The 576,716-nt window shown below is 35.4% G+C and overlaps 4 protein-coding genes and 4 long non-coding RNA genes across 16 annotated transcripts; 4 read left to right on the top strand and 4 right to left on the bottom strand.

Moving 5' to 3' along the window:
- Positions 1 to 20,082: 20,082 nt before the first annotated feature.
- Positions 20,083 to 51,996, bottom strand: LOC127849526 (transcription factor E2F8-like). Of its 3 annotated transcripts, none has more exons than XM_052382154.1 (12): positions 51,699 to 51,996; positions 50,011 to 50,497; positions 48,885 to 48,964; positions 48,627 to 48,757; positions 48,129 to 48,294; positions 40,061 to 40,131; positions 39,016 to 39,100; positions 37,180 to 37,329; positions 36,612 to 36,683; positions 32,221 to 32,280; positions 29,519 to 29,638; positions 20,083 to 26,503 (listed from the first exon to the last, which is right to left on the bottom strand). In XM_052382154.1, the coding sequence occupies exons 2-12, from the start codon at positions 50,493 to 50,495 to the stop codon at positions 25,137 to 25,139; spliced, it is 2,787 nt and encodes a 928-aa protein (XP_052238114.1). In that variant the 5' UTR covers positions 50,496 to 50,497; positions 51,699 to 51,996; the 3' UTR covers positions 20,083 to 25,136. The 3 variants fall into 3 exon arrangements, with proteins under 3 accessions (XP_052238114.1, XP_052238111.1, XP_052238112.1); XM_052382151.1 differs by lacking the exon at positions 51,699 to 51,996 and adding an exon at positions 50,981 to 51,247; XM_052382152.1 differs by lacking the exon at positions 51,699 to 51,996 and adding an exon at positions 50,981 to 51,245 and having other exon boundaries at positions 40,061 to 40,128.
- LOC127849527 (uncharacterized) lies at positions 20,083 to 129,654 on the bottom strand. The gene is made up of 2 exons (XR_008034892.1): positions 129,097 to 129,654; positions 20,083 to 24,615 (listed from the first exon to the last, which is right to left on the bottom strand). It is a non-coding gene; the product is annotated as an uncharacterized LOC127849527 (long non-coding RNA).
- Positions 129,655 to 161,900: 32,246 nt separating this feature from the next.
- LOC127849528 (uncharacterized) lies at positions 161,901 to 307,490 on the bottom strand. The gene is made up of 2 exons (XR_008034893.1): positions 307,319 to 307,490; positions 161,901 to 162,036 (listed from the first exon to the last, which is right to left on the bottom strand). It is a non-coding gene; the product is annotated as an uncharacterized LOC127849528 (long non-coding RNA).
- LOC127849524 (neuron navigator 3-like) lies at positions 219,781 to 419,949 on the top strand. Of its 6 annotated transcripts, none has more exons than XM_052382148.1 (28): positions 219,781 to 220,376; positions 255,168 to 255,285; positions 255,825 to 255,877; positions 296,082 to 296,154; positions 297,016 to 297,199; positions 313,683 to 313,825; positions 315,395 to 318,062; positions 333,599 to 335,295; positions 335,920 to 335,972; positions 336,715 to 336,738; positions 341,385 to 341,459; positions 343,174 to 343,215; positions 344,081 to 344,098; positions 390,270 to 390,353; positions 398,777 to 398,978; positions 400,985 to 401,124; positions 403,333 to 403,520; positions 404,242 to 404,389; positions 404,887 to 405,025; positions 407,366 to 407,469; positions 407,963 to 408,052; positions 408,459 to 408,627; positions 410,877 to 411,048; positions 411,647 to 411,862; positions 412,315 to 412,386; positions 414,431 to 414,627; positions 415,139 to 415,257; positions 415,908 to 419,949. In XM_052382148.1, the coding sequence occupies exons 1-28, from the start codon at positions 220,128 to 220,130 to the stop codon at positions 416,142 to 416,144; spliced, it is 7,674 nt and encodes a 2,557-aa protein (XP_052238108.1). In that variant the 5' UTR covers positions 219,781 to 220,127; the 3' UTR covers positions 416,145 to 419,949. The 6 variants fall into 6 exon arrangements, with proteins under 6 accessions (XP_052238108.1, XP_052238107.1, XP_052238105.1 ...); XM_052382147.1 differs by lacking the exon at positions 341,385 to 341,459 and adding an exon at positions 337,407 to 337,481 and having other exon boundaries at positions 219,782 to 220,376; positions 404,866 to 405,025; XM_052382145.1 differs by having other exon boundaries at positions 219,782 to 220,376; positions 404,866 to 405,025.
- Positions 419,950 to 428,077: 8,128 nt separating this feature from the next.
- Positions 428,078 to 443,047, top strand: LOC127850966 (26S proteasome non-ATPase regulatory subunit 13-like). The gene is made up of 12 exons (XM_052384365.1): positions 428,078 to 428,248; positions 431,881 to 431,959; positions 432,789 to 432,823; positions 433,186 to 433,241; positions 434,655 to 434,785; positions 436,773 to 436,944; positions 437,516 to 437,595; positions 438,476 to 438,601; positions 440,639 to 440,701; positions 441,586 to 441,666; positions 441,853 to 441,969; positions 442,412 to 443,047. The coding sequence occupies exons 1-12, from the start codon at positions 428,148 to 428,150 to the stop codon at positions 442,505 to 442,507; spliced, it is 1,137 nt and encodes a 378-aa protein (XP_052240325.1). The 5' UTR covers positions 428,078 to 428,147; the 3' UTR covers positions 442,508 to 443,047.
- Positions 443,048 to 448,267: 5,220 nt separating this feature from the next.
- Positions 448,268 to 454,399, bottom strand: LOC127851585 (uncharacterized). The gene is made up of 3 exons (XR_008035831.1): positions 454,061 to 454,399; positions 452,763 to 453,162; positions 448,268 to 449,047 (listed from the first exon to the last, which is right to left on the bottom strand). It is a non-coding gene; the product is annotated as an uncharacterized LOC127851585 (long non-coding RNA).
- Positions 454,400 to 465,338: 10,939 nt separating this feature from the next.
- On the top strand, positions 465,339 to 542,026 carry LOC127850954 (calcipressin-2-like). 2 transcript variants are annotated; one of them, XM_052384361.1, is made up of 4 exons: positions 465,339 to 465,757; positions 476,036 to 476,209; positions 476,931 to 477,102; positions 541,435 to 542,026. In XM_052384361.1, the coding sequence occupies exons 1-4, from the start codon at positions 465,515 to 465,517 to the stop codon at positions 541,569 to 541,571; spliced, it is 726 nt and encodes a 241-aa protein (XP_052240321.1). In that variant the 5' UTR covers positions 465,339 to 465,514; the 3' UTR covers positions 541,572 to 542,026. The 2 variants fall into 2 exon arrangements, with proteins under 2 accessions (XP_052240321.1, XP_052240319.1); XM_052384359.1 differs by lacking the exon at positions 541,435 to 542,026 and adding an exon at positions 525,394 to 528,984.
- LOC127850965 (uncharacterized) lies at positions 519,006 to 520,661 on the top strand. Its single transcript, XR_008035605.1, has 3 exons — positions 519,006 to 519,231; positions 519,392 to 519,566; positions 519,957 to 520,661. It is a non-coding gene; the product is annotated as an uncharacterized LOC127850965 (long non-coding RNA).
- Positions 542,027 to 576,716: the final 34,690 nt, after the last annotated feature.

Raw genomic sequence — 576,716 nt, forward strand, 5'->3', positions numbered from 1 at the left:
CAACGTGTCATGGTTTTCAAGCTCAATGTACCCTATGTTTATAACCTGCACAATTTTGTTCACGCACCATTCCTCGATAAGTCTATGGACAGATTACCTCACTAACCTATAGGATATTTCACTGACTTATCGGATTACTGACACGAGCCACAAGGATATCTCACTGTATCTGAATATTTTAGAACTCGGATCACATACACGAATAACAGGTTAAATAAACAGAATTTTTATAATATGTCTATTGCTTCACAACCCATTCTACAGCATAGTTGATTGACTCTCGTCGTAAGAAAACTATATTTGGAACACTATGAGTCAGGAAAGCACGCTTAAAAAAACTTTGAGTCAGAAAAGGTTGACATCATTGGGGCTACTGTCTATTGAATGTAAAGTCCTCCGTGAACTAGACGTCAAACAGCTGATCAATGACTTCGGTCAGCTGAAGTGTCGTGGAAGAGACTTATAGGCTAGAATCTGTTACATGCAACATGAATGTAAAGTTCAGTTAATAATGTAGCTGTCAACTGTGTACAAATGCAATGTAACTGTCAACTTTGTACAAATGCATGTTTTCTGATCTTTGTTTTTGTAGCATCAAGTATGATTTTCAATTAAGTATAAGTATTCCAATAAGTCTGTGTGCTAGATTAATTTAATTTTCAAATATGTTATCTCCCCAATAATCTTTATAAGTAGTTAGTCAATTTATTCAATAATAAGTATAATCATACTTCAATGTCGTTATTGGAACCAACGTATAAGAAGAGCATTTCAAATTCCAAGTGATATTATCACAGTCAGCTTGCCTTTATATCGGCAGTTTCGAGATATATAAAAGCAAACTTTAAACCAGATAATGAGTTTGTATTACATAGAGGTTGTGTCAGGTATAAGCATTTAGTCAAAGAAAGCTGCTCATTTTGACTATATAAACAACATACAACCGAACATTAGTATTTCATCTGAGCTCTCAATATAAAAAAGTGAAACTCCAGCTGCTGGAGCAGTATTGAATTTTCATTAAAAACAATTAGTTGGTCCTTTATTTAAGGCAAGTGACCGATTGCCCAAACAGTACAAAACAGCACGATACAGCACAATACAAACCAACATAAACACAAAATATGAATAAAGCTGGGGTCACCGCCTTGGAACGGTCAATGCAAAGCATTGGGGGTTTAAACCTGGTTATAGAGCGCTCAACCTCACACTTGGCCCAGCAATATTCATAATACATTTAAGTGTAAATAAAATTTAACGTCATAGCATTGTAACTAAAATTAAACAATAATAAAAGGGAATTAAAACGCATTCAATTTAATTACTATTTAATTACTCAATTGCATTGAAGATACAAGAGTAACAGAATTACAACTTTTTGACGAACGATCAAATAAAACTATTAACAATTGTCAACTACATTCCTTCTTTATAGAAAAGATTTGAGAATATAGAATCATAGAGTTAATATCTCAGATAATCATCGCGCAAATACAGGAAGAAGCAGCAATAATGGGTGTAAAAATTCCATATTACATAGCTTGGTTGTTTATGTGACTGCTAAACAAATTAAAAATAATTAAATCAAACAAGAAACGCCTATCAGAGAGAAAATATAAATAAAATGGAACGTTATAAACCCAATGACCTATTATATGCATGTATATTACAACTGGGAAAGTTGGTCGTATGACGTCACAAAAATCCATAATGACATAATGACGTGAACAAATTCCAAGGGCAGTACTAAATAAAAATATTAATGGGGCTGTGCTACTAATAAAACAAGTTTAGGTGATTTAATATTAAGAAGCAAATGAATAAAAATGGTAATTCCATTAAAGCGACATTATTGGAATCAAACAGTATATAGGTGTTTTGACAACTGAAGACAGAAATGATTTGATGTACGATTTGAGTCCAAATGTAGTTTACATGCAGATTTGTTCATACGACACAATGACACAATTTTATTCAACAGTGAAAAATGCCTATAATGTAGTATTCATGCAGATTTGTTCATACGACACAATGACACAATTTTATTCAACAGTGAAAAATGCCTATAATATCACTAATGATTCCAAATTTTAAGGGAAGAAAGATATAGTGAATCGAAAACCATCAAACACGTGTTTTTAAGTACATAAGCATCGTATCCTTTTGATAAAAACAAGTTAATTAAATTGAAAAGTTTAATATGAACATTTGGTTTAACATATTTTAATTTGCGGACACGCTTCAAAACATCTCCGTAAAATGATGGATGGGAGATTCCATTATTTAAATGCCATTTTAAAGAAACATTATATTTTGAAATTAAATCACCATACTTAGAGTAAAATCTAGCAAATTTATTTCTTAGGTTATGATACAAAAAGCCTTGTTTTAGCAATTTTTAAGTTAATATTAGATTACGATCATTAAAATCTTTAATACACGAACATGCTCTGGCATAACGTACCAACTGCGAATTGTAAATACCATACGAAGGTCCTTTAGGGATGTTGCCATCTAGAAACGGAAAATTCACAATTTCAAAGTTAAAATCGTCCCGTTTATCGTATAAACTAGTTTTGATCAAATAATTATTTATAGTTAAATGTAAGTCTAAATACGCAGCGTCTGTATTGGATATACACGATCTATTTAAGACTAGTTCTTTTGGGTAGATTTTGTGAATATATTGTTCAAATAATGGATTATCTAAATTAAGTATGTCATCAATGTACCTACTAGTAAGGTTAAAACAATTAATCAAATATATTTGCTTAGTTTTAGATAAATCTAACATAAATTCGCTTTCATAACAATATAAAAGAAGGTCAGCTATAAGTGGCGCACAATTAGTACCCATAGGAACGCCAATAATTTGTTTAAATATTTTACCATTAAATTTAACAAACAAGTTATCCAAAAGAAAAGTAAGTGCTGCACAAAAGTCAAGACCAGTCCAAATGATGTAATTATCTAATATCTGATTAGTAAAAAAGCTGTTTTAGTGTTTAAAGCTAGATACAAACATTTCTCTCTAGCAAAAGTTTTTTCAATCAAAGAAACAAGTTTGGATTTTATTAAAGCGTGAGGAAGCGCTGTATAGAGTGTCGAAAAATCATAAGTACTTACCTGTGACACCTTATATTTTTTATTTTCAATTTTATCAATAACTTCTAAGGTGTTTTTTATTGACCAAAATAGGTTAATATTACTATTTTCATAAACTTTATTACAAAATTTAGCTATATGATATCTAATAGCACTCAATGCAGATGTAAGATACACTGATAATTGTTTGGTGGTACAAGACACTGAATTAGCGATAAAACGACTTTTATATGGCGTCTTATGTAATTTAGGTATCCAGTAAAGTGATGGCAATTTCTTGTCAGTAATATTGACTATTACATTTAACTTTATGCATTGGGATATATGGTCGGTAATAATTTCATTAGGTTGCTTATTGTACTCACAATATGATGTAGTTTGTGAAAGTTCTTGTGAAATAGTTTGAACATAAAACACTCGTAATATTATGATAACATTATTAGCAGCTTTATCAGCAGGAACTAAGACGAATTTAGATTTTAAGTCTTCAAGCAATTTACAGAGATTTTGTTTATTAAATTTAGGTGAATGTGGTAGGGCCAAAGGATGTGTATCATAAAAACATATTTTATTCATGGCCATACTAAATATTTTTGTTTTCCAATCATTGAGTGCATTAATTTCAGCATTTTCCTTCCTGCACCATTTAGTGCAATAATCATGTAAGGATGTAACGATATTCTAAATGCAGTCATCAAAATCAACAGGAATAGGCAGTCTCTACTTAGGGCCTCTGCGTAGCAAATTTCTAAGGTTTTTATTTTGAATGAAATTAAGGTCCCCAGTAATAACATGTCCAACTGGACCATATATATATTTAGAACTAGTACAGTCACATAATGTAGGACAATTTCTTATTACATTTATATCTGTGAAAATAGATTTATAATTAAAAACGATACTTCTTACAGGTTTACTATATTTGTAGCAAATAAGTGGTGATTCAGTATTGCGGAAATAAGTGGGAATCAACCGACGTACATTTTTATCATTGAATATTTTAGGAAGGTCAATTAAATCAAGACCTTTGTTACAAAACTCAATTTTGATACGATTTCTAGTTTTGTTAAGTACATTTTCAATAAAAGGTTTAAGATAGTAGTCAGTGAAAGATTCAATAATACAAGCACATTCATATAGAGGGTCAGATTGAAGTAAAATAAGTTTACATTCCTTATCAATATGCGCCAACGAAGAAACAGAAAGAGAGCAAAGTGCACTTAGTAATTTATGTTTACCCCCATTTTGTAATACTGTGTAGCAATCATTTAAAGAAAGCAGACGTTTAAATTTACGCCTTAAGTTACCATTTTTCCTAATGCCATGTGAACGTTTATTTCTTAGACGTTTACTAAACAGAGAAAATGAATTAATCGATTTATTTTTAGAAATTGTTCCAACATTTAGAATATTATCATTTAATCCAAGTGGGTAAGCTGATTGCAAACGTTTAATCCATTCAAATTCTGACATGCACCTTGCTTTTAATTGGCACTGACTTGAAGTACTATTATTAAAAATAAGTTGCTCCACGGGTTGAATTGAAATATTTGTTACGCTATGACCTGTTTTATTAAAGTGCTGGTAAATGAAGTTATAAAATTTATTGTTATTTTTAATTTTAAAAAAATGTTCCCTAAAACGTGTTTTAAGTGATCTACCCATATCATAGGTCATGTTATATGTTTCACAAAATGAAAATGACTTTTCAGGTGGCTGTATAATAACCAAGGAATACATTTTGCAAATGCAAGCGATTTTTCTTCTGAGTTATATAATAAGCATGGGGAATGTAAGATGATGAGTTGAATGAACATATAATCAAGTTTGTAAATGCTACAGACTTTTCAGGTGATTTGCATTAGTAGCATACAAACAAGTTCGCCGAATTCACGTTACATTTCGTGTGATAAGAATTTAAAAAAATTAGATCAATATCATGAATAAATGTATCCTTGAAGTATCTTATTACAACAACTATATTGATTTTTTTTGTAAAAAAATCGCAAATGAAACATGTCGACGAGATTATGTTCATGATGTATTTATACATTAAACAATGAAACTTCAGAATCTCTTATCAGGAAATTATTTATGTAACTTCTTTCATTTCAACAACTATAAACATAACATGATACAAACTGACTAACAGCCTTTGAACCGTAAATTCTTATCATGAGGTTTCATACCGGTTTAAGACGAACCTCGTCATCCCAAAAACAATCAAACATAAAATGCGCGTCTAGAACAAGTGTTATCAAAGAACTTATGCAGACGAACAAGAAAACATAAATACCAAAACGCGACGCGCGAATCAAATATTAAAACAATATTTTTCAAGTGTTTAAATGATCGGAAATCTATAAGAGCTATTAGGGGAAAGGATATAAAGTTATTCGTATGCTAACAAATATGGTGCATCTATTATTTAACTATGAGGTTAGCGTGGCATAAACACACATTCATCGAACAACCCAGGAATAACAAAATAGCAACATTGTTTCCATCTATTTCCCAAAATATATGTCTTCTGTTTGTAAACAACTACCACTTTTATATCGTTAAACCCTGTACATGTTCGCAAAAAAAGTTGATTTAATGTGAAAGATTTACCTTTAACGTATCCGTGTGTCTATCTTGCTTCTATGGAAGGGAAAGACCGCCAATATTATGTATCGCCAGATATGTTGCACGTGTTGAGTAGTCAGCTGTTATGTTTCATGTTGCACTTATAGATTATACATGCACATCAAATAATATCCGTTCAAATAAACAAGGTTTGATATTTTATGTTTCAATTTTCAACAATGTTAATTTTTTAAGGTGGAGACATCTCAAAAGTTCATCTTGTGGATTGTCCAATTGAAACTGTTCAATGAATAAAAAAAAATGTTAAAAATGTAAAATATACACTTGTTTGTATTTTGAAATCGCATACACAACACACAAAATTTTGTCACAACTCTAACGCTTCTTTACAAATGCGATTGTTAAAGTATACACATTGGCAACAGTAACTTTCACGAACTGCCAATATCCACTGTGAGCATGTAAACACATCTAGATTGATCAACGCGTATCTTTATGACGTACTCTTTGGGCTAAAGTGCACATACGCCAACAGCTAAAAATGGATATCACCGCGGTGACCAAATTGTCACCGCAGTGACAATTTGGTCACTGCGGTAATAAATTTATCACTGCGGTGATATATTTGCAACTGCGGTGATACTTTATCTGACCCAAAATGTTTGATAAGAGCTAAATCAAACTGTTCAATGAAATAACGTCTTGCAAAACGTCAAATCGGCGAATATTTACTGCGAAGTTATCAAGATTTCTGCCTCCACGGATTACTGTTTTTCTATTTATTTATACGTATAATGTGAGTGTGTACATTTATGTATACTTATTTAAGAACGCCTCCGAAATACATTTATGGCAATCGAAGCATGTCACGTGATTAGGCGGGAAGGTCGATTTTTAAGCTCTTGTAAAAATCTTTAAAATCTTAGCTACAAAATATCAAAACACAGAGAAAAGTGTATTTAATATGGATATAAAGTGGATATAAAGTGTTTATAGTTGATGATAAAGTGTTATGGGGAGAAAATCAAAAAGAAAGAGTAGAGAAAGCTGTGTTAGTGAAAGCGATATCGCGAACAAAGGAAACAAAGGAAAAAAGTTCAAAACAAGAGGCCCGTCAGGAGACACAAACGTTTCGGTGAGTGACTTTTTAAGTGGAGCTAATGCTGTATTATATGAAACGGATTGTGTGCTATCTCTAGAAATTGACAATAATGTGTTCAGTGAGAATGTGAGTTGTGCTGAAGGACATTTTGTCCAACCGGACGTTCTAAATATGGCAGAATTTTTAAACAGCAAGCTACTCGCGTATTTAAAGAAGCTAGACACTAAAATGGGCAACATAGAGAAAAAGTCAAACACTCTTGAAGAAGTAGAAAAGAAAAGAAGTAGTTTCGAAACTGAAGTGAACAAGTTGTGGTCGGTGGTAGAGGATAGAAACCGGAAGTTGGTGGAGCAAGTTACGACGGTCGAGGAAAAGACAGAGAATATAGACTTTGCCCCGAGAGCCGTAAACAGTAAAGTGAGTGAGCTGGAAAAACAGAGGAATACTTTGCAGGAAGAAGTTGTGTACTTGCAATCACAATCTATGAGAAATAATCTGGTGTTCGGTGGCATATCGGAACCACGCGCCGGCTCTTTAGAAGATACAGAAAGCACGTTACGGGCGTTTCTTCACGAGAAAATGAAGCTGGCTAAGGAAGAAGCAGCATCCATTAGGTTGGAACGTGTACATCGGTCCCCGGGATCGCCGGTACACGGGAATACACGAAACATTGTGGCCAAGTTAAGCTACTTCAAAGACAGAGAAATGGTGAGAAAAAATGGAACGAACTGGACGGCACGCGTTTTCGCGTTTTTGAACAATTTCCTCCGGAAGTGATACAGAAAAGACGGGTATTGGTCCCAAAAATGAAAGAATCGAAGCGGCTGGGGAAAAGAGCGTACCTGGCCTTCGATACGCTCTACATTGACGGAACTCCGGTGCATGCCTAGGAACACGGCGGTGATGAACTGAAAATCCTGTCCTGCAATGTTAACGGACTTACCGATTGTAAAAAGTTATGTACACTTTTTTTTTATCTTGAGTTCTAATGATATATGTTTTTTATTTGAATCCTGGACGAATAACTCTAGTAATATCGATTTGAGTGGATATTTTTCATTTAACTTTTTTAGAAAATTTCAACATCGAAAAGCTCGAAGAAATAGTGGTGGTATAGTTATCAATATTTAAGAAGAACTAGCTGATGGTGTTTCAATCGTAAAAAATCATTATGATACAATAATTTGGTTAAAATGTGATCGTACATTTGTTAATATGATTTTAATATATGTGCCACTTATGTTTGGCTGCACGATTCTCCAGTATATAATACATTTAATGTAGATCTCTTTGAAATTTTAGAAAACGTTATAACTTATTTTTCTGAATTTGGTAAAGTTTTTGTTACTGGCGACCTAAATAGCAGAGTTGGCAATAAATGTGATTTTATTGTACAAGATAGAATAAATACTGTATATGATGACTCTGATTACTGCCCTGATAACACCTCAGTTAGGTCCTCCGTGGATAGTTCACTTAATAGTCATGGCGTTAGATTACTTGATTTATGCAAATCTACCTGTTTACGCATTGTAAATTAATGGTAGAGTTGGAAATAGCTGTAAGCCAACTTTTTATTATAATAACGGTACGTCTGTCATTGACTATTTGTTGACAAAAGAATGCAGCTTTTCATATATATCGTAGTTTACCGTGCATGATTTTAACGAGTTCAGTGATCACGCCCCGTTACATTTTTCGTTATTATGCAATAATGTCTCGTCAGAGTATAAGTCTTAAACCGATGTTAATTATGAATGGGACGATGTATTACGAGAGCAATTTCGTTCTAGGATTATTTCTTTGCTACCTGCATTTAATAATATTGTGCACCATATAGATTGTTCAAGTCGATCATTAATAAATGACGTTTTGAATAGTTTTACTTGAAACCATTCGCAGTGTTTCGGACCCGTTATTTGCCAAAAGTCGTGTTTATAATACAAACCCCAGTTTTAATGTTAATACCTGTATAAAGCACGCGGAATGGTTTGATCACGAGTGCGTTGCTGCACGAAATTTGTACCACGCCGCTTTACGTGTTTTTGACTCTTGTAAAACAGGTACAAACAGAGAATGTTTATGTTCAAGTAAGAAACATTATAAAAACTTAATTCATAGGAAGAAAGCCGTTTGCTATAGTCAAAATAGTGAAGATCGAAAATTTAAGGAAGCACAAACCAAGGGACTTCTGGCGATTCAAAGCAAAAAATAGCGTCATTAAAAATAAAATATCATTAGAAGAATTTACAATGTTTGTTTGAAAACCTTAGTAACAATAATGCTGGTTTTTCTCATACTGAGGCAGAGGATTTCTGTTCACATACAGTCGATTGGTGTATAGCGGATTTTAGTGAGTAACGGATAGGTTAAACGTTTTTGCAAAATACTTTTATTTATGTTAAGATTTATAGTTTTCTATGAATTGAATACAAAAAGCATATCATTATTAAGTCGATTCGTGTTTTTGTTGACGTGTGTACATGTTTACAACTGTTTCTTTTTTCGAAAGCAAAACAAGGTCACGTTATGTTTTTGTGACGACAGGAAAAGTGCAGACGAATGGTTTCTTGAATTTTGCAGATTAGTTTGGTAAACATAATGTTCATTGATGTAATATTTTAGTATTATGTGTCCTTTACAGAAGTAAGAATGATCAGAAACCAAAATGATGCGTACCATATAAAGTAAGCACGAAAGCTGCAACTCGGGATTTAGTGAATAACGGACATGTGGTGACCCATATTCAGGAATGTGGGGATTGTCTCAAAATAAATATAAACTCAATTGAAGTTGTCCAATACACATGTGGTAAGCGTGTGGCTATGATATTAATTAGTAAAAACATCATTTTTAATGAAAAATAATCAAATTATAACGAAAAAAAATCGATTTTTCTGAAAACATATTTTTCACTATCAAATCTATATATATAAGAAGGTATTCAACTCAAAATGACCCGAATATAGGGTGCATCGCTTTGAACAGCCATTCCTTCATCAATTGTGCAGCGATTTCCATGAACTTGGTCATATTAAACGAAGAAATGAATTTCCTTTCTGGAAATGTACATATATTGCAATTCTTTTTTACAAATGCTGTGTCAAATTTCAAGAAATAACCAGATACACATGTAATCCGATAAAGACCTAAGCGATCCGGTAATGGCTGAATCAGTGTACCATGAAATTCGCGCTGTAAACAAATAATATTTTTTTGGAAATTTAAAACCGCTGGCATGTTTCAATAGGAAAGACATGTGTCTATCTAGGTTAAATGGTTTAATTACTGAATGCATGGTGTTTACGTTGAAATAAGACTCGAAGTCCTTAGCTATCCGCTATACACCAATCGACTGTAACGATTTCAACTTAGAAAATTCTGCATTTCCTTAACTTGACTTGCCTATATCTGTTGAGGAAGTTCGCAATGCGATTAAACATTTAAAACAAAATAAATCATCGGGTAGTGATTGTATGTTGAATTAATATTTTCTTGAATGCAGTGATATTTTCTTGAAAAAAAAGTCACGTGACATCCGGTGGTGGGATTGTTTATTTTTTGCTTCGGAGATTTTGAGCGTTTTAAAGACATAACAAGAAATATCTTTAAAAAAGATATACGGCGTTGATTGTGGTCGATGTTTATGAACGATCAAAAGTTATCTCTATGAGATAAAAAGTAGCGGATGCCTTTTTTCTGCGCAGTTCTTAGCTCCATCACAAGCAAATCAATTACGGGGTGTTGCGCCAGATTTCGTGGCTTATTTTGCTTTATGAGATATTATTACTCAGATATCTATATTTACAGAATAGAAAAACACAAGAAACATGAAAATAAACGAGTGTATATAGGTCAGCCGGCAATACTCGAATCTTATTTAATTGCATAATTATAGTATAGTGAATTATTGTGCTCATGCTTAATAAACTGGCCTAAATGGATAATTAATTTTATCAAAATTGGTCCTTATCATGCAAATGTTGAAAACATATTAAAAATCGATGATTGACATACCACAATTATATCGCCGAATATCTTTATTTAGTATCTTTCTGATCAAAACAGACTTCAAGTGCACAAAGTTTACGAGACGGCGTTTATATAAAGATTTCTGCAACTGACCGCAAACTGACCTTGATACCTTGCGGATTGGAATGCAATGCATTAAAGTTAGGTAACAATTCTGCTGCTGAAACGACGGCTTGTTTACGCCAACTGTACACGACCAAGGCAACAGCTGTGCCTAAAATATTGATATATCGACAAAGCGACTAAACGAACTATTTACTCCATCAGACAAAAATAGCATAGATTCCAATTGTTTCCTTCAATGCAAAGATCGCAACCCCTTCTGCGAACTCCGGTGATGAACTGTATAAACTCTGACTTTCACACATTGGCCGCGAATTGACCCGAAACCTCGCGGGTTGAAATGCAATGCAAGTAAGTACTAAATATGAGAATATAGCCTTTAGTATAAACGCTTTTGCGCTGGTAATTCTCTGAAAATAAAAGGTGAACGCACAAACTGTATTTATGTCGATTGTAAAACTGTTCTATCTATTGAGCCTTTTCATTAGAGATAAAATTGTTTCATGAAGTAAAACAGTGTTACAAAGACGCGGATATGTTTACAATGTTCTGGTGTTATACTCAAATCAGCCAATGGAATAAATGAAGTGTATTCATTCGTACCTAGCCGCGGGAAATTTTATTTGAATATTATTGGACACTTACAAAGGTCAAGTCAGGGTGAAAAGCTGGCTTAATACAGCTTACGCCGAAAAAGCTTGTGATCGGATATATTTTGCTGGATTTAAGTGGATATGAGATCTGCAAATACGGGTTAGCGATTTTTCAGTATGACATTTGAAATAAGAGTGTTATTTGCATTCTTCTTAATTACACTACTGAGAGGGGTATTATTTTGAAATTCGCACAAAAAATTAACCCCTGAGCGAAAATTCGTCACGCTTGAATGGAGACAATAGTTCACTCGCTGTGCTTTTAACTGTTTAACTGTTAAGCTTTAGATACAATACAATGGCTAATAGATTTTCCTAATATTCAGTGATGGAGAACGCCGATACGGGCGATTTAGTAATCAGTGGAATGTGCAAACATGTATCTTCAAGTTCAACTAAAGAACCCCTTTCAGAGTTTGATATTGCCAATACAGGAGAGAAATTATCCACGATCTTCGATGAAATTTTGAACTTAAAAGTAGAACAAGCAAGCTCTCACGAAATTATTGCTTCAACACACGAATACATGAAATTAGCTTGCGGCAAAATAGTCAATATTTGTAATGTAACAAACAAACAATCACATCTGCTCAAGACACTTTCATACAAATCCATTGATCTTGAGGCACGTGGGCGGAAAAATAATTTGATCTTCCGTGGTATTTCTGAATCCCGCTATGAAAACTGTGCAACGCGTGTGTTCGAGTTTTAGGCAAATACAATGCAAATTGACACGAAGAACATTATTATAAACCACGCATATAGACTCGGTTCTTTCAAGCTGGGAAACAGGCCTGATAGACCTATTATAGCCTGTTTCATGAACTACAATGATGTAGAGTATATTCTGTTCAATGCCAAAACACTGAAATCCTTCCCTGGTTATTCCATCGACCGTGACGTCCCCATAGAAATTTCCGAGGCAAGAAAACGACTATGGCCGTTGTACAAAGACACCAAAAAGGCAAAACCCTAATGAATCTGTCCGCATTGTATATCCGGCAAAACTCATATGCGGAAAGACAGTTGTGCAAGACGAGTTTCCGGATTGGAATCAAACTCTGTCACAAACAAGACTAGTTGATTTCCCCATACTTGAAGACCAATCTACCAGCAATGTAGACAATCCCCCGTAATTTATGTCATCAGCGCCGCAACATGCTGATAAACCCGTCTTTGTTATGCCTTCAAGCAGTGTTGGAAAAGCTACATTCCAAATGGATGTAGGTCGCGTAGTAACATCGCGACAAGCAGTTCATGACGTCATTAGTGAGCAACAGACACCTGGTCCTCTAGACTTGACATATGTTCACGGTGCTGCGGGTTAAACTCAAGGGACATTAAAACCAAATAACCCAAACTCATCTAATAGTGACGCAGTGAACACTTAATCATACAATTCACACGTGGTTTTGAACATTACTCCGCCAAAATCCAATGGCGCGAAGCCGAAAGCACCTGTGAATGGTTCCCATATTGCTAGGTCACCAAAACGTCGCAGTCCCGGTCAACGTCGGAACCAGACTTCTTCGTCGCAGAGAAACCTCCGTTCACAGTTAACAGCATCCCAGTCAATGCAAGATACCCGGTCCAAGAAGTGTACACGAAATAATACTTTAAACACTGACACTCAAACTATCGTAACTGATAGTAATTCACCAATAAGCCACAATGACACTGGTTAGCGGTCACAGGAGAAGGTGCACATGAGATTTGCACTTTTAAATGTACAAAGTCTTGTATCTAAAAACTGTAATAAGTTGAACTGTTCAGAAATTGTATCAATTTTTAATGAAAATGATATTGTTATGTTTACTGAGACTTGGTCGAACGAATTACAAGATTTAAATATCGACGATTTTGACCATTTTTGTTTTACATAGAATCAGGCATGCTAATTCTAAACGTGGTTCAGGAGGCATAGTTATTTATATCAGAAGTACTTTTGTTAACGATAACATTTTATTTTTTTAGAGTGAAGATGATATTCTATGGCTACGGCTTGATAGTAAACCATTTAACTTAGCAGATGATATTTTCAATGGTCTTTGCTATGTGATGCCGGAGGGAAGTAGTCGTTTTAATGCTGAAGAACGGAACGTATTTGACCGCTTGCTTGACTCCGTTGCTTTCATTCATAATAGTACAAATGGCAAATGCAATATAGTGTTATCTGGTGATTTTAATAGCCGTACGTCTGATAACCCTGATATTGTATCTCTCGACATGAATGAACCATTTGTATGTCTGCCAGATGATTATAGTGCTGACGCATTTTATCCGAGATATTCACAGGATAAGGGACATTTTAATAACAACGGTGTTGCTTTTATTGGTTTTTTGCAAGCAGACCGGACTTAGATCTTAAATGGTCGAATTGGTGAAGACGCCGGCATTGGCAAATATACATTTGTTGGCCATAGAGGCTGTAGTCTTGTAGATTATGTTATTGTATCTGAATCCGTTTATCCATTCTTTACATCCTTTGTTGTTCACGACCCCAACCCATTACCAGACCATTGCTTAATTGAATTTTGTCTACGAAAACAATATTAATCATCAAAATCATCAACCTGTATATGATTTTAATGGTGGTAACATTAGATAGTAAATATATATGGAATACTGAATTAAAAGAAAATTATATTAGTGCTTTAAGTGACGATGTTGTAGCAGATAAGTTAAGTGATTTGACTGTAAAGACTAGAAATGCTGTATATCAAAATGACATTGAGTCAAGTTTATTCGATTTTGGAAATATATTAGATAGTGTTACTGATAATTTGTTTAAGAAAAATATAGCTAAGAAAAATGATAAATTAACAACTCACAACAGCAATGCGGGGTTGAGGGCTCCAAAGCTGGTTCGGACCCCCAGTGCTTTGCATTGACCGTCCCAGGGCGGTGACCCAAGCTTTATTCTTATTTGTGTTTATGTTGTTTTGTATTGTGCTGTATTGTCCTGTTTTGTGCTGTTTTGACGGTCGGTCACTTGCCTTAAATAAAGGACCTACTTATTGTTTATAATAATAATTCAATACTACTCCAGCAGCTGGTGTTTCACTTCTTTATATTGATGACGATTGTGAAGTTAAACGAAAAGATTTTATGTTATTTTTAAATCGGTATAGAAATTGTAAAACTGATGAAAATCGTGTATTGTTAGTTAAGTCTCGTTCAGATTACAAAACGGTTTTGAAATCTGCAAAACGAAAATATAATATTGATCGCACAAAAAAACTTGAAACATATAGACGTACTAATGCTAAACTATACTGGAATATTTAAAGATGCTTCACATGTAAAGTCCCCAAATATACCATTGTCTTCTTTTGAAACATATTTTAAAGCTGTAAATAATCCAGACGATCACTTTTTCAATCCGGATGAAGATGCATTGTACTTCAATGAACGATTTGTTAATAATGAATTTCATGTTATGTTTGGTGAGCTCGACGTACCTATAAGCAATATCGAAATCACAACTGCCATAAAGGAATTGAAGACAGGAAAAAGTGCAGGTCCTGATATGTTGCTAAATGAGTTTTTGATATATGGTATTGGCCAGTTATAACTTTTTCTGAATATTTTATTTAATACTTTTTTGATACAGGTTATTTTCCAGAATCATGGTCGGAGGGATATATCATACCGTTTCATAAAAAGGTGTTTTAAATAACCCTGAAAACTATAGAGGAATAACGCTTTTAAGTACTATTGGAAAATTATTTACCAGAATTTTAAACAATCGTTTAACTAATTGGGCAGAGCAATACAATGTTTATATCGAGGCACAAGCAGGTTTTCGTAGCGGTATGAGTACTACAGATAATATTTTTGTTTTACATGGCTTAATTACGCATGTTATTAATACTGGAAAGAAGTTATACTCTTGTTTTATAGATTTTAGTAAAGCTTTTGATTATGTAGAAAGAAATAGTTTATGGTATAAATTGATTAAAATTGGTGTAAGAGGTAAAATGCTTACTGTAATTAGAAGTATGTGTAGTGGTATTAAATCTCGTGTGAAATATAACAATACACTTAGTAATGAATTTACATGTATGCTTGGTGTTAGACAAGGTGAATCACCTTTTCTCTCCTCTATGTTCTTGAATGATATTGAAGAGTAGAGCTATTTGATCTTGAACAATTTTGACGGAACAGATACTTACATGACAAAATTATTTCTTCTATTATACGCTGATGATATTGTTCTTTTTTCTGATACAGCAGATGGATTACAAAAAGGTCTGGATTTACTTCTAGAATACTGTAACAGATGGAAACTGAAAAAAAATGTTAAGAAAATTAAGTCATAGTGTTCTGGAATGTTGCCAAGAGATTTGAAGTTTGTTTTTAATAATAGAAATATTGAAATTGTTAAGTCTTTCTCCTATCTGGGTATTGTATTTACTCATGGTGGGTCTTTTAGCGAAACTCAGAGTACGTTAGCTAGTAAAGCACAGAAAGCAATTTTCAAATTAGACAGTTATTTATTGAATTTCACTGATGTGTCTATACTTCATAGATTAGAGTTGTTTGATAAACTTGTTGTACCTATTCTAAGTTATTCATGTGAAGTTTGGGGTTTTTACAATGCTGTTAATATTGAGAGAGTACATAATCTATATTGTTAAAGAATTTTAAGAGTTAAACGTTCCACACAAAACGATTTTGTATATGGCATTTTAGGTTGATTTAGTTTAGCAAATCAAAGACATATAAGAATTGTTAGATATTGGTTAAAATTGTTAATCAGCAATGACAACACATACACTCGAATAGTATATAATATGTTACAAGCTGATGCAGATATATACCCTGATAAAACATCTTGGGTTACTTTAGTCCGAGATTTACTGACCTCAGTGGGCTTCTACGAAGTATGGCTTTCCCAAGGAGTCGGTGATATTGATGTTTTTATGTATGTTTTAAGCAACGTCTTCATGATAGTTATATCCAGTTATAGCACCATCGTCTGGATAACTCGACCCGAGCAACGTTTTTTCGGGAGGTAGTCGATTTTGATTTTCAAACGTTTCTTAAGTGTATAAATGTTCAAAAGTTCAGGATTGCTTTCACTAGATTAATTGTTTCTTCTCATAATCTAAAAGTTGAGTCTGGAAGGTGGCATAGACCAATAAGTATCCCATTAGAAGATAGAAAATGTAATGTTTGTGATAAGCTTGAAGACGAGTTTCACTTCATTTTAGAGTGTTCATTATATTATGATTTACGCAAACAATACATCAAAAAAAAATTTTGTACTTCGGCGTCTAAGCATGTTTATATTTAAATGTTTTGAAATCAGAAAATCTGTAAATGATACATAATTTGTAAAATACACCCTATGTCTCTTTTGATAGTGCAAAGCACAATATTGTATTATCATTCGTTCATGTCTATTGAGTAATATAATGATATGATTTCTCGTTCACCAAGTCTCTACTGGTAATTTATTGATAAATACTCAACACAATTACTGAAATATTATTATATTTGTACTTTTGTAACACATGTGTTTATTGATAGACCACGGTGTCTCTTTAAAAAAAAAAGAATAACGCAATGTGTTCATGCATGTTGCGTATCTTTTTTGGCAACTTTGTAAGTAGTCATTAAATTATCAACATAATTTTGTCTTTTGAAATTTACGATTATAAATAATAAATGTATACGAGAAGCAAATTATTGTGATGTATAATAAATTATGTGCTATTTGTATATAACCGTTGTATATATTTTGTGTTGACATAAATTAAACGAACAGAGATATAGAACCTACAAGACAAAAATATAAAATTATATACACCTTCTCCGCATATTTGCGTTTTGTCCGATAACCCCCCTTTTGCCTCTGCTCGTATTATTAATCGGCATCTTTGTTATATTTAATTATTTAGCACAACTCATTCCTTAAAATGTATTGGTACTTGATTTATTTCAACACAACTTTTTCATTTTCATTGTGTCACGTGACTTGCTATTACTGTTTATGTACATATCTGTATGTTCACATGGGCCTATGGCCTACTGAATCTGAAATAAAATCTCTTCTATCTATTTTGTTTGCCCATATATGCGATGTGTTTAACGGTATTTTTGTATCGGGCTTTTTCCCCAATAAATGGACAGAAAGGGTTATAATCCCTTTTCATAAAAAAGGGTTCAGTTAATTATGTAAATAACTACAGAGGTATTACCTTAGTAAGCTGCTTTTCAAAATTATTTACCACGATTTTAAATAAACGCATTGAAACCTTTTGCAATGAAAATGCTACTATTTCGTATGCGCAGTTCGGATTAAGAAAAGGCTATTCAACTGTTGATGCTATTTTTATACTGATGACAAATTGTTCAAAATTATTTGAATGAAAATAAACGTTTGTATGTTATATACGTCGATATGTTAACATGTTTTGATAGTATTTACCGCAATGCATAATGGTTGAAAATGTTTAAGTTTGGAATACGAGGTAAATTGCTTAGAATAGGATATGTATGCGAATGTTAAGTCACGTGTAAAATCATGTTCATCGTATTCAGATTATTTTAGTAATGCGGTTGGACTGAGGCAAGGGGAGGTAATATCGCCGATCTTGTTTTCTTTATTCGTTGAAGATCTTGAACTCTACTTACAAGAAAGTATTAACTCTGGTTTGAGTATAGACGATATTGTGTTGATTTTATTATTATTTGCCGATGATAATGCTATTTTAGGCAAGTCATCTGCTGAAGTCCAATCACATTTAGATAAATTATATGTATACTGCAATGCTTGGGGGCTAAATGTTAACACTGCCAAAACTAAAATAATGGTATTTCGGAAAAGAGAACGATTAAAAGAAAATGAAAAATGGTCATATAATGGCAATGATATTGACGTTGTTGATAACTTTAACTATACAGGCACGGTGTTGAATTATACTGGAAGTTTCAAATTAAACCAAGAACGTTTGGTTGGTAAAGCCCTTAAAGCATTTAATACGTTATTTTTTATATGCAATGAATTTGATATAAAACCGAAAATATTTTGCCAGTTGTTTGACGCTTTTGTGGGTTCTATATTAAATAATGCTTAGAAGTGTGGGGTTTTACGAAGTCAGATGATATAGAACGCATACATTTTCAATTTTGCAAGAGCTATATGTGAAAATAAAAACATGTAATGTTGCTGTTTATGGAGAATTAGGTAGATACCCATTGTATGTAAACAGGTTTGTTAACATTATTAAATATTGGTTTAAAAGTCTAAACAACTGCAATATCATAATGCAAACTGTGTACAAACAAGCCTTGAGCGATTGCAATAAAGGTTATACAAACTGGGTCTCAAATGTCAAAAACATGTTAAACAATCTTGGATTTGAGTATGTATTTGAAAATCCAAACGCTGTACAAGTTAAGTTTTATTAACGAGTTCAAATGTAGACTTGTTGACAATTATAAACAAGAGTGGTATAGTAAAATGAATAATAGTACTGTATTAGATGCGTAGTAAGTTTTTAAAAGCTGTTTGGAATATGAAACATATTTAGATTTACTTCCTAGACGTCTGCGATTATTTTTTGTAAGATTAAGAGTCTCTGCACATCCGCTGATGATACAAACTGGCAGATACCCCCAACATAACATACCACGAAATGAACGTTATTGCTTATGCTGTAATGGCGTTGACTTGGAAGATGAATACCATTTTATATGTTTATGTCGCTGTTACACTGATTTAAGGAAAACATATATTAGCCGGAATTTTTATATAAACCCATCTGTATATAAATTGCACAATTTATTAGATTCATGTGACAAATCAGTTATTTCAAATGTATGTAAATATATGAAGGAAGGTCTTGCTATAAGAAATACAATTCTAAATAATGTTGTTTAAAAAAATTCATTACCGCTTTGATGGAATTTACGTATTCTTGCAATTGATTGTCTTTATTTATTTTTGTATTCTTAAATAACCATTATCTTATGTTATGTTAAAAAAATTAATTACCGCTTTAATGGAATTTACGTATTCTTGCAATTGATTGTGTTTATTTATAACATTGCTTTGATGGAATTTACTATTCTTGCAATTGATTGTGTTTATTTATACATGTATTTGTATTCTTGAAATACATGTATTTGTATTCTTAGGAGCCCAATAAGCAATATAATTTGAAGTTGACTACAGTTAAAACTATGCATACCCCTATATGAATTAGCGATCACCATAGACCGTGCAGTTCTGTTCGGGCGTCTTTTAAACGTATATACTGTTTCTTATGGCTATCTACTACACATTTGTCTATCGTGATTTATGCGTACAAATTCATCTCATTTAATTTGTGATTTTAACGTGTGGTCGTCACTTCTAGTTATGTTAATATCCCTTCAGGCTGGGTAAGTTGTGTACTGAGCAGTTTAAAGGTTAATTTTATGTGTCATCGAGTCATATTCAAAGTTTTTGAACAAATGTCCGCCATGTGTTTTTAAACGATATATCACGGTCTGCACAAGTGCAATAAAATAGAACAAACACCGCCGTCAATAAATTATAAATCATATTTCTAAGGCATGTTAGTTATTCCCGTCTACATACTAGAACCACGCTCATTCACACACAATAGAATACTTTAACATCCTTCAAACGGTATGTTAAATTGATATTCATTTACATACCGCAAAATGTTTACAAACTTTACACAGATACGTATAAACATGACATGTTTAGCAGAAAATTACATGCATTAACCATAAATATAACAGAAGCATGCTAGAAAACAGCTAAGCTAAAAAGTCGTTAAATATGACATTGTGTATATTCTTATGTTGACAGATGCCGTTAGTATTGGACCCAAATGCATCTTGAATAACAGCAACAAATTATCTAATTTGATCAGCAGTAATACATTAATAAGTACTTTTTAATAATAATATTAGTCAGTTAAAAATGAAAGAAGAAAGTTAACATTTAAATTACACATAACAGACTTTCAAACTTCACACATTAACCACCCATTTTCACTTATTATATACAATTGATTAAATAAATCGCCATTATATACAGAAAAATAGAGTGAAGAGATCCCAAAATAAAATACAATTAAGCACTAGCTAATTTGTGTAACTTAAAGCAACTTAAAAAGTCATCAAAGAAAAGAAATGTTATATAGTCTGAGCAGAAAGATACATCCAGTGTATCAAGTCAAGTATTGGAATGTTTCATGCTGACAAATTTTGTGTTTCAGTATTGAAATATATTTCCACCGTTCATGCAGCTAGATAAAACAATAAGACACGTCAATCATAAAACATACTAAAATTATAAAATGCCCTAATAAAATCTTACGATAAACAAAACTTCAAAAGTAAACATAAAATTTAGCAAGTGAGCAATGAAGAGGCATCATGCATGCTTTACAAAATTTCTTTTTACTGATATAAAATGTGCTAATCTGACAAAGCAGTGAAAGACTGATAATTAGTTCACACACAAACAACTAATATATCCCATACATTCTTGGATGTTACAGACACATGTTCTCACACCGGCATTGAGCAAACAGAAGACTGGTTGAGACAAATCAGATACAACCACATCACATTCTTACCACTGCGTGCATAGTGGGTAGTTCTACAACATGTAACCAGCTGATGCCCATGTTTCCAAAATGAAAATCTACTGGTGAAACCTGGTGCACTATTTTAAACATTCCTAAAACAGTAAAAGTGTGTCACTAATGCCCTAACAGTGCATGTTTGGACAAAGCCATAATTCTCCCAAACTGGTTGTAGCCTGAATTCCTTTTGATACCATCTTCTATACATTTAAGTATTTTTACATTTAAAGTTTGATTGAAATAAACAAAGCAGTTTCAGTACAGAAATGATTTGGTACTAAATATTCCATTTTGGAAACACAAAGGGCCACAATTCAGCCAAAACTGGCCTCACAATAATTCCTCTTTTTACAGATAATCTCCACATTAAGGTCTTGAGGCAGTAATAGTTTGACTGAAATCTGGCAAACTTATGAACAGACAAGCACAAAGCTTAATGCCTCCCATTCTGTGGGGGCATAACAATTCTTGTGACAGACCAGGTACCTGCTGTTATTACAAAGAGGAGAGTTCCATACACAAGCATGTGATAAAACCACATTTTCATTTACTATATTGTAACTAACACAATAAACATGCCTAGTGAACAAATCAAATAACATTTTATTACAAAGTAAAAATGTTATGCATGAATCAATTAAAAATGATTCAAACATATGTTTTGTCTGTACAAATAACAATTATCAACCTACATTTGCAACTTACATATCTAAAATAAATAACAAATGCGCTTATTTAACAATTAAACCATTATATTTGTTTACTTTGATGACCAATATTTGACTATTGAAATAAATAGTTAGGATTTAAATAATACAAGGTTCAAACAATCCATACTGTAGATGTGAAATCCAATAAATGTTAAGTGTCTCACCAGTTGGAACAGATAATGTACACTTTCCTACGATTATTTGCATTAATGTACATGAGGCACATCCTAAACACATCTGTCCTGACATGACACTATAGAATGAAAATATAGCAAGTTACAAATATACACAATACACTGACATTGCCAGCTTCATTTGAAAATAACCCTAATATACAGAAAATAATATTGACATTTTTTTGTTTTTCAAGATAACATGCATACACAAATAAACAGCCATGCAGCAAAACTATCAAGATCCCATTCATTACCTTATATTGTTAATTTAACCACCTATCTATCCTATGTAAATTAATACTAACGAATATGCTGCCTTTTGTGTTTATATAAATAACAGTAGACATTATATACAAACAAAATTCATACTTCTTTAAAATATATTTAACAATTCTATGAACGTCTTCAATAACTACTCCCATTACAAGCTTTCTTAAGGTTCACTACCATATGATATCTCACCAAGATTTCTTGACATTCTTTCAAGAATATTATTAACAACTGGTTCCAGTGTTCAATCTTAATGCTGGGGATTGTTTTCACAATCTAAAACTGATTTCTTCAACAATTTTACATAAACTTTTTGTTTACAATTTTCTCTAGATGATCAACATATTGGTAATGTGCTAGTGTACAGAATTATATAGTTAAAAAGTATTTCAGGAATTTAAGGAGATAATAAAATCGAACTTCAGTTATAATGAAAAGTGAAAATATTACCACTTTAAATAAAATACTCAATCCAATGTAACAATGTAATCTGACAAATGGGTATTTTCAAACAATTGAACTTCAGAGCATTACAGAAAGAAATCCATTCAAAATCCTTCCCTATGATACGACTTATCCTAACAACTGTATTTAAACCTCAAGTTCTGACCATTTTACACCTAATTAAATCGACAGTTTAATAACATTCGATACAAAAAAACTGTCGACATTATTGTATTCAAACAGATGGCAGAAAGTAACAAAACACAAGACCTTCAGAAAGCATACAAGTATACATGAATATACATGTCAATATTAATATTTACATTATGATTTAACATTATTACTAGAAATCATCCATGTTCCAAACAAACAAAATGAGAACCCACTATAGTAAACTGTTTTATATTAACCCTTTCCCACTCAGAAGCAAAGTGAAAATGGCTATATGCGAACAGCATTAAACCAGAACAGCCAAAGTATTTTGCAGTCTGTTCAGGTTTAATGCGGTTTGCTACTCACCAGTATCTTTGGGTCGGAAATGAAGCCTTTTGAACTTGAATCTTGTTAGAAAGGTTTTAAATTAAATTTAAATTTCTGGGATGTAAAATATCAAAATACGTATCTATGTGGTGAGGGTTAATGAAAAGAAAACTTAAACCAGTGACATGCCATTGAAACAAAACCAGGTTTTCAATGTTAAAGATATTAATTCAATCAAAATAATTGTGAACTCCTAAGCTAGGTGTGCATGTTAGTTACCTAATCACAACACTCAGTGCAATACCTCCACCTGTCTGATGCCATCGCCATACCTCAATCTAATAACCAGGATTTTAAACTTCATTAAAAAACTTGTGTGTAGTATTTTACAAGATCTTTGATTCATATACACAGAGAAAACAAATTGTCAAGTATTATACAGCACCTGTTCTGAGAACATACAAATATGCATTAGAGTAAGTGATCAACTGACAACAATCGAGTTATTATATTTATATACCATTTCAGACTTGTATATCATTGTAAAGACTAGACACATAACTATATTTCAACATTTAAAAGCACTTAAAACAGAAATAAAATACTCTCTAATGAAATACTTAACAATGAAAGCACAAAACGAAGTTTTCCTAACTTCATGCTGCTGCTTGCACAAGATATTTTATGGTCCGATTAATATTTTATGTCCTGATTAAAATATTAAAACATTACAAATATTTTGGACATACTGTCAGTATGTTTATAAAGTTCTAATGGTGGAACCAATCCACTATTTATGTATGGTACATCCTCAGGGGTGTGATTTAAGAACCACATAAGGGAAGGAGAATGCCCTACCCCCCTTACAGGACTTAGTTAAACTCTTCATTTTTATTCAGATCCAGCTAAGTTATAAACTATTTGTTTGACATTGAAAGGCAGGAAATCAGCTGAAAGGAGGAAAAATCACACCGCTGATCCTATGTCAAGTATGAATTATAGTTATTTATAAGATGTATGTTTGAAACATTTACATTTACTCACAAATTAGTTTAAATTCTAATCATTATTCATTTTATTTTGTGTACTGCCACAACCCTCTGGCTCACTATGTTTGTATATATTATATTACTGAGTAAAAGAACTCTACTAGCTTAGCTAATCCAATAAATTTAAGATGTTTGTAACATATTTTCTATACAAATTTTGGAATCAATACATTAACAAGGGACAAAATTGTCACAAAACCAGGTTTTCATTGTGAAAAAAAATCTGATAAAGGGAGAAAACTCAAACTGAACTTTTGAAATGAACAAACAAAATTAACCCCCTTTGTAAGTTTGTTTTTTAAAAAAATCTATTTTTAGTCGTGGCGACCTTGACATTGGAGATATTGACGTGATTCTTTCATGCGACACACCGTTCCATGATGGTGAACAAATGTGCCAAATGATTTTAAAATCTCACAATGAATGACATAGTTATGGCCAGGACAAGCTCATTTATGGCCATTTTTGACCTTTGAACTCAAACCTTGACCTTGGAGATATCGACGTAATTATTTCGCGCGACACACCGTCCAATGATGGTGAACAAATGTACCAAATGATTTTTAAAATCTGACAATGAACGACATAGTTATGGCCCGGACAAGCTTGTTCCGCCCGCCTGCCAGCCCGCATTCGCCAATCTAATAACCAGTTTTTTCCTTCGGAAAACCTGGTTAAAAACAAACATGTAGAGTGATCCTTTCTTGTAAAATTAATTTCAATTTTTGAAGTGAAATCAACCAAGTAGAATATACTACTGAATCTCAAACTATGTTGAAAAGGTTTAACAATAAGTAGTAGTCCAAATTTCTCATGCAACAGCAGACAATGTTGACCTCACTTTCTTTGTTATGAAGTATCGCCAGTAATTAAAACACTGCTTGAAAGGTCGCCATGCGAATGATTGGACGAAGCAACAATTACTTTGGGAACATTCACTGCAACACTGCTAATGGGGACAAAACCTCCACTGCTATTTCGGAGATAGATCGGTGACTGATTCCCAAGACTAGGGGCAGCATTATATGAACCGGCCTGCGGTGAAGCCGTAGCTTTAGAAGCCACAGGGCGAATGAGTGTGGAAAGGTTTCCAACTCCCTTATTGGAGTTCTGGTTAGACAACAGTTGAGCATTTGTGAAAGAAGTTGGGTGAGACGACTGGGGACTGGAAAATGTGTATGTGATCACCCTAGGACTGTTGGGCACTGATGAATTCAGGCTGATAGGAAGCTGCATCAGATGTTGCCCATTCTGTAGAAGCTGCATTCCCTGAGGTAACGTGATGGTGGTCGTGGCCATCTGCCCCAGCCTCTGTTGCTGACCCTGCTGTACGGGCAGCTGTAGGATTGTGGTTGGCTGACTGCCCAGATGAACAACCGTCGGCGATTTGGTCGCAGAGGTGGATATTGGGCTTTGAATCAATATTGTCTGGGCGTTAGAAAGTTGAACCACTTCCTGAACAGAGCGTCGGACGGGACTAACAAGCTTGCTACCTGATTCACTTATAACAATCTCTATCTTTTTGCCCTGACTACGCTCCTCTGTTTCCATATTGCTTGCATCTCCACCCGGCACAAGGCTAACCTTGGGATTGGAAAACTCAGGGGTGAGATGCAAAGCCCTCTGGGGAGAAGGTTTCACTACATCTGCAGTCTTCTTGCATCGCAAAACAGCTTCAGGATTCATGGGAACTGGAGACTTATCGTCCCCTAACGAACTTGGAGAAGCAAAGGTAAGTTTCACCCGTTTCTCTAATGGTATAGAATCCCCCGTAGGTGCAGGTCTCTTTGGCCCAATCCGCTCAGGAGTATTACTCATAACAACTGGCGTTTTCTCGTTAAGTTCTTTCATCTCTACCTGCTGCTCCTCTTTAACCTCAGTAACCCCTTCATACCCCTCGTTCATGACCATCTGATCATCCACTGGCGGGGAGGACTGCGTTGTGGCGTCCGTCAGTTGGTTCTTCTTAACAGGCACAGGGACCTTGAGGGATCTCAGTACAGCGTCGATCTGCTCCTTGGTGAGGGGGATGATCGTGGGCTGCTTCATGGCCGGCTTCACAGGCTGGGGTCGGGTCTTGATGATGATGGCGTCGGCGGTCTTCTCGACGCTCGAGAGATCATCCACTTTGAGTCCCGGACGTCTTCGTACGAAACCACGAGTGGGAAGCTTAGCTTCACTATCACTCAATGCTCCTTTGTTGTCTGAAGCCTTGTCTGTAAAAGAAAAAATTCTGCTTGAAAAAAGTATCAATATCTTTGAATTTATTCTATTAACGGGGTGCAGTTCTTGCTTATTTAATCATCTGAAAAGCATGGAAGATTATGGTTTGATAAAAAACATGTGGTCTATATTAAAACATTACTAAAACATTTCTGGGGACACTTTTTAATGAAATAATAACCAACCATCAATCTAAGTTACAGCTACAAATTTTAGTTTTAAACATGAACCCGTAGTTTGCATTTAATTCTACAAACAGAAAAAATCAGTTTTACATAAAAATATCAAAAACAAGAATATCAGTGAAACTGATGGATGATCCACGATGATGCGCTTTGCAATCTTTGTGTTAATAACCACCTTCAACAAAAGAGTGACAGAAAAATATATTATTAGCCTTAGTGACCTTGACCCCAGTGACCTCAAAACACATCAAAAGGTAGAGGTCCATGCAAGGTACCTACATGCCAAATATGAAAGAGATTGGTAAAGTATTGAAGGTGCTATGAGAAACTGTAACAAAAGAGTGATGGAAAAATCTATTATTAGCCTCAGTGACCTTGACCCCTGTGACCTCAAACCTCATCAAAAGGTAGAAAGCTATGCAAGGTACCTACATGGCAAATATGAAAGAGATCGGTTAAGTATTGAAAGTGCTATGAGAAACTGTAACAAAAGAGTGATGGAAAAATGTATTATTAGCCTCAGTGACCTTGACCCCAGTAACCTCAAACCTCATCAAAAGGTAAAGGTCCATGCAAGATACCTACATGCCAAATATGAAAGAGATCGGTTGAGTATTGAAGGTGCTATGAGAACCTGTAACAAAAGTGTGACAGAAGAATCTATTATTAGCCTCAGTGACCTTGACCCCAGTGACCTCAAACCTCATCAAAAGGTAGAGGTCCATGCAAGGTACCTACATGCCAAATATGAAAGAGATCCGTTAAGAATTGAAGGTGCTATGAGAAACTGTAACAAAAGTGTGACGGAAGTAAGGAAGTAAGGAAGGAAGGAAGGACAAACTGGCAACTATATGCTCCGCCGAAATTTTATTTCGGGGAGCATAAAAAAGAGATGTGTTTGTCAGAAACACAATGCCCCCTAATGCGCCGATTTGATTTTTTTTTTACCTTTGAACTTGAAGGATGACCTTGATCTCTCACCACTCAAAATGTGCAGCTCCACAAGATACACATGCATGCCAAATATGAAGTTGCTGTGTTCAATATTAAAAGTTATGATAAAACTTTAACGAACATTAAAGTAATAGGAAAGAAAAATACAATGATATTTGACCTTTGACCTTGAAGGTTGACCCTGGCCTTTCACCACTAAAAATGTGCAGCTGCACGAGAAGTAAGTAAGAGATTGAATGGAGAAATTTATTTTTTTTATTTTGACCTTTGACCTTGAAGGATGACCTTGACCTTTCACCACTCAAAATGTGCAGCTCCACGAGATACACATGCATGCCAAGTATGAAGCTGCTGTGTTCAATATTTAAAAAGCTATGATAAAACTTTAACGAGGGTTAAAATTTTAGGAAAGAACAAGAGATGTGTTTGTCAGAAACACAATGCCCCCTATTGCGCCGCTTTGAAATAAAATTTCAATATATCATTTGGCAGCTTTAGAAATTAACTCCTTTTTAAAGCTTATTACTTCCCTTGGATTGTATTTTTTTACTTTTGACCTTTCACCACTAAAAATGTGCAGCTTCATGAGATACACATGCATGCCAAATATCAGGTTGCTATCTTCAATATTGCAAAAGTTATGGCCAATGTTCAAGTTTTTGGACGGACCCACAGACTGACGGACAGTTCAACTGCTATATGCCAACCTAACGGGGGCATAAAAATACAATAACATTTGACCTTTGACCTTGACTTTTCAAATTCACCACTCAAAATGAGCAGCTACATGAGATACACATGCATGGTAAAGATCAAGTTGGTATGTTCAATATTGCAAAAGTTATCAAACTTTAACCAAGGTTAAAGTTTTGGGACAGAATGACAGACAGGACAAAAACAATATACCCCCGATCTATCTTTCAGGGGGCATAAAAATTGTTAGGTAGATGCAACATTTATAAAGAAGAGGGCCTGAAAGGCCCAAAGTCGCTCACCTGAGATTCAAAGGAACTGACCTGTTCTGTGCAGCCCAAGATGTCATTAGAACAAATGTTCTTACCAACTTTCATGAATAGTGAACACCCTGGCGACCACGTTTTTCAACAGACAGGAACCATTTTCGTACACATCCAAGGTATCATTTAAACAAATATTCTGACCAAGTTTCATGAAGATTGGACAATAAATGTGACTTTTAACGGTGTAAATAAGTTTTTACAATAGCCATATAAGGAAAAATGCACCGCCCCCTGTTGGCCATGTTTTTCAACCAACTGGAACAATTTTTGAACTAGTCCAAGATATCATTGGGACATATCTTCTTACCAAGTTTCATGAACATCAGACAATAAATGTGGCCTCTAGAGTATTTACAAGGTTTTGTTATATGTATAAGGAAAAATGCCCCGCCACCTGGTGCCCATGTTTTTCAACCAACCGGAACTACTTTTCAACTCATCTAAGATATCATTGGGACAAAAGTTCTGACCAAGTTTCATGAAGATGGTGGCCATGTTTTTATAGCAACCGGCATCATTTTCGAACTCGTCCAAGATATTGGGATGAATATTTTGACCAAGTTTCATGAAGATCGGACTTTAAATATGGCCATATAAGGTAAAATGCTCATTCCCTTGGCAGTCATGCTTTTCAAGCAAAAGTAACCATTTTCGAACTCATCCAAGATATCATTGAGACCAATCTTCTGACCAAATTTCATGAAGATCACATTTATTGTCCAGAGTGTTAACAAGGCAAATGTTGGCACCGCAACACGGACAAAAGTGATAACAAAAGCTCATCATGAGCGCATTGTGCTCAAGTGAGCTAAAAATAATCAAATAAACTTAACAACACGATAACCACTACCTCCTTTAACAGGGCTGTTTGGCGCTGAAGAGTTGAGCTTGTTGGTTTCTACAGAGGCTACAGCACAGAGGGTCTCAAAGGAAGAATGACGACTGAACCTCACCTTGTCGTCTCCCTCACCTGCATGTAGAATCAACACAATGGGCCATCAGAATTTGTGAGAGCCTACTTATTGCAAAACTGGGCTCAACCCTTTACCACTTAGATACGTATTGTCACACATTTGTAGTCCCTTAGAAAGCAACATTTAATTTAACAACCTTTCTTACTTAATTCAAGTTTTAAAGGCTATATTTCCAAACCTTAGATACTGATGAGCAGCAAACAGCATAAAACCTGAACAGACTGAGAGTTACTGACAGGCTGTTCTGGTTTTAAGCTGTTTGCACAAAGCCATTTTCACTTTGCTTCTGATAGGGAAGGGGTTAATCAATGTGTGTCAGGCTGAGCAGCCAACACAATTTTAGTCAAAACTGAATTGTCCCTTAAGAGCTTTTCTTTAAATGAAAAAATGGGAAGTGACATCCCTAATTTATAAGCATAAGCAGACTGTGAGGCTAATTCTGGAATGACACTTTATGCAAATGTATTAAGTCCATTTCTCCCAGAACAAAGCAAATTTTTTAAAACTTAATTTTATAGTCTACAACGCTACACCATGCTGCTAGTTTTTTTTTAAAAACTCACACAAAATGATGTATTCGAAAGATTGTTTGTAATAGTATTGAATACAAATAAGTTTATCTTGTTCAGCCTGACGTGCTTGCTAAGGATTGCAATCATTCTCTAATTTCGCCTCCTTCTGGGAAAACAGGGTTTAATTTAAATGTCTAAAGCCATTTTCCTTTTTAGCCTGTGTGGACTAGGACATAGATAATACTAGGTTGGTGCCAAATAAAGCAAAGTTTATTTTGCGAGGCTTAGAAAATCTGAACCACGAGCCTTGACAAGTGGTTCAGATTTTCGTGCCGTGCAAAATAAACTTTGCTTTATTCGGCAGCGACCTAGTATGCGATTTATCCCATCAATTTTCTTAGTCGTAAATTATTTCTTTAAAAATAGAATAGGAAAATCGAACTACACGGAAAATCCCAAAGTTATTTAAAGCAAATATTGTTTCATTATTTTAACCGTGCCGAGCCTAATACATTACAAAAAGATCAGTAACTAACCTGTTTTTCTGTTTATCATACCGCTACGGCCCCGATTTTATAAGAAATAATGAAAAAAACACACTAAACAACTGCAGCTTTAGCGTGAAAGAACATGCATTGTGTAATATGACGTGTTCATAATGACGTCACGAGTACGAGCAGGTAATATTTGTAAATAATGTTTTTTTGCTTTTTGAGTTGCATTATGTGTTAAAAATATATTTCATCTTGGTATCAAAATGTTTGTTTTGTTGAATCTGATTCGATTTTCATAACAAGAGCACCGCCTTGCGGGTGCAGACCGCTCATCTATTTTCTTTTTAAAGGTGAAGGGACTCTCATCTCCAATCACAAAGGAGGGAGGGGTGGAGTGAAGAGGGGTGCGATGGTTGGACGGTATTTCAAACATAACCGTTTAAAAAAAAAATTGGGGGGTGGGGTGGGGGTATAGTGGGGGTATAGTGTGAGGGTGTGGTGGTCATTTGTGAGATGATCTTAAAAAAAAAAAAAAAAAAAAAAAAAAAAAAAATAGGGAGGGAAAGGGGGAGGGGGGGGGGGAGGGCACGGGGGATGGTTTGGGTGGAGTCAATTGTGGTATGTCAGGTAAGAGTAGTTTCGTCAAAGTATCAATCAAATCTAATCATAAATAAAGAAGTTATGGCAATTTTAGCAAAATTTAATAATTTGACCTTGAGAGTCAAGGTCATTCAAAGGTCAAGAGGGCACATAATTCTGTCAAAATGCACGCCAGAGTTATCTAACATTGCCTGCCCAGTCCCCTCATGATAGTAAGTAAGTGTACCAAGTTTGAATGCAATAGCATTGATACTTACTGAGAAAAGTGGACCTAAACGCAAAACTTAACCAAAATTTTCAATTTTCTAAGTATAAAAAGGGCACATAATTCTGTCAAAATGCACGCCAGAGTTATCTAACTTTGCCTGCCCAGTCGCCTCATTAAAGTAAGTAAGTGTACCAAGTTTGAATGCAATAGCATTGATACTTTCTGAGAAAAGTGGACCTAAACGCAAAACTTAACCAAAATTTTCAATTTTCTAAGTATAAAAAGGGCACATTATTCTGTCAAAATGCACGCCAGAGTTATCTTACTTTGCCTGCCCAGTCCCCTCATGATAGTAAGTAAGTGTACCAAGTTTGAATGCAATAGCATTGATACTTTCTGAGAAAAGTGGACCTAAACGCAAAACTTAACCGGACGCCGACGCCAACGCCGACGCCAAGGTGATGACAATAGCTCATAATTTTTTTTCAAAAAATAGATGAGCTAAAAATGATTACTTTATAGTTGATTCCGAGAAATATGACCATTCTCCGCCGCGCGTGACAGCTATATTTCAGCACTGCCGAAATAGAGGAAAATTTATTCCACAGTGGTTTATTTCGACAATGCACGTCTGATGATGGGATAAAACCCTTCACCATTATGCACTTATCCCTCCCAGACTGAGGCTCAACTTCTTGGTGATCCACATCAACCTACGAGTCTCTTATATCTTCTCTCATTATTGTGAATGATGGATTTCTTACCTTCGGATGAGGAAGAGCTCCTTGGTGTTGATTCTTTGTACGCGTCAATTATTTTGGCAACTGAAAATTAAATTAGCAAAGGTTATATTTATTCATATGTATATACAATAGAAAAAATCAGTAAGAACATACCAAAATCTGCTTTAAATAACACTAAAAGACCAATTGAAACAAAACCTTGAGCATTCAAAGTTGCAAGAACAGTTTGCAAGCATAGAAAAACAAACACTTGATAAAAAACAAGAGATGCGTTTGTCAGAAACACAATGCCCCCTATTGCGCCGCTTTGAAGTCATATACTGTGAAACCATTATTATTCGTCCGACATTATTTTTCGCGTTTTTCGTCCTTCGACCGATGGACGAATTCAAGATCCTAACGAACAATCATGTCCCATATTTGAAACAAATAAGACTGAATTACCGTAGGCATGAGGCATTTAAATCCAGCGTAATCCAAGCATATACACACGGCTCGAAATTAACACTCGCACACTCGCAAAATGCGAGAAAAAAAGATTGCAAGGTAAGTTATAAGCCACTAGTATTTTTTGCATATAAAGAAATAGTGAAAAAAAAAGAGTTATATTGCTTTAATGCGTTCGACGGCGTGAACGCTAAACCGTAGGTCAATTTTTTGAACGTCCGAATACCCATATGCGGAAGCGCGCAACTTGTTTGTTGACTGGTATACTTATAATACAGATACACAGATGGTATTGATACAAAGAACATGAAACAGTCGACTATTCACACTCAAGTTAAATCCGGTTTTGACACAAAGGGGTGTTCATTATACAGTGTACTGACAACTGACATTTCCTGTAAAACGCGAATGCAATAAGGCTGTATCTAATGCGTCGACTTTGTTTAGGTATAATAGTGTTGATTAGCGCTAAGTGTTAACAACTTCATTACCCATTGTGTGTATTGTGTTTTTCAGGGGTGTTGCAGATTATACAGCCTACACGCGGCGAATCCGGATTAAAGACAATACTATTAAACGCAATTAAAATATGACGATGTGTGAAATATATTATGCGCTTTGTTACAAATTAATAAAGAACATTTTGATTTGTGTTTGGTTGTTTGGTTTCAAATATTTACGATGCAAAACGCTTGAAACTTTAATGAAATATGACCAAAATAATTTGCTTACGCTAATTATAACCCATAATGTTCGCACCTTCTCTAATTGGCGCTGATAAAGGTAAGATTGTAATCAGTTTGACCGTGATAGTAATGGAAAAAGACTAATTGGCAATTGGCTTCGTTGTTTAAAACACTTGTTAACGATTATTCAGTCCAACTTATCCGCTAATCATAACAAAGAACGTGTCAATGACATAAAATGATAAGGGACAGTTACTATCACCTAAAATAACAGACTTGCTAATTGGCATATGCCAAACAAGGCCCACCTCCTGCAAGTGACTACCAAGTGCTGCACCTCTCTTTCCCCAGCACAATGTTTTCGCAACCGCGTATTACATGTATTACAAACAAATCGGACGTTTTTTGTTTTGTTTTTTCAAAACCAGAAATGGACGAATTTAAGAGCGGACGAAATAGTCATTTTTATGAAAAGGGCGAAATTTTGTGCCGACGAAAATAAATGGTTTCACAGTATTTGACCTTTGACCTTTAAGGATGACCTTATTCTTTCACCACTGAAAATGTGCAGCTCCATGAGATACACATGCATGCCAAATATCAAGTTGCTATCTTCAATATTGCAAAAGTTACAGGGTTGGCATATTGCCCGGTCAATTGAGTATTGACCGGGCCGGCGGTCAATACCCGGTTTAAACCGGTCAATACTGGTCGATTGAAAATTGTAGCATTTAAACATCACAAAGGAGCTATTTTATATTAAGTCAATAATTATTCTGTAATTAACACTTTTTTTTAGTTATTCATTGTAAAAAAATCTTTAAAGCTGTTAAAAATTTCTTCTTTATTATTTATGGGAACGGCCTCAAATACATAAGGACTAAGGCAATATCTTTATCTAAGTGTATCACATCTGTTACTAAAGTATTATTACTATTGTAGTTACCATAGTATTTCACTTATCGATTGATATATCTATTTGATAAGCAGATGGACAAACAGAACTCTAGTTTTTTAGGGTCATAAATCTGGCCCCTAAGCCTTAAATGGTAATAAAATGCATGCAGTGTTATGTCTCTGATATTGACAATAAGCAAATCTGCCCTTAGGCTATTTCATATCACTCACACAAAAGGAGATCACTTGCTATTAATTAAATAGTTACTTCTAATTTATCTCCTTTCTGAATTAAGAAGGTTTTTTCCTTTCATATTTAAAAGTTCAATTGGTATTCAAATGAATAAGCAATCAAAGTTGTTGATTTTGACAATACATGTATATAATGTTTTCCAATTGTGGACATTTTTTATTTTTATATCAATGGAAAATAAAAGATTTGTTCACTATTTTGTTTAAAAAGTATTTAAAGAAATCTATGCAAGAATACATGACAAGTAAGGGTCGTGTCAAAAATTAAGGTGCCATTTAAGGCCCTATTATCAGTTTTGGGTGCCCCAACCTATATAGGTGAGAAGACTGTGGGGACAGTGGGGCATGAGGAACAACTCATACTTGTCATACACCAGGGGTGTGATTGAGGCAAAGTCAGAGGGGAGGAAAATTCTGTCGACTGATTTATACTGTGCGAATGGCGCGCATAACGCAATGACAAACCTTAAAACAGACATTAAACAATAAACAACTTCTTGAACTTCATAACAATATTTCTTTATAAAAACCTGTTAAACTTCACATTTATCTTATTGAGGATGCAGAGTAAACAGTAGTCAGTATTTATTGTGATCAATAGTAGCAGTTTTCCAATGTATTGAATTACAGTTAATGGACTAAATATAAACAAACACACTTGAGTGTTCTTCTTGTGTGAATGATGTATTAAACTATGTTATTATGAGTTAAATTAATATATTTAATTTGTTTACCTTTCAATATCTTGCATTTCTTATCTTCAGTTCACTCAGTTCAATGCTATTTCAGTTAACTGAACAGCGTAACAAACATAATAAAGCAGAATATGCATATGAATCTGATTATACACAGACCCACTAACATATAAATCAAATCATGTTTGTCGGCATGCCTGTTTGTCTATTTCCATTTTCGAAAGATATTCTTATGAATTGTTTTACTTCGCGAGTAGACTAAACTCCAATTTGCAAACACTGGTTTCCGTGACACAAAATCACTGAGCACATTTCTTAACAAAATATCTGTTGCTTGTATCTAAAACGTAGTCTTTTTCTTTGACAAACACATTTCATTATTCCTATCAGACTAGGTGATGTCAGTCGTTTATTCGATTGCTATTTTTTGCAAACGAATCAGCTAACAAATACCAAACACATTTTAAGAAAACGATTTTAATTGGAATATAGAGAAACGATAGCCAATTATATCGCTCGTTTTAAAAATGCTTAGTCAGAATCTACCAGTGTAAAATGTGGAGAGATTTCGCAGGCCGTGGATATTTCGGGCCGCTTATGAAATACGTCTGCGGAATCGGTGGCAGCGCCTCTCCCCCACATTTTTTTAAACGAATTTATGCGAATCTCAGAAGTGACCCCCGGGACAACCCGATCAGTGGAAATCCACGGAAAAATCACACCCATGTACACAGTTATTGACAGGTTCTTGTTGAATTAAGCACAGAATTATCTGAGCATTCATAATTCATTAGAATGGAAAAAAAAGTTCAATCGACCAGAAAATCCAATTGACCAAATTTGACTAATTTGCACAATTTTGAGGGATTGGCCTACACATTGCATGAACAGGTATAAAATAGTTGGTATTAATAGCTTAAGACATGTCTGTTATATTTATATTATCAATATTGTTTAATTAGGCATGGAATATTAATCAAAATTGGGGGTGAAGTTCAATCGACCAGTATTGACCACTTTGGGAGTATTGACCTGGGCGGTTTTAACCGGTAAAAACCGCCGGTCAAAACCGGGGGCAGTTGATTGGTGCCGACCCTGAAAAGTTATGACCAAGGTTAAGTTTTTGGACAGACCGACACAATGACAGACAGACACATACAATGACAGACAGGCCAAAAACAATATACCCTCAATCATTCGATCCGGAGGCATAAAAACAGAAAGATTTGCAATCAAGCAAGCTGGTAACATGTTGACCTCAAGAAAATCCTTGCCTTCTTACCCATTTTTACAACAATAATATATTGGAAAATACTGTATCTGTATACAATGTACCTAAGGTCCAAACCAGAGCATGTAACAGCTGAGAAAAAAACTTCATCGTGTGGAAAGAATACCAACTGCACAAAGACTAAAACTTGAATTGACTGCTTACCTCTGTTATTCTGTATGCAGTCGAGTATTGAATGCCTTGTACTTGGTCTGTGGCACCCATCACTGCAACACGCTGTCCACGGAAAATATATCTCAATCAACAAACATATGACTGTAAATATGTTTATAATTGTCATTAAGAATCCTCTCAAAAACAGTTTCCAGCAAATCTCTTTTGATGGCATATAAAATATTTTATGAAATGTTTGTAAACAGTGTTTCTGGCATAAAATCAATTAATAACATTGATCAAAATTTAAAAACAACAGGGCTTAAGGACCAACAGATGGGCCCATGTACAGACAACACAGTATCATAACAGCTACCCATGAGCACTATGTTTGCAAGTTGCCGTTATAGTTTTTTTTAAGTAAAAAAGCAACAACAAATTAGTAACAAGCACTGGTACAATTTCCATCAGCTTTCCGAAATTGTCATTTTATTTCACTGTTTGTGTTACACATTCGTTTGCCCTCAAGTAATCACATATAAATTCAGCTTTGTTTTATCAATCATATAACTTCTTTAACCACGCCTACATTAGTACAATACAGGACGAGCCTCCATACTTAATTGCACATCCGTTCCAGGTACATCGATGTCAGGTCCTATGTATTTGAATGCTGGCTTCCGCCCCCTTATCTCCGTCACATGCACCTTCTTGATCAGGTTGAGGCTCGTCAGGATGTTTGCTATGTCGTATAGCCTACGGATCTTTGCTGAAACACAACATACACACTTGCTTAGAAAGTGTTTTGTTGGAATTTTGGCGGGGTTTAGTGCTATTTTAGTGATGAAACAAGGAACCGTCGGAGACAGGTGATGCTCCCAAAGGTTTTTTTGTCACAATATTGCACTATATATTCAGATAAAAGGAAACGTCTTGAGGGCACAGTAGTTGGGGGGACAAGAATTTTGTTATAGAAAATTTCAAAGGGCCATAACTCTGTGAAAAATTATTCGACCAGAACCCGCTGATAAAATGCACATCTCTTGGTAGTGAAGCTTCAAATAAAGTTTTATTGAATTCCGGTCATTAGTTGCTGAGAACTATCTCGGACAAAACAAAACGGACGGACAGACAGACACACACGGACAGACGAAGCGGCGACTATATGATCCCCCCAAAAAACATTTTGGAGGAGCATAAATATGCACTGGTACATTTTGAACCAGATTTTCAGTTTGATATAGCAGTCTTCGAAATTAGCACACGCCCGATCGCCCGTGGCGAGTAAAATTACTGCCGGGCACATACAAAAATTCACGTTTGTGGCCCGCCGGGCATGTAAATTATTGAAGCCAATTGACAGTTTATAAAAAAAAACCGTAAGCGGTTCTTGATATTTGCAGATCTTTTTTTCAATTTTGCGAACAAACACCTTGCCGTAAGTTGTAAAACAATGAAATTCGATTGGTTTAACACCAGGCACCTGCTTGCACACGTCATCGTTATTGTTTTTGACCGATGCAGTTCGGTCACATTCGGTTCTTATGGACGGTTTCTCTAGACATTAATCGAGAAGATGCTTTTTGAATCGATCATTTCAATCAAGTAATACGCTTTCGTTTTTGTCAATGTAAACAAATGTCATTGTCGACATAGAGGCTATGCAGTATCTTAGGTATGTTGATGGGGCTAAGCCCGATAAAGCACTTCCAAAATAGAAAATTGACAATGATTTAGAGAAAAAGGAAGTCAAGAAATGGTACGAGGACACCAGAGAACGCTCTTTTCAAGAGCACTGGTGTAACGATCGACCGTCTTAATTCTAGTGACTGATTAGATGTAATTGTATTCACTACTATTGAAACAAATGTTCTGCTTTACTATGTGTAGCATGTAAGTGTTAAAATGTTGTGATTTGTTATAATTTTGGTTAAAAAAGTTTGGGCATGTAAAAAATATGTTGGGCATGTACAAATTCTTAAGTAACTGGCCCGACTTACATGTAACTTTTCAAAGCTAATTTCGAAGACTGATATAGGTGGGACTAGAATGGATTCTTGGTCTCATGTTATAAATACAATAATTCTGGCATGCTTGGTTGAACTGCTAATTTTGATGACAGTATTTCAGTCATGTCAAAGCAGTTAGTTTATAATAGAGGCAATTAGCGGGAAATAAAGGTATAACCATTGTAAGTTTTAGCAAAACAGAGCCTGCATAGCAAAGTTCAAATCAAACTTAAAGAACAAAAGTAGTTGAGAATAAATCCTATTATATCAAGAAATCCATGAAACAGGACTGTCCCATCAAAATTTGGGCATAATGCCAATAAATTACATGAAACTTTAAGGATAAAATGTACCATAAATTGATTCAAATTAAATATGCATGTTTATTAAATACTGCAAAGCTTTTATGTCAATTAATCAAAACAAGATTAAATTTGTGTACATACTTTTAAATTTTGCATTTTCTGTTCTGTCAATATTTGCATCACCAATCAAAAGCTTGGCTGATAAATCCAGGTTTACAGTCTTTGGCTGAAATGCAAATCAATCATGAAATATGGTTCATGCAGTAACCATTCAGCTTAATCCAGAGATAACTAATTAACTTACTTCAAATCAGTTTTATCTTATTTAAGCCCATTACTTTTAGCCTCATTGCATGGAAAGCCAATGGCTAATTGAAACATTCTTATTTCCTAGAGTCCCTTTTCTGGGTAGAACAAGTACTTTATGTCTTTGGAAAAGACCTAAAATTCCCACACTGGAGATCAACCCCTTGAACTCCCAGATGCTATGCCAATACCATATCCACTTAGCAAAAGCTACCTAAAAACAAGAGATGTGTTTGTCAGAAGCACAATGCCCGCTTTTGCGTCGCTTTGAAGCCATATATTTGGCCCTGAAGGATGACCTTGACCTTTCACCACTCAAAATGTGCAGCTCCACGAGATACACATGCATGCCAAATATCAAGCTGCTATCTTCAATATTGCAAAAGTTATGACCAATGTTAAAGTTTAGTGACAGACAGGCCAAAAACAATATAGCCCCGATCTTTCAATCGGGCGGCATAATAAGTTCAAATTAGAGACCTAGGTTGAACAGACAATTTATATCAGAAACTTTAATACTTCATTGCCATTTTGTTGCTTTTTATTATTTTTTTTAACTGAAATGAAACTACTTCATCTGTTAATCCTATGCAAAAAATTCAAAGTAGTCTCCGCAAACCATTCATTTGCTGCAAGGTCAGCAAAACTCTATAACACTTCCAAATGCCAATTTACTAGCCAGCAAATAAGTTATTTACCTGATTGCTTCAAACAGCCTTGAGGGCCAGTATTCTAAACATTATTCCTGGACCTTTTCCAGTTTACCTGGCTTTGTTCCCCAGCTGACAGACTGTCATAGAGACTGATGTTTAATACTACAATTGTCAAGCAATTGATTTGGCTACTATAACATTTGAATATATAATTAACGTTTTCATACCTTAGAAACTAAGAACAGCATCAGGAACTTCTGACTCATGATTCCAAGAGACTTGTCTTTACGCAAAGCTGCTGAAAAGAAGGCAAAGCATTAGTCAGTGCTTTCCTTTGACTCGCTCCCGGGTTTTGACGCTTGAAAATTACAGAAGACCCTAGTTTGACTCGTGAGAAAATTACGTCATGCGTCACATTTGACCCAGGGGAATCAACTGACTTGCGTCAACGAGATCAAAAGTTATTAAGACTGAGCGATAATTGGCTTGGGGCGGAGTATATCTTTTGGTAGACGCTAACCGTTATCGCCAGTTTCCAATCATTGAAGCACAAGTCCGCCCAGTAGGCGGAGTTTGGCCCATTGAGAAATCTAGTAATGACCAAATAAAACCCTGCTGGTTCAATGACGCGTGTATCAACGTTCATTATTTATCCGAGCGTTTGTTATCAGCTGTTCGCAGAAAAATCATGTATTTAACCACGGACTCTAGATGATAATTATACGCTCCGTGATAAAACCCACCAAAACTGAATGGACTCACCGGCCTCAGTTTTAATAATATCCAATATATAATAATAACATCCATATCTACAATAGACTGTAAAGCATATTTTATGAAATATTTCCACAATATGTCAGAATGTATTTCCAAAGCTGAATACACCCAACCCTGTTTTACATGTTTGCTCCGTTTAAAGACGCACAAAAGTTATGCTGGCATAATAATGTACATGCTACAACATCACATTACACGCTTTGCATCAGAGTTGCTAAAAATAACCATAGAACTGGTATAACTGACCTTGTGGCAAAGTGATTAATTTGACTGCTGCATGTGCTAATTGATTTCTACATAGGCGTAATAATTGACCATTTGAGACGGCACAAAAAACGGCGTGTTTGTCGCGTGTCTTCGGTGAAGATGGCAAATGAAACAAGGGCTGTTTGTAAAACATGCATGCCCCCCTATATGGGCTATAAGTTGTAGTAGCAGCCATTGTGTGAATACGTTTTTTGTCACTGAATACGTTTTTGTCAATGTGGGTGGTGGTGGTGTTGGTGGTGGTGGTGGAAGCAGAAGAAATAGTAGTAGTAGTAGTAGTAGTAGTAGTAGTAGTAGTAGTAGTAGTAGTAGTAGTAGTAGTAGAAGTAGTAGTAGTAGTAGTAGTAGTAGTAGAAGTAGTAGTAGTAGTAGTAGTAGTAGTAGTAGTAGTAGTAGTAGTAGTAGTAGTAGTAGTAGTAGTAAAATGCAAATGCAAATGCATGTGTTTATAGTCTGATTACTATATACATATTCAATCGACTTTGACATTTGCCCCCCGATCACTGGGATATCAGTCGTCCGTTTACATTCGGCGCAGTTTGCAGCCACGGAACATTGACTTTTATCCCTCACAGGTACCCATTTATACACCTGGGTAGAGAGGAGCATATGTGGGATAAATTTCTTGCTCAAGGAAATTCCAGTGGTCAGGGCGGGATTCGTAGAAGTAGTAGTAGTTGTAGTAGTAGTAGTAGAAGTAGTAGTAGTAGTAGTAGTAGTAGTAGTAGTAATAGAGTAGTAGTAGTAGTAGGTGGTGGTGGTGGTAGAAAAAAAATAGTAGTAGTAGTAGTAGTAGTAGTAGTAGTAGTAGTAGTAGTAGTAGAAGTAGTAGTAGTAGAAGTAGTAGTAATAGTAGTAGTAGTAGTAGAAGTAGTAGTAGTAGTAGTAGTAGAGCAGTAGTAGATGTAGTAGATATACAAAATCTACAAAAAAATCTCATATTCTGATAATATTTTTACTGATCCACTGTATTTTACTAAAAGGATGATGTTTCATTGGACTGATAATTATAGATGTAGGATTACAGACCAGTTGCTTCAGTAATATTGTTCAGAGTGTGCCCTGTTTGCCGCGTATGCATTCTAAAATTATAATTCAAAAAACCATTTTACTATTTCGAGTCACCGTGACCTTGACCTTTGACCTAGTGACCTCAAAATCAATAGGGGTCATCTGCTAGTAATGATCAATGTACCTATGAAGTTTCATGATCCTAGGCACAAGCGTTCTTGAGTTATCGTCTGACAACCACCTGGTGGACGGACCGACCGACCGACATTAGCAAAGCAATATACCCCCTCTTCTTCGAAGGGGGGCATAATAATTAAATCCGGATTTGAGCCGTCCATGGTCGATTTTGAGATGAATGTAAATCCGATGAGTTAGTTTAAGGCGGGGGAGGGCGTATTTATTTCTGATTTTTGACGGTAAGCGGCTGACACCGCACTGACATGAGCAGTAGGCCTAACTGGAGAAACATCTTCGCTTCTTTCCGAAAACCGTACCATAATATTCTACGAACGTTGCCAATGTCAGCTATCTATAAATTATCTATTAGCAAAGTAAAGCACTGCAAATTCTGTAATATATTTTAAAACAATATTTCAATCGAATTATTATATTTATTGCGTATTTGCTAGGTTACTTATTACTGGCTTTCATTTTCTCCAGTCAAACAAAATGCATATTTTATTTAATTTGCAAAAGACGAATCTCGACATGTTTTCGGACAGTCGTTTTCGGACACGGTATAATGCGTCGATTTTAATTTATTTTCAACGATCTTTATAATATTTTAATAGAATGATGAATACACATGCAGTGTTACGGATGGTCTGATTGATAACATTTAGCATTGTACTCACAAGAAATTGCACATAGAAAGAAAATAACAAGAGATGTGTTTGTCAGAAACACAATGCCCCCTAGTGCGCTGCTTTTTTTGTTGTTTACCTTTGACCTTGAAGGATGACCTTGACCTTTCACCACTTAAAATTTGCAGCTTCATGAGATACACATGCATGCCAAATATCAAGTTGCTATCTTCAGTATTGCAAAACTTTAACCTAGGATAAAGTTTTGGGACAGAATGACAGACAGACAGAAAGACAGACAGACAGGCCAAAAACAATATACCCCTGATCATTCGATCAGGGGGCATAAAAACAAAAATATAAGCTAGGGCTTGAGGGGCTCTGCCCTCTATTTTCTTTATCTTATTGTCTCAGACTCTCTGCTTAATTTTCAGGGTATCGAATTTGGGACAACTGACACCCCTGATATATATTATGTCAGTACCAGTGCATGTGTTTTTTTCGTATTGATTTCACTATGCTCACAATGTTGGTCACAATGTTGTTTACATTGTGTCTTTTATTGACTGGAACATAAGAAAAAAATGTTTAGATATTTGTTAATTTGTTGCTTTTTATATATTATATCTCAGTAATTAGCTTAAAGTACAAATACCATTTACTCTCCTGCATTATTATTATGACTCGCACAAATTTAATTTTGACTCTTGAAAATATGGTCCCAAGAGTCATTGACTCTTGAGATTTGAGGTCTAAGGAAAGCCCTGATAAGCCCCAAGTATGTGGCAAAAAAAGAAGACTAATTCAGATTACTAGATTAAGGTACACTGGTACAGTGGTAGATACCGTCACAACCCCTTAGGCCTTTCACTCGTTAATATTAAGATTGTCTTGAGCAAATGCTCAGTTGTACATTAAGAGGGCTTGTAATATGATTAAAACGTGTTATTGAGCAGAAACCATTCATCCATATTAAGTAACAGTGACCTAGACATTATCTGCTATCATATATCTAGTTTTGATTGAGCTAATCTGTGTATGTAATTGCATTACAATAGCTCTTCCTAATATACAGTGCACGTGTAAAGTGGCTCTAATTTTGACAAATTTCTATAAAGAACTTCCAAACTTGACCCATGGGGTCAGTGTAACACAGGGAATACATCTTATTCGAATTTGAATGAAATCCTTTTAAGTAATTCCTGAGAAACTAGTTTATTGAAACGAGAGCACCGCATAACAGGTGCCACGCTCAGCTACGGGTGCAGTGTTTAACAAGAGCACCGCCTTGCGGGTGCAGACCGCTCATCTATTTTTTTAAAGGTTAAGGGACCTATCCCAATACTTCAATCACAAAGGAGGGAGGGGGGGGGGGGGGGGGGGGTATAGTGCGAGGGTGTAGTCATTTATTATATGATCTTTAAAAATAAAATGAAAAAAATAAATATTTTTTTTTGGGGGGGGGGGTGGGGGGGGGGGGGTGGGCATGTGGGGGATGGTTTGGGTGGAGTCTATTGTGGTATGTCAGGTAAGAGTTGTTATGTCGAAATATCAATCAAATCTAATCATAAATAAGGTAGTTATGGCAATTTTAGCAAAATTTATTAATTTGACCTTGATAGTCAAGGTCCTTCAAAGGTCAAGGTAAAATTCAACTTGCCAGGTACAGTACCCTCATGAAAGCATGAAAGTAAATGAAGTTTGAAAGCAATAGCCTTGATACTTTAGAAGTAAAGTGGATCTAAACACAAAATTTAACCATATATTCAAAGTTACTAAGTCAAAAAGGGCCATAATTCCATAAAAATGACAACCACAGTTATGCAACTCGTCCTGTACTGTCCCCTTGTGATAGTTTGAGAGTGTTCCAAGTATGAAAGCAATATCTATGATACTTTAGGAGTAACGGGGACCAAAACACAAAACTTAATCAAATTTTCAATTTCTAAGTATAAAGGGCCCATAAATCTGTCAAAATGCCAGTCAGATTTACATAACTTTGCCTGCACAGTCCCCTTAAGATAGTTAGTAAGTGTTGCAATATGTAATCAATAGCTTTGATACTTAAGGAATAAAGTGGACCTAAACACAAAACTTAACCAAATTTTCAATTTTCTAAGTATAACAAGAGCTGTCAGAGGACAGCGCGCTCGACTATTCGAGTGCTTGACATTATAACGTAAGCCATCATGGGACTATTTGTTCATATTAAATAATTTATTTTAATTTTTGTGGGGGGGGGGGGGGGGGTTGAGAGGGGGTATAATGTGGGGTGTGGTAATTTATTAGATGATGTTTAAAAAAATTGCAGAAGTGACATTACATGAGCAATTTTGACCCATATATTTGACCTTGAAGGATGACCTTGACCTTTCACCACTCAAAATGTGCAGCTCCATGAGATACACATGCATGCCAAATATCAAGTTGCTATCTTCAATATTGCAAAAGTACTCATAAAATGAGCGATTTTGGCCACATATATTTGACCTCTGACCTTGAAGGATGACCTTGACCTTTCACCACTCAAAATGTGCAGCTCCATGAGATACACATGCATGCCAAATATCAAGTTGCTATCTTGAATATTGCAAAAGTTATTGCAAATGTTAAAGTTGGCGCAAACCAACAGACCAACAGACAGGGCAAAAAACATTGTCCCCCACTACTATAGTGGGGGACATAAAAATGCCCCGCCCCCTGGCAGCCATGTTTTTCAACCAACTGGCATCAGTTTTGAACTCGTCCAAGATATTATCGGTATGAATCTTCTGGCCAAGTTTCATGAAGATCGGACAGTTAATGTGGCCTCTAGAGTGTTAACAAGATTTTACTATAGCCATACAAGGAAAATTGCCTCGCCCCTTTGAAGCCATGTTTTTCAAGCAAACATAATTATTTTCAAACTAATCAAAGATATCTAGAGACCAATCTTCCGACCAAATTTCACGAAGACTGGACAATAAATGTGGCCTCTAGAGTTTTAACAAGGTTTTACTATAGCCATATAAGGAAAAATGCCCCGCCCCCTGGTGGCCATGTTTTTACAGCAACCAAAACCATTATCGAACTCATCCAAGATATCATTGGGACAAATTTTCTGACCAAGTTTCACGATGATCGGACAATAAATGTGACCTCTAGAGTGTTAACAAGGTTTTACTATAGCCATATAAGGAAAAATGCCCGGCCCCTGTGGTGGCCATGTTTTTCAACCAACCGGCATCATTTTTTAACTCGTCCAAGTTTTTATTGAGATGAATCTTCTGACCAAGTTTCATGAAGATTGGACAATAAATGTATTCTCTAAGGTGTTAACAAGATTTTACTATTGCCTTATAAAGCCATATAAGGAAAAATGTCCCGCCCCTTGGCAGCCATGTTTTTCAAGCAAAGGTTACCATTTCTGAACTAATCCAAGATATCATTGGGACAAATCTTCTTAGCAAGTTTCATGAATATTGGACAATAAATGTGGCCTCTAGAGAGTTAACAAGACAAATGTTGACGCCGCACAACGCACCACGGAGAAAAAGCGATCACTAAAGCTCACCATGAGCACGTTGTGCTCAGGTGCGCTAAAAATGCTTGATACAGTGGTCTGCTCTTGTTAATAGGTTGGGGTCATGTTGGTAAACAAGTATGCAAAATATAAAAGCAATATGTCAAATGATATAGGAAATATTTGGGGTAGTACGCAAACTTTAACATAGATTTATCAATAATATGCATATTCTAAGTATAAAATAGGCAATAATTATGACACAATGCTTGATAGAGTTGTCTGCTCTTGTTTATAGGTTGGGGTGATGATGATAAACAAGTATGCAAAATATGAAAGCAATATGTCAAGGGACAATGAAAATAAATGGGGTAGTACGAAAACTTTAACATTTGCTGAATATTCTAAGTGGAAAAGGGGGGGGGATTCTGGGTAGGGGCATGGGGTATTGTTTGGGTGGAATCCATTGTGGTATTCAGGTAAGTGTTGTTTTGTCAAAGTAATAATAACATGTGATCAAAAATAATGAAGTTATGACAATTTAAGCAAAATGTTCAGTTATCTAAGTGTAAAAGGGGCCATAATTATGTAAAAATGCTTGATACAGTGGTCTGCTCTTGTTTGTAGGTTGGAGTCATGTTGGTAAACAAGTATGCAAAATATAAAAGCAATATGTCAAAGGATATAGGAAATATTTGGGGTAGTACGCAAACTTTAACATAGATTTATCAATAATATGCATATGTCTGCTCTTGTTTATAGGTTGGGGTGATGTTGGTAAACAAGTATGCAAAATATGAAAGCAATATGTCAAGGGACAATGAAAATAAATGGGGTAGCACGAAAACTTTAACATTTGCTGCATATTCTAAGTGGAAAAGGGGCCATAATTATGACAAAATGCTTGATAGAGTTGTCTGCTCTTGTTGAAATGTTGGGGTCATGTTGTTGAACAAATATGCAAAATATGAAAGCAATATGTCAAGGGATAATGAAAATAATTGGGGTAGTACGAAAACTTTAACATTTGCACGCTAACGGCACGGCACGGAACGCCGACGTATGTAGGATAGCTCCACTATATATATTTCATTTATAATAGTCGAGCTAAAAAGGACACATAATTCTGTCAAACGCCAGTCAGAATTACATAACTTTGCCTGCACAGTCCCCATATGATAGTTAAGAAAGTGTTGCAAGTATGAAAGCAATAGCTTTGATACTTCAGAATAAAATGGACCTAAACACAAAACTTAACCAAATTTTCAATTTTCAAAGTATAAAAAGGGCACATAATTCAGTCAAAATGCACGCCAGAGTTATCTTACTTTGCCTGCCCAGTCCCTTCATGATAGTAGTATGTGTACCAAGTTTGAATGCAATAGCATTGATACTTTTTGAGAAAAGTGGACCTAAACACAAAACTTAACCGGACGCTGATGCCAAGGTGATGACAATAGCTCATAATTTTTTTTCAAAAAATTGATGAGCTAATAAATGAAAGCTTGTCAGATTTTTTTAATTTTTTTTAAATGTCACAGTGACCTTGACCTTTGACCTAGTGACCCAAAAATGGGTGTGGCGTGTAGAGCTCATCAAGGTGCATCCACATATGAAGTTTCAAAGTTGTAGGTGGAAGCAATTTGATTTTAGAGCCAATGTTCAAAACCTTAACAAAATGTTAAGGTTTTAGCACGACAAGGAAGACACGATGAGCTGGTTATGACAATACCTCGGGGTTTTTCCGAAAACGCCAAGCTAAAAATTATACATCATTTCTGTACACTAGCTTGCCTTTTTCATCTAAAAGTTTAGTTAAAAACTAAAAAACTGATACAAACTTTAAACCAAATAACTCAAATCACACAATTTTCAAAGTGAGGTTCAATTTAAAATTACTTAAATGCATACTTATTATAAAGTTATAAAACTTACCCTGATTAAACAAGGAACTTTCTCCAAATATTGAGAAGTCAGCATCCACTCCATTTGCCTTCAATCTCGGATCAGATCGCCCGAACTGTTCCTCTAACTCACGGTTGAACTCAAAATCTTTTAGTTTCTGAATCTGCTCACCAAACCTTTCACTGTCACCTAATGCCTATGAAACAAAAGACAAATGCTATCATTTGCCTCAAAGAAAACACAATCTCCAAAAAACATTATTGCCACATCTGATCTCAATAGTGAAAAGGATCCTCACATTAAGTTCACAATTTAATTTCACAAAAATTCTTTCAATATAGTTGTGAATCTTTATATTGGCAACAAGCATTTAATATGATCTTTCAAGAACCGAGAAAGTTCTTTTCAAGAACCATGCATAAACAAAGATATAATGATGACAATTTTTCCAGGGAAGGCAAACCTGGCTGCAGAAAACCTCCAGTCATGGGAAACCTTCACACTGCAGGCAAACATAACATTGTTTACCTTCAATTTTGCGAGAGTGGTTCCAAGGTTCCTCTTGCCATGCCAGGCATATCGGTTCTTGGCCACTCTGCTCACAATCTCTACACTCTCCAAAACATTGACAATGTCATAGATCCTTCGTCTCTCCACCTCTGAAACAACAGCATGATAGCCAAATAAACAAAACGACCAAGATTAAAACAGTGGGTAAGGTGTCTTACTGTCTAGCTTTCCCTAAAAAAAGAATGAATGCTTTATGATTGCACCGAGTGTACTTACGAAGTTCAGAGGCAACTTCATCGAGGCAAATCTCAATTTTCTCTCCTTTCTCTGGATATTCCGGATACATGGTTAAAAACCTGAAAGTATACGAATGTATAAAATGTTAACATTTGAAATACTAAAATAAATTAATAAACATTTAATCAATGGTTTTTACGGTTTCAAAATATTTAACAATGAATACTTCACATTTATTATTTCCGTACACAGCTCTAGAGTTACAGTGTTTTTTTTAATATAAAGCTAGTTGTACTGGAAAACAGAAACATTCCCAATGTGATATTCTCAATATTTTACTGAATTTGAAGGCTTCAAGTGATTTTTTGTACTTTGTACTGGTAAACACAGCATGTTTTTGTCCATTGGGAAAAGTACTAGTACCCTAGTACATTGGGGAAAAGTAGCCAAGAAAATCCTCAATCGTTAAGATTGGGAACTTGGGGTCCAAAAATGAGTAATTTTTGGTCTTACTAAATTACTAGGTACTAAATTGTGCACACCAATTTAAATAAATTTATAATGGTTTACAGGCATTCCAAAATGACCAGTTTGTAGTTAGGTTAATATAAAGAATCTCAAACGTATAGAGAACAAACACATCAATAACTGTGCTGGGCTAGGTATGAAACAGATTGGTAATAATCAACTGCAGCAGCACAAATTGGAATTTCATCCTTCAGGAAACATTTAGAATCCATGATTTTATTTTTGGACTGATACTCAATAGGGTAACCTGTTAACTTCAATAAATTGAAAAGATCTTTTTGCCTTTTTGGTTAATTATGTTGATAACAACCAAAGCTCAAAATGAGCCACACATTAAACCTGTCAACACATGCTGGACCAAAAACAAAATAACTGAACCAATACAATTTATTGCACTTTCTAAGTCTACAAACCCACCAAATATAGCACTGAACCAATAAAATTTGGTGCATGTTTGCAATCCATTTTCATTGTTATCAACAGTCGTTAACATAAAATAATAATTAATACAAAATTCAAAGATATTTTTTTAACAAGATGCCCAAGTGCCTTTACTTAGTCCCAGGGAAATGCCTGACCATGCATTTCAAAAAGAAAACACTTTAGTCACATAAACTAAACTAAAACAGTCAAGTACCTTTGACATAGCAATCCAAGAGATTTTTCTTTTCTTGAAGGACCAAACTTATTCTCAGCTTCCGCTGTAATAGGTACTTCAATTATGGTTTCAAACTCATAGTCTTGACTTAGCGACACATTATTATCTTCATCAGAATATTGGGCTTTTTGCTCGTCTCTGTTCCTGAGCTCAGGACTCATTGCATTAAATAAAACCTTCAAATTTGCCGTTGGTGTCAATGGTTGTCCAGGATGTTCTGTTTCATTCACTGGTGTACATGTCCGATTTTGATTTTCATCTGACTCCATCATATTCCTTTTATTTTCTTTGTTTTGCTGAGCACTCATTGCTTTCAAACTTTTATCTATTTGTTTAAGATCCATTCTGATGGTGTTCTTTGCAAATGGTACCCTGTCCATGTTAATCTCGCCATCACTATCCACCTCAGCTTCACTCAGTGAAGATTTGATGTGGTCAGGGATCAGATTGTCCACCTGACTCATTTCTAAAGGAAAATATATGCTTAGCATTACAATAACATTAAAAAAGCAAACTGTAAATCTGAGTTTCCCATTTTAGAAATTTACATTTCATTGTATATTTATGCAGATTAAATTAATAAATAGAGAACATTTGGGTATCATAAGTTAATGTGAATGTTATCAAAATTCACCTCAGCCTGAGTTGTAAACAGTTACAAGTGTGTAAGTTACACACACAAAGTCACAAATACAATTGTTTCATGTTGAAATAACATCAAACGTAAAAATATAAAACATTAATATATTTTTTCCCAAAATTATTAAAGAATTCAAAAGGAAAAAATAAGTTTTAAAGCAAAAAAACAACAAGTGATTAAGATAATAAAATAAAACAAAAAACACGTCGACTAAAAAGTAAAATGTCGTTTGTAAACGCCCCCGTAACCCGTTTTTTCCGCCAAACCTTATCGTAAGTTTTTTTTTCAGAAACACACTTTTTTACTCACGTAAAACATTCATCTCACAATAGAGTTACTACGGATGTGCTTCACAACAGTTCGGAAAATTTTCCTCCAAATCGGCACCAATGTTATCGTAGAACTTTTACAAAAACTGAGTGCCGACGTTCTATGTCTGTTTGTTGACGATTTGCAACAGCGCGTTCAAAATTGGCGCGTGATTGTATGCTATTTGACAGCGTTTTATGGATATGTAAAACAATCGGTCAACATTCTCTTTATTTTTAATGATTATTACAATCATTGAAGGCCTAATGCTTTTTATTTAGAATACTTTTACAATGCAATGGTTTAATCTGTGTATGCATATAAAATCAACTGTACAAGTTCAAGATGTTGCTATGTTTTGCAAATGCTCGCACCATGGCAAAATCAAGGTCATGTGATTAGAGATGCCACAAATTCGCGGAATAAATCCAACATGTCGGCACGGAAGACGAGAAATTTCGCAAAAAATTAACGCTAAAGTTAAAGATTATAGCTCTTAAGTAACGGACTTGAATACCATCATTATTTTTTTACACCAAATCCCAACAATCCATACAATTAAATGCCCCGTATTATTACAGTAAAACTAATGGCTGGACACGCCGTTAATTAGGTCAAACATACACGTCTAGACAGAGACTTCCCATTAAATTCAAGCACACGTATACCTTTCTGGTTGTTCCATATGATAAAAGACCCATTTAAAAAGTAAACTTACCTACGAAAATACTCGAGCGTGGTTTAATTATTTACTTATTACAGCCAATCGTCCATCTACGTCACCACAAATATTTCAACATCGGGTTTCCCATGGCCATGTGAACACATTTCAGGACATCTGCGATTTATAACACTCTATTCTTAAATAATATGATTATATGGAAATGCTATAATTTAAGTTCACAAATTAATTGTTAACTTTCGTGTTAGTATTCCATTTCGAAATTAGACACAAAATCTTCACGGATTATTTGGCGCGGTATGATGAAACCTATAGGGTTTGTGTCTCCGCCCACTTTACGTTGCCCAATGAAACGTAGTCACTCATCGGTGTTGGCGACAGGCATCCAATCAGAAGGGACGTTCTTTTTCTGAAGAGGTCAAGTTGCTAATTAACCTCTTCTCAACATGTCTATGCACTGTAATCGTTTTATACAGGTATGGTAAAAGTACGGGAAAACATGTCAAGTCTGGTATCGCTTTATATATGTTAAGTTTATTGTCTGAACTTCAGACATTTCTAACCAAGAAAATTCAGAGTTAGAAGTCACAAAACGTAGTCCCCAACTGAAAATCATGTTATTTACAATGCAAATTACATGAAGAATATCCAGGAAATTTTTAAAGGCCACACAAACCAATGACGTAGCACGCAAAGTGCTGCTGAGGATGACTAACTGATGCTTAATGAAATACTCACAAAACGTAGGACAATAATAATAATAAAACATTCAAGCTTTTGTGTATGTGAAGAATATATATTTCAATAACTAAAAATGATGTCTATTCTTAAGTTTAAACTTTCCGTATACAATATCGTAGAATACCTATAAAAAATAAAATATGATACAAAAAATGTACATGTTTGTTTACATTGCTATCACTCACGTGGATTTATTTGGACAGCAGAGGGAATAATGACAATGTGTGGTCATTGACTTAAAGGCTTCACATTTTAAAAAGTCATGATATTCAAATGTGAATTAAGTTGAAATTAAAAATATATGATGTTTATTACAACATAAAACATGATTTGAACTGAATATAAAGATAAAAAAGTATCCTGTAACTGATCATGAAGGCAAAAAGTTTTAATTTTTAGTCTTCAAGGTAAGTTGTATATATTTCAATGCAATAAATATCTAGGAATTCTCAGAATTTCAGTGGATTAGTATGTATCATTTGGAAATGTTCTTACTGTGCATACAGCCTATTTACAAGTAATGCATCTGCTATAATGATAATTGGTATTATATATAAATGTGAAACTTTGTGTTTTATTTGCTGTTTAAATATTAAAATAGTATGTTTTGTGAACTTATTGTTTTATTGTCTCTTTGAATTTTAGAATAGAAATGGTAAATTATTGTTATTAAATCACTGATATTTCCCTTTTAACCACACACAAGTATTTTATAACGAATAGTTATTGGTTTTTGTAGTATAATGAAATAGAGGATATTTGTTGGAGTCGACGGAATATCGATTTTATGTCATGAGTGATCATATAAAATAATATTTTCATGAGTGGCGCAGCCACGAGTGATAATATGTATTTTTTATGATCACGAGTGAATTAAAATCGTTATTCCATCAAATCCAACAAATTTTCTTTTTATATTATGCTTTTTTCACCGTTAATTTACATTGTTAAGGAGTTTAACTGGATAATTTCACTGGATTTATGACGTCATTTCGACGAAAAAAAGACGTCATTTCACAGTAAAACAGTGAAAAATATTGATAATTTTCATTGTTAATTTTCACTGTTTAAAACAGTGAAATACCAGTTTTATTTCACTGACATTTCTCTATAAACCACCGGAAAGCATAAAATAAATCAAGCTATTTGTTTTTTTGCTTTTTTATATATGCCCTTATCAAATATCTCATGCATGTGGAAAAAAATAATTGTAATAAATTAATTTTATTTAATTTCCCAAAACAATAATAGTACAAATTATAATGTTGAAATATGTATGCATGCCTTTTCAGTTAATTACCTATACATGTAAAAGTAACACAAAATTTCCTTTCTTATTCACTTAAACCAGTTAAGGTGTTATTTTGCAGTCAACTTTAATACCAATAACCGTCAAGGGTTGTTAATATTTTCACATTTTAATAGGTGCTAGTCAAACTGGACAGTGATCACTGTCTTCAATCATTAACTGATTAGGTTGATCAACAATAATTAATGGGGCCTATTGTATGCTGTTAAATGTCTGCAATAACATCTCCAAAGCTGTCATTTTAACAAGTTTATACTATATGAGACAAGTGGCACCTGACACCCTTTGATTTCCAAGTAGCCAATGGTCAGTAGGTGTGGACACTATTAATTTGTATGCCAAGATGTAATCATCTTATCAATTTGATACTCCTTACACCCATGCCACAATCAAGCATCTTATCTATTTCAACTGATCAAGATAACTCTTCTTTAATTGGTTTCTTTTGGCATCATATTGATGTTGAACTGACACTGTGCTATTTACAATGAGCTCAAAACTCTTATTATGACCAGGTTCATGATTACTAGATTGTTTAATTGGTTTTATTTTGTACCATGTGTTTGATGTGCTGACTCTGTGCTAGGGTCATGGGTTTCATTTTGTACCATGTGTTTGATGTGCTGACTCTGTGCTAGGGTCATGGGTTTCATTTTGTACCATGTGTTTGATGTGCTGACTCTGTGCTAGGGTCATGGGTTTCATTTTGTACCATGTGTTTGATGTGCTGACTCTGTGCTAGGGTCATGGGTTCGATCCCCATGCATAGAGTATACTGAAGATCTTGCATAAGACACAAAGTCATAACTATTGACTTGACTTGGATGTTTTCAATTTGCAGACTATTCATATATGTGCTATAATTTGTAAAATTATCTAAACAACCTAATTATTGAAATCAATGTTTTTGTTTAAAATAAAATGTTATTAATTCCTTTTTTCATATTCATAATTATGATTGCACTTAAATTTATGTTATCACACAAAATGATTTATTTCTATATTTAAGGATTGCATTAAAACTTACTTCTTTCACATTAAATATTAATTTAACTTAATCATATTAATTGTATCCTGTTGCAACATTATACCTACATTAGGAAAATAATGATTATACTTATCAACTGTGTCACATACTTAAGAATGTTGCCTGGTAACCATAACTTATCTAATGTGGCCAACATTAGCAAGCTCCAAGTAATAGACCCTTTTCACAATAGGCCAAAATTGATAAGAGTGCAAAGTCACGTGACTCGCAGAACTCCAGAACGAGGCTTAACGTGTATAAATTTCCAATACTCCTGTGCAACGCCGCATCTGATTTCAGCCTTTCACTCTTTTGAACATTCGGCGATGCAACGATTTAGAAAACACAATATGACATTGTCAGAATAAGTTATATATATGTAATTCACATTATAAGTGTCAATACATTAAACAAATCGTCTTGAATAATTTAATAAAGTACTTGTTTTTCTCCATTTTTTCACACATTTGACACACTTTGTTAGAGCTTTTTTATCGCGCTGTTTGAAAAAAGATCTATGTTTTTTATTGATACATCTGTGGCTAAGCCCCTGTGTGCCGGATAAACCAATTATCTCCTTATGATCAGATACTGTGCCGACAAATACTAAATAACAGCATGGTGTCATAAACCACCTATGGTAGATGCCTGGTAATTGAACACCATGTATGGTACCCCAATGTCTTATCGTGGTAGAAGTATTACGTAGTCATTTCTAAGACTAATGTAACGCCAAATACTCAAACTAAATACTGTATAGATATTAGCCAGTTTTAATCATAATAACTATTCATCCAGATAATATATTGGACGAGTTCAAAAATGATGCCGGTTGGTTGAAAAACATGTCTGCCAGGGGGCGGGGCATTTTTCCTTTTATTGCTTTAGTAAAACCTTGTTAACACTCTAGGGGCCACATTTATTTTCTGATCTTCGTGAAACTTGGTCAGAAGATTTGTCCCAATAATATCTTGTTATCTCAGGTGAGCGACTTTGGGCCTTTCAGGCCCTCTTGTCTTATGATTGAGTCAACACACATTTTACACGTTCTATCGTTCGTGAAAAATAGTACAGACAAACAAACATACCTTTGAGAATTTAAGTTATATAATAACCTTTTGTATTATACGACTTTTGTATATCTTTGTTTTGTGCAATTATCAATGTTTATTCTTCAGATCACATTTGCTCTGATGACAATTGGTATCTTGAATTTGAATCAAGATTAAATAAAATGTACATGTATACATACTTTAGTGGTACTATATTATACTATGGCTTTGAAATATGACTCGGGTGTGAGAATGTTTATTTCATAACCCCTCATCAATTTATTGGCTAAACAACACATCCATGTATGCATATGTTGCCATAATTGTAACCTGTGTCAGTGCTCATGAAAATCCCAAATGAAATTTATAAAATTTAACTGGTTTATAATCATTGATATGCTCTGCCAAAGATCTATACACATTCAGCCTCGTTCTGAAATTCGACGCGTCACATGATATCTAAAAATAGCAACAGCGTTAGTATTGTGAAACTGGTCTATTCTGATATCTGAGAAAGTTATTAAGACCCACATTGCCAAATAGACTTTCTTCAGAATTAGCAAGGTTTTGGGAAAAAAACACAAACTTATGTGGGGGTACAAATCCCCCACATTAGTAATAGACTTTCTTCAGAATTAGCAAAATTTTGGGAAAAAACACACACTAATGTGGGGGTACAAATCGACTCATTTTGAAGTTCTTCAAATGGTTGTGATTTTTCCCAAAAAATCTGGAGATTCGTTAACTAGACATTTTTAGTAAAACTATTTATTTTATTTGGTGAATGTTTGAAGGGTTTGCAATAAATCATTTGGATGATATTTCTTTAGGGTTTTATTTAGCACTTGTGTATTGTCAGCATTCTTTCATGATTTTTAACAAAGTGTGATCAGTATCCAATAAAACAAAAATTTCAATTATCAGCTTCTACTTTTTTCAGGTTTCCAAAAGATGCCCTTTCAATGATTGCTGGTTTCTGAAATAAATCCCTTGAGCAAAAAACATAATGACTAATGTGTTGCTGTGAATTTTGGGATTTCTTGTTACCATGGCAACCCCAGACTCAAGCCCAGCGCGGTCCCACCAGGCACAGAGGCCCCAGGCCTGTTCACTGGACGAAACAATACAGGTTTGGATTTGTTGGGATTATCATAGACACTGATTATAAGTGAAATGGCACATGCACCTTTCTGAAGCAGCACCTGTTTTGACTATATTTATAATCAAATATCATAGATTATAAGGTAAAGATAATAATTGATTAATAATTTTTATATAATACAGATAATAAAGTATAGATAATAAATTATTCACAATTTGTGTAATATAGGGAAATAATTGTGTATTATTATATATTTTTTATATCGTTTATACATTGGGACTCCTATTATACATAGTCCATGAATCCCAATATGACCTGTAGCTGATTTGTAGTTTATATTTTAACCCTTTGCATGCTGGGAAATTTGTCGTCTGCAAAAATGTCGTCTGCAGAATTTCTAAAATTAGCATTTTCTTCGATTTTTTTCAAAGAATACTATCAGAATAGCAAACAGTTTGGATCCTGATGAGACGCCACGTTCTGTGGCGTCTCATCTGGATCCAAACTGTTTGCAAAGGCCTTTAAAATTCAGCTCCAGCGCTTTAAGGGTTAAGAAAAGTTAAATGCGAACAACTAGCTGTCATGCAAAAAATGATCATGTTCTCTTAATTTGGTCTCAAAACTGTGAAGACACCAAATTGGGAGCTGCTTAAAATGTGAGTATTTCCAGCTTTTTAAAGCAAATTTCACTAATTAAGTGTTTGTGAAAGTATCACCAGAGCAAGGAAATTGGGTAGTCAGTGACGAGCAAGATCAATATGTTTTCTTTAGTGGGAGACATTTTCTGCATCGGCATTCTTAGAACTGAAATAGTTGTGTCCCCCATTCATGAATTCCGACACTAAAACAATATATCAATTGATTTCCACTGAGACAGGTCTGCCTCTTTCAGAGTACTTCCAAATTACGGTCTTCAGAAATGAGGACGTCAACTTGGGTGACTCATGGATCCAATGTCGTTTTGTAATGTCTCTAAATTGGCGAGAAAACGTAGTGTGGATAAACTCATACTGGTTTCTTAACCGTTAATTTCCACATTTCCTGGGAGTTTCTTTTCTAAGCAGTGACTCCGTGCAAGTTGTCAGCTATTGGAATTTCCTGTCATCACTTGTTGTGAACAAAATGCCAGTTTGTTACTGGAACAGATAATGTGTTCTAAATTAGATTAAGCTAATAAATACGCGACAAAAAGGAAATTTTAAGTTTGTTACATGAGGCATTTTAGAGATTATATTTACTAATTCATTTTGAAAAATAGGGCCAGAAACATAGAGTTAAGAAGACTGTTTTCAGATATTAACAATTCTTTATTTAAAGTTTCTTATCTTTTCTTATATATGTAAATGTTTTATGTGAAGAGTTTAAACATTATTTTCTAAGAAAAAGAAAATAATAAATCAATAGAATAGGCAAGAACACAGTTAGTTTGTTTGAATCAGCACAACTATAGAAATTTTTGATACTGTTTAGCAATTTTTCGTGATTAGATGGCAAAGGGGCTAGAAGTATTTAGTGTTTGCAGTATGCTTGTGCCTCTAATGTGGTTCAAAATTGTATCAGCACATGTCAAAAATGTCTTTAATTGATGGAAGTATATAAACAGACATAAAATTATATATTATGTAATAAATATATAAGTATTTTATCCTGCTTTACATTGAGTATATCATAAATAAACAAGTCAAAGCCATAATGCACTCTTTTACAGGCGATATAAGTATTTCAAAGTAGTTTCAGGAATTCAGGTTTTATACTGTTTTCATGGGACTAGATACGATTTGTATAGATTTTTGCATTTTTGGTGCAGATTGGTAGACTGGTTCCATTAACCCTTTGCATGCTGGGAAATTTGTCATCTGCTAAAATGTTGTATGCTGAATTTCTAAAGTTAGCATTTTCTTTCATTTTTTTTCAAAGAATACAGTCAGAATAGCAAACAGTTTTGCAAAGGCCTTCAAAATTCGGTTCCAGCGCTAAAAAGGTTAAGCATGGCAAAACAGTACCACTGGAGGATTTATGCAGTTAGGAAATCAGATTTATTTCAATTCTAGTAAGATTGTTGGTTTTCTTTAATGTAACAGAAATAGTTATTTGCATATTACCCGTACGGATGTACATGTAACAAATATGAATTTAATATTTGAATGGCTTCAGAGAATTTTGAGCACTTAAAATATAAGTCTTTCTATTGAAAAAGGTGTATTTTAAACAATAATGCATTCACTACAGTTATGCTCATATGTTGCTAAGTTATATGATCATTTTCATGCATTTTATAAGCTATAGACAAAGCGTCAACTGGCAATTTTATATTTAGAACTTTCCTAGAATATGTGTTCCAGCCAATACTTGCTTTTTAACATTAAAAAGTTGTATTCACGTATGTTACATTAGTATTGTTAAAAAAACACTCTATATGAGCAACGCACTGTGAAAAAGGGGTTTAATGCATGTACGTAAAGTGTCATCCCTGATTAGCCTTTGCGGTCGTCACAGGCTAATCTGAGACAAAACATTACGCACATATATTAAACCCCCTTTTCACAGAGCACGGCCCATATGTATTTTTAAAGCATAAGCTGATGTAAAGAATTGAGTGCAAAAAAAAAAAAGAATTTCCTCAGAAACTCACTCCTTATATTGTCTGGGCCCAGGGGAGTATAAGTTAACCTATAGCCGGAACTTGGTTACTATGGTAATGGTTCCTTTAATGTGTGACTCCGAAAGATTTACATGCATTGAAAAAGCAAGTTGTCATATAAATGGCAAGTAACAGACTTTGCATGAAGCAACAACAGAAGTAAATCTGAAAATGTTTAACCTTGGAAATTGTCTTTGATGAGATTAAGTGTTGGAAGGTTGCACATTTGTAACATCTATTAACTTGACCGATTAATTATTGATTAAAGTGGATTATGCACATAAATGACAGAGGTTTTGGAGCCTTATTTTTAACCATGTTTTCAGCCTAGTTGATCCTGGATTTTGGGGTATGGAGGGCAGGCAGCATGAAACAGGTGATGTCAGGTTGATAAGTTAAGTTTAAATTGGCCAAACTTAATGAAACTTGGATATAGCAGGCTTGCAGTTAAACCTTGCATTTAATCATATTTGGGGCCAGTGGGTTATTTTAATGTCAATTTTAATACATGCAGAACAACAGTCATGTCTTTTGTCTTGCCTGAATAACGTGTCTCTGGAAGGTGGAATTGCTCTGAAACTTAGTGAGTAGGAAGCGTTCATGAAGACCTAGCTTGGGATTGGTAGGAAGCATTCATGAAGACCTAGCTTGGGATTGGTAGGAAGCATTCATGAAGACCTAGCTTGGGTAGTGAGTAGGAAGCGTTCATGAAGACCTAGCTTGGGATTGGTAGGAAGCATTCATGAAGACCTAGCTTGGGATTGGTAGGAAGCGTTCATGAAGACCTAGCTTGGGATTGGTAGGGAGCGTTCATGAAGACCTAGCTTGGGATTGGTAGGGAGCATTCATGAAGACCTAGCTTGGGATTGGTAGGAAGCGTTCATGAAGACCTAGCTTGGGATTGGTAGGGAGCGTTCATGAAGACCTAGCTTGGGATTGGTAGGGAGCATTCATGAAGACCTAGCTTGGGATTGGTAGGGAGCGTTCATGAAGACCTAGCTTGGGATTGGTAGGGAGCGTTCATGAAGACCTAGCTTGGGATTGGTAGGGAGCATTCATGAAGACCTAGCTTGGGATTGGTAGGGAGCGTTCATGAAGACCTAGCTTGGGTAGTGAGTAGGAAGCGTTCATGAAGACCTAGCTTGGGATTGGTAGGAAGCGTTCATGAAGACCTAGCTTGGGATTGGTAGGAAGCGTTCATGAAGACCTAGCTTGGGATTGGTAGGAAGCGTTCATGAAGACCTAGCTTGGGATTGGTAGGAAGCGTTCATGAAGACCTAGCTTGGGATTGGTAGGAAGCGTTCATGAAGACCTAGCTTGGGTAGTGAGTAGGAAGCGTTCATGAAGACCTAGCTTGGGATTGGTAGGAAGCGTTCATGAAGACCTAGCTTGGGATTGGTAGGAAGCGTTCATGAAGACCTAGCTTGGGATTGGTAGGGAGCGTTCATGAAGACCTAGCTTGGGTAGTGAGTAGGAAGCGTTCATGAAGACCTAGCTTGGGATTGGTAGGAAGCGTTCATGAAGACCTAGCTTGAGATTGGTAGGAAGCGTTCATGAAGACCTAGCTTGGGTAGTGAGTAGGAAGGGTTCATGAAGACCTAGCTTGGGATTGGTAGGGAGCGTTCATGAAGACCTAGCTTGGGTAGTGAGTAGGAAGGGTTCATGAAGACCTAGCTTGGGATTGGTAGGAAGCGTTCATGAAGACCTAGCTTGGGATTGGTAGGAAGCATTCATGAAGACCTAGCTTGGGTAGTGAGTAGGAAGCGTTCATGAAGACCTAGCTTGGGATTGGTAGGAAGCATTCATGAAGACCTAGCTTGGGATTGGTAGGAAGCGTTCATGAAGACCTAGCTTGGGATTGGTAGGGAGCGTTCATGAAGACATAGCTTGGGATTGGTAGGGAGCATTCATGAAGACCTAGCTTGGGATTGGTAGGAAGCGTTCATGAAGACCTAGCTTGGGATTGGTAGGGAGCGTTCATGAAGACCTAGCTTGGGATTGGTAGGGAGCATTCATGAAGACCTAGCTTGGGATTGGTAGGGAGCGTTCATGAAGACCTAGCTTGGGATTGGTAGGGAGCGTTCATGAAGACCTAGCTTGGGATTGGTAGGGAGCATTCATGAAGACCTAGCTTGGGATTGGTAGGGAGCGTTCATGAAGACCTAGCTTGGGTAGTGAGTAGGAAGCGTTCATGAAGACCTACCTTGGGATTGGTAGGAAGCGTTCATGAAGACCTAGCTTGGGATTGGTAGGAAGCGTTCATGAAGACCTAGCTTGGGATTGGTAGGGAGCGTTCATGAAGACCTAGCTTGGGTAGTGAGTAGGAAGCGTTCATGAAGACCTAGCTTGGGATTGGTAGGAAGCGTTCATGAAGACCTAGCTTGGGATTGGTAGGAAGCGTTCATGAAGACCTAGCTTGGGATTGGTAGGGAGCGTTCATGAAGACCTAGCTTGGGTAGTGAGTAGGAAGCGTTCATGAAGACCTAGCTTGGGATTGGTAGGAAGCGTTCATGAAGACCTAGCTTGAGATTGGTAGGAAGCGTTCATGAAGACCTAGCTTGGGTAGTGAGTAGGAAGGGTTCATGAAGACCTAGCTTGGGATTGGTAGGGAGCGTTCATGAAGACCTAGCTTGGGTAGTGAGTAGGAAGGGTTCATGAAGACCTAGCTTGGGATTGGTAGGAAGCGTTCATGAAGACCTAGCTTGGGTAGTGAGTAGGAAGGGTTCATGCAGACCTAGCTTGGGATTGGTAGGAAGCGTTCATGAAGACCTAGCTTGGGATTGGTAGGAAGCGTTCATGAAGACCTAGCTTGGGATTGGTAGGAAGCGTTCATGAAGACCTAGCTTGGGATTGGTAGGAAGCGTTCATGAAGACCTAGCTTGGGTAGTGAGTAGGAAGCATTCATGAAGACCTAGCTTGGGATTGGTAGGAAGCGTTCATGAAGACCTAGCTTGGGATTGGTAGGGAGCGTTCATGAAGACCTAGCTTGGGTAGTGAGTAGGAAGCGTTCATGAAGACCTAGCTTGGGTAGTGAGTAGGAAGGGTTCATGAAGACCTAGCTTGGGATTGGTAGGGAGCGTTCATGAAGACCTAGCTTGGGTAGTGAGTAGGAAGCGTTCATGAAGACCTAGCTTGGGTAGTGAGTAGGAAGGGTTCATGAAGACCTAGCTTGGGTAGTGAGTAGGAAGGGTTCATGAAGACCTAGCTTGGGATTGCATTTGGGGCCACTCATGTCAATGTCAACTCTGCTTTTACTTAAATAACAAAAGGTGTCCTCTCAATAAGTTAGTGTATTGCACTGTAGTTGGTTTGTAGGAAGCTTATACGTGTATGCACACCTAGTTTGGGATCACCTTTGGGACTCTGGGTTGAGTCAATGTCAAGGTATATGTTTCAAAAGATGGCAAAATGGTTTCCACTCAATTATTAGTGTTTATGTTGAAATTCTTTTTAAACTTGTTGTGTTGGTGGATAACATGCAGGCCTAGCTAAGGAATCCATTTAGGTTAGTTGGGTCACAGTCACTTTTTATAAAAATGATTTCCACTCAATAACTTGAAACTTTAAAATAATATTATTCTAAACTTTTATATTGGTAGTTTACATGCAGCCCTAGCTTAGGACTCCATTTGCAGCCAGTTGGATTAATGTCAAGGTCACAGTTGCTAAAAATAGAAAACCTGTTTCTGCTCTACTTTACTTTTGATGAAGGAATTGATCTAACATTTTGTGTGTAGTTAGCTTACAAACACACTTGGCTTGTGACTGCACAATTATTTAAATTTAATTTAATTAATAATAAAGCATTGAAAGCCTGGGTTTGTAGCTTTACCAATTATTTAAATTTAGGTAAATTAATGAGTCAAATATTGAAAGTTTGATTCTTGGTATTGCATTGACCAAGAACAATCATATTGTTCCTGTTAAAAGAGTGCCAGCATCATCAATATTTATTCTACGACTAACTTTGAGCACTTCGGTAGTTTCAAATTGTTGGCAGATGACTATGAAATAATCTTTTATTCCAGACAATTCTTAATACTAGATTTACATTTTATGGAAACCAAAGCTCAAATATAACAAGCAATATCATAGGGGAACATTTACTTTGAGGCTTATATAAGACTGAGTTACAAGATTTATTTTCTGTGGGGCAATTTTACTACATAACAATGACTGTTTAAACAGCCTTTTTAAGACTGAAATGTTTCATATTATATTGGACATCAAAGTTTCCAGTAGCTAATTTCTCTTTCATGACAGCATTCGATAAGCCTCCAAAGTTTGTTTTTACATGGGAATTAATGAAAGCTATTTTCTCATATTTACTAACATCATCAATTTAGATTAGGGTCTAGTGCATCAAGTCTCCATTCAAATCCCATAGGAAATTGAACATGCCATCCTGTTAACACCTATAGACTAATTTTCCTTATAATTGATTACATGTTTATAAGGAATGACAATAGTGGACTTAAACATATATTAATATTGTAAAGTTATTTATGGTTGGTCAGTCAATTGCCATTTGATTATTATTCGCAGGGATGACTGGTTGGTTAAAGTTAAGTTTTCCACTGTTGCAAATCACAAACCATATAGAAAAACTGTTTAAATGGCAACAATAACTTTCCTATGAACTAACTCAAAATTTTGAGAAGAAATAGTACAAATTTGAGCAGTTTGTAAATTGTGCATGATTGTCATTTATATAAAATATATAATATATAATATTATAAATATGTTATGAGAAGGGATAATACTTGGTTACTAAATCCAGCAATTGCTTTACACATTATTGGTCCTTGTTTCAATGGTGTGAAGTGTTGTCCTTTTGTTAAACAATTTATTTAGTTCCCTGCTAAACATTTTAAATTGAACCAGATGTTCAATTATTGCTGTTATTTCAGTAAATGATTTATTTTTGTTTGCTTGCAATATTACAATACAATCATACCTTGACGAACATGCCTCAGCATCAGCAGTATCTTCCAGCTATAAAGACAAAAAAGTGCAAGGGGAGTTATGCAGAAGTCTGAATGTACATTTGTAAAGGAGTTACTTCCCTTATGATAATTCGCTGTACATATTGTGACAATTCTCATTATTCCATTGCTTTAATTACTGCAGCCTGTAAGGATAGCAATAAATGCAATTACGGAGGATATGGCCAGTTTTATGACTATATTGTGGACACATATCCGCCTAGCTCTCTATCAGTCCCATCATGAACAATGAGTCACTATATTGTGGACACATATCCGCCTAGCTCTCTATCAGTCCCATCATGAAAAATGAGTCTTCACATGCAATACAGAGCTTTAATTTGAGTCGCGTTCTGAGAAAACTGGGCATAATGCATGTGCGTAAAGTGTCATCCCTGATTAGCCTGTGCAGTCCTCACAGGCTAATCAGGGACGACACTTTCCTCCTAAACTTGATTTTCGGTAAGGAGGGACTTCCTTGAAACTAAAAATACCATAAAAGCGGAAAGTGTCGTCCCTGATTAGCCTGTGCGGACTGCACAGGCTAATCTTGGACGACACTTTACGCACACGAATTAAGCCAAGTTTTCTCAGAACAAGACACATTTAGACTTCAAAGTTGTTGTTTTTCATTTCATGAAGGGCATTTACATATACCTCTCTTATATTGTGTGTTACTACTCTGAAATAGACTAAAGTTGTGACTGACTTCTTATCCCTTTTCCACTCAGAAAGGCATTTTGACTCATTTGAAGTCCTTTAGAAAATCAAATAAAATTTAATTCCTTACATAAGATATTTAAGTTTGAAAGGCTTCATTTCTAACCCCAAGATACTGAGGAGTAGCAAACAGCATAAAACATGAACAGACTACGATTTCTCGCAGGCAGGCTGTTCTGGTTTTATGCTGTTTGCAAATAGCCATTTCACTTTGCTTCTGAGTGGAAAAGGGTTATCTAGAAGCTAAAATGTTAATTATGAAGTTTAAAAGGTGGAAGCAATTTTATGCAGCATCTACAATATAAGCAACTTATTCACACTTCCTTTAAATTTATGACACACGTAACTGATGTATGATAAAGTAAGAGTAAGAGATAAGAGTAGTATGATAAAACCAGTTATGCTGACCATCTTCCATTTAAGCTGGGTTCCCACTGCTGATCAGATCAACTCGATCAAGCCCGACCAAGCGGTCGGGTACTGGTCTGGTTCGGTCGGCATGAGTGATCAGGGGCGGTCGGGTAGGTCGGCATTGGTCGGGCCTCCTACCCGATATTTTTTGACATGTCAAAAAATATCAAGTAGTGGTCGTGTAGGAAATGGATCGAGAAGCACTCGGCAAGTGGTCGTGTATTAGTCGAGTAGAAGATCAAGTTGATCGTGAAGCAATCGTGTGGCGATCGGATTGACATCTTTTACACGATCTCTACCGGATCCGCTCGACCTCTACACGAGTTATTTTAGATCGCAACACAATCCACTCGACCTCTATTCGATTTGATGTACAGATTTACTAGACTGCTACCCGACAGCTACTCGGCCGTACACGATCACTTTTTGATTGCTATTCGACCATACACGACCTCATGTCACTTAAACAAAACTCACATGCAAAACGTCGTGCTTGTCTCTCATAACCTTCTTAGAATCGGACGAGTAAACATCCAAAGATGCCAAGAAATGGCAAAATGGCGACTGATACTGCTAAAACTAGTAAAAAAAATTCATGATGATTGAAGTGATTAGTGAACAACAATGTTTGACGGTTTTATTCTCAAAGTTTCAATAAACGACCGTTCGCGACTTTGTACGACTATAGTAAGACCATCACGATCTGGTCGAGTGAAGATCTGGTGGCGAGCTGAGGTCCACTTGGTCGGGCTGAGATCGTATAGGGCTTGCGTATAGGTAGAGATGATCGAGCGGAAATCGGAAAGATGGTTGAGTGGACGTCGTGAATAAGTCGTGTGGGGGTCGTGTGTTATCGACAAGAGGTCGAGAAGAAGTCGAGAAAAAGTCGTGTATACCCTTTTTAGTCGAGCTTGGTCGGGTTTGGTTGGGAAATTTTGGTGATCGGGATGATCGAGTTGATCGGATCCGCAGTGGGAACCCACCTTTATGAATATCAACTCTTAATTATTTTGTAAATGATTGCACACAAAAATCCCTCATTATTGTCTGCATAAATTAAAGGGGTTAGCATCCTCTCCACCCAGGTAACTGCACAATATACTAATGTCATCATTTTGTGGCTGGAAAAGTGACTCATTTCAATTCATAAATATGAAAATATAAAAAGCTAATCAGCTGATTTTCAGGCATTTTAGAATTTGTCCAGAGCCATTGCCCTTCTGGGGCAAAAAGGCCTGACAATCCACTTGCCCCGCATTTTATGTTTGCCCTGCATTTCTTTGGTATAAAAAAACAATATGTGTGATAATAAGCACCCCAGACCTTATAATCAAAAGGTGTGCTTGATTTACCATTGATATTGGTCAGTTTTGGCTTATCTTTTCTTCATTGTGTATTCCCATTTTATTTGTAATCAAACCATGTATGCAAAAATATAATTGATTTCTACAAACATACCCAATGCAGTTTCTTTGTGTACAGAGTTTTGTTCTTTTGGCAACTTGTTTCAATTTCTTTTGGTGTGGCAGGACTTTTCGCTTTTGGATTAATATTTCTGAACAGGAATAAGAACTAGCTGGACTTTCACTTTACTTGCAAATTAAGGCGAACACATGGATTTGTTATGCCTTGATGTTTTTGGTATTATTTAAAAAATCAAGCTTGCAAATTCTTTTATTCATCAGCAAATCGTAAGAGGTACCTAAGTTACAAGTACATATTAACAAGACAATAATGAAAACAAATCATTTAAAATGATAAACTATAGTTTTATGGACTCGCAATGTCTTCTTAAATATAATACTTGAGCTATGCAATATTTTTCAATGTGATACATGTGTGTACATTTTTAATTTCATTCAATTTGAGTGTACAGCTGAGCTGATCAAGCACCTTGTTGTTCTAATATGCTTGTCCTCTCTGTTAGGTCTTTTTTAAGCCCTTGTCCACCTTGTCAACCGGGAAAACAAGTATTGCCATGTGTTTGAAAACGTTTATCAGTTCTTTTTAACTTCTGATAAAAGCAAATGACTTTTATTTCACTTTAAACTATTTGTTTGTAAGAAATACCTGCATTTGAAAATGTTTGAAAGCACTTTGTGTGAACCGAATATATACTTACCGTATTTTTCGGGGTATATGTCGCACCGGAATGTAAGACGCACCCCCTATTTTTTAACATTTTTTTATTTTTTTCCATACATAAGACGCTCCGGCGTACACGACGCACATAAATCATCATGAAATATTCCCCAATATGCATTCATTCATGTTAATCCATTAAATGTTTAATCCTCTTTCGTGTTTTATTTCAGATAGAAGATTCATCTTAAAACGATGCTTTCATTTGTCCTCTCACATGTTCATTGTCTTTATATATTTTCTCCATTAAATTTATTTGAAAGTATTAGTTTAAACAAAAATGTCATTCAAAACAATGTATTACCGGTAATAATTGACCATATCCGCAAGCCGTTGCATTCGCACATTTTTTATCTGTTTTGCCAAACATCGCAGTCTAATTAACACTGCTGATCATATTTCAAAATAGCCAAAATTAAATCCAGTCTTGACCAGATTGTCCTGTAAATCAGTACACAGAACATTACCTGTTTCAATAATAAACTACCTAAATGAGCGTAACGTCAAAGATACAGCATTCTCTTCGCTACACTGTTTTTTCTTCAACAGTGTATACACCCACGCTTATTTTCGCGCACTTTTCTAACAGAACAAAGAAAAGTAAAATGATCCGTTAAACTAAATTTAGATTCACATGCTCTTCTTAACTTTTATTTTAATTTATATTGCAATATATGTTTAATAAGTTTTTTTTACACATTTTATATAAATTAATAAATATTTGACAAAATCGTATAATCTCGCTTTAAAATGAAGTCTGTTATGAGAAGGGCTAAATATTTTTATCGTGATAATCTTGTGCAGACGTGTGGTGTTACAGGCTTACCAATATCAAATTGTTTGGTTTGATGAATCTGATTCATTTTTACAATAAAATATTGCTTATTTATTAAGTCTTAGTATTATGAGTAATTCACACATTTTAATGTCTGTTCAAACTGTGATCACAAAAACTAAATTATTATTCGCAAGTAAATTGAAGCCCTTAATTGGCACCTAATTGACAAACAACAGATCGGGCCCTTTCTAAGAGTGTGTATATTGCATTGCTCAATTAGAGCAATTCACACATTTTAATGGCTGTTCATAATGTGATCACAGAAACTTATTATTCGCCAGTCAATTTAAGTCGTTAATTGACACCCCATCGACAAACAACAGTTCGGGGCCTTTCTTGGAGTGTGTATATTGCATTGCGCAATCAACGCTGATACGGGAAGCGTTATCAGTTTGACACGAAGAACGTCACATTAAACATGTTAATCCTAAATGATTTCGGGTGCCAATTAGTAAACCGACATACAAGGGCCACCCTATAAAAGTTCAAACTTGCCGGACAATATCATCATTTTCAAAATGCCTTCACGAAAAAGCTATACCGCAGCGTTCAAGCTAGAAGTCCTGCAGTACGCAAAGGAGAACGGGAATCGTTTGTTGTACTTTGTTATTTTTTGTTACAAATTGTTGTAAAAATCGTAAGGTTAGCTCGTAAAATAAATTTAGCAGACGACTACTTTTTTGTTGCGTTGTTTAATTTACGTTACAGAACTGTATAGTACCCCAATAGTATCGCTAGTAGTGTGTTACCGACTCGGTGTAAAATAAAACTATGTTACAAAAACAGCGAAACAAATTACCGGAAATGGTTATCAAACTCGCGGATTTATGCAATTCTGACTTAAAAATTTGACATTCTGACTTTGGAAAAATTGATTTTGTACATACATAAGACGCTCCGGAGCATACGACGCATGTTACTTTTGCCTGTAAAAAAGTCGCGACTTATACCCCGAAAAATACGGTAAATGTAAGGACTGAAAATGCATTTTATTGCTGCTAATGAAAATCAGTGAGAACCCTAGTCCATTATATCTTGAGAAAACCAAACTGGACACAAGTGCTTGTCATGATGCTGGTCTAATGTAATTAATGAAGCTAAAGAAATGGGGAATAAATGCTGGCTTTTTTGTAATACCATGCTTTACTGAAACCTCCTGCCCAGATTAGTACACTTTTGTTATGAATAGGTAGAGCTGGCTTTTCTTACAGCCAAGATATTGCCATTTGTGACTTCATACAAGCCGATGCCAGGGTTTGTATCATTCTTTAATTGGTCTCCAGAAATGTGTGGGAAAAAATGTATGTTTCCATTTGTGGGTGAATCAGGAAGCATCAAACAAGCAGGTTGTGTCCATGAAAAAATGCAGGGCTTTTTTTTGCTGATTTTACAGCTGTTATTGGCAAGGAGTATTTTCAGCTCGACTATTATATATGAAATATATATAGTGGAGCTATCCTACTCACCCCGGCGTCGGCGTTAGCGTTAGTGTTAGCGTTAGCGTGCAAATGTTAAAGTTTTCGTACTACCCCAATTATTTTCATTGTCCCTTGACATATTGCTTTCATATTTTGCATACTTGTTTACCAACATCACCCCAACCTATAAACAAGAGCAGACAACTCTATCAAGCATTTTGTCATAATTATGGCCCCATTTCCACTTAGAATATACAGCAAATGTTAAAGTTTTCGTTCTACCCCATTTATTTTCATTGTCCCTTGACATATTGCTTTCATATTTTGCATACTTGTTTACCAACATCACCCCAACCTATAAACAAGAGCAGACAACTCTATCAAGCATTTTGTCATAAGTATTGCCCCTTTTATAATTAGAATATGCATATTATTGATAAATCTATGTTAAAGTTTGCGTACTACCCCAAATATCTCCTATATCCTTTGACATATTGCTTTTATATGTTTCATACTTGTTTACCAACATGACCCCAACCTATTAACAAGAGCAGACCACTGTATCAAGCATTTTGACATTCTGCCCCTTTTACACTTAAATAATTGAACATTTTGCTTAAATTGCCATAACTTCTTTATTTATGATCACATGTTATTCCTACTTTGAAAAAACAAAACTTACCTGAATTATGTAACCACAATGGATTCCACCCAAACAATACCCCACGCTCCTTCCCAGAATCCGTACCCCCCACCCCCCAATTTTTTTTAAACATCATCTTATAAATTACCACACCCCACATTATACCACCCTATCACCCCCCTACCCCCCCTTCCCCGCCCCCCATTTTTTTTTTAAACATCATCTAATAAATTACCACACCCCACATTATACCCCCATCTCACCCCCCTACCCCCCCCCCCTACCCCCCCCCCCCAAAAAAAATTTTTTTTTCCTTTTTTTATTTTTGAAAGATCGTCTAATAAATGACCACACCCCTCTCAACCCCCCCCCCCCCCCAAAAAAAAATATAAAAATTCTCCTTTTTTTATTTTTGAAAGATCGTTTAATAAATTATTGAATATGAACAATTTCCCCACGATGGCTTACGTTATACTGTCAAGCACTCGAATAGTCGAGCGCACTGTCCTCTGACAGCTCTTGTTTGTTCCCACATCCAGTCTCTAATTCCCAATTGATTCCCAATTGATGGTTTTACTTTCAGATGTTTGGAAATATTATGTTAAGTAAAAAAAATATGGAATTGCAAGTACAGTCCAACCTGCCCGAGCGACCGCCTGTTAATAGCGACCAACAGTCAATAACGACCACACCGATTTCCTCCCGAACGATTTCACTATATATTGAACCTGCGAATAAAGCCCACCTGTGAACAAAGACCAACGACCACCCTTTTACATTCCCAAATCTCCATTTTGATAGCTTACAACGACCACTGCAATCATAAAAATCAACAATTTCGCAATTTTCAAAAAACAAAATGGCCGCCATGACGCTGTGTAGTCACGTGATACACATCTTACCAGTGGACTCGTCTGTCGCTATGGAGATATTGGCAAGTGACAGTTTATTGCACTCGATAGCGAATGTTTGTTTATTTAACATGCATTGCTAATTGGTAGTCACCTGCTTCTTTTATGCTTTTGACAGTTTGTCAAAAGTGTAAAAATTTGCCTTTGTATTTAAGTGACTCGCGATTAATGTACTAATTGCCGAAAATATCTAAGACACTTTTGGGGCTTTCCTTTACTCATTAAGGAAATTAACGGTTTCATATCATTAACGATGCCTATTAAAGACGAACATTTTGATAGTCATTCTCTTCTTAAATTTCTCAGTAATAAGACGTTCATAGATTATAGAAAAGTAAATTGTCAGTTCAAGTTAACCATCATGGCATCCAAGCGTAAGTTCTTGACGTTGGAAGAACGCGTTAAGGTCATTAGTTTGTTAGGTAAAGGACACAGTTGTAGACTAGTGGCTAGTGATCTTGGTGTAGGAAAAACTCAAATTCAGAGCATTTTAAAGCGTAAACATGAGATTATGGGCGAATTTGAGTTCGAGGAGAACGTAAACTGTGAAAGTAAACACCCTAAGCGTGAGTCGGAATTTGCGTCAGTGAATGACTTAGTGCATAAGTGGTTTAATCTTATTCTTGGATGTTTTCAGTCTTATATAAATATCAGATGTCATTTATTGTCCATTATTGTCCACTGGTTGTGTAGTAGTGATTCATGTATTTCATGTATAAATGTTTGCTATGTTATGTGTATTTTGTACTTTGTTCTTTGTAGAATTACATGTACATGTACGTATACATGTATGTCAATAGTTATTTATACAGTATATGATAAATTAAATAATTAATAAAAACATAAGGGAATAGAAATACAACATGTAATAAATATACAAATGTAAAACAAAACTGTGTTTTCAATCCTTTATTTCATCATACATGCATAAGTATTCAAACATTTAAACAATAGAGCACATACATAGATAAGGTACCTGTTAAAAAACTACTAGCATATTTTGCAAACTTTCGATCGACCCTGCGAATAAAGACCACCTGTGAACAAAGACCACAACGACCAAATCCCTTGAGTGGTCTTTATTGACAGGTTGGACTGTATGCATTTAACCGATATGTTTATCTTAAGTACTTTATGTTCCATCAATAATTATTCAAATTCATGTAAAACAATTATATTTTTTTTCCCAATAGTTAGTGAATATTCTCTTCAATTCTGAATCTCATGGGTAAAGGAATCATATTCCTAAAATAGTGTGAAAAAGCCTTGCATTGTTAATGAACAACATATTTAAGTCAGTATATATTCTATCTAAAGAATCATCTGGTACAAACAACAACTAACACATCTGTAAATGTGTATGCCATCTGTAATTTTTCTAATGAAATAAACATTTTAATTGTAAAGGTCTTCCAATAAAAAACAACACAATGTTGAATTGTTCAAAGACAAAAAGTAATTGACTGTACCACACATGTTAAAATATCTGCATTCACTGTCTAACTAGAAATTGATAAAAAAATCATTTAATTGCTGTAAATTTGTTTTAAATTCAACATGCATGTACACATTCTGTTCTTGTGAGTGCAAATGATTTCATCAGCTTTTGACCTTCAGATATTTAAAAAAAATCAGGCAATTCATAGAATAAGCGTTACATTTTGCTGTTGGAAATGCCTTTACCTTTAAAATAATTGTTTAAGGACAAAATGTATATGTCTCTGTTAACAAGTGCATAACAATATGAGAAATCATTCCTTAACTTGTTTTCTGTCATTTCAGGTAACAGACCAGTGTGTCATTGTATCCACATTAAGGTGATTAATCAAGCGATAAGGCAGTCCTCATGATAAACCACAATGTATTTTACTCCTGTCAAATGCTGTGTCAATTGGTATAACATGTTTTTAGCTCATCTGATTGCTCAGGTGAGCTTTTGTGACCGGTCTTTGTCCATCGTATGTCTGTCCGTCCGTTAACATTTGCTCGTAAACACTCTAGAGGCCACATTTCTTGTCCCATCTTCATGAAACTTGGTCAGAAGCTTTGTCCCAATGAAATCTCGGTCGAGTTCGAAACTGGGTTGTGCCGGGTCAAAAACTAGGTCACTAGGACAAAAAAAAGAAAAACCTTGTAAACACTGTAGAAGTCACATTTCATGCCCAATCTTCATGTAACTTTGTCAAAATGTTTGTCTTAATGATATCTTGGTTGAGTTCAAAAGTGGTTTCAATCCATTGAAAAACATGGCCGCCAATGGGCGGGGCAGTTTTCCTTATTTGGCTATAGAGAAACCTTGTAAACACTCTAGAAGTCACAATTTTTGCCCATTCATCATGAAAGTTGGTCAAAACATTTGTTCAATTTATGTCTCGGACGAGTTCGAAAATGGTCGAGATTGGTGAAAAAACATGGGCGCCAGTGGGCGGGGCATTTTTCTCTCTCTATATATATATATATTGGCAGTTTTCCCTATTTGGCTATAGAGAAACCTTGTAAACACTCTAGAAGTCACAATTTTTGCCCAATCATCATGAAATTTGGTCAAAACATTGGTTTTATTGATATCTCGGACGAGTTTGAAAATGGTCGGGATCGGTGAAAAAACATTGATTTTCAGGTCACTAGGTCAAAGGTCAAGGTCATGGTGACCTGAAATAGTAAAATGGTTTCTGGATGATAACTCCAGAACGCTTATGCCTAGGTTTATGAAACTTCATAGGTATATTGATCATGACTCGCAGATGACCCCTATTGATTATCAGGTCACTAGGTCAAAGGTCAAGGTCACAGTGCCAAAAAACGTATTCACACAATGGCTGTCAAGGTCACCACAATGGCTGTCAAGGTCACGGTGACTCAACTTAGAAAAATGGTTTCCGGATGATAACTAAGAATGCTTACGCTTAGGATCATGATACTTCATAGGTACATTGATCATGACTCGCAGATGAAATAATGATGAAACTTGACCAGGATGTTTGTCTGGACAATATCTAGGTCAAGTTTGACATTTGGTAAAGATTGAATGAACCGACTCCTCTCAGGTGAGCGAACTAGGGCCATCTTGGCCCTCTTGTTATTAATTAAATTCGGGATTTTCATGAGCACTAACACTGCTTACGATTACGGCAAACATATGCATACATGCATGTGTTGTTTATTAAATAAATTGATGAGGGGTTATACAATGAACATTCTTACACCTTAGTCATATTTCAAAGCCATAGTTATAATTACCACTAGTGTAAACGTGTATATTCATGTTATTTAATCTTTATAAAAATTCAAGATACCCATTATTATCAGAGCAAATGTGGTCTGAAGAATAAACATTAATAATTGCACAAAACAAAGATATACATTAGTCGTATACTACAAAACCTTATTATATAACTTAAATTCTCAAAGGTATGTTTGTTGGTCTGTAATATTTTTCATGAACGATCGAACGTGTATAATGTGTTTTGACTCAATCATAAGAAAAAGCAATAGAAAATGCAAAGCACATGACACTATTTGAATGTTATGTCATTTTTCTTTAACTTGAATTATTGTTCTTTCAGAGTGAAAGACAATATTGAAGAATTCTTTTAAACAGGTAAAAACAACGAACGTGGAGCAAACTGAACTGTCTCTGCACGCACATTGATTTCTCTTTAAACGTGATTATGAGTGATAAATATATGTCACTTTATGTCATAAATCTCTTTTGACTGTATTTTTCGGAAACATTATTTAACCCCGTATTTAATTATGTATCTGAACATTCTTTCACAAGGAAAATCGTTCCACTGCTTATTTTGACGAGAGGGACATTCGTTCATACGTTGTTTTAACTACCCCGACATTCATTCTCACATTATTTTGACATCTCGGACAATCATTCCAACATTATTTTGAAAGACTTGATATTCGCTACTACATAGTTTTCACGCCCTGATTTCTGCAAGGTTTTGCAAAGTACAGATCTCAGTGTAAGTCGATATATTTGAATTAGTTTTAACGTAATGATTCTCATGATCACGATCAAGAATAAAATGCCCAGTGTGTCAATGCCCAGAGTGTCATACTATTTTGATAATATGTGATAATAATGACCGGGATAGCAATTATTCAGGAACCAATCTTTGGGCTGTCAAAATAGCGAAGGAACGAATGTTCAGGTTGTTAAAAAACATAGGAACAAAATTCCGCCTGTGTGACAAATAGGCTAGGACGAATGTACTGTATTATTACCATATTTTCCCTCGTATAGTGCACGTTTTTTTACCTCCAAATTTCAAATAAAAAAGTTTGTGCGCATTGATACAACGCTATCCTGGCTTCTTAATTGCGAAAAATTAATGCCATAATCATAAATATTCATAATAGCCGCCATTTTTGAATTCCAGAAAACTACACCCTATAATCTTACAGATGGAAGGGGCCGTCTTCGAAACAACAAAAAGTCAGTAACGGCAGATATGAACGGGGTAGCATTTATAGTTATTTACAAAATATAAAATGTTTGAATAAAGTATGGGAACATTTATTTGTCTGTGTTTGTGCACTTCTACAGCCATTTTCGGTCCGATTAGGCAGCTTATGTTAGACTGGTAAAGGTATTTGGTCTTTTTTGCAGGTAACCGTAGGTGTGAACAGGGACTTCTTAAGTGTTTTCCAGTTTGGTCCAGGTTTTTGGCGCCTTTATTGTTCATCACATTCACGCCTTTGTAGTGCGACAAACAATAACCCAACTTGTCCAACATAATAGACTGCCAGTTTTAAGTCAATACTGACATATCTCAACAACTGTAGCCCTGTCTCCCATGCGCCACAAAATTTTTATTCAGCATTCAAATTTAAAGCCCATGCTCATCGAGGAAAAATGATACATGTATACGTACATGAATTCTTATTTTCTCACGTTTTACACGAAATGCACTTGGACTGTTAATCTTTTGCTAGAAAATTACAAAATTGTCAAAAAAGTATAGTGCTATCCAACTCATGATCCAATTCATAATGACGCTTCCTATGTTGAATGCCTAATTAAGCTTTCCAATGCCCTGGATTATTGGATTGTGCAATAGTAAAATGGCAGCCATTTTCGGTCTGATTTGGTGGTTTCATTGTCTTTAAATATTTTTTCTGCATTTTTGCATTAATAAAACAGCCTGCGCGCTATACATGGGTGCGCCCTATACAAAGTAAAATTCGGTATGATTAAACTGGCTACTATCTATACAGTATTTAGTTCGAGTATTTGGCGTTACATTAGTCTTAGAAATGACTATGAAATACTACTACCACGATAAGACATTGGGGTATCATAAATGATGTTTAATGATGAGACATCTACCGCGGGTGGTTTATGACACCATGCTGGTATTTAGTATTTGTCGGCACAGTATCTGATAATAACGAGATAATGGGTTTGTGGTGAACACAGGGGCTATTAAACCACAGATGTATCAATAAACAAGATAGATCTTTATTCAAACAGCGTGATAAAAAAGCTCTAACAAAGTGTGTCAAATGTTTGCAAAAAATGAAGAAAAACAAATACTGTAATCAAGAACATTTATTTAATGTATTGACCCTTATAATGTGAAGTACATACTTATTTCTTATTCTGACAATGTCATATTGTGTTTTCTTAATCATTACATCGGCGAATGTTCAAAAGAGTAAAAGGTTGAAATCAGATGCGGCATTGCGCTGTTCTATTGGAAATGGCTACATGTTCAGCCTGCGAGTCACGTGACTTTGCGCTCTTATCAATTTTGGCCTATTGTGAAAAGGGTCCATTACTTATAGATAAACATGAAAAGTGCGATCAAGTATTAATAGTTTCTTTATTATAATGAGTTTTGTTCCTTTAAATGGAAATTTCTGTTAAATATTTTGATAATAACTTTGCAAGTTACAGAAGCGCTTGCTGGATATTGTGCTGTTGTAATTTAGAAATCCAACAGATGCTGCTATCATTAAATATTCTTACTTACATCAGGCAAAAGGTCCTACTGGTATCATGTCATTATTATTGACAATTATAATACAAACTAGATATTTTTATAAAGCTGTTTGGTAGTCATATTTTGCTCTAATGGTTCTTGTATATGAGAGGAACTAAATACAGTAGTTTTTGTTCCCTATTGCCAGACAAGGCCATTAATTAAAGAGCAGCTAAACTTTAATATGATTTTTGTAAATTGAAATGATGATAATGGTGTTAATTGTTGTTGATGATGATGATGATGATGATGATGATGATGATGATGATGATGATGATGATGATGATGATGACGATAATAATTGATTTATTTATCTATTTATTAATTAATTTATTTGTTTACTGTGCTTTTCATTAAGGTGACGCACATTAATTTGGCCTGCATTGGAATAGACGAAGAAGTTTGAATACCCAGAAATGCTTGCTTTTAATCTTAATATTTGAAAAATCAATTTAAGCAACTGGTTTGTTTTTATGCCATTGTATGCCATTAACAAAGTTAACAATGACTTAAATGTCTTTTCAAAATGGCTTGCATTTTGCTGACAATTATATGTTCAAACTATCAGTCCATTATGCAATTAGCTTACCTTATAATGAGCAATGATCAGCTTTTATTGTTTAGTTTTTTCCCATCATTCAAGTGATTCTGTGCCTGTGAGTTTTTAATATGTACCCGATGACTGGTGTTCTAAGGCTTAAATTTATTGATGCTAGTTACTTACATTACTTTGGTGATTGAAATGATAATTGATGGTTCATTCTGCAATATGTTGCAAATCTATATGATGGGGAAGTCATACTAGGTGACATTGATTATTTTCACCATGCAGTAATATATAAAGTAACTTGCAGGGATCATATTTTCCCGCAACATCTATCGGTCCGGATATAAATGGGGAAAAGTATCCGAAAATGTATATCCGAAATCATGACAAATTATGTTAAAATATATACCATTGATTTTGCCATTCATGAAGGTGGTATAATACATGTACAAGTAAAATTCCCTTAGGCATTTTTTTTAAACGGAACGAGTTTTCTCAACTGGTTTTATCATTTGGTATTTCATTGTTGTTTCGTGTGCTGTTTTATCAGACTTTTTTAATCGTTGTCAATATTATTAATCTGTGTAAGTCTATACCGATGTTTTAAATTGTTGTCGACTCGATAATAGCTTACAAACATGCACTGAACCAAACAAATGTCTGTGCGTAGGTTGGCTACTGACAACAACAACCAAATATTTAATAAATAATGTGTTGTCAAATAACCCACGGCCGATAGTTTTGATGCGTAGGGATTTAATCACGAGAGCGAAGCATTTGAAACCACGCATCTAATTTTCCGGTCGTGAGTTATTCAACAACAAAGTATAAAGTACACGAATTATTTCGATTCTAACACGGTTTTACTAAAGATTTATTCAATGTATATTATTTTTCTTGTGTACTATTTTATGTGAAGTTCCGCCCATAAAAATAACTTTCGGCTGTTCTGTCGATCAGATCCGCGACTTTCATTCATAATTATATTACCTGATTATTACGCTGGTGGAAAATGTATCGGCATGTTTTGTTTGCATTCAGACGCGTCTTTTCGGATGCGTCTTTAATCCGCTGTTCACAAGTTTTTGATTCTTGGTCTGACGTGCAATAAACCGGTCCTGACCGGTTTAGAGACTGCAGCGAATGGTTTATCACACCTAATCGAGATAAGAATGTCATTAGGGTGTGTTAGCATGTACACTTTGTAATCGATTTCATGACATGAGAATTTTAATAGCAAACAGAATCGGACCGACTGTTTGGGATTTTCAATCGGTCTTTCATGACCCCAATTGGTCTAGGACCGACAAAACCGAAAAAAATATGATCCCTGAAAGTAAGATACGGAGTACTATTGTGAACTGAAATTTATTGAGACTTGTTTCATAACAAAACCTTATAATTATATCAAACTCAACCTAAGATTGTTGAGTTTCATAACCTGGCTGCATAAACATTATAAAAATGTACTTTATTTTGCAACTATATTGAGTACTGCACTTTCATGATTACAATGATTGTAAAGACCTGTTTTCAGAGTAATTAAATGAACCAAGGGATCAAATGAGATTACTGGAAGTTTTTGCCTTAATCTACGGGTGACATTTATTGCAACAGACTGAAGTTGTATAAGGTTAAAACCCAGTACACTGCTTAAATTCTTTCATTGTGAGGACCATGGCAGCATAAATCTGCTATATTTCTAATTTCCTTCTTTGTTCTATTATATTTGAAGCCAGAGCACCAAATGCCACAGGAGGTAACCATGTGACCAACAAGATGGTGACACCCTAACCATTTTATACCCTTTATAACTTGTATTAATTATTAAAATCAGCTTAGTTTCCAGCCATATCAGCAAGAAAGTGATTTATGTTATAAAAAATTTCTGTCTTTAGCTCATTTTTACTCGCTATGAATTTTCGTAGCAGGAGCTGTAATTTTGTGACCCGCTTAGAAATTGTGCAGCGACTAAAGTGAGATATACATATCAATACAATATAAACGCTGATAAACGCCTATATGGCTGGAAAGTGAGCAGCATTTAAACAATGAATAAAAGAAATACAGGGTATAAAACAGCGAACAATTGCTGTCTCAGAATGGATGTCGCCTTCTTGTTTGTCAGATACAGTATGTTAAGATCTTGAGACAATCATTTTGTAAAATACCGTAACTACTCTTAAGTTTTGGGACTCTTAAAAATAATTAAAAACATTTGTGATACGATAAATCTTCAAAAAATACAGGTGTTAGAAAATGTAGATATGTTATGTTTGTTTGTCAATTATTATATGAAATAAAAGCAATATATAAATGTGCAATAATTTTATTGAACTGTGTTCTTCTTTCTCTGCTTTAAATAAATACAACTTCAAATCTTTGCAATCTCTTACCTGATATTGAATATAAACAATACATGTTTTAGATATACAGCTTGTTAATAAGATATCATTTCAAATGCTGTGAGGTGAAACCATTGTTTTTCACTGGTATATATGTTTTTTCGCACAATAATGCAAATGCTATGGTTTGTTGCCCTCAGGCATTTATCTACCAGGATTTATTACCTTATTCCACAGCCGTTAATCACAAGCTCCACCTCTTTTTTGCATACATTGATTAATGAGCAAATGCTATTTCCAAGGTGGCAATAAGGACCGGATGTTTTGAAATGTCATGGATAATTCTATATTTTATATATGTTTTTTTTTTTTTTTTTTGCATTATTTTAAATCTCAGACAATCTAGTGTGATTCAGCGAAGATTTAATCAACCACACATGTACAGAAACATATAATAACAAACCATTTCAAAGTGACGGAAATCAATGTGAAAATATGCTATCATCTTTCCCCTTCCAGACAGCTAGTGCCATTAAAGCATCAAATGTGCAATTACATCATATGTAAAGAGGAAACCGCACATTTTTCCATATTTTTGTAACAGCAATATGTCCTCTGTATGCAATTATCTTATCATGTTATACAATGGTTGCAATCATTCAATTTGCTAAAAGCTGTCACTAATAAGAGTGATATATGCGCAATATTTGTAGACAAATGTTTTCCGGTTATATTTTATACGCATGTCTCTGACAAATGTGATCTGTCTTTATTTCTCTGCAAGAAAACAGACAGTCTTATTACTTTAATTCAAAGTTTCATATACAACACACAGCTGGGAGTTATGCACATTCTTAGCAAAATGTAATAATTACTTCCTACCAAAAAAAAAAGCTTGTCTATTTTTAGACAGCAAGCTTAAGCAAAATAAGGCATTTGGAAGTTGCATACAAAATATTGATGCAGGGTCCTTATTTTACCTAACCTGACGGGAGGCAGACAACGACAACAAGCGAGGCCTGGTATTGTAATGCGCTTAGAAATCATCAAGACCAGACCCATTTACTTTTTGCACCATTTCAGCTGAAATATCATGAGCTCCTGTGTATGACTGAACCTGGGTTCTCTAAGCTAAATAGGCAGACACTATAACCACATAGCTAGCACTGCAACAAGAGTCTTAAAGACCAATCTAAACAAGTGTCTTACAGACCATTCAAAAATAGTGTCTTACAGACCAATCAAAACGAGTGTCTTATATACCAATCTTAATGAGTGTCTTATAGACCAATCAAATCAAGCATATTATATACAAATTTAAGCCAGTGTCTTTACACCATCAATACAAGTGTCCTATCGACCAAGCAAAGCAATTGTCTCACAGACCAATCAAGACAAGTGTCTTATAGACCAATCTAAGCAACTTTCTTATAGACCAATCTTAGTGCAAGTGGCTTAAAATTATAACAACCAAATAAAGTGTCTGATTTAACAAGCAATAGAAGTGTCTAATTGACCAATCAGAAGATGTGTTTTCATCATCGTAACCTACTAGCACTACTGTTTTTGTTGTTTACATCAAAATGAACACATTTTTGCTTTGAACTTGTGGGGTTGCATGCAGGATGAAATATTTCACACAATTCTCTAATGGAAATGAAAAGCATCATGAGGATAAACTATTTTTATCACTTTCTTAACATATGCATTAAATGCAGGCTAGAATTATGGTTAGGGGATCAATATAATTATACCATGTATGGCAAAAGCCATTAACTAAAGTGTCTTGATTAAAATAAAAAAATATTGAAAAGAATTGCACCATTTGGTATTTTATAAAATATTAATAAATCTTAATCCTTATCAATATTTTTTTAAGGCAGTGTCATGGCAATGTGCTGAAAATGAAAACCGATCCATTGTTTTTTGTTCATTCCATCATGAATACAAACAGAAAATTCTATATTTTCAAGAACATAGTTTTTAGTTTGAATGTTTTACAAATAACGAATATGGATACAATCGTTCAAAACTGTTAATCATAATCATTCTATTTGTAAACTACTTGCAGGTAGTGTTCTATTTACGTGCTGTTTGGACTATCATAAGTTTGAGTACTGAGTGGCCCAAGAGCAGAAGGAACATGATCCTTTGCGGCTGTAGATTAAACAACATTTACCTCATTGGCTGTTGGGTAGGGCATATTTGAATCTCTTTCTTCATCTGTGCCGATGAGCATACTGTGGCATCAGAACATTGGCAGTCATGAGAAGGCAGCAAGAGTGCAGTTTGAGGTCAACAAGTAAGAAACAAGTCATTGCCATGGTAACAAATTCCTGACTGTGTCCCTAACTGGTGATGTCCTAAAGTGTGTCAATTAAATTCCTTCTACAATTCTAGTTTTAATTAAGCATCTTAACTACTGTGTCCTTGCTATTATGTACTTATGACAGAAGCTTTTAGCATGTTCAAAACCTCTACACATCCGCCAAGACCCTTCACATCATTTATTTTGGTTTAAACCAGATTATTGCCACATCCTGTCATCACAACCATATTATAGCGAGTAGTCACAACATCATGTCATGACAACCATTTAATAGCAAGTTGTCACAACATCATGTCATGACAACCATTTTATTGCAAGTGGTCACAACATCCTGTCATGACAACCATTTTATAGCAAATTGTCACAACATCATGTCATGACAACCATTTAATATCAAGTTGTCACAACATCGTGTCATGACAAACATTTTATAGTAAGTTGTCACAGCATCCTGTCATGACAACCATTGTATAGCAAATTGTCAAAACATCCTGTCATGACTGTCATTTAATAGCAAGTTGTCACAACATCATGTCATGACAACCATTTTATAGCAAGTTGTCACAACATCCTGTCATGACAACCATTTGATAGCAAGTTGTCACAACATCATGCTATAACACCCTTGCACAAGCCAATCCATGCCACAATCTTGTCCTGTGAAGTTTCATTAAAATGCGCCAAGCTGTTATTTAAACCAACACTGATACAAAATGGTGAAGAGCCTAATGATTTTTACAGTGATGGTTTTTAAATGGGGATAATAATGACTTAAATACATCAATATCTTTTCTCTAATAAAATTATATTTTTTAATGAGAACTTATTCAATGATTGGTTAATGTGTCAGTCATCTTTCTATATTTATTTCATGCTCAGTTAAATATTGCTTTTAAAAATTATAAATGGTTGTCTTAGGGTCACTTTTTGTGGACACAGGAGGGTATTTGCAGCTTTAGTCTTTTTGAATTCATTAAATGTACATGAAGTAGTGCTCACTATAATAATGGGCATGCGTTATTGGTCATGGAAATTTTGTTGTGAATTCTGATTAGAATGTGTGATTCCTGTTGATTTATGCAGAAGTTTGAATCCCACTGGGAATGCGTGACAAACATTATTTTTTACATTGTATTTAATGATTCAGTAAATGTATTATTGCTACAAGATAAACTTATGAATGAAAAGTGGAAGACAAATGCACAGCAGATAATTTAATAGATTGCTCAAGATTTGAAAGATAAGATTACCGTTGTACAATCTTCAAGCTACAACATATTTGATAACAATTATTTTACAATGATTGACAAATTAAAACTCACTTGTTTTTGTTGTTGTCTTTTGAAATTTCTGCAAAATTTTCAGCACGTCATGTCAGGTACTACCAACTTCATATGAGCAACTGAGCAAACAAACATATGTATTCTTGGACCCATTTTATCCTTATTTGTGAAACCTTTCATGGAAACAAATGGCTCAGTAGCTGCCTAAATATACAACCTACTGATAAAAATTATTCATGCTTTGAACCACAAGTTAAAAGTGGTTAGGTGTTACACTTGGTTCTGCAATGTTATGTGATACAATATGGAAAACATGTAGATAAAAAGCATTACAAACAACATAAAATGTTTGCATTTCTGATAATAATTTCCAAATGAAAAAAGAAAAGTCAAATAAGATGATGCATTTACAAATTAAGGAAAAGTAAGATATTTGTTGTTGCTTTTCTTGAATTTATTATTGATCATATTGATTTATGATCTTCTCACATGTTTTAATTGGGAATGGACTCTCAATGATCAACCCCGGACAGTTATAAAATGAATTAGTTATTGTCATTAGAAATATAAATGATATTTTAAGGGAAAATAGACATATGAATATCTCCCTGATAACTCCATAAAATATAGAACAGTTATGGTGTGATGGCCATTACCATAGTATTTTTAGCTTCTTGGTAGGCTGTTTCAGTTATGAAAATTAAAGTCAATTTGTTACATTATCTAACATGTGAAGATAAAGTTGATATCCTTGACTAAAAAGTATGAACACTTAAAAATATGCTTTATATTCTCGTATGGTAAATCAAATAAAACAATCAATCATTCTTTTTAAGAGACACTCCTCCATTTGGAGCGTCAGAGGTAATCAATGATGTAATTAGCTTGATGCGGAAACTCTCTTCTAGACATAATGAAGTGCAGTTGACACTTCTGTACTTTTTACTTGATGAAGCTCATGGATGCATGTTATACTGCAAGCGTTTAGCCTGTATGGAAATAGACTATAAAAAAATTTGAATATTCAGTAATTTTTATAATGCTTTGCGAGTTTATTCCTTTAACAAAGTTTAAAGAGACTTAATTGTGATTTTAAAATTGCTTGCATTTTGGTATGATATGTCATTCTAACTATTGATTAATTTGTACTAAGCTACCTTTTAATGGGCAGTAAATCAGCTTCCAACATTCTGTATTGTACTTTTCCCATCATTCAAGTGATTCTGTGCTGTGAGTTCATTATGTACCTGATGACTGGTGTTCTAAGGCTTTAAATTATTTAATTTATTGATGCTGGTTTCTGACCTTGCTTTGATATATGAAATTGATGGTTTATTCTACATTACCTTGCAATGCAAAGTGATTTGTGATTGAAATGAAAATGGATAGTCCATTCTGCAATATGCTGCACTCAGTTATTTGTGAGTGCAATGAAAATTAAATTGAATTTAAGTCCTTTCTTAATATATTCAAGTTTGAAAGGCTTTATTTCCAAACCTAAGATACTGATGAATAGCAAACTGCATAACACCTGAAACACCTGAGAGTTTATACTTGCAGGCTGTTCTGGTTTTATGCTGTTTTCACAGAGCCATTTTCACTTAGCTTTTAAGTGGGAAAGGGTTAAATGAAAAATTTTAGTTAATAAATATATTCTGCAATATGTTGCAATGAAAAGTGGTTGGGAAGACATAGTATTGGGCATTGACTATTATTGCCATGTACTAATATGTAAAAAAAAATACATAAATGCTGTAAATTTAAGTCTTGTTGCGTAACAAAAACTTCAAATATCAATCTCAACGGTAGCATTTTCATTTTCATAATAAAGCTGCTCCAATATTTAAAGTAATTTGTACATTTGTTTTCAGAGCATATTGTAAATTGTGAACCATCATGATATTAATGATCGCAAAGACCTGTTTTTTGAGTAAATTAAACTTGTATGAACTTTGAGATTATAGTAGATTGCTGTAAGTTTTTGCCACCATCTAGTGGTGACATTTATTGCAACAGTTTTGCAGGTTCAAAAATGGACAAAACACAGAACACGGCTGGAACTATTCCAAGGTGAGGACGGTGGCAGCATAAATCTTGTTGATTTCAAATGTCAGAGTTTGTTTCTTTATATTCCCCTCCAGAGTACCAGATTATGAGACTGAAAAGATCCTAATGGATTGATTTTGTAATATAATGACTATTTAACAAAATAAAATGTAACAACGGTTGAGTAGATAGGTTCCATACATGTGTTGTACATGTTTGAAAATGCTGATAGTGTGTTTTTGATCTAAAATTGTGCACTTATTTTAACTGACTTTATAAAAGAACTTATGACAAGCATTACTGAAGTAGGATGAAAGCAGTTATGCTCAACAACGTATATTAATGCCTGTTTACACCTAATCATTTTAAAGTGATTGCACACAGAATTCCTTGGCTATTGTCTGCATACATTGAACGGGATACCAACGTCTCCAACACGGTTAAACTCAAACAATAAATATATGTCATCATTTCATAGCAGGAACAGTGACCAATTTCAATGCATAGATATTAACATAAAAACTTCATTTTTCAGTATATGTTTTCAGGCATTAATTTTTTTAGAGCCACTCGCAGGGACTGAAGGCTTGACGATCAGTTTAATCTGCTAACACTTTTTTGTGAGAAAACAGTATTTCTGATAATTCAGCACCTGAGACTTTTATAGTAACAGACAAGCTTGATTGACGCATGATGTTGGAAAATTTTGGCTTCTCAGTTTGTCATAATTTATTCCCTATATTTGGAATTAAACTATCTTTGTAAAAAACTAGTAAATTATTGTTTGCTACAAACATACACAAATTAAATTCAGTTCTTTACAGAAAGATTATCTAACCGTCTTTTTCAATGTGTAAATACTTTAACAATCAATTAGATTTAATGGAGCATCATCCAGAAATCTAGCTCAAATGCGCAGCCCAATTCATCAAGTATTATTTTGTTCGCATGACGTCATTAAATTGTCATATCAAAAGTGCTGTTTCTTTGTGAACAGTATTTTGTTCTTTTGGCAACTTGATTCACTTTCTTTTGGTATGGCAGGACTTTTGGAATGGATTAACATGTCCAAACAGGAATATGCACTCACCTGGCTGGTCATGTATGAACACAAAATTTACTTGCCCTACCTTCATTAACAGTTACTTCGCCTGAAAATTCAAGCCAACAAATGCCTGAATGTTTTGACTGATATGTGAATTAAATTATGTTTTTATTCATCGGCAAATCTGAACAATAAAGTACATGTACCAGTGAATATTCAAGACAAAATGAAAACAAATCATATAAATGATAAATTATAGTGGTATAAACTTGCCATGCCCTTGTAATTCTATAATTTGAACTAAGCACTATTTATAGATGTGATGCATGCATGAAACAGTGCCATCATGCATATTTCAAGCACCTTGGTGTTAGCCTATGCATGTTCTCAGTGTTACCTCTTTTTCAAAGTCCCAGTCCACTTAGAATGATCACCTTGCTGTTTACCTATATGCATCATGCCTCTGTTTTACCTCTTGTTCAAAGCCCCAGTCCACAGAGAGTGCTCACCTAGTTGATGATCTATGCATGTTCTCTGTGATACCTCTTGTTAAAAACCATAGTCCACAGATAGTGCTCACCTTGCTGTTGATCTATGCATGCACTCTGTGATACCTCTTGTTCAAAGCACCAGTCCACAGAGAGTGCTCACCTTGCTGTTGATCTATGCATGTCCTCTGTGTTACCTCTTGTTCAAAGCCATAGTCCACAGAGAGTGCTCACCTTGCTGTTGATCTATGCTTGTCCTCTGTGATACCTCTTGTTAAAAGCCCCAGTCCACAGACAGTGCTCACCTTGCTGTTGATCTATGCATGTCTGCTGTGTTACCTCTTGTGCAAAGCCCCTGTCCACAGAGAGTGCTCACCTTGCTGTTGATCTATGCATGTCATATGTGATACCTCTTGTTCAAAGCCCAGTCCACAGAGAGTGCTCACCTTGCTGTTGACCTATGCATGTCCTCTGTGTCACCTCTTGTTCAAAGCCCGGGTCCTCAGAGAGTGCTCACCTTGCTGTTGATCTATGCATGTCCTCTATGATACCTCTTGTTCAAAGCCCCAGTCCACAGAGAGTGCTCACCTTGCTGTTGACCTATGCATGTCCTCTGTGATACCTCTTGTTCAAAGCCCCAGTCCACAGAGAGTGTTCACCTTGCTGTTTACCTACATGCATGTCCTCTGTGTCACCTCTTGTTCAAAGCCCCAGTCCACAGAGAGTGCTCACCTTGCTGTTGACCTATGCATGTCCTCTGTGATACCTCTTGTTCAAAGCCCAGTCCACAGAGAGTGCTCACCTTGCTGTTGATCTGTACATGTCCTCTGTGTCACCTCTTTTTCAAAGCCATAGTCCACAGAGAGTGCTCACCTTGCTGTTGATCTATGCTTGTCCTCTGTGATACCTCTTGTTCAAAGCCCCAGTCCACAGACAGTGCTCACCTTGCTGTTGATCTATGCATGTCCACTGTGTTACCTCTTGTTCAAAGCCATAGTCCACAGAGAGTGCTCACCTTGCTGTTGATCTATGCTTGTCCTCTGTGATACCTCTTGTTCAAAGCCCCAGTCCACTGAGAGTGCTCACCATGCTGTTGATGTATTCTTGTCCTCTGTGTCACCTCTTGTTCAAAGCTCAGTCCACAGAGAGTGCTCACCTTGCTGTTTACCCACATGTATGGCCTCTGTGTTACCTCTTGTTCAAAGCCCCAGTCCACAGAGAGTGCTCACTTTGCTGTTGATCTATGCATGTCCTCTGTGATACCTCTTGTTCAAAGCCCAGTCCACAGAGAGTGCTGACCTTGCTGTTGACCTATGCATGTCCTCTGTGTCACCTCTTGTTCAAAGCCCCAGTCCTCAGAGAGTGCTCACCTTGCTGTTGATCTATGCATGTCCTCTGTGATACCTCTTGTTCAAAGCCCAAGCCACAGAGAGTTCTCACCTTGCTGTTGATCTATGCATGTCCTCTGTGATACCTCTTGTTCAAAGCCCCAGTCCACAGAGAGTGCTCACCTTGCTGTTGACCTATGCATGTCCTCTGTGATACCTCTTGTTCAAAGCCCCAGTCCACAGAGAGTGTTCACCTTGCTGTTTACCTACATGCACGTCCTCTGTGTCACCTCTTGTTCAAAGCCCCAGTCCACAGAGAGTGCTCACCTTGCTGTTGACCTATGCATGTCCTCTGTGATACCTCTTGTTCAAAGCCCAGTCCACAGAGAGTGCTCACCTTGCTGTTGATCTGTACATGTCCTCTGTGTCACCTCTTTTTCAAAGCCATAGTCCACAGAGAGTGCTCACCTTGCTGTTGATCTATGCTTGTCCTCTGTGATACCTCTTGTTCAAAGCCCCAGTCCACAGACAGTGCTCACCTTGCTGTTGATCTATGCATGTCCACTGTGTTACCTCTTGTTCAAATCCCCTTTCCACAGAGAGTGCTCTTCTTGCTGTTGATCTATGCTTGTCCTCTGTGATACCTCTTGTTCAAAGCCCCAGTCCACAGAGAGTGCTCACTTTGCTGTTGATCTGTACATGTCCTCTGTGTTACCTCTTGTTCAAAGCCCCAGTCCACAGAGAGTGCTCACCTTGCTGTTTACCTACATGCATGGCCTCTGTGTTACCTCTTGTTCAAAGCCCCAGTCCACAGAGAGTGCTCACCTTGCTGTTGATCTATGCATATCCTCTGTGTCACCTCTTGTTCAAAGCCCCAGTCCACAGAGAGTGCTCACCTTGCTGTTGATCTATGCATGTCCTCTGTGTCACCTCTTGTTCAAAGCCCCAGTCCACTAAGAGTACTCACCTTGCAGTTTACCTACATGCATGGCCTCAGTGTCACCTCTTGTTCAAAGCCCCAGTCCACTGAGAATGATCACCTTGGTGTTTACCTATATGCATGGCCTCTGTGTTACTTTTTGATCAAAGCCCCAGTCGGGGACTGAGAGTGCTCATTGGTGTTGACCTATACACATCCTCTGTGTCACCTCTTGTTCGAAGCCCCAGTCAACTGAGAATGATCACCTTGCTGTTTACCTATATGCATGTCCTCTGTGTCACCTCTTGTTAAAAGCCCAAGTCTACAGAGAGTGCTCACCTTGCTGTTGATCTGTACATGTCCTCTGTGATACCTCTTGTTCAAAGCCCGAGTCCACGGAGAGTGCTCACCTTGCTGTTGACCTATGCATGTCCTCTGTGTCACCTCTTGTTCAAATCCCCAGTCCACAGAGAGTGCTCACCTTGCTGTCGATCTATGCATGTCCTCTGTGTTACCTCTTGTTCAAAGCCCAAGTCCACAGAGAGTGCTCACCTTGCTGTTGATCTATGCATGCACTCTGTGATACCTCTTGTTCAAAGCCCCAGTCCACAGAGAGTGCTCACATTGCTGTTGACCTATGTATGTCCTCTGTTATACCTCTTGTTCAAAGCCCCAGTCCACAGAGAGTGCTCACCTTGCTGTTGATCTATGCATGTCCTCTGTGTCACCTCTTGTTCAAAGCCCCAGTCCACAGAGAGTGCTCACCTTGCTGTTGATCTATGCATGTCCTCTGTGATACCGCTTGTTCAAAGCCCCAGTCCACAGAGAGTGCTGACCTTGCTGTTGACCTATGCTTGTCCTCTGTGTTACCTCTTGTTCAAAGCCCCAGTCCACAGAGAGTGCTCACCTTGCTTTTGACCTATGCATGTCCTCTGTGTTACTTCTTGTTCAGAGCCCCAGTCCACAGAGAGTGCTCACCTTGCTGTTGACCTATGCATGCACTCTGTTTTTACTGTTGTCCAAAGCCCCAGTCCACAGAGAGTGCTCACATTGCTGTTGATCTATGCATGCCCTCTGTAATACCTCTTGTTCAAAGCCCCAGTCAACAGAGAGTGCTCACCTTGCTGTTGACCTATGCATGTCCTATGTGATACCTCTTGTTCAAAGCCCCAGTCAACAGAGAGTGCTCACCTTGCTGTTGATCTATGCTTGTCCTCTGTGTCACCTCTTGTTCAAAGCCCCAGTCCACAGAAAGTGCTCACCTTGCTGTTTATCTATGCATGTCCTCTGTGTCACCTCTTTTTCAAAGCCCCAGTCCACAGAGAGTGCTCACCTTGCTGTTGATCTATGCATGTCCTCTGTAATACCTCTTGTTCAAAGCCCCAGTCCACAGAGAGTGCTCACCTTGCTGTTGACCTATGCTTGTCCTCTGTGTTACCTTTTGTTCAAAGCCCCAGTCCACAGAGAGTGCTCACCTTGCTGTTGATCTATGCATGTCCTCTGTGTTACCTCTTGTTCAAAGCCCCAGTCCACAGAGAGTGCTCACCTTGCTGTTGACCTATGCTTGTCCTCTGTGTTACCTCTTGTTTAAAGCCCCAGTCCACTGAAAGTGATCACCTTGCTGTTGAACTATGCATGTCCTCTGTGTTACCTCTTGTTCAAAGCCCCAGTCCACGGAGAGTGCTCACCTTGCTGTTGACCTATGCATGTCCTCTGTGTCAACTCTTGTTCAAAGCCATAGTCCACAGAGAGTGCTCACCTTGTTGTTGACCTATGCTTGTCCTCTGTGTTACCTCTTGTTCAAAGCCCCAGTCCACTGAGAGTGCTCACCTTGCTGTTGATCTATGCATGTCCTCTGTGATACCTCTTGTTCAAAGCCCCAGTCCACCGAGAGTGCTCACCTTGCTGTTGACCTATGCTTGTCCTCTGTGTTACCTCTTGTTCAAAGCCCAAGTCCACTGAGAGTGCTCACCTTGCTGTTGATCTATGCATGTCTTCTGTGTTGCCTCTTGTTCAAAGCCCCAGTCCACTGAGAGTGCTCACCTTGTTGTTGATCTATTCATGTCCTCTGTGTTGCCTCTTGTTCAAAGCCCCAGTCTACAGAGAGTGCTCACCTTGCTGTTGATCTGTACATGTCCTCTGTGATACCTCTTGTTCAAAACCCCAGTCCACAGAGAGAGCTCACCTTGCTGTTAACCAATGCATGTTCTCTGTGTCACCTCTTGTTCAAAGCCCCAGTCTTCTTAGAGTGCTCACCTTGCAGTTGGCCTATGCATGTCCTCTGTGTTTCCTCTTGTTCAAAGTCCCAGTCCACAGAGAATGCTCAACTTGCTGTTGATCTATGCATGTCCACTGTGTTACCTCTTGTTCAAAGCCCCTGTCCACAGAGAGTGCTCTTCTTGCTGTTAATCCATGCATGTTCTCTGTGTAACCTCTTGTTCAAAGCCCCAGTCCACAGAGAGTGCTCACCTTGCTGTTGACCTATGCATGTCCTCTGTGATACCTCTTGTTCAATGCCCAGTCCACAGAGAGTGCTCACCTTGCTGTTGATCTGTACATGTCCTCTGTGTCACCTCTTGTTCAAAGCCCCAGTCCACAGAGAGTGCTCACCTTGCTGTTGACCTATGCATGTCCTCTGTGTGACCTCTTGTTCAAAGCCATAGTCCACAGAGAGTGCTCACCTTGCTGTTGATCTATGCATGTCTGCTGTGTTACCTCTTGTTCAAATCCCCTTTCCACAGAGAGTGCTCTTCTTGCTGTTGATCTATGCTTGTCCTCTGTGTCACCTTTTGTTCAAAGCCCCAGTCCACAGAGTGTGCTCACTTTGCTGTTGAAATATACATGTCCTCTGTGATACCTTTTGTTCAAAGCCCCAGTCCACAGAGAGTGCTCACCTTGCTGTTGATCTATGCTTGTCCTCTGTGTCACCTCTTGTTCAAAGCCCCAGTACACAGAGAGTTCTCACTTTGCTGTTGACCTATACATGTCCTCTGTGATACCTCTTGTTCAAAGCCCCAGTCCACAGAGAGTGCTGACCTTGCTGTTGACCTATGCATGTCCTCTGTGTAACCTTTTGTTCAAAGCCCCAGTCCACAGAGAGTGCTCACTTTGCTGTTTATCTATGCATGTCCTCTGTGTTACATTTTGTTCAAAGCCCCAGTCCACAGAGAGTGCTCACCTTGTTGTTGATCTGTACATGTCCTCTGTGTTACCTCTTGTTCAAAGCCCCAGTCCACAGAAAGTGCTCACCTTGCTGTTGATCTATGCATGTCCTCTGTGATACCTCTTGTTCAAAGCCCCAGTCAACAGAGAGTGCACACTTTGCTGTTGATCTATGCTTGTCTTCTGTTATACCTCTTGTTCAAAGCCCCAGTCCACTGAGAGTGCTCACCTTGCTGTTGGTCTGTACATGTCCTCTGTGTTACCTCTTGTTCAAAGCCCCAGTCCAAAGAGTGCTCACCTTGCTGTTGACCTATGCATGTCCTCTGTGTGACCTCTTGTTCAAAGCCATAGTTCACAGAGAGTGCTCACCTTGCTGTTGATATGTACATGTCCTATGTGTTACCTCTTGTTCAAAGTCCCAGTCCACAGAGAGTGCTCACCTTGCTGTTGATCTATGCTTGTTCTCTGTGTCACCTCTTGTTCAAAGCCCCAGTCCACAGAGAGTGCTCACTTTGCTGTTGACCTATACATGTCCTCTGTGATACCTCTTGTTCAAAGCCCCAGTCCTTAGAGAGTGCTCACCTTGCTGTTGACCTATGCATATCCTCTGTGTTACTTCTTGTTCAAAGCCCCAGTCCACAGAGAGTGCTCACCTTGTTGTTGATCTATTCATGTCCTCTGTGTTGCCTCTTGTTCAAAGCCCCAGTTTACAGAGAGTGCTCACCTTGCTGTTGATCTGTACATGTCCTCTGTGATACCTCTTGTTCAAAGCCCAGTCCACAGAGAGTGCTCACCTTGCTGTTGACCTATGCATGTCCTCTGTGTCACCTCTTGTTCAAAGTCCCAGTCCACAGAGAGTGCTCACCTTGCTGTTGACCTATGCTTGTCCTCTGTGATACCTCTTGTTCAAAGCCATTGTCCACAGAGAGTGCTTACCTTGCTGTTGACCTATGCATGGCCTCTGTGTTACCTCTTGTTCAAAGCCCCAGTTCACTGAGAGTGCTCACTTTCCTTTAGATCTATGCATGTCCTCTGTGATACCTCTTGTTCAAAGCCCCAGTCCACTTAGAGTGCTCACCTTGCTGTTGACCTATGCATGTCCTCTGTGTTACCTTTTGTTCAAAGCCCCAGTCCACAGAGAGTGCTCACTTTGCTTTTTATCTATTCATGTCCTCTGTGTTACATTTTGTTCAAAGCCCCAGTCCACAGAGAGTGCTCGCTTTGTTGTTGATCTGTACATGTCCTTACCTCTTGTTCAAAGCCCGAGTCCTCAGAAAGTGCTCACCTTGCTGTTGATCTATTCATGTCCTCTGTGATACCTCTTGTTCAAAGCCCCAGTCCACAGAGAGTGCTCACTTTGCTGTTGATCTATGCTTGTCCTCTGTTATACCTCTTGTTCGAAGCCCCAGTCCACTGAGAGTGCTCACCTTGCTGTTGGTCTGTACATGTCCTCTGTGTTACCTCTTGTTCAAAGCCCCAGTCCACAGAGAGTTCTCACCATGCTGTTGTTCTATGCATGTCCTCTATGATACCTCTTGTTCAAAGCCCAGTCCACAGAGAGTGCTCACCTTGCTGTTGATCTATGCATGTCCTCTATGATACCTCTTGTTCAAAGCCCCAGTCCACAGAGAGTGCTCACTTTGCTGTTGACCTTATGCATGTCCTCTGTGTTGCCTCTTGTTCAAAGCCCCAGTCCACAGAGAGTGCTCACCTTGCGGTTGATATATGCATGTCCTCTGTAATACCTCTTGTTCAAAGCCCCAGTCCACAGAGAGTGCTCACCTCGCTGTTTACCTACATGCATGGCCTCTGTGTTACCTTCAAAGCCCCAGTACACAGAGAGTGCTCACCTTGTTGTTGACCTATGTATGCCCTCTGTGATACCTCTTGTTCAAAGCCCCAGTCCACAGAGAGTGCTCACCTTGCTGTTGATCTATGCTTGTCCTCTGTGATACCTCTTCTTCAAAGCCCCAGTCCACAGAAAGTGCTTACCTTGCTGTTGACCTATGCATGTCCTCTGTGTCACCTCTTTTTCAAAGCCCCAGTCCACTGAGAGTGCTGGTCAAGCAATGCTTCAGAAAAAATGTATCAGTTCTTTATACAGTGGAACCCCTCTAAACCGGACACCAAGAGAAAATTCTGGTTTAGAGAGTATTTAGTGTGGATTCAGGTTTAGAGGAGAAAATGACAATTTTACTTTCAGAAGGTCAATTACATAGCCTTATATGGAAACACACACACTTTAAAGAGACCGTCAACAGCGATTGACGAAAAAAGAAAAGTTCTAAAATACCGTATTTTTTTACAATTATTTGTTTATATTGATTAAAATATCACGACTGTTTTTTGCATAACTTGAAAAAAGTTCATATTTTCAGTATATTCGGTAATAAAATTTTGCGATGTGAAATCGAAAGTACATCACGATAATAGGTGACCGAACGATATACACACTATAAATAACACAAGTAGATTGATCATTTTATATATAAAATATATACAATTCACTAAGCATGCACAATTTGCATTCCTGGGTTTACCATGTGACAATGATGATCAATCTACTTGTGTTATTTATAGTTAACTGGTAGTTACCTTGTACCTGTTCCCAGTAATTTTATTACTGAATATACTGAAAATATGAAAACTTAACAACTTTTTTCAAGTAATGTAATATACCAGTCATGATATTTTAATCAATATACACTAATTATTGTAAACAAATTTACGGTCTTTTTGGGTCAATCGCGGTTGATGGTCCCTTTAAGCACATTTTAATAGTTTAATTATATATAGCATTCATTCATATTGCATCAGATAAGAACAACAAATGTCACTTAATCTGTTGATTCGAAAGTAATATCAAATTTAGCACGGCTTCCTGTATCAAAAACAAAATGCACCTAAGAGCACTATGTTTGTTATCAGTAGTTGTAATCAGTATTATCACTTCAATTGATCGATGTGTTTATCACAGGCCAAGTCTCTGTAAATTGTTTTACAGTGTGCACAATTTTGGACCACCTATTAATTTCACGCGTCTTTAATCCACTATTCACAAGATTTTGACTCTAGGCCTGATGGGAAGAAACTGGTCCAGACCGGTTTAGAGAGGTACAATTACGTATGGAATGACCCAATTTTGATCCAATGAATGACCGGTATTAGGAATTGAGGGGATTCAGGTCTTGAGGAGATATTTTACGCATGGTTTTATAGGGAAAAAAATTGAAACGGCCAGTTTGTCCAGTTTAGAGAGGATTCCGGTATAGAGAGGATCCGGTTTAGAGGGTTTCCACTGTAACTCGTTATGAAACCAAATGACTATTACTTCTCCTAAAAATATTAATTTTGTTTCTAAGAAATGCATAAAAATATATTTATACTTGAAATCACTTTGCATGGATGGAATATATACTCAACTATTTGGACTGAAAACAGAATGCATGGCTGCTTATAAAAATCATTGAGTAATAACCCTAGAACTAGTCTTCAATGCTTGAGAAAACCAAACTGGACACAAGTGCATGTCATGCTGCTGGTCTAAAGAAATAAATGAAGCTAAAGAAATGGGAAATAAATGCTGGCTTTTTGTAATACCATGCTTTACTGAAACCTCCTGCCCAGATTAGTACACTTTGGTAATGAATAGGTAGAGCTGGCTTTTCTTACAGCCAAGATATTGCCATTTGTGACTTCATACAAGCCGATGCCAGGGTTTGTATCATTCTCTAATTGGTCTCCAGAAAAGTGTGGGAAAACATTTTATGTTTCCATTTGTGGGTGAATCAGGAAGAAGCAAACAAGCAGGGTGTTTACATCTACAAATATGGCTCATTTTTGGATGATTGTTTAGCTGTTATTTGAACATATTCCAAATGGCAAAATGTATATCTTTCCAAAATCCAGTCCCAAAATTCTTTATTAATGCTTTAACTTACAAATTTTTGGAAATATAGTTTTTACTATAGAAATAAAGAGTTTTACATTTTTATATTTAACTCATATGTTTAAGTTAAGAATTTTCTGTTTTATGTTAGTTTTTTCAATAATTATTCAAAAGCTATAAATCCCACGGGTAAAGGTCATATTCCCGAAATATAAAAAAAAAGCCTTGAAATGTTGGAAGAACATATTGAAGGCAGTATGTATTCTATCCAAAGAAACATATGGCACAATGTCCAACAAAACAAATATATAAATATGCATGCAATCTGTTCTATATTAAGTGAAATAAACACTTCAACAGTAAAGAACCCTTTCAATAAAAAATGAATATTGACTTGTTCAAACACAAAATAGTAATTGATTGTACCACACCCCTGCGAAACATTTTAGAACTGTTCTATAAAATTTCTAGATTTGTACTGGAACAAATGACTTGAGGTGTTCTGGAATCATCCTTAAAATGGTCTAGAATGATCTAGAACAGTTGTTGAATGTTAAATGAGAATAATTTGTAGAACAAATAGTTCTAAAACAGTTCTGAAGGTTTGTTCTAGAACAATTATTGAACCATTGTTCTAGAACTATTCCAGAATTGTTCTTGTATACATTTCCAGAACTGTTTTAGAATAATTGTTCTATAAATTATTCTCATTTAACATTCAACAACTGTTCCTTAACAATTCTAGAACATTTTTGGTATGGTTACAGAACAGTTCTAGTCGGTGTCCTAGAACTGTTCAAGGACATTTTCAGAACTGTTCTAGAATGTTTGTTCCAGACTTATCTGAAGCAAACCTTCGGAACTGTTCTTAACATAGTTCCAAGTGTACTATTCATCAGGATTAACCTGATTACCTTAATATTATTAAATAAACTTTATATAAGAAAATATATAAACTTTATTTAGCTACAACAATATACTTCAAATAGTTACAGAATTAGAAAAAAAGCATAATATTGTTGACATCAATAGTATGTATAAACAATAAGTATAATTAATATATGAAAGAACATTTTAAAGGGAGGAAATTCCCCTCACTAGAGGGAGGTAATATGTAGAACTATTGTAGACCTTCAGGTTCTAGACCTGTTCTATATGTGTCCTTATTCCCCATAAGAACTTTTGTAGAACTTACTGGTTCTTAAAGAGGTCTAAACATGTTCTAGAACTACATTTTAGAACATTGTTGGAAATTTCTTGAACTTATTTTGTCCATGAAATGTTCTAAAAATGTTCTTCACTATTATTGGAACAGTTTCAGAACTAAGCCATGTTCCACAAATGTTCTTGAATTATTCTAGAAAACTGTTCTGGAACAATTCTAGAACATATGTTCTAGAACACAAATATGGAACGTTTCAGAACTGTTCTTGATGTTCTAGAACAGTTTCAGAACAGTTCCAATTTCTAGAACAAATTTTCGCAGGGGCACAGATAAAATAAGCTGCAATCACTCAAAATGATTTAAAATTCATTTGATTGTTTAAATTTGTTTTAAAATAAACTATATATCGACCTTGTATGTACGTTGTTAAGCTGCATTTACATTAGCTTTTGTTCTTTTGATATTATTGTAATTATTGCTTGACAAATTAATCTATTAATAAGATATGCGTTTCATTTTGCTGTCAGATATACCTGTACCTGTAAAATTATTGTATAAGAGGTGTAGGTTTCCGTTACCAAGAGCATACACATATGATAAATCATTTTTTATCTTGGTTAATTCCATTTCTGGTCAAAGACCAGTGTGTCATTGTTTCCACATTACGGTGATTAATCAGTCTAAGGCTGCAGTCCTGATATTGTGCTCTATCATAAACCAAAAAGTATTTTACTCCTGTCAAGTGCTGTGTCAATATGTCCTTCATGTTTTTTCTTGTGTTTCGTGCTAGTCTGAAGAGTTATCCTATTGACCCTTCCTTATTGCTTATAATACTTTCTTGCAATTGTCTTTGACAGATTTATTTATGGTTTTTCTCTGTCTCTGTGTTGACAATTAATACTGAATTTATTGATTCCATGAGGTCAGAGTACAATTCATTGGTATTAGAAACAACAAAATGTTTCGCAACAGCATTTTCTAATGACATCTGTAGGAATTTTTTGTCGTGTCAAAGGGATATACGACCTATCCATGGCTATGATTAAAAAAAAAAGGAAATCACTTGTCAAAATGTTGTCACAGTATTATTTTGACATTGACTGATTGCATTTTAAAGATGCATATTGACACAACTAATGCAAAATTATATTTTCTGTAGATAAGAAATGAATGAAATGTACATGAAGTACTGCTATGGGCATAAACACTTGATAATTTTGCTTGCTGTTAGTTAAATTATGATAGAAGTGTGCGATTTCTGTACTAGCTATTTAGATGTAAATTCTGATTGAAGTAAAGTGCACACTTTCTGTAGAAATGAGTATGACATTTGGACTGTCCAATTAGAATGCTTATGTAATATGATATTTTTCTTAACAATTTGTGTAATATATTGTTGAGACTAGCTAAGATTCACATAGGTTTGAACAGTGGGAATATTCATTGTTTTAATATGCTTCTTTATTGATGAGACTTGTCCCTTTAAATGGAAATTACTGTAAAAAAGTTCTTGATAATTACTGTGCAACTTACAGAAGCGATTTCTTAAAACTGTAATTTTAAAACAAAACACAATCTGCTATCATTAAATATTAAAGACCTTGATCAAACAAAAAGTCATACTATTATTATAATGATTTATCATAACCGAAGCTGCTGTCCTTTTTAAAGTAAGTGAGACATTTTAGTTAGCTGTCTGGTTGTCATATTTTGCCCAGTAATTGTTCCCTCACATGAGAGCAATGAAATACAATAGTAAAAGATTACTTTGGAGAATATTCAATGTATTATTCAGTGAGGATACTAAATGTGTTGTTTGTGGTTCCAGTATGCTTTGCTTTAATGCTTTTTTGCTTATTAAGTATTAAACCTACTAAAGTCTGTTGACATTTAAATGCATTATTGGTGTACTTTGAAGTCGTGGCTGTTGCAGATATTGCCAGTGCAAGACAAATGTACAGCAGTTGATTAAATGGATTGCTCAAGATTTGACATATTGGTTAACCTTTGTACATTTGACAAACAACAATTTACTGGAGTAAAATAATTTAATATTAGATGAGGTCTTTTTGCTCACATATTATTATTTTTTACTTTTTTAGAAAATTTCTGAAAAATCTTATCATGTCAGTTACCAGCATCTGAGCAAACACAGAATGGATTCTTGGACAAATTGTGTCCTCTTTTAAAAAACCTTTCAAGGAAAAAAATGCCTCTGTAGATGATCTAACCAACAACCTCCTGATCAAAATTATTCCTGTTTTGTTACCACTAGTTAAAAGTGTGTTGGTAATATACTTGGTTCTGTAATGTTTCACAATCTTTATGATACAGATTATTTGAAACATAATAAGAAAAAGCACGACAAACGCTACATAATTTTTGCCTTTCTTGCAAATTATTTCCTAATGACAAAATGAGAGTTATTGTTCTATTTCATATTATGTGATTATGTGATATAAAGGACTGATACTATGTGATGCGTTTACAAATTAAGGAATAGCTTTCATGATATTTGTTATTACTTTTCATGATTTGTTTTTATTCCGATGCTAAATTATCATCACCGTTGATCTTATTGATTGTATCTTCTTTCATGTTTTGATTTTCATCGTCAATGGTCTGTGGAGGGAAGTTATAAAGATGAATTAGTCAGTGAGATTAGAGGTATAAATGACTGTTTATGGGAAAATGGACTAATTAATATCTCCCTGAAAACTCCATAAAATATGGAAAAATTGTAATTATGGCTCTCGGTTGCCGTTGCCCACATACCATTTTGATAAGCTTTGTCAATTAAGAAACAGATCTGTTATATTAAATAACATATGGATAATAAGCTGAATGAAAATGTAGTGTCATGTGTCCTACAGATCCACGGCCACTATTGACAAAACATCTTGAGGATTTCAAATTATGCCTACTAAGAAAACATTTCAATCACTGTGGATTGGTTAAATAAAATTTCTATCAGACATGACTCCAAACTTTTTTATTGACTGAAACTTAATTTTAATGGAATGCTAAACTTAATTTTAATGGAATCTAGTTGTAACAAATGTCACATTATTATTTGCATACAATATTGACCATTTTTGAATGATTATTTATACAAATAATTTTATTGTTTTTAAAACTATGTTCAACCCTGGAGGGTTAAATAATGGTTATATTACTGCGAACAACCATGCTGTACCTGATGACAGTTAATGTTCAAATAACCATGGTAGACTATGTTTTGTTAAATAAAACCATAGTTTTTCATCCCCAACTTGCAATGGCTGATGAAAAAACTTGGTCTGGCCTTCAAAAATTGTTCTACCATTTGAATAGACTTTAACACTGAAGTTTGAATATTCAGTAATGGTTAATGTTGTTTTTTTTAAGAATGTTAAAGGGATCTTTTCACGCTTTGGTAAATTGACAAAATTGAAAAAAGTTGTTTCAGATTCGTAAGTTTTCGTTTTAGTTATGATATTTGTGAGGAAACAGTAATACTGAACATTAACCATGCTCTAATATAGCCATTATATGCATCTTTTGACGATTTTAAAACCTAAAAGTTATAAAGCGTTGCAACGCGAAACGATTGAATAATTTGGAGAGTTCTGTTTTTGTCGTTAAATTTTGTGAAACTACGAAGATTGCTTATATAAGGTATAAAATACGTCAAGTACGTGTACTCGGCGGAATGGCTCAGTAGGCTAAAGCGTTTTTACTTCAGGACTCCAGGGGTCACTGGTTCGAAACCTGCTCCGGGCAATGTTCTTTTCCTTTTTTTTTTCTTTTTTTCTTGATTTTTTACTGGAGCTTTTATGATCCAATGTTTACATTTATTAATATAAAGCATTTAATGAATAAGTTAAAAAAATGCCAAAATCTGTGAAAAGGCCCCTTTAACAACTGCTAGGTGCTTTATTTGCAAATGGCTACTGTTGTGCTTTGATATCAGAGGGGGTAAAAATTGCCTTGATAGTCAAGACGCCCATGCCCAGACAGGTATTTTTCTCCATTTTATACCCTTTATTAATTTTGTTTAATTTGTAAATTTCACTCACTTTCCAGCCAATTATCAGTAAAAAAGTGATAAGGGTTTATTTTGTATTAAAATTTTCTTTAAATCTTGATGTTAACTCGCGAATTTTCTTAGTTGAGCTGTAATTAGGTCATCCCGCTCAGCAATTTCAAAGCAAGTTAAGTCGAGACATAGAGCAAATATTGATTAACCCATGTGGCCTAGGTACCTTTTGAAGTTCCATTAATCAACTCCCAACATTCAGAAGTGTGTGATCCTGTCACTCACCTGATACTAGGCTCAGTGACTCTTTTAATTGTTTCTATGTACCTGATGACTGGTGTTGCAAGGCTTTAATTTATTGATGGGTGTTAAGACTTTGGTGATTAAAATGACAATTGATGGTTGATATCTTGCAATGCACCATGATTTATGATTAAACATGAAAACTGATGGTTCAATCTGTAATATGTTACAATGCACAATTGGCATTCACTATTTTCATCATCGAGTTATATAGGAAAAAACAATACTTTTGTTAAATATTTTTATTAGTCTTGCTGCGTAACGAAAAACTTAAAATATCAAACTAAACTGTTTAATTTTCAGCTTCATAATTTGGCCCCTTCAACATTCTAAATATTTTTTTACATTTTTATTAGCTCCACTTTTCGAAGAAAAATGAGAGCTATACTACTCGCCCCGGGGTCGGCGTTGGTTAATGTTTTTTATAAAGTCAAATAGCTTTAACACTATCAAAGATGATTAACTCAAACTTGGAATACTTCTTTATGGCAAGAAGACAATTGTGTATGTCAAGTTGCATAACTCTGTCAGCATTATTATTAGAGTTATGCCCCTTTTTATACTTAGAAAATTGAAAATTTGGTTTAGTTTTGTGTTTAGGTCCATTTTATTCCTAAAGTATCAAAGCTATTGCTTTCATACTTGCAACACTTACTAACTATCATAGGGGACTGTGCATCCAAAGTTATGTAACTCTGACTGGCATTTTGACAGAATTATGGCACCTTTAATACTTAGAAAATTGAAAATTTGGTTTTGTGTTTTGGTCCATTTTACTCCTAAAGTATCATTAGCTATTGCTTTCAGACTTGGAACACTCGCTAACTATCAGCAGGGGACTGTACAGGACAAGTTGCATAACTCTGGTTGGCATTTTGATGGAATTATGGCCCTTTTTTGACTTAGTAACTTTGAATATTTTGTTAAATTTTGTGTTTAGGATGCACTTTACTTCTAAAGTGTCAAGGCTATTGATTTCAAACTTCAAATACTTTCTTACTATCATGACGGTACTGTGCCTGGCAAGTTGAATTTGACCTTGACATTTGAATGACCTTGAATCTCAAGGTCAAATAAGTTAATTTTGCTTAAATTGCCATAACTTCTTTATTTAGGATCAGATTTGATTCATACTTTGACAAAACAAAATTTACCTGACATACCACAATGGACTCCACCCAAACCATCCCCCACGCCCCCCCCCCCTCCAGAATCCCCCCCCCCCAATTATTTTTATTTCCTTTTTATTCCTCTGGTAGGGTGGCATATAGCAGTTGAACTGTCTGTCTGTCAGTCTGTGCGTCCGTCCGAAAACTTAAACATTGGTCATAACTTTTGCAATATTGAAGATAGCAACTTGATATTTGGCATGCAGTTGAAACTCATGAAGCTGAAAGGTCAAGGTCAGGGTCGTCCTTCAAAGTCAGGGGTCAAATATATGGCATCTGTCCGTCCGTCCGAAAACTTTAACATTGGTCATAACTTTTGCAATATTGAAGATAGCAACTTGATATTTGGCATGCATGTGTATCTCATGGAGCTGCACATTTTGAGTGGTGAAAGGTCAAGGTCATCCTTCAAGGTCAAAGGTCAAATTTTGCAATATTGCAGATAGCAACTCGATATTTGGCATTCATGCATATCTCATGGAGCTGCACATTTTGAGTGGTAAAAGGTCAAGGTCATCCTTTAAGGTCAAGGTCAAAGGTCAAATTTTGCAATATTGAAGATAGCAACTTGATATTTGGCGTGCATGCGTATCTCATGGAGCTGCACATTTTGAGTGGTGAAAGGTCTAAGTCAAGGTCATCGTCCAAGGTCAAAGTCAAAGGTCAAATTTTGCAATATTGAAGATAGCATCTTGATATTTGGCATGCATGTGTATCTCATGGAGCTGCACATTTTGAGTGGTGAAAGGTCAAGGTCAAGGTCATCCTTCAAGGTCAAAGGTCAATGTCAAAGGTCAAATTTTGCAATATAGAAGATAGCAACTCCATATTTGGCATGCATGTGTATATCATGGAGCTTCACATTTTGAGTGGTGAAAGGTCAAGGTCATCCTTCAATGTCAAAGGTCAAATATATGGCTTCAAAGCGGCGCAGTAGGGGGCATCCACCCCCCCCCCTTCACACACACACACACACACACAAAGATATAAAAAAAATTTACATGGTAAAAAAAAACACAAATTTTTATTATTTTATTTTTGAAAGACCTTTGAACCATCCCACCCAAGCTATTGCTATCGAACTTGAAATATAATCTAATTAGTTTGTTTTATGTCTTTACAAATGTTCAATAAATTGTGAAAAATATACCTGAACTCAGAATCGTCTATAATGTCCCACTTCTTTAAAACATTAGCAATCATTATGTTTCAATTATGGTCCTCTTCCAGTTAGAATATGACTATATTACCTTGACCTTATTGAATATGAACAATTTCCCCATAATAGCTTACTTTATACTGTCAAGCACTCGAAAAGTCGAGCGCGCTGTCTTCTGACAGCTCTTGTTTTTATTTGTATGCCCCTCTTCAAAGAAGTAGGGGTAAATTGTTTTGCTGGCTGTCTGTCTGTAGACCTGTCGGTAGACCAGTCTGAATGTCGGTAGAACTGTTATTTTCCGATCAATGAATTGTCAACAAATTGACCGATTGGCTTGATAGTTGGAATGTGCATTTGCCTTGGACAGTAGATGACCCATATTGAAATTGGGGTCACTAGGTCAAATGTAAAGGTCTCTATCACACTAAGTGTGAAAATCATTTCTGATCAATAAGTCATCAACTAATTGACCGATTAGCTTCACATGTGCATTGGCCTTGGACAGTAGATGACCTCTATTGATATTGGGGTCACTAGGTCAAAGGTCAAGGTCACTATCACACTGTGTGAAAATTGTTTCTGATCAATAACTTGTCAATGAATTGACCGATTGGCTTGATACACTACGCGACCTGTGATTTTTGCGGCGATTCTCCCATCACCTCGATCGATGCAACATGACAAATCGCGGTGATTCCAAACAACAAGAAAATTTGGGTGTTGTCTCTGCAATTCCATGGTGACCGTCATGCGATGTATCTCGCTGTAAGGCAATCAGCGCGAATCACCGCGAACCGCTATGATTCACCTTTTTTAGCGATGTAAAGAAGTCGGCAACATATGGTAATCGGAAATATGCATTCCGCAAACTAGGATACATTGTAAATAACCGAAATAATAAATATTCGGCCGATTGGGAATTGGCAAAAAATGACTCCGCAAACTGGAAATCTGAAATTCGAAATTCAGCAATCCGGTACAAAGATGGCGACGATCACAGCTTCATTGCTTTATCCATCCGTTTAACCGATTTTAATCGCTTAGAGGTTAAACCACAGCTAATTGGTGTTGATCTGTTGTGTAATGTCAATAAAGGTGAGAAAAACTTGCCAGTCGGTGTTTATTACATGTATTCCCTATCAGAGCAGTAGGTGTAAGAAAAATAAATGAAATAATCCACGATTTATTTACTGCTAAAGCAATGTAACTATTAACAAATATTCAATTTCATTTTTACCTGTAATCAGAAAGTCCCCGGGAAGCATGTTTTTTACATGCTGCGTATGACGCAATAAAACATTTTTGTGTACATGATCGTATTGCATTCAATCTAAATTTAAATTCGCTTGTCCAATGAAAGCTGAGTCCCATAATGCACTGTACTCTTTACACTTCTGAAAAATGGCGTAGGCATATATTTGCCGTCATAAATGTTTAAGATTATTTTTTCGTAAATGATGTTGTAATTATGTTGGATTATCGGATGATTGTTCACATTAAAAAAGCGGTATGTTATGGATACGATTCCGTTTATATGCATGAATTGGCAAAACACCGATGTCACCAATATCCACTGCGATCACGGCGAATTGCGGTGAATCTCCGCATATCATCACAAAATTGCGGAGAATCACCGCTAAGATTATCTTGCTCTCGCGCGATGGCGGATTGACGAATCACATGAAATCTCTTTGATTTTCCACTAAAAAATTGTCCACCGTGACTACGCGAATAAGGCAAAAATCACGGGTTGCGTAGTGTACTTCACATGTGCATTGGCCTTGGACAGCAGATGACCCCAATTGAAATTGAGGTCACTTGGTCAAAGGTCAAGGTCACTATCACACAAAGTGGTTTCCGATCAAGAACTGGTCAACAAATTAACGATTGGCTTTATACTTCACATGTGCATTGGCCTTGGACAGTAGATGACCCCTATTGAAATTGGGGTCACCAGGTCAAAGGTCACTGTTACACACTAAGTGTGAAATCGTTTTCCATCAATAACTTATCAACTGATTCAACGATTGGCTTAATACTTGAAACTTCACATGTTCATGGCCTTGGACAGTAGATGACCCCTATTAATACATTAATATACATTTTTGTTTTTATGCCCCTCTTCGAAGAAGAAGGGGTATATTGTTTTGCTGGCTGTCTCTCAGTAGACCTGTCGGTAGACCAGTCTGAATGTCGGTAGACCAGTTCGTTTCCGATCAATAACTCGTCAACCAATCGACTGATTGGCTTGATACTTCACATGTGCATTGGCCATGGACAGTAGATTACCCCTATTGATACTTCACATGTTCATGGCCTTGGACAGTAGATGACCCCTATTGAAATTGGGGTCACTATACTTAGGTCAAAGGTCACTGTTACACACTAAGTGTGAAATCGTTTTCCATCAATAACCTGTCAACTGCTTCAAGGATTGGCTTGATACTTCACATGTGCATTGGCCATGGACAGTAGATGACCCTTCTTGATACTTCACATGTTCATGGCCTTGGACAGTAGATGACCCCTATTGATACTTCACATGTTCATGGCCTTGGACAGTAGATGACCCCTATTGAAATTGGGGTAACTAGGTCAAAGATCACTCTTACACACAGAGTGTGAAATCGTTTCCGATCAATAACTCGTCAACTGATTCACTGATTGGCTTGATACTTCTCATGTGCATTGGTGTTGGTCAGTAAATGATCCCTATTTAAATTGGGGTCACTAGGTCAAAGCCCTGTTTGGAAGGGCATATGTCTCCGACCACGGAACACTTGTTATAATTGAGTGTACACTTTCATGATTACAATGATTGTTAAGACCTGTTCTCAGAATAAATGAAACTTTAATGAAATTAGGGATTTTATGAGATTACTGGAAGTTTCTGCACCATGAGGGGTGACATTTATTGCTACAGTGTTGAGGAAAAAGTATGGATGTAAACCAGTTACTTGAAATATATCATTATTTCATGGTAGCATAAATCTGCTAGACCAAGGCAGCATTTTTACTATTTGTATGTGACAGAAAATAAAATTGAACAAAAAATCAATCATACAGAAAACAATTATGAAAATAGAAAAACGATTTTCAATAGATTCATAGTCATTTTTGTTGTACCGTTTTCCTCTGTACCGCCTTCAATTTGTATTAGTTTATTGTGACCTTTAGTGTGGCCTTAATAATTGTAGTAAGTTTATATAGACAATGGTTCAGCCCAGTGTCTATATAAAAATGTACTTCCATTATAAAGAGTTCTGGAAAATGCTAGGAAACTTTCATTAACAGCGTACACGCCCTATATTTTCAACTCGTAACACAACCTGTACCTTCGAGAAAAGACGTTGTGAATTTTTGAGGGTCTAATTATTGGATGGCTCGAACTGTTTTCACAAACCTGGTCACAGCATAAGTTCTTTGGTTTGTTTGGCTCCAACTTGCTTCGGGTCTAATATAGCTGTTAATTGATTAGGAGCGCTTGATTAAAGACGCGTTATAAGTGATGTATCATCTGTTGCGAACATGTCAGCAAAGCATTTTGTGAATTGATTTGAGTTAAAGATGACATTTTGTATAATATCTAGAATTTTCTTGTAGATGCAGTATTATCATGGCTGAAACTGCTGCATCGCTTCTCAGAGCTATTTTTTACACAAACCCTTAAATATGCTACATATAAATGGGCTGATGATTTTCAGTATATATATTGGGTTCTTATTAATTCAAAAGCAGAAAGTAGTATGGAGTTAAGGCAGTATGAATACTCTTCAACTGGAGATGCATATCTACTGTGAAACCATTTATTTTCGCCAGCACGAAATTTCGTCATTTTAAAAAAATTACATTTTTGTCAGCACTTAAATTTGCCAATTCCTGACTTTGAATAAAATATAAATGCTTCAGTCTATATCCGATTTGTTTGTCCGAAATATATCGCGGTTGTGATAAATTGTAGTAGGGAACGAGGGAGGACACTTGCAAGTCACAAGCAAGAGGTGGGGCCTGTTTGTCACATGTCAATATAATAGTCTTTTGTTATCAGGTAATCAGTAATTGGCCCCCACTAGTATCATTATTAAGATTAGTGGATAAGTGGGACCGAATAACCGTTAACGAGTGTTTGCAACAGTAAAGCCAATTGCCAATTGGTCTTATTCATTTATTATCATCGCCAAACTAATAACAATCTTACCTTTATCAGCGCAAATTAGAGAAGATGCGAAGAATATTGGTTAAAATTAGTGTTAGCAAACTATTTGGTCAATTTTCAATTAAGTTTCAAGAGTTTTGCATCATAAATATTTGATCACTTTAAGTACAATAATTTTCTGAAGTGTAAAATTAACAGTGCATTATGGGACAGCGGTTTCATAGGGCACAGTTCAGATTTCGTTGAAACAACCAATGGACAAATGAGTTTAAATTAAATTGAATGCAATAGGATACAAAGCAATGTTTTAGTGCGTCATACTCAGTCATTCGAAAAACGTGCTTTTCGGGGATTTTCTGAAAATCGGGCAAAAATTTAAGTACATTTTTTTAAACAAATACCCTACGTTTGGATGGAACTAATCGTCATGATTGCTAATTTCTCTTTACCTTTTACATTTTCAATTGCTACAAGTAACACTGATTTGAAACATGTATCGTAAAACTTGCCATAGCTGTCAATAATTAAAATATCGATAGCCCATAAACAAAGCACAAGCTATTTTTACATCTGTATTGTAGTTAAACGCAAACAACCAAACACAAATCAATATGTTCTGTATAAATTTGTAATAAAAGCGGAGAATGTATATAAGTCATCTTTTAATTTCCTTTATTGTCTTTGATCCGGATCTGCTGCGTGGAGGCTGTATAATTTGCAACAACATTGAAAAACACAATACACACAATGGGTAATAAAGTTGTTAACAATTAGCGCTAAGCATTACTATTCTACCTGAACGAAGTCATCGAAGTCGATACAGCTGTACTGCACTCGCGTTTTAGAGCAATGTCACGTGTCAGTTAAGTACACTGTGTAATCTACACCCTTTTGTGTCAAAAGCGGAATAATCTTGATTACGAAACAGACAGAGTATGTATGCGTGGATTACGTTGGATTTGGTAGGTCCCTGTTTTTTTGGTATGTCATAGATTTTTCATTTGGCTAAGAAAGTGCACTATTACCAGCTGTTTGTTTTAAAACAAACTTTGGTATGCAAAAATTGAATGACATTACAACACTGTCTGTTTTCTTGAAGAGAAACGATGGCTTCAGAAAATAATGACAGATCATTATTATCACAGATACAGTGGACATAAGTAATAATATCTCATGAGGAAAAAATTTGTCCACAAATATTGCACATATATCACTCCTAAGTGACAGCTTTTACGAAATTGAATAATTGCTTTCATTGCATAACAAGATAATTGCATACAAAGGACATATTGCTGTAACAAAAATGAGGAAAAATGTGCCTACTGTTTCCTCTTTACATATGATGTAAATGCACATTTGATGCTTTAAAGGGATCTTTTCACGCTTTGGTAAATTGACAAAATTGAAAAAAGTTGTTTCAGATTCGCAAATTTTCGTTTAAGTTATGATATTTGTGAGGAAACAGTAATACTGAACATTTACCATGTTCTAATATAGCCATTATATGCATCTTTTGACGATTATAAAACCTAAAAATTATAAAGCGTTGCAACGCGAAACGATTGAATAATTTGGAGAGTTCTGCTTTTGTCGTTAAATTTTGTGAAACTACGAAGATTGCTTATATAGGGTATAAAATACGTCAAGTATGTGTACTCGGCGGAATGGCTCAGTAGGCTAAAGCGTTTTTACTTCAGGACTCTGGCAGGACTCCAGGGGTCACTGGTTCGAAACCTGCTCCGGGCAATGTTCTTTTCCTTTTTTAATTTTATTCTTGATTTTTTACTGGAGCTTTTACGATCCAATATTTACATTTATCAATATAAAGCATATTATGAATAAGTTAAAAAATGCCAAAATCTGTGAAAAGGCCCCTTTAATGGCCCTATTTATATCTGTGCATTGATTGCCTTGCATAAACGATACCTGTTGTTCAAATATGGCTATGTTTTGCTTTTATTTAATGACCTATCTTTGAAATTGGGTATTGAGTTAAGTTTCCAATGTATCCATAATGGCTCTGTTGTAAGTGCAGAAAGGAATGGTGATACAAGATTTATTCATCTTTAAAAATACTGTGGTGATTTCCCTTTTGAATGTTAGCATATTTAAGTGATATAAAACTTTTCTTTTATTTCTTTATTTTCCGCATTTGATAAGTCCATTCTACAAGCTTATTCAAATTCATTTTTTAATGACATGGGTATTGCATGATAGTTCTTTGCATGTAAATGGTGATCCTGGGGTTGGAAATGTTTACATTATTTAGCCATAAATATTACACACAAACACTTTATTGCCCATGTAGACTTGCAGTTTGTACATTTAATTTAATAAACACGTATCAATAGTTAAGTTTTGTGTTTTGGTTCACTTAACTCCTAAAGTATCATAGCTATTGCTTTCAGACTTGGAACACTCGCAAACTATCATAAGGGGACTTTACAGGACAAGTTGCATAACTCTTGTTGTCATTTTGACAGAATTATGGCCCTTTTTTGACTTAGTAACTTAAAATATATGGTTACATTTTGTGTTTAGATCCGCTTTACTTCTAAAGTATCAAGGCTTTTGCTTTCAAATGTCGAATACTTTCATACTATCATGTACCTGGCAAGTTGAATTTTACTTGACCTTTGAATGACCTTGACTATCAAGGTCAAATAATTAAATTGTGGTAAAATTGCCATGACTTCGTTATCTATGATCATATTTGATTGATACTTTGACAAAACAACTCTTACCTGACATACTACAATAGACTCCACCCAAACCATCCCCCATGCTCCCCCCCCCCCAAAAAAAAAATCCTCCCCCCCCAAAAAAAAAAAACAAATAAAAAAGGATTTTTTTTTATTAGCTCACCTGAGCACAACGTGCTCATGGTGAGCTTTTGTGATCGCCTTTTGTCCGTCGTGCGTCGTGCATTGTGCTGCGTCAACATTTGCCTTGTTAACTCTCTAGAGGCCACATTTATTGTCCAATCTTCATGAAATTTTGTCAGAAGATTGGTCTCAATGATATCTTGGATGAGTTCAAAATGGTTACGTTTGCTTGAAAAACATGGCTGCCATGAGGCGGGGCATTTTTCCTTATATGACTATAGTAAAACCTTGTTAACCCTCTAGAGGCCACATTTATTTTCCGATCTTCATGAAACTTGCTCAGAAGGTTTGTCCCAATGATATCTTGGATGAGTTCAAAATGGTAACCTTTGCTTGAAAAACATGGCTGCCAAGGGGCTGGGCATTTTTCCTTATATGGCTATAATAAAATCTGGTTAACACTCTAGAGGCCACATTTATTTCCAATCTTCATGAAATTTGGTCAGAAGGTTCATCCCAATAATATCTTGGACAAGCTTGAAAATGATAACGGTTGGTTGAAAAACATGGCGGCCAGGGGGCGGGGCATTTTTCCGTATATGGCTATAGTAAAACCTTGTTAACACTCTAGAGGCCACATTTATTGTCCAATCTTCATGAAATTTTGTCAGAAGATTTGTCTTATTGATATCTTGGATGAGTTTGAAAATGGTAACGTTTGCTTGAAAAACATGGCTGCCAAGGGGCGGGGCATTTTTCCTTATATGGCTATAGTAAAATCTTGTTAACACTCTAGAGGCCACATATATAGTCCGATCTTCATGAAACTCGGTCAAAAGATTCATCCCAATAATATCTTGGAAGAGTTCAAAAATGATGCCGGTTGGTTGAAAAACATGGCCACCACGGGGGCGGGGCATTTTTCCTTATATGGCTATAGTAAAACCTTGTTAACACTCTAGAGGTCACATTTATTTTCCGATCATCATGAAACTAGGTCAGAACATTTGTCCCAATGATATCTTGGATGAGTTTGAAAATGGTTTTGGTTGCTTTTAAAACATGGCCACCAGGGGGCGGGGCATTTTTCCTTATATGGCTATATATGGCTATAGTAAAACCTTGTTAACACTCTAAAGGCCACATTTATTTCCAATCCTCATGAAATTTGGTCAGAAGATTGGTCACAATGATATCTTGGATGAGTTTGAAAATAATTATGTTTGCTTGAAAAACATGGCTTCGAAGGGGCTCTAGAGGCCACATTTACTGTCCGATCTTCATGTAACTTGGTCAGAAGATTCATCCCGATAATATCTTGGAAGTGTTCAAAAATGAGACCACGGTTGAAAAACATGGCTGCCAGGGGGCGGGGCATTTTTCCTTATATGGCTATAGTAAAACCTTGTTAACACTCTAGAGGCCATTTATTTTCCGATCTTCATGAAACTTGGTCAGAAGATTTGTCCCAATAATATCTTGTTATCTCAGGTAAGCGACTTTGGGCCTTTCAGGCCCTCTTGTTTGTTTTTTTGTTGTTGAAAGATCATCTTATAAATGACCACACCCTCACACTATAACCCCCCCAACCCCCCCCCCCCCCCCTCCCCCCCCCCATTTTTTTTTTTTTGAAACATGGTTAAAAAAACAAAAATATTTCGTTTTATTATTTTATTTTTGAAAGACCATCCAACTATCCCACCCAAGAATCTCGCCCCCCCCCCCCCCAAAAGAATTTTTTTTTTTTTTTTTTTTGCATTTTTATTTCTTATTTTGGAAGATAATGTACTTAATGACCCCAACCCCACACTATACACCCCTCTCCACCCACCCTTCCTTTTTTTTTGATTGAAGTATTGAGATAGGTCCCTTCACCTTTAAAAAGAAAAATAGATGAGCGGTCTGCACCCGCAAGGCGGTGCTCTTGTTATAACAGGAGTAATGTGAAAGGCATTGCCCACGTCTTTCACATTACTCTCGTTATAAAAAGGTAATAACTTAAATTATTATGCCTCCCTTCGAAGAAGAGGGGGTATATTGCTTTGCTCATGTCGGTCGGTCTGTCGGTCCGTCCACCAGGTGGTTTCCGGATGATAACTCAAGAACGCTTGGGCCTAGGATCATGAAACTTCATAGGTACATTGATCATGACTCGCAGATGACCCCTATTGATTTTGAGGTAACTAGGTCAAAGGTCAAGGTCAGGGTGACCCGAAATATTTTATTATTTTTTTATTTCAGAGTTTATTTACACTGGTCCTACTGGCCTCTTCACGAGGTTATTGTAGCCCGACCTGACCCGAAATAGTAAAATGGTTTTTGGATGATAACTCAAGAACGCATACGCGGCCAACAGGGCGAACTATGAACAATATAACTGAAGCAACTGGTCTGTAATCCTAAATCTATAATTATCAGTCCAATGAAACATCATCCTTTGAGTATAATAAAGTGGATCAGTAAAAATATTATCAGAATATGAGATTTTTTGTATATTTTGTATATTAAATATTGTGTTATTGTTTAATTTTGTTGATCAATATAAATATAAGCAGGACAGGGGAGGTAATACACTATTATATCTTTCTTATATACAGGGAAAAAAAATGCAACAAGTTTAAATTTTATGTTTAATAAAGAGAGGATATTTATCATGCCAGTGTGAGATCATTTGTTATTTTTTATGATCACATTTTATTATTACTTTGACAAAACAACACTTACCTGAATACCACAATGGATTCCACCCAAACAATACCCCACGCCCCTACCAGAATCCCCCCCCAACCTCACGCCCCCCAAATTAATTTTTTATTTTTAAAAACATCATCTCATAAATTACCACACCCCACATTATACCCCCCTCTCACCCCCATCCCCCCTACCCCCACCCCCCCTACCCAACCCCCCCACCCCCCCAAATTTTTTTTTTTAAACATCTAATAAATAACCCCACCCCACATTATACCCCCCTCTCATTCCCCCCTACCCCCCACCCCCCACGCCCCCCCCAGATTTTTTTTCTTTAAACATCTAATAAATTACCACACCCCACATTATTACCCCCTCTCACCCACCCCCCTACCCCCCCCCCCATTTTTTTTTAAACATCTTATAAATTACCACACCCCACATTATACCCCCCTCTCACTCCCCCCTACCCCCCCCACTCCCCCCCACTGCCCCCCCCAAATTTTTTTTTAAACATCTAATAAATTACCACACCCCCACATTATTACCCCCTCTCACCCCCCCACCCCCCTACCCCCCCAAAAAAAAAATTTTTTTAAACATCTTATAAATTACCACACCCCACATTATACCCCCTCACACCCCCATCATCCCCCTACCCCCCCCCCCCCCACCCCCCCCCCCCCAATTTTTTTTTTTTTAAACTTCTAATTAATTACAACACACCACATTTTTAAACCCCCCTCTCACTCCCCCCTACCTCCCCCCTACCCCCCCCCACCCCCCCATTTTTTTTTTTACATCTAATTAATTACCACACCCCCACATTATACCCCCCTCTCGACCCCCCCCCACCTACCCCCCCTTCCCCCCCCCCCACCCCCCCCAAATTTTTTTTTTTTTAAACATCTAATAAATTACCACACCCAACATTATACCCCCCTCTCACTCTCCCCTACCCCCCTAGCCCCCCCCCCCCCCCCCCCGCCCCCCCCCCCCGATTTTTTTTTTTTTTTATAACATCTAATAAATTACCACACCCCACAATATACCCCCCTCTCACTCCCCCCTTGATCATGACTGGCAGATGACCCCTATTGATTTTCAGGTCACTAGGTCAAAGGTCAAGGTCACAGTGACTCGAAAAAGTACAATGGTTTCCGGATGATAACTTACATTAGGTCAAAGATCAAGGTCACAGTGACAAAAAACGTATTCACACAATGGCTGCCACTACAACTGACAGCCCATATAGGGGGCATGCATGTTTTACAAACAGCCCTTGTTAATTTCTTCATTTTCACTGAGCATACATGCCATACGTCCCGGATTGAAGAAATGTGTCAAATGTCCCGGAATTTACAAAATCCATATATACATGTACCTTATCTTAGGCTTAACTGCACCTCGAATCTGTGTATATCTGAAGCGTCTCCATGACAATGCCTACCCGAATAGGCAGACTACGCTACGTGTCAAAATCGATCAATTAACAGGGGCCTGTTATCAAATCGATTGTCTCACGTTCGCGGTCAAACCAAAAAGGCGGCATTGTTTAATGTTGTTGTTAATTGACTTTAATCTACTACGTCATTATTTCCCACTGCGTAAGGGCAAAGGATAGTTGTTCACACATCTGAAGTCCAACATCGCTGAGTAAAAAATTAAAAGCAGTTTGTGTTCGCACGTTTAACCGACAAAGAAGTTGAGTAAAAAAGTAAGCATGCCCTATAAAAATGTTATTGTGATTGGTTGTATGTATTGTGAATTGATTTGAGTTGACGATCTAACGGTACTGTATTGTTGTATTTTTTATTATATAAATGTTAATATAAATGAATAAAGGCGTATCAACAACTACGCATTACACACCGGTTTTAATAACAATAACGCATTGACGTCACCATCTATGTTAACAACGCTTACACTGAAAACACGTGGCTTGTATCTAGTAACGGAAGTAGTAATGTTTAATTTGACGTTAATAGATCAAGTGTATTTCGGATAGACTTTCGAACTTTTGCAATTAACAATGCGAAACACAAAAAAAACGTACATAAAATGCATATGTCTATAAATATCGCTACATTTTATACATGTCCCGGAAAATCGGCAAAAGTCCCGGACAATTTAACTCAATGTCCCGGAATTGGTCTGAAAAATTATGGCATGTATGTCACTGAGCAAAGTAAGTACATATGATCAACTTGTGCTGATACTGATACAAGTACCTATTGGCCAACGCATGCATAATAATTGTTCAAGTTATATTTCATTTCTTTATCTGCCGAATTTGATAGGTACTAGTTCCATTCTACAAGCTTATTCATTTCAAATTCATTTTTTAATTACATGAATATTGCATGATAGTTCTTTACATGGATATGGTAATCATGAAGTTTGAAATGTTTGAATTATTTTTCCATAACTATAATACAAACACTTTATTGCTCATGTAGACTTGGAAGTTTTTTAATTTAATATAAGAAACACATATCAATAAATGTTCTTTAATTGTTATCTTTTGCGCTCCTGGAAGTTTGTTTATTGATCATTCTCTTCTGGTTTTCCATGCTGATGCTTTGGTTGTCGAAATAAATTAAATAAAAAAATAATGTCAACTGTCAAACTAAACCTTTCACATATTCTTTCATGATGTATTCAAAAGTGCTTCTCAAATCTTGGCTCTTTTTATGCCCCCCTTCGAAGAAGAGGAGGTATATTGTTTTGCTCATGTCGGTCAGTCGGTCCGTCGATCTGTCCACCAGATGGTTTCCGGATGATAACTCAAGAAAGCTTAGGCCTAGGATCATGAAATTTCATAGGTACGTTGATCATGACTGTCAGATGACCCCTATTGATTTTCAGGTCACTAGGTCAAAGGTCAAGGTCACAGTGGCTCGAAATAGTAAAACGGTTTCCGGATGATAACTCAAGAATGCTTACGACTAGGATCATGAAACTTCATAGGTACATTGATAATGACTGGCAGATGACCCCTATTGATTGTCAGGTCACTAGGTCAAAGGTCAAGGTCACAGTGAATAAAAATAGTAAAATGGTTTCCGGGTGATAACTCAAGAATGCTTAGGCCTAGGATCATGAAACTTCATAGGAACATTGATCATGACTGGCAGATGACCCCTAATGATTTTCAGGTCACTAGGTCAAGGGTCAAGGTCACATTGACTCAAAACAGTAAAATGGTTTCCGGATGATAACTCAAGAATGCTTACGCCTAGGATCATGAAACTTCATAGGAACATTGATCATGACTGGCAGATGACCCCTATTGATTTTTCAGGTCACTAGGTCAAAGGTCAAGTTCACAATGACTCTAAATGGTAAAATGGTTACCGGATGATAACTCAAGAAGCTTACACCGAGGATCATGAAACTTCATAGGTTCATTGATCATGACTGGCAGAAGACCACAATTAATTTTCAGGTCACTAGGTCAAAGGTCAAGGCCGTAGTGACTCGAAACAGTAAAATGGTTTCCTGATGATAACTTAAGAATTATTAGGCCTAGGATCATGAAACTTCATAGGTACATTGATCATGACTGGCAGATGACCCCTATTGATTTTCAGGTCACTAGGTCAAAGGTCAAGGTCACAGTGACAAAAAACATATTAACACAATGGCTGCCAATACAACTGACAGCCCATATGGGGGGCATGCATGTTTTACAAACAGCCCTTGTTTAAGTGAATGGTATTACATAAAATCCTTACATCATGTATTGTGATGCTTTCTTTTTCAAGGGGAATACACATCTGAGTGAACAAACAAGATTAGGCAGTGAAATTTAAATGTAAAGAACAGAAAACATATCACAATTTCTGACTGTTTTTTCTTAAATCTTGCAGAAATTTTTAGAGATATGTCAATATGACAAAATTCTGGTCTTCACCAGTCAGCAGAGAAACTGTTGTGGTGTCTAAGTTGTTAAATATAATGCCTGATGTATCAAGGGTATGTGCTGACCATGAAAACATGCATGGTTTGTAGTTAATGTCTTTGAAAAACTCAAAAATAATACCCATGTTATAGAAACAGTGCTGTTAAGTTACTGATTACCCAATACAGTAGACTCTCTGTAAACCGGACGGTCTCGGGACCGGCCTGATCGTCCGGTTTTCAGAGAGTTCCGGTTTACCAAGAGTTTTCATATTGCCGAAATATACATGGTATGCATTGGGTACAGAATCACATTAAAATAAAACAAACTATATACATTTACATGTACCATGTGATAACTGTACGCAGGTACTGATGATGTTAATTGCATTCTTAAAAAAATGTGTTTTTAATCGATTAAAAGCAAACAAAAATCCATACCGACTTGTTTTGATTAATCCCAAAGTAAGCGTGGTGCTTTATACATGTACGTACGTGGCATTTGTCATATAGGCGAGTGACGACACAAATAAGATTGTTGTAGATACACGATTTATTATTCAATACATACATGTACCATATTTCAAAAAACATACACACAAGCAAAAAACAGCGTCATAATTATTATTTTAGATATTCATAATCTCAAAATCTCCTGGTAAACGTTCTTTTTCTTCAAGATGTCGCCGACCGTTGACTTCCCGATCTTGAAGCGCTCGCCGAGTGCCTTCAAGATGGTTTTGGTTGAGCAGTTGATTCCGTGATGAGCTTTATCTTATCCTCTAACGTAAAATACCCAAGAAGATCACAAGAAAGTGATCGTCGCAACGGCATGCATTAATTTTTCAATTAGATTGTTTATCATAGGCGATAATAAATAATTAATAGAACGATCGAGTCAATCACTTTTTGGTGTTACCGCACGTCTATTATAGACATTCACAGTTTGTTTTACATTACTTAATCGGACTCCCATAGCGCGGTAACGACTTGACACCTTTATGGTATGTTTTATCCGATTATCGATAATTGCGCGAGCAAAATGTGCGACACCGCACTCGCAGTGCTGACTAGGTATTGTTATTTTCACGCCTCGGGCATCTTGAGAATTTAGACCGTCCGGTATACTCAATGTATTTTACGTTGAAAATGACTAAATTTACGGAGATACCCGTCCGGTTTCCGGTTTTCAGAGAGTTCGGTTTATTCAACATTTTTTAACAAAGAAATAGAAGGAGAAAATACGGGACTGGCCCGACCGTCCGGAATCGGGAGAGTTCCGGTATTCAGAGGGTCCGGTATTGGCAGAGTCTACTGTATTAAATTGTAATGTCATCATCACCATCATAGTAATCTTCATTGTCATTATCAAACTGATAATAATGGTAATCATCATCATAAGTTTCATAAATACTATCAGCATATAATTTGGAGCTATATATATATATATATATAATTTATGTGTGTTTCATAAAATGTGCCTTTGATAGTGCAGTCTTTATAAAGCACTTGGCTATGTCACATGGCCTGAAGTGCTTTTAGACTGCAATAACAAAGACACGTTATTACCTTTTTTAAAGAGAGTAATGTAAAAGACATGGCCCAATTGTCTTTCACATTTAACTCTCTTATTAAAATGTAATAGCTTAAATTATTTAGGACTCATTTTCACTGAGCAAAGTAAGTACATAATTATTATGATCAACTTGTGCTGATACTGGTACATGTACCTATTGGCCAAGGCTTGCATAATAATTGTTCACAGCAAATACAACATCTCCTGAAGCCCCATGTAAGGAACTGACATGCTGGGAATCTTACAATCTGTGACAATAATACCTTGTTTGCATGATCACAGGGTAACACTCTCTGATGGTGATGACATCTTTAAATATACATCAATCTTTCCCCTACATAGCCATATTTGATAGCATGATAAAAGTAACATGCTTTGTTGGTCGCACAGATTTCTAGAACATAATGTCATATGAATACTTTAAAGAACAGAGTTTTTGTGTCCACTGTTTTACATATAGGGAATATCAAGACATTTTGTTTAAAACTGGAAACCATTAAATCTTTTTTGAACAATACTTGCAGATTATGTTATATTTTCTTGATGATGAGACCATTGCATAGGCTTGAATGGTAAGTGGTTTAAAAATACCTGTTAAATAGAAAAGGGCAATATAAATACATCCCTGCTAACAGGCACATACAAATATGAGAAACCATTCCTTATGTTGTTTTCTTTCAGTTTCAGCAGCAGTCCAGTGTGTCATTGTTTCCACATTAAGGTGATTAATCAAGTGATAAGGCAGTCCTGATATTGTGCTCTATCATAAACAACAATGTATTTTACTCCTGTCAAGTGCTGTGTCAATTGGCCTTACATGTTTCTTGTGTTTCTTACAAGTCTGAAGAGTTATCCTATTGACCTTTCCTAATGTTGCTTCTGATATTTTTTGCAATTATCTTTGACAGATATATTTATAGTTTGTCTCTGACAGTGTGGACCATTATAGTACTGAGTTTATTGTTTTCATGAGATCACAGTATAATGTACTGGTATTGAAGACAACAAAATGTTTCTCAGCTGCATTTTTTAATGCCAACCCTGGGAATCTCTTGTTGTGTTAAAGTGATTAATTTTCCTCTTCTTGGTGATACTTTAGTAAAAATTTGAAATCACTTGTAAAAATGGTGTTTGTTTTTTTACAGTGACTGATTAAAATGTACATCAAGTGATAGAAGTGGGTGATTTCTGTAGAAATGTGTTTGGAATCCCATTTTGACTCTCTTTTCTGAATGCTTTTGTTGTTTAATGCTTACACATATATTGTTATTAAAAACACTTTGGTCTATATGTTATTTCTTACTAGATAAACATTTGAATGAATAGAGTGAATATTAATTGTTTTAATATGTTTCGTAATTAACTGGATTATGCCCCTTCAAACTAGACATTTCAGTTTATTTTTGCAATAATAGCTATGCAAGTTACTGAAGTGTTTGCTTGAAGTTATGCTGTTTTATTTTTAAGCCACAGTCTGCTGTCATTAAATAGTATTGCTTTTATCAGACCAAAACACGTTTTTAGATGGTCGCTTTAGCGACCTTCTAAAGTGCTTAGTGTGAAATTCTCGACCTAGGTATGATTAACCCAATACCCGCTTGCGTATCCGTGCAAGAAAGAGTTGTATAATTTATGCAAGAGGTTTGAGTTCTCCAATTATGTGTATTTACAAATGGAAACATTATATTAATATCGTGTTACATTCAATATTTTCGAACGGTGTTTTATAGAAAAGAATCAATAAACAATGATTGTATTGTACGTGTCGCGGAGGAGATTGTTTATGAATGATTAAAATAGTCCACTTTCTGCTGCGTGTGCGTGACGTAGTATTTTTGCTCAGCTCATTCATAAATCTGAGGCTGGCGATAAACAAAGGGGAGTCTGTGTGAGAATAACGCAATAGTATAAAGTTACGCTTGTTTATATTCACAGATCTCAATTAATAATACGTTGACCACGAGTTCAACAATTATTACAGGGATATGATCATAGACAACATAAAAAAATGTTTCATTATCGCTGAAACTGTTAAAAAACATTTAAATAGAACAATAATATTCTCTAAAAAATGTAGTCTTGCTGTTTTGAAATAAGGTTTGGAATTTTGTTTTCTAAATAACTTAATTCAAAACAAAAGTTTAATTATAGTGTTTTTTACTTGTTAGTCGCATATTTACCGCATTATAATGTGTGTTATAATAGGCAAACCATACATTAGTAAAATTCAATCTGCCTTCGCACATAGAAGGAATGGGTCAATTAGGTGCTGCGTTTCCTTTGCTTACTTCAGTTAGAGGTCAATTATTTACGTAAAAGCAATCACAAGGCTCCGGCTTCAAAGGAATTGCGGAGCGTTCTTACATAATAAAAGTCGTAGTCGCATGGTATTTGCGTTTTGCGTCCTATTTGGTCACGTGGTTCTTTTTCGCGGGTGTTTTTACATTCATGATATGAGGCTATTAATAGATGCGCCTGTCAATAAACAAAGGAAAGTTTACGGGTTATAACAAAGCAATAGGTTACGCTCTCGCATACAACTCAATGACGTAGTACAGGTCGTAAATTGAGAGATTCGGGAAAAAGTTGACGCTTATTTATATTCTCAATTTATAAAACGTTGAACATAAGTTCAACAATAACTTCAGCGATACGATAGACAAAAAAAAGTTTCATAATTGCTTAACCCGAATATAACAAACATTTTATAATAATAATACAAATGCAATAGTAGAAGGTTAGTAGAAGGTTAAGCTTGTTTATATTCACAGTTCTCAATACATAGACAGTTGGATATGAGTTCATCAATTACTACAGGCATACTATAGGCAACCTCGAAAATGCTTTTTAATCGCTAAAACCGTAAACAACTTAATATATTATATTAAATATATTTATAGCAATAAATGTCTTTTAAAAATGTAGTCGGCGTATACACTGACTTTGAAATAAAGTTAGCAATTTACTTTTCTAAATAATTAAAAACAATTAAACAAAAGTTAAACTATTGTGTTGTCTTTTTCACTTGTAAGCTGCATATTCACCGCATGAAATGTGTGTTAGCATTGTCAAACCACACATTTGTGTGAGTAAATAAAAAATATACTACGGGAGAGCACTTCATATGTGTCCTCATATGCCTTGTTATGAGTATCTTTCTTCACTATCGAAATATATCATATGTTTATATTTGATTTAAATGCAGTTTTCTTTCGACACATTTAAATCACACGTCAATAGCGCCGTCATGCGAAAATGGGTCTTATGCATTTCGGCAAGCGTTTGTTAAACCCAACATGTGCTTTTGCGCAGTCAGGCCATAGGCGATGCTGTTCGCTTTAAAATCACTCAATATGTTATGTTTCTGCTTACCAGAAGGAGGGATAGCTGAGTGGGCTCTTTATATGATGGGCGCATATGGAATAAGACCCATTTTTGCATGACGAGGGTCATTACAAATCTCATTGCGAATTGAAAATGCCACATTTAAGAACAATGCTTTTTGATACAAAATTGAATTGAAAATAGCAAACTTGATAATAATGGCAGCCTATCCACACATTAAGGAATGATTTCCAGACGTGCTGACCAAGTACGGCAAACATTGTGGTATGATAATTAAACGATTTTCTCTTATCGTGACACTATACTATTTCGCTAATGATTGTTTTCTCATCTTGGAGGCGAAAGTGAAATTCTGCGAGATGGATTGTAACGCGTAATTGTAACAGGGCCACAATTTGTGTCGTTTGAGCATACAGAGAGAAGTCCGGAATTTCTTACACTGAACAGTGCTACATCCTTTGAATTGAGCACATTCGCAGTGATGTAGCAAAAATTCAGAGGTTGTATCTCGAATCAGCTTATTAAATATTCGAAAATATTCACACGTGTCTGTTGGCGTTATGTAAAAGTCACTAAGATGAAAACTGAAACAGCTACGCCTAAAAGCACATTAGTGCTCTATACCTATGTTTATGTTAGCGTTGTTGATACCGTGTGAACTGCTCGGGTAACAAGTAAAGCATAAACAGCAATGTTTATATACTTTTATTCCTCCATATACAAGATACGAAGATTATTGTATATTTTGAATTTGTATATGGTGTCAAAAATCAAAAGTTTTGTACACGGAATTTTCATTATGAATTTATATTCTTGGTGAGATAGTCATTTGATATTAGAAAAAAATATTCCTTTAATATGATGGTGACTGCAAATTTTCTTTATATTAAGTTATCATTACCATTTTCATCATACTTTCTATGCTTTCAGAACTTCCAAAAAGCATGTTGTTTTTATTTTGTCTAAGTTATTTCTATGAAACAATAAGGATGATTAAAAGTGCACACAAAACTCGACCCGTGCGCTATGACACACACTTTATAAAGTTGAATGGCGTGTGTTCATTTCAAACTTGCGATTGATTTTCAAAAATGAATTGCGTGTTAAATTATGCAATAGCGAACATCTTCAGTGCCTTCAGCGCTTTGATTAGTGATTATTATGGACTCAAAAGCTGCAGTTGATGTTATTATGCAAACTAGACATTTAAGTAGCTGGCTGGTGGTCATATTTTCACGTAATTAGTCAGTCACAGGAGAGCCGTAGTAAAAGATAACAATGTATTATTCAGTGGAGATTCATAACTGTCTCTGGTTCCAGTATGGGTTGCTTTCCTGTTTTTTTTGTTGGCTAAATATTGCACCTACCAAAGTTTATTGACATTTTGATGCATTATTGCTGCGCTTTGAAGTTGGGATTGCTGCAGATATTGCCTGTGCAAGACAAATGCTCAAGATTGCTGAAGGTTTGACAGATGGGATGACCTTTGTATATTCTTCACTCTATAATGTATTGAAATACAATAATTTTACATTGAATTATGACTTTAAACTGATTTACTTTTGTATTTTAGCAAATTTCTGACAAACTTTCTTCACTTCACATAAACGTATATCTGAGCAAACAAACATATGGATTTTCGGATCCATTTTATCCTCCTTTGTGACACCTTTAAAGGAAACAAATGCCTTTATCCACAGCCTACAGATCAAACTTATGCCTGTTTTGTAACCACTTGTCAAAAATGGTCAGGTAATATACATGGATCTGTAATATCACACACTTTATATGATACCGATGATTTGACACATATGACATTTAATATGAAATACTTAAAAACACTAAATAATTTTTGCAATTTTAATATTAATTTCAATATGACAAAATAGTCCATTTGCTATTTCATTTTCTATGATAAAAAGGACAAACATAAGATGATGAATTTACAAATAAAGAAATAGCTTTCAAGATATTTGTTATTGCATTTCTATATTGCTTTGTTCTGAAGCAAAATTGTCATTACTCCTGATGCTATTGATTTGATCAATCTTCCATATTTTGATTTAGAATCCACTGGATTCAGTCTCAAATCATCTCAATGGTCAGTTTAAGAAGTTCACTAGTGAGATAAGAGGTATAAATGACTGTTTATGGGAAAATGGACATATGAATATCTCCCAGATTATTCTGTGGAATATGGAGTAAATATTTTATGGCTCTTTTTGGCAATTACCCAGATTGCATTTTTTAGCTCATCTATTTTTTGAAAAAAAATTATGAGCTTTTGTCATCACCTTGGCGTCGGCGTCCGGTTAAGTTTTGCGTTTAGGTCCACTTTTCTCAGAAAGTATCAATGCTATTGCATTCAAACTTGGTACACTTACTTACTATCATGAGGGGACTGGGCAGGCAAAGTTAGATAACTCTGGCGTGCATTTTGACAGAATTATGTGCCCTTTTTATACTTAGAAAATTGAAAATTTGGTTAAGTTTTGTGTTTAGGTCCACTTTATTACTACAGTATCAAAGCCATTGCTTTCATACTTGCAACACTTATTAACTATCATAAGGGGACTGTGCAGGCAAAGTTATGTAACTCTGACTGGCATTTGGACGGAAAAATGGGCCCTTTATACTTATAAAATTGAAAACTTGGTTAAGTTTTGTGTTTTGGTCCACTTTACCCCTAAAGAATCATAGATATTGCTTTCATACTTGGAACACTCGCAAACTATCATAAGGGGACAGTAAAAGGACAAGTTGCATAACTCTGGTTGTCATTTTTACGGAATTATGGCCCTTTTTTGACTTAGGCCAAAAAAAAAAATAGTCTTGGTTCAGGGAACCCGACCGACCCTATTTTTTGCCCCCGACCCTAACGATTTTTTTGGTCCATGGAAAAAAATCTGATGGCGAAAATGCTAAAATCTCGTAAAATTTCATTGAAAACAGCCACCATTTAAACCTGGATTGGGTTTCTATATTTTTCTCTTTGTTTCAATGAAAGTGTTCGCAATTTGAACAGTGAACAAAAACCGGTCTGCACCTGTATACGAGACATCGCTTGACCTTATTGTTATTGAAGTGCGCATGCTAGCTGGCCAATCAACAATGAGCGCGCTTACACATGAAATGACGTTGTTGAATGAAATGTAAAAATGGGTGGAGCTATGGAGTAATATTCGGTCATTCATGCGCAGACACTGTGCACTTTGAATACACAGTTAATATTGTCGTCTGCAAACAAAATAGCGGCCGGTCGCAAATGTCGTATTATTAAAGATTAAAAATGAAAAGAAGCGTGACAATAATTTTATTATTTCCAAGCTGTCTATTGATCTGAATTTAAAAGTAATAATTAAATAATTAGTTCTATGTCGATGATGTTACAACTTTCTGCCAATTTCCGATCGAAATGAAAAGATGATAATTAATTAATTTGTTTGTTTTACTCGCACACTATGCTAACTGACAGCAGCGTATTTTAATCAAATTAAAATGTGAAAAACACGCGCGGTTTAATTGTAATTAAAGTTTTGAATTTTTAACACATAGGAAGAGTCATTCATCTAGTCTACTATAAAAATGGAAGTAACCACTTTGTCTCTACAGTCGCTAACATGGCGTCTTTAACCTTAAAGCGTCGTTGGACGAAAAAGAGTCATAACAAAAAAAAAAAAATTAAAACACAAAACACTAGAGCATTCCAAGAGTCATGGAAACTTGACAACAATTGGCTTCGCTTTGATAATGAATCAAAATCAATGTACTGTGACGCCCTTAGCCTGTACAAACCAATAGCAACATTCAAATTTATGTACACTGCTCACTTCCTGTGCGATGCGCTCAAACCCATTGCCATTTTATCAAAAAATGTACCAGAAGGAAGACTTGTGCTATTCTGAGGTTACCCTTTTAGACAGCCACTATTCAGACTCTTGAGCACCTGTCGGAGACTAGGTCAGGTCTCATGATGAAAAAAATTCTGAAGGTCACACCCCAAACACCAGAGACTGATAAAGATGGCGTGTTCACTTTTGAATATGAAGGTCACACTATCACAGACAGACAAACAAAAAATGGTTGGCTCAAAAAAAATTTGGGCCAGCGCTAGCCCTGAAGAAGTGCATAAAGAGCTAGGAATATTGAATAATATACAACGACTCAATACCACATGTGCAATGTTAATCATTTGGTCAGTGTTTAAACAATCATGGGTGCATTAACTGACCCTTTTTCACCCTGAAATCAGTCGACTGGTAAAAAAAAAAAAAAAAAAAAAACCTACCTACCCTCCTACATTTTTCTGGCCATGTTCCCTGAACCAAGACTTTTTTTTTTTTGGCCTTAGTAACTTTGAATACATGGTTTAATTTTGTGTTTTGATCCACTTTACTTCTAAAGTATCAAGGCTATTGCTTTCAATCTTCAAATACTATCATGCTATCATGAGGTTACTGTACCTGGCAAGCTGAATTTTACCTTGACCTTTGAATGACCTTGACTCTCAAGGTAAAATTATTAAATTTTGCTAAAATTGCCAAAACTTCTTTATTTATGATTAGATTTGATTGATACTTTGACAAAACTACTCTTACCTGACATACCACAATAGACTCCACCCAAACCATTCCCCTTGCCCTCCCCTCCCTCCTCCCCCCCGAATCCCCCCCCCCCCCCCGAATCCCCCCCCCCCTTTTTTTTTTTTTTTTTTTTTTTTTTTTTTAAGATCATCTCACAAATGACCACCACACTTTCACACTATACCCCACCCCCACCCCCAATTTTATTTTTTTTTGAAACGGTTAAAAAACATAAAAATTTATTTTTATTATTTTATTTTTGAAATACCGTCCAACCATCGCACCCAAGAATCCCCTCCCCCCACCCCCCCCTATTTTTTTTTTTTAAATATAATGTAATATATTGTAATATAATGAATATTCAACAAAATAAAACACAAGTACATTTGAGTAGGTGTTATCTTTGATTTGCTAAATGTGCTTTGTATGTTTGCTTGTGCTTATAATGTTTAGTTGACCCCCTTTTTCAGATTGAAAATCAATTACACAAAAACAACCCGTGGAATAAATTATATGGGAAATTAAGGCATTAATAATGATCAAATATGGATTCAAAACCAATTAAATGAATCTATAGAGAGGTAACCTGTGGTCAAGGGTTGTTAGCCATTGATCACCTTATTGATCTTATCACAGACTCTAGATGAGACGGATATGAAACGGGACCGTATCGGCAAATAGCTTGGCGATACTTTGTCACGTGACCAGTAGCTATCGATTAGCGTACATCGAAGCGCCGAGGTTTTACATTTTGATGTACACACTCACGTCTTTTTATTAATTATACATTAATTTCTCGGCCGATTTTGACAAATTATATATCATTAGAAAGCCTACATTACGTAGTTTTCAGATATATAAATATATATTATGTTTTTCTTCTGATTTGGGCAGCCCGGCAAGTTATAACTTTAACTTATGCAAATATCACACCGTTTTAGAGTCTAGATTTACGGTTAACATGTTCGTACTTTATACCGATTTGTAGCATTTATATTTGGAGTTCAGTTTTAAAAATAACATCTTGCTAAATAGGAGAATAGAATTCTGTATACGATAGAAAACAAGGGACAAAATTGTCACAAAACCAGGTTTTCATTGTGAAAAAAAAATCTGATAAAGGGAGAAAACTCAAACTGAACTTTTGAAATGACCAAAAAAAATTAACCCCCTTTGTAAGTTTTTTTTTTTTTTTTTAAATCTATTTTTAGTCGTGGCGACCTTGACATTGGAGATATTGACGTGATTCTTTCGTGTGACACACCGTCCCATGATGGTGAACAAATGTGCCAAATGATTTTAAAATCTCACAATGAATGACATAGTTATGGCCAGGACAAGCTCATTTATGGCCATTTTTGACCTTTGAACTCAAAGTGTGACCTTGACCTTGGAGATATCGACGTAATTATTTCGCGCGACACACCGTCCAATGATGGTGAACAAATGTGCCAAATGATTTTAAAATCTGACGATGAACGACATAGTTATGGCTCGGACAAGCTCATTTATGGCCATTTTTGACCTTTGAACTCAAAGTGTGACCTTGACCTTGGAGATATCGACGTAATTATTTCGCGCGACACACCGTCCAATGATGGTGAACAAATGTGCCAAATGATTTTAAAATCTGACAATGAACGACATAGTTATGGCCCGGACAAGCTTATTCCGCCAGCCCGCCAGCCAGCCAGCCAGCCCGCCAGCCAGCCAGCCAGCCAGCCCGCCCGCATTCGCCAATCTAATAACCAGTTTTTTCCTTCGGAAAACCTGGTTAAAAAATGGTTTTAAAAATGAAATTCAGTAAGGAATGAAGGCGTACGAAAGTATCGCACGGTCCTAACGCAGAGAACTGATGCTATGGTCTTGGCGATTATGCTTTGTTTAGATACCGGCCATTTAATTTCCTTTGTCATGATTATTATATTTTTTTATGGAATATATTGAAATATTCTGTTCACGAAACATATCAATAAAGCTAATTATTAATTCATTTAGGTTTGCTTCAAATAAGTCTGGAACAAACGTTCTAGAACAGCTCTTAAAATGTCCCTGAACAGTTCTAGGAAATTGTTCCACTCAGAACTTGTAACAAAGAACTATTCATCAGGATTAACCTGAATACCTTGCCCAACTGGTGGGAAGGTCGACCTAAACTTACGTGTGTGTGAATGTCAGAGTTTATTTACCGGTCTCGCTGCGTCTTCACGACTGCCTTATGTGCGGACCAGACCTAAACTTACATTATTAATTAAAGTTAATATAAGAAAATATATAAACTTTATTTAACTACAACAATATACTTCAAATAGTTACACAATAAGAAAATAAGTATAATATTGTTCACACCAACATTATATATAAACAATAAGTATAATTAATCTAAGAAAGAACATTTTAAAGGGTGGTAATATCACCCTGTTACACATATTTATGTTAAATATGTAGAACAATTGTAGAACATTTGCAGACCTTGAATTGTTCTAGACCTGTTCTATATGTGTTCTTATTCCACATATTCTGTAGAACTTACTATAATTTGAAATTGAAGTCAAATAATCATTGTCTGAATAATATTTATTTTAAATATGTAGAACAATTGTAGAACAATTGTAGACCTTGGTTCTAGACCTGTTCTATATGTGTTCTTATTCCCCATTAGAACTTTTGTAGAACTTACTGGTTCTTAAAGAGTTCTAAATGTGTTCTAGAACTACATTTTAGAATATTTTTAGAAATTTCTTGAACTTATTTTGTCCTTGAAATGTTCTAAAAATGTTCTTGAATATTATTGGACCAGTTTCAGAACTAAGCCATGTTCCACAAATGTTCTGGATTAAAATATAGATTACTGTTTTGGAACAATTCCAGAACATATGTTCTAGAACGTAAATATGGAACGTTCAGAACTGCTCTTGATGTTCTAGAACAGTTCCAGAACCATTCCAATTTCTAGAACAAATTTCGCAGGGGTAAGCTTACCTTCATTAATCAATACAAACTGTCTAAAAACTGTATTAATATTTAATTTTCCTATTTATGGGTTTATTTTAGATGTATGCCAATAATGCATACTTTTGACCCTTTCATACAGCAATGTAATTAGCTACACATTTCACAACTCTAAAATAAACTTTATCATCGTTCTAAGAGATGAGACCAGGGCCTGTTGATATGTTTTCCTGTTTATATTGTCTTTAAATCATTACGTGTGATTGATAGAGACAGTTTCTTTCAGGATATCAGAATGATGTTTGTTTCCAGTGTATTTATTGTCATTTATCAATGGTGTTATTATGTCATCCTATGTTTAGTGTCATATAAAGAGCTTATATTAAATAACTCTACAAGATTTTAGGAGACATAAATGTGACTGAAAATCTCTAACGCTTTCAGTATTTTGAACTGCTTTCTTTTAAAATGAGAGATGATTTTGAAAAATGTCATCACAAGTAACTTAAGACTAAAATGATTAAATATTATTGATAAGGATTTAGATTTGTTAATCTTTATAACATACAACGTTGTCAATTTTATTTCAGTAACTTCTTTTGTATTTAAGTAAAGACTTTAAGTGATTGCTTTTTGTCATGCATGAAGTAATTATATTCATGCATTGACCACAATTCATTTAATGCATTGAGCCAGTAAACAATATCCTGCAGAATAACAAGCACTCTGAGAGGGAGGACAGTAATAATCCTCATTAGGCTTTTCATTTCCATTACAGAATTATGAGAAAATTCACAAATTTCATGGGGCATGCAATCCTCCATGTGAATATTGGGTCACTTGAATGTTAATAGCAGAAATAATAATGCTCATTCGTCAAAAAGACACTTGATTTGCATGGTCTATAAGACCCTTTCTTTGATTGATTATAAGACATTTGCTTTGATTAGTCTATAAGACACTTGCTTTGATTGGCCTATAAGACATTTGCTTTGATTGGTCTATAAGAAACTTGCTTTTATTCTATAAGACACCTGTTTTGCTTGGTCCGTTACTTAGGGATGCTTGCTTTAATGTTCTTTTGGTCACGTACTATGCTTGGTCTATATTAACCCTCTTTTGTATTGGCCCTATGACCATTGCTTTGATTGTCTATAAAACACTTGCTTTGATTGTCTGTAAGACACTTGCTTTGGATGCTCTATAAGAAACTGTCTTTCATATGTCTATTATAAGACACTTGCTTTGGTTTGTCTTTAAAACACTTATTTTGATTGGTTTATAACACACTTGTATTGATTTCTCTATAACACATTTGGTTTGTTTGGTCTATAAGACTCTTTTTGTAGTGCTAGCTATGTGGTTTGAGTGTCTGCCTGTTAAGCAGAGAATCCACCCAGGCGAAACGATGACCATGGTAGACCATGGTCATCATGGTTTTTGATGGTTGACCATAATGGTATTTGATTGTCAGCCATCAAAAACCGTGGTTGAACATGGATGGCCATGGTCACAAAAAACACGGACCATGGTTGGCAATGGCAACCATGGTTAACCATGGTCGACAATGGTGAAAAAAGACAGACCATGGATGAACATGGTCACACAAAAAATGGACCATGGTCGGCAATGGTGACAAAAGACAGACCATAATTGGCCATGGTAAATTAAAACATGGACCATGATCGGCAAATTTACTTTTATTTTCAATATAGTGTTCCCATGATGTTAAATGTTCATTTACATAAAATCAATAATGTTAATTATGGTATATGTTTGTGTTCTTGATATCATCTTAAACTGTTCATGAAATAAGATGGCCTTAAAACTTTCTTAAACTGTGCTTTTCATTCTTCCAAGAACAATTAATATTATTGCGTATTTAATATAAACAACATTCAAATACCATGGTCAACCATCAAAAACCATGGTGACCATGGTCTACCATGGTCATCACTTTGCCTAGGTTTTAATTGCATTGCTGTTTTAACAAAGGAAGAATATTGTGTGCACAGGAAGTTGAAACAGAAGCAAGCTGAATGAAGGCACATGGTTTATGTTATATTTGGAAATGTAAGTCTTTAATAAATTACCTGTTAAACTGATCAGCCATTAGTTCCATTTCAACTTCTTTGGCACTGTGTTCACTTATGTTTCCAAATTTTGCTACATTGTATCACTCTTTCCTCTGCTTTATGAATGTTTTTGTCATCAACAGAATCAGAGGCATAACCAATAATTTTATCCTCATTAACTGTTCAACATCATGCAAATGAAGTGTCAGCAATTCTAATGATTTTATAACAATGTTGAATTATATCTTTAAGTTCTTTCAGTAATTCAATAGCCCTCAGACACATCCCTTTAGGACTATGAGCCTTTCCACAGGAGTGTTCAACACTTTTGGTAAAAAAAAGAACTATCGAGCCTGACCTTTTTCCTGGAATTTTCCAGGAAATTCCTGCAGAAATTCCAGCAGTTATCATCAGCATTTTTCAGTCGAAAACATCACCACTTAAGACAGTGGTGCCGTTTTACAAAAGGAAGGCCATATGACTATGGTCTACCATGGAAGACCATGGTAGACCATGGTCATATGACCATGGCAACCACGTTTTGTTAAATGGCACCACGGTCTTTGACCATGGTATTTTACCATGGTCATAATGACCATGGCCAAAGACTGTGGTGCCATTTAACAAAATGTGGTCTGCCATGGTAAACCATGGTCAACCATGGTTTAGCCATGGTAAACCATGGTATACCATGGTCATATGGCCTTCATTTTGCCTGGGAATGTTTAATCATGCACAGGAGCTCTGAATTGTTAAGCTGGAGTGGTTCTCTAAGTCAATGTGTCTGGTCCTTGTGATATCTGAACTAAGGATTTGGCATCATTTGGAAGGACTTCAGTGTAGTTACAGAACAACTCCCAAATGCCTTGCTATGCTTAAGCTTGCTTTCTGAAAATTAAATAGCTTTTATACTGTGTTAGATGGTAATTTGATTTGTATTTTTAGTTTTGGTAGGTCATAGATTTTTCTATTCACCTAAGAGTGATCAGGATTCACAGCTGTGTGGTATAAAAACATGGAATGAAAGTAACAAAACTGTCGGTTTTCTTGTGGGGAGACAAGAAATGTAAGAACATAAAGGCAAATATTATCTGTCAATTACACACTGGATATTGAATGATAAATATTTGCATAGAATTTGTGATGGGATTTAAAAAATGTTTTTGTTGTTCAGCCACTACTGCAAAACACTAAACCAATGTGGACTTGTCAACTATCAAACTAAACCTTTCAGGACCCTGCGGAAAAGGTCATGGTTAAACCATGTTTCAACCAAGTTTCAAACATGGTCATTCATGTTTGAAACATGTCCAGAAAACATGTTCCGACTCTCATTTGACCATGATAAAACCATGTTTGAAACATGGTCGATCACATTTGTAAAAATGACATCATGACCAGAACATTTTTGATCATGGTCAACAAAGGCTATGATATTGCAATGATATGACAATGAACAACTGTCATCGAAATGATAATGTTTTGACCACATTTCTTAACATGTTCTGGCTCTGAATTGAGCATTATATAACCATGTTTGAAACATGGTCGATCATGTTTATAAAAATGCCACCATGACCAGAACATGTCAACAAAAGCTATGGTATGGCAATGTAATGACAATGAACAAATGCCATCAAAATGACAATGTTTTGATCATGTTTTTGCAACTACGAAATAGCCATGTTCTGACCATGGTTTGGTGTTGTAATGTACATAAAATGACTATGACGGTCCAGGTTAAAATCAGGGTCAAAATAAGTGTGTTTTGTATTCAAATCACCACCAAATCAGATTTAGCCATTATGTTATGACCTTGAACTGGCTTTGTTTGACTAGGACATTGTTCCTCTCAGAACTTGTAACATGGAATTCTCTAAAATAAAAAAAGGAAATTTAGTGGTTATTTTATGATGCATTATTAATACCACAAAACAAAGTTTTACAATAAATGTTATTGGTGGGTAACTTACAGTTCCTCTGGTTCCGCCCTCCCCCTTAAATCTGTCCTGTTGTGATTGACTACAAATCTTTCACATGTCTTCCACTTGCTTGAAGCCTTTCTAATAAATCAATATTTGAAATCATGTATGCTATTTATAATCAATTTCCTGTCACTTTAATGGAACCTTATGTTTATTTGTGTTTATTTTCTAAGCTCATTTCGACTGAATGAAAGAGATTGAAACTTCCAGTAAACAGTTGGTCAATCTGGCCCGCAATTTTCTTTTAAAGCTAGAATGTACGAGTGGTTTCGAATTTTTATTTAAAGCTAGAATGTACCAGGAGTTTCGAATTCATCAAAATAATTTTTAGAAGAAATGTCATGCATGTTTACTATTAACATATGGTTTAAAAATTAATTTCAAAAATATTTTCAGTAAAAAAAGCTAACTGGACTGTTTTTTTTAAATATTTGTTTTGCACCAAAATGCTACTTCCTGTCCAAGAACTGACTATGATGATCACTGATATGGACATGGTCAAAACATTGTCATTTTAGATATGGGTTTGTTTTGCTCATGAAGTGACCATGTTCTGCACAAATGACTTAACTGACTATGATGATCACTGATATGGACATGGTCAGAACAAGGTTGCAACATGGTCATTTTTACATGTCATTGTTATGACTTTGAAGTGACCATAATCAAGATATATCAACATAACCTGTCCATGATTTGGACATGGTCAAAACATGGTTAAAATATGGTCATTTCATTGCCTTGGATTTCTATGATGGTCAAACATCACTATTTCATTGCTGACCATGGTCCAGACATGGTCATCCATGATATGGCAATGGTAATTTCCGCAGGAGATTCTTTCATAATGAATTTAAAAGTGCTACTCAAATATCTTTCTCATTTTACCTTGCATCATGTCTTTAGGGTGTGATGCATTCTTCTTCTGGGAAAGTACACATCAGTGAACTACCATGATTATGCAGAGAAATTTAAAGGTTTAACAGAGCAAACAAATCAAATTATCTCATATCTGGATAGCATATTGCCGAAGTTGTCAAAGACTTGTCATATTATTAATGACAAAACTCGTGCCTTTGAAAACTCAGCAGAGATATAGCTCAGGTGTCCTGTAGCTGTTTAGTAGAATTCCTGATGTGTCAATGATTAGTGTGATGAACATAAAAATATACATTGTTTGCCATTAATCTCATCATGTATAAACACAGCTAATAAATTCACATGTTTTAGAGGCAGTAGTGTTGAGTTACAGGTTTTCCATGTAAATGTTTATCTTTTATAGACTTTCTAAGAAACATCATCATCATATTATCAGCATCACCATCATAGTCATCTTCATTGTCATTATCATAATAATAACAAGAATCAGCATCATAATTTTCCTCACCACTGACAATATTATCTTCCATTTTTTTCACATTTGTTCTTTTATATTGCAGTCTGAAAACATTTTGCTGGTCTGAGAGCCATCGGTCTGAACACAGTATGGGTGACTTTAGTTTGCAGCCTGTAACTACTATTCCAATTATATGCAATTAGCAGTTACAAGTTACTAGGCCTTTTCCATTACCCTGTGTAAACAAAAAGTATTATCTTATATTATTCAGTTATAAATTTACAGGGAGCAAAGTAAGGTACATCCAATAAACTCCAGTTGCAAAAAGCACCAATAGACCACTGCTTTCATTCACATTTCCAGAGCCAATATACCATTTTCTGAAGCCCTGTAAGGAACTGACATGCTCAGGGAGTCTGACAATCTGTGAACATAATATCTTGTTTGCACGATCACAGGATTACACTTGCCAATGGTCAGGACATCTTTAAATATACATCAATCTTTCCCCGTCATGGCCTGATGTATGATAAAAGTAACCTGCTATGTTGGGTGTGATTCCCTAGACACACTGTTGCTTTAAAAGATAGGATAGTTCAACTGATTTGAAGATAATAATGTTATATGAATATTTCCCAAACACATGTTTTATGTGAAGTGTTTAAAAAATAATGATTATCGCAACATTTTGTTTAAAACTGGATACTAAGTATTCTATTTGAACACTTCTTGCAGATAATGTTTTGTTTGCTTGATGGTGGAACCATTGCATGAGTTTTAGTGCCGAGTGGTTTATAATACCCTTTACAAGCTGATAAGGCAATTAAGATCAGCAGGAAAAATGTATTTTTTTTAATTTAACAGCATATTTTTACGTCAATACATTTTAAATTGAACATAATATGCCTTAATTGGAATTGTTTTGTTTATTTGATGACATGAGTGTGATACAGCATGATCAGTACATGAGCTGAGTGAGAAGCAGCAAGAGCACAGCAGCATGATCAGTACATGAGCTGAGTGAGAAGCAGCAAGAGCACAGCAGCATGATCAGTACATGAGCAGTGAGAAGCAGCAAGAGCACAGCAGCATGATCAGTACATGAGCAGTGAGAAGCAGCAAGAGCACAGCAGCATGATCAGTACATGAGCTGAGTGAGAAGCAGCAAGAGCACAGCAGCATGATCAGTACATGAGCTGAGTGAGAAGCAGCAAGAGCACAGCAGCATGATCAGTACATGAGCTGAGTGAGAAGCAGCAAGAGCACAACAGCATGATCAGTACATGAGCTGAGTGAGAAGCAGCAAGAGCACAGCAGCATGATCAGTACATGAGCTGAGTGAGAAGCAGCAAGAGCACAACAGCATGATCAGTACATGAGCTGAGTGAGAAGCAGCAAGAGCACAGCAGCATGATCAGTACATGAGCTGAGTGAGAAGCAGCAAGAGCACAGCAGCATGATCAGTACATGAGCAGTGAGAAGCAGCAAGAGCACAGCAGCATGATCAGTACATGAGCAGTGAGAAGCAGCAAGAGCACAGCAGCATGATCAGTACATGAGCAGTGAGAAGCAGCAAGAGCACAGCAGCATGATCAGTACATGAGCAGTGAGAAGCAGCAAGAGCACAGCAGCATGATCAGTACATGAGCAGTGAGAAGCAGCAAGAGCACAGCAGCATGATCAGTACATGAGCTGAGTGAGAAGCAGCAAGAGCACAGCAGCATGATCAGTACATGAGCTGAGTGAGAAGCAGCAAGAGCACAGCAGCATGATCAGTACATGAGCAGTGAGAAGCAGCAAGAGCACAGCAGCATGATCAGTACATGAGCAGTGAGAAGCAGCAAGAGCACAGCAGCATGATCAGTACATGAGCTGAGTGAGAAGCAGCAAGAGCACAGCAGCATGATCAGTACATGAGCTGAGTGAGAAGCAGCAAGAGCACAGCAGCATGATCAGTACATGAGCTGAGTGAGAAGCAGCAAGAGCACAGCAGCATGATCAGTACATGAGCTGAGTGAGAAGCAGCAAGAGCACAGCAGCATGATCAGTGCATGAGCTGTCGAGTGAGAAGCAGCAAGAGCACAGACAGCTTCCTGTCAAAACTTAAGCAAAAATTCATAGTATATTCCTTTCCCATTTAGAAGGCAAATGAAAATGGCTATGTGCAACCAGAATAAAACCAGATCAGCCTGCAAGTAGAGTTACTCGCAGACTGTTCAGGTTTTATGCTGATTGCTGCTCATCAGTATCTAAGGTTTGGAGAAGAAGCCTTAAAAACTTGAATCTAGTAAGAAAGGTCTTAATAAGATATAACTTTCTAATAGACTACAAATGTGTGAAAATACGTATCTTAGTGGTGAAGGGTTGATATGAAAACTAGACATTTTTTGTAGCTGTCTGGTCCTTAAATTTTGCCATAAGAGTTCCCACAAGAGAGCAACTAAATATGTTAGTTAAATATTCATTAGGAGAATATTCAATGTATAATGCAGTGGGGACACTAAATTTATTGTGTCTGGTTCCAGTATGCTTGGCTTTCCTGCTTTTTTACTGGTTAAATATTGAATTTACCAAAGTCAGTTGACATTTAAATGCATTACTGGCAAATGGACATATATCTCCCAGATAATTCCATGAAAAATGGAATAATTATGGTGTGATGTCCATAACCATTGCAGTTTGAGCATTTTGGTAAGCTGTCATGTATTCCTTACATTATTTGACATGTGACAAATAAGTTGGCAAAAGGAGGAGAACACTTCAAAAAAAGGAACCAAATTGTTATTGAATTTAGTTCATGAACACTGCAAAAACTGCTAAGAACAAGTTCAAGAACAAATCAAGTATGATTTCATAAATTGTTAATGAGGCTTTTTCAGAATTGCAACAACATTTCAGTTCAACAAATGTCCTGAACTGATAAAAAAAAGTTGTTAAAAATGTAGTTCTTTAATTGATCTTAAATGGTTAAACTTATATTACGCTGTGTGTAGGGTGAAAATGACAACAGCTAGTATAACCATAAGCCATTTCTTTATTAATGTTGATTTTCCAATGGCAATGCAGTAAAAGCCTTAAAAATATACAAACACATTGCTTAATCTACTGGTGAAATAGTTTAACATACATAAAGGCATAAAAACAAGTTCAATTTACCTTTTATCCATAACAATCGTTTAGGACGAAAATATTGGGTATGAATAAATTGATGGGGGGCGAAAAGGTTAGAGAGCAATTACAGAGGAAAAAGAATCTACCAATAAATGTACGTCAATAGTTGCATAGCTTATATAAAATACATGAAATACAAAACCTGTAACTTACAATATGTGGGAAATAAAAGGGTTGAAAAGATTTAAATATCGATGTAAATTAACATGGCCCCCATCGCGCGAGGTAAAATCCGTCTAACTACACCAACGACACCAAAGCGACAAAAAAGACACCTAATTACCGCAAAGGTATTATAAAGCAAGGAGGACGCCTTTCGCCCCTTGGTGAAACAGCATATATATCCTGCAAGAACTGTCATTTGAATTATTTTTCTTGCATTTTAACAGTTCTTTAATTGTAATTCTTTGAGTTAAAAAAAGTCCAATTTACCGGTAATATTTTATATGTTAAAGACTTAAAGTCTTTAACTGTTCTTGCACATTTTCAGAAATAGCAGTTTGTGCAGCTTTTTTGCAGCTTTTCTTGAACAGAAAAGAAATGTAACTGTCCTCGAGTTCTACACAATTCAATGTTTCATGCAAACTGAAACTGTTCTTTCAGAGTTTTTTTATGATCATCCTAAACAAATTGTAGTGTTTTTTAATGCCTGAACTTTTGTACATTTTCTTTCTGAGAATATTGTAACATTGACTTACAATTATTGTAAAGACCTGTTCTCAGAGTAAACAAGAGTGCCAAACTGTCACAAGATACGCCCGTTCGGAGGTTTTGGACACCATGCTTAATGCTTGAAATGCACTAAGTGACCTCGAGACCTAGTTATTGACCCGGCATGACCCATATTTGAACTTGACCTAGATATCATTTAGATGTAACATCTGACTAAATTTGGTGAAGATCAAATGAAAACTACTTCAATTAGAGAGCGGGCACCATGCTAAATGCTTGAAATTCATTATGTGTCCGATCGTGACCTCGTTTTTGACCCGGCATGACCCATATTCGAATTTGATCTACATATCATCTAGACTCAACTTCTGACCAAATTAGGTGATGATCAGATGCAAACTACTTCAATTAGAGAGCGGACACCATGCTAAATGCTTGAAATGCACTAAGTAACCTTGTGACCTAGTTTTTGACCCGGCATGACCCATATTCGAACTTGACCTAGATATCAACTAGATGCAACTACTGACCAAGTTTGGTGAAGATCGGATGAATACAATTTGAATTAGAGTCCGGACAAAGTGGCGCCGTTGAAAATGCACTAATTGACCCTATGACCTAGTTTTTGACCCGGCATGACCCATATTCGAACTTGGCCTATATATCAACTAGATGCAACTGCTGACCAAGTTTGGTGAAGATCGGATGAATACAATTTGAAATAGAGTCCGGACAAAGTGGCCCCTTTGAAAATGCACTTATTGACCCTATGACCTAGTTTTTGACCCGGCATGACCCATATTCGAACTTGGCCTAGATATCAACTAGATGCAACTGCTGACCAAGTTTGGTGAAGATCGGATGAATACAATTTGAATTAGAGTCCGGACAAAGTGATGCCTTCCGCCCGCCGCCCGCCGCCCGCCGCCAAGGGGTTTCACATAATACGTCCCGTATTTTATACGGGCGTATAATAAAAATTGTATGAACTTTGGGATAATAGGAGATAGTTTTAAGTTTTTTTCCACAATCTAGGGGTGACATTTATTACAGTGTAGAGTTGTAAAGATTACCGAATTGATTAAACCCAGTTCACTGCTTGAACTGTTTCCATGTTAGGACAAGGGAAGAATAAATCTGCTTGATTACCAATTACATTAATATTTCCCACCAGAGCACTAGATATTGAGACTGTGAAGATCTTTAGAGAATGATTTTGTAAAAATATGAATATTTAACCAAAAAAAAGTTAAGTTGAGTAGATGTTATGTATTAATTTGGTAGATAGCTCCCAGGCGAAGTGATGACCATGGTAGACCATGGTCACCATGGTTTTTGATGGTTGACCATGGTATTTGAATGTCGTTTACATTAAATATGCAATAATATTAATTGTTCTTGGAACAATTTAAAGCACAGTTTAAGAAAGTTTTAAGGCCATCTTATTTCAAGAACAGTTTAAGATGATATCAAGAACACAAACATGTACAACAATTAACATTATTGCATATTATATGTAAATGAACATTAAACATCATGGAAAAACTATAATAATGAAAATAAAAGAAAATTTGCCGATCTTGGTCCATGTTTTAATTTACCATGGCCAACTATTATCTGTCTTTTGTCACCATTGCCGACCATGGTTAACCATGGTCACTATTGCCTACCATGGTCCATGTTTTTTGTGCCATGGCAAACCATGTCCCTGATCATGTTCCACCACGATTTTTTATGGCTGTCAATCAAATACCATGGTCTGAACCATCAAAAACCATGATGACCATGGTCTACCATGGTCATCGTTTCGCCTGGGCTAAATTCCCACATGTGTTGTACATATTTAACATTTCTTAGCATGTGTTGTTAACCCTTAGTTTCAGATTAAAAATCTGTTACCAAAATATGCATGCGGAATAAGTTTCAACAGAGATTCAGACATTCATTTGAGTAAATACTGGTTCACAACCAATTTCATTAATTTTCTGGTCAAGGGCTGTTTAAGCTATTGGTCACCTTATTGACCGTGACATACGTACCTGGCCAGTCTGTGAACTTCAATGGCCATTCTCACATATAGCAAGACTATTAGAGACCTGAAGTGAGATTTTAAGCTTACCACTATACATAATGTTGTCATAATTGGGGCATCATTTAAATACAAACTGTCTAAAACTGTATTAATATTAAATGTTACTATGTTGAGTTTATTTTAGAATCATGCCAATAGTATATATATATATATATATATATATATATATATATATATATATATATATATATATATATATATATATATATATATATATATATATATATATATATATATATTATGTTAGCATTCATTCAGTAACTTTAAATTTCCTACATATTTCATCACAATAAAATAATTATTGTCATCATTCTTGAAAATGAGACCGATGTATTCTGTTAATTTTTCTCCGTGATATTTTTGTCTTTTCGCCATTACATTTGATTGATAACTTCTTGGGGCATATCAGATGTTTGTTTTCCATATTTTCTTGTCATTCATCACTGCTGTTGTCATGGTTACTTGTCATTAGATGTTTAGTGTCAAATAAAGAGCTAATATTTAATAACTGCACAATATTTAAGAAGATATAAATGTGACTGGAAATCTTAATTGCTTCCTGTGTTTTGAACTGTTTTGCTTTAAAATGAGGTATTATTTTTTGATAAGAAATGTGGTAAATTTAATAAAGATTGGGCTAACAAATGTGGTCTCTAGAGTATTTACAAGTTAAAGGTGTCCATGCTCTATGCACGGACCATTAAAGATGCATATATTCAAAAGCTCACCATGAGCATCCTGTGCTCAGGTGAGCTAAAAAATGTTAACACCCATGATTACCAATTTTCCCTGCAAACAAGTATCATACAATATACAATGTGTCATTAAACATGAAGTTTTAAAGCATGCATGATAGACTAGGTACCAACCAAATATGGTATGTCAAGGAATAAAATATTATATTCACTCATAATGAATCAGTCTACGATCAAAAGTGCAAAAATCACAGTATTGTTCAGGAAGATGCCTTAATCAGGCATAGCCACTTCCTTCTGCAGGGAGAAGAGTGCTAATAATGATTAAAGTCACATACATAATACATAAGTACACAATAAACAACAATTAATTCCCATATTTAGCATCAGTTCTCAATTTCGTAAGCGCATAAATGCATAGAATGATATACTTTAAAGAGGCCAAAATCCATGTGAAAACAGAGCCTTCAGTTTTCCTTTTCTGGACTGATATGACCATTAAAGCATTAAATGTGCATTTACATCATATAAACAGAGGAAATGGCAGGCACATATTTCCTCATTTTGCTAGAGCAATATGTTGTCCGTTCGTAATTATCTTATCTTTTTATATGATCGTTGCCATCATTTAATTTGGGAATGCTGTCACTTAGGAGTGATAAATGTGCAATATTTGTGGACAAATGGGTTCTGCAATAGTATATACAAACGTCCACTGTGTCTCTAATACATATGATATGTTTTGATTTTAAATGACCTGCCTAGTCTCTCGGCAAGAAAAAGGACAGTGTAACGTAACTTGAATTCATTATTTGCATACAAAATTTTGTCATTAACATACCGTAGGGAATATTACTCATTCTTATACAAACGAAAAAACAATCACTTCCAAAACAAAAAAAAATAAACTAATCAAACTTACATGTAACACAGTCTAACAGCTATTCTGTTTTAAGACAATAAGACATTTGGAAATGGCATACAAACACAATTTTGACACACAGTCCTTTTTTAGCTATACAGACTGTAGTGAATCAAAATGACAGTGACACCTTAGTTCAGAAATCACCAAGACAAGACCCATTTACTTCTTGCACCGTTTCATCTGAAAAAATCCTGATCTCCTGAGGGTGATTGAACCTGGGTCTTCAGCATAACATTCCCATAACAGGGAGAAACTCTAACCACATAGCTAGCAATGCAATATGTGTCTTCTTGACCATCAAAACAAGTGCCCTAGTGACCATCAAAACCAAAAATGTCCTATAAACCAATCAAAGAAAGTGCCTTATAGACCAATCAAAAGAAAATGTCTTATAGACCAATCAAAGAGACTGTCTTATAGACCAATCAAAAGAAAGTGTCTTATAGACCAATCAAAGAAAGTGTTTAGAGGTTAGAGGTTGCAGGGGCATAGTGGATATGGTGTCTGCCTAGCGACCAGGAAGTCATGGGTTCAATCCCCACTGTGGGAGCGTTCTTTCGATCTCTCCCAAAGACACCAAGTACTGCTTGTTAGTCCCAGGAAACGGACCTGAGAGTGTTTCAATAAGCCATAGGCTTTCAATGGAATCAAGCTAAAATTAAAAGGTTTAAACTAAAGAAAGTGTCTTATGGACCAATAAATGGAAGTAACTAATAGACCAATCAAAGCATGAGTATCTTCTAGACAAACAAAGCAAGTGTCTTATACGTCAATCAAAGCAAGTGTCTTGTAGACCAATGAAAATAGGTGTCTTAGACCAACCAAATATGTTTTTTACTATGTATAGAGCAACCATGTAATGAGCACCCAGTTTTTTTAAATGCAAATTGGAGGGAAAAAAAATTTCATGCCAAGAAAAATAAGTGACCGAAAATGTCTGCCATTTTACTACTGCGCATTCAGGTAAACAGGGTCATTGGCAAGCTTAATGGTTGATTAAAGAAGAAGCATTTATATGATAAGGAGCATTGGTTGCATAGCACTACATGGCTACTACACTATATCGCGGCTCGCGGGGTCTAACGATCGTAAATGCCATATATTCTGAGCGCGAAGTAACTTGTCAGGTCATTCATGCATGTATATGTATGGTGTAGCATAGTAAGACAATTTCAAAACTCGCTATTTACCTACCTTATTGCATTATGGTGTTAAAGCCATGTGTTATACATTTTGTAAAACGTAATAACATTATTCCATATACATTTTTAGCTCACCTGAGCACAACGTGCTCATGATGAGCTATTGTGATCGCCTTTTGTCTGTCAGGCGTCGTCAACATTTACCTTGTTAACACTCTAAAGGTCACATTTATTGTCCAATCTTCATGAAACTTAATGGTAAGAACATGTGTCTCAATAATATCTTGGATGAGTTCGAAAATGGTTCCGGTTGGTTGTAAAACATGATCGACTGCCAGGGGGCGTGGCAGTATTCCTTATATGGCTATAGTAAAATCTTGTTAACACTCTAGAAGTCACATTTTTAGTCCAATCGTCATGAAACTTTGTCAGAACATGTGTCTCAATAATATCTTGGACGATTTTGAAAATGGTTCCGGTTGGTTGAAAAACATGGCCGCCAGGGGGCGTGGCAGTTTTCCTTATATGGCTCTAGTAAAACCTTGTAAACACTCTAGAAGTCACATTTTTAGTCTAATCTTCATAAAACTTTGTCAGAACATGTGTCCCAATAATATCTTGGACGAGTTCGAAAATGGTTCCGGTTGGTTGAAAAACATGGCCGCCAGGGGGCATGGCAGTTTTCCTTATATGGCTTTAGTAAAACCTTGTTAACACTCTAGAAGTCACATTTTTAGTCCAATCTTCATGAAACTTGGTCAAAACATGTGTCCCAATAATATCTTGAACGAGTTCGAAAATGGTTTCAGTTGAATGAAAAACATGGCCACCATGGGGCGGGGCAGTTTTCCTTATATGGCTTTACTGTATGCTAAAACCTTGTTAACACTCTTGAAGTCACATTTTTGTGGTCCAATGCTCATGCAACTTGGTAAGAATATTTGAACTAATAATATCTGGGCTAAGTTCAAAAATGGTTGAGATCCGTTAAAAAACATGCCCGCAAGGGGGCGTGGCATTTTTCCTTAAATTTCTATTTACTACAAAACCTTGTTAACACTCTAGAAGTCACATTTATTATCCAATCTTTATGAAACTTGATCAGAACATTTGTTCTAACAATAGCTCGAGTGAGTTTGAAAATGGTTATGGTTCGTTGGAAAAATTGGCCGCCAGGGGGGGGGGGGGGCAGTTGTCCTTATATGGCTTTAGTGAAAACTTGTTGACACTATATTAGCCACATTTATTGGCCAATCTTCATGAAACTTGGTCAGAACATTTGTCCCAATGAAATTTTGCCAGAGATTGAATCTGATCCATATAAGCTCAAAAACTAGGTCACAAGGTCAAATAAAAAAAAACATGTTAAAAGTCACTTTTTGGGTCCAAAATAATGTTCATGAATCAGCTTGCATTTTTTTCAGAATAGTCTTGTTCCTTTGGCTTTCAGGTGAGCGCCTTAGGGCCTGATGGCCCTCTTGTTTTAAATACCAATAATAATTTTTTTTATCCGAAGCATTGCCAATTTTTATTGTTGGCAAAAGATGACAAAATCTAGCAACAAATAAACACTCCTCGTGTTTTTCCTGTAAATTATTTGTACTGATTAAAAGCATGCAACTATTAGACCTGATCTACAATATCACGTCATTCTTCCTTGTTGAAAGCATGGACTTAAATATTTGAATTCTGAAAACAAACTTCTTAGCGCATGGGAGACAACTAAGTCTTACTCTAAGATCTTTAATTTTGAAAAAAAAAATGGTAGTGCAAAATACTGTCCAAACTTTTCCTCTTTATTAAAAATATGTCATTACACTGTATCTAATGTGCAAAGGTTGTTAAGAAAGGTCAGTATTGATCTGTGACATTTACAGTTATTGTATGCACCTTCATGCAGCGACTGTGTACATTCGGCAGCCTGAGCGCTGATTGGCGGATACGATTACCAAGAAAAAAGTGATTGACAGCTGGCATCATGTCAGTTCAAAGCAAAGTCAATAGAAAATGTTGTGAAAGATGACATGCAAAATCACCTTTGATGTTTCGCAAGTAGGGTTTTTGTTTGTCGCAGTACACAAGCGTGAATGTGCCATGCACAAAGAAGGCAAACTATCTGGACTAAACTGGATTTATGAATGTCAGATTACACAGAGAATTAAAGTGGGTGTAAAATGGGGTCCACTGTTGACACAAAAAAGTGCAAACTTGGTATTTTAATTAACCCTTTACCACTTAGATGCGTATTTTCACACATTTGAAGTCCCTTAGAAAGTTGTATTTACCGTAGGTTTCCACGTATAGGGGGCAGTGTTTTACCTCCAAAATTCAAATTAAAAAGCTGGTGCACGCTATACATTGATACAACGCTATCCTGGCTGCTAAATTGGTAAAAAATATGTTGTGTAATCGTAAATAATCAAAATGTTTTTTTCCAGAAAACTACCACCCTATAATCGTACAGACTGAGGGGCCATTGTCGAAACAACAAGAAGTCGCTACTGGTAGATATGAATGCGGTAGAAGAAGTTTTGGTCAAAAATAAATTTGTTTCAATAAACTTGCGAACATTTCTTTGTTTGTGTTTTTACACTTCTTTATTGATGAATTTCGATGGGGATTGTTGTCGACATTCCCGAGAACAGGCAAGGGTAGGTGCGAACGAGGTCTTTTTTGCGGGTAACGGTAGGTGTGAAAGGGGGTCATTTTGCACTTCGTAATTGGCAGATGTTATTGAGTAATATTTGCCACGACTTGTTAAGACGCTAATTGACATTTGAGACACTAATTGACACTTGAGAACGTGAAGATATGCAATTGCATTTTGTGTGTATAAATATTGAACGTTCAACAGTGGTGTACCTCAACAACTGTATCCCTGTCTCCCATGCGACATTCAAATTTACCGGTTATGCCCATGCTTTCCCCGAGGAAAAATCACACGATGTACACTATTTTTTTTTCTCACGTTTTTCACGAAATGCACGTGGACGTTAATCTTTTGCTAGAAAATTACAAAATTGTCAGAAAAGTATAGTGCTATGCAACCCATGCTCCTAATCATAATGACGCTTCCTATTTTGAATGCTTAATTAAGCTTTCCAATGCCCCGGATTATTGGATTGTGCAATAGTAAAATGGCTGCTATTTTGGGTCCGATTTGGTGGTTTTATTTTCTTTAAATATTTTTTTCTCCATTTTTGCATTTAAAAAACTGCCTGCCCGCTATACACGGGAGCGCGCTGTACCTGGAAACCTACGGTAATTTAAGACCTTTCTTACTAGATTCAAGTCAGTATAAAACCTGAACAGACTGTGAGCCACTTTGTCTCCGTGTGGGAAAGGGTTAAAAACAAGCTGTTTATGATGTTTTATAATGTTGGGCAAGTGTGGTTATTATTTGTGCACTAAATGGGTTAGTGATGTAAAATGTAGGCACAAACAATTTGGACAAAACTGGAAAAAAACAAGTCCCCCTTTCACACTTACAGTTACCTGCGAAAAAGACATCACATCCATCTTTACCAGCTATCTGTTATATGGACAACAGTCCAATGTAAGCTTTCAATCTAAAAGTGCACAAATGCAAACAAACACAAATAGATTTATGCATATTTTATTCAAACATTATATATTTTATCAAAAACTGTTGCGATCCTGTTTATACCTTCCGTAACTGAGCTTTGAGTTGTTCCGATAACAGCCCCTTAACAGGCTAACTGCCTGAAAGATAATAAGGTGTTAAGTCTTCTGGAATGAAATAATGGCGGCTATTATTATTATTTACGAAAACATAATGAATTTTTTCGCAAGGATAGCATTTTATCAATTTATAACGTGCATCAACTTTTTAATTTGAAACTTTGAGGTAAAAAACTGTGCACTATGCAATATACAATCAAATACTGTAAATAAATTTTTCGCAAGTTAGCAGCCACTACTTTATTTCAATGCGCACCAACTATTTAACTTGAGACATTAAGGTAAAAAAACTCCTCGATATACAGGCAATCTTGTGGATGCGACCACTTGTATTAAGCGACCTTTGTCTAATGCGACCATTTTGAAATCCCACGGAGCTTTTTCGCTATATAATGATATTGTATTCAGCGACTTTTGTCTTACACGACAAGCGACCGCTGATTTCTATGTATTTTGATGTCCAAATCTTGAATTAAGCGACCACTAGGAGGTAATAGTGGTTAATGTATTGATCTTTCAGGGACAAATCCGTGTTTATTGTTTATCTAAGCCGATAAGATGTACTGTTACACCGCTGCTTTGTTTTCACACCAACCATTATGATTATGCTTTGTCTCATTGACCGGTTCTGACCGGTATTGTTGTAGACTGCATATCAATTTATTGAGTTCAATAATAGTGGAACGTTTCACGCACAGTCTACAGCTTAAAAAGTTTACTATGTGGAACGTTAAGAGACAACGCCGATTTTTCTCGAGTATAGATAACAGGTGCAGAAACAATGCACTGTACGCGACAAACATTTCCTGAGAAGTGTGGAAAATAAACTATTAATCGGCAACATCTGTCGAAATCCGTACATTACCAATTTGTAATTATGCTAATTAGTAGATATTTGTTAGCCAATCACATTGTTATTTACTTAATAAATTTTCCAATCAGGTCTGATTGTTTGTTTTCAATTGACGTGTTTTAATTTTTTCAGCACATTATGTATCATAATCGAGTCAGATTTCCTTAAGCGTACATGCAGAAATTAAAGTGTCAAAACGAAAAGTGTTAACGTTGAACGAGAAAATTTAGGTTTTGAATTGTCAAAGAGTAAAAGTGCACGTAAAAATGCAGATGAGTTTGGAGTCGGTAAAACTCAAATTCAGAACATTCTTAAGCGTAAAGCCGAGGTGCTTGAAGACGTGGAAAATAATGTGTCAGGTGAAAAAAACGCGAAAAATATTTCCTTGTCTATGTTGTTTTTGCAAATAAATATGTACATTGTACACACAATTCATTTATAATATATGATAATGTATAATAAGTGAAAAAATAAAACACATTATAAGTAAAATATTGTTTATGTATTGTGTTTATATTCATTTTATTATAAAAGTAAAAATCATTGTTGACAAAAGAGATTATCCTTCATATAGATTAAAATTGAGGGTAAGCATTCTTCCAGAATGGCCTTTTTTATTTAAAGACCATTTTATTAAGAGACCACTTTTGATTACTCCCTTGAGTGGTCTCTTAATACAAGATTAACTGTACATGGTAAAATACCAATGGTGTCTTATAGACCAATCAAAGCAAGTGTCTAATAGACCAATACAAAAATCTGTCTTATAGACCAAAGTCAGCACTATTGTCACAAACTGACCCCATGGTTGCTTAAAAAATTGAAGATTGCATGTGGCATGAAATCTTTCTCATAATTATTTAATGAAAATTAAAAACATAATGAGTATTATTACTGGTATTTTTATCAATGACTCAATATAATTATAATTGCATTAAATGCAGGCTACTATGGTCCATGCATCAATCTAATTATTCCATGCATGGCAAAAAGCCATCCACTCAAGTCTTGATTTAAATAAAAAAATTGTTATTGTAATAGAATTGCATGGTGCAGTTTCATAAAGATATTAACAAATCTTCATCCTTATCAATATTATTCATCATAAAGTTCAATTCATTCTTGTGAGGACATTTTTCAACAACAAAGTCATCTCTCACTTGAAACAGCTGTTCTAAACACAGGTCAGTACTGTTGCGTACTGCTGTCCCGTTTTGTACTACACCGTATTGACATAGTTAGTCGTAAATAAGTTTTAAACAAATAACGCCGCCATAAGTTTAAAGATTTATTCTGTGTAACGTTGATTGTCCGGATTACAACAGCGGAGGATATATAAAACTCTGGAATATCTATGTATACCGTTTCGTGGAGCTGAGCAGTTATTTTGTTCGGTAAAAGAAAACGTTCAACCGACTTATAAAAATAAAGATGAAGAATCTATGTCGCGAATGAGTCACCACAGGATGTAAACAAACAAGTATCAAAAAATAACAATTCATGAAGATGAACCGATTTAACTTTCAAGCAAACAAATATAAGGAAGAATGTAGAAAACCTTATCGACTGCAAACTGGAATCTGGATCGGCTTTTCAACTGTCCTATACGTCTCTGATCCACCGAATGGCAACTTAAATGATCTTGATCAAAACACGACCTTTCTACATGGAGGCTCGAACCGGAATGACCCCAAAAGAACACTGATCTTCCTTGCTCGATTAATCACTAGGTTGACCCGACCTGTGATCGAACGACTAACTAAGCAAATCGACCCGGGTCGACAAGTTCTAAGAATCCAAGATGGCCGCCATTGCGTATGTAAACAAAGCTCTGATGAAGACTTACCATGAGCGAGTTTTAGTAAAACTAATGAGATATGATATATGACATAAAGGAAAATAACTATCAAACTCTGTGGTGAGTTATAATGGATACATATTACCAGAAAATGGAGAATTTGCCTATCAGGACGCCATTAAACAAAGAAACTTCTTCGCTCCTTACAAGTGTTAAGCAACAATAAAATAATTACACTTTTAAGGAAACTTAAATACAGTGAGGGTGGTTTTAATTACAAAATGCATTCTGTATAGACATAATAAATATGCAGTCATGTATTTGTAAAAAATTCCCTCACTGGTGATCATCACAACTCTTGGAATGTTAATACATGTATTAAAAGGTAAGTGTTCATTTACTACATAAATAGTATGATTTATTAACATAAATATAAATATTCAGAATATCATTGAACAAAAGGTTGGGCGCATCATTATTAGGAGGTATTTGAGATTTCAGGTCACATTCATTTCTTCTAAAATCTTGTAGAGTTTTTAGCACACCTGATTGCTCAGGTGAGCTTTTGTGACCGGTCTTTGTCCGTCGTCCGTCCATTCGTTCACATTTGTTCGTAAACACTCTAGAGGCCACATTTATTGTCTGATCTTCATGAAACTTGGTCAGAAGCTTTGTCCCAATGAAATCTCTGTCAAATTCGAAACTGGGTCGTGACGGGTCAAAAACTAGGTCACTAGGTCAAAAAAAGAAAAAACTTGTAAATGCTGTAGAAGGTACATTTCGGGCCCAATCTTCATGTTACTTTATCAAAATGTTTGTCTTAATGATTTGTTGGTTGAGTTTAAAAGTGGTTCTGGTCCGTTGAAAAACATGGCCACCAGTGGGCGGGGCACTTTTCCTTATTTGGCTATAGAGAAACCTTGTAAACACTCTAGAAGTCACAATTTTTTGCCCAATCTTCATGAAAGTTAATCAAAACATTGGTTTTATTGATATCTCGGACGCGTTCAAAAATGGTCCAGATGGGTGAAAAAACATGGCCGCCAGTGGGCGGGACATTTTTCTCTATATGTATATAGTGAAAACATGTGAACACTTTAGAAGTCACATTTTTGGCCCAATTTTCATGAAATTTGGTCAGAACATTTGTTTCCTTGATATGAGAGTTGAGTTCGAAAATGGTTCCGGACAGTTGAATAACATGGCTGCCGGGGGGTGGGGGCAGTTTTCTTATTTTTATAGAGTAAAAAAAGCTTGTGAACACTAGAAGTCACATTTTTTGCCCAATCATCAACTTGGTGAAAAGATTGGTTTATATATATCTCAGATGAGTTCGCAAATGGTCCAAATCGGTAAAAAAACATGGCTGCCAGGGGTGGGGTGGGGCAGTTTTCCTTATGTTACTAGAGAGAAACCTTATGATCGAACACTTAAGAAGTCACATTTTTTGCCTAATCATAGTGAAACTTAGTAAATACATTGGTTTTATTGATTTCTCTGACAAGTTGGAAAATGGCTCAGATCGGTGAAACACACTTTTTAGCTCACCTGATTGTTGAGGTGAAGTTTTAAGATTGGTCTTTGTCCGCTGTCCGTCAGTCCACATTTGGTTTGTAAACACTCTAGCATTCACATTTCTCAAGCATTCTTTATCAAAGTTGCTGAAAGATCTCAGTCAAGTTTGATAAAGAGCAAAATCACATAATTAATGCCATAATTATTGCCGTTAGATTGTCCATATTTTCATTTATATTATACAAAATCCTTGTAAAAACTCTATAGAGGTCACAATTTTGTTTCAGATTTTATGAATCTTGGTCATAATATATATTTTTGTAAGCAAAGTTTGATGTTTGGTAAGGGGGGTCAACTCAAAATATAGGTCACCAGGTCAAATCTTACAAAAACAAAAACACTCCATACGCCTGAGTTTTTGTTCAATAATGATGAAACTTGACCAGGATGTTTGTCTGGACAATATCTAGGTCAAGTTTGACATTTGGTAAAGATTGAATGAACCAACTCCTCTCAGGTGAGCGAACTAGGGCCATCTTGGCCCTCTTGTTTAATATTAGCTTTATTGGACTCTAAACATATGATGACAAATAACCCTAATGATAAAGCCATGAAAAACATGGAAAACATTGAACATCTGATATGCTGGAAGAGATTTTCTGTTTTAATGATGAAAAGATGATATACCGGGGTGGGGCAGGGAGGGGGGACAGGGCACAGGTCTCACATCTCCAAGAACGATGAAAGGAACTATTCTAATGTAGTGAAAAATAAATGCATGTAATTAACTTTCTGAGTGCATGCATAAGCTGTATGTACTATTTGCATGAATCTACAATAAACTACAAAATAGGAAAACTACATGTTAAGACATTTATTAGGTAGTTTGTTCTTTGAACTCTTTTCTTTCAGTTCTATCAAACTCATGCTACATAGGAACGAATATTATAGTTCACAGACTGGTCAGATGTCTCAAGGTCAATAAGGTGATCACACCCCTTGACCACAGGTTACCTCATCTCTCTATAGATTAATTAATTTGGTTTTCAAATAGGTTTTGACCACCTGCATGACTGAATCACCCTTTTAACTCATTCAACACGCATTTTTAGGAAGAGAATCTGAAAGAGGGGTCAACAACCCATGATCAACAATATCAAATTATGTACACAACTTGTGGGGATCCTATCTAACAAATCAATTCAGAACATTTACTCAACCTTTTTTGTTCAATATTCATAACTGTACACTATCCATCCATCTTTACAGTCTCAGTATCTGGGGCTTTGGTGGGAAATAAAAAAGAACAAAGTAGAAAATTTGAAATCTAGTAGATTTATGCTGCCACCATCTTTGCATTTAAATTGTTCCAGCAGTACGTGTGATGGGTTTTATTCATTCCAGAACCTTAACAACTCCATGCTGTTGGAATAAATGTCGCCCCTTGATGGTGGAAAAAACTTAATCTCCAATGATCCTAAAGTTCATAAAAGTTTCATTTACTATGAGAAAAGGTCATTATGCTCATTGTAATCACGAAAGTGTAAAAGTACTTTGTATAGTATGATCTGACAAAAAATGTACACAAAAAATAAGAATGTAGATGAAGACAGCTTATGAAACTAAAAAATCTACTTTTGAGTTGGAAGTTTTTGTTATGCAATAAGACTCAATAAAATTCAATTTGCAACAGTATTGTTTTTCTTCTTATATATATTACAGCATCGTTAAAATAGACAATGCCAACTTTTAAGTATTCCCAATAACTTAAGTTTGCTACATATTGCAGAATGAAACATCCATTTAAATTAAAATCACTAAAATAAGTTAATTTCAATCTAATAACATCATCTGAGGTATACAACAAGCTCACAGCACAGAATGATGGAAAGAAAACCATACTGAATGTTGGAAGCTGAATAACGGCTATTTAAAAGGTAGCTTAGTACAAATGGACAGATCAGTAGAACAACATAACATAGCATAACTGCAAGCTTTTTTATTATTTGCCAATACAGGCTCAATGAAAATAGTTGTACATGTGCGTCATCAAATAGAATTTAAGTCAAAATAACAATTGCACTTCCAAATGCAGGGAAAGGTGTTTCCGCATCAAGCAAATCAAAAGATTGCTAACCTCTGAAACTCCAAATAGAAAAATATTTATGGAAAATGTAGGATGACAATAAGTCCATTGAGGTAACATTTTTGTGTCAAGGATGTCAACTTATTCTTTATTTGGCAAATAATGTCACTTAAATTTTCACAACAAAAACAGGTTACAGAAAAAGCTCAAAATACAATGTTAATGGCCAATTTACACCATAAATTATTCCAAACATTTTGGAATTTTCTGGAAGATATTCATATTTACATTTTACCATAAACAGTTATGTTTACCTCCAATCTCACTGATCACTAATTCATCTTTATAACTTCCTTGGAGTCTGACAATTAAGAATACAGTGAATTCCCAACCAAAGCATGAGAAAATATGAAATCAATAGTATCAGTGGTAATGACAATTCTGTATTGGAATAAAACAATTTTGACAAACAACACCACATATCATGAAAACTATTCCTTTATTTGTAAAGTAATTGTCTTTTATCAATCCTTTTTTTACAAAGAATTTAAAATAGCAAAATTGCTTAATTATTCTGTTATTTGGAAATTATTATAGAAAATGCAATCAACTCAATAGTTGAAATTTAAAGCTTTAATTCAAAAATCATCCCAACTTTCCAGAGTCTAGTAAGTGAAGCCCCCGTCACACTTGACCACGTCCATGAAGACCGCGCTGTGTCCTGAAAACGTCGTAGGACGTAGCGAGGACGGGGTAAAAATTGTAAACAAAGCATTTCTCAAGTTCCTGCTACGCTCATACCACGTTTGCGCTAAGTTCTTACTGCGTCCAACACGTTCCCACTATGTTCTTATTGCGCGTGTATTCAGGCGGGTACCACGGCCAACATGTTTGTGCTATGCTTTAACTACGCTCGTACTTAAGGTTGTTACTACGACCGCCAAGAAAGCACTGAATTCTTTTCACGTTCTCACTGCGTTCTATGTCACCCAAGATAAAATATGGCATGTCCTGATCATTATTGGGTATTGGGTCTGGGAATCCGATATTTTCCATTTTCCAAACACTGACTTTAATTCGGACTTGTTGTATATATGAGCGTCAAACATGGACCCGTATCCGCCAATATCTGTCCACGCAAACTAATAATCGGCGTCCACCAAAGCCAGAAGAACCACCGAAAAGAAGCCTTTGTAATTCTGAAACAATGATCCAGTGTTATTTGGGCATCTGATAGCCACATGTTTGCGATCAATTGCTCCGCAGGAGTGTGGCACATACCACTTTGTCTGAAACTCTTCCGCAATAGTGCGCCATTCGACTTGTGATGCTGGGCATGATATGACTTCGTCCTTATATTCGTCAACATTGCCCGGTACACTTCAAGAATAAACAAAGATATTGTGTTCCTAGCAATTCTAAAGGCGTACTGCAAGGACAGGTACTTGTCGCCAGATGCCAAGTGTCGTAACGTAATCGCAAGTTTCAGACCTGAATTGCAGCCTTCCTTCTGCTGACAGCCAAAGCTGCACTCAGCAAGACCTGGGCTGTCTTCTATTTCTTCTCCGCCTTCTACTTCTCACAAGCAATAGAGCGACCTGTCCATCGAGAAGAGCCTGTTGTCCAGCCAACACAGCAACATGCTGGAGAAGTTCTTGGTTGTCCATTTTATTCTGAAATGGAAGTGAAAGGAAAATGAATCCAATTTTTATACTCGACCATCAGAACGTGGCATGGTCCTGGCTAGAGCCTGCTGATTACGTACCTAAGACATGATAAGCATCGGTAGAACTTACTATATAAGAACCTAATGCGGTCTTTTGAAACGTGGTAGGGACGTATCATTGTCGCAACACTACCGTGGAAGGGTCGTTATGAGAACCAGAAGGACGTAGCAAGAACGTAGTGACAATCTAGAGACAACATGATGCGAACGCCACACACTCGTCCATGTATGCACTACGCGTGTATTGCCGAAATTAGGTTCTTACAAGGTTTAAGCTAAGTCATCACTACGACCTTTCCAAGTTCTTACCACGTCCTGATTTGACCACGTCCTCGCCACACAAGTTTTGAACATGTTAAAAGTTCGCCCACGTCCATGAAGACTGTACCGTGCGCAAAGTTGTGTCTACTGCGTCCTTGCTATGTTGTACACGTTCGCACTGGCATATTTTTTAGGACGTAGTGGAAACGTGGCCTAGTGTGACGGGGGTATTAATAAGGTAGGAGTGCAGCCCAGGCACACTCAAGGTCCTCACACAGTGAAACCTATGGCATGGAATGGACCTCATAAACTTTGAATTACACACACACAGAAAAGGCAAAAAATAAGTTTTTTTAAGAATTGAATCATCTGAATCATATGAATTGTCTAACGTTACACATTCAATTATATTATCTCAACACTGTTTAATAGCGGTTACAAATCATCTATAATCTTGATCTGTAGGTTGTGTATTTGAGTTACTACAAAACCATTTTATTCCTTGAAAAGTTGTTTAACTCAGGATAGCTGGGTCCAAGAATCCATAACATTTGTATTTTGCTTGCCTCAGATGCTAGTCACTAAAGTGAAAAAAGTTAATTCAGATCAAAAATATAATAATAAAAAATAAGTGAGTTTTAAGTCCTAAACCAGTGTAAAGTTACTGTTTTCCAATAAAGTGTAGTTTGAATATTGTACAAAGGTCACTCCATCTGTCAAATCTTGAGAAATCCATTAAATTATCTGCTATGTATTTGCCTCTCACAGGCAATAACTGCCACAGACACAACTTCAAAGCATTAAAATGTCAAGCGAATGGTTCCAGTTGGTTGAAAAACATGGCCGCCAGGGGGTGTGGCAGTTTTCCTTATATGGCTATAGTAAAACCTTGTCAACACTCTAGAAGTCACATTTTTAGTCCAATCTTCATGAAACTTTGTCAAAACATGTGTCCCAATAATATCTTGGACGAGTTCAAAAATGGTTCCGGTTGGTTGAAAAACATGGCCGCCAGGGGGCATGGCAGTTTTCCTTATATGGCTATAGTAAAACCTTCTTAACACTCTAGAAGTCACATTTTTAGTCCAATCTTCATGAAACTTGGTCAAAACATGTGTCCCAATAATATCTTGGACGAGATCAAAAATGGTTCCAGTTGAATGAAAAACATGGCCGCCATGGGGCGGGGCAGTTTTCCGTATATGGCTTTACTGTATGGTAAAACCTTGTTAACACTCTAGAAGTCACATTTGTGATCCAATGCTCATGAAACTTGGTCAGAATATTTGAACTAATAATATCTGGGCTAAGTCCAAAAATGGTTGAGATCCGTTAAAAAACATGGCCGCAAGGGGGCGTGGCATTTATCCTTAAATGGCTATTTACTACAAAACCTTGTTAACACTCTAGAAGTCACATTTATTATCCAATCTTAATGAAACTTGATCAGAACATTTCTTCTAACAATAGCTCGAGTGAGTTTGAAAATGGTTATGGTTCGTTGAAAAACATGGCCGCCAGGGGGGGGGGCAGTTGTCCTTATATGGCTTTAGTGAAAACTTGTTGACACTATATTAGCCACATTTATTGGCCAATCTTCATGAAACTTGGTCAGAACATTTGTCCCAATGAAAATTTGCCAGAGATTGAAGCTGGGTCATATGAGCTCAAAAACAAGGTCACAAGGTCAAATATAAAAAAAAACATGTTAAAAGTCACTTTTTGGGTCCAAAATAATGTTCATGAATCAGCTTGCATTCTTTTCAGAATAGTCTTGTTGCTTTGGCTTTCAGGTGAGCGCCTTAGGGCCTGATGGCCCTCTTGTTTCTAGACGCTAGGCATAAATGAGTTAAACTGCCCTCTTGTTGCGCTCTCACTTCCAATGTACTGAGGTCATGCCACGCTCATTCATCCATGCAGGTGTACAAAGTGATCCCAACAAGAGCATCTTATGCCCTGGGCAACAGGTATTGGGCTAAAAGATTTTGTCTTAATCAGCAAAGTATATTTTCCTGCTGATCTAAATTGCCTTATCAGCAACCTTAAAGGCACTATAAACCATTCAGTTCTTAAACCTTTGCAATCATCTCACCATAGTGCAAATAGAACAATATCTGCAAATAGAATTAATGGTTTCGAGTTTTAAATAAATCTCTCTATATTTTTTTTTGTAAAACACTGCAAATACAAAATCTGTTCTTGGAATGATAATAACCGAATTTCACTCTAGAAATCAGTTTAACTAACCAATCTTTTAAAGCAACAGTGTGTCTAGGGAATCACACCACAACAGAGCTTGTAACTTTTATCATGCCATCAAACATGGCGTGCAGGGGAAAGATTGATGTATATTTAAAGATGTCATGACCATCCAAGAGTGTAACCTTGTCATCATGCAAACAAGATATTATTGTCACAGATTGTCAGATTCCCAGCTTGGAAGTTCCTTTATAGTGGCTTCAGGAAATGTTGTATTTGCTCTGGAATTAGATTGAAAAGCAATGGCATATGGGTTCTTGTATCTACACAAGTTGATAGTATGTACTTTACTTCAATTTGCTCTGTGTAAATATTAACTAAGGTCTGATTAAGATATTTCTGTTTATACACAGAATTATGAAAAATGCAAGGTCTTGAAAGTTGTTGCTGCTACTTTCATATAATTTATAACTATTGATATACATGTACATGATGGAAACTCAAGTGACCACTTCTGTGTTTGGACTGTTGGCCCTCCGACCAATCAAATGTTTTTAGAGTGTTATATCCAAGACACATTGCCCAAGATAATGCTGGTAGTGTTGATGAAAATTGCGATTATGATTATGATTACAACTCGTTTGATAATGACAATGCAGATGACTATGTTGGACCTTGTTGGTGATGATCATGACGTGTTGATGATGTTTCGTATCAACTTGAGATGACATTTAAAAAAAATGGGTAACCTGTAACTTAACAAAACTCTTTATATAATAAATGTATTAATTTTCATTGTTTATTGTTGATGATATGAACTACAAACAATGGATGTTTTCATTTTCAGCACATATCCTTGCCACATCAGTCATTCCATTTAAAGGGACTGTCAACCGCAATTGACGGAAAGAGAAAAGTTCTAAAATACCGTATTTTTTTACAATTATTAGTTTATATTGATTAAAATATCACGACTGGTATATTATATAACTTGAACAAATTGTTAAGTTTTCATATTTTCAGTATATTCGGTTATACAATTTACTGGGTATGTCTACCAGGTAACTACCACTTTACGATAAATAACGCAAGTAGATTGATCATTATCGTCACCCAGGAATGCAAATTGTGCATGCATAGTAAATTGTATATATATTTTATATATAAAATTGTCAATCTACTTGTGTTATTTTTAGTGTGTATGTTATGTCACCTATTTTCGCGATGTACGTTCGATTTCACATCGCAAAATTTTATTACACTGTAACTCCAATATAGCGCGGTCAATGGGGTCCAAGCCGCAAAACAGCGTTATAACGGATCCGCGTTATAGGTTTTGAGCTCATTTACTGCAGGGCGCTATAAACAAAACAGGTATAGAATAGCCTATAATATAGGTCATGTATATTGCCATGCTGTGTTGACGCAAATACATGCATATAAACCGAATTGTATCGATAACAGTATACATACCGCTTTTCTTATGTGCACATTTATCCGATAATCCAATAAAATTGCAACATCACTTAAAAATAATAATCTTGAACATTAATGACGATATATGTTTAAGAAATTCGTAAACACAACCGTACGCATATATGCCATTTTCAGAAGTGTTAAGAGTACAGTGCATTATGGGGCAGAGCTAGCAACTTTAAATTTAGATTGAATGCAATACGACTCACGTACAAAAAATTGTTATATTGCGTCATACGCATGCAAAAAACGTGTTTCCCGGGGACTTTCTGATACCGCGCAAAAATGAAAGTGAAACTCTGTTAACAATTGCCGGTACACTGCGTTCGCATGTAAATAAATCGTCTGCATTATTTAATTTCTTATACACGAACTGAAAGAGATTAAATGACATAATACTAGAATGATAATAAAATGACAGAAAAAGTTGTTTTATACAGTAGGCAGTATATTTCACAGCCGCTCATTTAATATAGTCAAACTGCAACCATATCAAAGAAAGAATGTTTCAATCGTTTTGAATTACTTGAATTGTATAACTATCCCGCTTGCACTTAACTTATGGAAATTATCGCACTGAACCACTCTGATGAGGTATACATGTAATAAACACTGACACGCGAGTTTTTCACACCTTTATTGACATTACACAACAGATTAACACCAATTAGCTGTCGGTGTTGTTTAACCTCGAGGCGATTGTGATTGCCGCCATCTTTGAATTGTCTGAAAATACATGAAGTTGCATTATACGGATTTGAATCAGAAATAAAATGGAAGGTTGGAGAAAAAATGGGATCCAAGCACCCTCCGCGTTATATTGGATTCAGCGTTATAACGGAGCGCTTTATATTGGAGTTACAGTGTACCGAATATAAAATATGAAAATATGAACTTTTTTCAAGTATTGTAATTTACCAGTCGTGATATTGTAATCAATATAAACTGATAAATGTAAAAAAAATACGTTATTTTAAAACTTTTCTTTTTCGTCAATCACGGTTGACAGTCTCTTTAACAACGTAGACACAAGTACAATTTATTTCCTGAATTGCCAAAGGATAGAATTTGGTCATTACGACAAGTATTGGATAATTTGTGCAAGAGTCCATGCAAATTATCAGATTATTTTATTTGTTTGTTAAATATTTAATTTTTTCAGCATTATCTTGTTTGTTCACAGTGTTCTTTCTAAAGTAGAAAGCATTACACTATAAAGACCAGATGCAAGCTATAAGCATAATAACAGTAACATTAAAGCACAAATTTTTAGCTCACCTGATTGCTCAGGTTAGCTTTTCTGACCGGTCTTTGTCCGTCGTATGTCCGTCCGTTCGTCCGTCCGTAAACATTTGCTCGTAAACACTCTAGAGGCCACATTTCTTGTCCCATCTTCATGAAACTTGGTCAAAAGCTTTGTCCCAATAAAATCTCGGCCGAGTTCGAAACTGGATTGTGCCGGGTCAAAAACTAGGTCACTAGGTAAAAAAAAAGAAAAACCTTGTAAACACTGTAGAAGTCACATCTCATGCCCAATCTTCATGTAACTTTGTCAAAATGTTTGTATTAATGATATCTTGATTGAGTTCAAAAGTGGTTCCTGTGTGTTGAAAAACATGGCCGCCAGTGGGCGGGGCAATTTTCCTTATTTGGCTATAGAGAAACCTTGTAAACACTCTAGAAGTCACAATTTTTGCCCAATCACCATGAAAGTTGGTCAAAACATTGGTTCAATTGATGTCTCGGACGAGTTTGAAAATGGTCGAGATCGGTGATAAAACATGGCCGCCAGTGGGCGTTGCATTTTTCTCTATATGTATATAGTGGCAGCTTTCCCTATTTGGGTATAAAGAAACCTTGTAAACACTCTAGAAGTCACAGTTTTTGCCCAATCATCATGAAAGTTGGTCAAAACATTGGTTTTATTGATATCTAGGACTAGTTTGAAAATGGTCGGGATTGGTGAAAAAACATGGCTGCCAGTGGGCGGGGCATTTTTCAATATATGTATATAGTGAAAACATGTGAACACAGTAGAAGTCACATTTTTGGCCCAATTTTCATGAAATTTGCTCAGAACATTTGTTTCCTTGATACGAGAGTTGAGTTCAAAAATGGTTCCGGTCAGTTGAATAACATTGCTGCTGGGAGGGGAGCAGTTTTCTCATTATGCCCCCCCCCCCCCCTTCGAAGAAGAGGGGGTATATTGTTTTGCTCATGTCGGTCCGTCCGTCCACCAGATGGTTTCCAGATGATAACTCAAGAGCGCTTATGCCAAGGATCATGAAACTTCATAGGTACATTGATCATGACTCGCAGATAACTCCTATTGATTTTTAGGTCACTAGGTCAAAGGTCAAGGTCACGATGACCCGAAATAGTAAAATGGTTTCCGGATGATAACTCAAGAACACTTATGCCTAGAATCATGAAACTTCATAGATACATTGATCATGACTCGCAGATGACCCCTATTGATTTTCAGGTCACTAGGTCAAAGGTCAAGGTCACGGTGACTCAAAGCAGTTAAATGGTTTCCGGATGATAATTCAAGAACCCTTATGCCTAGGATCATGAAACTTCATAGCTACATTGATAATGACTGGCAGATAACCCCTATCGATTTTCAGGTCACTAGGTCAAAGGTCAAGGTCACGATGACCCGAAATAGTAAAATGATTTCCGGATAATAACTCAAGAACGCTTAGGCCTAGGATCATGAAACTTCATAGTTACATTAATCATAACTCGTCGATGACCCCTATTGATTTTCAGGTCACTAGGTCAAAGGTCAAGGTCACGATGACCCAAAATAGTAATATGGTTTCCGGATTATAACTCAAGAACGCTTAGGCCTAGAATCATGAATCTTCATAGGTACATTGATCACGACTCATAGATGACCCCTATTGATTTTTAGGTCACTAGGTCAAAGGTCAAGGTCACGGTGACCCGAAATAGTAAAATGGTTTCCAGATGATAACTCAAGAGCGCTTATGCCTAGGATCATGAAACCTTACAGGTACATTGATCATGACTCGAAGATGACCCCTATTGATTTTCAGGTCACTAGGTCAAAGGTCAAGGTCGGGGTGACCTGAAATAGTAAAATGGTTTCTGGATGATAACTTAAGAACGCTTATGCCTAGGATCATGAAACTTCATAGGTACAATGATCATGACTCGCAGATGACCCCTATTGATTTTCAGGTCACTAGGTCAAAGGATAAGGTCACGGTGACCTGAAATAGTAAAATGGTTTCTGGATGATAACTCAAGAATGCTTATGCCTAGGTTCATGAAACTTCATAGGTATATTGATCATGACTCGCAGATGACCCCTATTGATTATCAGGTAACTAGGTCAAAGGTCAAGGTCACAGTGCCAAATAACGTATTCACACAATGGCTGTCAGGTCATGGTGACTCAACTTAGAAAAATGGTTTCTGGATGATAACTCAGGAATGCTTACGCCTAGGATCATGAAACTTCATAGGTATATTGATCATGACTCGCAGATGAAATAATAATGAAACTTGACCAGGATGTTTGTCTGGACAATATCTAGGTCAAGTTTGACATTTGGTAAAGATTGAATGAACCGATTCCTCTCAGGTGAGCGAACTAGGGCCATCTTGGCATTCTTGTTGTATTTTTAAAATATGTCATAAAATATGTTCACTAATCAGTACTGTTTAAAATACTTTTAAAAAATGACAAGAGCAAGAAAAAAGGTTGGATAAAAAAAACATGCCTCAGCCGAGATTCGAACCCAGGTCATCTGGAACTAAAAGTCAATGCGCTTCCACTGAGCCACGCCAGCTTTCGTACTGAACAGTGAATTAAGAACTCTATGTAACAAATACACTTATATTTTAAATTATAGAGGAAAAGAGTAACTAACTCTTATTATTCTACTGATTTCGAAAGACAATTATCATTAAGGAACACATATTTTTTACATTTTTCTTAGTCAGGAATGTTATTTAATTTGTTTAAACATAATTTATACAATCATTATTTAATCTATGGCTCTGACAATTATTTAGAAAATTGTCACTTTACCAAACTGTGAACAAGTTCCTTTAAAAAGAAAAAAATATATTTTAGTAGCACTTTTAAATTCAAACTGGAATAATCACAAAATGTTTAGTTCGATAGTTTAAATATTAAAGATTTTTTTACAACTATATAACATACCAAATTGTATAATTTTATTTTGATAACTTTTTTATTAAAATGAATAATTTTTTGTGACATGCATTATATTGATTTATTGACAATAAATCTAGCCTGCATTTAATGCATGTATTGAGCTAGTGATAAAAAATAATTCTGAATTAAACAAGCACTCTGATACAGTGGATGGTAATTATCCTCAGTATTCTTTTTATCTCCATTAAAGCATTATGAGAAAGATTCATGACTTTCATGCATGCAATCCTCCATGAAAATATGGAGGCACTTTGATGTAAACAGCAAAAACAGTAGCTCTGATTGGTCTTTAAGACACTTGCTTTGATTCCAGGCATGTCAGGTACTAGTGCTTTGTAAGCTATCACCAAGTCCTATCATGACAACCATGCCCAAGTAAGCTCTTACCAAATATTATCATAACAACCATGTCGAAGCAAGCTCTCTGACATAATCCTATCATGACAGCCATGCCCAAGTAAGCTATCACCAAGTCCTATCATGACAACCATGCCCAAGTAAGCTCTCACCAAGTCCTATCATGACAACAATGCCCAAGTAAGCTATCACCTAGTCCTATCATGACAACCATGCCCAAGTAAGCTCTCACCAAGTCCTATCATGACAACCATGCCCAAGTAAGCTATTACCAAGTCCTATCATGGCAACCATGCCCAAGTAAGCTCTCACCAAGTCCTATCATGACAACCATGCCCAAGTAAGCTCTCACCAAGTCCTATCATGACAGCCATGCCCAAGTAAGCTCTCATCAAGTCCTATCATGACAACCATGCCCAAGTAAGCTCTCCCCAAGTTGTATCATGACAACCATGCCCAAGTAAGCTCTCAACAAGTCCTATCATAACAACCATGCCCAAGTAAGCTATCACCAAGTTCTATCATGACAACCATGCCCAAGTAAGCTATCACCAAGTCCTATCATGACAACCATGCCCCCAAGTAAGCCCTCACCAAGTCCTATCATGACAACCATGCCCAAGTAAGCTCTCACCAAGTCCTATCATGACAACCATGCCCAAGTAAGCTCTCACCAAGTCCTATCATGACAACCATGCCCAAGTAAGCTATCACCAAGTCATATCATGACAACCATGCCCAAGTAAGCTCTCACCAAGTCCTATCATGACAACCATGCCCAAGTAAGCTCTCACCAAGTCCTATCATGACAACCATGCCCAAGTAAGCTCTCACCAAGTCCTATCATGACAACCATGCCCAAGTAAGCTCTCACCAATCCTATCATGACAAACATGCCCAAGTAAGCTATCTCCAAGTCCTATCATGACAACCATGCCCAAGTAAGCTCTCACCAAGTCCTATCATGACAACCATGCCCAAGTCAGCTCTCACCAAGTCCTATCATGACAACCATGCCCAAGTAAGCTATCTCCAAGTCCTATCATGACAACCATGCCCAAGTAAGCTATCACCAAGTCCTATCATGACAACCATACCCAAGTAAGCTATCACCAAGTCCTATCATAACAACCATGCCCAAGTAAGCTATCACCAAGTCCTATCATGACAACCATGCCCAAGTAAGCTATCACCAAGTCCTATCATGACAACCATGCCCAAGTAAGCTCTCACCAAGTCCTATCATGACAACCATGCCAAAGTAAGCTCTCACCAAGTCCTATCATGACAACCATGCCCAAGTAAGCTCTTACCAAGTCCTATCATGACAACCATGCCCAAGTAAGCTATCACCAAGTCCTATCATGAAAACCATGCCCAAGTTAGCTATCACCAAGTCCTATCATGACAGCCATGCCCAAGTAAGCTCTCACCAAGTCCTATCATGACAACCATGCCCAAGTAAGCTCTAACCAAGTCCTATCATGACAACCATGCCCAAGTAAGCTATCACCAAGTCCTATCATGACAACCATGCCCAAGTAAGCTCTCACCAAGTCCTATCATGACAACCATACCCAAGTAAGCTATCACCAAGTCCTATCATGACAACCATGCCCAAGTAAGCTCTCACCAAGTCCTATCATGACAACCATGCCCAAGTAAGCTCTCACCAAGTCCTATCATGACAGCCATGCCCAAGAACTCTCTCACCAAGTCCAATCATGACAGCCATGACCAAGTAAGCTATCACCAAGTCCTATCATGACAACCATGCCCAAGTAAGCTCTCACGAAGTCCTATCATGACAACCATGCCCAAGTAAGCTATCACAAAGTCCAATCATGACAGCCATGCCCAAAAAAGCTCTCACCAAGTCCTATCATGACAACCATGCCCAAGTAAGCTATCACCAAGTCCTATCATGACAACCATGCCCAAGTAAGCTCTCACCAAGTCCTATCATGACAGCCATGCGGAAGTAAGCTATTACCAAATCCTATCATGACAGCCATGCCCAAAAAAGCTCTCACGAAGTCCTATCTTGACAACCATGCCCAAGTAAGCTATCACCAAGTCCTATCATGACCACCATGCCCAAGTAAGCTTTCACCAAGTCCTATCATGACAGCCATGCCGAAGTAAGCTATCACCAAATCCTATCATGACAGCCATTCCCAAGTAAGCTCTCACCAAGTCCTATCATAAAAACCATGCCCAAGTAAGCTATCACCAAGTCCTATCATGACAGCCATGCCCAAGTAAGCTCTCACCAAGTCCTATCATGACAGCCATGCCCAAGTAAGCTGTCACCAAGTCCTATCATGACAACCATGCCCAAGTAAGCTCTCACCAAGTCCTATCATGACAACTATGCCCAAGTAAGCTCTCACCAAGTCCTATCATGACAGCCATGCCCAAGTAAGCTATCACCAAGTCCTATCATGACAACTATGTCCAAGTAAGCTATCACCACGTCCTATTATGACTATCATTCCCAAGTAAGCTCTTACCAAATATTATCATGACAACCATTCCGAAGCAAGCTCTCTGACATAATCCTATCATGACAACCATGCCCAAGTAAGCTCTCACCAAGTCCTATCATGACAACCATGCCCAAGTAAGCTATCACCAAGTCCTATCATGACAGCCATGCCCAAGTAAGCTATCACCAAGTCCTATCATGACAGCCATGCCCAAGTAAGCTCTCACCAAGTCCTATCATGACAACCATGCCCAAGCAGGCTATCACCAAGTCCTATAATGACAGCCATGCTCAAGCAGGCTTTGACCAAGTCCTATCATGTCAGCTATGACAAGCAGGCTATTACCAAGTCCTATAATGACAAGCATGTCCAAGCAGGCTATGACCAGGTCCTATAATGACAGCCATGTCCAAGCAGGCTATGACCAAGTCATATAATGACAAGCATGTCCAAGCAGGCTATGACCAAGTCCTATCATGTCAGCCATGTCCAAGCAGGCTATGACCAAGTCCTATATTGACAAGCATGTCCAAGCAGGCAATGACCAAGTCCTATAATGACAGCCATGCCCATGCAGGCTATGACCAAGTCCTATAATGACAGCCATGCCTAAGTAGGCTATCACCAAGTCCTATCATGACAGCCATGTCCAAGCAGGCTATGTCCAAGTCCTATAATGACAAGCATGTCCAAGCAGGCTTTGACCAAGCTTTATCATGTCAGCCATGGCACAGCAGGCTATGACCCAGTCCTATAATTACAAGCATGTCCAAGCAGGCTAAGACCAGGTCCTATCATGTCAGCCATGTCCAAGCAGGCTATGACCAAGTCCTATAATGACAAGCATGTCCAAGCAGGGTATGACCAACTCCTATCATGTCAGCCATATCCAAGCAGGCTATGACCCAGTCCTATAATGACACGCATGTCCAAGCAGGCTATGACCAGGTCCTATAATGACAGCCATGTCCAAGCAGGCTATGACCAAGTCCCATAATGACAAGCATGTCCAAGCAGGCTATGACCAGGTCCTATAATGTCAGCCATGCCCAAGTAAGCTCTTACCAAATCCTATCATGACATCCATACCCATGCAAGCTATTACCAAGTCCTAGCATAACAGCAATGTCCAAGCAGGCTATGACCAAGTCCTATCATGTCAGCCATGCCCAAGCAGGCTATGACCAAATCCTATCATGACATCCATTCCCATGCAGGCTATGACCAAGTCCTATAATGACAGCCATGCCAAAGCAGGCTATGACCAAGTCCTATCATGTCAGCCATGCCCAAGCAGGCTATGACCAAGTCCTATCATGTCAGCAATGCCCAAGCAGGTTATGACCATATCTTATCATGACATTCATTCCCAAGCAGCTATGACCAAGTCCTATAATGACAGCCATGCCCAAGCAGGCTATGACCAAGTCATATAATGACAGCCGTGCCCAAGCTGGCTATGACCAAGTCCTATCATGTCAGCCATTCCCCAGCAGGCTATGACCAAGTCCTATCATGTCAGTCAAGCCCAAGCAGGCTATGACCAAGTCATATCATGTCAGCCATACCCAAGCAGGCTATGACCAAGTCCTATCATGACAGCCATGCGCAAGCAGGCTATGACCAAGTTCTATCATGTCAGCCATGCCCAAGCAGGCTATGGCCAAGTCCTATGATGACAGCCATGCCCAAGCAGGTTATGACCAAGTCCTATAATGACAGCCATGCCCAAGCAGGCTATGGCCAAGTCCTATAATGTCAGCCATGCCCAAGCAGGCTATGATCAATTCCTATAATGACAGCCATTTCCAAGCAGGCTATGACCAAGTCCTATAATGACAGCCATGCCCAAGCAGGCTATGACCAAGTCCTATAATGACATCCATGCCCAAGCAGGTTATGACCAAGTCCTATAATGACAGCCATGCCCAAGCAGGCTATGACCTAGTGCTATAATGACAGCCATGTCCAAGCAGGCTATGACAAAGTCCTATAATGACAAGCATGTCCAAGCAGGCTTTGACCAAGTCCTATCATGTCAGCCATGCCCACACAGGCTATGACCAAGTCCTATAATGACAGCCATGCCCAAGCAAACAGGATATGACCAAGTCCTATCATGTCAGCCATGTCTAAGCAGTCTATGACCAAGTCCTATAATGAAAACCATGCCCAAGTAAGCTCTTACCAAATCCTATCATGACATCCATTCCCATGCAGGCTATGACCAAGTCCTATCATGACAGCCATGTCCTAGCAGGCTATGACCAAGTCCTATTATGTCAGCCATGCCCAAGCAGGCTATGACCAAGTCCTATCATGTCAGCCATGCCCAAGCAGGCTATGACCAAGTCCTATCATGACAGCCATGCTCAAGCAGGCTATGACCAAGTCCTATAATGACAATCATGCCCAAGCAGGCTATGACCAAGTCCTATCATGTCAACCATGCCCAAGCAGGCTATGACCAAGTCAAATCATGTCAGCCATGCCCAAGCAGGCTATGATCAAGTCCTATAATGACAGCCATTTCCAAGCAGGCTATGACCAAGTCCTATAATGACAGCCATGCCCAAGCTGGCTATGACCAAGTCCTATAATGACAGCCATGCCCAAGCAGGCTATGACCAAGTCCTATCATGTCAGCCATGCCCAAGCAGGCTTTGACCAAGTCCTATCATGTCAACCATGCCCAAGCAGGCTATGACCAAGTCCTATCATGGCAACAATGCCCAAGCAGGCTATGACCAAGTCCTATCATGTCAGCCATGCCCAAGCAGGCTATGACCAAGTCCTATCATGTCAGCCATGTCCAAGCCGGCTATGACCAAGTCCTATTATGACAGCCATGCCCAAGCAGGCTATGACCAAGTCCTATAATGACAGCCATGCCCAAGCAGGCTATGACCAAGTCCTATCATGTCAGCCTTGCCCAAGCAGGCTATGACCAAGTCCTTTAATGACATCCATGCCCAAGCAGGCTATGACAAAATCCTATCATGTAAGCCATGCCCAAGCAGGCTATGACCAAGTCCTATAATGACAGCCATGCCCAAGCAGGCTATGCCCAAGTCCTATAATGACAGCCATGTCCAAGCAGGCTTTGACCAAGTCCTATCATGTCAGCCATGCCCAAGCAGGCTATCACCAAGTCCTATAATGACAGCCATGCCCAAGCATGCTATGACCAAGTCCTATCATGTCAGCCATGCCCAAGCAGGCTATGACCAAATCCTATAATGACAGCCATGCCCAAGCACGCTATGACCAAGTCCTATAATGACAGCCGTGCCCAAGCAGGCTTTGACCAAGTCTTATCATGTCAGCCATGTCCAAGCAGGCTATGACCAAGTTCTATAATGACAAGCATATCCAAGCAATCTCTCAACAAATCCTTTCATGACAGCCATGCCCGAGCAAGTTCTTATCAAATCTGATCATGGCAACCATGCCCAAGCAAGCTCTCGTCAAAGCATATCCTGACATCCAGGTCCAAGCAAGCTCTCATCAAAGCATATCATGACATCCATGTCCAAGCAAGCACCCACCAAATCTGATCATGGCAACCATGCCCAAGCAAGCTCTCTTCAAAGCATATCATGACATCCATGTCCAAGCAAGCTCTCATCATAGCATATCATGACATCCATGTCCAAGCAAGCTATCATCAAAGCATATCATGACATCCAGGTCCAAGCAAGCCAAAGCATATCATGACATCCAGGTCCAAGCAAGCTCTCATTAAAACATATCATGACATCCTTGTCCAAGCAAGCTCTCATCAAAGCATATCATGATATTCATGTCCAAGCAAGCTCTCATCAAAGCATATGACATCCAGGTCCAAGCAAGCTCTCATCAAAGCATATCATGACATTCATGTCCAAGCAAGCTCTCATCAAAGCATATTATGACATCCAGGTCCAAGCAAGCTCTCATCAATGCATATCATGACATCCAGGTCCAAGAAAGCTCTCATCAAAGCATATCATGACATCAAAGTCCAAGCAAGCTCTTGTCAAAGCATATCATGACATCCAGGTCCAAGCAAGCTCTTATCATATCCTATCATGACATCCATGTCCAAGCAAGCTCTCATCAAATCCTATCATGACATCCATGTCCAAGCAAGCTCTCATATAATCCTATCATGACATCCATGTCCAAGCAAGCTCTCATCAAATCCTATCATGACATCCATGTCAAAGCAAGTTCTCACCAAATCCTGTCATGATTATTAGCTAGATGTGAAATTTCTCGTTACACAAACATTGACAAACAAGGGTGGCTCTTAAACCTTTTAAGTGTTACTGAAATGAATGTGGAATATATTTAATATCAATATTAATTAATAACATATTTCTAAGATGGCATATTATGTTGTTCCCTGTCCCAACAGAAAATAAGGCTTGTGATTTGTTTGTCACAAACATGTTTTTATTTTAAAGAATGATACAGTAAATGTTTTTTGCAAGTTGGACCCATTCCAATACAGCTGAAGCAAAAAGCAGTTTCAGGCGACTGAACAAATAAGTCGAATGTTTTATTCATAACTGGTTTGAAACGCATCTCCTGTCAAACTATTGGAAAAACATACCACGAAAAATCCAGTGTTAAACAAAACCATGTTAGGAATGGACTCATTTATTGCAATAACTTTATTATCGTCATGATGTTTGAACACAACATATATGAGCCGTGTTCTGAGAAAACTGCCGGCTTATTTCATGTGCTTAAAGTGTCTATACCCAGATTAGCCTGTTCAGTCCGCACAGGCTAATCAGGGACGACACTTTCCACTTAAACTAGATTTTCGGTAAAAAGGGACTTCCTTTAAACTAAAAATACCATAAAAGCGGAAAGTGTCTTCCCTGTTTAGCCTGTGCGGACTGCACAGGCTAATCTGGTATTGCACTTAACTCACATGCATTTTGCCCAATTTTCACAGAACAAGACACATATGGTTTTGAGCTTTAGACCCTGAAGCCCTTAAGTGGTTTAATCCCTGGGCATCTGCACCACAAACCATTGTTTATTGGTCAATAAACAACAATGAAAGGAAAAAAAAAAAATATTTTATATCAAATCATTAAGTCTATTTGAAAATTGTTATTTTTCAAACAAGCATACATTGAGTGAAAAATATCTAGTGCTTGACTTAAGAAGTTTCAGCTGTTTCCAATAATGCCTGCCACACACACTGTTGGAGGGAGCAGTGGAGTCACAGAGGACACTATTGTTTCTTGACAGTGAGAGTTTCTGTTGGAAGAACTTTAACAATAAACCTGGCATGGAGCAAGTGGTGTCAGGGATGTTGCTGCTTCTGTTTGTTAAGGTGAATTAGGAGGTGATCATCGGAAATCAACAGCAGGAATGGAAAATTGATTCCTTTAAGTGTTGTGGGTGCTTTAAGAGGGGATTTAATGAGCTGGATAAGATGAGTGTAGTAACTGTTGCTCTGTGATATTTGTTGCCTTTTTGGATAATAAAGTGGATGCAAGTGGATTAGAACATATTTTTGTTTTCAATCATTTTAATAAATCATATTGTAATTATATGATATAAGCCTGGAATTATTTTAAAACTTCAGAATGAGTAAAAGATGTCAACTAAATCAAAAGTTTAAAAAGGAAGTAAGTAACAATAAATAAACTTTCATGAAAATATCCACGGAGTCAATATTTTGGAAAGTGGCATTGTTATTTGAAAAACTTTGGCAATAAAATTATACTTGATGTCGTCAATTTATTTGATACAAACTGAGCAATTTCTTTATGTATAATGCATGTATAAAATAGTTATTATCAAATTAATTTGGATTAATGGTGAAAGATTAGAGAAGAGTATTTGTTTTTGTCTGCCAAACCCAACTTATCTCAATTACTTTTAATTAATATCAATATTGGAACCCATTTACGCAAATATTTGCACTGAATTAATTAGATTTAATTGGAAACACTATTAATACTTTTGTTATGAGTGAATTGCTTTGCATACAGTAAAAAAGAAAAGTTTAAAGGTCACCTTTACATATATGAATAGGGTGTCCTCCTAGTAACAGGGAGGTTTTTGGTTTGATCTCTGTGGGAGCGTTCTTTAGGTCATCCCAAAACACACCAATTACTGGTTCTACCCAGGAAATGGACTCGAGAGAGTCTCAGAGGACCTAAGGCTTTAAAAGATATAAAGCTAAAAAAGAGTTGTTTACCCTTAAGTAAGACAGTGAATTCTAATGTAACGTGAAACATTTGCAATTTGTTACTTCTATTCTTTAAAGGGACTGTCAACCACGACGACGAAGAAAAGAAAAGTTGTGAAATACCGTATTTTTTTACAATTATTGGTTTATATTGATTAAAATATCACAACTGGTGTATTACATTACTTGAAGAATTTTGTTAGGTTTTCATATTTTCAGTATATTCGATAATAAATTTTACTGGGTATGTCTACCAGGTAACTACCAGTTAACTATAAATAACGCCAGTAGATAGATCATCATCGTCACGTGGTAAACCCAGGAATGCAAATTGTGCATGCGTAGTGAATTGTATATATTTTATACCTATAAAATGATCAGTATACTTGCGTTATTTATAGTGTGTTTATCGTTATGTCACCTATTTTCGCGATGTACTTTCGATTTCACATCGCAAAATTTTATGACCGAATATACTGAAAAAATGAACTTTTTTCAAGTAATGTAATATACCAGTCATGATATTTTAATCAATATAAACTAAAAATTGCAAAAAAAAAAACCGGTATTTTACAACTTTTCTTTTCTTCGTCCTTGTGGTTGACAGTCCCTTTAAACTTAAAGACACTTGCAATGCATCATTTGCATAATTCTTATTTCTAAAAAATGGTCTAAGATATGAACTTGAAATTTCACACATTGTTGTTTTTGAACTTTTCATAAAATCTGTCAACCATGGCACTCTGGCACTTCTTGACCAGGTACTCTGTCTGCATGTGCAAATGGTTGTATTTGAACAGTTTTAGTTTCAGTTTATTGGCAATCAGCAAAGCCATTTACAAACACACAAACAAACGTATGGCAAAGACCATCACAAAAATCAAATAAGCATAGACAAATATTGCAGATTCCAGGTCGCCGTGGTGTAATGGATATGGTGTCCGCCTAGCGACCGGGAGGTCACGGGTTCGATCCCCACCGTGGGAGCGTTCTTTAGATCTCCCCCAAAGACACCAAGTACTGGTTCTAGGCCCAGGAAACGGACTCGAGAGCGTTTATATAAGCCAAAGGCTTTCGATGCAATCGAGCTAAAATAAATAGGTTTAAACTAAATATTGCAGAACATTAAATCTTTAAAGATTTTGCAAAAATAAATCATTTGAGATTGTGTCATTTTGTGAATTCCTATTTAAGAGTTATAAAGCTCATTTGATGATAATTTATCAAATCAACAAGGAACAGATCCAAGAAAATTTAAGGGAGATTAAATATGACTCATATTCATAACTCAAAGTTTGAAAAAATGTATTAATAAATAATGGAGAAATTAAGACATATGTAAGAGATGCGTTAGAAGTGCATTTTAGTGTGTATTGAAATAAATAAACTGCAAAAATAACAATGGAGATCACCATGAATTTAATAATACATCAAACACACATAATTGTTAAGTTACTGGTTTATTTTTAGCGTCGATTTTCAGAAAGCATAAAATATTTGCTGTTCTCTTTGGAGTTACATGTAAGCATTAAAGACAAAAACAATTTCTCCTCTTGAAAGTTCTTTAAACATTCACATAATGTTCCGCTGCATTGACATATGCATTTTGTAGGTGGTATCGATAAACGATTAAACCATATTTGCAACGGAATCAGCATTTTAAATAAATCAGGCGCAGAAAATTAACTATAGGGCTTCACAATAATTGCATAACAAATTGATTCCAACATTGATTTGTTTAAAAGTTGGAATAATTTTTATGTTGGGGGGAAAAGGATATAGTTTAAGGACTAATTTGCAAGATAGATTTATTTAGCTGGCTTTGACATAATAAATAATTAATACATAATTACACATGTAGTAATTGTTCAAAATGTTCAGTAGGTTAAAATATGAAAATGTAAAATAAACAAATAAACTATTCACAGGAGAAAGGAAAATTGGTTTATTGGCCGTTATATGGAACTTAAGGTGTTTTCTGATGGAAAAAAAAGTTGCATGGAACATGTTTTTGGAACTATGTTTTTGAAAATGTTTGGTATGAATAACGGAAACCTCCATGGAGTAGAGACAGACAATTTATGAGATACCAATCTGAATATTGTATCATTATTGGAAAAAAACAACATATTTTGTGAATAATGAAAATTGCATGCAGATATTTAAAATTAATGTCCAACTAATGTGAGTTGTGGACCATGTTCAGTGAATGAAACTGCACAACAATATTGGAAATAAATGCTTTTCCAGTTTAATGATCTATAATCTTGCAATGTAAAAAACAAGTTGCTAAGTGAATTATGGAAATGCGCCCCTTAATGTGAATAGAATGCCATTTTTAGACAAAATATGTTTGCGTATATTAAAACTTCAAAATTCTGAAGATAATAAAATATGTTTTGATGAAGTAAAACTAATAACCATTATGTTTTTTTTAATAATGGAAAAAGTGTGCAAACAATAAAGAATGCAAAACCAATTTGGATTGTACTATAATGGGAAAATTGCAATATTCGGGGAAACATAAATACTGCACAATGCACTTTGATTTTGGAGAAAAAAGAGCTTTATTTATGTCATAAGAGCATTATTTCAGAAAAAAAACATTCATTATACAAATAATATGAACCTACAAGATTTATGTGGTTTATATGTTATAAATGGAATGGTTGATAAAGAAGGGAATACAATTGATATTGAAATTCACCATCTGGAATTGTGCGACTCAATTCAAAAATTTGTGAAATTTTGTTTACGGATTAAAATTTGTCTCCGAGTGCTCATGTACTATGAAGATCTCAATGGAAGTGTCCAGCCCTAAGAACACGAAAATCCCTATCTCAGCTCGCACGGAAAGCCACGTGCAGAACCCAAGCAAACTTAAGGTAAGTAGATTGTGTCATGTGTGCCTTAAGAAAGGTACCAACACCCTTTGAAGTGATAAGTGTTCAATGAAACAAAGGTGCTTTAATTTAGCATGTCATGTGCATCAATCATAAAGGTACAGGACCATTTGTAGTAATGGATACTTAATGAACCAATTTAGGTATATATATTGCGTACCGGTATGTCACGTGCATCATATGTGTGTTTGTACAGGTACACACCTGTTTGAATGAATAAATTTTAAATAAAACAAAGGTATATTGATTTGGTATGTCACATGCTTTTGTGCATTTGTAAAGGTACACCACTCTTTTGAATAGTGAATATTTAATGAAACAACAATGTAAAAATGTGGCATTCTTGTACGTCCGATGCTTCATTTGTAAAGTTTTCCTACCCTTTGAAATAATGAAGTTAAGGAAACACAGGTATCTTAATTTGGTTTGTTGTGTGTGTCACTTTTAAATTATGTACGTCTTTTGCATCATCTTTAACATTTGTGAGGGTACACCACCCTTTGAACTGATAAATATTAAATGAAAGAAAGTTATGTTGATTAGCAGACAGTGTGTAAAATGTAAAACTTTCTTGGAACATTTAAATTCATTTGTGGTGGGGCCATGAAAAAAAAAAATCAGATATAATTTTGATTTTACAGTTAATGTATGGATTACATAAACCTTTAAAAAGCTTTTAATAAGTTTTTTACTTTGATTACATTTTGCATGTAATTAAATGTACTTACTTTTTCAAATAATTTCAACTGGGATGAATGATGACCAAAAGTACATACTCTAACTACTGAGAAACAAGTATATTTGCTTAAGCCCAAGTCTCACTATTGCCGGTAGAGCCCCAGTCCATCCCGGTTAGCTAACGCCGGTCGACTGGGGAGAACTGGGATGATTCGTTGAAATTTTTTAAACGCGGTCACTATTTCCCGGTGCCGCCCCGTTGAAGCTGGTCAACAACCTGGCAGAGTCCCGGTCAACTCTGGACTTAAGCTACAGTTTATTCTGGTGAAGCCCCAGCAGAGCCACGGTTGTCGCCGATGGTGCCCAGGATGAGCCCCGGTGAAAGCCAGAAGCGTCCCGGCAGAGCCCCGGTATACCATAATTCCCCCGGCACTCACCGGGGCTATACCGGCATCAGACACCAGCAGAGCTACGGCAACACCCCGGTTTAACCCTGGTCGTCGCAGGTAATGCCCCAGCGGAGCCCTGGTGAATACCGGTGGTGTCCCGGCAGAGCCCAGATTTACCGATGTACTGTAGCTATACTGGGACTCTGCCGGCATTCACCGGGGCTCAACCTCAGGGCACCTGAAGACTCCCGGTTCAGCCCGGAGGTATTAAATATTTTAATACTTTCCTGGTGGTCGCATCGCTTGTCCACGGTTCATCCCGGTCATCCCGGGTGGAGCTCTGGTTCATCCCAGTAGAGCCCTGGTTCATCCCGGTAGATCCTGGATCACACAGCAGGGCTGCACCGGCATCATAGTTAGACTGGGCCTTTACTGTAATAATGGATGATTACCTTAGTTCCTGATCATATATTGCACAATGTTAAGGGGTGTGAGATGTGATTTCTTAACAAGGCTCTAGGGACCAAGACCAGGAATCAAACTCATGATTATAATGCCTGGATTCAAACACCATTATCCATTACATCAGCAGCGACCCTGTATCTTAGAAGTTATTCTGTAGACTTGTAAATTTCAAGCACGAAAATCTAAAGAATTAAATGGAATATGCTTTATTCTAAGCACATTGCATGCAACCAATCTTTTGGAGTGACATTTGTTTTATTTCGCTATCAAATATCCTGTGCTAGATTGGATTCAAATATAGCGATAATGCAAATTTCCATGTCTGTGCAGTAGAATTCAATTTTAGCTTTGACAACTGGCAATCAATGAGAGATAATAATGGAAAACAGCAGAATCGAAGTAAATTTTCTAGGCACTATTTGAGATTCCCAATGGAATTGTTAATTGGTTTCATTTCAGATTTTAGCAACTGGTAAAAAACATTTCAAGAAAATATATGTTGCTTATTCAGCAAAAATTGTTGACGCTCAGAGAAAACCGCCATCAATGTTTCCTGGACATCGGTAATGAAATATGATAAAAAATTGTCTAACACACATTGAACACAACAATGTCATCAGTCTATTTCAGCTTTTTACAATAATTTGATGCCATATAATGTTAACTAATATATTTTATTAAAACATGCAAAATTTGATATTTTATTACGCAATTACGCAATTTGTTGTTCGGCTCAATGAAATCAATCCACTTTCTGATGGGAAAACTTTGATAGAGTCTCATACTAATTATACTTATAATGCGTAGACCAGGGTTGATTCCATTAGTGAAATTACTGTTATATCAACCTAGCAAGTTGGTTTGTCATTAATTTATAATCTAGGATGAATTATTTTGTTATTAGGCAAGTATGTTTAATAGATAGGTATGGTGATATAATATTCCATTAACGAAATTGCCCCTTTATCAGGGTGGGGGTACTGAAGGTATTATAGACAGTGTATTATGTATGTGATAATGTACTTATATTAAGTGATTTATCCCAGTGTTCCTCGTAAACAAAGCTGCAAAAGTGTTTTGTCTGATATGAGTTATTGACGCTCAGTTTTGTTAGTGGATTGTTAAACACTTAATTATAACAGCAGTCTTCAAAATAAATCCACTTATCAGAAGCCACACTAGCGTTTGAATGAGGCATTTAGTTGGGAGTTTAAGGCTCAATGCACATGCATAAGTTGTTGTCCCTGATGAGATTTAACTGTGAACCAAGTCTTAACTTATTTAACTGTGAACCAAGTCTTGAATGATGAAACTTTGAACCATTAGTCTTGACAGATTTAACTGTGATGACAGGCTTTACTGATTTCATTCTGACCAAAGACTACTGATTTCACAGTGTGATGAGAAAAGAATGATATAAACAAAGAAGTTAAACTTCTACAGTATTAATGCAGAGTCCTGAGGGCGTGGCCAGGAATACACTTGTGGGTGCCTTGGACACCAAACAATACAGAACTCTGTGCAAACATCAAACCCAGGTGGTGTCTTAGAACATGCCAAAAATGTTGGCCACATCATGGAGTTCTATGTAAAAAATTTGATTGACAAGCACCCACACAGTATTTTGACAGTGATGCAGGCATCTTCACTACTCAGTGGTATTTCCTTGCTAACCCCAACGCACCCAAACAGTATTTTGACAGTGATGCAGGCATCTTCACTACTCAGTGGTATTTCCTTGCTAACCCCAACGCACCCAAACAGTATTTTGACAGTGATGCAGGCATCTTCACTACTCAGTGGTATTTCCTTGCTAACCCCAACGCACCCAAACAGTATTTTGACAGTGATGCAGGCATCTTCACTACTCAGTGGTATTTCCTTGCTAACCCCAACGCACCCAAACAGTATTTTGACAGTGATGCAGGCATCTTCACTACTCAGTGGTATTTCCTTGCTAACCCCAACGCACCCAAACAGTATTTTGACAGTGATGCAGGCATCTTCACTACTCAGTGGTATTTCCTTGCTAACCCCAACGCACCCAAACAGTATTTTGACAGTGATGCAGGCATCTTCACTACTCAGTGGTATTTCCTTGCTAACCCCAACGCACCCAAACAGTATTTTGACAGTGATGCAGGCATCTTCACTACTCAGTGGTATTTCCTTGCTAACCCCAACGCACCCAAACAGTATTTTGACAGTGATGCAGGCATCTTCACTACTCAGTGGTATTTCCTTGCTAACCCCAACTTGGTTGGACTGGGGTTTACAAAAAACTCAATTGTAGATAATTAAATAGTATCTAACAGAAATGTTGTCATGAAGAATGTAGAAGCTACCCATATTAAGTGCAATATCAAAGAATGTTTTTTTTTCCATTTTCTGTCTATTAAGATGTATTAATTATGTTTGAAATTACAGGGTCTTGAGATGATTTTCAAGTATGAATGCTCAAAATATAATTCAGTAATCTGTCGATCCCCTTACTGCATGCTGTTGGGGTCAGCCTGGAGTCTTAAGGTTACTAGAAATCTTACAATTTCATTACTTTAATGCAAACCATAATGGAATGTGCAGTCAATACTGTGGTTATATATGTGAGACAAATTCACTTACCACCTTGAGAACTGCACGGTTTCTTCTTTAACCCTTTGCATGCTGGGAAATTTGTCGTCTGCTAAAATGTCGTCTGCAGAATTTCTAAAATTAGCATTTTCTTCTATTTTTTTTCAAAGAATACTATCAGAATAGCAAACAGTTTGGATCCTGATGAGACACCACGTTTTGTGGCGTCTCATCTGGATCCAAACTGTTTGCAAAGGCCTTTAAAACTCGGTTCCCGCACTGAAAGGGTTAATCATTATACCCTCACAAACAAAGTTTAGGAGGGTATATAGGAGTGAGCTTGTCGTTCAGTATTAAGTGTCCCTGTTCAAGTTGTTTTCATCCGATCTTCACCAAAGTTGGTCAGATGTTGTATCTAGATGATGTCTAGGTCAAGTTCGAATATGGGTCATGCCGGGTCAAAAACTAGGTCATGGGGTCACTTAGTGCGTTTTAAACATTGAGCATGGTGTCCGCTCTCTAATTCAAGTAGTTTTCATCCCATCTTCACCAAACTTGGTCAGAAGTTGTATTTAGATGATGTCTAGGTCAAGTTTGAATATGGGTCATGCTGGGCAAAAAACTAGGTCGCGGGGTCACTTAGTGTGTTATTTAACATTCAGCATGGTGTCCACTCTCTAATTCAAGTAGTTTTCATACGATTTTCTCCAACCTTGGTCAGAAGTTTTATCTAGATGATCTTAAGGCCAAGTTTGAAAATGGGCCATGCAAGATCAAAAACTAGGTCACGGGGTCTTTAAGTACATTTTACACATTCAGCATAGTGTCCGCTTTCTAATTCATGTAGTTTTCATCTGATCTTCACCACACTTGGTCAGAAGTTGTATCTAGATGATGTGTAGGTCAAGTTCGAACATGGGCCATGCCGGGTCAAAAACTAGGTCACGTGGTCACTAAGTGCATTTTTAACATTGAACATGGTGTCCGCTGTTTTTTGTGAAGACAACATGCAAAATATTCTGTGTCAATGCTGCATGTGGGAGTATTCATCACGTCTGTGACAAAGCTCTAGTTGACTTTAAACATAAAAGAAATAGAGGTTATTTTCAATCTAAAGTGCTTTTTAAAAGTTTGCTATATATATATATCTTTAGAACATGCTTTTATCAAATTATATAAGCTTTAAAAATCACTTCCATCACTGCCACCAGTGTAATATAATTTGTATGCATTTAAAACTTTTATTTTGCTGCCTCTCCCCCATTTATTGGGAAATAAAATGTAAATCAAATTATACACATATGTTTAATAATATTAACAGCGCTATGGTAAAACAGGCTGTGAGTAAAGTCTAGTCCCAGATTAATCAGGGACGACTTTTCAGCTTTTATATAAAAAAACAATAACATTTAAAGGAAGTCTCATCTTTACAAAAATTTAGTTTAGGTGGGAAGTGTGGATTGTGAGGAGGTAAGGTACAATATTGTAAGTGTGGGCTGCACACATTATTATGAGGTAATGTATATTCATTAAACCCCATTTTCCCTAAACTAGACAAGTATATTTTACTTGTTTTTCACTTTAAGGTAGTGCACCAAAGAATATTTAATTGCCCTGCAGTTGGTTTTGTTGCTGAAGAAACTTATGGATTGCTTGACCTTAGTTTATGTAGAAAAGATAATTGAGCATTGGCGATTAAATTAAAAACAAGTAAGAGCAAATTATAAATTATGTACAAGTTAACAATAAATAACTTTGAGTGAGCTAGATAGATTAAATTGTGTTACAAAAGTAAGTTAATAACATATATAATGCATTTATAATTATTATGTTACGTAGTAATAAATCAACTTACAGGAAGTAAAACATGTCTTATTAGTGTGAGGGTTAGCTCTCACTAATGTTACAGAGCAAGTTTTGCAAATCAGTATGCGCTTAACTGCTTAACTACGCTATGGAAAGACAACCACTGCCTGCTGCAGTAAAATTATGCAGACGACAAATGCTAGGAGCGTCTGCTAGGAGGAAAGATAACCACCACATCTGCCTGTTTATAGTTCACCACTGGTACACTGCAGTGGGTGTATATGACTAATAGTGTTTAACAGCTTGTAAGACAACATTGGCCAGTCTAGTGTTTATCATTGAAATCTGTACATATTGGCTGCTTTCTGGGAAAACGGACCTTAATGCCTGTCAAATAAGATTAGCCTGTGCACACTGATTAGCCTATGCACTGCGCACAAGCTAATCAAGGACGACATTTCTGATTTTATAATGGTTTTCGTTTAAAGAGAGTCTCTGGTACTGGGATGACAATTAATGCATATGCATTAAGCCCTGTTTTCCCTAAATGAAGCTTAAATTATATTTTTTATTTATGATTTAAAAAAAAACACATCTGGACCTGTGCTTTAAGACACACTCTTTATAAATATAAAAAGCTATAACATAAATTTTTTAACTGAGTTGCCTCTAAACTTATACAACAGCGAACACCTACAGTGCCTTCAGCGCTTTGTTTTAAAAGTATGCTTTTTCTCTCTTTGTTGTGTGATGTTAAAATAATTGGTGGATATACATTTACAGAAGTTTCAGAATTAGATATTTTATTGCACATCCTATGTAGGTAGGGCATAGTTCTGATCAATATAGTTTGTCTGGAAAAAAAGGATAGAAATATGCATTATGAATGTCACATCGACAATTACATTAATATCAAGGGTTGGTCCATATCGTAAAATGGTTTTATCTGTTAAACACTCCTAGATCAGATTCAAGTTTCATGTTCTAACTCTAAAAATTTGGTTGGACTTGTTTTTTAGAAAATTATATAGCTTGACATGTATTTGCATGAGGTCACAAGTAAATTATTTAACATTTAAGTAATACCAAACAGAATATCTACACCATTTATATGAGCTGCATCATGCGGACATGGGTCTTATGTTATATGCGGCCTGTGTAGCTTTAGACCAGCCTGCGCATGAAACCACAAAATCTTGCATGACCTTAAAGCAAACAGGGTAGCCCCTGACCAGACCGCTTGGATGCACAGGCTGATCTGTATCTATGCAGGCCGCATTGGCCATAAGACCCATTTTCACATGACACGTCTCATATAATTTGAAATATTTATATCCTTCATCAATTAGGACAGATCTCTTTGAGAATCATGGTTCTTAATATAGCTCCAAGATATTGTGTAGGCATTGTAACTTATGACAACAAAATTAGAATCTTCAGTCACAAAAGTAACAAACCTGAAGCTTGCCAAATATAGTTTAAATGTGCACTGGGGAAACTTTGTTTATAACATATTCTCTGAGAAATTGTCTGTGCCTCTGTGTTCTGTGCTGGAAGGCATATGTAGATAACACTATTTCAGAATTTGTTCTTTAATAGGTTTATATACCCCTGCGTCAAAGTAGAAGTGGAATACAATTGATTCACCATGGGTGTATGGCCATCTGTCTGTCCATCTGTATGTCCATCTGTCTGTAGGCAGACAAAGCACTTGTATACATTTAAGATTTTTTTAAACACGACTTCTATTATGTCCAACTTGAGATTGCAAAGTCTAATTAGAAGCCTAAAAAGGGGCATAAATTTAGCAATTAAAATATATTACATAATAAAAATCGCATATGCACAACTTCCTATCATAAGCAACTAGGTAACTAGATCAAACGAAGAAAACGTTTGTGAATACTTCAAAGGCCTCATGTATTGCCCAATGGTCATGAAAGTTGGTAAGAAATTTGTCTTATATTATCTCAACCAAGTATGAACCAGGGTCACATGGTCACTTAAGGGCAAATCAAAGAAAAGCTTGTGAACACTTTAAGTTTGACATTTATTGCCAAAACTTCGAGAAACTTGTTGAGATCATATGTCCAAACAATGCCTTTGGCCAAATAATAAACTGTGTCACCTGGGATTCAAAACTAGGTCACTAGGTCATACTAAGCAAAAAGCCTGGGAACAGTCTAGATGCCATATTAGTTGCTCAATATTCATAAAAACTAGTGAGAAATTTTCTAGCAATTGTATCTCTGCCAAGTTTGAAAATTGGTCATGTTGGATAAAAAAAAACTAGGTCAGTTTGTCAAAATCTACAAAGCTTGAGAACACTCTAGAGGCCACACATTTTGCCCAATCATCTAGCAACTTGGTCAGAATATGTGTTCAAATGATATTTTGGCAGAGTTATGAAATATTTCTTATGGCATTGCAAAAGCTAATCAAAATAGTCGGCTGAGTGACCTACACCCTTTGGTCCTCTGGTTTTAACTTACATAGAAGCAAGCTGTTAGCTGACAAGTATTTTGTGGTTTAATTTGAGAACTGATATCAAATACTTCCTAAAGAGTTATTGGTTTAAAGACACATTTTTATATAATCATTAGATGTGTAATATATATGTGTTGAATTAAATTAACAAGTCTTTGACCATAATTATTGCATAGTGAATGACCAACAATTGCCAGTAAGTAATTAATTAATTTAGATTAAGATTTAAAGATGCCTTTTCTTGACTTTTAAAATCATCACAATTTTGAAACTGTTTAAGCTGTTGAAATATTACCAGAGCTTACCACATTACCTTCATTTTCCAAAGTCATGTATTTTATAATTTACTAGTTGTGATAATATAATATTTCAGTCTAGCCAACATATATCAACAAGTAGATCATCAGAATTATGTGGGGAAAGTTACAGATTGTTTTTATTCCCTGTAGAGCAATCATATTACAGGCAAATGTGTCCAGTCTGTAATGGTGAATGTGGTCATAATTGGCGTTAAGGGACCATCAATGACTGGAGAGGTTGGACAGTTGTTGTTTTGCTGATGCAATCATAATTAAAGTGAGACAGGTTGCTTTTGATGATGAGGAGGAGGAAAAAGCAATAGTTAGTGATGGTAGTGATGATGTATGTTCATCCCCATGTGTTGGTGGTGGTGGTGATGATAAGGAATATTGTAATAATCAAATGAGAAAGGAACTGGTGAAAGGGACATTGATACACTTATTTGTATCATGAATATTGCTGGACCGAGTGTGACTGGTTAAGCGCTGTAAAACCGGTTTAAACCCCTAGTGGAGTTTCACTTTTTTATGATGATGATGATGATGATGATGATGATGATGATCATTATGATCATGATGATGATGATGATGATGATGATGATGCTTTTTAATTGAAGAATTACGGCAAGTGTGAATTGAACCACCTAATAAGTTGAGACAATTATTTGAAATGATTTTCGAATGAACAAATCATGACCGAAGTTTGAGTTTTTACCCACACAAAAATTTCAGCAATGTAGTTAAAGAGGCCTGATACTCATCATCTAAAAATAATATGGAGTAAGAAAATTTGAAAAGCATTTTTTTTAAATAAAAATTGGCAGTTCCAAAAATTATTGTTAAAAAAAACACTAACCATATAGCATCTGTACAATTGTATAATTATAACAAAATACCATTTTGGAAGGATAATATGTGATGTACACAGACTGTCTGTTAATATTGTGCGGCAGGACGTTATTTGCATAACAATAGAAATACAAAGCAAAAGATAAAGACTGTTTTCACAGACATATTGGAGTCTTAGGTCAAATATGTTTCCAGTAATGGCCTTTCCTCCTGAATTAATAGTTCATATTTTGTAGAGCCTCTTACAGATTTAGTAATTGGTCATACATCAATATCTATGTTAAGTTAAGGTTAACAATTATATGTTTGACAGCATTCACAAATCATATTTACTTGGCATTTCTGCTGATTCAGTAACATTGCAATCTTATTCTTTGCTTTGTTTAAAAGGTCCCTCCCTATATGGTTAAAGCAATTTGTTCGTTCTTTTGCCTGATTGATTCTGTTGAATGAACTGCAGATTTGTATTTGAACAGTGGGAGCTTTGAATGTGTCTTTCATTGATGAATTATTGCTGAGATTGCAAATAGGAAAATTAAAGTGTTTCATGTAAAATGATGTGATATATATACATGTTACAGCAAAATAAGGACAGTTTCGAGACTATTGCATAAGTGCAAGGTTGCTGTACTTATAGTTGAACCCTTTACCACTTATAGACCTATTTTGACTCATTTGTTACATTTAATTAAAGAAAGTTACATTTAATTAAAGACCCTCATGAGCAGCAAACAGCATAAAACCTGAACTTACTGTGAGTTACTCGCAGGCTGTTCTGGTTGTATGCTGGTTGCAAAAGCCATTTTCACTTTGCTTCTTATGGGGGAAAGGGTTAAATATATTTGCCTTGCAGGGAAAATGGGCCTTAATTTATGTTTGTGCAATGTTGTCCCATTGCACAAATGGGACACAGGCTTGTCAGGGACAACACCTTCTGCTTCTATGGTATTTTTTGTTTCAAGGAAGTCTTTTCTTATACAAATCCAGTCTAAAGTTACATGTCTCTGATTAGTCTATGCAGACTGCACAGGCTAATGTGGGACGACACTTTAGGCACATGCATTAAGCCCTGTTTTCCCAGAACAAGGCTCATACATAGAATAATGTACTATCCATATCAAATACATCACATGCATAATGAACGTGTGGTGTCCTGCAGTATAATAATTATTGCTTCAAGATTATTTTCCTACGTGCCAGACAGAATTTCACGCCTTTTTCTGGCCTTGCATTTCTTGATGCTGCAAATTTGCATATTGGTTCTAAGGCTTATACTGAATTTCAAGCGCTGCAAAATCATTATTTTTCCTGGGACATTAATTTTCTATGATTCCCTGCGTTGAATTTAAGAAAAAACAAACCTCAAAATTTCATGCAGGCAAATATAAATGATTTTACATTATATTTGAACAGGAAATACCTCCTATGAAATAATGCTAAAATCATGGTCAGTATCATATATGCTGTTTATTTGAATGTCTATGATCTGATTTATAAAAACATGTTTTTGATACGTGGGTCAGCTCGCTTAGTTGATAGAGCATTTGAATACATATCTGAGGATTGCGGGTTCGATCCCTGGGCCGGCCACATATCTGGTGTGGGGATTGATCATGACATTCTTTCTACCACCATCATTCTTCTCCAACTTTAAGTTGGACAGCTGTCATTTACTGGCACTTAGTACTGGTTTAAATACCCAGCTGCTTTTGGTAAACTTTGAGTAGGGGAACCGATATGGCCATGATATGACTGAAATACTCATGAGGGGAACCGATATGGCCATGATGACTGAAATACTCATGAGGGGAACCGATATGGCCATGATATGACTGAAATACTCATGAGGGGAACCGATATGGCCATGATATGACTGAAATACTAATGAAAATTGCAAAAAAACACCATTAAACAATTAAAAAGTGTATTTGATCCTAAAATCTTCATTGTAATGCTGTTGTTGCATGGCTGCTGGTAATTGTGGGTTCATCCAGTAGTTTATTAATTAACTACCACTAAATAAAAGCAGTAATAAAATAGAGCTTGATTTTAAAAATACTATATAAACATATGCATTAAAACACGAAATGACCATCTTAGTAATAGTACTAAATGTTGATTATTTGTGTCTGCCAGGCTATGAAACAAATAAAATATATGAAGGAAGACAGTGGAAGAAGTAAAACAAAGAAATCTGATCATCTTCTGAACTGAGAACTTATACTGATAAAATGTTTGGAGGCTGCTTCCTTAACCCATAGTCATAGCCCTGCACAAGGTTGCACGAGTCAATGTTTGTCTTAAAATGAAACTCACATTTTTCACATTTGACTTTTTGATTATACAGGCAAATCTGTATGTTTAAACTACACCACAGTACCATATAAGCACGGATGGTACAGCAGTCCCTGATCCCGCGGGTCAAGATTTGGGATGATCCGTCTACTTTTTCCAATTTTTTAGTATAGACTGTCTTTCAAAAAACCAACACCCAGGTGACAAAACTGATTCCACACAGATCAACCCGTACCTTAGCACAGACAGTCCCAGCAGCAATATGAAATGAACACTGTACCGAGTATTACTTTTTTTTATTGATGTTGTAATTTGTATCCACGACTGGAAATCAACAAACAAAATCACAACATTGAAGCATCAGGGTAAAAATAATAGAGTGTTAGTGTCTTGAATGGGGAAAGTTTATCGGGCTTGGCTCACTGGCCAAATTCCTAAACACTAACCACTAATTATATATATAATTTATACCACATTATTACATATTACAAATAAATGTGTTCCTGGACCGTCAAGGATGCACACAGATAACCAAGGCATAAATACAGCTGTCCCCAGACCCTCTACTGCAGCTACATGGACCATACTGGATCATCTCACGGATGCTGCCATCTTCCTGGATCGTCACAGATCCACACGGCAGTTTAAAACTCCCAAAAACTGCCTTGCTTGGCTCCCATAGCCCCAAGGACATTCCCCTATGTTCCAGGACCTACAAGGATCGACATGGCCCTACACAGCTTCATTGTTTACATGCTGGATAGTGACGGATATGATCTGTGTTGATCCGTAATCTATATAGGACTCTGGCTTTATAAATGCAATATATAAAACTAATCTAGAAATTATTTAAAATGTGTTTTAAAAGGATTTTAATTTTCTATGCATGCCTATGTACACAAATTATTTTATAAGTATTGATCATTTAATTTTTGGGAATTTCAAGGGAGATGACAAATAACTTACTCACTTTGAATTGAACATTATAGTACCACTAGAGTTGTTTCCCATGCCTAGTCTGTGAGATCTTTGCATCAAGCCTTATAAAACATTAAAATAGTGTGATTGGAAAAACAAGTGTTTTATCTGCCATCTGTAAAGTCAGATGGAAGTTTGTCATGCAATATCCTCATTTAATGGCCAATTTTACAAACAATAGGATTTCAGAATTGTGTTTGTTGAATTCTAGCTGTTGTTTTTGTTGTTAATGGTTGTCCATTTAGTGTTGTAGTTTTCTAAATTTTCTTGATTTATTCTTCTTTACGATTTCTTTGGTCATTATCTGGGAAACTGAACCAGGGAAATAATGTGACATTAAATTATAAAAAAATTTACTTTATTTAGGAAGGTTCTCTAAGGGCCCATTAGATGATTGTTGTTGATGGCAAATATTTTTCTCAGATTATACGAAAGGAAATGATTCCTTTATTATCATTATCACAGCCATGATAACAAAAATGACTGTAATACCTTGTTAGCCCTTTACCACTCAAAAATTAACTTTGACACATTTGAAGTCCTTTTGAAAATCCAATTAAATTTAAGTCCTTTCGTAATAATTTTATATTGAAGTTTTAAAGGTTTCATTTCAAACCTTTCGATAAGGATGGGCAGCAAACAACTTTTCAACCTGAACAGACTGCAGTTACTCGCAGGCTGTTCTGGTTTTATGTTTTGCACATAGCCATTTTCACTTTGCTGTGGGAGAGGGTTTATAAATTTAATATCATGATTGTTTTCATAAAATTAACAGAATCCATAACATAATTATATTTTTTAGTCATTTGTAAACATACCAAGTATAAAAAATTAGTGCATTAATTCAGTCTAAATGATCAGTGTACTACCTGCATCATGCTATTATGTCTAGGTTGATGCAATGTGTCCTGTAGTATGTTTAATTTCTAAAGATGTATGTTATAAAAATCTTTACACGATTGAAATCTTTGCATTTCTTGTTTCAATTGCACTCCAAGCTGTTACAAAAAGATGTCACCCTCATTCCTATAGTTTGATCCCCGCCGCTCACTTTCCATAATCAATGGATTTCTGTAGTTACCATATATATCCTTATCGCCGCAACACAAACATTGAATTCCCTCTGGACAGGTTATGGCTGTTGCGGTTATGATGCTGATGGTGTAGTTGTTGTAGTAGTAGAAGTAACTTAAGAACTACAATGATGCAGGGGTTAAATTATCATAAATATATTTATATTTCTTTTTTTATGCTTTGCAGGGTAGAATAACAGTGAATGATTTGATTAATTCACTCTGGCAATGTGCCATTCTCCTGAGAAATGTTCATGAACATATCATGGACAACAAATGGCCACTTTCTTTAACCTGTTTATGATCCAGTGCATTGGTTTATAAGCAGTTCCTAAACCATTTTCAGTGTTTATGACCTCATAAAATGGTTCATGAACAATTAATAAACTCATTAACCTTTTATCACAGGCGAAGTTTTGGGGGACCAATTTTTGTAATCAGTTATAACAATATGTAAGTAAAATAATCGTCTGTGTAAAATTCAAAATGTTCATCAAAAGAAACAATTAATTTCTATTAATTAATTAATTAATTAAATTTATACAATTTAGCGACAATCAACAGAAACTTAAGCACCATTTTCCTACTCAGGGCCTTTTCAATCATTAGGTCATGGTAACCATATGACGTCATACAAACGTTTATGAAGCTTAAGCAAAGCTCACATACTTTATTCTTTATCACAAAAATAAAAATATAATAAAAAGAAAATGTGTTGATTTCAGTGTAAGATTATATGATTCAAATTGTGGAAATAAAATTTGTGATTACATGAAACAGATGTTTTCAATTGTGGCTCCACTGCTTGTGAACATAAGTTTCATATGACACTCATGAACTGATAGTACTGACCTTACACTGAAATCAGCAAATATCCTTTAACCATTTGCATGCTGGGAAATTTGTTGTCTGCTAAAATGTTGTCTGCTGAATTTCTAAAATTAGCATTTTCTTCGATTTTTTTTCAAAGAATACTATGAGAATAGCAAACAGTTTGGATCCTGATGAAACGCCACGTTCTGTGGCGTCTCATCTGGATCCAGACTGTTTGCAAAGGCCTTCAAAATTAGGTTCCAGTACTTAATGGGTTAAATAATTCTCTAACATAAAATCATATCATTCTTGCATAAGCAGTGGTAATAATTTTGTACTGTGTTTCCGCTTATTTACAATACTTTCTCATATTGATCGGTGATTATGACCTTCTCTTATTAGAGAGCATATGACTTCAGTCATTGCCATCTCAATGCAGGTTGCTGCAAGAAAGTAACCACATGTTACATTTGACACAATACGAATGGTGTGTATCAGGGTCTTAATCATCCAGTTTCTTAAATGTGCCACATACATCCCTTGTGGAAACAAATATCATATCATGTAAATAACGAAAGAGGATTGTAAGCACAATGAGTAAGCACATTGTAAAGGTAAAGAAATTATATCTAACTGTTTATATTGAGTATTATTATATGAAAGCATAGCAAGACAAATTCACATATTTAGAAAAATGTATATGTGATATGCTTTGTAAATTGTAAACATCTGATTCAGCCTCTCCTTTTTGTCCCCTACCGCAGAAACCGGAGGGGACTTATGGTTTGCGCTCTGTCTGTCAGTCTGTCACACTTTCCTGGATCCTGCGATAACTTTAAAAGTTCTTCATATTTTTTCATGAAACTTGAAACATGGACAGATGACAATAAGGACATTATGCACGTCATTTCATTTTGTTCCTACGTCAAGAATTCTGGTTGCTATGGCAACAAATATATATAAATAAAAAAAATCTGAAAATAGTGGAGTTTCACCAGTAGGGGACCATGATTATTACTTGGCAATCTCTAAATTGTCTGTAATATTTTTTGATAATTTTCTTGTTTTTAAACAATCTCTTACCAGTTAAATATTTTTTAATAACTAACCATTTCAAACCAGCAATAGCAATCAGGGATTATAATTAATTAATTTTGTCTTTTCAAAAGATTATACATTCCTGATGGGAAAATATTTAATGCCTCTCTATGAGAACATATAATAGTTGTACCATATTTAGCAGCGTGGCTTTTGTGTCTCAGTTCATCTGCCATTAGATTTTGCTTCTGCTCTTAACTTTGAAATGCATGGGAGAATTTGATAAAACTTCTGATTCTAAAGACAATATATTGTGCCACGTAGTGTACAATTCCCACACTTTTAAGTCATAGGTCAAGGTCATGATTCCATGACAAAGGTCATAATTTATTATTCCCCATGACAAGACAATATGTACAGTGTAGTGCATACCATGTTCCTTTGTGAAAGGTCAGGGTCATAATTAATGGTTAAGGTCATAACATGATAAAGTCAGATTTTGCTACAAAAATTGATATGGGCCGTGCTCTAGGAAAAAGGGGTTTAATGCCACATGAAATGTTAGTGTACAAAAGACATATTGATCTATTGTAATATAAATCTTCTTGCTTTGATACCTTATTTAAATACTTGGGACAAAATGTTGAGTGAATTGGGTCAAGTTCATGGTGGCGACTAAATATTGTAAAACAGTTTCCACTCAATAACTTAAAAATTAATCGACAATATTTGTTATATTATGATGACTTGCTCTTCTTAAGAATGTGTCACTGAGTATTTTGATATGTGTGTCATAAATGTCCATGCCTGCAAACAATGACAAAAGATTTAAAATAAAATAAAAAAAAATGCTCATAAATATGAAATAACTCCTTTGATATTCAATCATGGAGAATCTTTTGGCACCCAATGTTTTGCGTGACAAAAGTGTGTCAACAGATGTCTTATGGTTGCTGTCATTTATTGACCTAACACCATGACCAAAAAAGTCATCAAAATCATCCATCAATTAGTCATACTGATGTCATTATTCCCAGATTTAATGAGCTTAACATTATAGCTCAGTAGCGTCAAATTCCATGGCATTAAGACAACTCACAGCAAAACAATCTATCTTTCCTTTTGAGCTATATACATACATCTTTTTAGCTTTGACCGTGTGAATGACAATTAAATAGCTTTAGGCCCTATGCTAAACAATCGATCTCGTGGAATAATTGTTTACTGGACAGTGCATGAGAATGTCCCCCATGTGATGCAGTGGTATTTTGCGGCTGATATTTCCTCTAAAAGGTGACAGCAATTTTCTTAATCAACTGGTCCTTGAAGGGCTTTAATAGCATTAGGGAAGACTCTTGTTCCCATGATTCATCGCTGAGGAAGCTCTCGGGAAGTCATTTATGATGCCTCCTCATTATATTTGGTGAGAATGTCATCTGGATTACCATTTTACTGTGCATTGACTCTGGTATGTTTGCAAATTTGATATGGTCAGTATGAAGCAATTGTTCAGGTTTTGTGTTGATGAAGGTCCTTTATTTCAGACTGGATTATAATGTAACATAATTATCCCCCCGCCAAAAAATGTATTCATATAGAAGTAGTAGATGTCTCTTCGTGTTTTAATGCATGCTTGTATGTGTCTGTCTGTCCGTACCGGACTCTTCCTACTTTTTGCATGTTATTATTGTCACATTTTAAGAGAATTATCATCTCCTAGCATTATTTTTATGCCCCCTAACCAGCGGTTCTGGTGAGTTGGTTAGTCCGTCCGGAGTAGTTTCCGCTCAATAAGTCAAGCAATTGTCATCAGATCTTCACCAAACTTCATGAAAATGTGAAAGGCAATAACATCTAGGTCAAGATCGATAATGGGCCAAATTGACCCAGACACTCCTGAGTTACAGCCCTAGAATCATCGTAAAATTGGGTTTTTTCGTGTTTCCGCTCAATAACTCAAGCAAATGTCATAGGATCTTCGCCACACTTCATGAAAATGTGTAAGGCAATAACATCTAGGTCAAGTTCGATATTGACCCAGACCCTCCTGAGTTATGGCCCTTGAATCATTGAAAAATTGCGTTTTTTCTTGTTTCCGCTCAATAACTTGAGCAAATGTCATAACCATTTCTCCACACTTCATGAAAATGTGTAAGGTCATAAGTCTCTAGGTCAAGTTCGATAATCAGCCAAATTGACTTAGACACTCTTGAGTTATGGCCCTTGAATCATTGAAAAATTGATTTTTTTCTTGTGTATGTAATAATTCAAAGATAATTATGACCCTGGATCGAATGATTGGGGGTATATTGTTTTTGACCTGTCTGTCTGTCATTGTATGTGTGTGTCATTGTATGTGTGTGTCATTGTATGTGTGTGTCATTGTATGTGTTTTTCATTTTATGTGTGTGTCATTGTATGTGTGTGTCATTGTATGTGTTTTTCATTTTATGTGTGTGTCTGTCCCAAAACATTAACCTTGGTCATAACTTTTGCAATATTGAAGATAGCAACTTGATATTTGGTATGCATGTGCATCTCATAGAGCTGCACATTTTTAGTGGTAAAGGTCAAGGTCATCCTTCAAGGTTAAAGGTCAAATATATGGCTTTAAAGCGGCGCAGTAGAGGGCATTGTGTTTCACGAACACAGCTCTTCTTCACGCCAGGTATGCGGATACTTTGACAACAGATGGCACTTCGATACCAGATAACAACAAAACCACGCGCGAGAGGTGAGTTCTTCAGCTATTTTGCATTTATGTTCTGTTCATTTGGTTTTCAGACACGTAACATTGTTTGGTTGATTGATGGTATAGTACTTCGTATTGAAAAGTTAAAAAAATCATGGAAAAAAAACCAGTGGATTATAATAAAAAAGATAAAATTCCATCGATAATCATTACGAACTCGATGAACAGTACGTATTTCAACAAAATAAAAATACTTGGAAATAAAGCAAGAACGTGCCAACTAAAACGAAATAAAAGATCAATATGTCCATAAATGTTACAACATTTTAAATTTTAGTTAAACTAACGTATTTGAGGAAAATCAAATGTTTTAAGAGTCGGATGCCAAATATTCATGGACACTTGTTTTACCGATCATCTCAAAGACAATGGCACTTCGATTACAGATTACTGGACACTTTTTACCAGATAAAACACACTCTATTTAGTGAATCAGGAATGCAGAATTCGCTGTGGAATACTGTTATAGTAAGCAGGCAATAAATAAAAATGTATGTACTGAGGTAAATTAAAAACGAATTACCAGAACATGTTCTTATCCCTTTGGAATATGATAATGATTTCGTATAAAAGTGATAGACACATGTGAAACTAATTCGAAATGCCTAATGAGTACAGTCTTTATCACCATAAATTTTCCAGTTTTCGTGTCACCCAACAGCTGGATCTTCGTATAGTACACAAGCTTAAACAATTTTAAATTACATTTAAAATGTTACTCATCAGACATATCGAAGATGTTAATTGAAAATTGTGTAACCTCATGTACTATGTAATTTTAAATAACATTCGTTGTAGCAAAACGGCTGATATAAAGCATGTATAATTATGTTTTAATGAAGGTACTAAGGCCATTTACTTATACACTAGATAGCGTGTCATGAAACATCACTCCGATAAAACTGCTAAGAGCTAAAGTTCAGCAGCGATGCAGGTCCGAAATTCTATTAGAACTTTTTGGCTCAATGCCATGAAATAAAAAAAATAGCAATAATGGTACAGGCGGTCGATTTAATCACACGATGGTGGTGTCAAAGTTGTGAATACCCGTCGTTGTTATTTATATAAACACAAAACATTCTGCATACGAACGTGTATATGTGACATAATTATATAAGCAGAAATAAGCATTTGAATCTTATTTAAAATTTGCACTTACAATATTAATTATATAGATTAATAGTAATAAGATTTTTTTAAACGAACAACGCCATTGGTTATATTTCACATGTGTATGTAATTACGTTATGCATAGATTCCCAATGTGTTGCGCTTGACAATTCAAATTGATTCATACTTCAATATGTTTGGTAAGAATAGCCAAAATATACATAAACGCATTTCATGTAGAAGATAAAACTCGGTTATTAGAGTGTCCAATTTGTTGAAAGTCTCTGTTATCCGAAGTGCCCTATATCAGGAATCAAAGTATCCGCAACTTCATGAATACCACATATTAAAACATGCTCTATCTTCGTTTATATTTCATTAAATACTATCAAAATTTCAGTATTTGAAGCACAGTGATACCCTACATGCTGGAATATCAAACAATTTCTTGAAATATTTCTAAATAGTTTTATTTTGTTGAAATGTTTACTGTTCATCAAGTTCATGCTGTTTTCCAACCTAATTTTCTATTTTTGGGAGAAAAATCTACCATTCTTCCGTGATTTTTTTCTTTCCAATATAAAACAGATACACCATTTATATACTCGACCATGCGCCTTGTCTAAAAAACTAATTTTTTATGATATAACTTAAAAAACCCTGAGGAACTTACTCTCGCGTGTGGCTTTTGTTGTTATCTGGTATCAAAGTGCCATCTGTTATCAAAGTATCCACATACCCAGCGTGTTCTTTGCTGAGTTCAAATCTGGATCATGTCTGTTCAAAAACTAGGTCACCAGGCCTAATTGAGCTGGTCAAATCCTGGGAAAACCTTGTTATGTCTCTAGAGGCCTCATTTATAATTCAATCTTGATGAAACTTGGTCAGAATTTTCATTTTTAGCTCGGCGTTTTCAGAGAAAACCCGAGGTATTGTAGCCAGCTCGTCGTGTCGTCTGCAGTCCGCTGTCGGCGTCGTGCTAAAACCTTAATATTGGCTCTAAAATCAGAGTGCTTCCACCTACAACTTTGAAACTTCATATGTAGATGCACCAAATGATGAGTTCTACACGCCACACCCATTTAGGGGTCACTAGTTCAAAGGTCAAAAAAAATAATTCTGACAAGCTTTCATTCATTCAAAACTGCACCCGTAGCCGAGCTAGCACCCGTTATGCAGTGCTCTTGTTGTAATACTTTATCTGGGTCATGTGCAAAAAATGGGTCACCAAATTGAACCTAGCGACATTTATGACTCAATCTTTATGAATTGCAAGAATGTTCATCTTGACAATATTAAGGCCAAGTTTGAATCTTTGTCATTTGTGTCTACAAACTAGGTCACCAGGTCAAAACTTTAAAAAGAATCTTACCCCTCTTGGAGCAGCATTTATTACTCAAGCTTGATGAAACTTGGTACAAATGTTTACAAATATGAAGTGGTTTGAATCTGGGTAAAAGTGTGAAAGTGTGGTTATATACTAGATCACCTGGTCAAGTCTTCTGTAATTGTTGTTGATGAACTCAGTTGAGCGCTTAAGGATCATCATTGCCCTCTTTCTAAATAGTTATTTCCCTCTATTAAAAAATGTACATAAAAAAGTTTTTGTGTGCAACTACGCTTACATATTGTGCACTATCTATGTAAAATATTCACAGAATATATAATGTACAGACTAATTATCTGTAAATGCCTTATTTAATTTACTGTACCCTCTTTACAACAATGCACCCAAGGCAAGTTATTTACTGTCTGTGACAGCTTCTTGTTTTCCCTTGGCATAAAATGGCACACTTATAGTCTTAATATCTATATACACTGACTAACATACAATTAAGTTAAGACGGTCTGGTTGCAATAAAAAGAATTGTTGTAAGTTTGAGACCATTTGCATTGGTACTTTCAAATAAATCAAATTATTGTATCTGTATGTTTTAAAAGTGATAATATGCGTATTATCAAGATGAAGGTTATAACAAAGATCAAGGTCATTTCAAGGATGTCTTATTCCAAAAAAATAGTTAATGGTTATCTATATTTTAAGTTTTTCTTTTATTAATGTATGTCACCATTTTTTGTTTTTTAGCCTCAGGTATGATCCATGCTTTACCAATTGTTGTCATCAGTCTGAACATCATTTTGAGAGACAGAAACCAAGGTTTTGAACAATTTGACTTCAAACTTTAACAAATGAAGGCTTTCAATGTGTTCCTGTACATTTTCCTGTATTGACTGAATGAGACTGGGTTATTAGTACATTATTACATTATGGCTGTAGGTTTAATGGGAAATCAGGGACATCAACTAAATCACAATGGAAATTTGACATAACCTATCATGGAAGCCTGTCTGGAGCAGGCAAGAAACAATTGAAATAACCTGATATGAGGGCATCTCCATTTTGCTGGCTCTTTGTGGGCGTGTAGGTTTGGGCGGGGAATTGGGGGGACAGGTAATGGAACATGTAATGAGTTGTTCATGACTTCTTAATCAGACAGGGAACTGAGAAGCGGCTGCTTCAGAGATCGTTCAGTCATTGTATATCTTGCATGGACCATTACAGAGATATTGTGTCTTTGTGGTCAATGAATTTTTATTCAAATTAGACATGCCGATGTTTAATGTATCATCAGTTTTTGTTATCATGCGTATCTCTTATAGAACTATTTGGCAGTACTAACTGAAACCTGCTTAAGTACAGTGATATAAACAATTTTTTTTGGATAGACATTGTATTGCAATGTTGTAGTGTGTTTTCTATTGAGAAAGAAAAGAAAGAGTTGTTACATTTTCAATTTGTCATGCAGAAGCTGTGGAATTCAACTTGTATTGTAATTTCACAATTTGTAGTGAGGTCGTGTTTACATTTTTTAGATGGTCGCTTTAGCGACCGTCTAAAGTGCTTGATGTGAAATTCAGGTCGATACGGCCTAGGTATGATTAACCCAATACCCGCTTGCGTATCCGCGCAAGAAAGAGTTGTATAATTTATGCAAGAGGTTTGAGTTCTCCAATTATGTGTATTCACAAATGGAAACATTATATTAATATCGTGTTACATTCAATATTTTCGAACGGTGTTTCACAGAAATGAATCAATAAACAATGATCGTATTGTACGTGTCGCGGAGGAGATTGTTTATGAATGATTAAAATAGTCCACTTTCTGCTGCGTGTGCGTGACGTAGTATTCTCGCTCAGCTCATTCATAACTCTGCGGCTGGCGATAAAAAAAGAGGAGTCCGGGTGAGAATAACGCACTAGTATAAGGTTACGCTTGTTTATATTCACAGGTCTCAATTAATAATACGTTGACCACGAGTTCAACAATTATTACAGGGATACGCTAGACAACATAAAAAATGTTTCATTATCACTGAAACTGTTAAAAAAACATTTAAATATAACAAGAATATTCTCTAAAAAATGTAGTATTGCTGTTTTGAAATAAGGTTTGGAATTTTGGTTTCTAAATAACTTAATTCAAAACAAAAGTTTAATAATAGTGTTTTTTACTTGTTAGTCGCATATTTACCGCATTATAATGTGTGTTATAATAGGCAAACCATACATTAGTAAAATTCAATCTGCCTTCGCACATAGAAGGAATGGGTCAAATTGGTGCTGCGTTTCCTTTGCTTACTTCAGTTAGAGGTCAATTCTTCATGTAATAGCAACCACAAGGCTCCGGCTTCGAAGGAATTGCGGAGCGATAATAAAAGTCGTAGTCGCATGGTATTTGCGTTTAGCGTCCTATTTGGTCACGTGGTTCTTTTTTCGCGGGTGTTTTGGCATTCATGATATGAGGCTATTAATAGATGCGCCTGTCGATAAACAAAGGAAAGTTTACGGGTTATAACAACGCAATAGGTTACGCTCTCACATACAACTCAATGACGTAGTACAGGTCGTAAATTGAGAGATTCGGGAAAAAGTTGACGCTTATTTATATTCTCAATTTATAAAACGTTGAACATAAGTTCAACAATAACTTCAGCGATACGCTAGACAAAAACAAAAAAAGTTTCATAATCGCTAAACCCAAATATAACAAACAATTTATAATAATAATACGAATGACCTGTTTCATAACCTCGTTCATGTTACTACAGCGGGTATTTCTAAAAACGTTCTTTGGTTCTGAACAGATGGCGGCGATCTTTTGTATTTACGGGTGCTCGTAACGCAAAAGTAGAAGGTTAGTAGAAGGTTTAGCTTGTTTATATTCACAGTTCTCAATACATAGACAGTTGGATATGAGTTCATCAATTACTACAGGCATACTATAGGCAACCTCGAAAATGCTTTATTATCGCTAAAGCCGAAAACAACTAAATATATTATATTAAATATATTTATAACAATAAATGTCTTTTAAAAATGTAGTCGGCGTATACGCTGACTTTGAAATAAAGTTAGCAATTTACTTTTCTAAATAATTAAATACAATTAAACAAAAGTTTAACTATTGTGTTGTGTTTTTCACTTGTAAGCTGCATATTCACCACATGAAATGTGTGTTAGCATTGTCAAACCACACATTAGTGTGAGTAAATAAAAAATATACTACTGGAGAGCACTTCATATGTGTCCTCATATGCCTTGTTATGAGTATCTTTCTTCACTATCGAAATATATCGTATGTTTATATTTGAATTAAACGCAGTTTCCTTTCGACACAGTTAAATCACACGTCAATAGCGCCGTCATGCGAAAATGGGTCTTATGCATTTCGGCAAGCGTTTGTTTAACCCAACATGTGCTTTTGCGCAGTCAGGCCATAGGCGATGCTGTTCGCTTTAAAATCACTCAATATGTTATGTTTCTCCTTACCAGAAGGAGGGATAGCTGAGTGGGCTATTTATATGATGGGCGCATATGGAATAAGACCCATTTTCGCATGACGAGGATCATTACAAATCTCATTGCGAATTGAAAATCCCACATTTAAGAACAATGCTTTTTGATACAAAATTGAATTCAAAATAGCAAACTTGTTAATAATGGCAGCCTATCCACACATTAAGGAATGATTTCCAGACGTGCTGACCAAGTACGGCAAACATTGTGGTATGATAATTAAACGATTTTCTCTTATCGTGACACTATACTATTTCGCTAATGATTGTTTTCTCATCTTGGAGGCGAAAGTGAAATTCTGCGAGATGGATTGTAATGCGTAATTGTAACAGGCCACAATTTGTGTCGTTTGAGCATACAGAGAGAAGTCCGGAATTCCTTACACTGAACAGTGCTACATCCTTTGAATTGAGCACATACGCAGTGATGTAGCAAAAATTCAGAGGTTGTATCTCGAATCAGCTTATTAAATATTCGAAAATATTCATGCGTGTCTGTTGGCGTTATGTAAAAGTCACTAAGATGAAAACTGAAACAGCTACGCCTAAAAGCGCATTAGTGTTCTATACCTATGTTTATGTTAGCGTTGTTGACACCGTGTGAACTGCTCGGGTAACAAGTAAAGCATAAACAGCAATGTTTATATACTTTTATTCCTCCATATACAAGATTGGAAGATTATTGTATATTTTGAATTTGTATATGGTGTCAAAAATCAAAAGTTTTGTACACGGAACTTTCATTATGAATTTATATTCTTGGTGAGATAGTCATTTGATATTAGAAAAATATTCCTTTAATATGATGGTGACTGCAAATTTTCTTTATATTAAGTTCTCATAATCATTTTCATCATACTTTCTATGCTTTCAGAACTTCCAAAAAAGCATGTTGTTTTTATTTTGTCTTAGTTATTTCTATGAAATAATAAGGATGATAAAAAGTGCACACAAAATTCGACCCGTGCGCTATGACACACACTTAATAAAGTTGAATGGCGTGTGTTCATTTTAAACTTGCGATTGATTTTCAAAAATGAATTGCGTGTTAAATTATGCAATAGCGAACATCTTCAGTGCCTTCAGCGCTTTGATTTTGTAAGATACCAATCTTCTCTATGTTATAATAAATAATGCACAATAAAATTATAGATTTTCCTAAAAATGATGGCCTAATGTGATTTTTAGCATACTTAATAAATTATGTTGTATGGTAGTTTTAAGTCTTGCAATGCTAATGATGTTTACTGTATGAACACAGGTGAAATCCAGTAGCTTCAAGACACCAAGATACTTTTGATATGAGTCCTGCTCTATGAAAACAGGGCTTAATGCATGTGGGTGTAGTGTTGACCAAGATTAGCCTGTGCAGTCTTTACAGGCTAATCTGAGGGAAACACTTTCCTGTAAGCTAATCTGAGGGAAACACTTTCCTGTAAGCTAATCTGAGGGAAACACTTTCCTGTAAGCTAATCTGAGGGAAACACTTTCCTGTAAGCTAATCTGAGGGAAACACTTTCCTGTAAGCTAATCTGAGGGAAACACTTTCCTGTGTTATGGAATCATCGTTTAAAGGAAGTTTATTGTAAACAAAAATCCATTCCAGGCGTAAATTGTTGTCCCTGTGCGGACCTCACATGCTAATTTGGGATGACACTTTACACATATGGATTAAATGCCATTTTCCCAGAGGGACTGGCTCATATGGTGTTGAGGTTCGTTAAAAAATTGTGAGTCCCTAGGTAAAACTTAAGTTGCCATAATTTGGTCAATAACTTTTACTATTGCAGGTAGTACTTATTTCCAAGAAATCTGTTTTTCCTTCTCCGCTCAAACATTAAGATTTGTGTTATGACCGTACTAATTTGCAGTGGAATATGTATATGTCCTTTAAAAATACCAAGAGTAATGTCATTTACAAATGCCAAGAATAATGAGTAATTATGTTAAATTACTGATTAATAAACTACTTTTTTTGTAAAATTTAAGCAGTGCCCAGTACTTATTTTAAATCCACAGTATATGAGTTTAAACAAGGATCATATTTAAAGGTAGATTTTCAGCTGAACATCACATCAACATTTTTGGCTTTTGGAGTCCGAAAAGCTGAATTTGACAGACCCTTTGTTCATGACTCATGCATCTTTGTTGTATGGTTTCCTTTCGGGTGTAACAAATTAATACACTACCTCATAATTGAAATATTGTATTGTTAAAATCTGGGTATAATGAACAATTGATTTAAATAAAATAATGATTCTTTCCAAAAAAGAATGGGATATTACTGTTGTGTTAATAAATTAGGATGCACTCAATAAATTGACCGTTGTTTTGGTGAACAATTTAACGGCTGTTTGTATCGCAAACATTGTATTGAATGTTGAAAGTGAAACTGATGCACAAAGCAAGGCTTTGTCATACCATCTTATTGTCTGTGGCGTGACATGGACATTTTTCCATGTTTTGTTGTTTGTTGACCATTAAGCTTCACTTTACTAACATTTGATACGCTCACAAAAGAGCAGTTAACTTTAGATCGGAAATTTAATACATAATTGGGGCTAACCATTGAAGGAAGTGTTTGTTCTGTAAAGTCAGAAATATAATTCTGTATTTATGATGTATCATTGGTAGTACTAATAATGAAAGTTTCAGGCTTTAAGCAAGCATCATGATACAAATTGTGCCTCATCATGAAAAAGAAATATAGCCCTTCTCTGGGAAAACAGGGCTTAATGTATGTGTGTAAAGTTTTGTCCCAGATTAGCCTGTGAAGTTTGCACTTTCTACATGAAATGCATTTTTCCTAAGAAGATAATCCTAATATAACAAAAAATACCAAAAAAGCTGAGGGTAAGTCCATGATAATCCTGTGTGGGCTACATAGGCTAAGTCTGGCATGACCTTTTCGCACATGCATTAAGCCTTGTTTTCCCAGAGGGTTGCTCAATTATAACAAGCTGTTTTTATGCCCCCTTCAAAGAAGAGGGGGTATACAGTCTAACCCCTCTCATTAGCAGCTAGTCAAGGGAAACGGCCAAATTGGCTGCTTAAGCGGGCTGGCCTCTTAAGAGGGGGTTGGGTCATAGGGAGTCTGGAGTTGATGAGTGCACGGCCCATTGGTTCAATTTTTGTATAAACAAAATGGTAAATATGTGTACATAAACTAAACAATGTATAGACTTAAAATAATTTTATTTCTTCCTTTCTAAAATCAGCTATAAATCAAAATGTTCATTAAAAAAATAATAAATAATATTCATCTTTCTAATCATCATCAATATCATCAGCATCAGAATCAAGTCAATGAAAAAGATTCATTCTCATGATTCATTTGTATGGCCCCAATGCACTTAAGATGGGAACAGTTGTGAATCAGTTATGCGTGAATACCTCCCGTGTCACTATCAATCGATAATTTAATTGGTTTATTGCAGTTTTATGGTTTTGTAATACCTACTGCACGAATTGGTCCTGACAGTGATCTCCTCCACGATAAAATCGTGGCCAGTTACTTAAGAGACTGGTAAAAGCAACTGGGTGTAATCCTCCTGGCAATCGTGCTTTTCATGCATAAATTATAAAAACATTTTTTCGTCGCGTAAAGGGTTTTATCAAAGTTAATATATTGAAATCATTGTAAATATAAAACAAATATAAATGCTTTGTTTAATTCCCAAATGAGAATACCGTAATAATTTGTAATCCGAAACACACTCCCGATTGTTTTATGTTAACGAGACGTTTACAAATTCTAGCATCTAAAAATTTCTCATGTATTTCCTTTGTCCCGACAAAAGCGCGCGAAAAGTATGCACCAATGTACAATGTCACATGAAAAGCGTGCGTGTATTGAGTTTTGGATAAAAACTTTGTAGCACAGAGAACATGTAGATCAGTTGATTTCGGCTAAAAGATTCGTTGTTCTTTTTAACTTTTAATTGGCCGATAATTGTCATAATGTGTGATTGAAATAGTATGATTCAACAACTACAAATAAAAATTATAAATTAATAATCTCTTTTCCAGTTATAATAGGTGATATTCGCACATGCGGAAACAAAAAGATCAAACGGCGCTTTTAACCCGATAACAACCTGATAATCCGCCGCTAATTGATTGTAATTTGCAAACTGGCTGTCAAAATGTGTTTATCACACATCAGGCTTCAGTACTACAGAGCCTAAACCGCAGACTGGAAGTAAGTATCGATTTTATCGCTGTTGCGTCGGTGTAATTTTGCCAATGTACATGACTGACTTACTCGCGCGAGACCACTCATATGGGGGAAATTTAACATTTGGGATGCAAAATTGCTGGCCGCTGGCCGGAGAAACGGGGTTACCGCTTAAGAGGGGTGCATTATATAGTGTTTATCGACGGTCGCGGCACAGACTGGCCACCTACACGGGGCGACCAGCGATGAAGGGTGACCGGAAGTAGGGGTTGGACTGTATTGTTTAGCACATATCGGTCGGTCCGTCCATCGGTCGGTCCACCAGATGGTTTCCGGATGATAACTCAAGAACGCTTAGGCCTAGGATCATGAAACTTCATAGGTACATTGATCATGACTGGCAGATGACCCCTATTGATTTTCAGGTCACTAGGTCAAAGGTCATGGTCACAGTGACTTGAAATAGTAAAATGGTTTCCGGATGATAACTCAAGAATGCTTACCCCTAGGATCATGAAACTTCATAGGTACATTGATCATGAGCGGCAGATTACCCCTATTGATTTTCAGGTCACTAGGTCAAAGGTCAAGGTCACAGTGACTAAAAATAGTAAAATGGTTTCCATATGATAACTCAAGAATGCTTATGCCTAGGATCATGAAACTTCATAGGAAAATTGATCATGACTGGAAGATGACCCTTATTGATTGTCAGGTCACTAGGTTAAAGGTCAAGGTCACAGTGACTCAAAACAGTAAAATGGTTTCCGGTTGATAACTGAGAATGCTTACGACTAGGATCATGAAACTACATAGGTACATTGATCATGACTGGCAGATGACCTCTAATGATTTTCAGGTCACTAGGTCAAAGGTCAAGTTCACAGTGACTCGAAACAGTAAAATGGTTTCCTGATGATAACTCAAGAATAATTAGGCCTAGGATCATCTTCATAGGTACATAGATCATGACTTGCAGATGACCCCTATTGATTTTCAAGTCACTAGGTCAAAGGTCAAGGTCACAGTGACACAAAACGTATTCACACAATGGCTGCCACTACAAATGACAGCCCATATGGGGGGGGGGGGGGTCACGCATGTTTTACAAACAGCCGTTGTTGTTTATTGAAGCCATAGTTTTTGCTCGCCTTAGCTCAAGCAGCTCAAGATTGGGCTGTTTTTCACTTGAAAATTTCATTTAACCCTTTCCCACATACCGGTAGATATGTATTTTGAAGCATTTATAGTCCCCCAGAAAGTTTATTTTAATTAAAGACCTTTCTTACCAGATTTAAGCTTTAAAGGGATCTTTTCACGCTTTGGTAAATTGACAAAATTGAAAAAAGTTGTTTCAGATTCGCAAATTTTCGTTTTAGTTATTATATTTGTGAGGAAACAGTAATACTGAACATTTACCATGGTCTAATATAGCCATTATATGCATCTTTTGACGATTTTAAAACCTAAAAATTATAAAGCGTTGCAACGCGAAAGGATTGAATAATTTGGAGAGTTCTGTTTTTGTCGTTAAATTTTGTGAAACTACGAAGATTTCTTATATAAGGTATAAAATACTTCAAGTATATGTACTCGGCGGAATAGCTCAGTAGGCTAAAGCGTTTTTACTTCAGGACTCTGGCAGGACTCCAGGGGTCACTGGTTCGAAAACCTGGTCCGGGCAATGTTCTTTTCTTTTTTTTAATTTTATTCTTGATTTTTTACTGGAGCTTTTACGATCCAATGTTTACATTTATCGATATAAAGCATTTAATGAATAAGTTAAAAAATGCCAAAATCTGTGAAAAGGCCCCTTTAAAGGCTTCATTTCCAACCCTTAGATACTGATGATCAGCATAAAGGATAAAACCTGAACAGACTTTGACTTACTGGCATGCTGTTCTGGTTTTATGCTACCGGTATTTGCACATATCCATTTTCACTCACAGTGCCTCTGATTTGGAAATGGTTAAACACCATACAATCAATTTCGCTTTTCCCTCATTTTATGTTAAGATTTCAATAAATTGCATAGTGAATTAAGAATGTTTAGCATATTCAAATTATTCATTACTGTCACTTAATAATAAATCACACATTTTACTACACAGTAAATAAAATACATGCTTCATGAACTGTGGGTCACAAATGTTTAATTTCATGAACTGCATATTCAAGAACAGTTAATGAATTGAAACAAAATATGTTCACAAGCCATTTTTGGAGTACATGAACCATTGTTTAGCGTTCAAGAACTGTTAATGAACCATGTTTGGAGTTCATTAACTGTTCACATGGTCAAAAGTGGTTCATGAACTAATGATCTTTTTATCGCTGGCTAGTCAATAGAGAGTTGCTGCCGAACAACTAATACTAGTCATCTTCTTTTCCTGAAATAAAGTGCAATCCTTTATCATCAATTGTAAAAAAGGTTTCCAATATCAGTAATAATTGCATTGATTTCCTGGTTATTGGTGTCTGGTCACTCTTGCGGTCATCTACAATTATTCCAATGATTATTGACTGACCACTGCCCAACCACCAATATTGACAGTAGTGGGGTCAAATGATAGGCTTTCAAATAATTAATGTTGGCATTGAGTTTCTCTCTTCATGATAATGCTCAAAATTGTTGATGGTTTATCTAGTTCTTCCATTAGAGATATCAAGTTCTAATTATTACTTTTTGTACTATGTTTATTGAATAGATAAGCTGTTGCTGTTAATTCTGAAATGTTTTGTTTTCTTAGGAATATAAACTCTGAGTATGTGCAATTTTAAAAGAAATAACAGCTACTCTCTTGTTTTAACCCAGAATTAAAGGGGCCTTTTCACAGATTTTGGCATATTTTGAAGTTAGTCATTTAATGCTTTATTTTGATAAATGTAAATAATTTGGATCTTAAAAGCTCCAGTGAAAAAACAAGAATAAAATTAAAAAAAGGAAAAAATGTATCTCGCGCCGGGGCTCGAACCAGTGACCCCCGGAGTCCTGGAGTAAAAACGCATTAGCCCTTTCGGCTATTCTGCCGAGTGTTCATGCAGGACGTATTTGATACCTTACATAAGCAATCTTCGTAGTTTTAAACAACAACAACAGAACTCTCCAAATTATTCAATCATTTCGCGTTGCAACGCTTTATAGTTTTTAGGTTTTTAAATCGTCAAAAGATGCATATAATGGCTATATTAGACTATGGTAAATGTTCAGTAATACTATTTCCTCACAAATATCTTAACTAAAACTAAATTTGCGAATCTGAAACAACTTTTTTCAATTTTGTCAATTTACCAAACCGTGAAAAAATCCCTTTAGATGTGTTACCTGAATGAGTTATTTTTCATGAATGGTGCTACTGTACTGAATATTTGAATTAATTATGTAAATTAATATTTTTAACAGAGCTGGGGGGGGGCTTGGGGGTAAACATGTAATGGTCAGTTGGTTACGGATATCAACTTATGACCAAGTTTTGAGCATTTCCTGTCTTAACTGAATGATTTTAGGTAGCCGTGGTGTAATGGCTATGGTTTCCGCCTAGAGACCAGGAGGTCACGGGTTCGATCCCCACTGTAGGAGCGTTCTTTAGATCTCCATGAAATACACCAAGTACTGGTTCTAGGCCCAGGAAACCGACTGAGAGCGTTTACATAAAGCCTTATGCTTTCAATGCAATCGAGCTAAAAAAAATAGGTTTAAACTAACTAAATAATTTCTTAGCATCTTTGGTTAGTAAGTTGCCGGCATCTCATATACTTTGGGTGGACGGCAAAATGGCCATTTATATTTGTGCCAGTCTGAATATTGTGCTGTTGCCATCCAAATGTGATATTGAAAATGAAGCCCTTACAACTTGAATCTAGTAAGAAAGGTCTTTCATTACATATCACTTTCTGGGTAACGAACACCTCAAAATATGTATCTAAGTTGTCAAGGATTAAATTTCTCCTCCAGTAAAGTGGGATCTGGTTGTCCAGTAGAATTTATTGTTTTCTGGACTAATAACTCCCAGTGACCACAAGCTGACCAGACATAATGGCCTAAGAATTCATATGAGGACATGGACAATATTTGCTTTGACCACATGGGACCTCACTGCTGGAAGTCAGGGATAGAAATCTCCAATAAATCTGTCTGTATTACTGTGAGATGACTGTAACCTACCACATAGTAATGTCTGTAGTTACAATAGAAACTTAGTAAATGAATGTTGTGTGAGGAATCCAGAGAATTATTCCTGCTGTTATAATAGGAATGATCATAGTTATTGCCTGTACAGCAATATTCCTATGATCGTTATCGGGTCTTGTCCCAAAGGAAAGCAATTGTGTATGCATGACTCTGGTGTTTGATGTTTTTGTGAAGTGTTTGGAGGTGTATTCTAGGTTTTTGGGATGTTTAATAGGTATTGCTAATGACGTAAGGAAGTATGTTTGGAAATGTGTACAAGTTTTATGGATTATGTGACAGTGTGGACGCGGTTGTGCTTGAGTGTCTTATATGGATAAAATAATTAATAAAATGATATTTTAATTGCGGAATTAAGTTGCCAGTATTGACAGGATGATGTAATAGCATTATTAAAACACTGAAACATTATTATTATATTTATTATGAAGGTTTTTTGCTGTAAAAAAATGTGGTGATTTTTCTTCAGCATTCTTTTTTTAATTGAATGTTGATGCTATCTTCCACATTAGCAAATTTAAAATATTAAACATTGTGTCTATTTTAAAAGTGTATAAATCAATTTACTATATTTTGTAATGTAAAATAAGGAAACTAAATTAGACAAATTAAATTAAAATGCTTTACCAGTTCACATTAAGTTCACAAACTTAGTAATAAAAGTACAGTAATACTGCTGATCTCTGCATGTAAAATATTAAATATAAATTATATATTATATGAATTATTGAAATAACAAACAAATAAAAAAAGATAATGTGAAAAAATTGTGACACGGGTACAGGTTAATTTTTATTATGTTACAATTTGTATCAACAATAGTGATATTGTGTTTATAAATTGATAATATGACAATAATTTAAATACTTTTAAATTGCAAGTTAAGAAAATCAAAACTATATAAATATAAAAAGAAATGGCTATTTTATTATATGCATGTGCTTAACCCTCTCAGTGCTGGAATCGAATTTTAAAGGCCTTTGCAAACAGTTTGGATCCAGATGAGACGCCACAGAACGTGACGTCTCATCAGGATCCAAACTGTTTGCTATTCTGATAGTATTCTTTGAAAAAAATCGAAGAAACTGCTTATTTTATAAATTCAGCAGACGACATTTTAGCAGAAGACAAATTTCCCAGCATGCAAAGGGTTAAAGTGTTGTCCTAGAATAGCCTGTGCAGTCCACAAACAGGCACAACTATTTCCGACTACAGATTCCAGCTTATCAGTGACAAAACTTCCACCTACACTGGATTTTATTTTATACCGAAAATTCCATAAAATTGGAAAGTGTCGTCCCTGACTAGCCAGGGCAGACTGCACATGAGGTTCATCTGGGATGACAATGTAGGCACATGCATTAAGCCCAGTTTTCCCAGGACATGGTTCATATAGACACAAAAAAATTATTGGCAGGGTAATAAATTGTGGGATACATTGACAGACAGGCAAATGAGTTGGATGAAGATCAAGAGGAATTAGATAGAGATATTGACAGAAGTGTGTGGGGGCTCAGGCAAGTGGCAAACTTAGCTTTGTTGCCAAACATTTTTATAATGGCCAAAAATACTTTCCTTGCGTGTTTTTTTTTTATCAAACTGGTCTTGTGTAGTTTAAGTATTGGAACTATGTAATGTTTGTCATAATTAACAAATTGAATGAAAGTAACAAAGCCATGGTAAAAATAAACTTACTTTAAAAATCAAACATAGGCTGGGTATGTGGTTATTGTTGCTAATTTAACTCTGCCTGCCAGTGCTTGCTAAACAACCAAGCATTGGTCTGGGTCATTGGTGCAGTTGTTTTAAAGCCATGTTATCTGCTTTACTTTTAAACACCAGAACCAGACAATAATGAAACAATTGAACACTCTTTTTACAATAAATTCAAATACAGTAATGTTGTACCATATTTTTGTTATATTATTTCTTTAAAAAATATATGTAGTCTTATATTGGAAGATTTTCAAGTGGTATTTTTATATAAAATGTCTTGTCATAATTTGAATTAATTGTTTATGAAAATCAAACATGACATCTTCAAAGCAATAATTAACCCATTTATGCCTAGCATCTAGAAAAAAGGCCTTGGCAAACAGCATAGACCCAAATGAGACGCCGCATGGGTCTACTCTGTTTGCTTAAAGGAATTTCTGTAAGAAATTTTCTAAATATAGAAATAAATATACTAGACATCCCTAAAATTGGAAATAAATTGATCCAATTTAGAAGGATGGGAGATTCCACAAGCCATAAATGGGTTAATAGGTCTCCTATGAGGATCCTCACAAACAAACGGCAGCCAACTAATTTAGACATTTAGTTAAACCAACAACCCTTTGTGAACATTGGCCAGAGTTCCAGGTAACATCCAGAACAGGCTCACAATAGTGCCAATTGTTAATCAGAGTTACCTGTAGATCTGGGACATGAAACAAAACACACATCTGGCCTTGCCTATTAATCCAATATAGATCTGCTTGTTAACAGAAATCAAGGGAAAGATTTGCAGATGTAAAGGAAAACAGATCATTTCTTAAATGGTGAAAAGTTAATAGTGTTTATGTTAAGGGGTCAGAATTGTTTTATCAGCATTAAACACAGCCTCCTGATATAGGTTGAAACACACTTGAAAATCTTGATGGAAGCAAAGGTTATGTACTACCACTTCTTCAGAAGCTGTAATTGCCGTGATGTAAAGAAGCTCTGTCCAATATTTTAAAATGATAATTAATGACTTTTCTATTGTTTACCATTTAAGCTTGAAGTGCTTGGTTAGGCATAAATGTTAATGTTTGGTTCATTTAACAAAAAACAGTTTACAGAGGTCAATAAAATATAAACCAATGACAAATTCTTATTTCTATGCTTCAAAATATTTAAAGAGTAGACCACCAATACATCATGATGATTACATAGCAAAAAAGCTAGTTCATCCCCTGCAAAATGATGTTCTGCAGTTCACGAATAATTCGTGAACTGTTCATGAACTGTTCGTGAACTGAGTTCATGAATTGTTCATGAATAGTCAGTGAACAGAAAATGAGCCACGTCTGTGAAATGTTCTTGAAATTTTAGTTCATGAACTGTTCATGAACACTAATGGCATGAAGTGTTCATGAAATATTCTTGAAACCTAATGGCATAAAGTGTTCATGAACTATTCTTGAACCCTTATGGCATGAAGTGTTCATGAACTATTCTTGAACCATTATGGCATGAAATGTTCATAAACTATTCATGAACACCAATGGCATGAAGTGTTCTTGAACAGTTCATGAACAACACAATTCTTGGAAAAAATCAGGGTTTTGCTGTTCATGAACAGGTCATGAACATTTTTCTTCTATTTTTTCAATGGCTCATTTTCTGTTCACGGACTGTCGGTGAATAGTTCATGAACCATAGTTCTTCAAGAGTTCATGAACTTAGGTGGCATGAAGTGTTCATGAACTATTCATGAACAAGAATTTGTCAATTTATGCAAAGGTTATCATAAGTGTTACCAAAGCTCAACAAACAGGTCAGGGAAGGAAGAAACAAGTCTTGTATTAGCACTTAACATATTGATAGCAACATATAACAATAATTTAAATATAACACTAATAACTGAGATACAAGTGGTTTGATAATACTCTTTAAATTTCATAATACAACTTTGCACTATATGTTCATGAATAATTCATGTATTGAAAAGATTATGAATAGTCTCATTTTCAGTTTAAGAATCATTTACTAATCAATGGTTTCCCTGAAATGGTTACACTTACAGTGCCAAAGAACTTGAAATGGAACCAATGGCTGATCAGTTCAGCCGGTAATTTATTAAAGACTTACATTTTCAAATATAACATAAACCATGTGCCTTCCGTTTCAACTTCCTGTGCACACAAGATTCTTCTTTTGTAAAAACAGCAATGCAATGTACATGTTTGAGTTCTTGATATCATCTTAAACTGTTCTTGAAATAAGATTTCCTTAAAACGTTCTTAAGCTTGTCTTTTAAGTCTTCCAAGAACAATGACAGATCCTTTCAAGAACTTTAAAGAACATACTGGATTCTTTAAAAGTCCATCATACGTTCAAAAACATTGTGTAGACCCGTTTAAGAACATCAGAAGAAAAAATTTTGTTCAAAAAAGTTCTTAAAGTGTTCAAGAATAGTTTAAGAATAATTCAAGAACAGGAAAGGTCCTTAAAAAGTTATTGAACTGTTCCTGAAGGCAGTTCTTGAACAGTTCTTGTACAAATATTCTTAAAATTCTCTAGAAAAGGTCAAGAACTCTTACTTACAGTGGTGAAAGTACTATGCATATTCATACTAACTTCAAAGGTTTCACAAATCTACAAGATTAGTATGCTAGACATTTCAATATTTCTTTCAAAAATATTTATGAAACATCTAGCACAAAGGAATTCATGAATTATTCATGATGGATCCTCAAAGTCTGTCTCAGAAAAGTCATCAGAAATAATTGTTCATGAAATGTTCATTACTAAGTATTTATGGTTAGATGAAGAACTGTTCATGAACTTTGAAGTGTTCGACAAAAATTCATAAACTGTTCATGAACGTGTCTTAAGAACAGTTTATGTCCAAAAGTTCATGAACCAAGATCAGGAACTTTTTGAGAACAGTTCATGAACAATTCCTGATTGGCTTGAAGTGTTCATGAAATCATGAACAACATTTCGCCAAGGATGGAAGCCAAATTTGAGCAAATGCCAAGGTTACCTCATCGTTGGATACCCACGTTCGACCCATTCCGTTACTCTCCATTTATGGACCGTGGGACATTACTAGCTCTTTTCACCGTTTTAGGGTGTGTCAAATCCAGTAATTTCATTGACTCCCTCACTGTTTCATGAGGATATTTTTTACCAATGATACAACTTGTACTATAGAGACTTCGGGTGTGTTGTCAAAATTGCGTCTTCCGTAGAAATGGAATTTCGTCGTGCATGCATATACTTTAAAATTGAGAATTTAAACGACTTTCAGAGTAAAAGTATCTCTAGTCTCTTACATGGACGAGATGTCTTTTTAAGCACTCGGACAGGTGGATGGAAAAGCTTGGTGTATCAAATCGCAATTATCCAGGCGAAGCATTGACACCTCCAAAGCAAAGAGTATTCTTTTTGTAAACTGCTATTTCGTTGGTCTACTGAAAGGTTACAGTTACGGTCAAAATTGCGTGTATTTCTTATATTGTCCCACGGCTAATGCTGGAGAGTAACGGAATGAATAAGTCGTGGGTATCCGACGATGGAGGTACCTTTGATCTAATTTATATGGTTTTTAGATTATGACTGCCTAGTAATAATAATAAACATTCATATAGATGTATGTGCTATTTAACATTTATATATGTGCTTTTGAACATTTATATAGATATTACATTTTGTGCTATTGAACATTTATATAGGTATATGTGCTGTTGTACATTCATCTAATTGACTTAGATAATATAGGTTTATGCACTAATGAGCATTCATATAGGTGTATGTGATAATTGACTTCAATAAAGGCTGATCTGCTAATGGACATTCTCATTGGTGTATGTGCTTATAGACATTGAAATCGGTTTATGTGATAATGAATATTCAAATAGGTATAGGTGCTAATGGACATTCATTGAGGAATATGTGCGAATGCAAATTCATACACATATTAATGTGCCAGTGAACATTCATGTAGAGAAATTATTATTATATTGGCTTATCAATTTCACATGTTATGAAATGAACATGTTTTATTGAAACGCACCTAAGACATGCATTGAACTGACTACAATACATTTTATTCATAATTTGAATGGGCAATAAGCAAACACATCAAATAGAATTTGTTTTCAAAAAGCACAAGCAATGAAATGCACGGAAATCGGTCATTGACTATGATTATTTAGGTCGTAAGAGACTTGACAGCTACTCAGGCGTCAATAGCTTCTTACTTGATAATGTTCTTTCTATCTGAAGTGATTTCAACTACAAGTGCTTGTCGTTGGAGACAAAATTCTTTTCAATTATTGGACAAGCATGGGACTCAAATTGTGTCTGAGGCGGGAACATTTTGTAGCTGAAAAGTTTCAAACTATGTATGGGCTAGGTATTAGGGAAATTAAATATCAACAATAATATCATTTACCGTATTTTTCGGGGTATAAGACGCAACTTTTTTACAGACAAAAGTTTCCCTGCGACTTATTTACCACAGCATCTTATTTATGGACAAAAAATAAAAACAAGATAAACAGAATATCATTTTTTAATCAGATATGTGTGAATAACCCCGTGTCACTATCAATCGATAATTTCAGGCGTTTATTGCAGTTATATGGCTTTGTTTTACATACCACATTAATCGGTCCCTACAGTGTACTTACCCGCTATAAAATCATGGCAAGTTACGTATTATTCAAGACTGATAATAGCCAACGGGTGTAATCCTCCTGGAAATTTTGCTTTTCATGGGTAATATTATCAACACATTGTTTTCGACACATAAGGCGTTTTGATAAATTAATATTGAATCCATTACAAATATAATGTTTTGTTAAATTCCCAAATGAGAATAAAATTTGTAATCCGAAACAAACATCCGATTTAATGTTAACACGACGTTTACAAATGCTAACTTCCAATATACAGTCATCATGTATATTTCCTGTTGTTTCCTTTGTCTCGGCAAAAAGCGCGCGAAAATTATCTGGCAATGTACAACGTCATGCTATACGCATGGAAACCGTGCGTGTATTGATTTTTGGATACAAACTTTGAAGTGCAGAGAACATTGAGTTCTGTTGATTTGGGTTAAAAGTTTCTTTGGTATTTTTTAAAACAATTATATCACGAAGAATTTGACATTTCCTCTAATTTAATTTCAAATCAAACACGTGCTATCTTTATTGTTACGGTCTTTTAGTTGAGTAATTATTGAAACAGTTATTGTACTGTATACTGATTGCAGAGAACATCTGGACGAAACTGGATTTAGTGTTGGGCATTATGAAAACACGCTTAGCACGTCTACTGACCTATTGTGTGGAATTCGGTCTGTGATGTTTTGACAAAAGGGATTAACATGTGTGAATGCAACTCTGCCGATTTGGTCCATAATTACCGGTAATACATTGTTTTGAATGTCATTATTGTTAATCAATACATTCATATAAATATAATGAAGAAAATAAATAAAGCGATGAAAGATGTGAGGTCACGAATGACCGCAATCCCTTTTGACTAGGCATCTTCGATCTAAAATCCAGCATTAAAGAGAATTCAAATTTTAATGGATGAACATTTTTATTGCATATTTGGGATTATTTAAGCATGGGATACGTGCGTCGTATACACTGATGTGTCTTATATGTGGACAAAGTTCGAAAAAGGTAAAAAAATAGGGGATGCGTCTTACATTCCGGTGAGACATATAACACAAAAAATACGGTAATTAAAACAGAGAACTGTTGGACCATTTTTAAAGGCCTTGACAGCTTTTTCGGCCATAAATTAATGTAGGGAATCTTTAGGGGTCGTAAAATTATCCCTGGAATCATGTGATTGTTCCATGAATTTACTACAATTTTGAGTTCACTCATGCTGATCAGGGAATACACTTTTGGTTTTTATGTTATTTATTGTTTAAAGGCAGTCTTTTTTTAGTCCCTATCCATTTTAGCTGGAAAGTGTCACCCCTGATTAACCTGTGCAAACATACATAACCAGGGTTTCCCCAGATAGAGGGTCAAGGAATCAGTTTTCATTTACACAACACAGTGTTTCCACCAGACTAAGATGCATCGAAAAAACACAATACAGTTGTGTTTCTGTGAAGGCATATTGGCTATCACTCTGTAATTGATGCTTAATTTGGCATGCATTTATTCTCTGAGAGAGAAACCATGGGACAATGCCAACTATTGCTTAAAGCATAATAGGCAATTTTATGGTTGCATATCACTAAAAACAGTTCTTAAAATGACATTCCAAGGGTTTGGGGGGTAAACCGCTGTATCTTCTTCACATTTCTTTATAAGATACAATAGTTATGTGTGCAAACCTCAATTCATGATTGGCATGTCCTGATGTTACCAAGAAACACTTGTATGAGCTTTGATTGGCCTTGCTTACATAGATCTCTTCAAAGCCTTTGACTTTGTGTTTTTCTGATCAATTAGAACTATTATCTGGCTTTTGGATGAGGAGTGTTTGTCTGCTGTTGTTTTTACTGGAAAAAGGTGTAAATATTACTGGCATTGATGTTTTGTGAATGGATAGAGCAAGAAAATCAAGTTTAGGATTTATCAGAATATTAACATCTCCTGGTGAAAGTGGTATGCAATGTAGAGATAACAGTGATGTTACAGGAACTTGGTATTATTGGGTGAAAAAAGTGCAGATTTGGCAAGCAAATTAAGCTTTATTAATAGGGGAATGAAGTACTAGACAATTTACATTTTTCTTGGTAAATGATAACATTTATGTTTTGTTGTATTGTAAAATGTATAACAAAATTTTGTAGAAAATAGGCAATGAATAATAATTTAATTTTAATTTGAAATGTATTGAATTCTTATGATAAAAAAGGTATACAATTAAACATGTTTCCTTGTTTAAAGGATAAATATAAGTGATAATACTTTTTGCTAATGAATTAATGTTGCTTACAATCTAAACATTCTGTTTGAGACAAAATGTTGGAATATCAAAAAGGTAGCCTTGATTGTGTTAATAATTTATTATTAAATGATTTAAAACCATTAAAACAAGATTTGTTTCAAAATTTAATTGGTATTTAATTAGTGCTGATATAGCTTGTAGAACTATTGAACATGGATGATGAAACAAAATGATGATTAAACATAGGCATCACACATTTAAAAAGTGAAACGTGCATGAAACAGGTACAGTCAGCTTTGTCTGAGTCATCTTTGTTTTGTATTCATCTGGGTGAAGATAACAGTTTAATGGGGAAAATTATCCGCTTAAGGCATGTTTAATACGACATCTTACATTTAAACCATGAAAATCAGAATCTTAAGTGAAGGCCTTAATGTTTAAAGAAGCCAATGGTTTATTATGGTGTCGTGAGCTTAAAATTGTGTAAATAAAATATAACATTATTTAATGCCTAAACTATGAAGAAATTAAAGCAAGGTAAAAACTTATGTATTTTATTGAAACCTGATTGATTAAAATTTAGGTATTGAAATGGCAATACCATGTAAGTTAATTAGCTAAAAAAAGGTATTTATTAATTGAAAATGAATTTGTCAAATATGTTAACTTTTTTCCTTAAATTGTAGCGTCTTATAAAATATTATATGATGTTGGTTTTTGTCAAAAATCCACAAGTGCAAAATCGTCAGTTCAATTTTTATAAACATTTCGACATAATAATATTCACAGTATTGTGTTGGCTTAAAATACAAATGTTAACTACCATATAATGAAATGTAAACACAAAGCTGTTTTCATCAAGTCACTTGCACATCAAGTGTTCACACATTGTCAAACAATCATTAATTGTAGCAACCAGATACACATGATATAAACCTTCAGTACTCCAGTTCCCTCATTTTGATGACAAAAACGTAGTAACTCCCGTAAAAAGTGCATCTCGCAAATCAATTGCAAGAAACATGAACATTCTCAATTACAAATAGGGTGATTACTTTACATATTTCCTATGTTTATTTAATTGTTCTTTATGTCTGCCTAAATTTAAGCACCTGTCAAATGAACAGTAAAGAAACCCACTTCATAGGAAAGTCTGAATTTGATATGTCAGCCATGTCCATCAACTTTGTTGCTTACACAAAAAGACCTTCAATTGTAATACAATGATCAACCTTGATGTTTCCGATCAGATACTTGCACGGGATGATGCAGCATTATTGTTAAAAAAAATTCGTAGAGTTATATGCAGAATGTTTTTTCCAAGCTGTAATAACTTTTGGATACATCTTATCTAGTGAGAAATATGAGGTTTTGTAATTATTCGACTAATAAATATTTCTTGAAATTCATCATTTCCATTTTTTAATTGTTTGCACTGTCATTATTTTTATTTCTGAATAATCTCTTAGTGTTATATCGGATGGAAATTGAGTAATAAAACCTGATACAAAAAATAATAACATGGGATATTTACAAAAAGCAGTAAAATCGATAGAGAGATCAAAAGTAGTACTGTTCTTTTTTACTTAATTTCTACTTGCAAGATAGGGAATAGGTAGTGAATGTGGTAAAAGCTATTGTGGTATTACTCATACATCTTACTAAAACATGTCGCATTAAAAAATATTATCTGTACAGCTTTTTCACATGGTAACTGAAACCTCCACAGTCATCTGCACAACAGTGGTATGCTGAGCATTAGTTAGTAGCCTTGGAATGTTTTAATTGAAAGAGAAAATGTTTTGGATCATCTGCCAAAAACAAATCGACTTTAATCTATCTCATTGGCTAAGCATTTTTCGTAAACTTCACTTTTAATGTTTTTTATGTACAGGGTATCTAAAAGCTAACAGTGTTTCAAAGAAATCATGCTTTCAATGTGACATTTATGTGTTCAAATGTTGAAGAATTGTGGAAATGTTAAAATTCCGAAGAACTAGTGGTGTCAAAACAGAGCAGATTATCGCTGATGGCAACCAAAATAGTAATCCTGATTTGGTTAACAACAACAACAATAGCCAGACGGGTGTCAGTGGTTCAAATGATCATGGAACTGACAGAAAAATATCACATTTGGATAACAGAAATGACCATGGTGACAACAAAAATGCTAAATTTGGATTTAATACCAACCGAACCCCAGGTGACATGTCAATGTCACAGAAGGTAACAACTTTTGTGGATTGTTGTATTGATAAGTTATTGTGCCTTTTTTATTACAGTAATCTAACAATACCCCAGCAGGGGCTCGAGGATATTGGAGTCACTGTATGGATCAGTTTGTTTGCAGAGAAATGTTTTAACTTGGGGGGCGTAAACTACTTTCACATTTCTCAAGGGATGAAAGTGAAACTCAAAATGTCATCACCATAACTGTAGATGCCCCTGTGAAAATTTAGTTAATAATTAGTATTAGTATTTATTTAATAAATTTGTACAATATCTAAGAACCTTTTATTGCTGCTTCTACAAAAAAGATTTTAGATCAATTCCAAAATGATTAAAGAGTTTTTGTATCAATTTTTTTTAAAAGAATAATTCTAGTCTTCGGATTGGTCTAGAAGTAAATTATACATTTTTTTAAATACGTCAATTCTATATCTTATATTCTAGAATCTATATTCTTCTATATTCTAGAAATGCATGATACTTCAATCTCAAATAATTCTTGAAGTTCTAGAATAATTCTATAACCAACAAAAATTCTAGGATATTTTTCACAGAGCTTGGCAGACACTTATGCTCTGTGATCATTCAAATTTCCATTTTTTTTGCCATTGAACATTATTAGCTGACAAAGCAGTGGGGAGGATTGAGTCACATTAAAACTTCACGACAAAGTTTAAGTTCAATTCCAGGATTTGTTTTCACTCTAATTGTTGTGGATTATTATTATGAGCATAATTATGACCCCGAAGGTGGGCATATAGTGATCGCATTTCCCTCCGTTTGTCTGTCTGCCGTCTGTATGTCTGTCTGTCCATCACATTTTGCGATTAGGTTTTAAAAAATGCTCATAACTTCTACGTCGCTTCAGATGTAACCTTCCTATTAGGTATTCATGTGTATATGGACAAGGCCTTTCCATACGCACACAAAAATTGACCCCTTTGACCTTGACCTTGAACTTAGGGTCCATGTTTCGAAATCTGCGTTTAGGTTTCGAAAAAGTGTTTTTCGGGGGCATATGTCATCCTATGGTGACAGCTCTTGTTTTCTGAATGGTAATTTTGTAAGGATCCAATATAATGTTTGAAAAAAAACAAAAACAAAAACGACAATTATTTGGTTAATATTTACTGTAGAAAATCTTATGTTGCTACAAATTTGGCCTAACAGTTTTAATATCTGTGTGTAGCGTTCAATTCAAATTCTTGGTGGTTTATACGTTTTTTTTGTTACCTAGTTACTGTGACTTATGTTCTTATTGACAGAATGTTTCTGTACTGATTACTTAGTCGGCTCATTAAAATTTCGGTAAACCTTAGGGGGAAACATGTTAAATTTCCTGATTATTATTTCTTAGGGAAAGTCCCTAAAACTTAGTTAGTTTTTAGATTGTTATTCCGAAATGCAGCAAAAAAGACATTGACTTAGTGACAGCTTTCATAATAGACTAAAATGACATAGACAAATTACTTGTATACTTTGCGAGTTATTTGTTGCTGCATACTTAGGTTGTATTGACTCCATGGTGTTTATGTTGTATTGCTAACATCTGTATTGTTGCTGGCAATGTTAATTAAGTTTGCCACTAATCACATCACATCATCGGTACACATTATATAGACCACCAGGTCTTCAGTGAGTGAGTGACAGTCAGATTATAAGCATCATGATAATAAGCATGGAAGTCAACATGCAAGATGCTGAACGGCTTGGCCCTCTGTGCTCGTCACCTTAGATATTCTAGGTAATTGGAAAATACTGTATGTAGCCTAATATGTTCAAGAATGGGTATTAATTAACCCTTTACTGTTTAGATACCTATTTGGACGCATTTGTAGTCCCTTATAAAGTCTAATTTAATAAAAGACTTTTCTTACTAGATTCAAGTTTTATTAAGGCTTCATTTCCAACCGTTAGATACTGATGAGCAGCAAACAGCATAAAACCTTAAAAGACAGTGAGTTAATACTCGCAGGCTGATCTGGTTTTATGCTGTTTGCACATAGCCATTTTGGCTTTGCCTCTGAGTGGGAAAGGGTTAAAGAATGATTTTCTCAATGACATGTCATCATATCCACCTTTATTGTTATCTCATCATCATCGTCAACATTGTCATCATCATTATAATTGTGATTAGCATCGTGATCATCACTTTGGTCATCATTTGCATCATCATCATCTCCATCGTCATTATTATAATAATAATAATTATCATTATCATCAACATTGTCTTTATCATCATCATCATCATTGGCCTGACCATTATCTTTGTGATCCCCATCATCATGATTATTATCACCATCAGCATTATTGTTAGATTTCCACCACCATGACCGTTATCTATATGAGCGGAATCATCAAGAACTTAGTCTATCAACAAAACACTATTTATTCTGACCTTTTTTTACCATCAATATTTCCGATAATGTCTTTCCATTATAACTTAATACATGAAGAAGCAATATTAATTGTGTTGTATGTATCATTCATAGCAATCTATTAATATAGATGAAGCATTATTAGAGAATTATATGTGGTATTTGATCATAATATGTTCATGAATAACTTATATAATTACAAACAGAAGGCACTGTTTAGTGACACATTATCTAGTGGTACACATAGGTATTGAGTATAAAACTTATTAAGGCCTTTTTGTTGAACATTTAATTCATATAACTGCAAATTGTAACATATTTGCCTAGCTTCATATTCAATAAAAATGTTCAGCAGTTTGTTTTGGAGGACTTTATAAGTCTACATCTTAATGTGCATCAACTGTTCTTACACTTGCTTAACCCATTCAGTGCAGGAACCGAATTTTAAAGGCCTTTGCAAACAGTTTGGATCCAGATGAGACGCCACAGAACGTGGCGTCTCATCTGGATCCAAACTGTTTGCTATTCTGATAGTATTCTTTGAAAAAAAATGAAGAAAATGCTTATTTTACAAATTCTGCAGACAACATTTTAGCAGACAACAAATTTCCCAGCATGCAAAGGGTTAAAACAACATAAATACTCAAAATCAACAAATATTTTGCAAAATATTTGATAAAAAAATCGGTGTTCCTTTTAGCAATAGCCAAAACTTTCAAGGTGAGATGTGGTATGGTTACATCTATGTTCCAGGACTGCAAGTTGAGTTGTCTCACCTTCAACACATGTGTTTTTCCTTTTGCCTGAAAGAAGTTGGAAGAAGTCTATCCAGGACTATTTATTTATTTGTCAGTGAATTTCGGCTGGGCTTTGGAACCTCTGACTTCCAGCCGTAAAAAGCTTGTTTACTTTGGTCAGTGGTGTATGGCTGGAGTAATGGGGCCTGGCCTGTTTGTTTATTGACCAAACCATTAATCTCGCTCACTCAATGACCTCATGGCAAATTGCTTGGACATATAGTGTGATGAATTTATTGCTTAGATTTCCGAATAGGGTGTTTAACTAATTATTATGGACTTAGGAGTTAAAACTGTATTCCCTTACTTTGATGGCGGATGTCACACTTTTGGGTTAAAACAACATTTTTGGGTTGTCAGTACAACTTCTATGTATCTAACACTTTAAGTAACTAATTAAAAAACAAGCAAAACAATCCAAAAATGAAACATGGACACTTACTGGTAAGAGACTTCAAACATTTTGTGTTTAAACAAATATGTTTGCATTATGTATACAATATAATCAAGACAGACGTAGCAAAATAACAGATTATACAGAAGATATTATATTATTGAAAAATTAAGGAAGAAGGAAAGTTTATTTTAATTTCCCAAAACACAAGGATTTAATTCTTCTAAGGGCATGTTTATTTTACATTATCTTCCTTTGATAACACTATTCTGGTTAAAGTTGTTTCCCTTGATATGATACTTCTTAACATGAAACTGCCTTTCTTAATGGATATTGTTTGTTATGTATCAGGCAAATGCATATATCTGCAATACATTTTGTCAAATCTGATGATATAAAGTTGTATTTACAACTAAAATAAAAAATCAAATTAAATACAATCACTTTATTCACATTGCATTTAGTCATTCAGAGTGATAACTTAAATGGTTGAAATACTTAAATGTTTGAAATACTTAAATGTTTGAAATACTTAAATGTTTGAAGAACCTCAGAGTTCTTAAAAACTTTCCTTTAACTTTTTTACTGTCAAGTATGTTTTTGGGACAGAGTATTGCCCATAATGTGGCACACATATTTTATGAAAACACAAGTGATGTATCACAAGTGTATATAAGTAGATTTGTTTAGGACATTCCTCTTGAAGGGTTGGTGGACAAATGGGCAGTATTATCAGCATAATGGGCCATGTTTTGTAGCAAGTTCTCATTATCTTATCATAACAATGATACCAACCCAGTAATATGAGCAGCAAATTGCAAAATCAAATGGGGCTTATTTCTTGATGTCCAAGTCTTAACTTGTTTATGGTGCCAAAGCGTTTGTTGACTTCTGTGATAATTATTATTTATGAAAGCAGAAACCTTTGTTACTCACTCAGTAATTGACAGTTGGTTAGGAACATTTGGTGTAGAGAAGCATATTTCAAACTTTGAATGTAATACTGTTGTATCTGATAAACATTTTCATATCAAGTACAGTATTAATTCACTAAACCTTGATTTCTGAGTCTTGTTGGTTTTGTATTAATGTTTTTTTTTGTATTAAGGAGATTAAGTATTCCTTTTTCATAAAAGATATTGCCTGTCTAAAGCTTAAGATTTTGTAGTCAATTCATTAGGTATCTCTGAAACCAATCAATTAAAACAAACAACAACCAAATTTTAGGAGCACAATATGTCCAGCCAACATGGCATATTAGCATTTACATGATATTACATGAGCCGGGCTGTGGGAAAATGGGGCTTAATGGATGTGCGTAAAGTCTCATACCAGACAGTGTGCAAAAGCAAATCAGGGTTTAGACACTTTCCGCCTAGCCTAGTATTTTGTTTAGAAGAGATTTCATTAACCCTTTGCATGCTGGGAAATTTGTCGTCTGCTAAAATGTCTTCTGCTGAATTTCTAAAATTAGCATTTTCTTCGATTTTTTTCAAAGAATACTATCAGAATAGCAAACAGTTTGGATCCTGATGAGACGCCACGTTCTGTGGCGTCTCATCTGGATCCAAACTGTTTGCAAAGGCCTTTAAAATTCAGCTCCAGCGCTTTAAGGGTTAAAACAAAAATTCCATACAAGCGGAATGTGTTGTCCCTGATAAGCCTGCATGGACTGCACAGGCTAATCTGGGACAACACTTCACGCACATGGATACGGCTCACTTTTTACGGTCTTTTGGGCTTACAAGGGACCAAATTGACTGTCAGTTCCTGTGCTGGGTTTTGCTGCTTGTTGCATACCTGATAATAATGGCTCACAAGTCATTACCTCATGGCTGTTTACCAACTGGCACATCTCACCTGTGCTATAATTGACTGTGTTACAATGTTACAATCATCAGCCGGTAGGAGAGGTGGGGGAGGAAGAAACATGCAACATCTGGGGGATCTCAGCTGTTACTGTCCTAGAGATCCCTATCTCCCCCCTCAGATGGGTTAGGGACAGGTGCATGAGGCTCATCACCCTATCTCTCACTGGCAGACCAGGTTCACACTGAAATATACCTAGTAATAATATTAATGGTGACACCAACCATTGTTTGTACTCTCTTGTGTATTGGTTTTAACAAATATTTTAATATTTTGTCTCATTGGTGAAAAAAAGTACCATGTGACATTAAATTTCAATATCACATGGTACCTTTTTGCTACAAAGGGTCGATTTTGTCAGCTTATTACTGAATGAATGTTATATAATTGATACCTACATCACAAAATGTGTTCTCTCATATACACAATGCTGTGAGACTGTGCAATTCTTTGAAGATCAGGCTTTTAAACTGGGCCCTCATGAATGTATAACCACTGAGCATCTCATGGCTTTTGAGTATGGGAAACAATTTAACCCATTTATGCCTAGCGTCCGGAAAAAAGGCCTTTGCAAACAGCACAGCGTAGATCCAGATGAGACGCTGCATGATGCGGCGTCTCATCTAGGTCTGCTCTGTTTGCTTAAAGGAATTTCTGTAAGAAATATTCTAAATATAGAAATAAATATACTAGACATCCCTAATTTTGGAAATAAATTGATCCAATTTAGAAGGATGGGAGGGTCCACAAGGCATAAATGGGTTAATAAAATACTAATAGACAATCAATTACAGGCTATTTTGCTATTATGAAATCATAGAACAAAAACAGGTTTCTCTTAGATAGTAAAATTACAGCACAATTGATACTCTGACATAATTATTTATGTTTCACTACCGGTACTTGATTTAAAACACATGAAGAAGGTATCAAATACATAACATATTTGCCATTAATTTGAACTGAGGTGATAAAACTCAAAATGCTTATCAGGATTTTCTTCCAAAATAGCACTAAGGTCAGAAGAATCTTGCCCCATTAATTATAATACAACATATTTGTCTCTTTCAAACCCAAAAACTAAACTAAAAAAATGACATTGGAATTTCATGATATAGTGATTGAAAACTGATGAAGACTGACTGGAGTGTTTGGAATCTTTCCATTGAGAGTAAAGTGTTTCCATATTTCAAAGGCTAATAATCCTCATACGTATTATGTATTAAAGTGCTGATCTATCACTTGCAACCTACGTCAAACACTTAGCAAATCTACATTTGTTCTTTATTATTGTGTAACTGGTACTTTCGCATTATTCTGTAATTATAGAAACATTTACTAATCAAAGATGGTATCTTGTAGCATAGCATTAAAATTAATTGGAAGAAATCATTTACGATCTTTGTTGTTTCTTATAACCCAATTGTTATTTTAAGTAACAGTTTGAAGAAAGATTTGGTATAATACATTTTAATTTCTGTTTACGTTTAAGTAAATGCTGTTTTAGATAAAATGTTGGTAAGTTTTATAAGACTCGCAAAAATTGACCTGCTATATGTGAACTCTATAATACAGAATAATTGTTGTTTTTTGGTTCATGATTCACCAACAATGATGTCATAACAGTCATTATGGTACTTGAAGATATTCATTCATTAATGACCACATAAGAGAAAGTTAGTGTGTTATTCTTTTATTTATTTTATCCTGATTTGAATGTGAAAATTAATGTATTTGTCATTATCTTATATGAGGATATTCTGTCATAAAGGTCACAGTCTGGTTAATATTGGTGTGTCTTAACTATTGGTTTCAGTAAAGTGGTCAAGTGCTGCTATTTGGTTTCAGTAAAGTGGTCTAGTGCTATTATTTGGTTTCAGTAAAGTGGTAAAGTGTTATTATTTTGTTTCAATAAAGTGGTAAAGTGCTACTATTTGGTTTCATTAAAGTGGTCAAGTGCTTTGATTTGGTTTCAGTAATTAGGTCAAGTGCTACTTTTGGTTTCAGTAAAGTGGTCAAGTGCTATTATTTGGTTTCAGTAAAGTGGTCAAGTACCATTGTTTGGTTTCAGTAAAGTGGGCAAGTGCTACTAGTTGGTGTCAGTAAAGTGGTCAAGTGCTACTTTTGGTTTCAGTAAAGTGGTCAAGTGATATTACTTGGTTTAAGTAAAGTGGTCAAGTATTATTGTTGGCTTTCAGTAAAGTGGCAAAGTACTATTATTTGGTTTCAGTAAAGTGGTCAAGTGCTATTATTGGTTTCAGTAAAGTGGTCAAGTGCTATTATTTGGTGTCAGTAAAGTGGTCAAGTACTATTATATGGTTTCAGTAAAGTGGTCAAGTGCTACCATTTGGTTTCAGTAAAGTGGTCAAGTGCTATTATTTGGTTTCAGGAAAGTGGTCAAGTGCTATTTGGTTTAAGTAAAGTGGTCAAGTGCCTGTATTTGGTTTCAATAAAGTGGTCAAGAACTACTATTTGGTTTCAGTAAAGTGGTCAAGCACTATTTTTGGTTTCAGTGAAGTGGTCAAGTACTATTATTTGGTTTCAGTAAAGTGGTCAAGTGCTACTAGGTGGTGTCAGTAAAGTGGTCAAGTACTACTACTGGTATTTGCTTTCAGTAAAGTGGTCATTAAGTACTATTATTTGGTTTCAGTAAAGTGGTAAAGTGCTGCTATTGGTTTAAGTAAAGTGGTCAAGTGTTATTATTTGGTTTCAGTAAAGTGGTCAAGTACTATTATTTGGTTTCAATAAAGTGGTCAAGTTATACTATTTGGTTTCAGTAAAGTGGTCAAGTGCTATTATTTTGTTTCAATAAAGTGGTCAAGTGTCTGTATTTTGTTTTAATAAAGTGGACAAGTTCTGCTTTTTTAGTGACTTTAGAGGTAGCTCACATTGTCAATTTTAAGAACTAAGACAAAAATGTGTTTGTGTGCCCAGAGGAAGTTGGACACCATAGGGCATTGCACTTGTCCATATTTAATTATGTCTTCATTGTTTGTCTTTTATTTACCAGCTGAGAACATAATCTATACACCAGTTGGCCTTATAGACTCCAGACAGGTTTAGTTTGGGTGGGAACATTAGGGACTTGTTGACAGACACAAGCAATGTTCTGATAATGTACACACACCAAACAGGAGGGGTCTTCTGAATCAGCAAAATTTTGCTTCAAAATACATCAATCGCCATGTCAGAATTGACTCCAGCAGATGAGTGTATGATTACTTTACTAATATTTGGTTGGAAAGACAAAATTATATAAGTTCCTTATGGTTTTACAATTGATTTCACATGAAATATAAAAACTGTTATGTGCCTCCTTCATGGTGGACAATAATGCTACAGTGGCAGGGAGACACTTTCTGTGATTGCTTCCAGTTAACCCATTTATGCCTAGCATCTAGAAAAAAGGCCTTGGCAAACAGCGTAGACCCAGATGAGACGCCACATGATGCGGCGTCTCATCTGGGTCTGTGCTGTTTGCTTAAACGAATTTCTGTAAGAAATATGCTAAATATAGTAATAAATATAATAGACATCCCTAATTTTGAAAATAAATTGAGAGTCTTCTAGGCATAAATGGGTTAATTTCCCACACATCTGATATCAAACATTTTCCTCTGAATGAGATGTCCAGACATACATAAAACGTCTATTTAGAAGCCTAGCTATGCTCTCCAAAGTGTGAATTTGCATAAAAAGAAATCAGACTGTGCTGCAGACACCACTATTCAATGTGTTCAATATACCAGTCTGGTTCTGGGAAAACAGGGCTTAATGCATATGCATACTGTTTAGTCCCAGATGAGCCTGGTCAGTCTGCACAGGCTGATCAGTGACAATACTTTTCACTTTTATGTAAGTAAACATTAAAGCAAGTCGCTTCCAAACAAAAATCCAGCTTAAGCCACAAGTGACGTCCCTAATTAGCCTGGCACTAAAACAGTCCATTACATTAGTATCAAAGATGTTTTTAACCCATTTATGCCTAGCATCTAGAAAAAAAGTCTTTAGCAAACAGTGTAGAACCAGATGAGACGCCCCGCTGTTTGCTTAAAGGAATTTCTAAAAGAAATATTCTAAATATAGCAATAAATATTATAGACATCCCTAATTTTAGAAATAAATTGATCCAATTTAGAAGGATGGGACACTTTCCGCTCTTTTGACATTTTTCATTAAAATGAAGTTTCTTCTTAGCAAAAATCCAATTTTGGCGGAAAGTTTTGTCCCTGATTAGCCTGTGTGGACTGCACAAGCTCATCTGGGACGACACTTTATGCACATGCATTATGCCCTGAGTTTCTCAGAATGCGGCTCATATGATTTTGACCTTTCAGTGATAACAGAACTTGCATAAAACATTAAATTAAAAGTATGCCAAATCGGTTGAACATAGTAACCATGGTACAATGACTGCTAAAATTAAGCTTTAAAAACAACATCAAAAGACCATAGTTATGCCCCCCTTCGAAGAAGAGGAGGTATATTGTTTTGCACATGTCGGTCGGTCGGTCCGTCCTTCAAATGGTATCCGGATGATAACTCAAAAACACTTAGGCCTTGGATCAAGAAAGTTCATAGGTAAATTGATCATAACTGGCAGATGACCCCTATTGATTTTCAGGACTCTAGGTCAAAGGTCAAGGTTACAGTGACTTGAAACAGTAAAATGGTTTCCGGATGATAACTCACTAATGCTTAGGACTAGGAACAGGAAAGTTCATAGGGACAATGGTCCTGATCGGCAGATGACCCTTTTTGATTTTCAGGTCACTAGGTCAAAGGTCAAGATCACAGTGACCTGAAGCAGTAAAATGGATTCTGGATGATAAATCAAGAACGCTTAGGCCTGCTAATGATCAGAAAAGTTCCTAGGGACATTGGTCATGACCGGCAGATGACCCCTATTGACTTTCAGGTCACTAGGTCAAAGTTCAAGGTAACAGTTACTTGAAACAGTAATATGGTTTCCGGATGATAACTCAAGAACGCTTAGCCTGGGATCAGGAAAGTTCATAGGGACATTGGTCATGACTGACAGATGACCCCTATTGATTGCAGTACTCTAGGTCAAAGGTCAAGGTTACAGTGACTTGAAACAGTAAAATGGTTTCTGGATGATAACTCACCAATGCTTAGGGTTAGTTCATATGGGCATTGGTCATGACTGACAGATGACCCCTATTAATTTTCAGGACTCTAGGTCAAAGTTCAAGGTCCGTTGACCTGAAGCAGTAAAATGGTTTCCGGATGATAACTCAAGAATGCTTAGGCCTGGTATAAGGAAAGTTCAAAGGGCATTTGTCATGACCAGCAAATGACCCCTATTGATGTTCAGGTCACTAGGTCAAAGTTCAAGGTCACAGTGTTTATGACAAATAAACAACAGATTTTCATCAGCAGCTTCATGAGTCATGCGAGCAATTCTTCTTTAAATTGCCAATCATACTCTTAGTATTCACACAATGGCTGCCACTACAACTGAAAGCCCATTTGGGGGGCATGCTGTTTTACAAACAGCCCTTGTTCATTTAAAAGTCAGTTGTGGCCTTCAGAATGTTAGAATTACTTGTAATGTTTGTCTTTGGTTGGAATTAGAAATATTTAATGGCATTTTTCAGAATGTCATTGTTGTATAATTTTTCACTCTGAAATGAAAACTGATAGGAAAATAATATCCAGTAGTTTGTTATTATGCCCGGCCCTTCGAAGAAGATGGGGTATATTGTTTTGCACATGTCGGTCAGTCTGTCCGTCTGTCAGTCCGTCCACCAAATGGTTTCCGGATGATAACTCAAGAACGCTTAGGCCTAGGATCATGAATTTTCATAGGAAAATTGATCATGACTGGCAGATGACCCCTATTGATTTTCAGGTCACTAAGTGAAAGGTCAAGGTCACAGTGACTCAAAACAGTAAAATGGTTTCCGGATGATTACTCATGAAGCTTAAGCCTAGGATCATGAAACTTCATAGGTACATTGATCATGACTGGCAGATGAACTCTATTGATTTTAAGGTCACTAGGTCAAAGGTCAAGGTCACAGTGACTCGAAACAGTAAAATAGTTTCTGGATGATAACTAAAGAATGCCTAGGCCTAGGATCATGAAACTTCATAGGAACATTTATCATGACTGGCAGATGACCCCTATTGGTTTTCAGGTCACTTGGTCAAAGGTCAAGGTCACAGTGACTCGAAACAGTAAAATGGTTTCTGGATGATAACTCAAGAACGCTTAGGCCTAGGATCAGGAAACTTCATAGGTACATTGATCATGACTGGCAGATGACCCCTATAGATTTTCTGGTCACTAGGTCAAAGTTCAAGGTCAGAGTGACTTGAAACAGTTAAATGGTTTCCGGATGATAACTCAAGAATGCTTAGGCCTAGGATCATGAAACTTTACTCACGCAATGGCTGCCACTACAACTGATAGCCCATTTGGGGGGCATTCGTGTTTTACAAACAGCCCTTGTTTAAGAATGGAAATACCCCATTATTTTTGTAAGAATATTTTATTTATAGCTATATTTAACAAACTTAGAGGCAAGTCAATCGCAATATATGTAGGTTACTTATATGATACTTCCAGGTCCAATTAAAACTTTCTTGAAACGATCATGATTTATGCACAGTGGTGATGAAGAAAGAATGAGATCTACCATTGTAGAATTCAAAATAAACAGTGGTTGCTTCATTTCCTTGTGGTACAGTCTGCAACTTAAGTGTTATGGATCCCTTAAAAAGTGTGTTTCTTAGATGAATCAGATAAAATCAGTAGTGTAGCAACGCAAATAGATATGCATTGATGTTGCCTTTTATGTTTATTGGTGAATTCTGTCTATTGTAGAAACTGCACTTACTGTAACAGCTAGGATGGTTCTTGATTGATACCACATTTACATTAACGGGTCTGCAGACAATACACAAACAATGCTGCACTTTATAAACAACTTTATTATGCTCCCCGAAAATTTTCGGGGAGCATATTGTTGCCAGTTTGAAGTTCCGTACTTCCTTACTTCCGCCCTTCCGTCACACTTTTGTTACAGTATCTCATTGCTCCATCAATACTTGTTTGATCTCTTACATATTTGGCATGTAGGTACTTTGCATGAACCTCTACCTTTTGATGACGTTTGAGGTCACTGGGGTCAAGGTCAAGTTCACCAAGGCTTATAATAGATTTTTCTGTCGCAATTTTGTTACAGTTTCTCTTAGCACCCTCAATATTTTTCCAATCTCTTATATATTTGGCATGTAGGTACCTTTCATAGACCTCTACCAAAGTTGCCAGTTTGAAGTTCCGTACTTCCGTACTTCCTTACTTCCGTCCTTCCGTCACACTTTTGTTACAGTTTCTCATAGCTCCTTCAATACTTGTTTGATCTCTTACACCTTGCATGGACCTCTACCTTTTGATGCGGTTTGAAGTCACTGGGGTCAAGGTCAAGGTCACCAAGGCAAATAATAGATTTTTCCGTCACAATTTTGTTACAGTTTCTCATAGCACCCTCAATATTTTTCCGATCTCTTATATATTTGGCATGTAGGCACCTTGCATGGACCTCTACCTTTTGATGAGGTTTGAGGTCACTGGGGTCAAGGTCAAGATCACCAAGGCTAATAAAAGCTTTTTCCGTCACAATTGTATTACAGTTTTTCATAGCGCCTTCAGTATTTTACTGATCTCTTACATATTTGGCATGTAGGTACCTTGCATGGGCCTCTACCTTTTGATGAGGTTTGAGGTCAAGGTCAAGGTCATCAAGGCTAATAATAGATTTTTTAGGTGGTTATTAACACATAGATTGACAAAGCACATCATCAGGGAGCATCCATCAGTTTCACTGATATTCTTGTTTTGTTAGCACTTTGATTAAATCTTTAGTAGTGCTACAATTTATGTTAGAAACACATTAAGTCATATTCATTAAAGAGTAATTCACTATGAATTTTAATTTAGAGCGCATAATCGATTAGATAAGCACTCCATAACTTTCATGATTTTGCTATATCAGAAAATCAAGAAATGTCTAGAGTATTAGATCTAAGAATGTATATTATTATACAATTTTTAGGAAATCAATTCAGCACAGCAAACAGTAATTCAAATTGTTTTCAAAAAAAAAAAGAATGATAATTGTCACTTTTTACTGGCAATCTGTTACATTCATCATTATAAAGAACCTGGTTATTTTTGAAGCTCTTCACATGTGCTGTTTTTCTCCAGCAACTGCCATTCATCCTGAAGCATCTGCCAGTTGTTACCCTTCCAATATAATAACTTATTGTAGCAATTTCCCCTGTGTGTGGAAATGCAGTTTTCCAGGTAAAATCAATTAAATGAACCAGGTAATTATATTCTGGCAGAGACTGCTCAAGAGGAAAGGTATGTTTTCCAGTTGTGAAAAGCCTGCATTTTATTCCCAACAAATGGGCATCCTCTTCGAACTCATGGCATTCACAAGTTGAGCACATTTTTTCTGTGTATTTTCAGTTGTTTTTTAGTTCTGTTAGAAATTGTTTGAGAACGAGTCCTTTAATAGAAAGATGAAAAAAAACAGTATGTTTTTTGTATTCTCAAACTAAATACATGCCTAAAGTACTCAACACCATTATATTCTCATAACCCAGTTTGATGCTAAATTTACAATTGTGCCACTGTATGAAGTTGGTGTATATTGCCTTTCAGGTCAGTAATAGTTAACTATTTCAGTGCTGGAACCGAAGTTTGAAGGCCTTTGAAACAGTTTGGATCCAGATGAGACGCCACAGAACGTGGCGTCTCATCAGGATCCAAACTGTTTGCTATTCTAGTAGTATTCTTTAAAAAAAATCGAAGAAAATGCTAATTTTATAAATTCAGCAGAAGACATTTTAGCAGACGACACATTTCCCAGCATGCAAAGGGATAAAGGTCTACAAATGGCTGCATGTTATTCTGCAGCATGATATCTAGAGTACATTTTACCTACTGTCATCCCAATGTAGGGCTAGTTACTTGGGAGGAAATAAACTTCAATAATTACCTATTAAGGTTGTGGTAAACAGGTCAAAGGTTATGGTCAAATTTGTTTCTGCAGGATATCTAGAAAACACTTTGACTTCCCCCAAAATGCTGTTACAGACTGTAACTATTCTAGTTACCCCATAGTATAGAAGAGGTCCATCAACTTTGTTGTCAATGTTAAAAGATTTTGGTCCTTGTGACATTAAAACTGCTTTCTCTGTAGACCATTATGTTTCCACAGGATTTCTAGATATTGCTTCATATTATCATTATCAAAATTAATATATTGTATACTTGAGAGTAAAGGAAAAAATCTTCTAATTTTGAGGTCAACCAATCAGAGGTCAAGGTGTGGTAAGTTTTACACTTTTCCCCATAAGAAGAAAAGTGAAATTGGCTTTTGCAACCAGCATTAAGTCAGAACAGCCTTCGAGTAACTCGCGGTCTGCTCAGGTTTTATGCTGTTTGCTGCTTATCAGTATCTAAGGGTCGGAAATGAAGCCTTTAAAACTCGTATCTAGTAAGGAAGGTATTTAATAAGATGTAACTTTCTAAGGAACTACAAATGCGTCAAAATACGTATCTAAGTGGTAAAGGTTTAACCTTAGATGATAAGATTTGGTGCTGGTTAGTCTAAAGGGCGGGAAGACCACTATCAATTTTTAGATTACAAGATCAAAGGTCAAGGTCATAGGCTTAACAAATGCATGTAGTACATGACATTTAGTACGGTATTAATAAATAGTAGTAAAAAAGCTCGCACAGGAAAAAGTCTGACTACATGTAGCTTAGCTGACCAACATTATAAGATGAAAAATCCAAATAAACATACTGACAATATCTATTGTAGAACACTCAAATATGGTATTAAAAATCTTTGAAGAATCTTTAATTTATTGTTATGTTCAATATTGTATTCTATCTGTCAATTGATTATTGTATTCAACAGGAAATAAATTATTATTTGCTCATGAACACTCAATTCAAATACTCATTAGCTACTGCAGTAAAGTGTTCCCTAAGGGAGGTCATCTGGAGCTGGTCAGATATCATCAATAATGATCTATGTGCCCCCATGGTCAGCTGATACCCAGCATTGATTATCTGTCTTAGATCACGAAAGTAAGCTCTTTGATAGATTTATTAGAACCAGTCTATGTGCACAGACTGCAGCCAGTAATTATACACCAATTATCTTTCCGTGGCTCCTTATCTTTGGACCAGTCTCTGGACTCCTAGTTGAAGGCTGATGGATTAATGTAGATGCTTCAGCAGTTTGTTGGATTGTTTGTGTGGATTTAGTTGTGTTTGGATTCTGTGTTTATTTTTATAAAGAGCCCTCTTCTTTTGATCCTGTTTTTATGTACTTTGTTGGGGAATTTATGTATGAATTAGTTTCTGTTTATGTAAAGTGACATAGGTCCTAAATCAAGGATTTTGAGATTGTGTCAATGTTTTGAGGAAGTTATCTCTTCTTGAATGTTTTAATGAATTTTTAAAGAAGAGTTTCAAGAAAAGAACATTTACCTACAAAGATAACCTGTTGAAAAGAAAATTATTATCTAAATACCCAACATCATAATCTGTATCTGACAAATGTTCCAGCTACCCCAATGTGAATGAGCCTAGGTCCGAAAACAAAGCTTAATGCATGTAAGTAAAGTGTCATCCCAAATTAGCCTGTGCAGTCTGAACAGGCTAATCAAAGACGACACTATCCAGATATACAGGATTTTTGTTTAAAGCGATAAGTTTCGTCCCTGATTATCCTGTGCCATTACTGCACAGGCTAATCTGGGACGGCACTTTATGCATATGCATTAAGCCCCATTTTCACAGAGCAAGGTTCAAATGTTAAACTCACTCATTACACTGATGATAAATCAGAATTAAGTTGAAATTGATTTCTCAGCTGATAAGCCCCAGAACTTTCTCTATGTGCCACCTACTCAACTAAGAAGGGGTTAACAGTCAGGTGTTCTTGTGGGGGAAACCACAGTGCATGGATAAACATGCTGCAGTTGAGTGCAAGTTGCGCTTTGTATAAAAAGTGTGTATGATGTGCTCATCATTTTCACCTTGCTCACTGCTGAAAACATGAATCTCTGTATGGGAAATTTAACTTGGATGTAAGAAAAAAGTATTTGTCAATCTTACAATTGATGCACAGTTTCAGCAGTTTGTTTTCATGGACTAAAATAAGCCTATGTTAAGGAATCAGCAGTGTTGTAAGGAATACCACAGTGTCTAAAAAACACTAGCCTCTGGGAAACAGTACCAATGATGTTCCAATATCAGTTACAGTTATACAGCAGTTGTAGTTGGGTTACGGTGAGATCAGTTCTGCCCCCTTCCTCTCTGTGCTACTTTCACTTTGTGTTGGCATAGGGTATCAATCGGTCTGTGAGGAGTATATTGGCTTTGTTTGCGCTGTGGGATTAGCGGAAAATCATGTTGTTATAGGAAATCATGTTGTTATGAAATAGGTGATTCTGACTCAGAACTGATTGTTATGGTTGTCTGTGTGGGCACAGTAGATAGTATGACTGGTGCTGTAGGTTTTACTGAAGCAAATGGTACCACAATTGTTGTTTGTATATATTGTGCTGGGAATAAGTAGAATAATTAATTGGGAAATTATTTTTGTGGTTTGTGGTACAGAAAGTGATTCCAGTGTGTAGTAAAGGATTGTCAAGAATTACAAGACCTCTGGATGTACCTGCGGCTGTGTTGTGTGTGTCACTAATACATGTGGATGACGGTGAAAGCGTGTGAACAATGGAGGAATATATCAGGAAAAATATTGGGGTAAGACTTCATTTGACAAATACTACAATTACTGCAACAAATTCCTTTATAACAACCTCTTTTACTACTACTACTACTACTACTACTACTACTACTACTACTACTAATACTACTGCTACTGCCACTGCCACCGCCACCGCCACTGTTACTGTTGCTTCTACTTCTACTGCTACTTATGCTACTGCTACTACTATTACTACTACTACTGCTGCTTCTGCTGCTACTACTACTACTACTTCTACTACTACTACTACTACTACTACTACTACTACTACTACTACTACTACTACTTCTACTACTACTACTACTACTACTACTACTACTACTACTACTACTACTACTACTACTTCTACTACTACTACTACTACTACTGCTGCTACTTCTACTACTACTACTGATACTAGTACTACTACTACTACAACAACTACTACTACTACTACTACTACTACTACTACTACTACTACTACTACTACTACTACTACTACTACTACTTCTACTTCTTCTACTACTACTACTGCTTCTACTACTACTACTACAACAACCACAACCACACACACCACCACCACCACCACCACCACCACCACCAGGGATTTGTTTTATTTACAGAAGTGCTAAAATGAAAAATGAAAAAAAAACATTAGAAAACCATTATCTGCTGACAATTCATTTCCTTTTAGTAAAATAATGTCATTGAAACTGCATAATAATTAACTTCCTGGTTTGATATTTATGATTTGTGTGGCTTTCATTGCCTAAAAATCAACATGGACATTTTGCTATCGTTACAACAGAAAATACATAAACATTTTATTCCAAAATATTCTTAAACAAATCATAAAAAAGTACAGAAAAATGTATTGTAAAGTGTATATTAAAATGTGATACTGATAAAATGGTCATGACATAAATTCTAGAAATAACTTGTAGGTCACATAATAATTAAAATTATTTCAAATGTCAGTTTAAAATATTAAGTATTAATATAGGAATTAAAAAAATGTTTCTAGTGTTACATGTACATCAATGGTCATTTGTAAAGACAGAGGTCTACATAAGTGGTTTTTACTAGTGTCAAACCAATTATCATTTATAAAGACAGAAGTCTGCATACGTGGTAACTGCATTACACCAATAGTCAGTTGTAAAGAGAGAGGTCTGCATACGTGGTTACTAGTGTTACACCAAGGGTCCCTTGTAAAGACAGGGTTCTACATAAGCGGTTTCTTGTGTTAACCAATGGTCCAAAGACAGAGGTTTAAATAAGTGGTTACTAGTGTTACACCAATGGTCAGTTGTAAAGAAAAAGGTTTACATAAGAAAGTAACCAGTAGTACACCAATCAACACTTGTAAAGACAGACATCTGATTTAAGTGGTAACTAGTGTTACACCAATGGTCAGTTGTAAAGACAGAGTTTTACATAAGAAGTTACTTTTGCTAAACCTATGGTCAGTTCAAATGACAGAGGGCTGTAGAAGAGGTAACTTATGTAACACCAATGATCAGTTGTAAAGAAAGAGGGCTGTACAAGAGGTTACTTGTCAAGTTGTGTAACACCAATGGTCAGTTGAAAAGACAGAGGTCTGTAGAAGAGGTAACTTGTGTAACACCAATGGTCAGTTGTAAAGACAGACTTATATAAAAGATGTAACTAGTGTTACACAGATGGTCAGTTGGAAAGACAGATGTCTACATAAGAGGTAAAGACAGGGTTCTACATAAGAGGTACCGTAACTAGTGTTACACCAAGGGTCAGTTGTAAAGACAGGGTTCTACATAAGAGGTAACTAGTGTCACACCAAGGGTCAGTTGTAAAGACAGGGCTCTACATCAGAGGTAACTTGTGTTACACCAAGGGTCAGTTGTAAAGACAGGGTTCTACATAAGAGGTAACTAGTGTTATACCATTAGGATCAGTTGTAAAGACAGGGTTCTACATAAGAGATAACTAGTGTTACACCAAGGGTCAGTTGTAAAGACAGGAGTCCACATAAGAGGTAACTAGTGTTATACCAAGGATCAGTTGTAAAGACAGGGTTCTACATAAGAGTTAACTAGTGTTACACCAAGGGTCAGTTGTAAAGACAGGGGTCTACATATAGAGAATAACAGGTTACTGCCTGATCTTTTTGTAATATATCAGGCAAGGCTTAGAATAATATAACAGCGAGGCTTGCCGAGCCGTTATTTTATTTGTGCCGAGCCTGATATATTTCAAAAAGATCAGGCAGTAACCTGTTTTTCTGTTTATCATACCTCTATGTCCCTGATTTTGAAGAAATAATATAAAAAAAAAACGCTAAAAAGCTGCAGTTTTAGCGGGAAAGAATATGACTTTTGTCGTTTGACGTGTTAATAATGACGTCATGAACACGCGCGCTTAATATTTGTAAAAAATGTTTTTTGCTGTTTGTGTTGCATTTTGTGTTTAAAATATATTACATATTGGTATCAAATTGTTTGTCTTGTTAAATCTGATTCGATTTTACTTAAAATGATTACTTTATAGTTGATTCCGAGTAATATGGCCATCCTCCCCACATGACTGATATTAGAACTCCCTGTTGACCATGATATAAAAAATATATCAGGCAACGTTATATCAGGCAGATATTATGCGGTGATATGATAAAAGTGGTTATTAGTGTTACAACAATTGCCATTGACAGAACCCAAAGACAGGGTTCTACATAAGAGGTTACTAGTGTTACACAAATGATCAGTTGTAAAACAGGGTTCTACATAAGTGTTTTCTTAACCAATGGTCAGTTATAAAGATAGAGGTCTGCATATGTGCTTACTTTTGTTAAACCAATGGTAAGTTCTAAAGACAGAGGTCTACATAAGTGGTAACTAGTGTTACACCAATGGCCAGTTGTAAAGACAGCATCTGCATAATTTTGTGGTTACTAGTGTTACACTTATGGTCAGTTGTAAAAAAAGACGTTTAAATAAGTGGTTACGTAATTTAGTGTTACAGTCCAATGATCAATTGTAAAGACAGACATCTGTTTAAGTGGTTACTAGTGCTGCATCAATGTTCAATTGTAAAAACAGGGGTCAACATAAGGGTTAACTGTTGTTACACCAAGGGTAAGTTGAAAGACAGAGGTCTACATAAGTGGTTACTAGTGTTACACCTTTGGCCAGTTTTAAAGACCGAGGTTTTACATAAGACGTTACTAGTGTTACACCAATGGCCAGTTGTAAAGACAGACTTCTGCATAAGTGGTTACTAGAGTTACACTAATGGTCAGTTGTAAAGACAGCACCTACGTAAGAGGTTACTGTTGTTAAACCAAGGGTCATTTGTAAACAGGGGTCTACATAAGTGAATACAAGTCTTACACCAATGGTCACTTGTAAAGACAGCATCTCAATAAGTGGTTACTGTTGTTACATCAAGGGTCAACTATAAAAACAGGGGTCTGCATAAGTGGTTACTAGTGTTACATCAATGGTAATTTGTAAAGACAGAATTCTACATAAGTGGTTACTAGTTTTACACCAATGGTCAGTTGTAAAGACAGACTTCTGCATAAGTGGTTACTAGAGTTACACCAATTGTCAGTTGTAAAGACAGAGGGCTGTGTAAGAGAGAACTAATGTTACTCAAATAGTCAGTTGTAAGAAAGGGGTCTAAAAAGTGGTTTCTAATGTTAAACTTATGGTCAGTTGTAAAGACAGGGGTCTACATAAGTGGTTTCTAGTGTTAAACCAATGGTCAGTTTTAAGACAGATGTCTACATAAGTGGTTACACTTGTAAAGACAGAAGTCTACATAAGTGGTTACAGTTGTAAAGACAGGGGTCTACATAAGTGGTTACTGTTGTTACATCAATGGTCAGTTGTAAAGACAGGGGTCACATTAGTGGTTACTAGTGTTACACCAATGGTCATTTGTAAAGACAGTGGTCTACATAAGTGGTTACTACTGTTATACCAAGGGTCAGTTGTAAAGACAGATGTGGACATGAGTGGTTGTAAGTGTAACCAATGGTAAGTTCTTATGACAAAGATTAACATAAGAGGTGACTTGTGTTACATTGAGTTGTAAAATAGACTGTCCACAATATAACATTTTTCTAGCAATAATTCTTTTTCACAATATAAATTAAAAAACAATATAAATAAAGAGGTTTAAAAACAATTGATACATAACTATGAACAAATAATTTATCATGTTTTGAATATAATTTTGCATTCCAAGATTATTGTTTAATTTTTGGTACAGTCTTTCAGCATGTAATTACATAGCTATTTTTGTGAATATTTGCTACTCAAAAATATGCTACCTTTAGTTGGTTTAATGAAGAATTATTGAGCCAAATCGTCTTTTATTATGTTTGTAACAGCAGAACAGGGATGTTCTTCCAAATCAATCAATACATTTAAACTGTTTAAGCAGCTTGTTAGTCTATAAATTGTTGCGTTTTTATTGCACTGCTATAGATTGTTATGTTTTTATTGCAAGATGATTTGGATAATAACATTGTTGTCTGTGCCAACACAGCAATCTGGCCTGGGTTTGAAGTATTTTATTTCCCAATTTGACATTGATTGTTAAAGGCAGCTTTTTGTGACATTGGTTGTTAAAGGCAGCTTTTTGTAACAGTGTAATATATGATATTTTATAGACACTAGTGGAGAAATGCTAATTGTTACTGGAATAATTAGAGCTTTTGTGTTGATTTTAGCACAAAGATTACATGGCTTCATTTGTGCAAAAAGTTACCATGTCACATGTCATGTCACATGGTACCTTTATGCACCAATAAGGCAACATATTTAAGTGTTTTTGTTTTATTGTTTTATCAATGATTTATCCTGAATCACATAATTATGAGGCTTGTCATGCAAAAGTTAGTCTTACCCCATATGCCGCCAGCATAGCTCCATACCAGCCTGCGCATCCGCAATTGCTTAGGCTGGTCTGGAGCTTGCTGTTAAAAGAATAAGACCAGTTGACAAAGGATGCAGCTTAAATTATGTAAATATTATATCCAGATGCTTAACATGTTGAGTAATTATTATAACTGACAGCAGCGCTTTATGTGAAGTTTTTGTGAAGGAATTTGTCACATTGTACTATATTTTGGGTTCTCTTTAGTAAAATATTAAGGAGTTAAGTAAATCTACTAAAAAGAACCCCAGAGTATGGCCTGTGACATTTAAGCACATTTTTCATACCCAGGGTACATTGAAGTATACTTTATAGTACCTGATCCAACAATGACCAAGTGAGCGTAACTAAGGCACTATTGTAAGATTGCTTATGTTAAATGAAAAGTGAAATAAACATTGAAACAAAGGATCAGTGCTTTTAACTAAGAAGCTGCACTGGTTGGCATGTAACGTTCCTTGCAAAGAAAACCCGCCGGGATGCTTATCGTGTTATCAATGATTCCCATCTGATAATAGCTGCAAAAAACACACATGCAAAATAGTGGCTTTATAATAAGACCAGAATTGTTGTGCACTTGCTGCCCACAGATTAACCCTTATTTGATTAAGATAAAAGTCCAATTGTGATTGTATAGAAATATTGCTAACAGTTATAACATTTTTGATGAAGGGGTAACATGCTTCTTTACAATAATTGTGCTTACAAGTGTTTCTGATTATTTTTATTTGCTTGAAGGTTACACAGCAGGTAGCTGTGCATACCATTTTGATTTAGCACTGATTTTTTAACAAAGTGGTTGGGGTGGATGTGGTGGGTTAACTTAAATGATAATATGACTGATACTGTGTTGTCATATTTCCTTGTGCCATTATTAACCCATTTATGCCTAGCGTCTCGAAAAAAGGGCTTGGCAAACAGTGTAGACCCAGATGAGACGCCGCATGATGCGTCGTCTCATCAGGTTCTGTGCTGTTTGCTTAAAGGAATTTATGTAAGAAATGTTCTAAATATAGAAATAAATATACTAGACATCCCTAATTTTGGAAATAAATTGATCCAATTTAGAAGAATGGGACAGTCCATTAGGCATGGTCCATTAAATGGGTTAAAACACACATGCTCATATTTGTCTGTGGTTATCTGCATGTCTTTGCATTCTAGGCATTATTGTTTTGGTTGGTTGTCATCATCATTTTACTAAATTAGGTTTTAAAGTAATGCAAAGATGTTATTTATACACATATGCTTATTTGCAGTTTAGGTTTGTGTTTATCTCCTCCAATTATTTTATTCTAAGCACCTTTTTTGTTGGTTGCTAAAGTAATCATCTTACAAAAAAACATTTTTTCAAGTTTCACAGACATTCTTGGTTTATTTTTTAATTCATCATTTTCTTTTTATCCCTTGAGTACTGTTATTGTATCCATACAGGTCTTGTTTCAGTGCTGACGTCAGGGAACTATCTGGCACTAATTGTTCTAACAAACTCAACTAAAAGTTAATGCCCGTTTCATAGAAATATTCAACGCTTCACTTAATGGTGCTTACCATTACCTGTGAAACATTATTTTCTAGAGGTGATATTTACTATTGAAAAAAAGCTTTCATCTTCAACAACTGTCAGAGCTGTTCTCTGAGGAGCAAAAATGAATCCCAGCTGCCAATTGCAGGTAACTTAAGCCTGCCACAATCATTATGAATGAAGAATCATGTACTCTGTACACGGTTGGAAAACACTTGCCCAATCTGAGACACAATCTGGGAAAAGGGGGCTTAATGCATGTGCATAAAATTTCTTCCCTGATTAGCCAGTGCGGTCCACTTTTTTGTCATTTTTCATTTAAATGAATCTCTTCTAAACTAAAATCAAGTCTATGGGGAAAGTGTGGTCCCTAATTAGCCTGTGTGTACCACACAGGCTAATCTGGGTCGACACTTTATGAATATGTTTTAAGCTCTGTTTGAGATAAATTAACATTGAGCCAGTGTGTGATTAGGTGATAGATGAGAACAGATTTGTCAAAAATGTAAGAAAAGTTTCATTCACCACAAAAAAGAGGCGTAGCCAGTGTTTACAGGTCTTGATGTACTGGTGTTAGCCATGGTTTTCTAGAGAACAATTGAGGCATTAAAACGGTTCCCTGTCAGCTTCCCACCTGGAATTATCATCTAGTTTCTCCTGGAAATGTTTCCATTTCACTTGAGGCCCTACTTTATGATTGTAACCTAGTTTCTGGATTGTCATTAGAATTGTATTAATCCTCTTGTGCTGAAAATGGACATGCATAGAGTTTGCCGGGGTCATGGCAACCATTTCTAAATATACAACATATAGGAAATTGGTTTTTGGTGAATCTTTAGTTAGGAGGGAGGTATTGCCAAGAAATTGTGTATGTATGTTGCTGATATAAAGGTCAAGCATGGGAGTTCATTCTGTGCCTGTGAGGTAAAGGTCATGTATACTGTTGTTAAAAATTGCATTTGTTTTTGGTCTCATTAAGCAAGTTTTTATGGAGGTATTATTCTGAAGTTGTGTGTATTTGCAGCTTACATGCAGACCTAGCTTGGTATTGCACATACACATGTACATAGTTATTGTAAATGAATACATTAAACATTCATATATGGGTTTGGTGGCTGGCATATTTCTTGTTGTTGTTTTGTTTAAAAAAAATATGTCTGTCTTCTAAGCAAATGCATGTGGACCACGCACTGGGAAAACAGGGCTTAAAGCATGTGAGTAAAGTGTCGTCCAAGATTAGCCTGTGCAATCCTGTAGGCTGATCAGAGACAACACTTTAAGCATTTATGGAATTTTTATGCTCCCCGAAATAAAAATTTGGCGGAGCATATAATGCCAATTTGTCCTTCCTTCCTTACTTCCTTCCGTCACACTTTTGTTACCTTTTCTCATAGCGCCTTCATTACTGTACCTATCTCTTTCATATTTGACATGTAGGTACCTTGCATGGACCTCTACCTTTTGATGAGGTTTGAGGTCACTGGGTTCAAGGTCACGGAGGCTAATAAAAGATTTTCCTTCATGCTTTTGTTACAGTTTCTATTAGCGCCTTAAATACTTTACTGATCTCTTACATATTTGCAATATAGGTACCATGCATGGACCTCTACCTTTTAATGAGGTTTGAGGTCACTGGGTTCAAGGTCAAGGTCACGGAGGCTAATAATAGGTTTTCCTTCATGCTTTTGTTACAGTTTCTAATAGCGCCTTCAATACTTTACCTATCTCTTACATATTTGCAATATAGGTACCTTGCATGGACCTCTACCTTTTGATGAGGTTTGAGGTCACTGGGGTCAAGGTCACCGAGGCTAATATTATATTTCGTCATGCTTTTGTTACAGTTTCTCAAAGAGCCTTCAATACTTTACCAATCTCTTTCATATTTGGCATGTAGGTACCTTGCATGGACCTCTACCTTTTGATGAGGTTTGAGGTCACTTGGGTTAAGGTCACTGAGGCTAATAATATATTTTTCTGTTACACTTTTGTTACAGTTTCTCATAGCGCCTTCAATATATTACCGATCTTTTAGATGTTTGGCATGTAGGTACCTTGCATAGACCTCTATCTTTTGATGACACTTGATGTCATTTGGGGTCAAGGTCAAGGTTACCGAGGCTAATAATAGATTTTTTAAGGTGGTTATTAACACATAGATTGACAAAGGGCATCATCGGGGAGCATTCATTGTTTTCAACGAGAAAATCCATTCTAGGGGGAAAGTGTCATCCCAGCAGTCTGCACCGGCTAATCTGGGATGACACTTTTTGCACATGCATTAAGCCCCATTTTCACATAGAGTTATGCATACATAGGATTGCCAACTGAACTTCCTGCGTTCTCTTCAGCCTGTTTGGCACTGACCTATTGTTGTGATGTCTGCAAGTCTGGCAACTCCTAAAGTATCTTGAAGTGGGATGCATGAAATGGATTATGAAATCATGTTTTGATTAATGACCAGTAGACTTACACAAACTTTTGGGTGAGGGCCAAAGTATTGAAGGGGAAAACAGGAAACACTCATTTCCTAAGAGCTGGGTTTATATGAGCAATCACTTAGGTCCATGGCTTTTTATACGCCCGTCTATGACGGGACGTATTATGGTATACCCCGCGTCTGCCCGTCCGTCCGTCCGTCTGTCCGTCCGTCCGTCCGTCCGTCTGTCCGTCCGTCCGTCCGTCCGTCTGTTAATGTCGTACGCTACATCAAATATCCTTTGACAGATTTTCTTCAAATTTTAACACAATCTTAATATTGATAAACCCTGATCCCCTTTCGTTTTTGACGGAATTCTGAATTGTAGTTCCAGAGTTATGGGACTTTGTTCGTCAAAATTTCGTGATTTCATTGAATGCCCTACTGTAGCTCAAATATCCTTCGATGGATTTTTTTCAAATTTCAACACAATCTTAATATTGATAAACCCTGATCCCCTTTCGTTTTTGACGGAATTCTGAATTGTCGTTCCAGAGTTATGGGACTTTGTTCGTCAAAATTTCGTGATTTCATTGAATGTCCTACTGTAGCTCAAATATCCTTCGATGGATTTTTTTCAAATTTCAACACAATCTTAATATTGATAAACCCTGATCCCCTTTCGTTTTTGACGGAATTCTGAATTGTCGTTCCAGAGTTATGGGACTTTGTTCGTCAAAAATTGAACAAGGTGAGCTTTTTTCTATTCCGATTGTACACTACCACTTACCCATCTACATTTCTCTTTTATTATTGGTCAAAATATCTATAACAGGTTAACTTCAACTCCATATCCTCTAAAGAAATGCATACATATACTCAAAAAAAGATATGGTATGAATGTCAAGGAGACGGCGCTCCATGCTCATGTACTTATAAAATAAACCATGTATTCAAATACAAATAAACTGAAGTAAAAAAATGATTCAAAGGGTTATTTATTACCTTACTACTTCATTGGCGAACGACGGGCGTATCATGCGCTCATGGCGCAGCTCCTCAGTTAAATGAAGAATCATCTTAGGTAATTTCAACTGATAGCTGCAGATGAGGAACCTTAGAGTTATAATTAAAATCAAAGTACTGACAGTACTGGTGTGATGATGCTTTTGAAGTGGATGGATATAAAAGCATCAATTTAAGTTTATCTACAGCACCACAATTGTGTATGTGGGTACAAAAAAAAAATTGGTACGAAAAAATAATGCCAAAAACAAATTTGGGTACGAAAAAAAATGTGGGTACGGAAAAAATGTGGGTACGAAAAATATATTGGGTACGAACAAAAATTGGGTATGAAAAAATAATTTGGTGGTTCAGAGAAGAAGTACCCGTGGGGAACTTGACCCATTAAGCAAAACTGGGAGGCGGGTTTACTTCTAGATCAAATCTAAAAATAACTACATTTGGGGTTTTCCCAGCGTCACAGCGTTTGAAGTGCCACCTAGCAGTTTCATGTCTGGTTCCTGTCCCGAACTTCTCGATAAATTTGAAAGAGGTCGGGAACCAAGCTGCCTTTACCTTTATCAAGGATAATCAGCCATTGAGAAAATTTAGCTAACTCAATCGGACTGGCTCGTTCTTTTACATAGGTCACCATTGTGAACAATTGTTTCATGGTATGATAACTTAGACGAGCTGCTTCGCTGAAGCAGCATCGTCAAAAAATGATTGTATACAAATATAATATAATATTTAAAACCATTACAATCTGATTGATATTCTGATATAAAATTATACAATTGTATGAGATCAGTTTTGTAATTATTTGAGATAAGATCAGTTATGTTATAATAATGATATATGTACTATTGATAATATTGTGGTACTTTTTATCAAATCATATGTTTGTGTTTCACTGTTCCTTTTGAATTAGACTTAATTGAATGGTATTATACTAATTTTGAGTTACCATTAACAATAGTCTGTTTGAATGGCAGTCTTCCTAGCAAATAATGTAGGTGTGATGCATGGCATGTAGTTTAGATAGTAAACTGTATTATACAGTTAAATATCTGAACTACTAGTATGTACACCCTCATAGGATACTAGCCTGATATTATATTGTATCAAAGTGCCTCTGGTTTTATTTACTAAAACTGATATCAAACAAAAGCAAATATAAGAATTTTTTTATTCTGTATGTAATAGTATTGGGATTTTGTTTGTAGATTGCAACATTGGTTAAGAAACTTCATGAAAATTTGCTGTACAACATAAACCGATGTAATGGGATTATAATGAGGAGTGATGACACTTATAATAACAGTCCTTAAAAAAAGCATAGCTTGATGTGCAAACTAGAATGAGATTGAATGTCTGTAGTTTATAGTATTTCTATGAATATTTCATTACAAAAAAATTACATCAGTCATTTAATTCAACTGTTTGATCAGTAATTGTCAATGAAATAGAACTAGCTGTGCGTGCAATATTGTGCCATGGCATGCAATCCTGCAGTTCATCATCTAATGACGCCTACATCATCAGCAAATCTAGCATTTTAGGGAAAAAGAAGCATATTGGAAGTGAATAAAGAGTGGGTGTCATAACATTAGCATAGAATTGTTAGCAACAATTTATTTGAATCTTGAGTATCAATCTAGATGGATTCTCAGTCATGTGTGTGTTGAAGCAATCCCACCATGTGTTGCACTTAACTGGGTAGACTTTTGTTTCTACCCTGTCACATAAAATTCCATACTTAAGTTGAAATATAGTGGTTAAAGTTCTAATAAATTATTATATTATCCTGGTTAAAGTGTTATGTGTTTAGAAATGTGCCGATTATTCTGTAGGGAGATTAGTAATCTGTAGTGTTGACTGGCTTATGGGCCCAGCCTGTGGGGCTTATCAGTTACAGGGGAAATATAATATGGATCATAATAAACTTCAGGGATAAATATGCTGCAATGTGTATGCTATCAGGGTTTCTATGACTTTCATAAGTTGCAGATATCCCACAGTTTCTAATGGTTTTAATTTCCTTTTCCCTAGACAGCAAGTGGTTTCAACCACTTAAAAGACACTTCTTATTCACTTATATACCGTTGAATCTTAATTGTTGAAGTAAAATTTTTACTTAGAAATGGACCTATTATCAATTATGACTTGATTTGTTTGAAATTCTGGTACAATTGCACTTGAATAAATTAACAATTTAGAATGTGTTTTGTTGAAGTTATCAAAATTAATATTATTTGATAATAATGAGATGTTTTTAGTGATTTATAATTTAATTTAAGTGTTCATATTTTATCTGGAAATTTCATCTAAATATTTGTGTCATAACTGAGACTTATTTGTGGCAGTAATTGTATATTAAGATAACTATATCATAATTGATATTTATTTGGAATGATGGATTGTGTAAATGTGTTATCTTATTTATATATAAGTGTATGTACATGTGGATGAGATTACCTTAAAAGTCGGTGATCAAACTGGCACAAGATGGAACAATTTATACAACTTCAGGTGATACATACATTTTAGATTATTATATTCTATGGCCAGAGTCTCTTTGCCCATAAACTTTTACACCTTCAGTTAATAAACTCAAGTATTACATGTTTTGAACATCAATTTAAATAATTGGCTCAGGTATTGTCTAGTTGTGTTTTTTCATGTTGTTGATATTTCCTGATGTTTCCATGAATGGCCATGTATCTGTTATTACTTTTACTGCTGTTATTGAATGCAATTGAGCTGTGCTCTGTGAAAAGGGGGTTTAATGCATGTGCATTAAGTGTGGTCCCAGATTAGACTGTGCAGTCTGCACCTGGCTAATCAGGGACGACACTTTCCGCTTTAACTGGATTTTGCTAAGAAGAGACTTTTTGTAAACAAAAAATACCATAAAAGGGAAAAGTGTCGTACCTGATTAGCCTGTGCAAACTGCACAGAATTATCTGGAACAACACTTCATGTACATGCATTAAACCCTCTTTTCACAGAGCACGGTCCAGTTACTATTAAACAAAAACACACATGAGGGAATGTTTTTAAAGGGAGTATTCAGTAAGCCTGGTGTTGGTATCATATATATAGTTTCATATGAACTTAAATATTTAAATATTTGAATGGTATTGACATTCATTTTTAAGAACTCAATTGTACTTTGTGTCAATTATAATGTCTTTAAAGGCTAACAATAGTCTTTTAGTATGTACTTGGGCATTTGAGGAAAATATGACAATGTGTGAAACATTAATAGCCTGAAGTTGTATTAATAAAAGCTGGTAACTTGCAATTTATTTTACATGGAAATTACCTTCCATGTATGCATTCTGGGAAATCCTTAAGAATTTTTGTGGTGGTTCAAAGCCCAGAAGAATGTGAACTTGATCAACAAGTGGTAGTATTACAAGAAAGGAAATTAAGTCTTTAATTTTGATGTAATGAAGGAGGATTAATTCCATTGCCCAATTCAAAGAAAACACATGTTTAACAAACTTTGGGAAATGTACACCTAAACTGCCTTGTGGAAGTCGTAAAGTAATTCTGGAACTTTGGAGCAGCCTTTCTGGAATATTTATGATGCTTTCTGAGCTTTCATTTAAAATTATTGATGTTTGCTCGGCTAGAATATAATGCTTGCAGATGATTGTTATTTTTGCGCACCATGACAACTTGGCTGTGCAGTACAAAAGAAATCCTGGCAGGAAGCCTATTTGATGGTTTATTAACCCATTTATGCCTAGCGTCTAGGAAAAAGGCCTTGGCAAACAGCGTAGACCCAGATGAGACGCCGCATGATGCTGCGTCTCATCTTGGTATACGATTTTTGCTTAAAGGAATTTCTGTAAGAAATATTCTAAATATAAAAATAAATATACTAGACATCCCTAATTTTGGAAATAAATTGATCCAATTTAGAAGGATGGGAGAGTCCACTAGGCATAAATGGGTTAAACTACATGTATTACAAGAAAACTCATAATGCTAGATTTATTGAGACTTTCTCTACTTAATCAGGCCATTTGCTATGAATTCAAAAATCGTAATATAGGAATGAAACTAGGTTGAGTTTAAAATAGTTATTATGCCCCCAAACGAAGTTAAGCGGGTATATAGGAGTGAACTTGTCTGTTGGTCTGTCGTCTGTCGGTTGGTCCGTATTAAGTGTCCGCTCTCTAATTCAAGTTGTTTTCATCTGATCTTCACCAAACTTGGTCAGAAGTTTTATCAAGATGATATTAAGGCCAAGTTTGAACATGAGCCTTGCCAGGTCAAAAACAAGGTCATGGGGTCACTTAGTAGGTTTTAAACATTGAGCATGGTGTCCGCTCTCTAGTTGAAGTAGTTTACTTCCGATCTTCACCAAACTTGGTCAGATTTAGTTTTATATAGATGATCTCTAGGCCATGTTCAAAAATGGGCCATGCTGGGCCAAAACTTAGGTCACAGGGTCACTTATGCATTTTGCACATTCAGTATGGTGTCCGCTCTCTATTTCAAGTAATCCTCATCTGCTCTTCACCAAACTTGGTCAGAAGTTTTATCTAGATTATCTCTAGGCCATGTGCGAACATGGGCCATGCCAGCCAAAAACTAGGTCATGGGGTCACTAAGTGCGTTTTACACATTCAGCATGGTGTTCACTATTTCAAGTACTTTTCATCCGCTCTTCATGTGGGGTTTTTCGTCACGTCTGTGACAAAGCTCCAGTTGTTATGAGGCAAGGTGTCTGTAACAAAAGGTCTTTGGAACATTTAACTACAATTTAACATAATATCTAATTCAATAAAATTCAAGCTGTAATTAAGGCATGTACTTTCTATATAGGCCTCTATAAGTAGTTTGTATTTGAAACAAAGTTCTTTTGCTCAGTCCCCAATACAAAATAAGGACAGTGTTTAGACATTTAGTTTTTACAATTAAAGCCCACGTATCTGCTCAGTTTGACGTGGAGCTACCCTGTCCGCTAATGAGACCACGAAACCTTTCATGATTTTTAAGTGGACAGCGTAGCTCCTGACCAGACTGTGTGATTGTTCAGGCTACTTTAGAACTACGCTAGGTGCATATGACAATTAAGACTTATTTTTGCACGACATGGGTAATATATATTTACAAATTAAGCATTGTGTGAATGTTCTGAGAAAAAAGTTCCTGATTAGGGTAAACAAGGCTTCAATATGTCTCCATATCATTTGCCAACAACAAATTTTTGTCTCACCCAATTTCCTTATTTTACTTTTTCCGTTGTTAACAAAAATGTATCCTTTATAGGTGGAGGTAGTAGACATGGTGTCCGTCTGATGATCAGGAGGGTCGATGTTTGATCTTCATTCTTGGTGTATCCTCAAGTTCTTCTTGTACGACACTGAGGACTAGTTTTACCCAGGAAATTGACTCAAGACTGTCTAATTAAGCCTAAGGATGTCAATGCCATTTAAAATGTAGTATGAAGATGTTTATATTTTTTATACTGATACACTCATGTTTGAAGTCTTTGGGCTTTCTAACTACCAATGGTTTCACGAGAATACCATATTGCATAATATGTTCTGTTGTTCATCGAATGTGTCACCCCAAAACACAAAATGAGCCTTGTTCTGGAAAAACTGCTTAATGCACGTCTGTAAAATGTCATTCCCGATTAGTCTATGCAGTCAACTTAATGCACGTCTGTAAAATGTCATCCCCAATTAGTCTATGCAGTCCACTTAATGCATGTCTGTAAAATGTCATCCCTGATTAGTCTATGCAGTCCACTTAATGCATGTCTGTAAAATGTCATCCCCAATTAGTCTATGCAGTCCACTTAATGCCCGTCTGTAAAATGTCATCCCTGATTAGTCTATGCAGTCCACTTAATGCATGTCTGTAAAATTTCATCCCCAATTAGTCTATGCAGTCCACTTAATGCACGTCTGTAAAATGTCATCCCCGATTAGTCTATGCAGTCCACTTAATGCATGTCTGTAAAATGTCATCCCCGATTAGTCTATGCAGTCCACTTAATGCACGTCTGTAAAATGTCATGCCCAATTAGTCTATGCAGTCCACTTAATGCATGTCTGTAAAATGTCATCCCTGATTAGTCTATGCAGTCCACTTAGGCTAGTCAGAAAAGAGACTTTCCACCTGTATTGTTTTTGTCCTCTACCAGTTTCACTGGAGGGGACTTGTGGTTGTGCTCTGTGTGTCCGTCAGTCCGTCAGTCTGTCACACTTTTCTGGATCCTGCAATAACTTTAAAAGTTCTTCATAATTTTTCATGAAACTTGAAACATGTATAGATAGCAATATGGACATTATGAACGTCATTTCACTTTGTTCCTACATCAAAAATTATGGTTGCTATGGCAACAAATAGACTAGAAATACTGCTGAAAATGGTGTATTTTCTGGATCCAGCGATTACTTTAAAAGTTCTTCATATTTTTTCATGAAACTTGAAACATGGATAGATGGCAATATGGAGATTATGCATGTCATTTCATTTTGTTCCTACATAAAAAAATCTGGTTGCTATGGCAACAAATAGACAAGAAATACTGCTGAAAATGGTGTTTTTTCTGGATCCTGCGATAACTTCAAAAGTTGTTCATATTTTTTAATAAAACTTGAAACATAGATAGATGGCAATATGGACATTATGCAAGTCATTTTACTTTGTTTCTACATCAAAAATTCTGGTTGCTATGGCAAGAAATAGATAAGAAATACTGCTGAAAATGGTGTTTTTTCTGGATCCTGCGATAACTTTAAAAGTTGTTCATATTTTTTAATGAAACTTGAAACATAGATAGATGGCAATATGGACATTATGCATGCCATTTCATTTAGTTCTTACGTCAAAAATTCTGGTTGCTATGGCAACAACTAGACTAGAAATACTGCTGAAAATGGTGTTTTTTTCTGGATCCTGCGATAACTTTAAAAGTTCTTAATATTTTTTCATGAAACTTGAAACATGGATAGATGGCAATATGGACATTATGCACGTCATTTTATTTTGTTCCTACGTCAAAAATTCTGGTTGCCATGGCAACAAATAGACTAGAAATACTGCTGAAAATGGTGTTTTTTTTGGATCCTGCGATAACTTTAAAAGTTGTTCATATTTTTTCATGAAACTTGAAACATGGATAGATGGCAATATGGACATTATGCGCGTCATTTCATTTTGTTCCTACATCAAAAATTCTGGTTGCTATGGCAAGAAATAGACTAGAAATACTGCTGAAAATGGTGTTTTTTTCTGGATCCTGCGATTACTTTAAAAGTTGTTCATATTTTTTCATGAAACTTGAAACATGAATAGATGGCAATATGGACATTATGCACGTCATTTCAGTTTGTTCCTACGTCAAAAATTCTGGTTGCTATGGCAAAAAATTAAAAAAAATATATAAAAAAATCTGACAATGGTGGTATTTCTGACAATGGTTGAGCCGGTAGGGGACATATATTGCTTGGCAATAGTTTTGTTTTCATATGATGGAAGTCTCTTCTTAGGAAAAATCTAGTTTAGGCGGAAAATATCACCCTGCTTAGCCTGGTGGACTTCACAGGCTAATCTGGGATGACACTTAATGCACATTCAATATACCCCATTTTCCAAGAGCTAGACTTCAATATATTCTATGCCATGGTTTGGCTGTTTCAGATCTACACTGACTGGGCCAACCACTACCTAGAGAAGGCGCGCAGCAAGCGGTATATATCTGACCTGCAGACGGACGTGACAGACGGCGTACTTCTAGCAGATGTCATCGAGGCTGTCAGTAAGTACACACATGTATAGTTATAAGTTATAACAAGGCCGTGTGGTGAATATGGTCCAGTGTAAATAGTCCTTTGGCAGTATTTCTTCAAGGCCTTCTGACAGTGATAGAAAACCATTTTTAGCCATTGTTTCCCACCTTTGGCCATGTTTGCCCACCCTTGGCTATGGTTGCTCACACAATTTGGGACACATTATAAATTAAACCTTCGATTTTCAGCTAGTTAGGTTTTACTGAAAGATATTAAATTTTGGTGTGGTTTGTGCTATTTTGAGAATTCCTAAAGGCAATCCCTCCTGTCGGTATGGTGACCACCAACCAAGCTCACATGCGCCCATAATGAAAATTGAACCTTGATCACAAGTCGTATGTAGGTGAGGAGCACTTGTATCAACCATAGCTCTGACTGGACAGTTATAGGTCTTTTGAAATGTTCAAAAACAGTTATATAAAAAGATATATTTATTTTATTGTCTATGTTAAACTTTGTTGTTACATGTTCATATTTGCTCATTGAAATACTTCTCATTTCTTTGCAGCTAATGAAAAACTTCAGGACATCAAGATGAAGCCAAAAAACAATACCCAAATGGTAAGGGAAGTAACTGTGTATGAGATTTGGTACAGTTTCTTGTAAGAGTGCTCTCTCTTTATGGAACAGTGCTCCAGCTAGGCCTAAATTGAAGGGTGCCCCGCCCTGCCCCTCCGAACCTCCGCCCTGCCCTTCCTAGGGCCCCACCTGCCCTTAAAAAAAAAAAGTGCCCTTTTGACAGAAAAGCCCCCCTGCCCTTTTCAAATCCTAGCTGGAGCACTGATGGAATATATGCTACATGTTATTTGATAATGTTGTACTCCAACTGGTTGTGGCTCACACAATTGTCAGTACTATACAAAAAAATTCACCATGGTGAATTGTAGTGAGCTGAACAGTTGTCCTTATTGTTATATTTCAATTTATATCCCGAACCAAAGGTGTCCTTGCCATATAGTGTTTTTATAAACTGCCACATGTCTATTTTATAAATTATTGTTTATTCTGTTGTTAATTTTTTTCATAGATTCCACTATAATTTTACGAAATCAGCTTAAAGCAAATGAAACTTAGTTAATTTATACTATAATGTCTTGAAAATAATTAATATGGCTTATATTTAGATGAAACATGTTGAGTAATATGAAAAAGATAACCCAGTGTTTCTAATTTACTGGTACCTCCTTTAACAAGGCAACTCCAATTATTACAACCTTCTAATTATAGAAGGTATAATTATATTGGCATAAATGAAGGTAAACAAATCCAAGCAGAAAATTTGCCCTGTATTTGAAACTGACGTACTCAAATGGTAATATAAACTGTAACATCCTTATTATTTTGGCATAAACATTGATGTTTCGGTGGTAGCTAAAAAGGAAAATTACCACTTACTGTGTCATGCCCTCAACATTAATTACTGTGAGATTTCGCAGATTCTAACATTACAGGGGGGAGAAATCATGGCAAGCAATGAGTCAGCAAAACTATTATTTGATGTCTAAACCAAACCCGTTATTAGACGCTGAATTCTGATAGTCCCTAAACTCGATTGTTAATAAAATGCCATATTTTGTAAAAAGTTACCATGTTATAATACAAAAATATTAACAATAGCATATAACATCAGCCTTGTCATGCAAAAATGGCTCTTATGTCATATGTGTCCAGTGTAGCTCCTTACCGGGCTGCATAATCACATAATCTGGTTAGGAGCTACCCTGTCTGTTGTAAAGTCACGAATGGTTTCATGATCTGCTAGCTGCCAGGGTAGGTCCTTACCAGCCTGCACAATCACATAATCTGGTGAGGAGCTACCCTGTCTGTTGTAAAGTCACGAATGGTTTCATGATCTGCTAGCTGCGAGGGTAGGTCCTTACCATACTGCACAATCACATAATCTGGTGAGGAGCTACCCTGTCTGTTGTAAAGTCACGAATGGTTTCATAATCTGCTAGCTGCCAGGGTAGGTCCTTACCAGCCTGCACAATCACATGATCTGCTTAGCTGCCAGGGTAGGTCCTTACCATACTGCACAATCACATGATCTGCTTAGCTGCCAGGGTAGGTCCTTACCATACTGCACAATCACATGATCTGCTTAGCTGCCAGGGTAGGTCCTTACCATACTGCACAATCACATGATCTGCTTAGCTGCCAGGGTAGGTCCTTACCAAACTGCACAATCACATGATCTGCTTAGCTGCCAGGGTAGGTCCTTACCATACTGCACAATCACATGATCTGCTTAGCTGCCAGGGTAGGTCCTTACCAAACTGCACAATCACATGATCTGCTTAGCTGCCAGGGTAGGTCCTTACCATACTGCACAATCACATGATCTGCTTAGCTGCCAGGGTAGGTCCTTACCATACTGCACAATCACATGATCTGCTTAGCTGCCAGGGTAGCTCCTTACCATACTGCACAGATGCGCAGGCTTTTCTGGACCTACCCTGGCAGCAAATGGCATAAGACCCATTTTCGGATAACACGGATCATAATTTTTTTTTCCAAATAAACCACTATTTATAAACATTCTAATATACAAACCATTGCATGTCTTTATTTTGCATTTTAACAAAAATATATGTAAAGGAAGCATTACATTATTTAAATAAAAGTCATTTATTGTTTCACAAAATCTCTACTGCTGTTTGTTTAATAAATACTGTTTTCTTGTAAACTGTACAACACATACTTCTTTTGCCTGTAAACAAAACATCACCATTGTTACATAACAGCTTTGACCCTTTACCACTTAGATACATATTTTCATGCATTTGTAGTCCCTTAGAAAGTATTAAAATATTGAATTTTAGACCTCTCTTACTAGATTCAAGTTTTTAAAACTTCAACTCCAAACCCTTTGGATATTGATGAGCAGCAAAGAGCGTAAAACCTGAACAGACTGCGAGTTACTCGCAGGCTGTTCTGGTTTTATGCTGTTTGCACATAGCCATTTTCACTCGCTTCAAAGTGGGAAAGAGTTTAACTAGCTGTTTGCTGACTCAGTAATTACACTTCTGGGTTTGATTGTCGTTTTATAGGTATTTTAATGTGAAGGGATTATGACAATATACTTGCATGGCATTTTAACAACAGTTTTAAATGACTGCAGAAAGTTAAAGTTGCAAACATTTGTTATAAAGCAATAATTTGTTACATCTTTTATTTATGATGAGATGTCTACATACTGAGTGCACGTAAATTTCCTGCAATGATTTCCAAAAAACTTTACTAGCAAATGTGAGATTGGCTTCGGGCAGCTGATGAGAACAAGGTCATGCTTATGACCCTGCCCCGAAGCCAATCTCACATTTGTTGTAAATGTTCGCAAATCATCGCGGGAAATTCACATTGATTATAATAATTGTCACACAAAAAATAAAAACGAGCATTTTGTATCTTGTTAAATCTATTTTACCTTACCACATCTAGCGTTGAAATTTTGGCTATAATACTATAAGGAACACTGATTTTTTATGGGTTAACTTTATTTCACGAAATATTTTACAAAATATTTGTTGATTTTGAGTATTGATGGGGCTTTATTAGGAATGAAGCCAGATTTATATGTTTTCATGCATTTAAACAGGCATGTATTCTCAAGACATGCTCTTTTGGCAAAGCTTTATGCCAAATTGTGCAAAAAAATCGCTACTTCATTGGGATATTTGCCAAACATTTAAGGGTCTGCTGTTAAAATATATTTTAAATTATAAATTGTGGTGGGTTATGTATACCAGTGATTTGTTACAAGCATTATTTACATTAAAATTTTAGAAATAGAATTTAACTATTGTTAATTGGCATATATTTCAGTTTGGATGCCTTGTTTTTAAGTAAAATAACTTAAGGAGCCTTGTTAAACAGTTTCTTTGCTAATAATGGTCGAAGGGCCATTATGTGCTAAAACATTTCTGCAATTAAGCTATGAAATGGCCTGTCAATTTTTATGTTAAATGTCAATGAATAGAACTAGAAACATGCCAGACCAAAAATAGAATAGAATGTAAGATAAGTTTGGAATGAAGAGCAATAAACCTTTTAATCTTCCTAGAAATCTGAATAGCTTGCTTTCTTTTGAGGGAGAAGAAAGTAATTGAGTGATCATGATTGAGAAAGTTGAGTCCTATTGATTTGTTTAAATAAGGCATTGATCTGTTGGTTTTAACGAACATAATTCTTAGCTTAATTGATTGTCGAGGTGCACTTTCCTATTGTTAACTGACTGTTACATGTTTTACAATTCGAGGTATGACTGCTGTTGTTTTGAATGTGTAAGAATCTAAAAGGTCAGTTTGACGATTTGTAAATACTGACCAATGTTGTCTGTTTAAATAACAGAACACCATAAATCCTCATATACATTATAAGGCCATGCTTATTTAGTCATTGCTATTAACCCTGAAATTTTAAATTTCAACACCCATATTTAAGGGTGTGTTGCGTGGACTGCAGGCACCAATTGTCTGCTTTCAAGGTAACTGTCATGCTTAGAGGTCAACGGTCAAAGTAGTTTACAGATTGTCAAGGTTGTACATCTGTGTCAAAGTGGTTTATAAACATTTCAAAAATGCAGACGTATTGAATGCTTCAATTTGTGTGTGGTAAAAGTTTATGGTAATTTTATAACGATAAAATATTAACTTTTTTAATAAATGTTTTGTGTACTGCTTCCTAAATGAAAGAAAAACCTCTCCCAAAAAAACTATTAAAGCACACCCACTTCTCCACCTGTAAGCAAATAACCAATGTTTTGTACATCTTCGGAAGTATGTGCTTCTGTTAATAAGGTCTGATTGATTTATATTAGTAGAAGTGTGTGGTCGTCAGCACTCTTGCTAACAGGATATTAGATTGAACCCATTGACTCCATGTGTGTTCAATAGTAAACAGTGCAAAGCATTTAGTGGTTCCAGGGGAAATTTTTTAGCCAATTACTCATAAACCAAATGATTTCCTGTATGGTTTAGATCAGCTCACCTGGGCACTTTGTACTCATTGTGAGCTTTTGTGATCGCCCTTTGTCCACTGTTTGTCCTGCGTTTTCAACATTTGCCTCTAGAGTGAGCACTCTAGAGGCAACATTCCGAGTTGGAAACAGGGTCAAGTCAGTACAAAAACTAGGTCACTTAGATCAAATTAAAGAATAAGATTGTAAACACTCCATATGCTAAATTTATTGTCCAATGATCTTTCTGAAACATGGTCAAAATGTTTGTCCCAATGATATCTCTGCCAAATTTTAAAATGGCTCTTGTCAATTAAACTTTTGGGACCGTGCAGTTTTCCTTATATAGCTGGGGTAAAACCTTGTGACCCGATGCTTAAGGTCTCATATATTGCCTAACTTTCATGAAACTGGTCAGAACATTTGTGCCAATAATATCTGGTTCAAGTTCAAAACTGGGTCACACAAACAAATAAAGAAAGGTCAATAGTTCTAATTAGGAACAAGAGCTATCATCATAGGATATCATATGCCCCCGAAAAATGCTTTTTCAAAACCTAAACGCAGATTTCGAAACCTAAAAGGGGACCCTAAGTACAAGGTCAAGGTCAAAGGGATCAAAATTTATGTGTGTATGGAAAGGCCTTGTCCATATACTCATGTATACCAAATATGAAGGTTACATCTGAAGCCACATAGAAGTTATGGGCATTTTTCGAAACCTAAACGCAAAATGTGACAGACAGAAGGACGGACAGATAGACAGAAATGCGATCACTTTATGCCCACCTTCAGGGGTATGAAAATGCTTGTGAATATTATAGAGGCAACTTATATTGCTTATTATTCAATCAGAATGATTGTCCCAGTGATATTTTGAAAGAGTTTGAAACTAAGGCATGTAGGGTTAAAAACTAAGGCATGGGGGTCAAAAACAAGGTTTTTAGGTTAAATAAAGGAAAAGCTTTTAAACACTCTCGAGACCACATAGATTACAGATAGACCACACATATTTTCATAAATCTTGTGCAGAACATCTTTCCCAATTTTATTTTAGCAGAGTTTGTAAAATGGTCATGTGGGGTCTAATATTAGGTTTTTAGGTGAAATAAAACAATAAGATTGTTAACACTCTAAAGGCAACATTTATTGCTCAATCTTAATGAAACTTCCTCTTAACATGTTTGCCAATGATATCTCAACTGTGTTAAAAACTGGGTGATTTGGAGTCATAATCTAATGTAATTACTCTTAGTTTTCAGACACTGAAAAATAATTATGTTTGTGTGTGTGTGTTCAAAAATTTAGGTTCCACAATTATTTAACAATACAGGTGTCAGAAAATTAAGATAAGGTAAAATAAAAAATCATGGATGAAAGCTGTTTGGGCAGTTATAAAGTAAAACCTAGTAAACATTACATGCTCAAAGCTGTTATTCTCCTTGGTATCTCAGGTGAGCGCCTTGGGATCTTTTGCCCTCTTGTTTTTCTTTTTGTGCTGCTATCATAAAAAAATCAATCAATCAACCCTTCAATGGATTATTGTTGGGTTTTTAAAGAGATGCATAATTAGGGCTTCTTTTTATCTTGAAAAAAGAAATAGTTTTCAATTAAATAAATGTCATGTACTTTTATTAGAACTGATGCACTTTTACATTGCATTTAATTCTATTCAGTACCGTATACTTTCGCTTGTAAGACGCCCTCGCTTATAAGACACACCCCGACTTCGGACTTTATAATGGGTGGATTTAAGACTGACCCGACCCGCGTGTAAGACGCGGTCAAATTTTACCGTTTTCATCGGCCAAATAATGGCAGAATGTGAAAGAAAATCATCAATTAGTAACACATTGAGAATTTTTCAAACTCGCGCTGCATACAATTAGTAATTCACGCAGTCTGAAAAATAAAATAATCAAACAACGAAGTAAATAGTATTTGTTTATTTCATGATATATTAGTGGGTTTTAAGTTATTTTCAATAGCATCGTATGGCGATAACACAGTCCGCATTTTCTTAACAGATAGAGACTCAACGTTCAACAACTTATTTTCCTTTGACTTCCAGTCTCTAACCATTTTCTCAAATATTCCGAATTCACGCTCGGTTGCACAATTGGAATGTGTTTTTGCGTTTCGTCCTATAACCTTGATTATGCAAATTTTACGCCCATTGTCTATCAACAATAGGTAATGCCTACTTTCACAAAATTAGCCAATCGCAACAATAGGTAATGCCTTCTTTCATAAAATTAGCCAATCGCATGCGGTTGCTCTTTGCTACCGCCGTCGTTGGACCCTTATAAATAAGGTGTCAAGGCATTAGGGGGTCGTCTAAATAAACATGTTTATTTAACAATTGACAGTTGCAAACTGGCAACTTACTTCAGAGGATACCCTAATTGCCAATTATGTCTTAATTTACAATTAGCGACGTCAAACAAAGACGATCAGGTGATACAAACTTCTCAAGTAGCACTTGTAATCGGCAGAGTATTTATTTAACAATTGACAGTTTCAAACTGAGAATTGATTTTGCTGTTGTTTTCGGCATGTTAATTTGGCATCGTGTCGCCACTTACACACATATACTATAATAGCCAATTTATATGAAATTTAACGATGTGGCGCGCAGACAATTAGGTGATACAAACTTTTCAAGTATAATCACGGACAATATAACGTCTTACGCCCCAAAAATAACAAATTTCAAATTAAAAATAATAGACAACAAAATCAATAACGATACATTTTATTACAAGTAAATCGGTAACTGAACATAGGGTTCCAATACACGGTACGGGCCAATACGGAGTTTAGAGAAAATGCAAATGGCTGCCCCGATGATTCAAAACAAATGACAAGTGTCTCACTTGGCTAGCGTATGCCCAGTAAACTCAATATTTTGAGAAAAAAAATCGTTTATTTTCACCAGTATCTCGCTTATAAGACGCGACCCCCACTGTAACTTATATATTTGAGTCTTAAAAATGCTTCTTACAAGCGATAGTATACGGTAGACAAGTTTTTTTGGAGTGAACAGATTTATGGGTAATTAAAGAACGGTGGAATGGTTAAAGGCACTGAACGGCTCAAACAAGGTCCTGTATATATATCTGAGAGAAATCTTGACTCATAACGTCATTAAATGTATATGTCTGCCTATGTTATAACCTGTTTCATAATCTTACTTCTATACCTGTGAATTTGTTTGCTGGTGATATTAATTGACCATTCATTTCACGTTTGGCTGTTTGTAATTTCATTGGAATTATGGAGTAATTCAACCAAATAAATTGAGAACCAAACCCGTGTACATGTAATAACTAGGAATTAAATTAACTCCTTTAGGATAATGATGTATCCATGATTCATCAACTTCGGATGTATGTTACAGAGTAATGCACCAAAAAACAGGTCACAAGTGTAAATATTATTCAAGGCACTATATGGTTTGTTTTGTTGTTTATAAAGACTTTGTTATATATCTGCTGTGGCTGGTGTAATAAGTAATAATTATTTATTATTCTGAGTGAATACATCAAAACCTTATATGAGCTGCATCATGCAAAAATGTGTCTTACTCCATAGGCGATCATTGAAGCTTCAGCCCAGCCTGCGCATTGGTACAGCCTGCGCATTGGTACAGCCTGCACATTGGTACAGCCTGCGCATTGGTGCAGTATGGTCAGGAGCTACCCTGTTAGCTTATGAGACCATGAAACGTTGGTTGACTTTATAGGGGATGCGGCTCATATGAATTTCACAATGCCAGATATCACATGTTGCAATATTTCACAGTGCCAGATATCACATGTTGCAATATTTTATTTGGTTAAACCTGGTTGGTATGACTTAAGCTATGGCACAAAATAGTTTTGCCTCTGAAAAACAATCTAGAAACTTGATCGTTCATGCTGAGGTAGACCCAGTGTTTAAACTTCAATAAAATGAAAAATTACCAGCCTTTCACATTTATTTACCTGACACATAAAACTGTCTTCCAACCAGTAAAGCAACCTCTAGGGATTGGATCCTGGCTAATTTATATTACCATAAGCTGAGGATCAAAGTAATGTTTTCAGTGGTTTACTTACAAATGTTTGAAGGTTTGTGTTTTGATAATCCTGACATTTAGAAGATTTATATAAGCTGTAGATAAATAGCTATTATGTTCATTCTGACAGCAACATTTTCCAGATTGAAACCAGTCTGTAAATTTATAAAGATTCAGTTTGATGCAGGGAGGTGTTCTGTTGCCCAACATTGAGTGGAACTCGGTAAAAATATTTGGTGTTATTGTGGCCTGCATCTTTGAGTTCGAAATTTAATGCACATACCATGCAGTTCATTTGTTAAGTTGACATCTCTTGATTGGAGAAGCAGTCTGTATTTATTTGTCTAACTGTTTTATTGGTGTCTCTTGTGAGAAAACAGTCCATACAGCTGTGTCTAAGTGTTTTATTGGTCTCTCATAAGCAAAAGGTCTGTTAAGGTGTGCCCATGTGTTTTCTTGACCTCTCTTGAGTGGAACCAGCCTGTACAGGTGTGCCCATGTGTGTTGTTGACCTGTCTTGAGTGGAACCAGCCTCTACAGGTGTGCCCATATGTTCTGTTGACCTCTCTTGAGTGGAATCAGCATGTACAGGTGTGCCCATGTGTTCTGTTGACATCTCTTAAGTGGAACCAGTCTGTACAGGTGTGCCCATGTGTGCTGTTGATCTCTCTAGTGGAACCAGCCTGTACAGGTGTGCCCATGTGTGCTGTTGACCTCTCTTAAGTGGAACCAGCCAGTACAGGTGTGTCTATTTCTTCTGTTGACCTCCTTTGAGTGGAACCAGCCTGTACAGGTGTGCCCATGTGTGCTGTTGACCTCTCTTGAGTGGAAACCAGCCAGTACAGGTGTGCCCATGTGTTTTGCTGACCTCTCTTGAATGGAACCAGCCTGTACAGATGTGCCAATGTCTTCTATTGACATCTCTTGAGTGGAAACCAGCCTGTACAGGTGTGCCCATGTGTGCTGTTGACCTTTCTTGAGTGGAACCAGCCTGTACAGGTGTGCCCATGTGTTTTGTTGGCCTCTCTTGAGTTGAACCAGTCTGTACAGATGTGCCAATGTCTTCTATTGACCTCCCTTGAGTGGAACTAGCCTTTACAGATGTACCAATGTCTTCTATTGACCTCTCTTGAGTGGAAACCAGCCAGTACAGGTGTGCCCATGTGTTTTGCTGACCTCTCTTGAATGGAACCAGTCTGTACAGATGTGCCAATATCTTCTATTGACCTCTCTTGAGTGGAACCAGCCTGTACAGATGTGCCAATGTCTTCTATTGCCATCTCTTAAGTGGAGCCAGCCTGTACAGGTGTGCCCATTTGTTTTGCTGACCTCTCTTGAGTGGAACCAGCCTGTACAGGTGTGCCCATGTCTTCTATTGACATCTCTTGAGTGGAACCAGCCTGTACAGGTGTGCCCATGTCTTAAATAGACATCTCTTGCCTGGAACAAGCCTGTACTGGTGTACCAATGTCTTCTATTGACATCTCTTGAGTGGAACAAGCCTGTGCAGTTGTGCCCATGTGTTTTGTTGACCTCTCTTGACTGGAACCAGCCTGTACAGGTGTGCCAATGTCTTATATTGACCTCTCTTGCCTGGAACAAGCCTGTACAGGTGTGCCCATGTGTTTTGTTGACCTCTCTTGAGTGGAACCAGCCTGCACAGGTGTTCCCATGTGTTTTGCTGACCTCTCTTGAGTGGAACCAGCCTGTACAGGTATGTCCATGTCTTCTATTGACCTCTCTTAAGTGGAACCAGCCTGAAAAGGTGTGCCCATGTGTGCTGTTGACCTCTCTTGAGTGGAACCAGCCTGAACAGGTGTGTCCATGTGTTCTGTTGACCTCTCTTGACTGGAACAAGCCTGTAAAGGTGTGCCTATGTGTTTTGCTGACCTCTCTTGAGTGGAACTAGTCTGGACAGGTGTGCCCATGTGTTTTGCTGACCTCTCTTGAATGGAACAAGCCTGTAAAGGTGTGCACATGTGTTTTGCTGACCTCTCTTGAGTGGAACCAGTCTGTTCAGGTGTGCCCATGTGTTTTGCTGACCTCTCTTGACTGGAACAAGCCTGTAAAGGTGCGTCCATGTGTTCTATTGACCTCTCTTGAGTGGAACCAGCCTGTAAAGGTGTGCCCATGTGTTCTATAGACTTCCCTTGAGTGGAACCAGCCTGTAAAGGTGTGCCCATGTGTTTTGCTGACCTCTCTTGACTGGAACAAGCATGTACAGGTGTGCCCATGTGTGCTGTTTACCTCTCTTGAGTGGAACCAGCCTGTACAGGTTTGCCCATGTGTGCTGTTGACCTCTCTTGAGTGGAACCAGCCTGTACAGATGTGCCCATGAGTTCTGTTGACCTCTATTGAGTGGAACCAGCCTGTACAGGTGTGCCCATGTGTGCTGTTGACCTCTCTTGAGTGGAACCAGCCTGTACAGGTGTGCCCATGTGTTTTGCTGACCTCTCTTGAGTGGAACCAGTCTGTACAGGTGTGCCCATGTGTGCTGTTGACCTCTTTTGAGTGGAACCGGCCGGTACAGGTCTGCCCATGTGTGCTGTTGACCTCTCTTGAGTGGAACCAGCCTGTACAGGTGTGCCCATGTGTGCTGTTGACCTCTCTTGAGTGGAACCAGCCTGTACAGATGTGCCAATGTCTTCTATTGACATCTCTTGAGTGGAAACCAGCCTGTACAGGTGTGCCCATGTGTGCTGTTGACCTTTCTTGAGTGGAACCAGCCTGTACAGGTGTGCCCATGTGTGCGGTTGACCTCTCTTTAGTGATACCTGAGGCGGAACAGGTAAGTTCATGTGTTTTGTTGCACTCAATTGAGTGAAGAACAATCGTGTTTATAAAGTGATGTGTTCTGTTAAACTCTCTTGCGTAGAATCATCCTTTATATGTGCACATGCTATGTTAGCCTCTCTTTTGTGGAACCTGACTATCTTGAACAAGGATGTTTACGTATTTATGTGTCATGTTTGTCTCTTTTCAATAGAGAACCAGTTGGTACATGTGTTAAGGTGTTCTTTTGGCCTATATTGATTCCAGTCAGTCTCTGCATGTATGTTAATGTGTTCTGTCAACCCATATTGATAGGAGCAAGTCTCTTTATGCAATCATGTGTTCTGTTGGCTTCACTGAATGAAACCAGTCTATATAAGTTTTACTGTGTTTATGGGTTCTGTTGTCCTCCCTTGAGTGGTAAGCCAGTCTGCATAGGTGCTCATTGTGTTCTGTTTATCTCACTTAAGTGGAGCTAGTCTGTAAATGCAGCAATGTTCTGTTGGCTAATCTCTTGAGTGAAAAAAAATTATATGTGTGTTTATGTGGTCATGTTTTCTGTTGGCCTCTCTTAAGGGAAGCCAGCTTTTGTTGCCAAATTTTCATTTAACCCATTTATGCCTAGTGAACTCTCCCATCCTTCTAAATTGGATAAATTTATTTCTAAAATTAGGGATGTCAAGTATATTTATGCCCCCATTCGAAGAAGAGGGGGTATATTGTTTTGCAAATGTTGGTCCGTCCCTCCGTATGTCTGTATGTCCGTATGTCCGTCCAACAGATGGTTTCCGGATGATAACTCAAGAACGCTTACGTCTAGGATCATGAAACTTCATAGGTACATTGATCATGACTAGCAGATGACCCCTATTGATGTTGAGGTCACAAGGTCAAAGGTCATGGTCACGGTGACCCGAATTAGTAAAATGGTTTCCGGATGATAACTCAAGAACGCTTATGCCTAGCATCATGAAACTTCATAGGTACATTGATCATGACTCGCAGATGACCCCTATTGATTTTCAGGTCATTAGGTCAAAGGTCAAGGTCAAAGTACCAAAAAACGTATTCACGTATGCCACTACAACTGACAGCCCTTATTGGGGGCATGCATGTTTTACAAACAGCCCTTGATATTCCTATATTTAGAATATTTCTTACAGAAATTCCTTTAAGCAAACAGCGCAGACCCAGATGAGACGCCTCATTTGCCAAGGCCTTTTTTCTAGACGCTAGGCATAAATGGGTTAAACAAACTGTTCCTTTGCGTGCACTGTCTGATGATATTATGTGTTAATTACAAAAGACTGAGACCAACAAATCTAATGGTATTCCTTTCTCAGATCTGCCAAATGAGAAACCAAAGTGCATAGCAATACTAATCACATTGTTCAAAGTAATCCCTAAATTTGTCCCAGACCGGGAAACATTCCTGACATTCCTCTGATGTTGGAACCCTTGTCTCCCCTATTATGCTAATTGCCTTTGTCTTGTTTTTCTTAATAATAATTGAGGATCTTACATGACCCTTAAAATGCATTAAGATTTGGGGGGGGGGGAAGGGGGGGGGGTGTTTGTAATAAATATCCTTGAGTGTCTATAAGATTTTGTTTAAAACTTAAAACTTTTTTTTTTCACGTAATGTGTAAAATTTGAAATATTCAGAAAGATTCACTTTTAAATTTTGTGTGTAAGTTATGCAATTTGTAATTTCAGATTTTTTGCTTAGCATGAAATGTGCTTTTCCACATCAGCATATTAAATTGAAATTATGTTGTGGTGCAAAAAATATAACGGATCATAAGAAATGCACAGTAATTAAAACAAGCTTTCAGAATTATACTGTAATGGCTCAGTACAAATGAGTCATTAGTCATGAATTACTCTAGTAATAATTTACTCTAAAACTTCTAATGATCATACCTGGATTCCCCGATTTCTCATCGTTTATGAAAAAAGCATGCTGTTATCTTAGTAGCCTTGATGAAAAAAATCTATAAGAATATTAATGACATCTGGTTCTGATAATTAATGTTATGAAAGGGGCTGAAGTTATGGAGATGTCAATCATAAAGTATAGTTAATTGAAGGAACATTTTATGTTTTTCCAAGTTGCATACTGTTTGGTCACGTCACTTGCTGTTAGAAGAAATTGCAAGACAAACTTAATCATAGTGAATCTAGGTTATATAAAGTGTCTCTCAAAAATGGATAACCTATTATAAATTATAAAAATGTTCAATGACTGTAATCATCTTGAAATAAGATTAGTGTTAACAAAAGTTCTTTCTTAAAAGGTATTTCAAACTTTTTTGTTGCAAATAAAGTATAAGTTTTTCTTGGCAGAAACTACAGTAATTGAATCTGACTCATCATAAGTAATTATGCCAGTGGAATAATGAAAATGCATTATGTTATGTGTTGCAGAGAATTGCCATTTTAATTGCACAGATTTTTTTGTTTTTTTTGCATGCTTGATATAGCAGTCACCATGGTCGTGTGTTTTTATGTGGGTGCATGTGTGCGTTATGATGTCTGAGCTTACCTGGATTGTAACTTTCTTATTCATAATGCAATTTTAAAATAACTTCCCTGAAATGACCTTTCATGAGAGGACGCTGTTCATAGTGTAACCCCATCTTCCTTCCCCAAAGGTCAAGTTATAATTCATCCTAAAGCTTCCAAGGTAAAGCTGTTTTTTTTTGCAAAACAGCTTGTTCGGACTGTAACTTCATAATTCGTCTCTAATTTAAAAATACCTAACCACAAAGGTCCACTATGAGCAGACACTGTGTCAGGTGTAGATCATTCTCCCTACTGAAAGGTGAAGGTCATACCTGAAGGTCAAAGGTTAAATTTGACCATGATCAGCTTGTCCAGAGTGTAACTTTTGATCATTCATCTTGCAATTTAAAAAAAATCCAGAAATATTCACCATGTTGAAAAAGGGTGTACAGTGTAATAAACTGTCCCTCTAGCTTAATAGCCCAGGTCAAAATAAGAGATAAAAGGTCAGGTTTAAACTTAAATGTCAGTTAAAAGGCCAAATTACAGTTTGTAGGGACTGAAAGTTCATCATTCATCTAGCAATTAAAAAAAATGACCAAAACTTGCTCCACATGTGGAGGAGGCGTGTAAACCCCTTGGACAAAGGTCAAGGTAACACTAAAGGCTTCAGATCACAAATTTGCACAGAGATCCAATTAGGAAAGATGTAGTGCAACCTTTTATTTATCAACAAGCATTATTTACAAGTGGCGGACATGTTGTTGACAGGCATCTGAATAGTTTTATCAATAACAGTTGCTCAGAGTCCATGTTTTACAAGATGTTCATGCCTTTGAAAGTTGTATTTTAGTTTTGCCATTAACAATGTTTTGTATAATCAAACAGATTCCAACTTGCATAAAAAAAGAACTATACATGTGTTTTACAATTTTCAAACTCTAAGTAAAAAAATAAAAGCACATTAAGCTGAAATGCCACGTGGATTTGTAATATAAAAAGGACAATATCGGAGAGTTAATATACTATTTGTACGTGATTCAAAAGTAATTCTTGATTTCTTGTATAGTCTATTTGAATCATCAATTCAGTTTTTTTATGCTCCCCCAAAAATTTTTTTGGGGGAAGCATATAGTCGCCGCTTCGTCTGTCCGTCCGTGTGTCAGTGTGTCTGTGCGACCGTGTATCCGTCCATGCACAATCTTTGTCCGGGCTATTTCTCAGCAACTAATGACCAGAATTCAATTAAACTTTATGGGTAGCTTCATTACCAAGAGGAGATGTGCATATTATCAGCCGGTTCTGGTCAGATTATTTTTAACAGAGTTATGGCCCTTTGAAATTTTCCATAAACTGTACATATAGTGCAATTCTTGTCAGGGCTATTTCTCAGTAACTAATGACCGGAATTCAATTTAACTTTATGGAAAGCTTCACTACAAAGAGGAGATGTGCTTATTATCAGCCGGTTCTGGTCGGATGATTTTTCACAGAGTTATGGCCCTTTGAAATTTTCCATTAACTGTACATATAGTGCAATTCTTGTTCGGGCTATTTCTCAGCAACTTATGACCGGAATTCAATGAAACTTTATGGGAAGCTTCACTACCAAGAGGAGATGTGCATATTATCAGCTAGTTCTGGTCGGATGATTTTTCACAGAGTTATGGCCCTTTGAAATTTTCCATTAACTGTACATATAGTGCAATTCTTGTCCGGGCTATTTCTCAGCAACTAAAATGACCGGAATTCAATGAAACTTTATGGGAAGCTTCACTGCCAAGAGGAGATGTGCATATTATCAGCCGGTTATGGTCGGATGATTTTTCACACAGTTATGGCCCTTTTAAATTTTCTATAAACTGTACATATAGTGCAATTCTTGTCCAGGCTATTTCTCCCCAACTACTGACTGGACTTCAATGAAGCTTTATGGGAAGCTTAACTACCTTGAGGAGATGCGCATGTTATTAGTGGGTTCTGGTTAGATTATTTATTTAGATAGTTATGGCCCTTTGAAATTTTTAAGTTGCTAAACCATATATCATATTATTTTGTCCAAAGTTATGCACCTCAAGACGTTTCCTTTTATCTGAATATATAGTGCAATATTGTGACAAAAAAAAACTTTGGGGAGCATCACCCGTCTCCGACGGTTTCTTGTTTATTTATATTTTGAAAAATTTAAAATACTAATTAAGCTAAAATATTAATGGCATTTTCAAGATTAAATGCTTGATTAATTTCATTTTTGGGCGTCATTAAACCTGAAATGTAAACAAACTCAGTTGACTTAATTGGAAAATAAACCAAACAAGGACATAATTAGAGCTAAAACCACTGTATGCAATTTATCAAACTCTGTTTTCCAATAATAAACCACTCAATATTGCTCTCATAAAATATTAAGTTACTGTGAGTGAAACAAGTTTTTGAATAATGCCTTTGTTCCCGGTTTCTGAACAGCTGTGAAGTGATAAACTGATGCAGCGAGAAATGATCAATTTTGATATGTCCCTTTCATTACCGAAGTGTCAAATTTTACAGTATCGATTTACGCCTTTGTGATTGGATGCTTTGATTGAATAAAAATGGACCAGTCCATAATTGATCTTGAAGGGGGTGGGGGGGGTGTCCTTGCCTCTTTGACAGCTTGAAAATCAATGATGGCTGCAAGTACAGGAAAATTAATGTCAGCAAGCAAACAAATCTTCTGGCACAATTTAGAACATAAATCAAAACGCAAGTTTCTTTGATAGTCTAATTCAAGCAGATTTTTTCTATAACAAAGTTCATCATGTTATGTTTTTTTTAGAACAACAAAACAGTGATATTCCAATATCTTACACCATTCTCTGCCCAGCTTCCCTCTGACTCCACTAGGGTATTTGTAAACAGCAGCCAGTCTGTGTTCTGAGAGGCTTGACATTTATAAATACAGCTCCTATGTGGTACAGAGCAATGTATGATGCTAAGGAGCTTGAGATTCAAACACAGTTGAGTTTAATTAAAAATTCCTGCTAGGTTTGTTGTGAAAAATCGTGGGTAATAGTTTAGTGAGCATTACTAAACAGAATTACCATATTGTTGTTTTTTTCTGATGCTGTTGTTAAAGAGAAACTGTCTGGTTCTGAGTCTTAAATACTTTGCTAAAAAACTCTAAAATCCTCTTTTTAAAATGTCGCACAGGGAGGCTATGAAAAAGATACGTCAAGTGTGGTTTTAGTGGTGAAGTGTTTTTATTGATGTTTATGACCTTATCAGAGTAATATCTTGAGTGTGCAGATTATATCATGCAAGATGTGATCCATAAAATTTAGGAAACCTGACATTCACTTGGTGTAATTGACGCTTCATCTTTCCTAATTGGGCCTCTGTGGAATTATTTTTTCACAGGAGTTTAAAAAACGCTGTGGGAATTTTAACCAAAGAAGAGGTAAAGTGTTAGCTTTTTTAACTGAGGTTGAATTAAGGAGAACAAAATTATATTCATTATTGAAAACATTGTTGACAAATTGTTTTTAATAAAAAGTTTAATTGATTTTTGTCAAAGGTAACGCAGTCAGCATTAATTAATATCTAGCCAAAATGTTACTTGGAAGGAAATTGTTGTGTCATATAATTCATTGCAATACATGTAACACTTGTTTGCTGGATGATTAACTTTTGACATGTCTTCTATTCCTTGTGCACTTACTTGTGTTAATTATAATATAGATTCCTAAAACAGTTTAATGTAGATCTACAATCTAAATTGTGTGTAAAAATATTCAAATATTGAGAAAGCATTTAATATCGTAACATATAGCATTTGCTACAATATAATATTTCCTACAAATAGTTTCATGTTTTACATAAATGTTTTATTTGAAAAAACAATTACAGCAGAATGTAATAAGTGTTCATCACATTATTTTGTCTCTTGCATTTGAGACAATGTTATCAAAAACAAAACAAATTGTCAGAAATGCCAGACATGCATAATAATCTCATTAACAGATGTCTGAGTTGCTGTAATAGGACTGGAAGCATGCCTAACTCATTGCAGGCACTAAATTACCCCCCCCCCCCCCCCCACACACACCCATTTTGTCACTTTAACAGCTTAAATACATTGTAGGATACAAATGACTTAAACATCCTTTGAAAAGTTATTAAATGTTTGATGAAGTGAGATTTATGTAGGTTTGTTAATATGCATTGTTGTACAACCTCTCAAAATGAAGGGTCTGCAAGATTAAACTATCACATCACTAGAGAAATCCTTACTTTCTATTCCTTAGGGCGCTTTGCAAGAAGGCATTTCAAGTCTTTTTAATCTAGTTTCTGGTTAGTCAAGTCTGGCCAGATAAAAACAATCCAAGTCTAAGAATCTAACCTTTGACCTCCTGCTAAGATAAGACTGCACAGGCTTATCTGGGAAGACACTGTATGCACATGCATTAAACCTCAATTTCACAGAGCACAGCTTAATACATATGACAGTGCTGAAGACATTACAATTATGCTTACTGAGCTAGGTTCTACAAAATTGGGTACTATATGATATTGGGCCTGCAAATCATTTGTATCATATGGATCCAAGATTGGCTGAGATCATACTAATAATTCTTGAAAGTCATTTAGAGCTTATTTGCTAATTCAGACATAAAGCCACCATGGAAATGAAAACCTGTCCGGAGGCTTTATTAGAGGTTATACATGATAGGGGAGCTGGTAATTTATATGTAATGCTAACAATCATTGCAAAGGCATTTAATACCTGTATTCAATCCAGATGTGAAATGAGTATGTTTGTTTTAAGTATGGGTTTTTACAGTTTATTGTGTACCTTTAGGTCAATAAAATGATGGTAGATTGTCAGGTAACAGTTTATTACAAGGATTCATTGCACAGTTGTTTCTTTAAATCAAAGGTTTCCTCAATCCCCAACAGTGTTAATAGCAAACAGCTTACTGTACTTTTTATTTCCATGATTTTTTGTCATGTCATTGTTCTGCTCTACAAGTTTTACTCCGAAATTCCACGTTTTTTACCAGTTATAGGAGTTTCATACTTTTTATTTGAGCTCAATTTGCATCATAAACGGATTTTTTTTCATTTTCTTGTGAAAAACATTACTTATCATTTCTTTGGGGGAGATCTGAACAAAATCTGAGTTGGGATTGTACGCAGGAATGATTGAAGGTGAGCAGCATGTCCAGTATCCCATAAAAGAAACCAGAAGTAGTTATTCCTATTGTACTACAAATTGCATCCTTCATTACACCATTGGAACTTACACTACATCATTCAACTAACACTACACCCTTGCAACTAACACTACATCATTGCAACGCTCACTAAATCATTGCAACTAACCCTACACAATTGCAACTATCACTAAACAATTACAAATAACACTACACCATTGTCACTAAACCATTGCACTTCACCATTGCAACTTACACTACACCATTGCAACTAACACTACATGATTGCAACTCTCACTAAACCATTGCAACTATCACTACACCATTGGAACTTACACTATGCCATTGTAACTTACACTACACACTTGCAACTAACACTACACCATTGAAACTTACACTATGCCATTGGAACTTACACTACAAACTTGCAACTAACACTACACCATTGGAACTATCACTACACCATTGCAACTCTCACTAAACCATTGCAACATACACTATATCATTACAACTAACACTACACAATTGCACATTCTACTACATCATTGCAACTAATATAACACCATTGCAACTAATACAACACCATTGCAACTTTCACTACACCATGACAACATTTACGACATCATTGCAACTAATACTGCATCATTGCAAACACTTCATCATGTCAACTAACACTACATCATTGCAGCTTATACTACATAATTGAAGATTACACTACATCATTGCTACTAATGCTGCATCATTGCAACTAACACTTTATCATTGCAACATTCACTACATCATTTCAACAAACACTACATCATTAAAGCTAACACTACATAATTGCAGCTTACATTACATCAGTGGAATTTTCATTACACCATTGCAACTAACACTACACCATTGCAACTAACACTTCACCATTGTGAGTTTTACTATACCATTGCAACTAATACTACAACATTGCAACTTACTCTACACCATGGTAACTGTCACTAAACCATTGCAACTAACACTAAACCATTGCAACTGTCACTTTACTATTGCAACTGTCACTAAACCATTGCAACTGTCACTAAACCATTGCAACTGTCACTAAACCATTGCAACTAACACTAAACCATTGCAACTCTCACTACACCATTGCAACTGTCACTAAACCATTGCAACTGTCACTAAACCATTGCAACTAACACTACACCATTGCAACTGTCACTAAACCATTGCAACTAACACTACACCATTGAAGCTAACACTACACTATTGAAACTGTCACTAAATCATTGCAACTGCACCAGCACAACTAACACTTCATCATTCACTACATTGTTGCAACTAACAATACACCATTGCAACTCTCACTAAATCATTGCCACTAAACACTTCAAAATTGCAACTTTCACTACATGTACATAATTGCAACTTAACACTACACTGTGACATCTTACACTTTACACATCACCATTCAGCTTACACTAAACCATTGCCACAAAAAAACAAACATTGCCACTTTCACTTCATCATCATCACAACATTCACTACACCATGACAACCTACACTACACTATTGTAACTTATACAGTAGACTCTCTGTAATCCGGACGGTCTGGGGACCGGCCTGATCGTCCGGTTTTCAGAGAGTTCCGGTTTACCAAGAGTATGCATATTGCCGAAATATACATTGTATGCATTGTGTACAAAATCATATAAGAATAAAACAAACCATATACATTTACATATACCATGTGATAACTGTACTCATGTAATGTTTATAATTAAAGCATTCTTCAAAAAATGTGTTTTTATTCCATTAAAAGCAAAAAACATTCCATACCGACTTGTTTTGATTAATCCCAAAGTGAGCGTGGTGCTTTACACATGTATGTACGTGACATTTGTCATATAGGCGAGTGAGTCATGTTCGAGTTCGCTATAAATAGCTCTGAATTAATTAAACCTCAAAAACAATTGTGACGAATAACGACACAAATACGATTGTTGTGGAAATTATCACGTTCCACAAAACATACACACACACACACAAAAGAACAGCGTCATAATTATTTTCCATTTAAGCGTTAATAATATGGCTATAAGATCTTTTAAACTACCCCAGAAGATCACAAGAAAGTGATCGTCGCAACGGCATGCATTAATTTTGTAATCAAATTGTTTATCATAATCTTCATAAAACAATTGAGTCAATCACTTTTTGGTGTTTACCGCACATCTATTATAGACATTCACAGTTTGTTTAACATTATTTAATCGGACTTCTTTAGCCCGGTAAAGACTTGACACATTTATGGTATGTTTAATCTGGTTATCGATAATTTCGCGAGCAAAATGTGTGACACTGCATGCGCTGTGCTGACCAGGTATTGTAATTTTTAAGCCTTGGGCATCTTGAGAATTGGGACCGTCCTGTGTACTCAATGTATTTTACGTTGAAAATGACCAAATTCATGGAGATATCCGTTCGGTTTCCGGTTTTGAGAGAGTTCGGTTTATTCAACATATTTTAACAAAGAAATAGAAGGAAAAAATACGGGACTGGCCCCCCCATTCGGAATCGGGAGAGTTCCGGTATTCAGAGAGTCCGGTATTGGCAGAGTCTACTGTAGTACACTATTGCAACTTACACTACAAAATTGCAACTTCCTTTATTGTGGTAGTTTTAGAGAGAACAAATCTTGTGCTAAGGTTTCATAATGCTTTATTTTTGAGTAATTTAATGACAAAAAAATCATTTTAATGATTACTTCATGCCAGAATTATCTCATGATAATATCAGAATTTTGTCACGTTCCATCAGGGAATGTTTCTTGAAGCCCTTCCCTAACAATGCATGTTATTTTTGGCATCAATTTAAAGCTCATTAATTTAGTACAGATGATGATTGTGTGTTGCTTTGTTGCCATAATATAATCCTAATTAAGTTCAATTTAACAGCAATTTTCACCAATAATGGTACATCACATAGCAGTTCTGTTCTTGGTATAAACAAACTTTATCAGTAGGCGGTATTTGTTTGTTGGTTTATACACGTTTTTGCAAAGGACTTTGTGCTGATTCTATAAAGAGAATGTGAAATTTAACAAAAAACACTCTGAGTCAAAATACTAAAATCTTAATTTTTAGACATTTTTGGAAAAGGGGATATGGTATTGCTGTTGGTGGAAATGAAAATTGTACAAATACTTTAATGCGCCAAGACAGAGTTCTTAGCAGTTATATAAATAATGACGAAGTTTACTTGCACTGTTCTACATATTAAATATTTAGTAGCATCTGCCATAAACTTATCTGGTGAAGAGTTTTATAACAAGGAAAAGTAATTAAGGAGAAAGTTCCCCACAAAGTGTCACGCTATTTTAAAAGACTGCAACTGTATCAGTGCACACTTGCAGACATCAATCAGCACAGCATGTTATGTATAGTCATGCAGTATATGTAACATATATTCATTTATTTTGTTGTCACAGTGGAGCCGTAACAAATAGAATAATTGAAATTAATGTTCAATTTTGTTTGGACGATTTCTTTCTTTTTGAATCTTAAAATGTGTTTAGATTTACATAATGCTACATTTTGTAAAAAGAAATTAAAAAAACACACAAGGCATGGCAAATTTAGCATTCTTATCAGTATTTTTGTACATTTATATCTGAGCTCTAAGAAAAAGGATTTTTTTAAATGATAAAATTTCTAAACAATGATGATACTCTGTTTTATTCCCTTCCAATTGTGCTAAATACCTACAAAGTATGTGTTTTATATGTACACAAAATTCTACTATATACATTTGACAATCAAGAAATTTAATATTGATGTGAAGAAAATTAAGAAAAATTTAAATATGAAAGCTAATTTATGGTTACACAGGATTTTTGTGTGTGTAATATCTGACCTTACACATGTTAGACTTGCCCGATGGCATTTTTATTTGAGAGATTAGATTAAGTATTGATATAATCTTAACATACTGACCACTTAGATTCTTGGCAGACTGACCATGCATTTGAAGTGGCCCCTGGAGCACAGACTGACCTCTGGTCAATAAATACACATTTCATGACTGGGTCTTGTTGTCACTAGCAACAATGTTATCAGTCTTGTTCCAGCAGAGGTTCCCAGGAACTGCATTAGTGTCACTTTCAAAAATGTCACATCCTTTATGAAATAAATTAGCAGTTAGTTCAGTCTGTAAGTGATAACTCATCTCTGCCCAGCATTCCACTGATAAGCCATGAAATTGAGAGTGGTCATTAACTCTGTGTGATGTTTCATATTTGATCTTCATTTCTTGGTGTGTGAAATTTCACTTGACAAAATACAGCATTGTGCAGTTTTTTTGCTATTTATTAGGGTGTGTTATTGTGTGATTTAATGTGCTTTTCTGGAATGTGTATCAGCAAAAGTTAACAGAAGACTGTGTATAAATCGTGAAGGAGTTAAACTGCATGCAAGGATTATTATTATTCATATAAACATAAATTTTAGTATAAGTAACAGGTATAGTATTTTAAATGTTTATATTATACAGCTGTTGATAAAAAAATTGGCTTGTTTAGAAATCTCTTGCATATTTGAACAGAATAATTAAAACTCCATAATGGCTTTGGATCAATTAAAATGATGTTAACTTTGTTGTTTAGTGCAATATGCTTATTAATGTAACATTTTACACAGAATTATACATGTAAGACTATAAAAGCTTGTGGCTTGTTTTAGCATTTACATTTCATGTTTGGAACAGAACAACATTTTACGACCTCTGGACATGGCAAAATATTCACATTGAGAAGTTCGGAGATTTTATGTGTCCTTTGGTGGTAATCATCAAACCTGGAACACTTTATAAAGACCTGAGCTCTTAAAGGGCTTTGGCTATTTCTAGGTGTTACTGTGTGTCTAGTTGATTATTGCTATGCACATGTTCTGGTATCTTGAGTGTTTTGACTACTAAGAAAATTTGCTGCAGGGGGGGGGGGGGGGGGGTGTGAACTGATGAGCTTATTTACTAATATAAGAGAGTGATGGGGCATTAACAAGCTAAGTGTTTGGAGTGCATGAAATAAAAGACCAAGTTTGTGTTTGTTTGTTTTTTGGGAAGGGGTGGAGTGGTACAAGGATTATGAGGCATATGTATTTTCCAGACAAACATAGCACAGAATACTTAGTCAAAACATTCAATTACTTAAAGCTTTAACTTCCAATCTGTGAAAGTTAACAAAAGCCTTGACATATGGGATTCTGCATTATAAGTGCAGTTTGTGATTGTGTTCAACATGTGCAAACACATGGTACTTAGCTTTTATTTGGCTATGTGCATGCTAGTGCTCTTAGTTTAATTATCTCTGTTATGGCTCATTTCACATTGCTTTTAGTTGTAAAATGTAGTTGTTCACAGTGAGTCAGTTCATGGCTGCCAGATGTTTAGTAGAAGTCAAGAACGGTGTTCCTGTAACAAATGCATGTCCATATGCGGGAACAGTTAAAGTTCCACACATGAGGTCCTGTTAATTTTCAAGCATATTTTAGTGAACTGTTTTATTGGGTATTTATGATGTGTTAATGTTGCCAGGTCTCAGTCCCTAGCCATCTGTTTTCCCTGGGGGTCTAGCATTCAGGCCCTGCCCCTTGAGGTGCTAGGAAAAACATGTGGAAAAGGTTGCAGGCTGTAAGCAGCAGAATAAAGTTGAGCCTTGCCATGGGAAAATGGGGCTTAATGCATTTGCTTAAAGTGGCATCCCACATTAGCCTGTGAAGTTGTGCAGGCTTATCAGGGACGACCCTTTCCACCTTTTATGGATTTTTGCTAAGAAGAGACTTCTTGACAAATTCCATAAAAGCAGGAAGTGTTTTCCTAGAGCAGGGGTCTTTTCCAACTGGTGCAAAATGCATTTTAACCCTGTACCACTTTAGGTATTTTGACGTGTTTGTAGTCCCTTAGAGAGTTAATTGTTATTATAAGACCTTTCTTACAACTAAGGTTCAAGTTTTAAAGGCTTCATTTCCAGTCATTAGATACTGATGAGCAGCAAACAGCATAAAACCTTAACAGACTGCGAGTTACACGCAGGCTGTTCTGGTTTTATGCTGGTTGCAGAAGCCATTTTCAATTTGCTTCTTATTGGGGAAAGTGTTAATTGTAAATAATCGAATCATAGTGCTTCCAAACACTTGACAGGCTTGGCTTTTTTTTCTTTAATTTGATGGGAAATCAGCAGTTGAAAATTGCCGGTAATGCAAATAACGTCATATTCAATTATTATGTTCCACCTAAATGTTAAAAAGGAACTGAGAGGAGAAAAAACACTTTATTTATATGTGTATAACAGACAAATATGACGTCTGTTTCACTCCCTTTACTTATTCAGAAATTGTAAGTGTTCATATGTTTAAACACCTTACGCTTACGGGTATTTACCTATACCTGCAATGTATAGCAGACTTAGATTTTCTTTTGACACAAATACCATAAAGGTGCATGTTAGAGTATTGGCTACAAGTAATAAATGCCATAAAGAACATAGCCAACACCTTTAAACAAAGCAGCGCTAAGTGCATACATTCTCTAGATGCCATCAAATCATGTATAATGAAACTGTATATTGTCAACACTTCCTTGACGCCAATATCCATATTGATTTTGTAGCCAGCTGATGATATTTTACTGTAATTCCTTTCCCAGACCAAAATCTTATGGCATTCATATGCACAATTTCTTGGACATGGCTGTTCTAGATAAATAAAAAAACCAATACGCCTTTGTAGGTTTTCTGCCAGCAAATCTGGATAGTTTAGACATAAATTAACACTCATATATGAAGTTCAAATAAATTATGTAGCAATCTTCAGTTTACTAAACAACGCCATGTGTAATTTGCCGTAATGATGTTTATCGTATTAACTGAGTAAATGGAGTTGATTTCCATCCTTATAATGTCCATTTCTCCGTATAACAAAGCGTGGTTGGTCAAATGTATAACAAAGTCAGAGATTCATTTCAATCTAGTTTAATTTATATTTCAATTATTCCGTGAATAGCTACATAAAACACAAGTTCCTCGGTTTATCAGTCTTTCTTAACATTTCTTTTAATGTCCAATTAAAATAATTTCAATAAAACAGCAAACAAAGATACGCTTAGTGTAAAATCGTTTTCCTAGTCTCTCTCTCCTCGTTTCTAAACATCCCCGGCGAAATGTTGTTCATGATTTCATGAACACTTCAAGCCAATCAAGAACTGTTCATGAACGGTTCTGAAAAAGTTCCTGAGCTTGGTTCATGAACTTTTGGACATGAACTGTTCTTAAGACATGTTCATGAACTGTTTATGAATTATTGTTGAACATTTCAAAGTTCATGAACAGTTCTTCATCTAACCATAAATACTTAGTGATGAACATTTCATGCACAAGTATTTCTAATGACTTTTCTGAGACAGACTTTAAGGATCCATCATGAATAATTCATGAATTCCTTTGTGCTAGATTTTTCATACATATTTTTGAAAGTAATATTGAAAATCTAGCATACAAATCTTGTAGATTTGTGAAACCTGTGAAGTTAGTATGAATATGCATAGTACTTTCACCACTGTAAGTTAGAGTTCTTGACCTGTTCTAGAGAATTTTAAGAACATTTGTACAAGAACTGTTCAAGAACTGCCTTCAGGAACACTTCAATAACTTTTTAAGGACCTTTCCTGTTCTTGAATTATTCTTAAACTATTCTTGAACACTTTCAAGAACTTTTTTGAACAACATGTTTCCTTCTGATGTTCTTTAAAACAGGTCTACACAATGTTTTTGAACGTATGATGGACTTTTTAAGAATCCAATATTGTTCTTAAAAGGATCTGTCATTGTTCTTGGAAGACTTAAAAGACAAGTTTAAGAACGTTTTAAGGACATCTTATTTCAAGAACAGTTTAAGATGATATCAAGAACTCAATGAACATTGCATTGCTGTTTTTACAAAGAAAGAATATTGTGTGCACAGGAAGTTGAAACGGAAGGCACATGGTTTATGTTATATTTGAAAATGTAAGTCTTTAATAAATTACCGGCTGAACTGATCAGCCATTGGTTCCATTTCAAGTTCTTTGGCACTGTAAGTGTAACCATTTCAGGGAAACCATTGATTAGTAAATGATTCTTGAACTGAAAATGAGACTATTCATAATCTTTTCAATACATGAATTATTCATGAACATATAGTGCAAAGTTGTATTATGAAATTTAAAGAGTATTATCAAACCACTTGTATCTCAGTTATTAGTGTTATATTTAAATTATTGTTATATGTTGCTATCAATATGTTAAGTGCTAATACAAGACTTGTTTCTTCTTATCCTGACCTGTTTGTTGAGCTTTAGTAACACTTATGATAACCTTTGCATAAATTGACAAATTCTTGTTCATGAATAGTTCATGAACACTTCATGCCACCTCAGTTCATGAACTCTTGAAGAACTATGGTTCATGACCTATTCACTTACAGTTCGTGAACAGAAAATGAGTCATTGAAAAATAGAAGGAAAATGTTCATGAACTGTTCATGAACAGCAAAACACTGAAGAATTTTTCAAGAATTGTGTTGTTCATGAACTGTTCAAGAACACTTCATGCCATTGATGTTCATGAATAGTTCATGAACATTTCATGCCATAATGGTTCAAGAATAGTTCATGAACACTTCATGCCACACGGGTTCAAGAATAGTTCATGAACACTTCATGTCATAAGGGTTCAAGAATAGTTCATGAACACTTCATGCCATTAGGTTTCAAGAATATTTCATGAACACTTCATGCCATTAATGTTCATGAACTAAAATTTCAAGAACTTTTCACAGACGTGGCTCATTTTCTGTTCACGAACTATTCGTGAACAATTCATGAACTCAGTTCATGAACAGTTCATGAACTGTTCACGAATTATTCGTGAACTGCAGAACAACATTTCGCAGGGGATCTTTTAATACCAAATGTTGCGGAAATACAGTCGGAAATAAACGCACATAAATTATCAGTACATTGTAACCGTATCGTAAGAACATTCAATAGCCGGGAAACAACCGTCTACTGAGATGTAACTTACGGTCATTTCGGCTAGCTTATACATAAACGATCTATTAATAGAAAAGATAGACGAAATCGAGTCGGGATTATGAATATTATTGAAAACTTCACCGTTTAAACGGAAAGCGTTTATCTCAATTGTTTGCTGGTCACGCGTTATTACGTACTTTCATCGGACAATTTTTGAAACTTAAACAAAATAACTTTCAATACGAATTTACAAAATTGGTTTGTAAATTGTATATATTCCATGATTATAATTTCTACACGATTTTATATTAACAGTCCCGTTTTAGAAACATGATTTTTAAGTGATTTAATATTTAGTATATGTCTTAATGATAATTACAATAATAATCATATGATTTATTACTATTTAATATTTGATATTTGTCTTTATGATAATAGTTTCTACTTAATTATACAAAAAAACATATTCTATATTACTAATTTCTATATGATTTAGTTGTATGTATTACGTGACAAACTTCACTCAGCTGAGCCATATTGGAACTTGTTAATAATGTTTAGAATTTAAAGAAGCACATTACCTAAGAGTTGTGGGCTGTATACCTGCATGTAATAGCTTGTCTCCCAAAAACATAGATCCACTGCTGTAAAAAACCATTTTAACCCGTTCCAACTCAGAAGCAAAGTGAAAATGGCTATGTGCAAACATCATAAAACCAGAACAGCCGGAGAGTACAGGGCTCAGCCTAGGTTCAAACTTGAGGGAGAAGTGACTTCTCCCTGAGCTGAAATTAGGGAGAAATGAGGCCACTAGAAGGATAAGTGATTTCTGTTCGGCGTTTAATAAAATCTTCGCTTGTTTTATACCCCTCATTATACCAAGCCTTAGTATCATCATCAATGACAAACAAATACTATTTTCAAATTCAATAAATCCTTACATATTAACTCACACAAATCAATTCATACAAATAAAACTTGTGATTTCCATGTGCATCATAAAAATAAACAGTACTTTAATAATGCAATGACAATCCAAACCCTATTTACATCATAATGTATCAATACATGATAATTAGTCAGTGATTTTTTCACCCAATTGGGAACAGGTCCGGTACCAATGCCATTGGGAATTCTTCGCGTCATGAAATCACCAAATTGTGGTACATGTAAAAACGAGTCTTAACAAAACACAATCTTAATGCATGGGACCAAAGACCTATAGATTTCATATAGTATATCTATTACTGTTTATCCGAATTGTATACATATCCGAAATATGTACACTTGAAAATGCCTTACCTGTTTCATTTACTAAACCAAATTGTCCTTGTTTTTATCTGGTTTAACAAACCTTATTACACGTACATGTTTGTTAAATCCAGTTAATGCTTTCTCCATTATTGAATCACCATTAGTCTACTTGTAAATTGAATCGCCAGCTTTGAATTGAACGCGGGTTTAATGTTACAATACATCTGCCATGTGCAATGTCGTAGGTCATGAGTCATGACGTAGCAATTTTATTCTACTCGGATAATTTATATCTAATCGAGGAAATGTGTTTTCTCAGTGTCTATTGTGTAGTACCGGTATTAGGACTTGTTAGTATAAAAATGAACTGTGATTCCAGTTTATATAAGATGGGTGTTACTCGTAATTATCGGTGGATTAACAAACTGACAAAACTCGCTGGACTTTTACAGTAGTGGATCTACGTAATTAATAGACCTTTGATCAATTTTGTTTTTCTTTAATATTTTTTCCGACTTTCTTTAACCATGCCGTCTGTCAAAAACATGTAATTATTGAATGGTCAATCAATTATCACGTAATCATTAGACAACTTACATCACGCGCAAAGAGGTTGCGGGATATAAAATAAAGTCGTTTACGTATGGATACGGTAGATAAAATTATGGAAATTAGCACTACAGTTTGCACGGGTAGGTTGTTAGTTTTCGTTTATATGGTTATGAATAAATGTCTGACAAAATAAATGCACATCGACTGGATAATTAGTGTAAAAGAGTTTTGAAACACGAAACAAGTAAACAGTAGAAAATACTAGAATAAATCGTATTCATATTTACTGTTGGGAATGTGTTGCGCGTGTAAACTTTTTTGAGCGTAAATACATGTCTATAACGACGTCATTTCATCGCTCAGGTAAACTATTGCATATGTATATACAATGCGCGCGTTCTCATTGGTAACTATCGATCTTAATGTACCGCTTAACTCCGCCTGCAAGGCGTGTACTAATAGGGCTTGCAGAACAGAGAACTATACAAACTGTCGGCGAAATGACACTCGCTATGATCTTTTGATCTAAACCGTTATTGTTTGGAGTGAATGCCCATGTATGCTAGTTGCCTGGATAAGCTTTCACAGCAGTCGATCTTTTGCTGTGATAATAAACTGATTACATAACAAGCGTCATCGATGACTTTATGACATGTGAAAATAGAGAATTTTTAGATGAAAAAGTTGAGAAAAAAAAACTTCGATGTTGTAAAAAAAAGAAGGCGAAGTCAACTTCTCCTTCATGTAATTTAAGGGCGACATTATGTCCCGGGCGAAGATGTGGCCCACGTCGCCCTCACGGCCGAGCCCTGGAGTAACTTGCAGTCTGTTCAGGTTTTATGCGGTTTGCTGCTCATCAGTATCTAAGGGTTGGAAATGACGCCTTTTAAACTTGAATTTTAAGTAAGAAAGGTCTCTAATTAAATTGAACTCTCCTAAAGACTACAAATGTGTTAAAATACGTTTCTAAGTGGTATAGGGTTAAGCAATGGCAACAAAATAGCAGAAATTGCGACATTGTTTCGAAAATTGCAAATCTTACAAGAATTTGTGTGAGTAATAAATTGTATAAGTAGCAAAATTTAAATTTATAAACTTGTTAAAGCAAGTGGAACCCCTGCAGGGGCTTGTCTGGAGCTTCGCTGTCCGCATATGACATAAGACCTATTTTCGCATGATGCAGGTCATAAAATGTCATTCTTTCGGACTATTGACTGCACACTTCCAACCATGGTAACACATGAATATATGCTTTTTTACCCAAAAAAATCCAGGAGACTGCTCCACACCATTAGCAGATGGTGTGCTCATGGTGTTATTTTCTGAGAGTTTGCCTCAATTTGTCATTGATTTCTCAGTAGGCATGAATGTAGTCCCTAGGCCTGAGGAATCAATCATGCTGGAGTCACAATGTGGCCAATAAACACAACATCCAACATTTTAGAGGCGGAATATCTTGATCATCAAAGGACAGGCATATTAGGTTGTAGATTCTACTAGTGACATTTCAATTGAAAGATATCAGGATTATGAAAAGGCGAACCTATTAATTGTATGTTTATCAACATTTCATATGAGAAATATCTGTGGATTATTGAAGTTCAACAGGTTGAATCAGCATTGATAATTATGATGAGAGAATATCTGGATTATCAAGAGCCAACATATCCAAATCCTGGTTGTCAATTGTTTTCGACATTATATCACAGAAGCTTTATATAAGTTTATTTGGATGATCAAAGAGCATGGAAGTTTTTTTGGTCACCCATCAATTGATGGCATATAGTTCATCAACATAATTTTAGATTACGCAAAGAAGGCTGATAACATCATATGGCATTCGGCAAACAGACTAATGTGAAATTAATTATAATTGTTTCCAAACAGACCAAGATATAAATATGTTGATTATTCAATTGGCTGTAAAGAGTACATAATTATTAAAGATGATCTCTCATTGGGACTGTCTGAAGCACATAATCAGTACACAGATGCCTTATCAGAGAGTCCAGCAAATCTGTTTTCCTTGTAAGCTTTTTGATATGTGTTCAAAACACACTTAATAGCAGATAAAAATCAATCTCACAAAAATGGAAATCAGGGGCCATGCTTAGGCATGCCTCTATGCAAATCAGTGGGATAAACTGCAAAACAACTCAACTACCGCAGAAAAGGGAATCAATATAGCATTATATAGCTTTGAAGCTCCGCCCAAGCTCTTTCACCCCTGACCAAAGGCAGATATGTAAATCATGCCCTCTGACACTGACAAGGGCTAAATGGCATGGAACTATCTGGATTTTGCCAACCATTTCATGTGACTGTCAAAAAACTAATTCCTGTCAGTTTCAATTGCTTAGATTACTTGTCCCTCAGTAGCAGGTTATAATTAATGGATGTAAGGGTCCTTGTTTCAGAATTTCCAACAGTCTTTGTGCAGCAATCATTAGCTATTCTATGAATGTGTGCCTATGTGACTTAATCCACTGTGTTTTTGTTTTTAGTTACTTTCATTAATATTGTTTCATTTACATACTGCAATTTGTAAAATAAAAATGGTTTTTAGTTTTATATAAATTTTTACCTTTTTTTATCCCTGACCAGTTTTAAGTCACTGAGTCATGCGATATATTAGTGTTTTCATTTAACCATGTACCACTTTATACCGGTAGATACGTATTTTTACGCATTTGTATTCCCTTAGAAAGTTAAATTTATTTAAAGGTCTCTCTTTCTTATAATATATTTAAGTTTTAAAGGCTTCATTTCCAACCCTTAGATACTGATAAGCAGCAAACAGCATAAAACCTGAACAGACTGCTATTAATTGCAGGAGCTGGCTGTTCTGTTTTTATGCTGTTTGCACAAAGCCATTTTCATTTGGCTTCTGAGTGAGAAAGGGTTAAAGTCTAAACTTTTTCCATACAAATTTGTATAAGATAATGATAAGGTTTTTATGCATAATTTTAAAAAGGCTAAATAACCCCTATGTAAATTCTGATCCCTTATTGTATAAACAGAGCGTTCATGGGACTCATAAATCCTTTACAATTAGAACTGTCTTCTTTTAGTACAGGGTCACCCTTTATTATGTTGATAGAACATGTCAAGTGTACGTTATCGTCCTCACATTCATCTTTTGCAGGACAACATTTTCATCTTAATTGTCCCTTGTCACGTTACTAACTAATAAAGCTTTTCTGTTGATTTTGAGGAAAGCGATATTTTCTAGAACAGGCGTTAGTGTGTGTGTGTAAAGTGTCGTGAAAGATTAGCCTGTGCAGTGAACTCAGGCTAATAAGTTATGACAATTTGCTCTTGTATGGAATTTTCGTTGCAAGTTAGTCTCTTCTTAATGACAAACCTGTCTTGGCAGAAAGCGTCATCCCGGGATAAGCCTGTGTGGACTCTACAGGGAAATCTTTGACAACACTTTATGCACCTGAAATAAGTCCCGTTTGTCCAATGTGCCAGCCCAAACATGTCAGTGAAGAAAATATAAAACAATAAAACATTACACAAAAGAAATAATTCTTAACATGTAGTGATAAACCTAATTAAATTGAAATATAACAAAGACCAATTGTTGTTTGTTTCAATCTATCATTATAGAATGATTCAGCTAACATAACCAATTGAACACCTTTCAACTTGTGTTTATTCTTTGTTCTTCTAAATTGATTGATAAAACATGTTGCCACTTTATTGCAGATCATAACATCTGTCCTAAGAGTTATGGCTGTATAAATTAATGCAATATTCAGTGCAGATATTGAAGTGATAGCTCATTATTAATTTCAATTGATTTCCAAAGTTTTTTTGTTACTCTTTAAAAGTGCTACATGTCATTTGATAACAATTCAATTCAATTAGAAAGGACAAAAATAGTAAAAAGTCTTAGTTGAAGAAGTATAAATTCTTGCAATATCATGCAATTACTGTTTAATGTTCTTTAAAGTTTCTGGAAGAAGTCCTCTTTGTTACTCCTTTAAAGTGTAACACAAATCATTTGATACAAATTCAATTCTCTTTTATTAAGAAAGAAAACAAAATAGAAAAAAATTCTTACTTAAAGGTATATAAATTTTAAGAATATCAATTAATGTTTCACTTTTATATACTTCAAAGATGCTGGGAGAAGTTCTCTGAGTAATGACCCATAGGAGGCTTGCTCTGGGAACAAACACAGCTTAACCCATTTATGCCTAGTGAACTCTCCCATCCTTCTAAGTTGGATCAATTTATTTCCAAAATTAGGGATGTCTAGTATATTTATTTCTATATTTAGAACAATTCTTACAGAAATTCCTTTAAGCAAACAGCGTAGACCCAGATGAGACGCCGCATCATGCGGTGTCTCATCTGGGTTTACGCTGTTTGCAATGTCCTTTTTTCAGGACGCTAGGCATGAATGGGTTAATTAATACATGTGCATAAAGTGTCATACCAGATTAGCCTGTGCAGTCCATGCAGGCTAATCAGGGACGACTCTTTCTGCATTTACTGGATTTTTTATAAGAAGAGACTTTATTTGAACTTTAACATTCCATACAAGCAGAAAGTGTGGTTCCTGATAAGCCTGTGTGCATTGCTCAGGCTAATCTGGTACGACTCTTTAACTCTTTCAGTGCGGGAACCGAATTTTGAAGGCCTTTGCAAACAGTTTGGATCCAGATGAGACGCCACAGAACGTGGCGTCTCATCAGGATCCAAACTGTTTGCTATTATGATAATATTCTTTGAAAAAAATCGAAGAAAATGCTAATTTTAGAAATTCAGCAGACGACATTTTAGCAGACAACAAATTTCCCAGCATGCAAAGGGTTAAGCACATGTATTAAGACCTGTTTTCCAAGAATGTGGCTCATATTGAAAGTAATAAAAGATATAGAGGATAATTGTGGATTATTCAAATCTTACAATTACATTACTTACACATTTAATTGTAAATTTAGACATTAATATTTGATTTTTCAACTTGAGTTATGAAAAGAAAAAGAAAAAAATATCAATTATCATTTAGCTGTTCATATCATTTGCTGACTTTGATCATGCAGATTTTTTTTTGTTTTCAACCACCGCTGGGACTGTTCAGTTGAACTCTCAAATGGATCATGTGACACAGCAAGGAATGGGTGCAGAACTGTTGTAAATGTTACCTAAACACATGCAAAGATGCCGCAGTTTGGCTGTGAAGTTCTTGGGAATATTGTGAACTATGAGATGGACCTTTGTGTTCCTCTTTGAAGGGTGCTTTTCCAATCATGTCATTTCTTTTAATGGTATTGATTTTTGTTCTTCAATAATGTCATTCAATCTTTCTGATGTTTCAGTTGGGAGTTAGATGTTGATGGTTGGTTCACTAGTTATTTTCCAGTGTCTTTGGAAATGTTCTAATAATGAGCTTTTGATTGGATTATTTGTTGGTGTACATGTGCATGGGGAGAAGTCATTAACCCTTTCCCACTCAGTAGCAAAGTGAAAACTGTTTGGACTTAAGTACTGTTCAGGTTTTATGCCTTTTACTGCTAATTAGTATCAAAGGGTTGGAAATAAAGCCTTTAAAATTTGAATCAAGTAAGAAAGATTTTTAATTTTCTAAGGGACAAAAATGCGTAAAAATATGTATCTTATAAGTGGTTACATGTAAATTAGACTCCGTGTTTCAATATAAACCTTACACATGCAATTACTGTGCTCATATTTTCACAAAGAAAAATGTTAATGCAAACACTTTTAAGTATTTCTTTTATAGATGTGTTTGAATGTTGGGTCTTATATTTGGGTATGCCGTGCCTGTGCTACCAATGCAGTAGTGACAACTGGAACATTTACATATTATGTGAGGAGCTTTGTTGGAACAACCAAGAATTTACTAATTATCATCTAATATATTTCATAATGTCTTCATCACTTTCACACACACATGTCTCCACTGAAACAGCCAGAATTGTATGCTGAATTAGAAAACTAATGTACATATGATTATAGCAGACTGTTAGGTTAAATGGTTGATTTAAAAGCAGGGGAGCTAATCTTTTCTGTCAAAATGATTAATGGGAAATTCATTTACATTTGACAAGGACAGGGATCTTTGTTGTGATACAAGCCATACCATGGGGTGTTGTACATAATGTATACAAGTCATACAGCGTTTTTTTGTCTGAGGCTTCTTTTTAAAACTAACTGCACTAAGTAAATAATCAACTTCTAGCAAATTGTATTATGAATAAAATATGATTTCTTGGTGTGAATAAAATTCATGAAGGGTGAAAAACATTATGCTAATTTTTCAGATATTTACTATAAATATTACAGTTCAGTACTTAGAGTTTTCATATGGAATTAATTTAACCCTTTATTCTGCGTTTACACTATGTTCCCGGCGACCACGCCAATCATGTTTCTGTCCACCATGGAGGAACGGGATGAACGTGAGGCAATGTAGGGGAACGGGATAGCCAAACGTAACACAACGGGGTTGCCGTGGTTGCAGTGCCAAAATTTTAAACTGTTAAAAAATTTGCCACGGCAGCTACGGCAGAAATGAGAAACGTAATAGAACTTTTTAAACGCAACAAAACTTGACAGTACGTAGCTGGCCGTAACAGAACCCGATAAGTGTTCGTACTCTGGCGGGAATCCTATTAATTCCCCGACATGTTAAGCTTCTATCAAGTTTTGTTATGTTTTGTCAAGATTACCACGGCAAGCTGGGATAATTGACAGCCGTTTTGCTATGTGTTTATTCCAACCCGTTACGGTGTGTTGCGTTTTGCAGGCAGATGCGTTACAGCCAGTTGAGTTGTTATACGGTCTGACACGATTCGCGCGGTCTGAAGATGAGTATATAAAATCCTTGATATTCAGGAAACTTTCATTTCAGTCTGAACACTCGATCAGTATAATGCAACCAAGAAAGCGACGAACAAAAAAAAAGGATCCCTGCGCTGCAAAGAACTCTCAAGTTGAGGAGAAACCTTAGGTTCTAAGGGCAAAAGCAGCGTCTCCTAAAATGAAGTATGGAATGTCCTGATTCTGTTCATTGTTCGGAAGAGGGTATGGTGGTGGGAAACTCTATACCAGACTGTTCAAGAAGTTCACAAAGTTTGGAGTCATTATAGATTTAGTTATCAGACATATGTCCAACTCCACCGACTTCAATCCATATGAAACAATACTGGGCATCTACTAATGCAAGGAGAGGAGTACTGTAAAATCCCTTATAGTTGTGGTACAGGGAACCTGTGTTTGGTGGCTTGCTGATAGCAACATGCTTCCCGTCTAGAGCCCCAACTGCATGTGGCAAATTCAACTTTTCATCGTAACTTGTCTTGAGATGACTTGAGATATCCTTTCAAGGATCTCATCAAATAGTTCTTGATGCATCCTCAGATAATTCTGAAAGGTGTTAATATTTTCCTTGCGGAGTTCCCTGGCATAAAATGCATCAAAGTGCCCTTGCTGCTGCCTTCTCAGCTTCCGATAGCCATGGACAGACCCACAGGGACCTTGGCCTCCTTCTTCGTCTTTTCCCGGACTTTTGCGCTTCGTTCAGCTCTTTAAAACGCAAAGATTTTATTAATGCTGCAAATTGAAAGCAGGCAAACACAAAATCATCCTCGTCGTTCACATCCTGGTGTCACTGGAATAATTTTGTTATAATAAATACGGTTGCTTGAGAGTTTTCTTTTATAACGGGAGCACAATCGTGCCCGAAACCTCTCAGATGTCCACGTTTGATCCGCACACTACCTTGACAGAATGTGACAAATGAATGACAAACGTGTAAAACGTATCAGACCTGCATGACGAACGCAAACAACGTGCGGGAACTTAACACAACGCAACGTACCTTGAAGCAACATTTATACATCCGTGGCAGACCGTGGATAAAAACTTAGCGCACCGTTGAAGGGCCGAGTTTTCGCTTCGACGGCACTCGTGAGGAAACTTAGCACAACCTAGCAAACCTTGGATTAAAGGTCAAACATTGCAACAATCACACTGCGTGATACGTTTCAGAAAAACAGGACTGCCATGGCTGCCGGGAACATAGTGTTAACGCAGCATTACCACTTATATAATTTATTATGTATTTTGACACATTTGTAGTACCTTAGAAAGTAAAATTTCTTTAAAGACTTTTTTTTACTGATTTCAAGTTTTAAGGCTTCATTTCTAACCCCTAGATATCGATGAGCAGCAAACAGCATAAACTTGAACAGACTGCTTGTTACTCGCAAGCTGTTCTTGTTTTATGCTGTTTGCACTTAAGCATTTTCACTTTGCTTTGAGTGGAAAAGGGTTAATATTACAGCACAGTACTTAGAGTTTTCATATTGAATGAATTTAAATATCTTTTTATAATAAAACATACGATGTGACTTGGTTGCCAAAACTATCTTGGTTTACTGGAATCAATATTTAAGTGTACACAACTTCATAGTGACTCAGCTGTGTCTGCAGCAATAAATACTATGTTATATCAGTCTTCGAAATTAGCACACGCCCGATCGCCCGTGGCGAGTAAAATTACTGCCGGGCACATACAAAAATTCACGTTTGTGGCCCGCCGGGCATGTAAATTATTGAAGCCAATTGACAGTTTATAAAAAAAAATCGTAAGCGGTTCTTGATATTTGCAGATCTATTTTTCAATTTTGCGAACAAACACCTTGCCGCAAGTTGTAAAACAATGAAATTCGATTGGTTTAACAACACACACCTGCTTGCACATGTCATCGTTATTGTTTTTGACCGATGCAGTTCGGTCACATTCGGTTCTTATCGACGGTTTCTCTAGACATTAATCGAGAAGATGCTTTTTGAACCGATCATTTCAATCAAGTAATACGCTTCCGTTTTTGTCAATGTAAACAAATGTCATTGTTGACATAGAGGCTATGCAGTATCTTAGGTATGTTGATGGGGCTAAGCCCGATAAAGCACTTCCAAAATAGAAAATTGACAATGATTTAGAGAAAAAGGAAGCCAAGAAATGGTACGAGGACACCAGAGAACGCTCTTTTCAAGAGCACTGGTGTAACGATCGACCGTCTTAATTCTAGTGACTGATTAGATGTAGTTGTATTCATTACTATCGAAACAAATGTTCTGCTTTACTATGTGTAGCATGTAAGTGTTAAAATGTTGTGATTTGTTATAATTTTGGTTAAAAAAGTTTGGGCATGTACAAAATACGTTGGGCACGTAAAAATTCTTAAGTAACTGGCCCGACTGGCATGTAACTTTTCAAAGCTAATTTCGAAGACTGTTATATTATGACAGCTCAAATGTCTCAAAGTCACGAATATTAGAAGAGTAAGAATCATCAAAATGTTAGTACTTCTATACTGACATTTGCTTCTGAAAAGACAGCATATATTTTCATGTCAGAAAGTATTAACAGAAACCGGAATTAATCAGTGTTTGGCATCTATTCATAGTCTATTTGGAAATAAAACTAATTGTACAGAAACGTCCAGCGAAATTGGTTTATTAGTTCCTCTGAGAAATATCGCTGTGACATTTCACTGCAAGGTTTTCCAGAATTGTCAGTTTCTGAGAATCCTGATAAACACAGACTGGTTGGCATTATATTGCCATTGTGTTTTTGTTCACCAATATATGTGGTATTATATGCCTTTGTGAGTTTATGCCTCATGTCTTCTAGGAATATATTTGAACTTTATTGTGATCCTTTGTAATGCAACACTTTGTGCTTGTGTGATCATTTCAGGTACATATACAAATAAAACAATCTATTGTCTTTCATCATTAAAGAAAGAGCAATATAAAACCAAATATTTTATCATATTATTTAGATAAAGTCAAGATTAAATCATAAAAGTATTTTTTTTAAGTTATTGTATTGCCTTGTTTTCTTGTTTTTAAACATTCAATGATCAGACTGATAATTATAGCAATATGTCTTTTTACATAATGTTTCAAAACCGTGTTTTGGTTATTGGAATTTATGACAGTCTGAACCCATTTATTCCTAGCATCTAGAAAAAAGGCCTTGGTAAACAGCGTAGCCCAGATGAGACGCCGCATGATGCGGCATCTCATCTGGGTCTGCACTGTTTGCTTAAAGGAATTTCTGTAAGAAATATTCTAAATATAGAAATAAATATACTAGACATCCCTAATTTTGGAAATAAATTGATCCAATTTAGAAGGATGGGAGAGTCTACAAGGCATAAAAAGGTTAAATGTTGGTACGCAGAGTGAGATATAATTGTTACTAACCTTCCAAACTGAAAACCAAGCTCATTATTGTTTCTTGAAAACCAGAAGGGGCCAATAGCGTTCTTTTAAAATCACGCTTATATTGTCGTTGGGTTTTCAACAAACATTATGGAAGTTCTTAATTGTTATTGTATTGACTTTCAGAACTGATTTTGATGAAGGTTCATTTGTGTATTTCAGATTGAGAATATCAACACATGTCTGACATTTCTAGTAAACCTGGGGGTCAACATTGATGGGATAACTGCCAAAGGTAAAAATAGTGTACACTTGATGCCTACCAGAAATTGTTTGGCATTCTTATGTTCCTCTGAAATTGTTCTTACAAATTGGATACTAAGATAAATTAATGACAGTAAAAATATGTTTGAAAACATGAACTGTTACTGTACACATGGGACATGGGATCATGTCAGAGTATTTTATTTATGCTTGTCTAGCAGCTAGACAGCTGCTGTATCATATTAACAATGATGTTTATTACATGATGTCTTATATAAATGATAATTAATTATTTTTTGCTATTTCCTCGTCGAAAAAGAAATTTGCAATGTTTTAAACTGTTACCGGTGAATATCGAACTGTTGACCGGTCAACAGTTTGAACTGTTGCCCGCTGGAATAATGACGTCATTTCGTCGAAAAAATGACGTCATTTTACAGTTAAACAGTCAAAATTATTTATTTTATCGATAAGTGTTGTGTGTAAATAAAAATTTAGTTTGCTGTTATTTCTATGTTGGAAATTTGATCAGGTAATAAAACACTTATTTCATGGATGCTTGGTGAACAGTCCAAACTGTTGTCCCTCGGTATCAGGGCTGACATTTGGAACTGTTGCCCTCGGCCTATCGGCCTCGGGCAACAGTACCAAAGTCATCCCTGATACCTTGGGAAACAGTTTTGACTGTTCACCGCGCATCCATGAAATAAGTGTATACTGTGATTGTAGATAATATTGCTGTTGCTTCAACTGCTACTTTTGATAATTATGATGATGATGATTATGATGATGAGGAGGAGAATGGTAATGATGAGGGTTTATCAAAAAAATTGTTTACACCAATACTTTTAAATTTATGTTTTTCATCTGGACACAATTATTCCTATTGCAGACATTCGTGATGGCAATTTGAAGGCGATTCTAGGGCTGTTCTTCAGTCTTTCCCGCCACAAACAGCAGCAAAAGACACAACAACAACAACACCAGCAACAGCTGAAACAAGAACAGAGACATTTGGCTGGGGAATACGCTGAAAAGGGAGGAAACTCTGTTAATGGAGAGGACAGTCAGTCCAGGTACATACGGTTAGCTCCCTCGACAAAGAAAATTATTTTGCATATCTTAGAGGATACATTGTATTGAGTTTCATTACCTATTATACTGCACTGTATCACTGTTGTGAATTAATTTCAGGACAGTTTGAGTTTTCTTAACCATAGTAAGTTACTAAATCAACAAAACTTTCATCATGGCATTGTACAAATCATAACTGCTATTTTTAAATGTTATTAACAGAATCTTATTTTAGGTATGCTTGTCCTGTGCTTTGAACAATTGTTGAATCTTAAATAATGATATTTAATAAAAGGACTATTGATGCTCCTGGAGATTTCATCTGACTCATGCCAGATAGTCTAAAATGTGAACTTAAACAAAAGCAGTAAAACTTGTTGATTGTATTATTATTATTTTTTTAATGCATACATATTTATATTGACTCAAATAGGACATCAAATAATGGAAAACAAGTTATCAGATACTTTTGAAGGATTATTTTGTGTGGCACTACTAAAGCTCCTCAAAGCTTTGAGGACCAGTATAAGTCATAGGAATCGGGGAGGGCCATAATGGTGTTTGACATGAGAGTGAAAGACTGTCCTTCCAGATGTTTTCACATTGGATTAGTGTCATTGGGCTTTTTGCATAATGCTGTGAGATGATATTGGTCATCGCCAGTAAACATTGGTCATCGCTAGTCGATGTCAGCCATTGGTAGACAATTTTGGTCTTCTGTTGGCCCAAATGATCTTTTTTTGACGTCTGCTAATGATCAGGTTTTGGGGGTGAAGCTAAAAAGATCAAACTAAAGCAGTTCGCACTTATGTATTATGTGGGGAATTATGTATACTTCAGGTAACTTTAAACTAAATTGTGTCAAAATTAAATCAAATAACCAGGTTTTCTTTTGATGATTTTTGTCGCTTATTTATGAAAAGCTTTTTTTTGTTTCAATAATATGAAATGGTAAGTTATGTACTCCTATTGAATGATATGGGACTAAAATGAAATAACTCTGAAATGGCCTAACAGAATCGGCCTAACATTATGCCCTTCTAGATATCACACAATGAGAGCCCCACAGATAAGAATAAGGGTTCAACCCTTTATTGTAGTGCCAAACCAAAAGATAATTGTGCAGATAATTTACTTTTTGGGTTTTTAAAAATGTGAAGTTTATGGAATGAACATCATTCATTTTTACATATAAAATAGACAGCAACTGTTCCTAGATGGAAAAACACTGTCTGAAATCAGTAATCAGGACCTTCAATTATGGTGTCAAATTCTGTATAGGAATTAATTATGTAACCTAATAAGCATAAATGTTAGATCTCATTTGCATATGGAAATTGTATTACAGTGGACAGTTCATATACGCCATGTGAACTGAAACCTAGATTGCGAGATACTTTCAAGTCTGTCCATTATTTATTGTTGATAAATAGTATTATTGCAGTGTTTAATTTATTGCAGAGGCAGATTAACGGTTATAATTAAAAGTGGAATGGTTAATAAATTAGCTTATATTTTGACAACTTTGTGCTCTAAATTTGAAAAATTGTCAGACATAATTGTTTGTGATGATAACTGAAGCCAACATTATTGTATGTGACATTTATGCCCACCCAAGATCTGATACCAGATTCATGGTATTTTTTTTAAACATATGTCAGAATATATAACCTATCAAAGCTATGAGCTATTTCATTCACACTGACTATTAAAATTTTAAAATATGTTTCTCTATATGTACATGTTGAATATAAATTATCATCAGACATGTTTATGGTATTTTAGACCTACGTTGTATTTATGAAACAGAACTGATATATATTTTGGAAATGGAATATTACAGAGGAGCGTATTAAACTAAAACAATATATGGACATGCTGACACCTCAGATTTGTGAAACTTGTCAATTAAAAATTTATCAAAGCCATTTTTAATACATTATTCTGTGATAAAAACTATATCAATTGGCCACATAGGGAAACTGTCTCAATAACAATACTGTAAATGTATAGAAATTCGTCGGTATGAAATTTCGTGGTTTAATAAAAAACAACCAATTTGTTGACACGTAATTCCGTTGATTTCAAATTTTTGGGGATTTTAGACTGACCGTCATAATAATTTAACTTTTATTAAAACAACAAGAGTAATAACGAAGCATAATCTGTGTTGACAGCAAGACTTGAGGTTAATGTGCACTGAAGCATGAAAGTGTTGCCGATAATTGTCAAAAAGAGCGATAAACGGCGCACTTGTTTGTCCCCGCTCGCTAATTGCCATCAATGTTGTTTCGAAAATATTTGCAATTCTCAGCGCAATCGATCACCTAGTAGTAAAAATTGAGTAATAAGGTCCTCAAAATAACGTGTGAAAACCGTTGTCTCTTTTAACTTTAATTGGCACTTATTGACATATGTGATAATCTGCAAACTGTTAATTTGACAATGCAGGTAAAAGAGATCAATCGTTGATGTACAGTTTAAATACCATACTTGATTTAAAAAGTATTATTATCCAAACACTTATCAAGAAAACAACATATTGTATTAACTAGCATAGCTCAATCAAACAATGTCTCTTGCAAAATGGTTGAAAACGGGAACAGTTCAGACACGTACTCCTACTATAGCACAATTGCCCGACATGACATTCCGAATTGTCCGATTTCGGATTAAAAATGTATAAATAATCGTTGGTACTTGAATTCGTGGTTCAGCGGACCAACGAAATCCACGAAAATTCTTACCACATGAAATTTAATGGTTTTACATTATTAGGTTATGCTACAACAATATCATACTGTGCAGCACATGCTGCAGCATCACTTTTTCTACTCTGGTTAAAAGGCTGTACAATTTTTAGAGATCAACAGAATTAAGAACTGTAATCTAAACAATGTTTTTACTACAAATTGATGGCTTCTGAAAACAATAGCTGCAGGCTTTGCTTTGAATAATCTGTTCAAATAACATATCAAATGTCATTAAATATCATGAGCAGTTTTTGTGACATGTTTGCATTAATTGGACTCAAAACTGCAACATAACTGTAATTATACTGTTACACAGCATTAAACAACCATTTTTTGTGAACAAAAGGTCACTTCAATAAAATATTTAAAAAAAATAATAATTCAAATAATAATAAATGATAATAATAATAATAATTCTTATAATAATAATAAATGATAATTGTAATAATAATAATAATAATAAATAATAATAATAATAATTGTAATTATAATTATAATAAATAATTAGTATTAGTATAATAATAATGATGATTATGATGATGATGATGATGATGATGATGATGATGATGATGATGATGATGATGATGATGATAGTTATAATAATAATAATAATAATTTACAATAATAATTGTTGACATTTGGTACAATATAACATATCAATTATTTTTGTACATTATAATCAATAAATCAATACATATATTTAATAAATTCATGTACATAATAATCAATTCCATATTTAAACCATTATTTGTGACCTTACAACATTAATAATAATTCAGGATTTAAAGTAGACCCAAGTCAAGTCTTTATCTGCTCTTTAATCAAAATAATCATATTAACCTCCATCATAAATTCTTATCAAGCGCTTAAACAGGCTTTGATGATACCTGATAAACTTAATGATACCTTACAAACAAAACTGTCACGAAGCCATGAAATTTGGGAAGATGATAAACATATGCTTTAATAATGGTTTCGCATCTGAGTAGCTGAAAATTGTATTGTTCTTTTCAGGATTTGCGAATGCACACATGTGTATTCACCTTAAGAAGGATTTAGTTAATTTTAATAGGGTACGGTTAACCACATGGGGTTTAGTCATCTTTGGTTGTGGCTTGAAAGTCCAAATACCCATGGGGCTGAGTGAAAAGATGGGTTTCAATTTGAAAAGTTTTTTTGTGATTGAATGCAGAGTGTAGTGTACAACTGTCATTGTTGAAGTTTTGAACTGTGGCTTTAAGAAGGAAATATGTGAGGTTGACAATTGAAATGTAGGATTCACAACAGTTAAATTGTCAGCATGCAGTGAGTGAGCGAGAAAGAGTTTAATTGAAGTGGTGGCTCACTGCACTTTTTTGGCGGATTTTGCTTTAATATAATATTTCGGTGTGGATTAAAGTTTAAAATGTGGTTTTAATTTGATGTGAATGTGTTTGTGGGGTCAAGATTGGTGAACTGTTTGAGGAAAATTCATAGCATACAGTTTGGAGCTAATGTTAAGGACTTATCGGGGAAATACTAGTTGTGATAGGATTTTCATAAAAATGTTTGTTTAATTATTCATTATGAGTGATACTATAAAAAGTTGTCTAACATTCCGTCAAAATGTTATTATTATGACATAAAAAGGAGTCGTTTGAATGTCGTCATGGAAGTTAAAACGAAGAATGGTGAACCTAGTCCACTTTTGTCAACTTTTCGAAAAACTGTTGCTAGTCTGCAACAAAGCAGGTACAAATTTAGGGTTATTAAGTATATCATGTGACATATAAGCCATGACCGGGTAAAAAGGCCATAATGCATATGCATAAAGTGTCATCCCAGATTAGCTCTTCCAGTCTGCTAGTTCTGGCTACCATAACTTTAAATGTCGCTTGTTATGATTTTTGACTGGCGCGACTTTATAGTTATGGACCAACCCCAATAGGAAAGTCAACCAGAAATTCCCGAAAAGTTGACAGTTAACAAAGACCGGTCCAAAACAGCTTTTAAACGCAGTTGTTGGCCCAAATCAACCACTTGATTGGAAAGATTGACATTTTTCACATTTAACTGATATATTCTTTCACAAAATACTATCTTAAACATTTAAAATGTATCTATTCTGCTCTTACATATTGAGAAAAACAGCGATGTGACTGACTTTCTTGAAATGCGAATCTCCCGAGATTTCACGGTCATATTACGTTATTTCTTATTTTAGTAACAAACCATGTGCTCAAGTGTTTTCAAATTCAGAATGACATTTCCCAGTATTTTAATTATTCTGGCTTTTTTTGTAAACAAATTGTAGTGTCAATACAAAGTCAAAGTAAATATTATATAAAACTACCTGATTCACGATGAAATCAGTCTTATAATCCACCAGACGTAATTTGTTAATCACAAATAATAGATTTCAGAAAACGAAGGTAATGTTTACAATTTCAGCATAAAATGTCAAGGTCGATCCGAAAGTATCCAAATGAAAACTCGTCACGTGACAAAGCGACAATGGCGTCAAAATTGTGAATTTCAGACTGATGAGAGTTATTTTCATCTATTGTAAGATGCATTTGAAACATTTGAACCTTAAAATATTCCTCGATGCAGTAATTTATATTCATTCACCAATATATGTAGAAATGTATCCAAGAAAATGAGCTTTCTTTGATTTATAGTGTGACATAAATATGTTACGACTCTGGTTGACTTTCGATACGGGGTTAGCTTCAGCGTACAGGTCTGTCAATACTATATAAACTGTACGCTGAAGTTTCTTTAGCTACCAGTCTGCAAACTCAAATCTAGGGTGACACTTATTGCTTAAACTGGATTTTTTGTTCAGAAGAGACCTCTTAAAACAAAAAATTACCTCAAATGGGGAAAGTGTGGTCCCTGGGGAAAGTGTGGTCCCTGGGGAAAGTGTGGTCCCTGGGGAAAGTGTGGTCCCTGGGGAAAGTGTGGTCCCTGGGGAAAGTGTGGTCCCTGGGGAAAGTGTGGTCCCTGGGGAAAGTGTGGTCCCTGGGGAAAGTGTGGTCCCTGGGGAAAGTGTGGTCCCTGGGGAAAGTGTGGTCCCTGGGGAAAGTGTGGGCCCTGGGGAAAGTGTGGGCCCTGGGTAAAGTGTGGGCCCTGGGGAAAGTGTGGTCCCTGGGGAAAGTGTGGTCCCTGGGGAAAGTGTGGTCCCTGGGGAAAGTGTGGTCCCTGGGGAAAGTGTGGTCCCTGGGGAAAGTGTGGTCCCTGGGGAAAGTGTGGTCCCTGGGGAAAGTGTGGTCCCTGGGGAAAGTGTGGTCCCTGGGGAAAGTGTGGTCCCTGGGGAAAGTGTGGTCCCTGGGGAAAGTGTGGTCCCTGGAGAAAGTGTGATCCCTGGGGAAAGTGTGGTCCCTGGGGAAAGTGTGGTCCCTGGGGAAAGTGTGGTCCCTGGGGAAAGTGTGGTCCCTGGGGAAAGTGTGGTCCCTGGGGAAAGTGTGGGCCCTGGGGAAAGTGTGGGCCCTGGGGAAAGTGTGGGCCCTGGGGAAAGTGTGGGCCCTGGGGAAAGTGTGGGCCCTGGGGAAAGTGTGGGCCCTGGGGAAAGTGTGGGCCCTGGGGAAAGTGTGGGCCCTGATCCGTGTAACAGGCTAACCTGGATCTACACTTTACGCATCTGCATTAACCCTTTGCATGCTGGGAAATTTGTCATCTGCTAAAATGTCGTCTGCTGAATTTCTAAAATTAGCAATTTCTTCGATTTTTTTTTTTAAAGAATACTATCAGAATAGCAAACAGTTTGGATCCTGATGAGACGCCACGTTCTGTGGCGTCTCATCTGGATCCAAACTGTTTGCAAAGGCCTTCAAAATTTGGTTTCAGTGTTAAAGGGTTAAGTCTTGTTTAATCAGAGTGACAAGACTCGTATCATTTCATCGTTAACGTGACTTAATAGCAAAGTGAAAATCACTACGTGCAGACAGCATAAAACCAGAACAGCCTGCAAGTAACTTGCAGTCTTTTCAGGTTTTGTGCTGTTTGCTGCTCACCAGTATCTAAGGGTTGAAAATGAGGCTTTTACAACTTGAATCTAGTAAGAAAGGTCTTAAATTAGATACAACATGTATAACTCTCTAAGGAAATACAAATGCGTGAAAATTTGAATCTAACTGGCAAAGGGCTTAGTAGTTGTAGAAAAGAAGCACTACCGTAATTGCTCTATGTTTTCGGACACTTAAAAATAATAATTTTTTTTCGTGTCCGAAAACTTAGATACGAAAAATATTAACAAAATACAGGTGTCCGAAAACTAAGAGTCGAAAATGGAAGTGTCCGAATAGCGTCAATTGTATCAACGACTACCGGTAATAGCACGCGCTTGTAAAATACCATGCCGTAAAGTATAAATTACAGTTATATATGTTTGCACTGCATTTTAAATAATTGTAAATGCTTAATTTATTTGACAGAAAGTTACTTCAAGGTTGTACTTTGACCAACGAGTTCAAAAATGAGCATGTGATGTACCGATACACGCTTGTATGAACCTGTTATTATTGCAATAAAAAGCAAACTATGAATTCTTTGTTTGTTCATTTCCGATAGTTGTTGTGTAACACCTTCCATTGTTCGTAAAACTTGTAATAGGGTGCATCACAATTTGAACCATTTAGTATTTGTCACAGTTATTTTACTGAGAAGGGGTAGTACCATTGCGGTAGATAATTGAACTGTTAATTGGCACTACCCCTGGTAATTGTCATAACGCTTATGCTATTGGGCGAAACCATTGTTTAATACCGGTTTACAAGGTCATTTACCCAATAACACAAATGTAACGGTCCATTGCCCTCAGGCATGCACCCGCAATATTTTATGATGTTAATCTGGTTGTAAAACCCCATGATCGAAGTGTCATTAGATATCGGAAACAGGTTCGAAATTTGGTAAAATAGCGCTGTAAAATATACTGTCCGAAAACTTAGAGACATAAATAACGGACGAAAACTCGTGTGTCCGAAAATAAAGAATCACGAAAAATAATTATTTTTGCTAAAAAAGGGGGTGTCCGAAAACTTAGAGTGTCCGAAAACATAGAGTAATTACGGTATATACCGGTATGTGTAATTTTAGACACTATCTTGGCATTAGTGTATAATTAATTTTGTTAAGACATTTTTATTTTGTTATGTTGTGATATGACATGTATGTATAGGTAAATTAGTTCATTTTATAAAACAAATTATTAAAGTATTATTATTTGACAACTATAAACTTAAATAACATTCTTAAGATAAATTTTACTAAGCATAACTTCTTAATGCCTTCCATTGGCAAATAAAGGTTACTGTAGAGGGATGTAAAATCAGCTACCCCTGTTTCACCTTGCCTCAAGTCAAATAAAATTTATTGGCTTCAGGCTAAATTGAACTCTTGACATGCTGATAAAATCATCCTTAAAGGTTTGTAAGACCATACTGTTTAATTTCACTTGTTATCTAATTCATTCAGCAAAATGGGCATTTCAAAAAAATCATTCCCCAAATGATTTTGACTTTCAGCATGTCAAATTGTTGCTATTTTTAATAATATCATCATATATATTTAGTTTTACTGCAGTTTAATGGCTTTTTATAACTATTAAATATGTTTACAAAGTATTGAACATGGTCCTGAGGGTCTTTTTGACAGGCAAATACATCATATTGCAATTAATTACCTATTTACTTAGCTATAACTAATACAGTATAACATGGTTTTTAAATAATTGATTTTAAGTTTGGTACAGCGTAACAATGAAAATAATAATGGATTAATGGATTTAGTATTGGTAAGAAATTATCCTTATAATGTAATGTAACAATGTAAACTTATTAGGTCACAAACAAGACCTTGTTTCATAAAGATGAATTATGATTGATTTTCACTATAATTGATTTCATTAAAATATGATTAATCAGTGAAATAATACAATTTCGGATAATACCACTCTGTACAAAAGCAATGCTATTAACTCTTTAAGTGCTGGAACCGAGTTTTAAAGGCCTTTACAAACAGTTTGGATCCAGATGAGACGCCACAGAACGTGGCATCTCATCAGGATCCAAACTGTTTGCTATTCTGATAGTATTCTTTGAAAAAAATCGAAGAAAATGCTAATTTTAGAAATTCAGCAGACGACATTTTAGCAGAAGACAAATTTCCCAGCATGCAAAGGGTTAACATGCTGATTAAGCAAGCCGTTACAATTGAATACAATAATGATGTCTGCATTATTGCATGCAGGTGATAAATTAAACTTTCATGTGATATTTATAGCTGTTTTTTTAACGACATGTAGCATCGAAAAAGAAACTTTCAATATCTAGTACAATAACGTTAACATAGCAGAGGCTTTTCAAAATGGCTAATTATTTTATCTAAATGCAGACACAGAGTCAATGGTGTTTACAAATTTTAATTTGAATGCTTAATTGACCTGGCTTCATGCAGCAGACAACAGATGTTACATAAAGAAAGATTTGAAATTGTTTGCCATGTAATGTTTCATCGCCCTAAATGTGAACTTGATGTGAACTTTGTGCAAAGGGAAAAAAAAGACACATTTCATGAAGTTGTTACTGTTAAATATTCATGCCCTACTAAGACAGCATGTTTTGGGTTTCATTATGCCCCATAATAATGATATGAGACTTGTTCTGGGAAAACAGGACTTAATGAATGTGTGTAAGGTGTTGTCCCGGATAAGCCTGTGCAGTCTGCACCGGCTAATCAGGAACGCCTTAAAAGAATATGAAAGTCTCTTCTTAACAAAAATCCATTATAGGCAGACAGTGTCGTCTCAGATTAACCTGTGCACAGACTGCACAGACTGCACAGGCTAATCTGGGATGACAGTATGCTCATGCATTAAGCCCTGTTTTCTCAGAACAAGACTCACTGTATTCATGCACTTCTAATGTTTGAGGTTTCATTATGTCCCATCAGATATCATTTACATTTAAGCTAATTAAGAAATAGTAAGGTTATTGAGGGTCCCAAATCAAAGTGATTAACTAGTCAGCCCAAAAATGACGAATGGACTGTGGCCCACTCACTGTGCCAAGGTCCTTATAATGTTTGGGGGCTAAATGGAGGTCATTGTAATTTTAGGAAGTCAGAAGAAATATATGCCGTTTCTTATATTTTACTGCACATTTTTAGCTCACCTGATTGCTCAGGTGAGCTTTTGTGACCGTTCTTTGTCCGTCGTATGTCCGTCCGTCCGTTAACATTTGCTCGTAAACACTCTAGAGGCCACATTTCTTGTCCCATCTTCATGAAACTTGGTCAGAAGCTTTGTCCCAATGAAATCTCGGCCGAGTTCGCAACTGGGTTATGTCCAGTCAAAAACTAGGTCACTAGGTCAAAAAAAAGAAAAACCTTGTAAACACTGTAGAAGTCACATTTCATGCCCAATCTTCATGTAACTTTGTCAAAATGTTTTTCTTAATGATATCTTGGTTGAGTTAAAAAGTGGTTCTGATCCGTTGAAAAACATGGCCGCCAGTGGGCGGGGCAGTTTTTCTTATTTGGCTATAGAGAAACCTTGTAAACACTCTAGAAGTCGCAATTTTTGCCCAATCATCATGAAAGTTGGTCAAAACATTGGTTCAATTGTCGTCTCAGACGAGTTGGAAATGATCGAGATCGGTGAAAAAACATGGCCGCCAGTGGGCGGGGCATTTTTCTCTATATGTATATAGTGGCAGTTTTCCCTATTTGGCTATAGAGAAACCTTGTAAACACTCTAGAAGTCACAATTTTTGGCCAATCATCATGAAAGTTGGTCAAAACATTTGTTTTATTGATATCTCAGACGAGTTTGAAAATGGTCGGGATCGGTGAAAAAACTTGGCTGCCAGTGGGCGGGGCATTTTTCTCCATATGTATATATAGTGAAAACATGTGAACACAGTAGAAGTCACATTTTTGGCCCAATTTTCATGAAATCTGCTCAGAACATTTGTTTCCTTGATACGAGAGTTGAGTTCAAAAATGGTTCCGGTCAGTTGAATAACATGGCTGCTGGGAGTGGGGCAGTTTTCTCATTATGCCCCCCCCCCCCCTTTCGAAGAAGAGGGGGTACACTGTAACTCCAATATAACGCGGATGACGGGGTCCAAGCCACGCAAAAGCGTAATAAACGGATCCGCGTTATATGTTTTGAGCTCATTTATTGCAGGGGGCTATAAAAACAGGATAGTATAGCCTATAATATAGGTCCTGTGTATTACCATGCTGTGTTGTCATCCGAAAATACATGCATATAAACCGAATCGTATCGATAACATTATACATACCGCTTTTCTAATGTGCACATTAATTCGATAATCCAAAAAAGTTACAACATCACTTAAAAAAATAATAATCTTGAACATTTATGACGATAAATATGTTTACGAATTTCGTAAACACAACTATATGCATACGCCATTTTTCAGAAGTGTAAAGAGAACAGTGCATTATGGGGCAGAGCTTTCATTGGACAAGCGAATTTAAATTTAGATTGAATGCAATACGATACATGTACAAATTGCTTCATACGCCGTCATGCAAAAAACATGCTTTTCGGGGACGTTCTGATACCGGGCAAAAATGAAAGTGAATCTCTGTTAACAATTACACTGCGTTAGCATGTAAATAAATCGTCTGGATTATTTAATTAATTTCTCGTACGCGAACTGAATTAAATGCCTAAATACTAGAATAATAATGAAATGACAGAAAAACTTGTTTTATACTGTGCGCATTATATTTCAAAGCCGCTCCTTTAATATAGAGTCAAACTGCAATCATATAAAAGTAAGAATGATTTTATCGTTTTGAATAACTTTAATTTTATAATTATCCCGCTTTCACTTACCTAATTGAAATTAGCGCACCGAACCGCTCTGACAGGGAATACATGTAATAAACACCGACTCGCGAGTTTTCACACCTTTATTGACATTACACAACAGATTAACACCAATTAGCTGTCGGGTGGCGTTTAACCTCTAATCGATTAAAATCAGTTAAACGGACGGATAAATCAATCCAGCTGTGATCGCCGCCTTCTTTGAATTTTCTGAAAATACATGAAGTTGCATATCATGGATTTGAATCAGAAATGGAAGGTTGGAGAAAAAACGGGATCCAAGCACCCCCCCCCCCCCCCCCCGCGTTATATTGGACACAGCGTTATAACGGACTGCACTATATTGGAGTTACACTGTATATTGTTTTGCTCATGTCGGTCCGTCCGTCCACCAGATGGTTTCCGGATGATAACTCAAGAGCGCTTATGCCAAGGATCATGAAACTTCATAGGTACATTGATCATGACTCGCAGATGACCCCTATTGATTTTCAGGTCACTAGGTCAAAGGTCAAGGTCACGATGACCCGAAATAGTAAAATGGTTTCCGGATGATAACTCAAGAACGCCTATGCCTAGGATCATGAAACTTCATAGATACATTGATCATGACTCGCAGATAACCCCTATTGATTTTCAGGTCACTAGGTCAAAGGTCAAGGTCACGATGACCCGAAATAGTAAAATGGTTTCCGGATGATAACTCAAGAACGCTTATGTCTAGGATCATGAAACTTCAAAGGTACATTGATCATGACTCGTAGATGACCCCTTTTGATTTTCAGGTCACTTTACGGTCAAAGGTCATGCAAGGTCACGACCCGAAATAGTAAAATGGTTTCCGGATGATAACTCAAGAACGCTTATGCCTAGGATCATGAAACTTCATAGGTACATTGATCATGACTCGTAGATGACCCCTATCGATTTTCAGGTCACTTTACGGTCAAAGGTCAAGGTCATGGTGACCCGAAATAGTAAAATGGTTTCCAGATGATAACTCAAGAACGCTTATGCCTAGGATCATGAAACTTCATAGGTACAGTGATCATGACTGGAAGATGACCCCTATTGATTTTCAGTTCTCTAGGTCAAAGGTCAAGGTCACGGTGACCTGAAATAGTAAAATGGTTTCTGGATGATAACTCAAGAATGCTTATGCCTAGGATCATGAAACTTCATAGGTACAATGATCATGACTTGCAGATGACCCCTATTGATTTTCAGGTCACTAGGTCAAAGGTCAAGGTCACGGTGACCTGAAATAGTAAAATGGTTTCTGGATGATTACTCAAGAACGCTTATGCCTAGGTTCATGAAACTTCATAGGTATATTGATCATGACTCGTAGATGACCCCTATTGATTATCAGGTCACTAGGTCAAAGGTCAAGGTCACAGTGCCAAAAAATGTATTCACACAATGGCTGTCAAGGTTACGGTGACTCAACTTAGAAAAATGGTTTCCGGATTTTAACTCAAGAATGCTTACGCCAAGGATCATGAAACTTCATAGGTACATTGATCATGACTCGCAGATGAAATAATGATGAAACTTGACCAGGATGTTTGTCTGGACAATATCTAGGTCAAGTTTGACATTTGGTAAAGATTAAATGAACCGACTCCTCTCAGGTGAGCGAACTAGGGCCATTTTGGCCCTCTTGTTTTAAATTGAATGCAGGTTACAAATTACGGAGTACGTAAATAGAGAACTTAACATGTGAAACATACTCAAATGTCTGAGCGGGGGGGGGGGGACTTTACTTCAGATATGTCAGAAAAGTCCCCAATAAAATGAATCAAGATTTAATGAAACAGAACAAAATGTAATGTAGCATAAATCACCTTCATAGTGAATGTTTAAACAATTGATTTTAACTAGGCTGTGGGATGGACTGTTTTGGAGTATAACCATTGCCCATATGTGAGCAATTTAATCTTAAATAGTGATCTTTGATTTTATGGTTCAGTTTGTATTGGTTTTGACTCATGTTAAGCAGGCAATACATTTACTTGATGGTTAACTGTTAAGATACAGTTTTTATCAAACGCTCATATTTAGGCCACAACAAAGTAATCAGTTGTTTTAATGAATGCTACCTCCAAAATGTGCAAGCAGGCACAATAATATTAAACTATTTAATTCAATTTTCAATAAAATCAGAAGCCAGTGAAAAATGCAAAATAAAAACTTGAAAATTTTGTCCATATTTATTGTACCTTTCTAACACATAAATGCGAATATTAATTAATTGCCAATAAATTCCTTGTAATACTATATGTACCAGATTCTCCTTGACTTGTGTAAGTGAATGTTCCATAACCTCAACACCCAACAGTTAATTCTTGTTTCAGTAATGTTACTCATAAAATAAGGGAATAGTATAGTTCATATAACTGGTGGCATATCTTCAACATTTTTAGCCAATACATAACAGGCTATTTCAGAACAACTTAGTAAATAGTGGAACATCCTGTTAAATAAAGGACCATACAATTTAATGCTCACAATTTGCATCATCAACTGTTTTACAAAAAAAACAACACAGTGAATATCGTAAAATATGAAGGCATACATGTAACCGCCATGAAAATTAGACAACAAACTTATTTTTTTTAATTCATATGTGGACTGCTGCTGGTGGAATGAGAAAAAGACTTTACTTGATTTTGCGATTTTTTTGTACGGCAAATCAGATCAAGTTATCTAATTAATTCGGTGTGGATGTTCATAATGATTTTATTTAAAAAAAATTATCTCTAAATATTTAGTTTTCACTGTGTTTGCACCACTCATTAAAATCTAAATTTCTGTGACCAATTGTCAATGAAAATATAAAAAAATCATAAAATCAACAAATTATTATAAATCATGACTCAGAAGTTGTTTTTGTTAAACAAATTAATTCTAGATTTATATCACCATAATATCTGAATACAATAAGAATGTTTTCCTTATTTGTATTCACAAATTATTATCTGAAACTACAGTTAACTCATTAGCATAAAATATTTTTTAGTATAAAAGTTTACATTTCATAATGATGACATTTAAAATAGGTTTATGTAATACCTTTAGGCACTATTAAAGTACATCAAAAGATCAAATGATAGTTATGTAATAAAAATTCATCATTTAATATGTATTTTGTTGGTATTGTGACATCTGTCAAAATGAAAGGGATGTGTATTGAAATAGATAAGATCGTATCAGTTTGTAATGGATGAAGCCCTGACACTATTAAATGGTAACCAAAACCTTATGACACCTGCATTTATGTAATATTATCTGTATACAGGTATTATTATGTATTGCAAAAATGTTGCGCTCTTTTAAGACATACGTTGCAATTTCTTTTCTCAGGGGAAAACAGTTTTATGTGGAGTTTGTTGGGGGTTTTTTTTTTGGGGGGGGGGGGGGTGGGTGGAGTATACAAAAGCCCAAAAGTTTTCAGCATTGAATTATTAGTCCAGTTCAGCAAAGTAAAAACTCTCCAGCATGAGAAATAATTTGTGACCCTGCAAGTAATTGTATAAATAAATCTTAGTGAATCCTTTAATTTTATTGACATTTATAATTATGTTTCAAGGATTTAATTTGTTTTAACATTAACCCATTTATGCCTAGTGGACTCTCCCATCCTTCTAAATTGGATTAATTTATTTCCAAAATTAGAGATGTCTAGTATATTAATTTCTATATTTAGAATATTTCTTCTTTAAGCAAACAGGGCAGACCCTGATGAGACGCTGCATGATGCGGCGTCTCATCTGGGTCTACGCTGTTTGCAAAGGCCTTTTTTCTAGACGCTAGGCATAAATGGGTTAAAAAACAACAACAGACATTGTATTTCTGCATGATGGTTAAGTTGCTATTATTAAAGTCTCTGGCCACCTCACTAATAACTACAGACAAATAGCAGAAGTTTGTAAAATGATACATATTCATAACTGTTTCCATTACCTAATTTGGCAACAATCTCGCATCAGTTGGAATTGCTTTTATTTCTGATATATATATATGGGTACAATCGCGTAATTTCACTCCAAGGAATCAAGGAAACACGATGAGTTTGTATGTTGTATAGCGAGGTGGCGACAGACAAGTTGGACATTAATGTAATTGCAATATGTCTAGCAATTGTGATTACTTCGCTATATAGACTGAATTATGACCAACTAGGGACGAGCATTTTGTTTTATGAACTTCAGTTTTGTGGATGCAGTAATGAGTATGACACGTGAGGTTGCTAGTGCTTATATGAAGGATAGAAATTGCTTGGTTGGCAAAACAGTGACAGTTTGTAGCCAAAGATTTTGACACCTGTACTTTACATTTCTCATTTATGTATCCTCCAAAAATGTGGAAATGTGCTGCAATTTTACATCTTAACTATCAAACATTGGAGAAGCAATTATCTTAAATTTAACTATAATACATTTGAATAGTTATGATTTGACACTTAAAATAATATTATTTTTTGGAATATTACATGGATAACCTTTTATTCTTATTGTGTTATTGAAGAGAACAAAACCAATCTCTGCCTTGGAATCTTAAGGGCTAGTTGTTCTTATAGTTGTTCTAATAAAGTTATTATACTGTGGTACACATTGTAACCTTCATCTAGCTAGTTGTTCTAATAAAGTTATTATACTGTGGTACACATTGTAACCTTCATCTAGCTGTGATGTATTGTAACCTTGATTTAGCTGTGATGCATTATAACCTCCATCTAGCTGTGATGCATTTTAACCTCCATCTAACTGTGATGCGTTGTAACCTTCAGTTAGTTATGATTCATTGTAACCTCATTCTAGCTGTGATCCATGAAATAATATGAAACAATGACCTATGAAACCATAATTTATTTTATTTTTTCAGACTGCCCTCATACAATCGCCCACCGGCTAGCGGCAAGTGCCAGTCCACTTCACATCCATCTTCCAAGGACCCAGGACAAGGTCGTACTAAAGGTCAAGGTCAATCTTCCAGCAAGATCCGGCAACCTTCACAGGCAGTAAACGGTAAGTAATCAGTCACCTGGGAGAATGCAAGTATACATGAGATAGTATTTGGGCTTTGTCTTGACAACTAAAACCATCTCAGTATTTGGAACATTTCATCTGCACATGATAATTACTTTATAAATATTATGATCTTCAAAAAAATAAATGTCTGACTTCAAAACTGTGTTTTTGTTGTTGTCAAAAGAGCTTTTTTACTTAAACCAAGAGAGGCAACTCTTAGGATAGTCTTACAGTTAGTTCATTGTACTTGCTTCCCTTTAAACTGCATGCTTTTAATGCTGGTAAAAATCAATACAAACTAATAATTCAGAATTAATTTAAGTTTTATTTAATCCCTGATACCAGTGCACAAGTTTTAATTAATTATTTAATTTCTGTAGTGTTATGTTGCAGGAATGCCTGAGTGATATTAGCCTTTTTGAGTTTGATTTCATTTCTAACCGCATATCGTTGACTCATGGTTTCAACAACTCTATTGGGAATAAATGAAATCTGAATTATGGATTTGTAATTGTTTATAAACTTCCCTTCACTGCAATAATGCTCTATCAACTTCTATATTTAATTTTAAAGAATAAGTTCTGGTCCTTCATGCAATGATTCATCACTATTGTCTTTCTTTGCTATTATGTGCCAACAAGGAGAATTGATATGAGATAATGCAGTGTTTATAAGTCCCTAAATACCTTGTTTTGTTATCAATCATAAATTGCAGGGAAACTTGGAAGGTCTAGGTGTAGTTCTAGAGACTTATATGTGTCTTGTTCTGAGAGAACTGGGCTTAATTCGTGTGCGTAAAGTGTCATCCCAGATTAGCCTGTGCAGTCCGCACAGGCTAATCAGGGACGACACTTTCCGCCTTAACTTGATTTTTGGCAAGGACGGACACTTCCTTGAAACTAAAAATACCATAAAAGCGGAAAGTGTCGTCCCTGATTAGCCTGTGCGGATTGCACAGGCTAATCTGGGACGACAATTACGCACATGCATTTTGCCCAATTTTCTCAGAACAAGGCTCATATAATCCATAACCTTGCATTTTAATTTTTTACTTGACAGATGAATTTCAATAAAGCACTTAAACAACATACACTGGTATAGCACTTAAAAACAAGCACTGGTAATACAATATGCGATGGTTAAATCTTAAAAAAAAATTGTGTTCCACAAACTGGTATTGTGAACCATAAATCTTGCTTAGTTTGGCAATTTGTGTCCACAAGTAAACTAATAAACATATGAGCCTTGTTCCGGAAAAACATAGCTTAACGCATGTGCGTAATGTGTCATTCCAGATTTGCCTGTGCAGTCCGCACAGGCTTATCAGGGACGACCCTTTTTCGCTTTTTTTGTCTAAATGTAGTCTCTTGATGAAAATCCAGTTTAGGAAAAAAAGTGCTGTCCCTGATTATCCTGTGTGGACTGCACAGGCTAATCTTGAACGACACTTTAAGCACATGCACTACGGCCAGTTTTCCCAGAGAGATGCTCATATGTTAACTTGTCTATTTGTGGACAGAAATTGTAATTATGGCATGTGGCTCACATATTTATGAATACTTTCAGGTGTTGAGGTAAACAGCATCTCTGACCCTGGTGTTTCTGCTCAGGCTATCCCATCAACCCCCAGTACTGGGATTCCAATTCCAGGAGGGCGCAGCCTGCCACCTCGCAGCCAATCAGCGACCCCTGACAAGTCCCCAAATAGATCCACGCAGTGTTCAACACCCACGCCGTCTGCTCAGCAGAAGAGCGGAATTCCAAACAGCAAACAGAACTCTATGTTGGATAAATTCAAACTCTTCAACTCCAACAAAGAAAAACAAAAGACAAAAAGTAGTGCAGGAAAAAGTTGTTCCAAAGGTGGTAGTGCAGGGACAAGTAGTGCTAGTACAAGTACTCTTAGTACAAGTTCGCGTAGTGATACGTCATCATCTGTCAGTGCAAGAAGTTCAAGCTCGGCAGACGCTGGACCTAGCAGTAGTGCAACAAGTACCGCAAGTACTAATGACCCTGAGAGCCCAAGGCTATCTAAGGCCCGCCCTATAGGGGGTGGGACTATTTCTTCTGTAGAGCGTGAGAACATCGGAGGATTAACCATAGGTCACCAACAGTCCCACCAGGCCTCCCCCTCCCCCTACAGTAGCTCCCTCCCGGCTACCCCCGTGTCCTCCCTCCCAGTGTCATCCTCACACAGCAGAAAGTCTAGCGGGAAGTCTCCCAAATCCAGCGATGCCCAGTCGCGGATGCAGTATCAGCAGGGGTCACAGACTCTTGGGAAGCCATCAAAAGGCGGGAGCCTGATTCCAAAGTCAGGAAAATCACAGAAATCATCCTCAACGCTTTCACTTGCAAGCTCTTCATCGGGATCTCAAATTCCTACATTCGTGAACTCTGTACCTTCGTCTACCTCAATTCCATCATCAGGGGGCAGTTCTATTGCGGCTCCAACTCTTACTTCTATTCCAAAACCTCAGTCCTCGAGCAAGCTTGCAAAGTCCAACAAAGAGGAGAAAATGCGAGGCAGTGGCTCTTCAAAAGATAACCAGTCCACAGGCCAACAAAGTGGGACCCAGACTGGTATTCCTCAGACACAGTCCATGCAGACAACAAGTCTTCCTAGAAAGTCAAAATCTCATAGCTCATCACAACAACAACAACATCAGCAACAACAGCAGCATCATCATCAACAACAAGTCAAGCAACAGTTACAACAACAATACTACCAACAGCAACAGGAAATGCATCAACAAAGACAGCTGCAGCTTCAACAACAGCAGCAGCAACAACTACTTCAACAACAACATCAACAGAAAGCCCAACAGCAACAAGCTCATCAGAAATCCCAGCAGCAACAGACGCCAGGGAAGTCTGCCACTCAGAATGCTCAGTCTACCACAGCGCCCCCTATTCCCCCCCACCGCAGTGGCAGCCAGGTTTCCAACCCTGACAGTCTGCAACATCAGAAGTCTGCATCACAGACAGAGGGAATGACATCACCCCAAGACAGCTCTACCTCACAAAAACCACGTTACACAGAAATTGAATACACCGACGGCAAGATTGACGGCATTGGCAAAGGTCAGTTTGCAAAGGCAACTAATCAACCGCAAGCGATTGTCAGCAGCCAATCAGGAACCAGGGATCTCAGTCACCCATATCTCATTACTTCACAGTCTGTTAACGTTGTAAAACCAACCTGTAGTTCTCCCAATCCGTTGACTGTAAAATCGGAGGCTATTTCCCAACCTAGTGTACCCATAATGCACAACCGGTCAGCTCAACCACCACCCTTACCTACGACTGAGCCGCCCCCTTCAACCAGGACCTCTGTGAAAAACCAACAGAATATTTCACAGTCAAACAATGCAGGCCTGACCTCAAGTCAAGTATCTAATAGTAACCAACAAAACAGTGGACAGAACTCGCAACCTTCTTCGCCCATCAGGAAAGATTCATTGACGACAAAGACTCCAGATTCTCTGGAGGCTACACATAGTACTAGTAGTTCTTCCAATGATAGTGTAATACTCAATACGAGCGCAACCAACTCTCCAAGGCTTGGAGTCAAACTAGGATCCAACCCGACTCGTGCAAACAATGTAGCCATAGTTCAGCCACATCACGGTGAAAAGAAGGAAACCACATTTGATAAGGAAGTTCGGACTGATGTTATTAGCAAGAATGAAAAGGATAACAATTTAAAAGATAAGTTGTTGAAAGACACTGATAAAAAGGCAACATTTATCGCTGATTCAGGTGAAACATTGGACATTAAGCCAATGGAACCAATCAACAGGTCCATGCATTACGCTCAAGGTTTCATGCGCAGCCCCTACGCATCTCCCGGGAAACCTATCCCTATTTCAATGTCACAAAACCAGTGTTATGCACTAACTGGCATCACTCCAAACCGGATGGGCTTCAACCGGTCACTCATCGAGGCAAACAAATTCTACTCAGGCTCGATCAAGAGGGCCTTGTCGACTGGATCTGGGAACATGTCTTACGATGATTACAGCTCGGATTACGATACATACGATTACATTTCCGGTTACATGTCAGACGGGGATATTCTGAAAGGAAACAAGATGGACGACATGTCATCTGGCTACATGAGTGAGGGGGGAGCCTCGCTGTACGCACGACGTCTGCAGCAGAGGTTTCGGGAGGGAATGCAGGCTGTCAAGGAGTGCATGCAGAAAAACGAAAACATGGGCGACGAAGGTGACAGGTAAGTTGGTGATAATTATGTAAGCTTCTTTTTGTACCATCCTGGGGAGGTAATACTTGTTACCCTTTACCTCTCAGACATGCACTTTTACCGGTTTGTATTCCCTTAAAAATCATATTAAATTTTAAACCTTTCTTACTATATTTTCTTCTTCAAAGCTTCATTTCCAACCCTAAGATACTGATGATCAGTTCAGTCAGACAGTTTGTCCCCACAATCTTGTAGAGCAACCGCATTTCTCAACTGATTTAATGGAAACGTAAAATGTATCATTTCTATGAAGAGTAGATGGCTATATCTCTTTGATCCTTGCGCATTTGTTGTCCCTTGACCCTTCCTTATTCACACATATTGTCCTATCAGTTTTGACCTTGGACCTTGACCTAATTTATAGAAGAGATGTGATTTTATAACATTTGAGTTTGTTATCAAAAGCTAAATACAACAGATATTTCCAAACAATAAGCCATAAATCGCATGTTGCTTTCAGTTGATGTAAATAATAACATGCCTTGTGGGTGGTTGTTTGGGAATTCCATGTTTATCATAGGTTTAATGACTCCATGAACATTAACCTTATATGTGGTGATGGCTTATTGATAGAATGGCTTTTAAACAGGTTCTTGGATTATGGCTAGTTGTTCTTGGTTGATTTATTGCCCATTGAAGTTGTGCCAATGTTCTGCAGAAAAATGCCATACTGTATAAGTAGAGGGGAAAACGTTGATTTGATATCTTCTTCCTGTATATTTGTGTGCTGTCTTCTGGTTTCACTTGTTAATTATGAAGGACATTTTTAATTCAGATTGAATTCAAATATGCACACACAATTTATGTTTATGCCGTTTTAATTGAGCTTGTACGATTATGTACATCATTCCAAATGAAATGCTTTGACATTGCATGTCGTTGTAGAATAAGTTATTTTTAGTCCCCTACCGGTTTCACCAGAGGGGACTTATGGTTTTGTCTCCGTCCGTCCGCCGTCCGTCACACTTTTCTGGATCCTGCAATAACTTTAAAAGTTTTTAATATTTGTTCATGAAACTTGGAACATAGATAGATGGCAATATCGACATTATGCACGTCATTTCATTTCGTTCCGACGTAAAAAAATCTGGTTGCTATGGCAACAAATAGACTAGACATACTGCTGAAAATGGTGGTTTTCTGGATCCTGCGATAACTTTTAAAGTTCTTAATATTTTTTCATGAAACTTGAAATATGGATAGATGGCAATATGGACTTAATGCACGTCATTTCATTTTGTGTCTAAATAAAATTTCGGTTGCTATGGCAACAAATATATATTTTATAAAATCTGGAATTTCTGACAATGGTGGAGCCGGTAGGGGACTTATATTGCTTGACAATAGTCTTGTTGTATGTAATACAGTTTGTATTTTACTTACAAAAGAGTATTGCAAGACAATGTATTATATCTGTCATCTGTTGGGAATTTTAATGACTGATACCCGGGTAATCATGTTCTTTTGAATTATGCTACTTTCAAGTAAGTGAAAGTGTCATCCTTCATAAGCCTGTGTGGGCTGCACAGGCTAATCTGAACAAAACTTTTTCGACCATGCATTTAGTCCCATTTTCCAAGAACGTGGCTCCTACAGCAAAGACCAGTTTGACCTCATGGTGTGAGGAACTGGTATCATTCCAAGAAAAAAATGAAGGTGGAAACAGTTCTTCCTATTTATTGTCAGATAAGCAAAGCACTAACAAGGTGTAGGTATACCAGGGTAATTACCCTGCTACATGTTTTGTACTAGCTGGTACTAGCTTACTCAGGAGTTCATTATTGTTTGGATATAGTTAGTGGCCGGAGAATATTGTGTTTCTTGTAAGCTAATTTGCGAGGTTAGTAAACAGTTCTTGTGGAATGTAGAGATGTATTTGGCAAGAATATTAGGTTAATCAAATTATCTCCTTTCAGTTTTGGATACTCTCTTTCAATGTTACAAAACATTTTAATTTGCATAGTTTAGTTGTATGAAGTTTGTAAAGCACACATTTAGTGCAGGTTGTATAATCCTTTGTTTCACATGCATATCAGTTATGTTAATATAAACTATTATTATAACTTGAGTCGTTGATAAAAAAAATAATTAATGTACTTGTATTGAATATAAATGGCCAAACTTTTTGTCAGATTTCACGTGATGGCTACATGTAGCCTGGATGTTTGATAATTACAAACGGTTTTTAATTAGCAACCAGCAAGTTTTACAAGGGCTGCAACTTAATAGCTTGCTCTTCATGTATTCTAGTTAACAATGTTCTTAAAAAGCAACAAGAAAAATAACTTTTCATGTCTTTGTTGGATAACATGTTTTCTTGTGAAAAGTAAAAATTTATTTAAGGCCATCAGTAAGTGATGGAAAATAATACAAATCAATATTTGCATTTTAATTACATAATCCCGATAAAAAAAGTTTACAATCACGTTGGGGTTCTCATTCTTATGCAGCTTTAAAGCTTGCTATTCTCAGAAGCTGTGATTTTATTCCTCTGGTAAATTAAGCCAACCTGTAAATGAAATTGTTCATTTCCAATAGTCCTTAACGCATTTCCTGCCAGAACAGTATTGCTCAATCTTGGAGCCATCAGATTGTAACCTGATCTGTAGCCATAAAAGAACGTAATGACGAAGTGATCGGAGAGAGTGATTCATGCACGGTTCAATTCTGCATGTACGTATTGAGGTTTATTCAATACCATGATTCAACATGACATTGTATTTTCTATATTGCCAATGAATTCTAGGCTTCATGACGCCTGATGGAAGCATTGCAAGAACAGTGCATGCATGCTTACCTTTCTTTCAGTCATTATTTGAGATGCGTTATGTGTAAACTGGGCTTCATGCATGTGCATTAAGTGTCATCCCAGATTAGCCTGTGCAGTCTGCACAGTCTAGTATGGGACAACACTTTCCACCTACACTGGATGTTTGGGTTTAGAAGAGACTTTCTTGAAACAAAAATTTCCAAAAAAGGGAAAAGTGTTGTCCCTTATCAGCCTGCGTGGACTGCACAGTGCTAAGGCTAATCTGAAATGACTCTTTACTAACATGAATTTAGCCCAATATTTTCTCAACAAGGTTCAGTTTATTACCCTTGCCGAAATGAAATTTCGGAAGGGGAATATAGTAATAGTCTCCGTCCGTCTGTCTGTCAGTCCTTCTGTCCGAAACTTTGTCCAGAGCATAACTCCAAATCTAGTCAATGGATTTACTTTTAACTTAGAATATAAACAGATGGCAACTAGGAGAAGTGCAGTGACCAAAAACCATAACTTTATCAACCTTAGTTTTTGAATTATCTCCCTTTATATTATTTCAAAGTAAATGTTTGTTCCAAGCATAACTCTAAATCTACTGAAGGAATTTACTAAGGGGTCATTTATTTTATTGCAAAGGAATAATTAGTATGTACATGCATGTTTATATATTCTTCAAAAAGAATATTTACAGTATTATGTTATTTCTGTGCTAACATTAGTATTAAAATTGCTTCTTGACACAAGTACAGAGATAGAATATGGAATATTTTTAGTTACATTTGCGCACATCAACAATGTAAGCAGTTTATTGCTCAGTGAATAGGTAAAAAAGTTGTAAATATGTTAATATGCGGCTAGGCATTTCATAGGAAATTGCAATGCCAAAATATTCCGAAAGTTCTTAGAGACTCTATATTCTATGAAGTATTAGCTTGTAAAAAACTATAGCGTATGAGCTATAAAAAAAAAGTGACTTCAGTAGCATTTATCGGCGTTTATTTGATTCCTGTAATGGTCCTAAAGCAAATTGTTCTCTACATGAAAGTGAATAAAGTGCCCTTTTTTGCAGATCACAATATTAATATTTTTACTGAGCTCTCTAGAGCATACAAAAAATCAATCAATGATAATTTGCCAAATTATTGCCGAAGTTTCATTTCCATTGTATCGTGACCTTCAAACAATTTATCGCCCCTAATTCTTCACAAAAACTGATAAAGCCATGATGGCAAGATATCTGTTTAATAGCTAATAGCTTAAATTATTCAATATTCTTACATTTAAAGAGTCCTCTGTGAATATAAGACCAGAATTTCTGACGTCTCTGCTCAGAAAGTAATAGTTGGTGAAGCATTTAGGTATTGATCATTCCCAACAGACAGTGAAAGCATGTGCAGATGGCATGCTGGTACCCCCTCTTGCATGAGAATGAGTCATTCTTGAAGAGTTCTCAGAAATGAAGAGTCTAACTGTGAGCATATGATGATCACCCCTCTGTTGTGAAAATGGTTTAACCCAATTGTTTAGCTGGGCTGGAACTGAAAAAAACAATTTTGTGAAAAGGTCGGGCTAGAATGAAAAAAAAAATTGTGTGAAAAGGCCGGTCAAGTTAGCATCCTATTTTGAATATGGATTTCCTGATGGATTGATTGGAATTTGTTTTGTGAGAATATGGAACTTAAAGTGGTTCAATTAGTATATGAGTTTCTATTGAGAATTCAGTGGTCTATTTTGTGTTAAAGTGTTGAAATATTTAATTTATTAATTAGTTAAAAAGAAAATTGTTGGAAATAAAGAGTATTTGTTAAAATTGTGTTATCATCATTTAAGGTGTTTGTTTGAAATTACTCACTAAGAAAAACAAATTATTGAAATACATGATGGATTGGCAAATCACAGAAAATCACATGATATTTAATTAACGTTTTGTTGTTGCACATATCCGAAATACTAATTGAAATCATACTGCCTTTATTGATTTTAAACATCTGGATGTGAATACCCATACTTTCTTCCTGAACTTAGTGTTCTGATAATTAAATTTATGATTAAGAGTTTGCAATATTATGGAAAGAATTTTACAGTGAACTACATACACAATTATGTTTAAAGCATTTTACCTTGTGCAGTTATTTATCATTTAGATGTTAATGGGTATGTTAATGGAAACAAAAGCATTGAAATGCTTTAAACATAATATTTATGTTGAAATCTGAAAACAATCGTGCAAAGCTTGATTAAAAAATATGAAAAATGTAATTCTGCAGGTGCATTTGGGTTTCTTTGTTCAAGTTACTCGTGTTTGTTAAAATGCAAAGAAATCATGCACTATTTTGCTATTTAGTTTTAGTCAAAGCTTGGCTTTGCCTTAAAATCTGAAGATTATTGTCAATAATATGTTACTGTGCAATTATATGTACAGCTTGTTATTGTTGCAAAAATAGATGCAAAGAATATATGATATCAGTTTGAAAAAAAAAATGTCTTGAAATTAGTTCCATGATTTTTGTATGATTGGTCTCAGAAATTATGCATTGTTTTATGTCCCAGAAGCTATCATAAACAAAGGACTTGCAAACTACACAATATGTAACTGATATTGTTGAAACCCATGGGGAATGTAACAAGGGGAGAGGGGCTGAGTTATGTATGAGAGGAACCTGAGATGAGCAAAACATCTATCTGGGAATCACTTGGAACATTTGAGACTCTTATATCAGAAACAAAAGAAATTTGCATTACAAAAGACAGTTTGTGATCTTTGTTCCTCTGACCTTGACCTTTGAAAGATGTCTGGCAGTATGATGTGGCTCAGTGACTCAAACTGGAACAGTTAGAGGATTACATTTTTGAACAATTTGTATTTTGGAGGATTTGTGAATTTAAATATTTGGGACTACTCAAACAGTTTATGGTATACTTTCTGCAGATCAGTGTGATGTTGACGTTGTGTGCAATAACTGTTCAGAAACAAGTATTTTGGTTACTCTATTAATAATGTGGGGTTTTGTTATTGATTGCAGTACTTCAAACAAAAATTAATTATTATGCTTAGAAATGTTAGTAAGGGTTACTCACAAGCTACATTTAGTAATTAAAAGAAAATATAAAATCATAGCCTGTTTAGTGCAATAATAGCAGATTATTATATAACTATAAATATCATCAAATTAGCTAGTGGCATTCCAAACATGAGGCCTTTGCAGAGACAATAATTTAATTTCAATGAATAAATGTTTGCAAATCTTTGACTGCAATCACATTAATATGTAAATACATCTAACACATTTAGGAACTCTGGATTCAATCTTAAGGGGAGGAATAAGGAAATCTTTTGTGACAATTAATTGAATCCAGTCTTTTGAAACCTTCTATAACATAACTTGATAAGGGATGAGGAGATGTCCTGATTGAAAAATGAGGATGTCAGAAATCTGAGAATTGATGCTGAATCTGGGAATATTAATGGGATTGTTGTGAAAAATATTGATTATTTCTTTCCTCCTTTGAGGTAGGCTGAAATTTGTTTTGTTATTTAATGCTGGTAAGATGACTAAAATGATCTTGACATTGCTTACTGTATCAGTAGCTCTAAAAACAATCAAAGCATGAATGGATACTTCAGAAAGTTGCATTATTCTTTCAGCAGAATTAAGAAATGTTTGCTGTAATAGTGAAACTGTCATTCTGAGAAAACAGGGTTGTATGCTTGTGTGTAAAGTATTGTCCCAGATTAGTCTGTGCAGTATTCACAGTCTAATGAGGGACAATACTTTCCACTTTTATTGATTTTTTTCGTTTAAAGAAAGTCTCCCTGATACGAAAAATTTCCTCAAGAAGTTGTATCTCTGATTAGCCTGTGCTTAACTGGGACAATTAACACTTAATGTCCATGCATTAACTGGGACAATTAACACTTAATGTCCATGCATTACCTGGGACAATTAACACTTAATGTCCATGCATTAACTGGGACAATTAACTCTTAATGTCCCACAATTAACACTTAAAGTCCCACAATTAACACTTAATGTCCCACAATTAACACTTAATGTCCCACAATTAACACTTAATGTCCCACAATTAACACTTAATGTCCCACAATTAACACTTAATGTCCCACAATTTACACTCAATGTCCATGCATTAACTTGGACAATTAACACTTAATGTCCATGCATTAACTGGGACAATTAACACTTAATGTCCCACAACTAACACTTAAAGTCCCACAATTAACACTTAATGTCCCACAATTAACACTTAATGTCCTACAATTAACACTTAATGTCCATGCATTAAGCCCCATTTTCTCAGAGCGAGGCTCATATTTCTGGACACAAAATTTAGAACAGTGAAACTAAAGCTAACAGGCCATCTGGTAATCAGTTGGACCTGTCACACAAGTGACAAGTCTAGTGACTATGTTAAGATACAGAGAGTTGAATGAAGCATCTGAGATTTAACTGATAGGCCTCACCTAAAGAGTCAGGTGCTGAACACAAAATATGAAGCAACTATGAAATGTTGAATTAACCAGTATTTTGTCATTTTTCCTTCTTTATTTCTTTATCTAATGTTTACATTTTTAACCACACCCAAAACATGTGTTGCGCAAGATTCTCTTTCTTTGGGCAAGTATTCACCAGGAAAATCACAGGAATTTGTGAAATAAATATGCTCTCGGAGGTTAATTAATAGTTTAAAATATGAATTGTTAAAGATGATTTTTTGTGTGCATTAATAATATTTTAACTATTATTAATTATCAAAAAAGGGTTAATGCTTGAATGCAATTAATACTATTAATTGTTAACCAAGGCAAACTGCTCGGTGTCATTTCATGGTTAGACTTGATACTCACCTGTTATAATAATTTCAGCAAAAGGAACTCTGTTATTACTTGATTACCTTGCTAATTAGATTTATTCTGACACTTAAAGATACCTGCGTCATGCACTAAGAATTGGTAGACTGTAGACAAGGAGCAAATTCAAACAAGTATTAATTTTTAAGTGGTTCGGTCTAAGAGAAAATTACTGTGCTGTATTATAAGAACCATCAATTAATGTTTTCAAGTAGACATAACTGGTAATTCTAATGGATTTTCTCTGGTAAAAATTAAACAGTATAATAATAATTACTTCATTAATTATGGGTTCTACAAATCACTGGATAAAAAATTAAATAATACATATCTTCCATGTTATCCATATTATTTCAACGTGAATTCCATTTACCCGGTAAGGTTAATTCGTTTCAATTTTAAGGTATTGACAAGTGTAACAGTTCAAATGACTTTTGTCAGGATATCCAACATTTTAATTTTCCTGCTGGAACCAAAATAATCAACATGACCAAAAGGGACAAAATATTTGGTTATAGGTTTATGTTGTTTATTTGACTGCAAAATGAGTTCAGCTCAAAGTAAAATGCGCACAAATGGCATGTTCTTCAGAAACTTTGATTCTAAACATCACCAAGAGCTACAGAAACTTCAAGCCCAAAAGGCAAAGATCCTAGAAAAGCAAAAGGAACTTCTTAAAATCAAGGACTCAAAATCCAGGAAATCTGATTTACCCAATGGTGAAGCAGACAATGAAATAAATGCTGAAGATAAGGAACATGTTGTAGATGCAAATGATAATGTCGCTGATTCCGGTAAACTAGTTATTCATTCAGCATATAATGAAGGTACTGTGAGTGACAACCTTGAACTTCAAGCAAATGCTACACTTGTTAATCAAGAGCAAGGTGTAAAAGAAGCAAAAGAAATGTCTAAAACTGTTAAATCTGGAAAGTCAAATCGCAAGGAACAGTTCCAGTCAATCTATGCTGATCTGAAAGCAGCTAGAGAACTTCAAACAAAGGCTGTTGCAGAAGCTGAAAATCCAAAAGTTAGTACTACTAAGAACAAAAGCAAAGATCCATTAACGAACAAGCAGACTGAAAGTGGTGCCTCAAACACAAGTGTTAATCAGCATAAAGATCAAACTAAGGGTACATCTAAAACCAGTGAAGATAAGGGGAAAGAAAAAGTGAAGATTGCCAGTGTGAAAGGAGACAAGCATGTAGCAATAAATGGACTATCAAATGAACAAAGTAGTAAAGCAGTTATTAAGAAAAGTCCATCAGGTCAGATGGTAAAGGAATATTCGATTATTGCTAAATTGAACAAAGATGCTTTAAAAAGAGAAACAGAGTTAGTAGATAATGAGAATAAGTCTGATACATATGCAAAGACTAACATGCTTAAACATGGACCTGAAAAGACTAATTTATCAGCCAGTATGGCTGGACTTCTATCAACAAGAACTGAAGCTTATGCAGTTGTGGATCTTGAAGCAAATAAGACACTTGTTGATACTTTAAACGGAAACATAGGTAATACCGGTACATTATCTTTGGGACGTATCCGTGATTCCAAAAACTTAGATAATGCTAACACAGCAGTAGGTGAGACTAGTATAGATACAAAAATAGGAACAATGGATTACAGGGACATTGTTCATAACTATCGCCAACACAGCAAGATGACAAGAAGTGCTGGATATAATGGTGACATAGACACCTCAACATCCTCTATAGAGCCAGATTACATGGAGTGTGGCTATCTTGATGCTTATATAAGCAGCAAACTGACACTGCAGAACAAGGACAGGTTGATTATAACAGAGGAACAACTCTCAAGCCTCCACGCTGTCACATCGTCATCATCTGGGTAGGTATGGGGGCTTACAGAAACTTGGTAACATGGCCCGTTGGTGGTATTCAATTCTTTTTTTCCTTCTTAAGGTTAATTTCACCCATGTGAATGTCAAGTTTTATACTTCAAATGAAGCTTTTGTTTGTTGATTTGATTGAAGAAAAGAAAGATTTGACTGTGATCACCTAAAAAATCAGGGCAGGTGCTATTTATGAGGTGATTCACAGCACTTGGCAAGTACCTACCACACTTGTAGGGCTTCTGATCTTCACTTTCAGTTGTGATTTTCTGTATTTCGGTATTTGTGTCAAACTGATACATTGTTATTAGACTACCGATTCCATATTCTTTGTGCGATGACCCAATAATAATGATAGTAGAAAGTAAATTTGAAATCAGTTTTTTTTTTGTTTAATCTGCTTACATGTTTCCATCATGAGTCTGTTCTTCTTTCATCTATTTATATGCTGCTTTGACCTTTGTTTGGTCCACTAGTCCTTCAGAAGTTTTGATCTGTTTATGTGAACCACATGTGTTTTCTCAAGGGGGTGATGACATGGTCAGCATGTTAATGAATATTCTCCCACTTAGCATCAATTGTTGAATATTCAGGAATGTGTGCCCACCCTTGGAAATCTGGTAAGGTCAAGTACAGAGTCATTTAGCATTTTTACCCTTTGCATGCTGGGAAATTTGTTGTCTGCTAAAATGTTGTCTGCAGAATTTCTAAAATTAGCATTTTCTTCGATTTTTTTCAAAGAATACTATCAGAATAGCAAACAGTTTGGATCCTGATGAGACGCCACGTTCTGTGGCATCTCATCTGGATCCAAACTGTTTGCAAAGGCCTTCAAAATTCGGTTTCAGCACTGAAAGAGTTAACATACAAAGACTAGGGTGCCTCGAGGCAAGAATGTTATATTGTGAATTGTGTTTGTTTAAATCACTCTTAAATCAATTTTCATCTGAAAATTACCTTTGTCTTGATTTAATATTGCGGAAGATACATGAAAAGAAAGTTCTATAGGTGCCATGAAGTAACTAAGAGTTAGTATGTTTCACATTTAAATTAGAAGCATTCAGCTGAATGTTAATTGAGTTTGATTTTGATTAACTTCAGTATACATGTAAGTTTTATTCTGTTTGAGTTGTAAATTGAATTCTGTCAAGAAGGCCATTTGCGTGTTGCAATTGAACATTTAAATTATGTTTTATTTTTGGTGTGTTCAAGGAAAGCACAACAAACTTTACAGGAAATTCAGACTGACCATTGAACTAAGTATTATTATGGCTGCATTGTGTGGAAATTACCAAATAGTTACATCTCTACCAGTAATTGTGTTCAGTAAGGATGCGCATAATGAATACAACTTGAAAGTCTTTATTGATGTGTGAGAAATAATGTAGGGTGTATAATGGTCAAAGATGCTTTTTTATGAGAACTTGGAACATATTAGCTTGCAGAGGATTTCTGCATAAGGCTATGGTGTTTGTTGTCGTTCATTAGACTGCCAAAGTACCATGATTAATGCTACCACAACATGCCCTTCTGTATGTTGCATGTTGGATAATTTATCATCAGTTTATATTAAATTTCATTTAAATATTAATCTGAGTAAACTATTAATTGTGCCAGAGTGTAGAACTATACAATAATGATGGCAGTTTAAATTTAAACATTCTTGAATAACAAAAAAAAAGTCTCTAAAATCTAAAAGCAAATACATTTCCTATCTACTTCGTATTGATTATATGTCAGGGGTAGGTTATTTCCATTTGAAGAGATGTTGTCTTCATAATTCATACAATGATTGGCCTTTCCGGTCTTTCATGTAATGTTGGTTTGTTTCGATCATTTCTGTTCTGAAGTGGAATCCAATTCAATGTGGGTCGCAATGTATATTGTGTTGTGTTAATTGTTTTGAAACTAACAGTTTAAAATATAATAGTTATCAATTATGTGTTGTTATTTCAATTATTGCTTTTGATGAATAAAATGTAGTAGTTATTTACCATAAGGTCGGTTACTATTATGTGTTTGCTATTATGAAGCATGAGTGTTACAAGTTTATTATTTTAACAATGTTATAAAACATAAGAAATTCACTTTGTTTAGAATCTGCTATAAACGTTGGCTCAAGTATAAGCCAACACAAAACATTGGAACTGAAAATATGCTACTTAATTCATCCATTTGTCTGTCATCATAAAGTATGCAAAACAGTCAATGTTGCAGATGCAGCAAATATCATAATAGGAAGTAGTGACATGCTGTGCATTCTGGGAAACATGTAGACTGTGACTCATTTTCTTTCTCTAGCACCATGCATTTTTTTGCAGTAAAAGAGTGACACAGTCTGACAGAAGAATGGTTTAGAATGCTTTATTGATTTGTGGAAGTCATGAACATTTCCTTCACCATTATATTTGATCTGCTTCTTAAGTGATCTTGTTAGTTTCCATGTCCTCTGTGGAATAAGGATTTGCTGATTGGGTTAATTACTGGCTAAAAGCGAAACTAGTTTATTGTACAGTACATTATTTGGGGATTACAAGGGTTTAGCACTGGTTAGATGGAACCGTGTGAATTGATATATAATTATCAAGCTGTCGCTAAATTCAATTTTGTAATCCTTTAAGGCTTGCATGACAAGAGGTAGTTTAAAAGCAGAAAACATTAAGAATGACAACTTTCCTGTCTGATTAGCTCCCAAAAGTGTCTGTCTTTTTTGTCATAGACAAAAAGAAATACATTTTATTTTAAATGATTTTTTAACACTTGCATTGTGGCACAGTTGTTTCCATATTTTCGTTGCATATATACAGAACTAAGTTTCTTCAAATCACTGTACATATTGACTGCCTGGCATTGTGTATGTACACTCTCTGGGAAGCAAGATACTATTATGTAGGGCTGCAACGGATATCCGAAATATCCGAGATTTGCGGATCCAAACGAGGATTCGCGGATCTAACTGTGATTGGTAAAATCGGTTTCGAATCCGGATCTTATTTGAGTTTAACCTTTCCTTTGCGGTAATTGTTTCTTTTGCCCTAATACTTTCGTTAAATTGTTTCTTTCTGTTTGAAAGGCTGACTAGTACGTAGTTTGTCACAATTAACGCTATTTTTCCGACCAAAACATGGCAATACACAGTCTACTTTTGTTTTCGATGGTGCAAAATGGCGCAGAATAAAATTCGCGATGCACCTAAACAATTTAACATCCTGGGTGTGGAAGCATTTCGGGTTTTATCGGCATACTAATTACAAAGTATTTTATTGATACTTATTGCAGATTGCGTGTGATGCGTTAATTGCTTGTTAAAATACAGCGTTATTCATATTATATCTGCCTGACAAAATTTTGTTTAATATGAGACATTAATTAACTTTATAATATTAGACAAGATTGTGTTCAATTTGTTTGCCCTATACAAGTTGAGCCTCGCCAATAAAGTTCAAAACTCGCCTTATACGAGAAAAAAGGTGGCCAATATGGAAAAACAAGGCAAATACGGAAAAAGGTTGGCCAATACGAGATTCAGCCAATCAGAAACCAGGAAAAACTCGGCCTTATATGAGACTCTAAACTTTCAACTATTTGGATGCCATTTTGAAGTTGTATGCTTAGTTTTGGTGCAAAAGTTTAAATCTTAAAAAAATATACTTTAAGCACTCAGCCCCTTGTATATTCAGCTCCCTTTTTTGACAATAACAATATAGTGCAGTTTAACCACAACAGTAAGGTTCATTATCAGAGTGTACAAACATAACAACTTTCAATATTTTCAATGAACTACAATGAGCCCCCTAAGCAAAACTAATTCGAAATCATGGAGGATTTAAACATTACAAATGCAATTCCTAATGGCAATAAGTAAGTTTTCAATCCTTATTGTCTTTCTGAGTTGTATTAAAAACAACGGCAGTTGATCCAGTGTGGCTGGAATGTTATTCAGGTAAATTGTGCATAATTTCGCGACCTGTCAAATTGTGTTACTGCATCATGTAATGTCTAGGAATCATCTTTCGTCATATACTTAGTTTAAATGCTATTGTTTCTGTGCACCAATAAGTTGTATAGAACAGAAATTTTGCTATTTTTCAAAACTTCATACTTCATTTAATATCAAAAACCTGTAAATCGAAAGTGAAATTCAAGCTTTCAAGCTGTCTTCAGCTTAATAACAAAGTCAATATGAATTCAACTAATTAATAACATTGTATTATTATAAATGTTTGACGTTTAAATGCTTACACTTTTTCATGTATGTGCGATTTTGATAGTTTTTGAGAAATTTGCAGAATCTCGATCCGGGTATAAAAGTTTGTTCGAACAACGTTAGTGCATTTTTTTATCATCTTAGTATTTGTTTTTGTTTTTGATGTCGTTATTTCTGCTTCCACTACTGCTGTTGCGGCTGCAGCTGCATCTTCTTATGCTGCTAAAGTAGTATAAATATTAGTAGCTGTAAATTTTATAATAATAATAACACTTAATTACTTTTTTCATAAGAAATATCTAAGTTCTGGTTGTTCAAAACATAATTTTGGTTATAGCAATATAAATTATAATTTATTTTGCGTATTTTTACTTTCAAATTAGGATTCAAACCGATATTCGATATCCGAGCCTTTGGATTCGAATTCGGATCCAATTGAAATTTTGGATTCGCTGCAGCACTACTATTATGGCAAGGTTCAGATTAAAAATGATATCATTTTTATCATACCCACCGTATGGATCACAGAACAGAATGTTTACTGGCAACAGAGTCCGTTGACATGCTTTCCCTGTTGGACACCAGGACAGTGGCATTTCCATACTATGAAATGAACTCCAATTGCTACTGTTATCCTGGTGGGATTTATAGGACAACAACACAAACACATCATACATCATATACAAGATGCATCTAGTCAAAAGTCATTGTCCCGTGTTTTTATTTCATTTTTTCTTGAGGAATACTTTCAAAAGTTAATCTGAAGTGCAGCATCTTATTATAAGAGACTTAAGCTTTTCCTATCAGTGACTTGCCGTTTAGACCATTAAGGGTTAAGCACCTATTTTACTTGGAGAAGCAATCCAATCAAAGCCTGTAAGAATGGCCACTGGTGACTGCTTTCAAAGGCTCAGCCTGCAAGAATCGTCAGATTTCCATTAGATATCAATGGCTGGACATTGACACATGGATTGGTGATGGATCTGTCATCAGTCATCACAGCTGCTTGTTAATCAGTAAACCAGTCAGAATTGTGCCCTGTGAGTAAGACATAATGCCCACTTGATCTGGACAATCATTTTGCAGGCAATATTGGTGGTAATGCTGTGAAAAATCTTATTTGCTGCTGACTAAAAAGGAAGCTTTTGCCTTCAATCTTTGATCAAATAGAAGAAGGCTATGTTGTTGTTGTTTTTATAGAATATTAAGTAATAACATGCAGTCATGTATACCATTCATAAGTTATTGATGACAGTGTTGGTATTCATAGAAATTATTTTGTTGAAGGCATTTTATTCACATTTTGCTTTAAAAAAAATCCCCCAATGGTTTTAAATACAAACTAATTTTCTCATATACATGCAGAGTGAAGTTCTAAAGTTCTTGTAAAGCAATATTAGAGCTGTGTTGGATGACTGGAAGTGATTGATTTGATACTATTTGTTTTGATTTTAGCCTAGACATTGCAATATTGATTTCTGTTTGCCACCAGATGTCCCAGCAGATCTGAGTCATCTAAACCCAGGCAACTAGAAATAAAATTGTAGAAAGAGCTCATTCTTCACACCAGTATACCTAAGTGTTTACCCCCCCCCCCCCTACAAATTGAAACCCCATTCACCTTAAAAAAAAGAATGTAAAAGGTATTTTCCTCAAGCAATGTATTCCATTTATTCAATTTATGCAACAAAAGAACAATTTCTGATGAGTAAGCACCAATAATGATGCCTTTGTTGTTGTCATTTCAGTTTTACTGTTTTCATTGTAGTTTTGACTGTTTTCATTGTAGTTTTGACTGCTATCATTTCAGTTTTGACGACAGCAGTTCAATCAGCAGTGGCGATATCAGCGATACGATCAACGAAATCAGCACAGATGAAGGGAACCTGACGGGAGGGTCCAACCCTGAGGGAAACCCCTACAGCAGCTTGAAAAGGGGCCCCAAGGATCTGTTCAGGAACCTAACAAATGCTAATCTGCATTCTACCCCAGGAAAACGTGTCCCGAATCTTGGCACAAGCGCGTTTATGGGCACGGATTACATGAGCGATGTTCCGAAACCTGGCGAAAGTCCACATCAGCAGGTAGGATTCCGGAAGTTTTCATTGCAGAATAACCGTCTGCTGAGCAGCGACCCCGCAGATTATTCCTATCTGTACAATGGCTACGACCAGTGGCGGGCAGGTCAAGGTCATCAGGGGCCCAATGGGGCAATGTATCAGACTGACCCCTCTGTAGGCCACCTGAGAAAACTCTCCCAACCAGACATCCACTTCCGATCTCATAGTGCTGCAGGGGATTATTCATCTAGTGAAAAATCATACCCGAGCACCAAATGTGACTCTGAAACAAACACTGAGCAGTCACATATTAATGACGCGAACATTCGCAGAATGCAGAACATTCAAAATGCCCGGGCAGCGGGTATGCAGATGGGTGGGGTTGGATATGGTTACCATAGACGACCACTTAGCAACACGAGCACAGGCTCAGTAGGCAGTGCAAAGAGTGCTCCAGGGGGCCCCATGGGTTCCCCAATTCCTGGAAGCCCCGCAAAGTCTGGTTCCAACGCAGTCGGCTCTCGTCTGGCGAAACATGGTCTCGAACAAATCGCTCAACAATATCACGCTGCTACCTCAAAGCAAAGACAAGAGCAGAGCATGGCTGCACAGAGCCAGAAGGCTAGTCATCAGGACGGAAACAAGGTTCCAGAATTCAGTAGTGCATCATTGGAAAGGAGAAACAAATCAAGCAGTGCTGCCCAGACTGAGATGGACATGTTCAAATCGAATTCATTAGGTCGCAGGAAAGGTGGACCTCAAATGGTTCAAACGAGTGATCAAAGTTCCATGGCAAGTACAATCATATCAAACCCTCATGCAACGTACAGTCGCCCAGACGGCAGCAGGCACAACAGTCCGTACAGCTCCATTCACATCCCAGGGCCTGCTTATGGGGGCAACTATGTTCCTCTAGAATTTGCAATGGGAAGTCCGAGAAATTCTGCAGCCACTGGAGGCTGGGTTCGAACAAACTCTGGTGCTATCACGGCAGATGGTCGTCAGATCTATCACCATGTGTCTGACAGTGAAAGCATGGATGCCTTATCGTCAGCAACCAGCATCAGCGCAAGAATCCAACAAGCGCGAGCCCTGAGCAGTGCAAATGCCCGAATCCTTGCCCAGTCTTCAACATATGGCCTTCAACGTTCAAACAGCATGAAATCCACAAAATCCGATTCGGCATATGCAAGTGCTCATCAAATGCAGCAGCACATGGGAATGGCACATCCTCACTCAGAAAGTGAGCTTCCCAGCCCGCCATCCCCGACATCACCAACGCCTAGCAACAGCTCGCATGCGTCGTCACGGTTTACGTTCCCAATGTCGTATGGGGCCAGCCCTGGGCATGGACAGCCTATGGTGAGGTCCAATACAAGTAGCAGCCTGCCGTATGGGACACCCCTGGCACTCTCCAAGATAAACAGGGGAGAGGAGGAAGATAGCTGTGAGTGGAAAACTATAAATCATATTTTAATGTTATAATAGTGTATATTTTACAAAAAACACTTACTATTAAGATTTAAAAACCTCAGTTCATTATTATTTACCAATACTTTGTAAAAAAATACAAACTAAGGCCACTGTGTAACACACAACTATTTTTTTACTATTTACTTACATTTGGAAAATCTCAGCATTATTTTGGTAAATTATAATTACATTCAAAAGTTATAAATACCTAATTATTCATATTGATACGTAATAACTATAAAAAATGCAGAGGTTATTTATTGAAGTATTTTGCATTATAAGGAAAAAAACATGTTAACTGGTAAATTCCATGCAACACTATTTTATCAGACTTCTTATGTTATTTAGCCGTGCTCTGTGAAAAGGGGGTAAAATGCATGTGCAAAAATGTCATCCCTGATTAGCCTGTGCAGTCTGCACAGGCTAATCACGGATGACACTTTCTGTCTAAACTGTATTTTTACTAAGAAGAGACTTTATTTAAACAGAAAATATTATAAAAGCAGAAAGTGTCGTCTCTGATAATCAGGTACGACACTTTTTGCACATGCATTTACCCACTTAACACAGAACAAGGCCATTTGTTTCATTGTTTCAGTGCATGGATCTTCTCTTAGCCTGGTGTCCAGTTCTTCATCGGTTTACTCTACGGTAAGCACGAAAACGGGCTTTAATGCATGTGCCAGATTAGCCTGTCCGGACTGTACATGCTTATCTGCGCTGACACTGTACACACATGCATGAAGTACTGTTTTCAATTTTCATAGAGCTAGACTCATATCTATGTCTTAAGTAAGTTAATTCCTCAACATATAATGTCATGATTTCAAAGCATTTTATTGATATGATTGCCCATACAAGTTTTATATAATTTCTCATACCAGTCATGTATCATTTCCCATATTAGTCATATATTATTGCCCATACCAGTCATATAGCATTTTCCATACCAGGCATATATCATTGCCAATACCAGTCATATAACAATTCCCATACCAGTCGTATATCAGTTCCCATACCAGTCATATATCATTTCCCATACCAGTCATATAGCATTTCTCATACCAGTCATGTAGCATTTCCCATACCAGTCATATAGCATTTTTCATAGAAGATACATGTGCAACTTGGTAAAATATTTGACATAATCTACATAGTGTCACCACATCCCATGTTGACCATTCAGAAATCTAGGTTTCTTCAATAATGGAATCCGTGACTGTTAGCCGGGTTTGTGTAAAACCCATTTCCCATACTAATGATACTAATGGATTTCACCCTTGGCCAAGGTTCAACTTAGGGATAATAATGATATTCTATTATACATACGGGAATGTAGGAGTACATATAATATGTACATGTTGTAGTCTGATTATTTTCTGTTGTTTTTCAGGCTGAAGAAAAGCAGCAGGCAGAGGTATGTATTTGAAGCTATGCAGTAACAAGATGAAGAGTAAAACTGATTTATATGATATGAAAATGTTTTGCAGATACCACAGTGTCACACTCAAACCTTCGTATACAATTTGCACATGAAAAGTGTCAAAGATCAGTTACTAGCATTGTACAGTGCAATGTAATGCAAAATAGCTTTGCCCATCCTTAAACAGTTATTGGTATGATGGAGTGTTAGTAGCAACACAAATTATTTATCAGCATGAAATGTTAGAACACTGCTTTAATAAATTCACTTTGAAGAACAAGGAACAAGGAAATGCAATGCCATCACTTTCAATCTAAATTTTTGCAGTGAAATGTATACATTTTGTTCTGCCATTGCTTGTATACCTTATGAAAATAAATCACAGAATTGCGTAGGAGTATTTGGAATGAAAATGTGGTACAGTTTCTATGTTATACAGTTTCTATGAGATACTGCTGCTATTTGATACAGTTGATATGAGATACAGTTGGTATGAGATTCAGTTGCTATGAGATACAGTTGCTATGAGATACAGTTGCTATGAATACAGTTGCTATGAGATATTGTTGCTATTTGATACAGTTGCTATGAGATACAGTTTCTATGAGATACAGTTGCTCGGCCATACAGTTGCGGTATGTAATTTTTAATGTGTATTACAGATCCGCAAGTTACGTCGAGAGCTGGAAGTGGCCTATGAGAAGGTGACCACATTGTCCACGCAGCTGAACACAAATGTACGTACCATGGAAGGTTGTGTTTCATCCCCAATCACCCCAACCTGTCTTCCAAAATTGATTACATTTCACTTGCCAAACTATGTTAAATTAAATGCTAAACACATTTTATATAGCTCAGTTGTGTGCTCAGTCATCATTGCCGGTTCCCACTTTCTGGTTGCATTTACCAACACTTTCGTGTTTGATATTCCCAAGAATGCTCTCTTCAATTTTATTCTAAGAAACTGACAGAGTTTTTTAAAATAAGTTTTATGGTACTAACAAAGTATTGTGTAACAGTTTTGAATGGCCCTGAATGTTTGTTTGAAAATAGCATGGATAGGTGTTATGTCATGATCCAGGTATCATAGATGGTTAAAACCATATCATATGTTTAGATTACTAAATGAAACTGTAAATTAAGACTGGCACATACATTTCTATAGAAGAAAAATCAAAGTATGTTATTAAAATGTTCATGTCTGCAGTGGCGATTTAAAATTGGATTGTTTGATGGAAAGCTTAACCCTTTCAGTGCGGGAACCGAATTTTGAAGGCCTTTGCAAACAGTTTGGATCCAGATTAGACGCCACAGAACGTGGCGTCTCATCAGGATCCAAACTGTTTGCTATCCTGATAGTATTCTTTGAAAAAAAATCGAAGAAAATGCTAATTTTAGAAATTCAGCAGACGACATTTTAGCAGAAGACAAATTTCCCAGCATTCAAAGGGTTAATACTTCAACTCATTCATCTAACAAGTCTTCACAACAAACGTTTCTGTCATATAATTCTTATTTTCTGAGACTGGCTGTTTTCATTTTTCTAATAGGTCAAGTATTAATAACACTCAAAAGAAAACCTGTGAATCTTATGCTTCAAGCAAGAAATATAGTTAGATCAAATATGCCTTTCTGTTTAATGTAGACTGGTGACTTTACTATGTTTGCCACAAATAGTCAGGGATTGCGCAATATAAGCAGTATATGAGCAGTGCTTTGGGAAAACAGGGCATAATGCATATAATAGTTACATATCCTCCAAGATTAGCCTGTGCAGTCAGAACAAGCTAATCAGCAAGGACTTTTTCCACCTTAACTGGATTTTCGCTAAGGAAGGAATTCTTTTATGGAGAAAAAGTGAAGTGTCATCCCTGATTAGCCTGTGTGGACTGCACAGGCTAATCTGGGATGATTCTTCATGCACATGCATTAAGCCTGGTTTTACCAGAATGAGGCTCACATTATTCTCCTTGTAATCTGTTTCTAGTTTTATTCCCAAAGAACTTGCATGCCTTTTTTTTCTTCTGTACAGGCCTTGAGCAGTCTTCCATATGTTTTACTAAAAAAAAATATGTATATATGTTGAACTGTTTGTCAACAGAAGTTTTTTGTTGGGTGTTATAATCAGTTTACCAACATTTCAGGAAAAGCTCAATAATTTTGTATATGACATATTCTTTAACAAAAAGGAGTATGCTAGAAATTCATTATTTTCTTCCTCTGTAAATCCTAGTTGGAAAGTCTTATCCACTTAACATTTCTTCAATCAGGTGCAATAGTTTTACTGTAAGCTCTCTTTTCAAAATCAGACACAGAAATAAAGATCATTAAAGCTGTCAAATATGTCCACCCCTGCTCAAAGCTTGTTCAGGCTGTTTCCAAAAGATTCTCAAAAGCCTTTGCGTATCCTTGTAGTTACATGGGTGCTAACAGTCTTTTCCGCTTCTTTTTCAAGCATCCATATGCAAACATGTCCATGGGGAGGTGCCAATATTCAGGTTTGTAATCTATTTTATAGCCATCAGCATTTTGATATAGTCCTTGTTATGCTCTGGTACTGTATCAGTGATAAAGTCTCGAGTCTCATTGTGTACGAAGTTTAAACTTTCTGATTGCTAACCATCATACACATCAACAAAACTTTTTTTAAAGTTGAAACTCGAACATGTTTATTTGATGCTCATTCCACCTTTTTTGCATTTTGAAAATGTATTGAATCAACAATTACAACTTCTTTTTCTGCATGTAAAAAACAGAGTGTTAATTATTTACAGGTATCTTAATCATATAAAAGAGAAGTTTTTGTTAAGTTCTGAGCTGAACTTGTGAACAATTTGTAGTCTGAAAATTAGGTAGACAGTTCATAATTTACTCAGTTTATGAGAACCTCCCTTGGAATGAATTATTCTTCTGAAGTATTTGCATCTATCATATCTAAAAAAGAATAAACCAAGGGGAAAACTCATACATGCATTTTATGGTTTAACTATGTGTTTGAAAAGTGAACATGCCAAAAAATATTTCATTATTAAATGATGGTATGTACACGAGTTACTTCTTTGGCTTATATTCTAAACCTGCATAAAAAACTGTACACAGAGCCATTTATTTAAAAAAGAGTTAAAAATACTAACATTTCTGCATGCTAGTCTAAGCATTTTGTAGCTATAATAATTTATTCAACACAGAACAAGGCCATTTTTTCATTGTTTAAGACAATTAATCTTCTATTTTATTCCAGTTCTTCATTTTTATCTATCAAAAGTCATCTACATAGAAATGCTAACATTTTAGCCTTTCGGACTTTACATCTTTTGCTTATGACATGCTTAATGCTTCTGTATATTTCTTTAAAAAATTTCTAGATAGCTATGTCTATGTAATTAAGTAAAAATTCGTCCATGAAAATGTTTTGTCCGGAATATTTCAGCAATGTTGACCATACATGAAATTTATGGGAATTTTCTACCAAGAGGTTTTTCCCATATTATCATATAATTGCCCATCAGGATGATTTTTCACACCAGGCCCTTTCATTTGTTCCATTAAATACGTATTGTGCAAGTATATCAGTTCCCATCCAGCAACTATCACCCATACCAGTCATTTATCATACCACTACCAGTGTAGCATTTCCCATACCAGTCATATAGCATTTTTTCATAGAAGATACATGTGCAACTTGGTAAATATTTGACATAATCTACATAGTGTCACCACATCCCATGTTGACCATTCAGAAATCTAGGTTTCTTCAATAATGGAATCCGTGACTGTTAGCCGGGTTTGTGTAAAACCCATTTCCCATACTAATGATACTAATGGATTTCACCCTTGGCCAAGGTTCAACTTAGGGATAATAATGATATTCTATTATACATACGGGAATGTAGGAGTACATATAATATGTACATGTTGTAGTCTGATTATTTTCTGTTGTTTTTCAGGCTGAAGAAAAGCAGCAGGCAGAGGTATGTATTTGAAGCTATGCAGTAACAAGATGAAGAGTAAAACTGATTTATATGATATGAAATGTTTTGCAGATACCACAGTGTCACACTCAAACCTTCGTATACAATTTTGCACATGAAAAGTGTCAAAGATCAGTTACTAGCATTGTACAGTGCAATGTAATGCAAAATAGCTTTGCCCATCCTTAAACAGTTATTGGTATGATGGAGTGTAGTAGCAACACAAATTATTTATCAGCATGAAATGTTAGAACACTGCTTTAATAAATTCACTTTGAAGAACAAGGAACAAAGGAAATGCAATGCCATCACTTTCAATCTAAATTTTTGCAGTGAAATGTATACATTTTGTTCTGCCATTGCTTGTATACCTTATGAAAATAAATCACAGAATTGCGTAGGAGTATTTGGAATGAAAATGTGGTACAGTTTCTATGTTATACAGTTTCTATGAGATACTGCTGCTATTTGATACAGTTGATATGAGATACAGTTGGTATGAGATTCAGTTGCTATGAGATACAGTTGCTATGAGATACAGTTGCTATGAATACAGTTGCTATGAGATATTGTTGCTATTTGATACAGTTGCTATGAGATACAGTTTCTATGAGATACAGTTGCTCGGCCATACAGTTGCGGTATGTAATTTTTTAATGTGTATTACAGATCCGCAAGTTACGTCGAGAGCTGGAAGTGGCCTATGAGAAGGTGACCACATTGTCCACGCAGCTGAACACAAATGTACGTACCATGGAAGGTTGTGTTTCATCCCCAATCACCCCAACCTGTCTTCCAAAATTGATTACATTTCACTTGCCAAACTATGTTAAATTAAATGCTAAACACATTTTATATAGCTCAGTTGTGTGCTCAGTCATCATTGCCGGTTCCCACTTTCTGGTTGCATTTACCAACACTTTCGTGTTTGATATTCCCAAGAATGCTCTCTTCAATTTTATTCTAAGAAACTGACAGAGTTTTTTAAAATAAGTTTTATGGTACTAACAAAGTATTGTGTAACAGTTTTGAATGGCCCTGAATGTTTGTTTGAAAATAGCATGGATAGGTGTTATGTCATGATCCAGGTATCATAGATGGTTAAAACCATATCATATGTTTAGATTACTAAATGAAACTGTAAATTAAGACTGGCACATACATTTCTATAGAAGAAAAATCAAAGTATGTTATTAAAATGTTCATGTCTGCAGTGGCGATTTAAAATTGGATTGTTTGATGGAAAGCTTAACCCTTTCAGTGCGGGAACCGAATTTTGAAGGCCTTTGCAAACAGTTTGGATCCAGATTAGACGCCACAGAACGTGGCGTCTCATCAGGATCCAAACTGTTTGCTATCCTGATAGTATTCTTTGAAAAAAATCGAAAGAAAATGCTAATTTTAGAAATTCAGCAGACGACATTTTAGCAGAAGACAAATTTCCCAGCATTCAAAGGGTTAATACTTCAACTCATTCATCTAACAAGTCTTCACAACAAACGTTTCTGTCATATAATTCTTATTTTCTGAGACTGGCTGTTTTCATTTTTCTAATAGGTCAAGTATTAATAACACTCAAAAGAAAACCTGTGAATCTTATGCTTCAAGCAAGAAATATAGTTAGATCAAATATGCCTTTCTGTTTAATGTAGACTGGTGACTTTACTATGTTTGCCACAAATAGTCAGGGATTGCGCAATATAAGCAGTATATGAGCAGTGCTTTGGGAAAACAGGGCATAATGCATATAATAGTTACATATCCTCCAAGATTAGCCTGTGCAGTCAGAACAAGCTAATCAGCAAGGACTTTTTCCACCTTAACTGGATTTTCGCTAAGGAAGGAATTCTTTTTATGGAGAAAAAGTGAAGTGTCATCCCTGATTAGCCTGTGTGGACTGCACAGGCTAATCTGGGATGATTCTTCATGCACATGCATTAAGCCTGGTTTTACCAGAATGAGGCTCACATTTATTCTCCTTGTAATCTGTTTCTAGTTTTATTCCCAAAGAACTTGCATGCCTTTTTTTTCTTCTGTACAGGCCTTGAGCAGTCTTCCATATGTTTTACTAAAAAAAAATATGTATATATGTTGAACTGTTTGTCAACAGAAGTTTTTGTTGGGTGTTATATCAGTTTACAACATTTCAGAAAAGCTCAATAATTTTGTATATGACATATTCTTTAAACAAAAAGGAGTATGCTAGAAATTCATTATTTTCTTCCTCTGTAAATCCTAGTTGGAAAGTCTTATCCACTTAACATTTCTTAATCAGGTGCAATAGTTTTACTGTAAGCTCTCTTTTCAAAATCAGACACAGAAATAAAGATCATTAAAGCTGTCAAAATATGTCCACCCCTGCTCAAAGCTTGTTCAGCTGTTTCCAAAAGATTCTCAAAAGCCTTTGCGTATCCTTGTAGTTACATGGGTGCTAACAGTCTTTTCGCTTCTTTTCAAGCATCCATATGCAAACATGTCCATGGGAGGTGCCAAATATCAGGTTTGTAATCTATTTTTAGCCATCAGCATTTTGATATAGTCCTTGTTATGCTCTGGTACTGTATCATGTGATAAAAGTCTCGAGTCTCATTTGTACGAAGTTTAACTTTCTGCATTGCTAACCATCATACACATCAACAAAACTTTTTTTTAAAGTTGAAACTCGAACATGTTTATTTGATGCTCATTCCACCTTTTTTGCATTTTGAAAATGTATTGAATCAGTTTACAATTACAAACTTCTTTTTTCTGCATGTAAAACCTAACAGAGTGTTAATTATTTACAGGTATCTTAATCATATAAAAGAGAAGTTTTCTGTTAAGTTCTGAGCTGAACTTGTGAACAATTTGTAGTCTGACAAATTCAAGGTAGACAGTTCATAATGGTTTACTCAGTTTTATTGAGAGGTTACCTCCCTTGGAATGAATTGTTCTGTCTGCTGAGCATTATTTGCATCTTTCATATCTATTATAGCTTAAGAATAAACCAAGGGGAAAACTCATACATGCATTATTATGGTTTAACTATGTGTTTGAAAAGTGAACATGCCAGTGGATTTTAATGTTAAATATTTCATTATTAAATGATGGTATGTACACGAGTTACTTCCCTTTGGCTTATATTCTAGACCTGCATAAAAAACTGTACACAGAGCCAGACTTATTTAAAAAAGAGTTAAAACATACTAACATTTCATTGCATGCTAGTCTAAGCATTTTGTAGCTATAATAATTTATTCAATTTTCATATTCCCTTTCATTATTCATTGTTACATATTATTAACCACAATTTGATAAATTTAAATATGTGTTATTTTTAACTGACTTTTTTGTTTTCTTCATCATTTCATGTCATCTCATCATAGAAGCGACCTAACATTCCTGTAAGTGCATTTTACACATTTTTATTTTCTTTGTTATGACATGCTTATGAATTTCTGATATATTTATGCTCCCCCAAAAAATGTTGGGGGGAGCATATAGTCGCTGCTTTGTCCGTCCGTCAATCTGTGTGTCCGTCCGTCCATGCAAAGTTTTTGTCCGGACTATTTCTCAGCAACTAATGACCGGAATTCAATGAAACTTTATGGGAAACTTCACTACCAAGAGGAGATGTGCATATTATCAGTGCATACTGGTCGGATGATTTTTCACAGAGTTATGGCCCTTTGAAAATGTTCCATTAACTGTACGTATTGTGCAATTCTTGTCTGGGCTATTTCTCAGCAACTAATGACCCGAATTCAATGAAACTTTATGGGAAGCTTCACTACCAAGAGGAGATGTGCATATTATCAGCGCATTCTGGTCGGATGATTTTTCACTGAGTTATGGCCCTTTGAAATTTTCCATTAACTGAACATATAGTGCAATTCTTGTCCGGGCTATTTCTCAGCAACTAATGACCGGAATTCAATGAAACTTTATGGGAAGCTTGACTACCAAGAGGGATGTGCATATCATCAGCGGATTCTGGTCGGATGATTTTTCACAGCCCTTTGAAATTTTCTATAAAAAAATTATTGTCCCCCCAACTACTGTGCCCTCAAGATGTTTCCTTTTATCTGAATATATAGTGCAATATTGTGACAAAAAAAAACTTTGGGGAGCATCACCCATCTCCGATGGTTTCTTGTTTGATTGATGTTATAATCATTGGTGAATATTGTAATATTGTGCCGAAATTGCGTTCGCCGCCAAGGAGTTGCGCCTGTGTTAAGGCTGGTTGGGTGCAGATTGAGATTTACGGTACCTTCAAAAGCATGCTAAAATGACTCTGAAGTACTCGTTCTTCGATTTAGTAATGTTCTCTATAAAATGTCTAAAAAGAATGGCTTTTAACACAGCTAACTTAAAATACGGTTTTCGGTTCGCTCATATTAGTGGTTCAAATAACCAAATATAAGGCTTTAAAAGACTGGTGAACGATTTTTACGATGTGAATGTGATATCAGTATTGAGCTTGGAATGTCTTCCAGAATTTATTTCAATGTATCTTTCATGTAGACTATATATAGACGAAATTGAAGTAGATTTATCATTGATAAGGCATGCAATGTTACTGACGTTTCTTAATTATTAGCTTAAAAATGAAATTTGTGTCTCTCAGATTGATGCTTTGGTGGTATGTGAAATGTTCATTACAGATTTTTATATATAAAAAATAAAGAAAAAGTATTGATAACATTGGATAATTTTTGTTATTCCGACTTTTAGTGCAGAAATTCTTCATCATCTTAGATAAGAGAAACACAATTTTTCAAACAAATTTTATATGCACACTGGAAGTGATCCAACCTTGCAGGATTTGCACAGAAGTTTCCTACATTAGTTTTGTCATTTCATTGGTGAAACTTTCTAGTTTCTAAGGAACAAGAGAAATGGACAAAGTTGTTGTATAAGATTGATTTATAGGATTTAGATAAGAAACATTGTACTTCTTATTATTTATTACGGTAGGTACAGAAATGCACGTAGTGGCATGTTATATGTTGTACTGTTGTTATTCATATGCATGCCTTTTGCACACTTGTTTTTATCTTAGCTAAATTCTATTATAAAATTGTTTTTAAAAATGACCAAGTATTGCAAGGTCTTTTGCTTGGTACAATGAAATATAGTATCTGTCACCCATTCTCACCATGTTTAGGTTTAATTTGATTTAAAAGCATTCATTTTTCATGAATCAAACTGAAGATTTTAAATAAGAATGTTGTAAAATTGGCAAAAATAAGCCTAAATGGGTCTAACTTTTCATAGTCAAATACAAACATGATGAAGAAGTTTTTACATAATTTTTGCGTCAACAAATATAAGAGACCAATATTTTATGTAACCTTTGTTTTAAATCATGAAACTTTTTGAGAGCAAAACATACTGCTAGTTTGTTCAAACTATTGTGCTGCATTCACAAATTAAACAACAAATCCATGCACATGGTCAAGTATTTTGAAACAACTCATTTTGCAGCAACAAATCACACAGGGGATCAATTATATAAAGGTGATGTAGCATACATTTATGATTAACCTTTCATTAATTGGAGATGAGCATAGAACAGATTGTTGTGCTTTGAAAAGTTACTTAGCTTAGAAAATAAACTTGAGCTTCTAAATGTTATTTAGCTATGAAAACATGATTGAGCTTAGACAATGTGAAACTTTCATGATAATTATGATGGTAATTAAAAAAAAAATTTAAGAAACACACAGCAGCTCAAAAAAAGGAACTCCAGCTTAGAAAGTATGATGTAGCATAGATCTCAAATGATTTAGAAGAGAATAGGATATGATTGAGCTTACAAAATATGATTGAGCTTGATAAGCCAAAGCAATTATTGGAAGTCTTGTTATTTAACTAAGAGGGCAAGAAGCCAATCTTTCAGGTTCTAGACTGGATTATCCACAGGCATCTGCTATCTACATTTTGAAACATTCTATTTATTCATGGTCTACAACCATGCAGTAATTATATATACCACCTGAGCATTCTTGACTGCTTTGCCACCTTAATGCCAGGGTGGGACTCTTTTCCTACTTTTTACCGGTTATCTAAATATTTGTGGTAATTTTGTGTTTAGGTTCATTAAAGATAATTAGGTTCATTGTTGTTGCAGGCCATCCACACTTTAACCAATACACCTGTTAGCCCATCTTCAGCTCAAAGTTTAATGAACTGAATAATGTCTTTTGGACAATAAATACCTAGTCTAATTAGGTTCCATCTATTTATTAATCTAAGTATCAGTGTTATAATTTAACTTATTGCTTGGTAATATTATTGTTATCTTTGGCAGGATGTATAAACAGGAATTCTTAGTTGGTATGCAACTTGATCAAAACGTACACCTGTTCAATAATGTTTTAACTGATGCCTTTGCTGATACCCTTGCTGCTGGTTTTGTTGTCTGTGCTCTCATTCTGATGTGGGATTTAAAGATTACTGCACAAGATGTGTATAACATGGAAGAAGAAATAAAAAACTTTGCTTCAAGGCAGAGGAAATAGCATAACAGAACAAGATAACAAAAGAAGAATTGTTCTTACCATGCCTTTTTTCTTCTTCAAAGATAAGGGCTTTGCTCTGGTTTCAACCATTGCTCCAATAGATTCAGGTTTTGTAACCTTTGATATCAAAGGATATCATTTCATTAGGTGTGGTTGTGGTATTGCTTAAAATAACTGGTATGTTCATGTTAAGTCATTCAGAAGTATTATGTTTACTGATTGTGCTTTTAATTTGTGCTTTGCGCTTTATGGTTTCTCAAAGGCATAATAATTATTGATAATAGGACTTATAAAAATAATTCAATAAAAACACTCACCAGTGGATTAATATCTGCAAAAAGGTTTACACGACTTATTTGTTAGGATCTTTGGAATTTATAAATCATATGTGTACCATACTTAGCTAAAAACAAAATTCATGAAATCTTGAACTAATCATGCTTACTTTGGCTGCCTGCACAACCATTTCTTGATGTTGAAATAAATGGACTGAAGAAGCAAGAAATCAGGCCATCAACTGTCATCTTTGATTTTATAAGACCTTATCATGGTGCTGAGAATTCTATGACTGGTTATTTTACATGGCATTCTCTGTGGAATTTTCAGAGCCTTAGAAATGGCACAAATAGCTATTCATTTATTAGCAGTGGTTATAATTGGCTTAATGTTATTAAATACTTTTAATTTGAAACTTTGTTATCGAATTGCATTAATACAGTACCAAAATATATATGTTACCAATTTTAGTGTGGGAATACATGCTTTATGGATTATATTTAAATAAATGTGGATGTTACAGCATTTGCATTGAAAATATACACTGTCATAATTAATGTTTAACTTAAATTTCTCCACTGATTATCACAATCAGAACTATCAAGCATTTGTCAAACAGATATTTAATTATAAATACAAAAATAAATGAAAGAAACAAATGAATATTGATAATTATGAGCCATCTATTATATTAATTGAATCTTTTAAACACGTAAGTCTTACAGAGGCGTGGGGGTTATTACCTGTAGGAATGTATTATGTGCTAATTTGTTTTTGTAAACCATGGTCAGACGTTCAGGCAGAAAGTGTCCGCCAGATCCGCTGAAACAATTATGGTTAATTATGGTATTTGGACCATAGGATTCGGCTCATGATATGAGATATCTGTCTTGATTGTTTGTTTTCTCAAACACATGATGTTTTGAATGCAACCTGGAGGAAATAAAAAATTGGCAATTCTATGATGTTTTGAAACCTATATTGCTGTAATAAATGATTACATTTGCACTAAATGTGTATGCCTGCCAGGTGGAATGTGTTAATGATTGTTGCAGTTTTAAAAGAATGTGATGGGAAAAACAAGAGTATGGACATTTTATAGTATTGAAAGAAATTGGAATAATTTACTTGACCCTTTATCATAAATATATACAATCTTTGTGCATGTTTTTTTTCTCAGGCAATTAATTTATATCATGATGGTATAAGTAGCAAGGTGTTTTCTGGATAACTAACCTGGAATTTTGACAGCAAAAAATCTAGTTACTTGAACTGAAATGTACCACAAATGAAGCAGAAAATCTAATGCAGTTAAATCTTGGTGTTTGAAGTGAATGGAATGTGATGATGTATCAGGGATATTGTAAACCTGCTAAAAGATCAGGATTACCAGATGATGGATTGTTGAGAGGATCTTGGTGGGAAACATGGATGATTTATAGACTGAAAAACTAAAATAAGTTCATCTGTGGGTTAGAACTAAAATAAATTAACCTGTGTGGTAATAATTGCTTTTTCTTATTATGTTACAAACAATGTTGCCATGCTTGTTTTGAGAGAGTTGGATAATGGACATAATGAAAAACAAACTACTAGTATGTACTACTAGGATGTGACACTTTTGTGGGGTTTTTGATATATATTTAAATGGTCGTATCAATGTGAAGAACAATATAGTATTACACGTTATGACATGCTGGACAACTGTTGTTCTCCAAGCAGTGCTTGGGGGGTAAGGCATTGTTGTTTACTTTATTTTAAATACTTTCACAGACAACACAAAATTTATACATTCAAGTGTTCACATGAATAAATCTTTTTAAAAACCCAACAAGATTTAGATATCAGTGTCAAAGGTCACGATGGAGGACAAGGGTCACAATAGTTTCTGTGCCCTGGACAGTGAAAAGCAGTATTCTGAGTCCAGTGGTCCGAGGTGCAAATCTCTCTATAACGAGTGGAAGTGTCCTGCGTACTACCCGTATCATTCCTACAAGAAGACAAAGGCCAAGAGTGATGTAAGTAGGATATATAGAAAAAGGTCAAGATGGATAGGTCAAATTTGGTAATTTTTTCTACATAGGCAATGTTAATTATAGTGACTGAGTGTCAGGAATGTTGATGTAGGACAGGTTAAATTTAGTTGTGTAATGAAGTGTTACAGAACTTGTGTTTGTAAGGTCAGTGTTGAATATGGTGTAAATAAAGATTACCATTGTTTTTGTCATTATTTTTCAAAAAGATTTTTTGAATATATTGCAGCAGTTTTGTCTGTATGTTTGTCAACAGGGGTAGTCCAATTACTTATCTATACCATATTATGTTATTTTCTCTAGATTATGTGCACAAATATATATGCTGTATTAGATATTGGTAATGTGTGCCAATTTGACCTTGAAAATAATAAATTGTTATTAGTAAAAGAAATTTCCAGTACGGTATATCATGTATATTTTTATTGCAATAATAAAGTAAGACATTCGTGGTGGAAAACTAAGTATTGTCATTCACCAAGTATGTATGTATGTGTTAAGGATTACCTATCAAAGTACATAAAAGTTTTTAAAATGATCCATGTTTCTGAAAAAATTGCAAATATCTACTGGTGTTGCTGTAGTGATATTATTCAGCATCTGTAATGCTGGTTGTGGACTCATCTGATATTCATTCAGATACAATTCATTTGATTTCTACCCATTTGATATTACAATTTCCAGGAATTTAATTCATTCTTGAATGTGCGCAAGGTATCTTTTTTGCAACCCATTTTAAACTTAACACGGTAATGGTGTAAATAAAGATTACCATTGTTTTTGTCATTATTTTTCAAAAAGATTTTTCAGGAAGATTTTCATAATTTGTGTAAAAATGCTCTAACTGATCCAAAAAAAAGTTTAAAGAAAACAATAAAAATGTGTGAGACAGGAGATTTGAGACCAAACATTTCAAGAACCATATACCAATATTGTGATACAGTTACTTTAAAGGGAATATTCAACCACTTACAAAAATACAACATTTTATAAGGTTCTAATCTCTTCAGCCTTGCTAAATGTTACCTGTATCAGTGTTTGGAGGAAACAGGTATCTGTTATGATATTCTGGAGATGATAAGTGTCTAATGAGCCACAGAGCAAGGGTGTTTTCTTGGAAGTGATTGAGATAAGATCCAGGTTGTAGGTAGATAAGAATGCTATATTAGGTTGTTGCATGTAAGGTGTTCATTGACACACATTCAGACATTTGTGCAAAGGAGAGGTAAATATCTAACGGCCAAGACCTTTGCTCTCCCGTTTCCCCATCAAACAGGGGAAGAAGGTAGCAAAAAAAACACAATAAAAATCATCAAAAGAGAAAGGACAAGCAATAGGCAGTCTGTACAACACAAAACTTGCATACAATTTTACAAACATACAAGTATAGAGTTTTCAAAAATGTATTTTAAATATAATACATTGTAATGGACTGATCAATAACCATAAATACTTAAACTTTTTAAAATGTAACACTCATGCACCATGAAAGTATGCATACTTTGACTAGAGTTTTAAGAGTAAAAAGATCATAAAATGATAAAAACTTGGTTCAGCACAGAATTGAACTTAGCATTGTAAGGGATGACATGAGGGAAAAATGATATTCCAGTGTGTTTATTATTTAGTCCACTTAGTGTGGTACTGTTTGTAATATTATGTATAATGTGACACATAACCAATATCAGTTCCTTTTTGCTATATTCGTGTTAATCATAGTAGATGATTGGAACAGCCATCAGGGGGTACAGATCTTGAAGACAAACATTTTAGAATCACAGTTTGACTTTATGTACATTGATATACATCAGGCTTATCATTAATGGTACCTTTTGTTCCTTTCCAAAAGATTTTAATGTCCCACTCTCAATAATTGCTGGTTTGACTTATTAGAACTTTTACTTAAGTATATAGGTAATAATTGCCTATCAAATACAATGATTGATATTTATTATACACCAGGAACATTTGATAAATGCTTGTGAGGTAGTTATTTCATTACAAATTGAGTCATTTTATGATGTCGACTGCTACTTCTCAGGAGTGCGTGTTATGATTAAAGACGAATTTGATTTCAGTACAGATAATTCAGTATAGCCATGATGTATTCTTTGAGTAAGACTTACTTCCCTTGTATAATTAATGAATCATAGAGATGTCATGATGGATGCAAATGTTTACTTTGCAAGTGTTCCATGAAGTGTGGGTTGTCCAAACTGTCACAAGCCAAATATTGGTTGCTTGTGATGCAAGGAAAAGATTGCATGCTGTTAAATTGTGCACTTCAGTACATGACAGATCTAAAGGATAACATTACCAGTGTTGTGGTTAACCTTTTTCGTTTGCATTGATGGCTTTCTTGGAATGCAAGACACTTTCTGTTTTATATTTTAATTGATTATCTGTAGAGTAAAGTGAAGGTGGTTAATTGGGTGTGTAAGGTACTGAAAGTTAATTGAGCACTTAATTGACCAAGGGCATGGCATTGAACAACTAGTGGGAATCTTGAGTTGCTATCAGAAATCCCTGATATAAACAGGCTTGAGTTAATTTTTTGCCTTTGGTTTCATTACCATTACATACCTATTGTGTTGTGTTTTTTTCAAAATGCGATACACAAATTTCAGTGTAATTATAAATGATATTAAATACAGTATCCCTGATAGAATGTTAAAATGCATCATACTTATAAAACAACTTAATTTCATAATTATAAAATAAGGGATAGGGACATTTGTATGTGTTAATTTTCACATGTGAGTTATTATACCCTGTGGTTTTCACCAGTATACTGGTGATTGTAACGCAATATCCATTTCACAGCACATTAAGTTCAAGTCCAGTTTTATAAAGAATCATATATACAGCATATGGCTTAAAAGACTATCAATAACATTTGCATGACTGCATTTATATCAACTTCATACCATTTTAGACCTTGGACCACAAGATTAAAGGAAATGTATTCTTTAGCAAATGAAATATAGCAGAAACTTAAAGATATGTTATCTGATTGATTCCAACATGGAGATGGTTCTGACACATATAATAAATACATTTTCTGATTTCATCTTATCTTTGCAACACTTATGATTTGGCTAGTGGCCATCAAAACAATAGGGGGTGATAGATATTCAGTGATTTTAAATGATATTTAATATGTATTTTTATGATGCCTGAATGTTTTTGTGATGGGGGAAAAGTTTTTTTCTGCTATTGAACATGATGATATCATTGACTGTGTATGATAGCTTTTCAAGGTCAGTCCCATTCAAGTAATAAATGAGCAGCTAATGAAAAGCTTGTTTTAAAAAGGAAGTTAAATCATAAGTTTCAGATCCAATTTTCTGTGTTAAACCAAAGTTTGTTTTTGAAATACGTCCATAATTTTTACAGCGCGCCGGATTGTCATTAATATAATGAAACCTGTTGATGTTAATTGAATGCTAAATAAAATATCCACAAACTTCAAGAATATGATTCTTTTTAAAAACATAAGTTTTTACATAGCAAATTAATCATCAGTTACTTTCTTCAAACTTGTACCATTCCCTAATCCATTGTTGGATAGGGTCTTCTGGTAAGATAAACTCAATATATTGCACCCCCTTCATTAGAATTTAGATTGCCTATTTCACTCTTGGATGGTCTGGGCTTATTTATCTCAAGATTATGGGGGAGCTTAGAGATTATGTGCATTATCTGTATTGAACAGAAAAGTTCTACTATTCCTTCATTTATGATGGGCTGTCTGATGGTACTTTTAAGCACTGTCCAAAGTGGCAATATACAGGCTAAAGTGGGTTGGGCCTTTTATGGAAAGAATGCATATGGACAAACAATGCTTCAGCATTTTATGATCAAAGTTTGATATGTGTGCACGTATTTTTTAAGTCTAACATACATGGTTAAAAGTTAAGTATTGAAATAATATATTTTCAGTTTTAGTGAGTACAGCAAGAGGTCGCCATGGTGTAATGGATATGGTGTCCGCCTAGCAACCAGGAGATCACGGGTTCAATCCCCACTGTGGGAGTGTTCTTTAGATCACCCTCAAAGACACCAAGTACTGGTTGTAGGCCCAGGAAACGGACTCCTCAAAGACACCAAGTACTGGTTGTAGGCCCAGGAAACGGACTCAAGAGCAGTTATATAAGCCTTAGGCTTTCGATGCAATCAAGCTTAAATAAATAGGTTTAAACTTAACAGCAAGTTAAAATATTGAACAAACAAAACATGAAATTTCCAGTAATGTATTTTATTTACAATTTGTTGTAGTTATCAGTATAAATAATTAACATTTATATAATATTTTCCTGCAACAATTCTTAATTATTCCTCATTTGAAGTTTGCATCCCTATTTTAACATTACTTTAAAAACATGTCACTTGTGCAATCCAAACTCCCTTATAATGAGAACTTTGAAATCCTTATATAACATAATGGTCAATTAAACAGACCATGTCAGACAGAGTAATGGCTGTTGTAGACAAGGCTTCAAATGAAACCCCCAGGCTAGGTGGCAGTAAAAAGTATTTACATTGCACATCCTTCTTGTTTCACCTCAGATAGGACCTGACAACCATGGAAACACTTTCAGAGAACTTTATGCCTCTACCAGTCAGGCTGTATTTACCATGGGACATTGATTTCAATATTATCATGACAGTGAAAGTAATAAAATGTAACTTGGCCAAAAAATCAGCAGGTTTTTTTTTCAGAAAATGATTGTTTGTTAAGATGGTGTCAGTTTTTAAATAACAATAAAGCACATTCTGTGTCAATTATGTTTTAGGTGAAATTGCTAAAAGGTTATTATATTGTTTAGGATCTATATACACAAATAATTAACAAGACTGTGATGTGTTGTAGATGCTTTCGTCATATTTGTGTTGCTATAATCAGTAACTGTTGTAAGTTTGTTGATTTCATGTCACATAAGCATTTCTTCTTTTTACCAAATTGTCTTAGATTCACTTTGGTTTATTTGAATAAAATTTCCTCCAAATATATTTCCATTTTCGCACATTTGTTACATTGTAAGAATATACCAATGTATTTAAGTTGGAACGTCCACAGCAGAACATTTATATATTCAGCGAATCCATTTATTGTGTGAACTCATTACTTTTTTTTATTAAATTATTTTTAGAACATCGTGGTTAAGCTATCTTTGTGGTGATGTTTTAAATAATTTACCAAAATATTATAAACACATCAATAAACCAAAATAATAACCAGAATGTTAATGTTCAGATTAAAGTTAATACAAATTCAAAATGCAAGTAATGTATCAATGAGATAAAAGGATATATCAATCCCTGTGGTTCTTGGCTAATAAAGTGCATATGGATTGACTCCAACAGTGCATGACCTAAAAAGTGTATTTTTGGAGGAAGTTAAGCCATTTTACCTATCTTGATTAACTTCCTGTATCTTGCCGGTCTACTTGTGTCTTTGGGTTCCATTACGTTTCCAGTATTGAGGGTAAACAACCCAATATTAGTTCAGTGGAGATGGCTAGTGCAAGAAAAAACACTGTTACACATTATATTATTAATAATGTGTCTTGTACATGCTTTTGACTAGCAAGCAGGATCTTTTAGTAGGTAACGTTAGGTAAAGAAGTGTGAAAGTTGCTTATTTACTGTTATAGAATCTGTGGGATAATTACGCTAATTATGTAATTAATTAATGAGCTGATTGTTTATTGATTAATTTGGTAAGATTGTGAAGGACTTGATATAAAGGCATCTTGACACCTGGCAGCCTGGATTGCTGAGAAACTATCAGAGCACTGGTTAGACAAATAATGAAAGGAGAGAAAACATGTGTTAAAATAGGAGAGCAGTGGTTTCCCTGGCATTTTTTGTAGCCAGATTATTTTAATTGCGTGGAAATTGAAAGGATAATAACTTTCTATATTATTATTTTAAAATGAGACTATTGGATGCAACCTGCACGTTGTGTTGTTATTTAAGTGGACCTGTAATTAGCAAGTTCTAAGTGGATGTAGTATTAAGTGTTCCAATAGAAATGCACACTATTTATTAGGAGGGCTAATAGTGTTTGAGATGTTGTGGTGACAGAATTGCTGTAATATATGAACTGATGTGCAATTACAATGCATATTGTTAAATTGAAAAGTTTAGATGTAAAAGGAAAAGTAAAGAAGTGACATTTTCAGATTGATATGACTAGTTCAATGGACAGGCGTTTCTTATCATTTGACTTGATTTGCTGTGACCGTTCTTAAAACTGATTGAAGAACAGAATAAAACATGCGTTTTTTTATTGACTGAAACAGAATATTGTATTGCTGGAGCATTTAACAAAGGAACGAAAAGAAACTACTAGTAATATAGTAACAAAATATGAAGATATTGTAAAAAGATCTGTTAGTACCTACACTACTTTTATACACAATGAGTTCGACATCTTTGAGCGATTCTGATTGGGATGTTTCAAACCAATGGCAGGTAATTGTGCGGACCAATGTGCGTGTCAATCAGCTTAACCCATTTATGCCTAGTGGACTCTCCCATCCTTCTAAATTGGATCAATTTATTTCCAAAATTAGGGATGTCAAGTATATTTATTTCTATATTTTGAATATTTCTTACAGAAATTCCTTTAAGCAAACAGCGCATACCCTGATGAGATGCCACATCATGTCTATGCTGTTCGCCAATGCCTTTTTTCTAGAAGCTAGGCATACATGGGTTAATTTCATTGGTTACCTTATTTTATTTTTTTAATTCAGCATGTGCAAATGATTCATTAATATTTCACTATCTGCATCATTATGTAAATGCTGAACTCCTTGATAAGCCTTGTTCAGGATTTATAAACTCATAACTGAGTCTTTAATTTTGCTTAATGAGTTATTAGTAGACATGATTGGATGTAATGCAGTTAAAAAAATACACGTATACTATAGTTATGAAGCTATTTTTTAAAAGTATGTTAATAAAGCTTTTCTTTCCCCCTTTATATTTTTGATGGTCTTTCATTTAATCAATTGTTGTGTATTTTGTTTTATTGATTAAGTCTTAAATAATATTTGAAAGAACTGGTCAATAAGTCTTGTATAATTCACGTTTACTTTAAATATTGTTGAAATAGTGACCCCAACAATATTACTGCTTAAACTGGCAAAAACAAATGGTCTGCTATTTGCATATGAAAAAATAAAGACTATTTTGATCAGTAAATACGTCGAAGAAATACTTTCATGACAGATAGTTTTTAATAATAGTTGCAAACACCACAATTTGTTCTTTATATACTGTTTTTGATTTCCTGTTGTTGAACCTTGATTTCCTGTTATTGTACTCGATTCTTGTTGAAACTAAGCAAAAACATGTCAGTTATAATGTTCAGCCTTAAAGGATTTTTGTTTACAAATATCTAATTTACGTATAATATTTTGGCTTCCATCTTCAAATATTATACACATATCTACCCCCACCCACCCTCTCCCTCCAACCGCCTTTAGTTCTTGAATATTGTTCTTATCGGATGAAGTTTTGATCTAGTGGCTTACGGCCAATCAAATGAAATAATTCCATTAGAGTTATAGGCTAATAAGAAGCTATAGAAAAATATTCCTCCCTACAGGACACAGCTGGAAATTGTAAGATCATCATGTAAGATCATCCTAAGTCCCTAAAAATTATGGCTCCTATCCCAGCAAGGTTCTCTTTATGATGACTTGGAAATGTATAAACACAAGTGGTGATTCTTTTGCGATGGTGAAATTGTGCATGAATACAGTTGCCCTTGCCCTGTTTTAGATGTTATATATAAAACATGTAAAAGATAATCAGTTGTGAAGTATTCTAGGGTTCCAAACATTATAAGATAAGTTTATCTTTTTGATAAGCCTCTAATACATGTACTTAATTCAGAGGCCAGATAGTTGGATATGAGCAAATTTGATGGAAAATTGATCAAGAATAGATAGTCTGATGATAAAAACAGGTTTTTGCACAAGAATAATACAAGAGTAGCGGGGATTTTGATAGGAATTTTCTGCATCAGTTTTAATGACTATAGATAGAAATTAATAGCTTTATAAGCTTGTGTACAATATTTGGTTTTGTACAACATTCTGCATTGTATAGTTGTATGGAGAAATTTTATAATTAATCAGACAGTAATATGGAGTATATATAAATATCTGAACTACCTTCAATGTCATAAACACTCATTATAAAATCTTTCTCTGGTGGCAAGTGCAAGGCTTTTGATGTAATTTTAATTTCAATTTAATGAAAAATCATTAGCCTAATTTCAGTTCCCTTTCAGTTTCCTTCCCATGCCAAGATGCTAATGCTGCTATTTCAATATTTGCCTATTTTATCTGGCCTGCTTGATAGCATGGCTGGCTTTCCATCTTTGTAATTTGGGACTGGTATGCATGCCCTCTGCTTCTGAAATGACCTTGACATCTTTAGGGGAGAAGCCAGAGATTTATTGCAATCAAAGGGAGCAGCTGGTGTGCCGAAAATATATGAAAGTTATGGTTTAGTCCATAAGGTTGTTTCTCCATGCATTTAAATGATACTTTACAGTAGTTGTGCATGGAAACTTAAATGTGTGTTCTGCACCTTTGAAATATGTGTTACTGTTGTTATTGTAGTGGGAAAAAACAAATTAAATGTAGTTTTAAAGAATTAAAGTTGGAAAGTGTCAGTGCAATGCATTGTTATACATAGTAATTTGACCCCCTCCATAATTTAATTTTCATACTCATATTATGATTATATAATATGCATGCATTTTTGGACATTACATGGATAAGCTACTGTAAAACAGTAAACTCACTCCAGGGCATAGATAATTGAGAGTGGTCTGTTTATAGTAGAATGTAGCCTACTGGTTTTTGGTCTGATTGATGCGAGAAGAGCTATGGACATTTAACATGCTTAAATAAACCATCGGCACTAAATGGAAAATGCTTTTCAGGAATTGTTTTCCAAAGGTTCACATGTTTTTTTTCCAAGGTACTAAGTTTTCTTTTCAGTCTTGGACAGTGTATCAATCTTAAGTCTAATATTTAAGACTCTGGTATTTGGTGGTTTTGCGGATGCAGCTAAAATGCCATTGCCCTTATAAGTCATTTTCTTCAAGCATCATAAATCATGAAAATCCAAAAGCATTATCAGGATCAAAGTGCTTGTTTCCCGCTGCAAGTCTTTAATTTATATCTTCATAGCTTTATACCAAAAGATGTATTGTTCTTCTTAGGCTGAGATCACATTCATGCCATTTCTTATGTGAATTCTCTAATTGGAGAACATTTGTTTTGACCATACTCAAGTTGTCATGAAAAAACTACGTAATGTTATAATCTATAGTTCTAAAAATACCCATACATGTGCAACGTTGACCTCATAGATTTTTGTCCAGCCCAGTTTCTGTTATGCAAAGCACCATTAATTGTCCAACATAACTACAGTCCAACCCCTACTTCTGGTCACCCCTCATCGCCGATCACCCCGTGTAGGCGGCCGGTCTGTGCCGCAACCGTCGATAAACACTATAATGCACCCCTATTAAGCAGTAACCCCGTTTCTCCGGCCAGCGGCCAGCAATTTTGCATCCCAAATGTTAAATTTCCCCATATGAGTGGTCACGCGCGAGTAAGTCAGTCATGTACATTGCCAAAATTACACCGACGCAACGGAGATACAATCGACACTTACTTCCAGTCTGCGGTTTAGGCACTGTAGTACTGAAGCGTGATGTGTGATAAACATTTTTACAGCCAGTTTGCAAATTGCAATTAATTAGCGGCGGATTATCGGGTTATCGGGTTAAAAGCAGTATGCGACCGTTTGATCTTTTTGTTTCCGCATGTGCGAATATCACCTATTATTACTGGAAAAGAGATTCTTAATTTATAATTTATTATTAGTAGTTGTTGAATCATACTATTTCAAGCACACATTATGACAATTATCGGCCAATTAAAAGTTAAAAAGAACAACGAAACATTTAGCCGAAATCAACTGATCTACATGTTCTCTGTGCTACAAAATTTTTATCCAAAAATCAATACACGCATGCTTTTCACGTGACATTGTACAATGGTGCATAATTTTCGCGCGCTTTTGTCAGGACAAAGGAAATACATGAGGACTTTTTTGATGCTAGAATTTGTAAACGTCTCGTTAACATAAAACAGAGAGTGTTTCGGATTGCAAATTATTACAGTATTTTCATTTAGGAATTAAACAAAGCATTTATATTTGTTTTATATTAACAATGATTTCAATCTATTAATTTTGATAAAACCCTTTACGCAGCGAAAAAATGTTTTTATAATTTATGCATGAAAAGCACGATTGCCAGGAGGATTACACCCGGTTCCTATTATCAGTCTCTTAAGTAACTGGCCACGATTTTATTGTTGAAGGAGATCACTGTGGGGACCAATTCGTGCGGTAGGTATAACAATGCCATAACACTGCAATAAACCAATTAAATTATCGATTGATAGTGACACGGGAGTTATTCACGCATAACTGATTCACAACTGTTCCCATCTTAAGTGCATTGGGGCCATACAACGCGCATTGTGTAAACAATGAATCATGAGAATGATTCTTTTTCATTGACTTGATTCTGATGATGATGATGATATTGATGATAATTAGAAAGATGAATATTATTTTTTTGAATGAAAATTTTATTTTATAGCTGATTTTAGAAAGGAAGAAATAAAATTATTTTAAGTCTATACATAGTTTAGTATATGTACACATATTTACCATTTTGTTTATACAAAAATTGAACAGTTGGCCATGCACTCATCAACTCCAGACACCCTATGACCCAACCCCCTCTTAAGAGGCCACCCCGCTTAAGCAGCCAATTTGGCCGTTTCCCTTGACTGGCTGCTTAAGAGGGGTTGGACTGTATACAGTGTTATTATTCAGCAAGGCAATAATGCTGGAAAGAAGTCCCTTAAATGCAAGTTTTCTTGATGAGCTATCAGAAAAAATCAATGCGGAAGATTTTGCATTGGTCAGTGGGATGTTTGGTAATGTCTGATGGCCAATATATATACTTAAGTAAATGACAGTAATTTTGGTCACTGATAAATGGTGAAGATGGCCAATGATGTTGATTTGAATTTGATGCATCAAAAAAAAGGCGTAATGTTCAGCCAAGAAGTATATTCTGTCTAACAAACTGCTTTTGCTTAGTTTCCTGTAAGTGGCTGTGACTCACCGCAGCATCTTAGAATCTATTTATAGCAGTAAAAGTCATTTTTGATTATATAAATACATGTAGCACAATAGATTCCTGCCATTTTTTGTCCAAACAAAAATGAACAAACTCTATTATACAACAAATTTGCTCATAATTGTATGATTTTATTAGTTTCTGTGAAAAAGGGTGATCACTGAACTAAATGTGACAATACCCACTGTAATAATAGACCATAAAAAACCACAAATGTGTTGAGCTGTCTTAATAAGTCTCCTATGAAGGACTTCTAAGAGGTTCTAAGGGGACTCACTATGAATGAATATCTTTCAAGAGGGTTCAGACCTGGTCAATATCACATGCAGTCTCTGAGAACAATGAAAATGAACAGATGCTTAGACCTTTTTGTTGAAAGTCCTTGACTGCCAATGAGTACTGGTGGCAAATAAGACAACATAATAAGACTGTGTATGTCATAATTATAATTTATATTGTGAGGAAACCTAATTTAAGCCAATGGAAACAAAATATTTTTGTTAAAGCTGTATGATGGAATGTTAAGAGTATTTTAAAAGTACCCCCCCTCCTCCCCCCCCCCAAAAAAAAAGTCATGTCTACCAGTCTCCACCATTGATACATTTTTGTTTGTTTTCATTGTATTCATATGTAAAAAAGAACTTTAAATTGACAAAATACAGTTAGCGAGTGTGGTATTATAGCGAAGACTTCAATAAATCTTATCCAGTTGTATTAAAGCAATAAACAGTTCTGATTTCCAACAGGAAAACCTATATAGAGAGTCCAGATACCATTAGCCAAGTTAAATCCAGCCAATTTTCTTGCCATTAAGTTTTTGGGGTTGCACCCTACCATCAACATGGGACATCTTATGTAATAGCGTTTGTCAGAGTGAATCAATAAAGCTGTCTGCTTCATAGATGAGGAGCCAATATTTCTTTGCTGAACTTCTTGCTTTGGGTTCTTTATGGTCTCAGACGCACAAAGGGTGCCATTAACAAGTGTACAGAAACTTCTTAGATCTGTTATTATACATTTATAGAGTGCAATTGTGTGTTAAGTCAGCAACAATTATTGGTCAATATAATCATATATTGTATTAATTCAGACAATAATAGTTGCAGAGAAATATTATTACCTCGACTGCATTTAGCAATGGCAGTTGTTTCTCATAAAAAGGTCACATAGGAAGGGTTTGTTCAGTGTGTATCAGCTGTATTGGATGATATGTCATAAGTTAGCTCAAATGATCTTGTCTAACCGCATACTGTTTGCCCTAATCATTTTGGTCATTGATATGCTACCTCTGCTGACACTGATGTTGCTGATGCTGATTATGTCTTAACTTACTTACCGTATTTTACCATGTATAGCGCGCTCCCATGTATAACGCGCATGCGATTTTTTAAAGCCAAAATGGAGAAAAAAAAGAATTCAAGATCAAAAACCTGAAAATTGGGCCGAAAATGGCCGCCATTCTTATATTGCGCAATCATTTAATCTGAGTTTTTCGGGTGCTTAATGTTTTGTTTTAAAGTAGGGAGCGTTTATACGATCAGGAGCATGGGTTGCAAAGCACTATATTTTCGACAATTTTTAAGATTATTCTCTCGAGAACACCGTAAAAGTCCTTATTGTCGCGCACTGCGCGTGTTTTTTCAAGACCCCTGTGCGTTAAATTCGAACCACTATTACCTATTCCTCACATTTGAACAGCGTAACATTTTCATTACCTGCCGCTCACAACATCGTATGACATAGTCTTCTGCAGACCCGCAACATCGCAATGTCCAATTTTACGCAAATCGTCCGTTGATCCCATTTTATTTTTCATCGACTTAAATATTTCCCCATTAAGAGATGCTCCCGATTTAATCCAGTTTGACCCGGTATTTCGCGCCGTCACTGCGTCTAGTTGATAGGTATTTATAGTGAGACAAACAATACACCCGAACGCTCAATTCCATACAGTTATCGGCGTAAAGCCATTAGCCAAATATCATTTGTTTGTCTCTATTGAAAGAAACTAAAATGAGTCTATATCTCTATTGTTGGTTTGTAACCTACGTAGTATACTCGCACGGTAGCATATTAATGCAGAGATCGGAAAATCATTGATAAATGTATTCGTCGTTTCAATGCTTAGGGCCGAGAAATTTCGGCAAATCGGAACTCAACTAACGTATAACACTTGCTCAATTAACCGTTTAACTCCACCTCCGTTCTCTGCAAAAGGTTCGAAGGCGGAGCTTTGCACGTGCTATTATTTAATTGGACGATTGCCATTGAGGAACAAACACACGATTAGTTCGTCATGTTGATTGCTAGACAAAGGAAGCCAATTTTGTCGGCGAGAAACTTGTCGCTTTATTGCTTCAGACAGGAAGCGGCTTTCCCTTGATGACGTCAAACTGTCAATTCACATAGAGTGCAAATTTTCGGAATTGCTAACAGTAAAATTTGGATTAAATTATCAAAATAAAGCAAAAGCGAAGTTGAGAAATATGATTGAAATAATTAGCGTCAGTTCAAATAAGACGTTTTGCGTTGTAAATCAACGAGTTTTCATGACAACAAAATCTTAAACAAACAATACAGCGACGACGCGGGGATTGATATACCTCGATTTTTTTTAATGAACAATCAATGAAGAAGTGTGAAATCACCAACAATGACATTTTTTCATCTTTTAATTTTTGTCAAAACTGTTACTACCCCGTTCATGCCTACCCTTTCCTGCTTTTTGTTGTTTCGACAACGGCCCCTTCAGTCTATAACATTATAGGGTGTAGTTTTCTACAATAAAAAAAATGGCGGCAATTGTGAAGATTTACGATTACGAAATGGATTTTTTGCAGTTTAGCAACCAGGAAAGCGTTGTGTCAATGTATTACGCGCACTGAATTTTTATTTTGAAATTTGAAGGTAAAAAACTGCGCGCTATGCATGGTAAAATACGGTATTACACTTAAAGAGAGGGAACATTTTAAAGTCCTCATAATTATAGGACTTGAGGACTACTTTAGCAATCCTACAACAGGAGCAATGTGTTTCATCTAAAAACATTGGCCATTCTTTTATTGGCCTTGTTTGTGTTTGAATAGCTTCCAGTGCAGCCCAATGGCCAGCATTCAATATCAAGACTTTGATTGAATTGCAAACAAACTTTCTAGAAAGCAATTCACATATGTATTCAGCAAATGTTTGATTTCTGATAGTGACCTATTAGTTCTTGTTTGTTCTCAATATTTACTCACCTTTTATCAAGTAGCTCTTTTTATAGGAATCTGAGGAATAAACTTGTTTATCTTGTTTATATTTTACTTTGATCACTTTGAGCAAGTTTAATTACAAATCCATGAATTTTAGGATATGGTTTTGGAGGGATTTACATTTTCCAGAATCACAGCAATTATGTTCCACATGTTTGGTCACCTTTTCAAGGCACGTTCTTCCATGTCAGAAAAAAAATCACTATTAATAAAAAAAGTGTTTTTTTCTGCATTTTTCCAGGATTAATAAACTTATAGTGCGCTAAAAGTATATTTCTCCTTGTGAAAAATACACTTTACCATAAAATTAGTATATTTAAGTGCATTTTAAGTGTATTGTACTATTATTTTCAAGTTTATGAAGACACTTTTTATGTTAAAGATTTCAAACACTTTCAGCTACAAACAAAGAAGTGTATCAAATGCCCCTCAAATGTTCCTTAATGTGCATTAAATGTGAATTACATATGGCCCAAGTACAGCTGTGTTGAATGGGCATTTATAAAACACACTTTTTTCAAGAAGGGCCATGTTAAATTGCCTAAACCATGCATCAGAAGCCCATGTTATAAAATGTGCATAGTTACACAAAATGGAAATGGAAACAAATGAAGAGGCTGACCAAAGTTTTCTTTCTGAATTGCAATTATAATCTAACAAAGCGCCTATTGTAAGCTTTAATAGATGATGTATATGGAATGGTATCAAAGTTGATGCATGCAGTGTACATTCAGTGCCCCTACTCTTTGAAATCTGCTGATAGTATTCAAGCCTTGATGTCATCTTGTGCCATTTCCTTGCCATTTCTCATGTGTTGCATGTCTGCCTTTCAACTTTGGAGAAAAGGGCTGAAATATCCTTTGAAACTATTCTCAAAAGGGTGGAGTTTTCTGTGCAACAAATAGCCACAACAGGAAATAACAGGAAGATGTATCTGCTGCTTTGATATTAGGGTTCAATTTGATCACTGAACTACTGTTAATTCAATATAAAATAAAACTATTTAACACAATATAATTCTAGGGAATGGAAAGAGTTGAAGATGTGAATTAATTTTGACTATTTGTTGTTCAATTGTCAGCAGTTATTGATGTATCATGTACATAATTATCAATGATAAGGATAAATTATATTATATTATAAAATATTATAATTATTTCTTAAAAGAATAACTGCGTTTAACATGAAATAAAAGAGTAGAAGTATGGGAATCATCAAGGCGTTATTGTGAATGATGTTGAGTAACCATAGACTTTAATCAAGACAATTCTCACCTGGCAGAAATGAAATTTGATAAGGACCACATTTGCTTTCTAAATAGACATAAAACTCCATCTGTACTATCTGTGAGTAAAAACCTATAGAGATAGGTCCCTGTGGTTGCCAGATCATTATAAATCAAGATAATATTGATGTACTGATTGGGTATCTCATCCTGACATGACCTGGCAGCAGAAGACAAAGGGAAGGTTGGAGGGCAGGAAGATACAGTTACAGACATTCTTGGTGTTGAGCTGGCATTGGAAGGGGATATGGTCATTGATAAGCCTTCTGGCTGTGTTGATTTAGATAATCTATAGTGTTCATGTAAAGCCATGATGGCCTATCAGCATCTTTGCACATACATTGATGATACCTTATGACTTTCAATGGGTAATTTAATTAGAGATAATCTTATGTAATTTTGTCAGTAAGTGGGACTTAAGGGAGGGACCATGCTCTTTTACTTGGAATTCCAAGTGTCTGATAATTAATGAAGCAGTTAAGGGTAAACATAAAAAAGGTGTTAATGATGAAAGGTATAAAGTTTCCATTTTCATGGAACTTTTCTTTGCAAAATTGAAATTCTTATTGACGTACTTCAAGTAAATCCAAGTAATTAAATAAAATGGCTTAGTTAAATTGTAGTACTTTGTTCATCTCATCTGCTGGGTTTTAAAAAGCCTAAATTGATGGAATAAACTATTATATTGTTTTGTTTAAAATCTGAGTAACCATTTCATGTGAACATGTTAAATCTTCCAATTTTCCCAACCAGGTTCTTTGCCGTTTGCACCTGACATATGCTGTGTTCACAAATTGCAAAAATGTGGCGCAGCAACTGTTTTTGCTGTTAAATGGGAGATGCAACGCTTATTGTCACAAAGATTAAATCTGATTGGATTCAAGATTGGTGTTATGGATTTATTATCCAAAGGCTGCGAATATATCTGCATAGCTTTATCGCATTGTACAAAAATCACTCTGTACTGATAGTGTCTTGCACTGCATCACTGGGTGCCACTTAATACACGAGTGCTACTCACATACACTGTGCTGATAAATTGATAGCATATCGATAAAAACTGTTTATATATGAGAGCGATTTTAACTGATTATCAATAGAAAATTTAAAGCTTTCAATTTTGTGTTTATTTTGGGAGGTCTCAAAATTTGTTTGCTTAAAGATAGGAAATCATTATGATATCTCAATGTGATTTATTGCTTCCTAAGATTGAGTCACAAATACCAGTGAAAAGATGTTTCCGACAGAAAAAATAGTTGACAACATTTGATAAAACATATCAACTGTCCATGACTAATCTTTGAATTCTAAAATCAGTAACATGCACTGATACTCAGTTTGTCATCAATGTGGATCTTATTTAGAGATGTTGTGAAAACGGCTATAGTATTACCCTCTTATTAGCTCTGCTGTTTTCGGAGAAAGCCCGAGGTATTGTCATAGCCAGCTCGTCGTGTCGTGTCCGTCGTCGTCCGCGTCGTGCTAAAACTTTAACATTTTGCCAAGGTTTTGAACATTTGCTCTAAAATCAAAGTGCTTCAACCAAGAACTTTGAAACTTCACATGTAGCTGCACCTTGATGAGTTCTACATGCCACACCCATTTTTGGGTCATTAGGTCAAAGGTTAAGGTCACTGTGACCTCTAAAAAAAAAATTAAAAAAAATATGACAAGCTTTCATTTATTCAAAACTGCACCCGCAGCCGAGCGTGGCACCCGTTATGCAGTGCTCTTGTTTTATGTGTCATAAAAACTATAGAAGGGAGCTCTCTGGAAAGCAAGATCAACTGGTGCAACATTAGAAAATTATGACATGTTACGAATGCAGGAAGGCATGCAATCTTACATCCATGAAGTGATTACTTAAGACAAAGCATCAGAATAAATTATATCCATTAGTGAAGAGTAAGAAATTTGACAGGAGTGGGGTGTCTGCCTTTAAACATAAAGGTCTTTTAAACAATGACTGAACATAGAAAGCAATCATTCTGAACAAGCCATTTTCCAATTCATTTACCAGAGAAGATGTTTACCCATGTATGCCTAGCGTCTAGAAAAAAGGCCTTGGCAAACAGCGTAGACCCAGATGAGACGACCCATGATGCGGCTTCTCATCATGGTCTGCGCTGTTTGCTTAAAGGTATTTCTGTAAGAAATTTTCTAAATATAGAAATAAGTATACTAGACATCCCTAATTTTGGAAATAAATTGATCCAATTTAGAAGGATGGGAGAGTCCATTAGGCATAAATGGGTTAACAACTCACCAAACTTAGGAAACTGCCCATACCTTAAATATGAATAATTTCACAACCAGTACCAATTGTGTGATCAGATTTCTCAGTAAGCTAGATCCAAACAAGGCATAGGCACAGTCTTGTCCCATTCTTAATGACACCACAAATAGCTTGGAGGAACACTTGGCCTCATCTTCCAGGCATCAACCAATCAGGTCAAGGTACCTGAAGACTGGAAATTACCACTCCATATCGCTGATGGCCAATATTTGACAGGGGGTGCCAATCAAATCTTTGTTCAATGTTGGAATGTGACTTAAGGTATAAGCCCTTCTAGAAAAAATCATTCTAATCGCAAAAAGGTCATTGAACTGTAACTAGATCCATATTGACTTACAATTTCTGGGTGCTTCTTTGTTGTCTGACAAATACTAACATACAACTTTTCTGGTTTGGTTACTACAATGTTGTTGTTGTTTTTTCAGATATGTGTGTATAGGTGTGATTGTACAAAATGTGTACTCTATCAAAGGGAGTCACTGGCTGAAACATTATATCAAAATACCGAGAAAAATTTGGTAAACTGATTAAAATTCTTGAGATAACTTTAATGAAGACCATGGACTTTTTCTAAGGTGTTGGAAATAAACAAAGTTGGACTGAACTTATTCTCTCTCACAGAAGGTGATATAAATCTTCTGGTCTCCAGGGTACAGAGCTATACTTTTATCTTATCTGGTAATGTAATCTGTGAAAAAAGACATTAGGCCAAAAAGGAAGACTCCAGTAGCGATGCATATCAGTACCACCATAGATGCTAGAGAGCTGTAAAGATTGGGGATATATACATTATTTTGTACTTAGGCTTTGTGTAACATATGGTGATTCGAATCAAAGGGACCATTATATCAATTCAACTGCATTACAATTGGTTTTGCTTATTCAAAAAAAATTATTGTCACTAGAGAAGACTTTGTGTTTAGACAAAAAAAAATTAAACATTTTATAATACCTTTTGAAGGAGTTTTTCTGGAATTATTTGTCAATAATATTGATGATTGCCAACAGTCAAATTAACTTAAGCATTATAAATGATTAACAATTTTTTAGTGCCCTGTCAAAAGAAAAAGACCAATTCAATTAGCAGAAGAATTTAACAAGAAAATTATATAAATGATTACATGCAATTCTTAATTATCAAATATGCTATGCATTCCAATTTGCTTCCATTAAAAACATTTTTTTTATGACTCTATGTCTGCTAAAAAATACAACATGATATGAAACCAGCATTTGAATTGTTCCAATCTCAAAAAAGCAGATGTGTTAATTGGCGTTGTTTTGACAGTCCATGTGGACCAGGCAGGCCATGACTGAGATGGCTGTTGTGAGTTCCCTTTCAACATCAGCCATGCCTGGATGTACATGTGGCACATGTTTTGACATCAGAAACCTTTCCAAAACATGTTCCAGGCTTTCTTCAACAGGGTTGTTGTTACATCAGATTTGCAGGCATTACTTGACTTGCTCAGTTTTGTGTTGATTGTATTTTATGCCTGTTCTCCTTAAGCTGTCGTTGGAAATTGAATTCTCTGATTATTTTGCTTGGCATTGCATAGCAAAACACCATATGCTTTTCTATTAACATTTAAGCTTCACATATGCATATTCAACATTGCGAAAGGCTACATGGCTCATACAAAGAAAATAATATTGTAAAAATATGTGATTACAAATATTTAAAAATGACTAAAGGCTACACCACTCATTAACAGATAATAATATTGTAATAATGTGTGATTACAAATATTTAAAAAGGGCTAAAGGCTACACCACTCATAAACAGAAAATAATATTGTAATAATGTGTGATTACAAATATTTAAAAATGGCTAAAGGATTACACCACTCATAAACAGAAAATAATATTGTAAAAATGTGTAATTATAAATATTTACACAATAATCAACAAAGTCTAAAATGAAATGTATGTGTTCCAATGTCAGACCAACTCATTGTCCAAAAAGGTGCATACTTCCTCTATATAATGTTGTTTACTTTGTTAGTACATCAGATTTTAATTTTTGTATATACATCAGAGATTTTTTTGTAAACCTTAGCCAGTGTCAAAATACAGCATGTGGTAATATGTGGATATATATGTCAGAGTTGCTTACCAACAATGTCTTATTAATGGTAACATATGTTGGTACTTCCTTCCACATGTGTGAGTATCAGTCAATGTTGCTGAAACTAATGAGTTTAAATATCTATTTATTACCATTCTGGCCAGTAAAAAACCTTGTGCCAGAAAGCTGATACCCTAATTTTCCATGTGTTAAGATTTTTCATGAAAATTTATTGAAGTAATTATCACTGTAATTTGGGACCTGCAATCATTTATATCATACTACCAGGACAGAAGAATGATTTTAAATAATACATATTTATGGCTATTTTGTCAGCTAGTCTTTAGGAAAACCCGGACTTACTACACGTGCGTATATTATGGTACCAGATTAGTACCGTATGTGCAGTCCACACAGGCGAATCAAGAAAGACCTTTTCCACTAAATCAGACTGGATTTTTGATAAGAAAAGACTTCCTTTAAACGAAAAATTCCATAAAAGAATTAATTGTCTCTGACAGCACAGGCTAATCTGATATGCAAATGCATTAAGCCCTGTTTTCCGAGGTTTGATGGATGGCTCATGTGCCACTGGTCTGCCTTTGTATTTCCTGCCACAACCTTTCCTACTTGCCCAAACAAATTTTGCCACATATCTTTATGGCTGACTTATTTTCGTAAACATGTTTTTCATCACAGATTAGCTATCTGCTTTGTCTTTGGTACTCTTGGACAGATATAATCCGCCTTGGTTTATGGAGTAAAATTTGACCACCCGAGAGTTGTGTTCCTTCATGAAATGCATTTTCCAACTGTTACATTAACAGAACATGGTAAGTATTTTGGGTAATAAATATTTGTTCCATCAGTGTCACTTTAATGAAATGAGTAGAACTTTCGAAATAAATGCTTTTATTGTTTCTGGAAAGCCTCTTCTTTATCATACTGACATCAAAACCATGCCACCTACAGTGCTGGTAAGTCAATTCCAACAGTGATTAAATTACTACTAGTTACTGGTCTTCATTAATTCTTGGGATGCACTCAAGATGTTTTTGCCATAGAGCTATGTATAAGCATGACAGATAGTATGTACAAGTCCGTAATGTAAAAGATTATCCAAGGCAATGGTTTGTCTTTTATGTGGTGGAAGCTCTATTAACTTGGCATTAATCCTGCAAGGTGGCAAAAATAGGTGGGAGTAATTTCCCTTGACATGGTAACACAGTGTTAGGTTTGTAAGAGTGTGCTCCCTTACATGAAAAATTTGTATGATATTAAACAATTATTTTCTTAACAGATATTTAATTTGATTTTTTTGTATATTTGTTATTGATTAATTAATTTTGATGAAACATCAGTATTTTTTGTGGTTGTAGTACAAAGGGTTCACAATACTGAATGCTTTAACTTTTCAACATTGTAACTGTTAAATAGAAGTAACAAGAAATTTTAAGAATTGCAGTGATAGGTGTATTTTAAGGGAAATTTGTCAAAGTCATGTTCAAGATACATATGGGAATTATAATCTGATACAAGCGTTAGTCATGACTTTATAAAGTATGATTCATTGATGAATAATCCTCAATCAAATTATTGATAACCTCTGACCATCAATAACTGGCTGTTCATTATGCATGCTATCTGTGGTATCTGTCCCAGACATGGAGGTCATGTGTCCAGCAATATCATATGCACATTTATTACAATAATTGGATGATGAATTACCTGCTCATTGTTGGGGAAATGCTTTCTGGAACCTGTGGAATTCCCATGGAGAATCTTGTCTGCTACCTACTGATATCTCTACCAGGTGATGGAAGTGTTTTCACAGACAGAGTGTTTGAACATGGATAATACATCACCTTTACAAGAATGATGAATCTTTATAATATCAGTCTTCTTGTTATATATTTGCTTGGTAGAATGTAGGTGGGCATTTCTCATGGTCTGGTTAAGATTGGGTGACCATGGGCCCAATATTTTGGAGGAAATTGTATCCTTATTGCACCTGCTTCTTTAGGAGGGAACAAAGCCAAAAGATGCCATAGGTTTTGTTAATGAGTGAAAATTATCAGTTGACCATTTAAGTTATGTTTACCAACAGATTTTAGACTGGTGTGAGATCAATCATGTATGCTTAACCTTACTTGTTTTGCCTCGGTGTAAATGGCTATAGGTATTCCTCAATAATATTTGTAAAAACTAAGGCAATCAGGCCACATTTACACAGGTTTTTTTAGCATTTAAAGTTTTAAAACAAATCTGATAAGGCAAACAAAAACAACACAATTATAAATTATTACTTAACAGTTCAGGTGACTTCAACATCCCACTTTTGCTGTTTACCTTTAATTTCTAATGACCTTTATCACTTGATGAATAAAAATGCAAAACACATGCACATCTGGCTTAGAGAAAAAGCATTTCGATGTAATTTGCATGTCATATCTTGATCTGGCGGAATTATCAGTAGGCGCAACTTTACTTATCAAAATTCAAATTTGTCTTTCTTTCTCCCAACAACTGATGTTTTACAGGCTTTGTGAGACAGATGAAACATAAGGGCTGAATGTAAGATCTAAATTGTAGATAGGCCTGGACAAGAGCCATCTGACTGAAGACAGGGCTCCCAAATGAATTTAACCCTTTGCATGCTGGGAAATTTGTCGTCTGCTAAAATGTTGTCTGCTGAATTTCTAAAATTAGCATTTTCTTTTATTTTTTTCAAAGAATACTATCAGAATAGCAAACAGTTTGGATCCTGATGAGATGCCACGTTCTGTGGCGTCTCATCTGGATCCAAACTGTTTTGCAAAGGCCTTTAAAATTCGGTTCCAGCGCAGAAAGGGTTAAATCCGTTTAAATTTTACATTTGTGTCCCTTTGTTCTGGAATTGTCAGGGAATCATGGGAAAAAGATTGATTCTAGCGGAATAAAAGATATACTCTTAACTTTAAGCCTGCATTACAATGAAGTAAATTTAGTATGTTCAATCAAGAAATACATTTCCCACCTAATAAATGTATGTAACATCTCTAGATGGTATGAGTCTGCTGTGAAAAAATTGTCACTAAATTGTAAAAAAAAAATATATACATTGGCATTTGACTTGTGATTAGTAAGAAAAACAACAGACACCATAAATTGTATGAAATGCTAATAAAAAAATTAATACTATTTAAAAGGCACTGCAATTATGTTTGTGTTTAATAAGTAGCATTTATAAAATTAAAATAATCTCTAAGCATAATGAATATGATATATTTATAAATAACATACTAATGAAATTATTGTTTATAAATGCCACAACTGGTTCACAGTTTTTACAGGGGAACTTAACTTCTGTCAAATTTTGATACACTTTGCTGATTATAATGTCCTGTATGAGCAGAATTAGAGAATATAGACATGTTATAAATTGTTCCTTTTTGCTAGTTATGAAATAAGAAAAACATGTATGTGCATATAGAGTTTAATTTGCTTGGAATCAACCAATGTCATATATTTTCTTTATTTAAAAAAAAGTTTATAAGGAAGAAATTATGTTTATTTGAAGTATTATGTCAATGCTATCAAAAACCTCAATGTATACTATTACTTTTCTGTATTGTCAATGTCACCTATGTGTGGAATATAACTTTCAACCCATAATAATACACATAAAGAAATATATCTATTTATCTATAGAGTTTGTTTGCTCCACTCTTTGGAAAAATAGCCCAGAAACCAATTCACCTGTTCTAACAACCATCTGTGTGTGGGGGACTAATGACTGTTTCATCAGCCATCACTCATAAGACAAAACACAATGACCCTGCTATTGCTACCTCTTGCAGTGCTCTGTAAACACAATAATAAGCCTACCTGCTTAATTACCACCCTTGAGATGGATGGTTATTATGCCATACACTTTTTGTCTGTAACTGAAATCAATTTTGGTACTTGGCAAAACTTCTGAGTTGTGATGGATACAGTTTCTATCAGGGTTATTGAAGTTATGTTGAAAGAAATCTTTGAAACCAGTTCTGGCTCTTATCAGAATAGTTAAAGTTTAAAGCTTACTAGCTTAAATTCAATTCTTAGTAGATAGTTTCTTCTTGAAATCAAATTATGTTTTACTTGAAAAGCTGAACATTGGTAACATGTGTTACTTAACATTTTGACCAACGGAAACAGGTGTTATTTATCAGCAAATGTAAACCAATGGAAACACATGTGACCAGCAAATATAGACCAATTGAAACAATTGTTACTTGCCAGCAAATGTTGACGAATTGAAACATGTGTTACTTACCAGGAAATGTTTATGATTTTAATGAAAGAGATGTTTGAATACAAGTTTTTTCAAAGGTTCAGAACTCTTTAAAATTAAATAGATTCTTGTTAATTTTTTATCTGGTTGAAACTTCTGCAGGACATCTCAGTTAATGTGGGCCTTGCGGTTGTCCAGAATCAAAATACCAGGTTCAAAAACCCACATATAAACTTAAAAAGTTAAAGTTGTAGAAGTGTATGTATTGGAGGTCATAATGCAGTAAAAAAGAGAGCTGTTCTAGAAAGACTGTAGTTTCAATTAGGTACATAAAGTAAAACAATAAGTTGGCCCTAAATACATACAATCATGTATAATCATATGGACTGTGCATTTCTGGTAAGTTCAGAAATGTGGGCAAGTAATCTCTGTCCTGGCTTGGTTGGCCTTTTTTTCTCGGCACTTATCAATAGTACTTCAGCATGGCATTTCTTGGGGGATAATTCATAAATTCTCCATATAGATTATTTGTGTAATAGAAGTAAGTTTTACGACTTTGTCACAAACATTGATTCAGAAGGGCCTCTTTTGTTGTGGATGTTTTGAGACTCAGTTGTTTTTCAAGCATTTACAGGACATTAGTTTTACAGAAAATAGAAAGCTGCGAAAATAAAACTGTTCCGAAGTGATTAAGTTGTGACAGTTTTTGAAAGTGATCTGATGATTCTGCAAAAATTTAAGTGTATAGCAAGAGTCAATGGAAGTGTTACAAACATATAACAAAATGATCAAATTTGTGTTTTTTATTTGTTTCTGACATTTTGAAAAAAAACATAATTATAATATTATATTCTGAACATAAGTGCCATTTTGTTTTAGATTTCAGGACATTGTTGGGAGTGATGGACATTTATGAAAGTATTTACTTTTAACTTATGCTAACTATATTGAAAACTTTGGGGACATTGTTGGGAGTGATTGACATGTGATGGAAGAGAAGGCGGAGTTTGAATCACTGTGGGACTCTCCCGTGGATGAACAGCTAATGGTAGGTCACACATGCAAACCATTGTGTCGTATATGCAAACTTTTGACCTTGCAAAACATGGAGTGAAAAATGCAAACAATTGGGTAAGGTTGGGTCAAACATGCAAAATATATGGTCAAGCATGCAGTCAACAGTGATTCAAACATGGACAAAAAATCATCAAAAATGAAAAACATTTGGTCAAACCTGAAACAAAAATCATTGGGTCAAACATGCAAATAGTACATGGGGTAAAACATGCAAAAGATCTGGTAAAACATGCCAAAACATTGGGTCAAACATGCAAAACATACAAGGGGTCATACATGCAAATGATTGGGTCAAAGATACAAAAATATTGGGTCAAACATGCAAAACAATTGGTCAACCAGAACCTGACAGTCCAAGAAAATAATTTGGTGCTTTGCAGTTAAGGTAATTGGATGTTTTAAAAAAAATCACTAAACATGAACATAAAATGGTATATCAAAGTTGAAAAAACAAATCAGTTTCATAACCACCTCCATTCATGTTAGAAATTTGATGTTTGTTTTGTTGGAGTAGCGAATTGAGTCAGTGTTAAAATGTTTTGATCAAGCAAAAAACACTATCATTAAAACCCAACTGTATTAATATGTTGTTAACGTGGTTGCTTTGTTTTATGTGCAATAACTATTGATATATTTGTTTATGCATTTACTGATAAGCAAGCAAAGACATCAAATAGTATTATTATAAAACATAAATTGATATGTTTATTTGTCTGAAACAGACATGTCCCAGTAAGTCTGCTTACAATTGTTGGTGCCAGACCAGTGCATTTCTCAGAGGCAACTGTAGGAGACTGACTGTAGGAGACTGGTAGCTTATTTCTGGTCTTGTGGCAATGGGAAGAATCCTAATATTTAGGGCATGCCATGTCAATTGCTCTTTGATGGATGACATACTTTTCTTCACTTCAAGCAAAATTCCATTCAGGAGTCAAAACTTTGACTGTTGTATTCAGCTGGAAAAAAAATGACCAAGAATGCTGTGAGAGTCAGTCACACAGTAAGATCAAATCTGGTATTGTTCATTTTGTATACCTAAAACATGTTTTTTTAACTTAAGTATTTGTGCATAATTAATAAAAGAGTCAGAATCAAGCTGAATGGTTTGCTTTGTGTGACAACTTCTTGTAAGTTACGCTCAGCGTAAGTTACTATGATTGTTTTGTGAAAATTTCCAAACCGATTTGCAACAGAATGTTTTATTGATGCACTACTCCTTAACAATTGTACTAGATGAAGGGAGACAACTGTAGGAAGAAATGCTTTAAATCTAAGGGAAGTAACTGAACTTGTCAATGAACAATCTGACACAACACTGTAGTCTGAAGGGTGGTTACCTAACACTTGTAGATAAGCATCTTAGACAAACTTGCTTCACGGAGTATTTAGATGCAATTATATGATACTGCAAAGTGTTGCTAGATAAGAGTATAATGTCCTGCATTGACTTTATGTAATAATAATTAATAATAATTATGTAAACCTTGACAAAACTTACTTTTATCATCTATCACTAATTAAAAATCATGCATGCACAGTATAAACCATAGATTCCCCATGTTAAATTAAGTACCTTTAGTGATAATAGACAAACTGAAATAACCAATACTTTTCAAGACCAACAAAAATGTTATCATCATCACCTTTAAAATTCAATCTTGTAAGGTGTGGGAGATATACAACAGTGGTCAGGAATCAGGATCTGCATCAGTGTGGTAGTTAAATGTTACAGAAACAAATCAGAATCATCTAGCAATTGTTTCAGAAGAAAATTAAATAGAGTCGAAACAATATTAATGCCTGATCAGGTTCAAAAGTTCCATTGTGCTCATTTCTATAATGTCTAATATCTCACTGTCAATCTGAGTAGTGCTCCAGTTTTTTCACAGATCTCATATTCCCCTATTCTTGCTTGGACACATCATTTGTTTGTGAACCTGGTTTGTGAACTCTGTCCATTAGCTGAGTCATTCTGGTCTGTCTTTGAACAAAGATTGATTTTAGTTGAGGAAAACAAATTAATTGCTCTTTTATGAGTATGTTTTTGGGGTTTTACAGCCATATTCATTATGGAAATATTTCAGAAATTATTGTTCCATTATACAAGTATTCAAAACTTGTTGATTGTATGCTGATTGCAGTTTTCGGAATTCACATTTTTAAGTAACTAGCCTGTGGTATAAGCCAATGGGGGAGTGCATATTTCACAGGCTGAGATTGGTTCAAGATGTTTTATAATCAAAAGGGCATTTAGTAATAATGTTGGAGGCGGTAAAACTCATTTTGGTGTAAATGATATTGACATAGAAACAAGATTATTATAATCTTTAAGGCACAACAGTCTTGGCTCAACAGTGATCATCATTAAATAAAAAATCATTCTCATTATGATTTTACTGATCTTTATAGTAAGTGACTTTGGTGTGATAGTTTCAGTAGAGAGCATGAAGCTTACATGTTTGACCAAACCACATAATTTTGAGCTGTTTATGCAAAAATGGGTCTTATGCCGTATGCGGCCAATCTAGCTACAGACCATCCTGTGCAGTTGCACAGTCTATGAAGGAGCTTATCTGTGCGCTGTTAAGTCATGCATGGTTTCCTGGTCTCATTAGCTGACTGGGTATCTGCTCCTGACTAGACTGTGAAGTTGCGCAGGCTGGTCTAGAGCTATGCTGATGTCATATGGCTGAAATTACATTTGCGCATGACGCAGTTCATATTATTAATGTATTTCCAATGGAAGAGGGTCAGTGAAACTGAAAGACCTAATAAGTGGTCAATTTTTACCTTGACTATGTAAAAAAATATCAATATAGTTCTAAGTGGCATCAGATGTTTTCATTAGATGTAAATGCATTTTCTAAATCCCTGTGCTACTCTGCTATTACAGAATCAGATTACATACAATGGACTCTTTCACTCTCTCTTGTTCTGGTTCGATTTTTTTTTTCCTCCCACATTATTGCATAATCAATGTATACTGACATTTCCTTCCCTTCATCTGCGATTCCCTTAAGAAATCTGCTGCATATTTAGGACATCTTTTGAAAGACCTAGGTCTTTAAGATTACACTTATCATAATTATATTACCATGTGCTCCCAAAACAATCTTGCCATTTTGATCAGTCTCATGTTGATATCATTGCCAAGGTGATGTAACTGTAAAATAGCCCTTTTCCACTTAGATACATATTTTGACTTACTTGTAGTCCCTTAGGAAGTTTCATTTAATTAAACACCTTTCTTACTAGATGAAAGTTCAAAAATTAATCCTTAGATACTGATGAGCAGAAAACAGCACAAACCTAAACAGCCTGCGAGTTACTCACAGGCTGTTCTGGTTTTATGCTGGTTGCAAAAGCCATTTTCTTTTTGCGTCTTATGGGGGAAAGGGGTAGACATGATTTGTGATTTGTCAACCTTAATATTTCCTATATTGCTTCAACAGTTTTATATCAGGGACTTAACTTAGTCTATCAATCGTGGGTGGCAGGCATAATGGCATCATTCTACAAAATATCTTTATTCTTGTTGCAAATGTGACCCTATAAGTAATCACCCATTGATATTGGCTGCTAACAATACCATTTGGTCAGGTCATATGAACTTACTGACCTCTAGTTGATAGGTTTGTTGGCCCTTAGGGGATGGACAAATATTGATGCAGTATATTAGGTTAACCATAAAGTAATTGATTACTGGCTCATGTAATGCATGTTGGTATAGATGAATAGGCAAGCATTTTATTTCATGCCTCATATTGATTGTTTAGTGCCAGAAACAGGGCTTCGGAAATTTGGCAGGCAATCGCATGCATATATTCTCTCTAATAGTCGGAAATTATGTTAAAAAGTTATGGATTGGGATGTAATAGTTCCTGTGACTCATTGATAAAAACCTTCCAATAACAATATCCCACTGCGAATATGGGACGTTTTGTTTTTATGGAGTCTGGAAAAATATTTTTTAATCTTGTCTTAGAGATTATATTTAATGATAAATGATTAATTGATTGTATGGAAGTGGATGCGTTAATGTGTGTTTTTATTATTCAATAAATTTGGCAACTTTCTGAAAATAATTGTTTGCATACATAAAGTGCATCATTAATGATAAATTAATGAAAACAAGTGCACCATTAATGAAAATAATGAACACATGCTTGTAAATATGAACTGCTAATTAACCAGCACAAATGTTCATGCAAAAGCAGCAAAAGAAGACTTGTTTTTATTAGACAGCAGGTTATGATTTTTTTATGAACATTTTAATGGTGGAAAGCAATTATGTGCATTGAAAATTGAAACTATAAACTAGGATAAAATTAAATGTTATTTTTTATTGGGATGGAAATTCTTCTTTAATATTTCTGGTAATTTAAAAATATTGTTCAACTGATGTGGTCAGTATAGGTGAATTTTAAGTTGGAAAGGATTTAAGAAGTGTTTAATGTTGAACAAAAGTTAAATGTTAAAAAGCTTTTTGTGGTTATTTTTATCATCCGAGGTTAACAGTGAGTAATTCAATTGTGTACAGATGTGGTGAAAAGAATCACCCTTCTATCACCAGAGAAGATAGATATACACCACTTAATGGGAGGTTAATTTGGTGTGTTTTTTCTTGTACGACCAAGAGGAATGTCATATCAGTACTTGGTAATGAGTCTGAAGCCACTGGTGAACCTGCCGCATCCACTGTGTCAGAAATCTTGAAAGACTTGAAGAAGTTTTGAAGATTGCCACTATCTGCCCTTTTTGGCATGTTTTGGATGGAACTGTGAACAGATTTTGTTGTTTAATGATCAGTTTCTTTGCGCTTTGGATGTGATTTTGAAATTTGTGATACATCAGGTTTTTGAAGATTATTTTCTGTGACCAAGTGTTGATATTTGTACAAGTTTGTTGTTTTCCCTGTGGATGTTTAAAAATATACATGATTTAATATTTACATGATTAAATATAAACAGAGTAAATTATTTCTGTACAGGCTGAATCCATAGATAATATTTCTGGGAGTTAAATTATTGAAAGTTATATTTGTATGTTTATGCGTGTATGAAAGTAGCAGTGAATGAAATTGGCTGGTTTGAAAATGGATGATGACATGCATATTTAAATTGTAATTCCAATGGTTGTATTTGTGCTTAACTCCCTTCGCCGTACAGAGTTGTTGGTGTTTGAAGATTCAGCAATATTAAAAAGACGCAGAAGAATTCTGAGGAAAGTTTGAGCCCATAGAACGTTAGTAATTGGTTATGTCAGGTTAATTGACCAGTCGCCAACTCCGCCCACATTTTGTCGATCAGCCAATCAGATATCGATTTTTCACACACCCCTCAGCAACGCTTATCTGGCCGCCATTTTGTCCGACAAACAAAGCGTGTTGTACATATGGAATAGACGTAATTTTTAAGAGTTTACACAGATTTTATATCAAATGCATGATCATAACTGTTCGATCATTATTCAAAATTGTAGGTGCTATGCATACTTTATAAAAGGTTATTATTTTATCTTTATTTCTTGAACATATGAACGAGTAATGAGAAAACAAACACAATAAATAGTTTAACCACACCAGGTGTGTGTTCTATAAAACGTGTTATACCGTTTGATGCACAATAGTATTAAGCAGTTTGGGCAACATAATAATTGCCACACGTGCTTATTAATCTCAGCGTTATTGTCGATGATTAATACATAACAGTATGTTGCGTGGATCATAGAATGAAGGAACATTAAGGCATTGTTAGGTACTGTACACAAGAAAAGAAAACTATTTAATTACTTAAATGATTTCCAATTATATATTTATTTTCTGTGGATCATAAACAAGGGAAATCATTAAAAATTGTTAACTTAAATATTGTTTTAACTAAAGTAAAAACAACAAAAAGGTGATTTCAACGCGGCTTAGCCAGCTTAAAGCGACTTCAAGTGTAAAATGTACGGCTTATATTACAACAACAACATTTCTAATACAAGATATATTGATACGGGGAGAAATGTGAAAATTGCAATTAACATATAAGGGCCATCTTGTTATAAATAAGCAAATGCATAATATGCTAAATGTATTCAATTCGAATGTTCGTGAACAGCACCGTAATACCAACATTTCATTTTTTGATAGTGAAATGTAACAGGTTCGCATTAAACATAAATGTAATAAAATGCATATTAGACTATCTGTTAATGAAACCACGAAATCAGGCCTGTATTAAATTATGGTTACAACAAAAATTTAATTTATATCTAAATAAAACAAATCGGCGTCTTTTTAAAAATAACACAATAAAACAAAGATCTAAACATTTTTAATAAACAAAAAACCCATCATGATATGGATATGTCATTTGAATTTAATAAAAATATTTTCAAAATTATATATGAATAGCCACCGGGTTCACTGTCAGACGGTTGAATACAAGTTCAAAATCAATATGAAATAAATGCTCATTTTTACAACGGATTTTTCCTCACCTCCCTATATAATATGTATAAGAAACGTTTCTGATAGTCAGTCTGCCGTTAACTCATTTATTTTGATTACGCCATTTCTCTCTAAAGTTTTATGATTGTATTAACGTTTTACAAAGCAGTTTAGTTTAGTGTGCGGCTTTAATGATTTATTTTATAGAAAAGAGCATAATACATCATTACAAATATAGAATTTCCCTCACGTAATCCGCTATAATTGCGATCTGCTTGTCGGAGTTTTCTAATCACTAGACCACGTGACTATGTGGGCGGAGCGATCGATAATTTGGCGACTGGTCAATTATACCTGTGATCATGTTTGTTGAAGATAAGACAGTAATCTGTTCTTTGCTGGATGAAATTCCTTTTGTATCATGATGTATAGACTGGTTATTATTAATATTTACTGATCACCCCCATATGCTTGAACAGTTCCATTTAAAGTTCAAAATACCCACATATGCAACAAACATTCTTGTTTCCTATGAAAATAAAGACATATTGGATGTGGATTAATAAGTGCATAGCTATTTTTAACCCATTTATGCCTAGCGTCTAGAAAAAAGGCCTTGGCAAACAGCGTAGAACCGGATGAGACGTCGCATAATGCGGCGTCTCATCTGGGTCTATGCTGTTTGCTTAATTAAACTATTTTCTGTAAGAAATATTCTAAATATAGAAATATTAATATACTAGATTTTGGAAATTAATTGATCCAATTTAGAAGGATGGGAGAGTCCACTTGGCATAAATGGGTTAAGAAAGTTTCTGGCAAGAACATGAGGCTAACATTCAGCATTTACAAGCCATCAAGAACATGAGGCTAACATTCAGCAGTTACAAGCCATCAAGAACATGAGGCTAACATTCAGCAGTTACAAGCCATCAAGAACATGAGGCTAACATTCAGCATTTACAAGCCATCAAGAACATGAGGCTAACATTCAGCAGTTACAAGCCATGGAGCTTTATATACAAAACAACTTGCTTGAAGTGAAATTAGATTGAAATAAAGCAAACAAATAATAATTGCTTAACTTAATACTGTCATTAACGTTTCTAACCAAGAACATAATGGGTTAGCGAATGGATGAAAGAGGACGCTGAACGAAACAGACTATAATTTTAAATATTTCTTAACAATACGATTTCAAGAATGTAAACCAAGCATCCTGCAAGGTCTGTCCTCTAAAGAATGTCCACAGAAAGGGACAATGAGATGCCAAGGCTGTTAGCTAGCTGGCTGTTGTCGTCAAAATCGTACGACACGGACACCGATGATGACACAATTGGCTCAGATGCCGAATGCCCGTTTGATGTAAGAGTTCTTGTGTTTGATGTATTATACAGAGGTGTCATTTTACAATTAATATGGTCAATGGTACCAAACTGTGTAAAACTTAAGCTTTTCTTAGAGATTTTTGACAGAAATGCTTTGTCTGATATTGTCAAAAATTGAAACTTAATGATTCAATTTTTAGTTTTTTCAACATTATATTTATGCCCCTCTTCGAAGAAGAGGGGGTATATTGTTTTGCACATGTCGGTCAGTCCGTCTATCGGTCCGTCCACCAAATGGTGTCCGGAATATAACTCAAGAACGCTTACACCTAGGATAATGAAACTTAATAGGTACATTTATCATGACTCACAGATGACCCCTATTGATTTTCAGGTCACTAGGTCAAAGGTCACGGTGACTCAAACCAGTAAAATGGTTTCCAGATGATAACTCAAGAACGCTTATGCCTAGGATCATGAAACTTCATAGGTACATTGATCATAACTCGCAGATGACCCCTATTGATTTTCAGGTCACTAGGTCAAAGGTCAAGGTCACGGTGACTCGAACCAGAAAAATGGTGTCCTGATTATAACTCAAGAATGCTTATGCCTAGGATCATTAAACTTCATAGATACATTGATAATGACTGGCAAATGACACCTATTGATTTTCAGGTCACTAGGTCAAAGGTCAAGGTCACAGTGACTCAAAACAGTAAAATGGTTTCAGGATGATAACTCAAGAATGCTAACGTCTAGGATCATAAAAATTCATAGGTACATTGATAATGTCTGGCAGATGACCCCTATTGATTTTCAGGTCACTAGGTCAAGGTCACAGTGACTCAAAATGGTAAAATGGTTTCTTGATGATAACTCAAGAATGCTTATGCCAAGGATCATGAAACTTCATAGGTTCATTGATCATGACTGGCAGATGACCCCTATAAATTTTCAGGTCACTAGGTCAAATGTCAAGGTCACAGTGACAAAAAACGTAATCACACAATGGCTGACACTACAACTGACAGCCCATATGGGGGGCATGCATGTTTTACAAACAGCCCTTGTTGAAGTTGAATTATGAAACAAACCTTTTGTCCTAAACATTCCATAATATGAATTTTAATGTTTTCCTTGCTTTTATTAACTATTGCATCTTTAAGTGTGTGAATGTTCCATTAGAAATTCAGAAAGATCTTGTGAAAAGGAGAGGGAAGCATCATATGTTCTTCCTTATCCGTGTTTCATAATCTTCTTCAAATGCATTATGAGCTGTATGAAACATTTATTATGTACACTATATAAGATTCTTAGCAAACTAAATCTTAAAAAGTAATATTTGATGTGTATCAGGGGATATAAAACCACCTGTTTTGATGCTGGATGCCAAGATAGGGGTCCCCAGCAGGCCTTGTGAACATTTTATGGCTCTCTAACAGCTACTGTTCAACATAGGAGGAAATGAAGGCAGATTTTTTGGCAATCAATTATTTTCAGTTAATGATCTACACTGTAACTCCAATATAAAGCGCTCCGTTATAACGCTGAATCCAATATAACGCGGAGGGTGCTTGGATCCCATTTTTTCTCCAACCTTCCATTTGATTTCTGATTCAAATCCGTATTATGCAACTTCATGTTTTTTCAGACTATTCAAAGATGGCGGCAATCACAGTCATGTGGATTGCTTTATTCTACCGTTTGTTGAACCGATTATAATCGCCTCGAGGTTAAACAACATTGACAGCTTGGTGTTAATCTGTTGTGTAATGTCATTAAAGGTGTGAAAAACTCCAGTGTCAGTGTTTATTACATGTATTCCTCATCAGAGCAGTATAATGCGATAATTTCCATAAGTTAAGTGCAAGCGGGATAGTTATACAATTCAAGTAATTCAAAATGATTGAAACATTCTTACTTTGATATGGTTGCAGTTTAACTATATTAAATGAGCGGCTGTGAAATATACTGCCTACTGTATAAAACAACTTTTTCTGTCATTTCATTAACATTCTAGTATTATGTCATTTAATCTTTCAGTTCGTGTATAAGAAATTAAATAATGCAGACGATTTATTTACATGCGAACGCAGTGTACCGGCAATTGTTAACAGAGTTTCACTTTCATTTTCGCGCGGTATCAGAAAGTCCCCGGGAAACACGTTTTTTGCATGTGTATGACGCAATAAAACAATTTTTTGTACATGAGTCGTATTGCATTCAATCTAAATTTAAAGTCGCTCGTCCAATAAAAGCTCTGCCCCATAATGCACTGTACTCTTAACACTTCTGAAAATGGCATATATGCGTACGGTTGTGTTTACGAATTTCTTAAACATATATCGTCATTAATGTTCAAGATTATTATTTTTTAAGTGATGTTGCAATTTTATTGGATTATCGGATAAATGTGCACATAAGAAAAGCGGTATGTATACTGTTATCGATACGATTCGGTTTATATGCATGTATTTGCGTCAACACAGCATGGCAATATACATGACCTATATTATAGGCTATTCTATACCTGTTTTGTTTATAGCGCCCTGCAGTAAATGAGCTCAAAACCTATAACGCGGATCCGTTATAACGCTGTTTCGCGGCTTGGACCCCATTGACCGCGCTATATTGGAGTTACAGTGTATATGTTTAAACTCTGTTAAAGCTTGTCTTTTTTTGATGCAAGAATTAAAAAAAAATTGTGAACACTGTACTCTCATTTTTGTGAAGTTTACTGTTAACTTATTTCACTTAAGGTATTTCTGTACAAATTTACTCAAAAAACAATTGTGTAAAGTAACTGAGAAACATAGATACCCCAGTCCATGTGTCTGTTTGTCTAAGGTCATTTATCCAAGGATTGAAGTAAATCAACAGAATTATGCAACCATGTGTGTCTCTTGGTATATATCATTATATAGAAAGCTTAAAAATTTGACAGTAAAAAGCAATTAACAAAATGCTTTTTTAAATGAAAATGAAAGCATTCTTTATATGTAGGCTGAGAACTTTTGTACAATTAAGGTTCATGTAGAGGCTTCATTTTGAAAAATGTGGGACCCCTAGCATTGAACTCAAATTTGACTAAAGGAAGAGTGCCACATTGATAATGTATACATATATGCTTTAATGGATGTTTTTCCTTCAAACTGCTACCAATTTTGTACATCAACGTATCATAACATCCACAAAATCAATCAAAATACAAAGAGATTTTAACACTAAAATATACATTATTTTCAAAAATCTGAATCATGTTTATTCCACGTATTTCGGCGGAAAATTATATAACTAGTGAATGATATCGACATTGACGAGGGCAAGTTACGCTTAAATAGTAAAAAAAGTTTGCATATCTAGAAATATCAAAACTCGAACACATGTCATTTCATCACCATGGGGGCAGCCATTTTTAAATTAATAAAATAGAAAGAAACATGCTAAAAACTCACTCATCGCCTAATTGACATTCCATACGGTTGACGATGACAAATGCATTGGATTGTAATCTTTCCGTTGGTGTTTGCAAACTGCACGATCAGACCTCATTAACACTCAAAAGAATAACTATGTAAGAAGCATTTCACCAATGTTTACAATCGTTGTCGAATCACATATACTTTATTATTGCGCATAAAATAGTACGCTTACAGACTGACAGAAAGATCTAGATTACTCCGTTCAATTCATCACGGTATACTATTCTATTGATAATTTATAATAATACATCGCTTTAACAATCTAAAAGTAGTAATAATTCTTTTAAACGGAGTTTTTAATAACGAAAGTGAAAACAACGGAAGTTGGTTGGATATTCTGTGAGATGCACTTCGGCTCCAGAAAAACAATACAAATTAACTAAAAAGACGTGTGGGGGACAATTTTCAGCTGGAAACTATTTCAAATAGGGTAAGTGATGATATCTCTACGCGGTCATTTCTGTTATTTAGTGCGATCTCTTGCTGATTAATGTTAATAGTTGTTTTACAAGTTGCCACCAAACTGTCAAAATAAGCATGTGTTATCTCAGGTATGTGTATACACATACCCGGTTTTCTCACCACTGCACGTGGTTTCGACCGATTTGTTTTGCACGTTTTTCTACGGATCACAGCGATGGCCACGCTTTCAAATGGGTAGAAGGAAATATAAAATCAATCGTTTTGCCAATTTCTTTATATTCCTTTACAATTTTATATGTCGTCTGCAATCTATTTCAGTTTGAGATGGTTTAAAATTTGCAATTTGGTTGAGAGGTAAATAACAAAATTGATAAGCCTTTGAAATAGAATTGTGACTCTTATTATCCACCATACCTGGATTGTTAGAAAGTAGTTACGTTTTAGTTATTTTTAGAACTATGTTTAGGATATTTATCCAAAAAAGGCAGTTTAATAAAAACTCATTTGTTGTTTTATGACAATAATTTTCTGTGAAATGTTGCTAACTTGACCTTGTATATGTATATAGCTTTGTATTTATTCAACTTAAGGTAGTGAATATCATTCCTAACTTTAGATTGAGATTTTGTAAATTAGTGTAAAAAAGTATTGGTTTTAAACCAAAATACGAATAAAGCACACAAATATTGAATGTCAAAAATGTGTTTATGTTATTCTATCCGTCTTTAGCTTTAAAATGATATATAGTTTGACCATATTGTACCACATTCAATGAAGAAAAACCAAAGCGAAGTTTTAATGAATTTTATCCCCCCCCATGAACCTTAAAGGGTCAGGTATTAATGGTTTATGGTAGACATGATATTGAACAGTTAATATTTATATAGGCCAAAGCTGGACCAACCAGGTCATGATAGATAATAGATAATTGAATTAGAAATACATTGCCAAACAAACCAATGCCTTCCAGACAAAACATGAAGTGCCAAGGGTCTGACTCCATCTAGGCAAGATGTCAGTATAAAAATGACAAATGGCCTTATGGGTAATTCCAAGGCTACAACCCACTAATTCAACCCTACAGATAATCTGGAAATAGATAAAGATCAATTATACCTATCATGCTCAATAATAATTCATGGGAGGCAAGAACAAGATTTCTGTTCAATCCTTTTGGCAGCCTAAGCTGATTTTGACTTTTGAGTGTAGATTTGTGATGTATTGAGCGCCCAAAATGCAATTATACTTGCTGATGCATTAATTCTTGAGCCAAAGTAATAATATATGTTTAAATAACATGTTTGGATATTTGCAACAAATGACATTTTTTGCTTGCAACATATTCCGTATTTTTGAATAAAAACAGCACAACTGTAAAACAAGGATACAACATACAAATTGTTCTGCTATGAATTGTTACAGTACAATTTCACAATTGTTATTCATCTGAACAGGTTTGACATTAAAGTCTCCTTCGCAATTTTCTTAGATGTTATTTCCGTCTTTTGTGATGAATCAATCCAATTGCTATGCTTTTATCATACCGCAATATCTCATGTCTACATTGCTTATTGTCATGCACATGTCATGCAAAACAGCATTATTCTTTGTTCAGCATACTTTGCTCGTGTGTATACGTGTCAGTACATGTGTTACAAAGTTTGCATGTTCATGGCTTGTAGATCTCAATTTCAGATGCCTTTAGTCCTTCTAACATTTTGAAGGAGAAAATAATGTCTGGCCTTTTTTCCCACATACCGGTATTTCTTGTTTAGTAACCTTCCTATTACCTCCCTTGACAGATAAAGACCACAGTTAATCAAATTGTAAATAGGTCCAACTATTGAGAAATCTGTCTTTATTGCTGTTTTCAATAACGATAGTGTTGGAATATTGTTTGTTTTTATTGATAGTTTACTTGAGAAGGTTACAAGCAATAAGATAATTGTATTTTACAATAAGATACTGGTATTTTTATAATGATAAGTTTAAAAAAGCATGTATCCAAAATGCACAATCTAAGAACTTAGTAATTTATTTATTACAGAGATATTAGATGTATAGGTTCACTATGTAGAACATTAGGATCAATGATAAAAACCAACCATAAGCACGCACCAGTTTCTAGGTGGTATTCAAGGGAGGAAACTAACTAAGAGTTCACATTGTCATGGACCCCGTATCATGAACATTCTCAATTTTTTAGTTCAGCTCTGAACATGATATTTATGCTCCCCTTGGAAGAAGAGGGGGTATATTGTTTTGCTCATGTCAGTCCGGGGGTCCGTCAGTCAGTCCGGCAACCAGATGGTTTCCGGATGATAACTCAAGAATGCTTAGGCCTAGGATCATGAAACTTCATAGGTACATTGATCATGACTGGCGGATGTTCCCTATTGATTTTCAGGTCATTAGGTCAAAGGTCAAGTTTACGGTGACTCGAACCAGTAAAATGGTTTCCGGATGATAACTCAAGAACGCTTAGGCCTAAGATCATGAAACTTCATAGGTACATTGATCATGACTGACAGATGATCCCTATCGATTTTCAGGTCATTAGGTCAAAGGTCAAGGTTACAGTGACTCGAACTAGTAAAATGGTTTCCGGATGATAACTCAAGAACGCTTAGACCTAGGATCATGAAACTTCATAGGTACATTGATCATGACTGGCAGATGACCCCTATTGATTTTCAGGTCACTAGGTCAAAGGTAAAGGTCACAGTGATTCATTAATTGTGTTTGTCCAAAACTTTAACCTTGGTTAAAGTTTTGCAATATCTAAAATGGTTTCCGGATGATAACTCAAGAATGCTTACGCTTAGGATCATGAAACTTCATAGGTGCATTGATCATGACTGGCAGATGACCCCTATTGATTTTCAGGTCACTATGTCAAAGGTCAAGGTCACAGTGACTCGAAACAGTAAAATGGTTTCCTGATGATAACTCAAGAATAATAAGGCCTAGGATCATGGAACTTCATAGGTACATTATGACTGGCAGATGACCGCTATTGATTTTCAGGTCACTAGGTCAAAGGTCAAGGTCACAGTGACAAAAGAATATTCACAGAATGGCTGCCACTACAACTGACAGCCCATATGGGGGGGCATGCATGTTTTACAAACAGCCCTTGTTGAGTTTCCACTCAGCTGAGTATTGAACATTTTGGTCAACCCACAAATAATCTGAACTCTCAGCTAAAAGAATATGCACACATTCCTCCTCAAACTCAGATTTGAGTCAGACTCATAACTCAAAAACTTATGTGAACACCTAATTGAGCATGATTATCAAACTCATGTAAAAAAAATGAAAAAAGAATATTGACTTAAGTATGTTTTAGATACTATGCCAAGGTTTTTGATGATGTTAACATTTAGTGGCAAAAATACTTGAACTGTGATATCTGTAACTCAAGCCATTGCCTCAATGTATTGATCCAATATTGTTACTTGTTTGCAATGTTGTATGTTGCTTAACGTTCGCATGATTGTTAACCATAATATATATTAAAGTTGTTGCTCAAAATAAAGTGTATTGTTACCATTTTCTTATTTTGTGTATTTTAGGCCCATGTGGTGGCAGCCTTTGAGCAGAGCTTGTCCAACATGACGCACAGGTTGCAGCATCTGACCAGCACCTCTGAGCAGAAGGTAACCTTGTTGACAGTTGTTATTAAAAATTTGGGTGAACTATTTTGCTGACTTTTATATGGAAATTATTCCTACTGCTTTTGCTTAAAAAGGAGGGAAGACCTAAAGCAGCAAACTGACATGCGTGATGCCAAACAATGTAATGAGCACATTTTACCAAAATTTAAAAAAATTAATAGTGTTTAAACTGCTGACTCTTTTTATGCCCCCGGATCGAATGATCGGGGGTTTATTGATTTTGGCCTGTCTGTCTGTCATTTCGTCATTCTGTCACCAAAACTTTAACCTTACTTTAAAGTTTTGCAATAACTTTTGAAATATTGAACATAGCAACTTGATATTTGGCATGCATGTGTATCTCATGGAGCTGCACATTTTGAGTGGTAAAAGGTCAAGGTCATCCTTCAAGGTGAAAGGTCAAAAAAAAGCGGCGCATAAGGGGGCATTGTGTTTCTGACAAACACATCTCTTGTTAAGATAAGTAGTGTACTTGTTTGTCATAATATAGCACAAAAAAGTGCTCGTAAAAAGTCATTAGGTATAAATAAAGTTAAAAAATGAAACAAGTGATGATTTGGGAGATTATTAGAAAACATGTTACAAGCTTATCATTGTATGCTGAATCTTTCCCTGCTATGTCTTCTAGATGAGTCATGTGGTAGATAGTTTTTTAGGTTAAATGTATTCTCAGTTAAGATGCTCTTGATAACCCTGTCAGGAAATGTATTGGTGGTTTGTAACTTGTTTGGGTTAGTCATGATTTGTGTACAGGTACTTTCAGAAATAGACAAGTTAATAATGGATACATACAAAATAATATTAAAGATAGGCTTGTCACATGTCTGTTTTTTTTATCAGGACAAACAAAAGTGAAATGTAGAGCAACAAGAGATTATTGTTTGAGTTTGGCAAATTTGTTATTTTCTTAAAATAAGTTGGCAAAGTTTTTATATTCTGAAAATAAAACACGCACTTAATGCTCATTTATAACAGGCAGATGGGTAAATGGCATGGGAGAAAGTTCAACACGAACACTTGATGTAATAATTCCATATTATATACTGGTTTTGAGGGGTTGCCAAGCTTGGGTCTGCTATTTAATGGGTTCATTTGTATATTTTTGTTGTAATGAGCAAGCGTATGTTCATCTTCAATCATATATTTGGTGCATTTCAAACCATTCTGCTGTCTTGTCTCACGTTTGATAACAAAGTTCATGGTATGCAGTTTTGATGTTTCTTTTGTCAAAATGTCATGATTGAACTCAAAGGAATTTAAAATGATAAGTTGTGAATAGAAATTGAAAATTAATAGTTGCCTCTGCTTTGTGCCTTTTTATGGAAGGCTCATGTTAATTTTGAAAAATATGTATCTGCTCAGGTACCATGAGTCAGTATTAGCACCAATACATATGGGCCGTGCTCTGTGAAAGGGGGGTTTAATGCATGTGCTTTAAGTGTCTTCCCAGATGAGCCTGCGTTGTCTGCACAGGCTCATCAGGGACGACACTTTCCACCTAAACTTTATTTTTTGCTAAGAAGAGACTTTCTTGAAATGAAAAATATCATAAAAGCAGAAAGTGTAATCCCTGATTAGCCTGTGTGGATTGCACTGGCTAATCTGGGATGACACTTTACGCACATGCATTAGACCCCTTTTTCAGTGAGCACGTCCATTTATAATGGAAGTAAGTTTTTCAAGTTATCATATAATTATTTGAAACACGTTTGTCAGATTGTTGTTCATTTGACTTACTCGCCAAGTGTGTGCATGTTTCCATTTTGATTTTGGTTACCATACATTTTCATTACAATTTGTGTATTGCATTGTAGCCTAAAAGTAAAAATACTTGCTTTGGGTAATTTGTTTTATCAAAATTCTGATGGTTATAAATCACATTTATAATGTAATATTATTAGCAAATATTCAATAAATCTTCTGATTCAATTATTGAAACATGTGCAGCGGAGCAGCTCATCTCGGCAATTATGTCATGTTAGGATTAGAATATTTGGCATTTACCAGTGCCGTAAGTCATTCTTATCTGTCATACAGTTCCGCTAAGAATATTTTTGATGGAAACATTACAGTTCTCAGATAACTTCTTGACATTGCATAAATCTGCCAGCTGCAAAAATATGTCTTCTTTGTGCCATTTTTAAAAGTTCAGAGCCAGATAAAAACGTGTTGAATTCTTATAGCTGAGCAAATGCAAAAGACGCAAATAACGGAAAAAGAATGAAGTATATTTTTCAATTTATGAGAATCAAATGCCAGGCCCACCATTATGCAGTAACAGGTGCAAAGAACATTTCATTATGCATGTCTAGGTCTGGTAAGACTGATAAATTGTTTGTTGACTTCTAATTAAAAGCTGACTGTTTATTTATGAACAAATTAAACAAATGAAATATTTATATTTAACTTGATGTCAACTGATCAGTATTTATGCCCCCACCCCACACCTCTTCCCTTCAAAGAAGCAGTGGTATATTCTTCTGCAACTTTCCATGGTGGGATGGTTGGTCCTTTTTGCAGACCTTTTTGTTATTATGATATCTGGAGAACTTGTTGACATTTCCAGGAATTTGGAAAGAAGGACATCTATTGGTTTTGAGGTCAAGATGTCAAGGTCACAAGGCCAACTTGTCTGCCAGTCGGGCATTCATATTTACCATCATCCCTTGTTCATCACCATTTTGATTCCACACAATACTTTGCAATATTAAATATTTTTCAAAGAAAATGTGAAAATATTCCACAAAAAACAATAGCATCATGATTGAATATAATTTTGAGTAAATATTATTTACCGAATAAAAGTATTTGGTAACTAAACATACAGAAAAAACTCCTGCATTACCAATTATTTACATTCACAGTAAGCAAACGTCCATGCAAAAATTTGGTATGGTGATTAGAGGAGGGGGGATTCCAGACTGGTGTGAACCATTGAGCCATTTGAAGACATCACATATTTTATAGTTGCAGTTGGGTGTGCATTTTTTGTTTGACATGCAGACAGATAGCTGCAAATACCTCCCTGGTGATGGATGATTTGTTCAGTACACCTGTCTTCGAAAATGAAACACCTTTGATTACCCCCATGAAAGGTGCATGCTAATAGTAGTCTTCATTTCAAGACATGGTTGTTTACAGAAAATAGTGTTTGGTGAATATTTCTGTTCTTATTGTCAGACATTTTATTAAGTTTTCTAAATTATGAACTTGTTTTGAAACTTACATAAAATTAAGTATTCCAAACGAAAATGCAGAAGGTAATCAAGATAATCTGTTTAAGGCGTGTGTTAATGATCGGATAGTTATATGGACAATGTCTTGATTTTTCAACCTGGGTGAAATCTCAGTACCTGAGGTCAATCTAAAATAAATTGCAAAGAAATTGTTTTGTTTCTCTTTGCTTGCTTACTTACATTTTCAAGTTTAAACATCCATTTCTTAAACACAGACTCTTAGAATTTTATCTTATCTCACAAAACATGGCCAAATTAATTTGCACTATCTCTTCTGTTTACCTCACAATACCTTTTGCTGGGTATCAACTGTCTCTGCTAAAGTGTTTAGTCCTGAAAAACCTACACCTTCTATACCCCAGGTGACTCTAAAGTCAGCTAGTTTGCCCATAGAATCCTACGCCCTACCATAAGCAGCTGGAAAAGTACTTAATTCTGTATAAATATTATCATACTTATTCTTCCTCATCCGCTATATGCTAATGGGGATGCCAGAGAAAACATAGCTTGTTATTTTCGTATATTTTATTCTACAATCATAGTAGCTATCTGTGTGTCTCGTTAATAAATGTTGCCATAAAAAACTTGCAAACATCATTTTATGTGTCAGTTTAAATTGGCAAGAACCATGCTTCAAATAAACTTTCAGTGAATTTAAATTGTGCAGATGCAGTTTATGCTGTTCTCAAATCCGCTGATTTAATTGAAGGATCAATGGAACTGTTAAATAACGAGCAAAAGATGCTGAAATGTAGTATTTTCTTTGTTAAAAGAGACATAAATGTGTGTGTTGAATAATAAGACCTCATGTGCTGAACATTAATTATGTTTTGAAGTACTTTGGGTGTCTTTGTGTGTTTTTTGGAAACAGGGATTAAGATATTAGATCTTTTGGTAAGTTAAGTGGTTAAGTGGATTTTAATTGTGTTAACATTACAAATCAAAATGTTTCGTATGTTTCTAAGGAATTCTCACACTTGTTGCAGATGAGTCACTAGACAACTTGAGCATCAAATTATTCATAGCAGTGCAATATTAACCCATTTATGCATAGTGGACTCACCCATCCTTCTAAATTGGACCAATATATTTCCAAAATTAGGGATGTCTAGTATATTTATTTCTATATTTAGAATATTTCTTACAGAAATTCCTTTAAGCAAACAGTGCAAACCCAGATGAGACGCCGCATCATGCGACGTCTCATCTGGGTCTATGCTGTTTGCCAAGACCTTTTTTCTAGACGCTAGGCATAAATGGGTTAACATTAAAAGATTACTGTCAATGTTAATAAATATAAATAAAGGTGATATTAGCTCAGTAAAACATATTTGAAATCTTACCAATAAGTTTAAGTACTCATTAATATGGTCAATATCCAAATATCTGAATATGTTTCAAATAGATTATAACTTGTTAAAAGTACACAAGCAATAGAATATTATGTTGTGGACGACTCACAATGTGAGGTAATCGTGCAACCTGAGTCCTTTCTGACTTGAACCTACTACCACACAACTTACTGGTTTAGCATTCACCCAGCTGAGCTGTTCACCCCTCCTATGGTACCAAGCGCACAGAATAAACATATTAAAATCAGCTTCAGTGTTTGATGTTTTAACCGTTTCCAATGTCTACAAGATAAGCCATTTTAAGGTAAAAAAAGAATATCACTTGCTGTGGTGTAATAGATGCAAAGGAATGTAATATGACTTGAAGCAAGACAGGAGAAGAATATTATGGAAATTTAAGGTAATTCTCTTTGAAGCATTCATTTGATATCGGATAAAGTCAATATCTGAAATCTGTACCTGAAACCAGCAGCAGTCCTCAGCATGATAGAAGGATCTTACAAAATGGTTACCTTCATAAATGTGTCTTGCACAGTAGAAAGCAAAACCTGGTATTCAGAACTATGTTTACTACAGACTTACTGTACTTTGCCGTTTTCCCATCCAAATGACTGGGAATAATAATTAATATTCCACTTAAGATTACAAGATTGTTTACGTAATAATAATGTCTATTACATGATTCTAATATATATTGTAGTTGGATGACACAAATGCACCTAGTAATATTCTCATATGTTTATACGCTAGTATAAAATGTTTTGGCAAAAATCTTTATCACAGAAGTGGAACATGTATTCTTTTCTAGAAGTACTTGTTTGTGTCATAAATCAAAAGGAATTTCCTATCGAATTGAGGCTTTGCTATTAATGCATTCTTTGAATTGTCACGCTGTTGTGTACATAGAAATCGAAAAGGCAAAAATTTGGTTGGGTAGAAGTGTGTCTCTATGTTATTGATTTTGTATTGAATTTCTGATGTTATTCGACCATGAATATATATGAACTTATTTGAATAAAACCACAAGCATGTGCTATCATGTGATCATAATCTCCCTGCAAAGTGGGTTCTGAGAATTTGGTGATCCTAGCCTCCATTGTATGTGAATGCATTACTTATTCATGGAATCCTTATAGGGTTTTTGCACATGAAATGTTCAAATTGGCCCAGACCATTGGCATTTGAACTAGGTCAAATGGATTGATTGAAGAGTAAGTGATCAAGCAAGCAGGACCACTTGTTGTCCAACTACTTGTGAACTTGCTATCACTGTAATGGCAGATTTATTTCATTCAAACCAAAACATGTTGTTTTTTTTAAGTTTAATACCATATTATGTTAGTTATATTCCATTGAGATCCTTAGACCTTTATAACAATTTATTATTTATCCATTCTGTTACCTGGGAAGTTTTTTTGGAGTAGATCATAAAAATGCATCCGTTGAGACTTCAAATACATGATTCAATCTACCACGGAATAGATAGTTATGATTGTTTGCACTAAATGTTTAAATATTTTGCATAAACACAAATAAATTTAAAAACAATCAAAACAAGTTTATGCAAATAGAAATTAAATGTTTCAAAATTATAAAGCTTACAAAATTTGCTTTCTTGACATCTTCCGTTTAATGATTTTGTATTTTTTTTAAGGAAAAAAAGAATGTCCAAATAGTGTAGATGTAATTTGTTTTTATATGAAAGATGGATGCCTAAAAGCCTTAGATGCTTTGTTTCTTTAAATATTTATGACAATTTTATTGGCAATTACTATCAGTTGGCCAATAAACTGGAAAATGACAGACAGAAAAACACGTTCTTAATATGGCTGAAAAGAAAGTGGTACAATTTTATATTCATGGTAACTGAAGATGTGAGTCATGGTTAATTTCCATTCCATGTTTAACAATGTCTGAGAAAAATATGATAGAAGTAGCAAGAAATATGCAAAAGGCAGCACAGCAGCCACCATATCAAATTGTTAGACATGATTTGAAGGAATATTTAATATGGTGCCAGTCAATGCTTTTATGTTGCTGTCTGTGAATAAATGCAGCAGTGGTTATATAGTTCAAATTCCAAAAAGGAAGGGGTTGGTTAGTTTTTGTGTATATTTATGCCCCCCTTCGAAGAAGAGGGGGTATATTGCTTTGCTCATGTCGGTTGGTCGGTCGGTCGGTAGGTCGGTCGGTATGTCGGTCCGTCCACCAGGTGGTTGTCGTATGATAACTCAAGAACGCATATGCATAGGATCATGAAACTTCATAGGTAGATTGATCATGACTCGCAGATGACCCCTATAGATTTTGAGGTCACTAGTTAAAAATTATTTCACAAATTTTCAAGCAATTAAGTTGAACTTTAAAAGTATGTGTTCACAATGAAGTGTTGATGTGCAAGACACTTGTTAACCCTTTCCCACTAAGAGGCAAAGTGAAAATGGCTATGTGCAAACAGCAGAAAACCAGTACAGCCTGGGAGTTACTTGCAAAAATAACAGTCTCAATGTTCAGGTTTTATGCTGTTTGCTGCTCATAAGTATCTACAGGTTGGAGATAAAGCCTTGACAATTTGAATTTAGTAAGAAAGGTCTTAAATTTAATTTAAATTTCTAAGGGACTACAAACACATCAAAATACATATCCAAGTGGACTTAAGGGTTTATTCACAACCACATATAAATATGTCTTAGTCTTAGTTATTGGCCCTTTAACATAGTGAAAAAGTGTTGTTTGTATGAAGGGATATTAGTAACACATGTGACCAAGCTTTAGTTAAGGCTGTTATGGTTTATGATGGATTTTTAAAAACTTAGTTTTATCATATAGGAGCTCTTAACAAACAAACAAGAAATACTGAGGAGATTTTTTCCATTTCGCAAAACGATGTAAAGTATTTATTTGAATGTCTTAAACTGTCTTTAGAAAGAACCCAGCTTTACTTCTTGTCTTCAATTTTTTGACAATCCAACCTTTTGTTTGTTAAGAACAGATAATATTGAAGCTGCCACATTTTATTGCTACACTGTCCTGGATGTAAAATCTGAATGGCTGAATTTTGGATAATATCGTTGCATGGTATTGATTCTTATTATTTCCAAAAAAAAACAACCTTATAAAAGAACCGATCATTCCTGTAATAAATCATGTCTGTTCCAAGAGAAATTTCAATTGAAAAGAATCTGTAAAGATTATGTGATAAATTATGGAGTTACATAATTTCCCCCATCTTGTCTAGCAAATGCAGACCAAAAAGAAACCCATGGCAGAAATAGAAAATTGATAAAAAAGAATTATCTTCAAAAAAAAAGAGGATGAGAGAAACATTACATTACAATAAATGGCTTGAAAGTTACAAAGCTTTTCATACAAGAAGGCACAGATTGTTACATATTAATAATGTTTGTGTCTGTTTGTAATGGCAAAAGTTGCATGCCATGCATTAGGTTTTAGATGAAAACAGTGACATTGTTTTACCCTCAAAAAGGAAATTTATACTATGTAGAAGTGCAAGACATAATTTTTGTGTATAAATTGCCCTATTGGTGCAAAAAGGTGCCACGTGCCTTCTTATTGCAATGTCACATGGTTCCTTTTTGCACAGATGAGGCGAAATTATAAAATCATTATTTAATTCATGCATCGTTTTCCAGTTCTAGTTCAATAAATATTTCATAATCAAATTAACATGTTCTACCAGTAGGTAATTTAATAAACGTATGAAATCTATGATAATAAAGAAAATTCTTATTAAATTTATTAAACTTTTGATACTAAAGAAAATTCTTTGATTTAATTTCTCAAACATCAATTTTAGGATTCTGAACTGAATGAACTACGCGCCACAATTGAAGCCCTCAAGCGTCAGAGCGGCCTTAGCATACAGGATCCGTTGAGCAAAGGTGGACGTGATGGCTCGTCAGGCCGCCGGCACACAACGCCGGGCATGCTGGGGAAGGACTTGAGCGCGCACCACCTGCAAGGTTCTAGAGTCTTCCATACCCTGCCTATGCCTGCTGGTAAACTGCTCTACTTGCCACTCTTTCTCATCTTAGCATTCTCATGGGTTTTCATCTACTTCAGTCTTTTTAAGCATCCTTTCTGGCATAATTTGATTTCAGATTTCTATATGGGCCTCACCGTGGGAAAATGGGGCTTAATGCATGAGGATAAAGTGTTGTCTCAGATTAGTCTGTGCAGTCAGCTTTTATTGTATTTTTTGTTAAATGTAAGAGAAAATCCAGTTTTGTGCTGACTGCTTCAGACTAATCTTGGACTACATTTACACACATACATTAAGCCCTGATTTTGCAGATTTTAGCTCATTTATCTCATGCTTTTTGCAGTGTGCAGTTGCTTTAATACTCTTAATAATGCTTACTGGTATTTGCTTCAATCCCTGCAGAGTGCCATCAGTGCAATGTAACCTTAACCATGACAATTTGTTTAGGCTTTTAGAGATTTGTTCAAGTTACACGTTTTTGCCCATAAGACTTTGAATTTGCAATCCTTTGTATACACAAAATATTCTTTCGAGAGGTTCTGGAAAGATTCAGAGAGCATATTTCTTTTTCAGAATATGAGAATGGTTTATGTGCTGAAAGTCTCCAAGGATTAATTCATTTTATCAAATTTAAGGATATTTTATGGCTTATTTTCATGATAGTTATTTAGAAAACAGATCATATTAATAATTTATTGTCAGTAGGATATATCTCTAATGTGGTTTGTTTTTCATAATGTTGCTATTATATTCTCCAATAATAGGTTCTTAAAATTGTACTTGTTATATTCAAAATATCTGTTTTAAAAATGGACCGTGCTCTGCGAAAAGGGGGTTTAATGTATGTGTGTAAAGTGTCTTCCAAGATAAGCCTGTGTAGTCCACACAGGCTAATAAGGGACAACACTTTCCGCTTTTATGACATTTTTGTTTCAAGAAAGTGACACTTACCGGTACAGGTGTCTTCTTAGCAAAAATCCGGTTTATGCGGAAAGTGTCGTCCCTGATAAGCCTGTGCTGAACACACAGGCTGATCTCAGATGACACTTTACGCACATGCATTAAACCCCCTATTCACAGAGCGAGACTCATATGTATTTATTTCTTTTAAATGGTATCATTGACAATACATGCTTGGGTTAAAGCTAAAGAAGTTCTCCAAAGAAAAGTTTGTATTATTTGAATTGTTAACATTCATTGATTTGTGATTTTTCTGCACTGAGAGCTTTTATTGTAGTAATTGTGTCTCATCAGTCAGCCAATCAGTTTTGTGGAGAAAACTTCTTAACCCTTTGCATGCTGGGAAATGTGTTGTCTGCTAAAATGTCATCTGCTGAATTTCTAAAATTAGTATTTTCTTCGATTTTTTTCAAAGAATACTATCAGAATAGCAAACAGTTTGGATCCTGATGAGACGCCACATTCTGTGGCATCTCATCTGGATCCAAACTGTTTGCAAAGGCCTTCGCAATTCGGTTCCAGCACTGAAAGAGTTAAGCGATAATATTTAAACTATGTAACCATGCAGTGTAGATATGCTAGACACTTTTCATCTCCAGCGATCAACATTTACCTGAATTATTTGCCCTTGAACTGCTTGCAAAGTTGTGTTGGAATATTAGTATTTTTGTTATGAAGCTGAAGTTTCCCCATGTTGATGTTTGTATATATATTATTCTACTGGTATTTATCAGTGTCTCTTATGCATTTAACGCATTTTACATTACCATGTATTTCATAGGAAATACTTTTGAAGGCCTTTGCAAACAGTTTGGATCCAGGATCCAAACTGTTTGCTATTCTGATAGTATTCTTTGAAAAAAAAATGAAGAAAATGCCAATTTTAGAAATTGAACAGACAACATTTTAGCAGACGACAATTTTCCCAGCATGCAAAGGGTTAAAACAAACCACTGTATGTTCATCGGTCATTTCTACTATTCACTAGACTACTAGTTCTTCATTACTTGACTTTCAAAACACGCCCATTTTAGCTTATTGTTCTTTGCACTGCCCTTTCAGAGGGTAGTAGAATTCAGCGCCAGATCTCCTCCGACTCCATGTCAAGTATCAACAGCATGTCGAGCGCGTGTAGCTTCACAAGTCAGCAATCGGCAGCCACTGATGTGGAAGCTGCCAAGAAGAAGAAAAAGAAGGGCTGGGTAAGGCCATCTTGAAAGTTTAAACCTTGATTTATCAAGTTATTAAACAAGGGCTTGATACAGCTATCTTGAAAGTTTAAACCCTCGCTGTATCAAAACCTTTTGTGTTTTAGAAACATTTTCGAGATCATTTCCTGGGTATGAATAAGTACACATATGTAAAAAAATGGCTGTCTTTTAATCTAAAGGGTGACACTATTATAGTAACAAACTCTCTATGTTACTTTGTTTCTTTGAAAAGGATACCATATCCATTTAACTATTGACAGTGGTAGTAATGGTAGTGGCATTTTTGTTGATGGTGGTGGTAATGGTAGTGGCATTTTTGTTGATGGTGGTAGTAATGGTAGTGCTGGTGGTGGAAGAGATGTGACAGTGATACTTTAGCAGTTGTTTGTTGTGATAGACAAAGAAAATGATGGTTTTAAGGCAAAATCAATCAATTATTGTGTGTAACCGTCATGATAAAAGGTTTGTGTGTTTGCTCGAACTAGTGCAGATGTAATATAAATTCCAAGAGGATAAATTTCTTGGTTAGACAGGACTTAATGCTATCTTTTCTTGGTTTAACAACCCCATCTCTCTGTGAATTTATTGATTGTTGATTTAATCATTTCAAAACTGCAATTGAAGGCATACTTTCAAACTGTCTCAGAATTAAAAAAAAAACAACTTGAGAAGATTGCAGCAGTAAGATTGTATCTCAATATATCGTCAGTATTTTGATAGAGTAGTATTGAAATCTGATTTTGACACTCAAACATTTCAGACTAAAAGCCAAAACGTTTCATCTCAATCTCATGGCTAGGTGCAGATCAAACTGTGTTGAATTCAAGTAATTACATATGCAATCGTGGAACTCTATGATAAGCCCCAGGTTTATTAATTGGATGTATTTATTCACTGCAGAATTCAGCAGTCGCAATAAAAGTGCCTTAAGTACAGGAGTATGTACAGAGATTCTGTGGATTGTGCACTCTAGAAGTAGGATCTCTACAGATTAAAATGGCATTATCTGCAGATATAGTGGATTTCTTTCAGCTCTGATAAATTGTGAAGAAGACATAAAAAAATGCTATTTTCATATAAGTAGTCTGAATTTAGTGGTGTTTAGTGTTGTGTGGCTTCTTAAATGGTTCTACATTTTCTTGGGACATGGTGGTTGTATTTATATCACAGCCATTAATTTCATTTGAATGGCTTCTGTCGTATTTCTTGGATATCTGTATTTTTGTCCCCTACCGGTTTCACTGGAGGGGACTTAATGGTTTGCGCTCTGTCTGTCTGTCTGTCTGTCTGTCTGTCTGTTTGTCTGTCTGTCTGTCTGTCTGTCAGTCAGACACACTTTTCTGGATCCTGTGATAACTTTAAAAGTTCTTACTATTTTTTCATGAAACTTGAAACATGGATAGATGGCAATATGGACATTATGCACGTCATTTCATTTTGTTCCTACGTCAAAAATTATGGTTGCTATGGCAATAAATAGACTAGAAATACTGCTGAAAATGGTGGTTTTCTGGATCCAGCGATAACATTAAAAGTTCTTAATATTTTTTCATGAAACTTGAAACATGGATAGATGGCAATGTGGACATTATGCACGTCATTTCATTTTGTTCCTACGTAAAAAAAATCTGGTTGCTATGGAAACAAATTTTTTTTTAATTCTGACAATGGTGGAATATCTGACAATGGTGGAGCCGGTAGGGGACTATATTGCTTGGCAATAGTCTTGTTATTCAGTTGAACTATGTTTTCTTGAGTTTTACTGGATTTTAAAATTATTGTCCAAAGTTTGACATACACAAATGCAGATGTTTGAAGATAAGTGCATATTTTAAGGAAGTGAATAATAATTGTAAAAGAGTCATCAGTCAAGATACAGTTAGATGGAGTTGAGGAAGTGTTACTGTAAGCAAATTGTCACAGTTTAAAATATTCTCAAAAATAAACATGACAATACTAGCTTGAATATTTAACATCTCTGTATATTCTACTGGGCAAGTTAAACATCTCTGTATATACTACTGGGCAAGTTTAACATCTCTGTATATTCTACTGGGCAAGTTTAACGCTTATGTTTACTGTAAATAATTAATGAATAACAGTTAAAGACAAAAAGGGTTGATTGTGCAACATGTTTAGACTTGATTTCTAGTAATTGCTCATAATGCAATATATTAAAATACCGTTCCATCCTTCCAGCTTCGAAACTCATTTAGCAAAGCGTTCAACAATAAGAAGAAAACCCGAACTGGTGGGTCGCTATCTGATAACGAACAAGACACAAACAGTCTACGATCAACCTTATCGGTTCCAAACTCCCCACTGCTGCAAATACACATGCAGAACGGGCAACATCCTCTCATCAAGGGAAGCCACTCTTCTGGAGCGTAAGTTCACATTCATAATAGTAACCTTTCTTGATGCTTTATTGTGGGTATTAGCATTGTTGATTTTCAAGAGTTTTTGTTCATTATTTGGATTTGAAACTTGACGTATTGTTTAATGTAAATTATTAAATAAATAAAAGATCCAGAGTTAATTAAAACACTTTCTCTCTCAGAAGCTAAGTGAAAATGGCAACCAGCATAAAACCAGAACAGCTTGATAGTAACTCACAGGCTGTTCAGGTTTTATGCTTGCTGCCACAGGCTGTTCAGGTTTTATGCTTGCTGCCACAGGCTGTTCAGGTTTTATGCTTGTTGCCACAGGCTGTTCAGGTTTTATGCTTGCTGCCACAGGCTGTTCAGGTTTTATGCTTGCTGCCACAGGCTGTTCAGGTTTTATGCTTGCTGCCACAAGCTGTTCAGGTTTTGTGCTTGCTGCCACAGGCTGTTCAGGTTTTATGCTTGCTGCCACAGGCTGTTCAGGTTTTATGCTTGCTGCCACAGGCTGTTCAGGTTTTATGCTTGCTGCCACAAGCTGCTCAGGTTTTATGCTGTTGGTTGCTAGGCTGCTAATCAGTCTGGTTGGAAATGAAGCCTTTAAAACTTGAATCTAGTTAGAAAAGTCTTTAATTTAATTTTCTAAGAAAATACAAACACATATAGTGTGTTTTTGAGCAGAAATGGCTTTAAACAGTTAATACATCATGAATTTTGCGTTTCACAGATTATCCGAGGGTGAGGACTCTGTGACGATTATGGAGTTACGCAAACAGTTACGTGACAAGGACATGAAGCTGACCGACATCCGTCTGGAGGCATTGTCGTCTGCACACCAGCTGGAACAGCTGCGAGAGGCCATGAACAAAATGAAGGTAAGATGATGGCTGAGGACGGCCATCTTGAAAGTGTAAAAATAGGTAGTAGACCGTAAGATAAGTTATATAACAGAATTATGCTGTTGTGTATTTATAAAATGCATGCCATTCTGTTATCAGATAAGGCTGGAATACTGGACATATGTAAACGCTCGCCACTGGTCAATTTCAGTTGTGAATTAGCAAATAAAATAATAATGATAAATAATAAATTGTATTAAACATAACTCACTAATACTAAATGCATCATTTTTTTACTGGCAATAGATACAAACAATTTTGTGAAGCTAGTGACTTACCTACTTGAAAATAGTTTTCATCAACACCATTTTACAAGGTTGTATTATGAAATACTTCCACAATCAGTTATTGTATGACTTGGTTTGAGTTTAACATGTTCTCAGTTATTGAACCAAATTTAAAATTTGTTTATACTCATAAATAAATTTTATATATTTTTTCCTGACCTGCAGAATGAAATGTGTGCCTTAAAGTCAGATAATGACCGTCTGACGCGGATGATCCACTCGTCACACTCCCTGAACTCGTCACAGACGTCATTGCCTCACCAGAGTCGCACCAGCAGTGAGTCACTGGAACGAACCATCAGCCTCTCCGAAAACACTAGCCTGGGTAAGAAATTGAGATGTACTCCAGAAAAATAGTATTTCAAGCGCCAGTTTATAAAAAAATAAAAATAAATTCGCTCTAAGTTTTTTGTTGATTTAATTTTTGCTCTTTTAAATGACGCCTACTTTTGATTTTCCAACAAAAAAATACTTTTGAATGACACATAGTTAACCCATTCATGCCTAGCGTCTAGAAAAATGGCCTTGGCAAACAGTGTAAACCCAGATGAGACGCTGCATGATGCGGCGTCTCATCAGGGTCTGCGCTGTTTGCTTAAAGGAATTTCTGTAAGAAATATTCTAAATATAGAAATAAATATACTAGACTTCCCTAATTTTGGAAATAAATTGATCCAATTTAGAAGGGTGGGAGAGTCCACTAAGCATAAATGGGTTAAGTAAAATTAACAAGCAAACCTACTATATCCGTGCTATTTTTTGTGCCAACCTAGATACAATCACTTCTCCAATTCAGCAGTCAACAACCATACATTCTGCTGTTGAAAATATTTTTTATTGCTACAAATGAGTCGCGCTCTGTGAAAATGGGGCTTAATGCATTTGTAGTCCCTGATTAGTTTGTGTAACAAGAATCTGCACAGGCTTATTAATGACAATGCAGCTTTTATAGAATTGACCAGTCGCCAACTCCGCCCACATTTTGTCGATCAGCCAATCAGATATCGATTTTTCACACACCCCTCAGCAACGCTTATCTGGCCGCCATTTTGTCCGACAAACAAAGCGTGTCGTTCATATGGAATGGACGTAATTTTTAAGAGTTTACACAGGTTTTATATCAAATGCATGATCATTACTGTTCGATCATTATTTAAAATTGTAGGTGCTATACATACTTTATAAAAGGTTATTATTTTATCTTTATTTATTGAACATATGAACGAGTAATGAGAAATCAAACACAATAAATCGTGTGTTCTATAAAAACGTGTTATACCGTTTGATGCACAATATTATTAAGCAGTTTGGGCAACATAATAATTGCCACACGTGCTAATTAATCTCAGCGTAATTGTCGATGATTAATAAATGACAGTATGTTGCGTGGATCTCAGAATGAAGGAACATTATGGCATTGTTAGGTACTGTACACAAGAAAAGAAAACTATTTAATTACTTAAATGATTTCCAATTATATATTTATTTTCAGTGGATCATAAACAAGGGAAATCATTATAAATTGTTAACTTAAATATTGTTTTAACTAAAGTAAAAACAACAAAAAGGTGATTTCAACGCGGCTTAGCCAGCTTAAAGCGACTTCAAGTGTAAAATGTACGGCTTATAATACAATAACAACATTTATAATACAACATATATTGATACGGGGAGAAATGTGAAAATTGCAATTAACATATAAGGGCCATCTTGTTATAAATAAAGACATGCATTATATGCTAAATGTATTCAATTCGAATGTTCGTGAACAGCACCGTGATACAAACATTTCATTTTTCGATAGTGAAATGTAACAGGTTCGCATTAAAAATAAATGAAATAAAATGCATATTAGACTATCTGTTAATGAAACCACGAAATTAGGCCTGTATTAAATTATGGTTACAATCAAAATTTAATTTATATCTAAATAAAAAAATCGGTGTCTTTTTAAAAATAACACAATAAAACAAAGATCTAAACATTTGTAATAAACAAAAACCCCATCATGATATGGATGTGTCATTTGCATTTAATGAAAAATATTTTCAAAATTATATATGAATAGCCACCGGATTCACTGTCAGACGATTTAATACAAGTTCAAAATCAATATAAAATGAATGCTCATTTTTACAACGGATTTTTTATCAACTTCCTATATTATGTATAACAAACGTTTCTGATAGTCAGTCTGCCGTTAACTCATTTATTTTGATTACGCCATTTTTCTCTATGCATTTATGATTGTATTAAAGTTTTACAAAGCAGTTTAGTTTACTGTGCGGCTTTAAATAATTTATATTATAGAAAAAAGCATGATACCTCGTTACAAATATAGTATTTCGCTCACGTAATCCGCTATAATTGCGATCTGCTTGTCGGAGTTTTCTTATCACTAGACCACGTGACTATGTGGGCGGAGCGATCGATAATTTGGCGACTGGTCAATTGTCCAAGTAAAGGAAGACTATTCTAAATGAAACTCCTGTCAAGACAGAAAGTGTCGTCCCTGATTAGTTTGTGCAGACTGCACAGGCTAAGCCGGGATGACACTTTACCAACATGCATTCAGCACAGTTTTCCCTGAGCCCAGCTCAAATGTACCCATGATTGGTCAACTCAGTCATTGATAGGCAAGTATTCATTTGTCCCTATATTTCAGCTGACCTGCTGATTCAGGAGTCCCCAGAACGGTCTGAAGGTCGCAGGGTTCCTATCATGGTCTACCTGGGCTCGAACCCGGACCCCAACCGGGCACGTGTAGACGTAAGTGTCACATTGAGTCCAAAAAGGGGGTCATTAGATAATGAGGTGTAGTGAGGTGTTTGGGAATGGTTGAATTGAAAATGTTTTATGCTATCTACAAAAAATGTTGTCAATGACAAAATGTGGATTTATCTGACAATTTTGTTCTATCAACCCTTCCTGTGCGGCAACCAGATATATACAGTCAAGCAATTCTTAAATGTGTGGATATGTTTGCAATGCCTTTAATACGACTTCAGACTTAAAAATGTTCTTTATTTATTTGATTTAGGGGCTTAGAGGACCCATGAAAATCCATGAAAATGATTGTCCAAAGAATTATATTGGTTTCACAGTCACAGAACTGTTTTAACGTAGTTTGGCAAAAATCTTAATGTGAATTGTTGGCTTATTACACTAGATGATCTCATAACTGTGGAGATGTCTTTTCAGTGTTAAAAAGAAGTATTTCCATAATGATAACATGAATATTGTGGTAATTGTTTGTTTCCAGAAAGCAGCAGAGGTTCCCATAGGGTCCCTGGCTGTGAGCGGGAAGACCAAGTGGGACATACTTGACAACATCATCAGGAAAATATTCAAGGTTCATTCTTGTAGATAAAAATACATCTGAAATGTCTCTCGATCACTTGGCACTTAGTTTAAACTTAAAACAAAAATATCCTTGTATCATTCACTCTCTTCATTTAATTATTTACATTTAAATTTAAATGCCAGTCATTAATTATTTCCTGGAAAGCTGATATGAATTTATGAATTTGCATATTGATTTATTGTGAAGAAATCCTAAAAAATGGTCTTAAGAGGTCAATTATTTTGACTTGTTTCTTTACTTAAGAAACTTTCTTAATTTTGATATGGCACTAAGCATAAACATAAAAATATCTTTATAAAAGTAATTTACTTAAAAAAAAACAACATTAAAATATTTGGCTTTCTAGGTTTTTATTTAAAAGCGTGCCAAGAATTATTCCAAACATTCTTTGCAGGAGTACGTGTTACGTATAGACCCTGTGACAAACCTGGGTCTCAGCTCTGAAAGCGTGTACTCGTATCATATCGGGGACATCGTGCGCAGTAAAGAGACAGACGTACCGGAGCTGCTCCCCATTGGCTACCTTGTGGGCGATACTATGCAAATTGGAATATGTCTAAAAGGTAGCTGTTCAGGTCTATTGGAGCCCCGTTCTAGAAAAACTGAGCTTTATGCATATGTGTTAAGTCTGCACAGGCTAATCAGGCAAGAAACTTTCCATATTTATGGAATTTTTCATTTGAAGGAAGTCTTTAAAAGTCTTATCTGGGATGATTTTTTACACACATGCATTAAACCTATTTTCCCAGTGCAAGGCTCATTTATAAATACGACTTATTAAGCATTTTTATTATGCTTTCCGAAAATTTTCGGGGAGCATATACTGTGAAACCATTTCTTTTTGCCAGCGCAAATTGCATCATTTTTATAAAATTGACGTTTTCGTCAGCTCTTAAATTCGCCAATTCCTGACTTTGAAAAAATAAATAAAAATGCTTCAGTCAATATCCAATTTGTTTGTCCGAAATATATGCCGGTTGGGATAAATCGTAGTAGGGAAAGAGGGAGGACACTCAAGAGTCACTTGCAGGAGGTGGGGCCTGTTTGTCACATGTCAATATACTAGTCTTTTGTTATCAGGTGATCAGTAATTGGCACCCATTAGTGTATCATTATTAAGATTAGCAGATTAGTGGAATCGAATAACCGTTAACGAGTGTTTGAAACAGTGAAGCCAATTGCCAACTGGTCTTATTCATTTATTATCATCGCCAAACTTGTATCGCCGCAAATTAGAGAAGATGCGAAGATTATTGGTTAAAATTAGTGTTAGCAAACTATTTGGTCAAATTTAAATAAAGTTTCAAGAGTTTTGCATCGTTAATATTTGATTACTTTAAGTACAATAATTTTCTGAAGTGTAGAATTAACAGTGCATTATGGGACAGCGGTTTCATAGGGCACAGTTCAGATTTAATTATAACAACCAATGGATGAATTAGTTTAAAATAGATTGAATGCAATAGGATACAAAGCCATGTTTTATTGCGTCATACTCAGTCATTCAAAAAACGTGCTTTCCGGGGATTTCCTGAAAATCGCGCACAAATATACGTGAATTTTTGTAAACAAATACCCTACTTTTGGAAGGAACTAATCGTCATGATTGCTAATTTCTCTTTACCTGTTTCATTTTCAATTGCTACAAGTAACACTGATTTGAAACATGTATCGTAAAACTTGTCAAAGCTGTCAATAATTAAAATATTGATAGCCCATAAACGAAGCACAAGCTATGTTTACATCTGTATTGTAGTTAAACGCAAACAACCAAACACAAATCAATATGTTCTGTATAAATTTGTAATAAATGCAGAGAATGTATATAAGTCAGGTGTTGATCACACATCATCATCTTTAAATTTCGTTTATTGTCTTTGATCCGGATCCGCTGCGTGGAGGCTGTATAATTTGCAACAACACTGAAAAACATAATACAAACAATGGGTAATAAAGTTGTTAATGTCAATTAGCGCTTATCATTACTATTCTACCTAAACGAAGTCAACGCAGTCGATACAGCTGTACTGCACTCGCGTTTTAGAGCAATGTCACGTGTCAGTTAAGTACACTGTGTAATCTACACCCTTTTGTGTCAAAACTGGATAAATCTTGATTACGAAACAGACGGAGTATGTATGCGTGGATTACGTTGGATTTTAGGGCCTCATGCCTTTGGTAATTCAGTCTTTATATTTTTTTCAAATATGGGACATTATTGTTCGTTAGGATCTTGAATTTGTCAATCGGTGGACTGACGGAATACACGAAAATTAATGCCTGACGATTAATAATGGTTTCACAGTAGTTGTCAATTTGTCCTTACTTCCTTCCATCACACTTTCCGTCACACTTTTGTTACAGTGTCTCATAGCACCTTAAATATTTCTAATGAATTTATAATACTATTAATTAATCACAATAATGTTTTGTAAATTATAGATTGAGAAGTTGAGTAAGTAATATGATGCTTGACTAAACATAGTGTGTTACTGGTATTCAGCCTGAAGTCCGTGATTATGTTTAATAAAGCACTCTTTGAAGTTTGACTTACTAGTATTTAAGTCATGATCAATCTATGACTTCTATAAAAACATGGCCTTGGGAATAAGCAGTTTTTTTTCGGGGCAGATCACCTCAAATATTATAGATAATCCAATATTATTACTTATCAATTCAGGTCATATGCTGTCCATTGAAAAATGCATTGCAAGAATATGTGAAGCTCTTCTGTGTAATAAAATGGCCTTATACTGTCTATTTAGCCCATGTCCCCATTATTATTCTAAGTTTTAATATCACAATTATTCAGGCACGAAACAAAACAGCGTGGACTCGCTGGCCTTTGAGACACTGATACCGAAGTCGATCGTGCAGCGCTACATCTCCCTGCTGATGGAACATCGCAGGATCATCCTGTGTGGACCCAGCGGCACGGGGAAAACATACCTTGCTCAAAAACTAGCGGAACATCTCGTTCTTAGGTGAGATGACTTCCAATCTCACATCTCGATATTTACTTAGTTTTATTAAACAATAAATCTTTATAAGACTTTGAAAAACATGGAAAAGTATACAAACAAATGAAAAATGCAATTTTAGAAGAACAATAACCCCTATAGATTTCTTATTTTATATTTATTAACAAAGAGTCCTGTTAATTGCGCTATACAATAAAAAAATCCTTTTTGTACACTAATTAGACCTTTCTTAACCATGGGGCTTTTTAAATAAAAAAAAACACAACATCATAATTTCTTTATCATCAAGAATACTTTCTCAATCATGAACACTATGAGGAAAGGACTTACGAATGCGTAAAAATAATATAATTATTAATTTTTGATATAATTAATATAAAAAATAAATATTAATTTTTGTGTGAATACACTTATTTGCAAATATGCTTTGTACATTTATGTACAAGCATTGCTAAAATACTAAAAAAATACAGTACAAGCAGTCATGTTACAATAATGCATTCCAAATCTAAATATATATTATGCAAAACACTAATAGTTATGAAGGCAAATCAGTATTAATATATAAAGGCAAGAATTCCAATATCTTCACATGCACTAGGTCTGGAAGGGAGCTAACTGCGGGCTCCGTGGCGACGTTCAACGTAGACCACAAGACGGCGAAGGAGCTCCGTCAGTACCTGGCGAACATAGCGGAGCAGTGTGAGAACACGGGTGTGGGAGACCTACCCACAGTGATCATCCTGGACAACCTGCACCATGTGGGGGCCCTGGGCGAGGTGTTCAACGGCTTCCTCAGCGTCAAGTACCAGAAATGGTGAGTGGGAGAATCTATGTGGATGAAATCTTTGTTGATGAAATAAAGTATGCTCTGATTTTATTTGAATTGAATGAAATAAACATTGGAAAAGTTGGCTTCATGCATGTAGGTAAAGTGTTGTCCCAGATAAGCCTGTTCAGTCCTCATAGGCTAATCTGGGACAACTTTTTCTGCCTAAACTTGATCTTTGCTAAGAAGAGACTTCCTTTAAAGGAAAAATAAATGTGCAGACTGCCTAGTTTGCCTAGAACAAGGCTCAAAAAGAGTATGCATCCTATTGATAAATCAGCAAATTCTAGGTTGATCCTATGAAATCTTTATTTGTAGTCATTTCATGTATTTTCTTCAATAGTATGAATGTCTAATACGTAAATTGCTTCAAATTTCAAGTAATTGTTATGTAACTAAGTGGATGTTCATTTCAAATTTGTTTCTTTTATTTGTTCCAGTCCATATATCATAGGCACTATGAACCAGGCCACTTGCTCAACCACTAACTTGCAGCTGCACCACAACTTCAGGTAGGTACCAGTCAGAGAAACAAGAAAAAACGCAGCATGCCTCAGTTACTTAGGGTGTTTGCTTTTTCCTCCTTTCAGCTAACTTCCTACCTTTCAACGTAAAGCTAATTTTACAGTTAGTTATTAACTTTGCTGGATCTATATATAAATGAACAATTTAATGAAACCCTGTAGGGCTTTAATAAGGGGGGGAGCATTTTCCAAAACTGGGGTCGTTCTTAAATCACACCCCTGGTTACAATACTCATTTGCTTGATGAAAAAAAGCAAGAGTAACATGCAAGTTAACTATGCAAAATGATAACTTGCTTGTCTGCTGATTTACTTCTCATAAACGTTATATGTTTGCATTTGTACACTATATAAAAAAGAAAATGATGTGGATGTCATGTGAACAGGTCATTGTTAAATGATCACAAATGCAATTTCTACATTCCTAACTATCCTGTGTATAGTCTATCATAATATTTATTTTGTATTTAAATAAAATGGAGAAATAAGATGAATAGCAGGGCGTTGTCACAAATTTGAGGTATAGGTTTACTGGGGTAATCAAAAAATACTTTGTCAGCTATGCTCAAGGGCAAATAACTCAGTAATGTGTGCATTAGTAGGGATGAAAAGGGCCATGCATATCAACGCTTCATAGGGATGACATAAATTTATGATAAGCTTTTGTTTAAAGGGGCCTTTTCACAGATTTTGGCATGTATTGAAGTTTTACATTAAATGCTTTATATTGATAAATGCAAACATTGGATTTTAAAAGCTCCAGTAAAATAAAAAGAATAAAATTGCAGAAAGAAAAAAAGTAACCCTCAACTGGGCTCGAATCACTGACCCCTAGAGTTTAAGTCTATGGCTTAGACCACTCAGCCATCCAGGCTCATACAATCAGTGGTGTATTTTGTACTTTATACAAGCAATCTTCGTAGTATCAGAAAATATAATGACAACAACAGAACTCTCCAAATTATTCAATCGTTCTACGTTGCAACGCTTTATAATTTTCAGGTTTTAAATTGTCAAAAGATGCATATAATGGATATTTTAGAGCATGGTAACTGTTTTGTATTACTGTTTCCTCAAAAATATCATAACTACAACGAAAATTTGCGAATCTCTTTCTGTGTTTTTGTTGAAGTTTGATTGATGGTGGTTGGATTTTTTTTTTTAAATACAAACATGTTTTAAATATACTTGTCCATATTTACTATAATTATGCCCCCCTTCGAAGAAGAGGGGGTATATTGCTTTGCACATGTCGGTCGGTCGGTCTGTCGGTCTGTCTGTCTGGTTTCCGGATGATAACTCAAGAATGCATACGCCTAGGATCATTTTGAGGTCACTAGGTCAAAGGTCAAGGTCATGGTGACCCGAAATAGTAAAATGGTTTCAGTATGATAACTCAAGAACGCATACGCCTAGGATCATGAAACTTCATGGGTAGATTGATCATGACTGGCAGATGACCCCTATTGATTTTGAGGTCACTAGGTCAAAGGTCAAGGTCACGGTGACCCGAAATAGTAAAATGGTTTCCGGATGATAACTCAAGAACGCATACGCCTAGGATCATGAAACTTCATGGGTAGATTGATCATGACTCGCAGATGACCCCTATCGATTTTGAGGTCAAAGGTCAAGGTCACGGTGACCCAAAATAGTAAAATGGTTTTCGGATGATAACTCAAGAACGCATACGCCTAGGATCATGAAACTTCATAGGTAGATTGATCATGACTCGTAGATGACCCCTATTGATTTTGAGGTCACAAGGTCAAAGGTCAAGGTCACGGTGACCCGAAATAGTAAAATGATTTTCGGATGATAACTCAAGAACGCTTTTGCCTAGGATCATGACACTTCATAGGTAGATTGATCGTGACTCGCTGATGACCCCTATTGATTTTCAGGTCACTAGGTCAATGGTCAAGGTCACATTGACAAAAATTTTATTCACACAATGGCTGCCACCACAACGGACAGCCCATATGGGGGGCATGCATGTTTTACAAACAGCCCTTGTTCCTCTGTACTTGCAGGTGGGTGCTATGTGCCAATCATATGGAGCCCGTGAAGGGTTTCCTGGGGCGCTACCTGCGTCGTAGACTGGTTGAGGCGGAAGTGATGACCAGCCTGCGCAACAATGACCTCAACAAGATCATAGACTGGGTGCCCAAGGTCTGGCTTCACCTCAATAAGTTCCTGGAGACGCACAGCTCTTCTGATGTTACAATAGGTAAGTTGAGTCACGGGTTTATTATGTTAATGATCATTTTATCAAGCAATTTGGTATGTCCATTTAAGCATTCATATTAGCTTAAAGAACATACAATTATGGCCAATAATCACAAAATTATGTCATATTGCTGCAAGTTTGTTTGATACCCTAATGTTTATCCCCCACTAGTTACATATATTATTAATATATCATTGCTACCAGCTGGTTTTATCTGATAACCATATTTCCCTGGCCAGATGAGCCTCGTTCTGAGAAAATTGGGCCAAATGCATGTGCTGAGAAAGTGTCAACCCAGATAAGACTGTGAAGTCTGCACAGGCTTATCAGGGAGGACACTTCCAATTTAAACTTGTTTTTCGTTTATAAAGAGACTTTCTTTAAACAAAAAATTCCACGAGAGCGGAAAGTGATGTCCCTGTAGTCCCTAATGTATGACAAAAATTACGCACATGCCTTAAGCCCAGTTTTCCCAGAACAAAGCTTATATGTATCTCTTGACTGGTTCCAGGCCCAAGACTCTTCCTATCAGCTCCCATGGAGATTGGTGGCTGCAAGATCTGGTTCACAGACCTCTGGAACTACTCCATAGTGCCCTACATGCTGGAGGCAGTGCGCGAAGGACTTCAGGTTAGCTGCTGCATGTAGTGACTGAAATGTGTGGTTTTAAGTAATATTGGAGCCTCACTCTTAGAAAACGGGGCTTAATGAATGTGAGAAAGTATCGTCCCAGATTAGCATGTGCAGTTTGCACAGGCAAATGAGGGACGACACTTTCCGCTGTTATGGTAATTTCCTTGTAAAGGAAGTCTATTCTTTGCAATAATCCATATGAGGTGGAAGGATTTGTGCCTAATAAGCCCGTGCTGACTGCAGCGGCTAATCTGGGACAATATTTTGCGCTCTTGCATTAAGCCCCATTTTTCATTAGTAAGGCTCATTTTAATACCTGCTGAATTAGAATAAGAACATTCTTCCTATTTTATTTGTTATTTGCAATTTTAAGTATTGGTTTGCATAATAAGTTAATTAAAATATAGAGTTAGTCAAACCATCCAACAATTTAAAGCTTTTCCGGTGTGAACCAAAGTGAAAACAGCAACCCGCAGTCTGTTAAGGTTTTATGCTGTTTGCTGCTAATCAGAATCTAAGGGTTGAAAATGAAGCATGTAAAACTGAATCTTTTAAGAAAGGTCTTAGATTTAAGTTTTCTAAGGGACTAAGCTCAAAGTTTGTTCCTAAGTGGTTAAGGGTTTATATTGATTTTCTCTCTTGTTCAGGTGTATGGAAAGAGGGCCCAGTGGGAGGACCCGTCAGACTGGGTCTTGGAGACGTTTCCATGGGGCGTTGCTAAGGATGAGCAGATCCTGCTGAGGATACGCCAGGAGGATGTAGGCTATGACAGCATCGGACTGCTGTCCACGTCAGAGAATAACAGTCCCAAAGTGGCCGTGAAAAATAAAGAAGAGGGGTCTGTGAATGAGTCCGAGGGAGACTCCATGATTAGTGATGTGTAACCTTGGTCACTATGGTGATATATGTTACATCAGTGTTACCATGGATCCAGGTTGATTGTGACTTTGTTCAAACATGTTTGCTATGTTGATAGAAGACATTGGTGTAACTAATGCTTTGTTGATAGTTTAAATTAATATTAGCATGGCAATGGATGGAATGTGTAAACTTGTTGCTATAGGAATTTACAAATTGGTCTAATTTCATTGTTATGGTGATGGCCTACATTTGTGTAACCATCCTTGGGGTATCTGTGGCCTGTTGCAAATTAGTATGCAGAGTTACAGTGTGGGATCTGATTGGACAGATAACAGAAGGGAAAACACAGAGAACAAAAAGTGTGTTTACTCTATGATGACATTGAACTGGACAATACCGTTGTATCACACATAATTTTGTGATTTGACTGGTCTTCTCTGCTTAATTTTAAATTTCAAACTGAATAATTATAGTTTAACTGGTGCACTTGTAGATAGAATCTAGGCAAGGATTTTCTCATTACAGTGAATTTGTGATACTACTAGTGCAGTGTCTTGTGTGATATGTGACACTATCTCTCTCAAGACAGGAGTTGGACAGCCTTTGCCATACTGGCAACTGATTACTTATGTGCAATACAGGGTTGAATGCAATGTAGATGCTGCCAATTATATGGGCATGGATTGGCTGAGTAGCGTAGTTTGATGTTAGATACTTGAAAACCAGACGTGCCAACGTTCACAGACTATTTAATATGAGACATTTTAATTGTTCTTATGTTTGAAGTGGAAAGACATTTATATTTATATTGTTTAGATTTGGTTTTCATAAACCAAAATATGTTTTATGTTTTGTTTGATGAGTGATTTGTTCATGTGAATAACTCAGATTATTTACAAACATTTAAGTAATCAAATGTTTGAGATTGATGAAAATGTGTTTCCTTTATCTGTTATGATTGGCAGTCAGAATCCATTTGTAGAACCGTTCACAGAAATTTTCTGCTTTTTGCAGTAATCAGTAATTTAAATAACAGGTATTTTCATTTCACATAGCATAGTTGGTTTAGGACCAATCATTTTAATTATTAGCACACGGTTTGTTCATAATGATGATTTATTTTGCATGCTTGTGAATGTTTATTTGTTTTGCACACTGCATGAATGTTGAGGGAAATGTTTTGTCCCTATTCCTTTATCGTGTAAAGCTATGGGAACACAAATTCAAATTCAGGTACATTAATTGCTTTTCATTAGAAACATTACCTGTACACAAATTTCAGCATGTGTTCCAATTTCAGTTCCACACAACTGTCACTATATTCATTGCCCGGAATAAAAGTGCTATATATGTATGTGATGTTTTGAACTGTTACTGGAAATCCAAATATTTCTCTTGTATACAAAGATCCACATTATATCAAACAGATTACCGGTAATGCTTGTTCAGTTTCTGTCAATTTAAAACCAATGAACTGGAATAAAGAAAACAATTTAGCTAAATTATTACTTATTGACATTTGAATTAATTTAAAAAAATGTATTGATATCATTCAAATAATAACAATCGGCTCAGTTTTGCAACAATATTTAAAAAATAATAATATTTTATTGTTTTATCAACATCAGAACTAATCCATTGTTTTATTAACATCAGAACTAATCTATTTGACCAGATGTTTTGTTGTGAACTTCATTTCTTAACCCTTTACCACTTAGAAACGTATTTTGACGCATTTGTAGTCCCATAGAAAGTTAAATTTAATTAAAGACCTTTCTTACTAAATTCAAGTTTTAAAGGCTTCGTTTCCAACCCCTATAATACTGATGAACAGCAAACAGCATAAAACCTGAACAGACTATGAGTTACTCGCAGGCTGTTCTGGTTTTATGCTGTTTGCATATAGCCATTTTCACTTTGCATCTGAGTGGGAAAGGGTTAATTGTGCTTATTGAAGAGCATATAACTTGCAATATATATCTTGTATGTGCATAAACATCAATGTTACCATCGTTATTTTAGTTATTGTTCAAAATATCATTATTGCTTGCTTTACATCACTTTTGTGTATCTTTCATTTCAAATTACCATTTTGTAATGTTTGCGTGGCATATTCTGGTAATAATGGAGAATATAATGGCCAGAACATGTGCTAACACGTCATGCTTTATATCCGGTTGATAATGTTTTATTAAGATACATTTTATGCCCATCTTGTCTGGTTTTAGAAATATTTATTTTATTTATCTATCAATACATGGTTTTCCTGTTTTAATAGTGTTTTTCTTAATTTAAATTATATCTGAAAGAATAATTTTAAATTCAAAATTGATTTTAAATTATACTTGGAACAATTTTACAATTTTTTTTCCAAACAACTTTAACAAGATGAATGGAACATGTGTGTGGACAAAACTGGGTTTATTTTTATGCTAAGAATTTATGCAATATTGCAGCTTACATGTGCATTATTAAGCTATCTAGTAAGCTGAACGGTTATGGTGGTGGTTATTTCGTTTGCTTAAGATTATAGGCTTTAATGTTAGTTTTGGAGCAATGCACAGATCATTAAACAATCTTTTTTGAATGCTCAAAAGTAGTATTTCATAAAACTTATTTATTTCCTTAACATATCCTCATTCATTTCTTTTATTTTGTAACATCGACTGTGCAGAATTGTCTAGTTTTCCGTTTTATTACCGAATGAAAAGTATGCTGTGACAAAAAAACAACAGTTTGTTTCCATAGCCATGTTTGATTTCATTCATTATCATTCGTTTACATCGAACAGAATAATGAGTTATGCTTTTGATAATTACCTACAAATTTATAATACCCATATGTTCATGTAGTGTCTGTTCATTTCATTTCTTCTTAAAGCACAGACTGGTGGGTAACTGCTATACTGTGTTATGGTAAGGAAGTAAAGATCTTAATATGGGAAAGCATTATAAGATATGTTAAAATCGCAATAAATATTTAGCGTTTTGTGTTTGCATTATGCATTAGTCACAGTGTTTAGAAATTATTATAGAGGAAAAAAACATATTTAAGTACATGGAGTTTTAACCAACTCTCACTGTTTAAAATACTTGTAACAAAAATTATTTCTGGGTTAAAGCAAAAAAGAAAAGCTTTTACACCTCTGATCCAATGTTTTCTTGGCTTAAGATCTTCTTTTCGTCATCACCATAGCTCTATTGCATAAATCATACAGCTAGAAAATAGACACATTGGTGTTCCTGGCCTTTTCAGCTTAGTGCCCTTAATTTTGTACAGAAATGACACAGTTGTCAATTTTATTTTGGGTAAACATTATTCCAATTGCTTCCTATGTGGATTTTCAGTTTGCACGTTCAGTTTGCCGTTGAGTCTTTTTAAGAAATTAATATGACAAAACCTTGTGTGTATTTAGAAAAGTGTTCAATTATGGTTTGTTAACAGAAATACTTGTGTTTATTTCATACAAGCTTCAGTTTGCTGTTATCTTATTCTATGTTAAAGTTTGTTTGTCTAATTGTATTGCTATTTCATGCCCAAATTTATGTTTATGTCAGTCATACATAACTGTGTATTTATGATGAAGACTTTCTCCCTCTAAGATGTACAAACTATCGTTACACATATGAATTTACTTATTTGTTGTAATTTATATGTATATGATTCTGTTGAAAGTGTAAATATTATCTGGCATTTCTCATGGTTTGGGAGGATACTAATGCACATTATATAATATAAATATGTCAACATTGCTGCATTTATTCAAACATACTCTTGTCATATTGTGTGGTAAAGAGAATACAATGTTATAAACCTGTTTTAAAACCATATGATGTGTTGTTTCTCTTTTTTATCTCAAGTACTCTTTTTAAGCATCATGCATATTATATATGGGCCGTGCTCTGTGAAAAGGGGGTTTAATGGATGTGGGTAAAGTGTGGTCCCAGATTAGCCTGTGAAGTCTGCACAGGCTAATCATGGATGACACTTTCTGCCTAAACTGCATTTTTGCTCAGAAAGAAGCTTTCTTTAAACGAAACATAGCATAAAAGCGGAAAGTGTCGTCCCTGATTAGCCTGTGCACACTGCATATGCTAATCTGGGACAACACTTTACACACAAGCATAAAACCCCCTTTTCACAGAGCACGGCCCATATATATCAATAAAACACAGTTTTTACTATGAATATGTCACTAATTAGGAGAACTTTAATCAAACAAGAGTAAGACAAATAGATATCAAATATACAGGTCTGATAAAGATTGTTAAAAATACAAAATTACGCCCTTGTAAATTTTTTTTTACAAAAGGCAGGCACAAATTTACTAGGGATAGGTGCCCACTCACACCCCACAGTTTAACCTCAATGCTTATATGCTTTAATTGCGAAATTTACATGAGACCAACCAAGTTTGCTCATATATGTGTGCCAAGGCTGATGATATCTTCCACGCACAACTTGTATGTAAGATGTTGCTGAAGGTATGTCCCAAATGTTTGTAGGTATTGACATTCCCAAAACTGATCTCATTCTTACATGCCCTGCTATGCAGAACTCACTTGAAAGTCCATTTCAATACTGCTTTTTGTTCCTGGAAAATGAATGATCAATGAGTTATAGATACCAGCTAGGAAGATTTAGGCCCTCAAAAGGTACGGGGTGCTGCTGGAAAGGGACGGGGTAAAATACAGAACAGTCTTAGTTATATAAGTTAATAAATGTACTGAATGTCATAGTCTCACACTTTCAAATTATATTTACAATGTATATTCATTTTCAATTGAATATTTGCACAAACACATTAATTTGAACAGTCATTCACATTTGTTTGTGTTTGGCGAGCCTTCGGAGGGAGAAGCGGGAACCAATCATAGGCGCTCGATGTCAATGACAATGTTTTTTTTAAATTTATTTATTTATTTATTTTTTAGTTACCCGTTGTTTATTATAATGCATACACATACTAAATTAATAAAAATCTTCCGACAAAACGGCTTCTTAAAAAAAAAGATAGTTCGACTATGTACATAGCGCCTATGGAACCAATAAGGAAGGAGCAGGGCGCAGCACCTACATAATCTAATTTACCGGTAGATCTTTTCCTATTATCTATATCAACACCATATTGCCATATGCCCGTATTAATGACGTATTTGAAACTAAGAATATATATTTCAAAATAAAATTCCGCTAGAACTTCGAGCTTCCAAGTTTTACACATAACCATAAATAAATCAAAATTCTCTTTTAATTACAGACTCCATGGACTAATACTAGAAACTGTTGACAATGCAAAATACTTAGGTGTGGACATCTCAAAAGACCTTTCCTGGAACACCCATATAAATAGAATTACAAATAACGCTAATAAATCTCTTGGTTTTCTACGCAGGAACATACAGACAAGAAATTCCAACATTCGCCAGCTGGCATACAAGACAATAGTTAGACCACAGGTTGAATATGCTTCTTCCGTATGGAGTCCTCACACATTACAAAATATACAAAAAAATTGAAAAAGTACAGCGTCGAGCAGTCCGCTGGGTCAAGCATAATTACTCTCCATATGACAGTGTCACCTCCATGCAACAGGAACTTGGTTGGCAGACCCTACAAGACAGACGAAATGACACTAAATTAATAATCTTTTTCAAAATTGTTCAAGGTTTAATAGCCGTGCCGCTGCCATCATATATCGAGCGACCCGCCAGATTCACTCGTCACGTGCACCCCCTCTCTTTCAGACAGATCCATACCACTGCAAATTATTATAAGTTTTCATTTTTCCCAAGTGCTATTGTGATGTGGAACAACCTCCCTGCAACTACATTATTACATCCTGATCTTGAAGGGTTTAAGCGGTCCCTGCTTTCCCCTTCTGCCCCTTGAACTCCGAGAGACATGTTTTTATCAGTTTTAACTTAAAATCACTTCACCATGCATGATTAATGGAACATACTTTTATCTTTCTCACTTATTCACTTTTAACACTTTTATCTTGCACTGACTGCGCACCTGTCAATAATACCCGCAAGGGGAGTTAGACAGTATATATAGATAGATAGAACACCAGTTGTCCAGAGACTGCTACAACATCGAATGAATGCATACGATGCAAACACAAAAACATTCAGAGCACAAAAATGCATGCGATACTTTTGATAGACTCAACTGAATCTAGACCGCCTACCTCTTTCTTCTCTCCACAACATAATATTCTGAAACCATATTTCTTTCAGTTACAATTGTTAAAGCTAACATTCTCAAACTTCTATGGTAGTTTGTATGACTGTAAAATGTATTTTTTCAGAAATAAAATGTTATGAAAAAAAATAGAAATAGAGGTCGTGTAAGCCGGCCATTGACGATACAGCAGCCCTGTGATATTAATGTCAATCCGACGGTCGCCGCCCATTATAGTACACTTTCGCAACTAAAATTCACTAAACGAACAATATGATTGTGTCAGTCGACCGGCCGCCCGACAACATGCAGACTTCTCTGTGCGGGCATCTCCAACATTTGAAGGAGTTTCCACGGCGTCTCTCTTCTCATTATGGCTGTGAGCAATCCTTCCGCGGTCGCCATACCTTTTAAATCGGAAAAGCTTTTTGAAACGAGATGGTACAGCCATCGCCGTTCCAATAAAAAAAGGCGTCCGGCAGTCAGACTATATCCCGTCGACGATATTTGAACGTGGAAACCAACACTGGATTCATGGGAAGTAAGTTTGTTCCTTTTTCCGTATTCTTGTAAACTTTGTAAAATTCGATAAACTTCACCGCCAAACGTCAAATGAGCTAAAATTTTAGCAGTGTCCGCCCGATTAAAACTGCTGCCTAGCCGACGCAGTCTATCGCCGTCGGGTGAAAATATCGTGTGGTTATACTAGTTACACAAACATTTCAGGGCTGGTACTAATACTAAGTAGAGCTCCTTAATGAAAAAATAGTGAGTAGTAACGTGAAATATCTATCTCAAATTGACTGTTACATTTACAATGTACATTTGAAATTGAATCATTTTATGGTCTACGAATTACGACGGGAAAGAAAAATGCATGTATACTATATTCACTTATCAAAATAAGATATTTGAATGTTAAAGTCCATAATAAAACACACACCACAAATAATCGACAAATTACGGAGATACTTGTAGTGGCTTGGCGCACTTGAAGAACAAGTACTGAGTGAAGGATTTTCATGACTATTTGAATTTTACCAAGGACACAACAAATCGATCAGGTTTTTTTTTCGACGGACTTGACCCCAAAAGTGGAGCGAGCGAGCAAATACAAGTAACATATGATTTTCCATGTTCGTAATTATCAGAAGCAATAGTAAAATGAACACAACTTACATTACAAAAGCTTTATAATTTGCTTATAATAACCTCTCAGTGCACTAATCTGGTTTTAAGTAATCGTGAAAGGGTTTAATATGGGAGGGGTGCAGAGAACTTCTTCCTAAGAGTTCTCGACTTTCGTATTAATCACTTATAACATTATTATTCATTGTTGTTTAAAGGTGGGTCTTTGTGAAAGTAATAAATTGTTGGTAACTCTAATTTAGTAGAAGATTCATAGCTTTAGATACAAGATACCCGGTATGTTTTTATTTAACGGAGGTATTATATAACAAATGAATAGGTAGCTGTCGCTGTCACCATCTAAGTAGCTTCTCCTGTCGATAAGGTAGCTTCCGTTGGCAAAATTATCGTACATTTACATAGCTTCTGCAGTTGATTAGGTAGCTGTCGTTGTCACCATCATCGTAGCTTCTGCTGATGATTCTATAGCTGTCGTTGTCACCATTATCTTAGCTACTGCAGATGATTTGGTAGCTGTCGTTGTCACCATCATCTTAGCTACTGCAGATGATTTGGTAGCTTTCGTTGTCACCATCATCTTAGCTACTGCAGATGATTTGGTAGCTTTCGTTGTCACCATCATCTTAGTTACTGCCGATGATTTGGTAGCTGTCGTTGTCACCATCATCGTAGATTCTGCTGATGTTTTGATAGCTGTCGTTGTCACCATCATCTTAGCTACTGCTGTTGCTTAGGTAGCTATCATTGTCATCATCATTGTAGCTAATGAAGATGATAAGTTAGCTGTCGTTGTCACCATCTACACAGCTTCTGCAGATGATTTGTCAGCTGTCGTTGTCACCATTATTGTAGCTACTTCTGGTAATTTGGTAGCTGTCGTTGTCACCATTATCGTAGCTACTGCAGATAATTTGGTAGCTGTCGTTGTCACAATCATCGTAGCTACTGAAGATGATTACCAGTAGGTAGCTGTCGTTGTCACCATCATCGTAGCTACTGCAGATAATTTGGAAGCTGTCCTTGTCACAATTATCGTAGCTACTGCAGATAATTTGGTAGCTGTCGTTGTCACAATCATCGTAGCTACTGCATGCGATTAGGTAGCTGTCGTTGTCAACATCATCGTAGCTGCTGCAGCTAATTATACCCCCATTACCATTGGTGATGGGGGCTATATAGGAGTCACTTTGTCGGTCGGTCGGTCTGTCTGTCCCGAAAATTTCATCCGATCTTCACCAAACTTGGTCAGAAGTTGTATGTAGATGATGTCTAGGTCAAGTTTGAGTATGGGTCATGCCGGGTAAAAAACTAGGTCACGAGGTCACTTAGTGCGTATTAAACCGAAATTTTGTCCGAACCATAACTACATGTGTATGTCATTTATCGTTAGATTTTAAAATGACTTGGTACATTTGTTCACCATCATGGGAGTGTGTGTCATGCGAAAGAAGTGCGTCGATATCTTCAATGTCAAGGTCACACTTTAAGTTGCCCATAAATGAGCTTGTCCGGGCCATAACTTTGTCATTTATCGTGAGACATTAAAATCATATTGCACATTTGTTAACCATCATTGGATGGTGTTTCATGCGAAAGAATTTATTCGATATTTCCAAGGTCAATGTCACACTCTGAATGACAAGGTCAAAAATGGCCATAAATGAGCTTGTTCGGGCCATAACTATGTCGTTCATTTTAAGATTTAAAAATCATTGGGCACATGTGTTCACCATCATTGGACGGTGTGTCATGCGAAAGAATTACGTTGATATCTCCAAGGTTAATGTCACACTTTGAGTTCAAAGGTAAAAAATGGCCATAAATGATCTTGTCCCGGCCATAACTATGTTATGCATTGTGAGATTTTAAAATTACTCGGTACATCTGTTCACAATTGGACGGTGTGTCATGCGAAAGAATTACGTCGATATTTCCAAGGTCAAGGTCACACTTGGAATTCAAAAGTCAAAAATGCCCATAAATGATCTTGTCCGGGCCATAACTATGTCATTCATTGTCAGATTTTAAAATGACTCTGTTCAATTTTGTTCACAGTCATTGGACGGCGTGTCATGCAAAAGAATTCAAGAGTTCAAAGGTCAAAATGGCCATAAATGATAATGACATAATAATAAATTAGCTTCTCTTGTTTTGTGAAGACAGCATGCAAAATATTCCGTGTCAATGCAGCATGTGGCAGGTCCGTACCCAGGAAATTTTGACTGGGGGGGCCAAAACGGGAAGGGTGCGGGAGGATTTACCCCTCCCGAATAGATTTTTTTTATTAGGCATTGTTTAAGGTGAATTTTTGTGCATATAGAAACATTATGTTGTTTTATAAATTTATGGATATATAGCAAGTAAATCAGCATCTTTCTGAGTCTAAAGCTTTAACCATTACTGGCCGTCCATAAAGTATGTCACTCTCCAGGTGGGGGGAGGGTGGGTAAGAAAGTGTGACAGTTTGTGACATGGGGGATGCCACACATTTATTTAAAAAAAATGTCTAATTTATTTATAATTTCTTTAGTAGCATTTAAAAATAATTTTCAAAACTTTGTGAAACATTTGAATTAGTTTTATGTCAAAATAAGACGAATTGCGTATCTCCTGATTCTGTTGTTCGAATGTTTAATAAGCAACTTGGCTGGGCCGGCTTATTCAATAGACACAACCTCCACACATATTTCAATGACGAAATAATTTATTGGACTGGTTCATTTTTAGTAAGTAAAGGTTTGAAAGAAAATCTCAATTATAATTTCGTTTTTATTAGAGGTTACCACGTGGATAAATATTCATACTGCCCATCGTAACAAACCTACAGTTATAAAAGTCTGTAATGTGAAAGTTCTTTTACTGGTAAGTGACATTTTAATACGGTTGAAAAGTTAATTGTGTTTTAGATTAAATTTGAATAAAGTATAAATAAAAGAAATGTTCGAAAGTGTGAGTTTGTGACGTACTTTAGGGGGGTCCAAGATTTTGTAACAGATTGTGACATGCGGTGGGGGGGAGATAAAAAGGTCAAAAAGGCATGACATGCTTTATTGACGGCCCCTTGGTGTGAAATTCACACGCATGTTTAAAGCTTTAGATTGCAGAAATGTATAACACTTTATGAAGAAGTAAAAGCAACCTTTGAAACTAAAAAAAACTTTATTATGAAATGTAACATAAATTATAACTGTAGAGGAGGTTTGATTTCAAAGACAAAATACTACTATGGTTATATGTCAGTAACTGACATATAACCTACTAGTATTTTCTCTTTGAAATCAAACCTCCTCTATATAAAGTTTCAAAGTAAATTCATTATAAAATGTTTATCATCTAAACACAGTTATCACAGAAATGTTTAATAAGCTATGACTCTAGAGGAGGTTTGAATTTAAAAGAGAAAACACTATTATCGTTCAGACCTACGACCTTCTGTATCAGTTCCATCCATTCGCTGTTTCTCTTTCTTTGTCCAATCAAAAGACGTGTTACACCCACCATCAAAAGATGAAGCATTGAGCACAATGGGTAATTGACAGATCGGGGATGTGTGTACAAGGTGATAAGAAAACATAGCCTAGGGGCTTATCTCCACTGGCGAGTAAATTAGCGCTTATCCCATTGTGTATCAGGGGCAATAAAACACATCTGCGCATTAGTATTGCAGGGAAGTGTACTGTGGGCCCTTTCATGTGAGAAAATTTGCAGTAGGCCCGTTATTAAAAAATCATTACTCGACAGCCAGCTGGGGGGCCCGGGCCCCTGGGCCCAGTGCCTGGGTACGGGCCTGTGTGGGGGTATACCTCAGGTCTGTGACAAAGCTCTAGTTTGTAGGCTGTAGTTGTCACCAAACACAACGTTATTACAACGTTGTGATTTGGTTGTATTTTGGTCAGGTCGTGAAATAACCTTATACGGACGTTACGGCAACGTTAAATAACCATAATAATAATATTACCATAACTATGTAAAACTTAATTTAATTTGATGTAAATTAATAAAACGAGAAAAAGAAAACAATTTGATAAAAAATAAAAACAAAACCCATGTTTTTTTGTTTTTCTACCTTCTCTGCAATAACGTAAAAATAACGTTGTTTAAACGTTATGTAATAACGTTATTTTAGGACGTTTATCCAACGTTATAACATAACTTTCTACCAACGTTGTTTTTGGTCATACCATCTAATGGTCATTACCGCAACTTAGATATTTTATTAAATTTATTATTACAATATTGAAGGACATGGTCCATATGGTCCGCTAATCTGGGTCGTATAGTCCGCTAATCTGGGCCGTATAGTTCGCTTATCTGGCTCGTATAGTCCGCTAATCTGTTAAACCAAAAAATACACAATCAATTTCGTAGAATATTAAAGTTATAACAAAATGAATAGACAAAGCTAGCTCTTCGGTGAGAAAAATAATGCGGCGCGGGGAAAGAAAGACACTGCGGGCACAAGTGTCAATTTCACTTCAAGATTAATGGTGCGAAATTGCGAAGAACATCTGAAAAATTTGTGTTGGCCTTACAGTAGTTTTTCGTAAATAGTTTATTGAAGTTTTAGCAAAACCACATAGGCTATTTGTAGCCGATAGTGTTGATTTGTAACCTTGCCCAGATAATGTCCCTTGGATGCTCTCCACTAAAGAGAATTAGTGTAGACTTCCGCCGGTTAACAAGCAAGCAAAATGCCGAAAGACGTTGGAGCTTATTTAGCGGAACAACAGAAGAAAAGTTCTGGTGAAATTGCAGCAGAATGGGGAAAATTCGAAGAACTTTACAATAAAAAGTAAAGTTTAATACATAAGTGTTTAATGACATGTTGTTTGAAATTTGAATGTGACTCAGCATTTTAGTTCAGCTTTTCAGCATCGTTCACTTTTACTATCTATCTATGTATACTGCCAAGCGCCCTTTCGAGCATTATAATCAGATATGGACATAATCGAGTCCGTTGCCTGGGAAGAACCAGAACTTGGTGCCTATGGAGGAGATTACGAGAACGCTCCCCGAGTAGGACGCAAACCCCACAAACTCCCGATCGCTAGACGGACACCTCAGGCTCATCCACTACACCATTGTTACCTATAAGTTATAGTCCAAAAAAACGGACTCCCAGAGCTTAAGATAGTTTTTGCCATGACTATTCTGGGAGTCCATATGCACCTCACCAAAAACACAACTGCTGTTACCTGGAGCTGACCAGTGCGCATCACTAAATAGACTTCATTCGTGACCAATTATTTCATGCTTCAATTTATATGAGTTTTTGCTTTAAGCATGTAAACCATAATTTTTTTGCAGTATGTTCCTTAGCCCATGCAGTGGTGATACTATTTTGCACATTAGAACAATAGACAGCTCATGGCAATACCAGCAACCCTTTTGGTTAAAAAACTGAGAATTTTATTATTGCAACATCCTTCACTTACAGTTCTTTTTAAATAATCAGAGCTTTTATGAGTATGGTAGTTTCTTGTTGAGTCGTTGGTTCTTTGTGAATCGTGGTTTGAAGTGATCGCATGAAATCATGTGACAGAACTTTCCCACGTGATGCAGTGATTATGGTAAAAAGTTTTGACACAATCACCATTGTTTTGCTGATAACATATGCAACAAAAACCGGTCAATATTGTAATTCATAAGAACTCATTACGTTCTTATGAAATATTTCACACAAATAGTATCACACAATTGTTTATCTATGAGTATTTTCCATACTATATTGTCTGTTGACATTTTTTCACTAGAAATTAACCTCCCTTGCAATGTAAGTTTTAAGGCTATTTATAGGCCTAGTCTCACTATGATGCCGGTGGAGCCTCGGTGCGTGATAAGGATTTTCGGGGATTAACAGAGGCTCTACCCAGGGTTGTCATTATTCACCGATTGCCGATCGAATTCATCGGTTAAAGTCGCCAGAAAATCGGTTGTTTTTCCCGAATCTTTAAAATTGCGATCGGAAGTTTTGATCATGCAAACCAAGAATAATTGCAGAGGAATAACCGTACTATAGTAGAGCGACGCCCAGTCATTCAGTCAGTCCATTAACTCCGCCTAAGAGCTACTGTTTTCAATAAATTTCTCAGCGAGTGGCCAATATTGATTTTTCAAGCTGTTAATAGGTAAATAACGTGTTTTGAGATTGCCAAACTATGCATACATATAGTCTACATGCATGAATGACCTGACAAGTTATATCACGATCCGGGATGAAAAGTACTCGGTAAAATTTAAAGAAAGGCGCGTTTTTATTCTCAGAAATTCACTTTCACTTTCGCAAACTTTTCTGAAAGAAGGTACCGTTCATGTAACAGTTTAGATTGAGTAGTTGACTTGTAGTAATTACTAAATATAAATGGTTCTCAATGCTCTCAAATCGCGTCACGTGATTCACGCATGTTCAATGGGAATTCCCCAATCCCACAATTCAATTTGTATATGCACTTGCGTTAAATGGCGGACGACATTCATCGTCCAAATTGGGCGTAATTAGGTTTTGAAAAAAAGAAATCGTAATAATACTGGATTATCAGGTAATGGATAGAATTGGAACATGCAAAGATCTATCAATATAATATGTTTTAACATTGTACAGTATACTAAAAATGTGAAAATCTTAACATTTTCTATTCTTTTTAGACCTCATTTTAACTTTTTATGCTCTAAGAATAGCAGTATTTTGTCCCTAAAATGTCTAGAATTAGTTTTTTTTCGGTCCAGGGGCTTCGCCCACCTGACCTCCCTACCAGGGCCTTGCCCTGGACCTACAAGGGGGCCTAGGCGGCCCCCTTAACCCCCTGCCGAATCGGTTACTTTTCTAAAATAATCCTTTGTTTACAATCATAATGACAACCCTGTCTACTGGGATGAAACTGGGCTCCACCAGGGAAGTACGGGATGAACCTGAGACAACCAGGGCTCCACTGGGAAAGTATTAAAATGTTTAAAACCTCCGGGAGTCACCTGGAAGGATCGGCAACGACCGACGTGGCACCGGGAACAACCGGGATGGCACCGTAGCTCCACCAGGGCCCTTAAAGACCCCAGCAGAGCTACGGCAATGCCCCAGTTGTCGCCTGTGGTGCCCAAGTGGAGCCCCGGTGAATGCCAACAGAGTTCCGTTTTAGCTACAGAACATCGGTAAATCGGCGCTCTGCCGGGACGCCACCGGCATTCACTGGGGCTCCGCCAGAGCATTACCAGCGACAACTGGGGTTGAACCGGGGCGTTGCCGTAGCTCTGCCGTTGTATGATGCCAGTATTGCCATGGTGAGTGCTGGCAGAGTTACGGTATACCGGGGCTCTGTTGGGACGCTGCCAGATTTAACTGGGGCTCTATCTTGGCATTACCGGCGACAACAGGGGCTCTGCTGGGCTTCACCGGGATAAACTGTAGCTAGGCCAGGGTTGACCGGGACTATGCCTGGTTGTTTACCGGCTTTAACCAGGGTGGCACCGGGAAACAGTGTGACCACGTTAACAAATTTATAGGAACCATCCCCGTTCTTGTCGGTAGACCGGCGTTAGCAAACCGGGATGAACCGGGGCTGGACCAGCAATAGTGAGACTTGGGCTTATGGTATTTATGCAAATCTTGGAATTGGAATAGTCAATCAGAATTCATGACTCAACAACAAAATTTGTGCCATTGAAATCTTGGACAAGTTCGAAATTGGTTCCTGTTGGTTGAAAAACATGGCCCCCAGGGGGCGGGGCATTTTTACTTATATCTATAGTAAAAACTTGTTTACACTTAAAGTCACATTTATTTTCAATCTTAATGAAACTTGGTCAGAACATTTGCTATAATGATATCTTGGAGGAGTTCGAAAATGGTTCCGGTCTGTTGAAAAACATGGCTGCCACGGGGCCATTTTTAGTTCATTCTTCTTGAAACTTGGTTAGAACATTTTTCTTGTGATATCTTGTGCTGTTCTTTTGTATCAGTTCCTTTGTATCTAAGATGAGCGACTTTGGGCCTTTCGCCCCTCTTGTTTATCATTGGGAATGGGGCTGTTTACCCGTCCCAAATAAGAATGGAAAAATGAAACTGTAACATAACATGCATAAAAAGAGATTACATTTTAGAAAATGGTCCATAAGTTAGTTTTGAATGGTATGATGGGATTTTTAAATAAATTAGCATAAATTATCAACATATAAAGATAATGTGTTGCATGCAAAACCATATTGCTCACTTGAAGGTCAAAGTGGCAGTAGACACTTGAAGTTTTGGCATGTTCCCTAAAACTTTTGTAATGCATTAATATGGGATTTCAAAATACATTGTCACACAAAAAATCGTAATATCAGAATGAGATGTTGCTTTATTCAATCATGTTGGTCGCTTCAATGTTCAGGTCACAGTGGACATGAAAAGTTCGTGTTTTGTCCTTATACATTGTAATCTGGTTTCAGATTATGGCATCAGCTAACTCTGCGAGTGCAGGCCTTTGTGAAGAATCCTATATTCAGCAAAGGAGAAGGATTGATTAGGGTATGTGCTAAAAATTGGAAATATAAATAATATTGAACTTACATTTATCAAACATGTGAATTCAGGCTATAGTTATATATCTTAGACTTTTAAAACAAACTGATTTGTTAAAGTCCATTTATTTTTTAATGTCTTACCTTGAATATAACATATGTTGCATTCTATGCCCTCCTTAGCATGAGTTGTTAAACTATATTTGACTGCATTTTTTGCATCAATATCTTCAGATTTTATTATTTAAATTTCTTTACCCAACTATTTAATGTTTTAAAATAAAATTTAAGTAAAAGAAATGCTTTGTAACCAGTCTGTTTTAGTTATTTAAAGTTGAAATATCAAAAACCTAACTATAATATAGTGACCAAAAAGAAGAAACTGGTGTTGAAATTAACTGCACTCCCATTTTAAATTAGTCACACAGTTTTATAGATGGCGACCATTAACCTCCATTTTGTTGCACATGTCACTTAACATGGTTCACATAGAAATCAATTTGCTGGGTTCTAATTTTAAGAGTGAAGTGCATTATTAAATTCGTTTGCCTCCATGTAGGTACTAGACATATGGCGCTGAAATTAGACACATTTTCATCAGAATTGCATGTCATTAATTGTATTGATATTGCTACATATATATAAACTGATTCATAAAATAAATTCTTAAAAGTTTGAAACTGATTTAAAAAATAATAATGCATTATAAGTGCTTGGTAAGGTGCACTCTCATAGCAGGAATGTGTATCCATGTTAACTAGGCTTTCCACTAACTATTTTTGCACGAGTTTCTCTCAGTTCATTTTAAGCTAACTATATTTTGTATATCCTTGTAGATGTACGAAAATTTCATATCCGACTTCGAACACAGGTAAGTAAAATAAAACATTGTTTCGTAACATAATGTGTGTTTTTAATTTCATGTTTAAATTATGATGCTGAAATGTTAAACATATAGTTAAAACAATTCAATGAAGAAGTTAATACATGTATTGATTAATCATAATGTTATTTTCCTTTGATTTCTTATATAATTAGTTTCAAATATTTAATTGTCAGGCTATTGTACTTTGTTGAATTCAATTTTAATCTGTTTGATAAATTTATTTTAAAATGCTATAAATTTATGAATACTTTATCACATTGAATGATTGAAAGTTGCTAGTAATAATTATTTATTAACATAGATGGAAAATCAAGGATTATTAATGCAAACATTTTCTTTATTTTCAGAATCAATCATCTTGCCTTAGCAGAAATTATAGTGTTTGTTGTTCGCCAAATACAAGGTAGCTTCTTAGGGCAATAAAGGCTTCAAATTCTTGCCTTCTGTTTTAAAAATGGTTTATAGGCTGACAAAATTGGTTTTAATATTTGAATTTTAGACCTAGCATGGGATTGCATTTGACAAGGTCAAAGTTCAAGGTTACTGATAATGGATACAAAAAATTAAACTCGATATCGTCAGGATGATGGATGTATTTGGTTGAAAGTTGTGTGTAGGTAGTGTACATGCAGGCCCACAGGAGGGAAGCCCATAGTATTATTTTTATTTTTTTATTTGTATGCTCCCCCAAAGTTTTTTGGGGGGAGCATATAGTCGCCGCTTCGTCTGTCCGTGCATGTGTCTGTCCGTCCGTGCACAATTTTTGTCCGGGCTATTTCTCAGCAATTAATGACCGGAATTCAATTAAACTTTATGGGAAGCTTCACTACCAAGAGGAGATGTGCATATTATCAGCCGGTTCTGGTCGGATGATTTTTCACAGATTTATGGCCCTTTGAAATTTTCCATTAACTGTACACATATAGTGCAATTCTTGTCCCCCCAACTACTAGACGTTTCCTTTTATCTGAATATATAGTGCAATATTGTGACAAAAAAAAACTTTGGGGAGCATCACCCGTCTCTGATGGTTTCTTGTTTTATATATATGCTTTATTAGAAACAAGGAGTGCAACTTCATTTGCCCAAAAACTACACCATCTTTACTGTAAACCATTAAACTATTATAGCATATATATATATATATATATATATATATATATATATATATATATATATATATATATATATATATATATATATATATATATATATATATAATACTATGGGCTTCCCTCCTGTGTGCAGGCCTACATTTGGATTGAACAATTATTAAAATTGAATTTATAACAAAAACATTGAAAACTTAGTAGTGTGGCATTTCTTGTTCTAAATATGCAAGGAAAATGTTTAATGGATTTGTATTGAAACTAGAGATTTAATAAGTGATTTAAAGTGAAATTTTGTTAAATAACTCTTTTGTTCAAATTATGATTTGTTAAATATACATTGGTTGTAGATTTTTTGGCTACATAAAGACCCTTGCAAGTATTTCTCCAATCTCTGAAAAAGTACTACTATATGATGCTTTTATTTAGTTATATGAGACAAGCTCTGAGAAAATGGAGCTTAATGCGTGTGCATAAAGTGTCATCCCAAATTAGCTTGTACAGTCTGCACAGGCTAATCATGGAAGACACTTTCCAGCCTAATTGGATTTTCAATAAGAAGAGACTTCCTTTGAACTAAAAATACAATAAAAGCTGAAAGTGTCTTCCCTGATTAACTCGTGCACATGTATTTAGCTCTGTTTTCCTGGAACGAGGCTCATCTGTGAAGTAGAGGAACTTTCATGCAATCTCTTACCCATTGCTAGATCCCAAGCAGGCTGTAGATTTCCTGGAGAAGATTAAAGAGAAGGTGAAGGCCACATTTGAGGCCAAGTTGCTCTGTATGATCGGTATTGGGACCATCAAACTGCGATGTAAAGACCTAGATGGAACTAAGGTGGGCTATTTTACATGTTTATAAGAGTTTATGCATACATTCAGATTATACATTTTGGCACTTCAGTTTGCATTTTATGTCCCCAGAAGGGTGGCATATAGCAGTTGGACTGTCTGTCAGTGTGTTTTTATGGCATTCCTGTATTCGGGGGATATTTATAAAACTCTTTCAGATTTTTAGCTGATATTTGGTGTGTGAGTCTACCTACATGACTTACAGATAAAGTGTGAGTTTCGTTCCGGTCCATTGAATATTTGCAAATTTATGGGCATTGGACTTAACAATTTTCTCTAAAATAGCTGCTGTGCAGCATCTAAGCACAGATCTTTTTTTGCAGAAGCACTTCACCTGTATTTTCTGTGTTAAATCAATATATATCCTTAAAGTCAGATGTTTTTTATATTCATGAGAAAATGTCAAAAATGTATCAAATTATGTAAGATTTTCCTATCTATGTCAGATAAGTATCATGATATGAAAATGCAATTAGTGTAATTTCTGTACCTTTACTTGCACAAGAAGGTGGTTTTTCAAAAGTTTGAGATAAGATATAATTGTGTACCTTGAAAATCTCTGAATTAAATACCTCTCTAAAAACATATTAATATTCGCTAAATGGTGCAAAGGTACCTCCATAATTGTTCATCAGTTTTGTATTTAAATGAACTAGGAGATATGAAAATGTTCAATTTCATATGAAACAGATGTTTTGCATATGTATATCAAAACATATTGTGAACTTGACTTTTCACCAAATATTCTGATCTATACTTCACAACAAAGCGGCTTCTTGGCTGTCTGCCAGATGCTCTGATTAGGGTAACCATCTTCATATCACTTTCTACAACAGGTTTTCTTTCTAAACTTCACACATGGGTCATTGTTTGAGGTCACTGAACAAATAACTATTACCTGCAATTGAGAAAAATTATGCCTCTTTTATGCTTTGAAATTGAGGCTATGCTTGCATTCAACTTATCCATATGTTTGTATGTACCACAGATATTGAAATTAAATTTTAAACATTTATTCTGTTTCTTCATGAACATTCATTGACTAAGAACAGCTGTCTAGCAGAATGCCCATCTTTGTACCCAGCAATATAGCCTGGAGCACTTCTGAATTATAGGCCTTGAATCAGGATATGTATGCCTTCAGAAGTAAAAATGTTCAGTCTGTCTGTAAAAAGGTGCATAAATAAATGATTTCACAATGTTTTTGTCTCCATTATATTAAGTGCCACATTTTTTAAAACAAATTTATGCAACCTTCACAAGTAAATGTAACCCAGACCTTTAAATTGGCATATTTGCTACAAGATTGTACTCTTTTTTTGTATTGTAAGGAAGGCTTGTAAAGCACTGCATCACACAATCAAGTTGTAAGATTCTGTCCAACAAAACACCACAGTCACATAATATTCCCTATGTATTGATCACCGTCATTGTATTGTTACATATGAGCCTCCTTCTGGGATAACTGGGATAAATGCATGTGTGTAAAGTTTCATCCCAGATTAGCCTCACAGGCTAATAAGAAACATCACTTCTGGCCTCAATTGGATGTTTGTTTAGAAGAGACCTCCTTATAACTGTGCAGACTGCAAAGGCTTATCTGGGATGACACTTTCCTCACATGCATAAAGTGTAATTTTCCAGAAACAGGCTCCCGGTATGCCCTTGTACTACCCAGGTCAGGGGTTTTTTTCTGCTACAAATTAAAGCCTCTTACAGGTTGCCTCCCAAATGCAAAAAGTAACTTACTTTTCCAAAAATCTGGCCATACCCCCCTCTCAAAACAAAAGACAAAACAATAAAATTTCAAATTAACTCAATTATTGGTTTATTGAGTTTACTACATAGCAAAATAAGTTTGTAGCACTTTATAATATAAACTTTAAAAGGCAGTATTTCATGGTTTATCACGCTATTTTCCCCAATCCAAAAGGCAACGGTTGTCAAATATAAAGCAAAACAATTGACTGCAGGTGGTGGTGGAGGAGAGCCAGGCCCTCCTGGACACTCTGGACGGCATCTCCACGGTACACAGCCGCTTCTACGAGCTCTCCAGTAACTACCACAAGCTCATGGGCAACCATGCCGAGTACTACAAAGAGGCTCTGCGCTTCCTGGGCTGCACCCCCCTAGAGTCTGTACCTTGTGAGTGGCGGTCAATTTTGTCTGAAACTTGTTGGTTGTGATGTCTGTATATAGGCCTTCTGGGAAAAATGTGTGCAAAATGCATTTCCATACAGGCTAATTAGGGGCAACACTTTCGACTTTAATGGGATTTTTAAGGATGTCTCCTCTTAATGCTGACCAATCTAGGTGGAAAGTGTGGTCTCAGATTAGCCTGTGTGGGCTGCTAAGGCTAGTCTGAGACAACACATTAGGCACTAACTACAGATTTCCCACAATGAGGCTCATTTTATGTCTTTCATATTGTAAAAACTTCCTGTAATTGATAGTGTCTTAATTATCTCCATATTTTTGGAATTATTTTCAAGTGGTATTTTGCTTAGTGTGGGTTGTTATAAGGCCCTGCATATTTTTTTCCCTAATGTCACATTGTTTGTGCTTGATCATTTTTGGGTTTACAAAAGAGGAACAGACCTTTATAAAAAAAAAAATAACTTAAACAAAATGATCTTTCCCAACAATTTGCATCTATTGCCACTAAGACCATATGTTTTTGCATGCATGGTTCAACAAGTACTGTGTTGTATTTCAGCCAATGAGCATGCAGAGCGAGCATTCAACCTGGGCCTGGCTGCAGTGCTGGGAGAGGGGGTGTACAACTTTGGAGAGCTGGTGGGTACACAGGGACATGCCTTTTTTACTACAAACCAAATGGATTGTTTTATTGTCATAAATACTGATGATTGTTTTAAAACCTATACACTTAAGCCTTATCACATTGATATGTTAAGTATTAAGTTGATCAATTTAGGGCTTTATGCACACATATTTATTTAGTTTATCACTATAAAAAATATCAAGTCTATCATTCTTTCACGAATATTCAGTGAATTATTATAAATGTCAAGCTTGTCATTCTATCTTAATACTTATTTAGTTTATTTTTCTATCATAAATATTTAGTTTCTCATTATATTCAAAATATTAAGGTTATCATTATATCATAAACATTAAATAATCATTCAAGGCACAAAACATGTGATCGCTCAGGAAGCCTTGCACAATAAATTTTATCTCTATCTGACACCTCATATTCTCTATCTATAGTTTACCATGCTATAACCAATCAGGCTTCAATCTGCCTTAAATGTCTCCTGAAAATTTTGAAATCCTAATTATTAAACGTCTTGACCAGTATGTATTTTAAAGGTCTTGTCTTAGCAAATGTTTGTTGACTAATTGGACTTTGTTCAGTCAAAGATAAAAATGTTAAGCCGTTTAACCCTTACCCACTCAGAAGCAAAATGAAAATGGCTGTATGCAAACAGCATAAAACCAGTAACTCGCAGTCTGTTCAGGTTTTATGCTGTTTGCTGCTTACCAGTATCTAAGGGTTGGAAATAAAGCCTTTAAAACTTGAATTTAGTAAGGAAGGTATTAAATGAAATTAAATTAAACTTTCTAAGGGACTACAAATGCGTCAAGATATTATGTAAGTGGTAAAGAGTTACACTGTAATGCCAGAAAGCTTGTAACTATGTTATTGTTACAGTTGGCCCACCCTATACTGGAGTCCCTGCGAAGTACAGACAGAGACTGGGTGGTACAGTTACTGTATGCATTCAACAGTGGCAATATCAGCAAGTTTGATGAACTCAAGAAATTCTGGGGGCAGCAGGTAAGTGGTTTTAGTAAACTGATTGGCGATTGAATGTTTTATAGTAACAATTTATTATGCCCCCCCTTCGAAGAAGAGGGAGTATATTGCTTTGCACATGTCGGTCAGTCGGTCTGTCGGTCGGTCCGTCCACCAGGTGGTTTCCAGATAATAACTCAAGAATGCTTGGGGCTAGGATCATGAAACTTTATTGGTACATTGATCATGACTCGCAGATGACCCCTATTGATTTTTTGGTCACTAGGTCAAAGGTCAAGGTCACGGTGACCCGAAATAGTAAAATGGTTTCCGGATGATAACTCAAGAACGCTTAGGCCTAGGATCATGAACTTTGATAGGTAGATTGATCATGACTCGCAGTTGACCCCTATTGATTTTCAGGTCACTAGGTCAAAGGTCAAGGTCACAGTGACCCAAAATAGTAAAATGGTTTCCGGATGATAACTCAAGGATGCTTATGCCTAGGATCATGAAACTTCATAGGTACATTTATCGTGACTGGCAGATGACCCCTATTGATTTGCAGGTCACTAGGTCAAAGGTCAAGGTCACGGCGACCCGAAATAGTTAAATGGTTTCTGGATGATAACTCAAGAATGCTTATGCCTAGGATCATGAAACTTGATAGGTAGATTGATCATGATTCGCAGATGACCCCTATTGATTTTCAGGTCACTAGGTCAAAGGTCAAGGTCACGGTGACCCGAAATAGTAAAATGGTTTCCGGATAACTCAAGAACGCTTATGCCTAGGATCAGGAAACTTCATAGGTACATTGAGCATGACTCGCAGATGACCCCTATTGATTTTCAGGTCACTAGGTCAAAGGTCAAGGTCACAGTGACCCGAAATAGTAAAATGGTTTCCAGATGATAACTCAAGAAAGCTTATGGCTAGGATCATGAAACTTCAAAGGTACATTGATCATGACTCGCAGATGACCCCTATCAATTTTCAGGTCACTAGGTCAAGGTCACAGTGACAAAAAACATATTCACACAATGGCTGTCACTACAACTGAGAGCCCATATGGGGGGCATGCATGTTTTACAAACAGCCCTTGTTTATTTTTTACATTGACACACTTCAGCTATGACTGTTTTATGTGCATGCATCTTGATGTTGGCATACTGCGACATCTCATTAAGTTATAATTTTCTTTGATAAATTAGAAATAGATGTGTAAACTTAATACATATGCAAAGAATGAAGGTCAGAATCCATATAATCTTACCTTGTACAGAAAACTTGTTTTTGATTGATTCAGCCTGATCACATCTGACTGTATTTGTCCATATAAAGTGGGTAGCTTTTAATATTAGGATAGTAACATTATATGATATCACTTACGTGAGCAAGAAAGAATTATATAATACAGAAGAGCTAATTGTCCCTTACTGATGAAACCGGAGGGGACTTATGGTTTACGCTCTATTTGTCAGTTAGTCCGTCACACTTTTCTGGATCCTGCAATAACTTTAAAAGTTCTTCTTTTTCATGAAACTTGAACTATGGACAAATGGCAATATTGAGATTATGCACTTCATTTAATTTTGTTTCTACGTAAAGAATTCTGGTTGCTGGCAACAAATAGACTAGAGATATTGCCGAAAAGGGTGGAGTTTCACCGGTAGGGGACATCATGGCATGGCAATAATCTTGTTTGTATCTGTTATTATGTTTATCATGAAAAATGAAGGGTACTACAATTTGTAACACAGCACCTTCCTGGCCCCACTTGCTGTGATACTGGGTAGTTAATTATTTTTTGACCCTGTACAGGTTCAGAAAGATGCTTACACAAAATGCTGATGCTATTATCAGAAAAATTTACTAATCAATTTAATGTTGCCGGTGTGGTGTTTGAATACAAATAAACTTGATTGTGTGCTAGTTTTTGCTTGTTCAGCCATTTCATGGATGAAAAAAAAGATGAATATTGAGGTATTCTAATCAAAATTATTGGTTTTTAATATTAAATACCAAATTCTAAGAAATGTCAGTAACTCATAATTCACATGCTTTCATTGTTTGTAGCCTGATCTTGCTGCATGTGAAATTGTGATGAGACAGAAAATCTCACTACTCTGCTTAATGGAGGTAAATATACAAACAAAGAACACATACAAAAGAACATTTGCCCTTAATTGATCAACCTCTCCCATCAATTGTTAAATAATAAGTATTGATGCATTGAAATTTACTAGTATTACTTATACTGTGCTCTTGAAAATAATCAGATTTTCTTTAAAAGAAACACTTGTAATCTTCTCCCACAAACATCGTTGAAGAAAAATAATTTAAGTTTAGCAAATATCACAAACTCTATCACATTCTCTTTAAAATATAAATATTATGCCATTTTGTAAGAAATTCCTTTATCATTATGAGATATTCAAGTATTATAATTGGTTGCAATTGCAGATTTATTTCAATATGGTTGACATGTGTCTACTATGTAAATATAATTTGGGAAAGGTCTGGGGAGAAATGACAGACCCCTTCACATTGATTTTTAGCTCAGCTGTTTTCGGAGAAAACCCGAGGTATTGTCATAGCCAGCTCGTCAAGTTGTGTCCGTCGTTGTGTCCGCGTCGTGCTAAAACCTTAACATTTTGTCAAGGTTATGAACATTGGCTCTAAAATCAAAGTGCTTCAACCTACAACTTTTAAACTTCATATGTAGCTGCACCTTGATGAGTTCTACATGCCACACCCATTTTTGGGTCACTAGGTCAAAGGTCTAGGTCACTGTGACTTCTAAAAAAAAATAAAAAAAATCTGTCAAGCTTTGTTCTGTCTGATTTGGTCCTTTTTCAATTATACTGGAATTGAAAGTGTATGTGACACTGGACTGTGACTCATCATAACAGTATTGTGAATGTTCTTGGAACTCCTGTATGTTGTTTATACGACAATTTGCATGTTCCTGTAGGACTAATGGAAGATCTGATGAACATGTGCTGTTTTGTTTTAATTCACAGATGACATTTAAACGGCCAGCCACAAACAGGAATTTAACATTTGAAGAAATTTCTTCTGAAACCAGATTACCAGAAAATGAGGTTAGTTTGAAATTGTAAAAATATGTTGTTTTTGTGTGTTAATCTATAAATTATTACATCTCTGTATATGTCAAATATCAACCAAAATATGAGGACTTTACAGGCGAATCTGAGACCACACTTTACGCACATGATCTAAGCCCAGTTTTTCCAGAACACAGCTCATATGAGCACTACTGCTTGCAGGTTGAGATGCTGGTCATGAAGGCATTGAGTCTGGGCCTGGTGAAGGGAACCATAGACGAGGTGGACCATCGTGTGCACCTCACCTGGGTACAGCCCAGAGTCCTCGATGTCAATCAGGTAACATTGTCCGAGGTCATGAACTGTTTAAGTGATTTCAAACTCTTGAATTTACCTGCCTTACACTTTCATGTTGCTCTGTCTTTAATTATAAACTTGGATCTTTATTTCTCACATAATATTCTGTACATGCTTTACCTTGGTGACACTTTAATGTAACTATTGTAACTATTTTTATTTCAAACCTGTTTAAAATAACAGGGACGACACTTTCAACTTTAATGGTATTAGTCATTTCAAGAAAGTCTCTTCTTAAGGAAAAAATGTTTAGTCTGAAAGCGTCATCACTGATTAGCATGTTCAGACTGCACAAGCTCATCTGGGACGACACTTTACTCACACGCATTAGGGTCCATTTTCCTAGTGCAAGGCTGATATTTATCCGTTGTAAAACTTCAGCAAACCTATGAGCTCAGTGTCCAATGGTGTGTATGTGCTTCAGATCTCCACGATGCAGTGTCGTCTCCAGCAGTGGTGTGAGGACGTGAGACAGATGGAGAGACTGCTAGAGGTCAAGGCTCACGACATTCTCACGTAGTCATGGCATCAGTGTCTCTATAGTGATGTTCTTGAGGATGACTGTGAATTTACGTATTTACTGTAGACAAGAGGGATTGCTTGTGGAATTAGAACTGTTTTTGAGAATGCATTATAAAACAATCCTGTGTTTGGCTTTAAATCACTGTTTAAGATGGGAATTATTGACCTTGATACACACAAAGATTGCCCATTTCAATACAGGAATTGTTACAATTAGACTCTACATGGATAATACACTACAAACTCTTAAATATTTTATTTCACAAACAAATAAGTGGTTTATTCCATGCATCTGCTTGAATAAGATTCAAGTTAAACTTATAATAGGTGAATTAATCCATTGTAATTTCAGTTTATGTTTCACATCCAATGGAGTGATTCCAATGGTTAAGAACATGATTTTGATATAGAGGGCCTTACCATGTTCAGGGATACTAAAACAAGCAGTGTCTACAGGTCTGTAAAATGTGTTAAGGCATTTTCATCTATATTGTTCATTTATATATTTACATTTTGATGGAATAGAAGTTTAAAACTTGATTGTGTCTGTTATGTTAGTTTTGGAATACCTTTGTTCAAAACATATTTATTGTGCAGTTTGTATAGAAGACATAATATTGCATATGTTTATGCCCCTAGAATCTACTCATGCTGAGAGCATATAGTGATTGGCCTGTCGGCCCATCTGTACCAGGTTTACCATCTATGAAGCATTTAGTATAACATCAATAATGCTTTCTATCAAGTTTTGATTATTATTAAGTGGATGATATTTGAACACTTAAAGCATCCACAACACCAGGGCCCGTATTCACCAACCGATTCTTAGACTTAAGAATAAAGAATAGACTTAGAACCAAGAAATATGTGTTCAGTGTTTGAATATATACAGGACTCCACTGGTGATTATGTCATTAGCAAAATGATCTATATGAAGAATAATATAGATAGAGATGATGATGATTACTGCAGAGGTTGACTCAAAATTAAAGAAATTCTTGAATATTCTAATTTAAAGAATTTACTTTATTCTTAGACTTTAGTCTAAGAATTGTTTGGTGAATACAGGCCCTGACCTCATTTTCACCTTGACATTGGCCATATACTTGAGGACTTCCGGATAATTTCAGAAGGTCAGGAATGTCCCCAGAAAGCTTTATTGTGTTAACTTATTATGCTGAAGCTCTTGTTATTTCTATAATTGTAATAACCTAACATTTATCTGGTTGAATGCCTTGAAGTAACATAAATACTCAAAATCAACGAATATTTCGCAAAGTATTTTGTAAAATTAAGTTCACCATAAAAAAAAGGTGTTCCTTTTTAGCAATACCCAAAATTTCAACGCTAGATGAGGTATGGTAACATAGATGGAACGAGATACAAAATGCAGGTTTTTTTTTATGTCCCCCACTATAGTAGTGGGGGACATATTGTTTTGCCCTGTCTGTCTGTTGGTCTGTTTGCGCCAACTTTAACATTTTGCAATAACTTTTGCTGTATTGAAGTTAGCAACTTCATATTTGGCATGCATGTGTATCTCATGAAGCTGCACATTTTGAGTGGTGAAAGGTCAAGGTCAGAGGTCAAATAAATGTGGCCAAAATCGCTCATTTTACGAATATTTTTGCAATATTGAAGATAGCAACTTGATATTTGGCATGCATGTGTAATTCATGGACCTGCACATTTTGAGTGGTGAAAGGTCAAGGTCATCCTTCAAGGTCAGAGGTCAAATATATGTGGCCCAAATCGCTTATTTTATAAATACTTTTGCAATATTGAAGATAGCAACTTGATATTTGGCATGCATGTGCATCTCATGGAGCTGCACATTTTGAGTGGTCAAAGGTCAAGGTCATCCTTCAAGGTCAGAGGTCAAATATATGTGGCCCAAATCGCTTATTTTATGAATACTTTTGCAATATTGAAGATAGCAACTTGATATTTGGCATGCATGTGTATCTCACGGAGCTGCACATTTTGAGTGGTGAAAGGTCAAGGTCATCATTCACAAGGTCAAGGTCATCCTTCAAGGTCAAACATCATATAGGGGGACATTGTGTTTCACAAACACATCTTGTTTTCAACAATATATTCCACGTTTATTTCCCGCCACAATGAGAACTACGCCGTGCTTCCGAATCCAACCTTGCGTTTGCTCGTAAATGTTCGTTTATCGTAGCTTGAAATTCACATGGAATATATTTTGACACAAAAAAACTAGCATTCTGTTTCGCATAAAAACCTTGTTACAAGACCACATCTAGTGTTGAAATTTTAATGCCCCCTTTCGAAGAAGAGGGGGAATATTGTTTTGCACATGTTGGTTGGTCTGTCCGTCCACCAAATGGTTTCGGGATGATAACTCAAGAACGCTTAGATCTGGGATCAGGAAAGTTCATAGGTACATTGATCATGACTGGTAGATGACAACTATTAATTTTCAGGTCACTAGGTCAAAGGTCAAGGTCACAGTGACTTGAAACAGTAAAATGGTTTCCGGATGATAGCTCACGAATGCTTAGGACTACTGAGGACAAGGATCAGGAAAGTTCATAGGGACAATGGTCCTGACAGGCAGATGACCCCTTTTGATTTTCAGGTCACTAGGTCAAAGGTCAAGGTCACATCGACCTGAAGCAGTTAAATGGTTTACGGATGATAAATTGAGAAAGCTAAGGCCTGCTGTCAGGAAAGTTCATAGGGACATTGGTCATGACCAGCAGATGACCCCTATTGACTTTCAGGTTGCAAGGTCAAAGTTCAAGGTCACAGTGACTCTAAACAGTAAAATGGTTTCTGGATGATAACTCAAGAAGAACGCTTAAACCTGGGCTCAGGAAAGTTCAAAGGGACATTGGTCATGACAGGCAGATGACCCCTATTGATTTTCAGAACTCAGTTAAAGGTCACAGTGACTCGAAGCAGTGAAATGGATTCCGGATGATAGCCTCAAGAACGCTTAAGCCTGGTATCAGGAAAGTTCATAGGGACATTGGTCATGACTGGCAGATGACCCCTATTGATTTTCAGGTCACTAGGTCGAAGTTCAAGGTCACAGTGACTTGAAACAGTAAAGTTGATTCCAGATGATAAGTCAAGAACGCTGAAGCCTGGTATCAGGAAAGTTCATAGGATCATTGGTCATGACGGGCAGTTGACCCCTATTGATTTTCAGGTCACTAGGTCAAAGTTCAAGGTCACAGTGACTCGAAGCAGTAAAACGGTTTCCAGATGATAACTGAAGAACTCCTAAGCCTGGGATCAGGAAAGTTCAAAGGGACATGGTCATGACCTGCAGATGATCCCTATGAGTAATGCGAGCAATTCTTCTTTGAATTGCCAATCATTCTCTAACGTATTCACACAACGTACAACTGACAGCCCATTTTGGGGGCATGCGTGTTTTACAAACAGCCCTTGTTGCTGTTGTTATAAGGAAAAATGATGTTAAACATGTTCACTTTATTTTTTGAAATATTGTTTGAAATACTGGTATTCGTAGATTTTGAGTTTTTATGGGCATTTAAGCAACCAAATTTTCAACAGAACAAAAGACTGCTGACACAAAAACAACAAGGAAAATGCATGTTTGCAGAGGTCGTCATCAAGTCAGTGAGTTTCCATTAAGAGACACTCATGGTATTATCATACTTAAAAACATCTACGACTCTGATTAAATATGTAAATTCTATGTATATTATAAAAATTGTATGTGAATAGTATAATGTCCAATGTGGATTGTCTATATATACACTTAGTGTTCAATGATTATAGGATTTGCAGAGAGCAGCACTCCCTTAAAATCACAGGTGGTTAGCGTTTGGCTATGATATTAATTAGTGAAAACATCATTTTGAATGATAAATAATCATATTCTAACGAAAAATTAACTTTTCTGAAAAAAAAAATTGTTCACTATAAAAAAATATATATATATATATATATATATATATATATATATATATATATATATATATATATATATATATATATTTGATAGTGAATTGTTTTTTTCAGAAAAGTTAATTTATCGTTATAATATGATTATTTATCATTCAAAATGATGTTTTCACTAATTAATATCATAGCCACACGCTAACCACCTGTGATTTTAAGTGAGTGCTGCTCTCTGCATATATATATATATTTGATAGTGTTTTACTTTTATTTTTATTCAGAAAAGTTAATTTTTCGTTATAATATAATTATTTATCATTCAAAATGATGTTTTCACTAATTAATATCATAGCCACACGCTAACCACCTGTGCTTAAAATTAGTAAACTATCTTCTGTTTCCTGTACATTTCCATGTGCAATGTCCAGAAAATGCATGGTATATATGATTGAGCTGACAACAGACGGAATGATTACATAATTTATTCAATCATGATACAACATTTTGTAAATTAGTAATATTTAGTGTTACTATAATTTTATAAACATATAAATACATGAAGAAAAATAGATGGAATTACAAAAGCATTAATTTAAAATGGCCAATTGCAATATTTTACAGCCGAAAACATTTCGTATTTTATCAAATTAGGATTGTGTGGAAGCTACGAAAATCAGCATAACAGATCAGCATTATTGTGCAGTTATATCTGCTAGATTTAAATGCATGTATAGGTATTCAGAGCGTTCTAAAAATATTTTAATTTAAAACAACAAAAATATCGTTCTACGACGACCGGCGATTTGTTTTCTATACAGAACTGTTGAGAAGTGTAAAAAGTATGGTATATCATAAAAAAACACATGTTTGGAGCCAAATGGGGTGAAATTAGTTCCAGATATTCAAAGAAAATGTTCAGTAAAATGACCCTGCCTAGTCGCGCCTTCTAGCTGAAACTTTTGTAAAAAATGTTTGCTTTATGTCAAGTAGTGATATATAAGTAGTACAGTTGGTATACAATCTATATGAGTTCACAAAAACGTTTTCATTATGTAAATTTGGAATTTAGTTTGATAACATTTATTAGCTTATTATATTAAATAAATGCTTGTGACGTCACTGATTTCCCCTAAATGTTTATGACTTTTGTGTGATGACTTAAAACGTATTTACTGTATGCATGCTTTCTCGAGGCAATGAAGCGGAATCTACATGTACATCATAGAAGTTCTCATATTATAAAGACGATCGACTTTAAAATTCATGTAAGAATCCGGGGCCCGTCTTATCAAAGATCGTACGACATTCTCACCTTACGATGCAATTCCAGGCTAAAAAACGGTTATTGTGGTAATAACCAACGGGTTGTCGTTCCTATTCTTGCCATGCAACCACCCGGTCTAGCGCCCTCATGATTTAATTCTTACCATCTGAACTCGAAACCGTTTGCTATTACCTCAATAATCAACCCTTAGCCAGAAAAATAAGCAACGCTTATGATGACATCGCCCAACTTAATATACGACTTTAAACTAGTTTGTGGGTGCTTATGTGAGCCGCGACATGCGAAATGGGGTCTTATGCCGTATGCGACCAGCGTAGCCGGCTGAACCAATTTCTGCTTGACGCGGCTCATTTAAAGGGAGATTTCCGGTTTTCCTTACATCGTATCAAATACTGTTAGAGGATTATTTTAATTATAAATACTGGACATACCTACCACACCCATATATATATATATATATATATATATATATATATATATATATATATATATATATATATATATATATATATATATATATATATATATATATATATATATATATATATATATATATATATAATAGAGGAATATATATTTAATTAACATGTTAACCTTTATGTTACATCTGTAATATTTTACATATGTTATGTCCTTTGGACATAATATGGCTTTTAACGCATATATGTTATACAAAGCTCAATACTTACACGGCAAAGACACATGCCGAGTTCTGGGAATACCGGGCTTAATGCAATCCGCACATGCTTATCAAGGACGACGCTTTCCACCTAGACTGGATATTCTTTAAGGAGAGACTTCCTTCAAACGAAAAATTCCATAAAAGCGGAACGTGTCGTCCCTGATTTGCCTCTGCGGTAATTACGCCTTACGAACGTGCATTAAAAACAGTTTTCCAGAACGAGGCTGATATATATTTTTGAATACTGAAGTGAGCTTTATCAATGATATTTTATGCAAAGCAGCTTGCTCGGGCACTGTTGTTTAAACGAATTGCCGAAGGTAAATAATCCCAATCACTTCAGGCGACATGAAACGTAAGAATGTATAGACTGCTCCTTCGGAATAGATAGCGTTTTTCCCGGTCCATTCATTTTATCCAATGTAACAACAGTTAGAAAATTCAATATACAATTTGAAATTTACAACGAAACTTTCTTCAAATGCTCCGTAACGTTAATGAACTCAACAACTTGTTACAAAATGCTTTGATCATGATTGTCAACAGAATGATGATCAATCCATTATAGTTGCTGAGCAACTATGGATGAAGCTTTGTTGTTGGTGGTGCTGGCGTTGTTGTTGTTGGTGATTCTGTCGTGATTTTTCGCCTACACTTGGCTCCGCTGACTGAAAATAAATGTAACGTAGATCGTACCGGGTGGCTGGGAAAACGCGGATTAATGCATGTGCGTGAAGTGTCGTCCTAGATTAGCCTGTGCAGTCCGCACAGGCACATCAATGACGACACTTTCCTCTTTTATGGAATTGTTGATTTAAATGAAGTCTTGTCTAAAGCAGAATCCAGTTTACGCGGAAAGTTTCGTTCCTTATTAGCCTGTCCCGACAGCACAGGCTTATCAGGGACGATACTTTACGCACATGCATAAAGTCCCTTTTTCTCTAAGCGCGGCTCATTTAATTTAAAGTGACAAGAAAGCTACCGAGCACGAGACCTTATTTTTGTTCAGAAATACAGTAAACATGATTATTTAAAGCGTTTATGACCACGATAGTAACAAAACAAGTTACTGTGTGCATTAAATAATAATTTAATTTAGGGTCAGGTATTGACATAAAACGGGAAAGATACGCGAAGTTCCTTATGATATCACTTAGAATTAATTCTGCACTTTCGTTTACGATCTTTCATAGTTTAATATTTTATACAGTGTATTATAATTCATAGTATGCACATCGTTCAACATACATGAAACACAATTCCGAAGTTACGACCATCATTGATATCGATAAAACAAATGAGGAAAAAATATCAAACTAATATTCCACTGCAATGTCAACTGTTTGACTACTTGTTGCCCTGTTTTCTGCATAATAAGGTCATAAGGTCAAGAAAGTTTGTTAAGTTTGTCATGGTTCGTCTAACCCAAGTTTCATGACGCCGACCTTTTTAACCTCGTTTCCCAACACAACAGGGAGAACACATTTTACATTCGTATTTTACATAAAAATACAAAACCTCAGACCTAACGATCCTACATGTTTTGGTATTGAAATTCAGATCTAACGATCATATATGTTTGGTATAGAAATCAGAAACACATAAGTAATATGTTAGTTTTAGGCCTTGCAATGTATATTTAACAAATAGCAGTGAAACCAGAGACGCAGATATCTACGTCTCTGGTGAAACTAATTATAAACTAAAGCCTTTTTTAGTGATTCATCAGAATCATTTTTGTTCTTATTATACATGTATTAGAAAGTAAACTAAATCAATATCAATTGTAAATAATGCACAGCATGGGAAATAAAGTGTGTAAAAATTGCTCTCTTTAAAGGGGCCTTTTCACAGATTTTTGTCATGTATTGAAGTTTGTCATTAAATGCTTTATATTGATAAATGTAAACATTGGATCTAGAAAGCTCCAGTAAAAAAAAACAAGAATAAAATTAAAGAAAGAAAAAAGCAACCCTTAACTGGACTCGAACCACTGACCCCTGGAGTAAAAGTCTATCGCTTAGACCACTTGGCCATCCGTGCTTATACAAAAAATTATGTATTTTATACTTCATATAAGCAGTCCTCGTAGTATCACAAAATATAACGACAACAACAAAACTCTCCAAATTATTCAATCGTTTTGCGTTGCAACGCTTTATAATTTTCAGGTTTTTAAATCGTCAAAAGATGCATATAATGGATATTTTAGAGCATGGTAAATGTCTAGCATTACTGTTTTCTCACAAATATTATAACTACAACGAAAATTTGCGAATCTGAAATATTTTTTTAATTTCGTCAATTTACCAAAACGTGAAAAGGCTCCTTTAATGTTGCAAATGCACAAGATGGGAATTACAGTGAAACATAAAACAGTGCATTTTGATCTCTAGTAGTTGCTTCTTTTTAAGAAACATTATAGAGAAATTCCTGTATCGATCAATATAACGTATTTCAATGAATTATAAATACTTATCCAATTTCAAGGTGGTCTGTCGACAGATAATTCCAATTGGACACACTTTTACCAGTGTTAATGACTGCGTTATCACCTAACAAATGGTCCATCAAACGTAACGAAACGCCTGCATTGATAGCACGACGCACCGAAATTCCGACCTGATTTGGAACCATTGCTTGTAAATTAATTGACAATTAGTCGAATTAACCCGTCAAACATACGGGCCATATATTAACCTGTCAAACATACGGGCCATATATTCCCGCTTACATGCAAGGTAAGCCTTGTACAGAACAGTGCTTGTCAAATCAGACAATGCCACGCCCGCATATCGGAATTATCCGTTTATCGAATGAAAGGCATTTGAGTATATGTGGGCTTATCTCGATGGGTGATTGTAGTCAAGACATTAAATATACCAGGCGTATTTTATTTTGAAGAACGCATGTTAGAATCAATAAATAACATGAGACACGTTCTGATAAAACGGGGCTTAATGCATGTGCGTAAAGTGTCATCCCAGATTAGCCTGTGCAGTCCGCACAGGCTAATCAGGGACGACACTTTCCGCTTGTATGGTATTTTTCGTTTAAAGGAAGTCTCTTCTTCAAGAATATCCAAAGGCGGAAAGTGTCGTCCCTGATTAGCATGTGCGCACTGCACAGGCTTATATGGAACGACACTTTACGCACATGCATTAAGCCCCGTTTTCTCAGAACGCGACTCACATTATTACTCGCTCTGGGGAAACGGGTGCTTAATGCGTGTGCGTAAAGTGTCGTCCCACGTAAGCGTGTGCAGTTCCGCCTTAACGATTTCGTTAGGGAGAGACTCCTTTTAAACGAAAATTTCCATGCAGCGTAAAAAGCCGTCTCTGACATACAGCACAGGCTAATATCGTATGAAACTTATCGTCGCTTGATTGGTATAGTGCTCTATTTACCATTTTCGTTTTTTGGAGAAAAACGCATGTAAAGGTTTAACCTTTATTTTCTCATTTATTTATGCACGTATGTGGAAAAAATATATCGGAGTGTTTATCAGCAAACGGAGAATATGAATATAATTAAATATTAACTTTAGTAAATTATATGTTAATGTTATTTGCAATTTTATGTATGGAGAGCATTCTGGTAAAAAAAAATCGTTAATGCTGAACTGCTCTATCGGGACATAGAGCATTTTATCAGTTATGGATATGGATATTTATTCATTGAACGCCATGGAGATGGATCATTACAGTTCTGAAATGAAACTCAGTCACGTGGTGTAAATTCTGGCAATTGATAGGCTTATCTGAGCGTGAATTCTACTTTCCTCTAAGTCCCGGAGATGGTGCAGTACAGCATTCACCCGATAACGTCTTATTAAAGATCTCGTTCTCACGAACACAGCGATATAAAAAAAACTCATTTTTGAAAAAAATGGAGATAGAGCACAATAGCAATTAAGCGACGTTATGGCGAGGTTCATATTGCGATTTTATCACCATCATTAAACATAAAGACTGCACCTATTGGTTGTTTGTGTTTTTGTTACTCAGCATAAACTGTTAATCACATAATAATTAATCTCGTCGACATACTTGTATTCTGCTTAGTTGTATTTGTTTTTGAAATAGTTGACTTGATGGCGACATTTTGTTATACAATTTGCAATTGTAACAAGACGCGGGATCTTTAAGGGAGAATTTATCATAGGTTACGTAAATGTATGGTGTGATATTACTAATGTAATGTGTTTTTAATTGCAAGTCATTAAACATCAAGCTAACAGTCATATAAAATTATGCATAAATATTTTAATAAAACCATTTAAAAACGTATTTAACACATTTACCATTAATCTTTTAAGCAAATAAAGAAGACACACGAAAATGTTGACATTTTGCTTTGAAAAATCACGAGGGGCGAACCTACCTTCGGTGAAAATCATTACCAGGATAGCCACCACCAGCAGCAAGAAATACAATCGGACCAACCACCGTGTACCCATCGTCACCATGGTAATCAATCCTGTTGAACGATTATTTTCACAGCAGGACTATCACAAAACGAGTGGATTTGAGAGATCGTTTTTTTGGATTGTTTTTTGTGGTTTTAAATATTTAATACATATTAATATATCCTTTTACCAATTGTGTGTGTCACAAGTCCAAGATGGATGCCTTCATTGCAAACGTAAATTCCAGAATGGTTACTCACCGAAATATAAAACAATTTAGTCCATATAGATTTCACTTTCTAATCGAAATACTTGATTTCGTTTGTTTCTTATATTATCCAGATGATGTTCATATATATGGTGGATAATATAAATCTGCAATGAGAAAACACAAACTCGTTTTAGATATGATATATTTTTTCAGCCCTACCAATCGTACATATATCTTGTGACATATTTGTTTTGGTAAATAAACGTGTCAAATAGAAATACGTTAACGATATTTACTTCTGATTTTTATAAGAAAGTATTTTAAGGAGTATACTAATTATCATTATCAATGTTTCTTCGATAAATAATTAAAAACTAAAACTTAAGATATACATGTGAGAATCGAACCCTTATTTTTTTTAAATAGTGAATATAAAATGTCGCTTATTTATATAATTTTTAAATTGTGAATATAACATATCGCTAATTTATATTATTTCCTTAACTTTCTATAAAAGCTTTATCGACTTGACTTCATATACTCTCTTACACTAGTTTTATCCATATGTGATAAATAGTTTACAAGTAAAGTGTTTATTACGCGCCGTCACGTCAGATCGTGCCCCGTACGGGGCTGTAACTTTAGTCCTTACCATTAGGCCATGGAGACGGTTACGCATATGTAATGATTTTCCATCGTCTTTTAGTCATTCAGTATTAAATGTTTAAACTTAAATGTTCACATGAAAACATCTGTTTAAAATGTTTAAAGTTATTAGTTTTTTACGCAAACTTTAATGTAAATTTAAACATTGAAAGAAATCTAGTAAACGAAAATAACAAATAAGTTGATATAACATAATTATTTAGTAAATTATACATTGCTCATTTTGTCTCAATGGCCAAAAAAGAGATAAATAGTTTTTACTTAGATAAATATTAAACACGATATTTAAGTTAATTAAAATTCTTCAATATACATCAAGAAAATTAATTGTATTTTTAATAAACACAACAATTTAATTGTTCTTGAAATATAAACTTGTTTTAAATCACCGCTTACTTCTGTCCTATACGCACTGTATCCGATCACGTCCAACTCTGCCTTTTCGATGACTTTAACTATGTTGTTAACCGTGCCGGCAACGCGATACTGTGAATGTCCCCACTCAAGTCGTGTGTCGCGTAATTTGTCATCCACTTACATTGAAATTTGCAAAAAGAAACACATTACCATCACAGCAAGCCTAATTTTACGCCCTCTGCAACTTGCCGCAATACCCACTAGGGTCCTGTATGTTATTCAAAACCTTCTTCACTGGTTGAGATGCGTTGAAAGAGTATTACCGCATACGTTTTCAAAAAGCTAATCGCCAATCCCAATAAGTAAATAGTCTCCTTCATTTCACTAACAGTAAATAGTCTCCTTCATTTCACTAACAGACTTTTAATGTATATGTCTCCTAGCACACACTATTTTTTGTTTTCTCATATATGTGTTCCATGTTTCCATTGGTCGAACTGTTTGTTGTGACAGCTTTAACATTTTACCTTTATGCCAACAACGTGTCCATTAGTTTGAAATTATCGAGTCTTTAATAAACATGTGTTATAGTATAGTTCCAATACACGTCTTGTAAAGAAGTGGATAATTAGTGCATGTCAAGCCGTCAAGTTACAGGCTTGATTTACTGTCATGTTATCTTGATTTAAATCAGCGATAAGATTGATCACTTTCATCGGAATTGGCCCAAATCTCTGCTCCTTTGTTCAGTGTAAAAAGACATGCAATCAACGTTTTTGTTATAAACTCATATAAAACAATGAACTGTCATCGTTGTGTCAAAATAACGATAAGTGCCTTTATCTAAGTATAGGCCCAACCTGTTTTACCATTCAAATTACCTAATTATTAATAATTTTCTTATGAAAGATTTGTGCACGCATGCCTGAATGTTTTGATATGAAGCTCAAGCAATTTAATTTAATTGATTTATGTGTGACGATACTTTTTAAGAAGTCTTGTTCACAAGCACTTAGCATTCGATTCTTCTTCCCCCCCCCCCCCCCCCGCAGTAACCACATCCCCAGATGGTACACCTTTTGTGGTTTTTATATATAAGGTATGTGACTTCGACCATTGAATTGCTGATCTCGGCACACCATCCAATTTCAGAAGCTCTCTACTCCATCAAAATTCTACCGATTTGCAAAACCTTCGTATCAAACTGTGGAGAAGATTCCCAATTTAAGGAATGAATCGAGGCCTGTTCGCTGAAGTCTAACGTAAAGCGGTCACAAAACAGCAAATTTAAAAAAACATTTACTAGAATTGATCTGTCTACCACAAAAATACATTGCAAACACGCATTACTCGATTTGACAGTCATTCACATTGTAATTACACATCACATACAATACGGAATTAAACAAAGTTAACATACACAAACATAAATATCCCTGAAGATCCCATCTGTTGAGGAATTATTATCGACCTCATAGGATGGCTAATTTGGCCAGATGTGATTCGGACAAAACTCCGAGCAAAAATGTAGTCAACAGCTACCTCCAAAAAAGACGGTACTGCTAGAACTTAGATTAAATTGGACCTTGTCGACTCAGGTACTGCTAAAAAGTACCCCGGAGTATGGCCGGGTGCCTTTAAGAGTATTTTTCCGTGCACGGGGTTCATTTAGTATGCTTATGAGTGCCCGAGATACTTGAAAGTAATACCCGAACCGACAACGAACAATTGAGCAGGACTCACAGTCCGTTGGGAAGACATATGGCTGGTGAAGTCCACGTTAGGACAAAATCTAAGTTCAAATATCTGGCAAACAAATGCATAAAATGGAAACAATATGTGGTTGCTCCCATCTGAAGTTATTTGCAAGGACATGCCTGCTCTGTCACTATGGAAATTACATATTTTGAAATTCAGGAATCAGACACATGAAAAGAACAAGGTCCTGTCCGATCTCTGAGCACAGCGGCACAAAAAAACTGTAGTCGTTACGAACCAAACTGGAAGCCATCACAGATGAGCAGTACTCAATTAACATTGCTGCCCCCGCAAATGAGGATACGGATGGAACACCTGATCAAAGGTGCCTACGTCTGTGATAAGCAATATACATTGTTATGCTTAGCACTTTAAATGCTTATTTGTTTTAAGATGGCCATTACACATTGAAAATGTTCGTGGCTAACTGATTACTACTTTAGGGGAGAGGGCTTACTCAAACAACATCGTTTAATTATATTGTATGTCTTAATTATGGGATATGGAATATTTCAATTATAAATTCAGGCGCGTAAAACGTGTGAAATTTCAGACTTTCAATGTGCATTAATTATCAACTAATTTGAAATGTTTAGCCTTTTATAAACTAATTTGAAATGTTTACAATGTGCAAGACGTTCTGTAACGGGACACTGTGATATAAATGTACACATACAAAGCGTATTATACTGTTACATACTTGCTTGTATACGTCAATTGGTTGACAAGTCGTATTTTACTGTCACTATCATAAAGCAATAGCTTTTGTCAAACAGGTTGAGAACTACGCGTATTTTATATTCAATAATCTCACAGCTTTGCACATAAAAGGTTTTGCTTTATAATTTAATGATGACACATATTACATTTTATATGTCTCCCTTTTAAATAACACGCGTCGATCTATATTATATGAGTTGTTTATAGAGTGTATGTTTTTAGTTGTAATAAAGATTTAGATGTGACGTGATTTATAAGCCTGTTCCAACTTTTGTATAAATTAGGAACTAAATACAACGAATATTGCTTATATAGTAGGTGAATTTGACGTGTGTTTTTTGTTGTATTGATATAACAAACATCTGATTTGTTTAATAATTATCTGTCAAAAGCAATTTTTCAGATATTTTATATTGTTTGACGACTATAAACACGATCTGTTAACACTAAAAGTAACTCAATAAAATATAACTTTAAACAAACTCGTTTAAATATTCTAATTTATTACTAAATGCCATATAAAAAATGCATATCTCGCCCAAACACCATTGTAACTTCACACCTGCACGATAAATATTGACTCAGTCCATAATTAACTTTGAGATATAAAAAATGAAATGTTTGTATGCAACGGATTTTCTCTCTGTCAGGCGACGCTTCGGTATACAATGACGCTAATAGCTCCAATTATACTGTTAGTTTTACACAAATTGTCAGTAAATGAAAATCTTAATTCAACGACTATACTTTAAAGAGAGTATATACGATTTAAATGTCAATATTTTACTATCGCAATTTCAATCCAGCAGTTGATGTGAACTATGAATGTTACGAATAGACAGGGTGCAGGACCAAGTGTCTTTGTGGGGTTCACAATTAAACTTGGTCCTAAACAGTGATGCTTTATTTCAAATAACTTTTAAAAGCAATGTTCCTAAGAATTTCATTTAGTGCATAAAAGACAGATTTTTTTATGCTGCTTATGACGATGTGAAATACATCAGAATTACTTTATTTAGATCTAATAAGCCTGTGTTCTTGGCGAACATTTTGATGTGTAGAGCATTCATGTACACTTATGCTGCACGCAACGTGAAATGTTGGCAATGATTACAGACGTATTCAAAGATTTATTCTTAAATCTTTAGATATCGACACAAACTGCAAGAAAAACTGTCTTATATGCACTACAGATTTTGCGAATGTTTTTTCATTAACTTGAGATATTTGCAAAAATAAAGATCTTAACGGTGTGTTTACATTCTTTCCAGCCCATGGGTAAACCCTTGAAATCCCGTTGATGCTGCACCCTGTATATCAAATAACGATTTATATATGGTTCCATCAATTAAATAGTGTTTTATTCTTTGAAATGTAATAACGATTAAGTTTACACCGATAATGATACCTGTTCTTGAATTTTTGCAGAGTCTAAATTGTGAAAATTAGTCGTTTGAAGGAATCTAAACACACAAATGGGAATTTCCCAACAGTATAAATGTCTTGTGTACATGAAGACGTTTTCTGCTGTACAGTGACATATTATTTGCAATTGAAATTTAAACTCGACGTTCGTTTATTCTCAGGTACTACTTCTTCTAAAATTTTATCCTTGTGTTTTTTCAACGTTAAACATGTTTTCACCTGCATTTTTTTAACTTGATCGGGACCTATACTTCCACTGGAAATTATACCGCTACCACTGGGCTATCCATTGAGACATTAAAGCATATTTTAAAAACAGTTTTAGTAACGCGTATCTTGCAAGTTACCGATGGAAATCATTACAAACACATAATTATTGTATCGATTTTGATTGATGATAGTCCATAAACGAAAGTATACTTTTAAAATTTTTGGTCAGGAGTGTTATTTTTCTTTGCAAAAATGTGAACAAGTCTGTGTAAGTTTCTCATATTTCAACATGCAAACCAATTTAATTTATGAGTTTAGTCGGTATTGGGTAATTTGTTCTTGGAGCAAACAACGGTTTACTATTTCATTCGGCAATTACAACCGAACTACAAAAAATGTTTACAGTGCAAACCCAAATGGATAAAAGCTTCAAAAGGGCAATCAGTGTTAACATTGGTGTTCACAGAAGAAGACTGCGGACTGAACAGGCTAATCTGGGACGAAACTTTACGCACTTGCATTAAACTCCCTTTTCACAGAGCACGGTCCAAATAAATGATAAACAATCAAACTGAAATTACAATTATTGGAACATCAGGAAAGAACTAGCAAACGTATGGAAACATATCCAGTATACCGGTAATCGTAACCAGATCTGAGGTATCGCACGTTGGTAAGAAACCTAGATGTGTTGCTCTGTGCCTTTTTCTATATTACGTATATAATTTAATCTATGCGCGCTGTGGGAAGAAGTCTTATTTGATAGTCAGGTCGTGATGTTGGTTACAAAGACTCAGATCGGAAATCTGAACGGTATTCGGAAAAATCTTTCAAAGAACTAAAAACTAGTTTTTCTGATAGTCTTTATATATCGAAGTACATGTATGTTATATATTTTTCACGGAGAAATCATAATGCATGTACATGTAAAACACGAATCGTATTGAAAGACCGCGATGATTGTCATTAATGTTTTTATAGATAAAAGCCTCACTGGGTTATTTAAATCGTTAAATTCCTTGCCTGATCGTAGTGTGTTTGAAATTCTCATTTTGGTATTTAAATGTTTATATGCAATTGCAACTTTATATCTAGGACCTATGCTCCGACACACACCTATGCACTTATACCTGGACAAACGAAGATTCCTCTGTGATTGGGCCATCTATTGGTGAGGTGCTTGACCACTGAAGGAGAATGAAGGCTACGTCCCGTGAGCCTGCGGGAGAAGCTACACGGACAGGCGGAGGCTATTCAGACGATCCCCCGTTTCATCCTTGCGTCCAGACTCCAAATGTGGCGGCGATCGTGTAAGACATCAGTAAGACCAACCTCCGCGCAGCTATTTGACTGGAACCAGCATAGCTGGATCAAATCCCTGCCATCAATATCAACCACGTGATGATAACATAGCCACGTGGTACCATTATTTTATAGTTGTTTTTTTTATTTTTTTTGAATTTAGGTAATTTATTTTTTTAGTATAAACCTACATGGATACACTATTTTCAAAATATAGAAGAAAAATGAAACAACTTTTCATAATGGAATACTAATACAAACAAGAAATATCTTCAAAAAAAAAGATATACGGCGTTGATTGTGGTTGGAGTTGGTGAAAAGTAAAGAGTTCAATGAATGAAATCAAAGATAGCGAATGTCTTTTCTGTGCAGTTCTTAGCTGCATCACACGCAGTACAGGATGTTACGCGGAGTTTTCGCGGCTTATTTTACTTTATTACATATGGCTGGTCATAAATCTATAGATGCAAAACAGAAAATCAAAAGAAGAATGGAAGTGAAATTAATACATATGAATTAACCGGCCACACGCGAAGTATCCGTACATATTTTAAATACATGTATTTATACGCGCGTTCTTCGAACAAACCTGTTTTAGTGGTTTGTCGGGTATTGCTATTTGATTCGATTATTAACAGTATCGAGAATCATCGCGCTCATGCTTAATACATTTGTCAATATGGTGGAATAATTCTTGTTAAATTAATCAAAAATAATATTTATCATGGTATTGTTGAAAACACATTAAGAATCTATTATTGACATACCATAATTATATCGCTGAATATCTTCATTTAACACATTTCTGGTCTTAAGAAAATTCTAGTTCACGCGATAGCGTCTTTATTATATAACGATAATTTTACTGGCCGCGAACTGACCCTGATACCTTGCGGGTTGGAATGCAATACATCAAAGTGAGGCCACGCTTCCACTGCTGGAACGACGGCTTGTTTAAAACTTATTAATTTTTCATGTTAAATGTTCAATTTCGAAAACAATTTAAAATGATTTGGCCAAAACGAATATCAGGATAGGGAAGAACGATACTTTTATGAACTTAAATATACTAGTACACAGACAGGAATATGGAAGTAATTACTAAATATGAGAACATAGCCTTTAAGTACAAACGCTCTGGCGCTGGCAATCCTCTAAAAATAAAAGGTGCACGCACAAACTGTATTGATGTCAAGAGTTGAGTGTAAAACTGATCTATCTATCAAGCCTTTTCATTAGAGATAAAATTGTTTCATGCTGAACACGCAGTAAACAGTGTTACAAAGACGCGGTCATGTTTCCAATGTTCTGGTGGTATGCTCAAATCAGCCAATGGAATAAATGAAGTGTATTCATTCGTGTCTAGCCGCGGGAAATTTTATTTGAATTTTAGTGGACGCTTACAAAAGTCAGGTAAGGTCAAAAGTGGCGTAAAAAGGGATCTTTTCACGGTTTGGTAAGTTGACAAAATTGAAAAAAGTTGTTTCAGATTCGCAAATTTTCGGCTTAGTTATGATATTTGTGAGGAAACAGTATTACTGAACATTTGCCATGGTCTAATATAGTAATTATATGCATCTTTTGACGATTTAAAAACCTAAAAATTATAAAGCGTTGCAACGCGAACGATTGAATAATTTGGAGAGTTCTGTTGTTGTCGTTTAAATTTGTGAAACTACGAAGATTGCTTATATAACGTATAAAATACGCTACTTATGTATGCTTGGCAAGATAGCTCAGTGGGCTAATGAGTTTTTACTTCAGGATTCCGGGGGTCACTGGTTCGAGCCCTGCTTTTTTTCCTTTTTTAATTTTATTTTTAATTTTTTACTGGAGCTTTTAAAATTTAATGTTTACATTTATCAATATAAATCATTTAATGACAAACTTCAAAACATGCCAAAATCTGTGAAAAGGCCTCTTTAAAGCAAATAATGATTTATGAAAAAAATGCATAAAGTGTGCACAGATCACTTTAGTTTACAATAAATTTAGCGACTATGATCAAATGAGGCAACCATTATTGCAAACCTAATAGTCACGTTTTGAGAAAACTGGGCAGTTCGCACAAGCTAATCAGGGACGACACTTTCCGCATAAATTGGATATTTGCTAAGAAGAGACTTCATTTAAACGAAAAATGTCATAAAAGCGGAAAGTGTCGTCCCTGATTATCCTGTGCGGATTACACAGGCTAGTCTGGGACGACACTTTACGCACATACATTATGCCCAGTTTTCTTAGAACACGACTCATATAGTGAATGTGATGTTACAGCCAAATTTATCGAAAACACAGCCAGAATACAAAAAAACAAACAAACAATGAATGGACAGACACCAACATAGGGTCGGCCGGGTTAGTGGAAACGATTAACTTTAATGTGTACGCCTAGTGTTCTCAAATTTCATGCACGCCCATAGAGGACAAAAATACTTAAGCTGAATTTTCAACAAATGACTTCGATGCAAATTAAACTCAAGCATAGGCCTATATGGTAATTATCAGTGTTGCATGGCTTGGCAGACGACATTTAAGGCCCATGGCTATGTCTACGTGTCCGTACATCGAGCGTCACATAATAAGGAAGCAGTCGCTATATTTAGTTGATCATATTTATTTATGGCAAAATGTGGTATATTTGCATTACGGATAAGTCTTTTGAAGAGGATTTTCAACCACTTCATTCGCGTTTATTAATGTACATATTGCAATAGCCCAGTTTAAATACTACCTTGCTCGTGTGAAATTGGAGAGGGTTGCCACTAAAGTAAATATGATGATGTAAGTCATGAAATCAAAGTCAGTATTTACTGCTAAATAAAACGCACATTTATCACAGCACATCAGTATGTTAATTAATACAAAATGTGCGACATCTGTGAATTATGAATATGGTGTTGCTAAAACTACAATTCATGTTATTAGATTTTATTTTTTACCGGAAATAAAAATGTTATAAAAAAAACCACAAAAGTAAACCAGCAGGAGATACAACCTTATAATTAAATATTATGGCAAGGAACCAATTGCCCTCCAACGAGACACAAAACAAATGAACCTTGTTCTGAGAAAACTGGGCTTAATGCATGTGCGTAAAGTGTCGTCCCAGATTAGCCTGTGCAGTCCGCACAAGCTAATCAGGGCGACACTTTCCGCTTTAACTTGATTTTCGGTAAGGACAGACTTCCTTTAAACTAAAAATACCATAAACGCGGAAAGTGTCGTCCCTGATTAGCCTGCAAAGGCTAATCTGGGATGACACTTAACGCACATGCATTAAGCCCAGTTTTCTCAGAACGCGGCTCAAATGTAGTTCACAAGACATATACGTACACGTCAACAAATGCATTAAACGATACAATAAGATATGTTCTATGAATAGATCTCAAGGATATAACATTTCTCCTAACATTTGAAAAAGAATGAAATTGTGCAAATTAAACAAAACAAACAAATTATCAAAGAACAATTGATTAAACGTATCATAAATGTTTATGATGGTTATGAATTAACTCCTGTACCTTGAAAGGCATCAACCGTAAAGCCATTTCCGATCAAGTCATAACATTTGCTGATATGTTGAACGCTTCTTGTTAAACTAGATCTGGATAAGCTGTGATCCGATTCATCAGAAGATGAAAAGTCATTAATTCTTCTTTGTCTTGTTCCTCTTCTTTGCATGTTGCTCTTGCCTGGTACTGTATTCTCGTTATAATCTTTTTCAGCAGATTTACATACTTGGGCTATGTGGTGCCACTTGTTACAATAATAGCACATTTTCCCATAAGCTATACAATGCTCCTTTCTTGCATGCACTTGATTTCGTCCACAATATCCACACTGTGTGTAATTTCACTTTGCTATTTTCTGTCTTGTCAAATGCATTTTGGTCCGACTCCTGACTGCATGAATAAATTCTCTGGATTCTTCTTCCGAACTGCTTGAAGCTTCACTATCTGTGTCATCTGTGTATATCTAACTTCTCTTGATCCCCTGTAAGGTGTAGGTCTGTCTCTGTTCCCATGATCTTTTGATCTACAAACCTTCGCAAAATGGTTCAATTTACCGCAAGCATCACACTTTTTTCCATAAGCTGGGCATTTTTCTTTCTGGAACGGGTGTTTCATATCGCAACTTATCTACAACTCAAGCCTCTGTCGTTTCGCGTGTCATTAGCAGCTGTACATGATTTCTTCTGTTTGCTTACTCTGGCAATGTCCCGTTCTTGGAGACCCATCGCTCTAATCTGGACAGACGTATCCTCGTGGATTTGAGCATCGCTCAATGCTTCTTGGAGTGTCCATTGTTTATGTAATACTTTTCTTACAAACTCAGAATTGCTAGTAGTTTGCACAAGATGTTCAAGTATACGATCATCTATGTCCACAAAATTGCATGAAAGTGCCTTTCCCGTATCCTAGCAGCATATTTTATTGTGCTTTCCCCGCTATTGGGACGCATCTTAAAGAATACATATCTACAGTAATGTTTGTTCTTTTTAGGCGCAAAATAATCTGACAACTTACTTGACAGTTTCTCATATTTTGTACTTTTCACCGGATCCTCTAAACTTCTACTTAGCCTTACTTACCTCTGGCCCGCCGTAGATTAGTTATTGTGCGCACAAGATAATCGGCCAATCACAGACGCGGATTATATGGAGGGAACATTTGAAAACGTCCTAAAGGCAAGTTCTGATATAACAAAACATACTACTACTACTACTACTACTACTACTACTACTACTACTACTACTACTACTACTACTACTACTACTGCTACTACTACTACTACTACTACTACTACTACTACTACTACTACTACTACTACTACTACTACTACAACTAATACTGCTGCGGAAGTATTTTTTAGCTATATAAGCAATCCTCGTAGTTTCCCAAAATATCGATTCGCGTCGAACGACGCTTTAATCTGTTGGACAGTCCCTTTAATGCTCACTCTCTTGGACTCTGTATATATATATATAAAATAAATCACCGTTACCACCACGTCATGAACGTCACCGACGTCATTAAACAATAAGATATGTTCTATGAATAGATCTCAAGGATATAACAAATGCAAATCAAAAATCATTTTCACCAGTCATGAGTTGAAAACGGAAAAGAGAATCAGAACCGTTACTGTGAAAAGAAGATAAATAACCGGCAAAGCATGCGCATACTACAAATATCAAACCCAAATTACCGGTAGCAATATGCATTAGTCATAGAAACATTTATTCAGCGGTGACCTAATATGATTCCGTGCTTGGCCTCCGATGCACTTTAAAAAATTGTTTATATACAGTCCCTGTATAATGCTACATGAGAAACGTATCTAAAAATCGAAAAATAATTTCATCAGTCAGAGTTTATGAAATAGACTTTTTGTGGAAAACCATAAATGCATGTTTATTCAGCTATGTTTTAGTATGGTTTTATAGATGTCAGTTCATAGCTATTCACACATATTTTTTGACTAACTTAATACTATTCCGAAAATATTCCACTATTTTCAACGTTGATTTGATATTAGAATAGCGATGCAAATAAAGTATGCATGCTATTCTTATAAATCAAGACCTATAAAATAAACTCTAAATGTATTCTATAGGTCTTTGTATACATCCAAGTTTTAATTTTATCTGCGTTTTTAAAGATATACAAAAAGTCATTATATTCAGAACATGGCCAGACAAAATTATAAAACTTGTCGCTTTTCGTCAAATTATTAAGCGACCTAAATAATAAGTACTTAAAAAATCGAACTGTATAAAAGTATAGTTTACGAAACATTTAGGACACCCCTCAAATCCTTTCAACTCAAATGACGTAGGACAATACCCCCGGCGAGATCATTGACGTCACAGCAATGCTAATTATAGTAATGTATGAGCGATACTAATCAAGGGAGACCACCAATGTGTGCATGTAAACGTAAACAATGAGTGACAATCGCGAGGATGTGAGAAATCATTGAGGTTTATGACTTAAAAATAAACTAAGCAGTTATGTTGTAGTTGTGCAAGTGTGAACATTGTGACAACCAAGCTTAAAGGCGATTTTGTTTAAAATGAAAGACAAACTGTTTCGAGAAAACAACATGGCGGAAAACATGGAAAATGATGAGCAAGATGCAGACGAGTTTTACATGGAGCAAGATTCTGACACTGGCGCAATGGACATGGAAATGGAACCCACCCCTGGTGCAGACGAAATAGAGAGACTTCTCATGGAAGCTGACATTTCTGATATTCCCAAAATTATTATCGTGACAAACGTGGATGTTAGTGTTTATGAAAATGACAATTCTAAGGTGAGATTGCCTTTTCAGTGTCCGATGGCTTGGTGAGTGGGCTGGGAACATGGCTCATGCAAAATTAAGTAGTCTACCTGATTTGTGTATCTGTCACTATTCATTATCGTGGAGTATCAACACATCAAATGTATAATATTGTGTTTGGGTGAGAACCATGCAGGAAGCCGGATATTAGTTCTGGCTACCATAACTTTAAATGTTGCTTTTATCTGGTGATTAACATTAACGGTTGTCCGATAGCCCCTGGCAAGTAAAAGTTGGGTCCGGGCAAGTTATTTTATAATTTATTTGTCCACCCGGGCAAGTGCAAAAAAGAACAAAGCAAAACGTGTGTTTCGGTTTATAGTAATATTCACGAATAATTTGCCAAATGCACGAATTTACCTCAGCGATTGTTGTTTGCGGAAGTCCGAAATAACTACACATGGTGCGCATGCATTTCCAAACTTATTTTTAGAAACGCTGTTAATGGCTTGGGATTCCAAACATCGGCTTTCAAATGCTATTGTGATAATCTTTTTCATTACTATTCAGTTACAAATAACATAGTTGGTGTTTTTCTGTCACGAAGAATACTATTTCAATTATATAACTATATAAAATCAACAACAAATAGCTTCGGTATATATATATATATATATATATATATATATATATATATATATAAATATATATATATATATATATATATATATATATATATATATATATATATATATATATATATATATATATATATATATATTAATATCATATTTTGCGACATACATTTTCAACAATCTTTTTCTTTACGTCAATTGACATTTTTGTTATGGTTCACGTGTTGTTTGCAGTACTGTAAGCAGACGAGAAATGTCTAGTTTATTTAGCTTTGGCTTTACAAGTAACTGTAAGTCTGCATAATCCAATGAAAACAGGGACTGAATTTAACCTATTAAGGCACTTGCATTTTTGTGCAAGTTGATTTTTTTTCACTTGCATTTAATGAAAAACTTACTCGCAATTTGGGATTGATTTTTTTATATTAAAAACAATACATTTATTGTACCATATTGCTTAAAATTGTGCAATATATGTTGGCTACTTAAAAAAGCATAATCATTGGAACAAAACAGTTATCTCAATAATTATACTATAAAGGTATGGACACACATTCAATATTCAGCAATTGTGACTTGAAACTTAAAATTGTTCAAAACATGCTTGAACTCCAGTTGCCATTATTTTACAAGGCTAAATGCAACCTTTTAAAATTTTCAGTCATGTAACCTCATTCTCAATTCTCCAAACGGTGTTTTTTTTCATTTTATCTTTTAATCTTTAATAATTAAATTTTATCTTGTCCATGATTGATGAACGTTTTTGATCGTGACGACGGAAAGATTTTTAGAAAGTTGCGATCACCGAGACACTTATAAGCCGCAAGCGCCTAGCGAACCATAGCTTGTACCAGAGTAGCTTCCATTGAATCTTACAATAACAAAAACACAACAACAACAATGGTAGCAGAATGTGATTATGCAATTATTTAACACTTTAATCGTTTAATTTAAGCAATTTTGATCTTGAAAATCGGAGTCGTGATTATAGAAAGTAATTATCTCTCAATACTGAAATGATTTATGGAAAAACAGGTTTGAGAAAATTGCAAGCTATAAATTTTCCAACTCGCTATCTTTAAATCTCGCTCGCATTTAGCGAGTATGCGAGCTAAGTTTCGGTCCCTGGAAAAATGCAGAGAAAAATCATCAAAAAGTGCAAAAATAAAAAAGGTTTTGCGGTGTATCATTTTGATCTTTATTAAAAAATATGAGGTTTACATTAATGTGATATTTCATGTTTGGGCAAGTGGCTTTACATTCAGGGCAAGTAGATTTTCTAAGTACTTGCCCGGCAGAGCAAGTTGGTTTTTAGGTTAATGTTGAGCCCTGCTAGTCATGTGAGATGACAATGTTAACTTATCGAAAACAGTGGATGCCAGAAAGATCGGGATATGTCCAGCTAAGTCAGAAAATAAAAGAAGACTCATTTTTAGCTCACCTTGTGCTCATGGTGAGCTTTTGTCATTGCTTTTTGTCCGTTGTCTGTTGTGTGTTGAGCGGCGTCAACATTTGCCTTGTTAACTCTCTAGAGGCCACATTTATTGTCCAATCTTCATGAAATTTGGTTAGAACATTGGTTTCAATGATATCTTGGATGAGTTCGAAAATGGTTATGTTTGCTTGAAAAACATGGCTGCCAAGGGGCGGGGCATTTTTCCTTATATGGCTATAGTAAAATCTTGTTAACACTCTAGGGGCCACATTTATTGTCTGATCTTCATAAAACTTGGTCAGAAGATTCATCCCAATAATATCTTGGACGAGTTCAGATGATGCCGGTTGGTTGAAAAACATGGCCGCCAGGGGGGGGGGGGGGCATTTTTCCTTATATGGCTATAGTAAAACCTTGTTAACACTCTAGAGGCCACATTTATTTTCCGATCTTCATGAAACTTGGTCAGAAGATTTGTCCCACTGATATCTTTGATGAGTTCAAAAATAGTAACCTTTGCTTGAAAAACATGGCTGCCAAGGAGCGGGGCATTTATCCTTATATGGCTATATATGGCTTTAGTAAAATCTTGTTAACACTCTAGAGGCCACATTTATTGTCCAATCTTTATGAAACTTGGTAAGAAGATTCATCCCAATAATATCTTGGATGAGTTCGAAATGATGCCGGTTGGTTGAAAAACATGGCCGCCAGCCCCGGGGCGGGGCATTTTCCTAATATGGCTATAGTAAAACCTTGTTAACACTCTAGAGGCCACATTTATTGTCCAATCTTGATGAAATATGGTCAGAAGATTTGTCCTAATGATATCTTAGATGAGTTCGAAAATGGTTAAGTTTGCTTGAAAAACATGGCTGCCAAGGGGCGAGGCATTTTTACTTATATGGCTATATAAGGCTATAGTAAAATCTTGTTAACACTATAGAGGCCACATTTATAATCCGATCTTCATGAAACTTGGTCAGAAGATTTATCCCAATAATATCTTGGACGAGTTCAAAAATGATGCCGGTTGGTTGAAAAACATGGCCACCACAGGGGCGGGGCTATTTTTCTTATATGGCTATAGTAAAACCTTGTTAACACCCTAGAAGTCACATTTATTTTCCGATTATCATGAAACTTGGTCAGAAGATTTGTCCCAATAATATCTTGGATGAGTTCGAAAATGGTTTTGGTTGCTTTAAAAAATGGCCACCAGGGGCAAGGCATTTTTCCTTATATGGCTAGTATAAATGGCTATAGTAAAACCTTGTTAACACTCTAGAGGCCACATTTATAGTCCAATCTTAATGAAATGTGGTCAGAAGTTTGGTCTCAATGATATCTTGGATGAGTTCGAAAATTATAATGTTTGCTTGAAAAAAAATGGCTTCCAAGGGGCGGGGCATTTTTCCTAATATGGCTATAGTAAAATCTTGTTAACACTCTTAGAGGCCACATTTACTGTCCGATCTTCATGAAACTTAGTCAGAAGATTCATCCCGATAATATCTTGGACGAGTTCAAAAATGATGCCGGTTGGTTGAAAAACATGGCTGCCAGGGGGCTGGGCATATTTCCTTATATGGCTATTGTAAAACTTTGTTTACACTCTAGAGGCCACATTTATTTTCTGATCTTCGTGAAACTTGGTCAGAAGATTTGTCCCAATAATATCTTGTTATCTCAGGTGAGCGACTTTGGGCCTTTCAGGGCCTCTTGTTTAAAATATTAACTGTTGGATAAAAACAATATTACATTACTTTATAAGGTTTTGTGAATAAAATAAATTATGGTGAAAAATACAGATATTCATTACTTTATTAATAAAACGAACGAAAATTATTTTCAACAATCACATGTTAACAATGAAGACGCCGCTGTTGCAGATGGAAGTGTTTGACAGTCTGTTTGTGTTTCATGATTTTGCACAGAATCATCATCTATCTCCATAGACGGATCATTTGATGATGCGTACGCGGTTTGGGTTATATTAATTTGATCAAGTTCAGTTTGTTTAAAGAGAATATCTGTTTTTTTGCATGATGAAATAGTTTTTTCTTGTAAGCATTCTGAAGTAAGATTAAGAATTGTGTGACATTTTTTCCCGGAAAAGGTGTCGACGTGTATACATAAATCATGCAGGTCTGCGAAACGTAATATTTCCCGTCTACGATACGATTAGGCTAGATAAAAGTAACAGAGTCTGTTCAGCTTTACGGGTTTTGCGTGATATTTTTTGTTTTGATTTTTTTTCTAGAGGGAATTTTGTCCACAAAATAGGGGAAAAAACTATACTTTTTTCATGGGGGAAGCCGCCGATATTTGGCGGTAAAAAGTGCCAGACGAGGGCCCTGGGGATGAAAGCCCAAAGTGTGAATATGAAATCAAGTCTGTTTCAAAATAACTTGACCCGTTACAGTATTTCCCCTCCCCCGGGACCCCCCCCCCCCCCCAAAAAAAAAAAATTGCAGCCTCTTACAGGCTGTTTCCCAATTGCAAAAAGTAAAAAATGCTGTTTCCCATTTTCAAAAAGTAACATTTTTCCCAAAAAATCAGACCCAAATTTCCCCAAATATATGCAAATATATCAAATATATAGTTTCTCATAAACTCAATAATTAGTTTATTGAGTTTGTTATACAATTTAATTCCCTAGCATTTTATAATTTACATTTTAGAAAGCAGTTAACCCTATTCCACTTAAAAAAAAGATACCAGTACACCAGGGATCAAGCAACTGGGGGATTATATCGTCGTGGCTTCCCTTTTATCGCCCGGATCAAAAGCAACGGCGATATCACTTCGCCCTAAAATCTGGCAATTATCATATCCGCAGCGCTATCTAAGTGGCTTCTGTTTATTACCGAATACACGCCAAAGTCAATCAACTGACCAAATCGAAGAAACTCCGCCCCCTGGGGTAGTAAATTACCTATTGAAAATTGATAAGCAACCATTCACAGCGCTCTTCATTCAGGTATTTGGCAGGAATCTCTTGACCAATCAGAGTGAAATCACTGAAGCGTGTAAGTGTTACAAACGGTGTTTTTACTGCTATTGTCAAGTTTTATGGGAGTAGTACTCATTTTGATGTATTTGCAGTCCCTAAGAAAATCAATGTATGTTAATAAATGACCTTTCTTAATAGATTAAAATTTTTAAGGCCTTGTATCAAGCTTTAAGATACTTATTAGCAGCACATAAGATAAACCCTGATTAGACTGACTGTCCTGGTTTTATGCTGGTTGCAAATACCGGTAGTCATTTTCACTTTGCTTCTGAGTGGGAAAGGGTTAAACATGCAATTATGAACAATTGGTATACTGTTATAGATAATCATATTATTAATGTTTATTTTTAGCCAATTTCATGGTCTATCACGCTTTTTTTTCACAATAAAAAAAGGCACAGCCTGAAAAATATAAAGCGAACAAAAATTACTGTGTTATAACTGTCATAACACAATCATGCTGTAAGAGTATGTCATAATGCAGCAATCCTGGTCAATCTAAGACATTTGAGATGTACTTTTTATGTATACTTCAGTGTTTTATATGCCCCCCTTTGAAGAAGAGGGGGTATATTGTTTTGCTCAGTGATGTCAGTCGGTCCGTCTGTCCGTCCACCAGATGGTTTCCGGATGATAACTCAAGAACGCTTAGGCCTAGGATCATGAAACTTCATAGGTTCATTGATCATGACTGGCAGATGACCCCTATCGATTTTCAGGTCACTAGGTGACTGGTCAAAGGTCAAGGTCACAGTGACCCGAAACATTAAAATGCTTTCAGGATGATAACTCAAGAATGCTTTCGCCTAGGATCATGAAACTTCATAGGTACATTGATAACAACTGGCAGATGACCCCTATTGATTTTCAGGTCACTAGGTCAAAGGTCAAGGTCACATTGACTTGAAATAGTAAAATGGTTTCCGGATGATTACTCAAGAATGCTTATGCCTAGGATCATGAAACTTTATAGGTACATTGATCATGACTGGCAGATGACCTCTATTGATTTTCAGGTCACTAGGTCAAAGGTCAAGGTCACATTGACAAAAAACGTATTCACACAATGGCTGCCACTACAACTGACAGCCCATATGGGGGGCATGCATGTTTTACAAACAGCCCTTGTTTTATGGCAATTTCGAGGCCGATATTCGGCCCCATTCCCCTAAAAAAAATGTATATATAACCCCAATTTTGTAGAAATAATCCCCTCCAAAAGTTAAAAAAAAAAAAATTATAAAAAGAACTGTTTAATGATAAATATATCTCAAATTTATATCATAAACAACTTAAAATGTTTTCACATGAATAGCATTTTTTCCCAAAATGGCCAGGAATTTAATAATGTGTTATTTACATTTTCCAATCAATGGATCCTTCTTTCCTTACATGCATACATTATAAATCTTATCAGTCCCAAGTGTGCAAACTAAATATATGAAAATTGCAATTGTATGAGTATAGGACTCGGGATTTGCTCCAGAAGGAAACTCTGATCATACAAAATGTTTTATTTATTTTAAAACTTATTAGTTTTAAAACAATATTGAATGTCACAGTAACCTGAATCATACAGACAACTTTCATTTATAATTCACAATTAAAAAGTCATATCATTTTTTGGAAAGCAAGTTCTTATATATCTAATAACATATTTTTGTTAAACTTTTATTTTACTTATTGAAAAGTTAATAAAAATGCTTTTACAGATGAGAACTTGTACAATGAGCTCCTTTGTTTTTACTAGAAAAATACAATTTTGTTGTAAGAGTGTGTTTATGTATAGCCCCTTGCCTACTGGTAGTTACTTTCATCAGCCCTTTTTAGGCTTTTTAATATAAGTTCTGGGATTTTCTGGTAATTCATTTGCATTTCAGTTAATAGTGTGAACACATATTCTTATGAGACGAGCTTGTCTGCACATAGTGAATAGTTTCTTTTGTTTCATGTTTTAAGCCTCAAAGAAAAATGATTTTTAATTCGGGCAGCATATCTGTAAATACATAGTTATGTTGTTGGTCAGCGTATCTCATAGGTCATGGTTCTATCCAGACCCACTCACCTAGAGATACGATATAGTAAATGTTATTATTATGGGTTATTGTGTCTAATTAAATTTGTTGACACTGGTAATACCTTACACAAGTGTGATATCATATCATACCAAATATACTATATAATTAATACTATCGATCCCATGAGGTTGGAGATAAAATATGTTAACGAACTACTGGTATAAGTCACGGATGAAACAAATAAAATCAGATTACTGTTTGAGTCAGTTATCAAGTGTCTTTGTGCTTTGTGCACACACATTAATCCCAATTTTCCAACAACAATGCTAAAAATTTGTGTTTGTCATCGTCATGCAATGTACCTGCAAGACCCTAAGCAGGGCTATAGATAACAAGCGTATTTGCGTTATTACACAATTAAAATAACAAAAAAAGTAATTAAATTCAAAATAAAGCGTACAAAAACGCAAATACGAATTAAATAATATAATTCCCCACAAAAAGCAATTCTTACCAACACGGGGCATATTTTTTAGACTGGTTATTTTCGGTACAAAAATGTATCGGATAGTTTATATGCTGTCCTATGAAGAAAAGAAGGTAGTCTTTCAAGCGGTTATTAATCTTTGGGGTATTATTGTAATTATTTGTAGACCCGCCTGATTTCTACTTTCATTTTCAAGGTATTCAACTCAAAATGACCCGAAAACGGGGTGCATCGCTTTGAACAGCCATTACTTCATAAATTGTGCAGCGATTTTCACAAACTCGGTCTTTAATATTCTACGCAAAAATGAATGAACTTTGATCAGAAATTCAGTAATTGTTTGCTGTTATGTACAAGTACCTTACTGAATTTCATTTGTATAAACAGTATAGTTACCCAAAGACCTATAGAATACATTGTATTCTATCGGTCTTTGAGTAACCTTAGAAGATTTTTATAATATTATACATGTCATTCCCTAAATTACTCAATTGAGTTACAAAACCGGGGGGTGAAAAACCCAATTAAGCTCAAAAGTAGGAGGTTAAAATTTTTCTAAAACTATTGAATTTACAAAAACCCAATTGTTGTCAAAACAGGGTGTGAATTACCCAATATACCCCAAAAGTTATCTACATGTATAGCCCTGCCCTAAGCTAGGAAAGCTGATAGTGGCAATGTCATCATGGGGATTGTTTAAAGGAGACTGTCAAAACGCCATTTCATCTAGTGACACTAATTTGTCACAAAGTTTATATTTTGAGATGTTTTTTGTTCACAGACACTCACTCATCTGTGATTTTAATGGGCAGACTGCATTCTGATTTGTTAGATTACCAATGCATTTATTATGTAAACAGGATATAAACAATATGTGTTGTTGTTTGTATATAAAATAAAGTGAATTAAATCTTCTATAATTTAAACATACTTGTCATGGCTACAGTAAATTTATGCAAACAGTGCATTATATTTTGTAATCATTAAAGCATTTGTAGCCATATAACTTTCAGACATATTTGATTCATTCTCACTTGTATTTGTCATTATAAGTGTTTTCTATATTCAGGGATCCACAAATCCTCTCGCCCTCTCGTAATTACGAGTAGAAATCGGCTCCGGACGAGTGAATATTCCAGCAGCGCTCGTCTTGCAGGGCGAGTGGCATTTCTGGCTGAAAAGATTAAAATTTCAAGTTTTAAAACATTTTTGCCAAACAAAACAACGTTTAATCGGCGAATAAAAATTTACCGGATGTTGATTATTGCACACTGCGCTAAATGAAAAAAAAAACAAGTTAAAAGTGTGTTAAAACAGTTCACAGCTGTATTAACTTTATTGAAGTTCATGAGTTAACACTAACAGTTCTATTTTATAACCAATAGAAAATCACAATAAAACATATGAGCTACTGATTTTTTTGCAATAAATTGCAGGGCACGTACATACATGTATTTCAGCAGGGCAAGTGGAAATTCTTAGCTACTTGCCCTGCAGGGCAAGTTGCTGAAAAACAATTTTTTGTCGATCCCTGATATTCATCTCATTCTGGGCCAGTAACAATTTAGGCAGAATTTAATTAACTTTCCAGTGTTTATCTTCATGTAATATTTATAACTGTATAAGCAAGATTGCCTTTTAATCAAGTCATTATGGTCTTGGTACATACTTTAACAATTCTGAAACATCTGGATTATGCAATATTAATTACCATGTAAACCAGATCATTTTACTAAGTCTTTTGTAGTCATAATGGTTGGCTATGACACCAAGTAATTTTGTTCTGGGAAAACAAAGCTTAATGCATGTGCGTAAATTGTGTAATGTCCTATCAGGATAATCAGAGGTGACACTGTTCCGCTTTTATTGGGTGAGCAGTGTGTGTAAAAACCACTGTGCTAACCAGACAGGGGAACATGATTGCCTAACCTTAATAGGTATAACCCTGAAAAAAGAATGGTCACAAGCAAAATGTGCATGTTAAGGAAAGTAATTCAGTGTAAAATGTGTTGCATACATGTGTGAGTTACCTCCCTTTGTAAGAAGCCTGAAGAGCTTTTTTCAATGGACAAAATGCTTTAAAACATTAAACATTGGTTGACTTGTGTAATTATACATCACCTGAATTATATTTGTACTTTTGAAAGTATGGTCAAAGTTAAGTCAAATAACGGCATTAAAAATAACTGAAACATATAATTGACTTTTTAATTTGTTTCTGGTATCATATTAATATTCTCCCTCTTGTTTTTGTTCTGTGTATTATAGTATGTGAGTGAAAATAAGTTGTTGATCAGCAATAAAAAATATTGACATTTTGTTCAGATAGCCATGGCTATCAGATATGGTGTCCGTCTAGCGACCAGGTGGTTCGATCCCCAAATGTGGGAACGTTCTATAGATCTCCCCCAAAGACACAAAGTACTAGTTCTACTCAGGAAAGGAGTTGAGAGGGTTTCAATACTTTAATTGGTATTTTGATTCTGATGTGATCTGACAAATGATTGTGCAATCTAAAATGAAAACCATGTTTTACTTACTATATTGCACATCAAGATTTCCTTAAGCGTCCGTGAATGGGCAGATAAACATTTTGTTCTTCATCTATATTAATAAGAGTCCACCTTATATTGTATCAGTCAATAAACTTGAGTCTGCCATCAACAATGTAAGTAAAAAAACTTAAGTACTAGTACTAATATAAATCTTTTTTTTAACAGGAAGAGTTTGAGCAGACGTTCAAAGTGTATGATGAGAATGCCACCTTCCAATACTTCAAAAGTTTCAGAAGAGCAAGAGTCAATTATTCATCACCATTGTTTTCTGCCAACGCTAGAATAGATTTACACGAGGCCTTTGTTTGTGGTCAGAGGATAAAATGCTTCTTTTTTCAGGTAAGTAAAAGACATTTTAAATTCAAGATTGCTGCTGAATAAATGCTTACAAAGATGTTTGCTGACTCAGGGGGTCAAATAGTTTATATAGACTTATATAGCAATATAACTTAAAACAATAATTTCATTTGGAGCAACAAATTCTAAAGGTGTAATTTTTGTTTTGTAACATTTTACCAGTTCTCAACAAAATTTGTTCAAGTGATGACCGAGGAGTCAAACTGGCCCTGTCCTGTGGTGTAATTTTGTATTGTTATATCAGGGCTTTTCATCAGGAAATTGGGAAGAGGCCCTAGCCTTTCAAATTGGGAATTTTATGCGCGATAACTGCTCATTTTGAGAAGACCGTGTTTTCAAAAGTTTTTGAAACAGGGTCTTTTTCATTTTGCAGAAGTATTAAAAGACACATTGTGGTGCATTCTTAATCATATTAGAGCTTATGGCTTTCAATTTGGGAGATGCCCAATATGTCTAAGTAAAAAAAAAAAAAAAAAAAAAAAATATTATTTTTTACAATTTGCGAAATTCCTCTATCAATTTGGGGAAAAATAAACTTATTTTCAACTGGGAAGGGGCCGAATTTCGGTACCTGTTATATAAGGGTGAAAAGCCCTGTTATATCTTGCTTCATATTTCTACATGCGGCTTCAGTGGTAATGGTATTTGTCACTACCTCTTGTGTAGTGTATATAATGTATAGGTCTTGTTTCTTGACTTTCAGCCAATCACTATACCGAAGGACACAGATGACCCTCACCTCAAGTTACCCGCCCCCCACAAACAGTTCTTGATTTCTCCACCTGCCTCCCCGCCGGTAGATTGGGAACAGACCCTTGAGAGTCGTCCTGTCATCAACTATGATCTAATCCAGGCCATAGCACAACTAGCACCAGGTTTGTTAGAGGAAACCAAACAGGAGTGGGGCACAGCACCATAATATTTATATTGCCCAATATAAAGTTAAGGCATTATACTTGAATAGCTGTGAAAGTCTCTCTGATTGTCAGTTCTCATATCGTTATGCCCGTTGTCTGTTGACCAAAACATCCCATTGGGCGTTCTCTTACATATTTCAACCTACAACTTTCAAACTTGCAAGTGTTGTTTGTCCCTTGTGATATGAACGCATGCATGTGTGATTTATTTCATCCTTTGATAACCCATATGTTGACCTGTTGATATTTGTCAAAGTGATTTTTTTAACTTCAATCATATAAGGGTGATAAAATCATGTGTCTCTATTGCCAGTTTGTCCAAGAGCTTGTTCTTTTGGGGAAAAGTGGAATATTACCAGACAAAAAGTTAATTGTTTGTTGACAAATACTGCATGGCATGGGATATAGAAATATAGGAATAAATCAAAAGTGTCATAAGGTAAATGGTCTGGATTGCCGTTAAACTTGGATAATAGGTTTCCTGTGCTGCCTGGTAATTATGTTTTTTGTTAAGTGCGGTTATCTCATCATTTCAATGCAACTAAGCTTATCTTTAATTAATATACACTTGTGCAATGCTGCCAGCATAATGGCAAGGTCTGAGATGTTTATGACTTTGTTAAAATAAATTTGAGTCTGAAGAGAGGTTTATGGCAAAAGTTTGTATTCTGCTCTGTCACGCAAATTGTACTGTTTGGCAAAGCTTTGAAACAAAATCATGATTAACTTTCCATATCTGTCTCTTCAAATCACAGTGGGAAGATGGTAACATGAAATTAAAATCGCTATAGATGCTATTGCATTGTGGGTTTTTATCTTTTAATACGCTTCATTGAATATGCTGCACGAAGGCATTGAAAGGTTTAATCTGTTTGTTTGTCTTCGGTGGCAATAAATCATGCACAAAATGGGGGTGTAAGTGGTTGAAATAGGAGTGGCGAGGCATGTTAATTGTTGGCTTACATAACTTTGGTTAAATGTTCTGCGTAGGTTTATAAGATGCCCTCTGACATTTGATTGGATAATGACAGCTTCTTGTTTTGGAATTGGGATAAGCTCTTATGTGTATGGGAGTTACATATTTTGGCAAGCCCCAAGTCGGAGGGAATGGCAAATACTAGTAATTTAATTAGGAATGTTTTCAACTGTTATAGTAGCTGTAGTGAATTGATATATTGTTTTCTTCCATAGGTCAGTATGTTTTGTAATTTGTGCCATAATTTAGCTGTCCTGTGTTAAGTGTTTTGTTTAGGGCTAAGAGCCCGGTGCTTCACTGCTCCTATTTTTGACCACTATGCCCTTTTCAAGCCCTATTAGCGCTATGTGCCTTTTTACCAATATTTATTTTTTTAATGAACAGGTTTTTGTTGTGACTTTTGATTGGATACCAATAAGTTACATATTGATTAGATCAGTTGCCTGTCCACAGTAAAAATAAGTGTCTTGTATCATTGTACAATGTACATGACATTGTATTGTTTGATTGTAGTGTCATTTACAACAGGCCTTTATTGGGATCTAAGTTTTGACAATTTGATACCAATTAGTGGCACAATGAAAAAAAAAGATAAGGCCGCTTGTGTCTAGAATTCAGTAGAATTATGATAATTTGATTAAACCCTTTACCACTTAGATACTTATTTTGAAGCATTTGTAGTCCTTTAGACAGTAACATTTAATCAAATCCCTTTTTTGCTAGATTCAGACTGTACATGCCTCATTTCCAACCCTTAGTTAGTGATGAGCAGAAAACAGCATTAAACCTGAACAGACTGCGAGTTACTTGCAGGCTATTCTGGTTATATAATGTTGCAAAAGCCATTTTCACTTTGCTTCTTATGAGGGAAAGGGTTAAGTAGTTTTTGGAAGAAAGTTAGAAGTATTTATATGCAGTCATTGTCAACTTTTGACAGCCGCTCTTTAATGTGCAGTTGCTAATAACAACTGATTTGTTTAATTAATACTAGTAGAAAAATATCTTTACATGCAGACTGGGGGTGGTTTCAAACACATTTTATTGTTGGCAACTTTTTCTTTCAAGTTATAAAAAAAACACAGACAAACATAGACATCATTTGGCCACTTGTTAATGGAAAAGTTGTGTGTTCAATATTTAATTTATGCCTTCATTTGCATGTACACTGGGTTCATTGGGAAATAAAAAAAGGTCACATGGTCAGAATATCCAATCAGAATGAAGTGTAAGCATTGTTCTCTGATAATGCTCTACTGTTTTAAAGCAAAATTGATCATTTATTTTGGGACGGTATTTTCCAACAGTTGGGCGTAAATAAATACCAAACAGAGCTTGCTAAGCAAAACCTCCATTTTGCATTTAGTTTTGCTATGATTCATACTTTCTTCATTTCTCTGAGTTTGATTACCTCAGATTCATGCTTTGTATTGTGTGTACTTTTGAAGAAAAACAACAAGCTATTTTTATTGTTAACATAATGCTTCTCTGTCCAAATGTTACAGCCATCTATCATTCTTCCCAGGAATAACCATTGAATTTGTCAGCTCAATTAGTGGGCTTATGTTCAGAGGCAGGTTTTTGGAAACATGGGGTCTTATTATTGACATTTGCATTGATTTAGTGTGCACCTCATAACCTGTTGTGGACGTAAATAGTGAATACGTTAGATATTGCACGGGACTGTTGCAAGATAGGAATAACTCCCTCTGGAATCTCTGTAATAAGTTGAACTGTCAACCGTAATTGTATCTTCTCACCTTCAACAAATGGGTCTGGGGTTATTTATGGGATATTCTTCCCTGTTGTGGTTACTATTCTGCCATATGCAACCTTTTGCTGTTGTTTGCTAGTGTTTGTACATGTACTAAGAGATACTTTAGTTAAGGTTAATATTGTCTTTCTTGGTCATTGTTGCGTATTTTTAACTCTTATATTTGTGTTTTAAATTTAGTGTACATATTGAAAATAAAAGCTTTAAGTCCTGTACCTCATGTGAACGTCATTTACTATACATATATTTTTTTACCATGCAGAAAAAAACTTTACCCTATATGAAGGTACTTTACCCTACATACTGTACATGTACAAGTCCTTTACTCTACATACAAGTCCTTTAACCCTATCTACAAGTCCTTTACTAAAATACTTTATATGCAAGTCCTTTACCAGATAAACAAGTCTTTTACAATAGACACAAAGGTAATTCAGTATAATGGAACAAATACTTGGCATCCACAGAAACCTGTGAGGTTTGTTTGATAATCATTAAATTTTGTTCTGTCATCAGGCATAAAAAAAGATATGTTGAAAACATGATAACAAGATGGCAGACAATAAAAAGAAATAAGGACACTCAGGAAAAATAAAAAATAACAATCTAATGAATGACAGAGACCATATAATGAGTATGGACTGATGAAAAACGTGTATCATTAAACAATTGAGAAAATGTTTTAGATAAACAAAACATTTTAATAATCACACAGAGTGAGTGTTTGTAGATTGGAGTTTGGTCTACTGAGACTTCTCATGACGAAAAATACATATAGCACGATAATTGTTTGAAAATAGAAAAATACAATCATGGTTTGATTTAGTGGATCTGTGTATAATCAGATTAATGTGCATATTCTGCTCTATTATGTTTGTCACTCTATACGGTTTACTGTAATGACATGTTAGTGAAATGGAAGATCTTGAATGGTAAACATGGTAACCTTTTGATATTCAGATACTTATTTTCACTCATTTGTGGTCCCATAGAAGGTAACATTTAATTTAAAACCTTTTTTGCAAGATTCAAGTTTTAAAGGCTTCATTTCCAACCCTTAGTTACTGATGAGCAGCAAACAGCATAAAAGCTGAACAGAGTGCGAGTACATTGCAGGTTGTTCTTGTTCTGGTTTTATGCTGGTTGCAAAAACCATTTTCACTTTGCTTCTATTATCTTTAAAGAAGAGTACATCAAGGCCATGAAAGACTATTACCCCAGTGTTGATAGCAATAAACACGATCTCTCTGTATTCATCACCATTTAGAGTATTTGTTTCCATAGACTAATTAATTAACTTGCCTACTCCGGGGATTCCATCATGGAGATTAGTTTCCCCACGGTTCTCCATATATGGTCAATGATCCTATAGAGATTTGTAAGAAATTAATAGTCTCATCAGTTACAGTTGTTCTGTCATCTAGTAATTATAACATTTTGATATGTGTGATAGGGTAAAATCAATATGATGAATTAACATGAGAGCAATATTGCAGGAAGGATGCGCATTGTTCTCTTTGTAATGCCCCTGCATTTCTTGAGGGCTGGTAAAAACAAAAATGTTTGTTTTTCTTGTTTTTATGCCCCCGGTAGGGTGGCATATAGCAGTTGTACTGTCCGTCAGTCTCTCCGTCCGTCCGAAGACATTAACATTGGCCATTACTTTTGCAATATTGAAGATAGCAACTTGATATTTGGAATGCATGTGTATCTCATGAAGCTGCACATTTTGAGTGGTGAAAGGTCAAGGTCATCCTTCAACGTCATAAGTAAAAAAATTCAATCCAAGGAAAGTAATAAGCTTTAAAAGGGAGATAATTTCTAAACCTGCCAAGTGATTTATTGAAATTTTATTTTAAAGCGGCGCAATAGAGGGCATTGTGTTTCTGACAAACACACCTCTTGTTTTAACCATGTTATGCGAAAATGGGTGTTTTGCCATATGGGGCCAGTGTAGATCCAGACCAGCCTGCGCATTCACTCAGTTTAGTTGGGAGCTACTTTGTTCATTTTTATTTGTGGTTTCATAAGCAGACAAGGTAGCTCCTGACGATATGGTGCAGATGTATTGGACAAAGCTGGCTGCATTTTGCATAAATTCCATTTAGCTCTCTGCTGCTCTGACATTAAAATATCATAGTTCCCAGGTTTGTATCCTGTCACTTTAAAGATGAATTGTTTGTAAGTTAAAACATTTAACATGGCAGACTGGCTAGACCAATAAAAAATTACCGACGGACTGTCATATTGAAGGTCCTGTATCTATACCAAATCAACTCCAAATTCTGAAGACACAAAATGTACATGCTTTTATAATCTAGTTGTATAATAAAGCCTTGAGAGTTAGGCTCAAACATCTGTCAGTTAATATTTTGAATGAGAATATTTCTATCAATTCTTATATATATAGAGAAATATACGTACTGCACTTATATTCAAGAAAGGTTATGCTCAAGTATCCCCATGTCTGCTCAGGAGATATAGTCCATTTGAAATGAATATTCTCTGATGTTTTGCATTTGCCATTTCGAATCTTGTGTTTTATATGCTAATAGAGGATTAAAGGTATTTTGTAGTCGTTCAGATATTTTGTTTTCATTCTTGATGCTATGCTCCACTTTTTACCAGATGCTTTGACATTTTATGTGTGCCTTGGTCATGTATGAGCCTCCCACTGTGTAAAGGGGGTCTAATGCACATGCCTTAAGTGTCATCCCAGAATAGCCTGTGCAGACTGCACAGGCTAATCAGGGATGACACTTTCTGCTTTTATTGGATTTTTTTTTAAAGAAAAACCCTTCTTGCAACGAAAATCCAGTTTAGGTGAAAACTCAAAGTGTCTTCCTTGATTAGCCTGTGCATGCATTTAACCTCTTTTTCACAGACTAATAGTCTACCCATGAAATTAACAAACATTAATGTAATTATGATTTTGCAGTATTCAAGCTGGACAGGGCATGTCTAAATTACTTAGTGGAATCTTCATTTGGTAAGCAGTATAATTGGCTTCTCTTCATAAATATGTGACAAATATTATTTGATGGAACCACTGGTCATCCATTGATATTTTTCTTGTTTGCGGATTAGTTCAGGGAAAATTTGATTTGTTTAACGGTAAAATAACAAATGTCGGACAAGTTGAGCTTAGAAATTCCACTCCCCTGAATAGAACATGGAAAGTATTGGTCAACATTGTATGGTTGTAACCATTGGTCAACATTATATGGTTGTAACCGTTTGTCAATATTGTATGGTTGTAACCATTGGTCAATATTGTATGGTTGTAACCATTGGTCAATATTGTATGGTTGTAACCATTGGTCAATATTGTATGGTTGTAACCGTTGGTCAACATTATATGGTTGTTACCGTTGGTCAACATTATATGGTTGTAACCATTGGTCAATATTGTATGGTTGTAACGGTTGGTCAACATTATATGGTTGTTACCATTGGTCAACATTATATGGATGTAACCATTGGTCATAATTGTATGGTTGTAACCATTGGTCAACATTATATGGTTGTAACCATTGGTCAACATTATATGGTTGTAACCATTGGTCAATATTGTATGGTTGTTACCATTGGTGAACATTGTATGGTAGTAACCATTGGTCAATATTGTATTGTTGTAACAATTGGTCTACTTTATATGGTTGTAACCAGTGTTCAACATTATATGGTTTTAACCAGTGTTCAAAATTACAGTCGAAACCCGATGGCTCGAACTCGTCGGGACCGGCAACAATAGTTTGAGCCATCTGGAATTCGAGCCATTGAATTTCTTATAAACTTTTGTTTAAGAACAAGTCAGCAGTACATTTTCACCTCCAGTTGTAGAGTACACATATTGCTTAAACTCCTTACTACGTCGCACTACTTACTAGTTTTGAATTCATAAGTTAATAAGAAACAAATATATACTTAATACTTTAATTTATGAATTATTTAAAACAGTTACATATACAATTAACAAATAGCATTTAGTAAATTATCAGCACGTTTTAGCGTAGAACATTTTAAGGTAACAAAGAGCACTAAAGAACAAACATGCATCCGCACTATATACACATTACATATGAGACAGAAGTATATTCCTTTAATTATATTATATTTTTTAAGAAGGACATTATGTCCGTCTGTGTTGAGTTCCGTAGCAGTCTTCGAAAAACGAAGCTTTTTAGCGATTTAGCCATTGCAGTCATTATGATAAAGCATCTACAAGAACGTCATGTCTTGTACAAAATGCCATCTTTTAATCAAATCAATTAACGATTGAGTCGATGACATGTTAGCAAACAGGTCGAGCCATCCAATAATTTGAGCCAAGCGAGTTCGAGCCATCTGACAAAATTTTATATGAATATATAGGCATACAAAATCGGTGATTTGATGCGAGTTCGAGCCAACCGGAAATTCGAGCCAAAAGAGTTTGAGCCATCGGGTTTCGACTGTATATGGTTGTAACCATTGGTCAACATTATATGGTTATAACCATTAGTCAAGATTATATGGTTGTAACCATTGGTCAACATTATATGGTTATAACCATTAGTCAACATTATATGGTTGTAACCATTGGTCAAAATTATATGGTTGTTACCATTGGTCAACATTGTATGGTTATAACCATTGGTCAACATTAAATTGTTGTAACCATTGGTCAACATTATATGGTTGTAACCATTGGTCAACATTATATGGTTGTAACCATTGGTCAACATTATATGGTCATAACCATATGTCAACATAATATGGATGTAACCATTGGTCAAAATTATATGATTGTAACCATTGGTGAACATTATATGGTTGTAACCATTGGTCAACACTGTATTGTTGTAAGCATTGGTATACATTAGATGGTTGTAACTATTGGTCAACATTATATGGTTGTTACCATTGGTCAACATTATATAAGGAGAACCACTGGTTAACAATAATGTCGTTTATTCGCTTCCGGTCGCCATATTGTACATTTCATAAACAAAGATAATTTTTGAGCTTCTGTTTTTACACTACAAAGTTAATTAAAGCAGAGAGGAAACATCAAGACCAGAGCTGATCCATATCCCAACACTACCGCTACAGATACCTTGCCCGTCCATGATTTGTTTTGTGTTCTTTTTTGTAAACTCTAAATAGCACTATTTCGGACGTCATTTGGTATTCGGAATTTATTTTTGGTTTTTACATTACAACATTTAACAACTACCAAATGACTTAATTTACCATTATTATTTATTTATATAAACTTTATTGGGTTGTTTACCGGTGCGGTGCTTGTAATTTATGCTTTACTGTCAGGCTATGGAAAACTATAATTAACGGTGACTAGAATAATTTATCCGTATTGGTTGACTTTCTGAGGACTACGACTGTAGCAGTCATTATTTCTTTATTCCCAGTCAAATTTTTTTTTTCTTTTTAATACCTTCAATTCCTTCAAATGTCTTCTTACAATAAAGTATCCAAGGGGCAGAGCAAGAACCTGACCCCTTTACTAGGGGAGGCGCTTTCAGGGTTGGATTCTCATCACCTTACCCACAACACCATGCCCTTCAGGTGCCTCCTCAGTCAGTCGGAAGTGTAGGCTCCATTATGTCCTTCTTTTCTATCTTCCAACTGGCCTCGTGTTTGGCTAGGGAACTTCCCGGATTCGTTGAGCGGACTGTGCCCCTTGCGTCTGGCTGCGTCTTACTGCAGCTCAAGTCTGCTCAGGCGCTTGCTACCCTTCTCTCTAGGGGGACTTTCCACCTTGGCAGCGTCGCAGTCCGGGCCTTATCTCCCTCAAACATAAGGTCAGTTTCAGGTCTTATAGCAGGGATCCCGGAAAGCCAGGAACTAACGGAACTTCAAAGATGTCTTGTATTTAGCCCTGCGATTCTCCTTTCTGAACTTTCTATTACCAACTTGGAAAGGGTCGATCCCTATCACCCGCGCCGCCTGGCTTTCCATGACTGGTAAAAATATCTTTCCTTACCTCTATACCAGTCCCTAACAAAATTCTTGTCAAGGGCACTAATATTGCCCTTGACATTCGTCCCTGCCCGGTCCAACCTGCCCGGTGTTTCAACTGCCAGGGTTTCGGCCACATAGCCAGCAGGGGCAAATGTTCTAGCATTACTACCTGTTGCCGCTGCGCCGGATCTACTCGCCAGAGAAGGTGCACCAGCAAAACCCGTTGGTGCACCAACTGTGGCGGCCCGCACTCCGCATCCTACCAGGGGTGCCCCTACTATAAGAAGGCTGTTGCTATAGCCACTTTTGCCCATTTTTATGGGGTCACTTGGGCCCGAGGCGGAGAGCAGACTATTCGCACCTGACACTGTGAGCCACAGCGTGGGCGCCCGGAAAACAACCACCACAACCGGTTCCACGTCATCACCCAAACATGCCTCTACCGGTAGTATCACGCCCCAAACCGAGAGGTCATGTCCTATAGTTGAGGGGATAGTGGGTAAGAGTACCCCCCTCAACCTATAAATAGGGACCCCCCCCAATGTTACTTTTGTGGAACCGGTATCCAATCACACACCTGATTTACACACCACCCCCCTGTATTGCCTATCCAGGGGGATTCACCCACTCAGAGACGCCCTCCTGTGGCTACCAGGGGGTCCTCCCCGTCCACTACATTGACGGACGGTGCTAGCAACACCACCTGTAGTGGCCCTACACTGTCGGACGACTCCATGTTTGATGTGACGGGGAGAGACTCTCTGGTGTCGGTGCACTCCAGTATATTGGAGAATCTCACTATCTCTGGTGTCTGCGAAATAGAGGAGGAGCCCCAAGTTAGTGTCCCTCCTAACCGTCCCAGAATGGTCGACTCCCAGACATCCCCAATGAGCTCCCCTGCCGACAACACCAGCAGACGTAACTCGTTTGCTGTGGATTCATTCATCAAAATCAAGGATCCGCCAGCAACAGGTCCCACATATAGGAAAATATATCTCAGCGAGCTGGCAGATCTGGTTGCTGAGATACTAAAGGACCAGAAAAGGCCCACTGGGAGTTGTGTTATCTCCTACATTTATAACAAAATTGATTCTCGGTTCAAAAATTGCAGAGAATCACTTACAAAGGTCATCCCCCCTGATAAATCCCTAACTAATAAAATCCATTCTGGAACTGGGGATCCTCCAATAATAGCAGATCCAGGATGCCCCCCTCCCCGGCCGGTGGTCCCCTCTCGGTAAACAAGAAACCTGTTCGGCTTGCCAGGACCCCCGCGAAACTCAAAGGGGCCTGTGCTGGCCATAAACTAGGAGTTAAATCTCCACATCATAAAATTAATCAGTTTAAACGCAAGTAAATTTCACACCACTATGGACAGTAATCTGCAAATCATTTCTTTCAATGTCGGTGGTCTTACCGCCAACAAACTTACAGAGTTAAAGTATTTTATTGATTATAACCCTAATACTCATATCCTATGCTTACAGGAAACCAAATTTTCCATTAGTACAGTTAAATATATACCTGGGTACAACTGTGAATTAAAAAATGTTGGTATTTTAAACCATAATATTGCTGGTGGCCTTGCCATATATATTAAAAACTCCATTAATTATGAACACCTGGGAGTGAACAACCAATTTAAATCTGATGGTAGCACTGCTATTGAGGCATTAGCAATTAAATTTGTTATTGACAAGAACCGGCCTCTTATCCTGGTCAGTTTATATTCAAGAGGATGTGATCTTGAAACTCTGAAAGGCCTCTTTAGGGAATTAAGGACCATTAAAGGACCCTTTGATGTAATATTCACAGGCGACTTTAATGCACATCACCCTGCTTGGGGTTCCAACAATTCAGATGCAGAAGGTCGGGCGGTTATAGAATGGTTGGATGAGCAAGACCTTATACTGCTCAATGACGGTTCTCCAACCAGACTTAACCCCACTGGTTTAAACTCTCACATTGACCTTACTGCTGTTAATGCCAGGATAGCCAGTGCGTCTGCATGGGCAACCGTTAATGATACAATGGGATCTGATCACCTCCCACAACAGGTTACCCTGCACAACTATATTGCACAGGGAACTGATGCACAATGGTCAGGAGAGCAAAAGTTTCTTTTGGAAAAAGCTAACTGGGCTCAGTTTAGGGACCTCTGTTCAGATCTCTCCCTTGCAGATGTACACTCTCAGGACTCCAATCAGTTTTGTAACATTTTAAGTAGTAAGATACTGTCCATAGCGTAAAGTAGCATACCGGTCTCCTCTGGCAAGGTTAAGGCTAGAAATAAGGTCCCGTGGTGGAATGAGGCGTGCTCCAAAGCGGTACAGGATCGTAAAAAAGCATTAAAAATTCTTAAAAAGAACCCCGCTGAGCATAACCTTCTTAATTATAGGTCCCTCGAAAATCAAGCAAAGCCGGTCATTTTGGACGCAAAATCTCAAAATTGGAAAGAATTCTGTGACTCAGCAATTATTAATAAGAAAAATACTAAGGATTTTTGGCAAAAAATTCACAGAATTAAAGGAAAATCTTTCACCCCTGTACTGCTACTTAAATACAAAGGCGAATTTGCCACTTCCCCAAGGAAAAAGGCTCAATTTTTGGTACAGCACTTCAAATCTGTCTCCAGTGACTCAAACCTTCCCGTTGAAACTTTGAACTATTAAAAGCGGTTTGAGACTGAGCACCAAAACATTTTAAATGAGCCTGGGGACAACAGCACGCCTCTTAATTTACCTTTTACTGTATCTGAATTATTAAGCGCCATTAACACCAGGAGCAATACTGCCACAGGGCCTGACAAAATAGCATATTTTATGTTCAAAAATATGCCAACCATAACTCTTAAAATATGGCTTAACCTATTCAATCAGGTGTATAGAACAGGAACAGTACCACCCGAGTGGAATCAGGCCACAGTGATTCCTATTCCTAAACCCGGCACGGACAAAAACGATCCAAACTCATATCGTCCAATAAGTTTAACATCTCACGCAGGCAAATTACTAGAAATAATGGTAAAAATCAGATTAGAACACTTATTGGAATCTTAAAACGTACTAAACCCCTTCCAATCTGGCTTTACGAAGGGGCGTTCCACTCTTGATCAGCTAGCTAGACTACAACATGATATTCTTTCTACAAAAAATCAAGGGCAATCAGTACTAGCAATTTTTTTGGACCTTCAGGCCAGTCTTTGATTTTACATGGACCTTTGGCATATTAAAAAAGCTAGCTGACTATGGAATCACTGGATACTGTTTTCACTACCTCAGAGCTTTCCTAGAGGGTCGCAAAGTCCAGGTCCGGGTTGATGGGGAGTTATCAGAAGAAGCCATAACCGACCGCGGCACCCCTCAGGAATCGGTAATATCCCCAACTCTGTTCTCCCTCATCATAAACGGCCTACCTGATGCCGTAAAAGACTCAGGAATGGTTATCTCCCAGTTTGCCGACGATTCAGGCACTTGGTTAAAGGGGTCTAACATGTTACGCCTGCAGAAGAGGGCTCAAGCAGGCTTAGACTCCATTTGGAAATGGTCTATTGAATGGGGATTTAAAATTTCTCCAACCAAAACAGTAGGAGTATTATTTGGCGACCAAATTCAGCACTCTTTGGACTTAAATTTAGGCGGCACCAAAATTATTTTTGAAAAAGTGGTGAAATTTCTAGGTATGTACCTAGATAAACAGTTAACCTTTATGCATGTGCAAAGCCAAACGCCCTAAAAATGGTTGATGCCATTGAACACAAGGCCCTTAGGATAGCTCTGAGAGCCTTAAACTGTACACCGGGTGCACTGCTTGAAGAGGAGGCCGGTGTGCTACCTCTTGACTTGCGCAGAAAACAACAGTCCCTTAACTTCTGGGCCAGGGCTAAGTCTCGGCATGGCTCAAACCCTGTAAACAAACTTGTCGGGACTGGCACCTTCATCAAGGGGAAATTACTTAAGCGTAAGCATGTCACCCTACCATTTGGTGCGAGTATTAGGACCCTTGTTGAAGATTCCGGCCTCGACAAGGTACCTGTAGCAGACCTGAGGCCCTCCAAGACCCCCCCCCTGGACGCTTGAACCCATTGATGTTGACCTATCACTCTCTGATAAAATAACTTAAACTGACTTACCACAACTCATCAAGTCAGAAGCTCTCTCACTCATAGACAATAAGTATGCTGAGCATCTAAAAATCTATACAGACGGCTCCAAATGTCCTAACTCTGGTTTGGTAGCCAACTCTTTTGTAATTCCTTCCAAAAATATTACCAAAACGCACAGGCTCAGCATTAATCTCTCTATTTTCTCAGCAGAACTTTAGGCAATTAAATACTCTTTGTGCTGATATTGGTCAATAAACCTACTAAAACTGCTATTTTATGAGACTCAATGTTATCTCGTGAGTCTTTAAAAAACAGAAATAGCAGATCTAGGCCTGATATTTTAACTAGCATTTTGGAACTTCATCAACAGTGCCTAGATAAATCTTTAAAGGTCACATTAGTATGGTGTCGAGCACATGTCAACATCAGTGGGAATAAACAGGCAGACAGGGGGCCAAGGAGGGCCTCTTGAGGGGGGCCGTAGATGCTGGGGAACCCCTGGCGCCTACTGAGATCTACTCCCTGGCAAAGAAATTTGTCGTGGGTCAGTGGAATTTCCGGACAGACAATTTGGCCTCCCGTCGACATACTTTTAACAGACCGTGAAAACCCTCAGGCCGCCTGACAGATACTCAGCTAGCATTGTGCTTGACAGAGCCATCATGCGCCTGAGGATGGGAACCACATTATTACCCGGTGGCGCAGGAAAGTATGTCCTCGGTATAGACCCGGCATGTCCTAGGTGCCAGGAACCCCTCACTGGGCCCCACATGCTGCTGCACTGCCAAAACCATAAGGCGCAGAGGGGCCACCTTGAAGCTGCATTGCACTCCCATGGACTGGTTTTAAACCTTTCCAACATGCTAGACCCCAAGGGAGCAGCTAGGTGCCCGGTCTTCTCTGCCCTCGCCAAATACCTCCTAGACTGCCAGATAACTGACAAGATCTAGGTCATTGGGGGAGGGAGAGCAGCCAACACCCACCCAATTATTCAGTCTTATGACTGATTTGTTTTTTTTAAACTGTGTATTTTTTACACAAATCTAACCTAGTCTTTGTAACTGTGTTGGATTTGTGTCATTTCGACACAACTTTGTTTTAGTTTTTTACGGAATATTGTTCAACCTTGCCCTTTCTAAATCAGGCCAATGTTATTGACCTGGTCTTCCTTATTTTAAAAAACATTTTCTATAAGAGTATGTTGTTAGTCCACCATTTACATTATTCAGTTTCTTAATATATTCATATTTTATGGCAGTTTTTATTTAAAAGAAAGGATGAGGCTGACCAGTAACCCGGGTATGTTGGCTGCATTGCACCCCTCCCTGCCCTCTGACACCCCCTTCTCCTTCAAACTCGAAGAGCCATGTCAGACAGGAGTGCACGGTGCAGTCATGTACACCTTGCAAACCCATTTTAGCCTTTAAGGGTATTTCCAACTTTTGGGATTATTGTAACTCCCTATAAGCGATATATTAATTATCATAGCAAATAAAGTACTGTTGTACATTTTTTATCTTAATTTTGAGAAACTTGCTAATTTTGTATAGTTAGTAAATAAGGTGTTCTTATACCTTTTCTTTTAACTTGCATCGACCCCTATATATAAATTTCTATAGTATGGATGCTAGCTTTTTGTGGGTTATTTCCTGCATTGTTGTATGAGTTGGTCGTTACCAATCCCACATATTACTAGAATATTTCAGTATATTAAACATTAGAGTGTATTATTTCTTTCTTTTTATTTATTAATTACCATGTGTAGTTCTCCATTTACCGTGCACTCCCTCTGGTTTAGGGGACAAAAACATCAATACTTCTCCATACAAAATTATCTCCCCTACACAAACCCAAGTTGATTTGCCCCTGCTGGAAACCCCCCACCCCACCCCACCAACCTACACTTCCAAACTCCTTCTTTTAACCCCCCAGGGTGGCAACTTGTTTTTTACCTATCAATAAGTGCATATAATATTGTACATTCTGTACATAATCTGCTTTTATGTATAAACATTGTTTGTTTTGTATAATTTTTAACTGTAAAGTACATTGTTTTACCTTTGATTTTTATGTGGCCCAAAAGAGGCAACCGTTTGGCAACACGCAAGTTATTACCTTTAGATATATAAATATTATCATAACATTTCTTTTAAATATTGTCTTAACGCCACTCTGGGGGGACGTCCTTCCTTCATATCCCAATCCTCTATAAGTTCCATACAGACAGGGTCTTAGGTTGGAGCATCACGGCTATATTCCCTGTCTGCAAGTGTTCAACATTGTGCCACACTTACAAATACATGCCAATTTTAATACTAAATATAATTTAGAACTATATTGCATTACCAATCTCAATTGTTTGTTAAAATCTATATAATTGCATGTTTACATGCAAATCCCCTTCTTTTTTTCTTATGAGAGCTATAAAACAGGCTCTACCTTCCCTATTAATTAAGGTTTACAAATCTCTATATCTTCCCATCGCTTAGAGTTCCTAGCATAACATTTAGCTCAAACACCAAATTACACCTATCTATAGGTTTATTATGTATGTTACATATAGTGGCAATGTTAAACCACTTTGTGATCTGAAAAAACCTAAAATATTCATTATTTTTGCTTATATTATACATATCACACTTTCGTGTAATCCTTTTTCTTGCTAGAAACATAGAATTTAAAGTATTATTATGTTAATTTTAACAACAAATCACAGATCACAAAGTCTAAAGACTCCAACAAACCCATTGCAGTGTATATACTGAACAGTGGGTCTAGTAATGATGATGCCACATACAACAGTATGTGTTTTCACCATCTTTACTTATAAAAATTGGGCTATTCTCTCTCTCTCTCTTTCCTTTAAAAAAAACATCCAATAACTATATCATTTTAATAATAATAATTGGTAAGAAGTATAGCAACATAATATAAACATAGTAAATTATTACTATAAAACAAGTCATGAATTTCTTTAAAATCCAAGTTTTTTTGGATGTAATTATCCTTTTTCTTTCATTTCTATATTTTCTGCATAGAAATTATTATTGTTTACATCCTGTAAAGTGCAATGTCAAGGTCGTCCGCCGTGGGAAAATTTCTATTTTAAAACGGATTGACCTATTTGTAATTTTTAATAAGAAATTTCGGCCAATCAGCGCCATCGTTATAAAAGCCTATCAACCAATACAAACGCCGCTTTTTAACAGTGTTAGGCTCAGCCAATGTGCAGTTTATAATGAGTATTGCATTTAGATCCCATCTAATTTAATTATAAGTAAAGCTATTTTTTAAATTACTAGATTTTTATTAAAGCACCGCACCAACACTGCAAAGTTTCCTATTTTTATCAATGGTACAGCCCAGTAAAATCAGGCTGTCCATTTTATGGCCATTTTTGACCTTTTAATGCAGAGTTTTATGTTAAGTAATGTGCTCGGGCAATGGTTTATTAACCGAAGTCCTGAGGGTAAACAACCCCATTAGTGTGTGTGAACAATAATGTCGTCATTAAGATGTAGACAGAAATCTGACCTTACTTGAATGGGTGATCTGGAAAATGGAGAAGGGAATAATAAGTATAAACTAATAATGGTCCCGGAAAATGTTTATCTAAAAAGCCCCAAAGAGACAACAAGTCGGAGACACATGAGAGAAAATGTTGGAACAAATTAGACAATTTTAATCATAGCTAAATATTTAGTAATTTACAATAGAGTTGCATTTTCACTAAAGTGTGGTCTAGCACTAGAAGTTAATAAGTCAAATGGAAATAGAGCACATGATGATTAGGTCAGAAAGGAGTGAATTGTTAGTGTAAGTCATCCTAACATTTCATGCACATGCTGCACAGTCTGGTAGTATTCCATTTATCCCTAACTGCAACTGTTCACAACAAAGTAGTAGCACTAATAAAGCTTGCAAATAGATACCAGATCAGATTTTTACAGCCATTTATGATGTTCATGTTTTGATGTAAATCCTAAAATCAATTGTTCAAGGTTTAAAGTTTAACTAACTATTCTGGAGACTCAGAAGTGTTCAGCGCTTGTCACAAACTAGACAGGCTTCCAAGAACAAGTCATAAAACATATTTGTATAGCAATCATTGGTTTGTTAACCACCCCCCCCAACCTGAAAGGCATTGACAAAGGTTATAAAGTTACATGTATTAACAAACTTAATAATGTTTTCCAAATGAAGGTAATCAAATGACCCTGATGTTAAGTCTAAATCAATTTGTTACCTCTGTATGAAAACTGTATTTCCTCAAAATGTTTATCTTACTCTCATTTTTTACCTTCACATAACCATAAAGTGACATTTATTACCATCATTATTTGAGATAGCATGATGAAAAAGCTCTCAAGGTAGTACAAAAATCGAATCGCAAATAAGGCTGTAATTCAGAACAGATAAACAATGCCATGTGATCAATGAAAAATAGGGTATAACTCCAGAAATTAAGGCATTTCCTTACCAACTTATCACCTTTAAAACTGTAGGACAATACAAAAAAAGTACATTTAAAGCAGCATTTAACTGCAAGTCTGTTATAAACCAACTGTGTTGATTTTGCCTACCTAAAGCCCATTGGGTTTTTTAGCACGACTTTTATATATGAAATATATATAGTGGAGCAATCCTACTCACCCCGGCATCGACGTTGCCGCTCCCGTTCCCGTGTCCATTTGCGTGCAAATGTTAAAGTTTGCGTACTACCCCAAATATTTTCAATGTCCTTTTACATATTGCTTTCATATTTTGCATACTTGTTGACCATCATGACCCCAACCTATAAACAAGAGCAGACAACTGTATCAAGCATTTTGATAGAATTATGGCCCCTTTTTTACTTAGAATATGCATATTATTGATAAATCTATGTTAAAGTTTGCGTACTACCCCAAATATTTCCTGTGTCCCTTGACATATTGCTTTCATATTTTGCATACTTGTTAACAATCATGACCCCTGCAACCTATAAACAAGAGCAGACAACTGTATCAAGCATTTTGACAGAATTATTGCCCCTTTTATACTTAGAATATGCATATTATTGATAAATCTATGTTAAAGTTTGCGTACTACCCCAAATATTTCCTGTGTCCCTTGACATATTGCTTTTATATTTTGCATACTTGTATACCAACATGACCCCAACCTATAAAGAAGAGAAGACAACTGTATCAAGCATTTTGACAGAATTATGGCCCCTTTTATACTTAGAATATGCATATTATTGATAAATCTATGTTAAAGTTTGACAAAACAACACTAACCTTACATACCACAATGCACTCCACCCAAACCATCCCCCACGCCCCCCCAGAACCCCCCACCCCCCCAATTTTTTTTTCTTCTTATTTTTGAAATATCATCTATTAAATGATCACACACCCACATTATACCCCCCTCTCCCCCCACCCACATCCCCCCCCCAAAAAAAATAAAAATATTTTGTTTTCTTATTTTTGAAAGATCATCTATTTAATGATCACACACCCACATTATACCCCCCCCCCCCTCTCCATGATGGCTTATATACGTTATACTTTCAAGCACTTGCAGGTTTTTTTTTCAGCTTTTTGGGAAGATAGCCCACGGCTTTGGAATTGGGAATTTTATCGGCATTTTCATGAAATTGGGAAAATAAATTCATTAGCCTTTTTTTTCACACGAAAAGTCCACTGATTAGGGAAATACTAAATTTGATATAACTCTTTATTATCATTCAAATTAAAAGAACAAAATCATATAATACTTTGTTAGATGTCAGGGGTTTTCCTCGCTTCATTGGGAAGAGGCCCTAGCCTATGGATTTTGGGAAGAAATTGCTCATTTTGGGAAGAATATCTTTAAAGAATGGTGAGGTTTTATGATTGTCTTTTGTCAGTTATAGTTGTCCTTTGTGCGTCATCAAGGTTTACCTTGGGAACACTCTAGAAGCCAAGTTCAAGGCCCAATCTTGATAAAACTTGGTCAGAATATTATTACCAGTTATATCTATATGTAGATTTATAAACCTATAGTCAGGTGGAATGAAAAAAGAGTTCAATAGGATAAATTAAAGAAAAAGCTTGTGAATGCCCTTGACTTGAGGCCACATTTTTTCCCAATCTTCATGAAAAAGAGTGAAACATCGTTTCTAGGATAATAAATTCATTAGCCTAAATTTTTTTTTTCCACATGAAAAGTCCCCTGATTAGGGAAATACTTAATTTGATATAACTCTTTATTATCATTCAAATTAAAAGAACAAAATCATATAATACTTTGTTAGATGTCAGGGGTTTTCCTCGCTTCATTGGGAAGAGGCCCTAGCCTATGGATTTTGGGAAGAAATTGCTCATTTTGGGAAGAATTCTCGCTAAAATTACTGCTTTGGGAAATGAAAAAGCTGGTGTAAGTTTGGATTTTTGGGAAAACTGCACAATTTTAAAGAAATTTTCAATTGGGAAGGGGCCTTTAATAGGCCCCTGTTATATAAGGCTGAAAACCCCTGGATGTAATTGAATTAAAATTGAGATAAAATACGCATTAAAACACTTCTTTCTAAAAAAAAATTATGTTTTTTTGTGAAATTGGGAATTTTTTTCCACATTTTGGGAAAAAAGTATACTTTTTGGGATTGGGAACATAGCCGATTTTCGGCTATAAAATCGGGCCAAAAAAAAACCTGACTTGAATAGTCGAGCGCGCTGTCATCTGACAGCTCTTGTAAAATGACTGATCACACATATTTATTTAATTATATGGGCCGTGCTCTGTGAAAAAGGGGTTTAATGCATGTGCGTAAAGTGTCGTCCCAGATTAGCCTGTACAGTCCGCACTGGCTATTCAAGGATGACACTTAATTTGTATGATATTTTTCGTTTAAAAAAGTATCTTCTTGGCAAAATTTTTAATTTAAGTGGAATGTGTCGTCCCTGATTATCCTGTAAAGATTGCACAGGCTAATCTGGGACAACAATTTACGCACATGCATTAAACTCCCTTTTCACAGAGCATGGCTCATATATAAGGCAGCTTAAAAACTTTCTGGGTTGTACAGAAGCCAATGTCAGTTATATTTATGCTTCCATGAACAATGAAGGCATTTCTATCTAAGCTGTGAACTACTTTGGTATGCCTGCCACCCATGTATGCAGCTTCAAGTAAACAGCCTGGGAAGAGGACAAATGGCATCCAAAGACTTGTCAATGAATGACTTGGCTCATTGATTAATCCAATTCAAAATCAATGTTTCCAGATAAGAAACAACTTGCTGCTTTCAAGGATCATGTCTTATCAATGCAGACTCTAGCAGGCTCTTTGGTGTATATCAATATAGTACATACAAAATGGCAAGGAATCCTAGCCCTTTGCATGCTGGGAAATTTGTCGTCTGCTAAAATGTCGTCTGCTGAATTTCTAAAATTAGCATTTTCTTCGATTTTTTTCAAAGAATACTCAGTAAAGCAAACAGTTTGGATCCTAAAGAGACACCACATTCTGTGGTGTCTCATCTGGATCCAAACTGTTTGCAAAGGCCTTCAAAATTCGGTTCCAGTGCTAAAAGAGCTAGACAGATCTGAAACTACATATAGAGTTGAACTAGGCCTTGTACTGATATATGTAACAAATATTATTGTACCTCAAACTTTCTTGAAATATCAATCACTTTAATAATTGATGGTTCTATCATTTTAGCAACAACTACTTAATTTGCTCAATAATCCGCAAATTTATGAAGCTTATGTCTAACAAATTTTAAAGACTGAATAACTGTTGACATGAAAGACATTATAGTGAGAAAATATAATTTAATTGATTAAATTGTTTTTCTTCAACATGGACTGATACATGAATATGAACATGGAATGTTAAATAAAATGTAGTCACTATCTTATTATTGAACCATTTATCAGATTATTTCTTTAAATGAAAATCAGAACAATCAATGTTTTTGTACTGTTTGTTAATTTGTCTGTGTGTAGCATCAACAAATCGGAACATACTAACGATATTGTCCAATAGTGTACATGTCGCCATACATTAAATAATTTCTGCTGCACAGCAAAAAAATTATTATTTTAATTGAATAAAACTCTCCTATTTTTAGCTCACCTGTCAGAAAATGAAGTGACATGGTGAGCTTATGTGACCGTGTGATGTCTTGCGTCCGTATGTGCGTGCGTGCGTGTGTGCGTGTGTGCGAGTGTGCATCCGTCAACAATTTGCTTGTGTAGACAGTAGAGGTCACAGTTTTCATCCAATCTTTATGAAATTTGGTCAGAATGTTTATCTTGATGAAATCTGGGTAGGGATTGTATTTGGGTCATCTGAAGTCAAAAACTAGGTCACTAGGTAAAAAACTAGGTCAAATAATTGAAAAACCTTGTGTAGACTATAGAGATCGCAGTTTTCATCCAATCTTTATCAAATTTAGTCAGAATGTTTATCTTAATGAAATCTGGGTTGGGATTGTATTTGGGTCATCTGAGGTAAAAAACTAGGTCACTAGGTCAAAAACTAGGTCAAATAATAGAAAAACCTTGTGTAGACAATAGAGGTCGCAGTTTTCATCCAATCTTTATGAAATTTGGTCAGAATGTTTATCTTGATGGAATCTGGGTTGGGATTGTATTTGGTTCATCTGGGGTCAAAAACTAGGTCAAATAATAGAAAAACCTTGCATAGACAATAGAGGTCGCAGTTTTCATCCAATCTTTATGAAATTTGGTCAGAATCTTTATCTTGATAAAATCTGGGATGGGATTGTATTTGGGTCATCTGGGGTCAAGAACTCGGTCACTAGGTCAAAAACTAGGTAAAATAATAGAAAAACCTTGTGTAGACAATAGAGGTCGCAGTTTTCATCCAATCTTTATGAAATTTGGTCAGATTGTTTATCTTGATGAAATCTTGGTTGGGATTGTATTTGGGTCATTTGAGGTCAAAAACTAGGTCACTAGGTCAAATAATAGAAAAACCTTCAACAATTTGTTTGTGTAGACAGTAGAGGTCACAGTTTTCATCCAATCTTTATGAAATTTGGTCAGAATGTTTATCTTGATAAAAACTGGGTTGGGATTGTTTTTGGGTCATCTTGGGTAAAAAAACTAGGTCACTAGGTAAAAAACTAGGTCACTAGTTCAAATAATAGAAAAACCTTGTATAGACAATAGAGGTCGCAGTTTTCATCCAATCTTTATGAAATTTGGTCAGAATGTTTATCTTGATGAAATCTGGGTTGGGATTGTATTTGGGTCATTTGGGGTCAAAAACTAGGTCACTAGGTCAATTAATAGAAAAACCTTGTGTAGACAATAGAGGTCACAGTTTTTATCCAATTTTCATGAAATTTGGTCAGAATGTTGGTCTTGAAGAAATCTGGGTTGGGATTGTATTTGGGTCATCTGGGGTCAAAAACTAGGTCACTAGGTCAAATAATAGAAAAACCTTGTGTTGATAATAGAGGTCACAGTTTTCATCCAATCTTTATAAAATTTGATCAGAATGTTTATCTTGAAGAAATCTGGGTTGGGATTGTATTTGGGTCACCTGGGGTCAAAAACTAGGTCAATAGGTCAAATATTAGAAAAACCTTGTGTAGACAATAGAGGTCACAGTTTTTATCCAATCTTAATGAAATTTGGTCAGAATGTTTATCTTGATGAAATCTGGGTTGGGATTGTATTTGGTTAGTTAGGTGAGCAATTCAGGGCCTTCATGGCCGTCTTGTTAATTGTCTGATGCTGCTTCTTCTGATCTTCTATTTAAAGCCACATAAATAAATTGCTAGAAAATGTTCGGACTTCGTCGCGAGAAATTCACATGGTATATATTGGGACACAAAAAAACAAGCATTTTAAATCTCATTAAATCTATGTAACCATACTAAATCTAGCATTGAAATTTTGGCTATTGCTATAAGGAACACTTTTTATGGATTAACTTTCGAAATATTTTACCAAACAGTGGTAGATTTTGAGTATTTATGTGGCTTTAAATTGTTTATTCTTCAAAGTTTGATCTGTTTAAGAGAAAAATTGTAATGAGATCGTATATACTTGCTTTAATATGTAATGAAATCATTACACACATCATGCTTTTGTTTCGCAATCCAGGTTTTGCGCAAACGAGAGTGAATTATATTTTGTACTTATTTGACACTTTACTACTTTTTGTGTAAAGCCCTAAGGCAGTAAAGTTGTATTAATAGCGTTTACTCTGTTTAGATAGATTGTTACTATTTTTTACCTTCTTCATGCCCAGTTTATGTTTTACCTTCTCCAGGGATATAATTATATGTTTATCTGCCAGCACATTAGGCTGATCAAAGACAATAAATGCATTTATATGATGACAACGTGCGATCAACGCCTCATTGAAATAGCTTGGTTTCTTTTATAAGAGTGGACTAAAAAAAATGAACTTGTGTTTGGTTGTTCGTAACACATTATTTTCTGAGATACCTTTGCTTCTTATATTCTTGAAACTAGGGTACAGTAAACTAGCTGCAGATTTTTTGTTAGTTTTTAATTGGAGTCATTTAAGGCTAAATTGTCATCAGTTTGTTTATGATTGAAATTGAGAATAAGACTAATAGGAAATTGTCTTTTTAGCTCCAAACACTTGTTGATAGTTATTCAGTCCAGCTAGTCCATTTACTATCACTTCATAACCATGGAGTAGTTTATTGGCCTGTAATAGCCCTGTCCATGTCCTGTACTTGACTCGTCCTCCCGTTCCCATTCAGACACATGAGACAAACAGGCATTTCAAAGTTTCTATAAAAATAGAAATCATAGAATTAACGTGTCCAGCAAAAATTGTCATTTTTTGAAAACCACAAAATTTCATGCAGAAAAATATACATGTTTTTGCAGTATTAAGCTGTCCAGGTTTTTAGCTCACCTGATTGCTCAGGTGAGCTTTTCTGACCGGTCTTTGTCCGTCCGTCTGCTTACATTTGCTTGTAAACACTCTAGAGGCCACATTTGTTGTCCCATCTTCATGAAACTTGGTCAGAAGCTTTGCCCCAATAAAATCTCGGCCAAGTTCGAAACTGGGTTGTGCCGGGTCAAAAACTAGGTAAAAAAAAAGAAAAACCTTGTAAACACTGTAGAAGTCACATTTTATGTTCAATCTTCATGTAACTTTGTCAAAATGTTTGTCTTAATGATATCTTGATTGAGTTGAAAAGTGGTTCTGGTCTGTTGAAAAACATGGCCGCCAGTGGGCGGGGCAGTTTTCCTTATTTGGCTATAGAGAAACCTTGTAAACACTCTAGAAGTCACAATATTTGCCCAATCATCATGCAAGTTGGTCAAAACATTGATTTAATTGATATATCGGCGAGTTCGAAAATGGCCCAGATCGGTGAAAAAACATGGCCGCCAGTGGGCGGGGCATTTTTCTCTATATGTATATAGTGGCAGTTTTCCCTATTTGACTATAGAGAAACCTTGTAAACACTCTAGAAGTCACATTTTTTTCCAATCATCCTGAAAGTTGGTCAAAACATTGGTTTTATTGATATTTTTTGACGAGTTCAAAAATGGTCCAGATCGGTGAAAAAACATGGCCGCCAGTGGGCGGGGCATTTTTCTTTATATGTATATAGTGGCAGTTTTCCCTATTTGGCTATAGAGAAACCATGTCAACACTCTAGAAGTCACAATTTTTGTCCAATCATCATGAAAGTTGGTCAAAACATTGGTTTTATTGATATCTTGGAGGAGTTCGACAATGGTTGTATCTGTGAAAAAAAGAGGGGATATATTGTTTTGCTCATGTCGGTCCGTATGTCTGTCCACCAGATGGTTTCCAAATGATAAGCCAAGAACGCTTAGGCCTAGGATCATGAAACTTCATAGGTACATTGATCATAACTCGCAGATGACCCCTATTGATTTTGAGGTCACTAGGTCAAAGGTCAAGGTCACCGTGACCCGAAATAGTAAATTGGTTTCCCGGATGATAACTCAAGAACGCTTATGCCTAGGATCATGAAAATTCATAGGTACATTGATCATGACTCGCAGATGACCCCTATTGATTTTGAGGTCTCTAGGTCAAAGGTCAAGGTCACAGTGACCCAAAATAGTAAAATGGTTTCTGGATGATAACTCAAGAACGCTTATGCCTAGGATCATGAAACTTCATAGGTACATTGATCGTAACTCACAGATGACCCCTAGACCCCTATTGATTTTCAGGTCACTATAGATCAAAGGTCAAGGTCACGGTGACCCGAAACAGTAAAATGGTTTCCGGATGAAAGCTCAAGAATGCTTATGCCTAAGATCATGAAAGTTCATAGGTACATTGATCATGACTTGCAGATGACCCCTTTTGATTTTCAGGTCACTAGGTCAAAGGTCAAGATGAATCGAAATAGTAAAATGGTTTCCGGATGATAACTCAAGAACGCTTATGCTTGGATCATGAAACTTCATAGGTACATGGATCATGACTGTCAGATGACCCCTATAGATTTTCAGGTAACTAGGGCAAATGTCAAGGTCACGGTGTTTCAACTTAGAAAAATGGTTTCCAGATGATAACTCAAGAAGGCCTATGCCTAGGATCATGAAACTTCATAGGTACATTGATCATGACTTGCAGATGACCCGTATTGACTTTCAGGTTACTAGGTCAAGGTCACGGTTACTTGACACAGTAAACTGGTTTTTGGATGATAACTCAAGAAAGCTTACGCCTAGGATCATGAAACAATATAATGGTCAAGTTGATAGAATTTTCTTATTAAATCAATCAAAAATGGAATTTATCAATGAACACACTCTTCTCAGGTGAGCGAACTAGGGCCATCTTGGCCCTCTTGTTCTCCATACGTATATAGTGAAAACATGTGAACACTCTAGAAGTCACATTTTTGGCCCAATTTTCATGAAATTTGGTCAGAACATTTGTTTCCTTGATATGAGAGTTGAGTTTGAAAATGGTTCCGGTTTGTTCAATAACATGGCTGCCTGGGGGGGGGGGGCAGTTTTCCTTATTTGGCTTTAGAGAAACCTTGTAAACACTCTAGAAGTCACAATTTTTGCCCAATCATCATGAAAGTTGGTCAAAACATTGGTTTAATTGGTATCTCGGACGAGTTCGAAAATGGTCCAGATCGGTGAAAAAACATGGCCGCCAGTGGGCAGAGAATTTTTCTCTATATGTATATAGTGAAAACATGTGAACACTCTAGAAGTCACATTTTTGGCCCAATTTTCATGAAATTTGGTCAGAACATATGTTTCCTTGATATGAGAGTTGAGTTCAAAAATGGTTCCGGTCAGTTGAATAACATGGCTGCCGGGTGGGGGGGGGGGGCAGTTTTCCTAATTTAGCTATAAAGAAACTTTTTAAACACTCTAGAAGTCACAATTTTTTCCCAATCATCATGAAAGTTGGTCAAAACATTGGTTTTATTGATATCTCGAAAGATTTCCAAAATAGTCCAGATCGGTGGAAAAACATGGCTGTCAGCGGGCCGGGCATTTTTCTCTATATGTATATAGTGAAAACATGTGAACACTCTAGAAGTCACATTTTGGCCCAATTTTCATGAAATTTGGTCAGAAAATTTATTTTTTTGATATGAGAGTTGAGTTTGAAAATGGTTCTGGTCAGTTGAATAACATGGCCGGCAGGGGGGGGGGGGCAGTTTTCTTATATATATATATAAAAGCTTGTGAACACTCTAGAAGTCACATTTTTTACCCAATCATCATGAAACATGATGAAAAGATTGGTTTTATATATATGACATAATTAATGCCATAATTATTGCCCTTAGATTGTCCGAATTTTCATTATATTATACAAAATCCTTGTAAACACTCTAGAGGTCACAATTTTGTTTCACATTTTATTAATCTTGGTCATAATATTTATTTTTGTAAGCAAAGTTTGATGTTTGGTAAGGGGGGTCAACTCAAAATATAGGCCACCAGGTCAAATCTTACAAAAACATACTCAATCCATATGCCAGAGTTTTGGTTCAATAATGATGAAACTTGACCAGGATGTTTGTTTGGACAATATCTAGGTCAAGTTTGATGTTTGGTAAAGATTGAATGAACTGACTCCTCTCAGGTGAGCAAACTAGGGCCCTCTTGGCCCTCTTGTTTATTAGCTCACCTGAGCACAACGTGCTCATGGTGAGCTTTTGTGATCGCCTTTTGTCCGTCGTGCGTTGTGCGGCGTCAACATTTGACTTGTTATCTCTCTAGAGGCCACATTTATTGTCCAATCTTCATGAAATTTGGTAAGAAGATTGGTCTCAATGATGTCTTGGATGAGTTTGAAAATGGTTACGTTTGCTCGAAAAACATGGCTGCCAAGGGGCGGGGCATTTTTCCTTATATGGCTATATATGGCTATAGTAAAATCTTGTTAACAGTCTAGAGGCCACATTTATTTCCGATCCTCATGAAACTTGGTCAGAAGATTCATCCCAATGATATCTTGGACGAGTTTGAAAATGATGTCGGTTGGTTGAAAAACATGGCCGCCAGGGGGCGGGGCATTTTTCCTTATATGGCTATATTAAAACCTTGTTAACACTCTAGAGGCCAAATTTATTTTCCGATCTTCATGAAACTTGCTTAGATGATTTGTCCCAATGATATCTTGGATGAGTTCTAAAATGGTAACCTTGGCTTGAAAAACATGGCTGCCAAGGGGCGGGGCATTTTTCCATATATGGCTATAGTAAAATCTTGTTAACTTTCTAGTTTTCTCAATCTTCATGAAATTTGGTCAGAACATTGGTTTCCTGTGTAGTAAAGTTTGGTTTTATTATGTCAATATTATGTGACATTAACTGTATTATGTAATTTTTCATAACACAGAATTTTCATAGTTAACATAACTGTTTTATTCATTAACACTTATGATAAGCCTTTCAACTAAGAGATAACTGAAAGAAAGACAACATGTACTGTAATACATGATTTTGCAGTATTTATGCAGTATTTATCTCCCTTGTTTAACCTGGTTCAGTAATCTATTTTTAGTTCTGCTCTGGAATTTGGGAAGATATTGATCATTGATAAATGCACTGTTCTGAGGGAAAATTGACTTCTCTGCCATTTATCTCTTCTGAACTGTATAAAATAAGCTGTTTTGGTTGATTTAAACACCTTTTGATGCTTTCTTGAAAAGTTAACAGCTCTTGAAAAAGGTTGGAATTTCGAAATAATTAAACTCTAAATTATTTTTAACACCAGCATCAAGACATTTTGGCATTATTTTCTAAATTATTCTTATTATTTAGATTATTTCTATTTGGCATTTTCTAAATTAGAAAGACTCTAAAGTATTCTATTTCAATAACTTTAGTAATTTTTTCTTATTTTTACATTTGATTCACTGAAGTTTCCTAATCTCCATAAATATTGTTCTTTAGATTAAATTAGACCTATTTTGTAAACTAGATTTTTGAAGCACTTTCTAGACTTACAGTAACTTATATTTATATCAGTTTTTTTGACAGATTTTGAACTTCTTTTTACATTCATTAAGGTATTTGCTGTATGTTGTTCATTTTGTAACGATACTTAGATTTTTTAGACTTGGCTTGTACCTGTTCTTAATTTTCTGTCATTGTTCTTCATTTTATAAGTTCTTGGAATAAAAATTAGTTATTTTTGTTAAAGCTGCCTTGGTTTTCACTTATAAATAAATTCTTTAAGTGTATTTAGGCGTCACTGACTGAACGCCTTTAGATAATTGAATTACAACCAGTCAGTATAGTCATCCTGACCGGAAATAAGAGTTTGTCAAATAAATATTTCCGCATTACATAAGTGCTCACAAAGTTAAATAACTTGTAACCGTCCTGTGACCGGTTCATTTGTGTAAGCGAAGGAGACCTCACTACCACACCTGGATAGGACAGTTGAGTTCGATAATGGTTTGGATCGTTAAAAAAAACATGGCCGCCAGGGGGGGGGGGTCTTTTTCCTTATATTTATATAGTAAAAAAGCTTGTGAACACTCTAGAAGTCACATGTTTTGCCTAATCATCATGAAATTTTGTCAAAACATTAGTTATGTGGATGTCTCGGACGAGTTTGAAAATGGTCATGATCAGTGAAAAAACATGGCCGCCAGGGAGTGGGGCAGTTTTCTTTATATGTATATATTGACAACATGTGAACAGTCTAGAAGACACATTTTTTCCCCAATCTTCATGGAATTTGGACATATCTTGGAAGAGTTAAAAAATGGTTCAGGTCTGTTAAAAAAACATGGCCACCAAGGGGCCATTTGTTGTTCATTCTTCATGATACTTGGTTAGAACAATTGTTTCATTGATATCTTGTGCTGCAAAGAACAGGTCATTTCTTTTTATCTGAGGTGAGCAACTTTGGGCCTTTCGTGCCCTCTTGTTTTTGCAAGTTGACCAGCATCAATTACGATACTCATGGGTCCTCATTGTTGCAGATTGTTTTATGTTTTCATATCCCTGAGTGGTTACCACGTTTACCATTGAGCCAATAGCAATCCCATAACTACCACGTTTACCACTGAGCCAATAGCAATCCCATAACGCCCAAGTGGAGGTGGCAGCAGATAATACTTAGATTCTCAGACTATTTTGTAGCTGTTCGATCTCTGTGTGGCATTATTGAATTATTATTGATGATCTGTGGGAAATAAAAACACCCTTCTGTGAGATATTTGAAATCAGCTGAGTGACTATCAAGAAGCATTCTTGCTTTGTTTTCCAATTGGATGTTTTATCACAATTTAATGACCAGTTTACTATTTTTATGGCAGAATTTTCCAGGAAGCGAGGAAATTAAATTATCATATATATGTAACGACAAGGCAATTGGGTGTTTGTAGTTTTTTGGTGTTTGGCTGGAAATATTTACAAGCAGACCTGAAATAGATAGCATTTTGGTGGAAGAGTTATTTTTGGTTTCAGTCTGTCTGATACATGTTTTTCAATTACTTGGTATCAGAGATCGAGAGAATCTTCACTTTTATTGACGTTGAAAATAGTTGGGCAATTTTCGAACGCTGAGGAAAATTCAGTTATCTGACATTGGTTGCTATTTATTGTCTGCAGACAAATGACTTTCAGTGGAGAAAAAATAAAAGAAATATATATTTTGACAATTCAATAAATAATAGAAAACGGCATTCAAATCATGCTTATTAAGTGAAAATGTGTTTATGTACAAATGCTCTTAAGTTGTGCAATATTAGTAAATTTCTGACAATAATCAGCGGTTTTGATTGGTGAATTTCTGATATTTTGGAGTATTGGGATTTTCGTTAGTCTTCAGTGGTTCTGAACAGTATAACATTTGGATAATAATATTCGGATTGCGGATTTTAGTGACTACTGATTTTAGTGACTACTGATTTTAGTGAACCCTAAATATTGAGATAATAATATTCAGATTGTGGATTTTAGTGACTACTGATTTTAGTGACCCCTCTGACTGTGCAGTGAATCTGAATGGTGAATATTGAGGTTGTCATGACTACGGTAGGAAGCTGTCACTTCAAGGACAAGCCCAAGGTGCTGACCCCTACGCGGGTCATGCCGGGGCAAGGGGACTTTGAGGTCCCTGAATTACCCAGAATGCCCTGGCCGCAGCCAAAAGGTATGTGCTGAAAAGAAATGCCTTTTACAATTTTTAGGAAATTTTACGGTATTCCAAATAAACACAAGCCCAGTTCTTGTCCTGGCTTAAAGTTTGTATAGAAAGTGTTATATCATTGTTCTGCTCTAAAGTAATAATATTATTTAAGACTTTGGGCTAAAATACTTGTCCAAACAGCTATTTCATTGAGTGCTGGACTTTTTATTGGTTGTGTTGAAGTTTATTTAAACGGCTTACATTCTTAAATAGGAAAATCTATTGGAATAAGTAGAAACAATATTTGATATAGCCAGTCAACAAACATTTCTGATGTGTTTGGAATATATGCCATGCAACATGGACCATGCATTTGTATAGACCAATAAGTTAGGTATTATGTAAAAACTGTTTGAGCTGCACTCTGGGAAAATGTGGCTTAATGCATGTGTGAAAGTGCCTTCCAAAATAAGCCTGCGCCGTAAACAGAGGCTAATATTGGATGACTTTTTCTGATTTTTTTTAAGAAGAGACTTACTTGATATGAAAAATTCCATATAAGCCGCAAGTTTTGTTCCAAGTGATTAGCCTTATTTGACAGCTCAATACCTGATGTTCATAGTCAGGTTTTCCCCAAGTGCGACTATTACCTTTGTAAAACTACTTATAAACAATACAAAAGTCTGCTACCCAGCCTTATTCTAACAAATAAGCCTAATTTGGCATTGTTGTAACTGTGAACCCAATTCTATTCTTGGCTACAAATTTTTGTGGATTTTGTTGGAATTACAAAATCAAATGTCAAACAAAGGTTCAAATCCAAAGTCTTACATAAAAAATCCACAAATTAAAAATGAAACAAAAATTCTTGATTGTTTGAATCCACAGCATTTCATATCAACGAAAATATAGAGAATACTAGGTTAGCGTTGAATAATGTAACAGAGAAGTTTATGTTGCGAGGCTTAGAACGCCGGGAGCCGGGCCTTGGCGAGCGCTTTCAGTGTTCGAGCCGAGCAACATAAACTTCTCTGTATTCAACGCTAATCCTAGTATTCTATTTATCCCATTTGTTTTTTTTTTGTAACGTGACATTTAACATAAATAGATCTAATAACCTTAACAATAATTTTAATTCAGTCCTAAAAGCGCTTAAAATCTAACAAATGTAACCATGCGTAGTGATATAAATGTATTTGTTCTGGTACGCAAAATAGTCTTAAAAAAATTCACACACAAACTGTAAAACAACTAAAAATATCACCATATGCCTCGATTCAATTTTACGCAGTATCCGAATTGTAACAGATTATGACCGCAAAAAGAAGATTTTACTTTACTATAATTCATTTTATTTTCAAAAGAAAATGATCAAAATCCAATATGGGGGCGATTGCCTCCTGACAAAATGATGTTGGCGTCCATGTTAAAATCATTTCCCCAAGAACAGGGAATGAAAAAAGTACAAAAAAAGCAAAACACGTTCGAACTAGTATCTTACCTTAAATTATCCTTTAAAATCCATCTAATAATCTATTTAACTCAATAATTGACGATTTTGCATCTAGGGTCTTTAATAATTATTTTAGCATAGTTAAATAAAGACCCTTATGCCATCCTACAGGGACCTATACAAACAAATAGGTCCCTGCATCCTATCACTATATTCAAATGAGTTTACGAACTCAATAAACTTTCTTCTTCGTTACACGCCACTTCATGTACTCTACATTACTGCTGTTAAAATGAACTGGAGCAGTTTATCAAATAATAGCTGTTTGTAAACTCGGTTGCATTTGCAGATTTCTGCATTCAAACATAATTATGTTTAAACTTGCACAATTTTTTATTTGTCTATGATTAATGCGCTTATTGTACAAGAAAATAATTTAATATGTAAATACACAAAGAATGAAAACATTCCATTACACAACAAATAAATGAGTGTATAATACCCGTGTACAAAATGGAAGTTCCGAATTCCAGTGTGGTGCTATTTTTACCATTTTATACTTTACACAGCTCTATGCCTAACGTGAATTAAATCTGAAAGCAAATATTGCAGATAATTTATGAATTGTGCGATATTTGTATGGCTTGTTGTACATTCTTAAACCTCAAAAGTATATGCATGGGTTATACAATGCACATTACACGAAATAAGGAAAATGTGATAAATTGACAATTCAAATATGTTGATATACAGTACATGTACATGTGAAATAAGTTGTGTTTATAATAAATCGTCAAATTTTTTGGGGATGATGCAATAAGTGTCATTTTCAGCTGATTCATCATTATACGGATGGCGAAAAATTATGTCATATGACTAGATTTAAAGGTTGAAGGTCATATAATTTTGAAGCTAAAGTTTTCTCGCATTTTAGCGCATATCGCATGACGTCATTTGAAAAGTAGTCCGTGCACGCGACAGGTATATTCCACAGTGTTGAAGACAGGCAAGTTTATTCCACAACGTTTTATACCGTCAATGTCGCATTGAAAATGGGATAAAAATGAATCTGCAATATTGATTGGTTAATAGACAACTCTTCAGTCTGATATGTGGGTATTGTTAAAGTTCTCTCCCTTGTGGTTAAATGCCTACACCTTGGACTCAGTGTTTATTGACTGATTAACAATTCTACATAGACAATGGTATCTTAAATAGTTTATTGCTTTAATAATGAATACATTTATCTCTGGATAATTCATGTTTTCTGTCAGATTTGCAACAAACTTCTCACAAATTTCTAAAGTCCTCTTCAGTTACCAATTCTACCTAGGGGTAAAAGACTATTGTGTTGAGATTGAAGAGTAATATTTATACCTCTGCAAAGATTGAATATTATGTTTGCGTTTAATTAATATAATTACTCAAACTTTGTTTTGATAACATATTAATAATTAAAAATTCCATTTTGTCATTTTCTAGTGTTTTAAGGGGAAATTTTTTATTTTGGGGACATATATATTCATTGGGCTTGATGAATCTCAAAGTGAAACAAGAGCTGTCTTTGTAAAACACAATGCCCCCTACTGCGCCGCTTTGAAGCCATATATTTGACCTTTGACCTTGAAGGATGCCTGTGACCTTTCATCACTAAAAATGTGCAACTCCATGAGATACACATGCATGCCAAATATCAAGTTGCTTTCAAAGGTTAAAACCAAGGTTAAAGTTTTAAGACAGAATTACAGACAGAATGACAGACAGGCCAAAAACATTATACCCCCGATCATTCGATCCGGGGCATAAAAAAAATCCCCTGGATCTGTGAAAAACTGCTCAGAATTGAGAAAAACTGTTAAAAAAGTTACATATCAGTATAAAACGGTATATATCTCCAGATCCGCTCAACGCACTTGGTACAAGATTGTAATATATCTGTATTTGTTTGAACTATTTCCAAGAATGTTATGTATAAATAGCCAGTAATTGTCAGTTTAGTTTGGTAAAGTACAAGATTGTCTAAGGGTTCTGAAAGATATTGGAAAAATTATATGGTTAATTGAGTTTGATTTGGAAGTTACTTTGAGAATAAATATGGGACCTAAAGTACAGTTGATTGCAAGCATCATTGAATTTCATGGCAACAGGAATTAGATTTGAGTATTCAACAAACCCAAGGGAAAGGCAAAAAACAACAACACAGGACATGAGGATTTGTAACTTTAGAATTTAACATGCCCTTACAAGATTTTGACAGATCTTGTTTGTTTTTTATTCACATGGAGGGAAATATACTTTTTTAAAGTCTATGAGTCTCATTTTCATAATGCCAATGGTAAACCAATCCAACATGTAAATCAGTCCAACATGTAAATCAGTCCAAATGGTAAATCAGTCCAAATGGTAAACCAGTCAAAATGGTAAACCTGTCCAAATGGTAATGAAATTTGTTTTGTTTAATAAGTAATAACATATAAGTGAAGAAAGCTTTATTTAACTATTAGTACTAGTATGAAAATCATATTTGAAGACAATAAAAAAAGAATGCAATTGCCTTCGCCAGATGCCAGTGAAACCGAAAGATTTTGCATTGGCTAGATATCAACTTTTACAACAAGTAGTTGACAAGATCAAAGTAAAGGACTGGTTCTCCGCTATTGATGTGCATTTTTTAAAAGACTGGAAAGCAGATCATGTCATGTGATCATATCTCCAATAAAAAACCTTCTTTCTACTTTATGTCAGTGGTAGATAGCAAGTGTCCGTGACTGGTTAGTTATAAATCTGTTATATGTCTTCGTTAGTACATATTTGAGCTAGATATTTGAAACCAGGGACATCCTTAAAAATTATTTGTTAAAAATTATTTGTTTGGAATATCTCAAACAATTATACTGCAGATGGGTCTGTACGTCGGTACATAGGTTATCTTTTTTTCATTCAGTATTTTAACATGTAAATCTTTTGATTGCTATTTATCATTAATTACGAATCAATGTTAGAATACCTGCGATTGATCTAAATGACAATGCTAATACGTTTTAAGCGACATACAATCAACGCACAAATATTCTGCAAAATCATGCGAGCTTGTTCTGTGTGAATAGCTTCACATCGGTTTAGCTGGCAACACACAGTGCTTAGGACAGGTCTTTCTTGCAACAGCTTTCCTAATGCCTGATATTTTCTTCTTCTTAATTTATGAACTATAAAAGTCATGTTTAATATTTGTATTACTACTTTCCTTGAAACTAGGTTTGAGATTTTGTGCTGACAGCGTTATACATAATTGCTGCAAAGCAATATTCCTAATCTTAATGGTCTGTTATGTTTAATGGAGCCCAACCCAACTCTAACGACCTCTAGAGACCTGTACTGAAAGATATTAAGTAATACCAGGACATATTGTATTAATGGAAATATTTAAATGAAATATTAATGAAATTTCCATAATTATAGCAGAGTTCAAGGATTATTTTATTTTTAGCTCACCTGATTGCTCAGGTGAGCTTTTGTGACCGGTCTTTGTCCGTCCGTCCGTCCGTTAACATTTGTTCGTAAACACTCTAGAGGGCACATTTCTTTTCAGATCTTCATGACACTTGTTCAGAAGCTTTGTCCCAATGATATCTCGGTCGAGTTTGAAACTGGGTCATGCCAGGTCAAAAACTAGGTCAAAGAAAGGAAAAACCTTGTAAACACTGTAGAAGTCACATTTTATGTCCAATCTTCATAAAACTTTGTCAAAATGTTTGTCTTAATGATATGTTGATTGAGTTTAAAAGTGGTTCTGGTCTGTTGAAAAAAATGGCCGGCAGTGGGCGGGGCAGTTTTCCTTATTTGGCTATAGAGATAACTTGTAAACACTCTAGAGGCCACATTTTTTGTCCGATCTTCATGAAACTTGCTCAGAACATTTGTCCCAATGATACTTGATCGAGTTCGAAACTGGGTCATACTGGGTCAAAAACAAGGTCACTAGGTCAAAAAAAAGAGAAAAACCTTGTGAACACTGTAGAAGTCACATTTCATGCCCAATCTTCATGTAACTCTGTCAAAATGTTTGTCTTTTTGATATGTTGGTTGAGTTAAAAAGTGGTTCTGGTCGGTTGAAAAACATGGCCGCCAGTGGGCGGGGCAGTTTTCCTTATTTGGCTGTAGAGAAACCTTGTGTGTTACTAGAAGTCACTTTTTTTGCCCAATCATCATGAAAGTTGGTCAAAACATTGGTTTTATTGATATCTCGGACGAGTTCGAAAATGGTCCAGATCGGTGAAAAACATGGCCGCCAGTGGGGGGGGGGGGGGCATTTTTCTCTATATGTTTATAGTGAAAACATGTGAACACTCTTGAAGTCACATTTTTGGCCCAATTTTCATGAAATTTGGTCAGAACATTTGTTTCCTTGATACGAGAGTTGAGTTAAAAAATGGTTCCATTCAGTTGAATAACATGGCTGCCGGGGGGGGGGGGCAGTTTTCTTATATTTATATAGTAAAAAAAGCTTGTGAACACTTTAGAAGGCACATTTTTTGCCCAATCATCATGAAACTTGGTGAAAAGATCGGTTTTATATATATCTCAGATGGGTTCGCAAATGGTCCCGATCGGTAAAAAAACATGGCCGCCAGGGGGTTAGGGCAGTTTTCCTTATGTGACTAGAGAGAAACCTTTTGATCGAACACTATAGAAGTCACATTTTTTGCCTAATCATCGTGAAACTTAGCCAATACATTGGTTTTATTGATTTCTCGGACAAGTTGGAAAATGGCTCAGATCAGTGAAACACACTTTTTAGCTCACCATATTGCTCAGGTGAGGTTTTAGGATTGGTCTTTGTCCGCTGTCCGTCCATCCACATTTGGTTTGTAAACACTCTAGCAGTCACACTTCTCAAGCATTCTTTATGAAAGTTGCTGAAAGATCTCAGTCAAGTTTGATAATGAGCAAAATCATATAATTAATGACATAATTATTGCCCTTAGATTGTCCAAATTTTCATTATGTTATACAAAATCCTTGTAAACACTAGAGGTCACAATTTTGTTTAAGATTTTATGAATCTTGGTAAAAATATTTATTTTTGTAAGCAAAGTTTGATGTTTGGTAAGGGGGGGGGGTCAACTCAAAATATAGGTCACCAGGTCAAATCTTACAAAAACAAAAACACTCCATACGCCAGAGTTTTGGTTCAATAATGATGAAACTTGACCAGGATGTTTGTCTGGACAATATCTAGGTCAAGTTTGACGTTAGGTAAAGATTGAATGAACCGACTCCTCTGAGGTGAGCGAACTAGGGCCATCTTGGCCCTCTTGTTCTTAAGTGTTATTTCGATATGTGGTCTAAATGTCCTGGGTTAAAATATTTGACACAGTTCAATGCAATATACATTAAAATATTTGACACAGTTCAATGCAATATACATTAAAATATTTGACACAGTTCAATGCAATATACATTAAAATATTTGACAGTTCAATGCAATATACATTAAAATATTTGACACAGTTCTATGCAATATACATTAAAAAATTTGACACTTGTAGTTCAATGCAATTTACATTAAAATATTTGACACAGTTCAATGCAATATACATTAAATATTTGACACAGTTCAATGCAATATACAGTAACTTAATAAAATACTTTAAGATAAATTATTTTCATTAAGATACATTTATATTTGGCAATTCTATTAACTGATCATCATAATTATTATACTTTCAGTAAGATTAATTGTTTGCATTCTTTGGCAAATAAATCGGGCAAAAACAATGGGTATTCTACCATGAACTGCCATGACCTACAATATAGTTCATAATCATATAAATATGGTACACCATTGTAGACCATGGTCGACATTTTGCATGGGTATGTTGAGAAATTTCACATTTCTTCTAAATATATTAAAAGTCCATAGGCTACAAACATTAACCAAGTGTCTACACAAAAGTGTATTTAGAATGCCTTGCCCATTCCATCACGTAAGCCTAGAAATTTTAACTTCCTTATTTTAAATAATGATTAAGTGCATGGAAAGCTCATATAACAATTAGTTCCATAATGTCTATTGTAATATAATCTGATATTTATTGACAGATTATTAAAGGCCATAAAGCTTCCAGAAATCTGATCTTTTAGTTTAACAATTTTATAACAATGCCTACTAGCTTTCACTTATCCATTCAATGCCAGGTTTATCGCTAGTTAAAGAGATTGCATATTCTGAGAACATGTTGCAAGACTTCTTAGGGAGCAGAATCGGAAATAAATAACCTTAAGTAGTTAACTAGGATCCCAAGTCCAAAAGTACACATTGCGTACTGGTATTCTGGTAGTTGTACTTCTTGGATATGTGCCTACTCTGGTTTGCATTTTGCAAATGGATTCACAACATGCAAAGCTGGGCTTACAATGTCAATTACTTGTAACATGTCATATTTTCTTATAGGTTACAAACAGTAACAAGATAAGTATTGATGCAAAGCATCAAAGGGTGTCGGGAATTTCAGTGTAAAAGGCACTCAATGAAGTTACAGGGAACAATTTTTTTCTACTGTAAATATTAATATATTGGCTGATTATTTTAAACAAAATAGAAAAAGATACTGGTATAACCATAATCTATGATTTTGTGTTATAACCCCCAAAATAAACATTATTTATGATGTTGTGTTATAACCCCCAAATAACCATTATCTATGATTTTGTGTTGTAACCCCCAAATATTTCATAGTTCATTTTATTTACATTGGTTTCCTTTTTATGCCCCCTTTCGAAGAAGAAGGGGTATATTGCTTTGCTCATGTCGGTCGGTCTGTCAGTCGGTCCGTCCACCAGGTGGTTGTCAGACGATAACTCAAGAACGCTTGTGCCTAGGATCATGAAACTTCATAGGTACATTGATCATGACTAGCAGATGACCCCTATTGATTTTGAGGTCACTAGGTCAAAGGTCAAGGTCACGGTGACCAGAAATAGTAAAATGGTGTTTGAATGATAACTCAAGAAGGCATAGGCCTAGGATCATGAAACTTCATGGGTAGATTGATCATGACTTGCAGATGACCCCTATTGATTTTGAGGTCACTAGGTCAAAGGTCAAGGTCACGGTGACCCGAAATAGTAAAATGGTTTCCGGATGATCACTCAAGAACGCATATGCCTAGGATCATGAAACTTCATGGGTAGATTGATCATGACTTGCAGATGACCCCTATTGATTTTGAGGTCACAAGATCAAAGGTCAAGGTCACGGTGACCCGAAATAGTAAAATGGTTTTCGGATGATTACTCAAGAACGCATATGCCTAGGATCGTGAAACTTAACAGGTAGATTGATCATGACTTGCAGATGACCCCTATTGATTTTGAGGTCACAAGGTCAAAGGTCAAGGTCACGGTGACCCGAAATAGTAAAATGATTTTCGGATGATAACTCAAGAACGCTTTTGCCTAGGATCATGACACTTCATAGGTACATTGATCATAACTCGCAGATGACCCCCTATTGATTTTCAGGTCACTAGGTCAAAGGTCAAGGTCACAGTGACAAAAAACGTATTCACACAATGGCTGCCACTACAATGGACAGCCCATATGGGGGGCATGCATGTTTTACAAACAGCCCTTGTTTTACTGGTATCCATGTGCAGTTTTCATTAATGGAACAGAACTGTGTAGGTTTTAAAAAATCTGCTTCATCTTGTAAGCGTAATTTCATATTTTTCTCAACTTCAAGGGGAGATGAATCTGAACTTATTGTTACGTTGCTCATTTACGATAGGGGTTGAGTACTGGATTGATATGAAAACACTGTACAAGTTTGAAAAAAAATTAAATGAAAACTGTAAATTGTATAAAGAAGTTGCATTTCACAATACAGTTAAACTGCGTTAACTCGAGGAAGCACCGGAACGACATCGATGCTCGAGTAATCGCAGGTTTCGAGTAATCCATGGTATTATTTGTTTTCACTGTCTCGGTTGATAATGCTAACTTATGACCACAAAGGCTTTATTTACATGTAAGACAATGCTAGAGAAAGAAAGGCTTTGTAAAAATCGCTTAAGGTTACAGTATAATAAACAAAACAATTAAGATGATCGTAAATTCATTTAATTATTTCAACATACACACAAAACATAAATATAATCAGAAAAATCTCATCAATATTCACTGTACATGCAGCATAATTATTTTTAAAAAGCACACATGGTACGTATAGCGCATGAAAAAAAAACACACTGAAAACAACATAATCACTACACACTTTGCATTTTATGTACATTAGTCAGACTTGTGTTGCGCAATTGTCAAAATAATAACCCACTTTCATACCAAAACACACTTAAACCAACATAAAACTGTGTTTTTTCTGAGTTTTTCTCAGCGGAAGTTGGTTTTTGCTATTAAAAACTGAGTTTAAAGTTGGTTATTTTAAGAAGATGTGTGTTTAAGCGAGTTTTTTTCTGTAAGGAGTCAGTTTTTTTGTGTCAAAAGTGAGCCTTTTTATTTATGAGTTGGTGTATGTGTGTTTAAGTGTGTCTTTTTGTTTTATAAGCGAGTCTTTTACAACAGAAGTTGATCCTTTTTAAACAGAAGTGGGTTTAAGCGAGTTTAAATTGGTCTTTTTGTAAATAATTTGAGAGCTGAAACCAGGCTAAAAGACTCACTTAAACACACTTTTCAATAAGTTGGTCTTTTGTTTATAAATAATACTCATCAATAAAACAAGAATTCTTCAAATAGGTCTTTGTTTCATGTTTATAGCCATTATATAATACAAGTCAATTGTAAAGGAACTTTTTTACAGCTTGTTTGCCATTGTCCCTATTGTAAATGTGTGTGCTCCCCATAATTTTTTAGTGAATATTGGATGAAAATGGCTCTTTCAGAACATCACAGGTTCACAGATGGACAACAAGTATCACTGCCCAAAACTATAAAAATGATAAAACTTAGTTTTATACCTGAAAATGAAAGAGTTTGTGTTTCGCTTTGATTTTTTTCTTTATACTTGTTTTTATTATAAACAATATCTTATGATTGTTTTATGTCTTAAATTTTTTATTTTTTTTTAATTTTAAAACAATCTTATATGATTGTTTATATTTGTTTAAAACAGTATTTACTTGTTAAATCTGCATATTTAAATAATTATGGTATTGGAAACATTATTTTGGAAATAATCTATTAATTTGTGAACATAAGTTATGCAAGATTTTGATATTTTCATATGATACCATTGTATCCATTTTCTTAATTTGCAATAAAATAATAAGATGCCAAACATGACCTGTGTTACATAAACAGTCAACAAAATAACAAGACAATACCTAAAAACACCCCTTTTCACACCACTAACAATAAACAGATAACAATCTGTCAGGCATTCAGAGCTAAACAGGGTACTGATTATAAGGGGCAGATAAGGCTACTGATAGGGTTTGCCCAGACATAAGGCTGGAATGAGGTATAAGACTTTTGATTGGTTCAATTTTTTGCACAGGAAATTATTTGAAAACAACAACTTTTGAAAAACAAGCTGGTTTCAGCAAATGAATTGAGCTAAATTAAATTAACATTAAGACTTATAATTGTTCTGTAAAATGTATTGAAATACTGTCAGCATGAAGTATTGTGTGATGAAAACAATGTGTATTTTACTACAATTTGGAAATCAACAAGAAGTTTGTTGGAAAAGAAGTTCAACTGTTTTTTTTTGGAATACTGAAGAACAGTTTTAACAGGTTTGTATTGTCATTTCTTCATCCTTTTTTTATTTAGTTTACTGAATTAATTATGATCATTATTATATTTATGTATTGTCACTGGGAAATGTAAATTGATAAGTTAATGTATTGCAACTTAAAGGAAAAACAACACAATTTGAAGCAAAAATAGATGAACATACACATGACAAAGTGTAAATGTTGGGTACAGTGAATTATTGTGGTTGTGTTTTATGATTATTGTCCTCTTTATTGTTATTTATAGATATTTCTGGTTACTACTGAACAGATTTCTTTCCCTCATATTTTAATTTTGAAGGTTAAACTCTTGCCCCAAGAGCAAAAGGGGTAATCATACTACCTGATGTATGGACTTTTACACCAGGCTTTTACCCTGCACGAGCTGGCCAACTTGAGGGGAACTGAAGTGGGCAAACCTCGCCCTGTCGTTGAACAAGAAAGCTGGATTTGTTGAGAGGTAAAACTATACAGGTTATTGCATTTTAAAAGCGTCACAATTCTGACCAATGTGACAAAGATTTTTAGAGTTTGAAATGTGATGAAAGTAAATTACAAGCTTTGGAAAATTACCAATTGTAAATATTTTGTCAAAACTCCTTTTCTTTTTTTGGTTCCAGAGTATCATTTAAGCTGAAATCCAGCATGAAACCAGGGAGATCACGGCCATCGCACAGGCCATGTGCCGAATATTCACTTTCCACCAGCTTGTGACTTGCTCCATGAAGGGAGCAACAACTACAAAGGGGTCACCAAGACCAAGCCTCCCCGCTGCTGAGAGAAATGCAATCATTGGTACTTTTTCTTCATCATAAAAATTTGAAGTACCAATTATCCATATAGAAATTCAATACACATTCTACAAATATTTTTCAGATCACTTACTGTTTACAGTCGCATAAATGATCATTTTATTACATCATTTGTGAAAAGGGGGAGTTTTTATAATCCAAGTGACAGTTAACAATAGTTGTTTTTTTTATTCATGAAGACAGGGATTGAAAAACTTTGTCTGTGTCTCTAGTCACTGTCTCCAGGACAATCAGTAATAAACTCATTTGTGTTGACTTCCTTAATATGCAAATATTTAACCTCTTTTTCTGGCAAGAATATTTTCAATTTAAGAACAGATTTTGTTGTTTTTTTGCATGTTTTTAAAATGAATAGTCTATCATATTTTTTCAGATGTCATAGCCAAAACCTTTGACAAGCCTTCGGTTGATGTTGAAGAAAAGATGAGAGGTTGTTTAAGGCATCTGCGGCTGATGCACAAGTAGACTGAAGTCTTTGTAAATAAAATGTGCTGTTAAAATGATTATTTAACCATTGTTTTCACTTTGTTATATAGATTTGCACCTGTTTCAACAACATTAACTTATTTTTATGCTCCCAGTAGGGTCTCATATAGCAGTTGAACTGTCCGTCTGTCTGTCTATCCGTCCGAAAACTTTAGCATTGGTCATAACTTTTGCAATATTGAAGAAAGCATCTTGATATTTAGCATGCATGTGTATCTCATTGAGCTGCACATTTTGAGTGGTGCAAGGTCAAGGTCATCCTTCAAGGTCAGAGGTCAAAATCCAATGGAAGAAATAAGCAAAGAGAGATAATTTCTATACCTGCCAAATGATAAATAGAAATTCTATTTCAAAGCGGTGCAGTAGGGGGCATTGTGTTTCTGACGAACACATCCACATCTCTTGTTTGTATTTATTCCATACAATCTTACTTTTTTCAGTTCTTTCTTTGTGTTCAATGTTATGTTATAACACTATTATATTTTATTATAACAATGCCATGTCTGTCAAAATAGTTTTATCATGCTGTGTTTATGGATATATATGTAAAGTTTTATGTTTTATCGTTTAAAAAAAAGTAATTAGAATTTAATTTATGATATTTTTGTTCTTATCATAAAAAAGTTTTTCAGTTTTCAAGTGGGTGAAAAGTGGGTTTTTACTGAGCATTTAACAGGTTTTAAAGCTAGTTTTAACTGCGTTTAATCTGTAAAAAGCACACATTTAGCTCACTTAATGCTCAAATAAAAACCCACTTTTAACTCGCTTAAGAACAGGAAAAACCGACTTGATGTGTAGAAGCGGGTGTAAAAGCCAACATAAAGAAGGAGAACACACTAACTTTTAACCAACTTAAGTTGGTAAAACTCGGTTTTAAAGCGTGTTTTAACTGCGTTTAATCTGAGTTAAGCACACATTTAGCTCACTTAACACTCAAACAAAAACCCACTTTTAACTCGCTTAAGAACAGGAAAAACCGACTTGATGTGTAGAAGCGGGTTTAAAAGCCAACATAGAGAAGGAAAACACACTCACTTTTAACCCACTTAAGTGGGTTTAAGTTAGTTTTAGTTGGTTTAAGTTGGTATAAGAAGGTATAAGCGTGTTGGTTTATGTGAGTGAAATCCAGGTTTTACCTACAAAAAACCAAGTCGGTAAGCAAAAAGTGTGTTTAAAAGACACGCTTTAACCCGGTGCCAATACCGCAGGGTTTAACACGGTTTTAACACGGATTAAAACCGGGTTTTGCCCACTTTTTTGACAAGGGTAAAGTCAATGATTGAAGATTGTCGCAACCCATTAGCTTCCCGGAACTGATGGCGGAAGACGTTTCGCGATAATTATCGATTGCTGGTAATTATTTAATTATCATTAAAACTGTGTAGCTTTGATCTGCTTCTCAAAGGATGACAATTTGCAGTGTTTCTCAAACTGCAACTAACTTCACACCTAATCGAGCGTCGTTTGTCTGCTTGATTGCGCTGCTTTCACAACTTGAATATTTTTAGCACCGACCAGACGAGAAAGATTCCTTGAATAATTGCCAGTTAATTAGGTGTGAAATGCCTTTCAGGGATCGGCACACGACCTCGAGTTATCGAAAATAGCATGTTTTAGTTATCGCGGGTATTTTTATATAGACATTAAAGGAAAATGCTAGGGACTTTCTTAAATGCTCGAGTAATCGCCAGTTTTCGAGAAATTGCCAGCTCGAGTTATTGCAATTCTACTGTGCTTTGAATTTTAGTAAAAGATCATAATAGATTTTTTGCTCCGATATTCATCATTTTTAATAGGGTTAGAGGAATACTGATATAAAAACATTTAACAAGTTTGGAAAGATTCAGACGAAAGTTGTGAAATCTTTTAAACAAGTGGACATTTTTAATTTTGTCAAATTTAATAGAAAAAAATTCTGGACTTATTGTCCCGATGTTTCTTATTTTAAATGAGGTAAAAATGCTCATTGATATGAAGACACTGTAAGTTTAGAAAGTATCTGATGAAAAATGTTGACATGATCACCTAACCAAGCAGTTTTTCACTTTTATTTTTAAATTCAAAGAGACATTATTCTGGACTTATGGTTCGATATTGCTCATATAGAGTTTGGGTTGGGTCCTCATTGATAAAAAAAACCTGTGAAAGTTTGGGAACAATCGGATGAAAATTTTGGATTTCGAACAATGATTTCAAAATTTCTCAACTTCTAAGGAAGATAACTATGGACGTAATGGTCGGATAATTCTAAAGGGCCCATACCACCTGAATAGTAATATGTGTCGCGCTTCGCGCTCTATATGTGGTTCTTAAAAAAACAACTCAGAGGAGTGCTTGTCTCTAGAGAAACGGGTTGCTGGGACACAGCTCCTCCTTGATAAGCGGCTGCTTCCTTTATGGCAACTCATTGTTACAATCAATAATACGTGTCGCGCTTCGCACTCTATATGTGGTAGGGATAGGCCTATGATAGACAACCATAAAAATACATGGATAATAGATGTGTTGTTTGCATTTATTTGTTAATATAAAAACACGTGTATTTTTTATAAGATATTTAAGTGATGTAAGAAATTTTAATTAACGTTATCACCACGTTGCATCCATTAATTTTAATAAAAATGTCCAATTGTAGTAAAATGGATTTTTAAATGTCTACATAAAATAAAGCTTTATTATATTTATTAACCTGACAAAATTGTCAGCCGCCGAACTGTTCCGTTCGTGCCGGAACCCGGGATTGAACCGGAGGGCCTTTAGATGACTGTTGCGTAAACAACTTCAGTCTAACGCTCTCCCAACTGAGCTATTCAGGCTGACATTCACTTATGTACTGCTATTTGGTGAAGTTGTGTATAGCGATCGTTATTATATGAATATTAATAAACTAATACATTGTACATTTCGTACCACTACGCCTTCCAATAAACTTGCTTGCGCGATAGGTCGTCAAATATCGTACTACATTGATTCTCCACTAAATAAGCAAATTAGAAAAACCACAAAATAAATATATTTTGATTATGTTTTGTTTTTATACAAAACATCATTTGTTTTATACAAAACCAGAAAGTTTCGCGTATTTGCCCAGTCCCTGTGATCTTTCCCCTGTGATCAGTTGTGGATCAGTTATTAATTAAAACAATTAGCTTTGCATTATTGGCAATAAATGTTGTAATAAATGTAATAGGCACAAATGCAGTACTTATTAACACTTATTTACACAAAAAATCACCACTATGCAAGATGTTCTTAAAACAAAAATATATAGATTGATCCGTAAAATAACTTCTCCTCCCATAAGCGAAAAAAAATGCATTACATTCTAGTTGCTGCCTTCCAGGGCGACGCCGCCAATGATGACTGTTTCAGAAATTGCAATAAAAACCCAGTTTTCTTCTTGGAATTTATAAATCATGTCTGTCTTTTCTTTTGAGTTATATCTGAATGAACAATGATGTTGGCGATAGTTATTGTATAAAAAAATTATTGTGTAAACAATAACAGAAGTGAAGTGTTGTTAAAATGTATGGTTTTCTGTTTTATTTTAATGGCTTATATTTGAAGATGTCCTTGAAGGAAAAGTTCATATGCAAACTTTGAAACTTCACACTAGCAAGGCTTGTAGTTGAGGGGGTTGTGCATATGTCCTGGTTTGTTTTTTGTTGCCAGCATAATTCCATGTTAAATTGTAAATACTCAAGTGTTCAGATATTTGACCTGTAAGTCCACTTACTTTGGTTGCCTGCAGTTGACAAACTATTACAACTTCCGCTGGTGGTTATTCTGTTTTGACACGTGACAGGTTTTTTCAGTATTTGCAATATTTATTTAGGTATTGTATATGACGTCAGAATCTAAGTTTATATGGAAATATATTTAGAAATGTTATTAATTACTGGTTTCATGATAGTATGGCCTATCGTAAGGAATATATCTTGTTAGCAATTTGGAATGTTTTTGGCATGCTGTTTGTCATTTTATAGATAATACATCAATCTAGCCACTAGTATACAATAGCCAAATCATACACATACCATGTTGTGTAATTTCGGTCGTTTCGTCAGATCATACTGAGATATTCAGTGTAACTTCTGAGAAATTATCAATTATGTTTAAAAGTCACACACAATGTGTCGCAATTTTATAATGTATTCAGGCATGCAAAGCAAAGTTAACTTATGTATTGCAGAAAGTTTACAAGATTGGAAAAATTGTACAGGATCCACAGGTTTTTCAAACTTTTGAACCTGACTGCTAATAATAAAAAAATATGACAGCTTATAATATACACCAAATTATTTCTAGCTCACCAGCTTCCATTATCCCGCAAACTTTTATGATGATTAAATCAAATTATATTCTTGTGAAACGTCTAATTAGTCTAACACCTTAGGCATGAAATGACAACTTAAGATGAAGAAATTGTAATAATAACTAATTAAAGTTCTAGGGTTTTCGGCATAAGGAGACAAATATCGCAGGTTGTCTGACATATTCTGGAAAGTTTCTAATTTCACGCATACAGGGCTGATTCTTGTTTGCTCATTCAGGCAGTGGACACTTGCTGTAAGCCTTATTTGTGATTGAAATATAAGTTGATTAATGTGTCCATGGAAAATATGTTTAAAATGTTTGTTATAGTTGTGTTTGTGTTATTGTGGGAGTTTTCGTCCTGCTTCATACAAAAAATGTATGTACATATATGTTGTACATTGTAAGAATTGATGAACAATCTATGATGACATAAATATTGAGATTGCAGATGTAGACAGGTGACTATATTTTCCATGGCCAAGTTAAATCTGTTTTAAATTCTTAATGAAAAGTCAAACCCTTAGCATAATCCTTGTTTATATCAAAAGAACAATTTGCCAGATTGGGTTTGCATGCCTTGAACTTTCTTTTCTCCATAAGGAAGCGTACGCCAATTAAGTCGCACATTATGTAAATTTAAACCTTAACCACTCAGATACATGCACTTTTGTTGTCTTTTAGAAAATCAAATTAAATTTAAGGCCTTTTTAATACTAGATTGAAGTTTAAAAGGCGTCATTTCCATTTCCATCAGCAAACAGCATAAACCAGAACAAATTGCAAATTGCTCTTGTTTAATTCTGGATGCATATAGCCATTTTCACTTTGCTTCTGAGCTGGAAAAGGTTTAATTAAGCAAACTGTTCTTTTATATCTCATTACCTTTGTGCACAAAGGTATGATGTACAAGTGTTCTTACCTGTAATGGGCTTCTTCCAGGAGCAAACAATAATATAGGCTGCACACAAGAAGTGTTTGTATTTCATACTGCAATATTTTCACTTCAGGGGAGGCCCACGAGATACACCCACAGTCCAAGGACCAGCCTGGGATCATAGTCCACATTTGTGAGGACCCAGAGGGATACCAGTCACCCGGGAAACCGTGCATACAGCAGACAAAATGTCCAGAGAGGAATACGTGATTGCGCAATACTGGCCGCCCCTACTAAGACCAACCTTTTAATGTGTAGTTACTGTAGAAATAAGCATACCTTGACAAACTACTTTATTGTAGATTTCTTAAAACTGAGCTTTTAAGGAAAGCTGACAATTTTTAAATATACCATGGGCTAAACTACAAAACAAAGCACATATAGGCTTTTGCATGTTTTTATAGGTTTTGCATTTTTCATTCCTTTTTCCGTTACAATATGTGGTTTAGAGAGAAAAGTGTTGCGCAAACAAGATTGGGGATTTGAATACATGCTTTCAATTTGGTGTGTTCCTGTAATATAGCATACACTCTTGTTGTATAGTATCATTATGTTTGTTTAGTTTATAGGAAGTTTTAACTTGGGGAGCTATTCAGTCTCATATCTTCTTTGTTATTTTGATGTGTTTGGTGTTGCATTTAAACTTCATTATTTTTATTCAAGATAGCAAGGCTGTACAATTACGTTCATTTTTAAGTTATTAAATCATGCATAAAGATCATTTTTCCTGTAATTAACTGTTGTTAATTCTTAATCATTTGCAAAGTGTTTTTTTTTTATGGCATCAACCGATTTCTGTCATATTCTGGAGAAACTTGAATATATTCTGTATGGAGGTTGTTTCTTTCTAGCATATACACAATACAAAGTCAGCGTGCCAAGTTGATGTAAAATACAAAGATTTGAGATTTCTTAGGCAACAGATTGATAATATTGTGAGCTTATTCTAGAATACACTGTAAAATGAAGACCACTTTCAAGATATCAAATCTTTTTACAGCTCGTTTAAAACCCTAAGAAACCAAACTTTAGTCTTACTATACATTGGTTGCGCCACTGTGAAGAGATGGGATATTTGATTTATGCATGGTTATTAGTGTCACCTTTCGTGACCTGTTTTTCAAATATTTAGATGATAAATGAAGCTCTGCTTCATTGTTTTGATTGTTTTTGTTTGATTCCTTTGAATATGTGCATTGTGCAAACTGCACTAATTGCTCCCAAGCAATTAAATATTTGATCATTCTCAGTCAGATACCTTTTTTTTTTTATATTCTTGAGGATATAATGAATGTAAATACACCAGAAAAGCTTCAATATCATAGGTTTGTAAACCATAGCAGTAGCATAAATATTTTTTATAAATAGGGTTGGAAGATAGTGTACAAATCTGTGGTGATATGTAGCTTAATGACTGATTTGTGGTTAAGACATGTTGGTGGACATTCTCAAAGCATTTTTCTTTGTTGAGTACAGTAACTGACGCTGATTTACATCTGTTATGAAAGACAAGTAGTTAGATATTTTGGTTATTTTCACTTTAAAAAAGCTTATATTGTTCACTGAAATCAAATGATGTTTTACCAAATAAAATATTATTAGCCACCAAACAGCAGGTAATAAAGTTTGAGAATCCTTTGAAAAGCATATAATAAAATTTAATACTAATTCTTGAATTAGATTTTAACACAAACAACAATATGGAATTGGAACAAATGAATCAGTTTCAGCAGGAAGCATGTGTCTTTCAAACCCAGCATCATAAACAATACAGTCATAAATGTACTTTAATTTTGTAATTATCAACGCATTTTTTATTATGCCCCCCTTCGAAGAAGAGGGGGTATATTGCTTTGCTCATGTCGGTCCGTCTGTCGGTCGGTCTGTCGGTCCATCCACCAGGTGGTTGTCAGACGATAACTCAAGAACGCTTGGGCCTAGGATCATGAAACTTCATAGGTACATTGATCATGACTCGCAGATGACCCCTATTGATTTTGAGGTCACTAGGTCAAAGGTCAAGATCACGGTGACCCGAAATAGTAAAATGGTTTTTGAATGATAACTCAAGAACGCATACGCCTAGGGTCATGAAACTTCATGGGTAGATTGATCATGACTCGCAGATGACCCCTATCGATTTTGAGGTCACTAGGTCAAAGGTCAAGGTCACGGTGACCCGAAATAGTAAAATGGTTTCCGGATGATAACTCAAGAATGCATATGCCTAGGATCATGAAACTTCATGGGTAGATTGATCATGACTCGCAAATGACCCCTATTGATTTTGAGGTCACTAGGTCAAAGGTCAAGGTCACGATGACCCGAAATAGTAAAATAATTTTCGGATGATAACTCAAGAACGCTTTTGCCTAGGATCATGACACTTCATAGGTACATTGATCGTGACTCGCAGATGACCCCTATTGATTTTCAGGTCACTAGGTCAAAGGTCAAGGTCACAGTGACAAAAAACGTATTCACACAATGGCTGCCACTACAACGGACAGCCCATATGGGGGGCATGCATGTTTTACAAACAGCCCTTGTTAAGCATTTAATATGACCGTCTGCATTGTTACAACTTTAATTTAGACCTTATTTGTTAAAATTATACTTGTGACCTATGTATTATTCTGTATTCAAATCATGTAAAGGCATTACTGTTTTATTACAATAGTTATTCCAATATTTCTGTCATACAAAAAATATTCATTCTTTATAAATCTACATGTCAGAGTAACATTCTACAAATGTGAACATTTAAGAAGCCTCCACATATTTGTGTAAAAGATTTAAAGAAAAATATACTCTGTTTGTGTCAAATATAATACCTTAAAAAATCAGCAAAAAAACATAAAACTGCACTTCTTTTTATGTCCCCCATCCACTATAGTGGGGGACATATTGTTTTTGCACTGTCTGTCTGTTGGTCTGTTGGTCTGTTTGCTCCAACTTTAACATTTGCAATAACTTTTTCAATATTCAAGATAGCAACTTGATATTTGGTATGCATGTGTATCTCATGGAGCCACACATTTTGAGTGGTGAAAGGTCAAGGTCAAGGTCATCCTTCAAGGTCAAAGGTCAAACAAAAAAATCAAAGCGGCGCAGAAGGGGGACATAGTGTTTCAGACAAACACATTTCTTGTTCATTATGTACATAACATTGAAAACAAATGCTGAATAATGGTGATCTAAAATGTATTTACCTAGGTACGAATATTGACTTATTTGTTCTGGATGATATCGTTTGTAATATTTGTTCGTATTCATAACATTTGGGCATTTGTTTTGGAATGTCTTGCTGTATTTTAATTATGGTACATTTTTGCCATTGTTCAAGAATCTGTATGAGCTTCAGTTACGCACATTATTTATTTGTTCATAAGTGACTGGTGACACATTTTTACATTTTAAAAATGTCCTAATGTTATTAAAATAAATGGCTGTGGACATGATTTTCTGTTTTCAATGTTGGTGCAAAGGTTTAATATTACACTGTATATGTATTGCCTCAATATCCATGGTTTGTAGACATTGCATGTTTGTAAACACTCATTATAACTAACTAATTGACTTGATCACATTTTATCATCCGATTCATATTTGTTATTTAATCATTGAATGATTACATGTATAATAAACTAGTACAAATGGTTAAGTCAGTGTGCTTTATTTATTGATTAACATGCCTCAGCATCAGTAACATACACATGTTTGCATATCCATAATCATTTATTAAATTATACAGATCATAAGTAGAGACATACTTACATGTATCACATATACTTTATCTATTTATATTGTTTTGGCACAATAAAACAATTCATAATATTCTGATCTTACACATATGTCAGAAAACATATAAATTGGTAACAAATCCACAACCCAATTCGTTCTGTGAATACATGCATTACAGTAGTGTCACAACATTGCAACATAATCAGTAAAGAAAGAATGTTTTTTTTTTTGAAGCATGGCTTCACAATTGCTTTATAAATACAAAATATCTTACTTGGGTCTTAAATGATTTCTTGAATAATTTTAGCCACAATAGCAAACGTAAACCTTTTATGTGGAATAAATATGAAACTTTTGTGTAAACACATATTTTAATGATATTAGCCAGAATGACTCACTTACAGTTTACTATCCATGAAGATTGACTGCATTCATATGAGCATATAAGCATGAAATACAAAATAATGGGGACAATTTGACGCCGCCAACCCTGCTATTGACGTATAATGAGTTCGGGGATTACATGTATGCACACAATACGGTGAAAGGTAGTCCTATCTCAAGGATATTGCCTGCTGTTTTTCAACTTGAAATACTGCAACAAAAATGTGTCAAGAAACAAAATCCTAAGGACATTGCGTTCTGCTTTTCAACTAGAAATATTGCCTCAATAAGCTGGTGTCAAGTAAAGCATTCTTTAACACAGTGTGTGCTGCATTTTGGCTTAAAATATAACCTAAAAAGCTGGTAACAAGTAAACCAAAGCCATTGTGTACTGCTTTCCGTCTTGAAATATTACCCCTCATTAGCTTGGGTCAATTAACACCATATCCAGGACATTGTTTGCAGCTTGTTGATTTGAAATATTGGCCCAATAAACTGCATGGTGTCAAGTAACACCATCGGCCACGACTTCTTGCGCTTCGTTTTAACCTGAATTTGAGTATCAAGCAACACAATCTTTAAACATTGTTAGCTGCTTAGTAACTAGAAACATTACCTTCATATTTTTTTGTCAATTAACCATATCTCTAGGATTTTGTATTCTGTTCATGACTTGGTCACTTGCCTTAAATAAAGGACCAACTAAATGTTTATAATAAGAATTCAATACTGCTCCTGCAGCTGGAGTTTCACTTCGTTATATTGAAACATTACAACAGAAAGCTGCTTTTATGTAACCTCATTTCACTGATATTTTGTGCAGTTACCCATTCTCAAGAACATTGTATGCTGCTTTTCTACTTGAAATATTACCTCAGTAAGCGGATGTAAAATAATCTTATATAATTTGCACTGTCTGCTGCATTTCTACGTGAAATATAATCTCAGTACACTGCTGTCACATAATCCAATCTATAGGACAGTATGTTTTGCTTTTCTTCTTTAAGTAATACCTCAGTAAGCTGGCATCAAGTGACTTCATCTCAATCACAGTATGTGTTGCTTTTTTACTTGAAATAATACCTCAGTAAGCAAGTTTCAAATAACCTCTCCTCAAGGTGAGTGTGTGCTGCTTTTCTACTTGCAATATTACCTCAGTAAGCTGGATTCAAATAACCTCTCCTCAAGGTGAGTGTGTGCGGCCTTTATACTTGCAATATTACCTCAGTAAGCTGGATTCAAATAACCTCTCCTCAAGGTGAGTGTGTGCGGCTTTTCTACTTACAATAATACCTCAGTAATCTGGATTCAAATAACCTCTCCTCAAGGTGAGTGTGTGCGGCTTTTCTACTTTCAATAATACCTCAGTAAGCAGGTTTCAAATAACCTCTCCTCAAGGTGAGTGTGTGCGGCTTTTCTACTTACAATAATACCTCAGTAAGCAGGTTTCAAATAACCTCTCCTCAAGGTGAGTGTGTGCGGCTTTTCTACTTACAATAATACCTCAGTAAGCAGGTTTCAAATAACCTCTCCTCAAGGTGAGTGTGTGCGGCTTTTCTACTTGCAATAATACCTCAGTAAGCTGGATCCAAATAACCTCTCCTCAAGGTGAGTGCTTGTGGCTTTTGTACTTACAATATTACCTCAGTAAGCTGGATTTAAATAATCAGATCCCAAGGACATAACTAGCTTGTGATGCTTTTCTACTTGAAATATTACCTCAGTGAGTTTTATTCAAATAAGCAAATATCATGGATATTGTGTGTTTCTTTCTTACTTGAAATATTACCTCTGTAATGTGGTTTCATGTAACCCAATCGCATTGACAGTGTGTGTGTGTCTTTTCTACTTACGATATTACCTCCGTATGATGGATTAAAATGACCGAATCTCAGTGTCATGATGTATGCTGCTTGTCTACTTAAAGAGTTACGTCAGTTAGCTTCTTTTAAGTCTTACCTCATTTAGCTGGTGTCCCGTAAATCCATCTCCAAAGCAGATCTCGACTTGAAACATTACATCACTCATATTTTATCAAGCAACGCCATTTCAATGAAACTGTGATAGTTTTCGACTTGAAATATGACCTAAATAAGTTTAAATGTTGGTAACATGACAGAAGCTGAAATAATCTGAAAGACTTTAGAACAATACTTCATATTAAGCACATTACGACAGTTCAGTAATGCACATGATATTAAATGCAAATTGTTTAAAAAGCAAATACATGTTGGAGCGGAGAGAAAAATCCGCCAGCTTTATTCTGGAGCCATTGTCGTTTGACCTTCGAATATGTGAATTATACCTCCCACTTTTTCTAGTAATAAGAAATTATAATGTGTATTACTATCCATATGATTCATAGATTAGCGTTCAGAGGGAAGGCCGAGAAATGAAATACTTGACACTGAATGTGCCATTGTCCTTTAAGCATTCGAGTTGTACGCGCCACATTTAAGAATAATTATCTGCTGCTTAATCAAAATTCAATCGGCGTTAAAAGAGACAAAAATGACTAATTAATGCTTAAGTTTCGAGATAAAGTTTTTACATAGAATTTTGACCGTTGATCATTGGAAATAACAAAATCTGATAACCTCTATGAACAATACATGTACATAAAAGAAATTAAGAAGAGAAATGAATACAATAAATGTAGCTTATTTAACTTATGAGAATTCAACTCGCAGCTTTAAGGGGACAATTATTGCATCGTCCTTGTGATCTCCAGAAAGCCTTCAGTTACCATGAACAGCGAGTTATACGTTTGCAATCACTTCATAACCATGGACTAGTTAATTGGCCGTTAATAACCCGGTCCATGTCCTTTACTTGATTAGTTGCAATAATCCAACTCCCAGCTATTGACCCTCTGGGTCGCTGGGAGTTGCAACTGGTTTCGGCGTTTTCCATGTCAAGTCCCCCGCCCAAAATCTGGGCGGTACTTTAATCGGTAATATTAGCAACACAAACTATTTTCTGGCATAAATAAACACAAACATATTATACAAATATATATATATATATATATATGCGTGATGTGGTGTGCTTGCATAATAATGATAATAATCCAAAGTTTCAAACACATCAACGGTTCATGAAAATGTGTTTTTGCAATGGAAAAAGCCGAACATTCCAAAAATTCCGAATTCGAAAAAACTCGATCGATTATCTTCGGAATCCCCCCGCGAGATAGACCTCCAATCGGGACTCCTCGGACAATTCCGCCATATCGGCCATATCGGCGATCGGTGTGGTGTAGCCCACTGTCCGATGCGTTCAGACGGTGTGGTGTAGCCCACTGTCCGATGCGTTCAGATTGTGGTGTAGCCCACTGTCCGATGCGTTCAGATTGAAATCCAATATGACGGCCGCCTACGTACATCAGAGAGACGGTGTGGTGTAGCCCACTGTCCGATGCGTTCAGATTGATAGACCTCGTGTCTTATCAACCAATCGTAATACACCGACTTTCTACGGAACCTTCGTAAGATAGATCGAATCGTAAATTCAAAACTTCGACTTTCGGTTTGATAACGTTTTTTTTGTAAACGTTTAGTTTTGAGCATTAATCCACAAACAACACGCAAATTGATATCGATTGTAACAGTTATTGTGTTTGTTACACTGAGTTAGGCTGATTGAATTCGAATTTATTGACAAACTTGAGACTTATAATTTGGACATTGAATTTGGTTTAATCAAGAAGAACGATTAGCTGTATGTATGTACCCATAAAAGCTCAGAACATTCAAGAATACTCGCCCTTTCATCCCCATTCAGACACATGAGGCAATCGCGAATTTCAAAGTTTCTTTTTTCCCCCAAAATTAGACATCCTAGTATTGTCCACAAAATTGTCATTTTTTGAAAACCACAAAATTTCATGCATGAAAATATACATGTTTTTGCAGTATTAAGCTGATCAGTTTTTTTTTTTTTGCAAGTTGACCAGCATCAATTACGATACTCATAGGTCCTCAATGTTGCAGATTGTTTCATGGTATTATATCACTGAGTGGTTATCACGTTTACCACGTTTACCAATGAGCCAATAGCAATCCCATAATGCCCTAATGGAGGTGGAAACAGATAATACTTGGATTCTAAGAGTATTTTGTAGCTGTTCGATCTCTGTGTGCCGTTATTGAATTCTTATCGATGATCTGTGGGAAATAAATATTGGGATATTTGAACTCCGCTGAGTGACTATCAAGAAGCAGTATTGCTTTGTATTCTGATTGGATGTTTTATCACAATTTTATGAGCTGTTTCTGTTTTTATGGAAGAATTTTCCATGAAGTGAGGAAATCCGACTTTACTATCATATAATTGTTACGAGAAGGCAATTGTGTGTTTGTAGGTTTTTGGTTTTTGGCTGGAAAGATTTACAAGCAGATCTGAAATAGATAGCATTTTGGTGGAAGAGTTATTTTTGTTTTCAGTCTGACTGATGCATGTTTTTCAATTACTTGGTATCAGAGATCCAGAGAATCTTTACTTAATTGACGTTGAAAATAGCGGGGCTATTTTCGAAAGCTGAGAAAAATTCAGTTATCTGACATTGTTTGCTATTTATTGGCTGCAAACAAATGATTTTCAGTGAAGAAAAAATGAAAGAAACACATATTTTGACAATTAAATAAATAATAGAAAATGGCATTCAAATTATTCGTATGAAGTGAAAATGTGTTTATGTGCAAATGCTCTTAAGTTGTGCCATATCAGTAAATTTCTAACAATAATCATTAGTTCTTGAAAACTTTACAGTGATTTTGATTGGTGAATTTCTGATACTGTAAAACATTTGGATAATAGTATTCAGATTGCGGAATTTAGTGACTTCTGATTTTAGAGACCCTTCTGACTGTGCATTGAATCTGAATGGTGAATATTGAGGTTATCATGACTACGGTAGGAAGCTGTCACTTCAAAGACAAGCCCAAGGTGCTGACCCCTACGCGGGTCATGCCGGGTCAAGGTGACTTTGAGGTCTCTGAATTACCCAGAATGCCCTGGCCTCAGGCAAAAGGTATGTGCTAAAATGAAACGCATTTCTTTTTTTTAAGGAAATTTTACAGTGCTCCAAAATTAACACAAGCCCAGTTCTTGTCCCGATTTAAAGCAAATTTCTTCATTTTTGTGTAGAAAGGGTTATAGCATTTTCAGCTCTAAAGTAAAAACATTATAAAATACTTTGGGATAAAATACTTGTCAAAACAGCTATTGCATTGACTACTGGTATATCGGTTGTGTTTTGTTGAAGTTTATTTAAATGGTTTACCTTCTTAAATAGGAAAGTCTATTGGAATAAGTAGAAACAATATGTAATATTGTTTATAAGCCAGTCAAAAAACATTTCTGATGTGTTGGAATATATGCCATGCAAAGTGACCATGGATTTTTATAGACCAATACGTTATGTATTATGTAAGAATTACTTTAGCTGCGCTTTGGGAGAATGTGGCTTAATGCACGTGCATAAAGTGCCTTCCAAAATAAGCCTGCGCCGTAAACAGAGGCTAATCCTTGATGACATTTTTCTGAATTTTTGCTTAGAAGAGACTTACTTCATACGAAAAATTCCACAAATGCCGCAAGTTTTGTTCCACCTAATTAGCCTGTGTTGACAGCTTGATACCTGATGCTCATAGCCAGGTTTTACCAGAGTGTTACATGTATTACCTTTGTAAAACTACTCATAAACAATACAACAGTCTGCTACCTAACCTTTTTCTAACAAATAAACCTAATTTGCAATTGTTGTTACTGTGAAACAATTCTATTTTTGGGTACTAATTGTTGTCGATTTTGTTGTAACCACAAAATCAAAGGTCCAGCATAAAGGTTCAAGTCTTAGTCTTACATAACAAATCCACACATTAGAAATGAAACAAAAATTCTTGTTTGTATAAATCTACAAAATGTCATATCAACGGACATAAATGAATCTGCAATATTAATTGACTTTAAACAACTCTTCAGTCTGATAAATGGGAATTTAAAAAGTTCTCTCCCTTGTGGTTAAATACCTGCTCCTCTGGACTACCATTCAGTGTTTATTGACTGATAAACACTTCTACATAGACAATGATATCTCAAAAAGTTAAATGCACTGAGGATGAATCCATTATCTCCGGATAGTTCATGTTTCCTGTCAATTTTGCAACAAACTTCCCACAAATTTCTTAAGTCTTCTTCACTTATCTATGATACCCACGGGTAAAAGACTAATGTGTTGAGAGTAAAGAGTTATATTAATATCTCTGCAAGGAGGTTAAGCCAGCTTGCCAAAGCAAACAAATCCCACTGCTGTTCCTTGTGTTAGTGGGTAAAATCGGTCACGGAACGAAAAAATGCCAGTGTACTCAAAGTGTGCTGATAAATCTAAACAAAGCTAATTACCATAAGACAGTCTGGGACTGAATAATGAAACAGGTGACAGAGTGGGTGATAAAAGTACAAAAGGTCAGACTAATCTCTAAATGGCTTCCAAATTCAAAGTAGTGTTGGTGTATTGTAAAGTAGAAAAAAACTGATCCTATTAAGTCCAGGCATATACTCAACCCTGCAGCGTTGGGATCGGGGATCTTCTAGGAAAGAATTTTCAGGCTTCATAAAATGTCTGGGGATTCACTTATGTTTTTAATGTACTCAAAAGAATGAATATTATGTTTTTGTTTAATTTATATAATTCTTGAAAATGTGTTTTGATAACATGTAATTAATTAAAAATTCTATTGTGTCATTTTCTATGGTTTTTAAAGGGGATTTTTTTAATTAGGGGACAAATACATTTGTTGGGTTTGATGACTCACAAATTAAAAAAAAATCCCCTGTATCTGTACAAATCTGCTCAGAGTTGAGAAACACTGTTAAAAGAAACCATAATATCAGTATAATATGGTATATATCCAGATCCGTTCAACGCACATGTTTATACAAGAGTGTAATATATATGTATTTGTTTGAACTATTTCCAGGAATATTAATATCAAGTAATTGTCAGTTTAATTTGGTTTAGAACAAGATTGTCTTAGGGTTCTGAAAGTTATATTGTTTCCTGGAAAATTTCTATGATGAATGGACTTTGATTTGGAAGTTACTTCGAGAATATATCTGTGTTCCAAAGTACAGTTGTTTGCAAGCATCATTAGTTTCTTCATTTTTTAATTTCATGGAAACCAGAATTAAATTTGAGTATTCAATCAACCCTTGGGAAAGACAAAAAACAACAACAACACAGGACAAGAGGACTTTAAACTATAGAATTTTACAGTACCTCACCAGATTTTGACAAACCTTATGTGTTTTGTTATTCACTTGGAAGGAAATATACTTTTCAATGTCCATTGGTCTCATTTTCATAATGCAAATGGTAAACCAGTCCAAATGGTTAACCAGGCAAAATGGTAAACCAGTCCAAATGGTAAACCAGTCAAAATGGTAAACCAGTCCAAAAGTTAAACCAGTCCAAATGGTAAACCAGTCCAAATAGTAAACTAGTCCGACTGGTAAATTAGTCCGAATTGTAAACAAGTCCAATGGTAAACCAGTCCAAATGGTAAACCAGTCCGAATGGTAAACCGGTCCGAATGGTAAACCAGACGAATAGGCTAACTAGTCCAAATGGTAAACCAGTCTAAAAGGTAACACAATTTTATTTCTTTAATAACATAATTTTATGGTTATAACATAAGTAAATAAAGCTTTATTTAACGACGAGTACAAGTATGAAAATCATATTTCAAGACAATCACTAAGAACTACAGTTGTCTCTGCTATATGCCAATGAACTCGGAAGATTTTGCATTGGCTAGAAATCAAATTTTAGAACAAGATGTTGACAAAGTCAAAGTAAAGGACTGGTTCTCCCATATAGATTTACATTTTTATAAGATTGAAAAGCAGTTCACGTCATGTGATCATATCTTCCAATGAAAAAACTTTGTTCTACTTTATGTCAGTGGAAGATAGCAAGTGCCCTGGACTGGTTGGTTATAAATATGTTATATGTCTTCGTTAGTACATATTTGAGCTTGGATTTGAAATCAGGGACCAAAAAACATAGTTGTTTGGAATAACTAAACCAATTATACTGCAGATGGGACGGTACGTAGGTGATGTTTTTTTTAAATCAGTATTTTTACATGTAAGCTTTTGATTTATATTTATTATAAATCCATGTTAGAATACCTGTAATTTATCTAAATGACAATGCCAATATTTTTTAAGCGACATACAACCAACGCACAAATAATCTGCAAAAACATGCGATCTTGTTCTGTGTGGATAGCCTCACGAAATGGTGTTGCTGGCAACACACAGTGGTTAGGAAGGGTCTTTCTTGCAACAGCTTTCATAATGCCTTATAGTTTCTTCTTCTTAATTTATGAACTATTCAAGTCATGTTTAATATTTGTATTACAACTTTGCATGAAACTAGGTTTGAGATTTTTTGCTGACAATATACATAATTGCTGCAAAGCAATATTCCTAATCTCAATGGTCTGATATGTTTAATGGAGCCAAACTCAAAAGATATTAAGTAATACCAGCACATACTGGATTTATGGAAATATGAATGAAATTTCCATAATAATAGCGGAGTTCAAGGAAATATTTTATGTTTCTAAAGTGTTATTGCGCCCCAGGCTGTTTTCTGTCAGCCTTCATGCGCTGGGTCAATATATCAATACCCAGTGCAATGCAACATATAGGAACTTGAAGAAATATTTTAAGATCAATTCTGTTCATGTATATACATTTATATATGGCAATTTTATTAACTGATCAACATAATTTGTATACTTTGAGTTAGATTAATTGTTTGCATTTTTGTTTGGCAAATTACTGGGGCAAAAACAATGGGTATTCTACCATGATATGCCATGAACTACCATGATAGTTCATATTCATATAAATATGGTACACCATTGTAGACCAGGGTCGACATTTTGCATGGGTATGTTGAGAAATTTCACATTTCTACTAAATATATTAAAAGTCAAATGGTTGCAAACATTAACCAAGTGTCTACACAAAAGTGTATTAAGAATGCCTTGCCAATTCGATCACGTAAGCCTAGAAATTTTAACTTGCTTATTTTGAATAATGATATTGGACAAAGTGCACGGAAAGCTCATATAACAATTTATTCCATAATGTCTATTGTAATATAATCTGATATTTATTGACAGATTATTGAAGGCCATAAAGCTTCCAGAAATCTTATCTTTTAGTTTAACAATTTTATAACAATGCCTATTAGCTTTCACTTATCCATTTCAATGCCAGTTTTATCGCTAGTTAAAGGGATTGCATATTCTGATAACATGGTGCAAGACATCTTAGGGAGCAGAATCGGAAATAAATAACCTTAAGTAAAATTAAGTAGGCTCCCAAATTACACATTGCGTACCGGTATTCTGGTAGTTGTACATCTTGGATATATTCCCACTCTGGTTTGCAAATGAATACACAACATGCAAAGCTTGGCTTACAATTTCATTAACTTGTAACATTCATGTTTTCTCAAGGGTTATAAGTACTTATGATGACTGTTTCAGAAATTGCAATAAAAACCCAGATTTCTTCTTGGAATTTATAAATCATATCTGTCTTTTCTTTTGAGTTATATCTGAATCTACAATGGCATTTGCAATAGTTATTGTAGAAAAAATTAGTGTGTAAACATTAAAGTGGCCTTTTCACAGATGTTTGCATGTTTTGAAGTTTGTCATTAAATGCTTTATATTGATAATCGTAAACGTTTTAAATAAAAAGCTCCAGTGAAAATTCGAGAATAAAATTAAAAAAAAAAGTAACCTTCAACTGGGTTCGAACCACTGACCCCTGGAGTCTTGGAGTAAAAGTACAAACCATTTAGACCACTCGGCCATCCGCGCTCACGCAATGTTGAAAGTATTTTATACTTTCAATAAGCAATCCTCGCAAAAAAAAAATCGACAACAACAGAACTCTCCAAATTATTCAATCGTTTCGCGTTGCAACGCTTTATAACTTTCAGGGTTTTAAATCGTCAAAAGATGCATATATTGGCTATTTTAGAGCATGGTAAATGTTCAGTATTACTGTTTCCTCACAAATATCATAACTAAAACGAAAATTTGCGAATATGAAACAACTTTTTTAAATTTTGTCAAGTTACCAAAACGTGAATAGGCCCCTTTAACAGATGTGATGTGTTGTTAAAATGTATAGTTTTCTTTTTTCTTTTTATGTTTTATATTCGAAGATGTCATTGAAGGAAAAGTTCATATGCAAACTTTGAAACTTCACACTAGCAAGGCTTGTAGCTGAGGGGGTTGTGCATATGACCCTAGGTTTTTTTGTTGCCAGCATAATTCCATGTTAAATAGTTAATACTCAAGTGTTCAGATATTTGACCTGTAAGTCCACAAACTTTGGTTGCCTGCAGTTGACAAACTATTACAACTTTCGCTGGTGGTTATGCTGTTTTGCCACGTGTCAGTTTTTTTAAGTATTTGCAATATATATTTTGGTATTGTATATGGCGTCAGAATGTAAGTTTATATGGAAATATATCTAGAAATGTTATTAATAACTGGTTTCATGGTAGTATGGCCAATCGTAAGGGATATATTTAGTTAGCAATAGGGTGATGTTTGTCTTATTATAGATAATACATCAATCTAGCCACTACGTTGTGTAATTTCGGTCGTTTCGTCAGGTCATACTGAGATATTCAGTGTAACTTCTGAGAAATTATCAATTATGTTTAAAAGTCACACACAATGTGCCGCAATTTTATAATCTCTTCAGGCATGCAAAGCAAAGTACTTATGGATAGCAGAGAGTTTACAAGATTGGAAAAATTGTACAAGATCCAGAAGTTTTTCAAACTTTTGACCTTGACTGCTAAAAATAAAAATATGACACCTTATTATACACCAAATTATTTCTAGTTCACCATCTTCTATTATCCTGCAAACTTTTATGATGATTAAATCAAACGGAAAAATGGTGTCAGCAATTATATTCTTGTGAACCGTATAATTAGTCTAACACCTTAGGCATGAAATGACAACTTAAGATGCAGACATTGTAATAATAACTAATTAAAGTTCTAGGGTTTTCGTCTTAAGGAGAAAAATATCGCAGGTTTTCTGACGTTTTCTGGAAAGTTTCTAATTTATGCATAAAGGGCTGATTCTTGTTTGCTCATTCAGGCAGCGGACAATTGCTGTAAGTCTTATTTATAATTGAAATATAAGTTGATTAATGTGTCCATGGAAAATATGTTTAAAATGTTTGTAATAGTTGTGTTTGTGTTAGTGTGGGAGTTTTCTTCCTGCTTCATACAAAATATGTTTTTACACATATGTTAAGAATTGCTGAAAAATCTATGATGACGTAAATATTGAGATTGCAGATGTAGACCGGTGACTATATTTACAATGGACAAGTTAAATCTGTTTTATGTACTCAATTAAAAGTCAAACCCTTAGCATAATCATGTTCATATCAAAAGAACAATTTGCCAAATTGGGTTTGGATGCCTTGAACTTGCTTTTTTCCATAAGGAAGCGTAAGCCAATTCAGTCACACATTATGTAAATTTAAACCTTAACCACTCAGATACATGCACATGTGTAGTCCATTAGCAAATCAAATTAAATTTAAGGCCTTTTCATACTAGACTGAAGTTAAAATGGCATAATTTCGCTTTCCATCAGCAAACAGCATAAACCAGAACAAACTGCAAATTACTCGCAGGCTGTTCTGGTTTAATTCTGGATGCATATAGCCATTTTCACTTTGTTTCTAAGTGGGACAAGGTTTAATTCAGCAAACTATTCTTTTATATTTTCCACTACCTTTATGCACAAAGGTATGATATACAAGTATTCTTACCAGTAATGTGCTTATTCCAAGAGCAAACAAAAATATAGTGGGCACACATTAAGTGTTTGTATTTCATACTGCGCTATTTTCACTTCAGGGGAGGCCCACGAGATACACCCACAGTCCAAGGACCAGCCCGGGATCGTAGTCCACATTTGTGAGGACCCGGAGGAATACCGGTCACCCGGGAAACCGTGCATACAGCAGACAAAATGTCCAGAGAGGAATACGTGATTGCGCAATACTGGCCCCACCTACCAAGAGAAACCTTTTAATGTGTAGTTACTGTAGAAATAAGAATACCTAGACAAACTACTTTAATGTAGATTTCGTAAACCTTAGGTTTTAAGGAAAGCTGACAATTTTTAAATATACCATGGGATACAATACAAAACAAATCACATGTCTGCTTTTTCATATGTTTTTATAGGTTTTTCATTTTGCATTCCTTTATCTGTTACAATATGTAGTGTAGAGAGAAAAGTGTTTCACAAACAAGATTGGGGATTTGAATACATGCTTGCAATTTGTTGTGTTCCTGTAATATAGCATACACCCTTGTTGTATAGTATCATTATGTTTGTTTAGTTTATAGGCAGTTTAAACTTGAGGAGCTATTCAGTCTCATATCTTCTTCGTCATTTTGATGTGTTTTGTGTTGCATTTATACTTAATTAGTTTTATTCAAGATAGCAAAACTGTACAATTACGTCCATTTTTAAGGTTATTGTATCATACATAAAGTTCAGTTTACCTGTAATTAATTGTTGTTAATTCTTTATCATTTGCAAAGTGTTTATATGGCATCAACCGATTTCTGTCATATTCTAGAGTATCTGGAAAATAATCTGTATGCAGGTTGTTTCTTTTTAGCAAATACATAATACAAAGTCAGCATGCCAAGTTAAGGTAAAATACAAAGATTTGAGATTTCTTATGCAACTAATTGATAATATTGTGAGCTTATTCTGAAATACACAGTAAAAGAATGACAACTTTCAAGATATCCAACCTTTTAACCGCTCGTTTAAAACCCTTAGAAACCAAACTTTAGTCTTACTATACATTGGTTGCGACACTGTGAAGAGATGGGATATTTGATTTATGCATGGTTATTAGTGTCACCTTTCGTGACCCGTTTTTCAAATATAAAGATGATAACTGAAGCTCTGCTTCATTATTTTAATTGTTTTTGTTTGATTCCTTTGAATGCATGCATTGTGCAAACTGCACTTATTGTTCCCAAGCACGTGTGCATGGTTTGGTACCATATTCTACATCGTTTCATGTAACTATGTGAATTACAGCGTTTACTGCAAGATATGTTTATTCAAGCAACTCTTTTATTTGTACATAAAACAAATGAACCATTCATGCAAAAAGGACAGTGTATCACACTCATGTACAACGCTAAGCGTTTTGAAGTTCCACATCACTTTGTGACTGCAGTTTAGCGTTCTTCCTTGCTGTTCTCCTTTCAGTGTCAGTCTGAGCCATGCGTTCAGCAGCATGTGTTTCATTATTTACACAACATTTAAAACAAATATTGAATAATGGTGATCTAAACTGTATTTATCTAGGTACGAGTGTTGAATTATTCGTTATGGTTGATTTGGTTTTTAATATTTGTTGGTATTCATGACATTTGTTTTGGAATGTCTTGCCGCATTTTAACTATGGTGCATTTTTGCCATTGTTCAAGAATTTGTATGAGCTTCAGTTACACACATTGTTTATTTGTTCATAAGGGACTGGTGACACTATTTTACATTATAAAAATGTCCTAATGTTATTTAAATAAATGGCTGTGGACATGATCTTCTGTTTTCAATGTTGGTGCAAAGGCCTAATATTACACTGTACATGTATTGCCTCATTATCCATGGTTTGTAGACATTGCATGTATGTAAACACTCATTATATTAATTAATTGACTCGATAACATTTTATCATCCGATTCATATTTGTTATGTAATCATTGAATGAGTACATGTATAATAAACTAGTACAAATGGTTAAGTCAGTGTGCTTTATTTATTGATTAACATGCCTCAGCATCGGTAACATACACATGTTTGCATATCCATAATCATTTATTAAATGATACAGATCATAAGTAGATATATACTTACACGTATCACATATACTTTATCTATTTGTATTGTTTTGACCCAATAAAACAATTAATAATATTCTAATCTTACACATTTGTCAGAAAACGTTTAAATTGGTAACAAATCCACAACACAATTCGTTCTGTGTATACATGCATTACAGAAGTGTCACAACGTTGCAACATAATCAGTAAAGAATGAAATTTGGATTTTTTTGAAGCATGGCTTCACAATTGCTTTATAAATACAAAATATCTTACTTGGGTCTTAAATGATTTCTTGAATAATTTTAGCCATAATAACAAACGTAAACCTTTCATGTGGAATAAATATGAAATTTTTGTGAAAACACATATTTTAATAATATTAGCCAGAATGACTCACTTATAGTTTACTATCCATGAAGATTGACTGCATTCATATGAGCATATAAGCATGAAATACAAAATAATGGGGACAATTTGACGCCGCCAACCCTGGTATTGACGTATAATGAGTTCGGGGATTACATGTATGCACACAATACGGTCAAAGGTAGTCCTATCTCAAAGATATTGCCTGCTGTTTTTCAACTTGAAATACTACAACAAAAATGTTGTGTCAAGAAACCAAATCCTAAGGACATTGCGTTCTGCTTTTTAACTAGAAATATTGCCTCAATAAGCTGGTGTCAAGTAAAGCATTCTTTAACACACTGTGTGCTGAATTTGACTTAAAATATAACCTAAAACGCTGGTAACAAGTTAACCAAAACCATTGTGTACTGCTTTCCGTCTTGAAATATTACTCCTCATTAGCTTGGGTCAATTAACACCATCTCTAGGACATTGTTTGCAGCTTGTTGATTTGAAATATTGGCCCAATAAACTGCATGGTGTCAAGTAACTCCATCGGCCACGACTTCGTGCGCTTCGTTTTTACATGAATTTGAGTATCATGCAACACAATCTTTAGACATTGTTAGCTGCTTATTAACTAGAAACATTACCTTCATATTTTTTGTCAATTAACCGTATCTCCAGGATTTTGTGTTCTGTTCATGGCTTGGTCACTTGCCTTAAATAAAGGACCAACAAATTGTTTATAATAAGAATTCAATACTGCTCCAGCAGCTGGAGTTTCACTTTTTTATATTGAAACAATACAACAGAAAGCTGCTTTTATGTAACCCCATTTCACTGATATTTTGTGCAGTTACCCATTCTCAAGAACATTGTATGCTGCTTTTCTACTTGAAATATTACCTCAGTAAGCGAATGTAAAATAACCTAATCTAATTTACACTATCTGCTGCATTTCTAAGTGAAATATAACCTCCGTACACTGCTGTCACATAACCCAATCTATAGGACAGTGTGTTCTGCTTTTCTTATTTAAGTAATGCCTCAGTAAGCTGGCATCAAGTGACTCCATCTCAATCACAGTATGTGTTACTTTTTTACTTGAAATAATACCTTAGTAAGCTGGATTCAAATAACCTCTCCTCAAGGTGATTGTGTGCGGCTTTTCTACTTGCAATAATACCTCAGTAAGCTGGATTCAAATAACCTCTCCTCAAGGTGAGTGTGTGCGGCTTTTCTACTTGCAATAATACCTCAGTAAGCTGGATTCAAATAACCTCTCCTCAAGGTGAGTGCTTGTGGCTTTTCTACTTGAAATATCACCTCAGTACGCTGGATTCAAATAACCTCTCCTCAAGTTGAGTGCTTGTGGCTTTTGTACTTACATTATTACATCAGTAAGCTGGATTTAAATAATCAGATCCCAAGGACATTACTAGTATGTGATGCTTTTCTACTTAAAATATTACCTCAGTGAGTTTTGTTCAACTGAGCAAATATCATGGACATTGTGTGTTTCTTTTCTACATGATATTTTACCTGAGTAAGGTGGTGTCAAGTAACCCAATTGCATTGACAGTGTGTGTGTCTTTTCTACTTACAATATTTCCTCCGTATGATGGATTAAAATGACCGAATCTCAGTGTCATTTTGTATGCTGCTTTTCTACTTAAAGAGTTACGTCAGTTAGCTTCTTTCAAGTCTTACCTCATTTAGCTGGTGTCCCGTAAATCCATCTCCAAAGCAGATCTCGACTTGAAACATAACCTCACTCAGCTTTTATCAAGCAACGCCATTTCAATGAAACTGTGATAGATTTCGACTTGAAATATGACCTTAATAAGTTTAAATGTTTGTAACATGACAGAAGCTGAAATAATCTGAAAGACTTTAGAACAATACTTCATATTAAGCACATATTAATGCACATTATATTAAATGCAAATTGTTTAAAAAGCAGATAAATGTTGAAGCGGAGAGAAAAATCCGCGAGCTTTATTCTGGAGCCATTGTCGTTTGACCTTCGAATATGTGAATTACACCTCCCACTTTTTCTAGTAATAAGAAATTATAATGTGTATTACTATCCATATAAATCATAGATTAGCGTTCAGAAGGAAGGCTGAGAAATGAAATACTTGACACTGAATGTGCCATTGTCCTTTAAGCATTCGAGTTGTACGCGCCACATTAAATAATAATTATCTGCTGCTTAATCAAAATCCAATCGGCGTTAAAAGAGACAAAAATGACTAATTACTGCTTAAGTTTCGAGATAAAATTTTTACATAGAATTTTGACCTTTGATCGTTGGAAATAACAAAATCTGATAACCTTTATGAACAATACATGTACACAAAGAAATTAAGATGAGAAAGTAATAAAATAAATGTAGCTTATTTAACTTATGGAAATTCAACTCGCAGCTTTAAGGGGACAATTATTGCATCGTCCTTGTGATCTCCAGAAAGCCTTCAGTTACCATGAACAGCGAGTTATACGTTTACTATCACTTCATAACCATGGACTAGTTAATTGGCCGTTAATAACCCGGTCCATGTCCTTTACTTGATTAGTTGCAAGAATCCAACTCCCAGCTATTGACCCTCTGGGTCGCTGGGAGTTGCAACTGGTTACGGCATTTTCCATGTCAAGTCCCCCGCCAAAAATCTGGGCGGTACTTTAATCGGTAATATTAGCAACACAACTATTTTCTGGCATAAATAAACACAAACATATCATATATATATATATATATATATATGTTCAAGTCTTAGTCTTACATAAAAAATCCACACATTTTAAATGAAACAAAAATTCTTGATTGTTTAATCTACAAAATGTCATATCAACGGACATAAATGAATCTGCAATATTAATTGACTTTAAACAACTCTTCAGTCTGATAAATGGGTATTTAAAAAGTTCTCTCCCTTGTGGTTAAATACCTGCTCCTCTGGACTACCATTCAGTGTTTATTGACTGATAAACACTTCTACATAGAAGTTTAATGCACTGAGGATGAATCCATTATCTCCAGATAGTTCATGTTTCCTGTCAATTTTGCAACAAACTTCCCACAAATTTCTTAAGTCTTCTTCACTTATTTATGCTACCCACGGGTAAAAGACTAATGTGTTGAGAGTGAAGAGTTATATTAATATCTCTGCAATGAGGTTAAGCAAGCCTGCCAAAGCAGACAAATCCCACTGCTGTTCCCTGTGTTAGTGGGTAAAATCGGTGACCCAACGAAAAAATGCCAGTGTTCTCAAAGTGTGCTGATGAATCTAAACAAAGCTAATTACCAGAAGACAGTCTGGGCCTGAATAATGAAGCAGCTGACAGAGTGGGTGATAAAAGTACAAAAGGCCAGACTAATCTCTAAATGGCTTCCAAATTCAAAGTAGTGTGGTCTATTGTTCTCTAGAGAAAAACTGATCCTATTAAGTCCAGGCATATACTCAACCCTGCAGCGTTGGGATCTGAAATCTTCTAGGGGAGAATTTTCAGGCTTCATAAAATGTCAGGGGGAATTCACTTATGTTTTTAGTGTACTCAAAAGAATGAATGTTATGGTTTTTGTTTAATTTAAATAATTATTGAAAATGTGTTTTGATAACATGTAAATAATAAAAAATTCCATTTTGTCATTTTCTATGGTTTTTTAAGGGGATTTTTTTTCAATTAGGGGACAAATACATTTGTTGGGTTTGATAACTCACAAATTAAAAATAAATCCCCTTTATCTGTACACATCTGCTCAGAATTGAGAAAAACTGTTAAAAAAACCCATCATATCAGTATCATATGTTATATATCCAGATCCGTTCAAACCATCATATCAGTATCATATGTTATATATCCAGATCCGTTCAACGCACATGCTTGTACAAGAGTGTAATATATCTGTATTTGTTTGAACTATTTTCAGGAATATTAATATCAAGTAATTGTCAGTTTAATTTGGTTAAGTACAAGATTGTCTAAGGGTTCTTAAAGTTATATTGTTTCCTGGAAAATTTCTATGATGAATGGACTTTGATTTGGAAGTTACTTCGAGAATATATCTGGGTTCCAAAGTACAGTTGTTTGCAAGCATCATTAGTTTTTTCATTTTGAATTTCATGGAAACCGGAATTAAATTTGAGTATTCAATCAACCCTTGGGAAAGACAAAAAACAACAACAACTCAGCACAAGAGGACTTGAAACTTCAGAATTTTACAGTACCTCACAAGATTTTGACAAACATTATGTGTTTTGTTATTCACATGGAAGGAAATATACTTTTCCATGCCCATTGGTATCATTTTCATAATGCAAATGGTAAACCAGTCCAAATGGTAAACCAGTTCAAATGGTAAACCAGTCCAAATGGTAAACCAGTCCAAATGGTAAACCAGTCCAAAAGATAAACCAGTCCAAATGGTAAAGCAGTCCAAATAGTAAACCAGTCCGAATGGTAAACCAGTCCGAATAGTAAACAAGCCCAATGGTAAACCAGTCCAAATGGTAAACCAGTCCCAATGGTAAACCAGTCCAAATGGTAAACCAGTCTAAAAGGTAACACAATTTTATTTCTTCAATAACATAATTTTATGGTTATAACATAAGTAAATGAAGCTTTATTTAACGACGAGTACAAGTATGAAAATCATATTTCATGACAATCACTAAGAACTACAGTTGTCTCTGCCATGTGCCAATGAACTCGGAAGATTTTGCACTGGCTAGAAATCAAATTTTACAACAAGATTATTAAAAGTCAAATTAAAGGACTGGTTCTCCCATATAGATTTACATTTTTATAAGATTGAAAAGCAGTTCATGTCATGTGATCATATCTTCTAATGAAAAAAACTTTGTTCTACTTTATGTCAGTGGAAGATAGCAAGTGCCCTGGACTGGTTGGTTATAAATCTGTTATATGTCTTCGTTAGTACATATTTGAGCTAGGATTTGAAATCAGGGATATCCTAAAAAACATAGTTGTTTGGGATAACTAAACCAATTATACTGCAGATGGGACGGTATGTAGGTGATGTTTTTTTTAATTCAGTAGTTTAACATGTAAGCTTTTGATTTATATTTATTATAAATCAATGTTAGAATACCTGCAATTTATCTAAATGACAATGCCAATATTTTTTAAGCGACATACAACCAACGCACAAATAATCTGCAAAAACATGTGAGCTTGTTCTGTGTGAATAGCCTCACGACATCATTTTGCTGGCAACACACAGTGGTTAGGAGAGGTCTTTCTTGCAACACCTTTCCTAATGCCTAATATTTTCTTCTTCTTAATTTATGAACTATTAAAATCATGTTTAATATTTGTATTACAACTTTCCTTGAAACTAGGTTTGAGATTTTTTGCTGACAATATACATAATTGCTGCAAAGCAATATTCCTAATCTCAATGGTCTGATATGTTTAATGGAGCCAAACTCAAATATGGGGATCTTTACTGAAAGATATTAAGTAATACCAGCACATACTGGATTTATGGAAATATGAATGAAATTTCCATAATAACAGCGGAGTTCAAGGAAATATTTTATGTTTCTAAAGAGTTATTGCGCTCCAGGCTGTTTTCTGTCAGCCTTCATGCGCTGGGTCAATATATCAATACCCAGTGCAATGCAAAATATAGGAACTTGAAGAAATATTTTAAGGTAAACTCTGTTCATGTAGATACATTTATAAATGGCAATTGTATTAACTGATCAACATAATTTTTATACTTTGAGTAAGATTAATTGTATGCATTTTTTGGGGGCAAATTACTGGGGCAAAAACAATGGGTATTCTACCATGATCTGTCATGAACTACCATGATAGTTCATAGTCATAGAAATATGGTACACCATTGTAGACTATGGTCAACATTTTGCATGGGTATGTTGAGAAATTTCACATTTCTTCTACATTTATTAAAAGTCAAATGGTTGCAAACATTGACCAAGTGTCTACACAAAAGTGTATTAAGAATGCCTTGCCCATTCCATCACGTAAGCCTAGAAATTTTAACTTGCTTATTTTGAATAATGATATTGGACAAAGTGCACGGAAAGCTCATATAACCTATTCCATAATGTCTATTGTTATATAATCTGATATTTATTGACAGATTATTAAAGGCCATAAAGCTTCCAGAAATCTTATCTTTTAGTTTAACAATTTTATAACAATGCCTATTAGCTTTCACTTATCCATTCAATGCCAGGTTTATCGCTAGTTAAAGGGATTGCATTTTCTGAGAACATGTTGCGAGACATCTCAGGGAGTAGAATCGGAAATAAATAACCTTAAGTAGTTAACTAGGTTCCAAAGTCCAAAAGTACACATTGCGTACTAGTATTTTGGTAGTTGTGCTTCTTGGATATATGCCTTCTCTGGTTTGCATTTTGCAAATGGATACACAACATGCAAAGCTGGGCTTACCATGTCAATTTATTGTAACATGTCATATTTTCTTATGGGTTACAAGTACTTATGATGACTGTTTCAGAAATTGCAATAAACCCCCAGATTTCTTCTTGGAATTTATAAATCGTATCTGTCTTTTCTTTTGAGTTATATCGGAATCAACAATGCCATTATCAATAGTTATTGTAGAAAAAATGATTGTGTAAACATTAACAGAAGTGAAGTTGTTGTTAAATGTATGGTTTTCTGTTTTATTTTAATGGCTTATATTCAAAGATGTCATTGAAGTAAAAGTTCATATGCAATCTTCATATGAAAATTCACACTAGTAAAGCTTGTAGCTTAGGGAGTTGTGCATATGTCCTAGTTTGTTTTTTTGCCAGCATAATTCCATGTTAAATAGTTAACACTCAAGTGTTCAGATATTTGACCTGTAAGTCCACTTTCTTTGGTTGCCTGCAGTTGACAAACTATTACAACTTCCGCTGGTGGTTATGCTGTTTTGCCACGTGTCAATTTTTTTTAAGTATTTGCAATATTTATTTTGGTATTGTATATGACGTCAGAATCTTAGTTTATATGGAAATACACCAAGAAATGGTATTAATTACTGGTTTCATCGTAGTATGGTCTATCGTAAGGGATATATCTAGTTAGCAATTGGGAATGTTTTTTGGCATGCTGTTTGTCTTATTATAGATAATACATCAATCTAGCCATACACATATTGTTGTAATTACTTTCGTTTCGTCAGATCATACTGAGATATTCAGTGTAACTTCTGAGATATTATCAATTATGTTTAAAAGTCACACACAATGTGCCACAATTTTATAATGTCTTCATGAATGCAAAGCAAAGTACTTATGGATAGCAGAGAGTTTACAAGATTTGAAAAATTGTACAGGATCCACAGGTTTTTCAAACTTTTACCTTGACTGATAAAAATGAAAAAATATGACAGCTTATTATTCACCAAATTATTTCTAGTTCACCAAAAAATGGTTTCAGCAATTTTATTCTTGCGAAACGTCTAATTAGTCTAACACCTTAGGCATCAAATGACAAATTAAGATGCAGAAATTGTAATAAGAACTAATTAAAGTTCAAGGGTTTTCGTCATAAGGAGACAAATACCGCAGGTTTTCTGACGTTTTCGGGAAAGTTTCTAATTTCATGCATAAAGGGCTGAATTTTGTTTGCTAATTCAGGCAGCGGACAATTGCTGTAAGTCTTATTTATTATTGAAATATAAGTTGATTAATGTGTCCATGGAAAATATGTTTAAAATGTTTGTTATAGTTGTGTTTGTGTAAGTTTGGGAGTTTTCTTCCTGCTTCATGCAGAATATGTTTTTACAAATATGTTGTACATTGGAAGAATTGATGAAAAATTAATGATGACGTAAATATTGAGATTGCAGATGTAGACAGGTGACTATATTAACCATGGCCATGTTAAATCTGTTTTATGTACTCAATTAAAAGTCAAACCCTTAGCATAATCCTGTTCATATCAAAAGAACAATTTGCCAAATTGGGTTTGCATGCCTTGAACTTGCTTTTTTTCATAAGGAAGCGTAAGCCAATTAAGTCACACATTATGTAAATTTAAACCTTAACCACTCAGATACATGCACATTTGTAGTCCATTAGAAAATCAAATTAAATATAAGGCATTTTCATACTAGATTGAAGATAAAAAGGCATCATTTCCCTTTCCATCAGCAAACAGCATAGACCAGAACAAACTGCAAATTACTCTCGGGCTGTTCTGGTTTAATTCTGGATGCATATAGCCATTTTCACTTTGTTTCTAAGTGGGACAAGGTTTAATTAAGCAAACTATTCTTTTATATTTTCCGCTACCTTTATGCACAAAGGTATGATATACAAGTATTCTTACCAGTAATGTGTTTATTCCAGGAGCAAACAAAAATATAGTGGGCACACATTAAGTGTTTGTATTTCATACTGCGCTATTTTCACTTCAGGTGAGGCCCACGAGATACACCCACAGTCCATGGACCAGCCCGGGATCGTAGTCCACATTTGTGAGGACCCGGAGGAATACCGGTCACCCGGGAAACCGTGCATACAGCAGACAAAATGTCCAGAGAGGAATACGTGATTGCGCAATACTTGCCCCACCTACCAAGAGCAACCTTTTAATGTGTAGTTACTGTAGAAATAAGAATACATAGACAAACTACTTTAATGTAGATTCCAGTCACCTGAGGTTTTAAGGAAAGCTGACATTTTTTTAAATATACCATGGGATACAATACCAAACAAATCACATGTCTGTTTTTTTATATGTTTTTATAGGTTTTTTCATTTTGCATTCCTTTTTCGTTACAATATGTGGTGTAGAGAGAAAAGTGTTTCACAAACAAGATTGGGGATTTGAATACATGCTTGCAATTTGTTGTGATCCTGTAATATAGCATACACCCTTGTTGTATAGTATCATTATGTTTGTTTAGTTTATAGGAAATTTTAACTTGAGGAGCTATTCAGTCTCATATCTTCTTCGTCATTTTGAAGTGTTTGGTGTTGCATTTATACTTCATTATTTTTATTCAAGATAGCAAAACTGTACAATAACGTCCATTTTTAAGTTATTGTATTATGCATAAAGTTCATTTTACCTGTAATTAACTGTTGTTAAACCTTTATCATTTGCAAAGTGTTTTTTATGGCATCAACCGATTTTTGTCATATTCTGGAGAAACTTGAATATATTCTGTATGGAGGTTGTTTCTTGTTAGCATATACACAATACAAAGTCAGCGTGCCAAGTTGAGGTAAAATACAAAGATTTGAGATTTCTTAGGCAACTGATTGAAACTAGTTTGAGCTTATTCTGAAATACACAGTAAAAGAATGACAACTTTCAAGATATCCAACCTTTTAACCGCTCGTTAAAAACCCTTAGAAACCAGACTTTAGTCTTACTGTACATTTGGTTGCGACACTGTGAAGAGATTGGATATTTGATTTATGCATGGTTATTAGTTCACCTTTCGTGACCTGTTTTTCAAATATAAAGATGATAACTGAAGCTCTGCTTCATTGTTTTAATTATTTTTGTTTGATTCCTTTGAATGCATGCATAGTGCAAACTGCATTAATTGTTCCCAAGCATGTGTGCATGGTTTGGTATCATATTCTACATCGTTTCATGTATGTGAATTACAGCGTTTACTGCAAGATATGTTTATTCAATACGTCTAGGTTATTTTTTATTTTGGTTTTTGATAACAAAACTATTTGAACAAGTGGTTATAGGGAAACATAATTCACGATAGGTATAGCAAATAGTGAAATCATAGTTTTTGTTTAACCACCAGGGAATTAAATATTTGATCATTTACAGTCAAATACCTTTTTTCTTTTTATTATATTTTTGAGGATATAATAAATATAAATACACCAGAAAAGCTTTATTATCATAGGTTTGTAAAGAATAGCAGCATCATAAATTGTTTTTTTATAAATAGGGTTGGAAGTTAGTGTCCATGTCTGTGGTGATATTTAGCTAAATGACAGTTGTGTTTAAATGCTTCACTGATTTGCGGTAAAGACACGTTAGTGGACATTCTCAATATAAAGAAGTGAAACTTCAGCTGCTGGAGTAGTATTGAATTATTATTATAAACAATTAGTAGGTCCTTTATTTAAGGCAAGTGACCGATTACCAAAACAGTACAAAACAGGACAATACAGCACAATACAAAACAACATAAACACAAATAAGGATAAACCTGTGGTCACCGCCTTGAAACGGTCAATGCAAAGCATTCAAAGCATTTTTCTTTGTTGGGTAAAGTAACGGACGCTGATATACCTCTGTTATGAATGACAAGTAGTTAGATATTTTGTTTATTTCACTGTATAAAATCGCATAGTGTTCACTGACTTCAAATTAAGTTTCATCAAATAAAATATTTTAATCCACCAAACAGCAGGTAATAAAGTTTGAGAATCCACTAAAAAGCATGTAATAAAGTTCAATACTAATTATTGTATGAGAATTTTTACACAAAAAACGCCATGGAATTGGAACAAATTAAATGGGCTACTCAATTACAGAAAAAAGAATGTGTCTTTCAAACCCAGCATCATAAAAATACAGTTATACATGTACTTTAATATTGTAATCATCAACGCATTATTTATTATTAAGCATTATATATGACCATCTGAAATGTTATCACTTTAATTTAGACCGTATTTGTTTAAATTATAATTGTGACCTGTTTATTATTCTGTATTCAAATCATATAAAGGCATTAATGTTTTATTACAATGGTTCTTCCGTCATACAAACAATATTCATTCTTTAGAAATCTACATGTCAGAGTATCATTCTACAACTGTGAACATTTAACAAGCCTCCATATATTAATGTAAACGATTTAAATAAAACAAATATTGTGTTTGTGTCAAATATTAGGTATACCTGAAAAAAATTAGCAATCAAAAACCCATAAAACTACTCTTCTTTTTCATTTTTTTATTTTATTTTTTTATTTTTTTAAGTTGCAACTCTTTTATTTGTACATAAAACAAATGAACCATTCATGCAAAAAGGACAGTTTATCACACTCATGTACCACGCTAAGCGTTTTGAAGTTCCACATCACTTTGTGACTGCAGTTTAGCTTTCTTCCTTGCTGTTCTCCTTTCAGTGTCAGTCTGAGCCATGCGTTCAGCAGCATGTGTTTCATTATTCACATAACATTTAAAACAAATACTGAATAATGGTGATCTAATATGTATTTATCTAGGTACGAGTGTTGAATTATTTGTTCTGGTTGATTTGTTTTTAATATTTGTTGGTATTCATAATATTTGGGCATTTGTTTTGGAATGTCTTGCTGTATTTTAATTATGGTACATTTTTGCCATTGTTAAAGAATCTGTATGAGCTTCAGTTACGCATATTGTTTATTTGTTCATAAGGGACTGGTGACACTATTTTACATTATAAAAATGTCCTAATGTTATTTAAATAAATGGCTGTGGACATGATCTTCTGTTTTCAATGTTGGTGCAAAGGCCTAATATTACACTGTACATGTATTGCCTCATTATCCATGGTTTGTAGACATTGCATGTTTGTAAACACTCATTATATTAATTAATTGACTTGATAACATTTTTTATCCGATTTGTTATTTAATCATTAAATGATGACATGTATAATAAACTAGTACAAATGGTTTAGTCAGTGTGCTTTATTTATTGATTAACATGCCTCAGCATCAGTAACATACACATGTTTGCATATCCATAATCATTTATTAAATAATACAGATCATAAGTAGAGATATACTTACATGTATCACATATGCTCTATCTATTTATATTGTTTTGACCCAATAAAACAAATAATAATATTCTAATCTTACACATATGTCAGAAATCATATAAATTGGTAACGAATTAACAACACAATGCGTTCTGTTAATACAGACGTTACGGTAGTGTCACCACATTGCAACATGATCAGTAAAGAATGACATTTTGGATTATTTGAAGTATGGCTTCACAATTGCTTTATAAATACAACATATCTGACTTGGGTCTTAAATGATTTCTTTAATAATTTTAGTCACAATAGCAAACGTACACCTTTCATGTGGAATAAATATAAAACTTTTGTGTTAACACATATTTTAATAATATTAGCCAGAATGACTCACTTATAGTTTACTATCCATGAAGATTGCATGCATCAATATGAGCATATAAGCATGAAATACAAAATAATGGTGACAATCTCACACAGCCAACCTTGCTATTGACGTAAAATGAGTTCGGGGATAACATGTATGCACGCAACACGGTGAAAGGTAGCCCTATCTGAAGGACATTGCGTGCTGTTTTCAACTTTAAATACTACAACAAAAATGTTGTGTCAATTAACCAAATCCTAAGGACATTGCGTTCTGCTTTTTAAGTAGAAATATTGCCTCAATAAGCTGGTGTGAAGTAAAGCATTCTTTAACAAATTGTGTGCTGAATTTTGACTTTGACCCGTTTAGGACATCGTTTGCTGCTTGTTGATTTGAAATATTAGCCCAATAAACTGCTGTTAAGTAACACCATCGGCCACGACTTCTTGCGTTTCTTTTTTACCTGAATTTGAGTACCAAGCAACACAATCTCTAGACTGTGCTGCTTTCGACTAGAAACATTACCTTTATAAGTTTTTATCAAGTAACCGTATCTCCAGGATTTTGTGTTCTGTTCATGACTTGAAACATTACAACATAAAGCTGCTGTTATCTAACCTCATTTCACCGATATTTTGTGCAGCTATTCATTCTTAAGGACATTGTATGCTGCTTTTCTACTTGAAATATTACCTCAGTAAGCTGATGTTAAATAACCTAATTTAATTTGCACTATCTGCTGCATTTCTAAGTGAAATATAACCTCCGTACACTGCTGTCACATACACCTATCTCTAGGACATTGAGCTCTGCTTTTCTTCTTTAAGTAATACCTCAGTAACCTGGCATCAAGTGACTCCATCTCAATCACAGTATGTGTTGCTTTTTTTTACTTGAAATATAACCTCAGTAAGCTGGATTCAAATAACCTCTCCTCAAGGTGACTGCGAGCGGCTTTTCTACTTACAATATAACCTCAGTAAGCTGGAATCAAATAACCTCTCCTCAAGGTGAGTGTGTGCGGCTTTTCTACTTACAATATTACTTCAGTAAGCTGGATTCAAATAACCTCTCCTCATGTGAGTGTGTGCGGCTTTTCTACTTACAATAATACCTCAGTAAGCTGGATTCAAATAACCTCTCCTCAAGGTGAGTGCTTGTGGCTTTTCTACTTACAATATTACATCAGTAAGCTGGATTCAAATAACCTCTCCTTAAGATGAGTGTGTGCGGCTTTTCTACTTACAATATTACTTCAGTAAGCTGGATTCAAATAACCTCTCCTCAAGGTGAGTGCTTGTGGCTTTTCTACTTACAATATTACATCAGTAAGCTGGATTCAAATAACCTCTCCTCAAGGTGAGTGTGTGCGGCTTTTCTACTTACAATATTACTTCAGTAAGCTGGATTCAAATAACCTCTTCTCAAGGTGAGTGTGTGCGGCTTTTCTACTTACAATAATACCTCAGTAAGCTGGATTCAAATTACCTCTCCTCAAGGTGAGTGCTTGTGGCTTTTGTACTTTCAATATTACCTCAGTAAGCTGGTTTCAAATCAGATCCCAATGACATAACTAGTATGTGATGCTTTTCTACTTGAAATATAACCTCAGTAAGTTGTATTCAAATGAGCAAATATCATGGACATTGTGTGCTTCTTTTCTACTTGAAATATTACCTCAGTAAGGTGGTGTCAAGTAACCCAATCTCACGGACAGTGTGTGCGTCTTTTCTACTTACACTATTACCTCCGTATGATGGATTAAAATAACCGATTCTCAGTGTCATTTTGCATGCTGCTTGTCTTCTTAAAGAGAAACGTCAGTAAGCTACTTTTAAGTCTTACCTCAGTAAGTTGGTGCCCCGTAAATCCATCTCCAAAGCAGATCTCGACAACTGTGATAGTTTTCGATTTGACATATGATTCGTCATATTAAGCACATTACGACAGTTCAGTTATGCACATTATATTAAATTCAAATTGTTTACAAAGCAAATGTTGGGGCGGAAAGAAAAATCCGCGAGCTTTGTTCTGGTGCCATTGTCGTTTGACCTTCGAATATGTGAATTATACCTTCCACTTTTTCTAGAAATAAGAAATTATAATGTGTAGTACTATCCATATCACTCATAGATTAGCGTTCAGAAGAAAGGCTGTAAAATGAAATTCTTGACACTAAATGTGCCATTGTCCTTTAAGCGTTCAATTTTACGCGCCACATTAAAGAATTCTCTACTGCTTAATCAAAATCCAATCGGCTTTAAAAGAGACAAAAACAACTGATTAATACTTAATCTTCGAGATTAAGTTTTTCTAAAGAATTTTGACCTTTGATAGTTGGAAATAACAAATCTGATAACCTCTATAACCACTACATCTACAAAAATAAATTCAAAAATACAAAATTTCATGTAGCTAATTTAACTAATGCAAATTCAACACGAAGCTTTTAGGGGACGTTGATTGCATCGTCCTTGTGATCTCAAGAAAAGTTTCAGTTACCATGAACAGCGAGTTATACGTTTACTATCACTTCATAATCATGGACTAGTTAATTGGCCGTTAATTACCCGGTCCATGTCCTTTACTTGACTCGTTCTTTCATCCCCATTCAGACACATGAGACTAACACGAATTTCAAAGTTTCTTTTTTCCAAAATTAGAAATCCTAGCATTGTCCACAATATTTTCATTTGTTTAATACCACAAACTTTCATGCATAAAAATATACATGTTTTTGCAGTATTAAGCTGACCAGTTTTTATTTTTATTTTTGCAAGTTAACCAGCATCAATTACGATACTCATAGTCCTAATTGTTGCAGATTGTTTCATGGTCTCATATCACTGAGTGTATACCACGTTTACCTAGTTTACCAATGAGCCAATAGCAATCCCATAATGCCCTAGTTGAGGTGGCAGCAGATAATACTTGGATTTTCAGAGTATTTTGTAGCTGTTTGATCTCTGTGTGGTGTTATTGAATTCTTATCGATGATCTGTTGGAAATAAAAACAGCTGAGTGACTATGAAGAAGCAGATATGCTTTGTTTTCCGATTGGATGTTTTGTCACAATTTAATGAGCGGTTTCTGTTTTTATGACAGAATTTTCCATGTAGCGAGGAAATTCAACTTTACTATCATATACTTGTAGCGACAAGGCAATTGTGTCTTTGTAAGTTTTTTTATTTTTGGCTGGAAAGATTTACAAGCAGACATTTTGGTGGAAGAGTTACTTTTGGTGTCTGATGAATGTTTTTCAATTACTCGGTATCATAGATCGAGAGAATCTTCACTTTTATTGAGGTTGGAAATAGTGGGGCTATTTTGGAAAGCTGAGGAAAATTCAGTTATCTAACATTGGTTACTATTTATTGGCTGCAGACAAATGACTTTCAGTGGAGAAAGAAAAGAAACATATGTTTTGACAATTCAATAAATAATCGAAAATGGCATTCAAATTATTCTTATGAAGTGAAAATGTTTTTGTGTACAAATCCTCTATAGTTGTGCGATATATGTACGTTTCTAAAAATTATCAGCAGATCTTGAGGTTCCAGTAATTTTGATTAGTGAAGTTTTGATAATGTGGAGTATTGGGATTTTTGTTAGCCTTCAGTGATTCTGAACGATTAACATTGAGATTATATTATTCAGATTTCTGATTTTAGTGACTACTGACTTGAGTATCCCCTTAATATTTAGATACTAATATTACGATTGGGGATTTTAGTGACTACTGATTTTAGTGACCTCTTTGACTGTGCAGTGAATCTGAATGGTGAATATTGAGGTTGTCATGACTACAGTTGGAAGCTGTCACTTCAAGGACAAGCCCAAGGTGCTGACACCTACGCGGGTCGTGCCGGGACAAGGAGACTTTGAGGTCTCTGAATTGCCCAGAATGCCCTGGCCTCAGCCAAAAGGTATTTGCTTAAATGTGCTGAAATGAAACGCCTTTCAAATTTTTAAGGAAATTTTACGGTGTTCCAAATAAACACAAACCCAGTTGAAAGCTTTCACATTTCTTCAATTTTGTATAGAAAGTGTTATAGCATTTTTCAGCTCTAAAGTAATAATATTATTAAAGACTTTGGGCTAAAATACCAGTCCAAACAGCTATTTCATTGAATGCTGGTATATTGATTGTGTTATGTTGAAGTTTATTTAAATGGCTAACATTATTTAACCTGCGAGTAACTTGCAGTCTGTTCAGGTTTTATGCTGTTTGCTGCTCATCAGTATCTAAGAGTTGCGAATGAAGCCTTTAAAACTTGAATCTAGTAAGAAAAATCTCGTATGCGTATCTAAGTGGTAAAGGGTTAAATAGGAAAGTCTATTGGAATAAGTAGAAACAATATTTGATATTGTTTATCAGCCACTTAACAAACATTTCTGTGTGATGAGCCTGTATTGACAGCGCGATACCTCATACTCAATATGATGAGCCTGTATTGACAGCGCGATACCTGATACTCAATATGATGAGCTTGTATTGACAGCGCGATACCTGATACTCAGTATGATAGCCGGGACAGCGCGATACCTGATACTCAATATGATAGCCGGGTTTTCCCAGAGTGTGACTATTACCTTTGTAAAACTACTCATAAACAAAACAAATGTCTGCTACCTAGCCTTTTTAAATAATTATATGTGTAGTTCTAATAATCAACCCAAGTAAGCATTGTTGTTACTGTGAAACTTGTACTTGGGTACTATTTTTGTGGATTTTTTTGGAACCACACAATCAAATGTCCAACCAAGGTTCAAGTCCAAAGTCTAACATTAAAAATTCCACATATTAAAAATGAAACAAAAATAATAGATTGTATGAATCTACAAAATTTCATATCGACGAAAATTTATGAATCTGCAGAATTCATTGGCTAATAAATAACTCTTCACTCTGATATGTGGGTATTTTAAAAGTTCTCTCCCTTGTGGATAAATGCCTGCACCTCTGGACTCCCAATCTGTGTTTATTGACTGATAAGCAATTATACATAGACAATGATATCTCAAATAGTTTATTGCATTGAGGATGAATCCATTTATCTCTGGATATTTCATGTTACCCGTCAGACTTGCAACAAACTTCCCACAAATTTCTCAGGTCCTCTTCACTAACCAATGCTACCCACGGGGTAAAGACTGTTGTGTTGAGATTGAAGAGTTATTTCAATATCTCTGCAAATAGATTAAGCCAGCCTTCCACAGCAACCCCCCCCCCCTTTGCTGTTCCCTGTGTTAGCGGGTAAAATCGGTCACCCCAAGAAAAAAATGCCAGTGTACTCAACGTGTGCTTATAAATCTAAACAAAGCTAATTACCAGAAGACAGTCTGGGACTAAATAATGAAGCAGCTGACAGAGAGGGTCATAAAAGTAAAAGTCAGACTAATCCCTAAATGGCTTCCCAATTCAAAGTAGTGTTAGTGTATTGATCGGCAGAGAAAAACTTAGTCTTACTTAGTCCAGGCGTTTGATCAACCCTGCAGCATTTGGAACGGGGATCTTCTGGGGGAGAATTTTCACGCTTCATAAATCGTCACGGGGAATTCACTAACGTTTTTAGTGTACTTAAAAAATGAATATTATGTTTGCGTTTAATTGATATTATTATTGTAAATGTGATTTGATAACACTTTAATAGTAAGAAACACTCTTTTTATTCCAATATTTCGCCCTAATGGGCTTTATCAAAGTTTACAAATATGAATTTACTGCATCGTTTTAACTATCTTGTACATCAATAAAGTAAATGTTTTTCAACGTCAAAAATAACAGGAAATGACGTCATGACGTCATACATTACCATGTCTTTTGTTATATAATCTGATATTTAGTGACATATTATTAAAGCTTCCAGAAATCTTATCTCTTAGTTTAACAATTGTATAACAATGTTTATTATTAGCTTTCACTTATCCATTCATATTTCCAGGTTTATCGCTAGTTAAAGAGATTCGATATTCCGAGAACATGTTGCGGGACATCTCAGGGAGCAGAATCCAAAATAAATAACCTTAAGTTGTTAACTAGGTTCCAAAGTCCAAAAGTACATATTGCGTACCGGTATTCTGGTAGTTGTACTTCTTGGATATGTGCCTACTCTGGTTTGCAATTTGCAAATGGAAACACAACATGCAAACCTGGGCTTACAATGCCGTTTACTTGTAACATGTCATATTTGCTTCAGGGTTACAAGTACTTATGATGACTGTTTCAGAAATCGCAATAAACCCCCAAATTTCTTCTTGGAATTTTTAAATCGTATCTGTCTTATCTTTTGAGTTATATCGGAATCAACATAGACATTTGCAATAGTTATTGTAGAAAAAATGATTTTGTAAACATTAACAGAAGTGAAGTGTTGTTAAAATATATGGTTTTCTGTTTTATTTTAATGGCTTATATTCAAAGATGTCCTTGAAGTAAAAGTTCATATGCAAACTTTGAAAATTCACACTAGTAAGGCTTGTACCTTAGGGGGTTGTGCATATGTCCTAGTTTGTTTTTTGTTGCCAGCATAATTCCATGTTATATAGTTAATACTCAAGTGTTCAGATATTTGACCTTTAATGCCACTTATTTACGTTGCCTGCATTTGACAAACTATTACAACTTCCGCTGGTGGTTATGCTGTTTTGCCAAGTGTCAGTATTTTAAGTATTTGCAATATTTGTTTTGGTATTGTATATGACGTCAGCATCTAAGTTTATATGGAAATACGTCTAGAAATGTTACAAATTACTGGTTTCATGATAGTATGGTCTATCGTAAGGGATATATCTAGTTAGCAATTGGGAATGTTTTTGGCATGCTGTTTGTCGTATTAGAGATAATACATCAATCTAGCCGCTATTATGCAATAGCTTAGTCACACACATCACATGTTGTTGTAATTACTTTCGTTTCGTCAGATCATACTGAGATATTCAGTGTAACTTCTGAGAAATTATCAATTATGTTTAAAGTCACACACAATGTGCCACAATTGTATAATGTCTTCAGGAATGCAAAGCAAAGTACTTATGGATAGCAGAGAGTTTACAAGATTTGAAAAAGTGTACAGGATCCACAGGTTTTTCAAACTTTTGACCCTGACTGCTAAAAATAAAAAAATATGACAGCTTATTATACCCCAAATTATTTTTAGCTCACTAGCTTCCATTATCCCGCAAACTTTAATGATGATTAAATCAAACGGAAAAATGGTTTCAGCAATTTTATTCTTGCGAAACGTCTAATTAGTCTAACACCTTAGGCATGAAATGACAACTTACGATGCAGAAACTGTAATAATAACTAATTAAAGTTCTAGGGTTTTCATCATAAGGAGACAAATATCGCAGGTTTTCTGACGTTTTTGGGAAAGTTTCTAATTTCATACATAAAGGGCTGATTCTTGTTTGCTCATTCAGGCAGCGGACAATTGCTGTAAGCTTTATTTATGAGTTGATTAATGTGTCCATGTAAAATATGTTTAAACTGTTTGTAATAGATGTGTTAGTGTTATTGTGGGAGTTTTCTTCCTGCGTCATACAAAAATGTATGTGCATATATGTTGTACATTGTAAAAACTGATAACAAACTTATGATGACGTAAATATTGAGATTGCAGATGTAGACGGGTGATTATATTTTCCATTGTTAAATCTGTTTTATGTTCTCAACGAAAAGTCAAACTCTTAGCATAATCCTTGTTCATATCAAAAGAACAATTTGCGAGATTGGGTTTGCATGCCTTGAACTTGCTTTTTATGCCCTCGGTAGTTGAACTGTCCGTCAGTCCGTCTGTCTGTCATCCTTCAAGGTCAAAGGTCAAATATATGGTCATGTGTAAGGAAGCGTTTTAATTAAGCAAACTGTTCTTTTAGATTTTCACTACCTTTATGCACAAAGGTATGATATACAAGTATTCTTACCAGTAATGGGCTTCTTCCAGGAGCAAACACAAATATAGGCTGCACACAAGAAGTGTTTGTATTTCATACTGAGCTATTTTCACTTCAGGGGAGGCCCACGAGATACACCCACAGTCCAATGACCAGCCCGGGATCGTAGTCCACATTTGTGAGGACCCGGAGGGATACCAGTCACCCGGGAAACCGTGCATACAGCAGACAAAATGTCCAGAGAGGAATACGTGATTGCCCAATACTGGCCCCACCTACCAAAAGCAACTCTTGAATGTGTAGTTACTGTAGAAATAAGCATACCTTGACAAACTAATTTAATGTAGATTTCTTTAACCTGAGGTTTTAAGGAAAGCTGACAATTTTTTAATATACCATGGGATTATATAGAGAGAAAAGTGTTTCACAAACAAGATTGGGGATTTGAATACATGCTTGCAATTTGGTGTGTTCTTGTTATATAGCATACACCCTTGTTGTATAGTCTAATTATGTGTGTTTAGTTTATAGGAAGTTTTAACTTAAGGAGCTATTCAGTCTCATATCTTCTTCGTTATATTGATGTGTTTGGTGTTGCATTTATACTTCATTATACTTCATTATTTGTATTCAAGATAGCAAGACTGTACAATTTCGTCTATTTTTAAATTATTGTATCATGCATACAGTTAATTTTACCTGCCATTAACTGATGTTAATTCTTTATCCTTTGCAAAGTGTTTTATGTCATATTCTGGAGAAACTTGAAAAGATTCTGTATGCAGATGTTTCTTTTTAGCATTAAACATTATACAAAGTCAGCATGTCAAGTTTAGGTAAAATACAAAGATTTGAGATTTCTTAGGCAACAGATTGATACTATTGTTATGGTATTCTTGAATACACAGTTAAATAATGACAACATTCAAGATATGCAACCTTTTAACCGCTCGTTAAAACCCCTAAGAAACCAAACTTTAGTCTTACTATACATTGAATGAGACGCTGTGAAGAGATTGGATATTTGATTTATGCATGGTTATTAGTGTCACTTTTCGTGACCTGTTTGTCAAATATTTAGACGATAACTGAAGCTCTGCTTCATTGTTTTGATTGTTTTTGTTTGATTCATTTGAATGCATGCATTGTGCAAACTGCATTTATTGTTCTCAAGCTTGTGTGCATGGTTTGGTATCATATTCTACACCGTTTCATGTATGTGAATTACAGAGGTTACTGCAAGATCTGTTTATTCAATACGTCAAGGTTATTTTTGATTTTGGTTTACGATAAAAAAAACTATTTAACAAGTGGTTATAGCGAAACATATTTCACGATAGGCATAGCAAATAGTGAAATCATAGTTTTTGTTTAACCACCAGGGAATTCAATATTTGATCATTCACAATCAGATACATTTTTTTTCTTTTTATTTTATTCTTGAGGATATAATAAATATAAATACACCAGAAAAGCTTAAATATCATAGGTTTGTAAACCATAGCAGCAGCATACATCTTTTTTTATAAATAGGGTTGAAAGAAAGTGTCCAAGTCTGTGGTGATATGAAGCTAATTGACAGTTGTGTTTAAATGCTTCACTGATTTGTGTCAAAGACACGTTTGTGGACATTCTCAAAGCATTTTTCTCTGTTGGGTAAAGTAACTGACAATGATATACCTCTGTTATGAATGGCAAGTAGTTAGATATTTTGGTTATTACACTGTATACAATCTTATATTGTTCACTGACATCATATTATGTTTCACCAAATAAAATATTATAATCCACCAAACAGCAGCTAATAAAGTTTGAGAATCCACTAAAAATCATATAATAAAGTTCAATACTCATTCCTGTATGAGATTTTAACACAAAAACCACTATGGAATTGGAACAAAATAAATGGGATACTCAGTTACAGAAGGAGGAACGTGTCTTTCAAACACAGGATCATAAAATATACAGTTATAAATGACAGGATCATAAAATATACAGTTATAAATGTAATTTAATTTTGTAATCATCAACGCATTATTTGTTAACCATTATATTATGACCATCTGAAATGTTATCACTTTAATTTAGACCTTATTTGTTAAAATTATAATTGTGACCTGTGTATTAATCTGTATTCAAATCATATAAAGGCATTACTGTTTTATTACAATGGTTGTTCCAATCTTTCTTTCATACAACAAATATTCATTCTTTAGAAATCTACATGTCAGAGTAACATTCTACAAATGTGAACATTTAACAAGCCTTCATATATTTATGTAAAAAATTTAAATAAAAAAATATTGTGTTTGTGTCAAATAGTATCCCTTAAAAAATTCAGCATAAAACCATAAAACTACTCTTCTTTTTCATTATGTACATAACATATAAAACAAATGCTGGATAATGGTGATCTAAAATGTATTTACTTAGCTAAGAGTATTGACTTATTTGTTCTGGTTGATTTGTTTTTTAATATTTGTTGGTATTCATGACATTTGGGCATTTGTTTCGGAATGTCTTGCCGCATTTTAACTATAGTACCTTTTTGCCAGTGTTCAAGAATCTGTATGAGCGTCACTTACACATATTGTCTAGTTGTTCAAAATGACCGGTGACACTATTTTATATTGTAAAAATGTCCGAATGTTATTAAAATAAATGGCTGTGGACATGATCTTCTTTTTTTTCAATGTTGGGGTAAAGGCTTAATATTACACGGTGCATGTATTTCCTCATTATCCATTGTTTGTAGACATTGCATGTTTGTAAACACTCATTATAGCTAATTAATTGACTTGATCACATTTTAGCATCAAATTCATATTTGTTATTTAATCATTGAATGATTACATGTATAATACACTTGTACACATGTCAGTGTGCTTTATTTATTGATTAACTTGCCCAAGCATCAGTAAAATACACATGACTGCACATCCATAATCATTTATGAGATAATCAGATCATAAGAAGAGACATACTTGCATGTCTTACATATACTCTATCTATTTGTATGGGTTGGCCAAATAAAACAATGAATAATTTTCTAATGTTACACATATGTCAGAAAACATTTAAATTGGTAACAAATTCAACAACACATGCTAATGCGTTCTGTTAATACAGACGTTACAGTAGTGTCACCACATTGCAATATAAAAAATAAAGAATGAAGTTTTTGATTATTTGAAGTATGGCTTCACAATTGCTATATAAATACAAAATATCTGACTTGGGAGTCTTAAAGGATTTCTTTCATAATTTTAGCAAGAAAAGCAAACGTAGACCTTTCATGTGGAATCAATATCAAACTTTTGTGTAAACATATTTTAATAATATTTTCCAGAATTACTCAATTATAGTTTACTATCCCCCATGGAGATTGTCTGCATCTATATGAGCATATAAGTATGAAAAGCAAAATAATGGAGAACATCTCACACCGCCAACCTTGCTATTGACGTATAATGAGTTTTAGAATTACATGTTTGCACGCAAAACAGTGAAACTAAGCCCTATTTCAATGACATTGCGTGCTTCTTTTCAACTTGAAATACCACAACAATAATCTTGTGTCCAGCAACCAAATCTTTAGGACATTGCGTTCTGCTTTTCAACTAGAAATATTGCCTCAATAAGCTGGTGTCAAGTAAAGCATTCTTTAACACACTGTGTGCTGTATTTTGACTTAAAATATAACCTAAAAAGCTGGTAACAAGTAAACCAAAGCCATTGTGTACTGCTTTCCGTCTTGAAATATTACCTCCATTACCTAGCTTCAATTAACCCCATTTCTAGGGCATTGTTTGCTGCGTGTTGATTTGAAATATTAGCCCAATAAACTGGTGTCACGTAACACCATCGGCCACGACTTCTTGTGCTTCTTTTTTTCCTGAATTTGAGTATCACGCAACACAATCTCTAGCCATTGTGTGCTGCTTTTCGACTAGAAACAGTAGCTTCATAAGCTTTTGTTAAGTAACCATATTCAGGATGTTGTGTTCTGTTTCATGACTTGAAACATTACAACAGAAAGCTGTTGGTATGTAACCTCATTTCACCGATATTTTTGTGCAGCTACCCATTCTTAATTTCATTGTATGCTGCTATTCTACTTGAAATTTTACATCAGAAAGCTGATGTTAAGTAACATAATCTAACTTGCATTCTCTGCTGCATTTCTACGTTAAATATAACCTCCGTACAATGCTGTCACATACACCTATCTATAGGGCATTGAGCTCTACTTTTCTTCTTTAAGTAATACCTCAGTAAGCTGTCTTCAAGTGATTCCATCTCAATCACAGTGTGTGTTGCTTTTTTACTTGAAATAATACCTCAGTAAGCTGGAAAGTATCGAAGGACCGTTGCGTAGAAAAGAAGAACCGTCGCTTAGAAACGAAGAACCGTCGCCTGAACTGAGGTTTCGCCACGTCCAAACTTAGTACCTACGCGTTTGTTTGCAAACGAAGAATCGTGCCGTGGAAATTAAGTACCGTGGCGTTTAAAGGAAATGTCGACTCTGTGAAACGAAGTACTGCTGCATTGAAGAAAAATAAAATGTCTCACTTCAGGTATACAGCGCATGTAATTGTTTGTTTATATAAAATGGATTTAAATCATAAAAACTTTCACCAGAATCTGTTAACTTTTATAATACCATCGTAATACAAAGTTTAAAGTTACAATAATTTAATGACTGCTTGAGTTACCACATTTGACATTTAATTTTAAAGATATTTGAAATCTGGTAAGTCTGCACACGATTATTGATGCTATGATTTATAAACTCAAAAAATGCGAAACGTTTACAACTAACCCTACGGGGGATACAGATAGGATGTAATTCGATGTAAACATTTATATAAGCATATGACAATCAGTGAGCTTATAAATACACATTAGATACACTAAATAAACCATTTGTCTTTTTCTTTCACGAACAGCCGTTCTTTCATAATTTTGATGCGAATTTTAGGAAGCTCGTTAAATATTGCTAAACATTCTCTATTATCTCCTATTGGTCTGTATTTGTACGACTCCTCGTCCGATTCGTCCACATAACCTAATATCTTCTCTTTATCTGTATCACCCATAAGGTAGATAAATGAACTAAACTGGGAAATTGTCCGAATCGCCTGATCAGTTATTTCACAGAAATCAAGGTGATTTGCCGTCTGAAATATTTGTAGACAAACTTTGATGCTCGATATTTGGGTAGGTTCAAGTTTTTCTCTTGCCGTCTTGCTGCATTCTGTCAAAGAGGCACCCAATAGGACCTTGCTTTCCTGTACGAATGTCCGAACGTCGTATTTGTGTGCAATGGGAACCACATATAGCACATTGTTAACTGTAATTTACAAACAAATATTTAGCGTGAAAAAATACTGATCCTGGGAAAGGATATTTGCAAGTAGGTCATTAAAGATGTTCAAATTTAAATAATATGGACAAACACGTAATTTAAATTTTAAAACTCTTCATTTAGAAACCACTGAATTGACTTCGAAATGAATGCATTTTGACTGAATTGTGACTTATCTGGCACAGGGTAACAAAACATATTGTTCTTATTGTTCATATTGTTTAGCATACGTATATAAGAAATTAACAATCTGTTAAATCACATGGGAATCAGAATTGTCAATTATTCAATTATTCCATGCGTTGCCATGGAGTCCACATTCCTTGATTATTTCAGTTAAAATATAAATGTTTAGAAACGTACTGTTCAGGCGTTTGAGCGTCCCTGTATAGCAGCAAAGCAAAAACTCTAGGAAATCATCTTTGTTAAAATCTGTTATCTCCAAACTGAAAGAATTGACCTCTACACAATGGCATTTGAACATCGTCTTGAAGACTGATGAAATGTGGCGAAGAAACACTTTAGACACATACAGCTTTTCATTGTGTTCAAATGTTATCGTAATTTCGTCTCCATATTCCCCCGGCTGTTCGAAAGGATTGTTTTCAGCAACAGATTTTGCAACATTTTGTTGCGATTCTTCAGACATAATGTCTAAACACGTTTTGACTAAACGGAATACACAAGCGGTAGTGGAAATCCAATACTTCAGTGCGTTTAATCTATCTAGTTGTAGTAGGAATATAAATGTTAAACATGCTGTTCTATCGAGAGATGTGTCGAATGGTTTCAAATATAACGAATCGCAATGTAAATACTCTTTTTATTACGAATGATTACAAAGTGTATCTAAACGTATTGATAAATTGGGTCACGCAAACAATGTTCGTTTTTCCTCTAGCGATTAATAGTGCACATATGCGCATAAGCTTAATGTTGCTAATGTTAGGAAAGCGTTACGAAGCGTTCCGTACTCAGGAAAATAACTCGTTTTAGAATTGAAATAACATATTGTTATTAAAAGTTATTGTCGAATACCCCTTGGTCAGAGGTGTCCATTTTTGTTATCAAATCATATACCACTTACCCTCGGATATTGCACGACACTTGTAGAAAATTAATATCCGTTATATTAATTTATATGTATGCTTTATACTTTTTTTGCATACCCTCCATTAATTTGTCATTGAAACTTTATTAATTTGTAGTGTAACTTGAACAATTTAAATATAATTTCAAGCTCAGCTATGGCATCATATGAGTCGCGTTCTGAGAAAACTGGGCATAATGCTTATGGGTAAAGTGTCGTCCCAGATTAGCCTGTGCAGTCCGCACAGGCTAATCAGATACGACACTCTCCGCTTTTATGACATTTTTCGTATAAATGAATTCTCTTCTTATCAAAAATCCAATTACGGCGGCAAGTGTCGTCCCTGATTAGCCTGTCCGGACTGCACAGGCTAATCTGGGACGACACTTTACGCATATACATTATGCCCAGTTTTCTCAGAACACGACTCATATTGTCTTGTCGTGGAACACTTCCCGCTGGAGAGCTTACCCAGTACGCGTTTCTCTAACAATATCGCTTTGTTTGATGTGTTTGGACACCTAATATTTTTTGTCCTGTTATCCTCTTAGTTGCGACCTTTTTTGCACTTACAATATCAACGTGTCTATTGTGATCAACCAGTGTATCTTGGTAAGTGAAGTACCGCACCCTCATTAAGTTCTTACCGTGGATCGACTGTGGTACATCTTTGTAAGATGACATCACACAAACTATTGTCAATCGAAAAATCTCAATATGAAACATAATTTTCAATAAATGAAATATTTTTTTGCCAAAAAAGATCATTATATCAAATGGTCGGTTGAAATGATTCTTAGTATGCTAGCTTATGTTCTTCGTTTTCTTTACGCCAACCAATAGTTGCATTTAGCCTTCATTCGTCACGAGAGTAGGATTCAGTTAGATACACTACGCAAATGTTCGTGTTGTGTCGCACTAGGCCGTTAACCATCGCAACGATTGGCCATAAGATTGTCACCTTATATAAGAAATGTAACTGAACGATCGGTTTACCGGTTCAAATTTTCGATAACAAGTTAAACTGAACATTTGTTTAAATCAATTAAATGCATTTTGAAAGGGAAAAATTAAATTGATTTTATTTATAGCGTTTAACATACTGCCACATTACGTTATTGTCTTCATTAAACAACATGCCATGCCGACGACGGGATTCAATAATTTGTCAATAAATAATTTAATACAGCAATAAACCAGTACCTTATTTGTTACAAACATAAATTACGTTTTGTAAATTGGCAGTATCGTTTTGTCGTACTCGCCGCACACAATTAACTTGTGATATGTATCGAGTTTGGGCTATAAGCGGTAATTGTGAAGTTTTATTAATGCGCGATACAAATCAGAACAGAACATACCAATACTTTATTTCACGCAGGTATGTATGATACAACAATACATTGAGACTTTGGTCTGATTATTTGATGTTTAGTTAATCAATCTTCAAGACTGATGGCTCGAAAATAAAGTGTTTTGAAATACAATGGGATCAAAATTATCTTAGTAGGTTGACATCTTATGCAGTTGACGTCGTTTTTGCCGTATCAGACTTTAATATTTTTACCTTTAGTCGTCAACAATTCCTCAGATACCGTATGAAATAAGTCTTAATTAATTAATTGATCGAATATTTAAATGTATTTAATGACAAAAAGCACACGTTTACGTCGACCAGCAATCGAAAGAAACAACAGGAAGATTCTTACAGCAAGTTCATTTCAGACATTACAAAATGAAAACGGAATGAACAAAGAGAGAAAATAATTGCAAAACATTTGAGTATTTGATACGATGCGAACGAAAAAGGTCCCATCAAAACAGATACAGGATAATGGACATTATTAACTTGTCTATTTATTATCATAATGCGTTTACACAAAAATAACAAAGTAAAATATTTGTAAAACATAGCTTTGCAAATCGCATATATAAATAACGTTTATTTATAATATATAATGTATCACAAATATGACGTTGTCGCTTATGAAACCAAACGTTACCATAATAAATTACTTTCTTTTTTTGAATTGAGTTCATGTAGCTGCAATATGACGTGTTTGAAACTATACTTAAACATTTTGAAGTGTTTTAGTTAAACGGTTAATTAACCGTTTTAGCGATAGGGTACCGGCCATGCAAATAAGCTGATTTCAACCACAAAATTTGCTCAATCTTAACGCTAGCTTAAGGAACGCTTACGAAAGCCTGTCAAATATGTGTACGTGTAAAAACGCATTAAAAAAATTGGTCGACGAAAAATTTTTGGTCTCAAAACTTTATCGTGTTCAAGATTTCCGACCAGCACAACTTACCGCAGGGGAAGAAACAGTGACAAGTGCATCAAATCTAACGCCAATAACGGTGTACGCCGTATATGCATGAGAATTAAAATTTGCTCAAGTGCTAATATTCGTCAGTTGACGAATGGGGGGGGGGTTGTCTTTGAATCAAATCAAGTTAATTTAAAGATGTAAATGCATGCGTTGCAAAATTAGTAGTAGTAGTAAAGGGCTGTAAAATGTAATGTACACTTAATTATGTTATACGCAAGCGCACTATTGATAACGGTAATGTATGGGTGTAAAATCCGTATTGTACTGAGCGACTTTGTTGGGTCGTGAGTTGGAATCAAGTTGAACCGTGAATTATAAAAAAAACACAATTAACAAGGTATTTAATATCGAGTAGTTAATTAATAGTTTGTTATTTGTGGTAAACAAAAAATATATGTAAAAGTGAATTAATATTGAAAGCGTGTCAATATTTCAAGGGAAATGCCACCGATGTGCTCCTTTGAGGACTTGATTGATGGATACACTCTTAACATTTATCATTTTAATATTCATTTTACAACTATATATATTTTATATCAATTTAACTCGAAATCAATCCATCAGTTTGTGAAAAGGTATAAAGATTGAACTTATCAAGATAAGTGACCTTATCCAGACGGTTAAGTTAAATGTTTTTAACATTCAAGTTTGAATTCAATAATGACAACTCAGAGTCGCTAGAAAGACTGTTATATATGCATTATATCCCTTATATTACGTTGTTCAGCTCTATTAGGCCAGCTTTATGAATAAATCGTTTAACGAGACATTTGTGAACATTTATTTCAGGTGGATATGAAAATAAAAAAAAATTGCTTTAAAAGGTCTCGTAAGAAGTAACAATCAAAGAGGGAGGTAGGGCGTGATTTGATCTACTTTGTTGTTTAAAGAAAAGTGATAACAACTGGGTAGCAATTAGCATCAGGCAGATCCTGCCTATGAGAAGCGTGGGTGTCTTTAATTATGCTAAATAGAACTAAATCATATCAGATGCAAAATAACAAGCATAATTGAATACTGAAATATGGCATAGGATAAATGACCACAACTCATGCAGAAGCAATACAGCATTGCAAAATATTCAAATACTTCAGGTATAAAATATAGAGTTAATATGGTTTCTAGAAAAGGGACACATTATAAAAAACACAACTACTAGGACCCATAAGGGCATACTTTTAACAGCTCAACATGACGAGTTTACGGATGACACATACTAGATCTGTTACATCACTACCTAGCATGGCATTTTGCTTAAAAAATATGCAAGTAAAAGGGTAAAAACATATACAGACTAGATATTGGATAGCATAAAAATGTTAAGCTTGACTGGAAAGTCCTGTGCATACAAACATACATAAGTCAAATGCATGATTCTCGTGATGAACATTTAAGGTCAATTTGATTTTAAAGAAAACAAACTAAACCCCATATGGGTATAATTATAATAGCCCAACATGACACGTTTACGGATTACACATATGTGTTACATACACGAAAATAGATAGCGTCAAAACTTGCTTTAAAAATATTTGCATACAGAAACATCTAAACAAGTAACAGACTAGATATTTGATGATGAAAAGATGTAAAGTTTGACTAGAAAATCATTTGCCTGCCTAAAAGAGATTTAATTTAAATGCATGATTCTTGTCATGAAAAACACGAGCTGTGTTTGTGAAACACAATTTTCCGTACTGTATTTTGAAGCCACAGAGCAGCTTTTTAATGGAAAATTGTTGAGTCCAAGACCCGTAATTTCATTAAAAATAAATTGACCGAAACAGAACTTGAACTTGATCTATAATTTATGGAGGTACACTCACACAACAAAAATAAAAGCTCAATATCTACAAACGTTAATGAAACAAGTCCAAGTGCAACGTTGTTCGATGTACCAATAAGGTACACAACTTGACGACGTTTTCATTGAGATTTATTTTTGTTCTTCAAACTTGAACAGATCATTTACAAAAGTCCCCAAACTATCTAGTCAACAGTATACATGCGAGGCCTAATTGCTCTCTCGTTATTAACACTACTGGGTGGGGATGTGGAAAAAAATCCCAGACCAACCACGAAGAACACCAAACAGCTAACACTTCCCTTCGCTGAGGTGCCAGCGTCAGCGTCGGAAACGCCACCACAGCCGTCCTCGTAACGTACTGCAAGAACCAGAGCCAGCAAAGCAGATAATGATTCAGAGGTAATGACATTTTACGCGAAATGAAAGTGGAAATGAAAAATGATCTCTCCTCAATAAACAGTAAAATAAACGATATTTGTAGCACTCTGAACACATTGAAAAACGAAAATGAGCAGTTACGGCAAGAGAATACAAGTATGAAACAAGAGCTTTCAAATTTGTCATCCAAATTAGACCGACTCGAAGGTCATTCACGCAGGAACAATTTACGTTTTCTTGGTATTGAGGGGCGTGTCAGTGAGAGCTGGGAAGAAACTGAACAGAAGGTGCGACATTTTATTTCAAGCACTCTAGGGCTAAATGATATGCATGCGGTTGAGATTGAGAGGGCTCATAGGGTTGGAAGTCAGCGATCGGACAGCTGCACAATAATTGCACAATTCTCCAAATATAAGGACCGAGAGACCATCATTAAAAGGGCGCGTCAAACTCTAAATGCACAATCTCAATTCTCGGTACTGGAGGATTTTACGGAAAGTGTCCATTACACAGACGACAATTGTCCCGTGCACTAGTCGAAGCCAGAAACGAAGGCAAATTCGCATCGCTACGCTTCGATAAGCTTGTGATTGACGGTGATGTGTGCAGGTTCAACGAAGTTACACAATCAGTCGAGCGCATAGGCCAGTCGGGGACGAATAGCGCGGATAGTCAACAACAAGGCCTGCACACAGGGAATTATCGCCGAAATCATGGAGCGAGACAAGATGGGCAATCGGAGACTTCACGCAACGCTGATCGTCAGCACAGTGGTCAGCATGGATTGCGGAATGTCGCAAACAGTGTATCACGTGACCATGGAGCAGAGGTTTATAGCCAATCGGAGACGGACTTTCATTCGCAGGGCGAGGCAGGGAATGGTATTGACTAGGAAGTTGGTCAAGGCCCCAACATAAACATAAATATTTGCACGTGGAATGTGTGCGGGTTGAAGAAGTTTGTAAATAATTGTTCTGTTTTAAATATCTTATCAAATTTCGATATTTTAAGTTTTCAAGAGACGTGGGGAGATAGCAATGGGCAGTTTAATGATTTATTAGAGGAGTATTGTTGCTTTGATAATGTCAGAGTAAGGCAAAGTAGAGCTTTACGAAACAGTGGAGGCATTTCAGTTTTTGTAAAAAGTCACTTGACATAAGATGGCTTGGTTACACGAATCTGTTCATATTTTGTTGATTGTGTTGTACTTCATTTAAAAGTAAGCTGTTTCAATTGTTTATCTGACATTATTTTGTATATTGCGCATGTATCACCAGAAGGGCCACCGATATATGAACACAGAGATGATATAAACGGAATAACCTATATAGACGAAAAGCTCTTATTGTTAAAAAATATGTTTCCCGATTGTCTCTTATATCTGGCAGGTGATTTAAATGCTATAACTAAAACTACGCTTGATTACATTCCTGCAGATAACGTTGACTTTATTTTTAATTCAGAGGTTGACTACGATATGGATTGTTTTGAGCTGCCTAGACATAATAAGGATACACTTTTTAATTCGTTCGGGCATACTCTAACGAAAAAAGAAATTTAAAAGTAACGTGTAAAACCCAAAAGGAAAATTTCCAACTGAATATGAGAAATAGGCTATGCCAGGCGTCTAGTAATCTAAATTTATTTTGGCAAACAATTAAAAGTGCAAAACCTTCATATTCTTGTTATCAGCAACAAATCAAACAAATTGATTCGCTAAATTATTTTAATCAATTATTATATCGAGAAAACATGCTATTAATTAGAACATCTGAAGAAGCTGCTTTACCTGAATATGATTAAGTTCCAAATAGCCCTATAACACACGAAGAAATAATGAAAAGTATTAAAAAATTAAAACTGGAAAGGGCGCAGGGGTTTGATGGTATAGGTGCTGAGTTTTATAAAAACACCGCTAATGTTATATGTCC

The sequence above is a fragment of the Dreissena polymorpha genome, chromosome 11, assembly GCF_020536995.1.
Source record: "Dreissena polymorpha isolate Duluth1 chromosome 11, UMN_Dpol_1.0, whole genome shotgun sequence".
NCBI lineage: Eukaryota > Metazoa > Mollusca > Bivalvia > Myida > Dreissenidae > Dreissena > Dreissena polymorpha.

Coding starts and splice junctions, on each gene's coding strand:
- LOC127849526 (XM_052382151.1), bottom strand. Junction 36,684..37,179: donor TGGAACGGATGTGCAATTAA/GTATGGAGGCTC, acceptor TTCCGTGGACAG/CGTGTTGCAGTGATGGGTGC. Junction 26,504..29,518: donor AAACAGCCCTGTTAAAGGAG/GTAGTGGTTATC, acceptor TTTCTTTTACAG/ACAAGGCTTCAGACAACAAA.
- LOC127849524 (XM_052382147.1), top strand. CDS start 220,128: ATGTTAAAATTCCGAAGAACTAGTGGTGTCAAAACAGAGCAGATTATC. Junction 405,026..407,365: donor CTCCGAAAACACTAGCCTGG/GTAAGAAATTGA, acceptor CCTATATTTCAG/CTGACCTGCTGATTCAGGAG. Junction 411,049..411,646: donor GCGGAACATCTCGTTCTTAG/GTGAGATGACTT, acceptor CACATGCACTAG/GTCTGGAAGGGAGCTAACTG.
- LOC127850966 (XM_052384365.1), top strand. CDS start 428,148: ATGCCGAAAGACGTTGGAGCTTATTTAGCGGAACAACAGAAGAAAAGT. Junction 432,824..433,185: donor ATATCCGACTTCGAACACAG/GTAAGTAAAATA, acceptor CTTTATTTTCAG/AATCAATCATCTTGCCTTAG. Junction 437,596..438,475: donor TGTACAACTTTGGAGAGCTG/GTGGGTACACAG, acceptor TTATTGTTACAG/TTGGCCCACCCTATACTGGA.
- LOC127850954 (XM_052384361.1), top strand. CDS start 465,515: ATGAAAGACAAACTGTTTCGAGAAAACAACATGGCGGAAAACATGGAA. Junction 465,758..476,035: donor ATGAAAATGACAATTCTAAG/GTGAGATTGCCT, acceptor TTTTTTTAACAG/GAAGAGTTTGAGCAGACGTT. Junction 476,210..476,930: donor TAAAATGCTTCTTTTTTCAG/GTAAGTAAAAGA, acceptor CTTGACTTTCAG/CCAATCACTATACCGAAGGA.